Here is a 458,800-nt window from a genome sequence, read left to right as displayed (position 1 = left end):
GAAGGCAGCTGTAGTTTTTTGCTGCCATGTTCAGGTGATGAGGAGCTCTACCTCTACCAGAGGCAACCATTTTAAGTATACCAGGTTTCAGCCGATCACTTCAGAGGTTAGGATTTTTCTGCTGTGTTTCCTGGGACATTTTGTTTTCCACTGACATGAATTGTTGGCACTGTTCATCTTTTCCCAAGTCTTCTTTAAAAGTCACAAGGGTGAAATCATTAGCATACCTTTATATGAACTATTTATACAGCTAGAACCAGCCAGTGTTGTCCTGTCTCTTAGTGAGAGAAATGCTAATATTTTGCAAGGAAGAAAATGAAGCAGTACAGCTATATCTTGTCCACAGCAAGGCAGCAAGTCAACCTAAGAACTAACTGTGGTTCTCAGATTCACTCTTAACTCATCTCTAAGTGGCCAAGTCACACTGACTGCTTAAGTCAAGAGGAAATCAGTGGAAAAACAAAGATCTAAGTGCAGAAGTCCAAATGTGTAAACAGTTGCACCACAATGGAGCTCACAACACAGGAATTAATCTTGATATGTGGGCCTGACCCTGCCACTTAAGGATGTGTGGGGAGTTTCAGATCCTCCATATGACCTTACTTTCTATAACTTTACACATCTTTTACTGAGAAGCCCACTTGCTGTTAAAACTGACATTGTCAGTACCTCTAGTTTTCTTGCAGAGCCATGGTCCTGACAAATGTTCCTTTGATGACTGCCCTTATTTCAATGAGTAAGTCAGGTCAGAGAGCTGACACTGGAAAGGGAAAGGCTGTGAAAGAACACAGAACAGCTTTTTCTAAAGAAACTATACTTCCACTAATTCTGAGATGCCCCTACTTGTCTGCATTTCCAAACATTTAAAGTCCTTGTGTTTTGCTATAACTCTTCTAAGAACCACAGGAATGGAGATAAGAGGCCCAATTTTTACCGTGGAATAAAATCCCTTGCACAAGCAGATAATCATGACCTATTGTCACAAAGAAGCCATTTTGGGGCAGAAGGAGATAAGAAATCATGGGAAAAAGACAGACAGCATTATGGACCAGAATAAGTGTCTGTGCTTACCACCACTGCCAGCTCTAGAGGTCTGAACACAAACCACACAGGGATTCCTAGGGAGAGTCCAATACTGTTTGCTAGTGAGTGAGCTGTTATATCTCACTGGAATTCTTTATTACTACTTTTATAATAATTTACTTAATTTACATGCAGCCCAATGATGAGAAGAAAAAAAAGAAAAAGGCAATGAAAAAGACGTGGGGCACTTCATGTGTATACCCACAAATGTATCCATTCATTCATTTAGAAAAAAACCACTTCTGGAACCACAAACAAAACTGTCTTCACTAGAACCCTGTCCATCTCACATTCAAGCTGATGTCCTCCATTTTTAATAGCTATAATTGCTGCTCCTATATCCTGTGTGTTAATTCGATCCCTTTAGCCCTGCCAGCAATACTGGCCTTCCTCCAGCTCATGTGCTTCTCATGCAGGTTTGTCATGTCCCTCCCACACCTCCTTTTGCACAATATACCCAGCCTGAGCCTTAGCTGCAGCCTTGCTCCCCTTCATGTATTTCTAAAGACCTACCTCCACTGCCATGCCCATGAGGAATTTCTAATTGAGTAGACATAAGCAAATATGAACATCTGCTTAAGATAATACTTACCTCAATTACAGAACCCCCTCGGTCTGTAAGTCTGCCGTGCTGACAGGCTGTCCCTGAAACCATGCGTCATCGTTGCTGTTGTTCTCAGTCACCCCTTTGCTTACTTCTCCATGGCAGCTCCAGGAACACAGTGTCAGCTCTTGAAGGCAGAGTCATTTTTATCACATCCTGGTACAGCACTTGGCACCAGATAGGCAGGGGAGGCCTTCTTCCAAGCTGCATTTTTACAGTTTATGGTATAGGATGGTATAGCACAAGCTCTGGCCACTGCATTGGCAGATGGAATAGTTCGTGGCAATGCAACACCTTCATTGTGACTGTAGCAAAACTAGTTTAGGTTTTCCTCCACAGCTCACCCCAGGTAACTTCTTCAGCTTTAGTGTGCTGAGTTCCTGAGTGCTGCCACCAGCTCTCGGTGCAAGCGTCCCTTCAGGGTGGCCAGGCATCAGGCCACAGTGGCCATCCTCTAAGTTCAGTAATGAAGTCCAGGATGGTAGGCAGGGAAACCTGCTCCTGCTCTTTGTTTTTGTGGGTGTTTTATGTTTTATCCTTGACACAGACGAAAACACTCCTTGTAAAATTGTGAGGAGAGAGTGAGAACTGAGATCAGCCACATGACAGCAGAGAAGCACACGGTGTTCCATGGGCAATCCATGGCAGTGGTTTGCAGCTAGTCATGAGCTGCAGAAGGGCTGCTCGGAGGATACTGGGAGAGGGAATCCTGCACTCCTGCCTGCGGGCCCTGCTTAGCTTGCTTGCCCAGCACCGAGCCTCTACATTTCACCTCACATAAACCTCAAGGCGTCCAACAGTAATTTTGACACAAAAACCTGTGAGAGTTTGGCAACCCTCCAGCGGCCTCTGAAACACCTTTCTCTTCAGCTCTGTGTTGCTGCACTGAAACCCGCAAGCCTGCCGGAGCAGAGGGGGATTTCCTCTCGCCCCTTCAGCCGCCCTTTAAATACATGTAGTAAATACAGGCACGCCGGCGCAGGCATCCCCACGGAACACCGCCTGCGCGGTCCGTATGTGTGTACATACAGCCATGTGTAGAGCGGTGCGCTACGTGCGTGCACACGCGGTTGTGCTGCGGTGCGGTGCGACCGCGCTGCTCCCGCGGCCGCGCAGGCGGAGCTCCGCGCCCGCGGCCCCGCCGCCCACTTGCCATGCGCTGCCCGCGGCCCTGCGCGGCGGGGGGAAGGCGGGTGCCCGCGGCCGGTAGAGGCGGGGGGATCGCGGCACAGCACGGCCCGCCCAGCCCAGGCGGCGGCTGAGGCGGCTGTGGTGGTGGCGGCGGCGGAGGGGTTTCCCCCTTTCCTGCCGCGTTCCTCCGCGCTGCGGGGGTTGAGGCGGGCGCGGCGACGGGGCTGCCGGGGCGGGGGAGGAGAAGGGAGGGAGAGGAAGGAGGAGCCGGTGCCGCTGTGAGGCGGGCGGGTTGCTCTCACACAGGCACACACACACACACACACAAGCAGAGTGTGCGGAGGAGGAGGAGGAAGGAGGAGAAGGAGGAGGTCGTCGCCTCGGCGCAGCCCCGGCACCCTGCGCAGCGCGGCGGGGCCGGCGGCGCTCGCCCTTGCCTTCCCGCTCTGGCGGCTGAGGTAAGGCGCGCGCGGCGACCGTTGGGGGCGACCGTTGTTGGGGGGGGGGGGCGGCCTCCGAGTCCCGTCGGTAGCATCGCGTCCTTCAGGGACCGGCTAAGGCGCTGCCCGTCCCTCCCGGCTCCCCGGGCCGTCACCTTGGGCTCCCCGCGCCGCCCCGGGGCAGCCGCCGGGCAGCTCTGCCGGCTCCGGCCCCGGCCTCGGCGCACCGGCCTCAGCGGGGATGGACTGCCGGTATGTCTCTGTGTGTGTGAGAGAGAGAGATTTCGTATGTATACGTGTATATATGTGTGTTTTATATGTACGTATACGTGTGTGAGTGGTGATTGAGTTATTCTTCTCATCTTCACTGCCAGCTGTGCAGCTCGCTGTAGTTTCGGAGTGTATCCGGATTTTGTCAGTGCTGGGCAGTGTGACAAATGTTTCTGTGTAGTTTAAGTATAACTTTCTTGTGGTGATTTTCCTCTTTTTTCCTTTTTTTTTTTTTTTTTCTCTTTTCATTTTCTCTTTTTCTTACTTTTTCCTCGGGGAAAGGAAGGCTCCCCTTGGAAGGTGTATTTGTTTTCTCTCAGATGTATTGAAAGGTCTCTGGTGGTGCAAGTGCTTGTGCTGCCTCGGTGTGCGTGTAACTTACACAGATCTTTTTAATCAGTGTTAATTTTCAAAGCAAGGTGCAAACCCAGTGTTTCTATTTGGCCAGCAAGGCTGTGCACCGTATTTGATGCGCGACTTTGAATTGTGTGCCGTCAGACACCTGTTACTTAATGCTGTTTATCCTTTCCAGTTACAGTTATCCAGCCTTGGTCATCTTTTTTCTGAATATCTGAAAATAAATGACAAATATCGCTTTTTGCTGGCATCTAGTAGAAACCCAGGAATCTAATGCATTTGTGAGGTCTGTAATGTGTGTTTGTTAGGTAATACTTTGTCAAAAGGAGGTAATTTTGGAAAGTTATAGAATAATCTTCATCTCTGGGGGAGTTTATATAATGTTAAAGTGTCCGTGGGGATGCATCTGTAAGAAAGGCGGCAGTAAGGGCTACACAAAATCAACTATAAATCCGCAGTAAAGCGTGCATCATGTTCTCTTCATAGGTAAATAATGTTTCGCTGTGTTTTCCCAAACTTCACTTGATGTTGCACTGTGGAATTTTCAGTTTAATAACTGGAGTTAATTGGGATCCTAGAGAAAATGTCGCATTTCTGATTCCGCAGGAGGATGGAGCAGATTCTTTCGTAACACATTTGTGTTGGTGGTTGTATTCTGTAGTTGGGTTGAGCAGTTTCAGCAAGCTAATGATACTACTCTCTTCAGGTTATTTTCTCTTAACTTCTGAGAGCGTGGTGTTGACAGTAGTTGCAGACTTTTTCTGGATCAAGCCTACCTCATATGGCTGCGTACCACAAATAATTATTGTTATATGGAGCTGAGCAATTTCTATTATACAGAGACAGTTTCTAAATGCGAGTTGGGAACACATTTATTCCTCTCTGCAGCTGATAACTTTGTAAAGTAATTAAAAATAAATTGCACTTTTCAGGGATGAGGATTCTCTTCCACAACTGTTAATAGCAGTGTGCCTTCAAATGTCAGTTTTGACTCATCTCTTGATGATACCAGTGAAAACCAGGTATTAATATGAAAGTCAAACCTCTGGGGAAAATATAACTGCATGTAGCTGTCAAAATAAAATTTTAAGATCTGATTTGATTGCTGGATGTGGATACGTACTTGGTAGAGTAACAATGCCTTGTATTTTATAGACACACACCCACGCACAGGAGCTTTGTTCTAAAACAGTATTTTCTGTCATGAATTTATGCATAACCTACACTCTGCTTTTTCTTAGCATGCAGGGAAGAAAGAACCTTGAGAGGGAAGAGAGAAAGACCAAAAGGGGGAGGAGAGAGTATTCGTATCGGTTTCCCTTACTGACAGAGGAAATACCTCAGTTACATGTTGCCCAGAACCACTGGTTGTGTTCTGCTTTCACCTTTTCTAAAATAAAGGCGAGTTGTTTGGGTTTGATATATGCTGCTGACTTCTGTTGCAGACTTTAGCCATTCATTCCAGTAATATCTGGCTGTGATGATGATCTTTGGGCTATACTGTGAGTCTGTCAAGTACTTACTACAGCTTTGTAGGGACTGGTGGCTTTATTTTCACCAGGTTTACATATACTGTGTTGAAAACTTGCAGGGGTATAACTTCCATGCCTTCTGAGATGACTTACTTTGTATTTTTAATTTTTTAACTTGTCATTTCTGTGGTCTGCTTGCATTGTTCAGTGGTTTTACTTCCCATGGTGTTTCCTTCCTGTTCGTAATTTGCCGAAAACTGAAGTCTGAAACTTAAGCTCTCCTTAATATTTTCCTTAAAACAGAATTAATCCCTTTTCCAGGAGAAAGGGACAGAGGAATACTTACCAGAATTTTAAAAATGAGAACAAAACCTCAATGCAGGCATCTTACCTCAGAGTGACTAGTTATGAAAGTCGATACCTCATCGATTTTGGAGAAGCCAGAAGGCTGGTTTCCTCTGTAGTTTCAATCATCTGTCCCATTAGATTTGGGGAATTGTTGTAAATTGGTTTAGAAGTGAATTTTTTCCAAATCGTAAAATCTCTGGTTGGTTGTAAGTGGAAATCATTATTAAAGGTTGCATAAGTGTTATTTGCAGGATGGCTAATCAGTAGCTTGGGCTTAGTTCCATTCCCTAATAAATAGATGCATTGTGCTACTTCAAGAATTGCAAAATTGATGGCTTGAGTAGATTTACTAATTTTGCAAGATCCGTAAGACATCCAGTTTCGGGAATACTCTTTGATGTCTGCAGAAGTTGCACACAGTGGAGATCTTTATGATCCAGACTGTTAATTCTTCAAAAGTTTCTTGATTTATACTGTTTAGGACCTCTTACTCTTATGAAAGATGCATGTGTAACACCACATCAAAATTACCTAAGTGTGTGCATCAAAGGCTCTGAAACATTTCCTTCAGCAGGACTCTGTGAGAGCAGGCTTTGTGCTCCTCTTGCTGCTTCAGGAAGAGTATGTGAGGACTCGGCTTTGTCATGTGATGTTTGGACTTTGTATTTCCAAAGATCTGACCTCTGCAGGGTTTGAGTATAGGGGATGGCAGTGGTATAAATACTGCAAATACTGTGCTTTGCCATTAGCTGCCCTGCTTTGCTTATGTTCTTGCCCTGTAAGCACTAAGCTATGCAAATCCGTCTTGTTGGTCCTTGCCCATCTTCTTATGGTAGTGGTTTCTGGAAGTTTTGTATATGGATAAAGAGGCTTGTGAAACTGTGGAAGGCAGCAGATTCCCAGCCATTCATTCAGTAATTAATCATGCCGAGTAACTTCAATGTTCCAGAAAGACACGGTGTTGTATCTTGAGTGCCTAGAACAGGGCGCCACAACATGGGGAATAGTATCAGAACAGCCCTTTTGCAGCTGTCCTCACAGTGCTGACTCCAGGACTCTCTAGTTTTCAGGACAAGATGCTCCCAAGCGGCTGATGTGAGGCACAGAAATAGATGGTGCAGCACAATTCTGGCTTTCGAGATTCCTCTCTGACAGACTTCTGGATGACGAGTTGTTGATCTTTTCCCTGTGAGGTTGTCATTGCTGAGATCTTGGAGAAAAATCACTGATTACATCCCTCCTTTTTCGGGAGCTTATAGAAGTTAGTGAAGTGCTGTGCTGTGTTTTCTTTTGTCAATTTGGCTATCAGGTTGTTGTAGGTATCATCCACTGAGTGCTAAACTCATTAAAGCTCTACTTGCACAACCGCAAAAGAGTTTTGATTTTTGAACAAGAACAAAACAAAACTCTTTCTTTCTCCTGAAGAGCCTAGCCGCACTGTTCTCTTTGCCTTGTTGACTAGGCTTGGATGAGTGATATTTGTGAATGGTTGTAACATTCTGTTTCACCTTTGGAGTTTAAGAAGCACTGGTCAGTCTTCCTGTGGGGGGAACCTGTTCCTGGGAAGCAGTGCAGGTGTCACTGAAAGGTTAGGGTGCCTTGGTGTGGTGTATCTGCTCATGAAAAGGGAGAAATACAAACTTGCCAGCTTTTGAGGCTGTGTGCCTTTTTCCTGGTTTAGGTTTCTGTGGCGGGTGGGGCTATTTGATCTCTTTATGGCTTCCCATTCTTTTCCATTGCCAGTTAATGGTGTTGAGCTTGGCCTTGATCCTGTCCCACCAAAGGCTGATAACTGGTCATGGGACAGGCAGTATAGATGACAAAGACCATAGATAGGGTTTGGCGCCGTCTCGCTTGTCCTCCCCTATTTAATGACCAACTCACTTAATGAGTAGGTGTATCCATAGTCTGTCTTTCTGCAACAGCTGCATGCTCTCTGATAGAAAATCTATTCCATAACCAGTAAGTGCTCCTAGTTCCTGATGTTGTCTCTTATCTATCTTTTTATAATAGCACGTGATCAAAACTTCAGTTAAGTAGGTGAGTGGCAGCTGTCATACACCTGAAGTTAGGGCCATTTTATATGGAAGCTGTTATTGTGACTGTTCAGATTGAATACATTGTTCCATTGTTCTCTTCAGATGTTGTACTGCTAGATCATTTACTTGAAAAGTTTTAATCTAGGCTGGTGTTTGTATTCTGTTGGTTTTGTGTGTAATATCATCTGAAAATGAGATTAAAAATTACAGGTGTTGTCCACCTATCAAATAGTTACATAAAAGCACTTTATACCTGCAGTTGGTCTAGCAGTATGCCATCAGAGAGAATATACAGTCAACTTCAGAAATGTTTGTGTGCATTTTGGTAAGGAGGAAATGGGTATAAAAAAGGTATTAAAGAGCAAGCTGTTTATTCTTGAAGTTATAGATAAATTTCCTTTTCTAACAATTTCTGTATTCAACCTGAGCACCCATACTCCTGCAGATGGGAAGCAAATGGTCAGAAAGTTAGTGACTAATGAAGGGGGCAAAAAGAATAAGGATTTGAAAGGTTAATAAGAAGCATCTCTTGGATTGCAGTGATGTAGAGTTTTCGGGATCCTGTGAGCAGTGTGATGTTGTGTAAAATAGCAAATAATAAGGAAGCTCTATGAGATTGAAGCTATAGTTTTGAACAAAATAGGTTGGATGAAGTAGCAAAGTGTAACAAAGTGGTGATTTTTCCTCCTCAATCTTTTAGGTCATTCCAAAACTTTATAGGGTTTTCTATTCCTGTTCTCCTCCTCCTTAAACAGGCTTATTTCCCATGGCTGAAATTGCCATGTCTCTCACATTTGCTTTTTGGTTTTCCTTCCTAAGCTTGTGGAGATGTTGATTATTGATGTTGATGTATGTGCTATACTTGTTGCATGTACAGATCTTTACTCTCCTCTTAGCTGAGGCTGTGTTCTAGGTACAGGATGCTTGCCTCTGTCTCTGGTGTTAGACATCTGTGCTGCAGCTGCTAAAAGGAAACCTAGGGAGGAAAGGAACTGATAGCTGTAGCAAGAGCCTGTTTGTTTTGAAATACACAAATTAGGATATAAGTACTTAAAAAAAAACCCCACTAAACAACAAAAAACCCCATGCAAAACAAAAAACCAACCAAAAAACCCCCAAAACCCAAACAATATTGATACCTTCATGCAAGTTGCCTTTTTTTTTTTTTTTTTGTAAATGTGATGGTAAGGATGTGTTACTCTAAATTCTTACAGAATTCCTCTCTCAAAAGAGTGGGTGGAAATGGAGGATGAATGCTTTATTGGGAAGTAGGAAATAGAGCCATGGGGTGGTTATCCTGCCTGGCCTAGCATGATTTATTAAAGCAAACAGAAGTGGTATAATGTTTTCTATGAAGGACTGTGTTCAGGGGAGGTAAAGCACTTTTGAAGAAGGAGGGGAGAGATGGGGTGAGAGGCTGTTAAATTTGCAGCAGGTTTGTTTGCAGAGATGACAGTGAGGCATAACTCTGTTAAAGCAGAGGCTGGGTGGCACGGTGGGGTGATGAAATGGACTGTTTATTGCTCTTAAACCTTAACTGGAAGGCAGATAGAGGTGGTTGGAAGATTTGATGTGTTGGTTTGTTGTTTGGGGTTTTCTTAGATCTTGAGGATTAGTGCAGATTAATTGGGTGCTCTGGTGGATTTGGAGAGCTGTACTGCATGTCTGACATCAGCAAAGAACAGACTGAGTAATTATTGCTTTCTGCTCTTTCAGTCTGTGTTACATGTGTACTGCTTCCTTAGCAAAATATGCTTAGGAGTAATTGTCATACATTAGATGACAAGGGAAGATGAAATGTGATTGCAGGTGTATTGGAGCAGATTGCAAATTAGGTGCTGCAGTCTGGCATAAGAGCTGTTAGTTGCAGGTAATGTGAATACTTTGGCGCTGCTGCTCAGCTTGTAATTTTCACATTGGAAATCTGTATCTGCGCGTGCTGCGGGTGCAGGGAAGCTCTTGGAAATTCCCCTCAGCGTGTCTGCCATCCCTCACATGATGTGCTTATCTGCTTTGATTGGAGAATTCCCAGGCTGAAGCAGAAGGTGGGGGTTTCTAGAGGCGCGGGGAGAGAGAGGAGGGGGAAGATGTGACCTGGGAGAATAATTGAGGACTCAAATAGGGCAGTCCGAGTGCAGAGGAGATTCAGCTGCTGCTCTTGTGCTGGGGGGTGGTGGTGGTAGCATGTTCTTCCAGGCACAACAGCTGGGGCTGTGAGACCCTGGCAGGCTTTTCTGCTTGCTCTAAGGCTGAATGTCTGCATTTACCCTGGGAAAGGACTGTTGGTCCTGAAATCTTTCTGCTGCAACTGAACTGATTACAGTGATTTATTTTTTATTTTCCAAATCCTTCAAATCTGGCAATATCTGGCAGAGTCTGGCTATTCCTTTTGCTGATGCACTGGTTTTCAGCTATGAAATACATAATGGCTTTTTGTTGACCTGTAACTGTAGCAGGTGGCAGGGAAGAGAAATAATTTCTGAGAAGACCTTGGCCCAGGTCAGAGCAAAACAGACACAGTTTTTAGTTGCACAGGTTGCTGCTCCCCTGTATTCAGATATTGTTGGTATAATTTTGCTAGCCTCAGGCAGACCCTTGTCTACTTGGGTACATCCTAAAGCATTATGTATATTTGGCCCTGTGTGCTTTTTTAAATTCTTTTTACTTTTGTTATTTTTTTTGTCCAGGCTGAGAAAATCCTGGAATCAACGTATATGCCTGGTCTGGCTGACAGGTATTGATAAAATGGTCTCCTTTGAGAGATCTCAGTAAGAGCATGAGGCTAACTAGTAAAAGTCACATAAAAATAGTTTGCAACTGTGTGCCATTTCATGTGTATGTCTTCGTACAAGAAAATGTCTTACAGCTAAATTAGTCATTGCAGCAGCTAATGGAAGTATTTGCACTGCCTTTATGGGAGTGATTGCCATCTCTTCCCATGTTGACTTAATGAGGACTGACACCTTGGAAGAAGCATATGGTGCTTAACTGGACTTTACTCTAGAGAGAGTTAAAAAGTTTGTGTAGTGCTGGTGGACTTGGTAACCTGTAGTGGCACTTCTGTGGATGGGTGTATGGATTGTGTGCGTAGGCCTGAGTACCCCAAATGTCTCTTTTGCCACCTTAGCTGTTAATTACCTTTGTATTGAAAGGGAGCTGAGGATGACTTAGTTTTCTGGATAGAGCAGGTAGTAGAGATGTAGAGATGCTTAGATGTATCAGTCATGCATTTTGCTTTTATCTCTCTAGAGAACTGTGTGATCATTACTATGGAGAAATGTTGAGTGTTCCTACTGCATGTTTTTGGTTAGTTGGTGTGGAAGGTAAAATCTTCATTTCGACTAGTGTGGTTGAGTTCATTTAGAAGAATTTGTATTAATGAAGTCTGCAGTACAGAGCTGTGGTCTCTGTGTGGCTAGAGGAATCACAGCTCACTTAGACCTTTATCTGGTAGTCCCGATCCCATATAAAAACTTAATCACCATTTCTCTGCTGCTGCTTAATTTTCAGTGCTGATCCTTTCACTGAATTGCAGACTCAGAAAAAGAAATCGTGTTGAGTTTTAGCTACACTGACAATCTACTGGTTGATTTATTCAGGGTGGTTTTTAGGTTTGTTGGTTTTTGTTGTTTTCAGAAACAGATAAATGGTGCTCTCCAAGTTTTGTGCAAATCCTGTGTGTTAGTTTCTAACAGCTTTCCTGTGAAGTAAAAGCCTTGTGTAACCTAAATGCATTTCCAGATGTGGGAAAATTACAAGTATATTCTTGCAGTAATTCTTTGCTGTACAAACACATATATTTATTTTGTAAATGCTGTTTGTATTTTAAAACACATTAGGTGAGGTGAAAGCAATACTGGCATGAGCAGCCGTGAATTGGTGTGGGCTACTTCTGGAGGAAAAAAGAAAAAGAGCTTTATTGCTGGGGATTTTTTTTGTTCATAATGATCTTTGACACTTCAATTTCCAAAAGTAAATCAACTGAATCAATCTGTCAAGAAATACATGCTCTGATTTATATATCTTTGATTTAGTTATGCTCAGTTAAATAAACAGTGCTCTGGAATCTGCACTGATCTCATCCTGCTTTCATTTCTAATTTATCCTTGAAAAGACACTGCTCACTTTAAATTTAGTACAACCACCTCCCCTCCCCACAGTAGAACAACTGAAGATGAATATTGTGCAAACAAAGATATAATCGCAGCTCCCAGGTATTTGATATGTTAAAAACATCTATTGCATTGATCTGATATTATTTGGAAAGATATACAGGTAGTTCTCCAGGTAATTTTGAATCATCATCAAATGGTACGGTAAGTAGTTTTCCATGATTTGGGTGCTGAGCAATGTGGCAACTAAGGCTTTTGGGAAATGGAAAAGGTTTTGGAATTCACAGGTAGAAATGGCAGAGGGAATTACATTGCTGTGTTCACCGTTACATTATAGGGTTGTAAGAAGTTGGCTCCATCCAGTGTAATTTAGTGTCAGAATGTTTGCTGGGTGTTCTCATTCTCTCCTTTATTTTTTTAATGGAATTGTTTTCTTTACAGAACACAATCTTAGTACAACAAAGTATGAGAGATTCTCCAGTCGTGTAGAACTACGTTAGCCTTTTTGTGGCCTTAGTTTTTGAATTATTTAATATTTTCTATTCTCTTAACGGAGGCTGATGATACCTAAAGGAATAACCCCTAAAAGAATAACCCCGAACTTTAGCATTATTTAAATACTCATGGAAACCTTCATGAGTAATTTGAAATTTCAGCTAATACTTGGATTGGATCTGAAAGATCTGTGGAAGTTTTTCTTCAGAGGATTACAGGTAGTAACTATCAGCGTATGGTGTTGGTTTTAAGAGCTATAAAACTATGTACCTAAAGGATATAAAACTGTAGAGCTGTGGTATTTATTAGGTGGGGTACATCTCGTTCTTAAAAAGTAATCAGTAATTTAAATGATTGCTTTTCTGGTAATATTGATTAGTTTCATGAACCATGGGATCCCTCAGGTACTCTGAAGCCAACTCATCACTTCAGGTAAAGAGTAGGTGTTTCTGTATATGTGAAGTACGAATAAATTTGTCTCTCTTTGCAGAAGTTGAAGAAAAGGTAAAACTTCACCATTAATTTTAAACCATGTAAAGGAATTCTTATTTAAAGATGACTGAAAGTGGACAAATCTTTTTTCTTTCCACCTCTTTGTGCTATCATCACATCTTGAGTTTTAGAAGCTAAAGAATATTGTTTTAAAGGCTTTGTCAGGTTTTGCATAGCTGAGTAGCCTTCAGTTCCACTGGTCATTAGCACATCTCTTCATGACTGAAACATGATTTTAAAATAAGTTGGCTCTTCATGTCCAGGAATGTCTGTTGGCAAAGTGGAGGTGTTACAAGCATGTAACCTAAGTTACCTTGGAACCTTGCTAACTAGTTACCTTGTATTCAAGTCAGAATCACTTTGTGCCTCGTCTGAGGTGCCTTTTGGAAGGTTCTTGCAATTCATCTGTTATCTCTAACTGTAATACTATTGTGACTGTGGTTTTATTATGGAAGGTTCATAGGCCTAAATTGTGTGTGTCCACTTACTAGTCTATTCCTTTGATTTTTGGAAAGGAAAATAATAACAGAAGAAATTACTGTGTGAGGAGTACATCGCTAGAGATGTGTTTTGTTCTGCTCTCAGTGGAGCTCATCCTGAGCAATGCCCATGAGATAAGGATTGGTGAGATGGACTTCTTCAAAGAACTGATGAGAAACAGTGAAGTTTATATACCCTGCTTGTTTCCTTCTTGCATCTTTCATGCTTTTTAGGGCTTGATATGGTAAATAGCTCTGTGGATCATGTCAGCTCTGCTGCTAGTATTGCTTTCCCATTTGGGCCATATTTTATCCTTGCAAAAGTTAGAGCAAGTCACTTTTTCCCTTCCTTGTGGCTTCCTACCTTTAGAAAGAGATAGGGAAAGTGAAGTGTATATCCACAAAGTTGTCTTGAGATGCAGATGCTCCTGACTGTTGCACTGGGCTGACACGTACTTGCTAAAAACACTCGTTTTCAGAAAAACCAGCCCTATTCTGCGAGATCAGATGTCAAAGACTGCACTTTCTCAGGATGGAGAGAAATTGCTGGAATTATAGAAGATAGCATTGAGACTGATCTGATTTCTTCAAAACTAATTTTTAGCTTAGCTTCAGCAGAGGAAGGAGTGGCTGTTAGGACCCATTTGATCCTGTAGCAGGTGTAGTACTGTTACTGGATTAGAATCTGTAACCTTTTGTGACACAGGAGGGATAGGGGCCCAGTCCGAAAGGTCTTTTCTTTGCTGTTTGATACTGGTTTGGTAATTCTACCACCCAGTCCCCTTACCCCTTCCCCATATCTTTTGGACATAGGCGTATCTGGCTGTAGTGGACTTTTAGAATTAATTCCTTTGTTTTAAACTGGGATTTGGGTTGAATACAGTAAGACATATGTCCCCAGTGTTCTGATTATGGTATTTTTTCAATGCTTATCTTAAATGTCAGGTTAATGCCCAACACGAAGGCTCATTGTGTTGTGAACAATGAGATACACAACAGCCTTCAGCAGCCCACATCAGAACAGTGTGCATGCTTCTAGCTTTGCCCTGAAAGTATGAACTGAAGTACGTTCCTGAATTGACATTTACATTGTGCTGTTAGGTAGGTTTGGTATGATCCCATAAGGATTCTTTCTTCATGTCCTAAATTGCAAGGTTTCTGGGGCAGGAACTATCCTTGCATTATTTATTTTATGGCATTTATTACAATGCAGCCTTTATTTTTTGTAACCTGATTGGTGCCTATTCACTGATACCTCAGATGAAAGAATACACCGCAACATAGTGTTTTTAATTAGAATATATATTCACCATGCAAGTTTATTCAAGTTGAAAAGAAACAGCATTTATGCAAGTTAAAAAGAAACAGCATCCATGTTGCTCAGTTCAACATGCTGAAGTGTCTAAAGGTATAAAGCAGCTTTCAGACAATTTTATATCATTTTATATTCCAATTATTGAGACTTTTTTTAGTGTGTAAGAGGGTTTCACAGAAGTCTGCAGCATATGTGTTAGCAACAGAGATTCTGGAAATTATTTCTTGACCTTGACTTGCAAATGAAAATGTAGCAAATCAGGGACATGGACATATACTGTACCAGGACAATCTTCCAGGAGTGCAGCTTAATGCATGGAGCATGCATTGCTCATGCTGCTTAGATTGATGTGTCATGCAGTATTAGAGGCCATTGTCTTTTAAAACCTTTGTTATGGAAGAGATCCAGTTTTGATTTATAGCCCAGCAGTAGCCAAGTTCCATTCTTTTCATTTTTAGAAGTATAGTCTGATATAGGATATTTATCAAGCCGTCTTTTTGCATATAATCTTTGACAGTAGTCTTCCAGCAAAAATGTAAATGTGCTTCTTACTGTTATTTCTAGGTACGAGGATTCCCTGTGTAAACCTTTAAGTAGCAGCATAACTCAGAAGTGCCTTTTTTCTTGGCAACTGTATGGAGATAGTCTGAATCAGCAAAGCTTGCTTAAAGAGATACCCTCAAGTCAGAAACATTTATATATATTAAAAAAGTACTTCTTAAAATGAACTAGGGTAGCTGCAGACATCAGGCCTACCACTGAACATCACTGTGGGTTTAGAAACTAGTGTGTATGGGTTGTGTTGTTTCTGTCTCCTCCCTCTTTTAGTTCTCTGAAAGGCAACAAAGAACAAACCCTGAGCAAGCTTGACTGCACAGTTGGATGAGAAAACAAATGGAAGAGACTGGGCAGAAAATGGACTCCTAACATACAAAGCACAGATCTAGAAAGATGTTTTCAGCTATGCTAAAAATTATTTGACACTTTGGAGTCTTGCAGCACTTGGTGATCTAATAGTCATTCTGGAATCTTTTTTTAGGCGTTGTACTTACATGTTAAAAATGCTTCTTCACCCAAAGAGTTTTTAACACCAGTAATGGAGGAGCCTAGAGCTGAACACCATTTTTAGTATACAGGCAACAAAATGTAAGTGTGAAACAATTATAACTACATGTGGTAAAGATCAGCCTAAAAATTCAAGCTGCATGTTTTAGTAGTTTTTGATCAAGTGGCACTTTAAAGGTTACTGACTTAGCTTTAAAGTGTAAATTTTCACATTGGGCAAGCCAGCACAGACTAGTACTGCTACCATCAGAAGAGATTTACTCCCATAGAGCCTGCAGCATCAGTCCCAGGATGTTCGCAGAATGAGTCTCTGAAAACCTCTGTTGCAGATGTGTAATGCTTTGATCTATTTACTGGCCAAATAAAGAATTCAACTGATCTCTCCCATTTTTTTCTTTGGGAGGAACCAGTGGACAGGATATCTTGTTTGCCGTATCAGATTCTGCCCCAAGGAATTGCATCAGTTTTAAAAGAGAGGCATTGTACTTGCAGCTTAATGTTTAAACTCTGTGTCAAAACGCTATGGCAGAATAATGCAAACCGATAATGGAAATGGTTTTCTTGGGTGGATTTCAACTCCTGTGCTAGTATCTGGTAGAATGTATTTACTTTCTTGCATTGAAATACCATGCTATTTCCATCACAATAATGCCTCTTTTAGCTAGCCGGTTGCAGCCAGATTCAGAGATAGTAATCAAAATTGTTTTGAAATGTATCTCTTGTTTGTTACAGTGTAAATTTTGCTTTTATACTTCATATTAGTCAGTGACTAAACATGTTTACTTTGAATGGGGTATGTGTTCTAGTTGGGTAGAAGCAGAATAAAAGTGTGTTTAAGCCAGTTGTAATTTAATTTCAGCTCTGTACATTTTTTTGAGACAAGAAAAGCTGCTGGCATTTAGGCCATGTAGTGCATTATGAAGTCACTACCAGTCAGATTCTCCTATGAAATGACAACAAATTGGAAAGCAGAGTAGCAAAGAGGAAGAGGTATTTGTATGAATCGAGTCTCTATGGCCTGTGGTTTGCTATCCTCTGTTGCTTTTGTTGATAATGTCTGGCTATGTAAACTTCTTCCCACCACTTTCTTCTTGAACTTGCAGCAAAGCAGCTTTGTGTGGTGTAACATCTGCTAGCATAAAAATGGTTGTAAATATACTGCTGCATCTTCACCATGCAGCTCAGTAGGAAGGAAAGAAGGGATGGAAAGGAGTGCTCTCTAGAAGCACAGATGGCTTTAGTAATTAATAACATTTTGTAAAATAGCTTTTTTTTTATTTTAAAGACACAATGTAGTATGATTGCCAAAAAAAGGAGTGGTATGAAAAAGCTGCATCTATTTGTTGCATTTGGAAGAGTTTGATGCATTAAACTTTCCTGGAGGAACATACCTAATACAATCAGCTGTGTCCTCTCTCACGTGTTATGGGACAAAGAGGTTGGGATGATGTGCCATACCAATTCTGCATTATTTTGCTCTGTGCAGTGTATCTTGTGTCGTAACTGATGTGTAATTATCTTAGTAAATATTCAAGGAGAAAAATAAAGCTGCTTAATCCCTTTCTCTTGCTGTTATGGAGGATTGGAATAATAAAAGCATAGATCAGAACATGCTATGTTGAAGTTGCTGGCCTACATTTCAAAGCATGAATGACAAGCAGCAAACTCCCAGTTTCTGGAAGATGGGGTACATGCACAAAAGACTGAGTTGCAGTAGGATTTCTGTGGTGACTCTGAGCTTTCCCTAGTGACCTGGAATGATTACATTACATCTGCATTAGTGATGGAAAGTGCTGGCAGCTGGTGGCTTGTGGGCCTGAAAGGAGTATCTGTCCTCTTCCCATCTTCTCGCCTGCTGTGTGTGTTCAAGGCCAGGTTGGACAGAGCCTCGTGCTCTAGTGTGAGGCATCCCTGCGCATGGCAGGGGGGGTGGAACTAGATGATCTTAAGGTCCTTTCCAACCCAAACTAGTCTATGATTCTATGTTCCCTAGTGCCTGCATTGGCTGCCCTGGCTATGCATTGAAGTCTAGGATTGCCCCTTCATTTCTGTTTTCTTTGGACTATGGTGAGACACCCCTTGGCTGGAGTGTGGTTTTTAATGAACATAATTTCATTGGCCCAAGCAGAGTAAAAGCATTTACCCGTAATTGACCTGGATTCTTTGTAATGCTGTAAATGAAGTCTTGGATTGTTAATGCCTTTATCAGCAGTGAGTAGTTTCATAGATTGAAAACCTCTTAAACTGCAGCACTATAAATTTGGTTCTAGAGAATTACTAAAGGTGACTGTAGAAATAGAGTGCCTTTTTAATATTTTCTTCCCAAAAAGTTTATCATCCTAAACCACAGGTAAGATACCTGCAGGAGCTTTAGGATAGTAACAGTGGTTACATCCAAGATACCCTGAAATTCTGTGAGTCAAATGGCAGATCGTGTTTCTTAGGCCTGTTACACTTTAATGCTGCTGAGAGTTTGTGGTAACTTTATTGTGCAAACACTGCTGCTGTTTATTGCTTGGTGTAAATTATGTGGTTTTATCATATAAATTTGCTCACTGTAGAGAAAAAAGTCTGAAATTTCATTATTTACAAATGATTTTGGAGGGTGTACTTAACTGATACTGAGTTATTCTTTCTTAAAGTAGGATTTCTGAACTACACGTTGTTTGGAGTCTCTCTGGAAATAGTCTGCCCATTTCAGGAATTCAGTGTGCTGAATCTTGCTCAGCAAGCACCAGGAAGTACTTTCACTTTTCAGTTTAGCTCTATGCACCTTGGTCTGAGTTTAGAACTCCCTTAACTGAAGACTCTGTGGCTGGAGTCAAACGCAGGACTAGTAGTTAAGGGCGTATTGTGTGTGGCACTAGCAGCAGCTTGTCTGCTTTTGTTGTTTGTCTGACTTAATGCAATGAAGTTAAATGCAACATTCCTTAATAAAACCATATGTGGTTTATGGATATGATTTCCATTATGATATTCCTTTGGCAGAAATGGATGAAATGTTGTTTTATTGCTTGATTTATTTTTTTACTGTTTCTGAAGTTACTGACCAATAATTGTGTGTTTGTATTTAACTGCTGCTTTTGTCTGTGTCTGTGAATCCTAGTGTTAAGTTTTCATTTACTTGGGATAGACAGCCATGTGTCCCTGTAGTCAGTGCCATCCAGGGCAGTATCAGTGCAGAGAAGATGCAGAACTAGCTGGTAACTGAAGAGGCTGCTGATCTTGTGGACTAGTATGTGAAATGTTCCAGAAAGATATGCCAGAGGCTCAAATTATGTAATGCTTTGAGCAGGAAGCCACGAATTGTGTGTAGTGTGTCACCAGCAACAGACTGTCCCTGGCAAGGCTCCACTCCAGGAAGGAGCTGAGGTTTCTCAAAGGCTTCAGATGAGAATGAATGATATGACAGCGTGGCCCTTGCTAGAACAGCTTGCCCCATGGAACGCAGGAGCTGGCAGCCTTGCTCTGTGCTGGTAGGAGGCAGTGTGCTGACAAAACGTTGTTCTGGTAAGTATGGTTTCCTGCCCACAAGTGTGTACCAGCTGGCACCATCTTATCAAAGACCATAGTGTTAGGGTGAGAGTAACTCCTTTCAGGTGTTTTTGGTTTGTGTGGTGGTTTTTTGGGTTGGTTTGTGGGTTTCTTTCCCCCCCAGATCCTGAAAAAAATTTACAAAGTAAGAAAGGCTCTTTCTTAGAAACTATGTGTCCAGGCTGCTGTATAGGGAATTTGGGTCTCAAAAATGTTAAAAATTGTATGTCTAAAAATAACAAACAGATAAACTATGGTTGATGTTCCTTTTTGGCACAAAATAAGTGAAGGTTTGGTAGGTAATGACCGTTTCAGGGTTTATTGACAGCCTAAAATTGTCATGTGCAAATTAAGATTCTAATGGTCTTTTCTAAATTGGGTTCTTTGTGCTTCACTTTTAATTAGAATCATGCAAAAGGTCTTTATTGGAATCCTAAAGTTTTGGTCTCCCAGTGGGTAACCTGGGGACATGCTCTTCATCCGTAGCCAAGTGCCTATAGATGGGAAACAGCTACAGGCTTCTAGAAGTGTGTTCCTGTCAGATCATTCTCCTTGACCGTTCCAGAGAATGAGAAGTGAGAAATGAACTTGTATGTTAGATCCCTGTTGATGTAAACTTGTTTTCTGCTTTAAAATATATAGAAAAATCTGTTGAGAAGCCCAGGGTCTGGATGAAGGCTGCCCATCCTTTTGAAGGATTACCATGATTTAGCTGGGGGTTTTGAAGTCCTTTCGTAATAGGTTAGTAGGGAGTTAAGTCACATGGAGAGAGAGGGAACCCATATGGTGTATTTAAGGTGACAGGGAAGCACGGGTGACTAGTGAAGAAACAACCTTGCCTTAGTGAACAGTAATTAAGGAATCTGTGTTACTGCCAGTGATGAACACTGGCACTTCAGAGTGTGATGCCTCAACAGCTGGTTAGGTGTTCAGCTGCAATTGAGATCCTGCGGTGTCTATCTGGTTAGGTGTTCAGGAAGTGAGGAACATAATGGTCCTCTGCAAAACAAGGCACTTAAGACCGCGTTATTCACATCTTTAAAAATTTATTTATTTGCTTTGGAATAGGAGAGAAAGGGAAATTGTAGAGGTTTTGTGTTTTGGTCTTTAGGGCTGTGGTACAAAGGATAAACCTGAGGCTGCAGCTGCTGTCTGTCACCCCATCAGTAGTTAGGTTAGTGTTAGCTATGGACTGCTTAGTGCTTCTGCCTCTGTAACTGAGACCTGACTGTGGCTCTAAGTGTTACCCTCAAAGAATTTCCAGTCTCACTAAAAGGGCCATTGGAGATTTTGAACACAAACAAGCTTCTGAAGAAATACTTACCTGGTGAAAAGACAAAGATTTTTGGTATTTGCATAACTAAAAAGAAACTAATTTTTTTTCATTACATTGATGAGATTGTGCTCATCTGTTTACATGGAACATGAGAAATTGCAGAGCCTAACGTCAGTTTTACCCAGAAAGCTGTAAATGATTAAAACCATTTGAGAAGCAGGTTCTGTTTCTGTTATGTGCATTAGGTGTGGTGTGGTGCTACTGATTTCAGTGGAGCTGTGCTGGATTTTACACTGATGTAACTGTGTTGAAATGTAACCACAATCTACAACAGAACAAAACCAGGAGGTGTATCTCTCGTTGCAGCCTGAGAGTAGCTTGTATGCTTGAAAATATTTTTGTAATGTCTCATTTTTCCAACACAAACATGTTTTGAATAGTGAGTTTATTTTAGCATGAGGTTGCCGTTAGTTGACCCCAGAAGAAAGTGTAAGGACACCTTCGTGTGCAGCTGTGAGGTGGTGGAGACCCAGTGATATTTTGTTGTGTAATTATGAGCTACTGAGGCCAGTCTGAAAGTGCACAGGCAAAATGAGAAGAGTTTTCGAGGCATTGGAAAAAAACATATCAAACAAAGGCACTGTGTGGTCTTTTACTAGAAGAGCATGCTGTCAATATTTAGTGAGAACAAAGTATCCAGCCAGTGTCCTCTCACAGTTGCTATTTATGTTTTGGAAAAACTTCTGTTTTAATGGAAGTTTTTGGCAACTTTGGGAGAGTTCAATGGGACAGGAAACTAATCTCTAACTGCTCTCATTGCTGTAATGGTGATTGCTGTGGTTCTCAGTCCTTCTGGTGCATTCCTTGGCGTGTTTTATGCACTGTGAGTTTTCAAGGCAAGTGCTAGACCTACAACATACTCTGGCCTCTCTTGGCTGAGATGCTTGTGTTCTAGAAGCTCTGTCTCTAATCTTGCTGAGGCTTTTTCTTAACTTTGTTTTTCCTTCTTCACGATGTGAATCCCTTTACCCACTTGTGCTGCCCAGAAACACGGAAGTATCAAATATCCAGAGAGATTGCCAACCTTTTCCCCCCACACATAGAAGGCGCAAAACCAGATGTGGACATCAACATTAGTTGATGCTTTCACCCTTCTATATTGTTGGCAAAAGCAATGGGGGGGAGTATATTTCAGTACTATTTTACTTTTTACCCCAAGGCAGGATGAGAAAGAGCCCTGAACATGTATCTCAGAATAAAATACATGTTTCTGCCGTGATCCTGACACACGGCTCCATTCTTGGCCTCCATTGTACAGTTTTAAATGCTTGGAAGAATGAACACCACGTGTTAGTTTCACCTGCAGCTATGATGCTTTTGCTTAGATAACAAAGACAGCAATTCCAATGAAGTTCAGACAAAACCACACTGAGTCAGCAATACTTATGCTTGCTATAGTGTAGGCAGAGAAATTGTTTCTGGGGGAAAAAGAAGGTCTTGAAGTAGTTCACTGTGTTTGTATCAGGTAATTAAATATTAGTATGCACAATTAAGGCTTCTTTTTTTTCTTTTTTAGGGAAGGAAAGACATTCTCTACAATGGCAATTTCTACAGAGTGATTTCTGGTTTTCAAAAGGTATGTGTGTTTCTGTTCATTTAACAGTTGGATTTTTTTTTTACTAGATTATGTACTTCTGGTTTAAATTACGGTTTTAATGTTTCAGTGCAGTGCTGTCCATGTTAGTAGAATGAGAAATGTGTTCTAAAAAAACAACAGTTGGGGTTCATGAGAGGAGAGAAGTTACTAGACATGTAGGTCATAACTGCCGATGCAGAGTATGCTGCACTTTCCTGAAAACCAGATCCCCTGACACTGAGAGAGAAGTGTGTGTGTGAGGACGATCAGCGACAAAGATGGGGGGATTTTAGGTCCTCAGTGGGTTGTCTTTTTGCAGTAGCCTTACATTCTGGGAAGTGCAGGTGAGTAGCGAATTGATCTTCCCTCACCCCAGCCTGACTAAAGTACAGCGATAACATGGAGCTGTTCTTAAAATGACAGCAAAGGTAGTTTAAGTGCTCTAGTGTCTGGTTCTAGCGGATTCTTCTCACTTCAGATTTATGAAAAACAATTACTTGGGGGTTTTTTTTGTTTGATTGATTGTTTTTGTTTTGTTTTTAATACTCAGGGTTAGGTCATCACCGGCCAGTTTACGTTCACTTCATACATACTCCTAGTCTGAGTGTAGTTTTATATATGCCACTGGCATCTAGGATTCCTACACTACTGGCTTCTGCTGTCTGAAAGCTACTTTTCCTCCAGAAACACCACAAAATTCCACTTGCTTTAGCATCCGGGCCTTGAGCAGGCTCAGAAGGGTTTATTGTGGGGCAAATGCTAGTTTCTCACTAATCCTGAGTGAGACCTCAATCTTGCCCTATTGGTCAAGCCATTCAATTTAGCTTAAGTGAGTTCTTTACCAGGCCTTCCTGCATAGAAGGAGAGCACTGCCCAAGCAAGTAGAATGCAGACCTTGATGCATTCTTCTTTCTTCTGAACCTTTTGTCAGTGACCATGATGAGATGATGTATTTACTTTTTTTTGTTGTTCATATAAGAATGTCTCTAAATTCACATCAGAATTCTCCCCTTCTCTAGAGGGATCTTTGGAAGGAAAATTTCAGTGTAGAAAGTGTCACCAAAAAGCATGGTTGCATTGGTCTTCTAGAATCTTAAAAGTAGCAGTACAGTGGTTGTAGTGTACTATAGGCAGTGCTTTATGTACCTACAACCTTGGCATTAGTCATTAAAATGCACTTCTGTTTTCTTTGTTTTTCACTTCTTGATTGTTGGTTTATCCCTGTGCTGTACACCACAAGGATTTGGGAATTTGTTGCACTGTGACCTCGTGTTCTATCACAATTGGTTTGTTTGTTTGTAACAGATAAAAATAATTCTGTGGGCACAAGTACAGTTTACTAAAACAATTAAAAAAGAAAAGCTGAAACCTACATTGGCCAGAAATAGCTTTCTTGGAAAGTGGAAACTTCAGTAAATATTTTCTTAGAGCAAAAGGCTGAAAATACAGGTAGTGCTGCTGTGTCTCCACTGGATATCTTGATACTGCCCCTGATAAGCACAGCAATTAAGACATTTTTGTGGGGGTATTTCCCACCTGAGCTGAATTTTCCTCTGTTGAATCTATTTTGGCTGGGAATCCCACTACTGTTCTTTTAATCAGGTCCACTGAATCCTAGAGCCTGTCTGAATCTTTATACATGTTATCTCTGGCTTCTGGAAATTGAGTTCTTTTAGGTCTGAAAAGTTATCTGCTGTTTGTAAGCAACATGCATAGCTTGCTTAGGTGGACTATACACTGAGTTTCCCTTCAGATGGACAATGTTTTCTTTATGAAAGTTCTCTTATTCTTAGCACATTTCTAGGTCAGGAATGCTTAGAATATCTTCTGTCATTAAAACATGGAGTCAACAGTATAAAACAAAAATAGAGAGGCCAAAGAAAAATAAATGAAGCTTACTGCATCCAGATGAAGCGTTGTTTTCCAAACATTCCCTGCAGTTTATGATCATGTAGACGTCATACTTTCCTTTGAAAGCCTGTCCTGTTTCATTACAGTGATGGGTAGATCTTTTTGTTGAGAAAGGTGAGTTTGGAAGGAGCAAAAAGTATATATTGATGGAGGTCACAGACTGAGAAAGGTTGGTGGTTCAGGGAGGAGACAGAGCTCTGGGAGCTAAAAAGCAAGTGATAACAAAAGCATGCGGATAATCTATGACTGTAGTTACTGTCTCAGTTGTGAGGTTCCCTGTAGTTTCATGTACATTTGAACTGACGCTTCTGATACAGAACTTAGTCCCCAGTCTCACTCCCAGCCTCTTAATTTCTTATCCCTGGATGTTTGTTCACACCAAAAGCCTGTGTTAGTAGTGAAACTGATCTGGCTGAAAGGTAGGTCTGCTAACTACAGTTCTAAAAGGTTATTTTGAAGGCTCTGGGGAGACCTTGTTGCAGCTTTTTGATATTTAAGGGGGGCATAAAGAAAGATGGGGTCAGACTTTATAGTAGGGCCTGTTGCAATAGGACAAAGGGTAATGGTTTTACACTAAAAGAGAGTAGATTTAAATTAAAAGGAAGAAATTTCTTACAATAAAGGTCATGAAACAGTGGTACAGGTTGCCCAGAGAGGTGGTAGGTGACCCATCTGTGGAACCATTCAAGGTCAGGTGGGATGGGGCTCTGAGCAACTGATGTAGTTGAAGATGTCCCTGCTCGTAGCAGGGGGGGTTGGACTAAGATCTCCTTTTAAAGTTCTTTTCCAACCCAAACTATTCTATGATTCTGCAATTTATCAGCTGAATCGGTTTTCATTTGTGCTGACAGAGCAGAGATGAGTGGGGAAAGAATGAGTGACTAGTGGATTTATGTGGAGGACTCATGAAGTTCACCAGACTACTGCCTCAAATTGTTCATGGTAGGTCTGTCTTAAGCCATGCCTGAATCTTCAGACATTCTAATTCAGAAAAAGGGAGGAAACAAATCTTGGCTCCTGTACATTTTGGTTGTATATGATAGGAGTTGTCTTGGGCTGAGAAAGGTTGTTTTCTTTTGCGTTGGTATTTCTTTAAGTGATTGCCTTGTAAAACTTTCCCCTTAAGATTTATCTGCCAATCCCCAGGGAAGAAGGACTGCTGGTTTTTGAAAAGGGGATAAAGCGGATGATATGTAAGGAACTGAGATATGGTGTTATTTTACTCAAAACTTCTATTTCATCAGTGCCCAAAGTTAGAACCTTGTTCTTTTAAAATATGCAGAGACCTGATCTTGTATGCAGAGGTGGACAATGTGGGAAGAACTGGACACAGAATGACAGCTCATTTTGTTAGGCCTCAATAAAACCTGAAGAAAGGGGATTTTTTGCAAACCACTTTGTTCTGAGCAGGCTCGGCTCACTAAGACGTGTTGGGCTCTTTGCAGTTTGCTCTCTTGCCCTTTTTTTGTTTTCCTGGCTCCAGGAATAAACCAGAGCACAAGAGTCTGCTCAAACCAGCAGGAATATGTGTCTGGTAATGGAGAGAGTACAGTAGAGGGGCCTGGAGGAAACTACTCCCTTTCTAATTTCTCAACCTAAACCAAGATGGCATAACTTGGCGCAAAAGCTGAAGGGCAGTGGCAGGGGCAGAGGTGGTGAGTTACATTCCCATGTTCCCAAGGGGTTTCTTACTATCGATACATCAAGATTATTAGACTAGTAGATATTTTCTTCTAAATTGATATGTCTTCCTATGTTGCCGCATGATTGGGGCATTCATCTTAAGCTCTTACTGCTTTTTGGTGAAGCCAAAAAGAAAATTACTGGGTTTGGAAAGGTGGGTTTTGTTTTGTTTTGTTTTTTTCTACCAACATTTTCAACTTGGAAAATTTCAGTGGAATGTTTTCTCTAATCACACTTGTGGTCTGGTTTAGAGCAGCAATGCTTGGTTGAGTGTTTAAGTAAGCAGATTCTAATCACAGGCAAAACTCTGCATCATTCTGTGGCTTTCCCAGAACTTGCTTTTGTTCCAGGGTTCATATCTTCTCTGCTGTAATTTTGTTGCTCTTAAAACAAGTAGTGCATTAGAGAACAGGGAATATTTGTGTGTGAGTTACGGAGTCTGCCCTACTGACAGCTCTTTACCTGAACGAATCCTTTCTGATCGCAGTACCTGTGAAAACTGGAATCTGAGAAGGTGGCGTGTGCTGTTCTGCATCAGGATGATTTCTTGCAGGCAATGGAAATGTCTGCGGCAAATCGAATTTGCATTCAAAACTCCATTTATAATTGTGGTTATTATGATTTCCTCTTTCTCTGTGTACATCCTTTTAATCTGCTAAGTGTAAATTTTCCAAACTTGACAGGTTGCATAAGCCAGAAAAGTAGGAAATAACTCCCAAAAGAACTGCTGCCAGATCTTTGAAGCACGTATTGAGTTATTGGATCTGAAACACAATGTGTAAGAATTGCTTTGCCAAGTTTTGAAAGTTACAGTATGCGGAGTGATGAGACTGCTGTCTAGTATTTTCCCTGTAAAACAAAGGGAGAAGACAGAAGTATGGAATGTCGCTTATTACCTAACGACGCACATTCCACTTTTCATATGTTTGTATTTTTAACTTTTGTTTCTTCTTTTCCAAATTAAGATGACTTGTTAAACATTGCAACAAAAAGTAGCAAGTGGATCTACTTAGATTTCATAACTGCACTTTTTTTGCTCTTTGGTTTGTATCAGACTGGAAATTTGGATTGTAAACAAGATCATTATGAGATCTCTTGCAGTGTGGGTTCGCAGTTGGGAGCACCTCTCTGGAACTGCTGTACATGTTAAAGTAATTCTTGTGCTGATAACATAGACTGTCTTTTCAGGATCTGCAGAGTCCTTTTCTCAGGTATTTGTACATTTGGAAGACTTTGACCCTTTCTGCTTCTGGCCTGATGATCAGACTCTTCTCAAACAAAGCAAGCAGTGCTTCACTTACCTCCTTAGATCAGGACTAGATGGTCAGATGTGTATGTCCAGCTCCTGCCTGTGGGCAAGCCGGTTGTTCAGTCTGACAAAAATTCATTCAGTCATTCTTAACTGTGCTGTATTTTAGCCTTGAGAAAGCAACGCTGTCTTTCCTTCTTTAGAGACCTGATGGGAGGAGAAAAGCCAGTTAACATAGCTATTAAAATATTTGTGGCTTGTATTTGGTTTGAATTCACCTAGGCTGAGCAGCTGGCTCTCAGAATTCAGTAGGTCCTTTCCAGCAGGATGGTCGGGCATGCCTGCCTCATGTTAGTACTTGGTTACTCTGTTCAAGTGATTTCTGAACCTTTCTCTTTGCAAATAAATGAGTTTTTAAATTTCACCTTGTAAGGTGTGCTTTTGCACGTGCTGAGCCTTACATGTGAGCAATTTATCCCCTCTCTGAAGTGCAACTAAAATATTCTTCAGTAACTGAGTTACAATGAGGGAAGTTTTTGATTCAGATGAATTAGAACTCGAGTTTGCTGAATTTGAAGCTGGTATTCATTTTTTCTTTAAAAAAGCAGTTCTGCCTGTCTCAATTCTGCAGGATTTGTATCAGATACTGGCATGGTATTTGGCTGTGGCTGTGTTGGAACTAAGTTGGGTGAAATCTTGACTTAGACATAGCGTCTTTTATCAGACCCAATAATATAGTTGTACCTTGTGAGGGGGAAAAGAGAAAATCATTTGAGCGTACAAGCCTTTTCACAAGTCATCTGGCTCTGCTGCCTGAAAACTAGTTGGCTTTTTATTTCTATGCAGGCCTTTAGAGATGTTTTCTATTGTCACATAAAATTTTGCATTGGATTTTTCATTATTAATACTCTCCTGTGTTAATCTACATAGGAAAAGTGAACGTAGTAAAATAGTTTTACATGGACTTTAATGTCCATTTCATCTTGGAATTGGAGAATCTTGTGGAGGTTTGCAAATTAGCAAGAACATAAAATCAGACCCTTAGAACTTATTTCAAAAATGGTTATGACCAAAGCAAAGACATTACAGCAAATACCTTTTAAATATGAGGTAACATGCTGTACAGAATGGCTAATCAGTAAGAACTGGAATTTCTTTTACTCTCTACTATGATTCTGCAGCCTACCAACTCTATCTGTTCATCCAGTGGGATCCAGGGAGAGCTTTAAAAACCTGGGCTACCTGTGAAGAGGTTGAACTCACCATATCTCCCAAGACTACGTTTTCTGGAAGCCTTCCCTGTTTGTGTGGTGTGGTTTCACTGCTGGAAAAGATACTTTGCAAACTAAATGCCTGAGGCTGGTGCTGCTAAAACACACGCCTACTCTGGCAGTCCTAATGCACACATGCAGAGCTGGGCACACGGAGTAGTTGAGGGTGTGTTGATGGGAAGGCAGTTGTCTTGTCCTCTGTCAGGTTAGTGTGTTCAGTTTTGGCTGGCTGTCCTGCTCCTCTGTCCCTCCTTGGTTCTGTTCCCTAAAGGTGCACATTAGCTACAGAACCTTGGTAGCAGGTTTTACCAGACAGCAGGTGACAGAGGAGCAGGAAATGATACCATTACAAGTACCTTGAGGTTGTACTTGCAACCTCAGCGCACTGTACTGAAGTCAATATCGTAAACCCAAACCAGATGCTCTTCGGCAGTTTATTGCTTATCCTTATCTATGATCTTTGCTATGCTTTTTTTTTCCCCTTGTATCCAGAACACAAGGGGTTTGTCTCCGCATCTGCCTAGTTTTGCTGGCACTTGACTCAAATTCCTACTGTTTATATCGAGTTGCATCAAGTGGTTAAATGATAAAACACCTTCCCACATGTGTTAGTTGACTGTTATGCTGAATTTCCCCTTTCCCTAAGTGCTGGATTTAAATGCTAATCAAACATTTATTGTTGCTAAATGAATGACGTGTCAAGGATGCAGTTGTGTAGGTTGTATTTCATGGCAGTGACCAGCTTTAAGAGTATTTGGAGAACAGCTGTAATTAGTCTGACTATTGGTAGGTGTGTTCATGTTCTCAATGTACACCCAATATAGTATTTTTCACCAACTTGTAATTGGCAGTTTCCCATAGGAAATAATCATTATTGGTATTAGAAAAGCACTTTGTATCTATCACATTTGGGAAATGAAAGTTTTGCAAAGGTCAGGATAAAGCGTGCCCCCAATTATGCTAATAAGTCATAGCACAAATGATCCACTGGAAGGTTTAATAGCTTGGCGAGTCCTCTTTAGATTTTCTTAGAGCAGGAAGTATTGATACTACATTTTGACACTGTACAGAAAGGTGAAAAAAGAAATCTCTCTGCTCTCTAGCTTCTGAAGTTTTTTCTGTCTCTTTAACTTCTTTAGTACCTGATTTCTCGTAGTGATTTGAGGGTGTTGAAATGTTGGATGAGTTTTTGGGTTGTTGTGGTAGCGGTTTTTGTTGGTTATTTTAAGAATTATTTTCAAAAACATTTTGTTCCACTTCCTTCCCTGTGAAGTCAGTACCTTTAAGGAGCCCAGAGTTGCAACAGACACCAGGTTTTGACATTTGCAGATATCTATGTTTTATTTGGATTTGACAGTATACTCTAATAGACTTTGAGCCTTTTGCTAAACAGAATGTGCTGAAGTCATTTAAAATAATAATAAGACCTTAAAAATATTAAAAGCTATTAAAAATCCCCCCAAAAGCTAGAATTTCAAGGCAAAGTAAATTTTCATCTTGCTTTTTACCTGTCAAATAACATTTCTCCTGTTTCCTTTGAGGGATATTGCACATTTACACTGCACTCCAAAGATATACCTAAACCATCCAGAAGTTTTCCAAACATCAGAACAAATCCACAGGATCTAATTAGTTAGAAATCATATTTTCTCACTTATGTAACATGTCCACCAGACACATTTCCTTTGAACCAGAAGGTCTGTGTTGCTTGAAATGGCTCTGTCGTCTTGTAATTTTGTGGTTAAAACATCAGTAAAAGGCTAGATGGAATAATTTACTCCTGAGACTGATTATCCTAATACAGTCACAGTTATTGTGCATCCACTGAGTTGTTAAAGAACCCATTAAGAGGGCAGTCTGAAAGCAAACATTTGCAAATGTCTCCAAATTGAATTATAAATGTCTCTGGTAAACAAAATGTTTGAGGCACCGTGTCGGTTCCGCTTGGAGGCCGGGCTGTATCAGATACATGTGTGTTGTGACACACTTTGAAAAGATAGAAGAGGCAATGAAATAAATAGCTCAGATTTACTCAGCTCTTTCTATTTTTTAAGTGTAGAAACGTTTTTCATTATACATGCTTAAAATATTCTCTTTCATTTCAGTGTAGTGTTTTCTGTCAGCTTTACTTCCACAGAGATGCAGATGGTTTATTAGTCTTTTAAAATGAGCTGTAAATGAGGGATATTGGCATGTATGGAAATGGAGTAGAGGGTTGTTAGAACCTTGCCTATACTGATTTTATGAGCTGCATTAGGAAAGCTGCTGGCTGCTGCTTTCCTAAAGGTATTGTTTTGCTTCATGCAGCCATTACGATTACAGCAAGACTATCTTCATAAAATGTCTGTTACAAGAACAGTCCTTCATAACAGTTCTTCAAAAAGCAAAGCCTTTCTCATGCAAACATTTGTGTATTAACTGTATTCTGGTGCAATTGACCCCACTTGTAAATAAAGAACAAGGTGGAAACAAGCTGTTGGTACACTTAAACTTGGATCTTGATTGTGGCCTCCTGTAAATATCTTTCTCTTTTGGTCTTTCTTTTATTCACTGTCAGTCGTGGTACATGCTTAATGTTAAGTGCATAGGTCCTTAGTCTCTGCTTGCTTTTTATACTGAAGTTCTCTCCACAGGCAAATTATCCTCCTTCAGCATAAACACCTCAGTTCTCTGAGAGGATATTAACTCCAGTCAAGCCAGCCCTGGTTTTACCTAGATCATACTTCTGTGTGAATACGCATAATCCTATGTGGAAGGGATAAAGGCAAATTTGTCAAACTTCCCTGGTAAAATGCATACACACATGATTCCCTAAAGGATTCTGTTTTCTGTAGCATACCTACAAACTGGGTTGTACAGTTCCAAACCAAATCCTAAGTTTTAAATACCACGAACAGAACAGAAGATAAAAGTTAAGGTCCAAAAGCAGGTGTATTTAGTGTATGTCATGAAATACATAGCAGCATTTACAATTGGCTGGATGTGGCTCTCCTTCCCCAGGTAGCAATTCATGAAAGTTGCAAAATGGTGTGGATTTTATTTCATAGTTATGTGAACAATTAAATCCTCTGAAATTTTTCTGCCTGTCCTAATTATTTTCTTTCATGCGAAGCTTCCTAATGCAGGTCTCATTGCTGCTCCCTCTGCCAGCGAGTCAGGTATGTCTCTTGATGGTACTTGTGCTTTTAGATCAATGGGGACAAAGTGATCCAGTTTTTCCTTCCTTCCAGGTGCAATTATGGGTCTCAATATAATAAAAATAAAATAATTGAGTATCTACAGAGGTTCATGCAGCATATTTTCAATTTAAATTGGGAAGCTAACATATCTTAATTGATAATCCCGGGAGATTTGGGGTTTTTGTGATCTCTCTTTTCTCTCTGAGGTTCTGTATTTTCAGGGTATTGCTAGTTCTGTCAATTTAGCTATCAGACTGTTGTAATTTGAGGCCAAATCCTGCACACAGTTGAAAGAAAAAAATCCAGTGGTTTTATTGGAGTTGAATCAGATTTAAGGGGCAGAGCCTGAATAGACTTTAATTGTTCTAATCCCTGGACAGCTTTCCAGCCTGCATGCTTCGCAGGCACTGTAACAGTTTGCATCAGTTGAATCTCCCCTCATGTGAAATATAAAGATGTGTTACTCACGAGTTCACTATATAACCTGCTAAAATCAGAAGGATCAGTTTTTCCAGATGCATTAATGGGCTTTAAGAGAGGTTTTTGTTGTGATAGCTTGGTTGTTGTTGGGTTTGGGGTGTGGTTTTTGTTGTTGCTTCTTTGTTTTACCATTCTCGCTCATGTTTCACTTCAGTTTATTTAATTTGGTTGGCAAAACTATTGACATGATGGGGGCTTTTCACAAAGTCTTGCAGCTTTTGTGGCAGATTGTGTAGCCTGCACTGCTTTTGATAGCATCAGTGTTCTGGTTGTTGTTTTATAAGTAATACTTCATTTTGATGCATAAATATCTCATCTATTCATGCCCCTGTAAGCATGTTCCTCTCTTGTATCGATGTGTCCCTTTTTAGTCCCCTGTAAATCTGTCAATGACAGATCCAGTGGAGGCAACATTGACCTGTCATGCAGCAATAGGTCACTTTTGTCCAGTGGCTGATCTTGGATTGCTCGGGTCGCTTTCTTGCACTGTTTTTCCACCACTTAAGAACTCTTCAAAGAAATGTGCCTCTCCATCTGTCAGCAGAGCAGTTAGCACAGTTAGCAGTTGGGATCCCTGCTGGTACTGTGATGTACTTTTGCATTCCTAGTATTTCTTGTTGCAGGAACTGTCCTGTTTGAAGTATTATTGCTCTCAGTTTCCATTTGCATCCCAGTTGCAGATTAAGATTTAAAGAAAGGTGGGAAAACAGAGCATCAGAAGAGTGTTCTGGTACGATGATGTACCAGTACAATATTCTGGTGTCCTCAGCATAAGAAGGACATGGAGTTATTGGAGCAAGTCCAGAGGAGGCCACGAGGACGATACAGGGGCTGGAGCACGTCCTGTATGGAGACAGACTGAGAAAGTTTGGGCTGTTCAGCCTGGAGAAGAGAAGCTGCGTGCAGACCTCAGAGCAGCTTCCAGTGTCTGAAGGGGGCTACAAGGATGCTGGAGAGGGACTCTTCATCGGAGGCTGGAGTGATAGGACAAGGGGTGATGGGTTTAAACTTAAACAGGGGAAGTTCAGGTTGGTTATAAGGAAGAAGTTCTTTACTGTGAGGGTGGTGAGGCACTGGCACAGGCTGCCCAAAGAAGTGGTAAATTCTCCATCCCTGGCAGTGTTCAAGGCCAGGCTGGACAGAGCCTTAGGCGACACGGTCTAGTGTGAGGTGTCCCTGCCCATGGCAGGGGGTTGGAACTAGATGATCTTAAGGTCCTTTCCAACCCAAACCATTCTATGATTCTGTGATGTGTCAGTACAGTGACAATTCTTATTCACTGAGCAATTAGTTAATTTCTTAAAGCAGGCAAGAGCTGGTGTTCTCACTGTAGCTGTACTGAGCAACTTCAAAAAGTGGCAAAACGAAATCTATCAGCAAGCTAATACTGGAAGAAAAATGTGGTAGAAAATATGGTTGTTGGCAGAAGAGAACGGGACAAAGATTTGTGTAAATTGAACACATGAGATTAATATTTCAATTTCTTAGAGATATGAAAACATGTATCTCTTATTCTGAATTTAGTATGGCTGGAGCTAGTCTTGTTGTAATTTTCTCCATGTGGTTGGTATTACAAGAAATGTAGTCATATTATAGTCAGCTTTTCTCTAACAGAGCCCTGGATCTGCCCTGTAACAGAAAACACTGGAAATTGGGGAAGCTCTGCCGGTCTCTTTTTTTAGGTGGAGGTTTGTGGAGAGTGGGGTTTTGTTGTTTTCCATACATGTGCAGAAGGACGAAGAGAAGTTCCTTCCCTGTGGCTTCTCTAATAACTTCTAATACAAAAGCTAAGTAAGTTAGAAGTCTCTACATGCTGTCAAACTAAGCAAAGGATGTGGCTCCTTTTTTCCCTTTTTTCTGTTGCTGAGACCATATTCAGAGGAAATAAGTGAATACAGTATTTATTTGCTACTGTAGCAACAGATGAAAATCCTGATGATCTTAACATGAATGGGAACATGACTTTTGGTTTGGGATGCCAGGATTTCACCAACTGTGCCTTAGACATACAGGCTGTAGAAATAAAGCTAAAAGTTAATTCTAGGTTACCATTAGTCTAGTGCTACTAGAAGTAGTTCTTGGCCTTGTCATGGATAATGTGCTTTTCATCACAAGTGGATTCTTCTCTCTTGTTTTCACTGACCACGTGCAATCCACTGCTGCTGTATAAACGGTTGCTCAGCCCTTTCTTAGTGCAGTGCTTTCCCATAGCATATTTTAAGTGTATGAACTTGCATTCTGCCTGCAGAATTATGGGAAATGTTAAAAACAGCTCCAGGGGTTCAGTGAATTAAACCATTGCTGCAGAACTGCTGAATAACAGGATAGAGCAGCACGTGGGTAAGCATTGGTTGGACTTGCTGGGGTAGGTACTTTGGGCCACAGTAGGCACTGTTCAGAGCTAAATTAAAGGACAGCAAAACACAGAATTCCTTCAGAAGTCCAAAGCATCACATGTGTTTGATTCTGGTTTTGTTTCTGAGGACATAAAAAAACCTATGTACCATACCCAGAAAAGTAGCAATGAAACAGCATTTGTTGGCCAGTGCCAGCTAAATGGTGTGAAAGGGAAAACGATGTATCTTATGACTTTTTACTTTTCTGCTGATATTAAACAAATGGTTTTAATGTATGCTTGTAAACAGTGGCATGTACCATTGTATGCAGACAGTGGAGGGAAAGATCAGTGGTTTGTTTCTTTGTTTCCTTTTAATGATTTATCTTTCTCAAAAAGAACTCAAACCAGAACACACAAAACTAAAATTGATCCGAGTGATCTCAAGTCCAGTTTGTCTCATAGGTGAAAATGAAACTTAAGCATCCTCATTGTTAGGAGGAATAAATGCTGGACTGCAAAGACACTCTCTATGTATATCATATGAAGAAAGCTGTTACATGAGGAAAACACAATATGTATAGAATCATAGATTGGTTTGTATTGGAAAGGACCTTAAGATCATCTAGTTCCAACCCCCTGCCATGGGCAGGGACACCTCACACTAGACCATGTCACCCAAGGCTCTGTCCAGCCTGGCCTTGAACACTGTCAGGGATGGGGCATTTACCCTTTCTTTGGGCAGCCTGTGCCAGTGCCTCAGCACCCTCACAGTAAAGAACTTCTTCCTTATAACCAACCTGAACTTCCCCTGTTTAAGTTTAAATCCATCACCCCTTGTCTTGTCACTACAGTCCCTGATGAAGAGTCCCTCTCCAGCATCCTTGTAGCCCCCTTCAGGTACTGGAAGGCTGTTGATATAATATGTATTAGTTCTCTTTTTGTCTGTGCACAACTTCTGTTGGCTTTTGGAGGCAACAATTAGGAGAATTTGGGGAACCAGAAGGCATTGTGCTAAATACTTGAAAGCAAATAGGTGTGGAAGTGGTAAATAAAGATATTGGAGTAGAATTACACCGATGCCCTGTTGGACAAGAGAACCTGTTTTAGAGAGGTAGCGCTAAAGAGTCCACAGCATCACAGATGTGCATGTGTGCTCTTCTGTGTGAAGAAGGGCTCTGGGGATTATTCTGGTGCTCTTCCCATCTCCTTTGCCCGTCCTTTCTCTTTGCTGACAGATACAAAAGTGGAGAATATGTCAGCTGTTTCTTCTTTCCTCATGTTCCTCTTTCTCCTACAGCAGCAGCAAATAGTAGGATGTGCTTTTTCATGGAGGCTTTTCAGATACTGTGGGGCTGAAGGGTATTTAGTAATCAAAGAGGAAAAGCTTAAAAGGTATTCCAAATAATATTTGGCAAATATGCAAGAAAACTGTAGGGCAAGCTTAGCTAACAGAGGGAGCTACAGTCGGTCAATTGTTAGCATAAAGGGAGCTTGAATAAGTCACTGATTGTTCCCAAAGTATTTCAGTAATTTCAAGGTATGTATTCCAAAAAGCTTCATTTGGCATCACTTAAAGTACCCCCCTCAAATTGCAGGAGAAAGCAAAAGCCTCTCAGAGCCTGATTTGTTGTACAAAGTTTAGAAAGAAAAGAGAATTTGTCTGACATTGTTAAAAGTCAGCTTTGTTCTGTAAGCTATTTCCTGTTCGGTGTGTATGGAAAATTCTCCATCAGTGGAAGGTAAGGTCAGCATAGACACAGCCCACTCCCTAAATAATATTGAGATGGTATTTAATTCTGTGCTAAATAATAAACAGAGACGTATCCTGCTTTATTTACACAGAGATTCAGAAATAATTATATTGCCCTTCATTCTTCTAGGTTTTATTAGAGAAGACATGGAAGACAAATAGAACAGTGACAAAGCTAATAATAGGTCTTTTATGGAATGTGACTTTTCTTATTTTGCCAAACTAGAACATTTTTACATCCTTGTGCTTTTAGGTTGACTCTCTTGTAAAAGTGGGGAAAGGGTGATACAAAGATTTAATGGACATTTTATTTGTTGATTCAGAGCTGCTTGTTGTTTTCTGTGAGCTCCATGGATAATTTTTATTCTTTTTAGAATGGAAATAAGCTACCTCTGCTTTCTTTTAGTCACAAAACACCTCTAGAGATGTTCTGTCCAGCTTGCACATTTATTGTCTTGGTGGTTGTGACTGTAAGTGTGCATGTGCTTACTTGCAGTTGCAGTTCTCATGTCAGTTGTGAAAATGGACTTGGGGTTCCTTGGGGAAATTACAGGTCAAAATGCTGGACTATCAGGAACCAGGAATGGAGCACATTGTTCATGCTACTTTAACCTAGAGTTTGGCTTTTTGGCTTATTTCCTAGTGTGCATAATTCTCACATTGCTGTGTATGTTTCTAGATATTTTATACACAAGTATTTTGCCAAGTAATTTTTAAGACAAAGTAATTCTAAGTACAGGATGACAAGTCTTATCTCCAAACCCCTACAGTGCTTCTGGCACAATAGGAACATGTAGCTGTGTATGAGTAATTGAATGTCAGCAATTAGAACCATTATTAAAATAGGAAGCTACTATGATAGTATTTTCTGCTCATTGTCTATTCTGGCTGTTCCTCCTGCAACTGGTATGCTTGGCTGACAAAGCTAAATATTTCTTGCTTCCCTTTGGTGTTGTATTTTGTTTCTCACAGTAGTGGCATTCCACAAATGATAATTACCATAGGTAGAAATATAGTCTGCTGCAATGCTCTGTTACTCTCGCCACCAAACCCTTGGGCCTTGCAGAAGTGGGAATGGCAAAGCATTTGTATTCCTCAGGTTCAATGGGACAGTGCTCCACAGGGTGATTTTTCTTCCCCAACAACCCTCCCACTTCTTTTCACTCTCAGCTTTTGCAGTAGCTGCTGCTGGTGTGCAGCAACGTTGGGAAGGAGGTTTCTGCATGGGCTCTGGGTGGGAAATTCAGTCGTGGAGCTGAAACTGGCCAGGCACTGGGCACCAGATTTTATGCAGTGCCTCTGTGCTGTGGGAAGGCATGGAGGCACCAGTCTCACAGGGTGTGCTTTTGGGGCAGTTCTGAGCATTGGGAATTAAAGCAATACTTCCTCTCTACTGCTGTGTCTTTGTAGGGGAGAAGACTCTGGAAGAGCACAGGCTGGCCTGTTTGAGACTTGGTGTTCAGTGGTCCTTCTCTGCTCTCTCAATAACTGCTGACAGCATCCCTAAATTGGGATGGGTTTCACCCATAGTGAAAAGGCACGAGCAGCAATACATCCATCCCCAAGCCCTGCAGCTATTTGGAAATCCCTGCAATGCAGTATGGTTCTGGATTCCCTTCCTCTCCTCCTCTAATGAAGGAGGGGTTCACCTTTTCAGATATAGAGCAATAACCTTCCTCTCCCTCCTGCTGCTTCTCTCAATTATCAGGTGTGCACTATATCTAGGAATCTAATTTTAAATTAACTTGTCACCCTATATCCCATCTGTAGGGCTTTGCGATTTTAAACCAATTGCCTTTGAGGTGACTTTATATACTGTTCCATTAACATATACATATCAATTCTAGGGCACTTAGAGACTACAGGATAAAATCCCCTCTTAAGCAAGACATTCTCAGAGAAAAGAAGTAGTTTGTATGTGATTTACTGCAGAATGAGAGCCGGGATGTGTTAAAATCTAACATCGAGTGGAGCTGTTGAATGATTTAAATATTTATACAAGACATTTTAGGGCAGTTTTAGTCCAGATACCGAGTATCAGATGGACTTTTTCTTATCTTGCTGGTGTTCCATTATCTGTAGACATTTTAGTACAATGTAGGAGGGAAAGTGAAACTATCCTTGCCTGAATTTGTGAGTATTTGCACAACCATCCAAGGTATTGACTTCCCCTTGAAAGCATTTTTACATTAATTTTACTAAAGAATTATGTAAATAAAATGATGGGAGCTTAGATTGTAGTTGAGACTGTTAAATCCCTAGATTTTGTTGTTGTGTATCAGTGTTATTAGTGACATGATACAGAGCGAAGCTCCTGTGTGATGCTGCTGTGCTTAGACTGTCTCAACTATGGTCCGGAGGCTGCAGTCACCTGGGGCAAGAAGCAGCATTCTATGGTTGCAAAGAGCAATATTTAGTTTTATGGTGTAATGCATAGTTTGTGCTTCAGTCTTTATCCTGAGGTAACCAGCATTAGTATTGTGACACAGAGAAGTCACTTTCCTTTGGAAAAAGAGATTTTTCTTTCCCATTCATGCCCCTACAGTTGTATTGCTGCCAGCAAAGATGAATCGATTTGGCTTTCCATAGGTTGTGACTTAACTGAGAGTTTCTTTTAAAGCAAAAGAGCCTCCCTTGCACTTGTGTGACTGAAGAACTGAGACATCAGTAACTTGAATAACCAGAAATGGATAGATCTGTAGGACTTTCCTATTCGCCTGCAGGCATCTAACTTTGCCAGGCTCCCTTTTGAAGAAAAGGTACGTTAGTGCTGAAGGGTCACTTGGAAATGGCAACCTGGGAGTCAGGGGCAACAACAAAGGCAAAGAGAAGGTGCTTGTGAGGAAGGCAGGGGAGAGATGAGCTTGGGAAGCTGTAGTGGAGAGGCAGGGGAGGATGGCAGCTCTGCCAAGTACCTGGATTAGTGCTATTCTACAGCACTTTGGCAAATGTTGAACAAGTAGAAAAATATTATCTTTTGGAACTGTAGATGATCACTTAAGGGTGACAGCAAATGAACCAACTAATTGGTAAAGCCAAACTGCAAGTTGTACATTAGGGTAGCAAGAAGACGGGGGATCATTTACTCCAATAACAGCAACAAGGAGCTGTGTGCTTGGGATTGCAGGTAGGCCAGTAATTTGAACATATTTGTCAGGAATTTATTATGCAGGCCTTATTTTCAAAGACAGATATGCACAAGTGCCATATCTTTGGCTCAAAGGGAGTCAAAGTGCAGTGAAATGGTAGGTTATTGTCTCTGAAGAGAATGAAGTATTCTCTCCAAAGAGAGATCGTGCCTCTAACATCAGGCTCACAGGCAGACGGATGTCCAACCACGCAATGTACCCAGAGGCAAACTTGCACGATGAAGTCTGGGAGGCTCTTTAGCTCAGTGACAGTGGAATATTTTCCACAGCTGTGCCTTAATAGCTCTTGTGTAGACCTGGTTTTATTTCATGGAGGAGTAAAAAGACGATCACATGGTAGTGAAAAGGAATGTAACTCTGGCTGTGGAAATAAAGCTGAACCAGTTCAGAACTCTGAAACATTTTTTTTCCTCTTTTTTTCCTTTTTTTGGAAATGTCAAGATACAAATCCAAATATTTTTCAGTTAATTGCTAACTCTTACCACATGTATCACAGCTCTGCATTGTTGCCTGTACAAGGGCAGATGGGTGTGGAGGATCTTGGACCACAGTTCAGCTCTCCTTGCTGCTTCCTCCAACACCAGTGTTCTGCAATCGCTAAAGCTTTGTCTAAAAAGCCTTTCTTATGCTATTTCTTTGCTTATGGCTTAAGGAAAGTAAAATTTCTGACCATACAAATGTGCTTCAGATTAATACTGTGTGAATGGTAAATGCTACTCAGTGAGATAGAAGTCTTACATTCTTGATATTTACTTATTTTAAAGTAAATGCATCTATTGGACTGACATTCATCTCTGTGCTATGTGTATACAATCAAAAATGCCAACTCTTCCATCACCCAAGTGTTTGTAATACGTTAACAAAAAAGATAAAGACTCCAGGGTATATATTGATGCCATTTATTTTATCCTTAATGTCACTCCATCTCATAAAAGAATTCTTTAACAGTGAAACACATGCTTTACAGAAGAAAACAGGGTCTAAAGAATGATAATAATCCTAAAAAATAATCTTGGTTTCATTTCCTGCCCCACACCCCTAATGTAGACAAGTAGCATGTTGGCCTGCTGGACCCTAAATGTTTAATTCTAGGAAGGAGAAAAAAACACAATATATTCCATATCTATCTGTATCTTATGGGCTATATCTTACCTGTAGATTGCATCTATCCATGTGGATGTAGAAAATATATAACTATAACACTTAAATTCAAGATGGTTATAAAAGTATAAAAAGCTCTATACTGTGTGTAAAGACATATGAAAATCCATGTTACAGAATCACAAAATAGTTGGGGTTGGAAGGGACCTTCAAAGCTCACCTGGTCCAACCCCCCTGCAATGAGCAGGGACATCTTCAACTAAGTCAGGTTGCCCAGAACCACATCCAGCCTGGCCTTAGATGTCTCCACCACCAATGCATCCACCACCTCTCTGGGCAACCTGTGCCAATGTTTTACCACCCTCATTGTAAAGAATTTTTTTCCTCACATCCAGCTGATGAATCTCCCTCTTTTAGTTTAAAGCCATCACTTCTTGTCCTATAGCAACAGGCCCTGCTAAAATGTCTCTCCCCGAGATGTGTGGGTTATAGTTACCTGCATGCTTATGTAGAGGTACCCTTCTACAATACATGAAAACCCAATCTTTGGGGGTGGGGAACCAAAAAAACCCCACCAAACAAACAGAAAATAAGTAGTTGTTCCGTTATAGAACAAAAATAGTCTGAGGAGAATGTCATGAAAATAATTCCAATGTCTGTTTTGCTAGTTTCAAGATCAAGTGCTCCATGGATGCTCAGGGGCTAAGGGAAGCGCTCAGCCTCTCTGGGGCCTGGAAGCCCTGCATGTCCTAGCCTGAATGGGGGCTACTGGAAGCACTTTGGGCGCTGGAGGACACTGAGCAGGTTGGCTTCCATGGAAACTGTGCATGAGGGAAGACTTGCTGACACTGACTCTTCTCTATAAAACACTTTGATTTTTCAGGCTCTGTTACCTGTCACTGCAGAAGTGGTCTGGTCAGAACATTCTCTGTGGTTTCCCTTTGTAGTCTCGCTGGTTTGGCTAAGGGAGATGTGACCTGGTGAGGGTTTTCTTCAGCTTTTGGAAAACTGCAAAACGCAGGAAGCCAGTAATGCTTCACAACAAACTGCTGAAACGAAGTTTCTGGGGTTGGTTTTGTTAGTGTACTTGCTTTCAGATAGGTCATATTCTTGTTTCTGATGTTCTTTATAATGAAACTGTGAGTGACATGGGCAGTAGTCATGAAAATGACATTTATTTTATGCCATGTCTGAATGCAAGACATTTCCTCCTTACTGGAATAGCAGTTCGGATGGAAGTGGAAGACTTCAGTTATTGGGGGGTAAGGTTAATTAAAGTGTCTTTAATAACCACGATGTCCTGCTCTCTTAGTGTGGTGCATTTTTGTGTCTTATTTTAAGAGCTTGCTGCTTTTATTTGTAACTGTTCATTGTTATTCTACTGGGGTATGAAAGCGGGAAAGCAATTGAATGGAACCAAGTTTGTCTGTGGATACCTTTTTGGTAGTAAATTGAAAGCAAAAGGCCAGAACGGAGGCATGTTGCCTGGGGGAAATGAAAGAAATGTTATTTGTAAAGGTGAGTTTTGCTGGATGCTGGAAGATGACTTGGGCAGGTGTCTGAAATGGCTCAGTGCAAGGAGCCACTCATTCTGTGTGGCTGTTGGTCCCAACCTGAGATTTCAAACTGGGACCTACATTGCAGTTAAGTGATAGGATCTGTCTTGCCTTAAGATAAAGTCAGATACACTTGTATGTGCCCTAAGCACTTAATTCATTTTTGTTTCATAGAATCAACTAGGTTGGAAAAGACATTTAAGATCATCATGTCCAACCATTCATCAAGTCCAACCAAGCATAGTTTCAAGCTATATAAACAAGAGAAAGTAAGTATGGAAGGGATGAGGATATTCCAGCATAAAATGATGTTTTGAGGTGTTAGCAGCTACAAAATGAGTTACTCCTGGTGCTACCACCCAGCTATCTGTAAGGAATAGCTTATTTTGATTTTTCACTCTTGAAGTGAAATATAGTTCAGGCTTTAAAGAATTATTTTCTATTATGACCTGCAACATTTTTTTGCTGTAAAGATTAATCTTGCCTTTACTATGGGTTTTCTTTCCATATTAGTAGTTTACGTTGTGGAAAGTTGGAGGGCATGGAAGCTTGCCAGTGTTAATGAGAGAGTTTTCTATTTTAGTTTGGGAACTTAGCAAAAGCAATTCATGGAAAAATTGTGTTTTATAAGTACGAACAGTGGCTGTTCTGCATTATTTAGATACTTGAGCTGCCCAGTATGAAACAGTAAGTGCTCAAATAATAGCAAAATCAGTAGATTTATGGAGGAAAAAATACTACTTGAAAACACATAAAGCTGTATGAAATCTTAAAAGACAGGTCTCTGAGACATGCTTAACATGTATTGAACAACCACATCAAGTTTAACATTATGTTTGCTTTAATTATAAGCTGATATTTGGTTTATTTGTACTAAGATGTTTCTCTGAGATGTGTCGGCTCTTTTCATCCTTGACTAAAAAACCACCTTTCTGATAGCAGGCTGATAAGTGATTATCTTTTTGATTTATTAATGTAGTAATGTTCATATTAAACACCTCTTCTGTCAATTTAGGGTTTAAAAGAGGACAGATTTCAGGGTATATGACAGCTGTATAGTTCTGCTTCTGAACTCCCAATGTATTGCAGCACAAATGCTTCATGAATATTTATTAGGGCAGTGTTCAAGCTTGCCCAGCCATATTCCTACACTTCATTTATGTGTAGGCTGTAGGAAAAGAGAGCAAAGAGATCTTTCTCAATACATCTCTCTGTTACTAGTGGAGTTACTTCAACTCAAGTTGATGAGCATTGAGTTTCCATCCCTTCGCAGAGCAGAGCAGGGTTCTTCTTCCTAGGTAATTGTTCACAGTAAGGAAAGTACTAATATTTCACTGACAGCAAACCCTAAAGTGTTTTCTTGCACTCAGATTTTAGAATATAGGCTTTTAAATGTGCCTTAATTCAGTGGATGATTTTACAGGGAGAGAACTTGATTTGTTGAATGCCATGCAGTGTTATTTGTGGGACCGTGTTCATTAACGGCGGTGTGAGTTACTGCTTTCCTGAATTTATTTCTTTGTTTGCTTTTGCTGAACCAGAACTTTAATAAGCTCAATGTGTGGAAAACTGTTGTCTCAATTTTGTGGCTTCTGTGGCCCTTAAGGAGCCTGCGCTTAATGAAAATAGAGATAAGTCTTCTGTTAGTCAGCAAAGAGCTTTTGGGAGAAAGAGGAATACATAACAATTCTCATCTGTTCTTTTAACTGTGAGCTAAAAGTAGTAGAAAAGCTTTTAAAAAGTACATGTTAAGAGCTTTATCAAAGCATTGCTGCAGAGTATGTTTTGTAGATTCCTTTTGTTTTCTTTTGCAGGTGTCATTCAGTTCATATCCCACTTTGTCGTTTCTTGTAGGCTTGACTTCCCTGCCCTTTTCCATAGCTTAGGCTATTCATTTGCCTTCTTTGGAGTGCTCTTGGAGATAAGAACATATCTCAGGGATGGGGTTTGTTTATCTGAGGTCCCTGGGACATGAGCAGCTGAAGTGTGTTCATCTTCCCCCATACTTGCTCCACTGGGTGCATGTGTTTTGCTTTTTATTGTGGAATGTGGATTTTAATGTGTATGGTGGATTGTGATTTTTCCCTCTCCCTCTTTACTGCCTGGAGTGAAGGGATGTTTCTTGTAAACTTAGGAGATTTTTACAATTTTTACAATTTAATTTCCACCTTAGTTTTAAAAGCTAAGTCTACTTTAAGATGGAAATTTAGTGATTATCTGATAATGTAGTTTTTATCCATAAGAGATACAGAAGAAATGTATGTTTGTTACTGAACCTGTAAATGCAGTCAGCTTTCTCCACTTTGGCAATAACCACTAAAGGACTGGTCCAGTCTTTGCTGAGAAGCTCATGCAACTTCCAGCAATATTTCCAGAGGCAGAGTGTGTTTGCTGTGGTTCACGTCACTCACCTATTGCATTTCAGTGATTTGCTCAGTTTGGTCACTGTTGAGGAAGTTGAAGAACTGAATACAGAATCCTGTTTCACCTTTGTGTTCCTGTGTACAAAAGTGAAGTATTAGGAGAGAGCACTACACATCTGAAGATTTGGAGAACACGGTAAACAAAGCAATCTTGTTCTCTTCCTTCACTTGAAAACAGTACCTTTTCTTGTGTGAAATCAGCTGAATCTAGACTAGAATCTCTGCTGTAAATCCAGAAGATATGCTTAAATCAGGACTTTCTGCTACTTTCCCTAAAATAGAGAGGAAACCTCAGATACTGTATTTCTCATTCTATTCTGAACTTAGGGGTTTTAAAAGAAAAGGTGCTCTTTTTGCATAGCTAACTACTAACACACTTAAAAAGGTCAGCTTTTCCCAGGTTCTGCTTATGCACTCTGATATATGGGATGTGTTTATGTGTCTGCTTATGAGGAGGGAGCTCTGTGCAAGGCCCAGGCAAATCTGCTTTTGGTTAAACTGTCCTTGGTGTGAGGACAGCAGCTGTGCAATGGGACCAGCAGAAGGCCTTTTTGAAATGCTTTCCTCAAGAACCTCAGTGCTGTGAAAAGGAAGGTTCCTTCAGCTGGTTTGTGCATGCTTAATAGCAGGAGTACTAGAGGAAATCCTGTGTGACCAGCCAAGTAGCATGAGAACATGGTACTGTTCTATCACACCTGGCTGCTGTTGTACTGAAGTAGGTCATTTCTCACATGTAAACTGCTTACCAGCATTTGTAGGGTCAAATCACAGAGCTTGATGTAATGCAAAATTACAGCTGCCTTGGTTTAAAATAATTTGCATAATAAGGAATATGTTCTTTAATATCTGTACATTTTTTCCCATAAAACCCCCAAAATGTTGTCCCACATTCTCACATGCCACTAACTTCAATAATATTTCTACTTTTCATAAGACATGCATCTGTGCCTTCCCTTTTTCATACTTAGCAGGGAGGATATTTATTCTAGCTGTGCTCTCATCTAATTACTTTTTCCTGGTATTCACTGGATAGCAACAGCTGCCAATGTTCTGATCACTTAAAATCATAAAATGTTCCACATGAGTTAATTTCTGTAGTTAACTTACATGGTGATTTGGAAGTAGTTGCAAGGCCTTACACTGTTTGCTGGTGGTGGTTTCATTTGACTTCAGAAATTGCCTTTTCATCTGTACTTTTGCTTGAATTGAAGAATAGTACATCAAGCCAGTGGTGAACACAGTTACAAGGGCTTAAAAAAGCTCTGTTCCTGCACTCTCCTGAGCCATCTGTATTTCTCTGCCCACACCTTCTTAGTGAGTATCTAGAAAAGAGCCATGATGGATACAAAGCATTTTGTAATGAGTAACATCCTCAAGTACTCATTGCTTCACTGATTACATTTTGTAGTGTATCAGCCTTCCGGTAAAATGCAGCATTTCTAATGATTTCATAATGTATTACATGGGGGGAATGAGGAGAATTTTTGATAGAATAAGTTAATTAACATGCAGAAAAATCTTCACCTTTTTTGGATGCAGAAGTAGTTCAGAAGTTGTTTCATTGCATAAAGTAAACTTACAATGCAGTGGATGTTTCCAGGTGTTTTAAATATTCCTTTCAGTTAAAGTGGTATGTTCTGAACTGAGATTTACACCGTTTTAAAGCCTAAAGCAACAGGAGCTGAGAGAGAGAAACTGGAAAGAAAAAGTTTGCAGGAGAAGGCGTAAAATTAAGGGTTAGATGAGGGATGAGTTAAGTAGAAATAAAGTACAGAAGAAAGGGCACTTAAGTGGCAAGTTCTACATGCACAGAGAAGTGTAGATAGAGGATAAGGAGATAGGTTGCCTAGCTCTACATGTAGGAGAACTCTAGTTCCAACCCCCCATGGCAGGGGGTTGGAACTAGATGATCTTAAGATCCTTTCCAACCCTAACTATTCTAAGATTCTGTGATTTATCCTGCCTAGCTTTGGCTGCCTGAAGCTATTGGAAGCAGTTATTTTGGCTCCTTCTAAAGTCGCAGGAGAGAATAAGGTACCTTTGGGGGAATGAGTCATATGTCTTGTTTTAAACAAACATCCTGGGATGGCAGAACCTGTCCTCAAGAGCTGTGTAACATTTTGCATTGATTAGAAAGAGCTGGACTTGTAGCCTAGCTTGGGCACACAGCTCGTAGGCTCCTGATGTACGGGGGAGAGAATTCAGCTGTGTTCAAGTCATGTTCCAGCCTCTCATTTTCTCTGTAAAGCTAACTCTGCAGTTGAGGTGATTTGTAGTCCTTCATTTTTACAGTTACCCCATGTACTGTTGTCCAAGATCTACACAGAATCATTTTTTAATTTGTGTTACTGTTTCAGTTCAAGCAGTTGCTTTTGTAGTTGTCCAGTGTGCTAAAAAACTTGCTCATTTTGAAATGATGCAGTGTGTATCCGTTGGTGAAGTTTGTTCAACTTACCACATAAATTAACACTTTATGGTTTGTTATAGTTAACAGTGGGAAAGAGTAGGCATTTGTTTTAATTTTAGGATAGCTGAAAACGGCTGTGTTCTTTCGCTTCTCAAAACAAGCAGATAAAACCTTAACTGCAAACTAAGCTGAAGGTGCATAATAACACAGCTCTGTTCCCTAATGACACAATCTGCTGAAGCGTCCATTTGGTCTATATCTTCACACATCAAAATATCGTCTGATACTATTTGCTTGCCTATGGCCTGCATAAATATTGTGATGAAGGGGGACGAGATCTCTGTCATGCTCTTCAGAATGGATTAAGAATTTGATCTCACTTTTTTGATGAGAAAGGTCGTGATTACTCACTGTTGAAAGTCATTCTAAAGGTTATAGAACAACCAACTTTCAGCAATGACACAATAGTCTCTTTGGCCTTTATATAGTTTGCAGTCCCGCATTGCTTATTGACCTTTGCAGACTACAATTTCTTGTAAGCCTCAAAAATGAATACCTTTTTATTATATGAAACTTTCATGACAGGAATTACACAGCACAAATGTATGTGTTTCACTTTGCTGCCACTGAAGTAAGCTTTCTTTTCACTGCATCCTGCTAGTCGCCTGTCAGTTTATTGCAGTGGGTTTGCTGAAGCCTTTTCTCAGCCTCAGGCAGCTGTAGCAGCTGGGGGATGCTCAGTTCTCCTCTGAGTGCTGGACTGTTTTCAGACTCCACAGCCCCTTCATTTCCACCCCATCTTCCTTACTCTCCTCTGGCCTGCTCTGCCTTGCTTAGGGTGCCACAACAGAAGTGGGAACAGAAAAGGAAAGGCTGTGTGCTTTCAGTTCATGCTTACTGTCTCTCCTCCCCTCATCTTGCACCACTCTGAAGAGCCTGGCCTGTATCCTTCATAACACCATCATAGGTACTAGTGGAGCAGCTCTTGGGTGTCCCTTAAAGCTGTCCTTTCCCCAGGGCAAGCGAATTCTGGTCCTACAGTTTCTCCCTACAGGGCAAGTGCTACAGTCCCTGGTGCTCTTGTGGCCTCTGCTGGACTTGCTGCAGTTAATTAAAATCTGTCTTCTGTTAGGGATCCCCAAACTGGATGCTATTCCAGATGCAGTCTACCAAGTGCCAAGTAGGACCTCTTAGCTAAGTAGGACCTCTTAGCTATGCCGAGAATGCTGTTGATGCTCTCTCCTGCCAGAGCATGTTGCTGGCTTATGCTTTGCTTGCTGTTTGCTGCCAGGATGCCCAGATCTGTTCTGCAGAGCTACTGAGCCCAACCACCTAATTGTTTACCCACCTAGTTGTCCACCTCTGTGGACCATAATATCCCAACTGGGATACAAGGAGTAGACCAACCTGTTCATAAGCTAATAGATTTTACTTTGTTTTCTCATACTAGCATTATATTTGTGCAATCCTTCTTGTCTAAAAGTGCAACCTCATTGGTCATTCACTACATTATAAACGGCTGAAGTAAACCCAAGTTACAGGTGATGTGCCGATATTCTTACAGCCTCCAGGTTGCTATGAGAATATAGCACATGGGTGTATGTCCTTTCCCAGTGTATATCCACAGCCTGCTGCAGAGACCGGATCTTTTCTTGCTCCTCTGCCCCACCCCTGGCAGTGTTCAAGGCCAGGTTGGACACAGGGGCTTGGAGCAACCTGCTCTAGTGGAAGGTGTCCCTGCCCGTGGCAGGGGGTTGGAGCTGGATGAGCTTTAAGGTGCCTTCCAACCCAAACCATTCCATGATTCTATGATAGTTCAAAAGCCTTGCATCTCAGCAAGAAGCTTAGTCTCAGTGTGCACTGATTATCACATTCCTGTGCAAGAGCGAAGTAAAATGGTTAAGAATCCTCATCAATTTTGATGATTGTTACTAGTTTCTTTAAAACAAATTTAAAATTAACTAATCTTTCGTTGTTTTGTAGCTGGAGTGAAGTGAAAAAGCAGTCGTTTGCCTATTGATAGGGTGCAGTGTTTAACTGTACATGCACTTGGGAAGGAATGAATTGCTGATGATCACAGCGAGCGTTTTTAGTTGTATTTTTCTGTTGAAGGCAGACTATGCTCATAACAAAAGCTGAACTGAAAATAGTTCACTTTCTCCTGAAATATAATACTGAATAAGATGAACTTTTTTTAGTCTAACATTCTTGTTTGGTTTTCTGAAACTTGAGGCACAGTAACAAAGCTGGGAGAATTTATCAAATAGTGCATTCTGTACTGAGGTTTTTAGCTGCAGTGCTAAAAGTGGAGCGAATATTAATTTTCCAATCCCTGCTATATCCTTCCCATCCATGTAAATAAGCAGAGCACTAGCTGAATCATGTGAGGGATTCTCTCCAAGAGCTTTGGGCAGCATTCCTTCTGCTGGCCTGATGGTTTGAGCTGTGGACAAACGATGCTTTAGATAGACTTTCAAGTTGCATGAGGAAGCAACGCTGTGTGCTGCAGAGGTGCAGTGGAGCAGTGGATGTCTGGGTTGAATGATCATCATGTTCTGCTACAGTCCTACCTCAAAGGGGAGCAAGGCCTCTTGTGGTAGGGATTGCCTTGATACCTTGAGCATTATGCTGGCATAATCTAGAAAGGAATATCTAGATGAGATTGTCAGATGACATAATTATAGTAGCTCAGAATAAAGTCCTTGGTTTATGAAATCAGAGTAAGGGCTGCATCGTTTTGATGTGAAAATACAGTCCCAAAGGTTGATCAGAGGTACTGTAGGAGCAGCCCCATCTCTTTCCCATCTACTGGCAGAAGCTTTTTTTTTGGAGTGGAAAGATGGCAACCCCAAAAGAGAAGAGCTTGTTATACAGCCACCTGTGCCTTCAGCACAGAACTGACTTTCCTGTTACATTAGAGCTGTTAGCTCCTTTCTCCTAGAGCCTAAACCTCTACTTGTGTTTATGGATCTTTACCAAATGGTTTTTTCAGGCAAGGGCTTTGTCAGGAGTATTGAAATCTCTTGTAATTTTGACTGGTGCTCAGCAGAAGAATATTCCTGCTAGATTTATTGCAGCATTTAGTTAAGGAGACTTTACCTGTGTGGGAAAGTCAAATAGGTCCCTTTGTCACAGAGCCTGAGGCTTATTCTAAATAAGTCATGCAATCTTTTATATGATTGTATGCAGTGGCACCACAGGTTTTACATACATAATGTAGCCTGGCTTTATTTGCTAGGATTGACTGCTAAGGGCCATAAGCTACAAGTCTACATTATGGGTGATGCTAATACTTCAAATAGTGCCTTACAGCTGAGGAAGTTGAAGCCCTTTGCGAGCAATGATTAATTAAACCTCAAAACAGTCCCATGAGGTGGCATTATCCCCTGTTTTACACATGGTACAACACAAAGGGTAAGTGTATTGTTCAAGGATATGTAGCCAGACATTGTCAGATCGAAGATTAAAACCCAGACCTCCTTTTTATAGGGTCATGTTCTAATCCACTTTGTGTTTCTAGTCCTTTGAAATTTGCTGATACTTATTCTATAAGGCAGCTTTTTGATCTCATTTGATCTTTGCTGTAGGAGATGATCCATGGGGAAAAACAGGACATTCCACCAATCTGCTTCTATTGTAAGTCTCCAAAAGAGAGCGGGTAATAAATTCTGTCCCTTTAGTACTGTCCCTGCTAACTCAAGGTATAAGCATATACTTTGCTTTCAGAACACAATATTTTATGCTATTACTTTGCTTGCAGATATTAAGAGCATAGCAGGTATAGAGGGGGTGGGAATGGGTATTACTGGTATTCATTTAGCGGGAAGAAGTGAAGAGGAGCAGTTTGGGGCAGTTCAAGAGCTGTTCATGTTGAGTGTTTTAAGAAACTTTGCTACTTAAAACAACTCCAGCTTTGCTACTTACAACTATTATTCATGGTTATCTAAAGAGCTTCTCCTGTTTGAGGTTGAATAATGTCAAAGACTTTGTCCGTGTTTGGCATGTGGTATCACACAGCAGCTGAGGCTCTTTGGCTTGTGATTCTTTTCCAAGTGAAGAGGGAGCACATGTTCCAGTAGGAATTTCAACATTGGCATGTGTTTCCTCTGGGGGTGATGGGGATGTCATGTTGTGTCCGGAAGGCAATCTGGAATGCTGCCCTCATTGAGTTTCTTTGCGAGTCACAGTGAATGAAATCATCTGCTTTCTGTCAAAGGATCTTAGGGGAAGGAAGAAACATTTCTGAGTAACAAAGTGCTGTGTAGTAAACTCATTGACAAAATCCTTGTTTGATTTGGTGCTTGTTTTAGCAGCCTTTCTAAAAACCTTGTCTCTGAAGTAGTCTGTAATAGGTTGAAGTTTACTTCGATTGTAAGACTCTTGTAACGCAACTGAGTTTGCTGACAGCTTTTAGTTCAGTGCATCTACAAAACCTAAATAATATCACTCTTGAGAATTCCACTGGGTGTGATAAGGAAATAGGGTCATCTGTGTTTTGATTTCCTTTGAAAGTAAAGGAAATAAAAGAAATATGACAAGTTTCCTGACATATTTGACTCTGATTGTTAGGAAATAACCTAAAGGACTGGTGAAGCTGGTATTATTTTCTGGTTTAGCATAATTGATTACATTTTATGTTACTTTTATGCACAGCAGTGTTTTGCAGAGTGTATCAATGAGATGGACCGGAAAGCAGCTCTGGTGACAGACTTGACAAAAGCTTTCACATGGCTGGATGCAGTGGTTGAGATGCTCAGCACACTAACACAAGATGCAGAGTCCTCTCCCAGAAATGTGTGGAACTACAGCTGATCACAACTTGCTTTCTCTTTAGAAAGAGAGACTTGGTGATCATATCAGTATGATACATTCATCTTCATACTACACACCTTCCCATTCATAGCTTAGGACTTTATACCCTTAACCTCTGTTTTTCCCACTCCATGGTTGCATATTCCCACAGCCTTGACCCAAGAGCATGATTCCTGCTGGCACAGTGCCTGAAGCAGAGGTAAATCAACTGGCTTCACAGGATTGCAGCTGCCAACTTCCATTTTTGTATGAGGCCGTAGCCAGAGCAGCAGCAGCTCTAGACTTTTGCTTCCATGCAGGATCTAGCAGGCAGCAAAATGGGCTTTGTGGTTCCCTATAAACATTGGTATACGGAAGAGTTAAGAACAGCCTCCATTGCATGTTATCAACATAACACTTCAAGGAGCTTACCTACCCAACTTTACCAAAGCATAGTTTCATAATCTTAAAAAACAGCCTTTTTCCTAAGCCTGTCTTAAATGAGCAGCGGAACTATCAGATTTCAAAGTGATATTAATCCTTTTTCTCTCTCTTCCCTTCCAAACGGGTTTGGTTTTTATGAAAGGGTAAAATTGTTGCAGCAAGGACTATCATATTGGTCTGATACAGGGGATAGGCAGTGGTGCACCCTTCAAAGCTGCTAATGAATACCCAAAGGCGCACTGAGCCCTTGTAGTGTTACACATACAATTCATGCTCTGTAAATTAACTGTTTGCAGTGATTCCCCACATGGGAAAAATTGCCTGTCTTGAAACTCTCTGGCTTTTGCTTGACTGGCTGTTAAATAACTTGTTACTTTAAAAAATTAATAATTACTGTTTTTTTTCTTTTGTGATACTGTACAATAATTAAAACTGAGCATTATCCTTCTTGCATTCCTGCTACGATGACTTGGTATCAGAATCATAAGCTAGTTCTTGTATGACTTGGGCTTTACTAGTCAAGACATGAGATTTGTCAAACTTAGCTCTTCCCTCCATAAATAAGTGGTGAGATCTTCAGAAGCTATCAGCTCCTGCTTAAACAAGTCCCACATTTGCAGAACCATTCAGTATCTACCTGCTTTTGGTACAATAGGTATTTAGTTCTCAAGCTGTTAACAGGCAATGCCTGGAAGTGAAACCAGCCTTCCCTTTTTTGTTGGGTAGAATACTTTTTGCAAACAGTGTATGCAAAACTTTCTGCTTTTTAGCCTAAATGTTAATTGTAGATGTTATGAAAGGTAAATACAATTATCTGTTGCTCTTTTACCTTCTAAAAGCAATGGTTTTCATGTTTTATTGCTAAAAATACTTTTTTTGTTAAACAAAAGAAGTAGTTGAGTAGATGGAGTCATAAAAAATTTTCTATAGCTAAAGAAAAAAGGCTTTTTCCCTGACAAAGATGTGTGCGTTAGACAATATGCAGAATAAAAGAACAATGCCTTATTAAATGTTCAAAAGCGTAGTTTCTAGAAGTTCACAGATTCTTTTCTTAACCCTTGTTACACTACAGCTTAAATGTGTAATGCTTTTTGTGGCATGACCAGTATATTAGAAATGGTGAGAGCTTACATATGACAGGAATAACCTGAGCACAGACAACCCACTGAATTGTCCACCTAACGTGATTCAGGGGTAAGGCATAATCTTTTGTTTGTTGAGATACATCTTCAAATCCCAATGTCCAACTTGAATTAATTATGGAGACCTGAGGAAAACCCCTGTTTTTGCAATAATGATGGCTAAAGAGAGCCATGAAACTACTCTGAAGCTTGAAATCCCCTGTAAAAACACAAAACTCTTCACTTATCTCAGGTTTTGTGCTCCGTGTATGCACAGTGGCAAGTTCTGCTGCTGTCCCTGGCACTCCCCAGCATGACTTGTGATTTCAGCCTCTGTTCAAATCTGTGGCAAAATGCCAGTCGCGTTGAAGTAAACCCAGGAACTCAAGAGCCATTGTTTTCCAGCCTGATACTCCTCCTTTTCATTCCATTTAATGAAGTGTTTCTGTAGCTGTGGAGAGCTGGCCTGAAATGTCAGTGCTACCCCTTACTAGTGCCTGTGTGTTACTCAGAGGGACTGAGTGGTAGCAGCGTGAGCTGTATGAGTGATTTTTATGGTTGCGTGTGTAAAGTTGTGAGAGATCAGATGGGTTGTCAGTTGACATGAGGTTTTCTGGTTTTTTCCATTAGTGAAGGGTAGTATATTTAGATCTCTTTATATGGAAATGAATCCATGTTCTATTTACAGACAGCCAATAAAGATTCATATTATGAAGAGAAAATTGGGTTCCGAGGAGCCAGAAAGATTTAATTAAAAACCACGATATAAAATTACCGCAGCCAATCTGCAGCTTTCCTGTGATCAGAAGAGCTGTAAACACGGGGCTCTGCCTGGTTCTGCGAGTGGATTCAGGGAATTGGTGTGTTCTGTGTGTTTTCCAAGTATTGACTGATTTGTTTTGGATTATGTAGCCGTACACTCTCACGAGAGCTGTTCCCAAGCCTGAGGGCTATAAGACTGGATTACTTTGAATATATTTTTTCAGCTTGCAGTGCCCTTTGGAACCAAAGCCACACTCATAGGTTCATAGCATTGCTTTATTTTATTTTAACTTAGTTTTTCAAATTGGGCTTATTACTAAGCACAGCAGTAAATTGAAACATCCCCAACTATTTTCAAGGGACATATACTCTCTTGGAATGTGTATCATTTTGGGGGGCTGGCAGCAGCCTTTCTTCTCAATAACGGGAGTGGTGGTGTTACAACTCCAGTTTTCTTGCTGTTGGTATGTGAAAGTACTGGGGTGACCACAGTTTTATTTGTTTTAGTTTCAGACCAGATCTTAACTTCCCCGTCAGGTTTTTTATCAATGGGGCCCGTGTGAGAAAGGTGTTAGGTTTTATTATAGAATCACAGAATGGGTTGCGTTGGATCTTAAAGCTCACCCAGTTCCAGCCCCCTGCCACGGGCAGGGACACCTTCCATTAGAGCAGGTTGCTCCAAGCCCCTGTGTCCAACCTGGCCTTGAACACTGCCAGGGATGGGGCAGCCACAGCTTCTCTGGGAAAAGTCTGTGCCAGCGCCTCAGCACCCTCACAGGGAAGAACTTCTGCCTAAGAGCTCATCTCAATCTCCCCGCTGGCAGGTTAAAGCCATTCCCCCTTGTCCTGTTCCTACAGGACCTTGTAAAAAGTCCCTCTCCAGATTTCTTGTAGCCCCCTTTAGGAAGGGGAAGGCTGTTATAAGGTCTCCCCTTAAGGAGCCTTCTTTTCTCCAGGCTGCAGCAGCCCAGCTCTCTCAGCCTGGCTCCAGAGCAGAGCTGCTCCAGCCCTCAGAGCACTTCTGTGGCCTCCTCTGGATTCACTTGAGCAGGTCCACATCCCTCTTATGTTGAGGACACTGGAACTGTACACAGTGCTCCAGGTGGGGTCTCACGAGAGTGGAGTAGGTGGGGAGAATCACCTCCCTTGACCTGCTGCTCACGCTCCTTTTAATGCAGCCCAGGACATGGTTGGCTTTCTGGGCTGCACGTGCACACTGCCAGCTCATGTTGAGCTTCTTGTCAACATACTTATTTCATCAATTATGTACTGAGGGGGCTACTTCCAACCTTTTATTAGTAGAAGAACTGCACATCACACTTCTCGCAAGCCTGTATTCAAGTTTTCTTTCATTCAAGGGCTTTTTTTTTCTCCTTTCTGGTAGTGCTGGCCATGCCCACAGTTACAACTTCCAAATACTGTTTGCAAGGCTGGGGTTTTTTTTTTCCCTAAAAGCTTTTATTGCTTTGTTCACATTTCAAAGCTGTGTGTCATTCTGTTTGACAACTCTTTAGTCTCTGCATGTCACCAAGTACTGTTTGAGTGGGAAATGATGGTTCCAAATGTAAGAGTTTCAAATTAATGAATAGTGTGAAGCAGCAGAATGATTTCTGATATGAATGGAAGTGTATCTTGTCAGGGAGTGATTAAATAAGTAACCTAAACTGTGACCAAACGTGAAAGGAAGGGGAGTAATTTGTTAGTGGTCTGTTACCTGTTCAAAAATGAAACGTCTCAGCCTAATGAATGACTGACGTTGGATACACCAGTTTCACTACCTTTACCTCGCTGGTAAACATGGATTACTCACAATTTGCTTTGGTTTAGGTAATGTTTAAAGTTGGTTGAATATATACTGTCAGTGTGAAATTGATTTTCACCTTCCCCCTCACCCCCCAAAGCTGAGCTGTCAGTCAGGCCCTGTGGGAAATGTCAGCTTTTCGGGAGAGCAGTGCGCTTCCATCTTGGGTTTGCTGTCACCAGAACCTGCTCTTGGTGAGTACAAAAGTTACACACTGTATGTGCTGATCCTTCCTGAAGAGTGGGGATTTCTGAGGTGTCTGTGGCTCTAGTTATGGGTATGCAGTGTGTATTCATCAAATACCCCATTAGACACATTGCTACAAGTTTGTGAAGGAAGTTGAATGTATTTAAGTAGCAACTAAAAGAATCAGTAATCTTTGGCTTTATCATTTCTGGGTTTTTATGGGGTAGAGCTTCTCTTTTACAACTTTGTCATCTCATCGCCTCACCTCACTTTTTTATTGCAGCTATCATAAATCCTTTTAAATTGAATCGCTGCCTTGATTTTAAGCAAATGAAAGCATGTTTTAGTGTTTATGAGTATGATTTGTTGAAGCAGACAGTTGGCAGCAAGAAATGGAAGTTTTGGACTTAAGTTAGAGGAAGTTGGCAGACAGTGTGCTCCATTGCAGAACCGAAAGCTGCAGTAGATGTAAATATCCATAGAAAAATGTAAAGCGATTGTTTGCTACTCTTCCATTACACCAGTAAAGATTTAATCAGCTTCAGATGAAATTTTATCCATTGTAGTTTTATAGTAGTGGTTTAAGTAATCAGGCAGGGCTGAAAATGAGATTTTAAACCTTTGATACTATATTCCAGCCTTCCAGGCACAACATTTAATTATACCAGCCAGAGTTTGCTTTAGCTTTAATGAACAGTTGTGTCTGCGTAGACCAGTTCAGATTAAAGCAGAGGAATTCACACGACTGCCTCAAACTTCAAGGATAACTTCCATAGAAAAACTGCAGTCTCCGTGGGCTCCAGCTCAATCTGGGACTGGAAATCAAAGAAGGAATAAGGTATTTACGTGAGGGACAGAACTATGTGATGATGTGGTTGAGATATGACTATGGATGAGGGTGTGGGAGCAGACAGCTCTGCTGCTGCCTGCCCAGTGCCATTTAGGACCAGAGCCTTTTGGTGACCTTTGGCAAATCACGTAAGCTTGTCTGCACCTTGTCTTGTGTGCAGAGAGAATATTCCTTCCTCGCTGTGGTGTTCGGAGACCTAATTAAGATTTTCCAAGCAATCCTAGAACCTCAGATGAAAGGCACACACAGAAAGCATTATAATTAACAGGAGCTTATCAGCTGAGCTTTACAGAATGAATAGATGAATACATGTAAAACTGAATGCTTTTTTAGAAGCTTTTCACTACATCCCATCCCTAAAAAGCATCATTTGTAGATATGATGTATTAAGATTAGTAAAAAGAAGTGTTTATTTTCTTGTACTGACATATTCTTCTGTGTGCTTATCAACTGGCATCCCTTATTGTGTTAGGGACCTGGAGGTTTGAGAGTGTGTGCATTGCTCTAGGATATAGCCATGTAAGGGAGCAAATTGATTAGACTGCGTCTGCAGATACTTTCCCATTTCTCCTGTAAACATCAGTGTGTTTAAAAATTACTTTGTTTTCTAAAGCCAAAGAAAATGCAGTTAAAAGTTAACTTGAGTGCCTTTTCCTGTACATTCTTCTTCTCTGCATTGGCATATTCAAGTATTGCTACTACCAGGAGGAGAGAGTGGGGCTGCTTTTGCTTTCTCCGTTTATATGCCAAACACTGGAGTGACTGAACCTAAATTAGAGTCAGGAGAGCTGCATGACCAGTGCTGGAAGTTGTGGCTGGCTTGTTCCGAGAGGCTGTTGTCAGTACGTGGTAGTTACAGTTACAAGTAACACAAGTAGTGGATGCAGTACCACTTCCCCATAGTGCACATGGACTTCCCCATAGCGCACACGGAGTTGTGTGAGCTCTTACACTTACTCTAATAACAGCACAAGGCCCAGCTCTGCTTTACACATGCATGGAGTTTTATAGATCGGGGCCAATACTTGATGAATCTGATTAAGGTTATTTATTTTCTGGAATTTAAACCATAGAAACATTGCTTACAAAACGGATCTGATCTCCAAGTATTTTCAGGGAGTGTGTACTGGGATTTTATGTACTGATCTGGGTGGTCTGCTGGGGGGGGCTGTTTTGTACTTGGCTGTAAAATCTGTCACCAGGCATTGTTTCACAGTAGTTTGCTGTCTGGTAGGAAATGTATGTCAAGCAGAATCAATATTATCATTCCTTTTGGCTTGTCTCTGCTTTCAATCATAACTGGAAAATAGTATGTATGATGGGGCTCTGAAACCATTTGTCACAAGGCTCTTAGTGTCTTCTTCCCCTGCAGTATAGCATTCATTTAGCGCACTCATAGCATGTTATTTGTTTGCAGTACAGCATAAGGGAATTCTTATTTCCTCGAAGATTTTGGCGATATGAGCAGGCAAGTAACTCATCTTTGCCGTACTTTAACTGGATTCCGTGATGATGCAGATGCAGGTATTTATTAACATTACGCTGAGATTTATCACAGTATTTATCACAGAGCACTCGAAAAACAGGGTCTCTGTCCTGAATTTAGCACTTTGCTTACAGACTTTAGGTAGACTTTAACCTTTCTTTAAGGCACAACTGTACCTTGTTATAGCACTATTGGCTTACTTAAAAATCAAGAGAAATACGTGGAAGTAGGAGGGCTAGTGTGATAGAATGGCATGTGCTAACAGATAATTTCAGAGGTTTGCAATACGGTTTAGTTGCGTGCCAGGATGGCAAATATGATGGATAATGAATCCCCTCTGTTTCTGAGAGTCAGCCTCAGCCAAATCAGTGACAGGCACTGGATCAACTGGTAGAGTTTCTTGGAGAGAGAGGATGAGGTACTACAGCATGTGGGTGGCAGGTATGTGTGGGCAGAAGTACTTGACTTCAGGGAGGTAGAGTAATTAATTTCCCTTCTTCTTCCCTTTCCTGTATGCTGTGTACAAGTCATTCTGATGCGACGATTTTGTTGTGCCCTGCAGTACAGGGTGAGACAATTCAGTCCTTAGGAGAAGGAATTGGTTCCTTACAGGGAGAAGGACTGGTAGAATAGCACTGTTGGTTCTTGCTGTTAACACGAGGTCTGTCCTGCAGCTGGCTGTGTGAGCGCAGCATCAGGAGCTCTGTTTGAAGTGCTTCCCTCCTGCCTTGCTTGGGTGGGTGCCAGCAGTGATGCAGCAGTGCTGAGAGATGTCAGCATTGCCGGAGGAGCGGCTGTGCCTGAGTACCCACGCGAGAGGCAGCCCCTGCAGCATCCTGCTGCATGGCCTGTCCAGTGTGGACAGGATGAGCAGTGGCTGAGCATCCCACCTTCAGCAGCACTGCTGGCTCTACCCGGTGTTAAAGGCTGACACGTTGCACACTGACACATTTTCAGGCTTGTCCTTGCTGCCCCATCCCTAGCAACATTCAAGGCCAGGCTGGATGGAGCTTGGAGCAACCTGCTCAAGTGAAAGGTGTCCCTGCCCATGGCAGGGGGTTGAAACTGAGCTTTAAAGTCCCTTTCAACCCAAACCATTCTGTGATTCTATGAGAATTTGATGATAGAAGTTGATGCATAAAGGGATGGTTAGATTGAGAATATCATAGGGGTAAACAAACCTTTCCTTTATTTAAGAATAAATGTGTATAATTAACAGCTCTATACAGTTACTGTTGTTCAATTCAGACTTGCTTGCATAAGAAAAGGTTGTTTTTGAATGTTTAACTGGCTGATATAATTGAATACAAGCCCAAAGGTGAAAGCAGTCATCTTAGTAAAAATTGATTTATCTACCCTCTACTTTTCTTGTTGTCAGATGCTTTTTGCATCCTTTAGAATATCTGAGATATATTAGAGGTTACAAGTCTGTTTCAAGCATTCGTGGACTGGTACTAGTCTGCTGTGATTGAAAGAGAGCAGAAAACTCATAAAATACAGAGGATTTCTACCTTGCCACCAGTTTAATGTTATTTCTAATATTTCCTTTATGCATGCAGTCAGTTAGGACCTGTGAGCACATCCTTCCTGAGCAGTTCCACTATGTAAAATTGCACATTTGGTTACTTTCTTTGTTACTTTTATGTTTGTGCTTTGTCTGTTTTTAACTGGAGAACATTCATGGGAGTGGCAGAGAGTGGGATTCTCTTTCACTCACACAATAGCATGCAAGAAAAGCATAAGACATTGAAAATACTGCTATAAAAATGGGCCAGCAGTCTGGTAGATTGAAGCTGAAATGAGGGGACTATTACTGTTTTATTTGAAATGCATCAGATGTTAAGTCAGTGATATCTTCCTAAATTAACAGCCCTTCTAATTAAGGGAGAAGTGTTGAATTGTCATCTCTTAGTGGCATAAAGTCAAAGAGCTTTTTATGGATGGGTGAAGACTGCTGATTGTGCAGGAAATGGATAGGAATGGATGGCACAGAGCTGCTGGTAGGGAACAGTGGTGTATTGGGGGAAAAACCAAAGGTTCATTGGCTTAGAGGCCACCTGGACAGGTTACTATTAAGTTATGGTAAGCACAGCTGGGGCATGTTTAAGACATTTTCCTTTTCAAAAATAAATGAAAGAAAATGTTAATCCAATTCATCTGCTACCATGAAGCAGTTTTGTCTTATAGAACTGCAGATAAGATGGGTACACATACGCAAATATGGGCAAAACGAGCCTAACACACAGCGATTCATATAAAGCACCATTTTAGTTCTAACTTGCAATTGGAAGATACATTACATGTCACATAACAGCTCGTATTTGCTTTTTAATAGGTTGTGCACATAACTGATTCTGTCTTTTTTTGGCTGAGGAGATGTTAGCTTTCTTTGGCACAGACATATGCCTATTACAGAATAGAAAGGTTAGCAGTTTGAAATGCCAAAGAGTGTAAGAGGCTTTTTTTCCTGTAAATTATTATTCTCCCCTATTGAAAAAGTGATAAAACTTTGCAGAGACTGTTGGAAAACCTGTAAAATTTAATGAAGTATCATTTATCTATATTAACTTAACCTACAGAATCACACGAGCAGTGTAGTCCTCTTAAAATAAGCAGAATCATTTAAATACCTATAGAGAAGTTAGAAACATTCCAAGAACCATCACATGAGTGTTAAGAACAGGAATTTTACATGCAAAGTAGGAGGCAGTGTTTGCAACAGAATCTGGTGAAGCATCCTCCCTTTAAAATTCAGAGAGAATTTGGTATGAATGGGAACAGATATCCTAATGATGCATAGTAGGGAGTTACCTATTCCATTGTAAATCACCATTTTTGACTGTGGTGAAGACTATCTCACATAATCTGTGCATTCAGGTACACTACATCTGTACAGCTGCTGCTAACTCCAGCCTTAAATCTGCAGCTGAACCTAAACATGCTGGCGATCTGAGCTACCCACATGAGGTCTCTTACTGTAGCTGTCCTGCAGAGAGCCAGGCTTTGCAGGCAGGGAAGCCCTGGATGCCTGGAAGGGGATGCTCAGGTGTTGCTCAGTGTACAGCAGGGATGCAGTGTCTCTGCGGGCCAGCTGTAGTTACTCTGGCATTGCTGGACTGCCAGCTGAAAAGCTCAGTGCCTTTTTTTGGTGCATAACACTTGTCATGCCCTGTTTCCTTCCAACAACAAATTTCTGGTATTGATAAAACCCCCAATCTAGTTGTGCATGTAATTCCATTCTTCTTTAAACCACTTTAAATGCAGCTTTCATCTCGCCAACCATGTAGGTAGAAGAGTCATGCTGACTGTCTCTTTGCATGTTGGTCAGTTTATTCATGTTCAGATGCTTTAAGCCAAGAAGAATTCCATTCTTTGTATAAACTGCCTGTCACTCCTATTTCCAGTCTTCATCAAGTCAATCACTTTGATAACTTGGAGCCAGTCCGCTATAGCACTGGTAAAATGTTCCTGGTTTTGCATGGCAAAACAGCTTGTTAAGCCTTTTATGCCTTTTAATTTTCTTGGGTTTTTTTAATACAAACCTGCTTTTGTAGAGACTGGGAAAAAGGAGCTTGAGTTTATAGCAGACAAATTTTGGAAATAGGATGAACCAGGGAGTTTCTACACAGTTTTCTGGTTCTTTTAGCAGTCAGAGTGTATTTCACATCACAGTTTATGTTACAGATAATGTTAAATAGCATGTGGTAGCATTCTTTGGATGAAATCCTAGCTCTTCTTCAGTCAGTGACAGAATTCACATTGATTTCAAAAGTCATACTCATTGTCTGATTCATAACCAGAATTCTTTGGAAAACGTCATCCTTGGAAGACACTGTAGCCTGCAAAAGCCAGGAATGCCATTTGTTACTGTTGTAGAGGCTTGTGGAGAATAGGGGAGAGGAGACAGCAAACAAGTGTTGTAAACTATCTTACCCTGAGCAGTTTTAGCATGGCTACTACGAGCTCACAGAGCAGTTCTAAACAGCTGATTGTAGTTCTCCAGCTCAGCTGTGGTTTTACAACTCTCATAATTCAAACAAATACGAATTCATTGGTTTCTTTCTGTCCTCCTAATGTACGGCAAATATAAGAGATCAGAAAGGTATTTGGTTGACTTTCAAAAAGAAATCTGATGCAGCTTCATTTTGTTTCTCTTAGACCACAAAGTAACTGTATTGAAAGTTATTCCATGTATTTTCTCTAAGCTCATTCCATACAGCTTTGTAATCGGGTCTGTTAGGGGCAAATGCAGCCAGATGAAATGGCTTGCATTCCACCTGCATTCACTGAAGCAGGCTTTGGACTATATATAATATGAGGGAGTAAGTGATAAGATCACAATGAATAGTCCCTCTGTTCAGTAACGATCATAGGGAATTCTAAGAATGCCTAAAGAAAAGCATCCTTCTTTTGGAAAGAATGTATTTGTAGCTTTAGGAGATTTAGGCTGCAGGGAAATGATAGAGTGACTATGCAGAATGCAGACTGTTGCTTGTATTTTTATAAGCAAAGTAAAAACTGAAAACGTTACTGTGAAGCTAGTTCAAATGCAGAATTTCTCTTATTGAAATGACAACGAATTTACTTTGGAAAGTATCTAAGTCTATAGACATAGAACTATTAAAAGTCATAGAAGGGAAAATACAAAGTTTTTACATTTGTCCTTTAGGACATTTGCACTTTTTGTCTTTTATCGCTCCTGATTTTGCTTATTGCTTGCTCTTTTGGAACTCTGCAAATATCTTGAATCTTGTTCCTTACAAGAGCTCCCCTGAGTGCTCCTCTGTGTCTAGATCTTGCTTTTAGTCAGTTTTCCCGTAGAATGGGTTGAGTGATGATTTTGTTCTTTTTCCAAGTACTTATTCTTTAACCTTACTATTTTTGCATGATGAGCCTCATTGAAGTGAGTACAATGATAGACTTAAAACCACATGAAACTAAAAGATCAAGGCCTTTCTGTACTAGACCGCAGTTTTATACAACTTCCAAGTAGGCTTTCTAGAAGTCCTAAGTGAAATCATTGTAGAAAGGCTTTGTTATGTTGTGTATTCATTGTGTTCTCATCATTTCAATACAGGATACTTCAGACTGTGGCACACAGGTTGGTTGCTCTAGGAAACTAGATCTCATATGTACTACTGATAACAGAAGGTACCTTGCTCACCTATCGATACAAGAGCCACAAGGAAGTCAGCATATGGCTTTACTGTGAAACATTAGTTAGGTGCTACTGGGGAATGAAAATCAGGATATGACCCCATCGAGGCAAGGCTTTGACAATTAGTTCATGTTTCAGATCATTTGACTTCAGAACAATTGAGTCCCTGTTGAACAAGTGGTTGCGGAGTTGCTGCCCTGTGCTGAAGAAATCTGCATAATGTGTAAGGTGCATATGCTAACAGGAGCAAAGGCAGTGTTTTGCTAAGAGCTTCTATTCAGGCCTTATAAATATTAACCTAGTTTATGGGGTTTGTTGTTTGCTTGGTTGGTTTTTATTATTTTTTAATCAGCTTTGTCACTGAAATCTATGGCCACTACCTAGAAGTGCATAAACAGCATGATCAAGACCAGGTTGGGTGGGACTTGGAGCAACCTGGTCTAGTGGGAGGTGTCCCTGCCCATGGCATGCGGTTGGAACTGGATGAGCTTTAAGGTCCCTTCCAACCCAAACCAGCCTGGGATTCTATGATGTAAATGTACAAGTGGACCTAAACCTGAAGGTTTAAAGAAGTGCCATCGTTGAAATTTTCTGGTCATAAATAACTCAAATCTGGCCCATGTAAATGATATGTGAGAAATTAACAGAGTCATTTAACTTAATCACTTGGAGACAGACCAGAAGCAAAGAGTGAATAGAGTAGTTGAAGATAATATTCCACTGGAAAAAAATAAAAGTAGTTCCTCTGTCACTTCTTCATTTTTCACATAAGGAATAGCATTTCTTTCAATGTTTCTTCCATAAGAAAGTCTTCCTTTATTTCCTTAGCAAAATAAGAAATAACACTAAATAGCGTGTATCTAGAAGTCATGATAGATTCTCTATTGTCATCACCATGGGCTGAGAATGGATGCTTACAACTCTCCAAACTACCTTATTATGCTCCAAGCAAGTTATAATGAAAGTCACTGTATTATTTCTTTCAAATCGGCAATGAAAGAAGAATATGTAGCAGAAAGTCTGTTTTATTCTGAGTTATGAAGAAAAAGGAAATAAAATAGATGGAAATACTAAATATAAAGTATACTGCTTATTCTATTGGGATTATATTATTTTGCTATGACTTTACTATGTTGTCACAACCTTTTTATACTGTCACACTGCCACCATCTAAAAGACTTAATCAGTTATTTTGCAGGGCTGGGGCCACTTGTTCTGTTTTCAGGTTTCAGTCCTTAAGAACACGAAGTGGAAGTTTTGGGAATCATCACTTGGTATTTCAGCATAATTTTTTTCTTTGCAGTCCTTCACAGAACTGTGCATCCAAATTGTCAGCAAGTGTAAATGAATTTTTACATTTGTTTTCTTTCCACTGGTTGCAGACTAGCTAGGCTTTAGCACTTAGTTTCTATTCTATGTGTGTATGCTACCTTTGAGCACCAAATTTGGGTCCATTGCGAGAAGTCCCCACCTATTTTGCTGCTTCACCACTTCTCTTTGCCTGGCACTCTGGGAAGGATGTCCTTTGAATCCTGCTGTACTTGGGAAGTATGGATAAGGTCTTGAGAACCTCACTGATGGCACCTTCTGGGTGTGAAGAAGGGAGTGCACAGTCCTGTTTTAATCCCTCAGTGCTGGCTGATGGTTTTGGCACCATGATTTCAGTGTGGCTGCTCTGCAGTGGCAGTTTTGTATCGCTCCTGAGTCACTGGCAAAGGAATTGGTCATGCCTTTAGTAACTAACAATGGGTTTCATCAAGCTGAACGAGCAGTTACTGCTGTGATCAAAGCATTTTCTTAGCTTTTTCTCTCTGTTCCTGCCACAGCCTGTCTTACAGAAAGTGCCTGTTTACTTCCCGTGGCATCTGTGGGCTGCTGTTTGACCATTCTGCAAATCTTTGTAATTCGGGTCTGGTATGTGTTGATATTTTTCTTTAAATGGCCTTGTGGTTTTGGAGATCTTCCTTATTTTACATTTTACGTGTTCTAACATGAATGGAGAAAATAATGTAAAAGATGGAGTACAGTGCTGCAGGAAAGAGAAGCGATGTGTAACTCATTAAACTATGATGACAGAACAAGTTCCCATGAGCTCCTGAGACTTAAGGCTACAGAACATACTTGGTGCTGGATACTTTGAGTAGACATATAGATTTAATTTCACTTAGTCTTTGCAAAGAGAGGTGTGAGAGGGATTTTGATGCCAAAAACATATATAAAAACATACCAAGAATTTTCTCTGGAATGGAGGGGTGCAGCCCTGGGCTCAAAGGGTTAGTGTTGTGCTTGTCTCTGCAGAAAGTAGCTGAGAAAGATGTGAACATCTCTACTATGGGCTTATGCCATTTAAATTCCTTCAGTGAAGCACTGATCTTCAAGCTGGGTTTGCTCAGATAATACTGGCAGCAGATGGTCGGGCAAGTGACTTTGCTGGAATTCACAGTAACAACTGTGTCCATACAGGTGCTTATGATCTTCAGGTGAGAAGGCTGCATACAGGCAGATGCCCTAAGGCTGCAGCTAAAATTAGTGTGACAGGAGATCAAGGTAAAAACAGAGCTCTTCCTCTATTCAGGAAGAGCCATCTCTACCCTTTAATTTCCCTTACCCCAGTTGTTGAACCTCTGCTATAAGTTTATTGGCATCAGTGCAAGTATCCTTGTTGACAAATGTGAATTCAGGATTTCACAGTAGGGGTATAATGGTGGACAGGTCATGGGATGCAATATATATGCGCACCAAAACTACCAAAGATTTCTGAGCCAAAAAACAAGCAGCAAGTGCATAGTCCAGCAAATAGTTAAGGGCTTTTAGTTCTCCATTTTCCATGTATTGCTCTAGATGTGGCACATTGCTGTGTGCTGATGCTTAAGATCTCAGCATTTTGAATACTCTCTTCCCCACGTCAATTTGGACGTGACTTTTGCTGCTCCTGCTACGACCCTCTGCAGAAGCCAACATTCCTTACAACTGTAAAGCAGCTTGAAATCACAGCTTTGGAATCCTTTGTAACATTAATCCCTAGATCCAGCATTTTGTAAAATGCCAACTGCTGTTAGCATGCTGCAATTAAAGCACACATAAGGCACTGCTGAAGAAACAGATGAATGTGTCTGGCCTGCATGAAATAGAAATGTGAGGATGCAGGTCCATGTTGTATTGCCCTGCATATAAAGCTTTTTTAGCAGTTCCCTGTCCCAGCTCAATTTGCCTTTTCTCCTTATTCAGCTGTAATTCACTATTCCCTGAGCTGTGCTTATGAATCTATTTGTTAATCCAAACTTTAAGCCTCATCAGTGAACTCAGGGTAAGAAAATAAGAACAAATAAAAAAGAAAAGAGTTAGGGTTTGGTTGGGGTTTTTTTCTTCTAACGTAATTTTAAAGTCTCACAAACAGCTGCGCAGGCAAAACCATGTGAGTAGAATAGCAGCAAACTGCCAGTTCACTTCGTTATGCACAAAAGGTGGTGGGAACCTTGTAAAATGTCTTTGCCACTGGGAAATTGTAGTGGTCAGCTTAGACTGCACCTGGTGAAGTGCACTCTTCCCTCAAATAAGTACCGGGTGTTCCTTGTGTAATTCCTGTGTTCCTTGTGTAATTCATGTGTATGGTTTGGAGGGTCATCAGAAGCAGCTCACATCTGCCTAATGCAGGTGTTCGGATGTGCATGGACAAACCCACCACTCTCCCTACTTGCTTGCTACAGGGTGACCACTCTTGAAGAAAGTGGTACTGCTGCTCCCTCTCCTTCCTGCATCCCCATCCAGCAGTGTTGTGAATGCTGGCCCTCTTATTCATCTTCCAAATGGGCTAGCAGTCCTTGTGTTATGGCAGAAATTACTGCTCTGCCTGGAATTCTACTGCAGTGCTTCCAGTCACAAATTTTTTCCTTCAGCAACAATAAAATAGTTGAGCTTTTAGCATACTGTCCATCTGACCAGCTACACTGGGGACCAGAGAGATTTTTGTATTGTTGGCTTTGGCAGTTGTTAGATCTAAACATTGCTCCATTATTTTTTATTGTGTTCTCTTATAGCAACTGAATGTTCGAGTTTCTAGAAACAAATAGAAAATGTTTGCTACTCCCTCCCTTTGGGGTTACTTTTCCTGTCTCATACTAGCAGCGCCAGTCACGTTTGAATAGGTTGCTCACTGTGTGTCTAACCTCTTTGCTGTCATCTCTTTATCAATCAAGTCTTCAGGAGCAAGGTTCACTGAGTACAGCGAGGGATGCAGAGGCTCTGCAGTGGGAAGCAGAACGTCTCCACAGCAGCTCTGCATTTGCTCATCATGCATTTTTGTTGTGGCTTTAGCTTTAGGTTACAGATATACAAGTAGAAGTGAAACAAGGGTCTGCATGTGTCTGTTGTCCCTATTACAGCAGTGGTAATAAGAGATTTATTTACAGCCTGACAGCATGGTTGGTAGCTGGGGCTCAGGTTGAAGTGAGGATGGATTCTGCCCTGTCTGAGTCCCTCTGTTATGTGGCCTCTCCACTGGTAGCAGCGAGGAAGAGTATCTGGCAGTGGCAGGTCTGTGTGTAGAACCAGATTGTTAGTGCCATTTGTGCCTCTGCTATGGTGCTAGTTTGAAAGAAGATCACGTGTAAAAGTGTTTTGAATAACAAAAGGCTTAACCAACCCTACCATGTTGTAATTTACATCTAGCTAAACATTACTATTAAGCAGCAAGTAATTAGCATGTATGTCAGTAGTTTAAAGGGCCCAGGAATGTTTCTGTGGTTCCCACTGTGTCTGGAAATTACTTAAGTACTGCCATCATATAATCAACAGGTTTCAGTATGGTGATTTATAAATTACACAACATAATTTAAAGCTCAGCTTTACAAAACAAGAGAAATGGATTGCTTGATGTACAGCAGGCCAGCAGCCTGATTGTGGGCACATTTACGTAATTACAAACTGGAACTTGCCATGTACTTCAAGTCTCTTATTGTTAATAAAATTAATCATATACCTGAATTTATTATCTTGCAGCTATGCACATAATTCCTATTTGACAGTTGATTTGATAGCTAGTTGAAGTAGGCCCCAGACTGCAATTAACACTGTGTGATACAGTTAGGCCCCGGTGCCACCTCTTGTGAACTGTTAGTAAATAATGCCAATCAGGTGCTTATATAGAGAATATTTGTTTCTTTTTTACCTTGAGAGAAGCAAGATTTGCAGGAGCAGATGATGTCTTTTATCAGGCTGGCTGAGGAGACCGGCAAACAAGCTTTTGGACATAGGCTTTTCTCCAGCTCTCTGAAAAATAGCTCTGATAATGCTGATGGATCATTTGTGTGTTCTGTCCTTCAAAAAGATTTGTGGTGATGGTGGTTGCAGTTGTTCTGTACAAGTAATCTCCAGTAGCCTTTTTCAAGGGAAGTTGAGAGAGGGATGGGCTTTCCTTGTGGAAATAGGGATTAAAGATTATATAGAGTTCCCTCTTGTTGCTGCTTCTCACAGGAGCATTACTGGCATCTTTCTTCAGTGGACAAGGCTAGAAGCAATTCCGTTTTTGTGCCTTACTTTCATATAAGCATGAACTTGCTTCTTTTGGAGAACATTCAAAGGAGGGTCAGATGTCAAAGTCTGTCCTAGGAACGGTTGTTAGATCCCTGGCAAATAAAGCTGTTCTTACACATGGCTGGCTCACTGTATGTTGCCTAATACAGGAATCTGTATTGTGCAGGACCAAGGTTTGGGTTTTTTTCCTGTTTACAGGAAGGTTTCAAGTAAAACTCATAGTTCCACCTGGAGTTTAGAGTTATCCAGCTTTGTTTTGAATTTAGATATGAAGTAGAGCCTGTGTTGAAGTTCATTTATAGATTTTCTTATGGTGATAGAGTGATGCCAGTTGTCTCTGCAGATCTTTTAATATACCATTAGTGTTCATTAGCCCTTACCTCAAAATATTACTTATTCCTTTCCAGAGATTAACAGACTTCTCATAAATAATTCCTTTATTTTTAAGAGAACTCAGAAAATAGCACAAAATTCTCTTCTGTGAGGAATTTCAAATGGTATTAGCCTGTAGTGTAGACTGCAGAGCATGAAGAATGAGAACAACCCCTCAGTGTGGTTGTTAAATCAGGTCGAGTTTGTTTGCCTACTGCTTGGCTGAGCTTGGCACTTGGTTGACAGCAAGCTGGCTGGGATTTAACCTGCATTAGGCACAAGCCATGTTTGCTTATCTAAGGGCAGGAAAAAGAAGTGACAGGTCATTTCAGCTGCTTCTGCTAACATGGTATGGCTGTCACACTCATATCAAACTCAGCTCTTGTGGATTGTGACTTAACATGACTTAACTTGAAGGTAGGGTTTTATTCCTTCCCTTTCAGACTTGCTATTTTAACTAGTTCCCTCAAAGGTTGTGTTTTTTTCCTGTTACCTCACAGCTCCATACACTGTTGGTGTACTTGGTTATATTCAGTCTCCCCCCTCCATCTCTTACACTCTCACACAGAGCTGGAAGCTGTTTTCACCTTTCAGACACTATTGCTGTCCGGTTCCTCCTTAGTCTCCCCCAAATTCCTCTGCTACTTCTCTCTTGCCCCTGATTTGCTTTAGGTCACTTCTGTGACTGACAGTGTTAGCTGTTACTCAGGTCTCTTTGGGTCATACTGAAGACTGTGGCATGAGGGGATTGCATGTCAGATGCTTAACATCTGTTGGAAAAAGCTGCTTTATCTGTGCACACATGTAACTGTTTCTCCAAATTCTTACTATGTCACATTTCTGTTGCTGTAACAAACTTGCCTTGATAAATGCAGTCTTACTTCACCAAGTTGAAATGATTCCACAGTTCTTAGCCTGCTCCTTTGATGGTGTCATTGCCGTGTTTCCTTCTCCCTCTCCTGGCTTCTTGTACATCAAATATCAACTGCCCTTTTGTACTTGGAGGGCTCTTCACCATGGTTGCAGTGGCTGTCACCTCTGCTCTGTTTCTGTCAGTAATAAGAAACGTACTCTCACTCCCATCAGTCCAAGACCCAAGCCTTTGTTGTTCATTTTTTCCATTCTCAACTTGAGACCTTTATATACTAATTTATGTGGCCTCTCACAACAGAAGATAACACCATAACATCTGCTGACAAGCTGCCTCATTATCCTCCTTCACTTCCTCATATAAAGTCTCTTTTCTATACATAAACCATTGTTTTGAGACTCTTGTGTAGAAAGTATTAGCTTGTTATTTCCAAGGCCCCTCCTACCCCTCCAGTTTAGCTACGTGTACCTGGTAACTTCTGTGAGCTGTTTTGGGCCACAGAACAACTTTGGTTCTGTTTTGGTATCATGCCAGACAAAACAGCATGTGGCTTATGACTACAGCTCTGAGGTGGCGTGGAAATACAGATGATGCCAATATGCCCTTGCTAAACGTTTTAGTTGCAGGAACTTGTGGGTGAAACGTGGCAGGCAGGATGCTTAGAAACTTTAGGAAGGGATGTGCAGGAGGATCATTGTCCTCACATTTTGTAATGCTCATCCTCTACTCCTGTGTTACTAGTCCTGCGTTACTGGAGCTTGTCTATCGCTCATTCTGAAGTGAAATCTTCCACACTTCATGTTGCTCATCTAAAGAAGACATGAAGCACAAACAATTAAAATCAGCCAGCATTTATTTTGGGAAGATATAAATGTGGCAGCACTGTTCAGCTGCTCCTTTGTGATGATTATTAATCATTCAGAATGCTTTGAATGTTAAAAACTGTCCTGGCACGGTGCAGTGGGGAATGGCATGCTTCATCCAGAGCTTCCAACACTACCAGCCGTGGCTTATCTCTTTTATATGCAGGGTTATACAGCAAAACTTTTTCCTATCAAAGATTTAAGAGTGACATAACCAAATCCTGTTCTGAACGTGTTCCTGTGTAACCTGCTCTGTAATGTGTTCCTGTGGTGGCCCTGCCTTGGCAGGGGGGTTGGACTGGATGATCTCCAGAGGTCCCTTCCAACCCTGATGATCCTGTGGTTCTGTGAAGTGTTTGTCTTGATACCATACTTTTGAGGATTATGGGAGGGGTGGTTTTGCCAATAGTGAGATCTAGCAAATAACACCAGGTTTTATACTGATCATCTTGTTTTATTGCTTCACAGAAGGAAGAGTTTCCCAGCACATCACTCTAATTAGACCACTGTTTATCCATCCAGGCCAGAACTGCTTTGTAAGTTACTTGCTCGTAAACTAGAAATCACAGTTGAGTAGATTTTGCAGATGTGGTGCTAACTGATTCTCTCCCTCTCTCAATATATCACTTCAAACTTTCACTCCACTATTATATGACTCTGAATCAATTGTGTGTGTGTACATGTATAGGTATATGACTTGGCTTCACATATGTTATCCTGTAATTAGTAAAATCAAAGTGGTTAAGAGTATCAGAGAGCAAAGAAGCTGTTACTTTGGCACATAATTTCTAGTTCTTATGTGTTTCACAGCAGTATTGGCTTATAATATTTTCAAATCTCAGCCTGCCACCATCTTTTGCTGGCTTCTGTGGAGATGTCAGGCTGTGAAGCTCATCAGGAGCCAGTTTTGTCCTTAAAGAACAAAGGAAGACACACGCTCTTTTGTATTGTGGTGTAATCACTGCTAGAGTAGCATGTACTACAGTAGTAGTATTACAGAGTAGAAGTAACTTGCTGATGCTGGATGGAATGTTGGGGAGTGTGGTGGTGTCACTGAAGTCTTTTTAACCTGATCCAATAGCTTAATCCAATAGCTTAATAGCTTAAGATAGCCAAGACCCAAAAGACACAGCTTTATTAATTGAGGAGGCAGTTTGCTGGACGACTGTGGGATGTGGGGCATGGGTTGTTGCCACTGGAAAACTGGTGACTGGTAAACTCTGATACAGCCATTAGTAGCGTTATTTCTACAATGAGAGCCTGCTCAGGTCAAGAGGCAGTAGTCAGGGGTCATGACATGTAGATGACCAGCTTGGGAAGAGGAACTTCCTGACATAGCAGGTAGAAACACACTCCTGTACAGCAGTGGTGCCTGGGCAGCTATTAGGATTCCAGGAGCACTCCCAGATTGCAGCTTAACAAAACTAACGTAGCTTTTGCAGTTGCCTAGTTCTTGTTTGATTCATCCGAGCCTCAGTAATTGTCAAGACAAATCCAAGCCAACAAACAGATCAGCCAAATGTTCCATCTAGTTCTTGCTAAATGGGAGACATCTTCATGATTGAATGTTGAACTCTGTTGCCATGGAAGAGTGTCATGCAACACTGGCTACAGATGAAACTGCTGAGGTGCAAAGCCTGCAGACTAGTAAGAAATATTGGATCAGTGGCTTACATTTAGAAGTGCTTCCTTTTTCATCCAGAAAAACCAAGATTGCAAGCCCAAAGGAAGAAATCCATTCCTTCAGAAAATTCCTTGAGGTGCACCTGAATGTCTTGCTCTCTAATGCATATCTGTTGATCTATTAAATCTGTTTAATTGATTAAATCCTGGAGAAATAGGGATGAGATTCAGTGATAAACTGCATAACAGTCACTACAGAGTAACCAGTCTGCTTAAATGCTCTCATCTGCTGGACCAGTGTCACCAAGGGCTCTGGATCACCCAAGTGAATCTCATCATGGGCAACAGAGAATGTTTCCAGCTCTTTCTCTGCAATCAGTACTGTGCAGGAAAGTCTGCACATGCCCAGCAGCGAGGGAAGAGGGTACAGGCATTACCTGGAGTTGCCTTTTTGAGCAATTAAATAGGTTCAGCTCCAGGCCATTTCCATCTCATATTCCCAGCTGTGTATTCTCCATGGATATACCAGAGTGTTGTTCTATTTTGGATTTCCGCTTTGCCACTGCACATGATTCAAGTGTCACTGCTAATGCCTAAACTGCATCTGACTTAAGCTTTAATAGTAACAAACAGTGATTAGAACAGTTGAAAAATGTTACCATATTCCTGGAAACGCTGCTAATGTCAGGCAGAGCTTACTAATACAAACTGGAGAAATTGTGGGTGGATGTTGTATTCCCGAGGGGTGAAATAGTTGACAATAGCATGGCAACTGACAAACAGCAACACAAGGCGTTTTTGGCGTTCATGTGGGGCCAAGAGAATACGTGCTGTTCAGAAATGAAGTGGATAACAAAGTATTTGGCTGTGGTAGAACACTCTCCAGGCTGGCCTGGAGTTCAGAAAGCTCAGTGTTTGTTACTGCACTGCAGTGGTTGGTGCATATGGATTTATATCTCTGTGTGTGTGTGTGTATCCTCAGTGAAAATGTGCCTCCGGTTATTGAAACTTCAAAATACCCAAAGTGATGAGCTTACATTTGGGCTTACTTTAAAATTAAAGTGCTTTTTAAGAAGTATAAGTGAGTATTTATTTGAAACCAAAACAAACTCCTGCGTCAGAGTCCAGTGCTAAACCTCTAACAGGATTCTGTGACTCAGGAAAGCTCATCATAATCAACTGCATTTGCATTCTGTAATTAAGCCTTATGGTGGCCTTGCTGCCTTTGAATATGTGATGTGTAGCTTGGAAGCCTGTTTGAACCTTTCTCAGAGTCAAATAGGTTTTTCACAGCCAAAAACCTGCACATGAGGTCCTCGAAATAATGGATATTAGAGAAATTTCTTGAGTTTTAGTTAAGTATACAAGGTTGCACAGTGGATGAGATGTGTTTAGCACAGCAGCTTGCTGGAAATACTGGGAATGAGAGCTCATATTCAATAAGCTGTTTTTTATAATAGAGTTTAAAACATTTCAGCTGATGCTGGGTTGGTGCTTCTTGTATAACAAAGTGACACAGTGACTTTACAGCAATTAACAAACTCCGTATTCTGATACATCCTTGGTGCTTCAGTGTGAGCTGCTGAGCAGTGTCAGGCTGCTGAGAGCTCTTGCCTCGCAAGGACACGTATGTCACCTTTCTGTCAGATGTTACCTCTTCTGGTCCACAATCTCTTTCATAAAGCCTTGGAAGTTCAGTTGTCTTCTGTGGATTTTTTTTCCTTCTTTTTTATTCCCTGCTGCTTCTGTTTGTTCCAGTTAATGGTTATAAGCCCAGAATGAGACATTTTATTGTGGTCAGGATGAGTTACAAAAGCAACCAGGACACTTTAGTTACAAAAACTTGAGTACCTCCTTTGTGAAACATAACATCAGTTGCTACAAAAAAAAATTACTTGCCCTTTCTTTCTGTTTTTGAAGTATTTCAGACCTTGATGTTCTCTGCTACAGGCAGTGTTTTGTATTCTGTTTGCTGAGCTGGTGAAGTCTGAATGCTTCATAAAAGCCTCTTTGGGAGAAAGAAGCAAGCAATTTCTTCTTCATGCTAGCAGCGGGGTTATTAAGGCTTCATAACTTCTTACTCTGAGGTAGGAGTCAGAGAAAAGGAAGGTGTGCCAGACTTGCAGGGTTGGGGACTGGGGGGGGGGAACCACAAGCAGCAATTTATTGCTCTAGTTCTAATCTAATTTACTGAGTCATTCTTCTGCTTGAAAGGTTTTGTATTCTCATGTTGCTCTGTGGTTCCATAGATTTAGGCCATCATAAAAATGAAGGGAGGCCTAAAGGAAAAGATGCAGAGATAGGCGTGGGCAGCAGTCCCACTGCTGCCTCTGCTTAGATGTCTGTGCCTGCGTTCCCAGGGAGGAATTTTAGTCAGAGGTAGCAGATATCTGTTAGCTTGGTTTTGTGTTATTTAGAGCTTGTTCTTATGAATTTAATAACTTGATTATACAAACTCATGAAAGGAAAACTTATCAAGAAAACCATCTAACACAAAAATACTGCTTATGGCTCAAAGTTTCTGAGCACCAAACTGCAGAAGAATATTCTGAGAGAAGTGTAGTTACATGTTGGGTCTGATCAAGTACGCTCCCCTAGGTATCACCTCATGGTCACCATGGGAGACTCTTTGATCAGGCCCTGTATGATCATCGTGTTATTAAATGAATACTTCTTTAAGAGTTAAAATCCAGTGTATTGTTGCTTCTTTTCCAGGCAAAGATCAAAACTGCACAGGCGACATTACATAGTTAGCAAGTGTAAGGCACAGCATACACCAAACTACAAGGAACTCCCAGAGGGAGCAAAAGGCGCTGCTGTCTAGTATTCACTTTCCTCTCTTCCCATATTAGACAAGCTCTGTTTGTTGCCATCCTGTTGGCTCTACCCCTATAATCAGGAGTGAGCACAAAGACGGGGGGGAGAGTATTTGGTTCCTCCACCATGAGAAAAAGGTGAGAGCTTGCCGTGCCCCCTAAAGATGCATGCTTGTAAAACTGGCATCATTCAGTCTTTAGAGTTTGATGAATTCTCTCCTCTTTCCCCAGCACTTCAGTGAGAAGGATGCCACCATGCTGCTTGTTAGTTGAAGAAGGGACAAAATTAGTGTGTGTGGCTCTGAACACTTCAGTAACTGGCTGGAGGTCCCAGACCAGCATCTCACTCATCAGATGTATACCTCCCATCCTCTTTTCCTTTTCCCTTATAGAAGAGTAGTTAATGCAAAGTGCCTGACACAAAGATGCAGCAGGCTCGTGGATGATTACTGAGGCTTGTCTGGAGACCAGTGCTAGCAAAGACTTATCCTGCCATGCAAAGGCATAGAGTCAAGGCCTGTGGTCTCCAAGATTGGTCTCCTATAAAATATGCAAAGCTCCCAATCAGGGGCATTTTTCTACCCCCTTCTGAATTGATGTGGACTTCTCTACACAGACACTGTGGGTCTCTAGAGCTTCACTTAATAGCTTACTTGTTAATAAATGAACGTGTAAATTCAATATGCATGTTAAAGGTATCACCAAGTCATCTCGTTTGTAGATGTTGGTCAGCCAGTTCTGCATAGTGCATATCTACATGCTGCTGAGATAAAACAAGCCATCAAACAGAAAAACCCAGGCTTGACAATGTATCTTGGATGTTACTGGCAATGGGCAGTGTTACTCAAGTCAGTAAGCTGGTTAACAATGGAATGTGAGGGTGTTTGTTTTACTATATTACCATAGTATCAAAAAAAACCCAGCCATACGGGGAGCCCCAGGATTTTATTGGGTTTTAAAGTGTACAAATACACTACAAAAAGTTTTCTGCTCCGAACAGAAATAAACTGTGATCAAGGAACGACTTGTAAGAGTTAAAGTTGGGAAGGTCAGACCTAAGGAAGTAAAGTAGTATGTTTTTTTTTTTCTGGAAATGTCCAAGTACCTGCAGCTGTAAGTGAAGGTAACTCCTTTTAGGACTGCTGCAAATGAATGAAATTAGTCCAAATATATACTATTTTAATTTTTCCCCCTTGTTTTCCTTTCCCTGTCTGTCTTTGCTTTTTTCCTTGCATGTGTCTCAAATTTATATGGCAATTTATGGTAATAATCTCTGGAAATTCATAACAATGACTGAATTACATTCAAAAAAGCAAGTTCTAGTTCAGTGTGACACTTGCAACTGTGCAAGTCTCACATTAACTTTTACAGATTACTCTCTCAATTTTGGTCTGTAAGAAGTCGAATTATTTATATAAAGAAATGTATAACATGCATTTGTACACACCCAGACAGTGTATTTTCCTTGTAGAAACAATCCATATATATGGCTTCTTCTCAAACAGCTTTCCTGCCATTTAATATGTCTCTATGTGTCTGTCAGTTTAACTCAGCACAAAACTCATTTGCAGAGGACCTGTTTGTTGGGTGGAACATCTCTGAGTAACTGCCTTGACCCTGTGCTGGGGACATCAGTCATGGAGAGTGGATGTGTTGGTATGAAGGAGGAGAAAGAAAAACCCAACACAACCCATCTGGTTGTGCTCCACTTAAAATGGCCATTTCCCTGATGACCCCCAAAAGTAAATGTTAATAGATACCTTTAGAAAGGTCTCTTTGCTTTGCCCTGCTCCCTTCCAGTAAGGGGATAATGCTGTGCCAGGGATACAGCAGATTTTAGGAGCCTGGTCTCCTGCTTTAATCATTTTCTGACATTGAACACAGATACATCTTTTGGGGTTTTTTTTCCCAACTCCACATCTTACTCTAAAAGTAGGTAATCTTTGAGTCTCTGGGTCTTAGCCTCAACTGGGAAAGTAGTTGACCTTCTGTAAGTTCTGATTGTTAGATATGAAAGCTCTATTTCATAGCGGCCGCAGGGATCGTAACTCTTCAGCTGTGCTCACGGGTAAAAATGTACAGCCAAAAAATAGGAGATATAAGATCTTTTGCTGGACTACTTTTGAGTTGATCTGGGATGACAGAACCTATTTCAGGCCAACAGTTATTGTAAGGTTTCCATGGAGATTAATGATGTCAGAGGAGCAACATCTGAGTGCAGTTTGCTAGAAAACAAGGCTCTAATGTTATAGTGGCAAAGTGAAGTCTTTGCATTTTTGTCAACTCATAGAATAGGGAAACACATTTTCTCAGTGGATTGCAATTTGCTTTTGATTTGTGCTGAACATGAGCTGAAGTAATGCTTTGCAGTGTGGCGATTCTCCTGCAGTTTACCTCAGTGCTGTAAGTGATGATTTCAGTACCATCTCATATAACTTCTACTTTAGCTCTGTTTGCTTCTCTCTCTACTTGCGTATTTTATGTATCCTCATGTTACCTTATTAAACTCTGGCACTTCCTGTCTGTACTGAATTGCCTTGTCTTCAGGGTGATGTCCAGGTTTCCCTGGGAGTATATTTGCAATGCATGAGCATCAAAATTAGAGTAAATTACAGCTCTGCTGAGTTTTCTGAAACTCAGGAGCTGCCACGAAGGATAGTAGGTGTAAGAGAGGGGAGAAGTGGCAAAGTGAGGAAACAGAAATGTTTAACAGAGGCATAATTTAAAGCTAACATGTGACGCTTAAGAATTTGAAAACTGTTACCATTACTTGTAGTTTTATAAAGATTAAAATACTACTCCACTGTGCAGGGTTACCAACCAAGGAACTGAACGTGTTAGAATCGGTAGTGAAGGCGTAGCATTCTTGCATGGGGTTTTTGCAAAGGGAGGGATTAGGAGATCTGAAGGTGCCTCGATCCCACTGAAATTATGGAGCTTTTTAGGAATTCCTGGATGGGAAGCAGACTTGCAAGCAGTGCTGGTTCCTGTTATTACCTGTGTTTGTTTTTTCACTTCCACATCTCTGGTTTTGCTATGCATTATTTGAAAGATTCTTACAAAGTGAAGTTGCAGTACTTAAATTTGGCCAATTTTTCAGGTTCAAGCAGAAAGTGGGGGAAAAAAAGACCCAAGCCCCAACTTGTTCAAAATAAGAAAAACGGAGGAGGAAAGTCTTAAGACTTTCTGCTGAAGTTGAATTCGGTTTTATTACTAAGCCCCTTGATGTTTCTATAACATTGCCTATAGAAGGGTTCTCACACTTATATGCACACGTACTGAAGAACAGTCAGAGTAACAGTAATGATGGTAAGATGGCAAGTCTCTGCTTTGCCTGTTTCTCTCGGAAGATTATTAAGCAGAGAACAGTCTTTTTTGGAGCATTTTTTATGCTTCAGGCGCCATAATTGGCTCTGGTTTCTGAACTGTAATCATAACAAAAGTATCTTTTGCATAGAGGGAAGCACCAGACTCTGTGCAAGTGGATGGTCCTACACCTGGGTCGGGGCAATCCCAGGCACTGCTACAGGTTGGGTGGAGAAGAGATTCAGAGCAGCCCTGCAGAGAAGGACTTGGGGGTGTTGGTTGATGAGAAACTGAACATGAGCCGGCTTCAGTGTGCGCTTGCAGCCCAAAAACCAACCGTATCCTGGGCTGCATCAAAAGGAGCGTGACCAGCAGGTCAAAGGAGGTGATCCTGCCCCTCTGCTCTGCTCTTGTGAGACCTCACTTGGAGTATTGTGTACAGTTCTGGTGTCCTCAACATAAGAAGGACATGGAGCTGTTGGAGCAAGTCCAGAGGAGGCCAGAAGGATGATCAGGGGCTGGAGCACCTCCTGTATGGAGACAGGCTGAGAGAGTTGGGGCTGTTGAGCCTGGAGAAGAGAAGCTGCATGGAGACCTCAGAGCAGCTTCCAGTGTCTGAAGGGGGCTACAAGGATGCTGGAGAGGGACTCTTCATCAGGGACTGTAGTGATAGGACAAGGGGTGATGGGTTCAAGCTTAAACAGGGGAAGTTCAGGTTAGATATAAGGAAGAAGTTCTTTACAGCGAGGGTGGTGAAGCACTGGAATGGGTTGCCCAAGGATGTTGTGAATGCTCCATCCCTGGCGGTGTTCAAGGCCAGGTTGAATGGAGCCTTGGGTGACATGTTTTAGTGTGAGGTGTCCCTGCCCATGGCAGGGGGATTGGAACTAGATGATCTTAAGGTCCTTTTCAACCCTAATTATTCTATGATTGTATGTAAACTTGCTTCTATGACTTGCCCAAATTATCAGAATGTCCTCATATATCAAAGAGTTAATTTTTTAGAAAGCAAAGTGGCAAAGCACCTCTGAGCTCAGATCCTTTTATCTCTGAGTTCAGCAGAAAAGGAATTATTCTTGCCCCCAGGCCAGTTTCTGAATTCCTGAAATGCAAAGCTTACCCAGCGAGAGAATGGCCTACTCACGTACAAACCAACTGACAGTTCCTCCTGAAAACCAGGACAAGTTAATACATTCCACATGTTCCCTGCCCCAGTTTTTCAAATTGATTATTTTGAAAAGCTAAGTAAGCCTATCTTTATTTTGCAGGAAATGTTTGGTGCCATTAGGCAGCAATGCTGTTGAAAAGAACAAAGCTGGAACAGCTTTTGATAATGTCCTCTGAGAAATGGCCAACTGCTATACAAATGATACGAACAGGACTGTTTGTTCTCGTGGGGTGCTGAGCGCTTGAAAATACACACACTTTGCTCAGGAGCCTAAAAAGGAGTGAAATTCTTTTGAAGCCTTAAATATTGAACCATTTTGAAAGTCTGTCACCATATGTATAGGAAGAAGTTCTTTACTGTGAGGGTGCTGAGGCACTGGCACAGGTTGCCTGGAGACGTGGTAAATGCTCCATCCCTGGCAGTGTTCAAGGCCAGGTTGGACAGAGCTTTGGGCAACATGGTCTAGTGTGAGGTGTCCCTGCCCATGGCAGGGGGTTGGAACTGGATGATCTTGAGGTCTTTTCCAGCCCAAACCATTCTGTGATTCTATGTGTAATACAGGTGCAGGCTATTTGACTGTTTTACTGTAAGGCAATTCTATGTGTCTGACCATTATCTGAAGGGCTGAAGCTTTTATCTGTTACTTCACTTTAAAAAAGGGTAAAATCTGTTAAGGGATTATGTCCTGTGAAGCCATGCAGTCCTTTTGGAGGTCTGGGCTTAGTGAGTTTCATACTTGGATAGCAGCAGTTATCTCAGTGTGGGAAGTGAACGTGGGTGAAACAGCTACAGGCTGCAGTCTTGTTATTTCCTGTGAGAGATTAAGGTTTAATGAAATGTTCTGTAATCCATAACAGTGTTGAAGCACCTTTGTGTTTGTTAAATGGAGAGAGGAAGTGCAGAGTAGAGGAAAGAATATTAGTCTGTATGTTCTTAAGCACATTCCTTCAGGAGAGTAATTTTTCCACATCTACAGAGTCATGCAGATGGTTGCATAATTGATTGACATTTTATGTGCAGGTATCCTCCCATCCATCTGAATTTCTCCCTTCAAACAGTGCTTTTTGACTTGGTTCCGTTACTAGCGTACCACGTTTGGCAGTGTTTTGGTATGCTGAGTGGACTTGACCAAATACAAAGTTTACTTAACCAATGTAAAATAATGGTCTGACAAATACAGAGACAGGAATCACTGAGCTTGCAGCAGAGTATAGCACATTTTAATATTGGGGGGGTTTTAATGTATTTTCCTGTAGAACAGAACAATAAGATGTCTCTTACCACCTCCTTATCTTCTCCTGACCTGTTACCTTTTCTCTGCCCATCATGCCAGCAGCCTTGGCAATGACAGAGCCTTTTGTAGGTACTGACCTCCACACTCTACTGGTGGACTGTTCACTAGTGAGAGGCACCAAACCTGCTGGGAACAACTGATTTTGGACAGAAAAAGAAGAGGAAGAACCCTCTGCCTGGGACATATTTAGCAAATCCGTCAATGCTTGTTGTTTTTTAAAGGTTGATTTCTCTTTTTCCCCAAGAAAGAAGTTTTTGTGCAGTAACCTCACAAAACAAACAGTGGAAAGGCAGATGCATAAAGCACAAACTAAAAAGGAACATCAGACCATCTGCCTTAAATTGTAACCGTGTCAGACCTTGGTTGTCAGGAATGAGGAGCGGATCTAATTGTATAGGAATGGGAGCTAGGACTTCCAGTGTTGGATATCTCGCAGCATGAGGCTTATAATCTCAGTTTTTCACTTGAGAGGCAGGAATGTTGTGCCTTTCAAGTCCAGCATCTATACATGGAAGTGGCTGTTTGGAAGTGCACGCGCTGCAAATAGCTGCATGGCTGACTCCTTGTTTACCCTCAGCGTGAATGTCTGCATGCAGAGTTCTGCAGGTGCAGCCAACACACAGACATTTTTCCCACGCTCTTCAGCCATCCCATCGTTTCAGAAGAGAGCCCTGTAAGCTGATATCTGAGGGGTTTTTTTAATCAACTTTGCTATGCCACCATAATGCTGTTTGTTTGCTGTAGGAGTTTCCACTTTTAGGATCAAGTCATTCACTTAATCCAGAACTTTCATACTGCCTACGTCTGGAAGAATGCCAAAAGCTGCAAAGTTACAGGGTTTTAACATACTCTTAAGAAAGAAGCGTTTTAAATGAAGTATTGTTTGATTTGTGTTGAGATGTAGTAGCATAAAAACCCTGATGTGTCTGCATGTCCTTCAGTTTTATAAAAATGAGTATTTTGCTTCTACATGGGGAAGAAATCTCAGTCCTGCAGTTAGTAAAAAAAATTACCTTTCATAATTTGTTCTGTATTAAGAGCCTTGATGTGCTCTAAAGTATGCAGAATTTATGGTCTCTGGCTCGGACATTTTGTACTCAATAAGATGGTCAAAGTGGTACTGAGTCAGGGATGTCTGTTATGCATAGAAAATCATCCAAGTTTGACAAGGCTTTCAAAAGAATGTTCCTGTTCTCCTTAGAGTTTCACACCTGAATTCTCCAAAGATTTTTGAATCAGTGAGCACGCTACAGCTTCTTCCTCTGTTTTTCCTCATAGTGCTAATATAGAGGTAGGAAAATATTAACTCTATTTCTGAGGTAGAACTGCACCATAAGCAGGGTTGCCTGGGGTGGCACAGGACCTGCAATCAAATTGGAACTTGAACCAAGGTTTGGGCTGAGTCTTGGTAGGGATTACCTGTGAGAGGAGCCTCCCTGCCTGATAAACAAGTTTTAGATGCCTTAGGAACAGTCAAAGATACAGGCGGTTGGTGGCGCAGAAATTGGAATAAATAGTGGAGTCAGAATTGGAAGGACATAAACAACGTGTATTTGGAGAAAGGAGACGGGATGAAGGAAGTATGATGAGAAGGAGAAGAAATGAGATGAGTATGAGAGTTTGGAAAGGAGGCAGTGGCTTGAATAACAGCAGAGGAACTCAGCTATTCAGCAGAACAGGGAGCGTGTGAAGAGCTGGGGGCTGTCTGAACAGAGGAGAGAAGAAGCAGAAGAGGGAGATATTTAGTGAGAAGTATGGAAGGTGCAGAGAGGGCACCAGGGGTTTATGTATACAGACCTTGGACACAGGAGAGGAGAGCTGCCTTATCTAACAATGTTTGATAATAATGAGAGAAAATTAATTTCCATGACGTTGGAATCTTGATTTCTCACAGAAGGGTCCCACCAGTTAAGCTGGTACGTTCCTCTGTCCTCTGTTATCATTGCTCTAAAGAATTGTCACCTTCATCCTAGGGACTGTTAGGAGCGGCTGCAAATGTTGTCAGGAAGATGAGCAGAAGATCAACGGTGGAAAAAAAGCTCAAATATAACATGCATTTAGCTTCAACTTTGCTATTTCTGTTCAGTCCTAAAAATGTGGCTTCCATGTCCAAAGCTTGTCTGTCTTTTCATCTATTCTCAGTTAGAGTTACTGGGTAATATCTGTCAACTTCATCTCACTTCAAGTGCTGGACCAGCTCTTGAAGTCTGCAGTGTACCTCGTGCAGAAAACTTGCAACTTTAAAAACTGATAGAAATATATAGCATTGGTTTTTTTCCTTCTGCATTGTAAGGGTTTTATTGCTTTAAAATCCGTGTGTAGACTTCTCTTCTGAAGTCTATTGGGAAAACAGTGAAGAAAACAGCAGGGCCACATGAGGGAATTCCATATTTGTTTTTGGCATTTAATTTCCATGAAGAGGAGGATCCTGTTGACACAGAACATTGCTTTCTTTTTTTTTTTCCTCAACTTGCAAATGTTGTGGAAGCATTAAAAATGAGTTCCTTGTCAAGATTCCAAAATAGATGTTTGCGTAGTAGATTAGATGTAAGATTTGTGTAGCTTTGACAAGAGCTTTCAGGCTGGCGTTTCATAAGCAGGATGTGCAGCTGCATCATCAAAGAGTATTACTGCTCAAATGCATGTTGCATATACAGAATTGATCAGCTTATAGACAGATAGTGTACTACAGTGATTCAGGAGTTGTGTGCAGATCATTAGCAGTATAAAAACAGAGGTATGTGCAGTTATAACTGTTCTCCTTTATGTCAAATATGGTTCATTGTAGCTAAGGTCTCATGCTTGACTTACCATGATTTTACCATTGCAAACCTTGGAAGGAGATGGCCTAAAACTGGAGAATTGGAGCTTGGAAAGATAAAACACAGTATACAGAAAAGGTAATTGTTGTATTTCAAAATAACCCTCACCTGCACCATGTGAAAATCTATAGAGAGATAATTTACCACCTATAGGAAATGACTCCAAAATACTCCCTCTCAAAGAAAATCGACTGAAGAAATGCTTTGGCTTCAACCTCCCATTTCTTTTAAAAGACATCAGAGCAACAAATAAGCTGTAAGAGGTCCCTTGGATTGCAAGGTCACTTTCTTTTCCAGTTGGTGGTGAAGTCAGCAAAGTGAAGCAAAGCGGCAGTGGTGGTAGCGGGGAGAGGTGAGGAGGAGTGTTAAAAAGCGCTATCCTTTTGAATGCCAAACTTTTGGGGGCAGATCTGCTGTGAGATGGGTCAACACAGTGCCTAAAAAACCCATTACCCAGGACATTGTAGTTAGAACAGTGGGAAAGCTGCTCTGGGTTGAGGAGTGATGGAGAAGTGAGGATCAGATCTTACCAGACCTCTGATGTGGTGTGAGGCCTGGTTGCCAGCACTGCAAGCTGGGAGCCCTGCTGCTGAGCCCCAGGCACAGCTCTGCATACACTCTGGTGAGTGCTTGCTTCCAGCACTGCCTGAGGGAGATGCTGTTTGCTGCTGGAATATATCATCCCTGAAAATGAGGTTCTCATGAACAAGCAGTACTTGGCACCTGATAATTCTACGTTATTTGGCTTGGGTTAGTATTCCTTAATAGAGAAGTCTGTGGTATTTCCAAGGGTTATCACAGTTTCCATAGAGCCTTTGTGCTGGTGCATAGCACCTAAAGCAGTTCTGAGCTCAGATTTGGCTGCCCTGGTACTTTTCTGGTCACAGTTACAAAGGTAGAATCATAGAATGGATTGGGTTGAAAGGACGTTAAGATCATCTAGTTCCAACCCCCTGCCGTGGGCAGGGACACCTCACACTAGAGCAGGTTGCCCAAGGCTCTGTCCAACGTGGCCTTGTTGGATAAACCCAAGAACAATACCTATTTTCCTACAGGGAAATTGGAACGAGGTTCAGATTCATTGCTTCTCTTGATCCAGCTTTTGCAGCTCATTTAAATGGGAGAGTGATGAGACTCTTTGTGAGGAAATTACATATTTAACTGTAAAACTGCAGATGCAGCTATTTTCAGAAATCTATCCGCCCATCCTTGTGCAGCTAAAAATGGCTTTTCTTGCCTTAGACAGAGGGATGACAAGACATGCAAGCTAGCCGGTCGGGCCAGGCTGGCTTGCCCCTTAAAGATTATACTGCTGGAATTCTTTTAAACCCTGTTCTGCACAGAGTCCATGCAAATCAGCTAATTACCAGCCTCTGCTCAGGCTTCCATGAGTGCCGAAGAGTGGAACAGAATGATTTAATTTCTCTAACATATTCTCTTGGCACTTTTGCGTGCAGAATATGTTGCTCTAAAGCATCCCTTGATAATAGATCCTTGGCAGAGTTCCAAAAGGAGTTGAAGTTAAAAACCACTCAGCGTAATTCAAGGGTTGGTAAACCTCGATTTGTCACCTTCCCTGCCTCGTGTAATTTTACCGTCTGTAACGCGGGCTTTCCTCTCCTCTCACACAAGCAGAGAGATGATCTTCAGAAGTGTTTAAACTGTGAATCAGGGAGTATAGCTGGCACTGCTTCTGCATGTGGTATTCTCTTGGGCAAGTAATTAAACTGAGGTGAAGCAATCATATGAATCTTAATTTTTGCAGTTCATCAGACCTAAAAGAGAAAAGAAGATATAGAGTTCTCGGTTACATTAGTAAATGAGTGTGACTACCTTCCATTGTGACTTTATTTTGCTTTGTGCTTACTCTAAAATGTGTGCCACTATCGGAGACAGTAGTAGCGTAAATTCCCATTGAAATCCTTGTGGAAGAGTTTGTATGTAGGGTACGGGAACATCTTGACTGGCTGAGTGTAAATTATTTAAATCACAAAACGTTTTGGGATGTGGCCAGATTTAAGCTAGCAGGAAAAGGAATTTGGTCAAGAGGTTCTGTTTCTCCTCAGTAGCTGGATCCAAATGCTAGAAACACTCTCAATATATGTTAACTCATTCGTTTTACTGCAACTGTGAAATAAATCTAAATACAGGCAGAAGCACTGGCAAGAATTAACCAGTTAGTTCTGTTACATGAGGCATACTGATGCCATTGAAGATTCCTTTAATGGTAGCTGTATTCTTCAGCTGTCTAGATACCATTAAAATAAAGCATGCCTTAAGCCTCGGGCAGGAAGGAGTAGTGTCTGCATGTTATTTATAATAAGCCTTGACAATCAAGAGGAAGTTGTAGATCAACTAATTATATGTTGTTGGTTGCCTGTCTGTCATCTTATTACAGTGTTTCAATGCCCAGAGATATCATAATTTCCAATTGAGAAAATGGATTTAATATTCATTATGGTTAATAGTTAAACAATAATGTTCTCTCCCTATAAAACTGGTAAACATAGACCAAAAGTAAGCATTGGAAGTTCAGAAGAAGTGTATTGTATGTGTTTCTTTGCTTAGCAGAGGTTCCCTTTGTTGCATCTTACAGAAGTCATGGATTAAAGCCCCATTTCAATTTGTTTCAATGCCATTAATCTCATAAATACCAGTGTAAGCAGAATACATACACACACTGCCCTGACACTGAGTAGTTGCTCAGTGAAACTAGCTGTAGTATGTGTAGTTAACCCTTCGTAATTCTATGTAGGTCATAGTATTGACGTCACAGTTGGACCTTTCTAATCCCATCTTTATTTAGATGGGACTACATGGAGATCTGTCTTGAAAAGCTCATGTGTTCTCATTCTGCCTTAATTCCTTGTATCTTTTTAATCCAGGCTGAAGCTGCATTGAAAATTTTAGGTACTGGCTCTCATGCAAATACTGTAATTTATTTCAGTGACCTAGACATGATTGTGTGGAAAAGTTTGTTTTCTATTTTCAACAGCTAAAAGCAGCAGTCTGACACAAAGCTAAAATGAAGTGTATTTTGCAGTCCCTAAAGAATTATTTTCCTGGGGTTTGGGGCATCCTTTTTATGATAATTAATTTCAAATCAGACTAATTTTAAAAAGCAAAAGTGTTTTGAAATTGCGTAAACTGGAAACTGTGCAATTGGTTGATGAGAAATTGAACATGAGCTGACTTCAGTGTGCACTCACAGCCCAGAAACCAACTGTATCCTGGGCTGCATCAAAAGAAGCGTGACCAGCAGGTCGAAGGAGGTGATCCTGCCCCTCAGCTCTGCTCTCATGAGACCCCACTTGGAGCACGGTGTACAGTTCTGGTGTCCTCAACATAAGAAGGACATGGAGCTGTTGGAGCAAGTCCAGAGGAGGCCAGAAGGATGATCAGGGGCTGGAGCACCTCCTGTATGGAGACAGGCTGAGAGAGTTGGGGTGTTGAGCCTGGAGAAGAGAAGCTGCATGGAGACCTCAGAGCAGCTTCCAGTGTCTGAAGGGGGCTACAAGGATGCTGGAGAGGGACTCTTTATCAGGGACTGTAGCGATAGGACAAGGGGTGATGGGTTCAAGCTTAAACAGGGGAAGTTCAGGTTATATATAAGGAAGAAGTTCTTTGCTGTGAGGGTGCTGAGGCGCTGGCACAGGCTGCCCAAAGAAGTGGTAAATGCCCCATCGCTGGCAGTGTTCAAGACCAGGTTGAATGGAGTCTTGGGTGACATGGTTTAGGGTGAGGCATCCCTGCCCATGGCAGGAGGTTGGAACTAGATAACCTTAAAGTCCTTTCCAACCCAAACCATTCTATGATTCTAAAAAAAATTTGCCAGTTTTCTTTCAAACTTGTAATGGCTTAATCTTTAAGCAAAATATTCCCAGCCAAGTTGGGTGAACTGGGATTCTGGCCTTTCAAGATCACTTTTGTCTACTGGCCCAGCATCTGCTGGTCTCTTAGCTGTCACAGCGTGCATGTTTTGTCATTTCTGGCAGAGCCCGCACATCTGAATTCCTGATTATAGGTCATACTGGAAATCAGTATTTTTAATTACCACTTGTATTGCGGGGGGGAAGGGGGGAAAATATCAGTTAAAATACTGTGAACTTGCCAGAATTGTTAGATTGGTGTCTACTGCTGAGTTTGCAAAGGGCCTGAAGGGAATCTATCTTCTCTAAAGGTGTCTTTGAGAAATTGAGATGGGGCTAATGCAAGTCCAGCAGTAACGCTACCAATCATGCTTGTTTGGGCTTTTGGGGTATGGTTTGGATTGGGTATTTTTGTTATAGTCTTCCCCATGACTTCTGAAGGAGTGGTAATTACTGGAGTTTGTGTGCTTCCTCATTGGTTATGGCAAAAAAATTCTAGGAGGGATTTGTTGGAGTACCCAGTGTTGGGCACAGTTCTCCAGAGGAAGGGTGGTCCCTGGACAGAGAGTTGAAAGGAGATAGGTGGTATGATGGGAATAGGAGAAAAGAGGGGAGATTGAATGAGCTGGGATTGTTTAGCCTAGAACGAATAAAATCTTCGTGTTCAGAATGCCAGTTGGATTTTTGGTTCCAGTCATCAATTAGGAAAACTGATAGCAGCTTATCTGTGTCCCGTGCTGGTTTTTGTCTTTGACATTGACAATATCTGTGTGTGCTCTGTGAATGCTGAGGAACAGTATCAAGTAGCAGTAAACACTAAACATCTCTTACACATCTACAGCGTGATTCATTGAAGGGCAGCACCAACCAACAGTGTGTCTAGTCACAAACAGTTTTAGATGGAGCCTGAAAACCTCATTGCTTCAAGTTTGTTTCAAATTCATCATTCAAAAATGTATGGAATTGAATACAACAAATACCACCTTTCTAAAAGTGAGATAGTCATTAGTCATGAGATACTGTCTTGTAGGTACTGTACCACCTTATTCTGCCCTTGTTTTTTTAAGGTTTCCCTTCCTTAATCTTGCCTTATAACTGTTCATTTCCTCAGCAGTCATCACATGCAAAACTGTACTGATCCACTGGATATTAGCTTTACACTTTCTACACTGATGTCCATTGCTGCCACTTGTTGTAAATGTAGTGCATGGGAGAGCAAGTGATGACTGCTCACTCTGCACCAAAATCTATGTTCTCAGTATTATCCTACCTGAGGCCTCTCTGAGACTTGCCCTATGCCACATGGTGCTGCAGACATTTGCCATATCCTTGTGAGCTCACACAGACTGTGTCTGGTTTTGGTACCTCCCTCTGTGCTGTGGGGTAGGCTGCAGGTTGCCAGCCTCATCCAGATATCTGTTGTACTTTGGGACAGTGCCAGTGGGATCTGCAGGGCTCTCCTGCAGATGCATAAACAAATCAACCATGGGAATGTTTTTGTCTTCTATCAGCCATCTGGAGCTCTTGAAGGCAGACTTGATGGATTGCATCAGACAGGTAAAAATACCTGTGCTTCCAGTGTGGAAGTGTATTTCCAGCATGCCACTTTGTGATTGCCTGCCTGCTGGTCTCCTGGTGAAGGTCTGGGCTATGTCTGGGGCTCCAAAGCATCATTGATTTCTGGACGCTGAGCTCTGATAAGATGCCAGCACTCTACCACAAAAGCACAGATACGAAATTTCACTCCAGTATCTTGCCCTGAGTATTTAAAAGCATTATGAAGCATTGTCTGCTGTGATTCTCTGCATTGTGCAAGATGCTTCCAAGTTTCCAGCTGATGTTTTATTTTATTATTATTGTTTTTGTGAGTTGTGACATTAACTTTTCCATAAAGTGACAACCAGGCCATGAGCAGATGAAGCTGCCTGTCCTGAACACTCTGTGGAGTGAGCATGTTGCCAGCTGTATCTCAAGTTGGTCATCCTTAACATTAGATCATGTTGTGTGTTGAACAACTTTCACACAGATTGCAGTCTCTGAAAATGATCACTGGAAAATTGATCATTGGTTAACCATAGGTTTTAAATATATGAGAGGGTTCTGCAAAGAGGAAAGGAATAATCCATGTACCATGGTGTCAAGGCTAAGAAATATGGAAATCTTTGAAGTGAGGATTATTTGAACTAGGAAAAACTTTTCCAGGGTAAAGGATAGTGAAGCACTTGAATAGACTGCCTGCAGAGCTTGCTGCCTTCGGAGCACTGAAGGTGTTCATGTGAAAGTTAGTCCCCTCTATCAGAATGGACGGGGTTTGGCCTTTCCAGGGGCTGGATAATAGAGTCATGACTTTTCTGAGTCTCCTTCAGTACAAGGGCTTAATGTTCTTAACATTGAGATCTGCAAAACTGCCTGAAATCAGATATTTGCTGTGATGTAGTGTGTCAATCGTATTAAAACTAACATCTGTGTCCCTTTGCCTAAGACTTAAAATACTCTAAATCCTTTAGAAACAATTAAGTGTTGCACAGAAGTTTTAATATGGTTAACTAATAAAATAGTGAGGTATCTCAAAACAGTCTCTGTATTGAATAATGCAAGTTTATATATATATTTTATCACTGTATATGTGTGTATGTAAAAGCTTAAAACCTGCTTTTAGGACACGGGCCATTTTGAACATGTTTGGCAGCACATCAGAACATAAATCTCCCTGATTACTTTGGATCTTTTGGTCACTAAATATTGAATGTGGAAAAACTTACTCAGAGAGAGAAATAATTTGAAGTAAAAAGCTACCCAAAAGATGAGATCTTCTCTAGTAGCAGAAGCTGTACTTGTGAATTCTTCCAAGCATGTAGAGGACAGCAAGAGTTTATGATGAAAAATGTCAGGTGAAAATGAAGCTAGTGTTTATTCTTCATAACTGTAGTTCACAACTAGTCACATCTTTCGCAGCTGAAACTCACTTTGATATGCTGCTGTACTCGATGACATCTTCATATTGATTTGAATCTGTCCTTTTAAGTCTGGACATCTATTTTTATTGTTCCCTCTATGTTAAGGGATCACTGCAAGTAGGAGTAGGAGACTTACTACCTTAAATAAAATATGACTGAAGCCATATTTTCAAGCAGTGACCATTCTGGTAAAGCACTTGTAAGAGTATCTAGTAAAGGTGATTTAATAAAGAGGGAATTCAAAGCTAAGCAAAAGTTAAGGCTTACTATAAATTACAGATTCCTCTGTGGCATTTAGATTGTGAATATTTGGAATGTATCTCAGGAAAATGGTTTTGGATTCAAGCATGTTCAAAGCATGGAATAAAAATGAATGAGAAACCTGCAAATTAACATGAAAATATTGTAGATTCAACATTGTGACATTAAAGAATTTACTTTGGCTCAACTATTAGAACTGACAATTTCTATGATTAAAGGATACCAAAATGAAGCAGAAGCAGGATGCTTATTTAATCTTTAACTTGTATGATAATGGAAATGTTATTTCTATGGGGATAATTCTCAAAATGAATTGGAGTAAATCCTGTGATTACAGGAACCAAAAATGAATGCTTTATACTTGGAAAGAGCTTCCAAGCTGTCCTAGAAGCATTTGATAGGTATTGTGCCAGTGTGTGACATTCAGAAAGTTGACCTTTTGAATGTCGAAACTCATAGGGAAATTATTATAAAGCATTTGTGGTGTTCCCTGGAGTGGACCAGGAGATCCAGGCAGAATATTGATTGCAGGAAGAAAATGACAATGTCCTCAGTACCTTCAGGGGAGCCAGTGTTTCAGGGACCTAGCTGTGCTTCGATGTGGTTTTGACTTAATGTGTTACTTGGACCAGATTTGTAAGTATTTAAACATGTAGTAGTGCAAGGAATGATTCACTGGAGTTTATAGAAAGGTGTAAGTTAGCTGAGTCTCGGGGGTGATTCTGATCATTTCACTAAAATCAGTAGTAGTATTTCCTTATACTCCTGTGGAAGTGTAGTCCATAGTTCTCAAACCTGTAGATCAAGTAGCTCTACACATTTAAATAAGCAAACTTCTCACAGGAGAAGTTTGGCTTTTGGGGTATGTATACATGTTTAACTGAAAGCACAAATGGAGTAGTTATGCAATGTTAGATTAGGTGTTCTGGTGAAAATCGGCCCTCTGGTATATAAAATTAATACCATTACACATCTGGTGGATGAGAAATAAAATTATTCTCTTAGATCATCTCTGTTTTCTGCTATTCATAGCCTTTTTCTTGTCTGTGAGAGGGGTCTGTTTTTCTGCGGAGCTTTCCAACCATCTGACAAACACCACTGTATGTAGTCAAGTTTATTACTATGTTAGAATTTGATTTTTAAATCCTGAAGAGATTTAAAGAGGAAGTTTTCCATTCTACCTCTTCATCTTCCTTTGTTTTTTTAAAGGAAGAGCTGAACGTACATGCAATATGCTGAAATGAAGGTAAAAAATATCAAATGGTGCTTTTTTGATGTAAGATCATTGATTTCTCCTGCTGTGTACATGAATTTTAACTTCAAGAAGCTGATTAAGTATATGTCAGCGTATGTTAAAAAAATAAGCTTTGCAGTCTGTGAAAAAGGTGAAGTTGAACTATTTATTATAAGATTTGGGTGGAGAAAATGTCTTCGAATTCACTAGCATTGTGTAAGATTTTAAGTTTATTTTTTGGTTTTCAGCTTTACTATTTATTGCCATTTTTTGGCCACCAGAAATCCATTTTGGTGGTTTTCAATAAATAACATGAGACTTAAGCACAGGCTTTGTCACGGTGTATTGCTACGAAGCAGAAGAATCTTATGTTACACAAGAGTAGCAAACGAAGCAAGCTAGCTTTAATTTTTCCCCTTTCTTTCTGAGAGGTAGTAATAAATATGACACTAATCATAGAATCATAGAATGGATTAGGCTGGAAAGGACCTTAAGATCATCCAGTTCCAACCTCCTGACTCTAGACCATGTCACCCAAAAACACATCTGAAGAGTACACATCAGGGGAACGCAAGAATTTATCGACTGGAGGAAAAAACAAGGTGAAATGAAGATTTTACATAAGTTCACTTTGGTATTCTTTCTCTATGCCTGTAACTAAACTACATTCTCTAACCCTGAAACATTTTTCTTTCGTAACATAAAAAGAAACAAGATTCTGTGGTGTTAAATTGGGTGAATCTGTGACATATCCAAGACTCTGCTCATGTTATTGATTATCCTTAATTGAGTTTGTCGTTATGTTGTCCACAATGCACAGAAACCTTCCTTTACTTCCTTATGGATATAAAAAATGTTTCTTGACTGTATTTACATTGAAACTCTGCAAAGACATTTATAAATGGCTTATAATTAAGAGCTGAGCAAAACTTCCATAGCCAAACCAGATTATATTGGCTAATCTTTACCTGGAGATTTCCCAGGTTAGAGATTCTGGTTCCAGCATCCCTGTGTTGTCCTGTGAGATTCATATAAGCTGTCTTCTGTGAGATTCATGCTGCGCCCATCTCACATTTGGCAAGCAACTTTTTTACCTCCTCCATCAGAGGATTAATAAAACATAATTCTACTGATGCTTCAGATGGCTTGTATCACTTGAGACATGCAAGGTGCCTCAGAGTACATTATACTGATGAGAAACGTCTGTTACTGCTGGAGCTTCAAGCTCTTCATGCAGCCAGAGCTGTAGGAAACCATGCAAACTAACTGCTCAAGAAGTATCCAAAAGGAGTAACTAAAAACTTATGTGTTTGCATTCATGTATTTGTCTCTGATCTTACTGATATTTCAGAGACAGTCAAGTCAGATTTCCCATTTTTATTTGCAGCAATGTGGAAGATGAATGCAGAGATTCTTGTTCCTCATGTGCTGTCAAGGGCTTTGGGAGAAGCAGAAACTGTTGTGAAGATTGTGATGAAACCAAGTGTTTTGCAAGATTGTGATGAAACCAAGTGTTTTATCACAGGATGATACTGGCTGTTCCTCTGCCAGTGGAATGATTGGGACTTGCGTCCTTTGTACCTCCCAGGTGTCCACCATCCCATTTCTCCATCCCATTGTTTGTGACAGAGGCAGTGGCCTCTTCCTTGAAGTCAACCGAGGAGTTTTATTTCATCTCTGTATGCTGACTGTTACCATTTGTCATTGTTTGTTTGTGTCTTTTATAGGATAAGAAAGAAGTAGGTTTGACCATGCCATTCAACATGCTCTTGAGATGGGTCACATGAATTTAGCAAGCAGATTGCTTCCATTGAAACACTGCTTGCAGATGCCTAATGGGGTTCTCTTGGGACCTTCCTAAGAAGTGGTGTGTAAGCTGAGCACAGGTCAGAGCCAGTGGGGAAAACACTGTTCCACAGGTGAATTGGCTTTAAGTTTCCTGAGTTTCAGTTTCAACTTAATCCTTAAACAATAGTTTTATTGACGTAAACTTTCCATTTTAAAGGCTAGAATACAAAGGTGAGGTTTGGATTTCACCCATGCTTTGCTGAAGTAATCTTACCTTGTAGTGCACCTGCCTGGAGAGGCTTATAGGTGAAGGGCAGAAATCTATTTGAAACCTGAGTTTTCATTATCTTTTGTTACATAGGAGTAGGTACTATTTATACATTGTGAAAATGAGCAGTATTACAGCAATACTGCTAGTATGGAGTAATTTATGGAGGATACAGTAACTGCAGGCTATTATTCTGAACAAAGACAAGTGTTACTGAAGAGTCTTTGAGAATATTATTGCAGTCTAAAATCATCTCTAATTGCTTCCAAGATTGCTTGGTGATATTTTAAGGCTTTCAGCCAGCCTGTTTTGAGTTACTGTAAATGTACTGCAAAACAGCATTCACACTAGGCTCTTGCAGCAGAAGGTATGTTTGCCCTACATCCTCTAATGGGTAGAAATCCCCAAGATCCCTGGGCAAGCACTAGATGAGCTGGAAGCAGCCTAGCTGTAGTAACATGCAGCTCTGCAAGGCTGACAACTAAACCTGCACAGTGAGGCTGCTTCTAGCACCCCAGAAAGCCTGGCAGGACACTGCCAGCTCAGAGCTGACTCCCACATCTCCACGTTACACTGCACAGCATGAATGTGCCCACTGAAGACTTGAATAAAACGTTCATGTGCTATCATAGTCTGAGCTGCTCTTTCTCTGTTACCAGCTTGTGTATCAGGTGCACCTGATCTTTCACCAGTGTTAGTGCTGAGGGACCACCTACTGCTGGCTGGAAACATCGCTTAATTCATGCAGGAGATTTCTGTGTGTAAACAGAATGGTGGATTGAGGCATCACATTCTTCAAGAATCCTCTGTACTCTTGATGCAGTAAAAAGGGGGTGTCTCAATGAAGGAAAAAATGTTCATATCTATAATTCTTTGTTTTCTGCTTTAACATGGACTGAAATCTTAAAGATGTAGCACACGTTTCTCAAGAATACTTTTATAAACAACACAATGAACTGGTCTTATGGCATGTCATCTCTAAAGCAGGTCTGTGGGGCATGTCTTAATTTCAGCCACAGCTATGATTTGCTCTGCAGTGCAGTACTGCTGATTAGACTTTGTGTTCCTTGAACTCAGTTCATGGCCCATGCCGGAGACAGCGGTCGTAAGGGCTCAGGTAGCGTGGCTGGAGCTCTTATTTATACTTGTGCCTTTTTGTTAGCTTTGGATCTTGTGGCAGTTTTTATCCTGGTATTATCAACCTGGTTTATATCCTGGTTTCATACCTCTGCTCCAAACAAAGGCATACACTCTAAGAAAAGCAGGTTTGGACTGGGCCTATCAGAACCCAGTCTGGAAGCAAAAGGAAGTCTGATTCCTGGAACTGCAACAGAGTACTGTCCCTTATAGAAGCTTGAAAAGAGCAGCCTTTGTTTCCTGGATCTGATAGTTCTGCCACAGTGATGGGATTTCCGTGAGCCACTTGTTCCTTCTTATCTTGTGTGTGAATTTGCATTTCCGACAGAAAGGTAAGTTTCTCTGCTCATCACATCCAGCACCTGCATGATCTTATATTCCACATGATTTTCAAGTATTGCCACCCTGAACTTTAAAATCAGGTGGTTCTTTAACCATAGCTTCAAAACCAAAGAATAAGTTTTGTCTTTGTTCTGCTGAATAGTTCTGCTTCTTCCTTATGCTCACAGAGGATCAGTGTCCCAGTTTGCTGCCACCAGAAATCTGCTGCTTCTGCTTGTCTCAGCCATACACTGCAGGTCTTTCCTTTATGCTGGTTCTAGTCATGGTTTATCTCCTGTGTGACCAGGATGCAGTGGATGAAGCTGGCAGAAAACGACAAGTGAATAGCTTTCCACCACTGTACAGGGATGTACTGGCTAAGCTGGATCACTCAGGCTGGCAGGAATGGGATCATTGAAAAGGAAGCACAAGCGAGGTGTTAGGACCATTCTCTTCACAGAGAGAGTTGGATCTGCTCCTTGTATCATCCCTGATCACTCCAAAAGGGCTCATTTTTTTTTTGCTAGCACTCTGAGCAAGCAACTGTGTGTTGTGTTTTCCTGGCTTTTCTGCAGTTAGGTTACTCTGGTTACCTCTGATAAGTGGTTGCCTCCAGCACACACTGGTAACAATTAACCTGGGACCAGTGGTGTCCACTGCTCTGCTTGTTTACAAAGCTAATAGGTATCAGTGCCCTTAATGTGGTTAATCAAGGATACTCTGAGGTGGGCACAGTTAGTTCACACACAAATCTTTACGCATGTTAGTTTGCATCCTGCAGTGAACAATCTTACTGATTAACCCTTAACTATAGCCCATGGTGTTGAGATTTTGGAGAGAACAGTAGAAATGCAACTTTGGAAGGGAAAGCTGTAAGTGTAAAATCTGTTCTTTCTCCTTCTCTGCCAGCCACTTCTGTTTCAGGAGAAGCAGTAGCCTCACTATTCCCTGTGCTGCTTTTGTCTCCCATCCAAAAAACCCTTGCCAACAACCTGGTATCTCAGTAAGCACAGCCTGGGTGCCTGCCTTCAGGAGGCTTCTGCCAGCTGCTCAGCATGAAAAGCTTGCAGAGCGCTCTCAGGGTTACTTGGGATGGCATGGGGCTTTCCAGACAAACACCAGCTGGACCTATTCCCTTTTCCCTATATGTGCCATTTCACTTGGGTGCCCAAAGGAACTGTGCATGTATGGAGCAAATAAGGGATTTAATTCAGCAGTGCTGTAATTATGCAAAGCACCCTCTGACATGGATGGGAACTGTACAGAAACAAAGATTGCAGGAGAGGGTGCTGACAAAAGGAAAGATTTGTTGATCTGAAACCTATATTAATATTTATTTTAAAAAAACAAGTGAACATAAAAGCCACCCAAGGTGTGACCTTCCCGAGCCAACCTTTCATCTTGTATGTGTCGTTATTTCACAGAAGACTGATTTTAGGCATTGGCACCTTGTTTGGTCTGTTCTCCATTGTAAGGTGTGGTTGTATAGTATCAGAGTCCTTCAGAAACAACACAATCACCTTCCCTGGTGATTCCAAAAAGCCCTTTTCTTGCTTTTTGAGAGGGGAATATTGTCGCTTGTTCAGGAAAAATAGTATCTTAAGGAGAACAGAAACGAGAAGTGCTCAGTGATGGGCCAGTACCTTTATTGTACAGATCTTTCAGCCCACAGGTATTTTAATGTGGAAAAGCTGCCATTTTCTTCCCTTGAAACACCCTTCCCACAGATATTCCCAAGCCTTTAGTTGTTTTCCTGTGGAGTGGTCAGTTGTCTCTTCAGCTCCTCTGGCAGCGCAGTTTATGGTCAGGTCACAGAGAGCAAGAGTTAGGGTCTTGGATGAGGATGAAGAGCATTTTAAACAAAACAATTATCCTCAGGATGTGAAGACTGCTCTGGGAACACATAGGGTACAGGAAGATGGGAAGTGGGACTCCGATACACGATTTGACAGGCCAGTTGTGGCTGTGCCAAAGTAACATTTCTGTCATGTCACATTGTCCATTAATTCTTTTGGCAAGTTGTATTTCCTATGGGAGTCAGCTACACTGAGTGGCGTCCAGGGATAGTGTTTCTTCTCTAGGTTTTTCCATGGTATGCAGCTTAGTTTCCAGTGTGCAAGTCCCACATGCTGACAAGAATCAGATGCACCTGTCCCTTGACCATGACCCATCCACAGATGCAGATTTATAGAGCCTAAAAAGAAAGGGCTGAAGGGTGTGTACCAGTCGAGCTGGCTCATTCCACTGCCAGAGATATTTTTAGTATAAACTGTGCACTTGTATCTGAGTTGAGAGTGATTCTAATTGTCACAAGTTTTGTTGTACAGTAATAAGCAGCTGCTAAAGACTGAGGGCAACTAGGGACCCCAAAGCATCGAATGCACTGATTCATATGTGGTAACGCTTACTCTAATGTGCCCATTGGGATTTCATGCCTAAACTCTACCTTTACTGCCTGCTACAGCAAAGCATCTTGCTCTTTATCAATCTTAACAGAGCTTCTGTAGTTATCTTTCTGCTTTTCTTGTTCAATGGACTGTGAGAGGTGCTCTATCATTTTCTTTTCCTCAGCAACATCAGCACTTTGATTATAAGCTCCAGGTTTTTCCTTACAAAGCCACGCTACAGTATTGTATGTACATACAGTGTGTATATTCTTCACATTTCCCTGGGCTCACCTCTCAAACCTCAGAGCATTTATGAAGATACCAGAAATGCATTTTCTGTATGTATGCAGCATGTGTGGTCTGCAGAAGTACAGCATGCACGTTATTGTGCTTACCAAGAAAGGAGCAAAGGGGTTTGCTAGCCAAGGGCAAAGAACTCTCTTCTTTAAGCTTTCAGTTAAAAACCAGTCTAGACATTTTTATCACATTAAACAGTCTGGAGCGTTTAATAGGTATGTGACAGGAAGAAAAGCAGTCTGAATGAGCTGACCAGTTTTCCTATGGGAAAAGCCTGCTGGGCCCAAGTTTTTATTCTTTGCCATGGTAATTATTATGCTGGAAATGCTTAATGGTGATACATGAAGCAAAGCTGGTTTTAGATGTGTAAAAATGTTACCCTCATTTTCGACGGGGTCTGCTGTGCTTTGTGTGTGACACTGCTCTAGGGTTTGATGGGTGCTATTCTTGGTGAGTGTGAGTGCCACTTGTTACTGAGTTGTAGGAGGCCAGAGAGGATAGTGGCAGCATTAGTTAAGCACCACAGAACACTTTAGTGCATGCAGCCATTGCAAATGGCAAAACATTTTCTCTCAGTCTCTGCTGTATCGGTTTTTATGGTGTAACAAGTTGCATCTGTTGATTTCCATTGCATCTGATGGCTTCCAAACAGACTCCTCTGCCTTTGATCTCCACCCTCTCATCTAGAATCAGTTCTTTCACCTTCCCAGGCATTTTGCCCATGCGTCCCTTGGTTTGCCTGCAGCACAGGGGAATGCTGAACTCCTCATCTCCGGGAGCCCTGCCATCCCCACTCCCAAGCTGTCACAATAAATAACCCTGCTCTGCTATTGCCTGGAATGTTGGCACTGTCCTTGCCACTTCTTTTTTCTTTACCCCACACACATAGACAACAGCGTTTTGTTTTGTTGGTCTGTCTTAGTGTATATTCCACCCTGTTCCTCCCTTTCCAGCCTTATTGCAGAAACTCAGCTTCATACTTGGAATAATCTCTAAAAATAGGCTTGCTTGTGCTATCCCAAACCGTTTCCATTTCAGCTATTGCAGACTATCTACTCTTCTAGCATTGTGAAAATGCTGCCACCTTCCCTTTCCTTTTTAGCTGTATTGGCCTGCTTGGGCACTTACTCTTTCACAGCCCACATCAGTGTCAGACATCCCATCCTTGCTTTCTGCATTTTTCCTATTCTTAGTTCCCCCCTCCTCTTTTCACTTCTTGTGCTCTTCCCCACACATCTGTTTCATTTCTTTCTCCCCTAATGGTTGTCCAGAATCAAGAATGTCTTCATATTCCAGCATGATGTGCATACTCTCAACTTTCCAGGGAGAGAAGAGAAAGTGCTGCTTATCTTCCTGCCTGCGTGAGCCTGTTCCATTATGTACCTGTCATAGCATGAGAGCAAAGGTATCCTCCAGCTATACTATGTGTGTCCCTTTCTACCTCAGTAGAAGTGGAGGTCCCAGCAGCAGGTGACAGTAAGGAACAGTGATGAGGAGCTTTGGAGAGGTAACAGCTCCTGCTCTTGTTTCCTGCTGTTTGACACTGCATTGCATCTTTCTGTTAGGAGTTTAGAGAAAGTCAGTCCCCTGACTGATGTCTCCAGTTGGGCCAGAAAAATCTGGATAAACTGAACCTTTCAGCATGCTGTAAAGCCTGCTGTTTATTATGAGATGTCATATGAGGGTTCAAAATGGGCTGTGTACGCCAGCATGCCATACTGGCAGGCTGACTCTCCTCTTTGTCTCCATACTGGACAAATAGGTTACATACCAACACTTTTATTTTTATCCCTTTTGGAGTACTGTGTCAAATCATCCATTTTGAGCAATACAGAAATTGAGATGCCTTTCCCCTAGAAATTTTCATATATATTATGAATAGTTGAAGAAGCCAAAATGCATCCAGCAGGATGATCTAAAGAGGCTGCTGGCTTGGAGGGGCTCTCCCACCCCTCTCTGTAATAACTGACATGCCTGGGTTTGCCTCATTTTTTAAACAGGCAATTCATTAATATTCAGAAAGACATTTTATGGACATTGTTCTCAAGTAATATAAGCAACTGAATACCTCCATACTGAGTATATTAGCTCTCTGAACTATTCTGTCAGATAAACTTCTCTCAGATGTCTCATGAAATCTCATTTTATTCCTAAGAGACAACTGTCAATTTGATAATGGCTGATGTGACAGGAACCAGAACAATGTCAAGAGACTTGTTTTAACATTTGATTTGTAGAAATGTATATGTATGCAGGCTGCACAGTTTCTCTGAGACAGGGATTAGTGAAAGAGACTCTGGTGCCATGTTTTATGCATCCCCATCTCCTGTTTATGGTTAACTAAGAACGTATCAGCTAAAGGATTAGTGGCATCTATTTTTTATCCTTGGTCCCATTACCTACAATCTTTCTTATTCTGTCTCTATTGCTTTTAGAGCTTCTGGGCAGTGGCACAACAGCCATTTAAAAATAAATCTGGCTGAAGAAATGCTTACTCTGCCACTTACCTACAATAACAAAGTAACAGTAATAATAAAGTTCAGAACCAGTTGCTTTTCCTCTTGAATCTCTAGGAAATTCAAGCTGTAAATAGCTGATAAACTGGTATATCTCCAATATGGCTGGCTGTATTTGGACAGCTGTCCTGCTGGAAAGAGGGCTTCTACAGTCCCAAATTATAGGCAGCATTTTATGTTTACCCTTGCCAAGTTGTGCTGCATTGTGTTTAGAACTGTGGCAATCTCATCTTCAGCAAAAGGCCCAGTTGTTTGTTAACAAGTTAATACTGGATGTTATTGATGATTAGAGGTGTATAACATAATAACTTTTAACTCTGGGATATCTTGCTGCCAGTGGTTTCACGGTCTCCATGTAGATAAATAATTGGCATCACTAAGTGTGTAATTCAGACAAGACTTGCTAGCCTCATTCTGTAGAGGGAGAAAAGGGAAAATGGGAAATGTCAAAAACATCCATCCAGGACTCTGAAGCAGTCTGGCTAAGTACCAACTGTAGCCCAGGTCCTTCATTCCAAGCTAGCCTAAAGGGACTGTGATTTTCCTGAACAATTGCTGATGAATGTTTCTGCATACAAGAGGTAGAGTGTGTGGAGTGAGGTAAATAGACAAGTTGAGCCTGTACAACGGTGCTTAGACCAGAGAGTTTGTGATTATTTTTCCCCCCATCTATTAAATGCCATACTGAGTCAGAGATCTGCTTTTTGCACAGTAGTGTTGAAGTGCACACCATGGACACCATGTGTGTTTCTTTTCCTGATACTGGCTGAGAGGAATCAGGGAAAGAGCCTTCATTAACAACAATTAGTATGTTCTGTTTCCTTCTGAACCTGAAATCCTAGCAGAACACCAAAACGAATCCAACCAACCTAAAGCTCAGAGAGCTCAAGGTGTGCCACAGAACCGAGGAAGGAAGAGAAGCTGCACCTATAAATCTCTGCTACCAGGATTGGATTTACCGCAGCACAGGGGCTGGGTGGTCGGGTGGTCAGAAGGGTGACAGATAATTCCCGTTCCAACCAGTTCCTAATCTGTGCTGGCATTCCCTTACTTCCCAGCGGAGGCTTGATTGAGGGCATGAGCCAAGATGTGAGTGAGCAGGATAAGGGGGGAAGTGAAGGCTGATGAAAACAAGAAAAAGGATATCAGGTGCAAGGAAGGAAGGACTGTACTGATCAAATACAAATACTGGGTCTATGTTTCTTGCTTTTAATTCCATGTTATCTTTTCTTGTTTAAAGAAGGGGATGCAAAACCCACTATCTCAAGGGCGTAAGGTAGGTGCCGAGAGGGAATTTGAGCAGCATTATGGCTTCTGAGATAAAAAAGTTTTCTGACCAGTGCCAGTGACAATCTCCCCTAAAATCCATAAAATCCCCCTGTGTTTTCATGGTTTGTAGGCTTGGTAACTTGATATCAAGAAACTTGTAATTAATTTAAACTTTCAACACACTTAATACTTTTTCCAAGGCCAGGCTGGACAGAGCCTTGGGCGGCATGGTCTAGTGTGAGGTGTCCCTGCCCGTGGCAGGGAGGTTGGAAGTGAGTGATCTTAAGGTCCTTTCCAACCCAAACCATTCTGTGATTCTATAGCACACACCCAACTGTCAAATAAAGAATGCAGCTTTTTGATATTAATGCATTTCAGACCACTGCAATGATTGCCAAAGATGATCATCTTTGTCTGAAATCTTAAGCCAGCAATGTGACTTGCTCCTGTTTTCTCAGAAACCATCTAGAAAACTGGTCAGAATTGAAGGCTGCAAATTACAAATGTCACCATCCTAATTTTAGCTTTCAAAGTAACGTCTGTGTTCCTCACAGTTGATTAGTTTTTGAAATATCTGTATATTTTGACCACAGTCATATTAAGTCATGTCAAAACTTTAATAAAGTTTGGTTTGAACTGAAGTAACTGACCATAGAAGGGATTATTTCAAACACACAGAGATCTAGAAGTTATTACAAAAATACAATCTTGACCTTTCATTACACTTTATTAATACAAGGTCTGAGCCTGTGTCAGTGTTTGGAAACAGACAACTGTGTCCTCGGGACCTGGCCATGGAGCTGCTGGTATTTGTAGTTTGTTTCCTTTTTGTTTGAGGTTCTAGCTTGTGTTATCTCCAAAACTTCTCCTTGCACTGAAAAATGAAACTCTGCCAATACTCATCTGGTTTGGGGGGTTGTGTTGCCTTTCCTCTGATATTTGCAGTTAATAATCTGGTCTTAGAATTTTGCAGTTGGTTTATATCCTGGGATCCCTGAACTCTTGCATTCCTCACAGGAATGATGCTCACTTAAGGTTATTTGATGTTTATCTGTACTCCCACATGAATTCTTAGGGGTTTAATTTGAAACATTTATTCACATCTTCCTATCACATTTGAGTACGGGAATCACTTCTGCTTGAGATCTTTTAGAGCACTAAGCCCCAGAAAGAGGCTAAAAAGAAGCAACTGAAGTTCTAAATGTCAAAATCACTCATGATTTTAATTGGAATAATTGATACAAATACTTCATGCAGGTGTACCTAAAAGGGAGAAACGCTACTCACTGACTGAAATGATGTGTAATCTGCCAGCTACAGATTAAACAACAACAGTAGAAATTAAATATGGTATTAATTGCCCAAAGAGCACATTGAAGACTCTGGGGTGTTTTATAAATCTGACAAGTCCCTTTCCTTAAGGGCTCATTGCTGTAATTATACAAGGTGTCAGATTTTACAAGACTGTAAAGGAAGAATTAGGGCTTAAGTAATTCAGAAGGTACTTGAGATGTTTTGCAAGTGATTTTTTTTTCCCCTAATTATTATTCCATGAAGTAGCTTTTGTTTTAACATTGTCTTCAATTGAAAGCCACAGAGCGAAGTAATTAAACTGAATAAAAGTCCCTGCTGGTTAAATCAAGATGTATTGTATACATACATCACATGCTATAGCAATTCAGAAAAGATCTTGACAACTATTACCCAAACCATTGCTTTCATCAAAGTCCAATTCATTCTCTATTACTACCTGGGGAGGAGATGGCTTCCAGGAAATGGGATGCTTGGCAGTATAATAAAAGTAAATCTTGAACACTTCTAATGCTCCTGCTTAACTAAAGACAAAACTGTAGCATCTTCCATGTTTTTAGAGAACTTGATTTTATATATGGTTAGTGTTTATTATTGGAATGAGAGAAAACAGGGGAAGTTCTAGGGAAAGGTTCTTCATTACATGCTCACGTTCTGACATGAAGGTCATTTCCTCAGTAGGATTAGTGCTTGAGCAGGTGACAAAATTGGACGGGTTTGTTCTTCCTGGTGTTGGTTTGTTTTGTGTTTGGGGGGGAATTTGGTAGTTATTTCATTACATATAAGCATTTCTTATGTTGGATTTTTCTGCTGATTCTGTGTTACTATTAATGTGATTAAGCTGTCTTTAAACATTATGACCATAATCAATGCTTTTTTTATTTTTTCTATACAGCATTTCTTATAAATTACATAATTTTTAATAACTTGTCTATTTCTTGCATCAAATTTATTGAATCTGTGATGTCTGCATCACATTTATTTGTGAGAATGATCAAGCTTTGGGTTTATGGTGACTTCTGTGGAAGTCTGTGCTCTTGGAGAATCTGGAAATTTTCTTCTTTCTGAAATATTCCTGATGCTATTGTAAACACTTGCTTATTATTGATGAGGCTTGTGTGTATATGCAGGGTTAGGTTGTTGGTCTGCACTGCATAAGTACTCCAGATTTTAGGCAGACTCCCACTAAATCGATTACTTTAGAAATTTGTGAGGAATTAGACCTCAGTGAATCATCTGAGAAGCTTTCCACAATGGCTTGATTTAAATATAGATTAATTATCAGAACATAGTCATGTTATACTGTTGCAAACATACCGGAGTGAGTTTATCCACATAACCAGTATGTCTCTTTACATACATTCACTTCTCAGAAAGGGGAATGCCCCCTCCAAAAAGGATGGGTAGGAAGCACTGGCAGATAATGGGAGTTTTAGAATGAGTGGGAAGGCTGGAAAAATTATAGATACTAACAAACTAGGAAGGCCTTAGGACAAAAACATCTGAGGAAGCTGGAAGGTCATGTTTGGGTCCTGTGGTCTGTCCTTGGAATTCTACTTGTTAGAGGTTATGAGTGAACTGTCTCATTTTTAGCACTATGGCATAAGCTGCTGTTTTCAGCAATAGATACACTCATTTCTTGGCCTGAAGCAGAGCTCTGCACTTGCGTGAAATGCTGAAGAAGAGGTTAGTTAAGAACAGGCCATTTCTTGTTTTGGTCTAACCTCTTCTCTGCCCTTGCATGCCAGTAATTCCAGCAATTTAAACGAAATGGAAAATGAGACAAAATGGAAATTGAGACCATTACTAGACAATACACGTTCAGGCGCCTGAGCTCTGTTGTATGTCTTTTGTTGCTTCTGGACCTTGTTTTGGGGAGAACTGTTTGAAGTTGCTTGCATTAGCTGTTGGAATAACATGTTTAAAAATAACCTGCTGAAAAAGCACTCTCTTTAAAAGAGTAAAAACCCCAAACAAACAAACCAACAAAATTGGACCATGGAAGAGCCTGAAGAGCTGTGAAACCTTGGAATTACTGTACCGTATAGTGTGAGTACTGCAGAAATACAGCAGGGTGGCTCTCACCGTTACTTTTTACATTGGACTCACACTGTAGTGACTTTTCTAAATTTTCTTAGAACTTATTGCAAATATTAAGTTCTAGTGTAGAAAACAAAGGTTTGTGTTTAAAAAACACCTTGTCCCTGCATCTTGCACTGGTAACGCTGGTACATTCACACCCAAATACATTTGCTGCTCAGGAGTAAATGTTCGAAGATGTGAGTTCATTCCTGTAACTCTCTAGAAACAATTATGGTATTTGAGTATGAAAGTACTTCAGAGCCTCATTAAAAAATGAAGGGGGCATTTTTATAAGGATTTCAGTGTTGCACTGCCTGTTTAGCCTTGGACAGCTGGTTTCTCACTCTAGCTCCCAGCTCTGTGGGTAGACCTTCTGGACTGGGATGAAATCCATAAAAAAAACCCCAAAGGTTTTAGAGACATCTAAGGATGTCTCTAAAAAAAGAGACATTGTAGACAGAGATCCACATCTGGTGATGTAGATCTGGTTGTCTTTGTTATAAAGAATCTTGTGTACTGAAGAGGAGTGGTGGTGAAGGGTGTATTTACTGCAAGGGGGGAAAGAGTGGAAAATTCATTGGTGTGTTGGGGTTTTTTAATTACATCTGTAAGAGAAATATAGATACCTGAGCAAGATTCGTGAACTCAGCATAGTGTTCTGTGGGTGTTTACATGTGAAACCCACACAGGCAGTAACTGGTGCGGGTTTAGGTGGTGTGATTCGAAGAGGTAGGTGGTGAAATGGCAAATACAGTGTGAGGAGCCTCCTCGGTTTCACTCAGCAAAAAGTGATTCATTCCAGATGCAAAAATAATAATTACTAAAAAAGAAATTACAAGTATTGTTGTAATATTTGGGGCTAAGGAAACAGCGGAAATCATGAGTTACTGTTTTGGACTGGGGGGATCAGCTCTAAGGAATACTGCTGTCCTTTCCAGCAGTGTCTCAACATTGACAGGATGTTTATGGGATCCAAGGAGTATCCTATCCATCATGCTAGTCAGCCCTCTGGGTTAGTTTAGAATATCACCTCTTTCCCCAAACATTTGTCTGCTTTGTATTAACAGGATCCTTTCCTCCTCTTGTTCAGCCACACCTTGTCCTTCTTTTGGTCAAAGAATGACAAAAACCCCCAGGATTTATACTGCCTTCACACCCTGCACCCCAGATTTAGTTTAGTACGGTCAAGCTTACAAAAGAGGAAGGCTTCTGTGTTAAATAATGCTATTGTGGGTATGGTTAATTTTGTGTCCTCACTCTGTGGGTGCTCCAGGTGAATCAAAATGTGCTTTTTTTCATATAGACTGAATCAGGTCTTCAGGCATAAATCAGTGTTGGAAAAAAAGGGGGATAGCTCAAAAGGCATTTTATATGAGTGATCCTTCTGCTTTTGTGAAGGGTATATATTAAGAAGCATTTTTGTACTTTAAGAACCCTACATCAGTGAGAAGATTTTGATTATAATTTTCAAAGGCTGTGCAAAAGTTTTACAATTAAAATGTTACTGTCTGGAATTGAGTTCCTAAATCTTCTGTCTCTCGCAGTTGAATCTTCACAGGTTTCATTGTTATTAACTTCCTTTAAAGAGAGTAGTTAATGATTCTCATCATAGTGAGGGTATAGGTATGCATGTATTTGCAGCCACATGAATGCAAGAATGTCATGGTGGTTCAGGTTTGAAGGGTTTGATTTTTGTTTTTTACTTTCTGTGAACTGCTTAAAAATTGCTGGATATTAACAGAGGTCCAAAGAGTGACAGGGGAATATTTTGTGTTTTATTTTGGTGATCTTAAAAGCTAACAGGGTTATGGAAGACTGGATTTCCGAGGGGAGCGTAAGCAATGTGAGAGACTGAAAAGAGCTTTTCTAAAGGCAGAGACTTTTCTTCACCTTCTGCACGGCTGCCAAAGCATATGGCTTAAAAATCTTGTTTGTTACAATTCATCTGACTCCTTGCTACATGTACTCAAGCCATCATTCCCTCACGCTTCATCTGCCTCAGTTCATCTGTAAACTGAATTGACTTGTGAGAGAGCAGAGCTAGAGAAGAGATTGGTAAGACAGTAAATAACAATGAGCTCGAGTTCCTGAGACAGAACTTGATTGCTTGATAAGTCATGAGCAATCGAACATGTTTTCTTGCAGCTCCGTGTAAGGTTATGCAAATAAGAAGACAGACTGCAATGCTGGTTTGTGTGATAGACGGATGTGCTGGGCTCCTGTGCCCTGGTCCAGACCCCTGCCTTCAGAAGGGCAGCTGGAAAAGCGGAGATCTGAAAGATGGGCATCAAAAATCCAGCAGAAAGTGAAGGGCTCGATCTATTTAGTTTGTCAGTGATGAAGTAACAAGACAGCTTCATCATACTGTGAGTACCCAGGCAAGGAGAAGATATCTGTACAGGAGGGATTTTTAGAGAGCTGTGTTTCAGTGACTGGATGATGGAGTTAGAATAGCCCAAATTAGTACCAAAGTGCATGTGTGCAGCGCTCAAGTAATTAGTCTTTCTGAAAGATGTCTGTTCAAGTACTCCTTCCATCCAGGATTCAGAGTGCCAGATGCTGGACCATATGTTACGGTGTGTCTTATACAGAGGTTCATAGCAGTTGTAGAGCTATTAAGTTTTAAAATCTGTGTCTGTATGTTGTTCAGCGTCAATAGAAAAGGGCAAAGGCCATGTATATAGGTGAGGGACTGCGGGAGAGTGTTCTTCACAGTCTTAAAAGTGTCATCACATTTGTTATGCTTTAGCACAGAATGCATCTGCTTTTCCCAGAAGGATTTCACATGCTGGCAGCATGTCTTGCTGCATGAACCACCTGTCATTTGAAGTCACTTTTCTTCTTGGGAACATTCTGATAGTAAAAGTCATTTAAACAGATAAAGGACTGGTCAATATGCCATAGAAATGGAGTGTTTAGCACTACAGGTCTATAAATCCAGGTGAATTTTCCTTTAAATCTAAGGGATCTTTTTCAAAGACACGTGAGGATTTGTTGTATAACGGGGGTTTGTTGGTTCTGGTTTCAACTTTGCCGTTAACAGAGAAGTGAAGTCAGAAAAGAGCTTTCTGAAGCAGTGTTTCTTAAATGTAGTTTGCTCTAAGAACAAGCACAAAGATTTCAAGGTTTCATGGTTGTACTGAGCTACTGCGTGAAGCCTGAGCTGTACAGAACAACACACCAGCATGCTGCTGCAATGGGATGGCTGTCCTGTTATGCAGTATCCTCCATGGAATGAGGGAAAAGCAGCTCTCTGCTGATCTAAACTGGAAGAGACCCTATAATTGTAAGTGTATTTTTAAAAAATAATAAAAATTCACTGATGTGGCACATTCCCTGAAAGGGTCTGAAAACATCTCATGGTCTCTGAGTCTTAAATATTATTTAGTCTCTTTTTGTTTTAATCGGAGAGTCCAAATATGTTAGCTTGAATTTTTGTCGCATTTTCAACAAAAGTGAATACTTAATGGTGATATTTATAACTGGCAGAATGTATTTTTGATACTTATGGGAATGAATTCATTTATCTTATTCCCAAGGCTTTGGAAACCTTGATATGTGGTGTTGATATTCCTGTATCACTGACCAAAAAAGGGCAGGAGGTAGGGATGGGCAGCTTCAAAATGTGTTTTGCATTTTTCTTTAGCAGTAAGGATATTTTTCAGTAGAAAACTAGAAAAAATAACAGTTCTTAAAGCCAGTGTTGGACAGTCTTTTAACAGTATCCTCTGAGTTCTTTTGTTCTGGTTCCTTTTCTTGTCAGGACATTTTTGATACAAATGAAAACAAGACAGAGAAGGAGGATACAACAAAGTTATTTTTATTTCTTTTGAAACACAGCTATTCCAGGTTTAAAGTTCGGTCAAAGCAGACATTTCTGCCTAAGAACATTGTGGAAGCATTATTATCTAATTGGTAATATTTTAGTCTGCAGTTCAGGGTTTTGGCATACACAAACACTACAAAGATGGTTTGCATAGCACAGATCACATGTATGGTCATGCTCTCCCTTGAATTTTATGTATGTTTTTTATTCTTCTCACTTAGCCAACCTTTGCATGGGCTGGGTGCCTGCACTGTGATGGAAAAAGAACTGTACCTGTTCCACTTAACCCTGTATCATGCCCCTAGACATGGTCAGTAGTAGATGAACATTGTCAATTATAATGGATTTAAACAGGGGAAGTTCAGGTTAGATATAAGGAAGAAGCTCTTCCCTGTGGGGGTGCTGAGGCGCTGGCACAGGGTGCCCAGAGAAGCTGTGGCTGCCCCATCCCTGGCAGTGTTTAAGGCCAGGTTGGGCACAGGGGCTTGGAGCAACCTGCTCTAGTGGAAGGTGTCCCTGCCCGTGGCAGGGGGTTGGAACTGGATGAGCTGTAAGGTCCTTTCCAACCCAAACCATTCTATGATGATTCTATAAAGGGATAACTAAGATACTGTGTGCCCTAGATGGCATTAGCACACAGGAACTATGCAGATGCACTTCAGATAAAATGAACTTTGGAGTATGTAGTCGGGACACTTTCCGATTTAAAGCAGCATAACCTAGAAGACACCCAGATGTTGGAAAGGATAGTAAATAATTTGGTAGTTTTATTGTAAGGTCCATATGTTATGACTTCTGTATTATATTCTAAATTGTGGTGTTCACATTCTTAAACTTGCAGAAATGCACAATACCAGTAGCTAATTTCATTTAATGCCCTATATCCCTAAACAGATATTTTTCCCTCTGAATTTTGACCTATATATATATCTTGAGTTACATATAAAAGGCTACTGAAAATACCCAGGACTTTATTTAATATAAATGGATTTTGCAGTACAAAAAAGAAAACAAAATCTGCCCATGTAGGATCTAATGTTTTCCAGTTAAAAAGCAACACTGGTATATTACAGGTTGTGGCATTCTGTGTCACCGAGGGCTGCTTTAATCCCTGCTTCATTTTATTCTAGAAGTGCCGTAGCAGATATTTAAGCTAAAGCAAGTGGTTTTTAAATAATTAAGTTCAGACACACATTTTGCAGGTGTTTTTCATCTTAAAGTTATCGAACAAAAATACTCCTGTGAGGAAACCTCTTGCTTTGGAAATGCACTGTGGCTTTTAAATACTTCTGTGTGAAAAGAAAAGCTAAAAGTCACTTCTTTTTTCTTGCTTAGTGTTTGAAATACTCCTTTTAAAAGACAGTACTTGAACTCTGCTTTTTTTTCATTCCATTTCAGGTTTTCCTTCTATAATCATGGCAAAACCTTATGAATTTAACTGGCAGAAGCCAGTTCCTTCCTTTATGCAAGATGGAGCTGTGTTTGATAGATATGAAGAGGTAAGAGGCCATTTGTGTTTCATTTGCTATTCTCTTTTAAATACATAAATGTTACAGAATATTTCATGTTTTGGTTTCATTGTACACAAAGAAGCTTTCAAATAACTCCAGCAGTGTGTGTGGGGAGGAAATACCAACACACCATATTGGTATATTTTTCTTTTACAAGAAATAACTTGAAAATGTATTTAATCCCTCTAATTTGAAATAAGCCCCAAGGAAGAGAAAGGGAGATTTGGATCAAAATATCTGCAACATAAAGCTCTCATCTTTGCAGATTCATAGACCACATTACTGAACAAAATGAATCCTTTCATCTATCATATGGAGGGGATATGTCTTTTTTTTTAATATATAAACTGAGGACCTGCATCATCTCACAAGGGAAAATAAGAGAACACAAAACGCTTATATTCTGATTCAAATGCATCATTAGAGATCTGGAGTGGTTTTATCTACTTTAGAAAATCACCCTGTACTCTATCTGAAAGATGATTACTGCAATCCTGCTTTCAGCTGTGCTTTAATCCAAATTTATTAAAGGAATGCAAACCAGCACATTTTACACAGGCAGCTGAAATAAAGTGCAGAGACATTTATGTTATACGCAGCATTGATGTGCCCATGAGAATAGTTTTATCAGGGTCTACTTTTAATTGTGTTTGGACAGGAAACCTCTAGAAGTTGAAGGTATCTCAGAAAGTGCCTTCAGGGATATAAGTATTTAACTCTTATCTTTTGAAATGTAGGTAAAAGGGTCTTTTTTATCATGAGGCCTGCCAAGGTAGGGATAGTTGGTTTACCCTGTATTTTCAGTTTGGGGACAGATAAGCTAAAAAGATACTAGTGGAAATTGCATTCCTTAGAAAGGAGGTTCATAAAAGCTTTATTTTTCTTCAGCAAATAGTGTTCCAGAAACTCAGTCTGTGAGGATCCAGGTGAGGGACCATGGCCAGTGATTGTTCTCTTGCACCTTAGATGAGAAACAGAGGGTGGCAGATAGAATAAAAAGTTCAAGTATTCAAGTTCTGGTGTGAGATCAGGACTGCTTGCTGAGGCACCTGGATCCTTAATGTAGTAATAGGGAGAATAAGACATCTCAAAAAATAATACTTTTGCACTGCATTTCAGTTACCCAGCAGGCACCTCTGCAAGACTAAGTAATGCTGGGCAGACATGGGGTGAGATGGTAGCACCAGAAGTCTTGCTCCTTGCAACTGAATTCACTGCCTTTCAAAACCCTGTAAAAAAGAGGGTCCTGTTTGCCACCTGTGGAGCTAAATGTTGTCCATCCACATGATATTCTCTAGCTGCATTGCTTGCTGCAAGTTTGCTTCAGGTTTGCTATGGTACAGTTGGAAGCCTGGTTTGTTTTCTTGAAGGGGACTCTTTTGGAAACATTAAGGGGCTCTCATGTAGGTAACAAACTGTATATTTTACCTGCAGTTTTACAGGAATCATAGAATCATAGAATAGTTAGGGTTGGAAAAGACCTTAAGATCATCTACTTCCAACCATCAAGAGCTGTACAAAAACCAAAGTGGCTCAGAAGTTAAGATCTGTAGCTTGGAAAGAATGAGCACTTGATGGTGTGACTGATATTATGAGATTTATTATGCAATTGTGTTGTGGTGGTAACTAGATAGCCTACCCGAGAGCGAGCATTGTTTTAGAAATGCTCTGCAAACATAGAATCAAATAGCAAGATCCAATCCCAGTGCTACAGGGCTTGCTGTTTTCAAGAAAAATGTTTCAGGCTTCTAATTGTCATGGAAATTCTGTGCTTAATTCCCCAGCTAAAGGTCATGTTGGCAAAAAGAGAAGTGGTAATTGAGCTAAGGTCATAGAGCAGATCAGTGCAGATCTGGGGCTCAGGAATCCTCGTACAGGGGTGGTGATGGAACAGCTCTAATACAGCATGAGAAGGCTTTTATGTGCCCAAGTTTCCTTGAATGACTACAAAAATCTGGGTCAGTGTCATGTAGAGCAGTGTCTTGGTCCATCTTTTGCTGGTAGATGAGTTCCTGAACCAGAAGGATTACAAAATGATGGAAATACTTTTGGAGCCAAGCATTATCATTTTCACTGCTGCAAAGTTCAAGTCACAGAATCACAGAATGGTTTGGGTTGGAAGGGACCTTAAAGACCATCTAGTTCCAACCCCTTGCCACAGGCAGGGACACCTTCCACTAGAGCAGGTTGCTCAAACCTCGTCCAACCTGGCCTTGAACACTGCCAGGGACGGGGCAGCCACAGCTTCTCTGGGCAACCTGTTCAGTGCCTCACCGCCCTCACAGTGAAGAGTGGAGGTGGATGGGTGGGTGTGCTCGGTTCGGGGCAGGCTGCGGTTGGGGTGCCGTGGTTTGGGAGGGACAGGGCGCAGGGCGGTGTGCGGCCTATAGGGGGTGCTGCGCGCTGCCTGTACCGGGGAGCTCTGGTGGCAGAAACGGAGCGCCAACTGGTTATAGTTGCTTCGGGTTTCTCGCGTCCCAGGTTCGAATCCCCCTTTTCCTCCCCGAGAGCCCACCGAGAGCTTCCTCCTCCTCCATCCCCTCAGTCGCACACAGGCTGGGACGGCACGGCCAGCCTAGAACAGGGTTATTGCAGCAGAATATGGGAACTAAAAATCAGGCATGATCAGGAGTTTTACCAGTCAGGTTACATTTACATGGTCTGATGGTAGGTGCTTTTTTTTACTATACAAGAAGGAAAATTGCAGGAGGAGTATTTTGATAGAGTCAAGCCTGGGGTGAAACATCAGCGTGCAGTTTACATAGACACCTCTGTGAAAACAACTTTTTTGATATATCAGGAGCTTTTTGATAGATGGGAACACAATAAATGACAAAAAAGAGTCTGCCTTTTATTGTGTCATTTCTGGGAAATGCAAGAGACACTCGTTTTGATGGGTAGCTGGGTGCATTTTTATATGAAACAGAACTCCAAGGGCTGTAAAACTACTAATGAGGTGCCTGGCAACTCTTTATCAGGGTCTGTAGTGATAGGACAAGGGGTAATGGGTTCAAGCTTAAAGGGGAGATTTAGGTTAGCTATAAGGAAGAAATTCTTTACTGTGAGAGTGGTGAGGCACTGGCACAGGCTGCCCAAGGAAGTGGTAAATGCCCCATCCCTGGCAGTGTTCAAAGCCAGGTTGGACAGAGCCTTGAACAATCTGGTCTAGCGTGAGGTGTCTCTGCTTGTGGCAGGGGGTTGGAACTGAATGAGCTTTAAGGTCCTTTCCAATCCAAACAATTCTGTGATTCTATATGCAGTGTTTAGGAATAATATCCCCTTTGGCTGCATCCATCTAGGAGGGTTCAAGGACATTACCCAACCGTGGATCCAGAAACCCTGTTGCCTTCACGCCCAGTCATGTTATCAAATCAGGATAACACCTGACTGGTACATGACCATTCCTTAGCCCACCCGATGCCCTTATTCAATGGCAGAGGCCAAAAAGGCACCTGTAGCTGCCCCCAGTGTCCTGCATCCCGGGTCAGGCTGGGGGGCTGCCTCCAAGTAACCCAGTGAGACTAATCTGAATAGACTTATTGACTTGAAAGCATGCTCCATGCATTGAGAGCATTAGAGGTTTTGATGCTTAAATTCAAACTGTCTTGTATGCACGCCTCTGAAATCAGCTGCTTGCTGCCCTTGCTATATGCACAGGAGAGAACATTTCAGACAGGTACCTCAGCCTTTAACACAGAACAAAGCCCTGATCTCTGATACAGTAAGCAGTGCTGTAGCCTGCACACGTTTGTTGGTTTGCAATTAAGGAAGTCAGGAAGTCCTGGATCCTTTTTGTTAAAAAGTGCTTGATTCTGCACAGTGTTATCCTGCATTTGAGCTTAATTTATGATGCGTTAATTGAGGCTGGAGGTGTGTGGAGGAAATTTCTTCTGTTAATTCAGCTAATCTGATTTTGTTGCCTTGTCTCGTCTCTTTGGTATGCCATTTGGTCTCGATTCCTCTACAATTTAATATCCTTCAAACTCTGGCTAGAAGAAATGCTCATGGCATGTGTACTGTCATAGTCTAACAGAAAAGTACTTCCCAGATTCTGAACCTCAAAATGAAATGTGGTTATTTGATCCTGAAGGTAGTGTTGGCAAATTACATGGTTTTAACCTCTACATAGTTTGAAGCATTTCATTTTCAATACATTTTGAAGTTCCATTTCATTCAGGTTTTGTATTAGGTGAGAATCACTGCTTTCATTAAACAAAATAAATCTTCATAATTGCAACAAAGTAGGAAGATATTTATTAAGTCTCAAACGGCAGCAGAAAAACTAATCACAGAATCACAGAATGGTTCGGGTTGGAAAGGACCTTAAGATCATCTAGTTCCAACCCGCTGCCACAGGCAGGGACACCTTCCACTAGAGCAGGTTGCTCCAAGCCCCTGTGTCCAACCTGGCCTTGAACACTGCCAGGGATGGGGCAGCCACAGCTTCTCTGGGCACCCTGTGCCAGCGCCTCAGCACCCTCACAGGGAAGAATTTCTTCCATGTGTCCAACCTAAATCCTCCCCGTTTAAGTTTGAACCCATCACCCCTTGTCCTATTGCTACAGTCCCTGACGAAGAGCCCATCTCCAGCACCTTGTAGGTCCCCTTCAGATATTGGAGCAGCCTGCCTCCCTCATTTCTGATTGCTTTGGGAATTACAAATTCTCCAGGAAGTTATTTGGGGAGAAATGTAACAATCTTTTATTTTGGAACAATAAATAAATTGATGACATTTGTCAAACTGACTAAAATAATGCCTTATATTTTCTTTTCTATAGGAATCTTTTGTCTTTGAAAGCAACTGTCTCTTCCAAGTGGATGAATTTGGCTTTTTTCTGAGCTGGAAAAGTGAAGGAAAGGTATAGTACAGTTATGTCAGGAATATATAGTAGATATTATTGCACTTGGTCTATATTCTGGCTAGTTTTTAAAAGTCTAAAATACTGTGTTCATGTACAAAACTAGCCTTAGTGCTATTCTTTAAAAATTGACAGAAGTGAAGTGTTTAAGAGGGAATTACCTAATATAAAAGGAAGATACAGTGTTTAGTGTTAATTAACAGTGTTTGCAAATCAGATTCATTGTTTTTGCTGCAAGTCCTAATGGAGCCCTGTGTCAACAGACCTTTGAACTTGTGCCTTATTTTCCCGTTTCAGGAAGGACAGGTATTAGAATGCTCCCTGATCAACAGTGTTCGTTTTGGAGCTGTACCAAAGGTACTCTATAGTTTATACTTTTCGTTTAAACAAAGAATATTAAAGCTCAAGGCGAAATGCAGGATGAAGTTCATTTGTTTAAAAAATACCAGCAACACAGCTTTTATTTTGCAACCACAGTCTTAAAAGTCAAGTGATTTGGCGTGATTGCAGTGGGAAGGTTCAGTCATCTGGTCTTCTGATGTAGTACAGCGCTCGGCTTTCAGGGTGCAGTGAAAGCTGAGCAGCAGGCGTTAGGAGCAGATATCACAAGTTTCTAGTTATTTTGTAGCAGTGTATTGGGATACTTCGTTTAGGGATCTAGAAAGAAAAGTTTCATATTCCAAATTTGTTCCTATCTGTTTAAAATCTGTTGTATCTTCTTGCTCCATTGACATAAACCATGGAAAATATTGATTGCATCCCTCTTCATACAGTTAGATGGTTAGAGAGGGCAGCTGATCACCATCTGCCGTTTTGGAGAATATCAACAGCAGAACTAGCCAGGAGTTCTGGAGAAACAGAAAACTTTGGAGCTGTTTTCAGAGTTATTCTTCAGAAGGAATACCAGGAATTTTTTCAAGTGAAGTGTGGACCTTCCTCCTGTAGGCCTTTAGTTCAGAAGATGTTTTGTGAAGCAGGATACCTGTTAATGCCTCTGCATTGCCACTTGCATGTGTTAAGTGTTTCTGTGTTAATTGTAGATAAGCCTAAAATCTTTCCACTCTAGAGAAAGGGGTATGAGAAGTGGTGGTGCAGACAACCCCATGTTCCATGTGCTGACAGTCATATCAATATGCTTCAGAAATGACCTGTCTTTACATAGGTAATTTGTTCATTACGACTATTAAATCTGTAGCCCTTGACCTTCAGCAGATACACCAGCTTGTACCTCCTATCATTAAGAAACAGCCAAAAAGTCACACAGATCATAACTGTCACTATGAGCTTAACTAGATTGGAATAATCTACTTAGAGATTAATACTGTTCCTCCAGTTCCAGTCTTTGGAGTGATTAATTTTTCTTTTTTTGTGATGAAAATACATGTAATTTCTAACTTAACTTTCTAAAACACTTCATTTACTTCTGAGTTCTTACAGTCATGTCCCTTTTTTTCAGGTTTACACACAATAATTCTAAGTGAAAGCGCTCGTTTAAGATGGTGGGCAAAAGTTAAAAGGTGCTAATGTATAAGATGAAAATACATCTTTACCACAGGGCATCGCATAACAAAAGTATCGCAAATGTAACAAGTTATTTCTTCTGTTGAACAGGATCCCAAGATACTAACTGCACTTGAGGCTGTTGGAAAATCAGAAAATGAGTTGGAAGGACGGATAGTGTGTGTTTGCAGTGGCACAGATCTGGTGAACATCAGCTTCACTTTCCTGGTAGCGGAAAACACAGAAATAGCCAAGGTATTTCACAATTAAACAGTGTGTGGGAGTTAATGAACAAGAGAAGAGCTCCTCAGCAGTACTCATTTGTTTTTCCTGCGTAAATCAGCCTGCTTGGCTGACTGAAATACCTAGTTTAATGTCTGCTGCCACACTCTACAAAAGGACAGCATACATCCATTTGGAGCATTCTGTAGCATGTCTGTGTGCCATGATGAAAGGAATCAGTGACTTTATCAGCCTCTTGTATGCATGATGATTTTTCAGAAGTAGACACTGAGACCATTAAATATAGGGGACAGCATTCCCTTAGCTCTTCAGCATCTTTGTGTGGGGCTTGTAGAGCAGGCTGTGTGGTGGTTCAGCAGTGGATCTGTAACACACAGGGATGCTGAAGGGAAGTGCAATTACTTTCATTTTGCTGGTGGGTGGAGCTCAGCCCTCGAAATTCTGTTCAGCGATAACCTAATTGTATCATGTAGTTCATATTCTTTGAAAAGACAAAAGCAGGAAAGAAAATTCTCTACAGTTAAGGGGATTCCAGTGTACCCAGGTTCTTTTCTGTTTCCCGTTGGCATGGAACAGTCTTAAGAAAACAATGGTGCTTTTTTACACGTCATCTTTCCTGAGAGCTTAAGATTGGAGTTCACAGTGCAAGTTCTGTGCCTCCACCAAGGCCTGGTACTTGATCTCTCTGCTGTAAACTGCTCTGAGAAACTTGATCCAGAGTACCTATACTATACTACAAGCTTAGATCCAGAGATTCAAGAGAGGTTTTGCCTGTTAGATAAACTTTGAATTGTGATCAGGAACACACACCTGCTAAATCCCTCTTTTAAAATAGAATATGTGTCTGCTGAGTGCAGCATCACTAAATCCCTTGGCAGAACTGGTTGATTTTTCATTGCTTTGGATCCACACCTCTTTAAACACTGGCAGTACTGAGTAAACATGATGATAGGAGAAATACTTGTATAACTTATATGGGTACACTAAGTTGATTTTACTGTGTGTGTTTTCAGCAGGCTTGCAGGGAGATGATGTGCAACAGTTATGTTTTGAAAACATTTAAGAGGCAAAGAAGAGGAGATGCTGGCAGTATACACTTTTATACTTAACCTAACAGTGATTTGTTCTGAAAACAGAAAGTTAGAGTTAAGTTTCTTGGGCACCTTAGATCTCTGTAAACTCTATTAGAGTAATGGGTTTGTGAGGGGCATGTTGGCCAGTTACATAGACTGTAATAGCTATGCAGCTACTAACTGCAGTTTATAATAGGCCTTGATTTAATCCATGTTCGAAAGTAAGCCCCCCTTGTGAAATGACAGAGGTAAGACTTTGGAGAAAAAGGGGCAATGGTTGTAGGTTAAGCAGACAGATATGTGTAAGGGATGCATCTGTAGTGGTTTCTGCTGTTCCCCCTCACTGTTACCATGAAGGTGGCGAGCATTACTTGTCCTTTCCTCAGATAAGGATCAGGATTGGTTGGCACCTGATTCAGATACTTTAAAACAAGGAAATTTAGTGACAGATCCAGATACAAAAGTCCAGAACCTTTCTGCCCACAAAAAAAGACAAAAAGTTATTCTGCTTCTGTAGATAATAATTACAATTGGAAAAGAAGTAATTATTACTCACTGATGGCTGGGTTATAATGGAGCTGAGTAACCGTGACAGAAGAAGAAAATGAAGGCAAGTTCCTGGCTGCTTCAGGCTATCAGTGGGAAGCAGATTCTGCCAGGTCCCTTAGGACAGGGTGGCAGAGGGTGGGGGCAGTCCCTCGGGGGTGGGCATGCTGTGGGCAGCGGTGAACCCTCCGCTCCAGGCAGGGCTCCTCACAGGCTCTCTCTTGTGATCTGCATCATCTCTGCCCAAGGGCAGCCCCATCGCCTCTTGTGGCAATGTGCTCAGCAGGGTTGGCCAAGTCATTGCTGAGCTCCAAGTGTAGCTATTCCAGCAACAAGAGTGTGTTTATTATCTTTCCACTTGTCTCTGAGCTCCAACTCTGGTATTTACATTCTATCTACTTAAATTCTATTGGTGTTTTCAGCTGAGAAATTTGTTTTCATTTCCACTCTTAAAACAACCACAAAATAGGGTGTACTCTGTCTCTGATTGCAAGCAGCTGTCATGGTCCACTCCTAAAGTAATTCCACTGTGGTAGTAAAGAGAGGCTGTAAAAGGAGGAATTTAAAACCTAATGTTTGGAATCCTGATTAAATAAATTTATAAGTTACTGTGAGCTAAAATTAAAACATACACAAACACATATTAGAGGTGTGAGTGTGTATGTGTATCTTTTTTACTTCTCAGATGGACTTTCTGTGCCCCTAGTAATACGATAATCTGCTTTCCTCAATCTAGGACATTTGAAAAGGCCAGTATTTGGGGGGGAATTTCCTTAGCGCAGTGCTGATGAGAGGCTGCCTATCCAAAGTTGGCCTAAGTCCAATAAAGCTGTTGTAGTTCAGCAACCCAAAATCTGGACTTCTTGTCTTTCTCATCCACTTTGGCAACGCATTAAGGAGTTGAACTTAAAAGATTAACCTAAGTCAAGTCAGCTCTTTTTACATTCTTTAATATTAGTGCACATCAGGGATAAATTTGTCCTGACAGTTGTTCTCTCCCGGATCCAGCTGTGCTGTTGGGAAGGACCATCTCTCCAGCTGATAGTTTTTGCGCTTTAGCCAGACAGTACAGTCTGCACTGCCCTGCTGGCAGAGGACTTCATGTGAACACTCCTAATTCATTTCAAGGAAAAGCCATAACATCAAGCTCATGTCGCCTATTTAGGAGCAAAGCTCGCAGCAGTGTTGAAGATAACCTGGCTCTGGGAAGTGCTTGTGGTAGGTAGGGATGAGAGCAGCCACAGGGGAGACAGGATGCGAAGGAGAGTGGAGTAACCTTTTACACTGGCATAGCTGGATTTGACAGAAAATAGGTATTTTCTACAAGTGTTTCACCGAGACAGCAAATCACGTGTTGACAGCTAACCTGAGAGGCACCAGAATGAATGGCATGTGCTGAAATGCTTCATTACTCATATGCTGACAAACAATATAAAGGTAAAATGCAGCTTTATCATACAGCATCAAAGATGACTGCAGTTGAAAGCGTGTCATTTTGACATTCTTAAATATCTCACTTTCTCACTTGGAATAGTATTTTTCATTTCTAAATTTATTCCAATTTGTCTAAAATGGCTAAATGGACCACTGTGGTTTTGGTACGATGGAGCACTCCAGGCTGATGGGGTTTGTTGCTGTTTCTGCTATATGGCTCTTTTTGACTTACAGAAAAAGTTGTTTAAGTTGACTCTGCTTTTTTTCCATGAAACAAACTATTAAGTATTTGCCCAAATCAGATTGCTAGGAGAGCAACTAGAAGGTAGGAGAAGATTCCCATGGGCATATCCCACAGTTACATTGCAGAAAAGTTCTGTTTTCGCATAGCTTTGTTTTGATGTTTCAAAGCAAAACTTTCCAAGGAACCTGCAGAACAGACTTGAACAGAACTCTACAAGTCTACTGCTGTTTTGTGTCCCATTATGTTAATATAAGGCTTGTGTCTCATAGCCTATCTGATAAGCATTTCTAAACTATGACTGTCTTAAATATATGACCACTGCTTACATGTTCAGGTAGCCCTGTGCCAAGTATGTAATACCATGTTCTCTAGAGAAATCTTCATATCCCAGCCAGCCTGCAGTTAATGGCTGTGATTTCAATGTACTTTTCAGCTTTTTTGTGTTCTTTCTTGGCTATGCCACTGCAGAATTACCAGTAATTTGGAAACTGGAGCCCTGGTTCTCCATAGCCAGGAGGTTGATTTCACTGTGTAAGGCTCCGCTGTGTTTGTCTTGGTTTGTATACAAAAACAGCCAAAGTGAGTTTTCCAGCCACTTCCAGAGTAGACCCCTCCAATGCCAGAAAAGTCACTCCGGGGTGGAAGGCTTTGCTTAAGGGTGATGGCAGCCTGGACACATCAGGCCACTCCTGATGCAGAGTAGTGCGTGAGCCTCAGCTTTCCCGATGAAATAGTCGAGTCCCTTTTATCTTTGTAATGGAATTCTCACAGCAATGTCATGCAAGTCTGTGCTGCAGCTGGTCAGGTAGGGGATAGGTTTTACACTGTCATTTCATCTCCTCACTTTTGCTGTCTTTATGTTAGAGGTTCAATGATGTTCATAGTAAAAATTACTGCTGAGGCATCTGCGTTGAGAGAAGAGGGACATCTACTGGTCACAGCATCGCTGAATAAGGGCAGAGGACCAGGGATCCCTCCAGCCCGTGTCTGTCCTGGGAAGAGTTGGGAAACATGGCTCTATACAACCTGGGTTTCCTGAACCTTCAAGCTCTCAAGCCCTTGACTCTGACAGCCGGTCACAGGCACTGAATGCCAGAATCAGAGGGCAGTGTCTCCTTGCATCCCCAGCTCTCCTGATGCTGGCATTGAGTGCAGCTGTGGAGAGACTGCACTGAAAAAGTGAAGTCAAATCTCAAGAGGTCTGGATAACACTGACCTCTTCTGTAAATAAGCCATGGATGACCTTGTCTAGAATGTCATGAGCTGTAGGTTACAGTGACTTTTAGCCGGTCATAGTTTTTGCCCTTTTTAACCCTCCAAAATCAAAGGTTGATGACTAAAAGAGAGCTGAGAGGCCAAACTTATCTGTTTGCCCTGCCCTTGCTGCCTGTGCTTCATCAATGAACCCTGGTTAACACAAGGTCACTAAGTGCCTCAGAAGCATTTGAGTACTATAGCAAAAGCTGATAGAGTGCTTCTAAGAGGAGTTTTTCTTGCACCTTCTCTTTAAAGACGTATTAATGTTAGACCTTGATAGAGAAAACCAATACAGCCTGCTTATTCCAACCTGCAGTGTACTTAGATTTTGACCTCTTGTGTCAACCTAAGGGTCTGTGTTTAAGGTATGTTTGTCTTTGGTTTTGTTTCTTTTCATCAATCCTAGTTGTTTCTCTAGGATTGGATAGCAGGGCCGAGATTCCTCTTTGGTATAAATCTGGGATAATTCTTGATATGTAGAAAGAAATTCAAGAGTTACATTAATATTAAAGGTACTGAGCCATATTTTGAAAATTGGAAAATATTTTAGCACTAGAATCAGTAAGAATCAAATGTATCCTGTATTTCTATCAAAAACATTTTGTAACTCTACTTTCTGTGAGACCTAAGTGAAGTGTTTCCTATCTGCCTCATTTCAGAATTTCACCTTGTAGGATTTCTCTTCTTTGGAGAGGCAGCGATTTGGAAATGCTGAGCACAAAAGAAGAGAATCGAGGCTCTTTATCCCTGTTTACTTACATGGGTTTACAGGTCTTTCAGCTTCACCTGTAAAATAAGAAGTACTTTCATAGCATACAAGCAAGGCTGCTGCTATATTCTTCGTAGCATGTTAGCTGAGAAAAATCTGAGCTTTTCTTTTATCCCCCTCACAAGGTCATCAGACAAGTGTACATTCAATTTGGGAATGGTTTGCTCTCACGAAAGCAATATGTTGTCAGCTCGACATTTGTCAGAGTTCTAAGGTTTTGGACATTTGGTGAATATCTGTGCACTGGGACACAGTGTCTTGAAAGAGATCATAAAGAGAGTTGTTATTTGGAGACTGCTCTGGCAGAAGAACAGAATGTGAATGTGTTGCACTGAGCCTGTGTATTAACCTATGGATAAGGAAGTGTTTTCATCATACATCATTTTGCCTCTATATAGTATGTTCACAATCCAGAAGGATTTACTTTTTTTTACCTCAGCTCTTATTCCTAGTTAATTTAGGGCCAGCTGGTAACTGTGGGGAATATCTGATGAAACACTCCAGAAGTGCTGTAGCCCCACACTGAAGTACATGCAGCCAGATGGTACATTGTAGTGCAGCAGTGTGGTGTGGAACAGATAGGCAAATGTGTCTCTCCAAGTGCCATGTCTTGCCCAGGGGACATCGTGCCAATGTAAAGATGATTCATAGATGGACAGAGATGTGTTGCTTTTGTCGCTCATCAGTGTTTGGCTGTAGTTCTGTGCTCTTTCAGTGCAAGAGAATGCAGTTCCTGATTTGGCATCTCTATCAGGAAAGGGCATTATCATTGAAAAAAAGATTAGGGAGCCCTCTAGAGTGGGAATCATCAGGAAAACTCCTGCAAAGAAATTACTTGGCAAGTGGCTGGTGCATTGATTTCTGTCCGTACTTGTTTGGTTGGTTGGGTTTGGGGTTTTTTTTTTAGCAGTGTTCCTTTTTGACAGCTGTTCTTGATGTACAGAAGTAAGTTCAGCACTGAGTGCTGGGTAACCTTACTTGGAAATGTTAGATTTTGTTATACCTGGTGTAGTTGTAATCTGTTGCCTTCAAATCCGAATGGATCTGTGTGTGTTTATTTCCTATTGAAACGGTGACATTGCCAGTACTGCTCCAAAGGTGTTTCTCAGCAGAAAAAAAATGGGGGTTTTGAAGGACTGAAGGTTATTCATAATATTTATTTTGCACAATTTGATTTTGCAAGGGTTTTTTGTTTGCAGTGCATATCCCATTTTACTGCATGGGTCAGCAGCTGAAAGGCTGAGGCGCTTTTTATCATCTACAAACTAATCCAGATCATTCCAGGATAAATTCTAGTATAGCTGTGGGAGTGTTAATGCAGCAGTAATGTTACATTTTACTGTTTAAAAAGCAAAAACAAAACCACAAACAAACCACAAAAACCCAAGTGTGGGTAGTTGAACTTTGACAGTTCTCGGAGCTTAAAATGTATGTAAGATTTGTTCAGGCATTTATCCTGAAATTATCCCTATATCGTCTTAGGTGAGGGAACATTTGTGGCAAAAGAGAAGTGTTCCCTGTGTCTGTCAATGGCTTCCAGTTATATCAGTTCAAATAATATTATCTCTCCCCATGAACCTTGCTTTCTTTGTATTCCTAGGTACGTCCATACTATGAATGCTAAGTCATCTCTTTTCCCAACTGCATGAATAAATGGAAGGCAGACTGTTACTGTTGGGTTCTTTTCAAGCTCAAAACCACTCCTAAGCTCAAGTTACAGGTTTTCTCAAAAGTCAGACTTTTGTTTTCAAATGATTCTCAGATACACACTTACTCTATTTGTATGCATATTTTATGCAGTAGTTCTTAAAAAGGTTATTTGAAAAAGGATATTTAATTATTCATAAATGTCTTAGTAAAAGGCTGCTTTTCCTAAAGCAAAACAGATTTGTAAGGTCTATTTTTGAGGGAATCTGATGAACAGTTTCTTGTTTAAAAAGAAGTTTGTGCTTGTAATGCATCATCTAAGTCCAAGTGTGCTTAAGTGTGTTTATCTCCTGAATTTACACCTTAGACCTTGCTTTAGCTCATAGGGATTTACTGCCTGCAGTTTACAATATGCCATTTCCCAAAGATGTTAGTATTCCTCCTATATAAATGATGTTTTTTTCCATCTGTTTTGCAGATGTACAGCACTCATTCATGAAAAGAAAAATACACTCATCTGCATCTATTTATAAGTGTCAAATTCTGGATCCTGCCCAAGTCAGTTCAAGCTGCATGCACAGAATTTGGCTGGAAGCAAGAAGCTTCTTTATTCATAAGGTTAATGTTAAGCAGTGGACCAAATCCCATCTCAGTTCCACCAGTGTAAATTATCTGTTGAATAATCCTAGAATCACAATGGCATAATTGAGATCACACTTGGCTTGTAGTGCTGTCATTTTTCTTTTCTCCTCCTATAGCTTTATCCTGCCAGGATTCTTGCTGAAATCATTGAGTGTTCATGTTAGGGTCTAATCCTTATGCTTCTTCTATACACTACTGAAAAGTCTATGTCAAGCTATAGTAGAAAAACAGATCCATAAAAAGGAATTAGATAAGTAAGTGGTGTAATGCTGCTGTTGGCTGAAAGTCATCCCAATGGTTACTGGAATGTTCTGCTTTTTAAGGTTGAAAGCAAGAAAGCAAACAGGGCTTGAATATGTAACGGGATGTTAGATGAGGTCAGTGCCCCAGAACAATTGTGTCTCCCTGTGGTTTGCTCTGGCTTATTGATATTTTGTTTCATTCCTTTTCTAAACTGGACCATTTAAACATGTCATTGCATATTGTATAATGTTGCTTAGTAATAGCTAATATTGCCAGCCAAAGCTGAAAGGCAGGCATATGTTTATACAGGCTATAAGTAGAAGGCTTGATAAATCAATCAGTGGACTGCTCGCCTCTGCTGGTAATAAACTGGTTTAATAGCAGCGCTGATGCTACATGTAGCACTTGGGGGAATGAAAAGCACGATCACTTTGTTTAGTGAAGGATGAAATAGTAATGGGTGAAATGTGGCTGGACTTGTCTGTGGTGTTATAAGCTGTGAAGTGGGCAGTTTTTTCCTCCACTCAGGTTATTAACATTATCCATAGCTGCAAGGAAGAAGAGCTTTCTCCCAAAATAAACTTAACTCTTTTTCCCTTCTTCAGTTTTCCTAATTTAGTGTTTCTGTATTTTTGTGTTTTTCAGCAATGGGTAGAAGGGCTTGGATCCATCATACATAACTTTAGAGCTAACAATGTCAGTCCAATGACATGTCTCAAGAAACAGTAAGTTACTTTATTTCCTCCCCTTTCTCCTTTATTTTTCTGTCCTTATATTTTCCTTTTTGGAATTTAAACAAAAACTATGTTCTTTTTCATAGTTCAACATTTGCAATCACAAACAAGTGTAATAAAGAAAATGGTGTTAAATTAGTTTAGTTTCATCATGACCAAAAGAGATCTCAAGTCTATATCTGGCACCTGTCCATGAGAAAATATAAGACAATTTACAACAGTTGATTTGATTTATCGATATTATATGTTTTAATTATAATCTGGTTTGCTCTTTCACTGATGCATTTGCAAAGAAAACCCCGAGTCTTTTTTGTCTTCTCACTTGTGTTGATTGATGTACTGATTCTTTTTGGCTGCTATTTGCTTTTGCAGTTAAAGAACTGCCTCGAGCACTAAAGGGTTGCAGAAAAATGTTTTTATTACAGAACAATTATTTGTTTGTACTTATTTCACAGACATGGCAATAATCTTAAGTAAATACAAGTATCTAGATCCCAATTCTAATAAATATCTGAGAAATCTTTCATTTTTATTTCAGCTGGATGAAGCTGGCCTTTCTAACAAACACAAATGGGAAAATTCCAGTTCGGAGGTAAGCACAATTGGGAGTTCCAGTTTTTATCAGGTACTGGTTGTATAATCTTAATAAAATTCTGTGGCTTAATAATGAAATATAATATTAATTCTATTACTAGTACATATGTAAAAATAAGTACAGAACTAGATATACTTAGCTGAGTTCTGTACCTCCTTGGTAAACTAGGTCGGATTTCTTATCAGCCTAGTAATTTCTTAGTCCATTGTAATGAAGATATGAGTGCTTGTCATTGTTTTCAAAGTCACTTAGAGCATCAGATTTCTCAGCTTAGAACTCTTCAAACTCCAGGATGGGTTTTTCAGTTATAAAACTTCATAAAATACTTAGCAAAAGAACCATAAAGGCCTGCAGGCCAGTTGAATAGAGGACAAAAAGGTACAATTTAAAATGTAGTTCCTTGTAAAGGAGACAGATACAGCTCTGCCAAAAATACTTCTGCTTTTATAGGAACCCCCAGGATAATATTTGGTTTTCTCCACATGGTAAATGAATTGTTGGGTTAGCCGTTGTCAGTAACAGGAAAGCTACAACAGCGTATTTCTGAACAGCCATTAACTCTTACAAGTTACTGATTTTCAGTGCTCTCTGGCTAGGCGGTAATTCTGCCCCCTCCTGCTCTAGAAATTAATTCTTGCTGATACATTGAGCTTCTTTCCTCTTCATGCAGTATGTGAAAACCACACTTTTGGGGCATGCTGCTTTTCATAAATTAAAACTCACAGAAGGGAGCAAGAAGGAGGCTTTGTAAGATAAGCTTCAGAACATGGGGCTTTTTCCCAAGGGAGAAAGAGAGGATCTTGGATCTGTAGAATCTGCAAAAAGACAAAGGGCCTGCCATGCTGCCTTCCAGGTTCCTTTAGTTTCATGACTCAGGTGACACCTTGACAGTGTTAAAGCTGCTTCACTATTAATCTTTTGGCTTTCACATTGCCAAGCCCCTGCGTATTTCTCAAACTAAACTGCCATGAGGCATCTTCTGTGCAGAAGCCCCATAAGGAGTATCAGCTGAAGGATAACGATGAGGGAGCAATACTACACAGGCAAATTCATTTTCAGGACTTCAGAGCTTTAGGCCCGTGTTTGAACATAGAGTTTTATTCCTCAGTACGAATTTATAGTGCGCTACCTCATCTGAAACTGTTTTCTGCATTGAAATATTTTATGTCACATTTAGCAAGGCATAAATTCTCTCTGTTGTAGTACAGCACACTGGTGTGTGTATGCAGAAACCGGTGCATACACAAACTTCAGCACTGAAGACAGCCCAGTCCACTGCTCCCCGTGTATTAAACCTTTAAATTCAAATTTGCACCATTTCCAGCTTCTTGCAGAAGTTGTTTGTTTATAAATTTGTAAGGGATCTACTATTCCATGTTGTGCAGTGGGCAGCTGAATCTTCTTTACATCTGGATGATCCAGGAAATGCGCTATGTTGTTGTGGGTGAAATGTGTCTAATCTTTGGGGCTCATCTGGGAAGCGCTGTATCACCTACTGAAAGCACTAGGAAAGGTGTCAGTGAGGCTGGAGGAAAGCTGTACAGGAGAAATGTGAATGAAGGCAGGGGGAGGAATCAGTTTGTGCTGTAGACCTACATTAGAAAAGCGGGTGAATCGGAGCTCTGATGGAGGATGTCAAGATCATGAGATTAGCCTGATCAGCAACAGCTGGTTATCATGAAATGGGACACAGGCACCCAGGGGTCTCAGCACTGGGCAGCCTGGGATGTGGGAGACTTCATTGCTTCCCTCCTCCTCACACGAACACTTAGTGCAGAGAAAGAGTGGGGGGAGATAAAGAGGGAACAGAGGGAGGTAGATGCATAAGGGGATGGATATGTGTGTGAGGAAGGCAAGCCAGGAAGCACTGGGAAGTGTGGGCAGAATGGCTCTGCAAGGTGCACCAAGTTTCACATTGTTTACCCAAGCCTCCCCTCAGTAACTCTTTCCACTGGTGTAAACCTCTGATGTTACATTTCAACTGATCTCCAGATTGCTATGGTCAGCCCTTCCATATAGCTGCTTTTAAATACAGTGTTATCTAGTCAGTCCTACTTTGTCAAACCTCCATCTCCTCTGGCTGCTCAGGGACTCCTGTAGCAACTGTAGCTCTGGGAATACAGACAGGAAGGTTATTCTCTCAGAAACAGAATGCCCAGCAGATCTCTTAAGCTGTAGGAATGTTTATCACAAGATCACCTGTATTTAATTTTTACACAGAAGTGCAGTAATACACTGAGGGAAAAAAGATCTTACCTGGGAAATCATAGCTCCTTGCATTTCTTTTCAGGTTTAAGACAGATTTTTTGCAGCCATAGGGAATGATGAGCCTTGAGAAGGTGAAAATCCTTAGGTTGTCCGTGGTAAATGACATCAATATTCCGGACTCCTTGTTAGTACAGTTGGGGGTTGCAGAGTAATGAAGATTCTTCTCAACTGCTTTGGGATTTTAATGTACTCTGGGGCACAGATCTATTACTATCAAGCTACTGTGTTTGGGAAGGAAGAATTTCTGACAGTCAATAGTGCAAAAGCCTAATGAGAGCACCAGTTTTGTCTTTTGGCCTTTAATAAGTTTTAGCAAAGTCTAGAACTACATCTACAGATCTTACAAGGACAGGGCATTGGTAAGATATTGTGTGTTTTCAGATGTTAACAGTACTGTAAGTGACAACTTAAAAGGTTAAAAAAACCGACTTGGTTTCTGCAGCTTTCTGTTGGCAGAAAATGGATTTTCTACATGTCCAAGTGGCACCTGTTCAGCTAGAGCCTGTTCAGGAATTAGTTCTGCTCAATCTGTGCTTATCCCTTTATAACTACATTTAAAAGGATTGAAGTTGATTTAGCATCTAACTATAAAAATATATTAAAAAAAGAAAAAGCTAAATTCTGATAAATGAGGCTTAAATCTGTTTTACGGTGGTTTAATAAAGTTAATTTGAAATGACACTTTTTTAGTAAATATGTTTTGTATTGATTACTCCAGAGTGCCAGGAAGGAATCTGTGTCAATACTTCGACGGTGGTTGGAAAGAACTTCTTTGTTATATCCAACCTGTCTCAGTTTGAACCCATTACCTCTTGTCCTCCCTACAATCTCTGATGAAGAGAAATGATAGTTTTAGATGATTTCTTGTGCAGACTGTGCAGTGGTACTGTCAGTTCTAGCCAAACTGATAAATTCAGTGGAACTGTGATAAAGATGGATTTGAACAGGTCATGTGATGGCGTGATTTTTGAAGTAATGATTCAGTGTGAAGGTCTGAAGTAACCAAGTCATTGAATCCGTCAACAAGCATGACAGATTAATACCCCTCAGTCCCAGATTTGGGAATATTTTTAATATTTATAAGGAAGTACATTGACATATTGCCATAAAAAGCCTCAAACCTCTGTAGAACATGAGTGAACACCTGTAGGTATCTGTCAACCAGTAACTTGCCTGCATCTGAAGTAGCCTTATTTTCTTCCAAGGCACATAACAAGGTGAATATAAATCTGCTAGGATGAAGTCTCTTCTGATAGAGGGAAAATGAATTTTATTTACAATATCCTTAGCAAAATGAAAGTGTCATGCTGTATTTTTACAATCTTTTTTGATTCATGCAATCTTTTCTACACTGTTGCTCTCATTACAAATTACTGCTATGTCTGCTGTCATCTTTGGTGAAATAAAAACCAGTTTGGCATCAAAAATAGGTTCCCTGCAGCCGTGGAATCTTGGCTCACAGTTTCTGACAAATTACTTACACCCATATTACACATTTTACATGACGTTTATTATTGGGGTACGATTCATTAGAACAGACATAATTTTTTACAGGGCTGGAGATTGGTTGTAAATTGTAGAGAAACATTAGTGTGTGTTTAGAATGAGTAGAAAAATAGACATCTGAGATTTCTTTGACAAACTAGTGCCTGAAGTGAAACTCAGTCTGTATTTTAATGAAAATATCTTGGTTCTTATCAGCTTTGGAAAATCAAATAACTGATTTAGGTGACTAAATAGGGATGTAGAAGTCAAACTGTTGTAAGAAAAAAAGAAAAAAGAGCAAGATTTCTAAAAATATTATTCCATTGTTTGATCTTTCACTTCCTGATCTGAATTTTATTAGCATGAAAATATTTACATAGGCAGTTTAGAGTGTTTTGGAGAGTAAAACAACTGTGAATTGCTATGGCAACAAATAACAGCAACAGTTTGTTTTCACATCTTTCACCACATGAAATTAGTATGTGTGAGATTAACAAAAAGTCTCAGCAAATGTTTGTCTCAATCATGAAGAGCAACATATTCTAATCAGGCAACTATAGAGTCCCAATGTACAGGTTTTGTTGGCATTAGAAATAGATGTTAGATACAGACTTCGGTTTTTCTCTCCAGATTGAGACACTGAAATGAAGAGTTTGTGGGACACGTCATTATAGTTTAGACCCTTATCAAAAGGAAGAGCTGTCAAGTTTGGATCTACTTTTCCACAGTTAGAGGTTATTCAAACTCCTCTCAAATGGAAACAGAAGTAGACCAAAGACTTCAGCATTAATCAAATCAAATAGCTAAGCTTTAATTGGATTTATTTAATTTCAAGTGAAACGAGTTTGTCAGTCACATACATGTGCAATCACCCATTTTGCAGGAGGAAGATGATGTTTATGTGTTTGGTGGAAATATTTCAGTTGAGACCTACCTAAATGTGTTATGCGTAATAGCTGTAAGGTGAGGGAGCGTTCCAAGGAGACAGCCCTGCAGTGGGCAAGGGAGCAGGGAATGAGATTTGGCATGCAGCTGTGGGGCTCTTGCTAGCAGCGACTGCTTGAAAAGGGAAGAGGAAGGAAGCTGCCATTGGAATGGTTCATGCCTGCTTCATGGGTGCTTGGGAAGGAAGTCACCACAGTCGGGAATGGATGGAGATGTGAGTCTCCTCACTTACAGAATCTGCTACTTTTTAAGCACAATCATTTATCTCTGCATAGACATTAGAAGAGCCAGCAGAAGAATGCTTTGCATGGCTCTGTATCCAAGTGCGTTGAGGAAGAAAATAACCTCTTTTGCTCTTTCTGCAGTTCATTATTTTGATACATTTTCTAATGGATGGCTTGCGGGCAGAGCAGTGCTGCTCTGTGAAGCTTAGAGCACTTTTTTGACTGCACTATTACTTGGAAGATGCTTACATTCATCAGCTGAAGCCAGAGGAGAATGTTGGCAGTAAAAGCAGGAGAGTACAGATTGCTTAAAAAGTGACTAATATTTCTCTTTTTTTCTCCACTCTTTTTTGTTTCAGCATTACCAGAACCTTTGCATCAGGTAAAACAGAAAAAGTGATCTTCCAGGCACTTAAGGAATTAGGTCTTCCAAGTGGAAAGGTATTTAGTGGTTTTGACTAACTTTTTGCTATACTATCATTCACATCTGTATCTGTGATCGAAGTCATTTGCATCACATAAAAACATGCCTGTTGTTCATGGGTAACTTCCTAATCACTGCAGGTTGTTTACCAAAGCCAAAATGTAATTAAATCTGTGTGATAGAGTGGTTCTTAAACCTCTTAGGTGAGGCTTCCCCTTTTTTATGTAACAGGCTACCTTTTATTTATTTCTCAATGTTCCTTGGCTTCAGTATCCTGAAATTTGTACATTAAAATATACATTATTTTGGACTTCTGGGGTTTTTTTTAAGCTTCAGAAGAAAAAGACAGTTTTTTCAGTTCTGTGTTACATAGAATTAATCTCAGTGTGAGGTCAGAAGATAAACACAAATAGATCTATGATAAAGATGAATTAAGACCTGTTTTCAGAAAATACAAAGGAAACTAGGTAAACGTATTCTAGGTCAAGAGGTAAACCAACTCTTGGTTGCTTTTTCTTGATATGCTCTTGGCAAAAGGCCTTACAAGTTCTCCGTTTCTGGATAAATGTACCTTTGCATTTTGTTGCAGAATGATGAAATTGAGCCTGCAGCATTTACTTACGAGAAATTTTATGAGCTCACCCAAAAGATTTGTCCCCGAACTGACATAGAGGACCTCTTCAAGAAGATGTAAGTTCAAATTTAATATAATCTTGCTTTAAACTCATTTTGCTGTATTTTTAGTCTGTAACTAAAAGTGACAGAAACCGTAAAGATTGTCTAACCTTGAATCCTAGTAGCATCAGCGATGCTTTTAAGACAAACTCAAGTCTATGTTTTTCCCCTTCCTTCCCTCTCAGATTGTTAATGTAAAAGTTCACTCTGTATTTTAGAGCGACTTTTACATGAGTTAGAGGAAGCACCTGGAACTTCTTTATTTTTTTGCATTGGCTTTACTAACTACTGTAATTTTAACTTGCTCCTTTAGGTGATTAACACAGTACGTGAACTAATGAAATTAAATAAGAAATGTGAAGTGTAAAACGTTTCTTCACTCAATTTATTCTCAGCTGGAGGACTTACATGTTGTTTTATGAAGTAATGTTTGTTAAGTTGTAGGAAGTATGGGAGATAAGCTGTGCCAAGCATAGACAGTTAGTATGTTTTCTGTGACTGTTCATTTTGAGATTATAGAGCTACTTCAGGTAGAAAAGTAGGTGGTTTTGAAAGTATCAACAATGTCAACATGTAAATCATACCTACTGTAGCATCATATATGAAAACTTACATTCTCTAATAAATTTCTTTTCAGCAATGGAGACAAAACTGATTATTTAACGGTAGACCAATTAGTGAGCTTTCTAAATGAAGTAAGCTTTTTCATACATTAACTACCATACAAGTCTGTCTGCAGTGGCTTGCTTCTTCCAATCTTTCCATTGCATGAATCATGTCATTATTTGCTGTGCTTTTGATCCGCTGATCTTTCCATTATGGTAACATCCAGGTGCAAAAATCAGCTTCAACCTTGTATGTTGTGCTTTCTACATGTTGGCTTTGCAGATTGCATCTGTTGATTACTTGCTGTTGTGTTATGTTGTATGTTGTGTATGTTGTATACATTTTATACTGTTACATTCAATGCGGTTTTGACTAAAATACACCCAGTATCTTATTATAAGCAATTACTTTACCTGGAGGCCACAGCTAAATAAAATAGATTTACTAGTCCTTCTGAATAACAGAAAAAATGAAGTAGGCTTTTCTATACAGTGGTTTGATTCTTCTCGACAGTATTATTTCAATCTATTACAAATCTAAGAGCTAAGAGGATATTTTAAGAGTTTGTATATGATTTTTAAAATATTATGTGTGTAGAATAAGAGGAAATACTTTTATTGCTGTATTTCCAGAATACAGTTGTTGGCAAAAGTATTTAATATTTCTTAAAAACATCATGAGTGTGCAAAGTAGTTCAATAAACAGTGTGGGGTTGGGTTTATTCCTATCCTTAAAGCACAGTAAGTTATAGAAGACTCATTCAGAGTTGCAACAGTAAATGCACTATATAGACCTAACAAGATAATCATGTGAGAAATAGGCACATTTGACTTGATTTTGTACCAGTAGGTTCTTGTCATCTATAACATGGATAACTGCTTTACCTCTTCATGATCTTTTAGGGTGCATTACCAAAAAATCTCTCCATCTGAAATTATTTTACTAGGTATAAATCTATTTTATATTTTTCATATGAATTTATAGAATTATATATATGTTTATTTATATATCTAATGCTGCTATATGAAGAACTTAAGCAGTAAGTTCCCTATATCTCAAACTTAGAGTGCAATTTTCTTTTTCAGTAGGGAGGAATGCATGCCTTACTCTTCACCAAAACTGAATTTACATGTAGAAAGAGTATTCAGAAAGAAAAGACAGTGAGAAGATCAACAGCTTCAGGACTAATGGTTACATACTTGGGGCCTTGTTTCGTATCCACATAGTTCTCTCTATTCACAAATTGGAGCACATGCTTAATCTTATTGCTGTGAGATGTTCTTTTGTCACAGTGGCTTAATGTTTGCAGGACTGGGGTCATAGCTGAGGCATGTCATTTTTGCTTCTGCATAGAAGAGAGAAAAGATAACGTTTTGATCTAAATTACAAACTATTCCCTTAAAGTCCTTAGCCCCCAATTCTCTTGTAGTGATAGATACACTTTATTGCTTGAAGCACACAGCCCTGTCCCAACATTGCACCGTAGCACCTTCTGATTGTTTTTTTAGTGTTAATCCTCATTTTTTAGTAAATTATTATTTTATCTTTATTTTTAAATTGATCTTTGTAATTACTTTTAAGTGCACTTCCTTGAAGGCCAAACTCCTGCAGAAGAGCTGCCAGCACTTGTAAGAACTTCCTGGCTATCTCCAGTAACTGGTTAAAAACTTAAACTTAATTACTGTGCTCTCTGGTTTGTATTGGTTGAGCAGTTCTTTTTACAGAACTAGAAGTCTTATTTTATGGGCAATATTTGAGAAAGCTGCATCATGTTGGCTACATCGTTATCAATACCACACATTTTGCAATTAGAAATCTTATAGTTGATCTTTTAGTTGGTGACCAGAGCTGGAAAAAATTAGTGAAGTGGATTTAGAGAATAGGACATTCATTCTGATGACTGAAACTAATGCCTTTGCCTCTGTGCTGGAAGTCTTTTGGTCTCCAAATAGAGTTTAAAGTTTTGGTCATGTTTTGAAAGGCACTGAATGACCCAGAATCTCCCTTCTGAAGTGATCATTTCTGTCCCCTTGACAGCTGGCCAACACTGCAATTAGCAGTGGTGTTTAATGCTGGAAAATATAAAAAGATGATTATCATTATATAGGAGAGGGGAGTTACTTGGCAGAGTCTTTAACCTAAATAGTTTTGAATTCGGTAACCTCTGAGGCATGCTGCAGAAGCTCTAAGTGTTACGGGTTTCTAAGGGAGCATGAGGATACGTTACTGGGTTTGAGTGGAGGGTGAGCTGCTTTCCTGGAGCTTTTCCAAACTGTTGTTTCAGTTCGACTTTTAAATGTTGCTGCCTGACAGCTGATTTAATGGTATATTGGAATTAAAACTTCTGGGCAGTTTTTAGAAGTTGAATTATTGTCAAGCACAGAGTATTTTGTCTAGGTCATGTTTTTTTAAAGTCAAATTCTGAAAAAACAGAAAATGTAGCAGCAAAAGGACTGAAATCACTGCTATTGAGTTTGTTCCTGCAAACTGTCAAATGGAAATTCAATAGGCTGACCAGGACTCATCTTTTCTTCTGGGAAGAAGGTATGAGGAGATCCCTTTCTATCCCCCTCTCTCCCACTTCCTTGCTCATCCTTTCTCTTTCCAACTCGCTTGCTCTGTCTCCCTCTGTTACTCATCTCCACAAAAGGACACTTTTCTTACCACTGCATAGGACGAATTCAAGAGGCACAGTTGGTTCCAGCACATGAACAACTGCTGTGTATCTCACTTTGTATCTGCTCAAAGAGGAGTCTGGAGGCCAAACTGGGGGCGCTAAATGGTCTTTCTCTCTTTGCATGACCATCCAGGCATTCCTTCTCCCTATGCTTTTAGATGGTTCTCCCTCATATGGTTAAGAATGTCAAGTGTAAGGGTGTCCTGGCCGATCTGGTAACTAGAACACTTAAGTGCAGCTTTGTTGGACATACACAATTAATCCTGGGGCATGTTGTCTTCCTAGATGAAACTTTATGCTTTTAGTTTCGGTCAGCTTTTGTGTTAAAACTTTCCTGTGCCAACAAGCTCAGTAGTGTAGAACATTTCCCCAAGACACACTAGTAAGCATTCTTCCTTTTTTAAAACTTCATCAGTTATCAATTTTGCTTTATTTTTAAGCTAAGTAAACATAAAGATCTGCTTTTGTTCAGATGGAAAATTGATCATGAGCAATGATTGTTGCCACAAGAATATTTTGCTCTTAGCTCCTTCTGATAACTCTGGGGCTCTTTCTCAAGAGGAGAGTTTTTGCTTTATCCCATTTATTTTCTTCTGTTTGCTTATGACTAACTGTAGAAGAAAGTGAGTGGGGAAGAGCACTTTTCTTAAGAACCTTCCCTACTATTTCTTACAGTTTTTTGGAGTGGTGTATTGTCACTAATGGTATAAAGCTTGTCATTTGTCACAATAGACTGTACTGTTGCATGCCAGTGTTGTGTTGCTGTTGTGTGCTGCTTAGCAAGTGATGTCCTGCATTCATCTGCTCTCATATCATATTTCATCTGAGTTTTACTTAGATATCCAGACAGATGATCTGTAGTGAATCAAACTGCTGTATTTTAAATGCTGTACACTGTCAGTAGCATTACTTGAAAGATTAATTTGGCATTGGTTGTAATTTCTTGGAATTAATTAAGCACATGCACCAATGTATTGATTGTAAGAAAAGAGATCAAGTGCTTATTTTTGATTGGATATAGCTTTTTTTTCTTGGAAAAAAATGTCCAAAAGTTTACACATGAGGAATTACAGCAAATGCTGATAGTGCTGTGCCAAGCCATATCGACACCATCCTGTCCCCTCCAAATTACTGATCACCAATATGGGTTGGCTTGTTACACTTCTGAATTCTGCTTAAACTAAAGCTTGAAAACTGTGCACCTACTGGGGGAAAAGAGTGTTTTCACAGTCATATTTATTTCTTTATTTTATTGCATCTGCTTTTCCATGCCACTACTCTGTTCAATTCCATTTTTAGTTTTCTTTTAATGGAGAATCAGGCACACAGTGTGCAGCTCTAATCCAGCATGGAGAAAACCAAAAGTTACACAGCACATTATCAGTGAAAACTTAAAACCTCTGAGGCTTAGTAGTGTGTTAGAAATCACTGCTAAATTGTGTCTAAATATTACATATCTTATGAAATCCTAATATGGTAAATTTCTGTGAATTGAAGAGATGATACTGTGAAGCTCTTTTTAAGTGGTACATATTAATTTTAAGAACCTACGCTGGGTTTTGAGTAGTTAATAACACAGTGTGTTTCCAGATTCACAAACAATCATCTGTAGCTGCATATTTCTAAACTCAGGTTTCAAATTCTGTATTTACAGTATAGCTTTAATTTACTTCTAATTTGTACTTTAGCTGTAGATACTGCTGAAGACACGCATTTTTACAGAGGCGATTACAGTGCCATCAGTCAAGTCTGTCAGTTCACATGACCTTACAAAGCAGATTAGGAAGAGGGAGAATTGACAAAGAGAAGTCATTTAGCCATTTATTTTCAACATCTCATTGGCACCCTTATCACGTGCAGTCATTATTTTCATGAACAAGCAAGAGTAAGACCAGTATATGATTGCACTGGATTGTTCTTTTGAAATATTCTTATCTGTAAACTTCTTAGGTTTCCTATGAAAGATAAGGTTCATTTTCTGTCTAAAGCTAAAGCTACTGTTCAATAGTCTGTAAGTTTTAGGGCTTTTTCTTTTTTTTTTCTTTTTTTATTTTTAAATGTCCACTTCTTTCTTTCTCATCTGCAGTAATGAAATGCTCTTGGATGATAGCCATGCACTATATTGTTTTGCTGAATTCCGTTGTTTTCTAACCTTAGCATCAACGAGATCCTCGGCTCAATGAAATTTTATTTCCCTTTTATGACACAAAAAGAGCAATGCAGATAATTGAGACATATGAGCCAGATGAAGACTTGAAGAGTAAAGGTAAATGGGGGAGGGAATTCTGTATTCGCTGGGTTTAGGCACTTGGGGAATTCATTCTGAAGCATCCAAACGTTTTAAAGGGCATTTACAGTCCTTGTGGTCAGGGGCAAGCACTTGTGTGGCCCCCAGTGAACTAGATCAGGAAACTGATCTGCAGAAAAATATCTCCCCCTTAAAATTAGTGGCTTTTTATAGGATTATTTCCCTGATGGAGTTTACACTGTGGCTACAGATACAAAATGGGAGAGGCTAGTGTCGTGTCAATAGGGAACAACATGGAAACTCCTTCTAGCAATAAGGCAACATGCATGTGGCCATGGTCTCAGAGGGGCTGCAAAGCTGTACAGATACTGTGTAAAAATAAAAAATATAAATTAAAATTACCATGTGCACCACTGGATGTGCATCCACCTTATAATCTGTATCAAGCTTGAGGACAGCAGTCTAGCTTGGAACAGGGTGTTTTCTGTGAGTGCACTGAAAAGTGTTCTCTTTGAGCAAGAAGCTTGAAGAAGTGTTTACAAACCATTCTTGGAGAGCTCATGTCCTGAGCTGCTGTGGGTGTTGGAAGTGTCAGTGCTTGAACTTAGCTCCCAGTTCTTATCCATTCTGCAAAAATAGCAGCTCCTCTTTGCTCAGGAACACTACTAAGTCAAATTCTTCCACCTGGTCAGTGCATGTCAATATACAAAGGGTGGTCTGTTGAGCTCTGTTAAGTTGCTGATGTCTCAGCTGTTGTTTGTGATTTTTTCCCACTAGATGATGGACTAAAAGTACATAGAATCTTAGATGGTTTGTGCCCTGCATTGAAGTTCTCAGTGATCAACAAAATAAAAACATTCTTACAGCTAAAAATTCCATTTTATCCCCCTTTTCCCCCCTGCTTCTAAAACTTAGAATCAGATGAGACGATTGGAATAAGATGTTCCAGAACAGTTCACCTCTGGCTGACACCAAGCAGAGAAAATGTAAGCTCCAGTAGAGGATTTTCTCAGGAAGTTAGGAGCAGAATGAAAAGCAGGATTACTGCAGTTCTCTCTGTAAGAAAAAAGAAGTCTTAAACAGAATAAAACCAGGACTGCTGCAACCTGTGCCTTAACAATACCTGAGTGTTCGTACATTACTTTAGGGAAAGCAATCTCCAAATTAGTGCCGGATAACCACTCTCTGCAGTGACTCTTTGTGAGTAACCCCTTCTTCCCTACCCCAGATAATTCTTCAGTCTCTTGGCCACTTTAAAAGTGATGTTGCAGTACTGGTTATTCTTACTTTATTTTCATTAACATTTATCACTTGATTTTTTTTATACTTCATTGAAGCTTATAAAATCAGAGAAGTAAGAGAAAGGTGTTCTGTCCTCTGAATTACTGTATGTCCCATGTTCACTGTAGAAAATGGCTTGCTTTTCATTATAAAGGAATAAACCTGTATTTCAAACAGTAAACTTGAAGGTGTCTTAGATATTCCTAATGCTTTGCAAATGGACATTTGCAGGTGTTGTCAACTACACCTCCAGTTGTTTTTGTTAGTGGAGAACATATCTCTGCACATGCTACAAGCTTGATTAGCAGCCACGTAGCAAAGTGAGGGCTAAAGATGAAAGAAGGGAGAGAAGTACCGTAGAAGCCTGATGCATGCAAGCTCAGAGTTTCTGGCTCACAAAGTCCCAAAGCCCAAAATTGCTGGGAATATTCTGAGGAGATGTTGCTACTTATTTGCCTTCTTCACATCCTTTTGATGTCTTAGGTCTACTAATGGTGAGTGCTGGGCATAGGATATTGAGATAGATGGACATGTGATACTTTTATCTGGGAACACAGTGACAGAGTTTGCACCAGTGGTTGGTCAGCTTGGAGCACAGGAAGGGGAGAGCTTCTGTTTGCTTGCAGAAACCTAAGTAAATACAGCTTTTGTGCTAGGGTTGCTGCTCTGTGAGATGGATTGATTCCTGCCCGCTATAGATTTCTAGTAGTGATTTACCATGCTTTCTTCTTCCTTCCAGGCGTCATATCAAGTGATGGGTTTTGCAGATACTTGATGTCAGATGAAAATGCCCCAGTTTTCCTGGACCGTTTGGAATTATATCAAGAAATGGACCATCCTTTGGCTCATTATTTCATCAGTTCCTCTCACAATACATATTTAACAGGCAGGCAGTTTGGTGGCAAGTCTTCGGTGGAGATGTACAGACAAGTGCTTTTGGCTGGATGCAGGTTGGAAGCAGGAGATAACAACCTTTGATATTTGTGGATCTAATACCTTAAAACTATGTAATATACCTGGGTGGTGATACATTGCATAATTGCATGTATGAATATATTAGTGTGGTAAATGAAAATATGCATATGTCAGTCACTGGTTTTCTCACAAAAAGCATTAAAAGGCAGTAAAATGTAGTAGGTGATGTCAGGAGAGAGTTTCTGAGTAAGACAAGTTTGATCTCAAGTGACAACTGAAGAATTTCAGAAGGTTTTCTGCTTTGTGATGAAGTTTATATGTCAATGAGAATCAGTTTATGATTTCCTGCTTAATTTCATGATGTACCAGAATGTGTTGCAGTTATCTGAGTAAGCAAAATAAATTAGAAGAGCGTTACAGTGCTAAAAACATTATTGTTCAAGTGTAAATGTATTGACCCACACATACTGTATTTAGGGTACCCAAAGTTATGAAAGCAGTCTGAAATTACACGTGTGCAGCTTAAAAGGAATTGTGCCATTCCCAAAACTGCTTTGTAACATCACTGCTTAGAATGTGTCTGAAGTATCTATCCTGTACTGGAACACTAAGGAAGCTGACATCATTTTTCTTGGGTCTTCAGGTGTGTTGAGCTGGACTGTTGGGATGGCAAAGGTGAAGACCAAGAACCAATAATAACACATGGAAAAGCAATGTGTACAGATATTCTTTTCAAGGTAAATGCCTGACCTCTACACATGACAGTAAGCCCTGTAGAACCCCCAGACAAGAATCCATGGAGGGCACCCTTCCTTCCTCAGCACCCAGATGCTGCTCCCTAGTGATGGACTGACACATTGCATCTTGTCCCCAGACTTTAGGGCTCATTTCTGACTCACATCATACACCCCTCATGTTACATCTGCCTTTCCACAGAAACTGCAGGAAGCAGACTTGCTTCTTTTGCCCCCTATTTTCACACCGTGTGGCTCTTTGTACCACAGAATAAATATCTTCTCTGTTGTCTGAGAAGTTTCTTAAGCTGTGGAAAAAGCCTGAAGATGCAGGAGTTATTCTGGAAGTTAAAATTCTTCTGGCAAGAGAAGATGGCAGCAGATCCAGGGGTAGCATTGATGGGTTCTGGGTGAAGCTGCCACCGCTGCTACAGGTGCAGTGAGGCACCGGTTGGGTGCTGAGTCCAGGTTGTTGCAGGGGGACAGAGAAGAATGGTTTGTTCTAGTTCTGGCTTCACTTGGCACATTTGAGACTCAGCTCTCAGTTTCTCAGGGTCGCGTGGAGAACAAAAAAGTCTCTTTCATTATGATTGTAATTTCATCTGTTCTAATTTGAATCCTATTATTGCATTTCATAGGATGTAATTCAAGCCATTAAGGAAACAGCATTTGTTACATCAGAGTATCCTGTCATTCTTTCATTTGAAAATCACTGCAGGTATATAGTGCTCATCTTTATTATTTGTAGTGCAATGTAAAAAAAAGGTGATAGAGCTCAAAAATGCTGATTTGAGTGTACTTGAAAACTGTAGGGATATGCAGGTATACTGGAGAGACTGTGCTTTAATATAGTAGTCAATCTTTAGCGTAATAATGGCAATATTTTTATCTGTGGTAAAGCTGAGGAATATATATTTGGATATTCCATTAGCTGTGTGGGATTCAGTTAATCTACTTTTTTGGTCTTATTAAATTCATCTGTGTCAGATAATAGACTTTTATTGACAGTATAATTAAAGTAATACTTCTCGATCGAGAGAAAGTGGGCAGTATATAATTTGGGATGTCTACATTACTTAGTAGTATTCTGTTTTGCTGAGTAATAGTGATTTCTTTTTTACATTTAAAGATTAACCAATATCATCTTTTCCAGCAAATACCAGCAGTACAAGATGTCAAAGTACTGTGAAGATCTTTTTGGAGATCTCCTGTTGAAGCAGCCTCTAGAAACACATCCAGTATGTTATATTTTGCCAGTCTTTCTCTTTTTTTATATTACCTGTATTGAAGAGATGATAATCTGGGATCATATCACCTATAGTACTGTTCACTGCCAGTCCTATGCTTTCAAAAATGACTAGTGATTTTAGGTTTTTATGCTTTTTAGTACAGACTTGTCCTTATCTGGTTTGTTTAATCTCTTCTGTACAGGGCTCTTGGTGAGCAGCCTGGGGAAATCCATCCCCTTGATTTGTGATGTAATATCAGCACGTATATAAAATACAAAACATACATTGTATTTGCAGGGCATACACAACTCTGAAAGTGCCACTCACTGTTGAAAACCCAATTAATGATAAATTGCATGGTCTCAGCTGAGGAAACCTCTTCTTTCAGCTGCACTTTGCATGCTTCATGCTCTCGATCAGGTCCTGCAGTCTAGGTGGGCCCCACTAGTGCATTAAGAATTAAATTAAGCACAAAGAGTTCCCTGCAGTCTCATTTGGACTATCAAGTGCACTGTAATCCGCATGCACTTCACTCTCCTGCATGGCAGGAGACTCCTTCACAAACACAATATTTGAGATTTTAATAGCTTGTTACCCAGTGCTTGCAGCTATTCCTCCTGAGCAGCATGCTCGCTGTCTGCCAGCAGCCACCCAAAACCTGCCTTACCTTTCAGCTCCTGTCCATGTGAACCCCAGCAGAGGGGGCTCCTGGCATTATCATCTCCAGAGCTGTGCTGTCCTTGCATGTTACAGGTACAGCAGCACATAAGGCTTGGTGAATATCAAGTTGTTGCCCTGAAAAATGTGTCCCAGAGAACTAAATCTGTAATGTTCCGTGTAATGTGTGTAGCACCTTGCCACATTCCTCACAAATGACAGCTCCCAGCAGCTTTCAGGGAAACCTAAAATAGAACTGGCTAAAGGCTACCATACAGCTACAGCAGGGCCCAGCATTCATCCTCAGCTGCCTATGCTGTGGAGCACTACTGAGTCTTCTGTGTTTTGTGTCCATTCCTCCTCCTGAGTGAATTCAGTCCCCAGCTGCTCACAAAGCAAATGCTGCACAGAGGAGCTTGAAATGTGTATTTTATGAGTGGTTGGGTTTTGGTACCTCGAGTAGTCGACTGAGGAGGGCAGACTTAACTGGCTGAAGCAGATTTGGTTTTAAGTAAAAGCAAATATTTGTCCAAGTGGGCATCCAATTATGCCTTGCTTGGGGATACAGACTGGCATCCTGGAAGCCTGGGGATAAATGAGCTCTGCGGCATTGACATCTAGTGGAATTACAACCAAGTGCTCTCAGGAACAGTTGTGTTTTCTCTTCATCTAACATGCTGAAGCTCCCATGAGTGAGCCAGCCTGGTGGTTGTGGGTGATCATTACCCTCTTGCAAGGAGGTTTGCACCCATTCTTGTGGGGTTGGGTTTACTGGGTTTTTTTCCCTGCCTTGCTATTTGTCACCTCTGCTGCTTTTATTTGATTTCAGGTCTTGGTGCTTCGTTCTTTTGTTTCTACATATAGAATGCTGCTTCTGCATAGCTCAGGGTTGGATTTAAGGATGAGAATATCTGAATAATTCTTCTAAGAATTTTTACTAGTCCTGGAAACGTGTTCTCCTGTATCACTTATGGTTTAGTGGAAACCACAGTCCATTATACGAGCAACTCCCTGCATAATAATGTTAGCAAGCCTGAGGTGGAGAGGGTGCTAATTACCATACCCAAATCTCTGTTTCTTAGCCTCAGTTCTGTGATGGGACTTAAATCAGAGGATTTATACTTTTTCTCTTTTCTCAGTAATTTCTTCTTCCCCAAGCTGAAGCAAACCTTTCAGTAATACTTCCTTGTGTATGTGAAACTTGACTTTTGCCTTTCACAAGTACCGAAGATATGACCATGTAGCCCTAAATAGCCCTCATTACCTAGCTAAGGACTGGGTAGTTTTCCATTCACCAGGGCCAGCCCATTTCTACTCTGTAAGAATGTGCAAGCTGCCTCACTTGCATTATTGCAGCTTGAAGGGATCATAAAAGGTGACTTATTTAGAGATCAAATGATAATGGGCTGAACTATGACGTGGGCTCTGTGTGAACCACAGGAGAGAGGGAAGGTAGGAAGTGCTCTGATGAAGAGTTGCATGAAGGTCACATCCGTGCCCACTGCTAGGCAGGAGAGAGGTGGAAATGTGTTGAGCAGTGCAGCTGAAGATGGCATAGGCTGGAGCCCAGTGTGCTGGCTTCAGCCAGCAGCATTTACCTGAGCACAGCTTTCCCATGGGATAGGGAAGAAGCAAAGGAGACAATATAACAGTTGTGCCTGAGGAGGCACTGCTTGTTCACTGCCCCTTAGCATTGCTGTCCTAAAGTCAAAATCCCAGACGGGGATACAAAAAGGCCAAATAGCTGTTATTAAGCCTTTTCTTTAAATTATTTTACAGCTTGATCCAGGTAAAGCCTTACCTTCTCCTAATGATCTGAAAAGAAAGATTCTCATAAAGAATAAAAGGCTGAAACCTGAAGTAGAAAAAAGTAAGTAAAGCTTGTCAAGTATGAAATTAAACAAAAGTCCAGATAGATACAAATAGACTGTGTTACTAGAGTTTTCAAATTGTTTGAATTTCATTGTTGGAAGAATATTAATTATATATAAATGACACTGTTTGCCCTTGTGTTTCATATGAGAGCCAGAGTCTAGGCCTTGATATCAGCACCTAGCATAGGCATAGATAGACCTAGAAATGTAATCCTGGGACTTTATCAGATTGCTGGTTGAGATAAATATAACACAGATAGAACCTCATGTAAATTCTGCCTACACTGGTATGTTTGCATTGCTGTGTTTTTCCAGGATAAGCATCAAATGAAATGGAATTTCAAATTGCTCTTCTTGCTATTTTGCCAGTTCTGATATTTATCTTTTTTCAGTAAGAATAATGTTGCTATATCAGCTTCCAGTATAGCTGTAGTGATGAACTCTGGTCCTTCTCCATTTAAAGATAAGCATGCAGACCTTCCACTGACTTCAGTCATACGTGATTGTGTTCATACTAACTGAAATGCACATGGGAACACAATCGACAGTCCAAGCAGCCTCCATTACATAGATCAAGCATGAAAGAGACAGCTGTCTGTTTATTCTTTGAGAAAGTAATATGCTTGCTCCAAAGACCTTTGAAGTCTATGGAAATACTTTTCTTAACTTTAGTAAGCATTGGGTACAGCCCTTACTGACCACTTTTCAGCTCTAACACGAGTGTACGTCTAATGATGCTATTACTCTGTAAAATTAAGTTAACTGAAAACTTAGACAACCCACTGAAAATAGCTCAGAGAGTCATTTATGATTGTGTATTTCTTTGTGCTATGAACTGTTCATGTAATGACTAATGTATTTTATTTTGCTTATTGACAGAACAGCTTGATGCTCTGAAAAAGATGATGGAGGCTGGGGAAACTGCTGCTCCTGTAAATATCCTAGAGGATGATAATGAAGAAGAAATAGAAAGTGGTGAGGATTTCATAGAGGAGGGCTCTCAAACATTGCTTGTGGTAAAACAGTAGGCCAGCATGAGCAGCTAGTATGCATGTCACCCACATGCCCACAGCCTGTGGCAGCAGCAGTAAGGCTGGACTCAGTGCAGGGCCATTTATACAGACCTCCAGCCTTGCCATCTCATCTCAGATACATACAGGGGCTTCAGGCTCTGTGGCAGGCTATTGTAGGAACATGAGCTCAGCTGGTGATACCACTGATAATTGTAACTTCTACTTACTGTTCGGAAGTCATATTGGAGCAGCAACCAAGACACTGTGTTGTGTGAGAGACTGGGAAGCTGTGATCTTTACTTTGAAAACAAATTTTGTTGCTATTTTTAATACTTGTGTCAACAGCAGATTGGAATATTGCATTATGCTTTATAAGGATAAAATGAGGGATGCCAAACTTGATATCTTCAGTGTAAATATCTAGCTGTAAGCCAGCAATGTGGAATGCATTTATGGCCAACGGGGAAACATAGGCATATCTAGGGTGTGATTCACCTTGTCTGTTTTAAATGTCTACCTTCAGAAGAGGCAAATCATGCATTGGCAAGAGGCTGAACCAAGGTAGTGGCCTGTGACACACATCATACTGAATGTCCCAGCTTTAGGTTACCTCTTAGTCCTCTCCTTGATTATTTTGTAATTTTTATCTATTTTAACTAGCATAAAGCCACTGCTGTTGCTGTCAGTAGAGGTCCTTGTGAAAGACATTCATTGTGATCCAACTCTTGGTATCTGTCCTTCCGATGCTAAAAAAGACTGAAATACAACAATTTTTTGGAGGGGCTTCTCAGTGTTTTTCCTCAGGTGATCAAGGAGCACAGGGGAGATTCTGTTGTTTTGCAGGCTGATTTCCACTGGAATGCTTATTTCTAATAGTGTTCTTATTGTGCTGAGTTGTTAACCATGTGCCAGACTACTAAGAAACCCAAATAAGGGTTTTCTAAAATTATTGTTTAAATCCATATAAATAATGTGATTAATGGCTTTGAGTTTGTAAAAGGCCTGTTTAGCTTCTTTGAATACACTAGGTTCTAACAGAAAATCTCCTTAAAAGCAAATGAAAATGATTCCATATAGTAGGTGCACATAAGGAGACTGACAATGCACGAGAAGCCTGGTCACTAGCAACTTTTTATGTCTTTAAAGAACTCTGTCTTCATTTCTTGTTATTTCCCCAAGCCTATTGGGTTGGGGTTTTTTTTACACTTTTCCTAAGCAAATTACGATTCCTTCAAAAATACAGTAAATAACATTTTTCTTCCTAACCATGCCAAAGCTGTAAGAGTCTCGGGCCTTAGATGTAATTTATTACTAATGCTTATAAATCTAACACCTTGGATTTTATTTCTGTCTTAAAAAAATACCAAACCCAGACCTCTGTATTCAGCTGTCATTTGTTTCATGACTCACACAAAACTAGTAGTTGCTGTGGTTTTTCTTGCACTGATTCTTTTTCTTTTCTGTGCAGCTGACCAGGAAGAAGAAGCTCATCCAGAGTACAAATTTGGAAGTGACCTTACTGTAGATGATTACGGTCAAAAAGAAGCTGTTGCCATCAGTGTCAAAAAGGTGGGATTGCTTCTTATGTGCATTCCTTTGGAAGTTTTCCATGGAGGTGGGTGTAAAAGACACTGTTCTGTGGAAGTGTCACAGCACATGTCAGAAGAGTCAAACCCAAGATCTTCACCAGATTCCTAACCTTTAGGTTCAGTTTTGTAGCCTGCTTATTCAGGTAGAGTGCTCATTGAGAAAACAGTCAGTATGGAGGGAAACAGTTACAGGTGGAGATTTTGATCAAAAATACTAATTAAAGGCAGCAAGCAGTTTCCTGCTCCTTCAACTGGTATTTTCCTTTGCATCTCAGTTGCAGAGCCCTAATATAAGGTAGGATATCAGCTTCCTTGCTCAACAATGTTTTTTTTGCAAGGCTGCATCCTGTGTCTTTGTTACAGGGATCCTCTGGGTCATTTTTTATTGTTAACTCCTAGGGTAAATTCTCTCACCTACAGCAATGAAGGCAGAATAGGGTGGTTATTCCCCAGTGCGGTGGTATAGCAGTGGGGCTATACTAGAGAGCCATCTGGCAGGTAGACTAAGAGTTCTCTTTATTCCACTCATACCTGATTTAGTACAGTTTATCAGTCTGTGCTCAGTAACTTGAAAATTACTTGACAGTAATTAGATACAGAATATTGGAATTCAGAACGAAGCCTGCTCTGGCACTGAAGGCATTATTGCTGCTTGCTACAGAAAAAACCCTATATGTCAGTGCTACGGCACCTTATCAGACCATGCTCCTCTGTCTGTCACTCAAGTATTTTGGCCACTTCTTCTCTCCTGCCTGGCTGGCTTTGGATCTTACTCCAGAGAGAAGTACAGGTACAGAAAATCTTTCACAGCACAGATTGCCCTTGGTAGTATGTCTCTAGCAGCATCACCAAGACATCAGGCCTGCCTTCCTGGTATCTCTTCTTGTCAACATCTTCGCTTCTTCAGGTCTTTTATGAATCTTCTCACTGAAGTATCATTTAACTTCATTGCTCTAGGGCTGGTTTCACTTACTAAGTCAGCTGGTCCTTAACTACCTGACTGTTTTGGAGTCTGTTTGTTTGTTTGTTTGTTTTTCCAGATTAGTCACTCATCCTCAGCATATGCCCTTGGGTAACTTCTCTGCTGCTTTGCTGATCAGTGACTCAATCTTTATTCTTTAGGAATGTACATTCAGTGCCAAGTCAACATTTATCTGTTTCAAGAGTCTCAGTACTGGCAGCTTGTAATTGAAGGCAGACAGAAGACTGTCCCATTGCAAATTACATCTTGAGACAGGCCTTTTCCAAATGCGGATGTTTAAAGCACAGTTTACAGCAGTCCTTAACCCTTATGTTTTCAGAGCCTGGGCAGTTTGCATATCCACATCAGATGATCTTGTGTGTTGTCTGGGTGTGTTGTTCTTTCATTCTTCTCTGAAACTTCCTGTCTCCAGCATCTAGTGATAGCATTGGTTTGGGCTTAACTGTCTGGCATCGTCCCTTCTATTCCCATTGCTGGTCAGCTCCTGAAGTTTATATCCTGTGTACCCAAATTTGAAAGTGAAAATTCTTCCAAGTGTATGGGACAGAGGAGCCACACAGGAAGGTGGAAAAGGGGATACTTTTTGCTAAATGCACTAACCTTTTGAGGATTTTTTTTCCCTTACTGTGAGTGTTTCCTGTTGCTTTGTCTTTGGATAATGTGTATATATTTTTTTCCCTTAGGCTATTGAAGATTCTGAGCAAGAAAACAATAAAAAGGTGACACATAGGATGTTATGTAGTTTATTTTATTGCTTTATATGTAATACATATATTACTTACCGTGCATTCTTAGTGGATTAACAATACTCAGTTTCACTGCACCTACAGAGCATTCCTCTAAGGTTTCTTCTGCTGTACTTTTTCACTGGGGCCAGGGCTGTCGCAATGTTTGGGGACAGACAGGAGTGCATGATTTTTGCCTGCTGAGAAGTGTCTGATCTCAGTTTCAGATGTCATGCACAGCAGTCCTTTGGATGGCATTGAGATGTATCATCCCTCCTACTTTTTTTCCCTCTTCCCTTACCCGACTGCACTTTGTTTTCCTCTCTCTTTTTCTTCCTTTCGCTTTCACTTGGGACTTCTGCATTTATCTTCTCCCAGGAATCCCTTCTGTAAGACTCTTCCCACCTCCTTTCTCTCTCCTCCTTCTCTTCTCTCATTAAAGCTGCTCCTGTTCTAACCACACTTTGTTTCAATTTGTGTCGTTTTCTGAGTGGGTTCTGCTTCTTTTCTTGAGGGATGGGGAGGTCTAAATAATGCAGATACACCGACTTTCCCCCATTGTTTTCTCTAGCCCTTAAAAGGGTCATGTTCTGTTGTGACCATTCCTTTGTTTCTGTAGGCTTTAAGAAACATTCCATCCTTAGCCCTTTCTAATACACAGTTTTAAAGTTGTGAACGCTGCAAAGTGTGTAGCCCATTTACTCTAAAAATTATGGGTCTCCAAGGAAATAAGATAAAATCAATGACCAGTAGATTGTCTTAGAACATTGTCTTAGAGCTAGTGTGTCATTAAGGCAGTCATACAGCTATAGTCTGCAGGGTATTATTGCCTTGGCACTAAGGCATGGGTAATCCCCTTTGACTTCCTTTTCACTGTGATTCATTGCTTAGACATTTATGGATCAAAATAGTAAAATCTGATTAGCAATTCTGAGCAGTCAGCAAGAGGTACATTGAAGGAGCCTGGTTTTTAGAAGACGGGTGGTCAGTTCTTCCTGAATTATTAGCCTTCCAAAAATGAAGACACTGAACAGGAAGAAATTTGAAGAAATTTGCCCTGAATTTGTTCTAAACTCTATTAAAAAATATTGATGGAGTAACAAAAAATGCCCGTATTGTACTAATAAAGGGAGGTATTCTCTGGCATATTCAGGAAACAGATCTGTGAACCCTCAATATGTGGATTCCTGAGAAGCAGTTGGATTGAGCCCTGGTAATCAGCATTGAAATATGGTTTCAGCTTCATTTCATGGGCGACTGGAAGTTTAATTTGGTCTAAAGTGCACATAAACCAGTGTGTACCTGGACTCATTCTGATAAATCAGCTATTCTCTGCAGCCAGAAAATTATATTCCTTGTGGCTATAATCATATTATATTAAGGCATAAGTTGTTTCGCTTCGCATGGTATTCATTCTTTGAAATGTGTCTGTGCTCTATGACAGGCAGAGGTACATGCCCATAACACTGTCAGGTAGTTTCACATATCTTTTACTCTCCCATCTCCTGAGTAAATGAGTTGCAGCAGTGTAGGTTCTGAGAACTGAATTATTCTTCCCTGAGAAGGGGCTTTGGAAAGTGCTTCTTGTTGTTGGCTGTTTCCTGATACAATAATGAAGGAGAACTTTGTGACACAAACATGAGTTGCACTCCAAAAATAAAAGGCTGTACTATAAGAACTTTTGAATATATTTAGTACTTCCTTGCAGACATTCACTGCCAGCCTGCGGGAGGTTTGATGTTTTGGTAAGTGCTTCACTGGTAGAACAAGCAAAAATGTTTGTGGTAAAAATGCCATGAACAGTAAGCCTTGTGGAGTTTGCTTAGATTGACAGACACCTTTCTTTTTCTTTCCTTTTCTTCAGTGAAAAGAATGTGTTTCAGCGTGGTTTAGGGAAAGGAAAATTTGGGCAGGTCGATCTACAGGAGAAGCACTTACTTTTGTGGGTTTCTAGCAAATGAGATACTTGTAGAAAACTTTTGAAGTTCTATTATAAATATAGTACATTTTTATGGGAGCGATGGATTCGGATTTTTATCAGTTTAAGCAGCTAGGAATATGAGTGTGTTGTGTCTCTTGTTGGTCTTGTGGCATCTCTTTGTCAGTGAAGGTTGTAATCCCTATATTTTGGTCTGCTTTTGTTAGTAAAGATTAGCAATTGAATCCAATTGTGTTTTGATGTTGAGAAAGTTTTACTCAGTACCAAGTATGCTTTACTCCACCACAGCTGCTATCAGAAAGTGTGTATTAAATCACAATTCTTAGGAATTTATTTGACAATGAAATATCATTCTCTCCCACTATTGCTCAGTCTGTTGTAATCTTTCATCCCAAAGTTATCCTACTAACATCCTGTAATACCCGCTGCTTAGGAGCTTTTCTGTCATTAGTCCTCTTGCATGTGTCTAACACTGAGAGTGTTTGGTGCATATATCAGTAAGAAAATAAATCTTAATTTGTGACATTGAAGTTCACTTTTCTTGTATTAATTTGCACTTTCTTTAACTTTCTGCAGATTTGGGTATAATTTGGTATCATTTGAAAATTCCAACACTTGTTTTTACACACACAAATAGTGATTATTCTTTTTAATGTGTTTTCAGGGTTTAGTAACTGTTGAAGATGAACAAGCGTGGATGGCATCTTACAAATATGTAGGTGCCACAACCAATATACATCCATATTTATCAACAATGGTCAACTATGCTCAACCTGTAAAATTTCAAGGTTTCGATGTAGCAGAAGGTAACATAAAAGGTTGAATGAAATAAAAGTATTTGCTTATTCTAGGTATTTTTTTTAATCTCCTCATTTCCTAAGCTTAGAAATGGCGTAAGGCTTTTATAGTTTTACGGCCATCATCACTGTACTTTTAGTTCTCTGTGTCTTTGAATGTAAAGTTAGCGTGTTATTCCATTGGTCATCCACACGGAGTCACTAAATTACTGGGAGAATCTGAAGCTGTCGATTATATTCTATAGGCCTTTCCAACTAAACTGCTTTTTTTGGTTCATCTTTCTGTACAGAAAGGTGAGCGTGATTGTCACAGTGGTCAGCAGTTAGCTGCTGCTTTCATCCTGCACACTAGACCATTTATCATGTTGTTTTGCCTTATCTAGCCACACAACACAGGCTCTGAATAACCATTTTGTCCTAAACCACAAATGAAAGTTTTGTTGCTCTCCCAAGGAAGTGAAAGAAAAAAAGCAAGTCAGAAATACTATGAAATTTCAGTATAATTTGATTCTGTGAGTGACAGATAATGGGGAAACAGACCAGAAATTACTATATCCTGCTATTACGTGTAGTGCATGATCTTGGATTTTGATTCATCATTACAGAAGTGTTTTAAAATGTCTTGTCTTTTCTTTCTAGAACGTAATATCCATCATAATATGTCATCTTTCAATGAATCAGTCGGACTAGGGTATTTGAAGACCCATGCCATTGAGTTTGTGAAGTATCCTTTCACCTCCTCATACCACAGCTCTACTAACTCTACAGATAAAACAAGTGTACCTTTCTAGATTTACAGTGTTCCATGTCTGTGAAGGAGAAGTAGCTCATAGGATGAGAAACAGTAAGATTAATGTAAGAAATATTGAAGTTACCAGAATATGAACATACATTTCTATGATGTTTTTATTTCAATTTCCTTGATGAATTATACAGTTATAACAAACGACAAATGAGTCGGATATACCCAAAGGGAGGCCGAGTGGATTCCAGTAATTACATGCCTCAAATTTTCTGGAACGCTGGCTGCCAGATGGTCTCACTGAACTATCAGACCCCAGGTAGGCAGCAACGACCAGTGAACCTCAATCCTAAAGAATGGCTTGGGCAGTAACTCTCAAACAGATGCCATGGATTTGCTTCTGGCATTTTTTGAGGAAACAGGCATATGGCTAAATAATACAGTGGGGTGGAATTACAGAAGCATAAGACAAGGAGCGATAAAAAAGCCATGAAGGAGGAAAATTCAGTCCAACTTCATGGAAAAATAAGAATATTGTAACTTCTCACATCAATATTTTATTAATAAAAGGTATCAATTACAGGGAAATACCTTTTTTCACAAAACACAACTTTGGGTGCATGTCTGCAAAGTAAAGATCATAGAATCAGCTAGGTTGGAAAAGACCTTTAAGATCATTAAGTCATTGCCCCAGGATGAAAGAGTGTACAAATTAAGATGGTAAAAAGTAATGAGTTATGTGCCAAATGCATTTCTAGACCAGTTATTGTGACATGTGAGTCGTGTTCAGCATTAGAGAATGGGGTCTGAGATCCCAGCTGAGAGAGTGATGCCAGGGAATGTAAATGCCTCTCCACAGGGTAAACTGGGAGGAGATTTGTGGTGTTCCTTGTCAGTGAAGGTGTGAGTGTAACTAACAGGGTAGGGTTTTTTTGTTGTTCTTTTGTTTTGTCTCATTTTTTAATTAATCTAGAATGTCTTTAGTCATAAATGTAGCAGACCAGTTTTTCCATTTTCTTTTCTAGCTGTGATAGTGCTGTTGGGTTTGCTTCCCTCTCCACCTTCCCCAAACCGTGTCTTGGTACTGCAGACATTCCTAATGATCATACCCTGAGTTCTGTCCTGCAAAGCTTTGTACTGATTTCCTAGCTGAGGAAGCAAGAGGAAGCTGTACTGGAATACATTGCTTGTAAAGCACTCCACTGGACGCAGTATATGCAAGCTTCGCTTTGCTCCCAGCGCTGTGTCTGCCCACTGTGTATCATACTCAAATGATCATTATATTGCAAAATAAGAGTGGTAATTGTATAATTGGAAGTGAGCAGCTTTCCTGTGTTAGTCTTCTGTGATCCAACAGTGCTGTCAGGGTGAAGACTAATTAAAGAAATAAAAGTTAAGGCTGCCCACTAAAGCAAATAACTGATACGAGCCTATCAGAATCTCGTATTTTGTGTAATGGAGAATGTACAGAAAAGATTTTGTTCCCTTTTGAAGGTAGGGTCTTGGGCAAAAGAATACCTGTGTTATCACTAAAGAAAGATATTTTATTCTAGTGTAGCTGGAAGCTTGCAGGAAAACATTTTATTTCTTTCAAGGTTTGGGAGAGGGTTGGATGGGAGGGGGGTTATTATGAGTTTACTATCTGTATTTATATACAAGTGCCGTAATAACACATCGAATAAAAATCAAAATGCTTTAAAAGTTGAAACTAAGCAGTGCTGCTGTGATCTTTGTGGTTTCTTTTTGTGGTATTTTATTCAATTAAGCCCATAGAAAACCAGTGTGATACTTGTCTCACTTTCTTTAAGGCATGAGCATACAGACAGTATTCGAGTATAATTTATGTCTGCCTTAGTCTGAGATTAATTGCACTGTATCCCCCTGTTATTCAAAGTGTTTCTAGATCACTAGCAGAAATGGAGACATCTGTACTGTAGATACCAAAAGTTAGATGATGGAAATCCCATCCTAGGCACTTAACATGACCACAGCGTGGTTCTTCTCTGCCTACCAGTGTTTTCAAATTCAAGGAGGGACTGTTTTCTAAGCACATCACACGCTTCAGCTTGGTTGATAAAGCTGTTACTACTGTGAAAAAATCTGGAGTTTGCTTATTGCTTCCTTTTGTTTCTTGGATGTGTGTTTTAATACACATTAGATCTAATTTTTATTTAAACTGATTATTCTGGACAAACAGTCTTATATTCTTTTCTAAAAATATTATCCATGTCTGCGTTATTCAGAAGGAGAAATAGTAATATTTTCCTCTCTTGACAGATTTAGCAATGCAGCTGAATCAAGGAAAATTTGAATATAATGGATCATGCGGGTGAGTGATGATTTAAACTGTTGTCAATGTGTATCAGAATCCTGTACTATGGTTTTAATAACATTTGTTCATTATTAATTATGTGTTACAAAAGAAAAATTGGATGTTAGGTGAAGAGCAGAAATTAGCAGAATTCTGGGAGAATTATCCCCTACAAGGGAGTATTCTGATGAATATGCCTTTTAATTATGCCCAGTTTTTCAAGATGAAATAGAAGAGGCTTTGTGTGCAAATTATGAAGATCATGAATACCATACACAGTTATTTATTCAGCTTCTGTTCTCGAGTTTGCTTGAAGATATGCCTCAGAATGGAGATGCACTGCACAGTTCAGAGGATTGCCAAATTTACTTGGACAGGTTGAGTCTCAGTACACAGGGAATGTTTTTTTAATGTGCGCTTTGGTTGGAGAACAGATTTCACAGAGAATACTGAAGTGTTTCATCTCTCTTAAGTTCTTGCTCACGACTTTTTCATGAAAAAGGATGCTGAAGTGATGTTGATAGATTTTTCTAAGATGTTGAGTTTATACCTTAATAGGATAGGCTGATCATTAACATCGAGAGAAAGGAGAAGTTTGATGAATGATAGGAAATGACAGTCTAGAAACACATTTAAAATCTGCAAATTCATCCTGGGAAGAAACAACTCTTTTACTAATGCTGATCTTATTCAGAAAGAAAATCTGAGTAGATGAAGGTTGGTAAAATAACTCCTCTGAAGAACAGGCAACAGTGCTCAACAATGCTTTGCTACTCCATGCCTGCCTTTCAGTGGTGAGCTCTCCAGATAGAAGCTCAGATAGAAGGGGTTTGACAAAGGTGCAGTCACTGGCCATTTCAGTCAGAATATGCACAATAGCAGAGTATGGCTCCTTTCTTGTTTGACCCCCCAGCCTAGTAAAAGAGCACCTATTGACTCTTGCCAAATTCTCTAAGGACAGGACATTATCAACTAAAGTCCTTGAATCTTATGTCAGTCTTCTGGTATTACAGTAATATAGTGGGTAATACAATGGTAATATTTTGATGTGTATTATAAATATGGCACTGTTTCGGTCACAGAAGACATGCAGGGCAATGAAAATGAAAAATTACCTTTCCTTCTGTCTATACTTTTTTTTCTCCAATTTCCAGTTTTCATGCTGGGGAAACAAGATCAAATCACTTCAGTTTCAGCATTTTTTTTATTTCAACACACTGGAAGCAGAGGCTTGTTTCTAATAGTTCCCTTCTGCCCATAACCTACTTCAAATGAATGAAATATTATGAAGTCACACTCACTTATAATGTAAGACAAATGAGGAACATTCCTTTCCTAAACAGAAAACAAAAGTTCTGTTATGAAAAAGAGAAAACATTGACATTCTATTCACTGGTATTTTTCCAGCATGTTTTAATTATTTCTGAACTCTGTGTAGTCCTTTATAACATTTTGTACCAGTGTTTCGCTAGGAAGACTAAGGGTGGATAAAAGATAATCTTCTAGCAACCGTTGTCTGTAAGGGCGGCAGAATTAGCAAGATGACTCCAGTTATACGTTCTCTTCCGCCAGTGGAAGAGAATCCCTGTCAGGTGTAGCACAGCATTTCTGTGCTTAGAATCCTTGGGTTTTGATTCATCAGAGCACGTATCAGCTTCATTGATATGTTGATCCAGTGTATAGTCCTCAGGGATGTATTGTAAGTGTTATTATGGTAGTACCTTTCATGCAACTATAATTAACAATCTGTCAGCACAGACATTATCAGCTGTTTTCCCCAAGGTTTTATAACTGAGATGAAAAAATTAGCCTCAAGCTGGAATTTATTGTGTGAGTCTTGACTCTGTGGAACTGCTTCATTTGAGAAAATAAAATTGAATAGGTATTTTTTTTTCAAAGTGTTAAAGAATTAAAACAAAAGAGAGCATCTCCTTTTTATTACAGGATAATTCACTATAATTTTAAATGTATTATTCAGTCATTTTGAAATCCCCTTGATTATATTACATTTATTTTCATCTTGAAATCCAAGGTTGATTTAATCTCTCAGTAGCTGGTAATTCACAATGAAGATTGACATTTATCTATATGCTAGACTACCATAGTGTTTCCTTTTACTTCCTCACACTTGCCGTTAGAATGATACTCTATATTTTACAGTGCTGTAGGAGAGTTCATTGTTTAAAGCTAGAACATCATTTTATTTGTATTTAATACAAATTTAGTTTCCACACAAGAATAATTTTCTTCTTCTTTTTGTCTTGAAATAAGGTATCTACTTAAACCAGATTTCATGCGACGACCAGATCGAACATTTGACCCTTTCTCTGAAACTCCTGTAGATGGTGTCATTGCTGCAACATGTTCTGTACAGGTGAAAAAGCAGTAGACAAACTTCTCTTGTCTTATCACATCCAAAATCACATTTAGATGTCAACAGAAATAGGGTATCTACAGAAAATGTATTTAGATGGTGTCAAATTGTTTCTGTTGTGGGGGTTTCTTTATTGCTGGCTAAGACATCTGTGTTTACTTGATCTGAATGGGACATGATAGAACTAGAAATGGTTTGTTATTACACATTATCACTGAATTTTAACCCCCTTTGTGCTCTTCTTGAATTACATCATTACAAATAAGTGAAGTTCATTTCTGTGAGCAGGATGAAATCATACAAACATCACTTGTCACCACAGAGCAAGGAGGAATATGGGCACACATGGACAGAATATCTTCAAAATAAGTAAAGGAAAATGGTTCATGTGATGGTCCTTACTTTGGAGTTGTCTAGAAGTAGTGAAGTCCATAAAACTTCTGCTGTAGTTCTGCAGCAAGGTCAGGTATCACGTTTTGGAAGAAAGCTGACAGTTGTAAAACTTCTTTTGTGACTTAGCACTCTACTCTTTTTGTTCAAATCCCCTGTGTGCAGTTTAACAAAAGATTTAAGCTTCTAGTTATCACTTTTTGTGTGCAGCATGGAAATTTCAAACTCTCCCCAATCAAGGGTTCATTGTGCATTCTAGACACTTAACTAAATTTTATTTGCATTTCCAGAGGAAAACACTTTTTATTAATGTTGTCTTTCTTTAATGTTCATGACAGTACAATCCGTCTAAGAAGAAAGTGGGATATGGTGGTGAAAACATAAGTTCTAAATATCATTAGAGATAGTTCTTAGATCATGTATTTTACTGCTCGCTTTTCTTGTGTGACTAAAACTATATCAAATTGCATCTAAATTCTGTTATAAAGGAGTTGAGTGGACCAAAGCCAGGTGACGGTAGCCCTCAGCCACATAACTTTTCAGATTTGTTGTCCAGAGTATTCCCTGGAAGAATGTTAGATCATGAAAATAAAAGGACTCGAAATGAGCTTAGGTCTGTGAAATCATGTTTCAGTTTTTCTTCCCTCCTTGATCATAGCAATGAAAACATTAGCTGTATTTTTACATAGTATATCATCTTGATGGAATAAAAATTTTCCCTGGAGTAATCACCTGCTGTGGCTAGATTCATCTTGACTTGGAGTAAAATTGCAACAAATCTTCATATGCAGAACAATATAGAGGAGTTGTGCGGGGTTTTGTTTTTTGCTTTTTGAGATCCTGCACTTGCCAGACACTTAATATGGAGTTAGACTGACGTGATTACTTTAAAACCTGTACCTAAGTGCAAGCAGATCAATAGCTTCCTTTCACCTCTTTGTAGTCAAGACATAGAGATGGCTTACAAACAGAAGGTTCCAAGTCACAGAACAGCACTGCCCAATCTGGTTGCTTCATTCAGTGTTTCCAGTAACATAGTGAATGCATCTGTGAGTCGTTGGCTAATTGGGCTGACTGATGTACAACTGTTAATACCATAGCACAGTGAGCACAATTATTTCAAATCAGGGTTATATTTAATGTCTTATCACAAATGCTTTTCTAAGGGAGCGCTGCAATTTTAGCACTAAATATACCATTTTTGTGTGATGAAATAAATATATCTGTTCTATATAAAGCATTTTTCAGACTGCTGTCCATAAAATAAATACCAGTATTTCCAGTATTCATAAAACACTGTGTACTTTGTATTGCTTTTCCTTACTGCTCTGTTATGTTGCAGGTAATATCAGGTCAGTTCTTATCAGACAAAAAGATTGGTACGTATGTAGAAGTGGATATGTATGGTTTACCCACGGACACGATACGTAAAGAGTTTCGGACACGCATGGTGATGAACAACGGTCTGAACCCTGTTTACAATGAAGAATCGTTTGTATTTCGAAAGGTAGGATATTTGGAAAGCACTGTTTGTGCTTTGCACATCAGCATCCTCGCTCACTTGAGCCACCCCTCCCTGCTTCATTCTGACTGCTCACATGAATAAGTCCTGCTCCCATGAAAAAGGGTTTGTAGGAGTCCCATTTACTGCAGTAAACAATCTAAAGCTGCAGTAAGCTTTCAAGAGGTTGTTTGTTCATTCGTTTTCAGTTCTGCTTTGTTTCCTTTTTCTAATGGATAACCTCTGTAGCTGTCACATGATTTTTTGTTTGTTTGTTTGTTTCTGTTTGGCTTTTCCCTCCCCTTTGCTTCCTCCTCCCACTTGGAGGTAGCCACCTCCTCTGTGGCCATGCCTGTGTTCAAGGTATGCAGTCCGCTCAGAATGAGCCCCTGCTGGTGGACACCATCATTCCTTGGAGATTTCTTCTTCCCTGCCCTGGCAGTGACTGCTATCTTGCACTGTTCCTTCAGCCCAGAGGGCAGGTGAGATGCTGCATCCAAAGCTAAGGTCAATGTTATTACATGGAAGAGTTGGAAGGGTGCTGTGTTCCTCAGGTGTGTTGCCAGCTCCCTCCTTCAGCAGTCCATGTGCATCATGTACCTTTTTCTTTTTATTTTTCTTTTTTCCAATATCAAAATAAAATCAAACCTTTTTTTCTTGGTGTGGGGGATTTAAAGAGAGAGACCAGTTGTCTGTGTTCAGTTTTTATCTCTCAGTCTTTATGATACACTCTTTTTTTTTAACTTCATTTTTTTTCTGTCAGCTGGAGTTCCATCCAGACCACATGTGTTAGCAGTGCTGTCTTTGATAATGTCTGTTCTCCTTACACTTGTTTTGTTGTCATACGAGATTGTTGCTCTTCTATTCCAAAGTGACAGACTTCGTCCGAATGGTGATAACACTTCACTCTTGGGTATATTAATATGAGAGGTTTTTCTGAACTCAGATATATTCCGGATGGAATGTGACTTCAAGTGCTTTTCTCTGTGTGTGACGAGGCGCAGGGAAGATGCGTAGGTGCAATGACAGGCAATCGTGGTGCCCATGGTTTGCTGACCATATGGCCAGCATCTGCTGCTTTCTGATTTCTTAAATCAAACGGCCCATAAGCTACAGGGTGCAGACAGCTTCAGCCTACCTCTATATCTTGGCATGGGTACAGTGCCTGATGCCAGTGCTCCTCAGACTTTCTTCTCTACTCAGCAATGAAAAATTATGTAGTCACACATTCTCCTGAACTCATTCTCAACTCATACTGCAGGTCAGCCAAGGCACTATTTTTCTTCATCTCAGGCCTGTATCATATCAGGCTTAGTATTGTAATCAAGACATGCATTGATGACCAAGCAGATGAGTGGCATAAACACAACAGGAACAATTCCTCTAGTTGGAGGAAATGAAGGCATGGGGTGGACGGTGCTAAAATGTCATGAGGGTGGAAGTTCCTACCAGGATATACCACAGAATAGATTAATGGAGAGGGAGCAGTAATTACTCCTGCTCACTAGCAAATCTATCTCTGAGGCCATCATGTAATGAAAGATGTGCTGATCTGTGGCCTGTGGAGGAGACATCTTCTCTGCCCTATTTGGGTTATGGTGTCCTCAAGCTGATGTTCGATCCTACACAGCTGCTCTCAAGTAACATGTTTGTTCTTCTGTCATGTTTTCTTGGTTTTATTTTAATTAAACTAAGCTTCAGTCATTGTAACCCAAGTTCTGTGTTGTCACTCTTGTGTAAGGGGGAGGACAGGGTAAGTGCTGGTGGTAACCTGTGCTGGGAGTGCTAAATATCCTGCTCAAGTAGAGTAGCGTATCTGTGAACAACTCAGGTAGGTTTGGAGACCAAAAGTATACTTTATTTTGTGCCCTCTAAGACTGTAAATGAAAGTGGAAGGCGGACAGTCTAAGGGAGATGGTAGACACAGTTTACATAGGTCTTCCCTTTTGTCCCAGAAGCGTTGATGAATAGTCAGGTAAGGAAGGAGTGAGAAGACCTTTCCCAGCATACAGTCATGGCAGGCTGGCAGAGAAGTTGCACCTCTCAGGCTGTCTTCACAGAATCACACACAATCACAGAATGGTTTGGGTTGGAAGGGACCTTAAAGATCATCTAGTTGCACCAGGCAGGGACACCTTCCACTAGACCAGGTTACTCAGAGCCCCATCTTCTCCTCACTGCTCTGTGCGCAAAGGAAGCACCTTTGTTCCAGGAAGGCAGAATTTTTTTTGTTACTGCTTTAGTCAGTCCAGACTGGGGACTGACAGATGCAGATAACTGGCAGCATCCCTGCCCACCATGCATACCATGTACCCTTCATATCATGTACAGCACACCCACCTCTGCTGGCAGCACACCATTTCAGCAGGTCTGTCACCCTGTCCTGCCCTCTGGGTCTGCTTCTTCCTTTGCAGAACCCGTAGTTCAGCATACAGCTCCATCAGCTTGTGCTTGCACTCCTTCTGTTCTTCATTGCCCTTTTGGATACATCCCAAATCGCATCTTTCTGGCATAATTCTTCCTGATTCAGCACTATCTACCCTTCGATTACTACTGTAGCTGTCATTCCCCATGTAGCATTTACTGCCTTATTGATGTTACCAGTCCTTGGTAATGAAAAATAAATATGCAAAATATTTAGCTAGTGTAACTATAAGCTGCAGGATTTGCATATTCTGAAATCTACCCATTATTTAGGGTGGAAATAAAGCTTTTCTAGGAAATACACATCTCAAAGTGTGCAGTTTGCAGGGAATGACATTATCTTACAAGGATGATAATCTGTTTCTGGAGTGCAAAATGAAAGGTTCAAACATGGGAGGTAGGGAGGGTGATACTGTATTAAAGTCATTGAATTCCTTCGTTTTATGGATTTCCAGGTTATTCTCCCTGATCTCGCTGTCCTGAGAATAGCAGTGTATGATGACAATAATAAGTTGATCGGTCAGAGGATCCTGCCTCTGGATGGTCTGCAAGCGGGTTACAGACACATTTCCCTTCGGAATGAAGGCAACAAACCACTCTCTCTTCCAACGGTTTTCTGCAACATTGTGCTTAAAACATATGTGCCTGATGGTTTTGGAGGTGAGATAAACCTGTAATCTCAGTGTGCTGCAGAGCTTGAGTGTTGGTGTGGAACTACTGAAGTACTGTGGTGTCAGTATGCCAGCCAGAAGCAGACACGCTGTAGGATTGGAAAGATTAGTATTTGAACTCCTTGGAAACCCTACATATTTAGTTAAGAAATGAGCTTTCAGTGTTCAGATGTCTGCCTCAGTGTTAAATATTTGTAAGGTTAATATGTACTTTAGATATATTGTTTGGCCTATAGGTATGAAGAATTGGTGCAGAATCTAGACGTGTTTTTTCAAACAAAACTTGTATTCTTGCGAATATTGATGTATTGTTAAAAATGGACAGTGAAATAATGTAGCATCCAAAACCTTTCTGCATTTTTCTTCCCCAATTTTAGGTGGTCTTAGTGTAATTTAATTACTTTTGGGTTTTCAGGAAGGTCATTTTTAATGCGAGCCATTTCCATGATCAGGTTGGCAGGGCCATGGTCATTTATTCTGAGTGGTGGCAAGTTGCCACATGTGTATAGGAGCAAACAGCTGAGAATAACCATAACACCACTTAAATCAGTGTCCTGGGTAAGTTCACACCAAGGGTGTATCTCTGGGAAATGTTTCCTTCACTGCAGATGGAATTCACTTGTATGTTACACAGTGTGTAAACCATTTAAAACTGTGAAATAGGAATTGCGCTAAATGTTAGTGCTCTGACTGCAGCAAAATGAAGTTCACCTTAGAGCTGATTGGTGACACATTATTGATAAAAATGTTTTGCTCTTTGCAAAAACGATTTCAAACCAGCTGTCTATGCAAAGAATTAGTGCTACTTCTCTTGCATGTCATTTCCACAGTACAAACTGCAGAAAGGGAAAGCTAAGCTAAGGTATTAGTGTGTCTTCAAGTCTATGTTTGCTGGCATTTATCCAGGCTTTTGAAAAACTGGAACAGGCCTAGACTCAAGTAACAATATTTACAGAAGCATTTGTGGTGTTCATACCTTAAATCTTGGTTGGTGGCAAGTTCCACAGTCCTGGAACATTACTGTGCCTTTACACAGCATGTTTTCATCTACAGTATTTAACTTCAGGGACTCAAGAAAAATGTAAGCTTCTGCTTAAGCTTGAGATTCTGGAGGCAGTAATTGAACCATGAATCTTAGGGACGCATTTAAGTATGTGCTTTATTTCTTCCCTGACCTTAAGCTTTTGACAGTAAATGACTCAGTTAAAATTTTTCTAAATTAAGGACATGCTTCTGATTTGGGATTGATGTTTTTCTCAATGATGCCACCCTTTTTCTGAAAGTAGAATTTAAACTTAGCAGAGTTTGATGTGGCTCAAGGTCCTGAGTGGGCCGGTCACAGAGGGAAGAAATATTCTTTACCTTTTTTTTTTCAAACTGTATTATACCAATTCAGAAGTGAAAGAGCTGTTTTTCAAAGAGAATTTGAACACCAGTTTAGAACTTGCAAATTGCGTGCAGTTGAGTACTGGCTGATCTACACTGGATGCTATGTAGATCAACTGTCAGCATTTCTACGGAGGGTTCATCTGCTAGGGGTGAAGACACAGAAAAGCATACTACCCCTGAGTAACAGTACCATTACATTAAAATGCCACTAGAATGAGAGAACTAGTTGTCATAGCTTATTATTCACTAGTTGTGAATGAGAGAACTAGTTGTCATTCAGTGTTGGGAAAAACAGACCCCCTATTAACATGAACTAAATGAATTAAATAGTTCTCCCTTTGCAGATAGTCTTGATGTGTCTTATGTATTTTTCTCATTGATATAGAACAGCAGCATGATGAACAACTGGAAAATAACTTTTAATACTCAGGTGGAATCATTAGTATTCTGTTGGCATGTGGTTTTTAATTACGTATCATGTGCAGTGAACCTCCCATTGTTTTATGGGCTATCACTAGGATCTCTGTAGTTGTTTTAGTAAACCTGTAGGAAAGTACAGCTCAATTCAATAGCTGCCTACTTTCTTTTTTCTTTCTTTCTTTCTTTCTTTCTTTTTTTTAACCTCTATGAGTAAGATTTAAAAACTTACACTGAACAATAGCTAGAATGGGTAATGTATCACAGGCTTTAAAAGTTGCCTAATTTTGTTTTTCATACAACTTAGTAAGTTCTTGTGGTTTATTTGCATCAGCTACTCTGTTCACAATGAAATACAGTATTGGTCCAAATTAATGTAAATGAAGTAGCATTCTCCAAAGAGAAGCTTCTGTAATAGAAGCTGTACATAAGTAAGCATGGCTACTTAGGTTAGTGATTAGAGACCTCTTACGTGCTCTGCCAGTGATTTTCCTAGTTTTATACTTAATTGCAATTCTTCTACAAAATGCTATTCCCTGCCCCCACCTTACCTCACTGGGGAGAAAGAAAAACGTAAGCAGAGGACAAATGACAACGTGAAAAGCAGCAATGAGTCACATCTTCCTTGTAGAAATGCTTAGCCTTTGATGATGTGCTTGTATGGTTAGTAATGCCATTTGCAAAGGTCTCGCTCTCCCAAACATGTTAGTCATTTTCACCTTGACGCTGGTGATAATCAGGTTCCATTTTCAAATGACACATCCTGTTAGCAGGGTAGTCCTGGATTTTCATTGAAGGGTGCATGCCAAGGACAAAAAGGCATGCTTACTAACTTAGGGAAAAGGGAAACAGCGCTGAGCTGCAATGCCATTGTTGTGGCTGAAAATAACTCCTACACAGGTTTTGTGTATCTGAAGTAAGTTTCAGAAGACATCATTGAGTCACGACAGTTATTGGAGACAACCTATTTGTGTAGATAAACAGAGCTGTCAAGGGTAATGCTATGTATTTAGTACAGCTTTTGTTGGAATGGGAGCCCTGTCTGCTTTTTTTTGCTTGAGAAATGCATCCGGTGACTTCAGAGGAACATTTATAGAACAACTTAAGTTGGAAGGGAGATGATATATCCTAACCCCTGGTTTGCACAAGAAGTGTAGAAAGTTTCTTCCCAAACCTTTGATGGGTTGGATATTTTTCACATCTGGTCAATGGACCAGCATTTCTGCTTTGCATTATTGTAACTGCACTTGGAAAATGGCTAAGAGATGATATGAAACATGGGCAAAATTCAAATGATGATTAAAACCATGAATGTCAGAACTGATGATGCAGAAATATGCTGGTGAGACCAGCTGGAATAGAAGAGTACAAAAGCATTTATCTTTTGCTCATAAGCAGCCAAAAATCAGGCCTTGCAGCATCCTACAAAGAAACAGCTTCCTGCAAGTGAAGCCCTGTCCATGGACCTCCTGCCGGTCATGACACAAACCTGAGTTACTTAAATGACAATAGTTTGTAGCGGATGATGAGTCAATCAGTCTGCAGCGTTCAAACTTCCTTTCTTAAGTTACTGCTGTGTCAAGGAAGGCTTATTAACTGAGACTAGTGACCCCTTTCTCCATAATACTAAAGTTAGAGTTTCAGAGGGATCATCAAAACAGATCACTGCTGCAGTGCTGACTCACTTTAATTTGTAAAATAATTTCTTGCAGTGGAGGGCCTCCTTTGCCATTTTTGTAATTCATTTACTGTTGAAATTAGCCATGGAAAGGGATTATTCAATATGCAAGTAAATATTCATGTAAACCTATGCTTGCACATTTTTCACTGCGTATAGAAACCAGACTCAATTATTTCTATGGTATCCGATGCTGGGTAGTGCTATGATACCACTAGTGGTCCTGTGTCACATGCAAGATTCAAATATTGGTCATTATGGTTCATAGAAGAGCCATTTCACAGCCTGTCATGTTGCCGATAGGGAGCATCACAAAGGCAAGTGAAAACGGATCTCCCCAGTTGCTTTAACCACCCATCTGAAACTGATGTTTAGCTAGGAAATATAATGGCATTGCCTGCAATTCCCTGCAGTCCCAAGTCAGTCAGCACCCCCTAGAATAACCAGGAGACAAAGTTGTTAGCGCTTTGTGGCTCAGGAGGTCCCATTCTGGTCTTAAACTCTAGTGTCATCAACTGGGAGTAAGTGAGGGCAAGCTTGGTCTGATGGAGTCAGTGTGGTGTTCTTAAATAAGGTACCTGGATTAATGCCTCTCCTTGGTGCATTATAAACTCATTTGTGTTCCTCGTGTGTTCAAGCACTGTGGAGACAAGTGCTTTCAGTCCTGCCAAGTTCACTATGGAATGTTGGACTGTTGTTGTAAGCCATGGCTCGTAACAGGGGTACCATAAAGCTTTTGTAAAAGATTAATTTCCAGATGCCTCTGAGGATCATAAAAAGTCAATTACTTTTTTCTTACAGATATTGTGGATGCTTTATCAGATCCAAAGAAATTTTTGTCGATCACAGAGAAAAGAGCAGACCAAATGAGAGCGATGGGTATTGAAACGGTAAGTAGAACTTAATGACAAACAGCCCATTTATGTTCACGTTATGTTCTTCTTTTAAAGTAAACTGGTCCTTCTCAAATCGATGCATGTTACCTTGTCATTTCTCATTTTTAAGAAGAAGACCCTTTGTCCTTCTCTGAAATACTTTGACTTATGTTAGTTTACATGTACCGAAGTACTATTTACTACCTGACTTTTCAGGGATCATACTAACACATCCCTTAGAAGTAGATATTTTAAGAAATGAGAAGGTCATATTTTAGTAGTTAGCATTTAAAATAGGTTACAAATACTTACTGAGTATAATGTTGTTTGAAAGTATGTTGAGGCTTTCTTAACTATGTTTAAAGTAAGCAAGTGCAGGAATTTCCCATACTCCAACTTTTATACTACAGGTAAAAAAACAAGTAATTTATTATGATGTGCATGTTTCTTTCAGAGTGATATAGCTGATGTACCAAATGACACTTCGAAGAATGATAGAAAAGGAAAAGCCAATAATGCCAAAGCCAACGTAACACCTCAGAGTAGCTCTGAACTGCGACCAACTACCACTGCAGGCTTTGGGTCTGGGACCGATGCTAAGAAAGGTAGATGAAAATCACGTGCCACTCCCTCAGTCCTGAAGTGATTCAGAAAGTCCCAGAGAAGTACTCATTACTCAGTTTTAGTTTTGCAGTTGTATTCATTCTTACCCTTTTGGAAGGTAATTTCTTTTGCCATTGAGTGTGATCTTTAATTGCAAATACATCTTTTATATTACTTAAAAAGGCTGTATAAAGCCAATACAGTATTATTTTAGTAACTGACCTCTTGGTGTAGACGTATACCCACCTCCAACAGTAGTAACCTGCACTCAGGGAGTAGTTTACTAAAGATCTACTGGAAGAGTGCCGCCAGGAGTGACTATTTTCTGGTATACGCCACAGCAACTCTTCTGCTTTTTTTTCTCCCTCCACAAATCCCTTGGCAGAGTTGCAGATTTAACTAATTAAAGGTATTTAGAATTCATTGGATTCTGTAGGGATTTCCCAACAATTAGAAATGTTTTCAATGTGTGGGTTTACTCTGAATAGTGATTATGGAAATGGCATGTTCATTGTAAAAACTATCCATATTAAATGCGCTCATTTATAAGCGAATAAGTATTTTTCGTCACTAGCCACCATTCATTCCACAAAATCATCTTATAGAGTCAAATGGGATTATTTGTTTCTCACATTGTCACAGGTAATGAAGATTAAGTGAGAAAACAAATTTGTGCCGCTGAAACACAATAAATATTAATGGCCCACAAGAATCAGAATCTGGTGCACTCTCTTTCATCCACCTTGGCCCAGAGGTATTGCTAGGAGGGGAAAGGAGCACTGACTGCTCTTGTTCTTAAACTTAAGCAGACATGGCTGAATACACAGATGTGAAGGGTCCTCATGAGAAATAAGGTGCCATTTCTCTGGAGTCACTTTTGACAATAAAACAGGTCATCTCTGGCACCTGAACTCTTTCAAGTCCTTCCCTAGTGTAAAACACAGATTATTTTACGCAGTGAGGTGTTTTCATGTTTCATGTATCGTCACGAAGAGATGCAAAAGTATTGGTTCTATTGTGCATTAATTAAGCATGAAATTTGCTGGGGTTGGCAAGTAGTTTCTTGTTGCCATGGAGTCAGACCTGGTGAACAAAGTAAATGAGTCTGCATTTAAAATAAAATCCTGAGGAAGTTTGTTTAGAACACAGCATACCTAATGCAGCCCTGGTCTTAAACTGAGATTTCAGTACTTAGGCATTCTTGTCTGCAACCATTTTTATCCATATTCTCGCATGTTAAAATAGAGCTGTTCGTTTTTATATCCTATGTCACAGTCCTTATTTTGTGTTACTTCTATCTGTGATCTTTTAACATCTGAATAATTCTACCATTGTTACAATGTACAACTCACCTTGCTATTAGAAATTATATATCCAGCAAGATAGGGTGTCTGGGGAAGGCTTTCAAGTGAACAGAATATCTCTGACTTTCAGTAATAGTTAAGTAATTTGTGGTTTTGAAAACTTCACCCTCTGTCTGTGCCTAAATCTGTTCCAGTCTCATTTACTAGACTAATGGTAATACCATATAATTGAGCAGAATCTTACGCTTCTAAGAAAATGAAAAAATCTGTGTTCCCTAAGGAGATTGCCTATCCCCCTTGCCCCTTTCTTTTTCTTTATAGCATCTGAATCTTTTCCAGTTAAATTCACCTTAAAAGGCAGAAAGTCCTTTCCAAGTCAGGGGAAATCTTATAGCCCACAGGCAGTATTATCATAGAGTCATAGAATGGTTTGGGTTGGAAAGGACCTTAAGATCATCTAGTTCCAACCGCCAGCCATGGGCAGGGACACCTCACACCAGACCATGTCACCCGAGGCTCTGTCCAACCTGGCCTTGAACACTGCCAGGGATGGAGCATTTACCACTTCTCTGGGCAACCTGTGCCAGTGTCTCACCACCCTCACAGTAAGGACTTCTTCCTTATATCCAACCTGAACTTCCCCTGTTTAAGTTTGGACCCATTACCTCATGTCGTATCGCTACAATCCCTGATGAAGATATTAAGAGCAGTTAACTAAATATGTTTGCATATTTATGTGCAGGGGAACATTTTTGTGCAAAAACTCAGAAAAAGCCTATGTATTACAACTCATGGCATTGTATTGACATTTTTATTAATCATTCCATGTAGGATTTGCATAGTAGCTTACAAACCATGTCACAAAACATTTATTAAAGCATAAACATAAAATGAGACTGGGTTTTGCTTGCATTGCAGTTAAGGTGATCAAAATGTATTTTCATTCACTTAAATAGTACTTAGTCCTTTATGATAGATTTGCTTGTTGTATTGAATTCTTACTAGTATTTTCACTTATGGTTTTGTGTTTCTCCTCCATTTTTAACTCTCCTTCAGTCTTGGGGTCTACTGTTGCGCTTTTTCTCATAGCCTGATATTAACCAAAATGCAAATTTTACCTCCATTAACATATGGGCTGCAGGTAAAGCTTCACTCTTATAATTTTTGTGGTTTAAATTGAGGAGAAGGATACCTAACCTCAGTTAACCCCTTATGTAGTGATGTAGAACCTTACCCAAGAAGCTTTTGCCCTGAAATGAGCGGTGCCAGAGCAAGCTTCAGCTGTGGACAGCAGTTCTGAAATTGCATGGTTCAGTTTTAATGTACATAAATGGTTTGCTGTGCTTTCAGAAAAGGAGCTATTGCAGTTCTTAGGTTGCAGTGTTTTGACACTTCAGCCCAGAACTGTAAGAGGTTAAAATACACTCATGGATTAATTTCTTTTTTCACAAGGCAATTGATTGAGTAGTGCATTTGAAATCGCAATCAACTGTATCTTAGCTATATCTTTATTTTCTCATTAACTTGTGATTATTTTTATATGGTGAAAGACATTAATTACTAACCTAAATGTAGGTTTCTATGATAAAACTCAAAAGTATCAGATATACTAATATGTATGAACTTTATCAATACCTTCCTAGGTATAGACCTTATTCCTCAAGTGAAGATAGAAGATTTAAAGCAAATGAAGGTAAGTATGGACACAAGCTTTTCAAGCTGTTTTCCTCATTGTTTAAGTAGTCAGGATTTTATCTGGTTAAAATCAATAAGACCACAGAAAAAATGATCTAACTTTTCTTTTTGTAGGCTTATATAAAGCATTTAAAGAAACAGCAGAAAGAGCTGAATGCCTTAAAGAAGAAACATGCAAAGGTATGATCGTTACAAGCTCTCTGAGCAACACACTCTAATTGACTAAAGTTGCAGTGCTCAGTAGCACAGACAGATCCTAATTAAATTGGAGGGGAAAAACTAAGGAACAGTAGTTGGACTACCAAGAAAGGCATATGTGTTGTAAATGTACTGAAATATGCTCCAATGGGCAAATTTTCCCTTTAGCAACCTTTTATATGTCTCCCTAAGTTTCAGTGCACATTTGTCTGACCCGTGAAAGCATCCAAAGCTCACCTTTCTCAGGTAATGATTTTATTTAGCTCCCTCTTGCATGACATATTGACAGGCAGCTTGGAAGAAAAGGCAGTAATGGTGTGAGAGGGTGCTGCATTGAAGACAGGAACTGGAGAAACTGCAAAATCATTGAAGAGAACTGGAATGTGTAACTGAAAAATGAAATGCCCTGTTCTTCCTCACATTACATCTGTGCTAACCACTTGAGAGTAAGCTTTTTGCTTGGTACTGTCGGCAGTGATGTCCCAAATACATACAACACTATCATAAATATACTTTACTTTACATTAGAAAATCACAGCCAATTTTCTCCTGCCCTTTATCATTAGAAAAGCATTACTCTTGTTAGAGAAAGAGGCATAACAGGTTATGAAAGGATCTTAAGTTCTCAATTTTGGCAACGCATACAAATCCATTCTGGGCTTTTGGGGCGGTTATTCCTTGCTCTCTTTGGTTGCAGATTTCATTTTAGAGCTGATGTAATGTAGTTGCTTGGGCATTTTTAATGTCAGTCTTTGTGTTTATTTTCATGACTGGGTGTGGGACTCTATGTCTGTACAATGAAGTGTGAAGAAATTACTTAAAATAATTGGCATTTTGGGGAGCTCCTTGTATTAAAGGTAGAATTAAATAGTTACATTTCAGGCTCCTTACATTTCAGACTCCTTACTGACCCTGTGCAGAAGTAAAACGAGCGATTTCTCCATTTTATTGTTGTGTGCAGAGCCCATGCTCAAGAAAAAGTGTCTGTCATTCATTCTTCTGGGCATGGACAGTTTCTAGACCTTCACAGGATTGATCTTTTAGGGGGCTTCATATTTGTAGGCACTATTTTCTTACTCATTGGACAGCATCCAGCAGCTTGCTAGAGCAACTCTTTGCAAATGAAAATGGTACCATGGTTACATAGAAAACAGCCATACTCAGTGATCTGTGTCCTTGGTATCTGTGACCCACAGTAGTATAAAGATATCTTACCCAAGACTGCACTTGCTTCTGTTAAAAAAAATCGATCCATCTCTTTAGGCTTGCACTTGCTTCCTCTAATCTGAGGAAAAAATTGCCAGCCACAATCTGAAAGTGCTGTGCACTCAGAAGGGCTTTCAGCATTAGCTCAAGCACAGCTATTTTAGATCAGAACCAGCCTGTGTCCTGCTGGTCTTAAGTACAGAGTGCAAGTCTGTCCTAACAAGAAAGTGCCTGTCTAGAGCATGCCTTGCTAAAGGGCAACTTCTTGAGTTTGGAGAGGAGAGTCTGAGCAGAAGCTTGGCCATATTGGCTCAGAGATGACCTTAGGGAAGTGCTTGGTGTGCTCATCAGTGGGTTTAATGCATTTTAACAGCTGGGATGGAGCTGGAGAGCTATGCAGTTAGTTATCCATAATCAGCTTCAGCAAGCCTATGTATTGAGCAGACTGAACTTAAAAGTTCCAGAAATAGGTTGGCTCACATTTAACCACAGGCACTCCAGAGATCTGCAGGAATAAGTAAACAGAAGGGAATTGTTCATATTGTTTAAGGAAAGAAAAGTCCAATAGTTTTCCATCCAAGTTGGCCTTTGAAAATGAATCACAGAATCAACTCGGTTTGAAAAGACCTTTAAGGTCACCAAGTCCAACCGTTCCGCAGCACTGCCAAGGCCACCACTAAACCATGCCCCATAAGGGCCTTGTGTACACAGTTTGTGGACACTTCCAGGGATGGTGACTCCACCACAGCCCTGGGCAGCCTGTTCCAATGCCTGACCACCCTTTTGGTGAAGAAATCGTTCCTAATATCCAATCTAAACCTCCCCTGGCACAGCTTGAGGCCATTACTTTTTTTGTCCCATCACTTTTTACTTGGGAAAAGAGCATGGGAGTGTGGAAGAGAGAGCAGGTTAAGAGGAGGGAGCTCTGATGTAAGCAGTGTAGGAGCTAATCTGGTAGCCCTGGGCAGAGCTAGCTAAGGAAGACAACAGCAGTAAGGGTCCCTTTTTCTGACAGCATCCACTCAATGTAGAGGAGTGTTAGCAGCTCCACTGCAATGCTGGCTGGCAGGGGTTAGGTGCTCTCTATGCAAACACATCAGTCTCTGTATTGTCAAGGTATAGGACTGTTACAAATACCACATTTCTGAATTGGTGCCAGACTTCTGAGAATGCAACACTCTCTGTGTATTTCTTTGATGCTATCTTTCTTTTTATTTACTCTGTTCAGTGTTTCAGCCATTTTGATTCCAGCAGCCACAATAACATTCTCCTGACATCCCTCTGCATATTATCATCAATTTGTTTTTCCCGCATGGCATAGCTCCTTACAGCTGTAATACCCAGTATACACCCACACAGAGACACATCACACACTATGACTTCACTTTGTGATGGATTTGTTATTAACCCATACTTTTAAGAGAAGGATGCTTGGGCAGGTGGAGGAACAATCATCACTGTTCCTCTTTTCAGTTTTGTGTAGGAAAAATAAAACACCTAGTCTCATTAGGGTAGAGATCATTAGATTGGCAGGTCACTGTTCTTAGCGCTTTGGGTGGAAGGGATCTTTCAAGGTCATCCAGTCCAATTCCCCAGAGACATCCTCAACTAGATCTGGTTGCTCAAAGCCCAGGTCCAGCCTGACTTTAAATGTTTGCAGGGATGGGGTATCTACCGCCTCCTTGGACAACCTCTGCCAGTGTTTCACCACCCTAATTGTAAAAAATCTCTTCCTTATATCTAGTCAAAAGAACCTGATCAGTTCTGCAACAGAGCTGTTGCCTCTAGTTTTTGAACCATATACTCTGCTTAGTTTGTGGCCTGGCTATAAAGAAAGAGAGAGTTGAAGGAGAGAGAGTGAATATTCTCCAGGCTGGTTTAGTCTCGGAAAAGGTGAGTCTGGAAGAGTACAACTGAGATAGCATTGTGCTGCTGTTGGGATTGCAGAAGAACAGGTGGTTGCTCTTATGAGCAAAGAACATCATCCAAACCTCAGCCCATTTGCTTGCACTGTGAAGTAGTTTCACCTGAGAGGGTATTCTGAACCTGGAATGAGACAGGTCACTATGAGAAAACAGTGGAGGTTTGCCAGATGTGTAGAAAATGTGGGACATAATTCTTCAAAAAGAAGGAAAAAAGCCAAGGAATGGGAAACTAACACAGATTTCTTTGATGATACCATGAGAAATGCATGTTTTGTATGTTTCAAGGATTATATGTAAATCTTTGTAGTTAAGTCCTAAGGCAAATTCTTTGTCATCTGTTGGACAGTGAGCAAAGCTGGTCCTATAGGCTGGGACACTGAGAAGAAAAACACGAGTAAGTGTCCATGTAAAGAAATTAGTGAGCTCTCTCAAGAATTCACAAAGCAAATTTGGAAAAAACATTATGTGTAAAGCAGCAACTGTCAGCATTATCTTATTGCCTGAGGTTTTCGAGGTGCCACAAGAATTGGTGGGTTCTGAGAAGCTGGTACCAGAAAGGCCAGGCCCCTGGGATTCTGTCTGTGTGACAGATGTCATCATGGTCCTGTAGCTGCTGCCAGGAGTTCGAAACTGTTGGCCCACATATGGATTGTGTTCTCTTATAATGTTCTTTTGCATCATCTATAATACTGTCATTGTTTAAGGGACAAGGACTCTGGAAAAAAAAAATATACTGAGGGTGTTATAAGATGCTACAAAACAATTCGTATTTCTTAGAATCTTGATAGAAGTTTGGGTTCAGCATCTGTCTGTGATGTGTTTTCCTTTGAGCATAGACAGAAAATCAAGCTCACATTAGTTAACCTATTTTAAATAGTGTCCCAAGGGTTGAAGGTCATAGAACTCAAGGGACCTCTGGCAGGGAGTTGACTTCTAAGTACTATTTGTGCCTTTCGTGTGGAGGTTGCTTATAGCCCATCTTCCTCTTCCAGACCTGTTTATATTGTGCGCAAAGAAATGGATGTTCCATGAACTGAATGGGGAGGAGGAACAGGGAAGGAAATGAGGAGGATATGGTCCATAATATGTCTGTTTCAGATAAAAGATAGAGTTGTGTATGAGCAGTAAGTAGCAGTAGAGGGGAGTCTGCAAAAGATTGCAGTGGGTTTGTGATAGAGAAGCTTAAATCATGGTTGTCCTGAGGGAAAAGCAGGGATTCTAGCTCTGTGTGATGTGCCCTCCCCGATTGTGGAGGAGTGTTACATGAGTGGGCAGATGTCTCATGCTTTGCATTGTTTGCACTTGGTCTTTTATAGCAAGCATTGTATTGTTCTGCTCATCTGAGGAGAGTGGGTAGTTCGAGAGATGCTCTTAGTCACTTCACCTGTAGCTAGCTGGTGCTGTCAAGCTTATGTCATTCTTTTTACTGTCCATATTTTTTCCTACCTGGTTAGTCAGTGTAAATACTCCCTGCTGGAGCTGGCATGTTTTATTGTTGATGGAGTCTATTTGTTTCCCTTTAAATCCTCTGTAGAACAGAAAAATCAGTTCCCCGTTCTAAATACATTCGGAAGCTGTACACATTCCCCAGGGAAGTGCTTGGCAGATGTTGGAGTGCTCAGGTACAGCCCAGGACTAGATTTTTAAAAGCATCACAACATTTGTATTAATGTTATGGTAAAAGTGGATGTAGAAGTCTTTAATTAGTATTTCTAGAGAAAGAAACAGTGATAATGCAAACCACAGGTGTATAGAAAATAATAACAAAGAACAGTAGAATAGTGTGGGTAGAATAAATGCAAAATGAGCTATAAAACAAAATAGAGAGAAAGTCCTGGAAGAGGCCATATTAATTAATGCAAGGCTTTTTGTTACAATTAGATAAAATGTGGAGCAATTGAATATTAATAAAATTAACGAACAACCATTTCCTATTGTAATGTAAATTCAATATTTAATGCTCTGTGTGGTAGTTAAATATTTCCATCATTATGAGTAGCTCTTCTGATAAAGCAGAATATGAAGTCAAGTTCAATAATGAAGTCAGCATGTAAGTACTAAGTGAAGCGTGTTGTTACTGGCAGTCTTGTAATGCGAAAGGAACTGTCTGTATGCTAGACCCAGGTGTGTAGCATGCATTCATCTTTTCATCATAGGAAAAGCTTTTTCCTCCCCTTTAATAGGTAACTTCACTGATGTAAGTCACGTAACTATAGTAGAGGCAACAGGTTAACGTTGCTGTGTGATACTCCACAGGTAGCCCTGTATGTCCAGTATCTCAGCTTGTGCTCTATTGTTTGGGGGGCAGCAGGAAACAGGGGGCAGTGGTTATTGGTCTGCATGTGTAGTTGAAAATCATATTGTACAGCTTACTATCACTTGCAAAGAGAGGTGCTCTGCAATAAGGTGGAATTTCTCAGTACCATTGCTGCTGCTGCAGGCCAGATCTTCACAATGTCCGTTATTAATGATTTGATTTTTAGCTAATGTTTGAACTTAGATCTATTTGATTTGCAGTGGCCAAGGAGCTAGCACTATATTGAGTATGAGATACGCAGAGGAAGGAGGGGACTGGGTTGAGTTTTGTCCTTTGCATTCAGAAACCTGGATATAATCTAAGCTTGTAAATCTGATTTTTTACATTGCACTTAAATGGACATTTATTCACAAAGATGAATTTTTTTCCCATCATTCTTTTGTTTTAAGGTTTACCATATTTTTAAAGTCCACTACAGATTTTCATTTTTCAAACAAAGGAATGTTTTAGCGCTTATGGTGGAATATCTGGAATCTTTAACACTAGATGGCTAAACCAGATTAAATTCCATTTTCAAAGTTATCTGTTCATACACTGATATTTTTACACTGTAAGAAAACTAAACCTTAAAAATCCAGCAACCTAATTGTAAGGTCCTACTGTTTTCCAGGAGCACAGCGCTATGCAGAAGTTGCACTGCACCCAAATTGACAAAATAGTGGCACAGTATGATAAAGAAAAGGTATCATACGAGAAAATGTTAGAGAAGGCAATCAAGAAGAAGGGGTAAGATATTATTTTAATCTTTTTTTTTTTTTTTAGATTTAAAATAGATACTATGCTTCGGAATAAAACATTCATAAACAGGTCATTCAGATGAATGAATTGCAGCTTGAACCAGCATCCTACATCAAACTTGAGTATGAGCTGCTTGAAGGTTCTAGCAGTGGGCCATAAATGTTATACTCATTTTGCCTTTGCCTAGTCTTCTACTATCGAAGTTTTAAAAGTGAAAGAGAAGGAGTTGCCTCAAATTCTTATTTCTGGGAATGTCACTGTTCTGTTCAGTGGGAGCAGACTAAGGTCCTCAATAGCTCTAATGTCCAGAAAGTACCAGTGGAACACTGCTGGAATTTTGGGGGAATACCTGGCTTCTAAATCCTGAGTGGTTTAGAATAATAGACTTTTTTAGAATAATAGACTTTTGCTATGCTGTCAAGTTGGAGTTTCTTTTTAACAAATAAAAACCCTTCGGATCCTCAAGCTGGGATAAATCAGTAGTACTCCTTTGACTCGAGTGAAGCTGTTTTGGTTTGCAGCAGCTGATGGCCTGGGACAATCTGTGTCCCGGAAGAGTTCCTGGAAGATACTGGTGACTTTAATAAAATGTCCCTCTTGCAATCCCATTTGGAATTATGTAGCAGGACCTGCTGTTGCCTTGCTGCTATCATGTGATCTGGCAGCAGTTTCTCCTCTCCACCTTTCACCCTCTGACTGGCATCTCATTGAGACAGCAGTTTATACCATAATACTGTGACCTAAAGCAGGAGTTACTTTTGTCAGTTCTATATCAAGCTATGCTAATAGTTAGCCTTAATTTCATATTGTTGTCATCTGGCAACAACAACTGGCAGCCAACTCACTCACTGAATACTGAACACAGATGCCTCTTTGGCACTGGATTCTCCCACAAATACTGCTTGTTTTATAAATTACGTGGAATGGCAGTGGTGTTTGATGTGCATGTTATAAACCTGCAACGCAACAGAAATAGAACGGTCAGAAGTAAACAAGGTAAGGAGAATTCTCCTCACTAAATCATTAAAAGCTTAGAAACTCTTAAAAAAACTTCTGTTGGGTTGTTGGAGTTTTTTTTGTCCAGGAAAGAACTGTAAAGCACCCAAATCCTTCTAATCCAAGTAGTTCCTTCCAGAAAATTAGTACTTTTCCGAACAGAGAGGGAACAACTACAGGACTAATTAATTTAATATGGCTTTGATTCAGTTTTCATTGAATGTAACACAGCAGAAGGTTATTGATACAGCTGGATTTATAATTAGAGTCAGGGTATTTACTACAGTGGCAGTGAACTAAGCCCTGGACATTGCATCGTAATTACCATGGAGGGAGAAAGGCTTCCCTGTGCTCTGGTATTTAAGAATCTCCTATCAGAAGGACCATGAATCACTATTCCTGTTGATCTGAGAAGAAGCCAGTGCCTCTGCTCGTCTAGCAAAACAGCAAATGAAGATGTGTCAGAAAGTTAAAGGTAGTAATGGCTGTCTCTGTGCAATAAATAGTGGAAAGCCCTGGGTAACAATGCTTTCCGGAGTAACCCCTAAATGGGACAGTATAAAAGTAGTTGATAATTTGATTCCCAGTTTGAGATCACTTCATTGGCTACTTGCAGTGGGTTTTCCTCATTTTATAACACTTCTCTCATGGATGCCAGAGCCTTTATGATAGTTTTAAATTATCATCGAAAGTATCATTTAAATATTTAATCATTTAAATTATTTTAAATTATTTTAAATATTTAATCATTTAAATATGTAATTATTTAAATATTTAAAATTATCATTAAAAAAATGAAAAATAAAGTTGAAAATTACTACTCCAGAAGTAGATCCAATACACAACCAAACTCTATTCCTCACTATGATTCCATAGTTCCCATAGACTACAGAGCTCTCAGTCATCTGATGGCTCTTCAGTGTTACAAGAATAACTGATTAACAGCCAAATCCAATCCAGTAAAAGCACAGACTTTTTGTGAAAACACTTGTTACTTCTGTGTCAAAGTGGTTTAAGGGCTTCCTTCAGGGTCATTGTATATGGAGCCCTGAAAGCCCATTCAGGAAGGTTCTTATGCACACGCTTCTCTTCACCCCAATCGAGCAGTATATTTAAGGACATGCTTAAAAGTGAACACATTGACTGAGACTTTATTTGACTTTACTGAACTGATCTGATGCATCCAGAGTCCTGGGTTCAGTGGGTACAGGACATGCTCCATGTCCTTGTCGATCATTGTAGAACTTTTACAAGCAATAGAAATTGCAACAGAACATGTAGAATGTGTTTTAAAGGCATTTATATTGAAATTGCCAGGTATTTCCTGAAAAAAAAAAACAAAAACAAAGGCTTTTAGATAGGTGTATAGAAGACTTTCTCTTCTCATTTTGTTGTGCAGCTTTTTTGTGGTCCATTTCTGCCACATGACGTGATGAATGATGACTGCATATTGTTCAGCAGAGTAGGATCTCTTAATCACATGCTAATTCACTGACAGATGGACAGGACTTTGTTCCCTGTGCTGTTTCTGTTGTATGCTTCAAATGCTTACAAATCTCGGAGAGGCTTATGGGGATACATGTGCTCATGTTCCCACTCCAAAATGGAGTTGAGGGCACATAAAGATTCTTCTGATTTATCAGGACTGTCCAGAAATTGAAGTGTATGTGTGTGCGTGAGCATGGACTTGTGATATTGGATTGGGCTGTCCCTGGTTGGTTGTTCCCAACTGTGACTCAATGGTTTAACCATGGACTGCAGCTCTGGACAACTCTTGTTATGTCTAGCCTGGCTGGAAGTTGCCTTGAGATACAATAAAAGCTGCATTTCCAGAGAAGGGATCAGTTGGGTTTGATGTCTGGGATTCTGAAAAGTCCAGTGGTTGACCCAATTAGACTAATTTGGAATAAAATCTGTTTGATTCACCTTGTAAGTATTCTGTTTCATAGTGTGTGACAAATCATATATGTATTATAGCCAGACTCTGATAGCAACTATCCATATGCATAACCAAAGACTTTTTCCATGTGTTTGGGGTTTTTTTTTTTCCAGGCAGAGGTAACAGTGGTCAGAACCTTTTTGTGTGCCTTTGTATTACTTCCAAAGTGTCAAATGTGTATTAGAAATCCCTACAAAAATTTCCTTGCTATGACTGGAAAATAAATGACTAGTCCTTCTCGTGGCCCTTGGGAACACAAGACACATCATGCCACTATTTTCAGTAAGGGCTTTCCTGGTACTGTTTGATGATAAAATTTTCTGCTGATTTCTGTAAGTTTAGCAGTACTTTGATATTAAAATGGGATTTAAACTTGTTAAGAGTTTCATAAATCTCCTTTTCTAGAGCAAACGTGGATTAATGTTGCTGCAGTTGAGCAATAACCATTCTTACTAAGGCCAGCTTCAGACGATAAAATGAATGTGTCTCCATCCACTCAGTGGAGTTACTGTAAAAAGTTACAATTTACATCAGTGGATGATCTGACACAAAAATATTATAGTGTTTTTAGAACAGACTCCTCTCAACATATTGTATTATTCCAGACAAAAAACAGACTTCCAATGTGTGAATTTGTATTCTGTTGTAAAAACCCTTCACTGTAAAAAAAAAAAGGGAACGAGAACATTGGTAAAGATGGAGCTTGTCAGCCTTCAAAAGATTACTGACTTTGGTGAGATAGTAATTGAAATTCCTGTTGTGGCTGCAATGCAATAGCTTTTCTGTACATCCATCCCACCCATCTAATTTGGCTTAGTGAAGGAAATCCTGTGGGTGAGAGGTAGAAGTCATCCATCTCCTAACCCACAGGCACATCAGGGGAACATCAGCATTGGCCCTCTGTGGGCATTTTACCAGCCTGTTCCTTAGAATCATGCACTCCTCCTGCATTAGACAACTTTGCAACTTGCATTCAACCCCATTCATTATACCCAGATTCAAAGGCCATTCAGCTTACTGCAGGAGTGAGGGCTATCTTCAAGATTTGTTGCTTTCCAAGTCATATAAGGTATCTAACAGCTTGGATTCATCTACATGGGTTGATGTGCTCTGCAAAGATAATGCAACCCATTCACTGTGTTCTCACAGAGGGGTACCAACACTTTCAGTACTAAAGTGTATTCACATTTAGTGTAATACTAAAGGTATTCTCATTTAGTATGCCCAAATTGTCCTGTGAGGTAGTTATTCAAAGGACTTCTTTTCCTCTGCCTCAAAGTGAAAAGAAGTAGCAAAAATTACTTTTAAAACGGAGGATAAAATCATGGCAAGGCAATTAATATGCCTGTAAGTTTTCAGGCAGAAACTGGTCTCTCTTGGCAAAGTATTTTAAGCCTGGAAAAGGAACCAAGTACCATAAATGGAGATGCTTGACATATTCTCAGCAACAGAATAATTGCTGGGCCAATCTCGAATTAATCGTGTGGTGTTTGAATTGAACGATCATTGATCCAACCATATTTTGTAAAAGTTGTGAATAAATTGCCAGAAGAAATAATTTCATTCCAATACGCTGCAGCACTTCAACTCTGATTAACGTTTTAATTAGTGAGAGCTGAGTGAATGGGAAGATGTTTAACTTGTGGCACACATTTGCAATTTTCCTTTTTTTAGAGGCAATAATTGTCTTGAATTGAAGAAAGAAACGGAAATTAAGATTCAGACACTAACGTCAGATCACAAATCTAAGGTAAGCAAACAGCTAAGTTGAACACATGCAACATCTGAAAGAGAGCTTTTTGAGACCCAAGTGGTGGTTAATTTTCTTGGAAGCACATGAATGATTTTCAGGAATAATAACGTGTAGAAAAGAATGGGAGTAATCGAGTGTCTAAAAATGTTTCTTAAAAAGTGTGTAAAAAGCAACATCAATTTCCTGCCCTTTTGAAATTTTGAAGAAAGTGTCATTCATGCCTCGTGAAACAAAACTGGTTGTTTGTATCTGTTCTAGCTAAACAAAGAGAGTATGTGCTGTATGAAATTTGGATGCTAAATACTTTCCCAAAATATATACATAAAGAAGTTTCTTTTTCATTTTCCACCATTGTCACCACGGACAACATTTGTTAGTCTGTCTCCTAGGGGAGGAGGAGTCCAAATTGCTCTTGAACTAAGTTACGTCTTATTTCTAGGGGTGTTTTTTCTCCATTGCTTACTGCATTTTTTTCTTCAAGGTGCTGGAGAACAAAAGTGCTCTGGGACTCAACCTCAGTTCATCTGAAAAAGCTATTCTTGAGCTGTGATTCACAGTGGCTTAAAACTATTTCCTCTATACTTCCATACCACTACATGCTTACTGAGTTCTTATTTCCTTTGGAAAACGCTTTCAAGTTTCTGAAAGATATCCAGACTTAGAGGGTGGCAGGTAAACTAGAAGGCACATCCATGTACAAAATGATGTGGAGGGAGAGTACAGGACGATGTACAGGAGAGTTACTCTAAAAGCTGAAACCTGTGAAAAGAAATGAGTAGAAAATACAAACAAAAGCAGCCACATCTTTGAGATCAGAATAAGTTAAGTTTCACCTTTTCTTCACCTAATTTATTTCTTTGATTTTATTATTTCATGTAGAGGAGATTTTGGTTTTCTAAACAAGGGTTTTTTTCTCATTGCTGCTGGCTCAGCCAAAGATGTAGTTAAAAACCTGGGAACAAACCCCAGTGCACTCTCTCATCTCCTTATCTTCTTCCCCTATGGGAAATCCAGAACCGTTTCCTCCTTAAATAAAAGCAAATTTGTTGACAACTTAAGTAGGTAATTCATTCATTTCTTAGTGAAATAAACTCTCTGAGGAGCACTAGCTCCCGATCATCCAGGCATAAGCTCAAAACTCATTTGAAGTTATATTGTGTAGAAAACTCTTTGCTGTGATCTCTGCTTCTCACCTATGTCATTCACAGTCTAGAGCTGAAGAGGCGTGATTTGTACGCAGGAGACATCGAAGTGTTCATTAATCTTCTAAATCCAATAAATGTTACTTATGTTTTCCCTTTCAACGAACATATGCAGTTTCTGAGCTCTGTCTCTTTTAAAATCCTGCTTTCAAACTGGTTCACTTCAATTTAATCCATACCTGTAAAAAAGATCGATTTTTGTCCACTCCCATGTCAGGTTTTAGGATGACATTTTCAAAGGAGTCTTAAATGTAAGCTCCTTTGAAATGCCAAGTCTCTGCATGTCGGATAATGCCCAGAGAACTCCACTGCGAGTCATCTACGTCTGTGGTTTTCTGTAGGTCACTGATTTTCAATGTCTTGCTCACTGTGGTTCCATCAAAACTTTCCAGATTTTGTACTCATTTTAGTATTCTCAGACTTCTGTAGTTTCAATTGACATGTGTGGGCCCTTGAATCATTCCTGGAGATCATTCAAAGGTTTGCAAGCAACAGGTTGGAAAACAGCGCTCAAGACCATAGGGAAATTAACTTTTATCTTAGACGAGGGTAGGCACAATTAAATTAGATTGAATTCTGAGATGCTGAATGCATTACACTGATATAGTGGGAGTTTGATTAATTAACAGTTGTTCAGCATTCCTCAGCGTTTGGGCCACTAATTTTTATATCAGATTGTACCAACTTCAGCTTTAATTACAGCTCATGTCTTCCAGTGCAGCTCTGTCACAATGTGCACGTACACCTTTAGCACCAGAGACCTTTTCATCTACAAACGTCTTCCTGTCAGGAGGAAACATCCAGCCCGAGTTTGGCATAAAATACTTAAATGAGATCTGAATGTCCCAGTGTGTACTTCACACACACAGTTAACCTAGCAGATGCAAATTCCTCCTCTGCATTTAGAAAAGTAGGTCCCAATATCAAGCAGGCACAGGATGAAAAGGAAAAAAAAAAGGATAGATGACTTCAAAGATTATTCCTGCTTGAACTTAGTGACTAAACAAACATCTTGCATATATGCTGTGCAAAAGAAAGTTCCTTATGAAGATTTTAATTAGTCTCTTAGGCCCAGGGATGGAACACATGAAAGGACAGGATTGCAAACACAGTCTGTAGAACAGGAAAGAGAGAAGTTAGCTAACCAAAAGGATAAGAAAAATAACCATTAAGCAACACTATCTTAATATAGTGGAAAGTAGGACAAGAGCACAGCAAATGAAATAGTCATTTTCACTATGATGCTAATAAATCAGAGAAAAGCAGGGATGTACACTGAATTTACTACATCTGAACTTTGAAGTGTATCACAGATCTGCAGCGAAATTGGATTTCAGATGATTTAATGGTCACGGGTTCTAAGGTCATCTGAATCTGAGTCAAATTGGGTATTTCAAGTCTCGTAACTGCTGTTTGGCAAATCCTTTACATCCTTCTCATCAGGTTTTATCTTGCTCTACCTGAAATAAGACTTGTAGCTTACAGGATATTTAAGAAAAGGAATCATGCAGGATATTTAGGAAAAGGAATCTTTTGTTTCTTTCCCACCCCTAGAGAAAAACCTGGTTTACAAAGAGCTGTACCTGCTGCTTAGATGGCATGCTGATTTTGAAATTAGTAGCACCTCACTAGCACATCTGTCCCTGAACACAGACAGGGACATTTTAATGATCCTGACTTCCTGTCTTCTCAGATTAAATGAAGCACTGCCATGCTTTAGTCTCCTTGCGGGTTTCTTCTTTAGTCCAAGGAGCTTGGACTAAACTTGGTCCTAACTTAGGTGCCTTAAGTGGGTGCCAGAGGTGAGCTGGAGTGTCTGCCCCTGGGCCTTTCAGAAACTCCATCTGAAAACCAAGTCTCTTACCAACATCCAAGCGTTTATTTTGACACATTTGAAAACTGAACCCTCTATTCCTTTCTGACCCTCAAGGCAGTCCTGCCTTATGAACATCTTATTAAAGATACCACTCCCACAGACTGTTCCACATCCTTCAGTGGTTTTATCACTTCATATTGATAGACTCTGGCTTAGTAATACGCTTACCCGCATGCACAAAAATAAGCAAGGCTCATTTTGCTGGAGGTACACTCACTCTTAAGCACCTTGATGAATTAGGCCTACATTAGTCGTACCAGTCTCCTGCCTCAAAATGCTTTTGTTGTGTTCTGACAGCTGCAGAAAACTCCAGGTAGCTCTCTGTCAGCTGCTTCTGCCTCCAATCCCATTCAGTTTAATACTGGACCACTATTTAACTATAGTTAAATAGTGCAAGTGCAAGTCTGGCTCTCAGGTAGTGGTTGTCACCCTGATCTGTTACAAAATACTTGCTTTGGGTTTTTTTCAGTAGGAGTCCAGCTTCATTACACAACATGAGCTTTGTGCGGGAGGGCCTTCAGAGGAGCCTCTCAAAGGCAGGATGGAGGCTGGGGCTGTTAAGGTCCCCTCTTCTTTCACCATCAGTGTTTGCAGGGGAGTCTGCATTATGCAGAGCCCACACGTGGGCCTGCACCTGACATACTGACATCATTCTTTTACTTTCTGAGCAATATGGTGGTAATTTTTTATTTGAAGAATAAGGTTTAGATGACCCAGATGCTATTAGTTACCATAGTAGCAGTTGAAATGACTACCTGAAAATAGGTTTTTTGTGAGGCATATTTTGTATACCGTTTATGGAAAAGTAGGAGAGCTTGTCAACATGCCCAAAGATAATTATTAAAGGATAATAAAATACATCTTTCTATTATCTTCTTTTCAAAATTGAGTGCAATATATTATTACTATAACTCTGGTGATTTAGACTTCTTCATATTATCTCTTGGGAACAATGCAAAACTTTAATCTCGTTATTCTCATGAGTCTTAAGAGATAAGCAAGAGAAGAATACTTGTCAGATTCCCTGCTGTCTTAAAGAATATAAAACAAAGATACATAGCCCATCTTCAGATTCAGGTTGCATTAAACACAGGATTTCTCTGTAAACTGACTGTGTTTGTAAAACTGTCTCCACAAAATCTAAGAGACTATTTAAGCCCTCAGATAAATCCCACTCACTAGGATGTTCTTCCCATAGTTAATTTCGATACATCTAATACTTACTTTTTTTCTTGGCAACCAGAAATGTGAAACCATTTTATTATAGAATCATAGAATTATAGAATAGTAAGGGTTGGAAAGGACCTTAAGATAATCCAGTTCCAACCCCCCTGCCATGGGCAGGGACGCCTCGCACTAAACCATGTCACCCAAGGCTCTGTCCAACCTGGCCTTGAACACCGCCAGACACAGAGCATCCACAACTTCCCTGGGCAACCCATTCCAGTGCCTCACCACCGTCACTGTAAAGAACTTCTTCCTTATATCTAGTCTAAACTTCCCCTGTTTAAGTTTGAAGCCATTACCCCTTGTCCTACCACTATTATGAACTCAGTGTTAGAGAATATTTTAAAATATTGGTAGTACAGTCAAGAGCATAAATGCAGCCAATTTATTCAAGGCTCTTTAGATAACACAGTCCTAATAGTAAGGGTTGGTTTACATCTGTGCTTATAACACACAGTAGTGTTCTCGGTGGCTTTGTTGCTCTGTGGAGCAACTTCATTTGTGGAACTTCTTCTTTCACAGTTTAACTACATTCTTTATAATCTTTTTTAATATTGTCTTTACATCATCTTCAGCAGTAGTAATAGCTGATCTCATGGCCTGTCTGAAACCTCTAGCAAAGCTGCTGTTACTTCTCAACAGGTCAAAGAGATCGTGGCACAGCACACGAAGGAGTGGTCTGAGATGATCAATACGCACAGTGCTGAAGAGCAAGAAATCCGGGATTTGCACTTGAACCAACAGTGTGAACTACTGAAGAAACTGCTAATAAATGCTCATGAACAACAGACCCAGCAGCTAAAATTCTCACATGACAGGTGAGCACGGTTGTGCTATCTAATAATGAGGGCTTGGTTTATGTCTGCTTTGTATAATGTTTTAGTTTCTTGTGCTGATAGCTCCTGTACTGCTGTGAAAGATAGTGGGCTGTATGGTTGGTGGAAGTAAAAGCAGTGATCACACAAGGTTTACATAGGTGCAGGAATAGGCTTCTGAGCTCGTTTAGATTATCTGAACTTCATTAAAGGCAGCAAATGCCACGAAGCAGTGGTGGTTTGCATCAGCTGTGGGTATGCTTAGGCTTTACCCAGAAACTTGAATTCAGAGGCTGGAAACTGTGAAGTATCAAATCTGGAAATATCTTTTGAAGTCGTTAGTTGTTATGGACTCGTGTTTATAGCATTGGTGATTATTAAGACCATAAAAACAGCAGGTAGCAGCATAAGCTACATTAAACTGATGTATTCATACAATAACCTGCCGTAATCACTGGGAATACAGAAGATACTGTATGACATGTCTGTCTTGTTGCTTTTGTAATTAACCATCCTGCCCATTTGAAATTAAATAAAATTAAATACGCATTGTATTCACAGTGTTAAAAATGGCAGTAAGTAATGCTGTGATAGCTATTTATGCTATGATCTATTAGGCAAAGCAGCCTAAAAGCACATGGATGCAAAATGTGTGTATACATATATATTCATATGTAATTGTCTTCAGCATCTTTCATATAAAAAGCATGTGGAAAAAGGAATAAATAAATCACATTTGAAGAAGGAATTGAAATGATTTTTTAAATTCCTGAGTGAAAAAACAGCTTATCTTTGCATCAGAGAGAACACATGCTGGGACCTGCAAGCTTTCCATCCAACAGAGAATTGTCCCAGCAAAAGGCTTTTAGTGAGCTCATCTTTATGTTAATCTCTGTGTTAACCCAACTATTCAAGCTGTCCTGCAATACATACCCGGTCAGAAATGAAGCCCAAAAATTGCTAAAGTATAATACAAATGCATCGTTCAAAAGATACTAGCCAGAGGAAGGTGCAGTCCTTGGTACTGTATCTCTAAATCATACCTGGCTGCATCAGCCCAGAGAAATTACATCAGTTTGAGTTCTGTTTTCTGTCCTATTTGAAATTCACTACAATGCTTAGAAGATAATTTACTAGTATACAGCCTGCGAAGGTAAGTTTGTGGGTTTTTTCCATACATATTTTCTTATTCTCTTAACTTTGCTGCAGGCTCTCATTGTAGGCAGTTGATTTATTGACATTAGGGCAAAATTTAATCTTTTTAAAGCCTTTTTCTCATAGTTTTTGTCTTTGGGTTTAGGATTTCTCTATCTCTACGTTGTTCAAACAGCCCTATTTCTTGCAAACAGTTCTTACATTCTTAGTAATGCATCTTTCTCTCTTACTAGAAATAATTTGTGTCAGTCCATGTATTGTTCTGTTTTCAGAGCTACTAAGAACCAGACCTGAAAATCTACACCCTGATAAATACTGACAATTTTTTCTTCTCAGCTGTCCCAGGAGTAACAACCTTCAAAATTCTTTCTGCTTTATTCATTGCAACTTGGCATGTTTCTGCTTACTTGGGAGTTTGTGTGTAACCCCTATATGTGCAGACTGGGAACTTTCTTGTTGGAAACAAATTTAAGACTGTTTCTGAATGTGTGAATATTTCAGTATAATTCGGAATGTGAAATACTGAAATCTGAATATAATAATGCCCCAAAGAGACTTTACACTTAATAATTTATAAGCTTTTTTAGTAGAATGTATTGTGTGTAGGAACATGTATGCGTTTATCTGTATTGGTGTATGTAATAGCCAAGAGACAACTCAGGTAACCACAGGAAAAAAAAAGGCTCTATCTGAGAGCAGCATGGGGGGAGGCCCATGCTCTCAGCATGCTGCTCTCACCACTTCCCTCTCTGTGAGCTGAGGTAATGAGTTAGCTATCACAGCAGAGGACACAGGGCTAGCAGGAAAGATCAGTAATCTAAAATGATGTAGTTATCTGCTGTAGGGTAGATACTTTCCCTCCATGTGCAGTACAAAAAGCAATTACAGTTTGTGCTTTGGCTCATTTAAAAACAAAGCAGAAGACAGCAGACACTACTAAAAATCTGAAGCTTATTGAACTCCAGGGGTGCTGTGCCCCCTGCCTCTCCAGACTGGGTTAGCTTTCCTGACTTGGATGTAGTGAGCTTGCAGCATTTCAGAAACTGGGGATGTGAAGCTGTATCCACAAGCATTATGTACTCCAGATAAAATAACGTGAGAGAAAGAAAAATGGTGTGTGGGGGGGGGTTTAATAGAAGAGATTTCTAGTCATTCAGACAACACTGGTGACATAAAATAACATATTAATGCACTTTAATATCATCTAAGTATATGTATAAATTCCAAGGATAGACTTACATGCTTAAGTTTATATATAAATTTCAGAGTTGCAGTCAGTAGAACACAGTAGGAAATCAGCAGTTAAATCTTGCAGTTCATGTACCATGTTTTTAGCATCCTTTTTTTCTTTACCATCCTGGCTTATCTATTTCTTCCAGTTAACTCTGGCTACAGGAATCACCACCACTTGCACTTTAATGGCAGTGCAGTACTGACAGCCAGGGCAGCACGGGCTGAACTTGAGCCTTGACATGAAACCCTGTGCCAGGCAGTTGAGAGTGAACTGACACTAGAACTTTGCCCTTGTCTTTGAGAAACACCATTTCAGAAACAAGAAGTGGTCCCTACAAGTGCTTCTTGATGATCTTAAAAGGAAGATAAGATTTTTCATTTCTTCTGTTAATAATACCTTTTATCTCTTGCAAGCAGTGAAAACCCAACACACCCAGAAACACCCATCAGCAGTGCAACTAAATTATAGCAGACAGAATAGACAAACAGTTGCATACAGATGTGTTGGCTCTTTCAGCCATATCCATGGCCAAAGTCTCATTTGGAAATCATCAGTGATGCACAGTAGTCCTCTAATCCTCTTAACTTCTTTCACTCGAAAATTATATCTGATGCAAATAGGCTAAATCAATTTGAACACCTACACTTAACTTTTTTCATATCCCTGAGCACAGTAATAAAAATAAGTGATTTCAGTACTGCTGTTAAGGGAAAATTACTGCAAATTCAGTATAGAAAATAAAAGCTTTTGTTTGGAGAAGGGACTGTTGGAATGAAATGTGCTCTAGACACAACATTTTTTAGAACCCAGACTAATTTTTTGCTGTGATACCACTGCTTTTAAATCTGTATTCAGGGAATGTTTCACGTTATGAACTCTTGGAGGAAAAAACCAGCACTGCATTTGTTTAATAAAAAATTTAAACTGAGAGAAATGTAACTCAAAGTTTCCTCGTGCTACTTAATGATTAATGTCTTTTAGAGATGAAAGAAAGCTAAAAGAGATTCAGTGACATTTCATTAAATTAAGCATGCTGTTCTGTGTCACACTGCTCCGGTGCATACAAAATACTTTGAATTTGGGGATAATTAGTACAATAAATGTTTAGCACTCTACTTGAGATCATGTGCAGACAAAGAGACTAAGGCACTGCCTTGGCTTGTTAAACAGGTAACTTTAGATGCTGATGCACTACTGGGAACTTCACAATCTGTTATTTGCTGTCCAATTTATGTGTATAATTCCTGTTTAAGCACATAAGATCAGGAGCTGCAGTACTGGAATGCTAAGCAGGCACAAAGCAAGAGCTGGCCTTCAGGGATGGTCCCTTTGGAGCTTGGCTGGCTTACCCACAGTGATGAAAAACCTTCTACTCGCAAGTCATAAACCATTTCTGAAAGTCAGCATCTGTGCTGTTACTCCCAACAAAGAATCACGATCTCTTTTTCTTTTTAAAACAATGAGATACTTATTTACTTATTTTCTGGTTTTCTACTGCACTGGCTGAAACACCGAAGAGGTTTTCCACCTCCCAAGCCAAACCACACCACTTGGGACATTTCCCCCGGAAGGTGGTTGCCACCCTCCTGCTAAAGCTATCTCATTCCACAAGAAAGGCTACAAGGTTCACTGAGCCAGAAAGAGATACCGAACACAAGTCTGACCATGGGCTGAACCACAGGGCTCTTTACAGGCCCAAAGTAGAAGTCTTAAAAGCGAGTCTGTCAGCTCATACCACAGCTAGCAAATATGACTACTGCTCATATTGCAGTCATGTTCTGAGTGCAGGATTTGTAAATATTTAGTCAGTTTAAAAGACAGATTGCATTTTCTAAATGGCTGGCACTAATGTCTGACAGTAGCTCATACTCAAACAGCTCTTACTAGGGAGAAAAGAGACTTTTATACCCTTTTATAACATCCAAAGTGTAAAAATGCTTCAAAGAGACTTTTCAGATTATATTCCCTGGAACTATTCAAGATTTCTGAATGCTTGCTCAAATTGTGTAAAGGCTACCCAAAGGAAGGCAGTTTTCATGTGGTTTGTTCTTTCGTCTTCCTTAATGCTTCAAGGACAAAATTTACCACAGTGAAAATATCGGGAAACCAACCTCAACAACAAATGCATCTTAGGCATTAATGGCTTTGTTTGGTTTTGCCTAGGGAAAGCAAGGAAATGCGTGCCAACCAGGCTAAAATCTCTATGGAGAACAGCAAAGCCATAAGCCAAGACAAATCTATCAAAAATAAAGCTGAAAGAGAGAGGTAAGTATCAGATCTCCCTTGCTGAGAAGGGAAGAATGCTGTCAAAGGCTGTTGGGTGAACTCATGGATGAATTCTATGAAAAACATGCTTTTATGTATGGAAACAATGTCTAATGATTGTGCTGAATATATATTTTAGATTACCTTTTTAAGAGAAATGTTACTTTTCTCATATTTATACTTTTAATAAATGTAATGTCCTGATCAGGGAAATAAAATACTCTTTATACTCATGAACTGTGACTGACTGGTGTAGGTCTAATCACACTATTAAATTGAAACACATCTGTAAGAGTTTTACTGATTGTACTTAAAGTGCATTGTACTTATGGTTGTTTTTTAAATCAAATGAGGGCTCTACTGAGTCTGAGGTTTGGTTCTAGTTGGAGTTAGAATAGCTGGAGAGGCAGCATCACCGAAAATACAAGAGGTGGTGCCAGTGAAAGGTTTTATCCCCCATCTACCGATGACACAGAGGAGAGGTGGAGCAGAAGGAAGGAGTGCTCTAGAAGTGATGATAATCACTGGAGAGGGTGATGCAAGACAGGAGTTCAGAACCTGTGGAGATGTTCTCCACAACAGCCCACATCATTGCTTCTTCTCCACCCCTGAACTGAACTGCAGCCATCTCCCTCGCTGTGTGCTGGCACTGGGGACCTGGCCAGCATCCAGGCTCAGCAAACCAAGGGGCACTGCTGCGCTTGCAAAAGTGGGTTATTCACAGCACATTTTAGGATGACAGCTTTAACTGGCTAGAGAGGCACTTGCCAGTACTACTGAGACTTTTTGGAGGATTGATCTGCAATACAGCTATTATACATTTCTTCTGTGTATCCTAAAAGTTTCCAAAGAAATAGATAAAAGCAGAGTATACATGATGTCTCATAAGCCTGCAGGGTTTCACCTTCATTTTGGGCTTGCCATCTGGCGCATTCTTTCCTCTTATACATTCCCTCCTTGGCACTGGGCTATTTTGGTCAAAAGGCTTGAACTTGTTTCCACTGAGCTAAGTCCCTTGAGAGTTGCACACTCCTAGCTCATCAGGAAGACAAATTGTTGGAGCCCTTGCTAACTGCATGCTTAGTTAATGTGAGACCTCCACTAATGACTCTGAGATAAATCTGTTCCCAGATTTGAAAGCAGGCTGAATGCAGTTCTGGTTTCCAAGCTTTGTGATTAGTCTGATTCAGCTCTTTGAACTATTTTTGGTATATTTCATGACAGAAATCTTAGGAAGAGACACTTTGCAGTGAGGTATTTTATGTAAATATTAATTGTATGCTTATCTTTTTGCTTAAATAACAGCTTTAAGAACCTTACAGCATCGGTAAGCTGTAACTTCACTTATGAGTAAGGGAGAAAGCAAACTCCATCCACAGCAGTCTTGGTCAGTTTGGGGATTTTTTTTGCCCCAAGTCTTCAATGAAACTGTCAGTGTTCTGAGAAACCTTGAAGCGTAAAGGTGCATAGCGAGAGGAGTGTACAATTTGCCATTAATTCCACATGGTACAAATAATCAGAAGCCAAAATATACCTTAGGAGTTTGTAATTCTCTCTGTTGTAGCTTTTGGGTTTCTTTTTTTTTCCCAATGAATCTTCATGGACAACGTTTGCATTTTTTTTAGGCGAGTCAGAGAACTGAACAGCAGCAACACAAAAAAGTTCCTGGAAGAGAGAAAAAGGGTAACTATGAGCTTGGCAAAGTCACTGGGCACTGTTTCTGGATATTCATTTTCATTTCTCTGTGTTGAGAATCCAGCTGTAGTAAACAAACAGATGTTTGTCTTTGCTTTGTTCCACATACTTGTAGTTTAAAAGATCTAATATCTCTATAAGATGAAGCTATTTAAATTAACAAAATTACTATTTGTTGTTGTGTATTCGCTACTTTTGTGTAATATATTTAATATTTATAAATACATATATTATTATATTAATAGCTCTTCTTAAGATTGGGTGATATAGGCCTCCTGTGATGTTTTGTGCCATCCAAATGGGGCAAGATAGTGTGTTGAGTAAGTTTTTATCTTGCTTGTTAATAATGTGTTACATTTCCACCTGTTATTTTGTCTTGCTTACAGCTGGCAATGAAGCAGTCAAAGGAAATGGATCAGTTGAAAAAAGTTCAACTTGAGCATTTAGAAGTCTTGGAGAAGCAGAATGAGCAGGTATCTTGCTTTAAAGGCTTAAAAGAAAAGCAAGCTAGTGAAAACAGTAACCAGAATCAGGCTGAGTAGAATGCTTCTGAATGTAAGTCGTAATTGAACTTGGGAATACAACCTTGTTCATGGTCACTCACCTACCTGGGGACTTAAAATGAAGAGGTGAGGTGACTTAGTAATACAGAACCAGATTTGTTTCAGATCAGCATGTGAAAGCTAGACTGCTTAGCCAGAGTCTGACCTCTCAGCTGTTCAGCCACATCGATATTCGTTAGCTACATCTGACAGTCATAAAAGGCCCAGCATATCCATTTTAATTACTCCTCAAAAATACCTCAAGCAAATCAGTTTCCTTCATGTGGGAACTTACATTTTTAGTGCTGACTGGAAAGTAGAGGTGAAACGTGCACAGAGAATCACTGAACTCACTGAACAGACAGACAGTTTGGACTGAATTCTAGAGTTGTATAGTAGCATGGGGAGTTTTATCTATATTAGTACACCCTTTCCTAATTAAAATACCTTATTATTTTCTGCTAGTTTAGAAGCTTTCCTTCCTCTTTCCCCAATTATAAAACTACTTGGCGAGGAAAGGAAAATTCTAATCTTATTTCTGGTAGAAGCAACAGCATGTTCTGAGCAGTTCCCTTGCTGAAAGGTTGAGCCAACAGAACTGTAATAACTGCATGGAATTGCGGTACTGCACTTGCACAAATATAAACTGCAAGGGGAATATACGCAGATACCCAGCAGTTCAGTGAGATAAGAGAGAAGGAGTGCATTTAATACCATTACTTTTAAGGATTATGTACTTACTTTATTAAAAGTTCAGAACTTGAACTTTCTGACAAACATCATAGTATGAATTAAAGCTATCTTGCAGAGGGGAAATAAAGAGAAGAGTATATGCAAATCAAGTATTTCCACTCTCAGGAGAGAGTCCTGCAGCCTGGTTAACTTCTATAGGGGTGACAGCATGTAGGATTGCAGGCAGCTGCTACCACCAATCCCCAGCCACCATGGCTCTGTGTTCCGATCACTCCACCTCCTTCCAGACAACCAGAATTCCTATTCTGTTCCCTCACAGGGTTTCTGTAGATGCAGTCTCTTAACATCCAGTGTGAAGGGATCTGTCAAATTAGTCTGCTCCTGAGCAATATCTGCACATAACTGAAAGCGAGGGGAGGCAGGCATCTGGGGGAGGCAGTTGGGCTACAGCAGATCTGTAGTGTCACTGTGGAGACCATAACAGAGAACTCCCTATAAATGGGATGACAAGAAATGATGAGCTTGATCCAGAGATAGGTGTTAACAGTGGTTTCTTTCCATTGGCTTCAGAGGGCATTGGATCTTTTTTAGAAACATAAGGAAAAGAGGAAATGGTTATTATAGTTGTGCTTTTAACCACAGTGTGATAAATATGTTCTGTATAAGGGAAGGAGGTTGCTGGGAAATAAGTGTGGGGCATTAAAGGAGACACCTCTTTCAGCAATTAGATACTTCCCTCACCTGGGGTTACAGCTTCCACTGCTGAGGGATGGTAACAGCCTACATGAGCTTGCTCATACTCCATTTCAGAGCAGAGATAAAGTCATCTCAAATCGTCAGTGATTAAATGGAGTAGGACCATTCACATGCTGGTTATCACTTTTGTGTGCGCTTGTGGTGGCCTTCACCACAGGGGTAGTCCCTTAACAGCTTTTTAACTCACTCTAATTTGATCCATCAGAGCACATTTTTCATACCTGCTGTTTTGACCACTTCCTTTTAGCCCCAGAAGTGCCCCATTGCAAACCCCCAGCTGGGCCTGGTTTCATTGTTATACACATTGATGTATGAAAGATAGTTGGATCAAGATAAAGGTGGTATTTGTTTAATGAGAATTTCAAAACATGATTAGCTTTTTCCCTGATCAACCAAGGGAAGAATTTTTTCATACAAATATACAATGTAGAAAAGTAGAATTATGGGTGGAAACAGCCTTCAATAGAAACTGTTACGAATTTAAATTTGTTTTGGTTTATGTATGTTTTTCTTGCATTAATTTTTCAATCTCACTTCAGTTTTCATTCATTTAATTTGCTTCTTGTTGTATTACTCAATTTTGACATTATTATTTTTGTACAAACAGCTTTTGAAATCCTGTCATGCAGTGTCTCAAACACAAGGTAGGATGGACGTATAATAAGCAAACTATTCTTTCAGTGTGCTTTCCTTCTAAATTAAATCATTATCATTGGAGCCCTCCTTGTAAATGCAACCATTGGGAAGTACCATTGACATAGTGAACACAATGTTAATCTTGTTTGCACACAGATATTTGAGCCTGACACAATATTAACAGTATTTTGTGCTTTAGCATCTCAAATTCAGATGCATACAATCAGTGATGTGCAGAGGAAATATCTAGAGATTAATTTGTGTTGTACATTACTGAAAGATACGCTTAGAGTTCTAAACTGTGGCTGCGAGAAGTGTCTATTGATCTAAGAAAACTATTTTAGTGTTGACATTCATATGATTAACTGGTTATGCCAATAGTCAGACAAAAGGTATCCACATCTATTAGTGTGGTAATAAAATAAGTAATTACACACTAAGAATAGCAAAATGTAGAATAGATGGCTAGAAATAGCTTTTTAATATCGATAGAAGAGAGGCTTCCAGCCCTTGAAAATTCACTTTAAAATCCAACACGTTATAAGGTATGGCAGTTATACTTACCATGTGGCTGTGCTGCTTTGGCTTCCTAAAGAATTGTTACTCACAAGAAATCTCTATTAACCCCTGTCTTACCAAGGGAGATAGTTGCATTAGGCTTGAACATCACTTGAACAGTATTGCCTGATCTGAATTACTTTCTTGTATTGATAACTGAGTCTGACAGCACCCACTTTAACATTTATTTATAGACATATAATGAAGAAGAAAAGCATTCATTAGGCTAGGAAAAACATATTTTTTGTATTCTTTTACTGTATATGGTTCTTAGCCTGTCTTAAATCTCAAGCATCTTGAAAGGAGAGTCCATTAGCTGCCACTCACTCCATGAATTCACTGTGGCTTCAACACTGCCTTCCAGAAGGCTTGTCCTCAAGTGAGTGCTTGCGTGTTCACAGTGCACTGCCTGAACCAGTCTCAGAGTAGCAAAAACAGGCATCCTGGTCCTATGCTAATGGGTTCTTTGAAGCCAGGTTCTCTCTAAACTAATTCTATACACCATACGTTGGCACGCAGAATATTTATAGGACACTTTGTGCCAGTAGTTAAGTCCCAAGCCTAAAACGTGAGATGTGTGAGTCACTAAGGAACAACCACAGGGTTTTGTTTTATCTGGAATTTCATTTCACACACAGGCAAAATCCAGCCAGCATTCCAGAAGAGATTGTACATATTGATTTATTTATTATGTTTCCATATTTTCATGTTAAAATTATTTCTTCATTACGTTCAAGCTTTTAACTCATTTAAATGGAGAGCGTTGATTAATTTTTAATCATATTTATGACGGTTGCTTTGCTATTATCATAATTACTTTTTTCCCCAAGATGATGATTATGAAAGTACAGGGCTAGATTTTTCAAGAAGGCACGTATATCACATCTGCACAAACCCACATTTACCTTGCAAAATGAATAGCTGTGCATCTCATTACTCTAGAACTACAGCTGACCATTTTCACATATACAAATATGTTTGCACATCAAGAATAGGTGACTCCTTAAGTAGGAGCTTGTAGAGCAAAGTTCCCTGTCTAAGCAACATTTACAAATTTTTGGGGAACATAGTTTCTGTAAATCAAGTCCGGTAACCATTCTCCCCTGCATGACAGATACAGAGCAGTTACACCAAAGGAAGTATTAGCTTGGTTTGCCTCTTCCTAAACCTGTTGTAATCCTCAGGAGCATGATTGTAAAGATGGATGGGTTTGCTTGCCCTCTGGGTCAAATTATTCAGAGTCCTTTGGGTTATGGATTTAAATCACTTCCCAGATTGAAAGCCCTCAGAGAAAAGGAAGAGATGCTGACTCCCAGTTCCTTTAAACTACAGAGTTGCAAACTGAAGTGCAACTTCTAATCTGTAACTGAGCCACAGGAGGAATAAGTGTGCGTGTGTGCGCATCTGTGAGAGAGAGGAGAGGAAGGGAATTAGAAAAACTCTCTCCAAGCAGGGGATTCCCAGGCCAGTTACTATTTATATACAGTGCTTAAACCCTGCTTGCGAAGCCCGAGGCATGCACAGTTTATACCGGGATCTGGCATGCATTCATTGCTGTATTTTGCACAATGCATTTGGATCTAGTTTCAGGTGGATTCAGTGTGTGTAATCCCATGGAGCATATCGCAGTCCTGAGGTGAAAACACCATGTCTGTAATCATAAGGATCTCCAGGCCAGATGGAGATTATTTTTTACAACTTATTATTCAAAATAAATATTACTAAGGGAAAATCTTACACTGATGGATTTTTGTCATTATTGTCTTTATGAAAGAAACCAGTCCCGATCATAGAGGAACTCTCCAAACACTTCATGACATAACACATTGCAGTACTCACACAGCAGCAGTGAAGCATATACATTCCCAAAGACATTTCCTATCAGGAGAAACAGTTGAATCAGCATCTGCCTAGTTTTTTCCACAAAATCGGAGCTTCTGCATTTTACTGTACTCCTTCAGAAAATCAACCCATGACTCTTGGAATAGGATCAAAACTGTTTCCCAAGAATTAGTAGACACAGGAATTACATCTGATTTTGAAAACAGAATGATGCTGGAGGGGTAAACATAATGTTATTACATATATCTTCAGTGTGTTTTGCCTGTATTTCATTCAGACACTATCATATAAAACGTACTTCATTTTGAACAAAAGGTCTAATGCAACGCTTCATGCGGTTATTTTGGATTGCAGGCAAAGGAGATGCAGCAGATGGTGAAGCTGGAAGCAGAGATGGATCGCAGGCCGGCAACAGTGGTCTAAAGCCTCAACAAGCAAATTGAAGTTGGAGAACACAGCATCCTTAAAATGAGAGCAAAATTCAAAATAGCATTGCTGAGACTGAAAAGTGGGCTTTTTTCCATTTTTTTACTCTTATTTTTTGGTTGGAGGGGCTGGTTTGGTTTTTGTTTTTAACATATAAAGTGTAGCTACGGACCACCATGTCTTAAGGTTTGCATTATGTCTTTTTTAACACTGGGCACTGAATTTTGTTTGTTGGATTTCCGTAAGAATTTCCTCTGTTCATAAAAACACTAATCAGAAGATGAAGACAGCTTTTTTTAAACCCAGTCCTGTATTCCTCCCTATTTCTCAACAGGCAGCCTGCCTGCATCAGAATTACACAATCAGAGCCTTGAAACACAACAAAGATTTTTACCATCATCTCAAATGGCAACAAAACTCTAATCAAGTCATGTTACTTACCATTTATGTTCTCATGTGTGATATGTTGTGTAGGAACCCCATGCTGCCATATCCTGACAAGCAACAACAACTCAGATGCTCGGCACCTGATGTCTTGGAGCCCGCTGAACTGGATCTTCCGCTACGTCAAACCATAATAACCAGTATAGTAGGGAGTTGAGTTTGAGCAATTTTAAACTCTTATTTCCAAGTATTTTTCAGGCAGCAGACAGCAGGCAGTTGAAAGTTAACTGCATATATTCAAAAGTACAGTATGTACAAAGTCATCGGCCAAGTTCATCAGCTGTAACAGGAACTTGACAGGGTATTTCTGCCGTCCAATGATGCCATTCACAAGTGCCATATCAACTCTTATCATGTCTGAAAGAAAATTATATCCTACAGTGGTTAGCATGAGGGAAATACAGTGTGTTAGTGCCAAAACTGATCAGTGCTCTAAGGAATTACGTATTAGGCACTTTAAGAAAAGTTTACATCCTACATCGCTTGTACAGAAATTGCATTTTGATCCTGTTGCTGCAGATCCCAGATACTACAGTTCATTGTAACTTAAAGGTTGTTTAAATGGCTTTTGGCAAAAAGTTTGTAACTGTGAAAATGTACAAAGTATTTATACACTTCAGAATCACAACATTGTAGAAAATCACATACATGTTGCCACGTGATAAAACTAGTAAACAGAAATGCTAAGAGTATGTTTGCATGTGATACCAATGCTACTAAGACTGTAATGCCTACTCTATGACCACAGTCATTCTACTAGCTGGTAAATACTGAATAAATGTATGGCACAGAATATTGTTTGATTAATTACAAAGACTTTTAGCATACCAAGGTCTCTATATATATGTGTGTATATTAATTACGTGGGCATTCTTGATACTTGTAGTAAAAGAAAAGTACATAACTAATTTAATTTTACACAGAAGTATTTATGCAGATTTTCAGAATTTCATATCAGGAATAACCTTTTTATGTCCATTAGCTATAAAAACAATTTGCTAATGTGTTAATTTGCATGTTTCCAGAGCTTGCTGTAGTTATATTGCAAAACAATGCATGTAAGCATTCTGCTTGGAATTTTGTCCATGCTGCCAATTGAAAGATGACTGCATGGAAAACTGGTAGTTTAGAACAAATCAGATTCCTGATTTCAATGTACTAAGCACCAATTACTTTGTTGTATATGCTTGTACAAACAAATTCTACATATTCCTATAAACAATGAAGAGAGATAATTATGTTATTGTCAGTCCTGAGATGAAACTTTCAACTTCTCTAATAAAAAACATGAAAATTCAAACCCTTTAGTTTTGCCTGCAGTGAATTGGAGGGTGGGGGTTGTTATTACTTGCAAATTTTCAGTAAGTTGTACTTCCTGTAAAAATGTGCATAGTGTAAATACATTTCTATCACAGCTTATTTAGTCAAAGGAGTCTTATTTCTTTTAAGTGACAGAAGAATTGTGCAGCATCGGTCCTCACAGCACTACAGAACTACTCGAGTACGGTGTAGCAGCACTACCTTGAGATGCAGCAGCCCGAGTACAGTGTAGCAGCACTACCTTGAGAATGCAACTGAGACAGGTCAGTCAAGTCTTTAGGTGTTTAAGGCAGGACTGGAACAAACTTGTGGTGCCTGTTCAGCATTTCCATTCTGATGCCAGGTCACCTTTAGAGGCACCTCCTGCTCCTTACAGTCCATGTTTTGCAGACAAGTTGTGTACTGGAAGCAGCTCTCCTTGCTCTCTAAGCTTGGCTTGGGTGCTGGAGGGAGCTGGGAGCAGCAGTGCTTTTGGAGCGTGCCAGACAGGATCCAGCATTTCAAACAAGGCAGTGATTTTATTTATTTATTAAAGTTAAAAGTGTCTTCTAAAACAGGGCTGGTGGAGAGAGTGCTGTGAGCTGGAATTTTATCCTGTTGCCTACCACAGTGGTTTCTAGCCAGTAAAAGGAGGAGCAAGTGACACCAGGTACGGAGGGAACCAGATAGTGAAGCATTGAACATTACTAGTTTTCTTAGGCTCACATACAGCCTGTTAACCGTTGTCCTACCTGTTAAAGGAATAACTGGAAACGGAGGGCTTGGGTGCAGCTCACATCCCTCCCTGAGTAAAATCAGACTTGCCTGTCTTAATTCCCTGGCCAGTATCTTACACATCAGGGAATATACTGGTTTTGGACAGCTAGAAAATACTGCCCACAGCTTCCTTTCGAGTCTGTGCTCACTGCTCAGCCAGGAGCAAGACATTTATCAAGTCAGAGAGAAAATGTGCTTCTGTGAAACCAGAGAGCTGGGAAGCATCAGCTTCCAGGCTCAGCTCCCAGAACTGTTACATACTTCATCCATTGACAATTTAGCATAAAATGCAGACAGTAATTTGAAATTGTGATGAATTTTGTCAGTTAAGTATTTTGAAATACTGTTTAAGTAGTATTTGATTCAAAAATTATTTGAGGTTTGGCCGCTAATGTAATGAGGTGAGAATTTCCATTGAGATGAAATAGGCTAATCAATTTGAACATTGATACTGAGTTAAAGCAGTTTAAAATGTCATTCCCTGCCGGGGTGATGGATTCCACTTCAGTGAAATTTCATCGAGGGAAGTGGCAGATTCTCCCTCTCTCTGTCTCTTCAGCTACATTCAGTATGGCTGTGATGGGGAGAGTCGTGATACCCTGGCCTCACAGGCAGCCTGCTCTTCTTTCACTCCCAGTAATTTGGGGGTTGGTCATTAGCTTGACTGCTTCAGGCTGGGGGGTCTGTTTAACCCCACCCCACTCGAGTGCAGTTAATCCACATTGCCAGAGACACAAATACCCCTCAGGGACAGATTTCCTTGCAGACTCCACATGCTGTTGTCCATGGGCTGCCTGCGAAACCAGCTGCCAGTGGCAAACACATCCCAGAGCCACTCAGCTGGAAAACTGCATGCTCCCTGCAAAGAGGCTGGTAAGAGTTACTGCTGTCTGGTATTTGGAGGTAGCAAGAGGGATTCAGCATTCAGAGGTATTTGGGCAGTCTCCACACCTTAGGCTGAGGCTGGTTCCAGGAGATCCAATCTGTGACCATAAGTTGGTCCTGGTCACAGATGGGGCCGCACTGGCTCCCTCAGGTGAGACCTTTGCACTTTGTCCATGTTTTGGGGCTTTCTTGGTGTTAGGAAGTCTTAGGCCTTTCCCTTTTTTGCCCTGGAGAGCAGGATAAACCACAGCTCTGCAGGCTGGAAGTGGGGATGGGCAGTGAAGCTGAAGGCTTTTTGGAGTGCCATGTGGCTGGCGGGTATGAGATGCTCGCTCCCAGCTGCTCCCTCTGTACCCTCCTACACAGGCTGGATGCAGGGGCAGCTGCTCAGGATCAAGTGTTTATTTGGAGTCTTAGAAAATACCTAGAAACCTCAAAAAATGTGGAAATAGGGGACTGAAGGAGGAAATAGAGGTTATTTAAAGACACTGAAATACCTGAGAAAGCCAGGCACCACAGAAATCATCTGGTGCAGTCAAAGAGCCTCATGTAGAAGATGCTATTTTTTCTCCTGTATATAGTAGATAGTCCCCTGAAACTATTGTCATAGGTTAATCCTGTATTACTGTTGACACAGGTCTGGCTCTATTTTGGGAGCAGGAGTCACTTTCTCATGAACAGGAGAGGAAATGGCTGGAACATAATATTTAGTATGTACAGCAAGCAGAAAAGGAATTTCAACACAATAGTTGCAAAAATCAATGTTCCTGTAGTATCTGGTTTTATTTCTGAAGAGCTCTTTCCCAACAAGACCTCCCTTTCTGCAGGTGTGTCCTGGCAGAGAAGGGCAGCTCCCCACAGTCCCAGCTCACCTGGGAATACCTTGCTTCACAAAACCCTGGACCATATCCTCCTTCCTGAGTAGAAATGCGAATGGCTAGTGAATCCGTATAACGCCACATATCGAACAGCTGCTGTCCCTTTGATTAAAAACCAGTACATCCTCAGAGAAGGGCTCCTGTTCCCGCTGCTCTCGGGACCGGTGTCGCTGCAAATACTGGGATGTGCTCTTCCTACCGGGGCGAGAGTGGCCACGCGTTAAAGGGCCGTAAAAGCTCCCGATCTGAGGCGGAAAAGAGATTTTAACGTCGCATCGCCCAGTGAAAGGGAAAGGTGAAACCCTGGGGGCGAGGCGGGGGATTCCGTATCCTGTCGGTGGTGCCTCCTGCCTCGCGGGACGGAGCGCTCGGGGCTGGGAGCACGATGCTCCTCCCGGAGACCCCTCCGCCGATAAGCTGAGGCGTCATTTCATACCCTCGCCCTCGGTTTTATGGGGAATAAAGGAGATTGCCCAGCCCGGGGCGGGCAGGGCGCAAGCAGCAACTCCCCCCCTGCCCTCTCCTCCCCATAGCCGGCAGGGAAGGGGTACGCTTTGCTTATATCCCCCCCGTGCTGCTTGCGTGCCCTATGCCCCGAGCCCGGAGCGACAGACCCAGCACAGCTCGCCCGTGAGCACCCCATAAAGCTCCGCATGGGCACGGCCTGTTCTGTCCTAATGCACTTCCTCGGTGCTGTCGGGGCCGCTCCTCTTGCAACGTGATGGTATCTTTTATGCTAAAGTTACGTTTTAGGGTATTTCACAATACGCGAAGAGCTCAGGTGTGTTGACGGCCGTTCGCAGGAGGGTGCCGAGTTCGCTTCTGACCTTGCCACACAAAAATAGCTGCACGTTTCTTTCTAAATTAACACACGAAGCAGCTGTTCGCCTTCACCGTAATTACTGACGCTCCGTGAGCAGCCGGCGCTGCACTAGATCACCCCTCCTCCATCCCGCCTGTCCCGGTTTACCCGGCCTTTTGCATCCTCGGCCGCACCGGCGCTGCCTGGGATAGCGGCTATCCCGCGGGAGCCGCACCGAAAGGGAGGAGGGTGGCAGGACCTGGGGTAGGCAAAGCCATGTGTCCCGGCCCGGTGTAGGGGCTCACCCCGGGGTGCAGCCCTGATCCGCTCCCTGCCCTGCCCGGGGTAGGGGCGGGCGCTCGGCGCGGTTCAGCCCCGCTCCAGGGACACGTCGGGGCGGCGCGGCTGGATCGGGGTCCCCCGGGTCCCTCCGCCGGGATCCCCGCGGGGAACCCCGAGAGCCCCTCGGCGGGGGTCGGCGGGGCCCCCGAAGCAGCAGCAGCAGGAGGAGGAGGAGGAGGGAATCCCTCCTCCCCGCCCTGCCGCCGCGTACGCCCCGTCCCTCGGCGTGGGCGCCTCCATCAGCTCCGCCGGCATCTCCCTCTTCCTCTTCTTCCTCCTCCTCCCCGCACACCCACACTCTTCCCCGTCCCTCCTCCCCGCCACTCCGCAGCAGAGTGCTTTAGTGCTTCGGTAGCTCCTGAGAAAGGAGGTGGTTCAGCTTTCTTTGTTATTATTATTCCTTCTTTTTTCCCTTCTAAAATTTCTATTTTTTTCCCCATTTCTTTCCTCCGGAGCGGACCCTTTCGGCAGAGTAGCACCAGCCGCGGGCACACCGGGGCCGAGCAGGGAGGATGGCCGGGGGGCGCCTCCCGGGGCTGCTCTTCCTCTTGCGTGAGTACCGCACCGGTGAATCGCGACACGGAGCCCTGTCGCGAAGAGAGCCGCTGGCGCTGAGACAAGACCCGGCGCTGCTAAAGCACCGGTCCTGCTTCACCGCCACCAGCTGCCCCATCTCCGCTGCCCGCTCTATCGCGACAGGGACTTCGTGTCGCGACTCCAGAGGGCTCGGGGAGGGTGTTAAGGGTCCGGCAGAGGCTTGGGCAAAAGGCCCACCTCTGAGCTCCTCTGTCTCTGCCCGCAGACGCCGCGGCTCGCCTGGCTGCCGAGCAAGAAGTTGAGAATCTCTCCGGGCTCTCCCCAAACCCCGAAAAGGACATTTTCGTGGTGCGGGAAAACCGGACGACGTGTCTCATGGCGGAATTCGCCGCCAAGTTCATCGTTCCCTACGACGTGTGGGCCAGCAACTATGTGGATGTGAGTGGGGTCGGGGCCGGGGGGACCGGGGCTCGGGGTCGGCGCGCTGCAGCCGCCGCACGTTGTCACGGCAGGAGCGGGGGGGGGGGGGGGGCCGCCGGTAGTTTTGGAAAGTCCTTTATCCCCTCTGAGGATACTCACCGGGGCTGGGGGGGGGGGATACCGGGGCCGCCCCCCCTGAGCCCCGCTCCCCGTCTACAGCTGATCACGGAACAAGCCGATATCCCGCTGTCGCGGGGCGCTGAGATGAAGGGCAAGTGTGGCACGAACGAGTCGGAGCTGGAGATCTCCTGGCTGGAGCAAGCGTACACCCTCAAACTCTTCTTCCTGAAGGTACGGGGGTCCCCCTTTCTGCACGCTGTGGGGCTGGGGGTGCAGGGCGGTATTGCCGGTGTCCTGACCGGCCCTGTCTCGGCAGGAGGGGCACAACACGTCCCGGGGGCCGGAGGCTTTCTGGAGGCTCAGCCGGATCCAGTTCATCTACGATACCAACGAGCGCACCTACTTCAAGGACGCCGTCAGCCGTAAGCGCCCCGGGGGGAAAGAGTTGAGAGCATATCCCGGGGGCTGGCGAGCGGGAACTGCTCGCCTAAATGCAGTTAAACAGGGGGGAAAGAAACCTCAAACCCGCCCGACAAAGCCGGGACCCGGCGCCGGTTTTAAACCGCGTGTTAATTTCTTTTTGTCACCCCTTTTTATTCTTGCTTCTTGTTTTTAATGCCCGCGGTTGCCGTGGGAGGCAGAGCCCGGTCTCTGCCCTTTTGCTGCCCCAGGCCCTCCCAGCGGGACCCAGGGATGCGGGAATGGGCAGTGGGGCAGGGGTATGCAGGGAAAACTCATCTCCTTTCCTGCAGGAGATGTTTTTTAAGGTTATTCATCTCCTCCTGATGATGGCTGAATAGGTGGGAAAGCAGCAGCGGTTTCCCAAGGTAGCGATGAGATCGACATAAATATCCATACCCCTACATGCCTCCACACCCACCAGCCTCCTCTTTTTCTCCATGGGTTTCCTTTCTTTTGGCTTTCATTTAGGTTTTATTCCATTTCTGCTCAGAAATGAGTTGCCTTGTATTGGACATTGACATTTTTGAGTCGTTCTTCCTCAAGATTTTCCAGCTCCAGTGCGTGGTGCATTAAGAGTTTGTGGCATTAGACACACCAGATGCTGAGTTATTTTTCCCACTGGTGTTTCTACTGTTTGTGTCCCCAAAACATGGTGGTGGCCATGCCTCATCAGCCTCTGCAAATGCAAAACACTGATTGTCTTTCTGTGCTGCTGGAGGGGAACAAAGGGCTGCGGAAGAGTGGGAGGCGGAAGGCATCCCTCATTCCCTCTACTGAGCCGCATTCGGCCCTCGTTTATAAAACAAGCCTGATATGATGGGAAAATATTTTCTCGTAATCTATACTTGGGTGAAATGGTCATGCCGTGTTTCAGCAAAGGTGTAATGGCCTGTTTTGCTTTGTAGTGAGGTTCCCAAATTGCACTGCTCCTTCCCAGCCGCATTCAGAGCCCAAGTACAGCTGCAGGAATTGCTGTTTCCCAAATGTACAGAATGTAAGCGTAGCCCAAGGCTGAAACCTGCAGATACATCAATAGAAACCATTCTTCTGACTTTATGGACTTCAGGTCCTGTGACAGGAGCACAGCTGGCAGCAGCAGGACTGCATACCACAGCCATCCACTCCTGCTTTGGGCAGGCAACCCCAGTGTGGGATCTGCCCTGGTTATGGGGGGTGTCAAGCCGAAAGTGCTGCTTTAGGAACAGAAAACGCTGCTTTAGGAGCAGCGAAGCGTGCGGCCACTGCATTGCACCCCTCTGTGTGTTCTTGCTTTCGAGTCACTGGCTGTGTTAATGAAGTGACACTGGTCCACCAGAGGCAGGACCTGATCTGTGCTGTTTCTGCCCCTTGGCCAGCTGGGAAGCACACGGCCAGCTCGCACCGGCTCTCTGCCCTGGTCACCCCGGCTGGGAAGTCCTATGAGTGCCAGGCGCAGCAGACCATCTCCCTCATCTCCAGCGACCACCAGAAGTCTGTGCAGCTCTTGCTGTCGGAAGTGCGCCTCCAGCCCTTCGATATCACTGCGGATTTTGTCTTCAGCGAAGGTAAGGTGCAGGGTGAAGGCATGTCCTGCATCCTTCAGATGCTGACACTGCCATGGCCTTTGGAGGTGTCGCAATGGACTGCAGGAATTTGGGTCCCACCTTTATCAGAGCATGTTTTCCTCCTTCCAGCAGGTTTGCCTGTGCTCCCTGCAGTCTTTCCAACCCATTCCTTGCCTCCGTGGTTCCCTAAAAGCCTTTACAAATTCTGCTATTTGGTCAGAACACAGGCTGTTGTTGCACGTACATTGGCTTCTGTAAGCGCTCATCTAGCTAGGTTGCCAGCAAGCCCTAGAACTACCTGATCCCTAGGGAGCCCTGCAAGGCTTCGGTGGTTCCTCTGCAGCAAAGAGCAGCTTTGATACAGCTCCGGGGGCTTTGTAGGGCCACTGCAGACAGAGGAAAGCTTGGGGCTGGGGTGGCAGGAGATAACTTGGGATGCATGTTGCTGGCTTCAGTTTGATTTAATATGCATTGCAAGGGTGAAGGAAGCCTGACAGGGACTTCAGTGCAGTGCCTCGTGTGCCAAGCACACAGGATGCTGTTCCTCTTCTTGGGTTTCTTTAGCATTAATTATGGATAAATAGAATGTGAGTTAACATGTGCTTGTTTGCATTGAAGGGTTGTACTGAAATCAGTAGTAATGCTGCCATGGGGCAGAATTCCTGCAGATTTTGCTTTCCTTTATCCTGAGGAACCCGTGGTGCTCCTCTTCCATTAGGTTGAATGAGGGAGTGCAGACATGCTCACCTGAATTAGGGCTTTGAGACTAGTCCCCTTTTGATAGTGCCATCTTAACAAATTAGTTAACTCCATTATTGAAACAAGATACAAATAAAATGTGTAATAGCCAAATCTTTGAATAACAAGCTGGAAAACGGTGGTGTTATTTTCAAGCTTAGCATTAAGAACGTGGGGCTTTATTATTTTGCATGTGGGAAATCTTTTTAGAGCACAATAAAACCCCGGCACTGACTATAGAGCTGAGCACTTATGCTCATGACTCGCATTCCTCTCCCTAACTGATGTAGTAAATACATGCTATTACGTACTCTGGCTCTGCCAGAGCTCTGCGTGGCTGAATTACTCATTGCAAGGCCAGTGTAGTACAGAGTAGGTTTTATCCGTGGGCACAAATAGGTTTGGGTTTTGCTTCATGTTGAAGTAGTACCACATTTTGCAAAGGTTATGGGGAGAAAAAGGTAGAATTTAATAGTTTTCTATTTTTTTTTTTCATTGACACATCTTCATTCTCTCCCTCCTCCTGTGGATCCAGGCTTCCTGCACTCAGGGTTGGGTTGGAATATGACAAAAGCATATTTAAAATACGCAAGTCTGGACTCAGCTTTAGCTGCTGTGTCTCTGTGATACCAAACTTGTCAAGTCTGAGAGCTCACCTGCCTTGCATGACATGCTCTTTAATATCAAGCAGTGATTTATTTATTTATTTTCATTCTTTTATTGTAGGTTCGGGGGTTTTTTTTGTCTATGTTGGGTTTTTTTTCCTCCAGGACACAAAGAGACCCTGGTGGTTTTAATAATTCCAATGTGCAGGGAATTCCTCCTCCCAAGGAAAGCCGGGTTTCTCTCTTTGTCAGTCTTTCTATTTTCGTCGTCTTTGTTGCTTGTTATTCAGTTTTTTGTGGAATTCCCTGGAAGTTAAACAGCAAAGAGCACCTGGAGAGGATGGTTTGAGATGCCCAAGAGGTCCTTTACCAATGAAGCTTCACACGGGGCTCTGCTGCTGCTCCCCGCCAGCCCTGCAGACCTGCGTGTCCTTGGCACTCGCATGGCAGAACATGATCCTTTGTGGGGTCTGGGAAACGCTGCCAATCTTAAATTACAGTAATTAGCAGTCTCCTTTTTGGTTCATTAATTCCCCATTAGGTAAAATTCCTATTAATTATGAACAAGCTATGGAACACTTTAAAACAGTTTAGAATAGAGAAAGGGACCTGCTTGAGCAGAAGAATCACCGCAACGCAGGAGGGTCAGGGTCCTTTTGCCAACAAGAAATGAGGGGAAAGGTTTGTCATTAGTCCTGACACTGTCCTGTCTGGGGTAGGTTGAAAACCTTGTAGGGAGTGATTGGATTGCTTTGATTTTTCTGAATGCTTAAACTCATGTGCTAGATTATCCTTTTTCTTAAGACACTGCTTCCAACCCTCACAAATACATACACACATATAAAACATAAATAGATGTATTTACCTTTTTCCATACAGAAGCAGCAGAATGGTTTTGGTTTTCATTCAGAGCTTAGGAAATTTTATTTTTTAAATAGAGAAAATGTATGTACATTTTTCATGTTTAAAGATCAGTAAAAAGAGAGGTGGATCAAGAGGGTGTGAGGAGACCATTTAAACTGGCAAAAGAGCCTCTCAGAAATGATGAGCTTATCAAAATAACACAAAATACTAACACAAAGGGATACAAAGGCAAGAATGAGGAACCAGGATCCTGGGATCATCTCCTTCTGAGCCACCCCAAACAGGGGCCACAGTTTCTCAAAGGTCCTTAGCACCAAGTAGCTCCTCTCTGCAAGGTGGGCAGCCACGCTTTAAAAGCCACCCAGTCTATTTCTTATTTATTTATTTATGAAGCTAATCAGTTATAAATGCCTACCTCAAAACCTCAAAAATCCACTCTGTGATGCCATACACAACTGAGCTCTGTTTTTCCATCCCTTCCAACAGCCCCTGCACCAATCCTCAAGCTCAGGCTTGTGGTCCTGACTGCGGGAAACCGCTGATTTTCTTGCTGTGCTGTTATTTGTTCTGCAGAGGGATGCTGAAACAAGAAAATGGGCCTGTTTTTGTTAGGTGGTTTCGTAGCCTAGTACTGAATTGGATGAACACTCACCATAGAAACCGTGGTGGTACGTGAGCCTAGGTGCTGCCGGTGCTGGAGGAAGCACAGCACAAAAGAACAATGGGGAACGTACCTAAATGTCTCCTTTGTATCTGCCTGAAGTCTTTGTTTGACAGGGCAGGGATTGGGTTTGTGGGGTGACCCCAGCAGGTTTGGGATGCAGCAAAACTCCTGGAATCACCTGAACTTCTCACATAGTTTAGAATTGCCAAGGATGTTTTTGCTTTCCTGGACTGAGGGTAAAACCCAGCGATTTGGGAAATGCTGAGATCCCTGGGACCTGAAGCAAAATACTCAGGGAAATTGGATGGAAAGGGCTGTTTTCCTGCAGAAGGCATTGATTTAAAATACAGAGCCGTTCTCAGTGCGGTGCTGTGTCATTTGTTGTGCATCAACCAGCCAATCTGCCTGCACTGTGCTTGACGGGCTTAAATCTGTGTCTGCTGAGGGCTTTCTGCAAACCCTTCTCCCCTCCTGCTTCCCCTTGGCATTTCCCTTTGCTGCCTCCCCACAGTGTAGTGGACCTCAGTGCCTATGCAACATTTCAAACTTTTGGGGTGAAAAATGCTGTATAGGTGTTATAAATGTGAAAGTATTTTTATTTTCTGTAAAATGATGTGCTTTAATGTTAAAATACAAAATTCATCCTCCTAACAGTCAGCACCAGGAGAGACTTTGTTCTGCTGCAGATGTTAGTGCTTAGCACTTGCCTGTGCCTCCATTCCCATTCCCTCTATGCTTTCCAAAGAGCCCTGACTTTGGTGTTCTGCTCCAAAAGGAGAACATGGATGTGTCTGGTGGGGAGAAGGTGTTGGTAAGGCAGGAGGTGGCTGCTCTGTGAGGCTACAGAGTGCTTTCTGCACAGGGAGGTGCTGCTGGGTCCAGCTGGGGAGAGCACCATGGTTTGTGGGTTTGCTGCTGCTGGAGATCATGAGCTTTGCTTTGCTTTGCTTTGCTTTCTCTTCTTTCTGTTGGCTTTTGCTTTTAATCCTCTTTATAAAGTGTCAGGATAAAGAACTATCTGCCTTGGCTGCTTGCAGGAATTGACACCTTTTTGAGCTGTGACTCAGGCACTTAAATACAGCCGTGGCTTTATGTGGGCACCAGCGCTTTGGCCATGTCCTCTGGTGCATTTCATGCTCTGCAGCCAGTTTGCTTTGGCAAAAGCTGGGAATTCCAATGATGCAAGCAGGTGCTTTAGAGTTGGGTTAGTCCTCTGCAGTGCAGCACTGGTGCTTTTAGCTTTGCTGCCTTCACTGCCTTCAGACCCCTGTGTTAACCCCATTCTCCTGCAGTACAGCGTTGTTCTTGTGTAAGGAAAAGTGCACAGCAAACCTGTCATGTGTGAGCACAGGGGGATGCCCTCAGGCAGGGTTGCACCAGCCTTGTTTCAGTTTTCTGTGGGGTTTAAGCTAAACTGCTTTAAAAGCAAAAATCAGTGCCCATGGGAGGAGATTGTAGCGGCTGGACTGAAACTCTGCTAGTTGCCACATCAGCACACCCCCGTCCACCCGGCTGTCTGCAGCCACATGGTGAGTGCACAGGAGCTCCTCTAGCATGGATCCTTCCTATAGGAAGGGTACTGCTTTGTACCAGTGTGTGGGGCTGGGGGTTCAGAGCATCCCAGCCCTGTGGCACTGCTTTGTGCGTGGCTTTTCCCGCAGGCGGGTCTGGGAATGCCAACCTGCTGCCGTGCCTCCGCCTTGGCACCGTGAGTCTGGTCAGGCCTCAGCATCCTAAACTGGGAAGAATCTCATAAAGCTCTAGAACACCAATTGTGGGAGCTAAATAATAACCAGGATTTCTTTTTTCCCCTTTCTCCTTAATACAAACAAAGAAAACCCCTGCATTGCAGCATTGCTGAATTGCCTGTAACACAGTCCTGGTGATTAATCACTCCTCTGGTGAAACAGTGAGCAACTGGAGCCGAAAAGGACATAGCTTTTGTTAGACTACATTTCACTTTGGCTTTGTTTGTTTCACTTCATTTACAGCTTGAAGCATTTCCTGATGGCATCGCTGCAAGCCTGGTGCTGGGAAGAGGTGATGGAGCTCCCAGAGGTGCTGGCACTGCTGGAGATGGGTCCCTGCTGTCACCTCCTGCCCGGGCTGTGGGGGTCTTTGGGTTTTTCCTGCTCTTTGCCTCATGCCATTAGGTTTGCAGAGCATTTGCCATTCATGGTTATCACAGATCTCTGCGTCTTGCAATCAGCTGCCTGGGGATCCCATCTGGATTGTCTTTAGTGATGGAGGAATTAATGGTGCCCTTTGTATCTGCTTGTCTAACATGCAGCCTTTTATTTCTCCACTGTTGTTTTGAAAAGTAATTGCTGGTTTTATTGTTTTCAGCACAATTCTGTGAAGGTGATGATCCAGGGCCCAGAGCATTGTCCCTCCTGAACCCATAACCTTTTTAACCTCTTTCTTTTTTCCCAGAGTTGCCATTTTACTTCTTTTTGGCTTGGCAGCATCAGTTCTGCCTGCCTATAAGCACAGATCAACATCAGTCCCTGGGGAAAACAGTAAATCATGATCCTGTCATTCAGGCCTGCTGTAGACCCTGGAAGTAGAAGGGAGTTGAACCAGGATCACCAGCATAGCATGTTTCCTAACCTTGGTGGCCTCTGCAAGCTAAATAGAAAAGGGTTTTCCCATTGTAGCTGGTTATTATTATGCTCTAGTGGTTTATTAGACTCTGATGGGGACTCATAGGCCAGAGGCAAAAACACTGGGGAGGCTCATGTTGCTTCTGCTCCAGTGCTGGTAAACTCCCTGTGGAGAGCTCAGAGAAGAGGTGGGAAGATGCTGTTGGATCTTGGTCAACTTGCAGATAAAGGAGGAGAATCTTTTAGCCATGAGCAGAGTAAGTCTGATGCAGGATTGAAGACTTTCTGATGTTGAAGTCTTGTGATGTAACACTTGTAGACTCAATGACTTGATAAACAAAGCAAATCTTCAGCCACAGTCAGGGAACTTGTACTTTCGCTGCCCCATTCCCAAGAAGGCCATTGCTGTACTGGTGTGCCAGAGAGGCCTGAAGATGAGCTTATGGACATGAAAGTGTGTTTTCCCACTGCGTTGGTTGGCTTGATAGATGTTACCTCTCCCTGACAGATGTTAACTCTCCCTCCAAACCCCACGCTGTGACTGTGATTTCACTTTCCTCCAAAGCAATTGACTTTCCTCCCAGGACTCCTGTGACAGTTGCTGTCTTTCCGTGCTGCTGGGGCTGCTTTTGCTGCACAGGGACCCCTGGTGTGGAGCCGTGACTCCGGAGAGGTTGGTTCGTTACCGCAGCAGGAGTTCAGATGTGCAATGTCTCATCCATTTCTCTCTTTGTCTCTTTCCTTTATTTTCTCTCTCCGCAGAACACAAGTGCCCGGTGGACCAGAGGGAGCAGTTAGAAGAAACCCTGCCTCTGATTCTGGGCCTGATTCTGGGCTTGGTGATCGTGATAACCCTCTGCGTTTACCACATCCACCACAAGCTGACAGCCAACCAAGTGCAAATCCCTCGGGACAGATCTCAGTACAAACACATGGGATAGGGGACAGGACCAAGCAGCCCAAGTATTTATCAGGTAGAAAAAGCAAAAGCACTTTTTTCTATGGGTGAAGAAAGGTTATGGGGGGGCAAGAGATGGTATTCACAACACCTAATGGGGAGTATTCCATGGAGAGACACAAGCAAAGGTTGGGCTTTAATATAGTCAGTGCAGAGACACAGCTGTCTCTGTAAGAAAACTCAGAGCATCTGATATTAGGAGTCTGTCTGTGGCAGTAGGTGGTATGAATACCTTCTTAAGCAGCTGGGCTGATCATCTGGAAACAGAAACGCTTCACATGTCCAAGTCTAACACTGGGGGCAAAGCTATTGCTTCGTTCTTTTCCTTTATTTACTTCCTCCCTCTCAAGAGACTCTTCCCTCCCCACCACTGCTCTTGGCAGCGTTCAGCCCTCTGTTCATGTCTGTGCATGGAGCAGGGCTGGGGGACCGAGCCATTGCACAGACTTCATTAAGGTCCTGTGATGAAAGGCCTCAAACCACACTCCTGGAGTTTGCACTCATGTTAAGGAGAACATGAAGGCAACACGGGTGTGCTTTGAAAACAGTAAAGGCCAGAACCTCAGGGTGGTATCAACTGGAGTAACTCTACCTGAGGAGCTGACCCCACACGTGATGCTGAGTAAAGAAAGTTTGGTTTTGCTTCTTGAGCCACATCTGAACTAACCTTGAAAATAGTAACAAAGTATTGAAACACAAGTTATCAAGTGCCGTGCTGCTGCAAGTCAACCGAGAACTGCTTCTGGCTGGACATCCTGCACGTATTGTGATTGTGGTTGAGATGTTACATTGCTACCTGCAACCGGGGTTTTCACAACGAAACAAACAACATGAGATTAAACCAGAGATGTTAAAGTTACTATGCAGATTATTCAGGTATAATCTAATGTAACAGAAACAGAAATATAAGGGAACCCTTGAAATCTATCCTTAAATGTAGACAATTTTTAAACTTAATTAAAACATGTATATATATGATACTTGATTTGCCTTCTTATTTTGAAATGTCATGCTTTCTACTGACCTCTTGGTATCTAATGGAATCGGTGCAAAAACACATCATCTGAATGGATGTTGAAGGTAGGATTTGTTCTAGCAGTGGTTTTGGTGCAGGTGGTTTGGTGTAGAGGTGGTGGCAGCTCAGTAGTCTGTCATTTTTTGGCTATTTCCAGTGTTCTCCTCATCTCTTGGCTGCTCCTTTCTCAAGTGTTTTGTGGGCAATGGTGTGTTTCACTTGGGTCCCATCCACTTCCTGCTGAACCCTTTGACTTCCCTTGGCCCCAGTGATACTGCAGCAAGAGTTAGTCCAGACCTTGTGTTAGTTTAGGGTGTGGAAAATCCTTCTTGTTCTTGAACTGATTTGATCCAAACAGCGTAATAAGCAAAGAAAAATATTAATTTCAATGTTGAGAAGTACAAGAAGAGACTGCTTTTTAATGCTGCAGTCTCCTCCAGAATTTATGGGGGTTTTGATGAAGGTGGATGCAACAGAAGCTTTCCTTTAGTCCTGTCTTATCCCTGGTCTCCTCTCTATGTTATGCTCAGGCTTTTTGTTTTCTCATTTGGATGTAAAAAGCAAAATTATGGTGGTAATGATGTTCGTGGCTTTGCCCTTTTAAAACTCCAGTCAACTTGGCTGACCAAGTGCCACTGCCCACAATGAGCTGGTTATTATTTAAAAAGCATGAAGAAGAAAAGGTTATTTTAGAGGCAACCAGAAGAAGCCATTGGTAGCCGGAGGGTGACTAAAAGGATTAAAGGTTCATCCTTAATAGAGAAGGGGTCATAGTTATCAGCTTTGTCCTGCCTTGCCGTTGCTTGCCCTGCAGCCTGAAAGGCTTTCCCAGCCAGCTCCCATCAGCATGGAACATCTGCTCCTGTATTTGACATCCCCCCCCAGAATAACATCAAAAAGGAAGCAAACAGCTGATGTGCAGATGCCGAATTGTCCACGGTCATTTGTGCTCTACAGAGCACGTGTTGGCAAGGCAGCTGCAGGAGTGAACCGTGGGGAATGGGTTGCCCAAGGAAGTTGTGAATGCTCCATCCCTGGCAGTGTTCAAGGCCAGGTTGGACAGAGCCTTGGGCGACATGGTCTAGTGCGAGGTGTCCCTGCCCATGGCAGGGGGTTGGAACTAGATGATCTTAAGGTCTTTTCCAACCCAAACTATTCTATGATTCTATGAGGTGGTGGTGCAGGTCGGCAGTGGTGGGGCAGGACACCCTGGCGGGATGGGGATGGAAACTGCACCAAACCAGAGATATCCCACCCAGCTGGGTTCCTCCCAGTGAGCTTCCAGTGAGTTTTAGCCCCTTGTAGGTCATGTCGTGGCTTTCCTGTTTGCAGAAAGAGAGCAAGACCCGTCTGGTGTAACAGGGAGGTGCTCTCAAACATCTACACGTATCTGAGATGGAAAAAATGCTGATTTATGGTTCACTTTGCAGACTAATTCAATTGGTATCAGTAGGAGCAACTTCTGGTTCAGTTGGGTATAATTAGAGGTATAAAAGAGTTGGGACATGGCCTGGGAAAAACAGGGGAAGAGAAGGATTTTGTGGCTGGAAACAAGGAATACATTCCCGGTTTTCCACTGTCCCATCTGTTTCTCTAGGAGAGCCCGTTAGGACTTCTCCCTCTCCTTGTCTTTTCACATTCATCAGCACTTATCCCTCTTATTTTATTTTTATTTTCCCCTTACAAAACTTGGGTTAGTCACGTATTCACTTGGATATTGAACCTTCAAATGGGTGATGTGACAAAATTCTGCCCTTTCACTTGCCTTTAGCAGAAGCTTTACAGAGCTGTTGAGAACAGAGTTGTGTGAATACAGCAATTAATTTCTTGGTTTTCTGAATTAAGATAGAAAGTTGGACTGAAATGTTTTTCCTCTCTTCTTCTGTGGGGAAGAAAGGAAATAAACAATGATTTCAGCTCAATGTCGGTTTGCATTGAGCCCCAGACTGATGTATTGTGTTTAAAGTTATTCAAGATGTTGAAAGAAACCCCTTTGAATGTTCTAACGCTCCATCCTTTTGCTAACAACTATTTAGTGAATTTGAGCTGAATTTTCCATCAATTTAAGCTTTCCAAGCCTACTTGTGAAAAATTATTTGGGAGAGAGGTTAAGTCCCCATCCAACTTCCCTCCTGCCCGCCAAACTACAGCAGCAGCTTAAGGATGGCAGCATTTCATTTCATTCTCATTTTGTATTTACCTTCTATTCATCGATGACACACTATGAGCTAGCTGCAGGCTTGAACACTTTGCTTTACAGATGTTTATGAACACACCAATAGAAGGTGGATAACTATAAGAAACTTATCATCACCCTACTGAGCCCTGTAAGGGCCTGTAATAATTAAGCACTTACTAAAGCAGCTGTTAATGAGTTACAAACTACTTACGGTTAGAACTTGAATTATGTATTGATGTATTGCTGAGGAGGGGAGTTGCATCGCCAATGCCTCGGCCTCTGCTACTATAATATGGATATTGTTCCAATTGGTGACCTTAGGAAAAGGCATCATTCCTTAGTGACAGGTGGGAATAAAGGCATTAGAGTGACTGGCCACACGTGGGGCTCGGCCTCAGCCAGTGTGGCAGATGAACGTATCTTCTGGGTGAGTGGGTTCTCCCAACATCTGGTATCTAAAAAAAACTCCAACTAAAGAGTGTGTTTTCTTGCTGAGACACCCAACAAGGGTCAGGTTTGCAGCCCCCAAGGTGACAGTGATTGGAGATCAGCTTCTGCAGTGTGGACACCACAAGGACCAGGATAAGGACTCGAGAGCCATGGACAAGACCTGGGACGATCCTACAGAGGTTATCCAAAGAACAAATCTGAGAGAGGGTGCAGAACACAGCTCAGGTAGATGTGTAGCCCAAGGGAACAGGCCGTGGCTATTCTCGGCTTTATTTGAAGTGCTGTGGGTGAAACAGCCAAAGTTGAGTACTTCTGGTTGGGTTTTTTCTAAGTGATAACTAATGCATTTTGAAATGTTTACTGATGTCAGCAGCCAAAAGTAATACAAAACCTCATTTATAAGACTTGAAGATGCTCACTAGAGTAAATAACATTGTAGACTCATTAGCTGCCTGATGCTGTGGGGGAGACTGGGAGGAATGGGTTCAGTTGGCATGAGAGCTGAATGGTGAGGCAAAAAAAATGGGGATTATTTAAGGAGGCATGGAAGGAAAGGTGCAAAATGTTCAGCAGGTTTGGTCTTTCTGGAGTATGTCATGTGCAGAGCTGTATAGGTGTATTAGTTACATCTTGAAGTTGTCCTACTATATGACTGACCACAATGGGACGCTGGGCTGTTTTGCAAGTGCTGGCATCGTGTTGAGCCATGAAAGGACTTTTTTTAATGTGTAGAGGAGAAGTTGTACATTTTTGTAATGTAAGAGTGTGTGTATGTCTGTGTGTGTGGTTCGGGGCTCTTGAAGGGCTGCAGCATGTTATCTTGGGTTCAAATTGCTGCTTCTCTTTTATAGAATCACAGAATGGTTTGGGTTGGAAAGGACCTTAAGATGATCCAGTTCCAACCCCCCTGCCATGGGCAGGGACACCTCACACTTGACCATGTCTCCCAAGACTCTGTCCAGCCTGGCCTTGAACACTGCCAGGGATGGGGCATTTACTTCTTTGGGCAACCTGTTCCAGTGCCTCAGCACCCTCACAGTAAAGAACTTCTTCCTTATATCTAACCTGAACTTCCCCTGTTCAAGTTTAAACCCATGACCCCTTGTCCTATCGCTACAGGGGGTTGGAATTAGATGACCTTAAGGCCCTTTCTAACCCAAACCATTCTCTGATTCTATATACAGTGAGTGTGCCATCAACTAGAAGAAAAAGTTATTGACACTAGTTTCAAGGTCTTATTCCTGCCTTCTTAATTTGGAAAACAATAGCTGGATGGCATCATTTCACTCTCAAACATCTTAAGCTCATACATACAATCATGAACTACAAACAAACCCATATTCTCACACCCGGCGAGCCCCTGACTCCTGACCATCAGCTTCCCATCGCCGGTGGATGGGCACAGGTTCTGTTTCGGAACCAGCGGCTTTCCCAACCCTGAGCCCTCATGGTTCTGGAGCTCAGCCCCAGTGACCAACACTGAGGCTGGACTTTCCCATCAACTCCCCACTCAGGAGTGAGGACGTGGCATCTCTCTAAGTCACTATATAGACATTTATATATATGTGTGTATATTGCACATACAAACACAAACCCTCTTGGTTTCTTCTTACTTACTTGGTCCAATACTGTGTGACTCAGTCAAATTGAGAAAGCAGAAACCAGCCTTGGGGGGAAAAAACCACACTGAAAATGAAAGCATTTATTAATTAATTTATTGAACTTGCATGTGCATTTGTCTCACCACTTGTTGGTGTTCACAAAAAAACCCCTTTGAAATCGACAAAACTTTCAGTAAACTCAATGAACACTGTTTAAAGTATCTAATGATAAGAAAGTTGCAGAAAATTCTTCACTTGCACAGCCTAAAATGTGCTGAATATTGAAGAAAACCCCCCACCAACCCCTTTTTTTATTCAAAGATGGTTAAAAAAGTTGACGTCAGTGGCTCTAGTTCAGCATGTCATTGCCTTTCCTGGTGCAGCCTGTTTTCCTGAGTTGTCAAGACTACAAAACAGAAGCACCCGGAGCGTGGTGGGTGCCTGGTGGGTGCTGCTTTGTGGTGGGTGCCGGGCGCGGGGCAGCAGGAGCCAAACACGGTTTCTTTAGTGTCTTCTTACAATGTGCAAACAGGGTTAAGAAGAGAAAGCAGCGAGGAGTAAGACACAGATGTAAGAACATTGGTTCCATGTTCCAGCTCACATTCATCCCTTCTCCTCTTTTTATTCGTAATCATTTCTCTCCCCTCAAATACTCTTTACCTTTTTAAGGGCAGTACTAAAGGAGCTTCTTAACTATTGGCAACTCTTTTGTCTTTAAGAACCAGCTCCTGCCAGGTTCAGCTGTTTGGTTATAATTTACTACAATAAATAACAATTAATTTATTCACTATGAAATTCCATAATGAGAAAGAAACTAGCTGTGTTTCCACAAGATTGGCTTCGTGGTTCTTAATGATACTGCAAAATGAGGTCAGTAAGGAAAAGAAAAACCAAAACCCTTGCAAAACATGGCTTTTGCGTTATACATAATTAAAAAGAACTAATCATTAATAAATAAAATTCATTTATCATTGAAATAATTATGAAGCACTTCTAAAAATTTTAAAGGCAAATCTATTTAGGCCTAACAGTTAACATGCAAAGTCATCCAACAAAGAACACAAAATTGTACCGCAGTAGTCAACTGTTGCATCAACATTCAAAAAGGTCTAGACAGCAGCACGACTTCTTCTATATGGCAAACGTCTCGTCACGCATCACAAGGGGCTGTCGGAGCTCTGGAGGATGGAGGGTGGGCTCCTGCCATCCCTCCCCACTTCCAGAGTGTGACAGAAGTAATGGAGAGTATGTGATAACAAAACTGGCTTTGCGGTGGTGTATAATGAAGGAACCGCCGCGGCACCAGGACATCACCCTGGAGCAAAGGTCCATCGGCTGTGTGGGCTCCCACCACTGGAAAACAGGGAGGGAGACCCCAACGATGGCTGACATGCAGCAGCAGCACTGGTAGTGCCCAAAGCCACCCAACCAGTGCTCCCACAAGCATCAGTGACCACCGGCTCCTCAACGGTGGGATGAGCGCTTGCCTCACCCCAATGGAGACTCTGCAAAACCTTCCAACTACCTAAAGGTGGGGTTTGGGATTTCTTTGTTCCTGTTTTCAAAAGGGTTATAAAAGTAGGAAACTTGTCAAATTCTTGCTAAGTTACACTTATTACTTCAACTAACACAACGGTACGTGACAAAGTACTGCAAATTATCAAAATGTACTGTACAGAAAGTTACAAATTCATTGCAAAATACATTGCGCTGCCATGACCGAGAGAAAAAGTGCTTTTTTTTTTTTGTGTCAGAAAAGTGTTCTTCTGAAACAGAAGTGCCGTAGCCTGCAATAAAACTCAGGTGTTTCACTCTGGTTGTGCTATTCCCAACCAATTACCTTTCCAACCTTATTTGGTGCCTTCAGCCTGGATGGCCGAGAAGACAACAGCGCTGGGGAGCGATGCGCAGTGGACCGTGGCCACCCCGGTCCCTCGCAGCCCCAGGGAGCGCCTCCTGGGGTTTATACACCACGTTGGTTCTGTGGGGCAGGTTTTCCTCCACAAGGTTTCGCTGGTCCCTGCCTGCAGTTCCTGCTGGCTGGAATTCCTGCACGGCCGATATCCAGACACCGAGCTCCTCCCGGAAAGTCGCCACTTCAGCGATGCCGGTGCTGCCTCATGAGGGGCACGATGCAAGAAGGGGGCCCAGCCAGTTTGAGAAAGGGGTGTCTCAACAGTTCCTGTGCTGTGGCTCTTTGCGAGGGCTCCCGCACCAGCATCGAGTCCAAGAAGCCCCGGAGGACCGAGGAGACCTGCAACATCACACTGGAGTTAGGGTAGGTCAAGACACCTGTGTCCAGCCTATGCTGGGTCTTGTGGGAAGACAAGGGACACCCTGAAATTTCCTATGGGAACAGATGGACTGAGCTGAAGGGCCATAAGTAAGTCTTCTATGTGCTGTTAATGTGGTATTGGGGCATCAGTGGGGTGCAGAACAGCTTTGCATGAGAAAAGCATTAACACTCACTGAAGGGCTCAGGTCTGACTTTAGCAGCATACCCAAAATGGGAGGTACCCAAAGGCTCTGGCACTGGGCATGGATGTACCAACCCATCTGCAGTAAGGCTGATGTCCTGACTTGCTCTGCTCCTCGGGCAGGGTGGGAAGTGCTGGGACACGAGGCTCTGCCAGCTCTCTTCACTGTCCCTCACTGCAAAAGCAAAGCCAGAGCTGGGCACAGAAGGCCACGATTTGTTGATGGCTTTTGCCTTGCATCCTCCCCATGAGTCCTATATAGGACCCACTGCTCAAGGTGGTACCTTACAAGTACAATTTACCCCTTGGGCATGCAGTGTCTAGCTGTGGTTTTACTAAACCTCATCACCTATGGGAAGTCTGACCTTGTGCATGTCCTTCACCCGCGGTGGTAAGTTGTCCCGGATCCGGCGCATGGCCTGCAGCGGCGGCTCGTTGAAGTAGGGAGGTTCACCATCTATCATCTCTATCACCATGATGCCCAGGGACCAGATATCCACCTGCAACACACCGTCCATCCCTGAACACCACTGGCAGTGCACAGATGGGGCTACAGGCTCCACGCTGGAGTCATGCAACCCTCTGAGCTGGCCCATACTGTCCTACCTGCTGTGTCCAGTCTAAGCCAACAGCCTGGTGAGCCATCACCATAAATCTTGCCTTTTTAAACCAGCTGACACCAGTTTTTCTCTTCTGAGCAGTAAATGAACTGAAGAAATAAATTAGAAACCTGAATATTGCAGCTGATTTAGGTGATGCCCACTGGAAGCACTGCTATGGCACACTTGTTTGAGAGGCTGCCTGCACCCTCCTGTGCTGCATCCCAGCTGCACTGGTTTGCACCCACTGAGTACGTACCCCAGGGTGGCTCTGCAGAAAGGTGCAGCTAGTGGGTGAGCAAAGAATGGTTCAGCTGCTGTGGTATCAGTGACCCCGTGTCCCCTGCATCCTAAAGACAAAAGCATTTGAGATCCCAAGGCAAGTGCAAGTACTTCATAGAGCCAGACCCGGTGCCAGGCAGCACAGGTAACTCCTTATGAAATCCCTCTGGAAAGGGATTCAGCTCCAGCTTAAAAAAGTCCCACATCTTTTCCTTTGTCTTGGTCCTGCTCCAGAATCCCAATCCTCTGATGACTCTAATTCCTGTCATTTGCCAGCCCAAATAGCACCAAGGCCAGTTCATGCAGCTTTTGCTCTTTTGCCAACATCATCCTTCAGCTTAAATGCTCTTATCATTTTTTTTTTCCTTTCCCTTTTGGTGGGAAACCTAATGTAACCATAAATTCAGCCACTTCCTAATCCCTTCAGTGCTATTAATGGGCTAATAATAGCTGTTATTATCCCTGAAATGTCTTCTACAACACCACACGTCCTGGGTAAGAGGTGTCTCCCGTCTCAGACCTTGGCTCACTTCCCTCTCTATGTGTGTATGTGTATATATATGTGTGTGTATGTACATGTGTCTGTGTGTAAATATATCTCCGTGTTTGTCTGGCAGGTTTGGTCTCTGCAGCTGTTACTACAGGCACGACCAAGCAGAAGATGACTCCCCTCAGCACGCACAAACGCAGCTGTGCCTCTGGCTGGGAGCTGTGAGTCACTGTCACGGCTGAGCACAGGACTGGGGATTGCTCTTCCCAGGCTGGCAGCGCACGAGTGCTGTGACTCAGAGCTTCCTAAGGGGATGGGGTACGGCACTGCAGAGCTGCCGGGTCCCCACCTCGCTGCTATCACCTGCAGGGCTCCAATACAAATGTGTGAATCGCCTTTGTCAGACCATTTGGCAGTGCTTAAAATAGTTCCCACAGATAGGCTTTTCCTCTCCTCTGTCTCTCAACTAATGAGAGCAATGACTGCAAGGAATGAGCCGATGTAATGTTGCAACAGAGGGTGGCGATCCAATCCAGTCAGCTGGCTCCTGTATTTGGGATCCTACAGGAAGCCCATGCCTTTGCCGGCACCCCTCAGGCTGTAGCTGGGTAAAAGCAGAATGGATCTCTGCCTGCAGGTCTGTGATGTGACCTGCCTGTGTGGTACAGGCATGTGATTTGCCTGTGGGTTTGGCACATGCAGGTGTAGACACCCGTAACTGCAGCTCCAGCTTAATACTAAAGATCATCAAAGGGTCTTTGATGATGTGAAAATGATGTTAGTTTCCTTTAATACAGCACCCGAAGCTGAGATCTGTAAAGGCACTACATTGTTTAGTGCACTAAATGGAGTCGTTACTGAACAACTTGGTCTTGAAGAAATACTTTAAAACAAAGCTGTTGTGGCACTCTGGGGCAAACATTATTGCTGCTGTTGAGAATAGCTGTATAAATGCAGTTGAAATGCTCTATCATGCTCGGTGGGGTTGGCTAAGGCACCATGTGGAGGGAAAACAACTTCTCTGAGTCCGTGCTGTGCTCACCTCAGTGCCGTAGGGCAGGCGGGATATCACCTCCGGCGCCATCCAGTACGGTGTCCCGACCAGTGACTTCCTCCTGGGGACCTCCTTTGACACTTGGGCACAGAACCCGAAGTCAGACAATTTTATCTGGAAAGTAAAGAAAGAGAAAAAGCCCCTTTTGAATAACAAGGCAAATCCTGAGAGACACATCTCCGGCTGCAGCTGGGGGGACAGGGGTGGAGCTGCCACGTTTCCCTGCGACAGGACAGCAGCATGGCTCTGGAAGTGTGGCTGGAGATGGCAAGAGAGCCCAGGGAACACGCAGCTCATTCAAATGAAGGCCAAGCAAAGAAGTAAGAGAGGGCACCTCGTTGCTAAGATCGCCTGTCATAGCTCATTGCCTCTCCACCAGCAGAAGATGCGGAGGTGATAAATGGCTTATAATATTTAAAAAACAGAAGGAAAGCAAAAAATTCTGAAGTCACAGTGTTTCATAATGAATCTATTATTGCATATATATATATATATATATAATTTGTGTAGTCTAGGTATGTATACTATATACAATAATATACGTATTTCAAGCGATACACATCACTCCTATTTTTCACATCAGGTGTATGATCCGTGACTTTGCCAGAGAACAGATGACACAAGTGGTGTTCACCCCATTTTCTTTTACCACAAAGAGCAAGATCTACCACTCACAGAAAGCAATGCCCCTGCCAATGTGTTTTCAAGACCAGGACCTCACACTGTGCACTATCACAAGAGAAACTGTCTTCTGTATGGAGCAGGGGAGCTAATTTGGGGAGGGCAGGGAAGGGTACAAGACTCTTCCGAAATGGTTGTAGGAGATAAGGGCACCTGCTCCCTTTGCTTGGGAATGTGGGAATTAAAGACGGTTCTGTCCTTGAGTAGCTGTGGCAGTGACCTGAAATAGCAATAATGGGATACAGGAGCACTCCGGAGAGCAGCTCCTGCTGCATCATGTGCCTGCTCACACTTTTATGCCAGCTTTTTTTTTCTTACAACAAAAAGTATGGAAAATTATCACCTCCCCCTCCCTGTGGCTGCACAACACCAAGGTGAAACCTCCTCCAACCCCAACCCAAACAAGCTGAGTGCCAGTGGCATCACCCCCTTCCAGAAACAGCTGGTTCCTTAAGGCTGAAGTATTGTGGGTTTTCACCCCAAGTATTTATTTGGGAGCCTAGATGCTTTCATAAGGGTTTTCGTGGCCATTAGCCTACCCCCCAGCACCCCCAGCTGTACAACAGTGACTCTTGCCCAAGGTCCATAAGCCAGGTAATTGATGCCTGAGGATATGCTGTGAGCCCAAATAGCCCCAGGACAAGTGGGATTGCATAAATCCTTGTGTTGTGTAGACCAGCATTTCATTATCAGCACTGATTTGTTTTCTTTTAGATTCAGTACAGACATTACTTCTATAAAGCTAAGGGTATTATTTTTATCAGAATTATGATTGTTGGTATTTCTAAAACAAAGCCAGTAATAGCCAAGCTCTCCGTGCTAAATGTATTTCTCAGTTTACAGGATGAAGAATGGGAAAAATAATGCATATTTTGGAAGCAGAGCCTAATCTGCTTTTGTAGGAGCACAAGAGGTTTTGCATATCTATTGCTCATTCGAGTACATAAAAGAAGAGGATTTTCTAAAAAAAGGTAATTGCACCACACAGCCATGAAGAAATCTGCAATGCAGATAATAAGTACTGGAGTAATGAGGGTAATGAGGCACTGTATGCAGATCCCAAGAGCAGATCAGATGCTAATTCAGCAACACGGATTGAAATCGCAACTGAACAACTCCTACACACTGGAGTTTTCTTCCCCCAACAGGATTAGCAGGAAGAAAATCCCTCTCCCTTGGTGAAGTGGGAATCAAATTATATAGACAAGGCTTTGACAGGGAATCAGACCAGGCCTGGAAGCCACGAGCTTTACCTGATGAAGGAGAAGGTCTAGATTTGGTTCCAGACTGACTGTGAGCTCTTGGGCTCAGTTGAACCCACTAAGCCTTGCTTTACAGAGGTGTGTAAGGCCAGTGGAGCAACCCTGAAAGCCCTGCTTGTAGGACTCAGTGGCCATGAGTGCACTAGTTTGAACCCAAATTATCCCAGCGGAGCCACAAGGTGAGATGAAAAGTACTGCCTAACTCCAGCAGAAATTAGGGTGGTCCATTTAAGAGTGATTTGCTTCCCTCCACCTGCGCCTTTGGGTGCCCCGAGTTTTACGTCTGTGTACTCCCAGCAATACCACTGCCCAAACCCACCTTTCTCTTTGTAAGGAAATTATAATTTCTTTGGGACCAAACACTGCTGAAGCACTGTATCTTTCTTGTGTGCAAACTTCATTTTGCTTACTGAGCAGGTCACATGCAGCATTTTGTCTCCCTCTCTTCCCACTTATTAACACCACAAAGGAAAACCAATTTGCTGACAGCAGCATCCCATCCAAGGAAACGGAAGCATGGCACAGGTATTACCAAGAACCTTGTATGTGTGGTATACGGTAAAAGCTAATCTCACCATTAGGGGAGTGTTTCAGCAGTAATGCAGCTTATTTCCTATTCATATAGATTGATGTTAGCCTCCTAACTAGGTTGGGAAAACAGAGCAAATGTATAGAAGCTTGCTAACTAAAGAATCGCTAAATGTAGTGAACAGAAAATACTTTAGAGAGGCATCAGAGGAGGAGTGGTGCAGCATAAAAGAAGGTCTCCTGCCACCCAACCATCAGTTTCTTCTGCCACTGCCTTTTGATGGCTCTGATCTCCCCCAGGCACTCTGCATACAGTGTGGAAGGCCATCACCAGCCAGGCCAGGCCTGTGTATTTCTGATTCAGCTCTCTAAGAAGTTACTCACAGGTCATACCCCTTGGTTCCACACACCTGGCTGAACATGCACAACTATTTTCATGCCAGCCTCAAGAGATGGCAGGGGAAACTTCGGGCACTCACCCTCCCATCACTTGTGAGAAGGATGGAGTCGCTTTTGATGTCGCGGTGGATGACGCCTTGGTTGTGCAGGTAGGACAGGGCTCTCAGGACAGACAGGCAGACTGTGGCTATCTGCTCCTCGTTCATCCTGAAATGGCAAAGTGGAAAAATGAGCTGAGTGTTAAAGAAGACAGCAGGAAAGGGGAGCTGGAGAGAAGAGGCACAAGTGCCCCTTCACACCAGTGTACAGCCAGACGGGATCTTTTAGGCAATGGCTCTGTGGGGTGATCCTCTGGCCGCGTTTCTCTCCAGAAAGGGGAGATGAGGGGTGAGGAACAACTGCAACAAGGTGTGGGTTAGTCTCCCTGCAGCACTAGAAAAGCACAGAATACTGCATGATGCGGCCTGTTACAGTGATCCTGCTTCCTCAGGGAAATAATGGAAATGCCTTATTTACAGTAAACTCCCTGCTTGCCAAGGAGGGCAAATCACTACTGGGATGGGAACAGGCATAGAATAAATATGAGAAAAAACACTCTTAATCATGCAGGCAAAACATCAGGCCCTGGGTGCAGCTCTTTGAGAGCACTTCTTTGCTTTTATGCCTTCCATAAAAATATTCAGGGTATTTCAGCAGAAGAATAAACAAGAGTCCTCATTTCTGTGCATGGGTGCAAAAGCCCATCCTGGAAGAAGCCGTCTGCCACAGCACAATGGTGATGGCTGGGATGGGTTGTGCACCCCAGTACCATTGCCCCATCACTGAATCATAGAATCATAGAATCAACTAGGTTAGAAAAGACCTTTAAGAAAGATCTTCAAGTCCAACCATTCTCCAGCACTGCCAAGGCCACCACTAACCCATGGTACTGAGGGCCTCATCTACACAGTGTGTGAACACTTGCAGGGACAGTCACTCCAGCACTGCCCTGGGCAGCCTGTTCCAATGTGTGAGCACCCTTTGGGGATGAATTGTTCCTAATATCCAGTCTAAACTTCCCCTGGTGCAGCTGGGTGTCTCCAGCAGAAAAACACACGTGGCGATTTCTGCTGTAACTTCATGTGCCATTTGCAGTATTTTAGCAAAATCTTTGAGGGAAAGTCATGCAATGTTAAAAAAAAATCCCAGAAGATGAAGGAAAGACTGTATTTGAGTTAAAAAAGAGATGACAGCTCTTAAGAAGTGGTGTCCTGGGAACATCTGTTTGCGGTTAAACTCCTGTCACAAATATCTAAGATAGAGCTATGAATGTTTCAGGGAGCAGTAGTTAACAAATGACTTGTAATATTGTGATTTATTTCGGCACATCAGCTAAGGCAACGCTAAAAAATAAACCGCCATGTTACAACTCTGCTTCTGGTAGGATCTAAAGGCATCATTAAACTATGAGAGAAGACAGATTTTCTAATGTACTATTCCTTGCTTTTCTTCTCTCTCACCACAATACTCTCCCACTAGTTTGGTATGGAAATTCTTTATTCAAGAGGAAGAAATTAAACAAAGAATTCCTCTTTCCCATCTCATTTTATCCTACGTAGCAGGAAAAGATGAGTGAAGAGCAGATGTGAAGTGGGCTGTAGAATCTAATGTCTCCACTCAGAAGAGGAAGAACGGTTCCAGACAGTACAGCTTTTGTGCTGGCAAATCACCTTCTTTACAGGTATGCTATTAACTGAAATATGGGAATGAGCTCTACCATAAGCACAAATATTCTGATAGAAAAATACTTTTCCCATAATGTTTTAGGCTTGGGTTGCAGTTAACATTTCTGACAGCGTGGCTACATGGGTTATGAATATGGTGAGAAATCACTCTTAGAACTGACGTAGTTATGACAGCAAAACCAACAATACAGATCACCAAACTGGGACAGGAAGATTTTTTTTGCCATTTTAGGAAATAATAATGGATAAAAGTTGTGTTGCTGGTAAATTACCTCCTGAAGAGTGAGCAAATCCCCATCTACCAGTGAGCCCTGTCAGGTATTTCTTTCCTTTCTATTTAAAAAATGCTGATACTGTCAGGAATTCACCTGCACTGGCTTATTTATGTTGGTAAAGTGAGCATGCCACAGGATGTGTATAATATATGTGTAAGAAGAAGGCTGCTCTAAGAAGAAGGCTGTGTGACGACCTCATAGCAGCCTTCCAGTGTCTGAAGGGGGCTACAAGGGTGCTGCGGAGGGACTCTTCATCAGGGACTGTAGAGGTAGGACAAGGGGTGATGGGTTTAAACTTAAACAGAGGAGATTTAGGTTAGACATAAGGAAGAAGGTCCTTACTGTGAGGGTGGTGAGGCACTGGAACAGGCTGCCCAAGGAAGTTGTGAATGCTCCATCCCTGGCAGTGTTCAAGACCAGGTTGGATGTGGCTTAGAGCAATCTGGTCTAGTGGAAGGAGGGGTGTTGGAACTAGATGATCTTAAACTCCTTTCCAACCCAAATCATTCTTTGATTCTATGATTCTAAATACACACACACATGCATATACAGCTATACACATACATACATATGTGTATTTATGTACATACATTTTTCAAGCATGTAGATTGTATGTATTTTTATGTTTGTATATATGTATTTTGTATGTATATACAAAAGCAATAAATATATGTATGAAAACACATATATAGCGCCAGGAGGTACCCAGCTTCCCTCAGGAGGTCAGGTCTGGAGGGCACAGTCTGGAGGCATCCATGAAGGAAACCACAGGATCTCTCTCCTTCCTGGCTCCTGCTGCGGGCTTTACCCTACCCAACCCACCTCGTGTGAGTCACTATGTCTGTCAAAGCGCCGCCCTCCAGAAACTCCATCACAACCCACAGCTCATCGCCAACAAGGTAACTGTTGTACATGTCAACCACGTTCTCATGATGGTAATCTCTCATGATTACAACCTGTGAGGAAGAAAGAGAATGTATGCGAATTGCTACAAGCATGATCTGACACTTTTCTGACCTTCTTTTTCACTATACTTTCCTCTTCGTGCTTAGTAAAGGTGCTGCTATGAATCACATCCTCCCTAATCCTTATGCCAACGCATAAACAAAATCAATATATTTACATAAAAGTAACAGCCATCGTAAATGCATTAGGAAGAGGAAGACTCTTTAGTTGCTACAGTGTAAGTGGTAGATAATTGGGTTGGTTTTTTTCAGACTGCAGGGACAGGACTGTTTATTTCATCGTTTTTTTATTGCCAGTTGCTTTCAGTAAAACAGATATGTTTTACCTGATCAATTGTTCAACCCATCAAAGTCGTCTTCATCATGTATCAAACAGCACATGGCACAGAATTTTAAAAGAATGCTGGTAATATAGTCATAAGATGACTCAAATCCCACATCTAAAAGGGACTGTACAGAATCAGGACCAGCCAAGGCAGTGACCATGACCACATGTCCTGAGGGGTGTCAGAAAGGTGATCAGCAGAGAAAACACCAGCCAGGGAAGGCTTCATTATAGACAGAGGAATTTCAGCACTGCTGAAAAGAAATTTCAGATGACACGAGTGACTGGAGCGTGTCAGGGAAGCAGCTTGGTCCTGCACAGCATGTAGGACCTGCTTCAAGATGTTACCGTTCAAGAGATGCTTGGTTAGAGCTACCTCAAGGCAATCCAGTGCAGTCTTCCAGCAGAGGCAAAGCCAAGCCAAAATAGCCAGTACAGTTATGAACTGTGGGAAGAACTGCCTGAAGTTTGTTAAAAAACAGTATTTTAATTAAAAATCGTTAAGGTTTGAAAGGTTTTGAAGAAACCAGTCTGTCCTGTGCTGAGGGAAGATCCTCTTATAGTTAAAATACAGGAAATGAATGACAGAATCAAAAGGTCAGTTCTCATAAGAGGTTTCCCTGGAGACCTGCAGTGTTTTTGGTGTTGATCAGCATGTTCACAAGTGGTGAATTCTCAAAAGGGGAGCAGTGAACACACACCGTCTGCTTCTTTCAGGGAGTAAGAAATAAAAAAGGAGAAATTGACTTGCAGAGGGAACTCTCAGCGCCAAAAAACTGGATGAAAAAATGGCCATTGAAAATCAGTGGTTTTAAATTTAAAATAATGTACATGGGGAAAACAATCTTCCATAAGCAGTTGTTGGGGGCTCTGAACTGGCTGCAATCACCCAGGAAAGATGATGTGGGAATTAACACAGATGGTTCCACAAAAAGGGACTGTCAGCTCTTTGCTTAGGAACCATCAAGAAAGCAAAGGGACTGCTAATGGTTAGGAGAGGAAGGAGGGAGGAAGCAAAAAGCATCTACATGCCAGAATACAGTGCACACACTTCTTGAATAGTCTGGTTAGTTTGGATCTTCCAGCTTGGAAGAATAAACTCTATCAGCACAAGGTGAGGAAAGGGCAGCAGGCTATGTCTGTGCACTTGATAAGCTGTGTGGACCTGCTGACAGATTTCTTAGCTGTTTCCAGTGACTTCCCACTGCATTATGGTTTAAAGCCAGGAGGAGATGTAGCTCATTTAAAACTGGTCTGGTTATACAGTATTTATACAGCACAGACGTGTGTGAGACTTACCACCTCTGTTAGAAAGGTACCGACTTGACTCTTGAGGTTGCCATTTGGCCCACATCTCCTGTTGAACCTGCAAACCCCACCTCAGCACCCAGAACAACGTACCTCATTGAAGAGCAGCTCCCTTCTCTGCTGTTTCCTGAGATCCATCTTCTTCACAGCGACCTGCTTCCCCGTGTGCTTCTCAGTGGCGATGCAGACGATGCCCGTGGAGCCCTCCCCGATCTTGATGAAGTTGTCCAAGTACTCCCGGGGGTCGCCGGGGCTGACCACAAGCTGCAGGGCAGCTCTGAACTGTTCATGGGACACCCTGGAGGGCTGCTGGTCTGAGGAGGATCCCCAGCTGGGTGGAGGATAAGCACTTGACGTGATACTTGGGGAGCTGGGGTAGGAGGCGGTGGAAATATAGGGAGAGCTGGGCTGGAGAGGCGGCTGGTGATAGTGGGATGCTTTGTGGTAGACCAGAGGGTACTGGTAGCTGCTGCTTGAATAGCTGACTTTGCTCTGACTTTGAGGTAGCTTTACTGGGCCCCTGGGGTAGGTGTCTGATCCAGAGAGCGTTGGGCTAACGACAAGCTGCGCTCGATCATAATCCACCTGCAATGCAAAAGTAGACAAGTGAACATGGGTGAACAGACATCTGCTTGCCGTCCATCCACTCAGCTTGATTTTGGCACCCTCGGAGGTCCTCAGTGGTGCTGGCACAATGTACTCCTGCATGTACCTGTTCTCAACATGACACTGCTGCCCTGTATCTGAAAAAAGATTTTTAGACCATTGGGCTGCTGTGTTCTCATCAGCACTAAAATGAGGCCAGGGAAAAACCTCAAGATCTTTGGTGCATCTCAGGTCCATTCTTCTGTCGAGGTACCTGTTTGCAGATACAAAAATCTTTGTTTAATGAAAGCATACGCTCCAAGAAGTGTATTTGCTTCATATCTGCAGTGCCCTGCAGGCTCCCTGGGCCATTTCATCCAAGAATTCATCCCTTTCATAACCAGCAGCCCTTCGGCAAATTCCAATTTCATAGAACCACTGACTGGCTTGGTTTGGAAGGGACCTTAAAGCTCACCCAGTTCCAACCGCCTGCCACGGGCAGGGACACCTTCCACTAGAGCAGGTTGCTCCAAGCCCCTGTGTCCAACCTGGCCTTGAACACTGCCAGGGATGGGGCAGCCACAGCTTCTCTGGGAAAAGTCTGTGCCAGCGCCTCAGCACCCTCACAGGGAAGAACTTCTTCCTGATATTTAATCTAAACCTACCCTCTTGCTATCCCCAGAAGTTGTATGATACGGGGCAGTCCTGTATGAACATGTACCTTCCATGCGTTCTCCAAATAGCAACAAACAAAAGCAAGCATTAAAGGGACAGGGATATCAATTTGTGTCCTTCCTTTCAAATAAAAGTTCCTGCATTTTGACCCTCAGTCCTGATTCTTTCCTTATGCTTTTCTCCAGCAATTCAGGGATGACCCAAACTCTTCTTTCAGAGATGTTGGTACCCTGAACCCCCCTGTCATCTCCTGCCATGCCCTGCTACTGGCTGCTGCTTGAGTGACTGCATATATGAGCATGACGAGGAGCCTAACTCGATTTACCATTTCTTCAAACACTTTCCACAGTGACACGCTACTTAACTGCAGTGTCACAAAACCACTAATTTTCAGCTGAAATCAGAGACAATCGCAGAGGAAATTATCCTGATGGGAGGCCTTGTTCATTTGTAGGTTCCTTTCTCCCTTTTTATTTTCCAAGCTTTTCTAAGCCTCTTACACTGAAAGAAAATGAATACATCACATTCACAACTGTAATAGTTTGCTTCTCTTCAAATTAAAAACCAAGAGAATAAAAAAGGATGTAAGACTAAAAACCCCATCCAAAACCAAAATACGTATTTTTCCCCCTGGAAAAGAGCATCTCCCCATTTACAATACAACACATGTGACTCCTGCCGATGTGCGGAGCATCTCAGGGCAGGGGGGTGGTTTGACACAGGCTCATGATGCAGCACAATTACAAATAATTATGGCAATGAGTTCATTTAATCAATCAATTTCTGTGGCGGAGCACAGGGGTGGACAGAGCAGCAAACTCTACACAGCTCACGGTTGCTACTATTGCTGCTGGCCGCCGGCCAGGAGTCCCTGATCCATGTTAGTTAAATGCACATTAATCTGAATTTGGCAGTGTAATCAAGGACCCAACTGAACTGTGAAATTGAATTCTGCGGTGGAACATCATTTGACCATTTTGTGCTAAGGCTGCAGAAAAAAAAAAAAAACAAAAATCTGCCGCAGCATCAATTTATCACTGTAGGCTGCTGCACAGCGAGGAGGAGTTTCGAGCTGGAGTCGCCTCCGAGCGCAGTATTATTCCTACCTCATGCATGAGCCGGGCATGCCTGTCTCTTCATTCCACGTGAGGTTTAGCAGGGAAGAGGGAATGCCTCTCCGGAGGGGCTGCTCAGAGATTTCCCTTAGAAACGTGAAGCTGGAGTCTGCTTCCGTCTGAGGCTCGCATGCTGACAGCTACAAGCCATATGGAGCATCTAGCGAGCACGTACCAGTATTGTACAGCCACCTCCTAGGATGCTGGCTTTGTTCAAGCAAAACATCCATGATTACAGCCATAATTCCACTTAGGCAGGCAGGGGTAGCCATAAAATAGAAGAGGGTCAGAGACATCATGAATTTCGTGATGGACATTACATCTGCCAAGCTAATTAACACAGAAAAGTGCTCAGATGGTTTGGTGGAGGGAGAGGAACTCAATCTAGCCTTATCCTATGTATCTGTGTATGGAGGGACACATAAATTATTGCTTTGGCTGTAAACATGCCATTTTCTTTTAACTACTGAGATGGGGAAAGCCTTGTGTAGAAATTCAAGCTGGATTAATCCACACTAATGAATTATTTGAGGTTTCACCCATGCTTGATATTTCTGGGCATGTCCTAAGCCTAACACACTGGCAGAAGTGAATTCTGCAGTGAAATTTTAAAGCGAAAATTCAGGGGTTTGGTGTACTTGCTAAGAATTGTTGAGCTTAGCTTTGCAGTGCAATGTAAGCCCACTCACACCCTGAATCCCCTGAAATCTTACAAAAAATCAGGAGCTGTAATGAGTAAATCATCTGAACCTCTCCTCTGAGGCTGTGTCCTGGCACAGTGCTTCACTTCATGGCAAAATCGAACACACTTTATCCCACTGTTAATTCTATTTCTGCTACCGAATGCCGTTACCTACTGAAAGGAAATTCTTTAAATACTACAAAGGAAAGAAGAAACCAGCCCTGTGCTCATTCAAGAGCAGGTCAAAGGAGCAGCTGAAGCTCTGACACATCCATCACGGCGCCACGGGTGCAAGGCAATACCCTGCTGCTGCTGGCTGCTGCGTAGGCAGCCAGGTCTTTTTGTTGTTAAAAGGTGGATGTAACACCATGTTTAAACTCATTTTGGTTTCCACTGTGATGACAGCGATGACTATTTTGTTCTGCATGCGGAGAAAACACAACTGCTTGTTCTCAAGGGGTACCTTCTCCTCAAGGCAGACTTTCAGCTGCGCGGGTGTCCCCATGCACTCTGCAGTGGGACTGCGGCAGAAACAGCAGCCACAGCCCTGCAGACAGAGCCCATACACCTCTAGGTGAACGTGAGCCCCTTGGTGACATGGGCTCACCCTTCAGTAAACATAAAACGGATTTCTGTTTGATGAGGTTTCAGTTTGCCCAATTAAAAGGTGTGGAAGGGATGGTCTGTAAATCATGTGGAGATTGCAAACAGAACGGCTACTCTCCGGCATTTCAATGGTGGAAATCTCCAAGACTCCCTGTTCCACGAATTCACAGAAATCTATTGGCATGTGAATGAAAAACATTCCCCGAAAACCGGGAAAACAGGAGAGAGTTTCTGATAGTAAGGGCTTGGCTCTGCCTTTACCAGGCTGGAACTGCCCTCCTGGCTCAAAGTGTCTGCAAAACACACAGAGTACCTGCTACGTTACAGCAGCACGAGGTAGTGAAGGGGAAAGCAGAAATCACAGTCCCTTGGAGGAGGGACAGGACAGTGTCCCTGAATGCTGTTACTGAAAAATGACAGGGAAAGGAGCTTTCAAATAATAGAATTTGGTGCAAAAAGTTAAGAGGGCTGCCTGTGATGAAGAGGGTAACAAGAAACACGTGGTATAGTGTCCAAAAACAAGCAGATCTGGTGGGACAAGTTTGATATGGTGTGATGATACTGAGTTCTCTCTATGTCATGAGGGTAACAGAGCAGTTGCTGCGACCCCATGCAAGCATTACTGGAGTTAGCCTGTAGGAATAGGAGAGCAGGTGGGTAACATGGGGTGGGATTGCAGGGAACCAAATCTGAGGCTCCGGCTTCCTACCCCTCCATGGTCCCACTTGCACAGCAGTGGCCAAGCCCAGCTCAATGGAAGTCTTCTGATGTAATGCCTCTGAAATCACTGACGATGAAACAGGGCAGACATTTGATTTATCTGACATCTCTCACCTGCAAGTATCACTGAACTAAGCCTGCTCTTCACAGTTACAGGCCAAACCGAACATCTTTGTTAAACGCATTTTGAAGCCACACATTTGTGCCTGCAGACTTTTTCACTGCTTACTTTTCCCCCCTTTTAATTATACTTTAAAGCCAATCTCACTTGTAAAATACCTGATCTGAGACCTGATTCTCATTTAGTAAGCCCATTTGATGAACCATTATCTTACTAATGCCTCCTTGTAAAGAAGATTCTTCAGCAATCATCCAAGACAAGAAACTGCTATTCACTCCCAGGAGCTGTGGATAGGTTTGGGAATTGAAACTGCTGCATTTAACAGTGAATCATCAAGTTTCAATACACCAAGGCTGTAGGAGTGTTTTTGATGCTCTCCGGAGAGGAACAGCTCACAGTGAATCTTGCACGGAGGCATCTTTTTGTTTTTTATGGAAGTTGTTAGTGCATTTTAATGGGATATTTTTCTAAGTGTCTGGAGTGCTTTGAGTCCTGTAAAATACACCTCTTATCTTCTGCCCTGCTATGCTGTAAAACTGGCAGGAGCAGGCACAAGAGAGTCCATGAATTACTGTATTTGTCCTCCTTTCTAAACTCTGACAAAATGATTGTTTTCAATGAAGGAAAAAGCAGATAGCCCATTCCAGGCTTTTCTCACAACTTCCAGAATCCACATTTTAACGTCACTCTCTGATGCACACGTAACTATGCACATGCGTCCTTCCCACCACTCCCTGAGCTCAGGAAAGGCATGCAGAGACCTGGTAGCTTTCCTACTCCCCCCATGATTTATCCTCGACCTCCAAAGCCCAGCTCTGTGCTTTAATGCAATGTGCAATAAAAATGCATCGCTCTCCCTTTACCGCGGGGCACTGACGATAACTCTGCACCCCAGGATCACTAAAGCAACCAAAGCCTGAGCAAGGCATACGGCTATTGTGGATTAGCAGAGACCTGGGACTTCTCCTGGGTCTGCAGCTGGACAGGACCACATTCTCAGTGCACAGAGCCAGTAAGAAAATGTACTATTCACATCATCATCAAACAGCAGAGTGGATCTCACACCTAACAAGCTACCTACTTTAGCCCATTTGTAAGTCACAGCAACCCAACAGTTTCCGCCCTGGAAAAATGAGCTCTCATCTCGGTGCCCGTTGCTAGGGGAACTCGGTGGTGTTCAATGCAATCTACACTGAAGAAAAACATCTCTTGCAGAGTATTAGATGTTTAAGCAGGTCATCTTTGTAGCTATGTGACTAGACGTGTAAGAAAAGCGTTATTCTCTGAACAAATAGCTATAGCAAACTGTTGTGAGTAGGGCAGGACGGCTTGTGTGGGTAATATGTGACTTAGAAAAGGTGGAGCAGGCCAGATTTGTGTAGAGGAGCTGCTTGTAGATATCGTGGTTGAAATGTTTTTTTGCACCTTAACCCTTTTTTTTTTAACTACATCTAAAATGTCTTGGGTGAGAGAAGCTCCTTTGATTTAATTTCACTGCTTAAAAACAAAGCAGAGAGGGGTAAAAACCCCTACTCTCATTAGCTGCAAAGAGTTAATCAACCTTGTAATATAAATATAGCATAAAGACAGTGTACGTATTAAAACACAGAGGTTTTGCGCAGTAACAACTGAAACACAGAAGTATCTGATATACAAACCAGACCAGCTTCTCAGCTCCTGATGAGATCTGCACAGGCTTACGGACTCCTAATGCTACAAAAACTGCCACAGAACTTGGGGTTATTGGGAATCCCAAGTAGAACCCCCAGAAGCTGGGGATGTCACGTTACCTTGGGGATGCCTGCTGCGGTTTCGGACAAGCGGGGGTAGGTGTAGGAGCTGTAGGAATGTCCTTGCTGGTGTGCTTTAAAGGCGCTTGCTCCGTAGGGCATGGCTGGCTCCTGCAGACCGGAGCCTGACCTGGACCTCTGTCTCATCGTTGGCTGAGGGCTCGCGGGGTCCACGTAGGATGACTTTGGCCTCTTGTCGTAATCATCCTTGCCCAGGCCATGTCCCCAGTCGCTGTCGCTGTACTCCAGCCTCTCCTTGGGGCACTCGCTCTGCACTGACGCTCGGGATGGGGTGTAAGGAAAGGGATCTCTATAGTCCAGGGAGGATCCGCTGGGGATCCGCTGATACTCCAGCTTTAGGCCACCATATTCCAGCGGTTTGGGCTTTGTCTCCAGGTGTGCATGGTAGTCTGGGAGGAACCTCGAGAGGTCTGACTGCAGGGGTGTCACTTCAGAGTAATAGACATCCCGGGAAGTCACCTTCATCATGTGCCCATTCTGCTTGGCCGCATAGCTCCCTTTGTAGTACCTGTCTAGCTCTTCCCCGTAAACAGTCTTATCTCGATACCTTTCCACGACATAGTCTGTTGTAGTGTCTGACTCACTGGAGTACTGGGAATACGTGATATAACCATTTTCCTCCTGCTGCCTTGGCACATGGTTTGCGTTTCCTTGGTGGTGGGTGGGAGGACTCTCCTTCCGCAGGGAATTGGATCGGGTCACTGAGATATTGTCAAACTCTTCCAGCAGGCCATTGATTGAAGTATCCTTTCGAGGCTTATTCCCTCGAACGATAGTCTGGGAATAAAAAATTGCTTTGATTAAACACTGATTTTCCATTAATATCTGACCAAGACAACCACCGAAAAGAAAGTCTGTGATTCCTCCCAAAATACCCGTAGTGACGTGTTATGTTCTTCAGTTACATACCTCAGAATAATCCATTGCTAGAAAAAAATATCTTAGTAAATACTTACACAGGACATGCAGAAAGGAATAAACAGAGAGGCTTTAAATTCAGTGTACATCATAAGCTGAGATTTGGCATGCAACCCCAAGACACTCTAAAAAAAGCCCAGTTAAAGAGGTGGGTGTTCAGCAGCCAACAGCAGAGATGTCTGAAAACACTACTTCTTGTTACTTGTTATTATTCAGTTGTCTACATCAAGCCAAACTGGTGGGCTGAATCTGTCAGGGTATGGATAAGCTAAAAGAAAATCATTCAGTGGTCACTTCTACATGTCATCTTAACGAGCTGTTGGAATGGGAAGTAGCATGCAGGTTAGTAGGCACTGGGTTTGGTTGTTTTTTACAGAACAGTATGTTTCTGGATAGCAGAATTACCACTGGGGATTGCCTCGTGTTGACTTAGCATGAGACACTTGGGAAAGAGGGGAACATACTTAACTACATCTCCTTCTTACAATATACAGCATCCAGCAAACCACTGTGCACAACCACGGCTTTGGGACGTCTGCATCACAGATGCCATGTGGTGGCAGTGCTGGTGGCCCTGTTTGCGTCCTAATATTGCAAAAGTCCTCTGTGGATCCCCCCGCCATGGATGATGAGCACTACAGATAGGAAGCTGTTCCCATTGATTGCCCACAACCCCCTGCCCACCTCTACTCCTTTCTGTCCAATACACTGGTGCTCCTGGTAGGATGGAAGGCGAGCAGTGCTTGGTTACAGCTCTCCTTCAAGAAAGATTGACTGTTTTTAGCTAGTACCATCTGAAGGCTGTAACATGTGGTTGCATCCATTTTTCAGCAGCTGACTCCCACTGAGCACCGCTTCACATTTATAAACACCCCACAAGAATAAGATGTACAGATTAAGGGCCAAGGTCGTAAATCAGTGCAGCTCTACTGAAAACACATTTACTCTGCTGATTCACTTCAGCTAAATACCTACAGCTGTATCTTACTTAACTTGATGAGTTTCTAAACAAAGTCACTGTGGTCAACCCAAGGGGATCTCATAGAATCACAGAATTACAGACTAGTCTGGGTTGGAAAGGACCTTAAGATCATCCAGTTCCAACCTCCTGCCATGGGCAGGGATGCCTCACACTAGACCATGTCGCCTCTGCAAGCTGCAGCCTCCCTACATTGCTTGCTGGCTGTGGCATATTAGATGCCAACCGTGGTCTATCAGATGCTGACTGTGGCCTATCACACACCAACCACAGCATACTGGATGCTGCCTGTGGTGTCCAGTTTGGCCACTGGCCCTTGATTGCAACAGCAACAAACAAGTTGCTCTGCCCTTCTCTGCTGCTCAACCCTTACTTGAAAGCACGGAAGGGCTCAAACGTTGTCAAAATATGCATTTCATCACTAAGAAAACCATTTTTTCACAAAATCAACTTTAATTTACTTCCCTGTTATTTAGCAAAAGGCAACTGAGAAAAACTAGGCTTAAGCAAAGCAGTCGTGACCTCACACTGATCCCTGCTCTGATTTATGTCCATAATTGCTTGCCTAGTTTGCTATTTTGAAGCTAGTGATACTGAAACAATTGGACGGCAAAAATGAGGGACAGCATATACATCACTCCTTTTGCCTCCAAAGCCATTCAGCAAGACAAGAGGAATGGGTTTCATTCGGCTACAGCCTCCTTGGCAGCATGACTGCACGATCATTCATATTTAATTATCACATAGTAAACCAGCAACATTTGACAATGAAATGCTTATAATTGAAAACAAGATTGAAATACCCAACTGCCACCCTGCTTCCCCTGAGCAAATGCATGCCAAGGAGTAAACCAGCAATTTAATACTCTCTGTGGGACTGGCCTTCACAAAGCAGAGGTTTCCTGCAGCAACCTGTGCTCTGCCTGCATAAAAGGACCTTGGAGCCAGAGGGAGCCCATGGGAGCAGAGCAGCCTCTTTGGATACAGGAAAGATACTCTCTGGAAGGAGGATTTTTAGATATTAGAAGAATGCAGTTGAGGGTTTATGTGTTAGGGAATTCACGGATGACAAACTGCTGCAGTTTAGGGATTTTCTGCAGTCAGGTGCATGCTTGGGATTAGGATGATTTCAGTAAAATGCTCTTGTAAGAAACACTGATGTTCCAAAAAAACCATTTGCCACCAAAGCCCCAGCCTGATGATGCAGCCTTGGTTAGCGCTGGGACCTCAGTGCTGTCTCATCCCCACTGATGAAGTTAAGGGGATTAAGAACTAAAACCCTTTTCTTTCCTCCCAGCACTTTGAGGACAATCACTGGCAACTACTGACTTGCAAGGCTATAATTCCCATTTGCTTCAGGCTCCTCTCTACGAGTAAATTAAAAAGGCCAGTGAAAAGGGAGGATAAAACTTACCTATTCCAGAGGCATGTGTCCTACAGAATAGTCAGTGGTTTATTACTAACAATTATCAATACTATCAGTTATGATAACAGTTCATTATTAACAACAAAACCAGTATTTTTATTTACTTTGGCTTGTTTTTAAGCACTTCCCTTATATGAAAGGACATACACCTGGCGAGATGCCCCTCTGGCTGAATCAGACAGTCTATACGAGCTTGTTTTTTCCCAAGGAAGCATCTAGTGTTATTCCTATTAAAAGAACACTGTTGTCCATAGAGCAGATAATTTAGGAAGCATTTCACTGAGACCCTATGAAATACACTATATTGTCAAGTATTTTTCTACCTGAATAGAACTTAAGATGTTTATACACAAATCTGAAATACAGCAGGTGCTTTCCTTGTGGGCAGAAAAATGTACTAGGCTTAAAACCCAAATTAATATCCCAAAGCAAGTATTATCGTATAATAGTAATTGCTCTGTAAGGCTGCCCACAGAGCATCAAAAATTATGTAATAAAATCAGAGAAGATGTTATAAAGAATGAAACATATGTTGTACCATATTAACCTGTCCTGAAGTCATTTACTACAGAGAAAGTGTGTGCTGGTGGCTTGCCTGCACCTGCAGCTTTCCTGGGAAGTGCAGTATTTGCAGAAAGAAGCCAGAGATTGAGAACTGCCATAACCATGGCCCAAATTCCCAAACCTGAAAGCCTAATGTTAGCACCAGGGCCAGAAGGTTCAAAGGTGGAAAGAACGAACTGGTGACGTTGGGGTCTCGGTTTGGGAATGCAGACTCTGGTTACTGCACCACCAGGCTGTGTGCTGCACCAGCGAGCAGAGGGAAAACCTCCTGGCACTGAAATACAACAGCAGGAATCACAGAAGATGGGAAATTGTAGCTGTAAGTTAAGAAGCAAAACAAAAACCTTAAAAGAAAATGCAACAGAAATAGGCTACATCAAAAGTGATAAAAACAGAGTTACCCTGGTGGTTTGTTTCACAGGAACTAGACTAAGGTCTGGGATTTTAAAGGCTTTATAAACTGAAAAGAATAATGTGTTTTGGTATAAGCAGGGAATTCTATTTTTATATATATTCTGTATCTATTTATATAGATTTTTTTCCTGATTTTTTTTTTTAATGACTTACTGGTCTCCAAATGTTTAAACTTAAGGAATTTTCATAGTTGCTGCAGGAGAAGTAGATAGTTAAAAGCAAGGCATTATTCACAAAGGCTGATGGGTTAAGCTTTGTTTCCGTCTATTGAGACCATGTAACAGAAACCTGCACCCAGCACACATGAACAACAGAGATCGAGTCCTACCACTCCACCAAGGTGCAGCTTTTCACCATGGAGAGATGGGATTTGCCACAGTCGATACCCCATGTTTATTAAAGGACATTTCTCAGTGCATTGTGCAGTTTAGGAGGGATCAATGTTAGAAGATGAAGGAGTGCTGGGGAATTTTATGCTGCCGTTACCATCATATACTAAAATCAACGGGGCGCAATCTCTGTGCATTAAAACACGGTACTCTGAAGCTGTAGCTCTCATTTCTCTCTGGACACGTTTGGTGTTTCCTCTGGAGCCCAGTGACAGCAGACATCCTTCATGGTGTTTCTGCAGCGGTCTGTCCTCCGGTGATAAGCTATAATGGATCTGTCTGTAAGAAATGCTGTCTTGCCTTGTTTCCAAGACGAGATGAATAACAGCTTCTGCGCTCAAATGCTGTATTAACCTTGACAATAATGAAGTGGGTAATTAACTGTTTTGCCCTAATATGACCTTGCATTTATTGTCTTCAGAACTACTATACTTCACACACGCGTTAAGAATATATCATCCTTTGTCCTCCCCGAGCTGTGCTTTCAGAAGTCAATGAGGATTTAAAATCTGTGATGCGCAGGGTGAAAAAAAGGGTTTTAAAGGAAATGCCACCCTTATAAACAGCCATTCTAAACTGATTTTGCTTCTAGCTCACCTCTCCCCTCATTTGCACTATACATAAACTAAAAGCACAGCCTACGCACACCTGAAAATCAATTTTTTCTCAAGAGAAGGTGGATAAAGCACAGCTGCTGAAAGTAATCTAAATGTAAGTGATGGATGTGTTGGTAATTTATCTTCTTACGTTGCATGACATTTAAAGTATTTGAAGCTGTGTTCATGACACCACATTTTACTCCTCAGCGTAAGCAAATGTGGACAGAACTACCTTGGGGAGAAAAACTGATCCTTGTCATCATGTCAGAAGGAAAACTCTGGCCTCCCCTTTAAATAACAGAGTCTTAAAGCTACTGCCAAGGGTGTAAGAGGTGTCAGGGGTCTGCATTTGATCTGTTCTCACCAGACAAGAGGCTGTGAAATCTCAGACCAAGCACAGTCCTTAGAGGACCCCCAAAGTAGCTGGAGACCCTCAAAACTCCTCGAGAAGGCTGCACATGTGCAGCAAAACCCTGCTGCTTCCAGCAGCCCGGGGCCTGCATGAGGTGGGCTCCTCACCTTGTTTGTGAGGCTAAATTAGAAGCCTGAGCTGCCATCTTGAGGGCTGACACAAGGACAAGGCTGAAAGGGAAAGATGGGAGATGAGAGATAAAGACCTGCCCATGGTCTTGAATGGATGACTTTACACAGATGAAGGAGAAAAAGCACTGGCAGCTGAAAGCCCAGCAACTGGGGAGCTCAGCTGGGATGCAGGATGGCTATTTCCAACTAAGTGGGCCCACTGTTCCATTTGAGGTTTTTCTCCATTGAATATTCACTTGAGGACAAGTTCTAACCATTGAGTCACCTTTCCAGATGTCCATGTCAGAGCCATCCTTGTGATCCTACTGTGCTCCAGTGAATGCTTAACTGCACCCGAATGGGGAAGCTTCACGAGAAAGGGCTAACAAACATTTCTGTACCTTCATCCCCTCTTTCCCCCACCTGATGATGGCATCATGGCAGGTTGTACTTCCCATGCTCATGGTAGATGCACCCAACCAGTGCTTCACTGGCATTTGCAGATGAGCTTGTCCATCAACCTTGGACATTAGATAAAAGACTGTATTTAAAAGAAAATGCACGAGTCCTGTCTATTTCTTTGGACAAAAGGGGCTTGGAGACAGAATTAAGGATTTAGAATCATAGAATGATTCGGGTTGGAAAAGACCTTAAGATCATCCAGTTCCAACCTCCCTGCCATGGGCAGGGACACCTCGCACTAAACCATGTCAAGACACTATCTAACCTGGCCTTGAACACTGCCAGGGATGGGGCAGTCACAGCTTCTCTGGGCATCCTGTTCCAGTGCCTCACCACCATCACAGTAAAGAACTTCTTCCTTATAGCTATCCTGAACTTCCCCTGTTTCAGTTTGAACCCATCACCCCTTGTCCTATCGCTATAGTCCCTGATGATGAGTCCCTCTCCAGCATCCTTGTAGCCCCCTTCAGACACTGGAAGCTGCTCTGAGGTCTCCACGCAGCTTCTCTTCTCCAGGCTGAACAGCCCCAACATTCTCAGACTGTAAAGATAATAATAATAATCCTGTAAATAATATAAAACATTAATCTAAGAAGGAAGTTCAGGGTGCTTGGGCCATCCAGCAGTACCCTGGAAACATGCGTTTTGCAACAGGGACTCATCAGACACGTGGTGAGATGTGTGCTGGATAAGTCATTTATCACTCTGCACCCTCCAGTAGTGTCCTACGGGATCTGCTCCAGTTTTGATCTGTCTACCAAATGGCTATTACTCAGAGTTAGTCACAAGGAATATGCAAGAGACACGAAAGTATGTCAGAACATTTCTTCCTGAAGCCTGTAATTTAGAGCTTGGTTTACACCTGGAAGCCTCAGAGTTTATATAATTTCTGTTACGAATTCCTTCCCAATGCTATACATTCTCATTCTCCATAGAAATAATAATAAGAAGGAAATAATAATTTCTGACATCCCACGGTTCCCTCCTTGGGGAAGGAGTTCTGCAAACTCCACCAGTGTTGGACTCCTCAGCTGAGTGAGGAAGTCTGGACCAAACATGCACTTTGCACCATAGAGTCACCCAGCAAAACCAGGAACATGAAACCATGCCACTTGCTCCTTGCCTTGAAGTGTCTGAGCACGTGAGCCATGATCCTGTCTCATGAAGTTCTCTAATGCCTCTCTAGGAGATGCAGAAATCTTAAGAGCTGTCCCAAACAGAAAAGAGCTGTTTGGGATGGCTCTTAGAACCTCTTCCACGCACAGGAGAAATTAAATATAAATGAAAACCTCCAAAGTAAAACCCAGCCAAGTCCACCTCTGTGGTTTTGCTACCTGGTAGGGCAGAAGCTCCCAGACATGAGCCCAGGGGTGCTGCAGGATGTGCCATGTCTGGGATGTGCTCATCACCAGAGCTGACTCAAACATCACTGGATATGAAAAAGCAGGTTTTGCTCTGGCCACCACTACCATTTGACAAGTTCTCATCTCCTGACAGATGCTAGCAGCAGCAGAGCACACAGTTTCTTTTTTGTGTTATGACAGAAGAGGCAACTGATACTCCTACCAACATCTCACCACAGGTAACACTGTGCTTTCCAAGGGGAAAAGGTCATTGCAGGTAACATCAGTTCAGAAATACCTCCCTCAGAGAGGCTGTTTTACCTTTTCTATATGAAGTCCCCCACCATTCTGCTTTCCTTAGTATCAGACTGAGATACTAAGCTTGGGGAGCATAATGCTGGGCTATCCAACAGCTATGTTATTTCAGGACTGTGCCCTCATCTCTCTTCTAAATTCAATAGAGTAAAAAAAAAATATTCTCACAACTTCTCTTTTGGAGAAAGGATGGGTCCCAGAGACTCCTTCCTATTAATCCACCTGTACAGAAGTATCTCCCTCTTGCTTCTGCAAGTGTTACCTGACAAAATGCTGCAGCTGCCCTGGGCTGACTGTTTTCATGGGGCTTGTCCATAGGCGCTGGACTAAGCAGGTCAGATGAGCTGTTGTCATCAGGCTCCTGCTGCTGCCAACCAGCTACACTGAGACCTCTGAAATACGCCTGTCTACACTGCAGCCACGTTTCTGAGTACACTGCTGCACAGCAAAGTCACTGCAGAGCAGAGCGCTGAGCCTGGTAACCTGCAGCCTTCATCTAATGTACATCCAACACTGTCACGTTCATTAACCCAGTACTGGCAACTGCACAGGATGGGAGAGAAGCTGGGAGAACGTTGGCATGGCCCCATGTTAACTATTGAAAGCTGTAAATGATGATCATGGAATCAAAGAATGGTTTGGGTTGGAAGGGACCTTAAAGCTCATCTAGTTCCAACCTCCTGCCAAGGGCAGGGACACCTTCCACTAGAGCAGGTTGCTCCAAGCCCCTGTGTCCAACCTGGCCTTGAACACTGCCAGGGATGGGGTAGCCACAGCTTCTCTGGGCCTGTTCTATCATGATGATGATGATTTACACTGATGATGTAGAAATGAAAAACATATATTACTCAACAGATCAAAATACAGGTACAACTAAAGGTTTGGGAGAGGTGTAATATGCTGAACACCAGTGCCAGCTGTTCAAAAATCTTCAAAAGTCAAATAATGGAAAACTATAAAAAAAGGCTAACTAAAACAGCACTGTGTAATTTGTCACCCTCGCAGCAGTTTCAGAAGTTAGTTGCCATACCAACAAGAGCAACATTTCATTATAATCACATTCACCAGCAATTCTTTTGTCATTTTAAAATATAGTAACTTTAACAAAACATTTAATTTAAAAATTCCAATGAAATACCTATATTCTTGTTAACTTCTCCCTCTTGTCTATTTTAAATACACAAACACGGTTGTTATATGTCATTTGAAATGCTATTAGAGAATATTAAATGTCAAAAATAATCATTCTGGGTTTGCTTAAAATACGAGGTATGTGCAGTTTTGTATGTAATATGTGTACACAGATCTCTCAGACACACAACAATGAGACTGAAATGTGACACAGAAGTTCTAGTTTGAGCAAGAAAGTTAGCATACTTCCTACTGATGAGTTATACAAGCACTTCACAGGGAGAGGAATGGAGACATCTCAAACCCATGGAATTTCTATTTCATAGGACTCAGGACACTTCAAATTCTCTTTTCTCCCAAGATGGAATGAAAAAGCAAAGTGTCCCACAAGGTGGAATTCCTCAAAAACATTAACTGCAGGAATTTTAACTGCACTCTTAATAATGCTGTATTTTCTTAAGGCTGATGGCAATTGTTTCAGCATAACCATGCACAAAATAGATCTGCTAAGCCAAAAAGCTGTATCAAACCACACCAAATACAGTATTTTTTTGGCCACATTCTGGATAAAATCTGTCCATCAATGTCAAACTTTCCTATTTTGTCAAATTAACATTTTCTGGCAGAAAAAGATCACTGACTTGGAAAGCCTGTGGCCAGCCCTGTTGATGAACACCAGCAGGACCAGGTTTCTCACAACATCTGTAACATCAAGACAGAAGCAGATTGGAAACTCGTGACATGTCACAGCTCCAGGACCAAAGTTTGCTGCAGGCAGGGCTGTGTGTCACTTGGACAGGTTTATTGTCCAAATAAAAATGACAGAATTAAGGGCAGTTAATATAAAGCAATGAAGCTCCAGTGTCTCTAACTGGTACCTCAGTGTGGTTTGTGCCTGGATTACCGCGTTCTGGGTGAGATGTGGGAATGACACCTTAAGCACTACATACAGCTCTTCATCCTCAGCCACGATGCAGATGCAGGGAACAGGAGATGAAGCAAGCGGCAGTGGCAATCCTGGTGCCTCTTTCAGTTCTGGCATCACCCCTTTTTAAGCAAAATATACTGCAAAAATGTACCTTAAACCAGGTGTGAACTGACTCTGCTGCCCATCGCCTTGAACTTGGTGCAAGCACTCACATCAGCAGAGGAACTGCAGGGCAGAGAGATAACAGAGGACCCTACAGGGGCTTGGGGCAAACCCACATGGTTGTAGAGTGTTCTGAAGCTCAAGACAATCGTCATCAACCTTAATCTTGTATCAGCCAGTTGTCCTTCATCTAATATTTGCAGTCTAGACTGCTATTTTCCCAGGTTTTTATGTGGGAGAGGTGTGAGGAAAACAAAACCCACTTTTCTCTACAAAAGCACAAGAAATTGCAAGAATTAAACAAACACTCAACCACCTCTTCCCCAAAAAACTTCAGCTTTGATAACCTACCTCTATACTTCACGTGGGTCTCCCACACGGTGCTAACACTGAAGAGCCTGCCGACACTGCTTCTATGGCAGAGTCAGTATTATATACCTACAGATGATTAGCACTGGGAACTGGTGGGCCACATCATGAAAGTCTTTCCAGGGCTAATATGCATTAAGAAGAAGTCTTTCTACTTGCAGACTTTATTCTAGGGGCCAGCAAGGCATTAGTGTGGGATTTTCATGGGGAGAGGAGCCTCACAGCAGGGTGGGTGGTATAAAAGACAGTGCCCCATCATTTCAGTCTTGCACACCATGCTCACCACCAAGCTCACTACCATTTATTGTAATGACCACCACGGCACAGGGGTACTGACTGTCACTGTGGAGAATGCAGTTTGTTCTCAACCAACACCACCAATTCAAAGAGCCTGCAGAGAGGGACAGTCTGTAATCCCCAAAGTCGCACCAGAGCATAAATCGTCTTTGTAGCTCAGATGACATTTCCTCGGATAAGGTTCCCCTCGTGCCCCCAACATACCCATTAACAAATGCGAGGTTGATGGAACATTAACCCAATTAATGATCCCAGTGCTTTTCCCTCAGTGAAAGGTTTCTGGCTGAGGTTTGATTGAGTTTTCTGAAATACTTAAGTAAATTTCAACGTGATAAAATCTTATGCTAGGGAAGTAATTGCCTTCATCTGACAGCTCTGGCAGTGGGGCACTTGCTTAGGAGGGCAGAGGCTCTTGGGTCACTCTGCTGTGGTCACAGGCATCTTCCTGCTCTTAATTAAAATGAGAATTTTGACAGTGTGATCATTTAGAAGGAACCATTTAAACTGTATTACCTTTCGCAGCGATTTACCACAGTGAAAGAGGCTTTCTATATGGCAGATGCTTGAAGACAAAGTCTACACTCCTGTTTCAGCGTACAGAGGCCAGCTCCAGGAACTCCTTGTGCTCTGCCAGCCGTGGTGCAGGGCTGTGAATTACCTTCCCACTTCACAAATCATCAGGCGGAGGCAGCGAGCGGAAGAAGATGCTGATGAGTGCCTCAGTCCCAAGTGCTGCGCTTCGCAGATCGATGGGGCTCATCTCCCACGAGCCCAGCCAAGTACGGCTCAGGTCAGACAGTCACTGCAATCACAGCCCTGCGTTTGGGATTAGCACACCCAGGAAGGGTGGGATGATGTGCTGGCCATGCAGCAGAATAGGAACCATCAAGGTACAGCAGGAGAAATCACCCTGCAGCCAGTGCCCTGCTAAAATATGCCTCAGTCCCACGGCCTTAAAAACAGTGAGGAAGTTTCAAGGTACTTCATCACTAAAATTGTGCATTCCTGGCCACACATACATATAAGGTGTGCTTTTTAACATGATTGATGTATCTGAGTATTATGGGCTCCTTCATCTTCTCCTGAAATCTCACTCTCTGTACCAGAAAAATAAAAACACTAAATAATTTCATATGCATAGTGAATTGCAGTATTCTTTCTTCCAAGGAAGTATGTTAGTTTTTCTTTTCAAGGACAGCTATTAAACGGGAAGTGTGGCAATAGGAATGCCCTAAGTAAGTATTACTAACTCCCACTGAGCGATTTTCATCTGCAAACATGGACATAAAGCAAAGAGTATTCCTGTGTAGAAATCTAACCATTAGGTCAAATTTACAAGGCAGGTGAGAGAGGAAAGACGAGACACTTCCTGAGCTGATGGTTTCATTACTCACTCTTGTAAATGAGAAGTGCAAATCAAACACCCACTTGATGGGGACAAACTGAGGCAGAAGACTTCAGAGGATGCTCTCTCCGCTCACAGAGGCGATGCTCAGCACAGCACCACAATACCTCATTTATGAGAAACATTTGAGGGTAATCTCGATTTGATTCGATTTGCTGGGCTGCGCTGCCGCCAAGTGCACTCTGTCCCTAGTGGCAGATTGGGCCTGACATGCTTAATAAATTAATCTGCCTGACAAAGTGCTGCTCCCTCCCCTTCCTCCAGCCCCCCAGACAGCACGGGAAGTCGGGAAGAAGGAGAAGGGCAGTGTAGCCACTGCTGATAACAGAGAAATGAGGCTGTTCCCCCTGACCCATCGATGGGAGTCAGACCCAATTTCCTGCCCCAGAGTGTTTTCCCAGGGTGCTTCATAAAAGCCAGTGTGTTTAAATCAGTTTTCTATGCCTATATATCCTAATGCTCCTGGAAAATATTACTTCATAGGGAAGCATTAGTCTTAGCAGTGAGGATCTTCACTTGCGCTGTGCTTGATGGGAATTATTCAGTGCAAACTAGGACACAGATAGCAATTACTGTTTTGTTCAGACTACAGAAATATAAAATTCAGTAAAATTCACAATCCTTTGCTATTCTTTCAACTGATAGCTAACTAAAGCTTGTTGGATCTGATCCTGGCAATTAAAAAGGAGAAATGATCATCCTAAATAATTCCATTCACTTTTCTCTCTCCAAAGACCTGTATCTTTTTTTCCTGGCCCACACAGTTCATCCCATAGACAACAGAAAAGGCATTTAAAAGTCTCTGCAGGCAAGGCAGCGTTGTTCTCCGTAATACACAGCACTTGTCTGGTGTAATTGGATCCTGCGTGAAGGGGAAGACAAGAAAGAGCGAGCACCAAAGTGCTTTCAAATCCTAGAGAGCCACCAAAGCCCAGATCTAATCATGTCAGAGCAGGAGATAGAAGAAACATATTTACTCCTGGAGCTTTGGCACCACACGTAAGTGAGCTGCTTGGCAACATTATTTCCCCCTGATCCTACCACTCTTTTGAGCCAAACTCTGCTGGGATTGAAAAAATTTGGCTATTTGGTTATAATATAGAATGTAATTTAATGGGACTATAACCAGAATGGTTTCTGTTTTGGACTACAGTGGGCCACAGCAAGCTCATTAGTAGACAAATATATCATGCAGAATGTGTGCTTATTGAATGATTATTGCTATTACATGTTAAATGGAAATGGAAGTAGCAAACACTGCCCTTGTGCTGACGTACAGCGCAAATGCTGAGTGACCAATTTCGTATGGAAATCCCCTCCACAGACCTGTTCTGCAGTGGGCTAAAACCTCTGCTTTGAACAAATGCCATTGGGATGCCCAAGCAGATTCCTCATTGCTCCTGCTGCCTGAGTGCGCTTTTGACAAGCAGGGACATGAACTTCCAGAGATTTCTTGCTGCCACCTAGTGTTACCCACCAACAGAGTGAGCAGAGATTTCTAACATCAATACAACTTGGTGCATCTGAGGGACTTCAGCAGTGCTACTGGAGGTTCGGCCAATCCACAGAGTAAGAAACCTCCTGTGCTCCATGGGTGTTTTACTCCACCGGCATTACTTTATTTAGTTAGTTAACCATTTATTTTCCATGCTTCACTCAGGGCATCACTGCCACAGTACAGACACTAGAAGGATCCTACTATTACAGCAGCCACCCCGAAGCATCACCTCCACCTGCACGGCCCTTCATGGGTCCAAGCCCTGCTTACGGCCCCAGAGATCTTTCGGGTCAGTGTGGGGAAAGTTTTGGAGGCAAAAAGCTTGGCTAAACAAATGGAAAGGAAACAACAGCCATGTTAGCAGCGATGGAGCCAGAGCCCTCCACCTCCAGGCAGGAAGCTGGGAGCATGGCTCACTTCTCTGGGTAGGCAAGCCAGTGAGGGGAGTTACTGGAACACTCTCCTATAGATTTGTCTTCAGGGACTAACTTCCACGTTAAAAAAAGAACCTGATTACGAGTGTCCTTGTTCAGGATCTAATTCCTGGCTCATTTCAGGTTATAAAGTGCTACCTGAAGAGTATTCCCAGACTGGTATTCCCAGAGGAGACCAGATTCAATTTCTGAAATGCTGACACTGAGTTTGCCTCTTTTATGTGTAGACCTACAGGTTAACGTGGTTTTTGAGCTCTAAAGCAGGCTTGTCCACCTCAGCAGATGTAGACTGTGAACTCTAAATTTACCTGTAATCTTTACTCAGTGTACTGAAAAGTTCTGCACACCCACATAAGCTTCCATTAATTCTTGCTCTTGCAAGATTCCTCCAACACTAATACTACCTAAAATCCCAATGTGCTGATGCAAACAGTGCTTAAAAACATTCTTTTGCTAATCATATTGGAAAAAACTACTTTTACCACTGAAGTCTGTAATCTATATTATTGTCTGCTATTGCTGCAGGCCCAGGCAAAGTAACTCCTATCTCATGTGAGCAAATCAATTCAAATCAATGCCAACTGTTGCATGAACAAAGCTTATTCAGATGATGAAGGAATTCTGAACAACACCCTTAGATCTGCACCCTGCAGACAGCAAACTGACATTGCTCCAGGGAAGAGCTCAAGGAGCTCAGGTGGTCCGTGCAGGTCTAGGTGCGAGCCTTACCTCCAAGTGTCTGCAGGAGGAGGGTATCAATAGCACAAGCGCCTTTGAGGATATCAAGGACCTTTTAAAAGAGGTACATGATCAGCAGATAACTGATTATCACCCCTCCAAGGCAGTGGGGCAAAATGATGCACTTAAAGCCTTAGTGCAGGGCTGAACTTGACTACATGGTACAACATGGACCGCAGCATCGTCCCCTACCCACCACTATCTTTGCTAGCTAGAAGGACAACCTCTGAAAACCACATTTCTGCAGGCATTACCTCTGGGTTATCTGAGCACATTTAAAGGACAGAAATAAAATGGAATGTGAAAACACTTACAGTATTTATTCTGTGTGCTAGGTGTTTCTCTAGGATGGCCGGGTCCTGCTTGAAAACCCTGATGCTATATCTACAGTTCAGTTGCAGACAGACCCTCCAAACAAGTAATCTTGTCAGAAAAATAATGTGTATAGTTGATTTTCTGGTTCATGAAAAACCGAGTATTATTTTGTGTTTTGAGTCAAGCTGAAATGATAAGATGCTGGTTTTTCTTCTCCAAATGAGGCTCTAGAAAAACAATTTCAAGTCAGGCTGGATCAAGTGCTTCAATACTGTGAAACGCAATGGTATGAATACAAAAGAGCTGCTGCTAGAAAGCTCATTAGGAACTTTGCTGTTCAGAAAGCCTGGAACTCAAAACTGTAAAGAAGAACTGAGAATGCACCAGTTAAAAGCACTTAGAGGAGGTGATTCCTTAGACTAGAACAGAATAGAGTATTTCAGTTGCAACGGACCTACAACCATCATTTAGTCCAACTGCCTGAGCAATTTGGGGCTGAACAAGTTAAAGCATTTTATTAAGGGCATGGTCCAAATGCCTCTTAAACACAGCCAGGCTTGGCTTCATTTTATGATGACTCTGGGCTGGCAGTGTGACACTGTAGTAAAAAACTCCATAAACCAGTTAATGTACTTTTGACAGAGATGAGAAGATGTATTAATGTCACTGAATGTACGTGACATGGGTAAGGAGAAGACCTGAGGAGGGTGCAAGGAAAGGAGAAACTCGTATTAGTGGAGCAATAGCACTCCTGCCCCTTAACTTCTGTTCTCTGGCCCAGGGTCCATCGGTAGCTCCTGCCATGATGGTACCAAAAGACAAGCTGCTGCAGAAGAGCTGCTTCCTGGGGCAGTATTTTGATAGAAAAACCTGAAACAATTTCTGATCTCCAAGATGTATCCTCTTCTAATCGATACTCTTCACAGTGAAACTGCATTTCCCATAAAATGAACTACTCATCTGAAAAATTTCTTTGTATTCTCTTATTCAGGCATTTTCTCTCTTGTTGAACTCAACCTCACAGGCAGCACCAATATTCTTCCAAAGGACTTACTTAAAAACCTATAATTTTCTGAAATCAGTAAGAAATAACACCAAAAGTTTCCTCTGTATCATGTAGTACATACGAGAACATATTAACCTAGTGTTATAAATGATAAAAAACTTCTGGGCTGTGTACTTCTTGCATTTATTCATGCTGTGGTTGAATTTTTTACTTGTACAGTGATAGATCTCCTCCAAGATTATACAAAATTGGCAGCTTGGCTCTTCTCACACAGTGAATCACAGTAAGACACATATGGACACTAGGTGGCATATTTGTATTGTATCTCCACAGGCGAGTATGGCCATTAACTGAAGTTGTATTGCCACGTAAAAACTTGGTAAAACAAACAGCCCTCAAGAGTGAAGCATTATTCCTTTGGAAAAAATCCTTCTACTTAAATAAGTTCCAGTAGTTTCTTCTGGCAGCATGTAGCATCAAACACATTCCTGTTTAGTGATCAAAATTAACTGAAAGTGGGGCTGCCTTACAGGATAGAATCACAGAATGGTTTAGGTTGGAAAAGACCTTAAGATCATCTAGTTCCAGTCCCCTGCCATGGGCAGGGACATCTCACACTAGACCATGGTACCCAAGGCTCTGTCCAACCTGGCCTTTAACACTGCCAGGATGGAGCATTCACCACTTCTTTGGGCAACCTGTTCCAGTGCCTCACCACCATCACAGTAAAGAACTGCAAATGGCTGCAAATCTGATCATAACCACTTGCAGAGAAGATAACCACAGAAGAACTTAGGCTGGAAGGGACCTCTGCAGGTCATCCAGTCCAACCTCCTGCTCAGAGCAGGGCTAGTCAAAGTCCAGTCAGGCTGCTAAGGGCATTGCCCATCAAGTTTTGCCCCCTTTCTACAACTACCTGACAGAAGGATGGAGAGAGGAGGTGGCTGGTCTCTTCTCCCAAGTAACAAGTGATAGGACAAGAGGAAAAGGTCTCAAGCTGTGCCAGGGGAGGTTTAGATGGAGATTACGAACAATTCCTTCCCCAAAGGGTGCTCACACATTGGAACAGGCTGCCAAGGGCAGTGCTGGAGCCACCACCCCTAGACGTGTTCAGAAACCATGTAGATGAGGCCCTCAGTGCCATGGGTTAGTGGTGGCCTTGGCAGTGCTGGGGAATGGTTGGACTTGACGATCTTAAAGGTCTTTTCCAACCTATTTGATTCCATGCTTCTATGAAAAGCTGAGATCCCACAGTCCCTCAAGGCTGCTGTCCTGCTGCTCAACCATGCTTGCTGGCAAAACATCTTCCTTCCACCCAGGATTTCCTACGCTGCAGTGTGTTGGCTCTTGCCCTTTTCAGAGACACCCCCTCCACCTTCTCCCTGCTGAGCGTGCACCAGGCCCGATGTGCAACTGCAAAGTGTGTAACTAGGAAACGAGTCCTTAAGCATGAATTTACAAGGGAGGCCCACGAGATGTCAGCAGTCTTCCAGGTCCTGTCCCAGCAAGAGCAATGCTGTGGGATGGGATGGGAGCCAACCTTCTTCAAGCAACAACTTTGGACAGTCCCATCTACAGAGGAACCATGGAAATAAGTAAAAAGAAGAAGCTATCAAGAAGGAGAAGTCAAAATCTGGGAAGGTGAGGAAGAGAAGTCAGGACAACCACCACTTTGTCCATCTATGCCAAGGAGCAGGCAAAGCCTTTGAGCAGCTCTTGATCTCTAAACCCTCCCTTTCCTGGTCAGGCATCTCCCCTGCGTAATTCCACATAGGAGGAGAGGGCTGGGGTTATCTAATGAGAGCTGGACACCTCTGATTGATCAAGCCCGTACAAGGGATCTTCATCTCCTCTCTTTGAGGTCTTTGGCCACTCGGCATCACTGTATGTGGCTCTGTGCAGATGCTCAGTGTCCTCCATCTGAAGAATAACCCCAGCATGGTGTGTTTTCAGAAGAAAATGGCATTTTTTCCTCCAGTAACTTGACAGGAGTGAGGACACTCAGCTGTTCATTGCACTGGGAACATGAGAAGGGATTTTAACACATCTCCAGTGCAGTCCTGCTCCCACTGGCAGCAGCAGACATTTAAGCATCTTAACAAAGCCAACGCTAAGCTCTTTTGGCAAAAATGCCCAAAGTAAGGGTTCTGGTGTTTGTTTTCCTAATATTGTGAGCACAGTGGAGAAACCATGAAGTTTTGCTGCCTAAGGACAATCCATTTGCTTAGTTATTGATTCTGAAGCTTTCCAAAACTCAAAGGGTGGCAACAAACTGAAGCTCCTGCATAGAGTCATGGTGATAGGCCAAGCATATTGTGTGCTGAGGGCAAACACATAAACCATGAGCTCCAGGTACACAGGACAACTACAGTGTACTGAAAGCAAGAGGACTGAATGGCCTGCTAGCAGGATCTCAGGCTTCATGAAGCCTGTTTTAAGTATAGGAAGACACAGTTCACATTTTTCCTGCAGTTATTTCAGTGAAGAATCAGCCTTTTTTCAAGCCTCCCTGCCTCCATAGCCCGAACCTATGAAGATCACTGCTACTTTCCATTTCTCATGAAATTTTTTGCTGTGTTTTAACGACTCGGGTTAGCATCTGAAATCCACAATAGCCTGCTGGTATCTGGGTCACCCACACTGAGCAGGGGAATCCCATTATTGTCTCTGCTCATATTTGAAATGAATGAATTTGTCCAGTCAGCTCCAGCTTGGATTCAAACGCTGATACTACTATGACAAGCCCCCACCTCCCACATGCAAAAGCACTACAAGCCTTTCATCCCAGCTAATGCAGAGGTAGGGCAATGACTTCCCCCAGGATATCTGGGAGGCCAGGGCACTGCCTCTTCATCCTAACTGCTGCTGCCTTCGAATACAGATGGAGCAGTGAGAATATTTATCATTTACTGGTTTTACCCAAAGGGATACACTATGTACCATCAGATCCTATCTGCTTTGCAGACTGAGAAACAGGCAAACACCACTAAACAGGAAAGCTGCAAAACTATAGAGGAGAGTCTTTTACTTCCCCTGCTTCAGCTTTGGGTGAAGCCCAAAGCAAGCAAACACCAGTTCTGTCTCAAAAGCAAGAATTCATGCTTTCAAAGTCCACCTCTATGATCTGTGCTACTCTTCAGTCACGGAGGAGCATCTTTTAGCAGGAACACTTCTGCCTCACACCGTACAGGTAGTCAATACTGAAGTAATTGAATAGAGAATAATTTAGGAGTGCAGAGTTACAGAGCTGCTGTATGACCTGAAACCACAGCACGAACTAACTCTGGCCAAGTGCCTCGGCCTGACTTAATACATCAGGATGTGATTACAAATCTTCTTCTGCTACACCTCAGTGCATTCGCAAGTGGGCTAATTAAACTATCAACTGCTCGGTGGAAAAGAGAAAAGTTGTAAACACACATAAAGAATTCCATCTAAATTAAATGATTGTGCTGAACTAGTTTAACAACATTAGATATTCTTAAAGTGGCTGCAACTGAATTTCTCTCCATAAGTTATATCAAAACAAGGCCTGTCGATTCTTAATAAATATACAGGAAAATGGTATCCTGCAATGGAGTTCAAAGCAAATTCTCAGATGACAGTCAATGCCTCTCAGTTGCCATTAAAATTAACCTGTCTTTTCTCACACTACCATGGAGGCCCATTTCAATAGGCTATAATTGAGACTCAGATATGGAAAGTAACTGGAGGGTGAAAGCACATTTTCTTGAATCCTTCAGTCTTAACACCATTTCCTTGTCTAACTATACCTTTGGAGCAGTGGCATGCAGTTAACTGCAATTTGGATGATCTGCTTCCAAATTCCCCCCTTCTATCCATGCAGAACATCCTTCCTGTGGGTGCCTCTGCAGATGGGTTCATCCGTGCTCAGCCCTATGGCCACTGCTGAGATGGGCACCAGGTTGCAGGAATCCTGTCCCCAGCACACGCATCCTGGGAAGATATCATGGGATACACGGCTGCATCAAGGACCACTGTGGCTCAAGGCTACACTGGAAGAATGAGCTCGGCTTGGGAGCTGCATTTTGGCTCCTGGCCCCAGCCCTTTCCTGACACAGGATGTATTAGTTCAGAAGTGCATCCCTGGTATCTGCACGCATATAGACCCCTGATATGCAGATGTATGTAGACCCCTGTTATACAGACGGAAAAGCAAGAATTGACAAATTCTTACAAACAACTGACAGTGATTTTCTCCACTTCAAAATGTGGCGATGACTCATTTGGGGCTTGATCCTTCACACCCTGCAGTGTGTAGTGCTTCAATGGGACTCCGCACATGAACCAAGCTATATGCATTTGCAGGCCAAGACCCAGAGCTGTATTGCCTATATGGTAAAGAGAAAGCTAATAAGTTTTAAAATCTTCTAAGCTTATGGATTTGTGGCTCTAGAACTGCAGAAAAGACACGCAGGGATATTTTTGTTGTTAAGAAGGGCTGTGGAACAAAGTTGCTCTCCTCCTCTGGCAGGAAAAGGTATGCCCACTTTTTTCCTCTTTATTGCAGGCCTCTATTATACAGTAAGATATTTTATTATAGCAAAAAATCAAGACTTTGGTTTCATCCCCCTTGTCCTGTAGCAACACCCAGTAGTCCCGATCAGCAATTGAATGTCCTTCTGGAGAGGCAGTAAATGTAAATTTAGCAAAGACTTATCAAATATAAATACAGGGTCTGCATTCTCGGGATTATGTGATTTTCTCTTGCTGCAGAAAAACCCACATGAAAATTAAATTCTAGATTTATTTTGCAGCTGCATGGCGGTGAGATACAGGCTCCCACCATCACACAGGTATGATTTACTGGAATGTTAGAATGTGCAATCCCAGAAACACTGCTAAATCGGGGCAAATGTGTTTACTGGAACCCTGAGCCTCTAAGGATGGGGATTGCAGAGCCATGCTGGTGCCCTGTCCAGTGCTGCTCTACCCTCCGAACTGTTTCTTGCCCAGCTGTCCAGCCTGAACCTCCCAAGCCACAGCCTGGGGCTGTTTCCCCTCATTTTCCCACCTGGTGAGAAGCTCAGCTCCATCGCTGCTCCAGGCAGCAGCGGGTGGCAATGAGATCCCTCCCTGAGCTCCTTGCCTGGCTGAACAAGCAATTTCATTTCTGTCCTTTGGTGTACTTTTCCCTTTCTCCCTTGCTCCAAAACTGCCTTTGCCTAAAGCACCATTCTTAAATTAATTATCAAGGAGCTTTATGCTGCAGTGGAGCATGGTTTTGGGCCTCCACCAGGGCTTCTGGCTTTTTGTTCTGCAGCCCAGAATCATGAAACCCCTGCAAGACCCGTGACTCACAGTCTTCTGGGACATTCATTGAAGTTTTATTCATATAACTTCTTTTCCTTGCAGTTCTACTATTAAATATTTGGATTTACAGCTCTTGCCGTACTTGCACGCTCTCCAGCCGTTCCTGCCTCCCAGGACAGCCACTACTGGTGTTGCTTCATTATGGTTACGTGCAATTAAAGGTAGATTAAGAAGTTCAAAAGTGACTTTGCACAATACCTTCATAGGAGCGAGCTGGATGGGAGTGATACATGAGGGATCCACCATAGGCTTTGGCCTGTTGGCCGTGTCTGCCAGCAAGCTGTGCCACTGCTGAGGTAGCCCCGTGAACTTCTGCTCCCGGTGGTCGAAGCCAGTGTGAACCCGATGCTCGAAGTTGGAGGGCCCGGAAATTTCCAGCCGTTTCTTCTTCTTCCCGAACATGGTGGAAAAATCTGGAGAAGTCATAGGAAAACAGGAAAGAAAAATACATCTTTATGCTTTGTTGCAACCTGGAGCCATTCTCTCTACTGCATAGATCATTTTAGTAGATGTTATTAGCCAAATGTCTGTATGAACTTTACTCCACACATACTGTTTTTGAGATCTATGCAAGGAAAGCACATATCTAACCTCTTCTCACAGGATCTGAGATTTTAAGAAATGAATCCAGTCTCTAAATATGCTCATAACACCTTAATGAAACAAGGAAATGCCTCTATTCCAAAGAAGGCAAGCCCTAGGTCCTGCTTTCTACTCCTCTCTGTGCTACCTGCTCATGCTTCAAGTTGTGTCTGGCGCAAGCTCACAGCCCTGAGCACTATTAGCAGTGATGTATGGCTTTGCTTGGAGGACAGCACATGCTATAAGTGATTAGTGTGCCCTAACCCACCACGAGATCAAATGCACACCCAGATTTGCATCTGACATCTATACACCAGATCCTGGAGAAAGGACAACCCATGCGGACGAGAGCCTGGCCCCGCTATGCTCATATCTAGATCTCACCCAGCAGCAATGAAAGGGGGATTATTTCTGTGCTATTTCAGCAGTGCAGACAGACAGAGAGCTCAGATCTAATTCCGACCTGGTCAAAGGGCCTTTATCTTCATTCATAAAGGGTCCTGCTTAAAAACAATACCACGTATCAGCTGTTATAGTCATCACATTTACATGGCATGACTTCTCCTCAGGGAGAGAAATGATTTGCTGTGAGATCCCATGCCTGAACTGCCTGGGTTTATGACTGGGTGGGTACAGCTCGCTGGGTCCCTACCAGCTGAATCAGGCAGGATTCATCACAGCAACAGCCCTACTCCTTGTAAGGTCCAGAAGGAAGTATCAGCTCCTTCGGTCTTTGTGCAGGTAGTGTGGAGAAAAGGAGTCCCTCCAAAGCTGTTCAAGCAAGGAACTGGAAGCTGTGGGAGGAAATGGGACCTTTCCAGCTTGTGCATTGCTGAAGAGACTGGGGTTGACCTGGATGCCCAGTAAAGCTAATCATTACAGCACTTACTCTACAGACAGTAAGTGTTGTGGTTAACTCTTTAGTTGTTATTTCCTGACATGAGTGGATTTGTTTGCCTTCCTCCGGTCTGCTTTTCCCCCTCCTAAAGCAGGCAGCAGGAGGGTTTGCAGGGCACACAGGGAGCACAGGCTGATAGCCAAGGCAAGAGAGGTTTCAGAGGCAAACTGAAAGGGATGAAGGTATTTGCTCACTCTATTAGCATAGGAAATAGCCAATACACTCACAATCTGAATTAATCCTTGGGTTTGGTGGTCCTGACCTTAAAAAGTGGAGCCTAATGATTATATTACAGCAAATTCAGAACTGACTTTCTGAAGGACCTGCTGTTTAAGGCACAGAGGAATTCCTGGTCCCAGGGAAACACGCAGACGTCCTGTTGCTTTGCAAGGAAATACCATCCTGTCCTGGAAAAGTCCTCTGCCTGCTGTCTGCTGTCTCAAAACAGCTCTCCACCTTGATCTCATGGCCATTTCAAGCAGAACTTTGTAGGCCCTTGAGCAGCATCTGTCTGAAACAGCAGCTGGGTGAGGAGGCAGCAGCTCTGTAAAACCTCTTGTATCACAGCAGAGACCCAGCTGTAAAAGTGCTGCCCTGACTATGATTCAGGAGGTGGAGAGGAGAAACTCATGGAAGAAAATACAGTTGTGTTGCTGCTGCTGCAGAAGAAGGTGGGATGATAACTCAGGTGTTTATTCCACCCTCATTCCCTTTTACTGGTTTATTTTCACTTGGTCCCATTGGGCTTTCTTCTTGGGTCTCACCCTCTGGCTCTCTCCCCTTCTCTGAACTCCCTCCAAATCTCCTGCCCTTTTGACCATCTCCATCTCTGTTAACTTGGATATCTTCCTCACCTTCCTCTCCTGAAACCTCTTAGCATCACCTGGATATGTGGCCCTTTTTCCACTTCCAGCATCATCATCTTTTTATTTTCCTTGTTGGTGGCATGTCAGATAGATACCCTGTGGCACTCGCAGAGATGTCTCCAGCCTAACCCAAAGCCACCATGGCTGATCTCTGTTCAAAGACTATTTATTTTCAAGGCTCAAACAGAAGCAGTCAGCAGTTCAGTTAGTACTTTGCTGCATTCACTGCTCACCCGTGGGGCTCCACAAATCACAGCTGGCTGCAGATCAGTGGCACTGGATTGATTTCATTCACCCTCTGGGATGTGAATCTGTGAGAACTATTGGAGTCACATTTTAAACCATCAGCTCCAGACATGTACTTCTTCATCGGATCAATGCCAGTGCTCACACGGTTTCCCACTGGACTTGCATCCTAATGCAGGTGTTGGGATGCTTGAAGTCCTCCAGAGCCCCAAACAACATCAGATAAATAAAAGCACAACAGTTGGCACACTGCATATTGCCTTTTAAAAACATACAACCATTCATTCAATAAGATATTACTCTTCTGTTTCTAAATTGCTTTGACACATTGCACTCTCTCGTTTCAATGCCAAATGTGAAATTCAGCCCAGGAGGACCTTTACTTTCTCAGGAGAGGATCTCAGTCTAAAACCTGATGCCAAGGCTACGTTTTTGCACAGGGATGGTGTCTGAGGTCTGGACAGTGGGATCTGCCCCCCTCTGAGTGCAGCTCATGCTTAGATCAGCTTAAACTGACCGTGAAGCTATAGCAGGAGAGACAGGGATACTGGCACCTCGCACAGCAAGGGGGGCAAATGCACACATGCTACGCACCTCGGTGGCTGGAGAACCTCTCCTGTGGGGCTGTGCCTGTGGAAGGTGACCAGGAAACCTGGGTGATAGCAGCCCCAGGCCATGGAAGCAGAGCAGGAGCCCTCCTGGGCCGTGCTGCCTCTCCACCAGCTCTGCTCACAGACAGCTGCTTGGTGCTACCAAAAGGAGCAGAGCCTTGACTGGCTCTTAAGGCTATCAATAATAAATGCTACACACTGTCACCCTGCTCCAACAACCAGCAAGGCCTCTCCGTTTCACTGCAAAGCAAAGCTGACCTCTCCTTACCATGGTCCCTCCAAGTAATTTTAATAAACACAGCAATTGCAAGGAAATGTCATTTTCTTTCCCCAAAGAATGGGAATGATGCTCCTTGTTTTCCTTAGCTGTGTGAGGATGCAGGTTTGGGGCAGCCAAGCCTCTGAAACCTCTTGCTCCTGGCTTGTAAGACCCTGACTCAGTCCCCACTAACGTGCTTGGTCCTCAGGCCTCAAGAAAGGAGAGATGATTTTATTTTGTCATAGCTTTATTAATACAATACAAAAAATAAAGCGTTTACTCATTTAACCAGGTGTGGAAGCAGAAAACATCCTGGGCAAGTGAATAAACGAGAAAGCTCTCTAAGGCTTATCAAATTATTTTAGGAATAAGAGGTATCCAAGTGCTTTGAAGAAAAACGGTGGACCTTTCCAGGATGCCAGATAACATGTGTGCAAAGTAAGTGTTATGAGATTACTATCAAGAGCACAAAATTTTATGAGCTTGATGTTCATTCAGGCACCTATTCATTCACTCTGTCACGCAAAACAGCAATCCTCTCAGAGCTGTTAAGAAACCCTAACTTCCTAATGGGAGTAGTTAGGAAAATATCCCACAGAAAACAGGGCACCTGCCTGTGCTGAGCAGAGGCACAGGGAAGCTCTGCAGAGCCATCTGAAGAGGTGCCATCCTCATCCCATCCTCCCCACAGTACTCACCCTTAACTAATTCCTCCTGACAGCCTCCAATGCACTCCTGGTTGTGGCACATCTCTCAGCAAATGCCATCCCTCCGTCCAGCACCTCCTGTGCTCACCCCCACAGAATGAGAGGAAATTAGAGGTATCCTACTCATGGCTTGTTGCTATTTTGGTGGGGATGAGCACAACCAGGATGTCTGTCCTCTATGTGCAAGTGCTTTGCCAATGAATAGTCTGGCCCATTTCAACACCACATATGTGGTACAAGGTGACAGTCAAAATGAGGGGGCTGGGAGAGCCTGTACTAACTACAGCTACTGTTGATGCCAGTGGGCTTGAGCTAGCTTCAAGGGGAATCAAAACTAGGACTCATCATTACATGGCTTCAATGGGGTTTTTCTATAGAAAGACTTTACTTTTATGCTGAAATGATGCAGCACATTCATTCTGTTTCTAAATTGGGGGTTTGAAGGGAGTAGTCCTTCAGTTACAGCAAACAAAGAATTTAGAAAATGTGACAGCACGAGACCAAAAGCAAGTCTGTTGTTGAGTGGGAGAGCAGGAGATAAGTCTGTTTTCAGCTCAGGGTTGTGATGCTGAGGGGCCCCTCCAACCCATAGTTCCACTGTGGCACAAGGCTAAAGATGAGGGACTTTCTTTACCAAAGCCATGATGGGAAAAAAATACGGAAGTTTACTGGAAGAAAATCCAATACTGGCGGGGAAAATCAGACTATCTCACCACCTCTCCTGCTGACGTGAGCTGAGCAACCCACAGCAGTGCTGGTCCCAGCTGTGCCGTTGGGGAATGTGAAAGGAATAGGGATAGCAGGAGAAATGTGTAAGCCATGCTCTGCAGATACAGCTACCCAAAACCTTTTTATAATGGTGATATTGGTGCTATTCCAGCTTTTGCCCAAGAAAGGAGCACCGCCAGCTCTGCTGGTGCCTGCTGAACAGTTCTAACACAGCTCCATCCAGCTGCTGCAGGAACGAGGTAATGCTGAAACGATGCTCTCAGGAGCAATCACTGCATATTGCATTTAATGCTGTTTACTGTAGTGCCTAACAAACTGAATTACATGCTAATCAACACACCTTGCCTGTTAGATTTATCCCGGCCTTGGCTCCCTTTCAGTTCACTCCTTCCTATGCACAGAGCCATGGACTCCCGCACTGGTCCAAATTTCATGCATGACCTTCAATGACAGATCAGGTCCCCACATGCAGAGATAATTCCCTGTGTCCAAGACATTGCCTGTGCAAGGTGTGGGGACCAGCAAAACAAATCCACTCTGCCAGCTACTGCACCACACTTATGCTGCTTCCCAGCCACAAATGAAGGTATCTTTTTCCAGCAAGAAGCATCCTACAGCCCTGCCCTGGAGCAAGAGGGTGGAAGTTGGAATAAAAGGGAAAAAGGATGCCTTCAATCCTAAAATAAATTGTATTCTGTATCTTTTATCATATCCTAAATAAGAGTAATCCAGTCAAGCCAGCAAATAAGAGAAGTCTATTCAACTCTGCCTTAGTGCCACACTCTGCTCCCAATGAGAAAGTAGGAGCCACCTTTTTCTTCCCCTCCCAGTAGCTATTTTAGATTAAAGGGAATTTAGATTTCCAACTAGTAAAGTTGGAAAGACTTATTTTGGCTGTAATCTTGAAATCTACCCAAGTCACAAGCGCATCCACTAAGCACTGACAACACTACCACTTCAACTTGCCATCTCAGATGAACCCACAGACTAACACTGAGCAAAGCACTGTGAAATTCTGCCATGCATAAACCCATACAATAACTGTATAAAGTTAGTAACTAGAATAACAGTGAGATGGGTATTTTTAACTAAAAACCAACCTTTTAATGATTGTTTAGCATAGCCACATAAGCCCTATATTTTTTAATTACAGAATTCCAGCAGCCAGATGTTGTATCCCAGTAACTCAAGGAGATCATCTGTGTCCAGCAGCAGCATAATCCTGGGAAGCCTGCAAGTATTTCTTATGCACACCTTGCTGCTGCTCGAGCACATAGCTGGGCTACAGATATTCCCTAAGGAGACCCTGGAGTTCATTGTCTGCCTCAGCCCAGCAACACATTTGCTTTTGAAACAACCAGCAATTAGTTCATTTTCAATGAGGAGGCGCAGACTGTGTTAAGTCCATCAGGCTGTATTTTTTCTGCAGGGATTCCCTGTGGTTTCTCTGCCGAGCAAAGCAGCAGCAGAGCCCTTTTCCCGCAGGGATGGCATGCTATTAGCATCTAAAAATTGCCTTCATGCACACTGAGTATCATCTGCAAGCTCAGAGTGGGAGTAGCACTGAGGGCTCAAAGCCCCCAATGCCACCACACAGCCAAAACAACTGGTTACAGCCAGGAGTGTTAATAAAATGCTTCCTTTTTAAGAACTTTAAAGAAAACAGAGTGCAAAATGGGAGATGGGTGCAGGGCGCTTTCCTTTGATAATTTTTACTTACTAATAACAGTTTTCTGTAGCACAAGGACCTCAATTACTCCCCTCCAGAGCTAGCAACACACAGCGATACATCATTAGCTTCGCCAGCTTCTGTTCCCGTGCTCTGATTAATTGTAACCTTTCCTGATATTTGATCGTAAATGAAAGAGTATGAATTGAAAAGCACAAATTGAATTAACGTGTCAAGCCAGGCTGCGTAGCCAGTGCTCCAGATAAATGGGAGCTGGGCTGATACTCCATCTCGAGGAGAAATCAAATGTCTAGAAGGGACTGACGGCAGCATAAATTGCAAAGAAATAGGGTGTGAGACGTAAAAATGACGTTGGTTCTTCTTCAGCTCACACTGGTGTAAGTCCCTGCTGCTGAGCCAAATGGAAGGAGACCAACATATATCTGTGCATCTCTATAGCTACAAAAAGGAGGAAAATGCTTATTTATTTATTTATGGGATAGCAACAACAATAGCTTAGTTTTGTATTTCCTTTTTGTTCGCTTTAAGGATGGTTCGAAGCTTCTCAGTGGGGACCATTTGCTGCTGGCTGCAATCAGAGCATGAGTTTCCTTTGCAAAGACGAAACCCCCATGTCTCGATTGCAGGCATATATTTTGAAAAGAACTTAGCTCTATTTTTCTATTTTTAACTGAAAATCCAGAGAACATTACTCTATTTTCCAGGAAATAAATCAAGAAGCAATACCTGGTAAAGCAGAGTGGACTAAATGAGAAGCAAATAAATTTAATGGAAAAGCTCTTAAAAAACCTCATTGCTTTCAGGTAAGCCTGACACACCAATGTGATTCTGGAACAGAGGAGAAATTCTATTTGACTTCCCAGATAAGATAGAATCATAGAATCACTCCTAAATACTTCCCTAATTCCCAGAGGATCTTTCTGGATGTACAGGAGGGAGATGAATGGGGGCATCCAGGAACTGGGGGACAGCTGCCTGCAGAGCACACTCAAACCACTCGTAGGTGGGTCCTGTGATGATGCTTTGTATTTATTAATTCATTTACTGGTTAATGAGAGGGACATCTCATTACTACTTCAGATACAAGGTAGTTTCAGACCTCATGGAAGGATATTGTTTTGTCATGTGGATGGACAAACACCCCATGCAAGGAGAATACCAGGCTGATTCATCCACCTAGAGACCCCATTTCCTGTGATCCCTGCTTAGCCCTCTGCTCTTACCTATTATGATTTGAGCATTTCAACTTGGGAACGATAAAATAAACCCTTAGATAATGTTCTGGCATACCTTACTAATGAATCAAGATGATGACTTTAAACATTGACTCTCTAGAGGCAATAAAAAGGATCTACAAATCCTGAATGAACTAAGTCAGCCCACACAGCCGAAATATTGGGAGTCTTCTACCACCCTGCTAAGCTCTTCCACACATAAATAGTGTCACTGACGAAACACTAATCACCTGTGGCCAAACAGTTTTTCCAGACTAATTCTATATCATTTTTAATTGAAAGAAAGTATAAGAACACCATTTTCAATGCATGCCCACATGAGTTTTAGGAACAAAAATGCTTGATGGTCAATAGGATTCAACTCATCCCCACGGATTTTCTAGGTGCCTTCCATTTTTGAGATGGGACAGACTTGTAAGTCATTTAAACACTATTAAAATACATGCTTTAATCATGGAAAAAATATACCCTGATGGATTGGACCACACCTGACAAGTACAAAAGTGCCATCTTTCCCAAGGTCCCTCATTTACCCGACAGCATTCTGCTCATTTCAACCTTAGGTCATATCAGCCATTTTTTCAGTGTTCCTGTGTCACTGCACAATCTAATAAAAATCCAGTTAAACAATTACAAGCTGTCCAGGACTTGTCATTGTCCGTGTTTCTTTTCAATCCCACAATACCTTGTTTATGGTTGAAAATGCCTTCATTCGTCACAGCGCAGCAGGGTGTCTCTTGATAGCTGGCCCGTGAGACATATCTAATAGAAATGCACAATGGAACAAAAGACAGGGAAAAAATAATAACAAAAGGCAATGCATGCTTCCAGAGAAATAGTAAAAGCTGGTACAGAGTGGCCAAACTAGGATTGATGTACTCCAGGGAACAATACTCATTCTTCCTATTGAAAGCTACTCTTGTACGAGGACTCATTTCTACACACTGACTGACATGTGCTTTCCTAATTTAGAAGTCTTGTGATTCCCAGTGGATTTTAATGCTCAGTAATTTTCAGCTGAGTAGCTTAAACGCATGCATTGTAGTCAGTCACTCTCTATTATTTTATACACAAGCGCATATATAGAGCAATGTACAGACAGAGGAATTAGTCTGCAACAGCTCTGGGCAGATGAAAGAGGAAAAAAAGCCAACCCAAACCCCGCCAACACAAACCCCACCAACCCCTGGAGGTAACATAAATAATTTCTATCCTTAGCAAGTGAAAGGATTCCAGATTTGCAGAAGCAAACAGTCCTCTGGGATAATTAATGGTATTAACTTTGTAGGAAATGCTGGGCACCCACAGGGAGAGGGTATTAAATAAGTCACCCATTAAATGAGACACCGCAAATCTCAAGCTACTTCAAAGCAGTTACCGTGGTTTTTTTCTGAGTTGCTATTACTATTATGTTAAAATACAGAGTTGAACATTATAAAGGATGTGGTTACTCTATATCAATGTTTTGAATTAGAAAAAAAAAAGCAGTAAAACAAAATACTAGCAAGAATGAAAGTGATGATGTATCGGTAGAGAAGACAGAGTGAGCAGACAGATCAGGAAAGCCTACAGCAAATACCAAAACCAGCACTGTGACATAGTATTTCTTAATTCTGAGTATTAGGATTATTAAATCCATGTTCCTATAGGTTGCGGTGGCTGTAGGATAAAGGAGTGCAAGGATATGAAATCCTACATCTGCCGAGAGAAAGGACTGAGCAAAGGGCTTGAAAAGCACTTGGAAGATCACTCTGCTCCATCAAGTACCAGGTTACATACACCTTGTTGCATTTCGGGCTGCGTTCTCAGTGCTCTGCTGGCAAAGCCTCAGCAAAGTAGATGGATTGGCACCAACTTCTAGCACAGTGGAGGAGACATGAAGTGTCTTGTTTTGGTTTTGCATGTAGAGCTTTAGTTTTAACACTCTGAAGCAGAGTTTCCACCCCAATGCTTGATTGTAATTGCAAACATACCAATGACCAAAGTGTGTTAGGCTGTCGTATGGCTTCTTCACAGTTCCCAGGAAAGACTAATCACAAGACCACACTGCTCATCACAAATGCCCTGTATTTACTATTGATGTATCTGATAATTAGTAAAAAACCAGCTTTCACTTTAAAAAAAAGGATGCAAAATGGTTTCTAGGTGTCAGAACCAGTTTATCCTGTGTTGGTTGCATCCATGAACATACCACAATGGCATCAAGGAGGTGCCTGCCCCAGCACAGGTTATTTTACAGCACCCAGTGAGTGCCACGAGGCAAGCAGCAATGAGCAGGAACAGGACCAGATGGGGACATGTCCCTGTGACAGCATCATGTTCTGCTGAGATACATGAATGAGGAGGGGGCTCTGGAGCCAACCTCCTGCCATAAATCCTCACTGCTATGGTTGCATTCTATACACTGGGTTTTTATTTTCACAATAATATCAACTGGGTTTATTTTACTTCTAAACCAGTACACGCTGCATTGGCTCTCAGGAATTGCTCTATTACCATAACATTTGTAATAAAGATTGCTTTCCAGTGAATGATGAACAGAAACAAATGGTTCTTAATGCATTATTAATGGCAAGCCTCTGGTAAGAATATTCTTTAGGACGAAAACACATCTTCTGACCTGTGTTTACCAAAAATGGAACCAAATCAGATTATTTGATATGTCAAAATAACTTTAAAATACAGATATGTCTATAGATTAATGCATCCACAGCAAGTGTCTGGAAGATGAAAATCCCGCCTGTTGTTATCACTGTGGGTTTCCTATCCTAGTATCAGGTTTTGCTCTGTATCACTAACATATAACTGAAGGAAAACTATTTCCACAGTTTGCAATAAATCACAAATGCATAGATTCTACTTGAAATTTTTACTTACATATTTTCTGGTCTTTTTCCTCACTCTGCATTGCTCTGAAAAACTGGTTTGAAAGTCAATTCTTATCCTTTTGACTTGCTGTCACGTCATACTCTGTTTCCATATTAAAAATGAGAACTGATCCCTTGAAGGGGTTGCTGGAGGTTACTATTTATTACCTCCTTCAAAAAGTTTACCATAAGCTCTTTATAGAGAACACTGAATGTGTATAAAGGAACGTCTGCTCCATCCTTCTCTCTTTGGATCATCCCCAATGACCAATAATTGCAACTGAGTAATTCCTCAACACTGAGTTTCTCAGAGCTGAGCGACCTTGCCATTCAGACTTTGCATTTTGCCATCTCCAGACATCAGTTTGGAAGAGATGGGTCTCACCTGTTCTCTGTTTATATAAGATATAAAACATTTTATATAAAAGTTATAGGGGAGAAATGGAGGCCCTTTATGCTGTATATGTGAAACTCATGTGAAAGATTTGAGACCAGCCACAGAAAAGCAAACAAAATCCATAAAATAATGCAAACTGAATGAAAAAAACCCCACAATTTTATGTCTGGGCAATCAGTGCAAATCCAGAAAGATGAATGCTACTGTGATTTTTATATTGTTTCCCATCTTTTTAGCGACAAAAATAAAGACAGACTGCAGGTAGGTTTTGAGCAACAAGAGGAATTACTGCATCTCGGATGGCCACCACTTCCACCTCCCAAGAATTGATGCTGCAACACAAAGAGGTTCAAATTCCCTCTTTTGGATGCACAAATGTGAGTCACTGCATTCTGCAGGGCTCATCCACATGCTCTTTTGCCTGTCCAGGATGAGGGGGTTCATCTGAAATGGCTCAAAAGGACACCTCCAGCCTCTCAAAAGAAAAGAAGAAAAGGAGATTGCCAAGTGACTAAGTGACCAGCTAAGATGACTCCCAGAAATACTGGTCTGGAAACACCAAGAGAAGCTGCCACATGATGCTGCCTATGAGCTGGTTCAGTTTCCAAACTCTTAGACAATTATGCCAACATAAATCTCTTCTCTGCCAGCAGAAATGCTGCTGCACGAACAACACGGCATCATCCCTCCCCAGCCCACAGCCCTGACCAACTCATTCTGCAAGCAGCTCCAAAGGAGGCTGTTTCATCAAGGAAATGCCATCGCAAAAATGAGTCTCTGAGAGAAGGCAAGATCTTCCCTATGTATTTTATGAGAAACCTTACTTACTGCAGCGGGGGACATGCTGAGCCTACGCAGAGGTGAAGAACTTGGCCATCATCTCTCAGGGATCAAGAGCTCATGGCGCCCATCCTGCTTGGTGAAATGGTGCCAGGCCCTGAACCCTCTGTTTATGTCCTGGGAAAACACATATTTAGCATATCTGCATCTGGAATGCAAGGATTTGCAGGTCCTTCTTGAAGCCTCTGCAGCAAAAATACACCCCAAAAATACATCCCAATAATTGATACCTAATATCAATTAGAAGATAATAATCAAAAAGGACGTCTTTGCATGCTGACTCTGGTTGCATCCACCACTGTTTCCAGAGGCAGGGAGATTCGTTTCTCTTTGATTCCCCACTTTGTTATGGAATAACTCCAACAAAGCTGCTGGATACAACTGGGAAATCAAAGATGAGCTGGGAAAGCGACTGCAAAAAAATGCATTAAGGAAACACATGCAGGTAATGCCACGTGGTGGGAGCCGGAGTCAGCACTTAGGATTGCAAAGTTTGCTAGCTAAGAGAAGAATTAAGTGAGCAGAAGGAGTTTAGATCCTAATGGAAATCGTTTCTAACCAGAACAAAGTTACTGTTTCTGGTCAAACGAAACACCTTGTTCTATGAAATATTCCATTTTTACCATTTTCCTTTTGTTCTTATACACGGAATCACATAAAACTCAAAAGCTATTTAAGATAAATGCCCCTCAAATGGCAACTTAGGGTTTTCCTCAAATTTTTGGACATACAATTCAATAAATTCCCTGATATTGTTTATTTCAGGTGATGTAAAAATTGTCTGTGCTCTGGCTGGGCAGCAGAGATCCCTTTCTGAGTGCTTCATGGGGCAATAGAAAGGTTTTAGAAAGCTGGTTTTAAGGCAGCCGTTATACTCAAATTATGGGAGACATCACAAACGAATGACAGTAGCATCTTTACAACACATCCCTGTAAGTAAGTCTCTGCACTCCCCACATGCTACTGACTCAGCCTGTGGCTGCACCCTGGGCACCCACCCGTGAGTGTAATCGTGTGCAGTGGCCAGCCTTGAGTTCAGCCGTACTGACAACCCTGGCTTTCCACTTGATTTCCAGCTTCTTCAGGACAAAGGCAGGAAGATATCCTGAACGGCTTTTAAAATGATTATGCAAAGCACAGTGGGCTGTATAAAACCTTTTCCAATACACCTCCCTTTTAGTACTCTGACAGTAATCAACCGTGTTATTAGAACTATTCTTTCTCCTTATTACATATAGGCTGATGTTTTAAATGGAAATAACATCATCTTGTCCCCCTGCGTTTCTTACTTGTGGCGTGTCCTTGAAAGTACCCAACGCTCAGGACGCCAAAAGCTGAAGGCTCAGCTCGCCCACATAAGAGATGTGATATGAATAAATCAGTGCCAGGTCCATGTGAGCTGCTTCTCTCTCGCTAGCGGGGGCTCAGGCTGGAAAAGCTGTATCTGCAGTGGAGATGCCATGCAGCCTTTAACTACACTTGGTGCCATTTAAAACCACCAGTTCATTCAGTATATACTGATTCAGTTGTTTAAATGACAAATATGCATTTGGGTGTTTACAGAGAAATGAAAAAATATGTATTTACCAGGGTGATGTGACTGTTTCTTTAAGAGAGTTTGACTTACTGGGAAAGAGTTTCAAAACTCGAAGGAAACGCTAAAATTCAGAGCTTCAGACTTCACCTTAAGGGTCACTATCAGACCTGTTAGGGCTAATCTTGCTCCTCTGTACATGGTGAGAGCAAAGCTGTGTACCCACGGCTGTGTGTTTGGTATCTCCCTAAAAGTCATCTTCAAATGCCATTTATCTTTTCCCTGGTGTAGAGCTGTATCATCACAGTCTTGGGCTTTCTGGAGCACCATTTGGGTCCCGATTCAACTGTTGTCAGCTTCAGTGGGAGGTCTCTGACCCCAGAAATAGCCACTTTCTTCTCTATTCCCCTCTACTGATAACAGGGTGAGAAAAATAACCCTACATGGTGACAGCACATTTAAAAGGAGGGAAGAGGGGGGAGCATGGTTGACTTTACTTGAGAAGGTTATCTCCTAGTCCCTTTTCTTTGCAACACAGGCTAGAGGAGATGATGCTTCCCTCCCTCCCTTTTGCTGCCACTACCTCCCATGTCTCAATGGAAACCAAAGCTCAGCAACTTAAACTGTGGCCCTTCATCAATGTTTTCTGAGCCAACATTTCCTAAAGCTGAACAAAGGCTGACCTGCATGTTATCTGCTCTGAATCCAGCAAAATTTATGTTAATCAGAAAAGGAAAGATGGAAATTTCCAACCTGGAAAATCCCCAAGCCAATATTTGTAAATAAAGTCTAATTTCATTACCAATACATGCATGTTTCTAGCTCCACTGGGATGAAGCAATCTCACTATTTCACATGCAAAATCCCTATTCGCCTATCACATTTTTAATAGGTAGTTTTCTAACTCAGAGGAAACCTCAAAGCAGAAGAGCAATAATCTGAATGTGAGCATCTGAAATGCTCCACTGAACTCCGCTCCAGGAAACAGAAGACTTTTCTCTTCTTTCCCTGCTGCTGACAGCTTTCCAGTGCTGCTGGCATCCATCACATGTGCAGAGGCAAATGCTTCCACACTTGGTAATAATCAGAGCAAGGAAATTATGGATCGGGGGGAGGAGGAACTATGGGGTTTTTTTCTCTTGGCTAAAGGCATACTTAAATCTGAAGAGTACACAAAGGAAGTCAGCTGTAGCTTCCTCTATTTCCACTTTCCAAGCAGAGCCAGGACTCCCTGCAGCTCTTCCACATCACCTGTTTCTCCTGGGCTCTCAGTTTTGCCATGCTCCTGCTCCCCGCACCGAGCCAGACCTGGCTCCCATGTATAGCTCCTATTTATCTTTCCCTGCACCATTCCTCTGTTACCTATTTATGCACAATAATCTTCCAAACTTCACCTCAAACCCAGCCTCATCACCAACCACTCCTCCATCCCTACCCTCACTGTCACCTCAGGTTATTGAGAGCAAAGTTACTCCACTCTCTTTTCGACTCCTGATGTTTGATGCAAAATAACACAAGACCAAAAAACTGCCCTCAGCAGAACAGCTTCTCAGCACGGCAGATAAAAAGGGTTTTCCTTAAAATCATCATGCACCGAAATTAATACACACACCACAAGGCAATACAGAGGCAAACTTGGGCACTGCGAGGACTAGGTAGGAAATATGCATAACCATAATCTGAATTATGGTTACAAAGACACAGAGTAAAAGCAAAAGCAAATGTAAAAGACATAACCAGATGCCTAAAACCAGAACAGAACGTTAATAAATTATTAACATGGCAGGTTTCAGGATGGGTGTTACACATTCTGTATCTCTACAAAATCAGCTTTTGAAAGTCTAAGGCTTTAATAAATCAGAGTAGGTTGTTTTACAGATGAGATACCACCAGTCAGTTAAATTGCAGGAATAGAAGTGGGGGTTTAATTCAAGCTTCTCTAGAGAAGAGATTTGTTTGAAAGAGGTCAATCAAGCCTTCCACTCACACTAATCTCTTCTGTTTATTTAAAAAAGTCTGGAATGAGGGAAAAATGACGACAGGCCAGCAACGCAAAATTCTCCTATGGATGCATCAGAGCAAAAGCCTGCAGGTCAGCTTGCTTTCAGCTGGGAGAGACACAGGCAGAAATTGCAATCAGTCTGCAATTCATATGGATGAATCACGTGGAGATGATTCAGACCGAATTATTCCCCAAATTATCCCAATGAAACACTCTCCTCCGAGGAAGGTAGCAGTGCTTTTGGTAGAAGTTAATACTTTAACTTACAAGTCTGGTTTGGAAAGAGTCCCTGTGATCAGAGCAGAAGAGAATGGACTCTCAAAGAACCTATTTCCATTTTCCTTCAGGAGTCAGAAGCTGCGGATCTCTGCCCTCACAGCCCCTTTTCCCCCTTCTTAATGGCACCATCACCATTTACATTTATTCCCTTCAAGCTTTTGAGTCACCAATGGTCACTTAGGTCAATATATTTGTTTCTTCTGCTCTTCTGAATGTTGATGGGTTTCAATGGTTTTTTTTTTTCCTTTCTCTTTGGCCCCACTGTATCTCATTTCTGAGCTTCCTATAGCAAAGCAGCAAATGCCAGGCAAACCACACACAGTGCTGCCCATCTGCTTCCCACTGACACCTTCCTCCTCACCCCGTGTTGCATCCGCTCGGCGGTGTATGTGATATTTGTGGCAAGGTTTTCTGTCTGTTAAAGACTTATCCTGCTGAATCAGAGAACAGGGAAAGCAGCATTATCCCTTGCCAGAGCTATCCCTGTATAGTTTTCTTCAGTGATAACTGGCACCAAGTTCTTTTCCACTAACATAAAACACTAGAAAGAACTGCAGAAAGTTTTCAGCATGTTCATGGGGCAGGTGAGGAGCCACCATCATGCTGTGACACCCCCCAACCAGCAAAAGCATCACTTCACATTTATTTGCCATGACCCTGACTGCATTAAAGGATGCTCTCAGCATTTAAGAGAAAGCCCTGATACATGTGCCTGTTGCAAGGACACAAGGGACACATAATCCCTGTAGGGAAACCATGCACAGGACAACAGTGTGGCAGGGAAGAGAGGGGTCTGGAATGGGAAATGCAGGAGCGATGAGGGCATCAATGTTGAAATCCTATTGGGTTTCTCCGGGAAGATGGGATCAACACAGAGATATAGATGTGAGTGGCTGGTAGAGAAGAGGGAGGCTGAGCTGGAGGGGCCAGATGCAATATAAAACTGTGTAAGGGAGGAAAGGTGAGGTGAGAAGGAGCTGAGTCAATCAGGTGGCTTTGACTTGATCCAGAATGGAAGGGGAAAGCCAGCTGAGTGGCTGTTAGAGGACAGGGAAGACGACTGGATCGACCACACTTTACACAGGGTATAGTGATGGTAGCTCAATCAGCTTGGCATTACCTGGCTGTGGGTCCCCTCCGCTGCATCTGCCTTGTGTACTTCTCCCAACACCCTGACCACTCAGCACTAATCAGACACAGACCCAGCCTCCACAGCTCCCTTCCCCCAACAGGAAGGCTTCACGAATCCATAAAACTCCTTTGGGCTTGGCTCTTTGCAAGCAAGACTTTCCGAGATCAGTAACACCTCATCTCCATCCATGGCCCCAGGAACATCAGAAATCACTCAGCACACATGAGTAACCCTTTGCTCTCTGCAAAAACACGCTTGCAACTGGTGTCTGCATTATTAATTTATGTAGGAGCAGCTAAAGGGGACTTGTTTCTGCACAGATTTATCAGTACCAGTACATTTCTGCAGGGTTTGGGGAAGAACTTCCACCCATTTGGAGTACATGTGGTTTGTCCCCTGCTCTGCCTTTCTTTAAAAGGAACAATCTGCTTTCACAGCTGCCTCCATGGAAACAGCAACTCTGTGGTGCTGGCAATGCTCCAGGCTCGAATCAAACATGGAACTCTGTGTTTCTTGATTGTAGAGTGCTGAAACCTCAAGCCGGGACCCCAGAGCCCAGCCAGGTCTCTTCTGGCTTGCTGGGCACCACCAGTGAAGTTCCTTGTGGGTCAGATCCCACATCTGGCCACATCTGTGCAAGCCAACTGCTGAGGAATAGGCCGAGTCAAGCCTCAGGGATGCTTGGGGAAGTGGAAGGACCAGACAAAGCTTTTAACTTGCACAACTGGTTAACTCTGGCAGTGCTAATGCAGTTCCAGGGCTACCGAAGCAGCGAATGGAGATGAAGGTAAGTGTTTCCTTCCTGTAATGAGCTTTGAGACCAAGCATCCAGTAAATTTAAATGAGATTTTTAAAAATCCCTGCACTTTTCATTTTGAAAAGCTTGCTTCCATTTGTGCTCTGCTGGCTCTGCCCCCTTGTACCTGCTGCATCCCCCAGCAAGGTCAGGGTGCTCAGGCATTGGAACAGGCTGCCTAGGAAGTGGTGGAGTCACCATCCCTAGACGTGTTCAAAATCCATGTAGATGAGGCCCTTGGTGACATGGTTTAGTGGTGGCCTTGGCAGTGCTGGGGTAATGGTTGGACTTGATGATTTAAAGGTCTTTTCCAACATAGCTGATTTTATGATTTTAAGTGTGGTGGCAAACTGCAGCAACATCTACTCCATTCCTGGGCCCAACTTCCAAAGGAGGATAAATTACTCCTTTGAGCCCCCAAATCCCCTAATCTGCAGCTTTCAGACTATCAAAAAGGATGCATGGCTGCTACACAACCAGAGCACAGGAAAAGAAGAGGGGGATTTGCCCTCTGGCTTGGCAAAATTGGTCCAAGTGTAATAAAACACTTAGATCTTCTATCATAATTCGTTCAGCTCCATAAATCCCAGGGTATAAATCAGACTGCTACGGAGAACAGCTGTATAGGAATCTCTGCAGGAGGAGAAAAAGTGCTGTGACCTCCTACAGCATCACGGTGCCAGTCCCAGTGCTCCACTGGTTACACATGGATTTACTGCCATAGACAGCAAAGGAGCTGCTCAGTCGTAGTACTATAAATACCAGCAGAATGGGGCTTGGTGGCTGCTTGTGGTTGAATATTAGGGAAATGCAAAATTCAACAATCCCTAATTGTCCTTCAGTCAACAGCACCTGTTTAAATTACTGTTATTACAGCAAAGATACTGAAATTGCTAACATAAACACAACCAGGGATTGCAGATGCTTTCCCACCAGCAAATGTTCTGCTGGCTGCTAAATATTTTCCCTTTCAATACAGGAACACCACCTATAGCAGCAGATACCCAGCAATCAGGGGCTGCTCTGGCATCTGCAGGGTGCCCTGCAAGCAAGAGCTGGTGAAGGACGAGAAACATATGACAAAGGCCCTGAGGGGCTCATGAAGGAAAGGCTGAGCACGGACCCACCTCAGGGCTGAGCTGACTAGGTCTCATCCCATGATACTGAGACTCATGGGACCCACGTGTGCAGGGTTCATGGCCACTGCAGGCTGAAGAAACATCTCCTGTGAGGGCAATCACTTAATCCAGCTGGGAAGGGAAAGCATCCTGTTGGTAACAGCTAAAACAGGTATGGAAAAGATGTCAAGAGAGTAGTTGTAGAAACATTAGCCATGTGTCACATGAAAACTGAAAGAACTTCTTCTAATGGACATGGCGTATTTGTCAATAAATATTGTTTTGGAGGATCTGAAGTTACTTATGGCCTTGGGCTGAATTCAGTGCACAGATTCATCTCTCTTCTTCGTCAGAAATGCAGGGATTGCTCATGAAACAGCTGCTGAGGAATTAAAACAGACAACGCTGCTCCTGCGCTGACAGACTATGCAGTTACACGGCTCAGCTGGGGTGCGAGAAGCCAGCCCAGATCTCTCCAAGGTCTTATTCAAAGCAGAGATTTAACAGAGGATCTTCAGAAGGAGTTTCTTTACCATCATCTCTAAACTCTCTGGTACTGGTATCTCTCAGTGTCTCCTCAAAACCCTGAGGCTGGGACCTGGGTCAGCCACTCGCCAGCAGGACAGCTCAGGTTTTTCTTCGTTCTCTGACAAGGAAGCTTCCATCCTTCCTTCCCAGATTTGTTGCTCAGGATCCCAGACTCCGGAATGGTGAAGCACGCTTCACAGCTGCCAAAGCCAACAGGAAAAGCTATCTCTGGCGGGATCAAACCCAACAGGTCCTATGCCATTGGCCAATGTGAGGCTCAAGACCCAACCTCCAGCACCAGCCACCGCTGCACTGGGTACCAGGAGCCCTCTGCACCCACAGGATGAGGCCCCATCAATTACACCTTGGCATCCCGCCTTAGAGAGTGACACAGATGGCTCAATCCCTCAACAGCAACAGTAAATTCAATGAGCAATGGTATTTCCACACACAGGGAAAAAACATGAACGCTGGTTGAAAACACCGCCAGTGCAGAAAGGGAAGAGATCTTGAGCTGACACGAGGCTTTGCACATCACCGAAGCTCAAATAACTACAAAAATCTGGCCCAGAACACCTTTTACTTTGTTATGTGCTTGTGTTGCGGGGGATGTTTGCAAATACATTTCTAAACCAGACGTCTTAGCACCAACATTCCCAGCTCTGCCAGGGAATTACACTGATTTTACTCTTCTGAGGAACTTTGGCTGAACTTGGCTTAATTGATGTCAAAGAGCCAAACTCATCCCTGTTACTAAAACGACTGTAGGTAGCACTACCAGGTGAGAGCTGCATCTGCTGCACATACAATGTAGGAAGGGCTTGCTGCCTACATGGAAAAGGCAGAGCAGGGAAAAACCTAGTGGGACAAGCCCCATTTGACCACATGGTGATTTTTCTACCTTACCCCAGGAGCCTGGGTGTGATTTCAGATCTTTGAGCCCACCTCTCCTCATGTGAGTGCTTCTCTGGGAAACCACCAGCTCAGAGGCACAGATCAGGTCTGAAGCTCGATCCTACTCACACATAGGCATAACTCTATTCCTGCTGTTTGGTCCTACAAGGGTTAATGAGACTATACTTGTGCTCAAAGCAAAACAAGTATCAAAGCTCACAGGACCCAAGTCTGATGTTCTTCTCTGAGGCAAGAAGTAGCTTAATTTGCCACTGGTTAATTTTTCTCAGGAAGGTAATCACCTTTTTGGAGCTGCTCTTTGCCTTAGGTTCCATTTGGAATCTTCTCAAAATGCCACTGACGGAGCCACTTTAAAAAGCACCAATAAAATTAATATTAAAAATAACTCAGCGCATAATCCATGGCCTCCAGAAACTATTTCTTATTCGGCTGGCAAACCAACTGGTCATACATTTTACATTGCTTCCTCATTATCTTATAAGCGATGGGCTACTTTAGGAACAATGTATGTATGCTGCAAGTCAGACAACGCACAACTCTCTAGCAGGCACCCCAAGGCTAACATAAATCCAGCGTGATCACCTAGGGATGGGATGCATTCATTTGTAAATCTGTCGTAAATCTCCAATTTCCCTCCTGTGTGAAGTAGCGATCAGGTTGAATCAGAGTAGGGGAGGATCTCTGTAGTATCTATCCAGGTACAATATGCTCTCCTTAATCTTTGTATGTGTTTCCTTGGGATACATTAGCCTGAGAAATTGTGGCAGCAGTGTCTGAAAAGCAGTGAATTTCATGCAAGTATTACAGAAAACACCTGGAAAACACTTAGAATAAGCTCAAGAACTGGTACCAGAAACAGAACTGAGGAAGCTCGAGCTATACATAGCTATGGATAAACCTGCTTCAAAGCATCCTAGAAATTCAGTCAGCTGGTGCCCAGCTTTTTCTTGGATAAGCAATATTTTGCAGCACTGCAGGTGGGAGCATGCCTGATCCTGCTGGCTGGGAGTGGAAGAAGTGCAAAAGCCCCCACCAGTATAACAGAAAGCTTTCCCAGACCATGTCCAGGTGCTGTGGGTCCACGTGGCTGTACTTCTGGATCTGGATCTACTTTCCTCTTTGAACAAGCACCAAAGGGCTCCAACTGCCCAAGCCCTGCAGCTTTACTCACAGATTAATTCTTTCATCAAGGTAGATTAATTGCTGCACGTTCCACGCAATAAAGATGGATCATTCACTTGAAGTAATTAAATCATAGTAGTAAAGAGTTGAAGTATCTCATAAGAACTGTCTACAAGATGCCACATAGGAAGGTACATAAATAGAAAACAGATGAAAATCTAAGTATCGTAACTGCTCAATCCTTTCAAAACCAATCTAGGACAACATTATATTTTACACTTAATTAAATATATGTGGGTTGGTATTTCTTAGCAGTCAGCTCTGAAGCCTGTGGTTAAATAAGATGGACTGCAACTTTAAATTAGGCAGCCCGTACTACCTCATTTGTGATTTATACCACACTTGTGGAAAAGGTCTCACACACTTGGTGCGAGATGATTTGGATGAGATACAAGCAGACTTTTCAATTCATAACCAGGAAGGCTATTCTTAAAAGGAAGAGGTAAAAACCTAAAGAAATAAAGTCCTATTTACAAGCTTTTATTACGGCAAAGCATTGCCCAATATTTAAGATGGGGACATCTCCACCCCATCAAACTCAACCATCAGGCCTTAACCACATTCACCTCAAGAAACCAATGAGATCTACCTCTCTTCCTCAGTATTAAAGTTTAACTGATGCTCCTAATGTAGGTTATACTGGAAAGGGAATATTGTAATTCTTTCTCAAGAGATTTGGAGAATGGAGACCCAGAGTGCTTTAATTAATATTAAATAATCAAGTTCAACTTCATATAATTAAATTTAACCACCTATCAGAGTTAATAGGCCACAAGTAATAAACCACAAGAGATGAATGAGAAAGTCCAAAGGTCTCAGTGTCAGCAATATGGTTATTAAAGTACTGATATCTGGCATATGTGCTAGTAGGAAAACAGGGTTTGAAGACCCACGTCCATCCGAGCAAAAGGCCACCAGGAAAACAGTAGGAAAAGGAAGGCAGCAGAAATTCAAGCTTCAAAGATCTTCCAAGCAGAAAAACATTTAACTTTGGAGATTTTTAGTTTTTAATTAGTTTCATGAAGGCTGAAGAATAAAGGTTGAAAATAAGATTCATGCAGCAAGGAAGAAAATACTTTGGAAGCCAAGGATAGAACATGATGTGGCAATAACTAAAGGCAAGAGATGATACAGACTTTGCTGGAAAACCTTTTCTGCAGTCTTCCTCCTAAGTGACATTTGGACGAGTCATGCAACATATCCCTGATGAATATTGCAACGAGAGGTTGGTCGAAACGTATCAGAGAAGCACATGGAAGGAACTCAGCTCTAAGATCCCAAAAGATACAAGAGGCTAAAAATAACAGAGGAGATTAAGAAGAACCGAGGCACTTGAGAGTTTTGCATGCTGCCTTTTTGCTGATGTTACATGCCATTTCTTTTAGGGTGTTTTAATTATTCCTGAGAAAAGCAGTGATTCAAATGGCCAGAAAATATTGTGTTTACAGTGGGCTCAGAGCCATGCCCTAGAAATTAGGAACAAAAAGTTACAGCCCTACTTACTAAAGGTTAATTGGCATTCTTTTCCTGTGCTAACTTTACAATTATACATTGTTATCAGACAATCTTTGTCACATCAAACACTGATTTGAAAAAGAAACGGAGCTTATTCCCATCAAAACCGCAAGACACGGCTTTAAATCTCAGATTAAAAGTTAAGGAAAAGAAAAAAGCTATTAGAGATTCGTGGATAACCACTTTGAATTCCACTTTCCAGTCTCAAATGCAATCATTTTGTGAGTAGAAATGGATTTAGCATCCTCAGCAGCCCGCAGCACACCAACACAAACAACTGTGCAGGAGGGCTGGATGTGGCCCCAGGACCGAATCAAAGCAGCTGCAGTGGGGGGCACCTCCCCATACCTGCAGTTGAGCCACGACAGAGCTGCCAGCATGGTGTTCCCAATTCCCCTCTGGCTGTCACAGATGTAATCCCGCACCCATCTGGTCCCATCTCTCCCCACCGCGCCAGGGCAGCACAGCAGCTTTCCACCCTCTCTGCGGGCACCAACTGACAGATGCACAGCGGGGGGGACACTGAGCCTCTTTGTATGATTGTCTCTTGCTCCCCGAGAAGGATTTAGTTCGTTGAGGTTGTTGCTGAGAGACTTCAGTATACGCAAGCTTTTTGCTCGTGAGGTGTAACCCAGCGGGTGTGCATTTCATAGAATCATGGAATGGTTTGGGCTGGAAGGGACCTTAAAGCTCATCCACTTCTAACCCCACCTTCCACTACGGCAGGTTGCTCCAAGTCCAACCTGGCCTTGAACACTGCCAGGGATGGAGCATTTACCACTTCCTTGGGCAACCTGTTCCAGTGCCTCACCACCCTCACTGTAAAGAACTTTTTCCTTATACCCAACCTAAATCTCCCCTGTTTAAGTTTGAACCCGTTACCCCTTGTCCTATCACTACAGTCCCTGATGAAGAGTCCCTCTCCAGCGTCCTTGTAACCCCCTTCAGACCCTGGAAGCTGCTCTGAGGTCTCCACGCAGCTTCTCTTCTCCAGGCTGAACAGCCCCAATGCTCTCAGCCTGTCTTCATACGGGAGGTGCTCCAGCCCCTGATCATCCTCGTGGCCTCCTCTGGACTCGCTCCAACAGCTCCATGTCGTTCTTATGTTGAGGACACCAGCACTGCACACAGTGCTGCAAGCAGGGTTTGTTTTACTTGGGTCAGGTGAGACCACAGGGAATCATTCCTGTGTCGGCAGGAGAAAGGTGCAAAGCCTGAATGAGCTCATGGGCCTGGGATCGCAGTAAGGTCTAGTTCAGCTGTCAGGGTACCCCAAACTCACTTGCACTGCCCCCCAGCATGAGACCCCTCTGGATTTTACTCTTACCACTGTATTTTTAGGCTTGAGACTAAAAATACTCAATCTCACTCTGCCATTAGAATGGCTCAAAACACACAGCATTGCATAACATGTGCCTATATATACAGATATATACACATAGATATATATAGACACAGATATATATAGACACAGATACATATACACAGAGATATACATACACACAGATATATCTACACACAGATAAATATACACACACACATACTTCCATATAAATGCACACATATGCATGTGTACACACACGTGCATGACTAGATGCAGCTTTCACCAGTTTTCCTGTGCCTGAACCTTTGGACTTGGCTCCATTCAATATTTTCTCAGGTATGAGAAGTGCAGGAAAGTCACAGTGAAAATCCAAACCCTGAGATCCCCCATCACTTTGTCTCAAGGTACAAAGCTTTGGAACACCTTAATGCTTCCAGTGCAAAATCTGAACTGAGGTTTTCCTGTTTTTCCCAAATATCGCCACTTTCGGTAATGCTGCAGAAAACCTATTTGCTTGCAGCTTGTTATTTACAGCCAAACAGCCCCCCGCATGGCCAAGCTCCATGAGAGCAGCAATGGGGGAGCCCTGTGAGCCCCAGTGCTGCCAAAGCACCTTTGCAGCAGGACTGCACTGGGGCTCAGCAAAAAGGCAATTCCCATGGCTGGGTCCCTGTGAGCCTCTCCCATGGACTTCATGCCTGATCAGTGAGCTGACACAGAAGCACTTTCCTTCAGTGTCACCACTTTATCTAGCTCCAAGAACCCCTGCCGCCTTAATACCATCAACACCTTCAGCTGATAAACGTGGCTGATCTGGGCCCACGGGTTCAAAAGTTCTCGATAGAGGGATGAAGATATAAACAGCATGAGCACATAATTCTCCTGAGGAAGTTGAGCTAAAAGGAGATTTGACTTTCTAACATGCCATGATACAGTATATTAAGATGGTTTCAAGCACGGGCACAGGGTGGTGAGGGGATCACTGCCTCTGTTTTGGGCGGCAATGAATAAACCCTTTGTATTACGTATCTCACCACCCCCATAGCGAGGAATTTCTTCCTAATATTTAATCTAAATCTCCCCTCTGTCAGGTTAAAGCCATTCCCCTTTGTCCTGTCACTACATGCCCTTGGTAAAATGTCCCTTTTCAGATTTCCTGTTGGCCCCTTTAGGTACTGGAAGCTACTCTAAAGTCTCCCCTGAGCCTTCTCCAGGCTGAACCAACCCAACTCTCTCATCCTGCTGCATCCTGGCAGCATTGTAGAGATGGTGATTTAGTAGCATCAGAGCACAGAACACTACGGACAAGCTCTGGGAAACCAATAAACTGCTGTGCCCTATTTACTCCAGTCCATGTGCACATGGGTGGCAAGAGTCCCTTCCATCAGGCTCAGTATCATCAGGTGCACTGTGAGGGCTCACTCGCTCTCCAACAGGTCTGGGTCTTCTCAGCTTCAGCAGAGGACTGTGAGAAGGCTCTCCACCACCAGCATGGTGGGAAGGAAATGGGAGCAATGGAATTAAATGAAGGCAAATGGAGGATCTTGCTGCACAGGAAGGCTGCTCCTGCTGGGGACCAACGCTGCAACCTGGGAGATAGATCCCAGAGGCAGTGGTGGCTCTTGCTCAAAGCCTTCAGTGATTTCCCAGCCACTTTAAACAGGCAATAAACCTCAAACTTCCACTGAGAGGATGGGGAATGCTGGACTATGCTTGGAAATGCCAACACCCAGTCCCCACCTCTACTCAATATAAGGCACAATAACCATCCATGCCAGCCTCGGGATGCAGCAGCGTTGGCATCCCATCTCCATCCCTTCCTTATGTTGTCTATAAAACCAAGTCTGCATTCCCTGGTGCTATTTTGATACCATGTTACGACTCCTTCTCACCAGTTTATCCACATAATTACAGCCACGCCAAGATCATGTTAATGGTTCAAGTACCATGTTTAAGCACAGAGATAACAAACTGGAAACCGGGTGCCTGAATTGTCTGAACAATTCACTGCAATTACAATGTCCCAATCCCTGCTGTAATTACTGCAGTGCAGTCAAAACCAATTAATAAGAATGGTGTTAAAAGGTCTAATTTGTCTAAATAGGACGGTCTATTAGTGAACAAATTATATATTGCCACTAGGAAACAAGACAACATAACACCAAGTAATATAGAAAGTTGATATAAAAGCATTTACTGAAGACTTCAGTTGTTACTGGCCCCACTTCAGCCCCAGTATCGGCTCCTACATGTAGACCAAGGATGGATCCATCCACAAATAACATTACACTCTGGCTTGCTCTTTAGTCTTGGCTTCTGCCTGTCCCCCTCGCACTCACATGGAAAGAGAAACTTTTCCTTGTGGAATACTGACAAAACCAATGTAAAACTTCCTGTTTTCCTCTGGGGAAAAAACCAAACCAAACGAACCCACCCCAAGCCAAATCTTAGGTACTCAGTTGGAAGTCTGGTAGGTGCTAAGGAAAGCGCCTGCTGCCCATGAGCACTGTGTCCACAGGCAGTAAAGGAAGAGACAGCCTAGGGAAAAACAGCATCTTCCGAAGTTTCCAGTTTTGGGGAAAGCTGGGCACGGGACAAATCCCTTTTCCTTGTAGGTGGCTTCTTAAAATGGGGATAATGCTTCCCACACCTCCCATTAAGGAAAGCACAAGATCACCTCAATGGAATTGATATGTTATTAGCCAAGGTAGTGAAGCCATAATTACTATAGCCCTCCTGGGCTGACAGCTACCGGTTTATAGGCCTGCAGGGAGATAAATACAGCATTTACACGTACATATAATCATTTTATTTCTCTATTAAATATTCATTTCCAAAGGGTTTCCCAGCAGGCACAGGATTTACAGAATCCCTGTGCAGCCCAGTGCCTGCTTGCTGCTGGCTTGGGCGCTCCTGGCTGTAGCAATGTTCTGCTTGGCTTCATCCACACTTCATACTTCACTTGCTACTGCCTTGCTTAGCTTTAAACAATAGTTAATTTTTATTATCATTATCCTATTTTTCTTCTTCTACCTGCACAGTGTCCCCACTGGTGCCAGAATTTTACATTTCTTTATCCTAAATATCAGAAAGTTTTGAAGTTATTTTGGCTGCTTTTCAGCTTGCAGCACTCTCACCCCTGTGGTTTTGGCTGTTGCCTTTCCATGACCCCTCAGGACTGGTGACAGGTCACTGAATCACAGGATGGTTACAGTTGGAAGAGACCTTAAAGCTCATCCAGTTCCAACCCCCTGCCACGGGCAGGGACACCTCACACTAGAGCAGGTTGCTCCAAGCCCCTGTGTCCAACCTGGCCTTGAACACTGCCAGGGATGGGGCAGCTACAGCTTCTCTGGGCACCCTGTGCCAGCGCCTCAGCACCCTCACAGGGAAGAACTTCTGCCTAATGTCTGATCTAAATCTCCCCTCTGGCAGGTTAAAGCCATTCCCCCTTGTCCTGTCCCTACAGGCCCTTGTCCAAAGCCCCTCTCCAGGTTTCCCGTAGCCCCTTTCGGCACTGGAGCTGCTCTAAGGTCTCCCCTTAAGGAGCCTTCTCTTCTCCAGGCTGACCCAGCCCAGCTCTCTCAGCCTGTCTTCATAGGAGAGGTGCTCCAAGGACTCATGCCTAAATGACTATTGCCATTCACTGTAATGGCCACATTCATGCTTTTATGGGGAATCCAGGGTATGGCACCGCATCCATACTTGCAGGGAACATCTTTAACTCCTGGAATACCAGTGGATGCTACCAGATATCCTCTGGTGAGATGTCATCACCCCCAAGTTGCGCTGATCTTTTTGTCTTCTTCAGAGGAACAAACACGAACTTGCAGTACCTTACCCAGTTAGTTTGGCCTAAACAAACAAATTGGGAATTATACACAACTTCCAGAACAAACACCAATTTGGAGAACACTGCTAAGCCAAACAGAGGGGCGTTATTATCATCATAACAAGCTCTCCAAAGCACAGGAGTCCACACAACCCTCGCCCCAGCCTTCTGCAACAGCTGGTTTTGCAGGGATAAACACGGCCTCGTGGGCAGTTCCATCTGCTGGGCCACCAGAAATGGCAACACTGGAAAAAAACCCAACCATGAAAACTCCCCAAATCTATGTTTTACTCCAGGGATGACACATTCATCCTCCCAGCTGGCTTCTAAGTCATTCAGCCTCCCAGATTTATGTGGAATGGTACTTAAAAATACTTCTCACCATTAGGTGGAGGGGAAGGGAGGACGAGACAGCAAGGGAAGAAAGTGCATCTGCTCTGAGACTAGTGCAGAGCTCAAAGTTTACTGCGAAGGGCTGTAAGGAAACCTAGCCAGGTTATACAGCAGAAAATCCTGACAGCCTGAGAACAGTGTTTTATGCAAGAATTCTCCTTTTGTGAAGCCAGGTACGGGACACAAATGCTCAAGCCCCTGGTTAGGAAGTGGCTTCAGATGGATTCAATCAACATTTGTTACTTGGTTTTGTAATCAGGTACTTTCGATAAAGCACCTGATTACAGCTGTACTTTCATGGGACCCCTGGAACTAAAGCACCCCACAATCTGTATGTATGATGTGCCTTGACGGATGAATGTACAACAAGCCCCTTTCCCCCCCCCCCAACAGACAGGAAAATAACCACAAATGACATTATAAAGGAAAGAAGTATTGTTTCTGGCATGTAATGAAACTAAAACAAACAAAACCAACCCCAAAACCTCACGCATGTGTTTGGGTTCCCTGGAAATGTCCCTTTTGTTTTCAATGGCTTTGGGACAAGGCACAGTCTCTGCAAACTGGCTAAAAGCAAGTTTCCAGCACTGCTCTGGTGGATGCTGCTGAGCTCTGGGGCTGCAGCTTGGCTGCGAAGCACGAACATACCCACATGTAACTGCCCATGTGTTCAGATAAGCAAGTACCTGTTTGCAGTTACTGCCAAAACCTTCGAAGATGCACTGAAAACATGCAATCCCTCATCAGATCCTGAGCAGCCCAGGTCCCTGGGTCTTCTATAGCTGTTGCCCTTTCCCAATGAAAGTATAAGCTCTCCCTTAACTTAATTTGACAATTGAAAATAAAAGAGATTTAAAACAACAAATGGTTCCCCAGCTTTCCCTGCAGCAAGGCCGGAGACATTTAATTGATCTTTAGCTTAGCTACCAAGTCAGAAAACAAGGAAGCATTTGGAATACCTGCTTTATAAAGCGAGTAACGCATCTTTCTCCAGCAACCGCTCTGCACTAACTGTTTTCTTCTTTTAATCACTGAAAAAGCAATGAAAAGAGAAAACTACTGGGACCACATACAGAACAAAACACCCCTGTAAAAATACTCAGGGGACCCAAGCACAACCTCCCCAGGTTATAGGGGATATTCCACCTAAGCCATGCCCACATGGAATGGAAATGTGACACATGCAAACCAGGAGGCAACGTAGCCCCCCCATACATCGCAGCTGATGAGCTGGATCCTGGAACAGCTTTGGGGTTAATCTCAGCAAGATGATGTTGGAAAAACTGGAAAGGATATGGAAGACAGATGTAAAAATCACTGGATGGAGAAAAATGTCATATAATAAGAAATGTGGAGCTCAATATGTTCAGGTTGCCTAAAGAAGACCGAGAGGTAACTTGATTATAGCATAAAACCCCCTTCACAAAGGAAAACACAGTGCAGAAGAAGGGCTTTGTTATCTCTGCAGTAAGGAATAAAAGGAATCACTGGCTGGAAGCTGAAGGCAAGAAAGAGCCAACAAGGAAAGTATTTTTATCCTATGAATCATTAAACTCTCCAACAGGCTATCAAATAGAGCAGCGAACATGTTAATTTCTTGGAGCTGCCATGTGAAGCCTGGACATGTTCCTGCACAGGAAAACGTGGTCAGACACAGTGTGCCCTGTGCTGAGATGAGCAGGTGGAAACACAGCGGCTCACGAAATGCTGGAGCAGGGACAAAGATGACTCAACAGTCCCTTCTGGATTGACCTTCTAAGTCTACGTGATGAAGCCAGCTCAGCATCTCACGCTGATAGGGAGCAGCAGGATATGCACTGTAACATGCTCAGCCATATCAAAATGGAATAGATCTTCCTTTGAAAAGTCAGTTTCTAAGAAATTTGAAAATATGGGTAGCATCATTATGTTCTGATTTTATTTGAGGCTTTCAACATAGTGGAAATTATCATAGGTAATAACTAAGTATCCTGGGCTGCATCAAAAGAAGCGTGACCAGCAGGTCGAAGGAGGTGATCCTGCCCCTCTACTCTGCTCTTGTGAGACCCCACTTGGAGTATTGTGTACAGTTCTGGTGTCCTCAACATAAGAAGGACATGGAGCCGTTGGAGCAAGTCCAGAGGAGGCCACGAGGATGAGCAGGGGCTGGAGCACCTCCCGTCTGGAGACAGGCTGAGAGAGTTGGGGCTGTTCAGCCTGGAGAAGAGAAGCTGCGTGGAGACCTCAGAGCAGCTTCCAGTGTCTGAAGGGGGCCTATAAGGGTGCTGGAGAGAGACTCTTCATCAGGGACTGTAGTGGTAGGACAAGGGGTAACGGGTTCAAACTTAAACAGGGGAGATTTAGGTTGGATATAAAGAAGCAGCTCTTCCCTGTGAGGGTGCTGAGGTGCTGGCACAGGGTGCCCAGAGAAGCTGGGGCTGCCCCATCCCTGGCAGTGTTCAAGGCCAGGTTGGACACAGGGGCTTGGAGCAACCTGCTCTAGTGGAAGGTATCCCTGCCCATGGCAGGGGTTTGGAACTAGATGATCTTAACGTCTTTTCCAACCCTATTTCCAACCCTATTTCAACTCCAAACTATTCTGTGATTCTGAAATATGTTCTCTTAAACTGCCTTAACATAGGGCTAACCACCGCTGGAGAGGTCCAGGGCACTGCTTTTGGTGCCACCAGACTCCCAGCAACCTTCCATGTACCTCTGGGCAGACACAAGGCAGACCCAAGTTCACCCTTGCAAACCTCTTTGCTGCTTCTGGGAACCAGCTTGTGTGTTGTTGGCTCAGTTGGGCTCGTCTCTCAAGGCACTGTTCTGGGCAGCTGATTGCAGCAATTTCCCTTCTTTGCTTTACCATTTGCAAAGTAATTACTCAGGGACATTAAAACACACCAGGTAAAACCCATCCGCGCTACCTATCCTGTCCTAGAAGTACCAGCCGATGTTTTCCCACACAGCATCAAAAAGAGCATCTCTTATGCTACTTATTAATGTTTAAACATGTTTATTTTGAGCTATAACAGCACTCTTTGATGCTGTGTAATGATCCAGGTAAAATAAAAATAGCTAAAAAAGGAAAACAAGACTGTTTGGCTGCTCTTCTGTCAAGCTGTTCTCAGAAGTCCAACAATTAAGGGGGAACATATCCATGCTGGAAAAGCTCAGTGAAGCAAGAGAAGTTATGAGTTAAGAATCCCTTGGAGCTACATCTTGCCTTTGACGTGGGTACACGTGTTGCTTGGTCATTTGGCCAGCAGGTTTGCCACCAACACAGGCTGAGGTTGGACACCGATCCATGAGCCTTTCATAGGGCTGCACCTCGCACTCAACTTAAGCAGTGTAGCACCAGGATCCATGTTTAGAGATTCATTTTAAGAGCTCATTTGGCAAAATACTTGCTCATTATCACTAACTAACTGGTGATTAAATTATCATATACTTTAATCTCAGATACTAGACAGCTTCCTCTGCCTGCTCTCCGAATTAAAGGGAGAGATTTCCCCATGCTGGGCAGCAGCTTTACAAGGACCAAGAAATCCCATCACTCTGCTAGCAAGCTCTCACAGTGCACTGAAATGCATCTCTATCTTTCCCCTGTAAATCTCAACTTTAAAAGGTAGGTGGCTATCAGGTAATAGTAAAAACAGTTTACCCAGTGTAGCTCATCCAAATTTGATGACAGAGACACAGAGCACTTTGTGGAGGTGGTTTAAAGCTATGGATGTTTGCGCTGAACCCCTGCAATGTTTGCAATGATTCAAAATGATTTAATGACACATCTGCTTTGGGTTTGTCTTTTTCCAAGCAGCGGGGTGCTGGAGAAGCGAATATATCAGCTTCTTCTTCTACTGTGAGCCTCACTTCACCATTCCTATGCCAAGGACACACTCTGCCCTACAGAGATAGGGATGGATGGATGGATGGATGATGCTCTCCAACCCACTCACTGCACTCAGCACAATGACTTTAGTGGAACTTTGGCAATGCAAACACCACAGACTGCTGGTGACAACCAGTAAGGAGGCATAAAAATAATATATTAAGGTGGGGATTTCCAGAAAGCCTGTCAGGAACCAGATCAACCTGAACTGAATTCCGTTAGGAGCTGAAAGTCCCAGCCTAAAGATCCTGCTGTTTCTGCCAGCGCCACATCGGTTCCCTTAGATCTATGAAATAAGGGCCTGACCCCTCTCCCAGCAAAAGCAGGGATTCCAGCAGTGAGGCAATGGTTTAGGAACAGGATTACAGGAAAATGCTGTCTACATCTACTAACTCCAGTACAGGTGACACAAGAAGTCTTTGTGGAGCACCTTGTCTTCTTCCCTGGCTATAAAGAGAACCCACAGCCCCTCTGACACATATTTCTGCTCAGTGCCCAAAGTTAGTCCTACTATTAGTTAGTCCTATTAGTCCCAGACTATTGCAGAGGTCTGTGCTTTGCCTAAGGCTTGTTTAAGCCCCACTAAAGCCCTCAAACAAGGCTTGAAATACTGTTGCTGCAGCGCACAGGATTAACGCTGGTCCTTCTGCAGAGGGGTGAATGTCATTTGCAGAACTGTGCTAATTCCTGATTTGAATTTAGATGATGTTTTTAAATAAAAAGCAAGCTCGGAACATCCACTGGGAATCTGCGACTTGGATAAACCTTAATAAGTCACTAAATATGAGTTACTATTGGAAAAGCGCTCAGACTGCAGTGCATGTATAAAAATAATAGTAATTAAAAAAGGGAGATCACTTCTAGAGAATAGAGAATAATGGCTTCAGACTGTGTATTATGGGCACAGCTGATGTGTTCAGAACGGCATGACAGCATTAATGAGCTCACGATCAGCAAGCTCGATCTCCAAAATACACTCTCATGAAGAAAGAGCAGAGGAATAGGAAAGGAGGAGGCTCTGCCCAAATAGGTGTTTTTCCTCAAAGGAAAGCAGGAAGAATTGGGAGAAGGAAGTCTCTGGGGCAGATGGGATCAGGAGACCAGGAGCAAGGAAACAGCAAAATCCTGCTGCTATTCCAGCCAGACTCTGCCAGTGCTGATATTCGGTGTAGCATGCTATCAGAACTCAGGCAAATGGGTGGTAACAAAGCTCAGGAAGCACCAGACTCCCCAGCATTTTGGCATGCCTAATTTATCAGCATCTTCACATCAACCCATACTTCACATCAAACCAAGGATGATTTTACAGCACCAAATAAGTGGTAGCTGCAGCAGTAACTCCAACAAATACCCACCCGTGACAAGCAGCTAACAGGAGCATCCTGCCACAGCTCCTGATTGCCCATCAACACCACCCCAGGGTGCTCCAGCAGCGCTTTCAGTGCCATGAGCCTCTTTCACAGGTCCTAGTTTGTTTTGGCTTATTCTTTTAAATGCAGACACTACTAGATACTTATATAGAAGGAGGAAACCCCAAACCAGCTGATTCCACACCATCTTACATTGGTATACCAACTCTAAAGCAACAAGAAACCTTCACATTAGTGCTTTTCCCTCCACAGGTATTTCTTAGACGATGAATCTTCAACAGATCTCCCCAAACCAGTGGTGGGTTAAAGCAAAAGACAATCCTACATTTATCTCAAAGGTGGTGGTGGCAAAACCTCCCATGAGTGGCAAGGAAGTTTGGCATCTTCAACTGGATTAGCACCCAGCCCACATCTCTGCATCACTCAAAGGATGAAAAAGGCTTTCCAGAGAGAAAGCAGCAGCTGCACTGAAGAATTCAATTTAAAGTACATTTACTTTCAAAGTGGGCGAAAAGATGTCTCTTAACTCCTCATCTTTCATATTGTGGACTTCAGTAAAATGGATGTTCTTTCCTTTTTAAAAGTCATGCAATTTAATGGGATGCTTCCCAGCAGGCTGCATCTGTTTTAAATGTTTGCATTCAAAATGTGGAACCACTCCCTCCTTCCCCCTTAATTTTAGCTAGAATTATGAATACTCCATTTGCTTCAACATATCCTAAGCAGATGAGCCTCAGAAAACCACAACGTTAATCTGGGACAATCCCTTGGGATACATTGCATTTGGGCAATGCCATGGCGGGACTTGGTAGCTGCAGTCCATGCAGGTATCAGCAGTATAAGGAGGGAGAGGACCCTGCAGGCAGAATTTAGGGCTGATGTACAATTTGGGCTGTTTTCTGTGTTTCTGGCTGAAACACCACAGTAAAATGCTCTGAAGTGCTCAAAGCATGGATGAACAAACAGCTTTGGAAGAGGTTCAGAGCCATGGTGACTTGAGCAGACTCCTGGAGCAGGTCAAGCCTTGCTGCGGAAGGGCAGCATCCCCTAAGCAAACCAGTCCCAAGCTTGGAAAAGTGGAACAATCACAGGGAAATGTTAAGAGCAGGAATGAAAAGCACATCTCAGGGTAACGCTTCTTATAGGAGTGAATGCCATAGAATCATAGAATGGTTAGGGCTGGAAAAGGACCTTAAGATCATAAAATTCTCCAATTTCAAAGAAGGTCAGAATTTGGTAACATTTGCAGAAAAAGAAGCAAACAGTGCTTAGGCAGTCCCACTGAAGAGGGGTGTGTGTATAAAAACAGTAAAGAAGCCAAAGATTGAATAGATGCATACGTTTAGACAAATGGTAGACCACCCAAAACCCAAATGATGATCAGGAACATTTCAAAGCAGCTTATTGCTACAAAAGGCTATGGATGGATAGGTACTGCATGACTTTTTAGGGAAAAGATTAACAATACAGTGCAGATTACGCAGGAATGACAGAGCAGGGACAGTGCTGGATGCCCAAGAAAGCTCAAAGCTCCAGAGGAAAGCAAGCTAATGGCATCGGCACATCCCCAGTCAGATGCAATGCCATGCCCAGTTCCAGGCAGCATGGCAGAGATATGTCAGTGTGGCTGTGACCTGATCCTCTGGCTCTTCTGCTCTTCCTTCACAGGCAACAAGAATGGAACCATAGAATGGTTTGGGTTCAACGCACCTTAAAGCTCATCCAGTTCCAACTGCCACGGGCAGGGACACCTTCCACTAGAGCAGGTTGCTCCAAGCCCCTGTGTCCAACCTGGCCTTGAACACTGCCAGGGATGGGGCAGCCACAGCTTCTCTGGGCACCCTGTGCCAGCGCCTCAGCACCCCCACAGGGAAGTGGAAAATCCCAGTGACTTCAGTGTTGGCTGGGCAACCATGGCGATGGCCTGTGACTGTTGAGACTGAACTTCCTGACATCAGAAACAACCACTTCTCAGTCAAAAATACTTCTAAAATGTCAAGTTCAATTCAACACTGGGAAACACAAAGCAAGTGACAGGGCAGGGACAGAAACCTTCACTTTGCAGGCACAGCAATGGTCTCTCAACCATTCAGGATCAGGAAAGGATCCTGAAAACCTTACAAACAATCCCCTATAAACATCAGCCTAATGTTCTGCAATAATTAAAATGAAAATATTGAGTCAAGAGCTGTTACGTGACAGAGGGAGGGACTAAAACCAGCAAATAACCTGATGGATCAGTATGTGTTGAGGCATTGACTCTGTTGAGGGTCAGGCTCTGGCTGCATCTGCCTGGGGCTTTGCTGCAGCTTGCTCAGCTGCACCAGCAATTCTTCTATTGACCAGGGGGCTTATCCTTGTACATAACCATAATGCTTGTACAGAGAGCTGTAACAGGCAGGTATTCTGTGGAGGATGAAACATTGATGATCCCAGCACAATCAGGTGGTGCAGAGGAAGAGCAGCACAGCATGAAATAGCTGGGGATAGCATTGCATCCCAAGAACGGGCGCAGGATGCCATGCAGAGAGGTGCAGGAAGATTGGAGAGGGGGCACAGGATGCTACTGGACCCCCCATAGGCAACGCTGCATAAGCCCCATAAATATTTCACCAACAGTCAAAGAAATGCAGAGCTCAACAAAATCAGTTTTAGGGGTAGCAGAGAGAATGAGGAACAAGTATCCGATGTGTTTAAGATACTCTACATACAGTAAATATGGATAAAACATGAGGATGCAGACTAAGAAAGAGCATGTAAAAGCACGCTGGAAAACATAAATACATTTATTATCCCAAGCGGATCCTAGAGCCCAGAGGAAGAAACCTCCAACCTCCACCTCCTGCTTCTCCCAGCAAGGAAGAATAAATGCCACCATCAGCACCGTGCTCCTCCTGGAAGCAGCGTGGGACACTGAGGACTTGCTGCCTTTTTGTCATTGTTGCTTTTGATACTAAGAGCGGTCAGGGCTAGAAGCAGAAATGCTTTATTGGAGAAGAGGCATCCTGAATGTACAGAAGGGTTGGTAAGGTTAAAAGGGGATAAAACACCTCTACAAGACAGCAATTTCCACCTGCAAAATTGGTCTGTTTGGTTGAATTCGAATTGAACTTCTGCTGGTTCCATCTCAATTTCCCGGCAGGCTTTGATGCACCATACAAGAAGCCAGACATGCCTGCAGAGGAGCCAGGGAAGAAGAAAGAAAACCAAAAACTTGCCCCTGTGCTGCCCTACTTTTTCCCCAGAGGCAGTGGAAGGGTGAGCAGAGAAAGGCACAGATGGTGTTTAGCAACATTTAACTTATTATTGGGACTACTTCTGTAGTGGGATTTCTTATTTTCCTTTTCTTTGTCTCTAGGAAGTCGAGTTGCACTAACAATAACCGTTTCTTTACGGGGTTAAGATTTCTATTACACTAACAATACATTCTTGGCTTTGCAAATAAGATGCACTTCCTTTTGCTTGTAACAAGATTTCAAGTGCAAGACTGCACTGATTACAGTGACTGGCAAGCTTAATATGAACATTTAAACTCCGAGAATCAGTTTTGGTGTTAGGGTTTGGGGTTTTGATCATGTTTTTAAAGTTCCTATATTTTGGCAGATTCCCCCTCACCCCCTTCTCAATTTTTGGACCAGGACACATCAAACATCTCCATGCCAATAAACCAAGACACCTTCAAATGGACACCCCTCTCTGGCAACAAAGCCCATTGACATTTAGGTTCCTCCAGAACCCCAGACCTGATGGCCTCCAGGATGATGGTCAGAGTAGCAGAAGAGCAGCAAGTCTGAAGATGTCCTTATTCTTCTGAGCAGAACACAAACCCCATTACTTTTATTGGCCACAGAAGAAGAGGATAAAATCAGCAGTGACTGAAAGAAGAGCTATAGAAACAGAAGAGAAAATAATTTCTTAACCTCCAAACTATCACTGTGACAACAGAGAGAGCAATCAGGGATGAGAAGCAGGCTGCCAACGTACAGAGAATGAAGTTATCTCACAGGAGGATATTTGCACTAGCACTCAATGACTGAAGCTGGGAGATTAGTTAGCTATTTTATGTAAGAAAGACTGCTTGAATAATCAGTTTTTCTGATGTTGCCATGTCTTTTCATTTGTTAGCATGGAGCATAATTGCTGCTTGTAAAGCTGAATGACTTTAAATTAGATGGGAAGATGGTCGTCGCAATGATAAATTTGAATGTTCCCGTTCAAAGTTGTAGGTTTAAAAATACGAGTTGAAACATGATGGAATAATTAATTTGGCAGCAGTCACTTAATTTGTCCTCTTCCTTTTGTTTCGTCCTTCTTATCTGCTTTTAAGCTATACCAGTACGTACATCCACATACAGGAAATGAAAAGCAGGAAAATAATACATTTATCTAGATCAACCCCCTTGTTGGACCTGGAAGCCTTCAATACAGTCAACACCAGTGATTAAGCCCAGATTACATCAAAACAAACTTGCCATGACACTCTTAATACTTCTATTTGGCATTGACCCAAATATTTGGCTTGGTTTTATCCTCTCTCCAAACACTGACCAATGTCACAGACTTATCCTGGCTGGAGAAGCCCCTGTGCCCCTTAAGGGAAGGGACTTTAAAGCTCACCCAGTTCCAACCCCTGCCACGGGCAGGGACACCTTCCCCTAGAGCAGGTTGCTCCAAGCCCCTGTGTCCAACCTGGCCTTGAACACTGCCAGGGATGGGGCAGCCACAGCTTCTCTGGGCACCCTGTGCCAGCGCCTCAGCACCCTCACAGGGTTCCCTTATTCCTAATGTCTAATCTCAATCTCCCTCTGTCAGGCTAAAGCCATTCCCCCTTGTCCTACCCCTACAGGCCCTTGCCCAAAGCGCCGCTCCATATTTCTTGTAGGCCCCCTTTAGGTACTGGAAGTCTATTATAAGGTCTCCCCTTAAGGAGCCTTCTCTTCTCCAGGCTGAACAAGCCCAGCTCTCTCAGCCTGTCTCCATGGGAGAGGTGCTCCAGCCCTCGCAGCATCTTCATGGCCTCCTCTGGAATCACTCAATCACGACTCGATTACGGCAGCAATCAAGATAACTATTTCTCACCAGCCGACGCAGCTGAGCTTTGTCATTTTGCATTTTTCCTCTCTCTGTTTTAACTACCTTTCCAAAATTCCTCTCTCTCCTATTTCTTTTCTCCCTACCAAAGTGCTTCCCACATTCCTGAAGGCACCCACCACCCTGACTGCAGGAATTCTGCAGTCTGTGTTTATACACCGGTGTACTTGGCAGTGCCTTTTATCTGGAAAGGCAAAGCCGGGAGTGGGGAGAAAGCACGGCCAGATAAAGGATGGAGGAAGCAAAGGGCAGGAGAGGCTCCCGCTCACAGCCTTTGATCAGACAACTTCCAATCACTTGAAAACTTAAGGGGGGTTCAGGGTCATTCGTTCTTCCTCGAGCGTGCTCTGCTTTCAGCATGCGGATGATGAGAGAGCTGCGATGAAGATGATGCACCGGGGAGAGGAGATTTTAGTAACTGGGGCGGGGGAGAAGAGGCAGCGTGTGGTGAGAGGGGGAGGAAAAGGAGCCTATATAAAGCAGCAGAATTCAGAAGCAGTCAGTGCTTTCTTAGGAGAGAAAAGAGGGAGACAGCAGAGTTGGGGGGATTTTGGAGCTGCCAGATATGTTATAAAAGGGAGCTGAGACCCAGCCACATCTTGGAGTAATGCTTATCCTATGGATCAAACTCAAACCCAAGGTACGCCCATCCTGCCACCTTTCCAAATGCACAAGGAAATTTTCAGGTCCAGATCCCACTAAAGGCAGGAGCCTGATGGCCTCCCAAGGTCTGGAATCCAAGTAAAGTGTTTGCGGAATTACTGCATCGAGATCAAAGCTTCACTGGGCAGAGGCACCAGGGTCAAAGCAAGATAACATCCCCAAGCAAAGCCACACGCCCCACTCCATCTTCTGCTTTCCAAAATGCACCAAATGAACTAAAGCATTAACAGATCTTCCAGCACAGCCTCCAGAAATGTGGCATTAGGGAAAGGCTGAACTGTGGGAGCTGATGGGCCCTGGCTGTGCCTCATGCTGTAAGAACCTGTGCTGCTCTGTGGGTCTGGGCGCTCCTGCCTCACTCAGCCAAGGCACTGGAAGTTTCCACCCGTGGGTACTGAGAGAGAACAAACGAAGAAACAACTGCTGCACCGTGCTCAGTCTTGTGTATGAAACAGCATACATAATTAGAGCTGCCTGCATATGCAAAGGCTCAAAATAAAGTCAGCAACTTCTACTGTTGCTTCTTGATTTTGGCAGGTGTCACTTCCCCACCTGGCATCCTTATGATGTCTTTGGTAAAGACTAAGATAATAGTTGTGATCATCCAGCAATTGTTTTTTGTAAACACACATGGGTCTGCCTCACATAATCCAGTACCTGCTGTACACTTCACCTCCCTGTAACCATGCAAAGAACTTACCCAAGTCCTGCACATCCCTCAACCCCAGCACGTGGACCTGCATCCCACCCACCCGTGATCCTGCTACCCGATGGCTCTCTGCTCGTGCTGGCGGCTTGTTTCCTCATCCATTCACACAATGTTCTCCCAAGGCTGGGTTTTGTTGGCACGGACCCCCAAAGTGTCTTCCCGAGCACATACAGTACTACTAGGAAAGCCATCATGGCAGATAATAGCACTCTTATGCCAAGTACAAATCATCTCTAACCTACTTTTTCTTTAACTCTAAGGGTTTTTTCTGCAATTTTGAACTATAACTAACCACAGGTTCCCAATGTCTGTCTTTAAGAGTTGGGGGAGTGAAGGGAATCTCTCCTTGATTCATCAAGACACCAATGTACACACTTCTCCTTAAGAGCATAAGTCAAATTTAATTCAGTTTGAGTATTTATGCTAAAATAACTCAAGGAACTGATGACCCAGTCAGTCCTTGGACTGAAATCTGGGATCATACAATTGGAAACCTCTATATTCCCCTGCTGATCAAGCCACAGACCTCTCTACGCCAGCATTAGCTGTGGGCAGCACGGATCACCACAGGCTGTCGTGGTCAGTGGGGGGGATCTGCCCTGTCCTGCTGTGGCATGTCAACCAAATCATGGCAATAGCCAGACACACAAAGTTTCCTAGACAGGCTCCTCCTTTGATGGGCTACCTTCTTATTTGCTCCAAAGTCAACTCTTCTGGCTGTCCCAAAGTTAACTCTACATTAGCTTTCTCTTTCCATTGTCAGCATTTTGCAGTGAAATCTCAAGGAAGCTATGCCCCCATCCCAAATTTCAGTCCAACTCAGAATCCCCCGTCCAGGCACAAGTGACTTTGCACATCGTTTCCTGAGACTCGTTTCTCTGAAGCAATACAGTACAAATGGTATCCTCTACATACTCTAATACTCTACAACTCTTACAAAAGCTGCTTTGAACTGTTAAGTAACCCAACAGATGGTCCAAATCCCTTCCCCTGCACACACCAGACCTGCTGCTCACTCGCAAATTCAGAGCCATCAACTTTTACAGGAATCTTAGCCTAAGAGATGAAGAGCAATTCTAAACCCCACGTGATTACAAACACCAGTAAACAGCTAATTCCCATTTTACACAGAGTAACAGAGGAGAAAAAAAGAGGCATGGCCTTTACCTGGCCTTGCTCTGGATGGCACCACAGATTTACTACGAAAGGGCAGCAGTGAAGTCTCCTACGTGTAGAACTCTATTACTATTACATAATATGCTATCATGTATTTACCAGCTCACTGTGAAGTGCTGTCATAAATATTTAAACTGTGATCACAAAGTAAGCGAGTTGTCTTTGCTTCTGTGTTCCCGGTTCTTGCTCCTTGCTCTCTTGGGCCCACGGTGAAGAAAGTCTTGCTGTGCAGAAGCTAAAAGTGCTACACGTCAGCCAAGCTGGACGCACATACCTGACTTCCAGTAAAGCAAAAGGGACTTAATCTTGGTATTAAAAGGTCTTTCTAAAGCGGGGCCTCTTAATGGTCATTATGGGCAAGCTTGTCATCAGCGAGGCTCCCTCTCTGAACTCCTGCCTGACTGCATTAGTTATTACATTTGATAGCTTTATAGCATTATTTGAAGCTTGCTATTTACCCAGTTACACAAGAGCCAGCGGCTTAGAGCCCGCTCTCTGCCTGGGCTGCAAATCTCTGCAACTACCACCAAAATAGCCCAGATTTTATGACCCGTTCAGCTTAATGATAAACCCTTGGATTTCTGTTCCAGGCTAGTGAGCAATGGGAGATCAAGGGCTAAAGCTCTGATTTATCTGCAGGCCAAGGGAGATGTTATTTCCACATTTCTTATTTTTCCTCATCATTTGCCATGACGATTGCAATGCTTTGCTGTGACATCATGGCAACTCTTAGTGTTATTTACATCAAAATCAATACCACACTTGGTCCTTGCACAGTGCTGGCACTGGTATTTCCTCTCCCAGCAGGATGGGAACATTGCTGGAGTGGTTTTCCATCCTCTCCCCAGCCTGAGCAGTGGATTCTGTTACAGACATGCTAATTCCCCACCTTCTTGGTGTCGTGGAAGGCAATGGTTTTGAACATGCAAATCCTGTTGGAGGTGGGGGAACGGCTGCGGAAGAAAGGCTGCTCTGCTTTGCACCGGCTCTGTTCATTCGTGATGCTTTATATGCAATGCCAGCAGTGCCTGGAGTTGAGATAAATTCTGTTTCATGCTGCTTCATATCCAGACCCATGAAAAGAGCAGGCAGTACTGTAGAGAGACGCTACTCAGCGTGGCCTAGTATCTGCTTTTATTGTAAATCTCACTCTTTTAACAGTTTCTCTGAAAACCCCATGCCTCCGAGATCAGGGGATTGCAAGAAAATCTCCAATTTGCTCTCCAAATTTGCTTTAAAAGGAAAGAAAGAGAAAATTAAATGCCCTGTGTTCTAGGCTGAAGTCCATGAGGACCACAAATGTTCATGTAACTCGGAGGATCACACTGGCTTTAACATACCATAAAGCCAGACTCTTGCCATCTTAGAGCCTGACCCAGGGCTGGTCACTGGCTTCAGCAAGGGCTGGTGGGAGCATCACAGAGTGACAGGGAGAGAGGTTGGGAAAATGTTAAAGACCACCACGATATGATGAAGTTAATCACACCTTCAAGTTATTTTCTTCTTAGATTATTACAGCTATTTGACTACGCTGTACAGCTATACCAAAACTACTTAAGTAATACTGAGAAAGGATGGGGAAAGTAAACATTAAAGGGCAAATTTTGAGTAGCTCGGATTTACAGAGTGAAGCAGATGCTTAATATAATAAAGGAAACTTGTCAGGGGAATGGAGCATTATCCAATCTTTGCCTTGATCGACAGCTTGACAGTCTTTCACCCATTTGGAAAAAAAATGTCTTTTGAAAGTACTAGTTAGCAATTATCACCAATTTTCCCATTAAGCCCATGAAAAAAAAATATAGTTGCAGTTTAATTTCTAGCTAAATCAGAAGAGTTGACTGTTTTTCTTTCTCTTCCACACTTGGAAACCAAAGAGCAATAGCAAGATGCTGTTACATCAGTAAGAGAGACACCAAAGAGCAAAGTAAACAGGAAGATACATTGTATTAGAATAAAAGTGGCAGAAGCAATGGTACAAAAGCACCCAAAACCCCTTTAACCCTCAGTTAAAGGTCCCTCACAAATAGCAGCATCAGGTTGTTGCACAAAAATAAGCAACAACAAAATACCAAGTTTTATCAGATACTGATGAAACAGTCAAAATGCTTCTTCAAGCAGAAGTTTATAAGAAACATGAGCCATGGAGGTATTGGTTTCCCACATTACAACAATCCCGGGGGGCTGTCGCACTGGTGATGTCCAAACTCAGACTGGATTGCCCAAGAAGAAAGAAGCCCTTTAAAGGCTTTAACTTAAGCTCATTAGAGCAAACCTTTCTCTTGGAAGGAAGCAGCCCTGCTGATGGGTGGCGCATTCCATACTCCTCTTCCCAAAAAGAGGAAAAAAATCTCCTTATTGTCAGCCTGTTAAAGAGATCATAAGCCCCTTTTCAGCTGGCAATGCTCTGCATCAGTCCTTAAATTATTCACCTCATGCCTTCTATTTCTTCAGTACTTGAAAAAGCCCTACTTACTCTCCCTGTGAATCCTGGCACTGCTAAGAGCTGGTCCTCAGAGGCTGGGTAGGGAAAGCACAGATGTGGGATGGATGTTCCACTTTTGGCAATTTTGGTACTTTATCTCTAACACAATGAAAACTGAGGGACACACTTGTACCCCTAATAAGAGCCTTGTGTTTCTCTTGCTTCCCAGCACCAGGTCTCGACTCTCACCTCCATTCAAGCGCAGGTTCCTCCCGTCTCACCCCTAGGAATAAATCCTCCATGGCATGCAAGGCACGTGGGTTTGCACATGTTTCCCCAAAACAGTTTTCAGGGTATGTATTACACCATCTGCTTTAAGCTGAGCCCTATCATCAGAACTCAGTCTTGGCACGAGAGCTATTGCCAATAACTACTTTCATTCACTGCCAATCCCTCCCTAACTTCCAGTAGGACGGGGCTCTTTCCATGGAGCCACGCAAATGCAACTACAGACATCTAGACATGGGATTTTTCCAATTTGTTTGCTTTTCTACTTCCCATCCTTCATTTACTGCCCTAAAAACGTCAGAACAGAGAGCAAGAACTTAAAAGGCAATCACCACCTGCAACCATTATAGCAACACTGAACTATTTTGGCAGCCAGGCCTCTCTCAACACATGCTTACAGAGCCTGTATCGCTCGTGCTGGGAAGATGCAATATACTCCCTGGCTTTAGGATGCATCATTTCAAGCTCGTGCATAAAACATGGGAGCACTCGGAGATTTCCTAGAGCAGGCAATGGCTTAGATTACAGCCACTGCCTTGGTGCTGGAGCACTTCCCAGTAGCACACTAAACTTTATGTTGCCAATAAAAAATCCCTGGTAATGTTGCTTCCCCAAACCCTGCCAGCACGTCCCATGGTGTGGATGGTGCCTCCCCACTAACAGCACCGTGCTCCACAAACAGCTTTTCCATCAATGCTTTGGTCTCAGCTGCAGCTCAGCAATGGGGTTTTCTGCCCTTTCATTATTTTTCCTCTGTGACACAAAGCATGAATAGGAAGTTTTGCTGTTTGGAAGAGAGGGGTTCAGCGAGTGCAACAGAGAGAAATTCATGTACCATTATGCCTTCCTGCATGCTTCAAAGTCTGGGATAGAGGCACAGCTTGGGGAGCATTTACTTTGTGCTCACCTTGCTCTCAGGAAAACCTTCCTCCTTCTTCAGCCTAGAAAATCACCTCTTTCTGTAAAGAACAAACCCAAGTACCCTCCAAAGCCTAGGAGAAATGCAGCAAATCTGTTGCTTTTGAGGTCTTTCCACTCAAGGTAGGGACAAGTTCAATAGATGCAAACCCAGGCTTCTGTGACAAAGGTAGGATTTGGTTGAAAAACAAAACCATTTAAGCATTGTGGCATTTTACTTACATTTTATGAGGAGGTCAGTAGCAATGGTCAGAACCATATGTCATTTCTATGTCCTTCAGTTGTACCTTAAGAGCCCTTCTGTGAGTAGGGGCTAGGAGAGTCATGATAAATCTTTTAAATGTATTTATTTACGTGGCCCAAACAGCCCAAGGAGGCATTAAACGTTGTTGTTATAATCCTGTAAAGTACTAAAACCCTCCTGGGATGGATATCCTGGACCGGATAGTTCTGCACTTTTGGAAAAAGAACTAAAACTAAACACCTGAAAGTGCTTTCCAAAAGCAATTGCCACAATCCCTCCTGCTCCCCAGAGGGGAGCAGTGGCACACAGAGGTTAAATAACCTCTTGAGGTGCTCAGCGAGCAGCACAGCCCGGATTAGAGCCACGGTGCCTCCTGACTCCATGCTCAACCCAGCGCCTTAAATAGCTGCAGTGCAAGGAATTAGCTCTGTCCTCTCTGCATGCATCCAACTCGGGGAATGGGGAAGCTGGAGTTTAACTTAATGGTATGAAAATACCTGTGGAGAATACCAGGAAAGAAATCTTGACAACTACCCCCTAAATCACCTGGCTGAAGGCAGAGGGGAAAGCCGCTGTGCAGATTTTACTGCCACCAGTCTGGAAGAGTCAGTTATTCACAGGCAGCAGAGCATGTCACAATAAAAGGTTTATAGGGGCCATCACCAGGATCATTCTTGTGCCATTTACTTGTTCCACTTTCTGTTTGTTGGCATTTCTTTTGTCCTCTCCTTTGTCACCAGGGATCTCTCCATCATTCCCTTTCTGGGGTACCTTCATTGCTAGGAAAACGGCAGAACTTTTGCTAATGAAGGGGTTTAGTGACATTGCACATTTTTATTTGCATTGTAGAAACACACAATAATGCAAAGTTAACAGTAATATCCAACACGGGGGGGTTTCCTCCATCAGAGGTGACCGTGCATGCCTCCTTCCACTATTCCCTATAGCTGCAGTCTCTCTTTTACTCTTCCAGCTGCCTCCAGCAGGGAACAATAAATCTAACACACAGTTGAAGAAAGGAAAATCTCTATTGCTATTTTTGGCACCCACGTTCCTTGGCTTAACCTATTTCTGGAAGAGCATCTTTGTTCAGCAAAATCAAACCCCTCACCCCTGTGACACCGCAGCGGCATGTCCCGCTGCAGGCAGAGCCATGTGCCAGCGGCAAGATCCACAGCAGAGCCGGCACACAGAGCAAAGCCAGGATAGCCCACAAGGAAAACGATGGGAGCTGGGATTTCACTTGTGCTCGCCATCACTGCGTGCCCCGGAGCGAGTCACACCGCTCCTCTCCGTGCTTTGGTTATCCTCACCCCAGCACGTGGTGTACGCACCACCTTATGGCAGGGTGGAAACAGGGCTCACTACATGTCCTTACAGCCCACAAGGACCCCAATTTAGGTGGTTTGCAAGATATAAATATTAATTTGTATATACAGCTCATGTTTTAATAAAAGCTTTGCTTAGGAGATAAGAAACGTCAGAAATAAGAAGCTGCAGCCCAGCCTGTAAAAGTTAACAACTTGATTCACACAGTTTTGTTTTGTTGGCTTGATTTTAAAAGACATTCAAGCTCTGTCTGCTCTGAAACGTAATTACCTTTGTACTTCCACCAGATGCACCTTCCACAAGCGGAAGCACTCCTACATGGCCCAGGAAAAGGAAAAAATCGTTGGAAAAGATGCAAACCAGGGGAGTTGGTATGTCAGGGCTGGCTCTGCAGGATGCAATGGGAGCACATGCCTCTCGTGTCACTGCACTCACTCGTTCAGCACAGAAAGGGATAATCCTTGAACCTTTAAGGCACAAGACTTGGCTCAATGCTGACATTTTGTGCCCGGGCTGCTCTCAACAGGCATGGCTGAACCACACAAGAACCACACTCTGTGGCAAGTCTCAGCCCCAAAGCACCATCCAAAGTCCTGCCCTCGGAGCTGCTTCTCTCCAGGAAAAGAACAAATAAAGAAAGAAAAAGCAGCTAAACATTCATTTAGATAGAAAATACATTGTTTTGTTGGTTGTGGGGCCAGCCCTCCAAGTGCAACGCTGAGCCCTGCTGTGCTTGGTGACAGGCAGCTGACACACCAGCACTAACAGCAAGTCTCTGGTGAATCTCCGTGGCCTAATGGATTAAAGGCTTAATTAGAGCTACCTGAACATTAAATATCATTAGAGAGTGCTGAAACTTGCTCTGGAGGAAGGTGGGGAGTTGCCCTTTAAATGGCCAAGTAACTAACTGGGGTTTGCGCACCGTTGTTCACGTTTTTGCAACATTCCAGTTTTCAGCTCTTTTCCCTTGCTAATGAAGCCAGTGCAGTCGTGCATCAGTCAGCGCTCTGGTGCACCTCAGCGCCAACCAAAGCTGAATTGAATGGGGGAAATCATCTCAAAATACTAACTTTTATATCAATAGCGAAGGTAGATACCCTGTGAAGCTCCGACTGAGGAAGAGACGAACCCATATCAGACACTGGAGAAGCTGCAAAGGAGGACTGAGGCTCTGTTGGCCATGTAATCCGTTTTTTGAGCAAATAGTTGTATAAAAACACCTTTCATACTTCGAATTGCTATTGAGAGTAGTAAGATTGTATGGAAATGTTGAGTAGATTAGAATTAATGGAAAAAATAGAGTATAATTGGAAAATGGTAAAAAGTGTATGTCCTCCAGATGTGAGGGATGTAAGGACATCCTATAAGCAACAGGACAAGGGAGAATGGCTTTAAACTGAAAGAGGGGGGATTGAGATCAGATAATAAAGAAGCAGCTCTTCCCTGTGAGGGTGCTGAGGCGCTGGCACAGGGTGCCCAGAGAAGCTGTGGCTGCCCCATCCCTGGCAGTGTTCAAGGCCAGGTTGGACACAGAGGCTTGGAGCAACCTGCTCTAGTGGAAGGTGTCCCTGCCCGTGGCAGCGGGTTGGAACTGGGTGAGCTTTAAGGTCCCTTCCAACACAAACCAGTCTGTGATTCTATGATCAACCACATGAAGTTCTCATCACAGTGTTTCTGGTTTTACCTGGCTGCAGTCACCGACCATCCCACCCCACCATGACAAGAGAAGGTTCACTTGGTTTCACCCAGGGAAACCTGGCCAAACCCTGCAGCAGACCCAACAGACCAACTCCACTGAATTCAGTGAGAGGCAAAGCAGAGACAGCCCCAGGAACTCCTCCAGCACCACTCCAGTGGTGCCAAACAGCACCAGGAGCAGGAATCCCGAGGAGGTGTTTTACCAGGAGGTTGTTGTTTGAGCTTTATGCACATTTGATGCCCAGTTCAGCTGCTGTTACCCACAGACACCTGTTAGCAGCTCCAACGCGTGCCATGTCGCAGACTTGGGTTTGGAGCTTTTGCAGAGGAAACCGGTAGAACCGGAGTGAGTTTATGTATTGGAACAAGGAGATGCCAAACACTTCAGATCCTTAATTGGAGCAGCTTCAAAGCAATAACTGAATTTAAGAGTTGAGTGTGATCAGACAGGAGGAGCAGAGATGCAGGCACTCTTCCTCTTCTGTTTCCCATACCTCCCCGACAGAGCACAGCACCCTGACAGATCTGTGCCAGCATCACCTCCTGGGCTTCGGCCACGTGAACTGGAGTCTCCTTCGACTCAGCTTTAAACCCAAACTCCGTGCTCCAACTAATGTCAAAGAGAACAGTTTGCCTCCCTTATTTCAGCAGCAAATCTGAGGTAATTTTGTTTCCCAATTATTAGTTTTCGAAGTAAGAGTTGCCCAAATCACTGTTACTTTGGCAAAATAACAGTTGGGAAACAAAGGTTGAAAGCAAGAACCTTACTCTTTACACAATTCTACTTTAGAATGATGCTCAGACTTCACTGAAAGCCAAATGTTCACCTACTGTGAGTATCTGTGATTGATGAAGATGGCCAGAAAAGAGGGAAAATAAAGCCCTTGAGAAGCAAACAGGGGTGGCCAAAGTAACAAGGGAATGGAATGAGCAATGGGATTTACTGGGTCTGGCTCTGCACGGGTGTTGCCAAGGGGATTCGCTGATGACTTATAGGGGGGTTCTTCACAACACCACTTCTCTGTGCGGAAATGACCACTCTGAGCCCCTCTGATAAGTGGTTCAACAGTTGCTACAGCTGAGCAATGCGCACACACAGTGACTGGTAACCCCTCATTTCCTCAGAATAAGGTTAAAAGACTGCAAAAGTGAGTAATAGCACTCAGAGCTTCTGCACCAAGGGAAGGCAGGACTAGGGCAGACTGGTCTAACAGCTCCTGATGAAATTAATCTCTCATTGAAGGAGCAGTTTCACCTGGATCAAAACCATTTGTGAACACATTTGAAGCAGCAGAAAGTTCAGCTTCAGCACGCTCAATGTGAGAGTGAGCCTTTCCCTCGATTCAAACCATGTTTTTACCCAGTTCATCTCCAATTAATGCATTTGACAGCACAAAACCATAATCCCACACTAAACAAAGACCTTCCCTCAACCTGAGAGGAGCTACAAACAAAAACCCGACTAAACCACAGCCAGTAAATCGCAGTGAGTAACTCCCGGAGCTGTACCTGGCACAGCAGCAGCAGCTCTGACACCAGTGCCCTGCCCCACAGGTCCCTCCATCCCCACCGACAAACAGGAGAGCCACTGCTCACCATGGGGGGATCAGTAACCACCGAGCAGCAACACTTCAGCAGGAAGAAAGCAGCAATGCAAAGGGCCATTTTGTGAACCTCGAATCCAAACAGAAAAGCTTCTACAGCTTCTGCTCGACCTGGCTCCGGGGGTGCAGGGAGCCAGGGAGCTCCACAAGCGACACTAAACCCACTCTCTGTGTCAGGAACATCACCCTCAACAGACATCCAGAGCGATTCCCCATCACCTCAAATGCATCCTACACATAACAAGAGGTGTGCAACGCTCACAGCCACCAACACCAGCTTCTGCACAGGGCAGAGGAGCGTGGCTCCTACTCCCGTCCTAAGTGGCGGTATTTAAAGTTTCCCGGCACAATAAAGGCAATAAATCTCGAGCGGTGATTCCCTAAGTGCTGTCTGGGCAGCAAGGACCACACAGCTCTATCTCACCGCAGGTACCAATTCTCTGCCTTCATTTTGCAGATGCTAAAGCATCTGAAAGCAAATTCTACAATGAAGGGGAATGCTGCCAGCGGGGTGGTCTTGCTGCTGGCCCCTCTCGAGTTGGTGGGAATTTTATCCTAATGGCAATCACAGCACATTTGGTCTGACACTGAGTATTTGGGAAGAAATAAAATGCCCATTGTTTCTTTACGCTAGCAGAGGGCTGGTGTGTAACAAAGAGGAAGGCGGGCAGCCTGCGTGCTGCTAGGAAATCCTCCAGGTCTGATCGATACCCAGACCTGGGCTGAGGCTGGAGCGGTATTCCAGCACGGCAGCCCCTCCGCAGCTCATGTTATTCAGCTACGATGACCTGAGCCTTAATGCACAAGCAAACACGAACGGAGCCGACTGCAGGCGTTTCTAACCCTCTGTGTGCAAACCCACCAGCGGTCAGAGGCGCACGGGTGCACGGGGAGCGTTCGGGAGCGGCTGTGCGACGCTCCGGGTGAGACCCAGCGGCATGCACGGAAAGTTGGGAGCAACTTCTGGCAATACACGAGCAGAAACCAAAACGCCCCTTACAACAAAAGCCATTGATGCGGCCAACAACCCCGCCGAGGTGCTCAACGCGCAACCAGCGCCGCCGGGGCAGCCCCGCTCGCCCGGCGCCAGCCCTCCGCGTCTCGGCCCGCCCCGCTCAGGTGGGCGAGGGGATGCCCGGGACGCGCCTTTGTCTCCCGGCCCGCTGCGGCCCCGCCGGGGCGGGCACCGGCTGCCAGGACGTGCGGCCCCACCGCGCTGCGGGCAGCGCCGCGGCCCCGCAAGGTCGAGCCTCCGCCCGCGCCGCGCCCCCTGCGCGGATCCCGGCACCGCGCCGCTCCGCCGCCCCTACCTCGGCCGCCGCCGTCACGCCGCCCCCAGCGCCATGTTCCCGCGCCGGCTACATCCGGGCCGCGGCGGCAGCGGTTCGGCTCGGCTCGGCTCGGCCCGGCCCGGATCCGCTCGGCTCCGTTCGGCTCGGCTCGGCTCGGCGCTGCCCGCAGGTGCCGCCGCCCGCCCCCCGCGCGCGCCGGGGCCGGGGCGGGGCGGGGCGGGGCGAGGCTCCTCCCCCGCGCGGGGAACAGCGCCCCGCCCAGCGCGTGCCCGCTGCGCGCGGGGTGAGCGCCGCCGGGCGCGAGCCCGCCCCCAACATCTGCCCCAACATCTGTGCGGGGGGGGGGGCTGAGGCCGGGCGGGCAGCGGTGGCGCGCGCGCGCACACACACACATACACACACACACAAGCACACACACAGAGCCCTGTGTGCACCGACCCATCCACCCATCCACCCATCCATCCATCCCTGCATGCACCAACCCATCCACCCATCTGCCCATCCACCCATCCCTGCATGCACCGACCCATCCACCCATTCACCTATCCACCCATCCACCCATCCATCCATCCATCCATCCCTGTATGCACCAACTCATCCACCCATCCACCCATCCACCCATCCCTGCGTGCACCGACCCATCCACCCATCCACCCATCCCTGCATGCACCGACCCATCCACCCATCCATCCATCCGTCCATCCATCCCTGCATGCACCGACCCATCCATCCACCCATCCACCTGTCCATCCATCCATGCATCCATCCGTGCATGCACCAACTAAAGCACCATGCACCCACCCAGCCGTGCGTGCATCAACCCATCCATCCATCCATCTGTGCACGCACCAATCCATCCATCCATCCATCCTCAATCCATCCATCCCTGCACACATCAACCCGTCCGTCCATCCATCCATCCATCCCCCTGCGCATGCACCAGCTAAAGCACCGTGCACCCACCCATCCGTGCATGCACCAATCCATCCATCCACCCATCCCTGCATGCATCAACCCATCCATCCATCCATCCCTGCGTGCGCCAACCCACCCACCCACCCATCCCTGCATGCACCAACCCATCCATCCATCCATCCATCCCTGCATGCACCAACCCATCCATCCACCCATCCATCCATCCCTGCCTGCACCAGCCCACCCATCCATCCATCCCTGAGTGCACCAACCCATCCATCCATCCATCCATCCACCCATCCATCCATCCCTGCGTGCACCAACCCATCCATCCATCCATGCATGCACCAACCAAAGCACCGTGCACCTACCCACCAGTGCATGCACCAATCCATCCATCCATGCATCCACCCACCCATGCACGTACTAACCCCTCCATCCATCCATGCATCAGCCAATGCATCCATGCACCCAACCACCCACAAACACACCAACTTGTGCACCCATCCATGCTTGCACCAACCCATTAATCCATGCACACACCAATCCATCTATGCACCTGCCACACATGCACCAGTCCATCCATTCATTCATGCACCAACTTATGCACCCACCCATGTTTGTACCAACCCACCCATCCATTCATGCACCAACCAATGCACACACCCCCCCTCCACCAACTTGTGCACCCACCCATGCAGGCACTAACGCATCCATCCATGCACACACCAATCCATCTATCCATGCGTGCACCAGCCAATGCACCCATGCACCCACAAATGCATTTACTAACCCGTACACCCATGCATGTACCAACTCGTGCACCACCCCTGCACTCCTACACCCACATATTGCCCACCCATGCATGCACCAACCCATCTCCCATCCATCCAACCACCCGCACCCCAATTTATGCACCCATTCCCCAACACATCCACCCACCCAATCCACATCCCGACTCAGCAACCAGCCCCCCCCACACCCACCCATATATCCACCCATCCATCCACCCATGATTCACCCACTTCCTTCTGCACTTGGACCTCAGTCATTATATATGTATTTTATACAGATAACCATACAATAAAGGTACATATCGGTCCTTCCACATGTGAAATCAGGAGGGAGGTGATGGTGTGTGCTGATGGATGACCATAAACCACCCCTGCCAGGAAACACCAAGCACGGAGAGCAAAGAGCTGTTTGGGGGCACCTACAGGTGAAGACCCCTAGGAAGAAAAAACCTGGCTGGCCTGGTTGATACAGCCCTGCATGGGAGAGGAGGGATCTCATACTTATTGATGTTGCTTTAAAATAGGGTCCCATAGGAGACCTTGTAACAATCTTCCAATACCTAAAGGGGGTCTATCAGAAATCTGAAGAGGGGCTTTGCCAAGGGCATTTAGAGATAGGACAACAGGGAATGGCTTTAACCTGACAGAGAGGAGATTGAGATTAGACATTAGGAAGAACTTCTTCCCTGTGAGGGTGCTGAGGCGCTGGCACAGGGTGCCCAGAGAAGCTGTGGCTGCCCCATCCCTGGCAAGTGTTCAAGGCCAGGTTGGACACAGGGGCTTGGAGCAACCTGCTCTAGTGGAAGGTGTCCCTGCCCGTGGCAGGGGGTTGGAACTGGATGAGCTTTAAGGTCCCTTCCAGCCCACACCAGTCTGTGATACTATGAAACATGCTCTTCCATTATTCATAATGTTTGCTTCTACCTTCTTCACTTTCCCCTCAATCCCTGCTCTGCCTAACACTGCAAGATGAGATGACCTCCCTTTGGTCTGGCAGCACCCAGTGTTCAGTGTTGGCTAGGACAGCAAACTGCCTGCTCCAGCCTCCAAACCCAGGCATGGTGGTGGTGGGCATGGACAGATGCAGTCAAAAATACTACATAAAGCTGTTCAGAACTTCTGGTCCATAATTTCAACCCCTGAATGTGGAATTCAGATGCAGACTGATAGGGCCACCCTGAGTGGGTGCCACTGCTGAAGTCGCTCTGTTGCTCCTGCTTTCCATTGGGTTGCAGTGGGGTTTGTGGCCAGAAGCAGCATTTGAAGTCAGTGGCCACTGAAGGATGTTCAAGCTTCTGGGAAAAAACCAAACAAACCAACTCCCCAAAACCCCAATGCAGGCTAAAACTTTAACTTGAGCAAAAAGACCTCACCACAGAGCTAAAACCTTTCCCTGGTGCCTCAAACTAGAAATAACGTGGGATGAGGTGGTGAAGGTTTCCCTGCTCTGAGTCAGCATGAATGAATGACATGTGTCTGTAACACGAGGTGTTGCATGTCACATCTTGGCACGGCACATATGGCTTCTGGCAGGGGAAGAGAAATAAATCAAGCCTTTGCTGTTCTGTCTTTAGTCTCAAGTGGGATTTGGAGGAAACTGTCCCAGTGAATTGGCAAAATGGGCTGAGAACAGCCAAAACCACAGTGCTGGGAGATAGGCACTGCACCGCTGTGAGAGCATCGAGGGAGGGAGGCAGCAATGATCTGCTGCTTCTCTCCCTCAGATAAAATAAAAGGAGGTGGCAGAGCAGCTCGGTAACATGAACCTGCTGAGACTCACACTGAAGGCACATGAACGCATCCATCAGCACTGGAAAATCCCATCCTCTGTATTCCCAGAGAGCTCCACACTCCGCCATGACACTGAAGCCAACAAGAAATCAGATCTCTAACTTGGATATGAGTTTCTCCAGTTAAATCAACTGAACTACCTGAAGCATGAACTGGACTATGTAATCCCTTCAATGTGAAAAATGGATGTATGTATCCGTATATATACCCCCCAAAGCCCAAAGCTTTACAAAGAAGGTTCATTTTGCTTTTGCCTTATTCTTACACAAAATGGGATGAATCAGAAACTCAGCCCCTCAGCTCATTGCAGCTGCGCTGAGCTGGAGCTGATGCAAGTGAGAGGAGGATGGAAATGCAAAGTTCCTTTTCCAGAAAAAGCAGAGCAGTAGATTTTTTTTTTTAACTTATCTACATTAATTGCTTAAAATGCAATGATTTTTAATAAACCTGAACCGATGGCACTGAACATGGTGGCCTAAGTTTCACTGTAATATTGTAATAAATAGAAAACAAAACCCTACAAGTTTTAGGTGAAGTCAGGCCACTGCAGTGACTGAACTATTTGGTGAACCAGCTGGATCAGGAGGTGCTTGAGACTCTGAGTCCATTACATACAGACCCGTTTCTCCTTGGGATGCACAGGAAGATGTTCCTTCAGTTCACTCAAATTTGAGGAACCCATCAGGGCATGAAACCAAAGGGAGAGCAGGAGATTGCCTTTCCCCCGTATGAGTCATAGAATCATAGAATCATAGAATCGTAAGGGTTGGAAAGGACCTTAAGATCATCTAGTTCCAACCCCTCTGCCATGGGCAGGGACACCTTGCCCTAAACCATGTGGTTCAAGGCTCTGTCCAACCTGGCCTTGAACGCCGCCAGGGATGGAGCATCCACAACCTCCCTGGGCAACCCATTCCAGTGCTTCGCCACCCTCACTGTAAACAACTTCTTCCTTATATCTAGTCTAAACTTCCCCTGTTTAAGTTTGAACCCATTACCCCTTGTCCTACCACTACAGTCCCTAAGGAAGAGTCCCTCCCCAGCATCCTTGTAGACCCCCTTCAGATACTAGAAGGCTGCTATGAGTCTTTATAAGCATTCGGTGAAAGGAGACTACACAAATCTGGAGAGGAACTTTTTACAAGGGCATTTAGAGATAGGACAACAGGGAATGGCTTTAAGCTGAAAGAGGGGAGATTCAGATTAGATAGTAGGAAGAAATCCTTCTCTGTAAGGGTGCTGAGGCACTGGCACAGGGTGCCCAGAGAAGCTGTGGCTGCCCCATCCCTGGCAGTGTTCGAGGCCAGGTTGGACACAGGGGCTTGGAGCAACCTGCTCTAGTGGAAGGTGTCCCTGCCTGTGGCAGGGGGTTGGGACTGGATGAGCTTTAAGGTCCCTTCCAACACAAACCATTCCATGATTCCATGATTAGAAATAGCCCAGCCTGCTGTCGACAGGTAATATTTTCCATATTCAAAATGTCCTTTTCAAATGCAGACTGAGTTTTGACAACTGTATTCTTCCCTTTGCCCCACCTGTCCATCATATTTAAGATTACCATGCGATTTAAATGAGAGCACAGTAACGAATGTATATTTCTTACTCCTTTCTGCAGTGCACCTTGACACAAATTAACCTTAAAATTAGTCATGTAGCAGAGGTGTCAGTCATCAGCGTGGCACATGAAATGAAAAATGTTAAGTAACTTTAAACTTAGCATGCAAATTCTTACATAGATATGGTAATGGCATATCCTGCTCACAAGTGAAGAAAGAACAGTAGGCTCCAGTGAGGAAGCATCCAGTTGTTCCTAAGGAAAATAATTCAAAACTACAAATGAAGAGCAAGATTAATTTAAATAATCAGTTTTGTGTTTTCTGCTAGCTGATTTAAATCATGATGAGAATTGTTTATTAAAGCCCCTCATTTGAATCAGTGCCCCTTAATGAGAGTGCATGCCTACGAACATAAGCCCATAACAGCAATAAAAGACTTCAACAGAAGGAATAGGTTTCACAAGAATACATCCAAGGCTGGAAGAACATCATCCTTGCTTTGGAAAAGAAATACATTTCACCAAGCTAAGCCATTTTCCTCCTCTAAGCTCTTAACCCTGTCAAAAATATCAGGAATAGGGCAGCAAGTCATAGAATATTCACAGCCGCATTATGTGAGTATGACTGAACTTGTGATCCTTTTCACTAACTGTTGGAGAGGAAGATGAAGTATTGCTGGAATAATTTAAAAGATGGGTTTGAATTCCCTAAATATTGCAGATGAATGTCTTGTCCTGCTATTCATCTCCCTCTTGAGGGCTGCGAGCTGTTGGAGGTGGAGGATGGCTGGAGGATGCTGGGTGCCACCCCAAGCACCACAGTGTTCCCGTGCAGCCCATGGACTCTTTCCAAAATGCTGCTTAAGGACAACATCTGCAGTACCAGAGCAGTTCTCTCATAACTACACCTTAAATCTCCTCTAAACTGAAGATGGCTTTGTCTTCCTTATCAGTCAAAATCTGAGCATGAAAGCATTCTTAATGAATTTATAGCAAATGTAGAAAGCTGCATTTCACTGAGAGTTGTACATGTATCATCAGCCTCTTCAGGTATTTACATGTCCAGCATCCACTGAAACAAGCTCTTCCCTGTGGTTCTATAATCCACATCCCTTCCTAGTCCTCTTGACTAGAGGGAATTTGGGATTGCTCCTGGCAGAGCGCATCAGTACAACCTCATGGCCTCTGCCTCTATTTGCAAGTGCGACACTAACCTCTATTTCCGTGCTGGCTGGTGCTCCTCCTGCACTCCGAGCTCCGGGGCTCAAGTTGTGAGTCTCCAAGGTAGATTTCCGCTCTTTCTGGAAGTGTACCATGGGATGAAAGCTTGAAGACATGACCTTCACTGCACTAAGATTGGTCACCAGAAGACAACAGAAGGAACAGGTACTAAACCATATAAAGGTAGTTTTAAAGTTATTGTATGTTTTCGAGGCATGATTTCTGTTATGCCTGGTATTGCTTCTGCCAATATCCTACTGTTCAATGGTCAAAAGATACACAAAAATCTACAACTAGGGATTTTCCTTACAGATTTGCACACACTTATCCTCACACACCCACCATTGCTGCCCTTTGAGGGCAGCAGCGGGCCCTAATCCTGCAACGCAGAGCATGAGATGCCCTGTGGTTGCATCCTCCCAGGATGCTGGTTGCAGGATATCACCAGGATAAACCCTGGGACGTTCAGGGGCTTCAGTCCTGGAACATGCCCTGAGCGTGGTCCTGGTCTGACCAAAATGACGGTGGTAGTGGGGCTATATCAGGCTCCAATCCCTATTGCCACCTGCTGGGGTGCAGAGCCCTCAGGTCCCAGCATCTGCACTCAGGAGCCCTGCTGTGTCTTGTCACTGGGTGCTGAGCAGATACTGTTTCAGGAACTTCTTGGTCTCGATGATAAAGCTACAGATCATCAGATCTAAAGTCCCAAGAACACACTTCTTTACCCCTTTTCTTCCCCCAGCATTTTGCAAGAGCAATATCACACCTTTGCATCACGCTGCCCTGCAAATCCGCTTCCAAAAGACTGCCTTGTTTCTTCAAAGAGCATTTCCAGTTCTTAGCAAGATCTCCCAGAGCCCTTGACTTTGCAGCTGGCAAAGTTTACAACATGTTTACAATACCCTGCATAATTTGGCTATGAGATAATGTGTAGTATAGTCCTTCAGTGGTGCACAGTGGGAGAAGAACAAGTGAAAAAACAAAAGAAGGTGATACAAAGCCAAGAAAAACAGATGGTAGCGAGCTCTCCAAGGGGCAAGAATGAATAAATAACTGCAGATATTCCTTTTTGTGAGGAAAAATATATTGTCAAATCAATAACACAGATTTTAGGAAATGCAAACTAGATGAAATGTGCATTTTTTCAGTATTAAACCATGGCACTTCATCAAGGCCAACGGATGGTCTGTACTGCACGTGTTTGTCTAAATGAAACAGAGAGAAGCAGGAATAGCATTGATCTGAAAAGTTGCTGTTTGACCTCAAGGTGAAATTTCATATTTCCTGGGAAGTTCTGCTATAAATAAGAAGCCAAATTGGTCAGGAGTCAGTCAGGGTGCCCCAGCAGTTTCCATGCTGTTTAGCAGTGTTCTCCCTTTAGCAATATAAGTCAGGGCTTAAATGTTAGAGAACAGAACTTCTCGATTCTTACAGAAACTTTGTTGTGCCTGCTATTCGGGCTGCAGGAAACTATTTACTTAACACTGTGCACGCTTCTAAAATGATTAATCGAGACCCTTTCTCTTTTTTGACCACATCAGGTCAAGCTAGAGGGTGAACAAAAAAAAGAGATGCTTGAAAATAGCCAAGTATACAAATAGTGTATTCCAGCAGAAGATTCTTTCGCCTCTTTTTAAGTCCGCCAGAGGAAGCCAAGCAACATATGGGATGCATGAAAGTTGCTCTCTGCAAATCTGTCAATCTGCTTTAGCGATGCTGTGCATCAGCCCCAGCTCTGCTATTAGCGCAGGCCTCCCAGCGCAGGGGCTGCCAACTGGCCCGCACTCAGCTCCTCACCATGAGACAAACCATCTCCTGCTACACTGATCTATGGGCCCAGAGAGCAAAAACCCGCCAGGCATCAAAGCCCATGTGCTCTCACTCTGTAGCCATGGTGCAAAAACAACCTCTGCAGCATCAGCAATGCTTGTTTGGTCACCCAGTGGTGGTGGTGCTGCAGCCTCTGGTAGCGTGCGATCACCTCCACACAATGGCTGTGGATGAGGGCTCAAGCCTTCCAAGCTGGGTCCTCTGGGCTATGCCTGGGGATGGTGGGTATAGGGACTAACACAGATGAACCCTGTGATTGTGAGATCTCCTGGTGAAACCCCCTGAGGGGTTACGTCTGCTCCAGCCCTTTGGGTAGAGGCAGCCACAACCCCAAAGCAGAGAATAAGCAACTGTTAGATCCCAAGTCCCAGCGCACCACCATACAACAGCGCTTTGAAAGTATTGGTCCTTATCCACACATGTGAGATGGAGAGGCTCCATCTTCATTTCTGTTTCAGAAGATCAGGGTTGGCTGACTGTAAAACTTAACTGCCTTTTCCCAGCATGCCAATAAATCAAAGTGCTGGGGGTACTTCTTGGAAGCCAGAAGCCAACCGAAGTGATGGGAAGGAAGAGTCACCTCTTCATCTTACCGCTTTTCCGGAGGCAGCAAATGCTCGCTTAAGCCCACAACAGTGATAACATTTTCATCCAAGCTCTGTTTTCTGTTCTGCCCATGCATATTTGAAGAGCAAAGTCACTGCTACTGCCTTGGTTTTATCTCTTTCTGCTGAAAGCAGAACCTGAGCTTCTCAAAACCAGGTACTCCTAAGTTCTGGCACTGATTGCTTTTGCTATGTAAAGGGAACCTCTCGCAGAATTATAGAACCATAGAATGGTTTGGGTTGGAAAGGATCTTAAGACCATCTAGTTCCAACTCCCTGCCATGGGCAGGGACACCTCACACTAGACCTTGTCACCCAAGGCTCTGTCCAGCCTGGCCTTGAACACTGCCAGGGATGGAGCATTTGCCACTTCTCTGGGCAACCTGTTCCAGTGCCTCACCACCCTCACAGTAAGGAACTTCTTCCTTAGATCTAACCTGAACTTCCCCTGTTTCAGTTTGAACCCATCACCCCTTGTCCTACCGCTGCACTCCCTGATGAACAGTCCCTCTCCAGCATCCTTGTAGCCCCCTTCAGACACTGGAAGCTGCTCTGAAGTCTCCACGCAGCTTCTCTTCTCCAGGCTGAACAGTCCTTCTTACACAGCCACGGCAAGCCTCCTGGCTTCCAGAAGCCCCTGCTCCCCACCCAGCAGGTACCAAGCACTCCTCCCTCTAAAAGCAGCTCCAAAAGAACTCAGAATGTGCTCAGGGACTGACCCAGAAGGTACAGCAGCACAGTCGGGTTCGTACGTCTGTGTGAGCTGCCACGAAGTCGTCATGGTCAGAGATGGCTCCTTCCGACACTGGGCATTACAAAGGGACACGAGCTGTCAGAAGAGGCCATTGCCGGGAACAGCTCCAGCCCCAAGCTGCAAACTAAAGGACTTGCTTTTGTTAGAGCATATGGCCAAATCCTGAGTCCTACACGTGTTTTAATGCCAGGAGTGACTATTAGTTTGGCATCCTATGTGGCAAAGCAGCCAGCAGGAGTTTTGCCCAACGAAGAGGGGTGAAGGCAGAATGTTCACCCCACTGCCTTTTGGCTTGTCTGCCTTTCCTGGCCACCATCGTGTCCCTGGATTAGTCCACCTCTTGCCATTCTTTGCTCTCACCAGCCCCTTCATCTGGGAGAACATGTTTCTGTACCTGACCCTTATATTGCAGGCTACAAGAGATTGCATTGAAAGTGCTTTGTAACCCAAAGCATTTGCCAATTAGAAACAATTCTTTGCAGCAAATTCTAGGTGGGCTGATATTGTAATGTAATGCAATCACCTAGCAGAGTATTTTTTCTATAGCTCCTTTACAAGTATTAGTACCTGGCCTATATTCTCTCTCTCATACTTAAGCCTTCAAAATTACACCGATCAGAGCAACCTGCATTTATATACTGATGTGCTCCTGCATTCCAGAGATTTGCCAAGTGCTAAATATAAGGTTCCTCACTATAGTAAAAAATCAAATTCAAATTCCAGCTGCCTCTCTGCTAATATGCAGCAGAGGTTTAGTAGTACAAAGCTGTGTTTATAGAATCAGACACAGAAGGTGATTAAATTAAACAAAAGGGGAATTGGTACAAGCCTGAAATGAATTTGCTGAAGACACCAGCGTTCATCTCCCTCCTGTCAGACAGAGCCACCTCGTGAGCTTTAGCGATCAGAGCAAACAGGGTGGCAGCTTTGCCAATGCTGCCCTCCCCTTATTCCCCCACAGCTAAAATCAGCTTCAGCCTGTGCTGAGCAGGGTGGGGGGACTGCAGGATGCTCAAAACAGTGTGGCAGGTTCAGAGAGACCCCTCCATGTGGGCTGTGACCCATCTGCTCCCCTCAGTGGGATGCTCTCCAGTAGAGCAGGCACCCGCTGGGACCTGTAGAACAACTCTTGGGCTTGTCTTGGTGGTCTGTTTTCAAAGCAAAGGATTGTCCACTTTCCGGGAAGAGCACTGATTTGATCAAGATGGAAAAGCCAGGAAGGTGCCTGCAGTCAGCAGGGTGCATTGGCGAGATCTGGAGTGCAGGAACACATCCCAGGGACACACAGGCGGTTACTTCCTTGGCAATGCTAATCTGGCTCTTCTAAAGCAGCACTAAAATTCCCCATGTAAAAAAAAAATCCTCACTATGACTATAACAAGAGAGATGAGGGGATTTAAAGCATATGGCAGCAATAAAAAGTTGTTCTTCATATCTCTGCCACTCTTCCCCATTAGCTGTTATTCTTGGGCATTATCTCCTCTGGGCACCCCGTATGCTACAGCGGCCACATGCAAGAGATGGAAAACAACCCGCTGCAAACAAGGTTTTCTCTTGGCTATTCCCTACATAGGCACAGGTTTGCCAAGACACCTTGTTCTCTCCCTGCAGCCCTTCTGCTGGTACCATCCTGGGTCTCCTCTGAGCACAGATGGAGCATAGCACCAGGCTGTGGGCTGTTCTTGTCTTGCTAACGTCAGCCGACCTGATTTAGAAACCAGACTGAGACCACTGCTCCTTTTCAGTATGGGTACAAACCAGTGCTGGTCCTCAGAGACTTGCACACAGTCAATTTTCAACCACAGAAAGGATTTTCACCCTCCAAGAGGCTTAGGTTAACATAGCTCCTTGGCAGCATTTAAACTGAAAGGATAAATTGTAGGAGCAGGCATCCCAGAGCAGTGGCACAGCCTCTAGGAAGAAAGCCACTATCCAAATCCCATTCGATCAACATGGACCAGGAGGGAGGGGAAATAGGCTGACAACCCTCAGCCCTGCAGGTCTGCCCACGTGGAGCATGGGGCACCTTGGCCCAGTTGCATCTGAGCACGGGAGTGGGTGTCCTGCTGATGGAGCATCTTCTGCCAGAGGGTACCTGGGACGTTCCTTGGCCGTGCTCCATGGGTAGGTGCATCCACAGTGTTTCAGAGTCCCCCGAGACTGGGCACTGATGGCACACTAACAGAAATCACCCTCTGCATCAGTGTGGCTGAGCAGCTGCAACGGTGGGCGATGAGGAAACATCAACCCTCAGCTCAGCATGGAATGGCAAAGGGAGAATTCAAGCACCAGACCTTGAGAGAAATTTATGTAACTCCTTTTGGAATCAGGCAATGAATGCCTTAAAGGATCTGGGATGAAACACTTTGTCCAGTGCAAAGTCACTGGAAATTATCAGACAATCAGGATAGCTCCCTACCCTCCTGCAGTCTGTTTCAGCGACACAAGCAAAAGTGCATCGTGCTCTTGGCAGTGCTGATATTCCATAGCTTTCCTTTCCACTGTGCTGTTTATATGCACTTCACCAGTGACCTCTCTCTCAGAGGATGGATTCATGCAGAAATAGGAGAAGGCTTTAAACTGAACCATCCCCAGCCAGGAGAGAGCATCATGTGGAGGGCAAAGACCTGCAAGAGGAGAATCCGGAGCATCTGAAAACTGAAAGGAAAGGCCTATAGAAAGGGGTCAGATTTGGCTGTAGGAGATGATCATATGGGACTTGAAAGCCAAGGTGGCCGATGAGCCGCACTTGCAAGGCTGGGGTAGAGCAGCACCAGCCCTGTCACAGGGCAGCATGCAGAGGGGTGGTTCAACGCTGCCCAAAGGGAACTTGTAAAGAATGCAGCCAAGAAGGCAACGTGCAGCAGGGTCCTAAGCTCCAGTTCCCAAGCCCAAGGTGGGTTGGCTGGTGCTTGCTCATCTCTGCTAAGCTCAGCACCCAGCTTGGCTGCTCTGGGGAGCACCGAGCACGGCACTATCCTTCCTCTTGCCTATGGAGGATACAAAAAAGGACACAAAGTTTGCTGCCATAAAATCCTGTCTGAATAAACAATGCAGCTTTAAACTCGAAATGGTGGGGAGCTGATCCTCACTGGGTTTGAGGCAAGTGCCTCCTCCCAGATAAATGCACACACACCGCCAAGCTCATGTGCTGCTGCGGCAATACCTGAGGCCTGTTGGAAAAGCATATGGTTCATTTCTCCTCCAGGATCTCCCAGGTAAAATATGCCTGAGCTGGGATAAATGCTTCACTTGTACTACATCTGTGCAGAATCCCCTGGTTTAGGGATTGGGTTTCAAATAAAGAAACAAGAAAGAAGTCACACCTTGCTGAAAAGGCTGGGTTTGGCATACTTGGGGAAATGCAGAGCATGGTCCTACTCCTTAACAGCACGAGATACAGTAAGCGAAAGTGAGGGTAACACTGCCAAAACCTTTGGTTTCAAGGTGTTATAGAATCATAGAGTCAACTATGAAGGAAAAGACCTTTAAGATCATCAAGACAAATCATTACCTCAGCTTTGCAAAGCCACCACTAACCCGTGTCACTGAGGGCCTCATCTACACGGTGTGTGAACACTTCCAGGGACAGTGACTCCAGCACTGCCCTGGGCAGCCTGTTCCAATGCCTGAGCACCCTCTGGGGAAGGAATTGTTCCTCAGCTCCATCTAAACCTCCCCTGGTGCAGCTTGACGCTGTTTCCTCTTGTCCTGTCACTTGTTACTGGGGCCACCTCCCCATCTGGCAACTCAGCACCACCCGGCCACTCATGCTGAGGGATGGGGGAAGAGAATCAGAAAAGTGAGAAAACTCGTGGGTTGAGATAAAGACAGTTTAATGGGACAGAAAACAATAGTAATGATGATAATAACAATAAACTATAAATAATAGTAGAATTGGAATATACAAAACAAGTGGTGCACAATGCAATTGCTCACCACTCACCAACCAATACCCAGTCAGTTCCCAAGCAGCAGCCCCTGGCCAGCTTTTCCCCCAGTTTATATACTGAGCATGAGATTGTACGGTCTGGAATATCCCTTGGGTCGGTCAGGATCAGCTGTCCCAGCTGTGTCCCCTCCCAGCAACTTGTGCTCCCCCAAACTACTCACAGTGGGGCGTAAGGAGCTGACAAGTCCTTGACTTAGTATAAACGTGACTGAGCAGCAACTAAAACCATCAGTGGTTATCAACATCATTCTCATACTAAATCCAAAACACAGCACTGTACCAGCCACTAGGGAGAAAATCAACTCCATCCCAGCCCAAACCAGGACACAAGGCTTCCCACCCAACCAAGGCAGTATCCGTGGGTTTCCTAGCACACTGAAGGTGATACCTTCTGGGCAGCATGGGGAAGGCATTACACCAGCTAGGTTCTGTGGACTGACGAGCATCTCCTACTTTTCTTTTTCAAGCTAAAGAATGGCTCAGCCTGTTATGGCAGGAGCAATATTAAAAGCACTTACGAAAACCCAAACAACCCTTTCCCCATTACCTGTCACCTGCCCCAGCCATGTTTGACACGTTTCTCACTGGAACCACCCATGACTCCAGTATGGAAATGCTCTTTTTAGCGTTGTCCTTTCTGTGGATTTTGTGTTTTCAAGTGCCCAAGTACATCTAAGACACAAGGGAAAAGGAGCTGCAAACAAGGGTGAGGACCAAGCTTCAGGCTCCCCAGTTGATGCTAATCCATTTGGCTGTGATTACTCTCCCCAGGATCTTTAAATCCAGGCTTTGAGGATTAAGGAGTCCCCCCTTCCCAAATGAGGGAATCCTTCCTTAATCCGCTCCTGCTGGCACAACACCACCAGGGAAAACCCAATGTTTTCACGGGAGCATGGTCCTGTCTCTTTGTGTTTCAAGGCCTTTGGGAACACCACGTCCAACTGTCCGTGGCTCGAGAGTCCTTCAGCATCACATCAGACTTTGGTTACAGATCACACCTTACAGCCCAAACCTCTTCCATCCTCCATTCAGTGCTGTCACAGAGTTATCGTGGGTCTCTGCCCCAGGTACAAGCATATATAAGCCCTTCTCAGCCACACTCCAGTCATCCAGTGCCCCACTGCTTTTCCATCCCTGCTTGCAAGAACCCTCTTTTTACTGTGGGTGCTTTTGTGGGTGACCTGTGTGCTCCGACACCAGCCACACTCTGAGCACCATCCACAGCAAGGAGCACGTCATGGTCCCCAGTCCCCACCTTGGCTCATCCACAGGCCCTTGCTCATTCATCCCAACTTTCCACTCCATTTTTGGGTTGACAGCCCTCTGCTAGCCCTGGTTTGTGGAACAGCTGATGGAGGAAAGGATAATCAATAGTTCATCATCCTCAAACTGGGAATTCACTCCCCCAGCTCCCAGGATCACTTGGCTCCAAGAAAATCAGTTTCTGTAAGTAAAAAGTTAACAAATAAAGTCCAAGACCAATATAAGACTGTTTACAACCTACAGAAGACTTATTTACACAGCAGAAAACCCCTAACGCTTCATAGATCTAAAACCTCAAGAGAAACAACCTGTCTTCCAACATCAGCAATAAAAGCATCCTGAAATATAACCTGATTCCATCATTTTGGGATCTGACTCGTGCGGGCTGGACACGACGCTGCACTTTTGCTGTCTCAGGAGCTCCCTCCAGCGTGGCAAGAGGCGGCTCGGGCTCATCTGGCTCTCCTGGACTCACATCCACAGCAGATTTAGCCACTGCCCTTCACAACCCGATGGTGTTCCGGGTGCCGAAGGCAGAGGAGGGCTTGGAGGATACCCCGGTTCCCCCTGCTCACGGTGATTTAAGCCCCTGGTTAGCAGTGTGAGCACAGCCCCGGGGCAGAGCACCTCCATCTCTCTGATTTATACCCTCTTCATCTGCTGCCACAAGGATGATTTTTCTTTCTAATCCGTTTTCGCCCTGGCGTGCTCCAGCTTAGCATGAGCTTTGCTGGGGGAAGGGAGCTTTGATTTGATTTGTGCTGGAGCCAGGAACAAAGAGGCAGAAAGCGATCGCTCTTCCCCACTGCTCAAAGCCCAAGTGGGGAAGGGATCACAGCTCCAGCCGACTTTCCCCCCGGCCTTTCCCCTTTATTTTCCAGAGGCTTTGCCCAGCTCTATTTGCACGTGGCACTAACAAGCATTGGGAGGCAGCAGCATTGCTTTAAGCTTTGGATTGCTGCTCACAAAAGGAAATGTTCATCACAACAGGCTCATTGTCATGGCAACGAGTGATCCCCTTCTTATAAGGGTACCACTGCTGGAGAGGCGATGCGCGACGTGGTTTATCCCGAGGGATTCAGCCCCATTGAGGGCAGGTATGCGGCAGCCTGTAGTGCCAGGCAGAGGGGAGTAACAGGACAGGCAGGTTCCCTAAGGAGCATCTCTAGGGCAGGATGTCTCCAGCATGCCACAGACTCAAAGAGATAGAATGGCTGAAGCTTTGCTAGCTCTGACATCAGTGCCCAGCAAAGGGGGGATGATGGCAGTTACAGCTTTGGATAATCCCAGGTAATACCTGCTGCCTTTAAAGGGATACTTGGAATGATAATATTTATCTCTGAATTACAGTTTTGTCTAGCCCCTGCTGCCCAAGCATAGTAATGCTGCATCAATTGTAAACCCTGTGCTAGGATGTATTAGCAGTGCCAGCAAATTGACACATTTTCTCTTCAGTCAACAGTGGAGAACCAAGACAGGGCCGATTTATAGAATCACAGAATGGTTTGGGCTGGAAAGGACCTTAAGGTCATCCAATTCCAACCCCCTGCCACGGGCAGGGACACCTCACACTAGAGCAGGTTGCTCCAAGCCCCTGTGTCCAACTTGGCCTTGAACACTGCCAGGGATGGAGCATTCACAGCTTCCTTGGGCAGCCTATTCTAGCGCCTTGGTTCGTTACCTTGCACAGAAAGTCTCTGTAGGGGTTGCAGGCTGCAAAGACACAATTTTACAAAGGTGAAATTCTGGAAAGCTCAAACATTTCTGACCACTAAGGTGAAGAGGCCATTTGCTAGGACATTTTTCCGCCTGCTGTGATGACAATAAGCAAGCAAACATGATTATCACCTTCTCCAGCAAGTGCTTCTCCACCTTGCCACATGCCGAGGCATTCATCAGAGAAACGTGGACCTTGATAGCCATGAGATGGGAGTGTGAAAAGCTTTACAGAGGAGTTTGAGTCACCAGCAATGCTCAAGAGAACCCTGAAGTGCATCTCTTAAGGATGCTGGTGGAATTACTTATTAGTGCTTCAGTACCTGGAGGACTCGTCTCTGCAAAGCACAGGGTGACAGGGGTGCAGTTCTGCTGATTTACAGTGCCCTGTAGTCCTGGAAGAGCTCATGCAGAGGAAAGTGATCATACAGAGAATGCACAGACAGAAATCCTTGCTCCTGGGAGCTTCCAGCTCAGAATTTGGGTCATTTTCATGAGGAAGCCAGACAAGAACCTAGAAGCAAATTGGGAGCAAATGCTACAGCAATGTTCTGCCTGGAAAACACTATTAATATATGAAAACACAAATACCCCTGGCAATACCAAATATTAAATGGAATCAGTCACAATTTAAATTCTACTATGGTCAGCTTCAAATGAGCCCTCTGGAGAACATAAAGGAAGAGGCATCTACTTCCCAATTTAGTTTTCTTGGCAATGATAGTCAATTTTTCCTGCTGGAGCAGGATCCCCCATTCCCAGCACTGCTCAAGCCCAGCAGTCAGCAGGTAAGAGCCAAGGTGACAAATTCTGAATGAATTAGAGAAAAGCCATCGTTTGCCATAGGTGCTGCATCGATTTTTGGATGGCAACAGCTCACCTGCCCCAAAAATAGACCCCAAAAATCCTTTTCTTTTGGAAAAACCACTCAAAATTAACATGTCCTCTTCTTAAGTGGGCAGGCTGCTGTGTCTGCTCTTCATTGTGGAGATCCTTGCAATGCCACTTCTATGCCAACACTGGGAAAGGAAGAGCCACATATACTGCTCTTGGCTTGTTTTCTATCACAACATGTATCATCAAACAAGCGCTGAAGTGCTGCCCATTTCACACAGAGTTATTGCCTGTAGTAAGAGTTCATTAACTGCAAATAAGAGCCCCACACAGTAGAAGCAATAGAGGGTCCCTGCAATTAAAAATTCAGTGCATGCCCATTGATTTACACACAGTATCACAAAATAATTAGGCTGGTGCAACACTGCTAAGTCTCTGTGAATTTAATATCCCAGAAATCATTTAAAGTCTTCCTGGTTTTACCTGCTTTGGGAAATGGTGTGTTTCTCCTGTGATTCAGTGCTAATTCAATGAAACCCAGTGAGGTATGTACTGCCTGCTAAACACAAGTACTGCATGCTAAATACAAGGGGGGTTTTCTGTTTCCCAGGTGAACAGTTCTCAGGTTTAGACCAGTTCTTTTTCCATACAGCTTCTCAGATTTACTTTCCTAAAGAATTGTTGTTCACCCTTTGAAAAGTCATTAAGATGCTGTGAGCAAGAGGGGAAGCTTTCAAGAACACCAGAGAGAAAGTTTTCAAGAACATTTAAAGCACCACAGAAAGCCAACCTGAATCTCCTCGGTCCCCACTCCAAGGCTGTTAGATACAGTGCACTGTGAATGGTTAACCTTTACTGAATATACCTGATTTCTGCCTTTATAAAGCCAGCCTTTAAGAATCCTGCCTCAAGGAGGAAAACATAAAGGGGCATTTGATAAGCCTCTAGCACCAGAGCTTGCTGAAGCACAAGGAGCTTGCAGCAGACACAGCGTCTTCTTACTTTACTGGTTTAGCTTTGAATGAACAAGTGAATCTGGAGATGGAAAAACAGGGCACTTATTTCCAGCAAATAAAATGAGAGCTGCTGGTTATAAAATCAGAAGAACATGAAGACCATAAACCAGTTCATTTTGCTGGCTTCAGGTAACATTTCCTTTACTTGATAAACCAGCACTGGGTGTAAGACATGGTCCGATAAGCCTGGGTTTTGCTTGTGTATCAAACACTTCATATTGCTTCATTCAACTAGGTTTCTTTGCATATTTAATTGTATTCCTGTTTCTACCCAAGAGCTATTTGACTCAAGGTGCCAGGAAAACAAAATAAAACCAAAACACCCAAAGCAAGTAACTCTTACACTCAGAGCATGAGACAATGAAAAGTCAATACAAATAAATACGTATTCAGCTCTAAGTGCTTACATGTATCTGGTACGTCTTAATATTTAGTGTAGAGGCTATATCTGATTACAGATGGATGCATGGGTTGAGATAAAGACAGTTTAACAGGTAAAGCAAAACCTGCACACACCAGCAAAGCAAAGCAAGGAATTCATTCACCACTTCCCAAGGACAGGCGGGTGTTCAGCCATCTCCAGGACAGCAGGACTCCAAGTAACGGTGACTTGGGAATACAAACACCATCACTACCAGTGTCCCCCTACTTCCTTCTCCTTCCCCAGGTGTGTATGCTGAGCATGATGTTATATGGTCTGGGATACCCCTTGGGTCAGTTGGGATCAGCTGTCCCAGCCGGGTCTCTTCCCAGCTCCTTGTGCCCCCCCATCCAGCTCGCTGGTGGGCTAGGATTAGAGGCATAAAAGGCCTTGGCTCTGTGTAAGCACTGCTCAGCAGTAACTAAAACATCCCTGTGTTACCAACACTGCTTCCAGCACAAATCCAAAACACAGCCCTGCACTAGCTACTGTGAAGAATATTAACTCTATCCCAGCCAACACCAGCACACTGAGGTAAATAGGAAAGACACAAATTAATAGCTCAGTACTCACTAAAACAAGAGCTTTGAGGTGCATCTCCAGAAGAGCGACCAAGAATTAACTGGGGACAGCATCTGGATTCAGTTTGCCTTTCCATGCTATGACTAAGGCCACGAAGGACTGAGATACATTAGCTCATGGAGCAGCTTACTTCGCTGTCATCTCTGTAGTGTTACAAAGCACAGACACAGCCTCATCCAGGCCATTCCACCTCGCTAAAGCAGAGCCTTGCTGCCAGGTGGGATAAATAGGAGGGTGAGGGAAGGACTCAGGTTTTCCTGGCTCTGTCATGCCATCAGCTGTAGCTCTCTCAATGCCCTGATACTCATCCCTGCCCTGACACAACTGCTGCAGCTTGTGCTACCATAAAACCACAGCACCAAGAGCTCAGAGCCCCTCTCCTGGAGGTGAGCGACTGGTGCTTCCTCTGGAATCCTTGATGCAGGCCAGGCAGGTCTAATAGCTTTTCATACTAACAGGAGCCCACTGCTGACTTCTACATACTTCAAATTAAGTGCTGTGTACATAGATTTTACACTCAGGGCAACTCAGAGCTTCAGTATTCTGTGCTCATTAACACAGATGGGATTTGGGCATGCAGCTTTGGAAATGTCAGCCATAAAGCATAATATACTCACGTACAGTTATGTGTCCTTTTCTTTGCTGGGATGTAGCAGGAGCTGTTTCTGATTATAAAAGCCAGTTATTGGTGCAAACAACCCACACCCCAAAGCAATGATGAGACATGGATGATGATGTCTCATCATCATGGATGATGAGACAGTGGAACTTATTCCATTACATAGACCTGTTGATTAAAACCATCACTCATATCACTGACAAATGAACTGCCACAGAGACAAACTACCCTGGAGCTTGCTCTTTCATTCTGTAGTAATCATTTCACACAACATAATTATCTTGAAAAGTTGCTGATGACAAGGCTAAAATACAAAGATATTGAAGAGTATCTCCATGAACAGTTTATTGATGTGCTAGCTAAATTTCCAGCACATACAGGGGCTGGGAGAGGTCTTTGTCTGCTTGTCTACATTAGCGTCTGCATTTGCTGTTCATAAGAAAATACGGGCTTGATCATGTTAATTGCAGCTCTTTCATCTTCCTGCTTCAAGCTGTATTATAACTGACCTTACTTAAATATGCAGTGCTAAAGGCATCCAGAAACAGAAATACACGCACCATAATCCTGTCTACTATCGTATGTGTTGTTCCACAACATGCCCTCCAATTTGGGCTGCAAGGCAGCTAAAGACATCAATGCCCAAGCTCTCCTATCTAAAGGCAGTGCTGGGTTAGCTCTTGTAATCTGGGAAGAAAAGGGACCCGGAGACATACTTTAGTATCTGTATCCTGCTGTGAATGGCACATTTTCATATGGAAAGCAAAGCTCGTGGTAGATTCTGGAGGCACTGAAAATGCCCACCTACATTATAGCACAGCTGCTGTTTGCAGCAGTGAAGGTCTGAATCATGAAGCACAGACACAGCGACTGTGGTTTGCAGTTAACAGCATAAGATTGTGGCATAATATCATGCATCATCTGAATAGGCAGGAAAGGTTTAGACTCATGGAATCACAGACTGGTTTGGGTTGAAGGGACCTTAAAGCTCATCCAGTTCCAACCCCCTGCCACGAGCAGGGACACCTTCCACTAGAGCACGTTGCTCCAAGCCCCTGTGTCCAACCTGGCCTTGAACACTGCCAGGGATGGGGCAGCCACAGCTTCTCTGGGCACCCTGTGCCAGCGCCTCAGCACCCTCACAGGGAAGAGCTTCTGCCTAATGTCTGATCTAAATCTCCCTTCTGTCAGGTTAAAGCCATTCCCCCTTGTCCTGTCACTACAGGCCCTTGCCAAAAGTCCCTCTCCAGATCTCTTGTAGGCCCGTTTGATGTATTGGGAGGATGTTATAAGGTTTACCCTGAGCCTTGCCTTCTCCTATTTGAAGGAAAGACAGTGAGAAGTCAATTTGAAGGTAGCAGAGAGAAGTCAATCTCATTTTAGCTGCAGTGTAACAAAAGACATTCTGAGAACTACTCAGGTCAGCCTCCCTTGCGCACAAGGTACAAAAGTCCAAACCTGATGCCCTGCAACTCAGCGGGCTACAGAGCCTTACAGCACAGATGGAAGGACTCTTCTGTCCCTGTCTCTCCTTTGAAGAGAGTATTTTCCATTCCTACTGCTATCAGGACTGTTATTTATTGAAAACACTATCAGCCTTCTCACACTGTGTGCTAGAGGGGTTAAGAAAGCAAAGCAGCACGGGTGCTAACCAGGCTGGGTGGAGGTGCTTGGCGTGCTGCAGAGCCCCCGACAGTCCCAGCCTGGAGCCAGCTACAGCATCAGGCAGAGCTGAACAAAGCCCCTTGGCCGTACACCGTGGGGAGCAGATTTGCCTCTGGGAGCATGCTGAACGCTGCACCTTCCCAGGCAGTGATGTGAACTCTGAAAACACTTCCAGAGGAGGAATGGAGGAGATAAAAGGCTGATGAGAGCTGCAGCCTTACAAAAGCATGAAGGATAGATAGAGACAGCTTCAGCAGGGAGCAGACCCACAGAGGAGCAAAGGATGGTGGCGTCAGGGCGATTAAAGGCTTTTCAGCATGTTCTGCTTTGCACTTCACCCCCTCTCTCAAATGGATACCAGCAAGAGAGGAAGGCAGATAAAGAAGCCTTACTCCTGACAATGGCTCCTGAGAGCCTGGCTTCGCAGCAGCTCAGGAGATGCATGCCAGGCAGGAGTGGGATTTGTGCTCCCTGCAAGAAGCAGGCAATGGAGCAATGTGTTTTTAGACAGAAAGCATAAAACCAGAATTAAAATACAGCAGTGTTTGTAACTTATCTGAGGCTACGGGCTGTATCTTGCAGATTCAGGAAGGCAGTTTGGCTGAGTCCCTCCAGAGGCACCAAAGCCTGGCTGGGAGCTGGGCCAGAAAACTCAGCACTCAGGAAAACACTGCTGGAAGATCACAATTCATCCATACAAGAGCAATTAGGATTTTCCAAGTGAAATAATTAAGTCCAGACAAGTATATATGGAAAACACACAGTGCTCTGATGCCTTCTGTAGGAGGAAGACATTGACAGGCTGGAGTGACACCAGCGGAGAGCCACCAGGATGGTTTGAGGTACTGACCTGCTACACTGGGGCAGTAGCCCACAGAGATGGGGGAATCTCCACCCTTGGGATACTAAGGAAGAGGATTTAAACTACAACTGAGTCTCTAAACCCACCATCTTCACCAAACCCTGACCTGGTGCTGGTGTGGTGCTGCCAGACTGGTCACCAAAAATCACACCTTGGATGCTGTTCAAGTAGCTTGCCTGGGGCACTTCAAGAGGAGAGACAAGACATGAAATTAATTCAGGTAAAACACTGGATCATTGTAAGTGAAAATGACATTGAACACACACACACACGCTTGGCTGTTATTATTACAAAGGGATTTTGTATGGAAGAATCCTCTGCAGCAGCTTGTCCAACGCAGAGTGTTTATTTTACCTGCTCAGTTCACTGCAGGGTGCTTCCTTTGCTCTCCTGCACAGACAAGCCTCCGGAAGAGACCACTAAATATTTCTGATGTACCTATAACTAGAGGATGTGTTGACAGGCAGAAGCAATTTCATTTCAGTCAGGTTTCATTTCTAAATCCTCATCCCCTGACCTTCGAGTAAAGCTTGGCTGTGGTGAGCACGGAGAGCACATCTGTCATTGTGCTGGGGAAAAGGATGGGAAGCCAAAACCCAGAGCATGTCCCTTTTCAAAATGAGCTGTTTGCATTTTTTGCTCTGCCTTTAATGAGCTTCTGATTAAAGAAGATTTTTGGGGTTTCCCAAATAAGGTTTCTTCTCCAGCTTAAGTCGATTTGGTGCCTGCACCCTCAAGAAAAGCCCATGTGTTTAAGTCAGAAAATCTGCATTAATATTAATGCTGAACAGGAAAGGAATTTGGGAGCTGGACTATTTGACAGTCTCAAGAAATGCATTTAAAGGTGTGCTTAGCCCAGGAGATAACCCATTACTGTGATCACCCAGCAGTTTCAAAGGACAAAAAGAAGTGATGCTACTGGCTTCTTCTAGCATGGGACAGATGCAGCAAACATCAGGACCTGACGGATTATCCCGGGGCTCCTCCACCCTAATTGCCGCTCCAACACAGAGTTCCCTGGTGGCCTCCATCGAGTCATTTCTCCTGTCTGACCAAATTTTCTCAGCTGCAGAAGTGGGATAATCCTGACTCATCTAGGATTTATAACGAGAAAAGGATTTATTTTATCTTACAAAACATGACTTCGAGATGCTAGTTGTAGTTAAAGGCCCAGTGTGCGCGGCAGCAGAGAAACACAGGATCATAGAATCACAGAACGGTTTGGGTTGGAAAGGACCTTAAGATCATCCAGTTCCAACCCCCTGCCATGGGCAGGGATGCCTCCCACTAGAGCAGGTTGCTCAAGGCTCTGTCCAACCTGGATCTCTCGCATTAGGAGCTTGCAGTTTCCCAAGCAAGGGAAAGCAGTGCTTGCCTTTCTAAATGGTTCTGATATAGCTGTTCTGATGAATTATTCTGTACTTTTAATTATATTTTATATACTTCATTTTGTTTTTCCATTCATCCAACTTAAAGCCCATTGATTAACTTGTGAATCTGTTAAATGAACCCTTCCTATGATTAACTCCTTTGTTTTCCTTACAAATATACTCACTCTGCTCCACCCTATAAACCAGCAATTGCTGACAGGGCTACATAAAACTTTGAAAATGTTCATGGCAAGGACTTATTCTACTGCTCAGATTTCCCAAACAAGACAGATACATCAGTTCACCTTGCAAATGTGGAAGAACTTCTGCCCGTAGCATTCCTGCTGCTCTCAAGACCTGTGCTGAGTCTTCTGGTTTTCTGGAGCATCATTAATGTTTTCGTGTCAAGTGAAACTCGATAGATCTCCACTGGGGGTCTCTGTTCTTCAGAGTTTTCAGGTTTTAACGCCAGCTCAATGCCCTGAGACTGACTTGAGGTTCTTCAGTAGGAGGGAGCCCTGGTAGCCTCCATGAAGCCCATGAGGGCTGTAGATAAACCTGAGCTGACTGCCCCAAGGGAGGTCCTGACCGCCCATCCAAGCCAGGTGCTTTACAGAGAGCACTGGAAAGCCTATTTTCCAGCACTGTTTAATTTTTCCAAGCAATCTCCCATTGGATTATTCCCAGTAATCAAAACCGAGCTCTTTCACTCATATGCGGAGACTACTTGATAGCCATGAACATGATCCCTAAGAATCATGGGATGGTTGAGGTTGGAACGGACTTACTGAGATTATCTAAGTCCAACCCACCTGGTCAAGCATGGGCAGCCAGAGCAGGTTGTCCAGGTCTGTGTCCAGTTGGGTTTTGAATGTCTCTACACATGGAAGGCTTCTGAGACTCACAGCATTGCCTCTGTAGTAAGTTCATTGCAAAACTCCTGCTAACTGGACCAGCTCTGAGCAAGAGATGGGACTAGATGCCCACCAAAGGTTCCTTCCAACCCAAACTATTTTACAAGACCATGACAGATGGGATCATAATTCTGGCAAGATGTCTTCTGTTTCAAAAGAGCTTTCACGGGTATAAGGAACCACTCGAAACACTGGCTCCTTGGCCAGTGGATCAACCAGAGAAAGGGAAAAATGCAGATCTACAAGTTATTAGGGGGCTGCAGAGGATGCTCCAGAAGAAGCTAGGGGTGGATGTCAGAACATCTGAGACATGTCGAGTCTCTGCATGTAGGGAGTCCCCTGGAGTATGAATCAGCTCCTGAGGAGTTCTTTGTCTAGAGAGGGCCTTGGAGGCCAGCGTAAGCCTAGGCTGGGTGTTCATGTCAGGGTACAGCCCCAGGCTGAGACAATGAGAAAGGTCAGAGCTACAGCTGGGTTGTGAGAATGCTGAGAATCAACAGAGACTGTTTCTGGGAGCAGTAGTGCTTCAGGAGTAGCTGAGCTGTTAAAGGATGTGAGATCCAGTTCAGAGAAGCATCTAAGGAAAGGCACCAACGCACAAGATTTACCATTAAAACATGACTGCAAGTCCTCAGCGGCCAGGAAAGCCAGTGCCAAAATCTGAGAAAAGACAAAAGTCTTCTATTGCTGGCAATCTGTTAGTCAAGTTAAGTTATTCAGGACTTTGGTTTAACTTGAGGATTCCAAACCAGCTGATAACGTTTGTGAAGGTTTCAACGATTTCCATAGATCACACTTAGAAAAAGAAGAAATAATACGCATTTAAGACATAAAAGAATATTTTAACTGCAAAGGTCAATGCTTACAAGTTAACAAATCAAGAATCTAATGTTGTCTGTGGAATGTAAGTTTGACCCTGTGATATGTGTGCCCTATAATCATGTGCTCACACACTGGTTTTCAGACACTGGGGGCTATATGTCCTTAAACTTCTCTTAGAGCAGCTGTGTGTGACACAGACATGCTGTCCATACATCACAGCCTGCTCCTGCACCACTCATTACTAGTTGCCTTTTCTGTTTTCTCCTCTTTGCTCCTTCTCAACTCAATTGTGACTGAACAACATTTAACAGTGAGTAAGAAACTTCAAGTAAAAGACAGGAAATTTGCCTTTAGCAAAGAAAAATGGGAAAAGTACCAGAGCATCTAATGAGAGATAGAAATAACCAGGTTAGTATTCTACTGAATCACAATGGAGCATCTAGGACATGAGTATCTGCCCAAGTTGTTCTCTTCTTTAGACTCATGACCAGAATAACAAAATGGTGTCAAACATCACAGGACATTTGGATGCCTCCATTAATAAGCAACTGGGACCTTTTTGACGTGCCAGGTAAGACTGAGCTGACAGATGACTGAGGGAACTCTTCTACTACCATCAACTATTGCTACTGGCACCAAACTGTAAAGGAAAATGCATTTGCTAGTCACTGCTTTCACTTTAGGAAGTCTGAAGGATGGGGTAAAAATCAGAGCACTGCAAGAGATACAAACATCTGTGTTAAAGTTCATTATTTAACGTGCAAGTTCTGGGATCAAACCAGAAAGGAACTGGAAGAAATAGCAGCTTTTATTCTTCCCCCCTTTCCCCTTATACTTTCCACCTTTTTTCTCTTTTGACATCTAATGTTTCCTCTTTTCATATTGCTACTGGAAAAGAGAGAAAGAAGGAAAACACGAAGGGAATAAAGCGAAAATTAAACTATTCCTGTGCTTGGGAACAAAGCAATGCTTTGTGGCTTTAAACATCAATTTTCTCTCAGTGATGAACTGAATTCAATTTTCATCTGTTGAAAACTGAATTTCCCGGTTATCTTTCAAGCAAGTATAATGCTCTGCAGTGAGGATTTCAATCAAGCAGGAGGCAAAAAAGAGAAGCAGCAGCTTCAATAACAGATGTTCCCTGACAGCTCCCAAATGCTGCTGGAGTGCCTGCAAAGAGCTGCTGACCACCAAACGGCCTCTGATGGCTCTCACCCACTTGGCTTTTAGGTCTCACATCTCTGGAACTCTCCTGAGTGCAGTCCAGATCACAATAACTGAATTAGTGCCTCCACTTCCTCAGCAGAATAAGCCCAAAGTGTAGGGAAACCATTGGAAAGCTGATATAAGATGTAATGGTATCGAAATGATTTAATCTATACAATTAAAATGTGCTCCTGTAAAGCTTCCGAGCCTCCTGGACATCTGGCTTCAGGATATAGCTTTTAGGAAAAACATCACTTTTCATTGCCTGGTTGGTAGCATTATGAATGCAGTGGTGGTATTGATCAGAAAACCAGCAGAGCTTTAGGATCTGCTTCAAAGAGGTTGAAGGTAAGTCTCTAATTGTACAGAGTTTAACCATGCTCTCAAGAGTTCTAAAAACACACAGCTCCCTGTAACAGGCATTCTGAACCTCACGGCCAAGTCAAGCAACAACTGACAGACACTGAACCTCCACAAAGGTGGTGTCCCCTTTTCTGGTGGCCAGGCCCCCAAAAAGCTGCTCTAAGGTCTCCCCTTAAGGAGCCTTCTCTTCTCCAGGCTGACCCAGCCCCGCTCTCTCAGCCTGGCTCCAGAGCAGAGCTGCTCCAGCCCTCGGAGCATCTCCGTGGCCTCCTCTGGACTCGCTCAAGCAGGTCCATGTCCCTCTTGTGTTAGAGGCCCCAGAGCTGGACACAGTACTGCAGGGGGGGTCTTATGAGAGCGGAGTAGAGAGAAAGAATCACCTCCCTTGACCTGCTGCTCATGCTCCTTTTGATGCAGCCCAGGACATGGTTGGCATGGATGTAGCATCCCAAGCGTTAATGCCATTTAGGAAGGGATGCAGTGGAAACCCTTGGAGGACTTAGCTTAATAATTATAGCGTAAAACCCAAGCTGGGTGACAGCCAGCAGTGCAGCTAGCGGACACGTCACTGCTGTCCCATGGGTCACCCACAGGCAAAATATCTTTCTGCTTATGAATATGGTAAGACAAAACGCAGGGCAGGCCTGAGGTCTTGACTGTTCCCTGACATTATAGCAGTGGGAAGGAAAAAGTAATAATAAATCACTATTTTTGAAGTGTTTTCATGACCCACACTAGAGCCTCTGCTTTTAATGTTTATTCATTGACTGAGAAGAAGCACTGAACAGAGAAATCCTGCCCTAAAGAAAAAAGAAAAGAGATTTTTGCAGTGGTGGCTGGTGGTTCGCCTCTTTCAAACTTCATTTCTGGGGATGATGGGGATGGCTAACCTAGGAGAAGGACAGAAATACTGTCACCCCCATCTCTAGAGCTGCCGGTGTCGATCTGGAGGTGGGAGCAGCCTTTGAGCTACCTCTGCACCCACCACTGGCTTCAGTGGGACTCCCAGGGCTGCGGGTACCCCCAAACCAGCGCTGGGGGGCGCCGCCAGGAGGGTCACAGAATCATAGAATCAGCTCGGTTGGAAAAGACCTTTAAGATCATCAAGCCCAACCGTTTCCCAGCACTGCCAAGGCCACCACTAACCCATGGCACTGAGGGCCTCATCTACATGGTGTGTGAACACTTCCAGGGTCAGTGACTCCAGCACTGCCCTGGGCAGCCTGTTCCAATGCCTGAGCACCCTTTGGGGAAGGAATTGTTCCTAATATCTAATTTAAACCTTCCCTGGTGCAGCTTGAGGCCGTTTCCTCTTGTCCTATCACTTGTTCCTTGGGAGCAGAGACCAGCCCCCTCCTGGCTCCATCCTCCTGTCAGGCAGTTGCAGAGAGCGAGAAGGTCCCCCCTGAGCCTTCTCTTCTCCAGACTAAAGCCCCCCAGGTCCCTCAGCCGTTCCTCATCACACCTGTGCTCCAGGCCCTGCACCAGCTCCGGTGCCCTTCTCTGGCCCTGCTCCAGCACCTCAATGTCTCTCTTGTAGTGAGGGGCCCAGAACTGAACACAGGATTCGAGGTGCGGCCTCACCAGTGCCAAGCACAGGGGGAAAATCACTGCCCTGGCCCTGCTGCCACACTGGTGCTGATACAGACCAGGATGCTCTTGGCCTTCGTGGCTGCCTGGGCACAAGCACTACCAGGTCCTTTTCCATGAGCACCTTTCCAGCCACAATTCCCAACCCTGGCGCGCGGCACCAGCGGGTCCCGGGGCTGCCGAGCGGCGCCGTGCGCGGCCGAGAGGTGGCGCCATTGTGCCGCGGGCGGCGCTGCTCTGAGCGGGACCCCCCCCAACCCCAGCACCGGGCGCGCAGGGACCGGCACCGGGTCCGCATCCCGCGGGATGCAGTGATCCCGCTTTCCCTCCTCCGGGAAGCGCTCGGAACCAAGGTCCCGGGAGGCGCAGCACGGTTTGCCCAGCTCTAAAGCTGATCCTCGCCGCCTGTGACAGCTCTGCTTGGAGACCATCGACCCAGAACTGCGCTACCCCAAGTCCATCACTCTTGAGAAGCCGTGAGGAATCCTCAAGCGGGCACCACCGACCGGTGAACGTCAGAATACCCAAGAGCCACCAAGAACGACTAAAGCCCGGCCCCAGTAGTGCAGAGCTCCTCGCCCTGCCTTTCAGGCTGACCTTAAGTCTTCAATATTGAGCGGAGCGTGGAGGCTGTTCCCCTCAGGCAGTACACCCAGCACCAAGGGGCTTTAAATTTATCTTTTGCAGAAGCATTATTTTGGGGTTTTGTCTTTTTTGCAGCATAAAGGACCATAAACGTGTTCTGGCCAGGACCATGTGGATACAGCAGGCTCAGGTGCCAGCTAAAGGCCGAGGTGGGGGGTATTACCCCACCACGCTGCAGACAGGAGCACGCCCGGCTTGTCCCCCAAGCTGGTGAGGTGCACCCCAGCCCCTTTCAGGGCAAGGTTTAGTCACATGGTTTAGTGGTGGCAAGTCCAAACATTCCCTTGCACTGCCACCACTAAACCATGTCGCTGAGGGCCTCATCTACACAGTGTTTGAACACTTCCAGGGATGGTGACTCCAGCACTGCCCTGGGCAGCCTGTTCCAGTGTCTGACCACTCTTGCAGTATAGAAATTGTTCCTAATGTCCATCTAAACCTAAACGGCAGCTTGAGGCCATTTCCTCTTGTCCTATCATTTGTTACTTGGGAGAAGAGACCAGCCCCTCCTTGCTCCATCCTCCTGTCAGGTAGTTGTAGAGAGCCATACTGCATGCTTGCATCCCTTCGTCCACTTCAAATGAAGCTCTGCGTGTTTGTACATATGCTGGGTGGGGTGCTCAGGGTGGTTTTGGGGTGCAGCTATCAGCAACTCTATCCCAAAAGTGCCTGGAGCTGGATTGCTGTGATAGCACAGTGCTACTGATCAATGAGTTGGGACCTGCACGTTCACACGGAGGATGAACAAGAAAGACCAGTAAATCATGTGTGGGTCGTGCTGACAGCCTGTCCCACACTCCCAGTATGTTCCCAGTTAGAGTGGGGAATAAACATGACACCCACCTGCAACACAACACACCCACAGCACACATCCGGGGGGGGGTCCTTTATATGGATCCACATTTAAAATAAAAATTAAAGAAACCAAGGAAGATACTATTTCAAGAGGAGTTTCTGACATTGAGGTTTTAGTGGCGATCAGCAGCACCTCTGCTCTGACCATGAAGGGAAAGGTTTTGCTGCCAACCTCAGCGTCTGCTTCAGAGAATCACAGAAACCGGGAATGGTTTGTGTTGGAAAGGACCTTACAGCTCATCCAGTTCCAACCCCCTGCCACGGGCAGGGACACCTTCCACCAGAGCAGGTTGCTCCAAGCCCCTGTGTCCAACCTGGCCTTGAGCACTACCAGGGATGGGGCAGCCACAGCTTCTCTGGGCACCCTGTGCCAGGGCCTCAGCACTCACAGAGAAGAACTTCTGCCTAATGTCTGATCTAAATCTCCTCTCTGTCAAGTTAAAGCCATTCCCCCTTGTCCTGTCACTACAGCCCCTTGTCAGAAGTCCCTCTCCAGATTTCTCGTCAGCCCCTTTAGGTATTGGAAGACTGTTATAAGGTCTCCCTGGAGTCTTCCCATCTCCAGGCTGAACAAGCTAACTCTCTGTCTGTCTTCATAGGAGACATGCTCCTGTGAAAGAGAAAGCAGGAAGAGAAGTGGCAGTGGGGAAGCTGTGGGCTGATGTGGGAGCTTCCTCCTAACCCACCGCTGGAGGTGAGCTGAGCCTTCATGCTGCAACATTTACCTTCACCAGCATTGGTCCTACATCTACCGAGCTCTTCCCAGCTCTGCAAAGGCTGCAGCTGTAGCACGGAGCCCTGCTGTGCTCCATGTGCAGAGGGCATTGCTGCAGTCAGGGATGGATGCACCGCTCTGCTTGCCACCTGAAAAATGGCAAGACCCTCCCTAAAATCCCTGTCCTCAATCAGAAACCCTCTCTCCAGCTCATCTCTCCCATCTCGGATGTGACTGAACTCCTGGAGCGATGCAGTCCAACCAGGCAGCACACTGCTCCTGGTGTGGCATGTTTTACAGCAGAACAAGAACTGGTTGCATGGGGCAGCGTTCCCAGTTCCGTGCCTGTTTGGGTCCTTTCCCAGCCTTACTCAAACCGCCTGCTTCGCAGCAGTAGTGAGAGTGGTAAATTTAAGAGCTGTAGCATGCCAAGCAGATACAAGGTTATTTCTACTCTGTGGCTTCCCAATGCCACGCGCACACCAGTTTGAGAAATCCATGAAAAAGTGGCTGCTTCAAAATAAACTACATCCATCACTGGCCCTAAAGATGACACATAATGAAACGCCCTTACCAAACAGATCCTCACATTTCAGCCTAGCAAAGCATCCAAGAGCACAGCAAAGCCAAGACAAACACAGCACTGCTCTCTCCTGGAAACAAACATGGTTTGAAAATCCCCGTTGTTGGTCTATCCCAGAAAGTGATTCATCCTCCCTACGGGATCTGGACTTGCCTCCGCATGTTTCGCAACGCTGCCTGGCTTTATAACAGCGTGGTTGCATGTGGTGGCTCTTCACTGATTTCTCTGCTCGCCTGTGAGTGAGGAGGCAGCAGCTCATCCTCCTGACGATGATTTTCCTCTTGCAGCATCTCTTCTTGCTGGCCACAGACTTACTGCTCGCGACGACCCTTTCCTGCCTCTTCTATGCCTTCGTGTGCATTTCTATCGCATCTTTGGCCTGCTTCATTATCCTCTTCTCCTTTGGCATTCTGGAGAGGAATATTGATGTGAAAGGGAGAGCAATTGTAATTCTCGTGTCCAACAGCTCCATTGGGAGGATGTTTGCAAGGAACCTGGATAAAGCAGGTTTCAGGGTGTCTGCTGCACACTGGCCTCCTCGAGAGGAGGGGACGGCTACGGAAGAAGAGTGCTCCTCAAGCATGGAGGTAGCCCAGCTCCACATGACTGAAGATGAGTATCAGAAGACAGTGAAAACCTTCATAGAAAGCCACTTATCCCTGAAAGGTAATTTTTAGGGCAAACTTATGAGTTTTGCCTACGGTACATATCAAAATGCACAAGACTGTGAGGCGGTTGTAGTTTATCAGCAAATGCTTTAGAAAACGGGTTATAACACTCTAATTGCATTGCTATTTTTAGTGCAAAACAAAACATTTTGCTTTTTCCAGGGGAAAGAGCCTGCTCTGGTGGCTGTGCAAGGCCCCAGTAGATCCCAGTTCCTGGAGGAAGGCAAGGTAGGCCAAGGAATGAGGGGGAGAAGGTCCCACCAAGGCACCTGGGGAGAAACCAGAGATGAACAAGGGGGAGCGGACACTCGGACAGTGACCTGAGAGGAAGGAATGTGTCTGATTTTTAACTTCTTCTGGATTAAAAAAGCTCTGAGCTCCCTCTTGTCTTCTTGCCTGCTGTGGCAGGCATCAGAACAGTCAGGTTGGAGCTTTGGCTGGCAGGTTGGGACGGGCTCTCTGAACCACGCTGTGGGCATATGGGACTGAACACAACCTGCAGAGCTCGCCTGGGACAGCATGAGGCAAGTGTCCTGCTGAGGGGATGGCTGCAAGCACTGCTGCTGGGGAGTCTCCCTGGTGTTGTGAGGTGCCAATGGGCAGGCTGGTTAACACCCCAGCTGAATTAGCTCTGCTATCCAGGAGTTTCTGTCCTCACAGCCATAATTTTACACCTATTTGTAGTGACAGAAAACTCCGCCTCAGCCATCTGGGCTGTAACCTGAAGGGCTATGGGGTTACAAGAAAAGAGGCTAACCCTCTCTTCCACTGTGAACCTACCTAAGGCATGTCTGAGCAGCAAAGCTCTCTCACTGCTTCACCACGCTGCCTCCTTCCTTCTCCAGCTTCTCCATTGCTCTCCTTCTTGTTCTTCTCTCTGTGGTTTCCTCCCATTGAGGTCTCCGTAGGGAAGCCTCTGATTGCTGCCATTGAGCTGAGATCTCTGAGAGCATCCACATCTCACCATGACAGATAACAAGCCCCTTGGCATTGCTGCCCAGCACTGAAAGTTTTCTTTGTGCTCCCAGGCTCTGCAGAGGAAGGACATTTTGGAAGTCAGAGCGTGCACCATGAAGCCTCCCCTACTGCAGACAGCCTTCAGAGAGGTGGTAGGGAACCCTAGCCAATACCTGCTGCTAGCTGCAGCTACTCAGGACCCCATGGCACAGGTTATCTCATGTTGCTTTTCTCCTCAGAAGCATCCAGCAGACCTGAAGTGCCTGTGGTCAGATCCTGTGAGACTCTGCATGGCTCAGGATGCAGCCCCTCCATTCACTAGCAGCCCAGAGGCGCCAGGAACGGGTGCCCTGCACACTGACAGAGGGTTGCAGATCAAATACTCCACTGCCTCCATCAGCATTTAGGCTCATTTGCGCTAGTAAAATTACTCTGGTAAAATTTACCTGCATGGACAAGACCTAAAAGCTCACAAAGCTGAGAGCCAGCATATTCCTGCTCCAGAAATGAACAACGGAGACTTTCTTTACCAGTAATGTTCTGTGGGAGCTGGTGATTTCCATGGGCCTGTGCTGTTGTAATTAAATGAGGATCTGTCCCAGTGATATCTGTCTTTTTTCCTTTCGAATACTTTCATGACTGTGCTAGTGAAGGGCTTTTCATATAATCATAGAATGGTTTGGGTTGGAAGGGACCCTTAAAGCTCATCCAGTTCCAACCCCCTGTCATGGGCAAGGACACCCTCCACTAGAGCAGGTTTCTCCAAGCCCCGTCCAGCCTGGCCCAGCAGGGTGCTCTACTGTAGGATCTGTGAGGTTTTACATTTAGGATCTCCTGCAACGTATTCAAATCACAGATGGGGACATTGAAATGCATTTCCCAAGTGCTGACCCAATTGCATGGCAGATCAAAGCACTGTGTGTGGGTAGGGGGGAAGAAAAAGAAACCTCACCGTTTTCTTGGATATCTCTGTTAGCAGTTTCATGTGAGTGCTGGTATTTATTCTGCAGGATTTGCTCTGATATTCTTGGCAAGGGTGAACATGAACACCTGCTACCAGCTGGCTGATAATAAAGTGATTTAAACCAAATCAATGGACCACATTGGTAGCTTGCCCACATGCAACATGCAGTTTGGCCAGCAGGATCTGGACAAGGAGAGAAGAGAGTTTGTGCTGTAGGAGCCTATATGGCATAGCATATAGGAACCAGACATTATACAACTTTATCCATTTAGAATCTTACACACTTCATGTATACACGATTTTTGGTTGCCAAAGAAAGCAATTTTTGTGCTGGTTTTTAGGAAGATTTTTAATAACTTGTCCCCACAGGAAATTTTTACCATTATATCTTTGCTACTATAAGTAAAAAGACACTTGTTTGATATGAACACAGCTTTTGAAATGCATCCTAAACACCTTTCAAAGTTTCATGGTTCCTTCTAGAATTAAAAAACCACTGCCAACTAAAATCATTAATTTTTTATTCTAGTAGAGGCCCAGAGGCCCAAATTTTCAGGTAGGCCAACACCTTTGTTTTGTGCTGGCAGTACAAATGAATAAGGTGCTATTATGCCTAAAGAGATTGTAATTCAAAGATACTGAGAAATGCAAGTCAGCCACCTTCCAAATTCATAATACGCGTAACTTAGTTCATAAAAGTCTTGAGTTCTTCCAGCTTTTAACTTCTGGTGCCTTCAGATCAGATGTTTAAACCTTCTCTGTGACCAGGAGGTCAAAGAGATACGAGGAAAAAGAGGAGAGAAGGAGTCTTAATTGCTCACCTTGAGTATTATCAAACACTGCAAGGGCTCTTGGCACCGTGTCCAATTGCTCTGGGATCGAGCTGCTTGAGAAACCGCTGTGTTGCTCTTTGGGCACGCTGCCTGGAAACGCTGGCAATTGCTTCAGGATTTTCAGGATTGACTGCAGGGAGGGTGGGGCAGGACGAGGAGACAGAAATGTGGAGATGGGCAAGACCCAACAGACAGCACCCTGACCCGGCTGGGGCAGGGTTCAGACAACCAGAGAGCTGGGCTGAGGAGCTGCTGCAGGCTCTGCTGCCGCAGCGCTGTGGGGCTCACCTAATCACACACACAGGTACAACACACGCAGGGCTAAGTGAAATCAGTGCTTATTGCACCATGCCCAAAGCCTGGCTGCCGCTGGCTTTGCCAACAGCAGCAAGGCCCAACAAGCTGTCAAGTGACCCTGGCAGCCTGCACAGAGTTCAGTTTCCTGATTTAAACCGCCAGGACAAGGCAGAATGGATAAAGTGGATGTTTCACGTCTAGTCTCAGCCTTTCTCGTGATTTAGATGTTATTCAAACTGTGTTTCTTCTTTAGCTGCACTCAAAACACTTCCAGTGTCTTGAGAGATTCTGTTTTCTCCTTTTGGTGTCTTTAATGTCCTTCAGGTCTTTCTGCACTCCAGGCTGAGCTCTGCCAAACTTCATAACATCTGTGGGTCTGTGCAACCACAGTGGCAGAGCACTTGGGGCACCCACCACCCTTCCTTCCCTTACTCCAGGAACCAAAGTTGGTTTCTGTCCCTCTTCTCCACCTTTTCTCTCCCATTCCTCATAGTATTCCTGTGCCACCAGTCATCACTCATCCCAGTTCTTTCCCCCAGTTGTTTCCACCTACTTTCTCTTTCCTTGTTTTACTTCCATTCCATTCCAGCCCTCTGTAATGCCTCAGGTTTCTGCAGGGGAGATGACACATTGGTGTGAGCAATGCCTCTGGCTGCACAGCACAGCCTCTCGCTGTTCATGCAGATGAAGTTGCTCACAAGAGTCCTGCTGATCTTCACAGGGTCAGGATTTCATTTCTTGTACCTGAATCTCAGCTAGGGCATGACCACTGCTGGATTCCTTGGCACTTTTAACAGCTTCCCTCTGTCCCTATCTGTTAAATAGGAAGGGCAATACCTTTTCCACAAGCAGAGAAATAACTGATGCAAATTAAAAACAGTAATTCCTAAATAATCTTAGGTCCCATATTTGGAAGACTCTTTCTCACTCCGCACTTCACCTTGGTGTTTCAAAGCAATGGGAAGTGCTTGTTTCTGAACCTTGTTCTCCAAAGGCCCATGCAGACATCTAGACCAGTGGGAGATAACGGGCTGTCATCCTCAGCCATCTGTTCTCATACCCACAATGCTGCTGCCAGACTGGCTCTCCTAACCTCTTCTGAAGTTAGTTCAAGCAACATCACCTGGATCATTAGATCAATTTAAATAGGCAGGTTTAGTTAATCCAGCTGATCATTGTCTTCTAATCATCATGGGATGCTCATGCACGCTGTTCTTTGAGCAGAGGCAAGCAGAGCTAATCCCGGGCAGGGAAGGGTGTCCAGAGCTGCGGTCGCTTGCTCAAGGCTGGGTACTGAGGTGCTGCCAGCACTACACAGAGTGCTGGAGTATCAAGGCTTCTTCCGAGCAGCCCCATGGCTTCCTGGACAGCTTCCACCACTTCTAAAGATCAAGCTGGTTTTGCAGTTCTGTTCTGCCTTTGGTAACAGTGGGAGATGCTCTCCTGGTACTTGCCTTGTACCTCTCCTTCAGCATCCACTTTAGTTAGTCACACAGGTTAGTCTACGGAGACTCTCTTGTGACAGGGATACAGGAAGCAAGATCCTGTGGTGGGCCTGAACAGGAGACAGAGATGTTTGAATCGCTCCCTTGTGTGGTGGGCACACTGTAGGAATTCTTTTGCTCCCTAAGGACGTCAATGCAGTCAGTCAAACTGTTTTATTAGAATGTTTATTCCTCACTCACTGTTCCATGATACAGTTTCCTTAAGATGAGAGGCTAGGCTTCTCATCATTCCTAAACCTCCCCACAGAGGGCAAGTTCATCTTTCCTTTGCAAAAGTATAGCTTAGTGCACGAGCAAGGAAGAGTCACGACAACCTGCCATTCCCGCTCACTTCCGAGATGGATTGGACAGATGGGATAATCACTGACTGCAGTAAACTACAAGGGAGTAGGAATTATGAATGAACAGAGGGAACGAAATCATATACTCATGCAATTTTAAAGAGTGCTGCATTATTTAACTTCACCCAGCTACAACAACTGAAGGCCACCTTGGATAAATCAGGCTGTTCTGAGGCTGTAAATGACCATGCTTGGAGTTATGAAACAAATGATGCATTTCTGTAGCTATGCTTTTATGCCTTTAATATGGGTTATACAGAAATCTTAGATGAACTGGCCTTGGAGCTATATTGCCTTTCTGTCTCCTGGGGATTTATCAAAACTAGAGAAGCACTTTGATACAGCAGCCATCAGGGCTATGAAACAACCCAGATTTTGTTCTAAAACTATAGGTTGGGAGGAGTTATTTGTTTCAGGACAATGGGAGATGCCCATTCAGAGCTTCTTTTGTTTTAAACTAAGAACCTATGAATCATCTGAGGTCGATGTGCTTTTTTCTGTCTCCACAAGCAGTGTGTCAACACTGCCAGACATTTGATGGGAGGGCAGTTTTCACTTCCCTAAAGTGCTTTTGTAAGTCTCTGATTTCATCAGACAATGTCTCTGCGGGAGCCGAGCACCCTGGATGTACACACAAACCCACACGATCCAAGAGCTACACAATCCAGGAAGGCTGCAGCAACGCTTCTCCTCCCTTGCTCATTGCCAGTTCCAAACCTCCATCCCCCACATCACAGTGCTGCTGCTGGACCGAGTGGGAAGGCTGCGCGCAGGAAGGGGCTGGCACCTCAGATCCGTGCTCAGGACTCTGTGTGATCAGGGTGTTAATCCCGGCAGGATCAGTCCTGTCAGCTGTATTTTATAGGCCAGGGAGCTTCATGGTTTCCAAAGAACAAGCCCGGCAGGCAGCTGTGTGGGAATACCCGGGTAGGGAAAGTGGGAGCTGGGCTGTGAGCAGTGAGTTTGGGTTGTGTAGAACCCAGCAGGTACCTGGATCCCTGATGTGCACATCAGCACTTTCATACAATCAACTTGGGTGGAAAAGACCTTTAAGATCAAGTCCAACTGCTCCCCAGCACTGACAAGGCCACCACTAAACCATGTCACTAAGGGCCTCATCTACACAGCTTGTGGACACTTCCAGGGATGGCGATTCCACCACTGCCCTGTTCCAATGCCTGAGCACCCTCTTGGTGAAGAAATTGTTCCTAATATCCAATCTAAACCTCCCCTGGCACAGCTTGAGGCTGTTTCCTCTTGTCCTTGTTTATTTGTTTGTTGCCAGCTGGAGGATTTCTGTTTGCAAACCAAGACCTTTAAGCAATAACTACATGCATATTGGTCTGCAAAATACTAAAAAGTGGGTTATTTTATTTGCATGCATTCAGGACGTGTTGTCATGCTTACTGCTAATACCAGCCATGCATGTAACATTATGGAAAGAGGAGGTGAAAGAGCCATATGCTGCTGTGACCCTCTTCAGCTTTCTTCCAAATCTTATGTTTGCAGACAACATGAACAGAAAGGGATCATTTCTCAAAAAGAAACCAAAGCCCAGGTAGTTGGATACTCACATTACACTGAGTATATACTGTTATACTCCTAAATTCTGCCAGAAGCTTTCTTTAGCATCCTAAAGCAATACTCTTCACACTGCCCCCGCTTAGCTCATAGGAATTTTACTCCCATGCTCCAAGTTTAACTTACAACAAACCCCAGACAAGTTTCATTTCCAAGCTTCATCAATCATTAAACCACACAAGACTGAAGAGCATTTTGAGAGATCACCAGAAAGACAGCGATATTTATGACACGTTCCTGAAACAAATCATCAACACGTTTTCATGCAATTGCAGGGGTAGGATTAGATGCAAGGTAAAAGAAAAGCAAAAGCATCAGGGAAACTCTTTATTTGTCACTTGTGCATGATGCTAAACTGATTTCTGGCTCTGTAAGTCATTGGAAATATTCACAGATGTAATATAACCTTTATGCTGATTTAGAAATGTCCCAAACAAGAGCTTAACTCTGTACCAGTTTAGACACATTGTGTGTCTTTAACCAGAGTTGGACAGCTTCCACCAGACAAATGTTATTACACAGAACTTCTGAGTAGCTTATTTATTGATTCCAGATCTACTCTCTTGACATTTCCCATCCAACGGACAAACTCTTTTCCCAACGCTTATGGTGCCAGCTCCCAGGTAACACAGAGGAATCACTGTGGCATTTTCAGTGGGAAGAGGTGGGCAAGAACAAACTCTCCTACAGAGCTCTCCTTGCTGCAGGACACTTGGCATGGCCTGTGGTCAGCTCAGCCCAGGGAGCTTTGCTTTGGCACTAGATTGTTCCTTTAGCTCCCTGGGGAGGCTCCAGGAGGAAACATCCGGCAGGTACAGCCAATGGTGCTAAATCCTCTTTAAAATCCCTGCATAGAGCCGAATTCCATCCCATGTAGGCTGACTTAGTAATATTGTCTTACAAGTATTGCACCACTTTAGAGCAGGGAACAGTCTGCCACCAGAGGATTCAGAATCAGCCTGTTTTTCAGGTCTATGGAATTACAAATGCATGTGGTGAAAACCTCTTAGACCTGATGCTCTGTTATAGTCAAATGATTTGTTATGAAGATATTGTCCAAAAACCAGAGCCTTCCTTCTGCTTCTGGGTGGTTTTGCCTACTTTCTGGAACTGCATTTATTATTCTTCTGCATTCTTATGGTTTGGTCAAATAGCTTGAAACCTGTAAGCTGTCTGATACAAAATTATCCTGCCAAATAGCTGTGCCAGGTAGCATTGATTTCTAACCCCAGACTAGATGGAGTTAGAACAACAGACTGGTAAATAAGCAGCAGTTATTTTCAATAATGAATAGCAATAGTAATTCCTCCTGTAAAGAGATTGCCATCAGAGAACCATTCCCAGGGGTTAAAACAGACACTTATGCCTGTATGTTTACCTGGCACTATACCTAACTGCTTTCCCCATTCCCCATAGGCTTTTCCTTATAGGTCTCAGTGTTGTTTAAGTTCTATTATGCCTTGTCCTAAAGGTTGGAACACAACACAGACACCACATAAGCCCATTTAAACCTCATAGCTGTGCCAAACAGCCCAGAAAGTGTTGATTTTTCTAGCCCCTGAAAATCCTTTTTGTATTTGAACTTCCTTTTGTCGTAAAAGCCCAAGTGCCTGTCCCTCATTAAAGCCTTGTTTCCCCACTCCCATCATTAAATTAATTGAGATGTCATCGATATAAAGCTAAAAATCCTTTCAGGTTTCTTGCCTTCCACTCCTTCCCTCTCACCATCTTTGTGGTTTCATATTTACATGTATTAAAAATGCATTTTCTCTCTTCTCTTGCTCCCCAAGACTCGTGCAGCATCAGGAAAGCTTTTAGTCCTCATCAGAGATTCAGATTTCCATCCTGCTTTCAATTTCTGGAGACCACGTTTTCCAATGAGTAAACACACTGATGGAAAATTCCTGATCAGTTCCAATAACCACACAAACCATAAAGAGGGGGACTGTGCCCTTCTTGTCCATCCATCCCCTCAGGAACAGCAGACTTTAATGTTGTCTGTATAAGGTCCAGAAAATAAAAATACAGGCAGAAAGAGGAGAATAAATTACAGCCTTTAAAAATAAAGTCTATAATCCATCAGAAACAACATCCCCAAATGTTTGGATGCTGGAAAGAGTGGTGGCAAGAGGAATGCTGCTATCATCCATTTGCTCTTGGCACCTCTTTTTAGACCTCTTTAGCAGATTTGTTATTCATGCCACCAGCTCTGGGGCACGGGTCATATCTACATGTCAGTCGTGTGGATTCACACTGTCTGATGCAAACCAGGGTCATGCAGTGACTCTGCAACCTAAACATGGGAGCAGGTAAATGAGGACTTTAAGTCTCAGCCCTGTTTTCTGAGAAGCAGAGAGGTAAACTGCTAAAGAAGAGAGGACTGGGGACAAAGTGAGTCTTTCTGCTCCGTCCCAGAGGGACGTGCCACAGACCACGGTGACAATACATCTGGCACTGCACTTTAATAATCAGATATGACAAGTGAGATGTATGATCAATAGCTGATAGATGAGAATGACACAGGGAGTTAAACCATGTGACAGACAGTTGCAACCAGGATTGATGTGATCAGAGCTTCAGTCCAAGTCTCTTCTCTCAGGGCCAGCATTACAGGTATGGACAGATAACAGGAGCCAACCACCACCCACCATGGCTTTTGTTACAGCTTGCAGCAAACATGGCACAGACAAAGACAATTCTTGGCCAGAAGAATTCACCCTGAGCTTTCTTTGAGCTCTTGCAACAACACTAAGGAAATACTTTCCTTCAAACCTTATTCCACTCTCTTTCCCTAAAGCAAAGCAGTGCACTTCTGTCCTCAAGCAGGAAGTCACCATTCCCTCAACCAGCAGCCATCCTTTCCCCTCTCCTTCACATCCTTTGTCTGGAGACAACTTCGAGTAGCCACCAGGCTTAAACGAAATCTGGTCCCTTGAGTAGACACTGCATTCTATGGGTCAGAGCCCTCTTTTGAAGTTAAGTAAGCAAACAGATAAAGATCCCCTCTCAAAGATTATCCACTACACCACAGACACACAGGCCCCAGCTCTGATTCATTTGTCTTACAGGGTTGGAAACTTTTAAACTCAAATTTGCCCCTGTATGAGATCTGGATGCAATGGCTTACCATTACAAAGGGAGTAAGTGCCTTAAAGAGAACAAGTCCCAGTGAGTGATGGTTTCTAATAAGTGCCATTTGATTTTTCCTCAAATGTATTTCTTGGAAAAGACTTTATTTGCTTTGCTTCTAAGAAAAGTAATGTGCTAATGTTTGTCTGATGATAAAATTGGTCTGACTTTCTGCAAATAACCTGACAGGCGTGTTGCTGGGCTTTCTGAAGTGCATTAGGTTGTTCATACAACAGGGCTTTCTCCTATTTATTCTGTATGGCCTCTTCATATAACTGATGGAAACGTTTCCAAAGCCTTCCTAAAAATAACTTCAAGCAACTGATAAAAAAATAAAGATTTGAAATTCCAATGGAATATGTAATAACAAATTTCAATGGATGTGGGAAGGAGTAACTGTCTTCGGAGCAGCTCTGCTTCTAACACTCTCAGTGTTAGAAGTAAACTATGCAAACTATGGCCTCCCTCCTCCCCAGTGTGGATGGTGGCTACAGAGCTCATTACATTCAGGTTTTCAAGCAGAAATAGTTGCAAGTGGTAATATTTTGTCTGTTCATAGCTGTTATGTCTCTAGAGAAACATCATGAGGGACTCTTCATCAGGGACTGTAGTGACAGGACAAGGGGTGGTGGGTTCAAACTGAAACAGGGGAAGTTCAGGTTAGATCTAAGGAAGAAGTTCTTTACTGTGAGGGTGCTGAGGCGCTGGAACAGGTTGCCCAAAGAAGTGGTAAATGCCCCATCCCTGGCAGTGTTCAAGGCCAGGCTGGACCAAGCTGAGTGACAAGGTCTAGTGTGAGGCACCGCTGCCCATGGCAGCGGGTTGGAACTGAATGATCTTAAGGTCCTTTCCAACCCAAACCATTCTGTGATTCTATGATTCTGTGAAGACTGAGCTGTATGAACTAGTGTAGCTGATACCCTGTTAATTTGGCAGGCATGTATGGGCTGATGAAGAAGCCATCGATCCTGATATGGGAAGAAGAGGAACCAGACACACACAGCTTACCTGAGAGAAAAACCTCCTCTAAATGGAAGAAGGTTTTCAAGGCTCCAGGTAGGAACCACTTATTGCAGTCAAGTACAACTGAATATATTGCATTTCTCTGATGAAGCCTAGATGAGGGGGAAAATGTCTTTAGAATATCGTAGCCAATGAGGTGTTTTTCCTTAACATGGTTTTCAGAACTTCGAATACAAAGCCCTTGTTTGTGGCCACTCCTTACCAGAGTTGGCCATTAACAGCTTAAATGTGTTTGAAGGTGTTAAGGCTGAGCTTGTAGCTAAGATTACCTGGGTAGGACAGAGCCAACATGTGCGGCATCAGCTCTGCAAAGCCCACACTGTCCCAGGGACCACCTGAGCTCCCTCCTCCTGGCATAGAAAAGAAATAACCCCCCCAGCTCCCATCAACACAATACAATTCAGTAGCTGGCAGCACTGGGCCTTTATCAGCTGGCAGAAGTTCTCCTCATGGTTAGCTCTTCACATAGAAGATACTGCTGCCTCAGTGTTCACTGGAAGAGGTTTGTTGTGAGGGCTGGCTGTTAAGAGGAAGGAAGACTTAGAAATAACCTGCTAATTAAAGCATGAGTTTACTTATATGTCACATTCATTGAAAGTTATTTATTTGCTCTATAAGTGTTTGCATTACAAGTGATATTTAGTTTTAGTTGCATGCTAAGTCTCCTCTGCAAGACTTGCCACCATTTGAAGGTGTTCTTCAGGCTTGTAAGAGCCTCAACACTGAATCTGGCCATGGATTCCTAGTGCATATTGCTTGCTTAGTAAAGATGAAGAGCAGAATGGCAAAAAAAAAGCTGCAAGAGGAGGCAGCTAAACTCTCCTTCATGACATTACAGAAACAGTAGGCACCTTGTTCTCCTTTCCCAAGTGATACTCATTAGATGTGGAGTATATCATAGAAATAGATGGGCTAAATAACCAAGAAACCCGTCACCCAGCTCCCTGAATCACCATCTCTACCATGACCCTCCTCAAGCCCCTGCTCCTGATCCCAGCCAGCACTGGGAGGTCCAGTGCTCGTGGCCACCCTGCTGCTGCCTGCCATTGCTTAGTTCTCATGGGAGGGGTGCAGTGCTCACCTGCACAGTGTGGAGGGAGCTCAGTCTGTGAGAGCCCTTTCCCCACCCAAACCTTCCTCCTGTCCCCATAGTCCCTGTGCAAAGGGCACTGGTAGGAGTGGGAGCAGCTCCTTTGGGTTGTTCACTCTGGGAATCCAAAGCCCATAGTGGCTGTGCTGAAGATGCACTGATTTATTTTTAGACACATTAAAGTCTCTTCTACTATTGGATTAGCAGTTGAAACAGCAGCATTTTCTATTTGCAGCCCTCTGTGCCACAGTCCTCTCCTGCCTACTGAACTGTGCCTTGACTTTCCTGAAGAGAAGCCTGCAGCTCCTTGTGCCCTCGCTGGAGTCCAAAAACTGAGAGGTGAGCCAGCATGTTCACAGCTCAGTAACATGCACCTCAGAACTAACCAGCATCCACTGTAATGACAGCTCTTACCCTTGCTGGGATGAGGAAGGGTGACCCAGCCAGCAGGAAGAGGGCTGGGGAGGGCAGGGAAAGCATCCTTGGAACTCCTTTAGCATCCGGCACTCTGACACCTGAAGGACGCTGCCTTCCTGCACCAATCCAGCCCCATGGAGTCCAGCCTGGGGCACAGCCACATGCAACCAGCTGCCTGAAGGGAAAAGTCACACCACATTTGCCTTGTGTTGCCTTAACTGGTAAATGCTGTCCTATACTATCCTAAACAGCTGTAAAACCACAGCTGTTAACACTGGTGCATGTTCACATATGTAGAAATCTCCCATCATACCAAATGATGCGACCCAAACGTGCATTAAATAACTAACAAATAGTGACACAAAAGCTTTTGCAGGGTCTGTCTGTGGTGGGTGTTTACCCAGAGCTCAGTTCTGCCCTGCAAGCACTGCCACCAGAGTCACTGGGAGAGCAAAGGGGCAATGGGCTCTCCCAGCAGGCAGAGCTGCAGCAGATGTAGATCAGTAGCCTAAGCAAGACCAGCCAGCTCCATCTCCAACGCTGAGGCAGAGCATTAGCTGCTCTCCAGCACCTCAATGGGATTTAAGAGGCACAGTAGTTGTTTTTAAAGGGCAAACCCAAAAATACTCTGTAGCTTGTTCATTGCTGGATCATTTCTCCTCCATTCCTGTGGTCTCACTGCTGCAGGCTGTGATGGCTTTTGAATTACATTTGCTCCAGCGCATGGCTAGGAGAACTAAAATGGTTTATTCCCAAACATCCCTGCTTGAATCAAAGCACCTAAAACCTGGATTCATTGATCCAGGCCTTAGGATAGTGGGGGAAAAAGAGGAATAAGACAGTAAATGAGATGAATCTCCAGGTGTCCACACTGGTTGGTCTAATCTTTTCATGCTAAAGGGGAGGGGGTCCCTGGCTCTCCATCTGACACCACTTTCAGCTCTCTAGTTCTCAGCAGCATCTTTGCACTGACCTTTCTGAGTGTTGGATCAGGGCCATCAAGCATGCTGTAGATGCCATGTTGAACATATAGTTGGGTATCTGAAGGGGGCTACAAGGATGCTGGAGAGGGACTCTTCGTCAGGGACTGTAGCAATAGGACAAGGGGTGATGGGTTTAAACTGAAACAGGGGAAGTTCAGGTTAGATATAAGGAAGAAGTTCTTTACTGTGAGGGTGGTGAGGTGCTGGCACAGGTTGCCCAGAGAAGTGGTGAATGCTCCATCCCTGGCAGTGTTCAAGGCCAGGTTGGACACAGGGGCTTGGAGCAACCTGGTGTAGCATGAGGCATCCCTGCCCATGGCAGGGGGGTGGAACTAGATGATGTTAAGGTCCTTTCCAACCCAAACCATTCTGTGATTCTATGAAATAGTCTGTTCCTCCCCCTGCAACGTGTGTGCCAGTGGCTGGTGCAGCAGCAGTGATATAGGGCAGGTGTGATAAGGGGGGGATGCAGTAAAATGGCAGCATGAATGAAGTCAGCTGAAATGAATGAACAGCACTGAAGAGCTAAACCTCTCCTGATGCCTTTCAGCCAGGAAGGAAGCTCATGGAGTGCTACACGTTAATGCTGTCATGCCACAATGAAGAAATGCCACGGGAAGGAGCATAGCTGGGATCAGAAGTGACAAACTCCAGGCAGGGGAGGATTACCGGTGGTGACTTCAATTGCAAGACAACAAGAACCTGTGGATGAAGACAAAAAGCACCTCCTGAACCATGAGACAGGTCTCTGATTCCTTTGCAAGTCTGATCTGTAAGGAAGGGAACACTGAGATTGAAATACTGGGATGTGCACAGAGGAAAAACCCAAACATCCAAGGTGAAAGGAAATAAAGGAAAAACTCTGCTGGGAAGGAAAATGCAAGGTCTTGGGTTTTATTATCTAAAGCCACAATTCAGAACTGTCTGACTGACGATAAGAGATGTCACCCAGCCAGGGAGCTGGATCTAGAGAGGAAAAGGAAAGCTTTCGAAACAGCTTCTGTAAGACATTAAACCAGCTTAATATCAAACCAGAGTGAAAACAAACATTTTAATTCCAGCATATTAAAGCACTGGGAGAGAACATGCTAAAGCAGAATATTCCTGAGTGGAAAGCCTGGGGGTTTAGTCTTTACATATTTGGCAAATACGCAGTTGTATGAATAAAGCCAACCTTGTATGTCCTGCAGAATGTCCCAGGAAAGGTTTCTTTCAGGCAGAACCCCATTTTGAGCCAGCCATCAGCTCCCTCCATGTGTGATCCCATCCTGTGCACATAACCTTCTGCAGTTTTACTTGATAACTATTATTTTCTCCTCCAAACCATTGCAGGGGCTGTCTGTGGGCTGCTACACAACTATTGCTATTCCCCCAAAGTGACCTGTACTCAAAGGAGAATGTCTGCTTGCGTACACAGCAGTGTTCATGGCTTGAAACTAGAGACATTGTGTGGACAAAGCTCCTGAAGACTTCAGTGGAAGTTTTGCTTGCCCGAGGACTTGGGAATGGCCTACATTTGTTTATACAGCTTTCCTGTCCTTTGGGATACAGAGAACTCCTGCATACAAGCAGAAAATTATGCCTGTGAGGCAATACCACCATGAGATAAGTTATAATATAACTGCACTTAAAAGTGTGTTTAACACAAATTAGCTATTGCCAACTAACGCTGAAGATCTAGGCTGCCGAAGCTGAGTAAGGGACCTGAATGCCCACTTGCTTTTAATTTTAATGGGAATGAGGGATTTGAATTCCTTAAATAGTCTTGAATGTTTCATCACTGATGTATCACAAAGAAATTGAAGTAACTTGCTCTTAAAGCCTGCAAACCTGGCTACAAGGTTTTGCCAACAGCTTCTGGGACACATCACCCCAACCCTACTGCATTAGAATTAGAGATTTTCAGAAATCCTGAAAATATTCCAAGTTTTGATGAAAATTTTCAGAAAACCAATTCAAACAAATGCTTTTCAATAGATCATTTTGACCCATTTAACAAAAGTCTAAGGTCTACAAGTCTATTTAAAGAACAACTTTACCACCAAACCCTCTGTCCTACAGCTCAGAGCTGAAACAGAAATCAGAAACAACTGATCACCCATGTCCTGTTCTTTCTCCCCAGCCCCAACTGCAATACTTCCACTTTTTTCCCCTTTTTAAGCAAGCACAGAATTGGACCTCAAATACAAAAGCTTTAACTGGGCAACACTGTGAAATTATTTCCTGACAGAACCAAAATGTTAATGGCAATGCAGAAGCAGAGGGAAGCTGGTTGCATGAACACATCCTTTCACCATTTGAAAAGGTGTGTGCAGTTCTGGTGTCCTCAACATAAGAAGGACGTGGAGCTGTTGGAGCAAGTCCAGAGGAGGCCACGAGGATGATCAGGGGCTGGAGCACCTCCTGTATGAAAACAGGCTGAGAAAGTTGGGGCTGTTCAGGCTGGAGAAGAGAAGCTGCGTGGAGACCTCAGAGCAGCTTCCAGTGTCTGAAGGGGGCTACAAGGATGCTGGGGAGGGACTCATCATCAGGGACTGTAGCGATAGGACAAGGGGTGATGGGTTCAAACTGAAACAGGGGAAGTTCAGGTTAGATCTAAAGAAGTTCTTTACTGTGAGGGTGGTGAGGCACTGGAATGGGTTGCCCAAAGAAGTGGTAAATGCTCCATCCCTGGCAGTGTTCAAGGCCAGGTTGGACAGAGCCTTGGGTGACATGGTCTAGTGTGAGGTGTCCCTGCCCACGGCAGGGGGTTGGAACTAGATGATCTCAAGGTCCTTTCCAACCTAAACCAGTCCATGATTCTATGTTAATAACTAATCTATGAGCCAACGCTATTCCTTCCTGGATGCCTGTATGCCTCCCCTGGGTTAAATACTCTTCAGCGTTGTCGTTTTCTTGCTAGCAGTCTCTCTCCATTTTTGGGGCACTTTTCTCCAGCCTTTCCTCTCCTGAGCAGAGGTTACCACACAAGAGAGCTCCACTGAAGCCAGAGCCCAGCGTGCAGACACCATCCACCTCCACAGTGAACGCCGGGAGGCGTTTCAGACAGCCAGGGCCCTGAGGTGGGAGATTTCCCTGTATGTGTCTGCTGTGTTCTAGGAAAAACATTCCAGGGAGGAGAAAGAGGGAGGAGGGGGCAGGAAAGCAATATAATAATGATTAGTGTAATGGGATTTGCTATTCTTGTTAGTAGTTTAATCAAAAGAAACATTTACTGAACCCTCTTATGTGCTTGCCATGATCAGGTTGCTTTATATTTAGCTTAACACTCATAAGCCATGGTTAGCATCGTCTGCATCTCTACTCCCTGCTTACTTCTGCAACAAAAAAAGCCAGGATTGGGATTTTCCACACCTAAAACCCCAGCCATGCACAAGTGACCTTCTCAGCGACATGCTATGGCGTGTTTCCTTGTGCTGAATACACCAGACACACAAACAGAGATGATGGGGTCATAACCCACGATGTGGGTCTCAGGATATGTGGGACTTGGTCTGTATGAGCAAGTTAACTGCATAGGTGCCAGGCTCAAGGCACCACTTGCAAGTGGAGCCACACATGCTTCTCACCTGCACTGGAGACAGCCCAACACCTCTAAAGCTTTGCAGATCACACACAGTTGGATCCTGCACTTGTCACACAGTCTTTCCTTGAAGGAATGACTTTCTAGCAGCCCCTGTTTGGAGTATCAATTAGATACTGAAGATGCACAGAAGGTATAACAGAAGGGACCTAGGGAGGGAAAAAGCACAACTAGTGGCAGGATGGACAGCACCGGTCCCATAGAGGTCACCGTGGTGAGGTTGGGGGTGCTGCACTGGCTTTGCAGTTGTATTTGTTACTTCATACTGTGACATTTATGATATATTATCAGTATCATACCATAGGATGTAGCATATGTTTTAAGGAACCACAGGCCTTTCTTACAATCTTATTCTTTAGCCTGATTTTAGGCAGAGAGAGAGAAAGCTCACCTTAAGTTTTGCTTTCATTTCTCTAAATACATAGTGCTAAAAGCATGTGAAAACATCCTACTGGTGTATCAGTATAAAGCCAATACAACAGACTTGTAACTGGCTTTGCAACAGAGAGAATCTCCAAACTGACAACTACAAGGAGTGGGGGGATCTACTAAAGGCAAATTTCCCTGCAGAACATCCCTCCCCAGTGCAGAGCTCGAGGGGAGAGGGGCACTTCCCCACCCAGAAGTGTGTCCCCATGGCCTCACACAGGGCGAGTTGTGCCATTTATAGGGGCTGGCCTGTGAGCAGACACATGGCTGGAACAGCCGATGCCACAGGCAGCATCTGCCCAAGGAGCCCAGGGACCACATTCCAGAACACAGGAACTCTGAAACATGTAGTCACTAGATTAGTTTGCTACAATAGGTCTGATTTGCTTTGGCATTTCTTAGGGACAAAAGAAAACAGCAAACCCCAACTATGGGCAGTGCTGTTGTATCAGAATGGAAAAGGACAACTGCAAGAAACATGTCTTTTGGGTGGGACGGGTTTTTTTGGCCTTTTTTAAAGTTATTATTTAAAGAAGAAACAAGCCACAACTTTCCATTGTGCCACTTGGATGCACTTTGCACTGCGCAGTGTCACAGGTCAGCTCGTGCCCAAGGCAAAGCCCGAAATACCATCTCCCACTGGAGCTTCAAGATTGTCACCACACAAACATATTCAAACAGACACAAATACTGATGACCCAGCAATGCAGGAATAGTTGTATGCTTCTAACTAGAATAAGAACAATCCTATCCTGCCTAGGGCCACAGCAGAGCAACAAACCTCAGACCCACTGCTGTGCTGAACCTCTGCAGTAGGAGTAGAGGGCTCCAACTCCTTTGCTTCTTTCCCAAGGGGTGCAAGAACCTGCCCCCCTGTATAGACAGCACGGCTAAACTGATGGAAGCACTGCAGGGTCACACAGGGAAAAGAGAAAGCTGAGGGGTCTGGAGTCTTAATCCACCATTCTGGGAGCCCTTTACATGCCAGACGAGCTTTGGGTAACTCTGCTGACCCATTACCTCACAATATTTAAACTTGAACATCTCTGTCCCGGCTTACATGCAAACCTGAACCTTTTCAAGAGCCTGGATTTAGGAAACTGAGGTCAAGCCCATCAGATGTGGGTTATTCCACCAATTAGTCAGTTCTCTTAATGAAGAGAATTCCATGGAACTGCTTTCTTGGGAATTTGTCCACAAAGAGAACTCAAAAGCTGAGCACAAGTCAATTATCTTTGCTTTTTCATATTTGCTCTGTTTGGATGCAAGAATGCATTTTCTCAGTTGAAAGCCTAATAAGAGCTCTACGATAGATAAATACATGAAGCAAGAAGTAGCCAACTTAAAATGTCCTGGTAGGCTTTAATGTGTCTTTTCTTAGAAATACACAAGTGACAAGATGCAGATATTGGGAATTCTCTTCAAGTAACAGGAATGGAGCATTCAAAGAAAACACCATCACAATGATTACAGCGTCACATGTGAAGTGAAACATCACGTACTGGGATCCTACTTGCACATTTAATGGAGCTGTTGTGTGCAGACAGCTCTGTGGAAGAAATTACCTTTGAGTAAGAACAAAAAGGGAGCCTGAGGGTCCAGAAATTAGCTACAGGGGAAAAAAATACAAAAATAAAGATGCAAAACATTAAGCAGACTCTATGAGGAAGTGTAGATGAAAGGAAGAGCCCAAATGCTGGCAACATTAGTAGCGTTTGGTGGCTGAAAAGATCAATATAGTCAACTTGTCTGCAGTATATAAGGTGTCGTCTGCTGTTTGGAGAGCTGGAAGAAGCCTGTTCTGCATTACTGCTCTCTATCAGCCTCTGAAACCACTGACATGTAGGGCTGAGGCAAAGTGGGATGAAAACCACAACTCTTAGTTAATGCATTGATCACCGAGCGAGTTTTAAGTCAGGTCTTGTGATTTACTTTGTGCTTTGTGCACTCTCCTACCCTGTTCCTCCCTGTGCTTACACATTCAGTACTTCTCAGTCCCAAAACCTCTGGATATCTACAGCTGCATTGCCAAGACGACAAGATTCCCTTGCCATCAATACGAAGTTACTGGCAATGACTTCGTTACATTCACCTGGATTTATGTTGGTAGATAAGTGTAAATTAACCCAAGTGGAACCAGGGGTCTAGAAGGGATTTCCAGAGGTCATTTAGTCCATCCACATGTATAAGGCAGGCCTTGCATAGGTCATTCCTGACACACAGAGGTCTAGCTTATTTTCAAAGTGTGGGACTTGCCTCTCCCAGGGAATCTTCTCCAGCCCTTCATGCTCCCCTTAGTATCAGATTAATTCCTAAAAATAAAGTGCCCTCATTTCTCCTCAAAACAGTTTAGACCACAGCTTCTTGTCCTAACTGCAAGGGTCAGGAAGACGAAAGCATTCTCCTTTTCCTTTGCAGCAGCTGACAGTGTTTTGGAAGAGATTTAGTCTCCCTTTCCTGAGGACAAAACCCCCTCAATCGCCCCTGGTGGATTGAGTCTTTTGATCAGTCTTACTGCTTTCCTTTTCATACTCAACCATTCTCCAGCTGTGTCCTGATTTTGGCTGGGATAGAGTTCATTTTCTTCCTAGCAGCTGGTGCAGGGCTGTGTTTCAGCTTTAGTCTGAGAACAATGCTGATAACACACCGATGGTTTAGTTGTTGCTCAGTAGCACTTACCCTGATCAAGGACTTTTCAGTCTCATGGTCTGCCAGCAAGGAGGGGCACAAGAAGCCAGGAGGGAGCAGAGACAGGACACCTGACCCAAACTAGCCAAAGGGATATTCCATACCACAGCACATCATGCTCAGTATATAAACTGGGGGGAGTTGGCTGGGAGGCACCGATCACTGCTCAGGGATGAGCTGGGCATCAGTCAGTGTGTTTTGAAAGGCAGGGTTTATTCCTTCCTCTGTTTCCTATTATCATTATATTTTACTTTATTTCCGTTATTAAACCGTTTTTATCTCAACCTATGGCTTTTTTACCTTTTCCCCAATCCTCCTCCCCATCCCACTGTGGGAAGTGAGAGGGAAGTAGCAAGTGTCTGTGTGGTACTTTGTTACTGGGCTTAAACCAGCACACCGGGTCCTGAAGCATGCTGGCCAAAAGCGAACCGTGTGCTCCTGCCTGCAGGCACAGAGCTGACTGCAAGGATTATGGCACTTACCACAGTGGCAACAGTCCTGCTCATACATTTGATGTGCCTTTTCTGCAACAGCATGGCCTTGCTTATTCACTATCAGCTTGTGAGCCATCAAAATCTTTCATCCTTATTGATGAAGCAACTAGACACGTAGTTGTTGTTGTTCCCCAACCTGTTATAACTACATAATAACCTATCTTATGTTTACTGCAATAGATAAATCCATCTTCAGCACAGGGATGATGCTCTATCTCAGCTGAATGGCAAGCTGGGTTTGGGTTTTTACTGCATCTCCAGCTTGCAAAGTTCATAGTGAATTCTATTCCTGCCCAGTGTGCTCATAGCCTTTGCCAGCATGGTGTCAGCTCCAAATCTGAACTGTATACTGGCTCTTCCATCAGATCACATATCGAAACAAGAGACACGCACACAAACCAGCCCCCTCAGAACCTCCCTCAAAAACATCCTTCTAATCAGTGTTACAACCACTTTTGCACCCAGGTATTTGCATCCATGCTATCCTCACAAGGGTGCACATGAAACCTCTCCAAAACACAAACCCATCTCAAGGGGTTGCCATTTTTTAGTGGGAAATTAGATTGAGATGCAAGAGATTCAAACCAAAAAGCTCCACGCTGCCTGTTGCTCATCCCCTCTTGTTCTCCTGGGTGCTCACAAATAGTTGGTTTGGTTATTTGTTCCAGTGTTTTTCCAGGAACTGAAGCTAAGCTGACAGGTCTATAATTCCAGTCCTGTTTGTTAGCACCACTTTCGTATCCATGAGCTCAAACCTGCACACAGGACTCCTGGGCTCTGCTCCAACAGACCACTTTAGCACGGATCTAATTGCAAGAGGGAGAGAGACATCTGTGGCTGTAGAGGGGATGAGTCACATGCTTAATGCTACGCACGGGCTTGGATGTTTTTCTACTTCTAAGAATGGATAGACAGTAAAAAACACCAAAAAAGCAACAAACCAACAAAAGCCAACACATCAAACCTGAGCAAAACAAAGGTGTGCTTTTAGACAGCGCTTATGACGTTAAGAACACAAATGCCAACTCATCCCCACTGAGGAGTGAAAAGCCGGAATCATTCTGTTACCCAGTGGTCATCTCCACTATGATGGCTTCTTTAGCTATTGTGCTGCTTCATTAACTAGCTCTGTTAGCTCTTTCTCAAATCTCCCCTATCTTAATACCTGTTACATTATACCTCCAGCAAGCTTTTCAGCCTTAAAAGTCCTTTCTTTTAGAGAGCTAATGGATTAGATGTCACTTACTCTGCCATGAACTACTACTGACCCCTGTCATGGCAGTTTTCTGTGCATTTCAAGTGTATTTTTATGTGTCTGAAAGAGAGTACTGACAGCTCTGGAGAGCAAGACTCATCTCTCTCCTTGCTCAAGTCTGCCCAGATCAGTTCAAACCAAGAAAGCCATTAAACCCCACACTTCATCTCCCAACTTGAGGATTACCTGTAGCAATATCCTAGGAGGAAGCAGCATATGAAAACTGATCAAATATACAATGGAGTCAGCACACAATGGTGGAGCCCAACAGGAGTCCTCTGCTCCCTCCATCCTCTCCTCAAACTCCAGGGAAACCTTTCTTGATCTCCACATGAGGCATTTAGCTTAAACACAGCCCTGGCTCTGACTGATGCTGCTTTATCAAGTGAACCATTTACACATGTTGAGCTGCTTGTGGACTTGATTCTCCACACTGGTGGTCACTTAATGCTGCTCCATGGGACTGCCAGTCCTAATTGCCATTTGAACAGAGCCACCTGGATCATCAGGTGCTGAGCCCCAGCACCCAGCACCCATCTGTGCTTCTCTCTGCTAAGTTTTCCCTGTTTCTGTCACTGCTTGTTGCTTGCTTTGAGCCCAGGATGGCTGTGGCCAGCCAGGCCTTCTCCCACTTCTTTTCTAGCTAATTTCTCCATTTTCTCCACAAACATCATTTCCCCAGATCAGCAAGGAGACCTCAAAGGACACCGCTTCTCCCCAACTACATTTATCTTGTGCATACAGAATTGAAGAGGAATTCCAGCTAACAGAGCTCTCTTGCAAGCTAATTATTCTTCAAAGAAGTTTTATGCAGTCCCAGAGAGCATCTAACTACTGATTTTCTACTCTGTATAATTTCCCTGCAAAATGTGATCATTCTCCTCCTGTCTCACACTGTCACTTGTCTCTTAGAACAACTTGGGAACAATAAAAGAATGGAATAGAGGGCACCAAGAAGGGCACTGCTGGAAAAAATCTCTCTGTACGAGCACAGTCTGTAAAAGCAAGCCCAAGAAGTGTATGTAGACCTTGATTAATATTCATCAACTGGTATAACTGAAACCCAAATGTAACTGTTATGAAAATTCAGGCTAGGAGGAAATCAAATGGAGACAGCATTCTAAGGAGTGTGGCATTTCAGTTTCTCATTGCTGGGTTTCGAGCGTAAATGTACCACAGAGGGAAATGCTATTGAATATATTGGGTGCTTACAAATGGCCACATTTGTATATAAATTCACCTCCTCCAAAAAAATGAAGGAGTTGGCAGTAAGAGACTCCAAGGATCTGCTCTAGTATAAATCTTATTGCTAACACATGATTTGATGGAACAACGAAGTGAAATTGGAATTGAGACCAGCCAATCTAAAACTCTGTTGTGCAATATTAATATGTTTTTTTATCTCTTTGGCTCCCTGTGCACCAAAGTGCATGACACAGGAGTAACTTCATGAATAATAAGAATGCCCAAAGAAGTGGAAAATGCTCCATCCCTGGCAGTGTTCAAGCCCAGGCTGGACAGAACCTGGGCTTGAACCCCCATAGCAGGGGGTTGGAACTGGATGATCTTAAGGTCCTTTCCAGCCTAAACCATTCTACGATTCTATTCTATGAATGCCTTCTGACTTCCAAAAGTTAGCACCTTTAAATTTACCTGTCTTCTTATTTATTTAAGTAGAGGCTCACTTCTGTGCTGGTGCTTCATTCCTCTGTGTTCCTATAAAAAATCCAGTCTACTTAAGGTCACCATTGAATATTCTTCAAGTCTGCCTTGTGAATCTGCCTGGTGAGGGACAGGCAGTCTCCAGAGGAGCCAGAACCACTTTCATTATAATCACACAACACAGCAAGGGAGATAAAGGTTTGACAGGAGAGAACAGGGAGAGCAGGTTGGGCATAGAGTGGGACTGCTTTGCCCACGTCTGTACTGACAAGACTGTGGTGTAACTTACAGCCGCTCCCCGAGTGTTTTTAATCAGGAGAGGGCTGCACAAAGTTCAAGTTCAGTTCCAGAAGCTGCATTTGGGTCTCTGTCGACCTCTGCCAAGTCTCTGCTCTTCTCTCGTCATATGGGCACGACAGGGTAAAGAATTGATTTAGATTTCTTTCATGTCTAGGATCAAACCCCGGCAGGACTAGGGAGGAATGTTGGTCTGAGGCTGCGCTGCCCAGATCTGAGCCTGGTTTAAATCAGGTTTTGCCAGCCCTTTCCTTTAGATGTCAAATGACAGTTCAGGAGGGGAAACGCTTTGGAAAGTAGAACACACAACTGCAGTTCATGGTAGGTTTTCTTCTTTTCTTATTCAGAAATGTTCACGTCCTTCCTATTTCCCTTAGGAAAAGAAATTCTTATCGGAAGCTGTTTAATGAAAGAGAAGAAAAAGCTATTATTGACTTAAAGTAAAAAAGCAAATTTAGGTAAACTGTGTCCCTCTGCTGCTGCCAGGCAGAGAAGTTGGTGCTCAGAAGACAGCTTCTTTTGTATGTCAACACTTCGCTATGCACCCCGGCATTCATTATTTAACAGCCTCCATGTGACATACAGCTTTCAGATATTCTTTAGCAACACAGATAAGAACTCAGCTTTGAAACACTCCCATTGCTGACTGGGCTTTGATTCTCACTGCTCTGAAACAGGGCTGTGTGGACATCCCTGTGCACTGTCAGAAAGGAAGCTGGTCTCAGAGGTACAAACATCATCGCAGCACTGAGCTGCTCTGTGACACCTTGTCTGAATTTGAGTCAAATTCCTGCTCCCTGTTCACCTGCAAATCTACAAAAAGAACAAACACCAGAGGTGGCCAAAATCCACGTGCAGAGTTTATCATTAAAACCTTCAATCCAAACTTCCAAATCCAAGTGTTTAAAGTTAAGCTCTGAGCCCCCTCTGAGGAGTATTAAAACTGACCCAGTTTAGAGCGACTCTTGAGCAGCTGGACTCCTGTCAGTACGCCTTGAACATCCCAAAGTATCTCCCATTCAAAAAGTGTGCATTTTCATGATGGCAAGAACAAATCAGGAGGAGCTAAGCAACCCCCAGCCCTTTAGGATTTAAAATCCATCTAGTCTCACTTCCCCAGCATTAATGAGCACTTTCTTCTACACCTTTGGGCATCTACATGCCAAGAGATGAGGTCAAGATGCACAGAAGCTGCTGGCCAAAGGAGAAGACAAGCTGGGAAGAATCCAAGCTTCACCCAGGAGCAGAATGACATTTCAGTACATTATGCCTGGGAGGCTGCCAGTCCAAATGATATCCTATGTGCTGCCGAGGCTGGAAAATGAGCCCCCATATCTCTGTGATAGTGCAGTTACAATTCCTTACCAGTGATGCAGCTGTTAGAGGAAACAAGGATCCTGAGTCAGGGAAACTGCTCAGCTGAGGCGTGCGGCTAAACACAGCTTCTGGAAAATGGGTCCTCTATTTTCCCTTACAAGTAGGGTTATAGGGAAAAGGGCTAGAAACTGCCCTGAAGAATAACATTTACATCCCGTTATCTACTAAAACCTGGTGCTGCCAACCGTGTACACCCCCTCTGACCCAGAAACTGGCCTTATGAGCTCTCAGTCAAAGGCCGAGATGGTAACCCCGTGCAGCTGCTCAGAGATAGCAGTGCTTGCCAGCACTCCTCACAGCTGGAGGCTGCACTGCAGCAGAGAAGACAAACTTTTTCTGTGGGCTTTTACATTTCAGGAGGAAACCAGACCTATTGATCAATTCCTTCTGCATACTGTGAGGTTTGGGACCAGGTGAGGTGGGTGAGTAGTAGCTGTGGTCTCTTGAAACATTCTCTGCGGGGCTCATATCACATCAGTGGGCTTAGCAGCAGATTTCATATCTCTGTTTCTTCTATTGAAAGCACCTCTGCTGTCTACAATACCTCTCCTTGCACCCCTCCAACTCTACCATGGAGTTGACTTTTGACTTCTATTTTAAGAAATGCAAACCTTCCTGCATTTTCATCCTCTGGGCTTTTCCCTTCTTGGTGGCGGGAAGCTATTAAGCTTGTCCTGCACACGGGGCAACTCAGAGTTGTAAGGAAGGAAACCAGGCTCCTCTGTCACACTTGGTCTCTGCTTTGCCCTGTGCCCTTAGGCCACTTCTCTCCCCCTTCCTTACCCATCCTTGTGCCCTCATTATTAGCTGGCACAGTGCTAAGGAGAGGCAAATGATTCTCAGAACAGAATAGCAGAGAAATTTCCACAGAGCTATTTCTAGTAGAAATCAGTGTCTGGACTCCTCCAGTTCAGAGCACCTGGCAAATTATGTGCCACACTTGTGGTTGTCCTTGAACAATCCAATAGGACCTTAATAGGACCTTAAACCACCAGCCCTGTGATTTATGCCCTTAGTTCATGAGGCATGACAGTAAAATTGCCCACACCTTCACCTGTACCACCACTGAGCCCTTAGGACACCAGTTTGCAGGCTGAAAGACCTGGGTGCTTCTCCAGCAAACTGACGGCTGGTCATCACCTAAAAGCACAATCTGCCCTTCATGTGAATGTTACTGTACTCCAGAAAGATGGAGAGATGGAGTCATCTGGGATTTTCCAGTTGCTAGCCTCACCTAGGTCTGCGTCCAGGATGAATGGACATATGTCTTCTGAAGCCTGTAAGTCGATGGCATAAACAAGCAGAGAAGAGACATTCCTGCTTTATGCCAAGATAGAGAAAGACCAGCACCCTCCTGTGCTCATGTGTATTTACTGCACTGCAGACTCAGAGCTCTGTTGCCGCTAATCAGCACAAAGTACTTTCTGCCCATGTGCCTCCTAGGTCTCTTTCATTGCTTTCCCCTCCAGGCTCTGTGTTTTCTGGGATATACCCCTAAAACACCCCAGTTTGCCTGGTCTCTCTGTGGCATTTCCATGCTTGTCAGTGTGTCTCGCTGCTTCCCATCCACCAGCTCCTGCGGCGCAGGTAAGAGCCGGCACATCTGTACGGCATTATCCAGATGCTTCAACCTTGTGCCGAGTTTGCTGGGGAGCAGAGCAGAGACTCCCTTTGCCTGCAGAGGGAAGGTGGCACATGCACAGGGAAATCCTCTTTTCCTGCAGGTAGAAGCAGGACCCGTTTTCCCACTGCACAGGCTGCCATCTCGTGGGCATCGTCCCGCACATGCATTCCCAGGAAATAACAACTCTCAAGTGCAGACAACGCGGTGCTGGCACTATTCTGCTCTGCTGATCTAAGCAAAGTGCAAACCTTCAGGTCCCTGGCTTTGGGAGACTATAGAGGAGCAGAGATGATGGAGTTGTTCAGCTTGTAACTTGGTTGGTGGGATAGATTTTCTATAAAAATAAGAGCTTTACAGACAAATCCATAGGTGCCAGCATGGTTATTGAGGTCAGAAACAGCAAGCTCAGCATACCTCTTACACACCAGCTAAAACCCCGCTGCTATGTCACCTTGAACACTGCCAGGGATGGAGCATTCACAACTTCCTTGGGCAACCCATCCCAGCTCCTCACCACCGTCACAGTAAAGAACTTCTTCCTTATATCTAACCTGAACTTCCCTGTTTCAGTTTGAACCCATCACCCCTTGTCCTATCACTACAGTCCCTGATGAAGAGTCCCTCTCCAGCATCCTTGTAGCCCCCTTCAGACACTGGAAGCTGCTCTGAGGACTCCACGCAGCTTCTCGTCTCTAGGCTGAACAGCCCCAACTTTCTCAAGGTGAATTAACTTTTACGCAGAGATAAATCCTAATCTCATAATGCTGTGCCTTTTTCAGTAACCTTTAGGTGTAAAACAATTTACCTGATGGATCTAACTATGTTCCTACCACGTGGCTAAGATGAAAACATGGGTTGGAGGAAACCACTTTGATTTCAGCACGAAATCAAGTGCTCTGTGCCAGGTTGATGACTAGAAATATTGATGACTAGAAATAGCTCTGGTCACCAAGAAGAGAAGGAAACTTGTTCTTCCCCTCATCCTTTCCTCCACCTCCACTTGAAGCTCCCAATTTGCTACGCTGTGGTAATCCTTCCATGATAGAAATGGGCATTAGTCTGTGTGGAGACGCAGTCTAAGCATTTTTACTCCCTTTGGGTCATTTTGAAGTAGCATTTTCAAGTCATCCAACATTTGTCTTGCAAGTTAGAAATGAGAAAAACAAACTTTTTAAGTTTTTGTTTGCTTCTGGAATGTAAGAATTGGAAGGTTCAGGGTCTCTTTTCACTTCCCACACTGCCCATGCACAAGGATACACCAGCTGAACCATGATGTATCTGTCCCTGAGCTGGGGCTGTTCCAGTTTAAATAGGATCAGTCACTTCAGGTTAGCGGAGAAGGTGGATTTTCCTGCTTCTAAGAGAATTTCCCTCCTATTTCCCATTCTTTGTTTTGCTACTACTCCAATACTGCCAGAAAGGACTTAATCCTAGGGACTTAATAAAATAGCTTCTGACAAATGGAAAACTTCATCTCTGGAATAGACTGGATATTGTAGGCAGTATCTGACAACATTTCCTGGGTAGCTGTACTCCAGCCTTGCCCTTTAGATGGAAACCATCTCCCTTTTCTGAGACGCTGAGCAATACACGTGACATCCTAAATCTGTTTTGTCGACTGAGCCCAGGGGTTTTAAAAACATACAGTAAGATTTTAATACAGCTCATCACATTATCCAGAACCAGATACCCTGCTTAGTCTTCAAAGGCTTGATATTCCCCATGCACAGCCCACATGCAACTGCTCCTGTCTAATTACATGCAATGACAACCTTCAGCTGGCTCCCTTCCTTTGACACCCCAGCGGAGCGTTCGCTGCCTGAGCCTGAACTAGGACACACAGCTCTAAAACCTGCAAGCATTTCTGTTCAGGGTGTCTTTGGCTGCCTTACTGCACCAAAAATACACTCTTTTCATTTTCTCCCTGGAAAGTTAGTTTTCCCAGTCCTGAAGCCTTGCCTGCAGAAGCAGATTCCATTTCTGCTTTTGGATAGTTGCAGCAAGCGGTGCCATTTGCATGGTAGCGTCAGAAGACAGGAATGTATTTTGCTAAACTTCTATCCAGATTGGCTGGTCAAGATGAGTTTTATGTTTCTTTCTGTTATATAAGCATCATGTTCACTGTACCAGTATCAAAAAGCCCCAGCCAAGGCCAGCAGCATTCACTGTTCAGTGGCAAGAGGCAAGCTAAATGGCCTGTGGTCTGGAACAGGTTGCCCAAAGAAGTTGTGAATGCTCCATCCCTGGCAGTGTTCAAGGCCAGGCTGGACAGAGCCTTGGGTGACATGGTCTAGTGTGAGGTGTCGCTGCCCATGGCAGAGGGTTGGAACTGGATCATCTTAAGGTCCTTTCCAACTCAAACCATGCTATGATTCTATGATCCTATGATGGCAAGGAGAAGAGTTGCGTTCACAGCAAATGGTGTGTAACACAGCCAGCTCCTCTGGGTGAGAAATCCCAATCTTGCACCCCAGAAATCACAAAAGTGGCTTCCAAAGCATAAGAATGTTAAACAAGAGGGCTCTGTGTTTATCATTTCCTAGGTTTGCTTGGTTATTTGGAGCTCTGAGGAGGCACTTTGCCACTTTCTCAGCACTTTCCTAAAGCGTTGACAAAGAGACACTTTGCACCAGAAGTGACTCCTGTGAAACCAAGGGAAGCTCAGCAGTTACCTGAAAAGACATCAGAGTTTCATCATTGCTTCGGGAAATAAAAACAGTAATGACTTCCACATAATGCTGGAGAGTTGAGGCTGTTATAAAGACATCAAACATCACCCCTCCTACCCACTACTGAGAGTGGGTACCACTGAGCATGACACAAATTCTGAGACAGCTCCAATTTGCCATACAACTGCCATAGAGGGAACAGGAACAAGAGAATGGGTGAAATAACAGAGATGGGTAGACATGAGAAGGGACAGAAGGAGATTAAGGGCAGAGAAAAGCTACACTGCCTCCTCCCCTCCCTTGTATCTTCATTTCTATTGTAGCTATGCTGGACAAAGACCTTTGCATATCATTGTATGTCCTGTAGCAAGCTCTGCTCCTCACAGCCACTAACCCTCTGCTCAGGAACTGGGTAAAAAGCAGATCTTTCTTTCCTGAAGTCGAGCTGGAAGTGCTGGGCTGCATTGGAGGAGTACAGCCCAACCCAGCTCTTCTTTATTGTGGTACTTTCCAGCCATTGCCTGAGTACAAACTGACAGACCCTTAGAGATGTACTCTGGGTTTTGGGGGTAGGGACAACATGGCAACACTTCCCTGCTCAACAAAAAAATTATAGCACCACTTTTTCTATCTAATTTTCTTCGGACCAATCTGAGATTGAAGATCTGAGCAGTATTTTTCCCAAGAGGAACCTAATCTTAAATGCCTTAAATCCATAGTTCAGCACTTCTGGAAATGGAAAAGGTGTGGAAGAACTGCAGCTACCGTGGTCCTCGGGAATGCAGCACTTCTGAATATCTGCTTACCTCATCACCTAAGAAGAGATGACGATGGGGATGCTTGTTCTCCAGTTTTTTAACTGTAGCAACTTGTTATTTCACACTGTGAAATTCACCGGAGGGAAGCTTTAGGCATAAACTTCACAGGTTGCTGTTCCCAGAAAGGCTCCCAGGAAGAGCGGAAGCTCCCTGGGCATGTTCTAGGTGCAGACTTGTCCAGATCCTCATCAGTACCAGCCTCTAAGCATCTTCCACTTCCTCATGTACTCCCTCAAAATCCAGACCTCTGCTTAAACTTGCTACAGGTAAACCACGACTGAGTTGAATTACATACGAGGTACAAGATAGAGATAGAAACTTAAAGAGTTTTTACTTAAAACGAGTTCTTTAGAAAAGGAATTTCAGAAACTAGACAAAACCCAGTCATGAATCCAATATGACTATTAATGTGTATTCATGTGTATGTGTGTGTGTACCCATATTGTGTATATTTGAGTTAGGAACAGAATGATATAAACCAGAGGAAAACCATTCCAACAAATAGAGGAATTCTAGTGCAAATCCTCTGCACTGCAGACCTAAGCGGCCTCATTTACTGGACTAGGCAGTCATGAAGTTGTTTCTTTGAAGGATACAGTTCTAATCCATAACTTTCAGCCTAAATTATTCTGTTGCTCTGACAACAACACACTGCTCCTGTCCTCAGATGCCACGTTTGTGTGCCACATTTTAATACCTTTTGAAGTGTATTTGGAATCGAGACAGCATAAGATCCAGAGGTGACTTGGGCCACCTTTTACTCTTTGGGAGAATGGTTTTGTTGCTGCCTGTGATCTTCATGTTATTGATGGGACGCGGAAGCTGAGAGAATAGAGAGCGGCAGACGCAGGGGAGAGGTGGGTGGGAGGCATGGAGGAGCTGAACCTGGAATGCCTCCCTATCTTTCTATGCTGGAGGGAACCAGACAGGGAAGCTGGCTGGAGGACAGGCTCTTATCAACTCTCATGATTTGGAGGGTTGCATAATATTTTTTGAATGCAAAGACAAAGCTTTGTGACTCATGTAGTTGCAGGAGACTGATCTTTGAAGGCTAAAAAAGGGCAGCATCTCCCAGCATGATGGAGCATGATCAAAGAAATCCTACTGAGGAGAAGTATCTGGAGATCTTCTTTGGGGTTTAACCATTCCACTTCCTACTTTGTCTCCCAGCAGTAAAGCAGAACCTCCTTTTCCAAGCCACTTGAGGCTTTAAGTCATCTTATGCAATGTCTGCAGGAGACCTGAGGAGTGCAGAAGAGAGAGGACTCACTGATTTAAAGCTAAAGTACATCTAGACAGATGAGCAGCCAACAAAAAACACATGGAAAAGAGACTTAAACAATAATGATTCCCTTTCTCCGTAGAACGTTGTTCAAAACACTCTATGTCAGTGCAAAGGCATTCACACACAAACATGACACATAGTTGACTGCAGAGAGCCGTTTCTGGAGACCCATGGCCAGCAGAGCACCACCAGCTCTGAACCCCCCCTGCCACAACCAGCTACAGGAGGTGTTTAAGGTACCCCATGAGAACAAGGCTGACCGTGGAGCCGCAGCGATGCTGCGGGGAGCGCTCTCCACCGCGGCCGCTCGGCGGGGCTGGGGACCGGCCGGCGCTCGCAGCCCGCGGCGGGCGGGGCGAGGGCGGTGCGTGCGGCCGCCGCTGCCCGGGGAGGGGATGTTGGGATGCCGGGATGCTGGGATGGCCCCGCGGGCTCCCTCCCGCCACACAGCGCGGCGGTGGCGCGGGCGGCATGTGCGCCGCGGTTCCTCTCGTCCTCCTCATCCTCCTCTTCCTCCTGCTGCTGCTGCCGCGGCTGTGGCGGCGCGGCGCGGTGCCGCTGGAGCCGCCCGGCCGGGCCGTGCTCATCACCGGCTGCGACAGCGGCTTCGGGCACTTCCTGGCGCTCCGCCTCCATCGCCTCGGCTTCACCGTGTTCGCCGGTTGCCTCTGCCCCGGCGGTGATGGGGCGCAGCGGCTGCAGCGGGAGGCCGGCGGCAGCGGCCGCCTGCACATCCTGCAGCTCGATGTCACCAGCGCCCGCGACGTGCTGGCCGCCAAGGAGCTGGTGCTCAGCCACCTGCCCGAGCGAGGTGAGCACCGAAATCCGCCCCTCGGGGCGGCCGGGGCTGGAGGGGGGGTCCGTTGTGCCGCCACGGCTTGTGGCCAGCGAGCACCAACACGGACGGGGCTTACGGCAGCTCCCGCTGTCCGTAACGGTGGCGCTTGTGTGAGCGGCACAAACTGGGGCCCATCCATAGGTGCCGACAGTGGAAATGGGTGAGGAAATGCCCGAGTGCGGGGTCCCTGGAGCCCTCTACAGGTATCCGACAGGAGTAAACGGCAGGCAAAGCGAAGAGCAGCCGCGCACGCACTGGAGGAGGTGGGAAGGTGATGTATTGCAGGGCATGATTTGTGAATAAATAAAGGAGATGCAGAGAGGGCAGCTGCCGTGCCACACCAAAGCAGCTGCTCTTAGTACAACTGGAGTTTGTCAAGCTGGTCCCTCAAAGGGTCACTTAAAAGGAAACCTGTCCCGTTATACCCCCTATAAAGATTATACACCCAGCGGAGGGGACAGACTTTAACTTGCAAAGTAACTGCAGACAACTGGAATCCTGTGTTATCCGCTCAGAACACATGACACAGTGCAGGACATGGGCCACAGTTACCTCCTTTCCCCCTTCAGCTGCAGGGCGAGAGCCACCCAGTGTGATGCTGGGGATACACTTGGCACAGAGCACACTTAAGCAGGCTTGGAAGTAAGATTCCCTCAGAATTACAGACACTTGCTGCTCACACAAGGAAGACAAGCAGAGAATAAAGCAGGTGGAACAATAATGAAATGCAAGACCTCTGCCTGCCTGGTTCATTAACATGTTGGGAAGCGGATGAGACAAGAAGTGGAGTACGAAAAAGCCTTGATGCTGCTCATGGAGTACATGTATTTATGGTTGATCTTGACCTTATGTGATTAAGAGGCAGTGTCTTCAGGCTCTTTCCCAAGCTGCAGAGACAGTGCAGATGACTCACAAAAGCTCTTAGAGGCTCGATGAGGACCAAGTCACCTGAAATTCTGGGTTAGAGATAATTTATCCTGTAATTCTGGCAGTTTATGCAATGGTCATGTTTATGCTGTTGTGTAGACTCTCAAGTCTACAGTTCAGCACTGACCTGCTGGTAGTCCTTGCTGCCTATAGGCGTGTGGACGTCCCTACAGACCAAGACAAATCACACTGGGGACATCAGGGCCTGCTGGAGGGGCCAGGAAAGACACTTGAGCACAAGTGGGGCTGAAGTGCAGCATGGACACAACGTGTGCAGGGTGGTTTTCCTGGGCTGTCAGCCCCTGCTGCAGGGCTGGGCTTGTGCAGCCAGAGCACAGATTGTATGAAACCTTTTCCCACTGTTGGTCAGCTCTTCTGCTGAGGGCACTCTGCAAAGGCAGAAAAGAGAAACAAATTTTAGAGGTGCAGATAGCACATGTGCCTTTTGGGAAAACTCCCAATTATTGAGTAATAATAGGAGAAGAGCTTGGGGGTGTTGGTTGATGAAAAGCCTAACATAAGCCAGCAGTGTGCACTTGCAGCCCAGAAAGCCAACCATGTCCTGGGCTGCATCAAAAGGAGCATGAGCAGCAGGTCAAGGGAGGTGATTCTTCCTCTCTACTCCGCTCTCGTAAGACCCCCCCTGCAGTACTGTGTCCAGCTCTGAGGCCTCTAACACAAGAGGGACATGGACCTGCTTGAGCGAGTCCAGAGGAGGCCCCGGAGCTCTGCTCTGCTCTGGAGCCAGGCTGAGAGAGCGGGGCTGGGTCAGCCTGGAGAAGAGAAGGCTCCTTAAGGGGAGACCTTATAACAGCCTTCCAGTACCTAAAGGGGGCCTACAAGAAATCTGGAGAGGGGCTTTTTACAAGGGACTGTAGTGACAGGACAAGGGGGAATGGCTTTAACCTGACAGAAGGGAGATGAGATATTAGGAAAAAACTCTTCCCTATGAGGGTGCTGAGGCGCTGGCACAGGGTGCCCAGAGAAGCTGGGGCTGCCCCATCCCTGGCAGTGTTCAAGGCCACGTTGGACACAGGGGCTTGGAGCAACCTGCTCTAGTGGAAGGTGTCCCTGCCCGTGGCAGGGGTTGGAACTGGATGAGCTTTAAGGTCCCTTCCAACCCAAACTATTCCATGATTCTATGAAGTAATCTTCCTCCTAAGCTTATTAAGTAAAAAGAAGCAAAATGGCACAACTCTTCTTCTTAATTTATAAAATATAGGGCCATAAATATTTTTATCTCAAATGTAAAGAAACTGTGAGGATACTCCACTTATGTAGAGTCTTTAAGCAAAAGACTTCAGTAGGAGTGTTCCTTCTTGGCACCTCTGAAAATAGACGTGGTGTTTGCTTTGGTATTTTAACTTTATAAACCAGTTTCAATTTCCTGATTCAGCTGAAGGTTAGCTCTCATACTAACCAGTTTAGTTTTTAAAGACAGGAATTGTGGGTGTTTTACATTTCAGACAAAGATTCTTCTAAATGAAAGAGAATTCGGAACCATTTGTAATTGCATTTATGTCGTGAAAGTACCAAAGAGATGAGAGAACTATGTGACTGCGCAGAATATGTGATGTGCTACCCAAAGGTTCCCAAAGGGTGGGCAGCAGAGCAGGTGCCTCGAAGTCCCACCAGTTAAAGAACTCTCCATAGTGAGAGTTTTCACTCGGGTACCATCAGCGTGCTGGACTTATAGATTCAGGTCACTACAACACTCCTGTATGGCTCCCAAAATAGTCACAGGGAAACCAGGAAACCACTTCAGCATTCTCCAGGTTTAATGGTAACTGTGTAAAGGCTATGGGCTCCAAATTCAACCTCAGAAGATGTACCAAAACAGAGAGGAAGCAGTTAAACAACAATTACTTTTTGCATGCTGTGTTTAAATAGCTCGGAGTAAATCCTGGGAGGGATTAAACAGTTATTCTTTACTATTACAGTATCATCCTTTCCATGGTCTGTGCATCTCAGACAAGTATGTCCAAATTATGTCCTTTATCTGAAATCTTTTCTTGTAGTTGATGAAAAAACATGTTTTCTCACATTCATTATGTCTCTGTACACTATATTCTTCCTTTCAAACTTGCAGAATGCTCTTGTTTCTGCTTTTATTTCCATTACGTATCTCGATCCCTATTGTCAGCATCACATACACTTGTTCTAGACCTTATACATGGACAAAGTAAGAGAGTCTCTGTCCTGAAAAGTGTTCCAGCTACAACAGAGGGCTCTCTAGACAAGAAGCTGGCGATGAACGGAGGCTCACAGAGCTCAAGTCTCTCATGAATCTTGTTTTTCAGCAGATTTTAGTTACTTCAAACCTAGCCCAAAGTTGAAGAGGCTGCAGTTCTGCACTGCAAGGCCTGTATTTTTTGCCTAGAAACCTGATGAAGAACCCAACCACCTGATTGTGGACTCCACTGGACATGTATCTTCACCTTCTAGATATGCCATAACCATGAGATAACACCCAAGCTCTACCTTGTCTTCTTTCTCTGTTATGCAAGAGTAGAAATCCAAACTACTGGTAACACACTAGCTGGATATTCTGCCACTCCATAGGTAGTTTCCCTGGAAGTATTTGTCCTATTCTAGACTATGAAATTACATCAATCTGCAAAGAAGGGTAAATCAGTTTCTATGGTAGGTATCTCACTCTCTAGAGCGAACTAACTGTTCTTCCATGAAAATCTGCTGGCCCTGATGCCTTTATTTGTTCTTATGGCTTGTGTGCCATAAGATGATGCCATTAAGATGTCGCCATTAAGATGTCTTTCTTGCTTAGAAAGAAGAAACTTCTTGCACTTGCACATTAAAACAAATATGAAGTAGACTAGGACTTTGGAGCATGTTGATTTGCAACTCTCTTAAGCTATACAGCAAACCTCAGTGTTTTTCTTTCTTCTTTTCTTTTTCCTGTTTAAAACATGAATTTTTCTCCCTTTTCTTGCCTGTTGTGAGTGGGTGACATGGAGCTAGTTGGAAGGGAGGGCTGTTAGTTTTAGTCCTACCTCCTACTCCAAGGTTATGAAGTACTCTTCTCCATGGAAGATTTCCTATTCACAGAATCCACCCAGGAGGCCCATGCTACCATATTTTAGGCCTGACTTCCTGTAGAAATAGACTCATCCTTGCAATGAAGACAACCACAGCAAAACATTCCAGGCAAAGGATGGTGAGTCATGAACGTATGTATCAAATTTGGGAGTCTCAGCTGGCCTGCTACCATGGACACCCTGCATTGCCACACACAGATTGTTCTGCTCCCTCTCTTCATTCTTCTGTAGGAATACGGTAAATCACACTGTCCTTCCTTTGGCTAATTTCCTTTAGTATTGGAATCTTTCAGGAAAGAGCCTGTCATTTTTGCATGTGCTCAGATTAAAATGAGAAACTCCAAAGATCAGTGATTCCAAGAATACGTTTGAGTTTAGGAAATCTGGCCAAATTCAGGTATTATCTGTGCGTGGGCATCCACAGAGAAATGGCCTGATTCCAAAAGGTTTTGCAAGCACACAGCTTGATTGACTTGCATAGGAAGAGGACTTCTAAGAGTTTCTGGAAAAACAACAGGCATCTTTTGGGCCTAAATAAGGACTTTGAATATGTGCCTTTTGGTCAACATGTCTTGAAATAGAAATTCTCTGGGAGGTTATGTGAGAGCTAGTGGTCTCCTGAAAGCCTCACTAAGCTTAAGTTAGGACTCCTGAAGTGATTCTTTAGATCCCTGGCTATATCTTTTAATCTTTGTCCTCAGGATCCATTTTCCCAGCACAGAGATCAGTGAAAATATCTTTGACATCCAGTTCTACTTTCCAGTTTATTTATCCCCCAGCTGCTGGAGCATAATCTAACAACACCCTTCTTCCTAAACTGTGCTTGACCTTCCAGATCAAACATCAGCTGCTTGATCTTCATGTGTCTGTGCATGGACACCCTGAGGAAATGCAGTGTCTCTCTCCTTCAGCTGTTGGATTCTTACTTGTGCCTTGTCCTTCTTGATTTCCACCTAAGGACTGTATTTCCCAGGTTACCTGAGCTGCATTTGTCTAAGCAAATACACGATGTATTTTGTGTGCAAGTTTATAGTATTAAACAAAAAAAGGAAGACCAACGCAGGTTCAAGAACCCTGAGTACGCAGCTTGTTTCGCAGGTGGAAGGAAGTTTGCTGGAAAAGTGGCATAAGGGAATAATGAACTGTTCGTTATTTGGGTAGAATTTTGCAAAATGATTCAACTAAACAAAACTGCAGGAAAATATTGGGAAAATATCAGAACATTTCCCATTTGGGAATGCCAAAACGTTCTAAGAAACAACACGTTTCACTTGAGGGCAATCAGAAGGTGTTGAGCTGACCCTGAGCAAAACCTCTTTTTTAAGTTTTACTTCATCTTCTCCTCAGAAAAGTCTGTTCCAGTTTAACTCAAGCCAGTTTTGCTCCTCTTGACTTTTGATTTGGCCACTGCAAAGAAAGAAGGAGCCATTAGTCTGTGAACTCTGCCTGTTTATAGGCACAGGTTGGCCTCACCACTAATCACATGGAGTCTTTGAAGTGCAGGAGGCAAATGCCTGGAAAGCAAACTTAAGCCTTGCAGGCTCTATTCTGTGTTCCACAGTTGAGAGAAAGAGGAAGAAAATCAATTGTCTAAAGTTTAATGGCTGGATTTCTGAAGCCCTAATGAATTCAGGGATATGTGGAGCAAGTGCTCTTGCTGTGCTGTGCAGGATGTAGTGGCAGAAGCAAAATGACTGTTTTTATTAGCAAAGGTGAAGCTGAGAAGATGAGGGAACAGCTTTGACACTGGTGCCAGGCTTTAGTTTGTGCTGTGTTAGTTAGCTTGTGTAAAAATAAACCTGAGTACAGAGACCTCCAGCTTTAAGTAGAAATGGAGGGGGTGCAGCTACTCAGTTCCTTTGCAGATCAGATCATGTGCAAATACTGATGTTAGCTTTTACAGAGGACTCTCTAATCCATTGATCTGGAAGCATTTTACAGGGAGGTCAGTGCCATGGGGCTAGTTCCATTTTAAGAAGGAGAAATAACGCCAGAGAAGAGGAAAAGGCCTGGAACAACAGGGCAATGGCAGGAGGAAGAAGGAAGTCCAGGATGCCCAATTCCAGTGGCCAGTTTTTTGGCCCATTTCCTCTCCTGTGCTAATATTTGGGACAGTGGAGAAGAGGTGAGTACACAGGAAACTGTTGCATTGCTAGGACAGTGGTCAGCCTGTATCTGAAGTTATAAGAGAGATGCAGTGCCAAGGATTGCTGTGTGACAGACCACTGAATAATGATTTATTCTCTTTGGAGGACAGAGTTATCCAAGTTCTGTGTGTTAAATTCCTGATTTGGAGTGTTCTTCTCTGCAAATGAGACATTCACTGGAAGAACTTTGTTTCTTTCTCTGTTTAAACACCAATTTCATTACATAGTAGTGTATATATGTTAGCAAAGCTTACAGAGCTCTGCTTTACAAACTAATGCAAAAGATTTCCTGTTGGAGCTTTAACTTTTGTTGTGAATGAAACCCAGTGTTAGCAGTTCTTAGCAGGGCTCTGGAAGGACAAGACACCATGAAATCATCCCAGGAGCTTTGTCACAGAAAGAAAAGAGTTCACCCCAAGGGTTTCTGCAGCACCTTCACCAGGGTGACCAAAGGTCTTCTGAGAATTTCTTTGCTACCAGAGGCACAGGAGCATACAGCTGGGTTGGCATCACACCCATGCCCAGACTCTGCATCCAGAGGAAGGAAGGAAGGAAGGAAGCCTGGGTTTCTGGAGAGGCAGAGTAGATGCTGTGGAATCACAGAATGGTTTGGGTTGGAAAGGACCTTAAGATAATCCATTTCCAACCCCCTGCCACAGGCAGGGACACCTTCCACTAGAGTAGGTTGCTCCAAGCCCCTGTGTCCAACCTGGCCTTGAACACTGCCAGGGATGGGGCAGCCACAGCTTCTCTGGGCACCCTGTGCCAGCGCCTCAGCACCCTCACAGGGAAGAACTTCTTCCTTATACCCAACCTAACTCTCCCCTGTAGGCAGGTATGAAGGAAGGTATGAGAAAGCACTAATTTGCCTCAGATATATTCAGCAATGCTTGAAAAAAGAGCATAAGCACAATTGTCAAGAGTGGCAGAACCAGGCTGCAAACAGCTATTTCATGCAAGTCAGGCTACCCCCTGTACTTCTTAGTCACACCACTGGTCACCCTACAAATAGTAGCAGTCAGGATTTGAGGACAGAAACAAAGTGTTTTCAAAAGCACCGTGTCACTCACTGCTTTACTGTACATGTAGAGGTGTGTGCTATGAAGGCAAGGACAAGTCAGCCTGGCATCATGAGCATGCAGTCAGCATGTCAGCCCCAAACTGACACGCACCCCACACTTCAACAAGAAAGCATTTCCAGCAGTGGAGGTTATTAGCAGTGAGCAGCGCTCACACAAAGTGTTCTGTGCCTGTGGGCTGAAGGGCTTGTACTTTGTGGCAGAGACCTGTGTCACAACAAGCTCTCTGTGACAATTTGCTGCCGAAAAATTTCGGCTTGTAAACACTGGAATCTTACTGCATTTCAGGGATCTGGGCTCCTTAGCACCAAACCCACTGTTGTATGAGGAATAGAGTTGTCCAAGAGTACAAAATAAGAAGAAAACACCGTAGCCACTGACCTAACTTGGCTCCTTTACCCAGTGCTGCACGCATGTACCTGATTCTGGCTGATTTCAGAAGGAATCAAAGCTCAAATCCTGGAAAAGGATCCCAGACTCAGGCTCCTAAATTTAGTCAGGCACTTTGAAAATATTACCCTGTCGCCTTTATACTGCTTAATGTAATTTCCACAAAGCCTCTCATAGCACACAGTGGGATTAAAGTAATTAAAATATCATGGTACATTGCATTGGCAGTAAGATGTAGTCTCTCAGATCATGTTATTCATAAATAACTTAAGACGACTAAAAGTGAGTGATTATTAAATAGCACTGAGACTTATATAGTCCAGATAATGACCACAGTTGCATTCCCTCATGAAACAAAACATGCCTGCCCTTAGAAGCAGAAAGCTGAAAAGATAACACAACTAAAAACTTGTTTCCATGGGTCCAAATCTCTGTTTTGTCACCAAATGGTGGTTGCTTTGCAGTGAAAGATGCTTGTTGAGCCTTTTCTCTCCTGTAGGTTTCTGGGGGCTGGTCAACAACGCCGGAATCTCAACATTTGGCGAGACAGGGTGGCTGCCTATGGAGAAGTATGAAAGATTTGCAGATGTGAATCTCCTTGGGAGCATCAGGACAACCCTGGAGTTTCTTCCCCTTCTAAGGAAATACAAGGGTAATGCTAATCCACTGTTATTTAGAGTTGGAGAATAATTAGCTTACTATAATCAGGGCAATGTAGCATCTATAAAAAAAGCCTTAATTGTCTCTCATTGAACTGAAATGACAGGCTCCTCCTGTGTGGCCTGAAAAAGCAATCCTGATTCTTGATCCTGAAAAGAAGGTCAAGTTGTAAGGGGGAAAAGTAGCCTTAAAGAGTCTGTCTTTAAAATACATAGAAAAAATGTTTACTAATAATGAATTAGCTCCGTCTTTGACTCAAAAACAGAGAGGAAAAAGTGCTTACAGTAGATTATTAAGCCCAGGCAAGACTTTGTAAGCACTGACAGTCAGAAAACACAAAGATCCCATGAACTCCTGCTTAACTTCATTATTTAGGCTTTACTATTTTACTGTTTGGCAATTAGGAGAGGAAAGATGACATCCAGTCTCCAGTTCCAGGCCTAGCGAGATCCTCTCTATGACCTTGGGCAGGAAACTTCAAGTACAGAGCCACGTGGGTATCCAATGGAACAACTGCATTTGCATGGCTCAAACAGCCCTCTACGGCATTGCAGCATGTCTCGATTGCTTTGCGGTTTGTTCTCTACTTGTCCCTGTCTGTATTTGGGGAGGAAAGATACCCTTTTCCTTTCTCCCCCTTTTGCTAAGCTTGTCTGTTTAAGTTGTAAGCTCTTTAAGGTGAGGATCTGTTCTGTGTGTATACAACATCAACTAAAGTGAGGGCTGTGTTGCATCTGGAAGCCCCACATGCCACTGTTACGCAAGATAAAAGCATCCCCTTTCTGGCTCCTTTGCTTCTTTCTGCTTGGTTGCCTTTGGTCTATGATATTCTGATGCAAGAAGAAAGAAACCTTTAAATATTGCAAGCTGGATGTGTTCTTGTAAACCAATGTGCTATTGCATGTACCAGTGAGTGTGTTATGTGGCTATTACGCGGGAACATGCCACTTTTCTTCCTGTGATGTCCTACTTACTGCTAAAACTCTGTGGTGCTGATCCACCAGAAGCATTTGTCTCACTTCATGAATTGCAAGGGGTTACTTTGAAGTGAAAGGGACTAAATGTGTGTTTGATGCATAAACTTTCAGACTTAGGTCTGGATGGCTGCGCATACATAGTGCCTTAGCTCAAAGGAGCACTCTGCATCTCACTCCTGGCTGCCAATGCTGCCTTTATTAACTGCCCACACTCCCATTTTCAAGTCCCATCCATGCAGGAGAGGAGACCAGGGCATTTCTAGGAAGAATTCTAGGTTTCCTGTCTCCTTCCTTGCAGGAACAGCCAGGACAGCTAAAACTCATGGTTTTGGGGGCAGCAAGGGACCTCTCCAAATGAAAAACTTGAATTACGGATGTTCGAGCAATCTCCTGGAAAAAGCTGGGTATCAATAACTTTAGGCAAAGAGAGAAGTTGAATGATGTGTCGCACATCCAGGGTGCATGTACCAAAGCATTCAGCTACTGGATAAAGGAGCCCTTCCTAACTGAAGGGCTCTGAAGGGCAGGATGGGTTCTGAAGGAAGGGCTTCCTGCCATTTTAGGATAAGCATCTGTTCCAAGAAAAACTTCCAGATTATTAATATTTGTAAAGGGAGGTGTTGCCCTCCAGCCTCGAACTTAAGCATCCTCTTCTGAAAGGAGCAACATTTCCACATAACTTTTCCACCTGGCCAGGCTAATGTAGCATCTTGATCAGCAAGCTGGTCGTTGTTCTCCTGTTACTGTATACAAGATTTATTCCAGACACTGTGTAGGAAGGCAGGGAACCTAATTCAGAGTGACAGATTTCCCTGCATTCCCATGATAGCCTTTTGATACCCCCAAAGCCTAAATAATTTGCTTAGATCTGTGGCAACTATGTTTTCTGTACTGTTAGTGATGAAGCCATCTCCTGTCTCGGCTCTGGTATTGCTATATCCACATGCACACATTTCTCACTCCATGGTACGACTGTGTGATAGAAGTTTACAAGTAAACAATGGAAAAGAATCACAGCTCAGACCCTCAAGTCAGAAATCCCGGATATTTAGGGCATGCCTGTACTTGGCAGGAGTTATAAAGGAGGAGAAGTCAGCACAGATCAGTGAAATTGTATCAAGGCAGTGTGAGGCTGCACAGATTTTGTCAAGCCACCTTTCTCTGGTGAAGCTTACCCCTGTACAGTCTGATTTTGACTTTCTGTGCACAGCTGTAAGCCAGGTCTCAGTGCAGACATCATTAGTGCAGAAAAAAACTTGTTAGTTGCATTCACTGCAGGAAAAACCATCTGCTCCTTCCCTCTGCAGTCCTTCTCGTATCATAGCATAGGCTTTCATGACTATTTTTCGGTCTAAAGTTTTTAGGAGACTGCTTTTTTCCATCTTTTTCATCCTGTCTCAGACTCAGAAGGAAGAAGCAGCACATAGGGAGTGTGTTATGCTTTGTCTAGTCCAGCATCTTTCTCTAGATGGAAGAAAGATTTCTGTGTGAAGTTCTCTGCTTAGCAGAGCTGAGTGCACTTCTGTGCTGGCTCTGCACACTTACAGGGCCCAGCTTTGGCATCGTATGTAGTAAACCAGCATAGAATCATAGAATAGTTAGGGTTGGAAAGGACCATCATGCTAAATATCACGTTATCAACAGTTCAGAAGACTCAGGTTAGATCAATAATTCTATGTTAAAGACTGAGAGCGAAGTTATTTGCACTCTTTTCTTTCCAGGACGTATTGTTTTCATGTCCAGCATTAATGCCTATTTTACTCTGGGAAATGGCATTTATTCTATGACCAAGGCAGCTATTGAAAAATTTTGTGATGCTCTAAGACTGGAAATGAAGAAGTTTGGTGTCCAGGTAAGTGCCGTAATGAGTAGCTGTTGTATGAAACTCCCTGCTATTTCTAACATTGATTTTCATGTGAGAGAGACATTTCACCCCTGAAACTTCTTAGAGAGCTGAAATGCATCTATTTATGGGAATAAGAGGCAACTTGCACAAAGAACACCAGACGACAGTGTGAGGGCGTGTTGTGATTTAACCCCATCCAGCAACTAAGCACCACCCAACTGTTCACTCATTGCCCTCCAGCACGATGGGGAAGAGAATTGGAAGAGTTAAAGTGAGAAAACTCATGGATTGAGATAAAGACAGTTTAACAGGTAAAGCAAAAGCTGCACACACCAGCAAAGCACAGCAAGGAATTCATTCACCACTTCCCAAGGACAGGTGGGTGTTCAGCCATCCCCAGGACAGCAGGGCTCCAAGTAACGGTGACTTGGGAAGACAAATGCCATCACTACCAGTGTCCCCCCACTTCCTTCTCCTTCCCCAGGTGTGTATGCTGAGCATGATGTTATATGTGTTATATGGTCTGGGATACCCCTTGGGTCAGTTGGGATCAGCTGTCCCAGCTGGGTCCCTTCACAACTCCTTGTGCCCCCCCATCCAGCTCACTGGTGGGCTAGGATTAGAGGCATAAAAGGCCTTGGCTCTGTGTAAGCGCTGCTCAGCAGTAACTAAAACATCCCTGTGTTACCAACGCTGCTTCCAGCACAAATCCAAAACACAGCCCCATACCAGCTACTGTGAAGAATATTAACTCTATCCCAGCCAAAACCAGCCCAGAGTGGAAATTTTAGCCAAGGGAACAAGAAGAAACATATGCAAAATAATATCTAATCTTGTGCAGAGTAAGCTCCATGCATCCAAATGACAGAGATTAAGATTGGAGTTGAATCTGTGGATGCAGCTTCCCCTTGGAAAGCGGTGGTTTCTCTGTGGCTGATCAGTCAGTTGGAAATCCCTGAGAACAGCAGACCTGGGTCATGTTTGCAGTTCTGAGAAGCTGTGGGATAGCAGGTCTTCTCTTTGTGCCAACACTGCCACTTCCACCCTTCCTTCACATCCTCTACGGTGGAGAAACTGCCTGAGCAGTGCCATGGCCTGGGAAGAGCTCCTAACAGTCCAAGTAATGAAACTTTCTCTGGGGTGGCTCTGGGAGCAAAGAGCCCAGACAGATATTGAGGTCTGTGCAGTGAGAAGGAAGGCTTGTCACCTACCTGAGGGTTTTTTTCTTCTCTCACAACATTAGTGCTTAAAAGATCCTTCCTTTTTGTGGGAACAGCAGCACTGCAAGAGGCAGTATCCTGCAGAGTAATTATGTTTTTATTCTCTTAGCCTAAGAGGCTCTAATAGTGCTCTTAGTGCCTTGTCTAAGCAATGCTGATAGTCAAACCTGAAGCTTAGATCACTAAGTAGCTTCACTAGGCTCTTTCCTTGGAGTCACTCCACTGCTGAAACACTCCTCTCAAACACTAAGTCTTCCCTGGAGGATTTACATTGGTGTACTCTTTATGTACACAGATTTGCAGCATTGTTCATAAGCTTTGTGTTGGAAGAAATTACAGCTATGCATCTAGTAACTGCTCCTCTTGGATAAATATAAAATGCTATAAAATGCAAGTGATTTTACATACCCTAATACCACACAGCATGATGAGGATTCCAACCGATTAGCTGAGGATAATCCCAAATGCATGGAAGAGCTTAGTTTAACAGGTAAGCTACTCTGGTCGTTTTGGGATTTTACATTTCCCCAGCCCAGGAATAGCCCCAGCACGCAACGCAGAGAGCCAGGCTGACAACATTCCAGAGTATCTATGATTCTATTTCTGACTGTATGCAAGACACTGGTTGGCATTTGCCTGAGAACCTACGCTGCAGAGAGCCAGCAGAACAGACAGTCCCTCTTCCCTGTGCTTCCCTCCCCTGCTCTGTTATTCCTTTTGTCCTTCCCACAGAAAATCACCCAGAGGTTGCAAGGAACAGAGCTGTGGCTCTGTCCCACTGCACCTGGCCAGGCAGGCTGGCTGCCTGCAGGAAAGTATGTGTCTTCCACTAGAAAGGCTACAGAAAATCAAGGAAGGGAAAAAAAGTAGCATCTCTTCTTACCTCCAAGCCAACTCCAAAAGACTACCAGAACATGAAGTTTTCAAAGCCCCTTTGTTTAAAAATAAATGTGGGAAGTTTATTATTGGCATTAGTTTGGCTAATAGCACCCAAAGGGGGGGCTCCCAAAGATGTCCTCTGACAAACTTGAGGCATAAGGTGCCCCAGCTATGCACACTGTTTCTGCTGGAGCTGATCCACATCCCTTCCTGCTCCCATACCTGAACCCTTCTGGTATGCAGCACACCGACTGCCTTGCAGGCTGCGACAGGCACGTGCTGTCCCAACACACACTGCAGCCTCTGGTAGATGGGCTGGGTGGCAGATGAGAGACATAAAGGTTCTGCAGCACCACAGACTTCCCAGAGGATGCCTGTCAGATCCCCAAGTATCTTACATGGCTCAGCACCATTTTTCCTCACCTTGTGTTGTAGTCTTTAGAAATGAGGTCAGCTAAATGCCACAGAGTTTTTAATGTTGCATAGCTACAAAGAGTTTGAACAAGCCCGCTGCTAACTGAGACAGGCGTGCATACTGGGAGTGCTCAGCATGCTCTGAAAGCCCTCAAAGCCCCAGGAGTTAGAAGAACAGCAGCAGCAACACACGGAAAGCAAACAGGCGGAGCAGCAAAGGATGTGTGTGCTTTCTATTTAAATCCACATGCACAGAAACCTATGGAAATGTGCTAATGACTTCAGTGAGAGCCAGATCGGGACGTTTTGTCCCCTCTGTGCTTGGCTGATAAGGCCTATTTTACTTTTAATTAGAAATACTTGGGGAAAACAGCGCTTCTTTCCCCAGGACCTTCTAATTTTCTTCGACATCTCCTTTTGTCCTAAACTGGGGCAAAAAATTATCAATTGCCAGATCCACCACTGAGTGAAAACCCCCTCAATATTCCACTTTGGAGACATCGAAGTCATACTGAAATGCTTTGTCTCAGTACTGTCAAAACATTTAAGCATTCTATAAAACTCAAAGATGCACAATTGCATTCTGTGAAGATATGCTGAGTAGTCAAAACAAGAACATTAAATCAGAGCGAAATAAGGAAGTCAGAATAAAGCACCTCTGCAATCTTAAACACTTCATGGGAATATATTTGATTTCAGTCAAGTTTTCAAGGTTAAAGTTTCAATAAAGCAGCATTTTCTGGAAGAAATACATCTGCAGAAAGCTTTTGATCTGTTTTACTGACTGTCGTATTTAATTGGATTCAGAATGACTGATTGCACCTTGATAAGTTTTACGTGTTGCTTTTAGGTCTCTGTTATCCAGCCAGGAAATTATGCGCGCTTCACAAAGATCCAGCCACCACTCAGTGCCGAAGAGATCTGGAATGAACTCAGTGAAGAGGAAAAGACAGTTTACAATAAGGAGTATGTTCAAGAGCGGGCAAACTTTTTCAACAGCATTCTGAGTGAAGGAAGCAGTAATGGCAATGAAGTTGTGGATGCTATGGTAGATGCTTTAATGTCTCCTGCACCCAAGGCGCGTTACATGGTAGCGAAGCTGAAGGAAAAAGCACTGGTGTTTGTGTGTGCTTTGTTCCCAACCATTGTGATGGATTCTGTTTTGTCTTATGCTCTGAGTAAAGTAAAACTTGGTACAGTTCACTGATTCAGGCAGATGTGAACATTTAAAGATGTGAAAGCCAGGGCTGAATCTAACGCCCCCTGAGATCAGTATAATGACACCGAAAAACTGATGCAAACTTTGGAGGGTCTCCCTAGTCAGAACTGTCAGTTACTCTTAAGGAAAAACATACAGGACCCCACATAAAATTAATACATTTGTCTGGGTGACTTTATTTCTCCCATGTGAAAAAAAAATACATCCACTTATGCTGCTTTAGGTATTGCCTAGAAAATTTAATGCTGCTTTTTCTAATGCAATACCAGGTTACTGTGCTACAGACACGAGGGAGACAGAATGAAGCATCTCCTACATGACAACTGCACATCTGAAATCATTACAGCTGACATGAAAATACCTTATCTGTAGGATACTGAGTAGTAATTTATTAGGGCTGATGGGAAGAGGTTAATGGAAAAGTTAGGAATGAGATACAGACCTTGAAAGGCTTTTAATAGAGTTAGGTGGCTGTAGAAAGTTAGGAAGTGTCAAATAATAAAGTAATATGGAAACAGTGTCTTTGCTAACTACAGTTCAGTACTTTTTCAGGTGTTCTGGATAAATCTGTAACAAAGCCAGTACGTCATGGGCTTTGGAAAATCAGTAGCATATTCCATTTACAAATAAATATTCAATCCTAAATAAACTCTATCTTCTATCTAATGTCTGGATTAATCCGTGCGTTAACCTAAAACGTAGCTAAACACTAAGGTGACAGATACCAGTATGCAGTAGCAGCCTGCAGCTTAGAAAGATCATATTCACTCTGGAGCTCTGGTTTTGCTACCTGATGAAATAATAAATCTATTAATAGGAACAGGAAAACTTCAGTAACATGTATCCATGAAAGTAACTGAGCACAGTGGCTTCACTAGCAGTCTGTTGTGGAAAAGACTGCTGGTTTACACATACACAGTTTTAAATTTGGTTTGGTTGTGGCATGGCACAAAATCCAAGAACTCTGGGGCCAAAAGACCCCAGAATAGCTGGGATAAGCTGTGGTGACACTGGTAGCATGGGGCATTAGCCTCCCCCAAGCCAGGTCTCCCATATCAAATCAAAGACACTGCTGTAAGTGGACCTAGTTGACTTACTTCTGGTCTGAACCAGAAATTGCATCCTAAACCTGCAAAGTCTTTCCTGATATGTCTAATTAATAACTGAGAAAAGTTCCCCTCTTGTAGTGGGCAGTTTGAGTCAGGAACATAGGCGAGATGAGCAAACATGACTATTCCAGGTCCTCTCCTGATACACTCAGCAGCAGAACCACCATCTTACTGCACTTGGTTTAGACTGTGGAACATCTCTTTCCAAATGCTGGACCCATCCCTGGAGCTGGCATTGGCAAGAGGACAAGTCAGAGCTCCCATCTGACTCCACAGCCCATCAACAGCAAGATAATCAGATGATTATCATCCACTCTCCTCATTTAACCACAGCTAAGCAAGGCCAAGCAAGGGAATAGGAACAAGTCTTATTCCAAGTAAACCAATTGATTTCTTGTATAGGAATTCCCCCTGCTTGACCTCAGGGATTTCAGCAGGCTTACAGTGCTTTGGAAGAGTTGCTTTCATGCTCTTTGTGCGGATTACCCTTCCTTACAGTAAGGATTACCCTTCCTTCCTGAACTCAACAAGCAGCTTTGAAGCCCAGATGTTTCCCCATCAGGCCCAGGACACATGTGCTTCTCTCTGCCTCAAAGACAATGACACTTTCCATTACATGGCCTCCCTTCTCCTTGCATTTCTGAAACCTCCTGCAATAAGTAGTTGACGAGAGCCAGCACCACCAGAAGATTTCCCTCCCAGATACCAACGACATGAACTAAATTCAGGCTGAAAATTCCTGTTTATGTCATGAAGCAGGTGACCAATATTTCAGTAGCCTCATGTAACATCAGATGAGCAATACTCCAGAACATTTATTCCTTCGTCCTGAAAACTAAGAACTTGCAGTGCGTAGTATCTCACACAGGGTACAGTGACAAGGCAGATGGGAACAGATGGGACAAATGAAGGCAGTTTGTGTTTTCATTGCTGTCTCACCTGTCAGCATGGAACCTGAAAAACAGCTATAAAATTATTATCTTTCTGCTTCCCCCTCAGCTTTTTAATATTGTGATCTGCATATAAAGAACTGATCAAGAGAGAGTCAGAGCTTCAGTTATTAACAGGCCTGATGCCTCCCACTGAAAGTCATCTGGAACCCTCCCACTGATTTCTATGTGTTCCAAGGCACAGTGTTAGACAAACACACATAAAAAAAAGGAGAGGGAATGATTTCAGAGTCCCTGGGCTTAATAAGAAAGAGACCCTCATAAGAAATAGCGATGAGAGGGGTTCAGCACTCCCTCCTCCACATGTCTTGTTGGGTACAGAAGTTGTGGGGTTAGTAAGAGAAGCTTTTGTTGAACAAACATTAACCAAGTCAGCGACAAACTCCAAGGACCCCCAGAGCTGTTGGCTCTTCAGCTGAACTCCTGCCCATCCATGTGTCACTGGAGAGCTCACCCAACTCTAGGGATCCCAGCCCTCACCCTGGCCACACAGCACCTGGAAGCATGTCCTGGAAAGCGCAGAGTTGCTGGACTCCCCATCATTCCTTTTGCTACTTTGCCACATAGTTGGATGAGAAGTGCCTCCCTCTTATCCAGTAACCCCAAAATCTCAAGTCAAGTCAAGTTACCTCAAGTCAAGTTAAGGTGCAGACGCATACAGGAAGCCTGTACTTACAACATCCAAAACAAGCAATGGTTACAGTGTTTTAGGAAAACCTGAGGTGACAAAAAAAGAAGATAAAAAACAATACTCTGTTGACACAACTCTTAAATCTGAAATACTTCTCTCTCCTGATACGCAGCTAACCTGCTGTAGACACTCTCCTGGGATTGCATTCAACAGGGAACTTCTTGGCAGAACACATTAGCTTTTATCACTACTCAGCTTTTACAAGCCCTGCTAACAGCTTGGGAAAAACTTAAATTTTCCCTTGAAAACAACCACCACAAGAGAGATGCAGCTTTCCTCCCAAGCATCTTCTCCAGGGACACAGTAACTAAGTGACTTAACCGAGTACAGAAAGCAGACGTGATACTACCATGGGTTATGGAGCACCCTACTAGCCCTATGAACAGGCACATGGATTTTACAAAGGTTTGGTCAGGAGGTAAATTCCAGCCATCGTGGGGTTTTCTTACTAGGCACTTACACCAGTTATTCCATGGGTTTTCTCTTCTATGCAAGATTTATTCCTAAGAGTGCATATTAATTGGCAGAAAGAATAAGCATTGTTTTTGACAGGAAGCGATAACAGAAAGAGTATCAGAAAGAGCAATAAACTTAAGCTAAATCGATTTAGTAAGTTATGCATTGATCTGAGTGATATTAACAGCTTCAATCAGTGTCATCAAAAAAGAAACAGAGCAGAGCCCAGGAAACACACATATAACATGAGGAATAGCAGGGTATTACCTACCAGCACAGTTTTGAGGTGGTTGTGCTGCTGTGTGAAACAAAGATCATCTCCAGAAACTCATTGCTCCTTCCAGAAGGAGACTATTTCCCTAACTTGAAAGGGTGTAGATTGAGAAATGCCTCCATGACAACTCCCCAGCCTGGGCCATGGGCTGTTCCAGTGGGTAAAAGACCTGTACCTCTGCACGTGTAGGGAGCATTGCTGTGGGCATCACCACCAGTTACACACACCCACCCTAAGTAGCTGCAGCAGCACTTCGCTCCCACTGCAGTGTTGTGGATGGGCTAAGCAAAGAGTTTTATTGATGATTAGGAATATTAACACCCTGATTTGATCTCATGTTCCCTCAGTATAACTCACAGCTAGCAGAAACAGTTCAGATGACCTTCAGAATTAGCCCAATGTGTAAGTTTGTGCCATTCTCCCAAGCTGACAAATCCGAACAAGGAGATTTTGGGCGTAATGCGCCATGCAGCAGATTTTTTGCAGTAGCATCAGAATCCAGAGAGATGAGTAACAGGAATAATTACTTGCACAGTAAAAGGTTTAAGTAAAAGCCATGCAATCCCCAAGCACACTTCCAGCTGAAGTCAAGCTATCATGTAGCTCAGCTCCCACTGATGTCAGCAGTGCTCCAGTGCCAACCAGCACCAGAGTCCTTAGAGTGCAGAGTCTCCTTCCAGAGGTCGGAACATCCACGTGCTTTTACATTGACAGATAAAACCCAGCACAACACAAAGACGGCAAGTAACAGTGAGGATGACAGCTATATTATTCCACTTGTTCCATGCAGGGACTGTGCAGTGCTGCCAGTCTGGCACCTCCTGCTAGCACCAAACAAAACTTCACAGCCTTTGTATTTAAATACTTTGAAGCTGCTGTTCAGCAGTGAAATCTATTCATGTGGAATTGGACCATTTTGGAGCCATAAAGTGAACATACTGGTAATGGGGGCTTTACCTATCATGATGAAGCATGTATGTTGTAGGAACAATGGAGGTTAATGTTTAGGAGTGTGTAAAACAAGGGGAAGACATACATGCTCCCGGGTAATAAATGTTCTTTGGAATAATCTTGGTTAGGAAACTATTTATTACTGATTATCTTATTCTCAAAGGCTGACACAGTGGGCAAAACCTATCTGCTGTGGGCTCCAGAGATTGCATTTATCCAGGTAACCATGAAGTGGAGCACCTCTGGGATTGTCCCAGGAGCAGACATTGCTCCTTCCTGACCCTGAGCTGCTAGAGATGTCGATGTGTGAGGGGAAAGTACATGCTTAGAGCATCCAGGACAGAGCAGCCTCAAGACCACCCCAGTTTTTACCACACCAAACCTCTGGGCAGCACTGCTCTCAGACGAAGACTCAGGTGGTGTGCAGACACCTTGGTCTGTACCAAACCATGTGAGAACTGTGTCTCGATTTGTGCTGTGCTGTGTTTGCCTCTGGGAGCTGTAATCTCCAGCTACAAGGCTCTAGGGTATTTCCAAAGCTCTGGGCAGTTTACACCTTTCTTTCTTTAGTACAGTTACATTTTTAGTGCCACCATCCCACTTGTATTCCTGCATTACCTTGGCACTCCACCAAAACTGAGCTGTCAGGCAAAAAGAGCCAAACAGCTTGAGACTTCAGACCTTGGGATAATATTCTCTGGGGAGCTTTACTTATCTTGGAGATAAATAAAGGGAGATAAAGAAAGGCAGGGAATACTGTGAGTTTCTCTAATAGGATTTTGATCCTATTTATTTTGGAGATGTTGCAGTACCTTAACACCAGAGCAGCAGCCAGCAAGGCAGAGATGCTCTGCTCTTGAAGCCACATTGCTTTCAAACACCAGTTCAGCTGTTGAAAAAGGATGCTCTGCTTCTTGAATCATGAGTCCTCATTATCTCTCTCAAAAAGCTCATACAAAGATGATCATCATGAGAAAATACATATTATCACAAAAAACTAAATACCCCCCTCAGTACACATGCACTTATACACACATCCACACTTGGGGTGAAATATCAAGTAGCCACACTTGTTATAGTCTAGCTCCAGAGTTTCCACAATTTCCAGAGTCAAGTCATGCAAGTGTTTCAGACAGTGTTTTTGTATTGGACTGAATTTCAAAATACATGTGCTAGCTTTTCTAATGTGCATCTTACCCTATGAAGTGGGAAAAGGAGAATTCACCTGGGCCTTCAGGACAAGCCACATGTGTCTCCTTGTTTGTGGCAACAGCAAAACAAGAAGTCTAACACAGAATAGCAGGGAAACATCTGCTGCTGTGCTGTATTTGCAGCAGCTATTTGGTATGACTGAGGAGAAGGGCCTGGATGATATATTTTCCAAAGAGGAAAGCAATCCACCAAGGCAGAACAGTGCAAGAATAAATCCAGCCAATGCACACTACAAAGTGCTACCACAAGATAGCTACTGTACAAACGACACTCCTGGCAGGAGAAATAATGAAATGCTTTATGCTATAATGATGTTGTCTCTCGTTGTGACTCACCACACAGTGCCATGCCTTGCATCACCCGCCTTTCCGTGCTGCCAGGCGTGCATCCAGCTGTGTGCCACCACTTCCCTGGCAGAAGAGATTTCATATCAAAACCTATTTTTTTAATTGAACTTACTAATTTTAGAGGTGTTTTGCAAATAATTCAACAGCCAGCCTTCGCTAGGTACAAGTCAAACAGTCTCCCTGCAGGAGCTGGCCTCTCTGCCGTTATCCCATACATGATTACTGACCCAACAGGAGCACCAAGGGCCAGCTGGTTTGTGGCACTTGGAATTAAACACTAAATACTGAGAACCTGAGAAGTCCCTGTGTTAATGGTGTTTGCCATCTGGAATGAGTTATGCTTGAACTTGCTTAAACAGTTTTGAGCATTTTTCCCCATTCATTGGCATTGACATTTTTCTCCTGTTAATAAATAGGTTTCCCCTTCCAGTCAGGTTTATGAAAAATTATGTTTCAATTCAAGTCTAACACACCTCATTTATATTACAGTGCTACACAAACCCTCTGGGGATGGCTATGAAGTTGGGTTATACACAGATATTGTAATTCTGTTTTTGTAGCCAGTGATTCTAGTAAAATTTAGAGGTGATTTACATGGGAGGAAGAGGAGGTTTGGCAAGAAAGTAAGTCAACAGTAAGAAAACAACAAAGGCCGTGACATCCGATCCCTTCCCCACGGTACCATAGAAGGACACCGAATACTTTTTCCCCCTTGAAAGCAACAGGGGGAAGTAATAGAATCATAGAATCAACTATGTTGGAAAAGACCTTTAAGTGACTCCAGCACTGCCCTGGGCAGCCTGTTCCAGTGCCTGAGCACCCTCTCGGGGAAGGAATTGTTCCTCGTCTCCAATCTAAACCTCCTCTGGTGCAGCTTGAGGCTGTTTCCTCTTGTCCTATCACTTGTGACCTGGGAGCAGAGACCAGCCCCCTCCTGGCTCCATCTTCCTGTCAGGCAGTTGCAGAGAACAATAAGGTCCCCCCTGAGCCTTCTCTTCTCCAGACTAACCCCCCCCCCCGTCTCAGCCTTTCCTCATCACACTTGTGCTCCAGGCCCTGCACCAGCTCTGTTGCCCTTCTCTGGCCCTGCTCCAGCACCTCAATGTCTCTCTTGTAGTGAAGGGCTCAGAACTGAACACAGGATTCGAGGTGCGGCCTCACCAGTGCCCAGCACAGGGGGATGATCACTGCCCTGGCCCTGCTGCCACACTGGTGCTGATACAGACCAGGATGCCTTTGGCCTTCTTGGCTGCCTGGGCACAAGCTGCTCATGTTCAATGGCCATCAATGGGCACCCCAGGTCCTTTTCCATGAGCAGCTTTCCAGCCACTCATCATAGAATGGTTCAAGTTGGAAACGACCTTAAAGCTCACCCAGTCCCAACCCCCTGCCACCGGCAGGGACACCTTCCACTAGACCAGGCTGCTCCAAGCCCGGTCCAACCCGGACTGCACACCCAGCGCTGCCGACACCGCCCTCGCCACAGGCCAGGCTCCTTCACCCGCCACACCAAGCCCCGCGGCGCCTGTCTCCCTCCCCGCCGCCGCTGCCCGCCACCCCGCACCCCGGCCTCACGCAGCGGGCGGCGGGCGGGTCCGTACCTCGCAGCCCGCCGGGGCGCTGAGGGGAGCCGCCGCCTCACGGCCCGCTCCCGCCTCGCTGCCCTCACAGCCGCCCGCCGCCGTTGCCAGGCCAGGCGGCGCCCCGTTGCCAAGGCGGCGGCGGGCGGCAATGGCGGCCGCGGCGCGGCGCTGAGGCGGGAAGCCGGGGGGTGGGGGGTGTCCGGCCGCCGCCGCGCTCTGCGGGCCCGCGGTTCCTCAGGTGGGTGCCCTGTGAGGGACGCGCAGGGGCCGGGCGGCGGTGAGGGTGGGCAACCGCAGCGCCTGGTGGTGCGGGGCAGGCCGGGTGAGGCGGGGCGAGAGGGGCTGGGGTAAAGCCAGGTTGTGAAGGTTGAACTCAGCCCCTCGGCAAGGAGCGCAAGTGTGGAGCACTGCAGGTGATACAGGCTCAGGTAAAGGAGGGGGGTACAGCGGGAGCGGCACCACGGAGCTGCTGTGCTTCAGGTTTATAAGGGAAATACTCCACGCTGTGCATCAGGACCCTCCCTTGTGCTTGACGCCTCCCTCAGAGGAGAACAGGCTGGAAGTTACCTCAGTTTGTGTTCCTGCATGGTCAGACAAGCAAGCCCTTACCACGTAAGTCCAGCGCAGGTCAGCGCCAGCTCTGTATTTCAAGCAGTTTCTCTCCCATTAAAGCCAGTCTGCTCTACAGGTCACCCATCCCTCTGAGTTGCAACCCAAGAAAAATCAGCTAACACCAGATCTGTGCCTTACCTGGCTCCAGCGGGGCTCTCAGCACTTGAGGCTCATGGAAGCAGTCGCTCACCCTCTTCCTTGCTCCCAGGCGCAGCAGAACCTTATCACCGGCAGCCCAAGGCCTGATGTGGGGCTCTACTAGCTGAGGAGCAGCCTTCTCTCAGCCCCTGTCCCAGCAGGTGTTGCTCAGATACATGATTGCCAGGTACTGGCTGGCCCTAAGGGCTGCCTGCTGCTGGCCACTGGGGCTCTATTATATTCCAGTTTGGATGAACACCAAAGTGGCAGAAAGAGGGGAGACTTAGATTAGACATTAGGAAGAAATTCATCCCTGTGAGGGTGCTGAGGCGCTGGCACAGGGTGCCCAGAGAAGCTGTGGCTGCCCCATCCCTGGCAGTGTTCAAGGCCAGGTTGGACACAGGGGCTTGGAGCAACCTGCTCTAGTGGAAGGTGTCCCTGCCCATGGCAGGGATTGGAACTGGATGAGCTGTAAGGTCCCTTCCAAACCAAACCATTCTGTGATTCTGTGATTCTATGACTGGAAGTTGCAAGGCAACCTGAAAAGAATGCACATTTTTTGAGTATGCATGCATGTGTCCGTCCATCCATCCATCCATCCATCCGAGTATCCAGCCATAACCTTGGGAATGTCCTTACAGTGCTCAGGACTGGGCCCAGTTTCCCAAAGGGCTGTATCTCCACATCAAAACAGGCTCAGTTCAGACATGAAGAGCCGGGGAAGCGACTGTCACTCAGCATTAAGCTATGGCCTCTGCCCAAGGCAAAGTGTTTCTTGAGAGTTAGCACCAAGAAGTGCTCAAGAGAAAACTCAGCATTATAGGCTATTCATTAAACTGAAATTCAGTTTTAGGAAGATTTTGCTTCATCATTCTTGTTAAACATTAGTCACAGCCAAGAATCCAGTGCAATTATTCATATAAAGCTGTAAATATAGTATGGCACTGTTACCGCATCGGTTTCTTTTATACTGGCACGTAGGGCTCATGCTTATCTCTGTGGCCAGCAGGCACATGGATTAAATTTAGAAAGTGCTAAGCTATTTTCTCTCACTAGAGATAAAACACATGAAAATTTCGTTTACTGGTTTGTGAATAGTGATAATTAAAGGGATGTTTTCAACTTGAAAAGTTTAAACTCAAAAATGTTGAAAACTTTAAAAAAGGAGCCCCAGGTGCTTCCAGCAGCAGCAGTCAGGCACCAGGCTTAGACAGTCACTGGGTGAGAGCACTGGCCACCAGACCTTCCCTCTCCATCAACATACCTTGGTCACAGCTTGGAAAGATTTGTGAGGAAACAAGGATCTGACTGAAATGATTTTCTTAATACTAGGTGTACCAGGAAAAGGATTAATCTGAATTTGAAACGAGTTCATGCTCTCAACCAAAACAATGATACAAGCTGGCAGAATGAAGGTAGCGATTCTGCTGATGTTTGTCAACAGATAAAATTGTTGCTAAGCAGATTCTACAAGCTTGGGATTTATAATTATAGCTTCATGAAGCCCTCCCCAGAGCATGACTGTCTCAAAACCACATTAACAATCCCTCATTTTCCATTAAAACATCTGTTACAGGTTAAGTGATAAAAACTCTATCAAGTACATACAGTTGGTAGTATTTGCTTAATGAAAATTTGCAAGATGCTGCAGTGATATTTTCATTATAGAAGCCTGTTTTACTTGCTTGTAGCTTCACCTGACTGGGTAGAGCTTTCTAATCCCACCTGTTTTATTTGGATGCTGTTACTGTAGAAAATTCTAATAAAACTTGATCCAGTCACTTTCATACTAACTGTCACAGTTAAAATGTTATGGTTGTTTTCATGTAAATTGTTGGTTCTTAATGCTTTGAAGCAAAGACTTTAAACTGGGTAGGATCTCGCTGGTGGCTGAATTGTGATAACAACATACTCCACCACTATAATGAAAATAGTTTTGCTTAAGTTTACGGAAATGATTTTGTTACTGTGTGTGAAGTATTAAAATAATACTACGATAAGCATCTCAAAGTCTCAGGAAAAACTGATCAGGCTGAATTGAGGCTAAAGTTGTAATGGAATGTAATACATTACCCTGTGAGCAAAAAGTAAAGCGTGCAGTAAGTGTAAGGTGTGCTGTCAATCTCGTGTCCTGAATGAGTTGAAGGTTGTGGGGAACAAGTAATGCCTAATCACATACTTATTTCACTTTGGTTTCACACTTCTTTTGCAAGTGTGTCATCTCACCCTCTGGAAGACACAGCACTCTGGGACATCCTTATTCTGGATTGTACTTCAGAGACTGAGTGTCATGTTTGCGCAAGAGGTAGAACTAGCACTGTTCTGAATCTCGAGGATAATCCATGAAATAAATCCAAATCCATATGCATTGAATATTATATCCATTTGTGCCTTCATCGAAGGTTACTGACAGATTTTACCAGCTGCAATGCTGCTTACATTCTGTAGCATTACTATTTCCATGGAGAATGTTACTTCTTTAATGTTTGAGATTTGCGGGCAGGGGAGGGAGAAAAAAGGGAAGAAAAGGCAAGATTTGATCCTAAATGAGTTCTTGAAAAAATATCCAGGTGCAAATAATGAGTAACAGTGGGAAGAGAGGATCCAGCTTTTGAAAGTAAACCCAAGTTCCTTACTGCTGCAGGGTGGTGGGAAATACAACAAGAATATAAGAGGACATTTAAGCTTGTCAGCTTGTCACCTGGGGGAACCTTTTTTCAGGCCAGTGCCCCACTGTCTGCATCTTCTTTTTCTCTACCCTAAGAGTATTTCCTGCAGAGAAAAGCAGTTTACTCTGTTATGTATGTAGCCCAGCAGGAAGTTCATGCCTCAGCTACCGAAAAAGAAGGTGCTCAGATACCAAGGAGGTGATGCTAGTATCAGTTTTATGTTTCAGCAAGTACAGAGAACAGTGTGACTTGTGATTTTTTTCTCTTTGTAGTACTAAAATGACAGATGTTCAGCCTCCCCTTAAGCTTTCAAGTAACTGCAGATTATAACAGTTCCTTGAATGGAAAGCAGTTAACCTTACAGTTTCTTAACTTAATTTTCACCTTCAGTGAGACTTCTTCATAACAGTTTGAAGACTAGAAAGAACAATTTTGCAAAGTGCTATACGTGTTTATATAGTCTCTAACTATGCTGTATATACTAAATGAGAGAAATTCATTCAAAGCTTAGTGCTCTGTTAAGTTAAAGTGGATATTTTCATGCCTTGAATGTGGTTTGATTCCTGTTCTAACTGGCATGTAATTATAATCTCATCTCTGAGTTTACAGTCTTTCTTCTTTCTCCATGTAGAAATCACTTCCTTCAAAGAAGCCATTTTATCTCATTCCAGGATGTTACCAGTAGATATCAGACTTCGAAACTTACAGGTGTACAAACTTCTTCAGTGTGTTCACCAAAAAGACAAGAAGCAAATAGAAAAGCTGGTCCAGAATGGATTCCCAAATCTCATTAATTTCACAGAGCCTATGGAAGGATATAGTGCCCTTCAGTTGGCCTGCATTAAAAATGACTCTGACATGTGCAGCTTCTTGCTGGAGCAGGGAGCTCATCCAGATATCCAGGACAAAATGGGACGTACTGCAGCAATGAAGGCAGCTGAGTTAGGCCATGAGTTCATTTTGGGTATATTAGTAAAAGCCAAAGCAGACATGACTGTTGTGGATAATGAAGGGAAAGGTAAGTAAAAGGGAACCTTATCAGACCAGAAATACCATAAAATGACCCCATGCTGTGTTACTCACTTGCTACGTATGTTGTGTGCCATCCATAGAGAATATGATTGAGGGTAGTCCTTACAGCTCAGCAGAAGCTATTTGCCATAAGAGCTTCAGTGGAAATAATTCTCCCTGAGCAGTCTATGCCTCTAAGTCTATGCTTTTAGGTCTCTCTAGTACCTAGCTGAAAGATGACTTGTAATGGAGGATCGTGTTCCTCCCATGACCTGTCACACTAAATCCTGATTTACTCCCAGAAGTTCGAAGGCCCTACCTAAAGCAGAAGTCTTTTTTGCATGTATGTACCCTCAGAGAAGTGAACAGGTCTCTACTGAAGGATTTTGTCTGTTCAGCTGTGAAGTTCACAGCCTAAGTAACCTTTCTACTAATTTAGTATCGCACCATAATCCCTGCTGGTTTTCTTTGCAGGTGTTTTGTTTTACTGCCTTCTACCTACAACACGGCACTACCACTGCACGCAAATTGCCTTGGATTCTGGTGCAGATGTTAACAACTGTACCACTGATGGGAAGCCTGTATTTCTACAAGCCTGTGAGCAAGCTCATGATATTAAAGAAATATGTCTGAATTTCATGGAAAGAGGAGCAAATGCCAGTGCAGGAAACCCAGTATGAATATTTCTGTAACTAAGAACATATATAGAAAAGTGTAGAATAGTTACCAGATAACTATAGAACCTTAAATCCTCACATTAAAATAATGAAGCAGTGACAAGTGCTTAACTCTGTGGCCATGCCTGTTTCCTTCTTCTGCACCACCCTTTTTGCAGGAGCAGGGATTTAGGTCGTCTGCTTGAACCACATATCCTGAGTTAGATCTTTGTTGATTAGAGTGCAGTTATTTTACAAACACAAAGCGTAACTGGGCCAGCTCTTAGGAGCTGCAGTTTGCTGTACTTCAGTGATGCAGGGCTGATTTGTACTTTGCCTCCATGTACTCTAAGGTTTTCAGAGTTGAAATAATTCACTGTTCACTAAAAGGTGAATCCAGCATGAAAAACCTGATGGGGGGGATCAAGGCAGGAACGAGGCATAAGAAACTATTTTCATTCTTTTGTATGTCATAGTCATTTATTTATTTCCTTAATTTAACAAAGACCTGAAAGACTGCAGGCTTGTGCTGTTGATCAAGTCAAGGAGCTCAAGCTTTCCCTTAGAGCCACCCGTGGCTTTTGCTTTGGTCCTAGTTTTGCAGTTATCCTTCCTAGCTTGTAGCTATAGCAAACTCAGTGTTTGGACATGCTTATCCCATCCTCTCACACATCTCTGGGCACTCAGTGTACCTACAATATGAGAAACCTGCTTTTATTTTTGTAATACAATGGGCATAAATCTGGTCACATAGTAGGAATGGTTTGCTAGAAAAACAGGTAACAAGGAAGAACGTATGGTTCAGTGGGACAATATCCATGGTTCACTGCTCTCTTTGCCCTTCTGTAGAGTGGCAAGTCAGATATTCTAAGTGTTGCTGTGGGCCAATATGGTAATAGCAGGCAATCCCTGACCCAAGATGTGCTCTGTTCTTGGGATGGTCACCAGGTCTACCCAAGTTCAGCCATTACAAACAGGTACTGCTGATCACAAACATACACTGTTATCTAGAAATATATATATATAAAAATATATTAGAATGTGAACTTTTCCTCACAGAACAGCAGTGAAATTCCCCCGTTGCTCCGCCTTCCTTGTAGCACTTCAGCCATAGCTCCTTATGCTTTTTTAATGATAGAGGTGGGATTTTGTGTTAAGTTTTGTAAAACGCATGAAAGCATGTTTACACATACATACAGAATAAAGGATTCCTTAACTAAGGAATTGATTTTCATGAGGACTATTCAAGGGACTCAAGCTACTAATGTATCTAAGTCACTGGGATTTGCCTGCTCATGCTTTAGCAGCATTATGGTTTGATTCTTAAAGTTTACCTACAAGCATCTTGGAAACTATTAGACTGGTCTCCTTTTTGTGGTAATACCTAGAAGGAAACCTTTGGTTTGATGCCACCTTGCAACAAGCAGATCATATTGTTCCAACCTGAATTAGCATAGGAAACAAACTGAATTGCTTTCTCACTACCTTGCAGGCTACGGGTCGCACAGCCTTAATGGAAGCCGCAAGAGAAGGTGTTCTCGAGCTGGTGCGTGGTCTGCTTGAGAGAGGAGCTGATGTTAACCTGTTTGACTTTGAAAGACAAAATGCTGCACATTTCGCAGCCAAAGGAGGCTTTTTTGAGGTATCACTATTTGTAGTGTTAAAGCCAAACGAGGAATGGGTTTTTTTTTTGTTTGGTTGTTTTTTTTGGGTTGGGTGGGATTAGGTTTTTTTGAGTCCAGTATCTGAGCTGATCAAAGCCTAAGAACCAGCCATCAAAAGCAACTTCTTTTTAAGTATGAAAGGGGATCCAGCAGTGATAGAATCTCTCTCATAATTGCAGAGCCTTTTTTGCCAAGGTATCTCTGAGCATGCCAGTGTGGCTGGCTGGTGTGAACAGCTCTGTTGAAGCTCAACATGCATGCTCAAGATGCAGCATGTCACAGCTGTGTAACTTAGATGAAACATTACCATTACAAGAGGGGCAGATGCAAACAGCTGCAATTAGGCAGTTTCTTCCTTATTGCCCAAATAGCCTTCAACGTACATAAAATTACACAGTTTTGATTGTGCATGCATTGTCAGAGTTACTGTAAGACAGTGGCATGCAGGGAGGTGGCAGGAATGAAGATTGTCCGTAGTGTTTACAACAGAACAAGGTTTCTATTTCCTCCGTGAAATAAGCAGAGTGCTACAGAAAACACGAAATGTGACATGTGCATTGATTAGCTGGGCACAGGAGAGAACTTCACTAAATAAACTGGGAATCTATGATATTGCAATTGTTTGGAAATCATTCTCACACTTCCCCATCTTAAGGAACAGACCAAATTTTGGTGGTATTGTCTTTGTTTTTCTAGATTCTGAGGATTATTTCAGCTTATAATGGAGATGTGGGCCTGATCGCTATGAATGGTAACACACCGCTTCATTACGCTGCGGAGGGAGGATTTGCAAATTGCTGCAAGTTTATAGGACAAAGAGGTACGTTAAAAATAAGTTACTTTGCAACTATCATGTACATTCAATTTCTTTGCTAAAGGGAAGATTTTATTTGGGCATCTATGAAGGATTTGACTCTTGGGTATCATGTGGCAAATGTAATTCTCATTAAGAAGTGCCTAACATAGGCTATTGTGATTTATTTATGCACACGTGGCCGAGATAAAACATTTCTCAAAGAAAGCAGCAGAAACATCATGGGTTTGTGTAACTCAGAACTGGACTGTCTTAAGTGGTTCTGGTTTTAGTTGGGTTTAGATGTATCGCATTGAAACTTCCAACAGACATGTAATTTTTGGTTTGCTGATCATTTAAAAAAATAAATCTCTGTAGTCGTGGGGAAAACTTCATGCCCATGGGTATTGAAACAGACTACAAAGCAGCTGTGATCATGTTCTAACTTAATCAGATGATCATAGCACTTCAAAAGGACCATGCAAAATCCTGCGTTCTGTTCTTGTGAGTCAAACATTTAGCTAGTGATCCAATGCCAGATTGCAAGGTTGGGATATAGAACACTAAGTGATACTTTAATCTTAGTTTGTTTCTTCTTAACCTTTCTCATCACTTAAAAAATATAGTTTCCACTGGATTTCTGCCTGTCTATACATATTCATGAATGGATGGATAGGTAAAGCATGCGTTGCCCCATGAACCTCCCTTTGGAAAACAAGTACGGGCACGTGGCTAACTTTCATGTCTGGGATCAATGACGTGGTTCCATCTTCTATCGCCATTTATAGTTAAGACAGTATAAAACTGTAGACCTGTGGCAATTAGTTGCATGTACAGTACAAGTCTCATATAAATAATTACATAATTAGGAATTTCACTGCATTACCAGCAAAATTGTGTCCATATTTTTAGGCTGTGATCCTACATGGATAAACTTGGCAAAAAAGACACCAAGAGCCATCGCCAAGGATGGTGGTTTTAAAGCAGCCGTATCAGAATTGCGTAAAATTGAGAAAACCTTTGCAAAACAGTCCAAGACTGATGATAAGGAGGAAAACCCCCAGTGGGCCGTGAGGCTGTACGACTGGTCCTTAGAGCACCAGGCTGCCCTCCGCAAGGCATTCAAGGCTGTCGACCAAGGAGACGGGAAGGTGACTAAAGACAGTTTTATATCGGTTATTCGGCAGCACTGTGCATTTGTGGACACTGAACAACTAGAAACTATTGCTAAAATGCACGAAGGACGTCAGGCTGATGGAATTGGCATTGAAGACTTTTTAAAAGGCTCTAAATACGTGCCAAAAAACTACCTTATAACATCCTATGGACCCAAAGGGAAGAAGGGGAAGAAAGGAAAGAAACGAAGAGGCAAAAAAGGCGTTGCTGTCCCCGTGCCGATTTGTGTTATGCCGAAGAGCGCATGTCCCCTTAGAGAAGATGGTTTCCCTGTGTACATGGTTGAGGCTATCCAAAACCTTGCTGACATTTCCCATTTTAACCGAGAGCACCCATCTGCCCATCCCGTGCATGATGACCGTGCCTGGTATATAGATGAGCCAAGGAAAACGTACATGAACATTAACTACCTTGTCAGAGAAGCAGACTTTCCGTCTCTGCAGAAAGCATTTGAGGAGGGTGTGCACGTAGACATAAAAGATCAATATTACAAAACGCCTTTGATGGTTGCATGTGCAAGTGGGAACATAGTTGTTGTGCAGTATCTTCTGGAAAAGGGGTAAGATCATTTCAGAGGGGTTTTTTTAAGTTGCTATTTTGGAGAGGCTTTCGAAAGCATGAATTTCCAGCAAACATTTGGATGCAACAGACCATGGTTTGGTTTTTATTTGTATAATATTTAATATTAAAGTTAGTTCAATAAGATCCTGAGTTACAGAGAGTTAGTTTATTATAGTTTATTATTTTTCACATTAGTAACAAGGAAATAGAAACACCCAAAAGGTAAGTTCCCCAGGTCTGAAGGTTTTGGGTGCCTGGGCTGTTAGCATTTTGATCAGAGGCAGAGTGCTTGTCAGAACTGCGGTCCCTAATAGTGCATCCTCAAAACTGAACTCTCAAAATCAGGTGAATGATTTTGGGGAAATCTAGTACAAGTGACTTGCCTGAAATGAGCAAGGCAATCCTGGATAAAGATGTAAGAGTTAGCAAATTAATCTAGCAGATTAATCTGTGCTGCTTTTGTCAAGCCTCACAAGACAGCACTGGAGTCACATCTCATCATGTTTAACAGCCCTAGAAATGTAATAATATTTAAAAATAGTATCAATTTTGAGGTTTTTAAATTGACAGAAGTCAATTTGGTTTGTTTCTGATAGAATGAAGTTAGTGAAAAGGATTCAGGGGCAGAGTATTGGTACAGGCATTGAGGATGGGTTGGGAGAGAAAGTGGAGTAACTGCATATTTTAGTGAGAAATACAAAGGCAATGAACGCTGCATACAAATAAACTGTAAGGGCTAAGCAACTGAAACATAACAAAGGTAAAACTGGTAGGATGGGGGAATTACTGGGATAAGATCTCACCAAAGGCAGAATACTGAAAAATGTTAAAAATGAGTAAAGAAAAACAGATGAATCTGTTTTTTTGATCTAGAGTTAAATATTAACCATCTGACCTGAAGAGCAAAGAGCTCTCCCTGGAAGCAACTCCTTCATAATTTTCTTCCTTCTCACTCCTTCCATGTCTTTTGGGAAGACATCAGCTCTTTGTCCCTAGAGCCAGTGGGACAGCAACCCTAACTCAGTTCAGGACCTCTAGGCTGTCTTTAACTACAAGGCACAAGTAATTCACTCTGCTTGAGTACTGGGGAATCCCCTCAGGAGGCTTTGATCCCTTCTGAACCCACATATGGCACACACAGATTGCAGATCTGGGCACGGTCATGGACTATGCTCTCTTCAGACATGTGGGGGAACCATATTTCTTCATTTTTTAACACCTTTAAGGGGCTCTTGTGGCTGTGGCTCCTCAAGCCTTGCTTTTGCATGACCCCAAAAGCTTCCACGGCAGCCAGTCGCTAAAGGGCTGGTAACACTTTTCCCCTCAGCTTCATCCAAAGGCAGCAGACTGCTAATATCTCCTTCAAACTAGCCCTTGCACCCTCCGGAACAAGCCAGTTTTAGCCTGGGAGCAGAAACAGTGGCTGAAGAAGTTTTAAATGCTCAAATTTTGAGAGACTTTCTCTAACTCACTTGTAAATTGGCAATTTTTCCACCTGCTCTTGGCCCAGAATTATTCTTTTTTGAATTCCTTAATCTGCTTTTTGCCATTATCTGTGAAGCTGGAGCACAAACACAAGCAGCATTTTACAGGACTATGGTGTCTTACATGACAAGCAATATATTGGAGTGTGTATTGGATACTGAAATGGCTTCAGAGGAGCAGTAGCAATATGAAAACACTTACAGACATTGAATATACCATTGCAGGGGGCAGTTAACATTGCTTGTGTTGGCATTCCTGTATCTAGTAGGTAGCTTCATCTGCCCCAACTTCTCTTATTCCTTTGTAGGGCTGATGTAAATGCAACAGATAATTTCATGTGGACTCCTCTCCACCATGCTTGCTATAATGGACACCTTGATATTGCCAAACTGATAGTGAAGGCTGGAGCAGCAGTGGATGCACCTGCAATAGGCAATGCAACCCCACTAATGAGAGCCATTGAGATCTCCAGATTAGATATTGTCTATTTTTTACTTGAAGAGGGTGCTGACATCCAAGCTACAAACAGCAATGGTAAATATCAACATCCCCCAAAAAGGCCTGTTTCCTTACATGTATCCATGTTTTATTAAAAAAACCCAAGCAAAACGTAAGTTCTTGGAACACTGAGAAGTGTTCTGGGTTTATGATCACTGTCAGGACCAGGAGGAAGGTAAGAGGTGCAATTAGTTTTCTACAGTGTGGAATCACTATTGTAAGTAGTCAGCTTTCCTGAGTTTTATGCATCTAGAAAATAAAGTAACATGATTAATTACATGATTAAGAAGTCTGTTGCCCCTCACAAGAGATATACAGTTGTAAGTGGCTTTAATGAAAAAAATCTATCTACTTTTTAATATTATTTGATGGAAAATTAGATTTTAGTTGTGGCCAGTGTATACTCTGCCACCCATTTAAATCATTTATTTTTATGCACAGGCAGCACAGGTTAAACAAATTTCTTGCTGCTTAGCATGGAAATATTACTCCCTGAGAAAAAATACTCAACAGAAAACCAAATCAAATTGATACTGAAGTGTTGCCTCCTCACAGCAGATCCCTCATGCAGTATTATTTCCTCTCTTTTTGGAGTAAGTTAAACAGCATTTGTCACATTTTAAGCTCTTGCTCTAACAGAGGAAGCAACATTACTACATAATGAGATTTTCCTTGCCAAAATGCCCAGTAGGTGAAACCCTGCTTGTAGAAGCTATGTGTATTCCCTATTTCTGTGTAGTTCTAATTCACACAGCAGTTTAGGCTCACAACTACTTTACAGCCACAGGGTCTCACCTTATAAGATCCAGAAGAGTTTGTCCTCTATTAAGCCCTGAAGGTGTTCAGCCCCATTTAAACCATGGGGCTTTCCCCTGACTCCTTGCCAGCCACAGAGCAAGTACTGGAAGAGGTAGATACCTACAATAACTTGGTCTACATTCCTAACCTTTTACTGTGCTAGCCATCTCCTGGTGGTAAATGCTCTCAGAGGTCAAAATCACAACCTGCAGGACCAATATTTTAAGCTGCAAATGTCAGGACATTAAGAGCAAAGCTACTGCTCCAAGAATTCCTGCAATACTTGCTTTCAAGCTTCATTTCTGCAAGGTCTTATTTCTGGCAAACCGTGCTGATGAGTGCCAGCCCTCACACGATGTCAGGCACGCTGCTGGCACACTGAGTGGTTAATAAAATAGAGGCCTAATTAAATTCAGTTGACTGTGGTGTCATTATCCAGTTGCAAGAACAAGTGCCAAGGTTATGCAGGTATTTATTTTTTTTTAAATACAGGAAAGAATCCTCTTGATATTGCTAAAGTATTTGCAGATTCTAGAATAATTGATCTGCTCCAAAATAAACTGGACAATTTGCCAGAAGTACCAGAAAAGCAAGAAAAATCTGTGAAGCCAAAGCCATCTTCTACACCAATGCCTGCAGAGGAACAAGCTGTGAGAAGAGAGGTATGAAAGATGGTAACAAAGGACTGATTTGCTAATAGTTAGTAGAATGCTTCTTCCTTTCATTTATTTGCCATCCATGTCTCTCTAAAGCTATAAATCAGGCAGTTTTGTTAAAGTATTTTCAGAAGCCAGTACTCGTTCTTGCCAGTACTAGTACTTGTTCATTGGTTGACATTTTGACATGTTAATTATATGAACTTCATGTCTTCCCCACTTAAGAATTGTGTCCTGTATCACTGATGGGACACAAAAATATTTCCGCTTTTCCCCCTCCTCCTGAAGTTTATAATCATCCAGCTCTGTTGTAAAAACCAAACCACCTGTAAGCATAATTTCTTCAAGGGAGCACCTGTTTCTTCAGAGGTAAGACCAAGGCCCTTCAAATTAGTAGAAAGGTCTTTTTATTCTGCTAATGGAACTCATCGAGGCAATATCAGATCATTGACTTCTCATTTCCCATCTTGTCTCTTAACCTTCCTCTTCTACTGTTGACACAAGTCCTGTTTCTCAAATCCCACGCTGAGTTTGGCTGTTGTGCTACTGAATGCTTTTCCAGCATTCCCAGGAGTCTCGAGTACCTTACCATTGCCCTAGTTCAAGCTGATACCAGCCTCTGTGACCACATCCTGGTTCTCTTATGGTGGAGGAGATCTTCTTGATTTACCAGTGGTACTTGTTAGTCAGACCCAGGATGCCATTTAGGGAGAAAATGCAATTGTATCTACATTGCTGGAAGTGTCCTTCAGCAGTCCTGCCCTGGATGGTATAGTAAATATTTCCCAGTAGCCAAACGTTGGTTTCCCCCTTTTGAAGGTATTTTGAATGTTAGGGGTAGTGTAGGACTTTGTTAGGCAGGAAGAGGAGAATTGTAGGTGCTAATTTAGTCATGACCTGGCACAGGAAGGGATCACCAGTGGTGCAAGGTGGTTGTCTCAAGTCTTGAAGAGCAGTTAATGTTTTAGTGTCCAAGAAGGAGAGTCATCCTCTTTGAGTCACTGACTCAAAGAAACCTTTTAAAAGGCTTCCCCTCACAATTTTTGGTTATAAAATAAATAGCAGCTTTAAGAAAAACAGATTCTGAACAGATTAAGAAAAATACACCCATGGTAAATAGAAAACAGAAGTATCCGAAAATGTAGGATGTGTGCCATGCTTCTGGACATGATGTACAACTGGTAACTTCTCTTTCAGTCTTCACAGATATCACTGGCAGATGAAGAAACATCCATTCTTGAAAAGGCAACACAATCCCTTAACGACAGTGTTGTTTATCTGAACTCTTTGATAGCCAGTGGTGCTACCAAGAAAGAGGACATCACATTCAAACCCAGAAAAGTACGTACAGTAGCAAAACATGAGCGTGGTTTCGCATTAATGTAAAGGTAGACCTTGCTGTAGATCAAAACAAAGAATAATATGATGCAACAACTTCACAATTCAACTAGCTTGTAGATGATGTGACACAGGCTAGAAAGATAGCCATAGAATAACAGGAAACTAAAGAGTCCATGTATATGTGTATTTTATATATATACACATATATATATAAAAAACAAATTATCCTGGAAAGCAAGCCCTTATCAGGTTTTAATATAGGATTAAATTGGACCCACAATAAAACTACAAATGCCACTATGTTCATTGTATGGATTTTTACATTCCTGCACTTAAAGGATACGAGTCCTTGTGCATGGGACCAGCAGCATCTTCTAACTTGCCTTCTCAATTAGTTATCCCATGATTGCTTAAGTAACATTTACTGATCTAAATGGATCACAGTAGACTAAATATATACTTCCTTGAGTTAGAGTACTGGAAATACAATTTTTATATTAGGGACTTGTTAATACTCATTCAAGAATAACCAAGAAACAGAGAAAGATGACCACAGAGAAGTAATTTTTTTTTTGCCTTTGCTTAAACAGGAAAACACCACCATTGCTGACTGAGCAGTTTTGCTTAGAGGTTGTTTACCATTTCCCTAAGCCTGATTTGTGCCAGTTTCTGCAATGGTCTCAGGGGAATAAGGCTACATCATCAGTGACTCTATGGCTAATGACTGTTTTCCACTCTGAGGATCTTGGGCCCGAGTCATTCGAAACAATTCAGTCATTCTAAATAATTAGCTTTGCATCTTCTTTCCTACATTATCCCTCATCTGAGCCTATGGCATGTCAGAGATTGGCAGCAACAAGAGAATATTCTGCTTATACATACACAAATTGTGGTATCTTCCGCCAGGAGGCCACAGCAGTTTTCTTCTATGTCTCAAGATGGAAAGGAGTGCTAGAACACAGCTCTGTTTGGCTCACAGTATCACCTTAATACTTCACTTGCAGTCCAAAATAACTGCAAGTATCTTTATTTTGTAGATTTGGGTCCCTGAAGCCGCAACAGAGGAGCTAGTAAGGAAGCAAGAATGGCTCCGTGAACGCTCTGCTTTTGATGGCTTGTCAGAAAGCTCTGTAACCCCCTTTGATAGGAAATTTGTGGAATAAGCACACCAGCTGGAAGAAGCTACTTCAGCATATATTTTGAGGGGATAAAGATCTAAAAGGCTACTCCTCTGCAAGGAAGGAATCATGCGGTGCTCAGTAAATGCATCTTAGTTATGATTAAAAAAAAGTTGTAGCAAGTTTTTCCTCTGTAGATTATGTTGCTTACATGTAATCTTTTGTTAAGGGCTTAGTCTGGAAAAAAGTTTATCCTCATGTGATTCTAAGCCTTGGAGCTGGCTCAGCAGATTTCATGGAATGGCTGTTGTTAGGACACACTCATGTCCTTTATCTTTTTATCCTTTTAGAGGTATGGCTTTAGGAGGCTATTTTTCACCCACCATAGAACTTCTTCCTGGAAGAGACATTACTCTTTCTACTAAAAAGGTATTAAATACAAAGATATGAAGATAGCATTCAGTAGTTATTTAAGGCAACAATGTTCTTGGTTGTCTTCAAAGGCAACAAAGTACACAATTTACAACTAGGACCACTATGGCCTAGTGTACTGCTTTCATATTCTCCCATGTACTCGCAAGAGTGCACAAACCTTTCTCCTTACCCACTGAAGATGTATTTCCCAACAGCAGCTCCACAAAGCTTTTATCCAGACCTTTAGATCTTTTTGGCAAACTTGAAAAACACGCAGAGATTTTGTGAATGGATGTGGAGAGGGACTCTTCCTCAGGGACTGTAGTGATAGGACAAAGGGTGATGAGTTTAAACTGAAACAGGGGAAGTTCAGGTTAGATATAAGGAAGAAGTTCTTTACTGTGAGGGTGGTGAGGCGCTGGAACAGGCTGCCCAGAGAAGTGGTGAATGCTCCACCCCTGGCAGTGTTCAACACCAGGCTGGACAGAGCCTTGGGCAACATGGTCTAGCGTGAGGTGTCCCTGCCCATGGCAGGGGGTTGGAACTAGATGATCTTAAGGTCCTTTCCAACCCAAACCACTCTATGAATGCAGGTTCTTACATTAACAGCTACATCCACAGCAAGTCCAAATCAGCGCTTACCTCCACAACAGCGAGGTCAGCAGACATCGTCCCTGTTATTTAATGAGTTCTTTGGTTGGAAAGGAATTGGTGTGTTAGAAATTAAATGACCAGGCAGCAGTAATTTATTATGTAGAATAGGTACTGAAAGATCATATGGGGAAGTATATAATGTAGAGACTCATGTGATAGGACCAGGCTAAACCAGTATGGGTTCTGCTGAGGGAACTCTTTTGCTCTTCGCACCTATTGAATTCTGTTGAGTTCATCCACAAAATACTTGGCAGCACAAAAGCTAGATCAATTTGGATCTTCAAAAAGGCAGGTACAAGTAATGTTTTGGGTAAGCAGAGGCTGGAAATACTGGGAATGTTTTGCTTAGGGAAGAAATAAGTGGAAGGGGATGCCATAAAATATATCTAAAGAAGGAAAAAGCATGGAGAAGTGAACTGAAACCTCCTGTCTGTTCTTTCACAGGACACGAGAACAGTCAGACTACAGAAAAAAGAAAGCAGCACACATTCAACACTCTGCAGTGTGTAAATAGCCTGTGGAACCCTCTAGCCCAATATCCTTGGAAACTTAATATTTACATAGATTGTGAGAAGAGCCTAGTTAGCTAATGCATAAGGGATAAAACTCCCTCGTGTTTCAGGACCTCAGCTAATTACTGTTGGCACTTGATGAAGCAATGCAGTTCACTCCCCAGTTGTCCAGTGTGGTGGTGTGCATGTCCCACAGAAGAGAGGATGGCACTGGCTTAGACACTGTAAATTAAATCAGATCAGCTTCTGGTTGGATAGCACCCATCCTTCAAACTCACTTTAATGTTGGGAGAGCTGTTTGGCTCAGGAGTACAGCTACTTTAGAGAATTTGTTTTCAAACACACTCTATTTTTTTCTCCAGAATCTGAGCTTCAAACTGGATTCTCTCCTTCTGGTTCATCATTTCTTGCAGTAAAACCAAGTTTTGCCCTGGTTGATGCATGTGATATAGCATTTCTGTGCCTGGATTTGCCTAGGAAAGTTGCTAGGGAAAGCTTGTGCGGTCACATTCTCAAAGCTACCAGCACTGCATGCATGACTCCAGCTCCACATCCAAATGTAAATGTGGTATTTAATACATAACCAATACAAATACAAACCAAGTAGATATATCTAGTGAGATATTTTCAAATACCACTACTCAACCTATTATGTGTATGGACATGGTTGTGCATGAGTAGTTTATGACAAGTTGCTTACATTGAGAAAACACCCCAATCTGTCTAGCATTTTAATATGGTTCAGTATAAAGACAGACTTCACAGGCAAGTGAGATACCATTTCACATTTCAGCTGCCTTCGAATTCTTAATATCAGCATATCATCTTTGCCTGTCAGCATAGAACTTCTGCTGGCTGCAGATGACTGTCAATAACAAAAATAATAGTGTTCAAGTTAACCATAGAAGGCAGTGCAGGCGAGGAGCAGGATGCCTGTGAACAATTGTAAATTAAACTGCATCTCTAGAAGGAGAGGCATGGGGTCAATCTGCTAAACAGTAGCCATCAAAGTAGTCAAGCAGGCAGTCAGAAACTCCTAACTCATCCTGTGAGGTCAAACTGTTTCAGGCAGAGTTATGTCCTGGGGATTAGCTGGGAGAGTTCTTTGCTGTTAAAGCCAGCTGCTCAGCTCTCCTCTGTGGAAGCACCACAGAAGTGCTCCTCACTCGGGTAACTACCGTCACATTAAGGTACAGACTTTTCTGCTGGCTGTGTTCATTAGGGTAGCTGTAAACAAATGGAGGAGAACTTGAATGCAAATGGAAAAGGTTAACCTGGCCAGCAGAAGGGGCTGTCTCCTGCTCCAGTTTGGATCACGTTGTAGAATCATGCTTGTTGGCAGATAGCCTTTGAAAGAGACTGTTTGGAAGAGAGCACACTGAGACGAGGCTGTTCTCTGTTCCCATAGGAAATGCTTATGAGCACTATCCTCATGCTTTTTCCTCCCAGCCAGCATGGGCTTCAAGCTCTCAGAGTCTTTACATGTTGTCCCACAAAAAGGAAAAAGAGAAGAGCTGCACATCTGCTGTACACAACGCAATAGCTGAGTAGGAAGGAACATTTGTTCTCCTTTGGGCTTCTCCATAGCTCCCTGGTCTTCTCCATAGCAGGCTGCCCAAAGAGTTGGCAGATCCATCTCACAGGATACCACCCCAGCTCCCACTCAGTCCTCAGGAGCAGGAGCAGACATAAGAGAAAATGGCAGAAGAGGTGAGATGAAGCATCACAGCCTGTGGCATTTGCAGAGGATTGAGTATAAGTATCTACTGCTGACTTTAATGGTGTTTTGGTATCTAACACCCAATCAGGAAATCCAGAGCTCAGAAAACATTTTGGCATGAATAGCTGGCTCATTCAGGTCCTGGTAGCATAGAGACATCAGAGCAAACCAAGGGGGTTGACTGGACTCAAGAAGCATCTTTCGAGACTGTCCTCCTCAAGAGTGGTGATGAGGATGTTCTTACAGACTTCCCCTTGTGCACCAGAAGTGGAGTAGGAGAGTGTTGCATGAAGCAGTGATAGCAGCGTAGGAAGTTTTTAGGGATGTGAAAGCAGATGTCACAAGGGGAGTGAAGGGATGTAGCTCCAGAGCTTAAAATTGACATTAGCAGAAGGAAGGATATTCAGCAAAGGGCTGGGAGGGAAGGAAAGACTGTGCTAATGGAATGGTCATGGAAAAGCTGTGTGATGATTTGGTGGATGGTGTTAAGGGGTACACAGAGAGAGACCTCGGTAATAGAGAGCAAAGCACCACTCTCCCAAGTGAGAGAGCTTTCGGGAAAGCTGAATCAGTTGTGTGCCAGCAAATGTACCAAGAACACGGAAATCTGTAGGTGGGAGTTCAAACACATTATGGCTGTGACTCAATCTCTTGGGACAGGTAGCACAAGTGAAAAATAAATTGAAGGGAGAAACCACTGCAGAGGAGTTAAGCAGACAGAGGGCAGCAGCATTGGAAGGAAAGATGAACTCTGCACACCTACGTTGACTCAGACTAGATGAGTTGTATGCTAGCTCTAGTTCACAACCAGGCTGTAATCTAACCTTACTCACCCTTTGGGATTTGCCTTTAAAGTTCAAGACACTTGTGAAGCCTTCAAGTATTGTTTCAAACTCACATAAGTACCTTGGGCTAGCTGCTGCTGGCATCCAGAAGTGCTTCAGGTACCACTCCACTGCAGAACGCACGCAATTACATTTCTCATCCCCTGATTTCCAACACATGCTATTTTAAGTTCACTTGCAAAACACAGGATATTAGTTAGGGCTGAGTATTGCTGTTGTACTATGGCACACATTTATATGCTCAGCTCTTTAACCCCAGAGTGCTTTTTAAAGGCTACTCATTATGTAGGAAGACCCAGTGCTGAATAGCAGACTCTAAATTCATCAGATACTGCAGGACACAATAGTAACTTCACTAAGAGATATTTAAGGGACAAGATCTCAATGAATGATCAACTGCTTCAGGCCTTTCTTGAACTGATTGTATTGTGATTAAGAAAAAGCCACCTCACCATTGTGGTCCTTCCTTCTCACAGATGGGGACAGCCAGATTCACACCCCCCCACTGCAGCAGCACACACATTTGTACCCAGAACACAAACATGCACAACATGTCCCTTTGTGCAGTTTTCCTCTGTCCCTGAGGCTTCTCTAAGTTCCTATATAGTTTCACCAGTTGCCTCTACTATCACTGTTGATCTAAGAGGGAGAAGTGATCAGTTATCTTATGCTAAACAAAGAGTACAACAAATCATCGCTTTGATGACAACAGCTTCAGTGAAGGCCACAAAATAAGATACATTTGACAAGACATGCTCCCACCTCTGTCTTCAGATTATCTTACAGGCTTCCTACACCCAGCTCATGTATTTTTCCCCAATTTACCATATGTTTGGTGACATACATATTTATGACTGAAATAGACGGATTTTGCCCCATTTTCAATGCATTTCCCATTCACAGTTGGTGTTTCTATGGAAGGCAAATTGCAAAATAATATTGTTCCAGTCATAGCAATCAACGCCTTTACGGTAATGCAAACCAGATGACACCAAGTGGAATTCTTGAACTGCTCTAAGTGCAGTGGGGTTAGTAAATATGGTTACAGCTTAGGGCCTTTGAGTGGCTCCCAAATAGCCCAGCTTATCAATTGTTTGAGACTGAGCCCAGGAAATTTAATTTAGCCTTACTACTGCTACAACCCCCTTGCCATCACTCCAGGAACATTTCATTTGTAATAACAAATTGGTGAAGAATTCCAGCAAGAGGAATTGAATTGGCTTTAAGGGGCTGGAGGAAGGAGGATTTCCCCATCCCTAAGGGCAGGCTCCACTTCCTCACCCCCAAAATGGACTTGACTGGGACAAGGCTAAGCCATAGTGTGTTGTCATTATAAGCCCTGGAGACCCCCTCCTCCCCCAAGAATGCAAAGAAATAAAAGAAATAGTAAAATAAAATAACAGAGCATTACTAAGTGTGATCTTTCTCAGGTGATTATCCTCTCCTATTACCAACAGTGCTTGTACAACCCAACAGCTCTTCTGTAGCACAGAGCTTGCAGGAATATCAGACACTGTGGAGCTGCTACATCTGTCCAACCATTACAGCCTACAACCTGCTGCTTACAAGAGAAATGGGCACCAGGTACCCCAAAGGGAGAAGATGGGAGAGCTGTAGAAAGACAAAGAGCAAACTACAAAAATGGGAACCTGCTAATTTTGCGCAGTTCAGCTCCTATGGGGTAACTGAAGAAGGCAAAAGAAACCAAGCACACACAGCTGCTGAGCTGTACAGCCATTACAGAGGGACAACCAGAAACATCCACATGTGCCAAAAGTAGTTCCAAATTGCCTATTAATTCTGGATGTCTGTCAGCAATTATTATCTGTTGGGCCAGAGCAACCTGGCATCTGCTAAAGGCAAAAGAAGAAATCAAATATAACCATCATTTAAAAGAAACAGCTAAAGAATCACTTCATTGTGAGTTTCCTTCTCTTGTGCTTTTTAGCCCCCCCTTCACAATACCTTGTTCCTCATAGCAGCTCTCCCTTCTCAGCTTCTCCCTCTCCTTCCCCCAACATTTCTGTCTGCCCCAGCTGAGGGGATCACATTTATAAAGATTTTCCCTCTCCCAGCTGACTTGAATTGGCTGTTAGTTGCCAACAGCCAAGGCTTTCCCTTACCAGCCTTGTCATTCCATAGTTCCTTCTAGTCACTGTGTGACTCTTGAAGCCTACCTGGGTGAACAGATTTAAATTTCTCAGCATATAAGGAACATCCACCTTCTGACAGTCAAACCTCTGGTACTGCAAGGCAGCATCCACATGTGAAACACTGATTTGCACCAGCTTAAAAATGAATCTGCTCCTAACCTTCTGCAGTGTGCTTTTGGTGAACAACTGTGGGAGGAGACTACTCCTGAATATAAAAGATATTCAGCGAAAATGAATTTCAGAGATGCATGTTGCTTTGCTTACAGAAACCAGTTTTAAAATGAGCCTTGAGCATTCACAGCAAGATCTGCTGGGGGAATATTGAAAAAGGTTGAAATGTTTTCCTCTTAAATGAAATTGTGATGAAGCTTGTAATCAAAACTTCAAAACTGACCATTTTCCTTCCAGCTCCAAATAGGGTGAGGAGAGGAGAGGGAAAATTAAAAGGAAGGGAATGGAGGGAATGGGAAAAGAAAGGAAAAGAGAAAAGAAGAAGAGAAAACAGAAAAGAAAAGAAAAGAAAAGAAAAGAAAAGAAAAGAAAAGAAAAGAAAAGAAAAGAAAGAAAAGAGGAGAAGGAAAGGAAAGGAAAGCAAAAGGTAAGGAAAGGGGAAAAGGAAAAAGAAAAGGAAAAGGAAGGAACTGTCTTTACTGTCTCTGTTCTTACAGACCTTTCAGAATTGTCATTAACACATCAATAAGAAGTCTGTGGGCTTTGGATGGTTCTGTTTACTTGACTCTATTTGCTTATGCAGTCAGGGAAGAGAAACAATTGCTCATGACACATCTGGCCCATCACCAGTAAACTCTTCAGTCACAAGTCTGAATGTTAACTACTGTTTACAAGCAGTGCATACAGCAGTCTCAAGTGCTTGGAGAGGTCAGATCACTCCAAGCAATGACTGAGCCCTTGACAGAAGAGCTGGTTTGTGTTTAATGCCACACTGATGAGCTCTGTTGGGTTTGGTCCTGGTGCTAGCTGGGGAGCCTTGGTGTACAATGACACCAATTACATATGTTGGAAGAGGTGTAAAGCAAGATCTTTGCTAGATTAGTAGAATCATAGAATCACAGACTGGTTTGGGTTGGAAGAGACCTTAAAGATCATACAGTTCCAACCCCCTGCCTCTAGATACCTAGATTTAAAAACCTCCCCCAAATCTTCAAAAACTTTTCTAAGATCTCAGTAAACACCACTCAACCCCATCTGCCTCCCCATCTAGCAGAGCAGGTCATTTATCTCATGCTCTGCACCTTGTGGGCCAGTTTGGTACCATGTACAGAACATGCCTGAGAAACTCTCCAGCACCCCTGTCTTCAGTATTTCTTCAGCCACCAACATTTTCAGTCTGAAACTCAGCTACAGTAAGAAACTGTGGTAAAGATGGTGCTGACCCCACTTCTCATATGGACATCTGTATCTAGAGCCTGCTTGTGAATCCTGCATTAAAGAGGCACTAGAAAAAAAGATAGAATTCATGCAGGTAAGGACTTGGACCATGCCAGCATGCATTAGCACCACATCTAATCACCCAACTTTCTTCACTCTTTGATGCCTATTCTCTCCCCACATAAAGTACATTCTTATCTGATCAGGCCCAGAGCAAAGGCCTCCAGTGAGCATAGGAGAAGGAAGGATGCTACTCTGGTGTACACCATCACAGTGCAGTGAGGCAGGAAACACCCTGCTCCTTCCTTTTGTAGTACAAAATGCCTTCTAATTTAGAAAGGCTTATGCCACAGCAGCTGAGACATCAGTACTTTTTTCACTGGGTTTTCTCCCTAGGGTACTGACAACAGTCAAGAATTTGCCTGGAAGCAAGGAACTAAGCCAAAAAAATAAAGCACAAGTGAAAGGCACAATTGAAAGTCAGATCTGAACAGGCAAGACGCTGTGCCAAAGCAGTCAGCAGCCCAGTGGATATTTTAGACTGTTTAATCCTTCAGATATATACCAAATATATATATGCAAGTCTTCAGCAGACAGCTTTGCTTCAGTGAGAGGTTCAATCCCTAGAAAAGGAAATGTTGGTGCCTTCCTTCTGCTGGAGCTTCTAATAATAACATGTTACGATTATTGAATTTAATAGCAATAACTGCAATACAACACACATAATTGGATCCAATCCTGTTTTGGGAGCCACAGTCCAGCAAGTAACTTTCCCAGCCATACAACTGAATTACTTTATGAGGAAATCCCTGTGTCTGTGGCAGCCAGAGGAGCAAAGCTGGAGCAATCTCTATCCAGCCCCTTCAGTTTGGTAAAATCAGGCTGTTTTGCTGGGTGATACCCCCAGAAAGCGATGTGCAGAGTCTGCTTCTCTGCAGCAGCCTGAGAAATGGGGTGATGGTGATGTGCATTGGCACTCGTTGCTACATATTTAATCCTGCCATAAAAATTTGGCCTTCAATTGCAAATTTGCCCAAGATAAATCTAAGGAGATAATGTAAAGCTTCCTGGCACCATGTCAGTCAGGTGTTTGCTGCTGATGTTGATTCCCAGTAGGGCAGGGTTCATCAGGAACCTGGTGAACGGTGGGGTCACACTGTCTCTGTGCTGGTTTTATAACCCACAGGCTTTAATCATGGAGGGAAAGGCATGAAGAGAGTGGGAGGTGTGAGAAAGCCACTGGTAGTGTCAAAGGCAGAAAGAGAAGCTTGCTAGTGTAAGGGAAGCAAAGGTCTGCTCCTGGGGGCACAGTGGTGGCTGCAGCAGGAGGAGGGAAAGGGGCAGCTTGTGTCATGAATAGAAGTCACGGTCAGGGGAAAGGTCCCTCCACAAGGCTTTTGCCTCGGCTGGGAACAAGCACTTTGCATGCTCTACTTTTTTCACGGCCCAGAGCAAGACGTGGGGCTCAGATGTCATTCTGAGCTGCTTTTTGCCTCCCTTGCAAGTATTTAATCACTGTATTTTCCTGCTGCTGACAGGAGTGAGATCCTGGTGCAAAGCACAGGTCAGAAGGACAGAAATACATTTGCATTCCTTCAAAGCGCATCAGCAGTGCAGGGCTGAGCCGTTGGGGAGCCCTCGCCAGAGCTTCTCTGCTGCCGCGGGAACAGGGGGACGTGCACCCATCTCTGCTCCCACCTTCCACACGCAGGTTGCTCATGCGAATGTACAGGAGGAATATTTCCCCCCCCTTTTCTAGCCACTGCTGCAGGATTTTCATAGCAGTTTTCTTCCAATCTCTGCTGCCCTCTGCTGATGCAAAGCCAAGCCAGAGAGCCCTGGCAGTGAGCTAAAGCCTCAGGTTTTTGCTGCGGAAGCTCACCCTCACCCTACCCTCGCTAAGAAGCCAGCTTAGTCACAGCCTGTGAGTTCCTCTTCTTTGTCCCCAGCACAAACTCTGAAGCCGTAAGGTATTGTCACTCGGGGAAGGATTCCTTGTTCAATCACACGGCAGTGATTTTGGAGTTAATTCATCACACCTCACATCAGGTAAATATTGGTTCAATCAATTTGCAATTTCAATATAAAAAAAAATAATAAATTTAGAAGTGGGGTAAGATGAGGATTAAAGGGTTTGGTGTGAAGCTGGGTCCCTTCAGTTAGGATTTTCCATTTGAATTTCTCCCTGTACCAGAAGTCATTCCAGGAAACTTAGAGCTGGCCCACCCACTGCTGCTTACAACCCCCAGTTGAGATCAGGCAACTGTTTTCCATCAGTAGCCACTTGTGCTGGTTTGGGCTGTGATAGAGTTGATTTTCTCCATACTACCTGATACGAGGCTGTGTTTTGGATTTATGCTGGAAGCAGTGTTGGTAACACAGGGATGTTTTAGTTACTACTGAGCAGTGCTTACACAGAGCCAAGGCATTTTCTGCTTCTCACCCACCCCACCAGTGAGCTGGATGGGGAGGGCACAAAGTGCTGGGAGGGGACCCGGCTGGGACAGCTGATCCCAACTGACCCAAGGGGTATCCCAGACCATATGGCATCATGCTTGGCATATAGAGCTGGGGAAGGAGAAGGAAGTGGGGGGACATTGGTAGTGGTGGTGTTTGTATTCCCAAGTCACTGTTACTTGGAGCCCTGCTGTCCTGGGGATGGCTGAACACCTGCCTGACCATGGAAGTGGTGAATTAATTCCTTGCTTTGCTTTGCTGGTGTGTGCAGCTTTTGCTTTACCTGTTAAAACTGCCTTGATCTCAACCCACCAGTTTTCTCATTTTTACTCTTCTGAATCTCTGCCCCATCCCAATGCAGGGAGAGTGCGCAAGCAGCTGGGCGCTGTTCACTTGCTAGCTGGGGTTAAACAATGCCCAGGGAAGAGAGTGCCTGTTGCAGGGGCTCAGACAGGCCCTGAGGAGAGTGGTATATTCTCTGATTCCTGCCTGATGTGCTTTTAAAATCAGTTAAGACAAAAGCTGCCTTTTTAATTGAGATAAACACTGTTACAAGCAAGCAGGGACAGTCAGACTGCTCCATGTGGAATAACAGGCGTCATTTTTTCCCAGGCTCTGCTGTCCCCGTCACCTGCTGCAAAACAGATCTTTAAATAGACTTCTCTGCTTCTCCTGTGCTCAGAGACCAGTTTAGAGGAGACAGAACCCATTAGGCAGGCTCCTGGCTGAAGGCGCAGACCATGAGCCCTATGGTGTTGAACCTGCTCCTCCTGTGTCACTCAGCATTATCCTAGCTGGCCTCCACAGCCCAGCACTGCTCAGCAGGGCCCAGGGAGAAATGCTTCCCTAAATCACCTGTCAGAGGCAAACATTGCCAGCAGGCTATTCCCACACTGATTCCTCTGGTCACGGGAGGGAGGCAATGTAGTCCTGTCAATAACACACCAGCCTAGCACTCCAGACCCTTTTTCTCTCCTGCATCTCTAGGAACGACCACTTCATTCCTCGATGCCTGAATTTCCACCTTCACAAAGTGAGGGCATCGTTTCCACTGTAAAGCAGCTCAAGAGCTGTTGGTAACAAGATTTATGATTATTGAGGAGTTATTTAGTACAGCTTTTAGATCCTGCTCCATTGATTTTGCTTCGCAGACTCTGTGGCTCCTGCCGCTATTACCGGTTAACTAACACCAGCCCTTCAGTGTGGACCTTGTGTTTCTGGAGCAGGACCCTGGTGCTCAGAGCTGCAGAGAGAGAGAAGAGTCAGCCATAATCACCAGAGGATTTACAGTCTGAATTAGATCTTGAAAAGAAGCTCGTTCCTTTTGGTACTATCCCCATGGACCAGTGCTTGCAACAAGTGAAAACCGCAACCACCAGTGCCATATTTAACTCGTGTGATACTTAAAAGGATGGAATATCCTTCTCTGATGAGCTCTGCATAGAGTAACGGGTGGTGGTAGCCCCTAAAGCAGGTCATTCCTCATCAGACATGTTGCTTGTATGACTTGTGCCAGTTCAACAGCCCTTGCTGAGCTCTGCTGTCCTGTGCTCCTCCACTCTGCATCCCCAGGGAAAGGCTTATGGGTTGTGCAGTGGAGAGCTTCTTCATTTTAATCCTTAAGAAGAAGGTTTTTAATCATCTGGGCTGCAGGGCAAAGAGAGACGTCTTGTTCAGGTTACGGTGTTTGGTTTTAAGCGAGGAGGTGGGTTAATACCTGGAAAATACACCTTCTGACTCTGACACTTCTTAAATTCGCATTACTTGGATAACAAGAGGCAATTTTTCCCCTTCAGTAAAACCTTTACCATTCAGCTTAGTGAGATTAATAACAAATACTAAAAAAAAGAAAGCAAATCTGCCACAAGCACATTCCCTGAGCATCCTTTGTGTGCATGTGTTTGAGTGTGTGAAGGACAAGAGCCTGAGACACTGAAGAGAAAGGTCTCAGGAAGCACAGATAAAACATCAGACCACTCAGCAGTGTTTCTGCTTTGTTTATGCAGTTATCATTTGGCCACAGCCACAAAACCAAGCCTTCCTTCAAGTAGCCGAGCTGCCAGTCTATGGTCCGGTATGAAACAGCTCAAGTCCAGGGTCAGCACCGCCTGTGCTTCGCCTCCTTGGTCCCCCATATCTGAATTAAGCTGGTTAGGCTGGGAAGCAATGCTACAGGATTCTTCATTTCCTTATCCCAGCAGAGCCAGCAATCCACCTCCAAACACTTCGTCCTACCCTACCGCTGCATCTAAACCCAAATCCAATCCCAAACAGGGGCTCAGTGCTCAGCTTCCAGACTCTAAAGCTGAGGTTTCATTCAAGCACATTTGTTTTACTTTGAATCCCGTTCACAAAGCGACACTGGACAGATGGCACCTGCAGACAGGAGACATTGCAGCAGGAGGCATAAAAATGCCCTCGCTGTGATGGGAGTTTGCGTGCACTGGAACATCTCAGCAGCGCTGGGCCCTTTGCTCTTCAGGATGCAAGAAATCATCGATGTGCACTGACAGATTTTGATTTTCATATACTGGGAGAGAACGGTCAATTCTTAATAAGGTAATTAAAGTTCCTCTTTAATAAACCAGCATGAAACATCTTATGGCTCCCGGCTAGTGTCCAGTGTAACTGAAGTTCAGATAAACACATTGGCAAAGAAACATCCATTTCATCTAATGCTTATTGACCAGATTAAAAAGGCAATAGGCTGGTGGCAGGAGCTCTCCTGAGAGCTCACTGCTGCTGCTCTGCTGGGGGATGTCTCCATGTTTTGGCTTGCTGTGCTTTGCTGGCATGCAGAGAGTGCCTGTGCCACCCCTCCACTGAGACATGAGAGTTTCTCCAGTTCCCACCATCCTCCTCTATCCCTTATTGCGACAGCGGCTGAAAGCTCAGTACGAGGCAGCCTGCTTTGAAGCAGTCAGAAAGGCTCAGCTTATTGCTGCTGAAGCACAACTATCTGCATTCCTTGTTAGGGTGCTGCACTAGTTTATGTATCAGAAGGGGCTGTCAGGAGCACATCCTGATTTACTGCAAGCTCAGCAGAGAGGGGCTGGGTGGAAATGTGATGCTGGAGCTGGTTTCTTTAACTCCAGCTTTCTTTGCCTCCCCACAGCAGCAGCTTTCTGCCTGCACTTCTCTCACTCTGTCACAGCCCCAGGCATCACAACAACTTTGATTTCTTAAAGACAGACACAACTATATTTGTACAGAATTATTTTTACCTATAAGTACCACAGATGTGAAGACAGTACAACCAACACCCCACGCTCAGCACTGATGTTTCAAGATGCTTGTGAATAATCCAGAGATTTCAGGTCAACCAAAAGGCTGTTAAATGACATCCACGAGGATCATTTTCTGCATTTCCTAGTGTAGCTGGATGGTAAAAGCACAGTGGCCTCCTACTGCTGTAATTTTTGCGGGAGAACAGACTTTCTCAGTTTCTGCTACTTGCTGTTATGCTTCCTTTGGCATTGCTTTGTCCTTCATGCCATCCTGCCTCATTGCAACAGCCGAAACCCACTGGACCTGCTTTGTTTCACCTGTGCTGCATCCATCACTCTCCCCTTCCTCAGCTGCATCTCATGTTGGCTTCCTATTCCCTTCCCAAGACAGGCTCTGTTCTGGTTTTTTCCTCCACTCTCAGCAGTGTTTCCGCTACATCACTTCCAGCACCGTATGCTTCTCCCTCTTGCATCTGCCTCTTCCTCCCCACGGTTGTCTTCTTTTTTTGGCCCTCCTTTCCCTGCATGAGGCAGCCAGTTGGTATTCCCACACTGGAGAAGAGTGAGCGCTCTCCGCAGCTCTTGGGTACAGTTTCACATTCCCACCGTTATAACAGCCAGTCTCCTTTGGTTACTCAAAAGGGAGCTCAGCAGACAAGTTTTCAGCTGCCAGCTAGCAAGCATCCTCAAGAGTATTCTCTATTTCTGCCAATAGCTCCTCCATTGTTACCACCACATACCAAGACCATATATCCTAATATTTTTCCATAGGAAAAGACAGATCAATCAGAATCTTGTGACTTTCAAAGCGATCATTGATTATCTCACATTTGCAACAAGGAAGGTCTCAAGGAAACTTGTACTTTTGAAGGCACCAGGGCACATGATGAGATTTGTCTCATTGGCAGGATTACAATTTGCATTTGTGCTGCCAAAATGCAAATACCACTGTGGGACAGCTGGGAACATACCAGTAACTCCAACTATAAGTAATCCAGATGTGTGGCTGAGTGGTGTTGCCCACGTTGCACACTGTAACAGGAGTCTGTTGGGTTTGCATTTTCAGATCAGACCAGCAGGATGTACCTGAAGGTTGTGTCAAAACCAACCGAAAGCAGCTGGTTGGTGTTGACACAACCTTCTGGGCTGGTTTTAAGGAGTGCTGCCTGGGTTGGCCAACACTTTGCTGGGGAGGTGAGGGTGGGTATGAGGGGAACTGGCAGCACAAGAGACCCTGCAGACACATCCCCACCAGTGCTGTCACTCTCTTCTCACCCTCCTTCCCCTCCCTGCATGCAGACACCCCGTACTCCATCCACATGCCCTGCCTCAAGGCTGCAGGACAGCCCTGGCCGCTCGCCTCCAGCTTTGCAGAGACCTGCCCTGGCCCTCCGGCTGCAACATTCAGCTCTTCAGTACTCACTTTCTGCTTCATTATCTGCTTCTAAAGGTATTCTGTTAGCACCGTATGTTGCAGGGGCTATTGGTGCATGAGAGGAAGGAGGTTTAACCATTGCCACCATGCTGTATTTCTGGAAAGTCAACTACTACATACCACATTTCCTTTGGTGAGTTTAAGTGCTCTGACCTTTACAACTCCACAATCTTGTGTTGGGAGGCAGGGAATGGAAAGCATGGAGAACAACAAAACCACCCATTCCAGGCAGCTCCCCTCCTCTCTTCTGCTCTGGGTTTGACTGTGCTCTGCAGACGTGCTGGATGCACCACACTCAAAGGCCAAACCCCAAGCTGTACCCTGGATGGTAGTGAAGAAATCAGTATAGGAATGAGATGTCCATGGTCTCCCCTACTTCAAAGGAATCCCAATACTCCCTCCTTGGTGGGAATGGTGGCTCCCCAAGGTTTAAAGCTGGCCAGATTAGGCCCCTCATGCTCTCACCAGGTGGCATTGCCAAGACCTATCTCCACTCCCACCACGAGAGGACACACAGCTCTGGGAGCTTCAGTGACCCCCATGGCCAGCATGATGCAGGTGAGAAGCTGTGGTGGACATATCCCTTTGCCTTGTGGCACTGAGAAAGAGTATGGCAAGCTGCACACAAGGACTTGGCAAGCCATAAAAGCATAGTAACTTCAGCTGGAAATTGCAATGCTCTCTTCCAATGGAAAATTGAAAGAGAAGGCTCCAGAGACCTTATTGTGGCCTTTCAATACCTTAAAGGCGCCTACAAGAAATCCAGAGAGGGACTTTTTACTGTCCATGTAGTGACAGGACAAGAGGGGGATGGCTTTAAACTCACAGAGGGGAGATTGAGATTCGACATTAGGCAGAAGTTCTTCCCTAGGAGGGTGCTGAGGCGCTGGCACAGGGTGCCCAGAGAAGCTGTGGCTGCCCCATCCCTGGCAGTGTTCAAGGCCACGTTGGACACAGGGACTTGGAGCAACCTGCTCTAGTGGAAGGTGTCCCTGCCCATTGCAAGGGGTCGGAACCAGATGAGTTTTAAGGTCCCTTCCAACCCAAGCCATTCTGTTATTCTATGAAAATATACGCCATGCGCATTTCTCAGAATCCTGGATCTCTGTACTCTCCTGTACTAACATCCTTTCCAGTATGTGTGATAAAGTAAATGTTATCATAGATGAGGAAGCATCTCTGTGATCACCATCCATATGCCTGAGTTTCACCCTCCCTTTAGCAAAGGTGCAATCCAGAGATGATGAAGGCAACAGACACCTCAACACTGCCTGGGTTAGATCAGGCTCTGTTTGTCCAACTAGATCTCATACAAGGTAAAAAGAAAATCCCTTTCAAGATTGGCTGTAAACTGCCCAGTACATAAACTACATTTACATATATGTATATAAGCTTTATATATATGCAAACTATATTCACATACATACATATCTTACAGCCTTTGATCCTTACAGGCTGAGCTATCTGAAATTCTCAAGATAAGACTTAAGCACCTAATTTTATTCACTTTACTGGGGACATTAATGTAAGATATTTATATGAAAAACCCTCCTATTTTTCATTAGTCTAAATTCTGAAGGCCCTAATCAGGTTAGAGAGATTTAGAAGCTAGATTGAGATCTGCATCACATGGGAAGTAGAATTGCTTTATTCTAACTGCAGTAATGATTCTAAAAGGGAAGAAAATCCTGTTGTTTCAGCAGGCTTCAAGTCCACACAAGACACGCTCCTGCAGGCAGGTTCCACCCTTCTCATTTCCAAGAGCTCTGTAGCATTTCAAGGCATTACTGCAGGAAACAGATGTATTTTTATGGTAATCATTTTAACACCTTTGACATTGTTTTGTAACCACCTTGGATCCTGTTACACTTCACAAAGCTGCAGAGAGAGATGAAGGCTGACAAGTCTAAATTTAAGGAGCAGAGGAGACCTGACTCACTTTCTGGCACTGCCACTGGCTCCCTGTGTGAGTGGGTAAATCACACAGTGTCTGTGCAGCATCTCAGCCCTTCCTGCTTCAGCCATGTGTTTCAGGAGACATGTTCGGGTTAGGATGGGAAAGTCTGTGTCATCCAGGCATATCTCCATCACACACTGCAGCATGGCACTGAGTCTGCACTCACCTTCTATGGTGAGAGGCTATGGATGCTCAGGGCTAATGCAAGATCAGCACTGTAACATGTCCAGGCCAAGCCTAAACTTTGTGCTTTGCTTTAGGCATCTGTTTCTGAATAATAACAAAAACTCATCCTTCGAAACAAACAATGGCCTTTTCAGCCAAATCTAGTGGTATGCTTAGTTTCTGTTCCAAGTATTCTACACTTCTAATGGGAAACTAGGAAGGGGGGGAGAATGATAAAGTTACAGTTTTTTATTAAGTGTTCAATGATCCACATATTGTTTGGTGATCTCTGAAAATGTGTTCCTATAAAATGGAAACATTTTGATGGCCATAGTTTGTAAAAATTACTTTTAAAGGCCATGAGAACTCTTGAGAGAGGCCCTTCCTCTGGCCCTGCCTTCAGCTGGGGTAATACCTTGGCTGTCTTTGACCACATCCAGCTCCTTGCTGGCCCATGAGAGCTGTGAACCACTGCTCTGCAAACAGCTGCAAAAGCCTCTAGATCAACGTATGCCTCAGTGGCAGTGTTTGTATTTAACAGATTCTCTGCTCACAATATCCATGTATTATGGTCTGTCATTCTTAGGCCACAAGCATTAGTCAGACAGGCCTTTCTGGAGGGAGGAAATTGATGGTGAGCTGAGGATGACATCTGCAACGTGATTTTGCTGCTAATATTTCTGCACTGTGTCTTCGGCCACATCCAATGTCAGCAGCGTTCCTTAGAGACTGTCTCTTCCAAAGCCATCTGCTTGTGTGGGTGATACCTCATGTACATGAGAAAACAAGCAGAAAACCACTACTGTTCCCCTTCCCCCCTGTCCAACAACCCAGAGCCAATAAAGGCTAAGCCAAGCTAAGGAAATAAATATCATGATGGAATACCAAAGCCCTCACTCCCCTGAAAGAGAAGGTAAATATCTCTAGTATTTACAGTACCAAAGTTATATTGGAGAACGCTCCCGCAGAGACACTGACTCAAAGAGAAACGTTACTGGGACTTCGGGTAGCACATGGATTTAAATATGAGCTGCAAAGCCTGCTGCTGTTTTCTAAGGGCAGGAGGGCCTGGGACAACCAGGATCATGCAGCTCCCAGTCACCTCAGTGAGAAACAGCAGCAGAGAATTACTAAAACCCAAGGAAAAGAATAAAAGATAAGGATAAAAATACTCAACCTCCATTTTGTCCTTGATAGAATTAAGGACCAGGTTATAATTCAAGAGAAAACTGCTCTGCCGACCCCATCTCCCTCCTGCTCGTCACACTGCCAGATCCCTCATGGATGTGCATGGCGCCTTGCATCCAGGACTGGGACTCCCCCAGGAACAGCAGCAGTTTTGCTCCAGACACAGGGTGAGGTCTGGTTTGGGTTTGCAATTCCCTTGCTGCTGGGAGGCCAGGTCTGTCCCCATAGCTTGGCTGAACTTAAGGACCTGCAGCAGGAAAAATCTGAAGCTGAACAACTGATGCTATTGGAATTGGAGCAAAAAGCAAGGATTTACGTCTTGCTAGCTATGATCTTGGTTCTTTGCTACTATGTTTTGCTGGTGCTTTCAGGCCTTCTGATGACTTAAATCCCTGTGGACTACAACAGGGACTACCACAGGCACTTGCTGCAGCACCAGATCAGTATTTCCCAGGGTGCTCCTGGCTTGGTCGCGGGGTGAGACGGAAGCTGACATGCCCAGCTCTTCACAAGCTGCTTTCCCTTGGAAGCTTTTCCGAAACTAGGCAATTCCTGAATCTCTTCAAATAACCATGTTTCAGGAGAAAGGTGAGGAAAAGATTGACTTTATTTCTGGGGGAATCAAAGATGGGGAAGTACCAGCAAGATAAATATCCTTAATGTTAGTACAGAGCAGCTGCTTTGCACGCGACATCCTTTCCATAACACTGCTCATGCTCAGTGAACTGCACTGAGCAACTGAGGATGTGCAACCCTGTCCCAAGAGTCTAATCTCTCTAAGAGAAAGCTTCCTGCCCTTCCCAACATCTCAGCCTCTGTCCCTCTCTTTCACCCTCTTACAACATACCTGGATGTTTTCAGTTGCCTGTTGCCTGCAGTCCTCCAAGATGCTGCTTCCTCAGATCTTGACTGGTTCATCATCTTCTAGGCAGAAATTGCCCACTGTCAATGGTGTCTTATCTGTACTTTCTGGATCTTGGCTTTGGCAGATGCACAGGGCAGTCTGAGCAGTGATCCAGAGGAGTCTCTGACCAAAAACTGGGAGCAGCAGCAAACCCCAGACTCTGGGTGCAGCCTCAGTTCTCATGCCTGGAGCAGAGAGCCAGCCCACCTCCATCCTCTTTTGGCCTTGGTGATGATGGCTTGGGGAGCAGGGCTGCAGGTTGATGATGAAGCAACATAACGAGGGGAGGTCCTCAGGACAATCACCAGACCAGCTTTTCTAGCAGTGTAGGCAGAGAAAGAAAGGAAAAGTGTCTATTTTCACTCTGATGCAAAAGCAAAACCCTGCTAGATTTAAAGCCTCATTTCTCTCCTCACCCACTCCAGCACTTTCAGTCTCTCTTTGAGAGCTGGAGTCCAGCTAAACCCATCTCCAATATCCCTTTTTTTATGTCCCAGCTACCTGTTCAATACACATTGTATACACATCAACAGATCCCTTGATATACTTGTCTTCTTCTGCCTTCCCCTTCTGCTGCTCAACACGTCCGGTCAATAAAAGAGCCCTTTGAGTTTCCCTGCTTGGTGAGAAAGCATTTGATTTGTATCTCATTCTGCTGCAGAACTGAGTGTAGGTGTTTTCTCATTGCCAACCACCTCCTCAGCTCTCCCAAGGGGACACTCGTGTCCCTTGAGCTCACTCTGTGCAGTAAATACTCAGATGCTACTGGCAGTGTCAGCATTTATCACCAATACCATAATTTCCTGGGAGTGGAGAGGGAAGGTGACCTAGACCGCTGTATCAATAAACACAAGTCCAAAATGATGAATCAGAAAAACATGTGCTCAATAATATAGATAATAACATAGATATGATAATATAGATATAAGGAAGAAGTTCTTTACTGTGATGTTGGTGAGGCACTGGGACAGGCTGCACAGAGAAGTGGTAAATGCTCCATCCCTGGCAGAGTTCAAAGCCAGGTTGGACAGAGCCTTGAGTGACATGATCTAGTGTGAGGAGTCCCTGCCCATGGCAGGGGGTTGGAATTAGATGATCTTAAGGTCCTTTCCAACCCAAACTATTCTATGATTCTATGAAAGAAGTCATATCTCATGGTAAGAAGCTCCTTTAAAACAAACCCACCACATTCTTGGGGTCTTTAGCCAGCATTACTCTCCATCCATGGAGAGCAGAAGAGCCTTCAAGTACTGACCAGGGCTGGACTCAGAGAAACCATAGGATTTGTCCCAAAAAGGGGCAGCTTTTATGGTCTTTAGTTACATTTTAACCTACAGTATTTAAGCCCAGAGCTGGCTGCCCACCAAGGCTGCTGCAGTGTCTGAACACGAACTCCCTTTCCCAGGCTGCACCCATGCATTGTGCAATGGAGATGCTAGGGGACAGCAGCTGCAGCAGAAGCACAAAGGTTGCATTGCTTGAAACTCATCCGATTTACAACAACTCATCAAAAGCAGCCAGACTACAGCTCAAAACCTTCATCTCCCTTGCTCCTCTCTAAGTATGACAGTTAATAGCTCTATTTGATTTCTTCTAATTGCTCCCAGTCTGAAACTCCACTTTACAGATTCCAGCCCAAGATAGAACTTCCACTGCTGAGTAATGAACTCTGAAATTGGACAGAGACATATGTGACTGCAATAGAAACAGTGGCATTGCCTTGTCTCAAAAGGGACAGGATCACAGCTTATAAATGTCTTCAAGGTGACAGCACATGAGAAGCCTGGGAATTATTCATAATTTTAACAGTTAGAGAGCATTTGCTTATAGGCAGGAAAATATCTGGGTAAAGTTATTGGTAGGAAAGTTGTAAAACTGGGATGAGAAACTCATTGCTAGCAGTGCTCAGCCCAGGGCCTGTTTCCCCTCGCTCAGCTGGTATAAAGGATGGACAATGAGGTCAGATCCGTCATGGCCATGCCACAGCTCAGACTTATAACCCAACAGGGCTAAAGTACAAAAGCAGAACAGGCCACAGCTTGCCAAAGTGCCATTAGCCCAAATACCATTACCTTTGTTCAGCTTCTGACGAGATATCTAATACACATGGCCAGCAGAAGTTTGCTTTTTCTCCTCTATATGGAGTACCAAAATGCATCTCCAGCCATTTCCAACACATGAAGAAACTGAAATTAGAGACTGAAGTTTCATGTCTTGTACTAATGTATGAAACCAGTCAAGTAAACAGCATCTCAAATTAATCTGCCATTGCATTTGCAAGCTGATGAAAGAATGCAAAACTAGGGGATCTGACTCTTGGGTGAGGGTTATCACACCTTTCCTTGCTGAGCTCCACAATGTCTCGCTGCTGCTGTTGGACATTTCGACCTATGCAAATCTTCTGCAACATATCTGTCTTCAGTGCATGCTCACACATCAACTCATGCCCACACTTCTGTGTGTTGCATAAGTTGCAGAGTGCTGGCACCTCCCAAACTCTAGGAAAGCAGTATGAAATATCACATTTTCCTTTAGAGATTTAAAAGATTCCTTATATTTCTCTGCAGCTTTTCCAGCTTACAGCTGCAACACAACAGCCTTCGGCGCCAGCACAACAGCCTCCAGGCCCAGTCCAAATCTATTATTTCCTTCAATTTTTTCCACTGCAGTGCTTCACACTGTCAGTTTATGTCTGCATCCCCTTCATGATGCAATGGGCAAGGGGGAATGGCTGGGGCAATATTTCTAGCTTCCTTCAGCTTTCCAAGCAGCTTTGAGACTGCTTATTTCACTACTGCTTAATGTTTCTCTCCGGTTTGAGAGTCTCAGCTCATGATGCTCTACTTTGGCTAATTAATTTTTAAAGAACCTGTGTATATTAATGCAAATTCTATTAGCAATACCTCTTTGGAGCCCATGTATTAAATGCAACGCCAGTAGCATGACAACACTTGACGGTCTCCACAGTGGTAAATTACATATATTATTATTTTATGCCCCTTTTAATGCTTTTAAGACACATCCTTAAAATAAGCCAGGATTGTTAGCATGCTTGTACGAAAGCACAAAAATATTCCTTCTTAATTTAGCAAAGCGTATGTTCCTATTAGAGCTATAGATGCCAGATAAAGACTGGCACACACCATGTGTGGTGTGAAATGGTGTAGCTGTGTTGCCTTCAGTGGGATTGCAGAGACTGATATCAACAGAGGCTCCGACTTGCTATTCCCTTGCAGCCATAACTTGATATTCCACATTGGATGATTATCATCAAGGGGCAATCACAACATTTGATAGCAAGGCCAGCTACTGTGCAAACTGTTCTGGTGATGGAAGCTCATAAATCTCTGCTCATGTACTGGCCACTAGAGAGGGATAAAGGGAGATACTTTGCAAGTACAAATCACTGCTTGGGAGAGTTTATAGCGTGAAGTTTAGTGGCAGCACTGCCTGTGTTAGGTTCAGCCTTTTCATGTTAAAGGAGAAAAATCCACTGACAAGTTGTATTTCACAGCCAATACATTGTGTTAACTGCTCATGATCCAGAAGGAATTGGACACCAGAAGGGCACTGTGTGAGATCCAAGCATAGACTCTCAGAAGCATGAGGCGCTACAGAGAGAAGAGAAAACTAAACAGGGGCAGAGTATAAATGAAGAGAACCTTTTCAGGGCCACCCTCGTGGGAACAGCAGGGCTGAAATCCTGGGATGGGACAAGCAGCAAGAGGGGAAAGGAAAGGGGAAAAGAAACAGTCCTGGAACAGACAAGGACACAGCTCATCCCAGACTGATCAGATATGAAAGACCTTTTAACCTGCAGGATCACATTAGATCCTGAAATGGAAACAGAGCCTGGCAAACATCACCCTGTGCCCACAAAACCCATTGGTAAAGACTCTGCGCCCTCATGTGCCTGTCCCAGGAATTCACTAGTTTACTGCTCTGCAAGTCCATAAAAGCAAGTAAAGCTAATCAAAATCTCTCAGCCCTCTATGGGTGTTACATTCAATTCAGTACAATGAGACTTACTGGTTTCTAGTTCCCTTTCATCCTTCAATTTTATTAATTTTTTTTAAAGAAGCACACAGAAAAGGCATGGAAACCCAACAGTCAAGCTCTCAGAAGCTAGGATGTGCCAGAAGCGAGCCTGCAATTCAGCAGCCTTAACTCAGCCCTCTTAACATTATAAGAAAACCTTGAGTTGTACAGTTGCACCCTTGTCTTAGTCACAACTTCCTGCTTCGCTTCACAGTGAAGAGCAATGTGATAGGAGCTGATGTTTTGCTCCAGGAAACACCATTTGCCATCTCCTACCTTTGACTTGGTAACCTTAGCACACTTCAAAAAAAGGGGCAGATCCACTGATAAGGTCAGGCTGCTCTCTGCCCTTGAGGTGTTTACTGCTGTTCAGAGGAGTTCACCTGGGTAGACTGCACAGAAGGGGAAAAGGGCTGGCTGAAAACCCCAGTCAAAAGCCATTGAGTGCCTTCATGAAAATAACTCGTGACTGGATAGCATTTAGCCTATGTCAGGAGCCAGCCAGGTAAAATAGGTCAGCTCAGCTTCATGAGTGAGTCCTGCTATAGATGGGACCTTCTGAAGACATTGTTGCCTGCAGATATCTTGGGTTTTGTGCATAATATTTTTGCTTCCCTCCACAGCACATCGGCTGTGACAAATAACGCTTGCAAACACCATGATGTGCCAGCTAGAGCACGCACGCTGTGCCACCACAGAGGTAGGTGATTTTGCAGTGGGCAAGCTGCTAGGAATAGCCCCTTCTGTCCATCTTCACCTGCATCCTCCTCCATCCCCTTGTTCATTGAGAAAATGAAACAAAACGCATCCATTGACATGTAATTGCGCAGCAACTTGGCATGCCCTTCTCTCATGTTGACTCATAAAAGATGAGCAGCTAGAGGCCTAGTCACTGCTTAGCGGATCACATCTTCAAAAAGCCCTAATGTGGCCTTTAAGTCTTGCCAGTGACTCCTCATAGGAACTATGCAAGAGGTCCTGTGCATTTGTTGGAGTAAATCTAACACAGCACCACCAGCTCTGCAGTGGTGTTGGAAGAGGCCCAAGGCCTCAGGTATCTGTCTGTGCTCCCATCAAATAAGGGTCTTTTCAGACCCTTATTTTCATCAACTAAAGACCCAAAGCAGCTTGGGAGTAAGTGGCAGCTAAGGAAAGGATGGGGAAGGTACAGGGGAGAAGTCATCACTTAAGGCTTGTGAATGGCTCTCCTGATCTAAGCTTCAGCTCCCCATTTAATGAATGCAGGCATTTTGTTTCAGGTCAGATGTCCTGTTCAACCCCAGACAGCTTTCCTCAAGTGCTCCCTCACCCATGCCTTTGTTCCTCCAGAAAACAGAAGGAAGGGAGTGGAAAAAAACCCACATTGGCACAGCTCTGCCTCGGACTACCATATGCTGCTCTGAATCTCTTGTCCTCTGAATAACCCATTTCTGTCCTCGGCTCTTTCACATGCAGTGATCAAAATACTGGAGGAAAATATCCATACTTCTCTCAGCCAGAACACCTGACATTTCAAATGCCAGCACCTTGGCCTTCCCTCACTCTGCTGGATTTGAAGCAGACCATGTCTCTTTCCCCACTCACTGAGATTTAATTGGTGGTGAAAGAGTCTTTGGGAAAACATCCTCTTCTGAAGCACTTGGCACATATGATATATCAATGGCAATCATCCCATCCATAATGTCAGAACCTAAAGAGTGATTTAATCCTATGATATTTGTAGACTTCACAAGAACAAGTTTCCTTTTTTTAATTTGACTTTGGGATTTCCTGAAGTTTTCCTGAAATAACAATCTTCAAATTATCCTTTCCTGTTGGAAGGAAAGTTCTTCTGTACAAAACACACAGCAATGCCTCAAAGCAGTTCTAACCTACCTCCTAGGAACAAAAGGTCACAGCAAGAAAAAGCTCAGGAAGCAGAACTTGCATGTTGCAAGGATCAAATGTAGGTCAAGCCTGGCCTCCTTTGTATTCTTTTTCCTCTGCACTGAACAAAGAGGTTAATTCCACCCCAGGCCAGACCACTCTGGGAGGGAGAAGGGCTCTCCTCTAGGCTCCTCCCTAGGCTGCCATTCAAACCAGTTCCAAGAACCTGCAGTCAAGCAGTGCAACACAGGTATTAAAAAGATCTCAGCTTAAAGCTTTTGGCTTTTCCTCATCTCAGGGAGTGTTGCTGCTTTTTTATAGGATGCAGGGTAGGTTTATCCTAGATTATAGTACCACCAGTCTTCATACATTAACTAGAGCTAACTGGGACACCAGACCTCCAAATGCAGCCCACACATTATGCTGCAAGATGCTGCAGGTACCAATTCCCAATGGGTCCCATCAAAGCCAGCTCTGACATCAGTTCAGTGAACTTGGCTTCTGCAGACTTTGCTCTGTTCCTGTGATGAACCAAGCTCTTGACACCGCAGCAATAGACTTTGGGGACTCACTAAAAGCAACTTCTCTATCTCCACACAGAGAGAGATTAAGGCTTTAGCAGCTGCAGCCAGGAACATTTGCCAACAGTTCATTCACAAAGACCAAGAAGTAGGGGAGAATCATCCATCAGCACTGAAGTAAGTTGGTGTCAACTCTGGCTTGCTAAAAAGCAAGTGAACCTTGAAAGTGCTGCATGGGGGAGTGTGTTCAAAAGGTCTGGTCCAACCCTCCAGTCTCTGAAAGGATCTAGTACAAGAACAGCACAGCAAACTGCAACTCCAACAGTGCAAAGCAATTTGTTCTTTAGCAGAAGACAGGAAAAGAGAAGAAGGTTCCCGTGAAATACTGGAGGGGGAGGGAAAGAGCATAAGACTTCAACAAATCCAGCTTTAAATCCCAAGACAGTTACAGGAAACTGCTTGGAAACTAAAACAAAGGGAAAAGCAGCTTTCCTGGATGCCAGATGTGACTTTAGGGCAGGAAGACTCATGGTTTTCCAGGAAGGAAAGGATTTTGCCCAGGAGGGACAGATCTAAGGGCAAACCAAACCAGCTTAATGTGAAAGCTCACTCTGACATTGATTACATCTTGCAGGTGCCCAATATCCTCTGTGCAGTTAAACTTAGTGCCAAGACACTCCAGCGGGATGAGCCTGCTGCTACCAGCCCTCAGCTGGTGTGAAGGTCTCCACCCACCCTGCTCATAACCAGAGATGATACTAGACTTAGAGAGAAGAAGCAACTTATTTCTCAGGTCAAAACTTGAGTGTAAGGCAAAATTATCTCCTAATTTGTAAACAGAGCAGGTTTAGAACAGGACTCATAGAAAAACAAATGAAGTTTGGGTAGCCTCTATCGCCAAGTTGTTTTGCAAGGTGCCATCCCCTGACACTCCACTTCATGCGCTTCAGCTGGTTGCGTTGGCATGTGTCTGCTATGGGCACCAGCCATCCTGCAAGGCCAGTACCTTTCCCTTCCTCCTCTCTTCTGCACTCACTGCTTTGCAGCTCACAAACTGAATATGAACCATGGATAACAGTGACTCAATACAACAGCAGAACCATTCACTCTCAAAGTGCTGACGGCCAGACAGGCAAAATCCATTGCTATTAGACCCTTCCTCCTGCTGCTTTGAATTTAATGCATCAAAGAAGATGAGGTAAGTTTCCTCATTCTGCCAGTGCCCTCTTTGCTCAATCCTCACTGAGCCTTCCTGAGTGTCTGTCAGCAGATGAGGAAATGTTTCTTGAAGTGCAGCTTACAGATTGCTGCACAAAAATAGTTTACTTGCTTACAGTGCCAGGGATGCAGCATTAGGGATGCTTTCAAGTTGCTCATAGTACGACTACAATACAAGCTACTGGAGCAGAAAGCCTGAAAGGGGGAAGGGAGACAAAGGGGAAAAAAACATTATTCAGGCTTTAATACTCTATGCTTTGCTTTTTTTATTTCCCAACATGACACAGTAAGCTGCTTAGGTGCGCAGAGTAACAAATGGTGCCTGCGTGCATCCCTTTATTAATGAAGTATTGAGAAAGCCTGAGTTACAATTGCATTTGTAATGCCCAAATAAGATATGTTACTTGCATTTATAGAGCTACCTTAAGCCTGAAGATCTTTCATGCTTTAGTCACTTGCAAAAAGGCTTTTGAGGAAGGTTCTGGATACTCTGAAGATCACGATTAGGGCTGCCTACATCATGAAATTATGCTCATCAACTGAGTCAGCACTGGAACAAGATGAGCATTAACAGGACTTGATAGACAATAACAAGATAAATTTAAGGTACCACAAAAAGTTTATTACAGTGCAGCTGTACTATGTAACAGTTACCACTAGAAAAATTACTACAGCATGCAGTTAATAGTTAATTTTTCAAAGATATGTTTTGCTGCAACTTTGAACATTCAAATGAAAAGGGGGTGTTGCAGAGGTGAAAGTTTGTGAGCCAAATTTTGCTCTTAGTTAGATGTGCTGTTATTGAAGCTCCTAATAAGATTTGGTCTTAGAGCTGAGAATCAAAGCAGTAGCATGCAATTATTTATTTTTAAGCTGAAATGATGTTGATTCAGAGCTTGGTGGAGGAGTTTAGTTATATAAAGCGGTTTATAATATTATTTTAACACCTGTATCAGTGCAGCTGTCAGGCTTTCATAAAATAAAGCTCAGGGGTCAAATTCAGCAGTACCTCCTTCCCTAAACGACCCACTGCATCGCTCCCTCCTGCACTTGCTATACTTGCTATTCAGCCTCCTTTCTCCAGAGCTGTTCCGTGCTTCGGTGGTGGTTTACTCCAATTTTAGCCATATCCTACGTGGCCACCAAGAATCAGCTCCCCAGACTTTCCCTGGCAGAGCTAAATATGTTGGTGCTATAGGAAAAACAGCACCATATGGCAGTTGTTTGATCTCGAAGCAGAAGCTAGGTTTTTGAAAGCTGGTGAGCTCCACCTGTCTAGAAGGTTTCCTTCCCCTTCCAGACACTGCAAATATGTTTGTACATCACATGTTCCCAGCATCCAGGATAAGGAAACTCTGGAGATTTGTTCTAGACTGTTATCAATTCCTGACACATTAACCACGATCTGCCGTGTTAATATTGCCTTTAAAGATGATCAGGAATTGAGTTTTCCCTACCAGGTACATTATCAATCTTTGATACTCAGACATCAGTAACTGATAGGATCTTCCTGTCCATTTCCTGGGGTACTGACCCCAACTGCAGCCCCTACATTTGCATGTAACCTCAGATGTGTATATAGATAACATGGCTCAACGTCCAGTTACATGAGCCTGACATACCATATTAACAGTCTGCTTTTAAGCATCTCTGATGTTGTCTTGGACTAATTCTTCAGGCCAGTAATTCTTTTTCAGTGTATTTATGTCATCTATACCTACAGTAAAATCCCTTAAGGACATAACAAGGGTTCAATCGTCTGTGCGACACAAAGTTCACTCTGACCTGCCACATGGTGCCAAAGAGACCAGTTGATACCTAGTTTGGTACATTCTGTGCATAGCACCATGACGTGGACTGGATACATCTATAGCAGAAAAAGGACTAGAAAAGATGCCTGAGGAGAGGGAGAATAAGCATGATTTCCCCATGCAAGATGCTGGCTCTGCTTTCTTCATGCTGTGCAACTATTTGCTAAAGGAAATAATTTCACTAAGATGCTCCACTTCCTTTGTGGAATTACTCTTTAAATGCTGATTCTCAATCTGGTGCACAGCTCCGGATTTTGAAAGATATTTAGGGACCTAGCTCCCAATTTCAAATAGATGTCTGGCATGTTTTAAAGAATTAAATTCCTTTGTCTTTACATGTAACAATACAATAATTTAACCCTTGATTTTTAGGCTGGGGAAAAGCATTAAGAAGTAAGCAGAGTGATTTAAGTCAGACTTGACCTTGAAGCAAGATGCAAACCTTGGTGTGAAAGGAAAGTTATTGGCCACAACTGTGTCTCACACATGACAATAGCAACCATGTGTTACCCCAAGGAGTTTACTGGTTTGTAATTAGCTCTCAAGAGTGAAAGCAAGTGAAGCACATCACATGTGCTTCAGCAAAGGGCTTACTTCAGATAAACTCACTTGCCACCGACATCTGGCTCCCAAGAAGCTTGGCAAGGAGCCCTACAAGAGATGCCTACTTCCACACCATCTAACCAATGCCTGCTTTATTGAGTAGAAATGGAAACCAGTCTTAGTAAGGAGGTTTTTCCTGCAGGAATCTGCCTGTCAAAGCTCCAGAGACACTATCACATCATGGGGATCAGGCATAGCCCCATGATGGTAGGGCAGAAAGGGCAATACAGACTAACACAGGCAGCACTCTGAACCGCACTGAGGCTCCTTGACCTCCACCACTCATCCCCACCTTCACATCATTGCCTGACAAGTCTGTAAAACACAGATTGGAAAGATGCCTTTACAATAAACTGTCGCCTTGATAATGCTGAGCCGCTGGCTACTTGCACATTTATCTCCTGAAAACATTGCACCTTTGCTATAGGAACTCTAAGAATTTTATTTTCCTGGTTTGTTAATTTTTAAATTGGTCTTCTTTTATCCATACATTTTCACACTCATACTTCTATACACATTCACATTTTTATAGAATCATTTAGATTCCATAATTTGAAGGAAGCTATTTTAAAGACACTCTAAAAAGGAAATACTTCTTGAGTCATCTATCTACAAAGTGCATTCACTATCATGAGTCTACCCACTGAGGATGCCAAGGGAGACTAAATCCAAAAGGAATAGCTATCCTAAGAACCTTGAGACATAAGCAATAATTTATGACCAACTTGTAAGAACCAAAGATCGACCTGTAAGAATCTTTCAGGGCTAGGAAGAAATGCTGTATGACTTTTTTGAAATGTGAGTCAGTCTCCCAACAGGTAAAGATCCCAACTAGCTTTCTTGTTTTATAAGTAAAGCCTAAACTTGAACATCATATGGCAAAGATATGTAACGCAAGACATGTAAGAAATCACTTCAAGTAGGCCATATGTTCTCCTTTTTTGTCATCATAGGATCTTCCAGAAAATTGGAATCTTGCTGCAAAAACTTAGTCTTCTATTTCTCATTGTAGTTCCAACAAAGTGCATGGAGCTGATATGACTGTTGCAAACCCTCTGTTGAAATCATTGGCATGACACCAACTCAAGGCAACAATAGTTCAAGCCCATCTTCCACACTGTGTTTAAAAATTTAGGCTCAGCACATTGCCAAGTTTTCTTCTTAGATACCAAAGGTCTAAAAAGTTTGCTTCAAGAAACAATTAGCTCTTCCATTCATCCTGTGATCCCTTCATTCAGAAATCAATGACTGTCCTCCTTCACATTACTCGAGATTCATGCTGTCTCATATCTCAGGATAGCAGCACTCTGTAGCAGACTGAAGAACCACTTAAAATGATGTATTCATTATTCATTTCCAGAGTTCATTAAATAAGAATTTCATATTTGTTTTCTTCATAGCTTTGTATTTTTGCTGCAGCTGGGTGCAAATAAGCTGACTGCTGGGTCTCAGTGGGGAAGATCAAGGATGCTGATTACTTCAACATACAGCCTATGTGCTGCTGGAGTTTACAGAACAGAGTTTCTGCTCCTGAAAGCCCCACAAAACCCCCACTGTAAGCAGCAGTCACTGCCTGCTGCCCACATCAGCAGACAGTTTGAAAAGGACTCTGACAGCCCTCACCAGGGCATTGGCAAGAGTGAGGCATAACCCACCTTTTCCCATGGAAACAAGCATTCAGGGAAGAAAACGAGGAGCAGGCAAAGACCATGCTTAGGGAAGCAGGGAAGCCATTACTCCACCTCAGGGGAAATCACCCCCAGAGAGCAAAGAGTACAATTTTCATCACAAACACCAGGAAGATGATGTCTTCTTCCTGAAGACAGTGTTGTAGTAGAGAATTGATTGATGGAGAAATCCTGGTGAGGAAGAACCACTGTCTTGGGGAACAGTTAACAGGTTAAAACTGTATCCCCATTTCGATTGATTTTCAGCCAGAAAGATCCTCAGTCTTTCACTCTTGTCCATTTCCTTCGCAAGAAGGATGCGTTTCTCCTGACCTTTCCTGGTTCACAAAATTCATCTCCCCTACACTGGCATTTGATGCAGGACCAGGCAGTTTCCAGCCAAACAGAAGCCTGTTGACCTCTGCAGGAGTTACTTTTACACTGCTGTCCTCATATAGCCATCAAATCTGCTCCCTTGGACCCTGGGGAAGGAATAAGCAGCACTGGTAGCCTGAGGGACTACCATAGTTGTTTTCCAGAAGCAGAGACTGTTATTAAGCTGCTATATCCTCAGCTGATAGCCCTAGTTTACGTCAAGCAGTAGAGAGTCACAGTTGCCAGCAGGGCAGTGCTGCAGGAGAAGCAGCCTAGACTTTGACAGGGTGGAAGGGGAGGGTGAGAGGGCTGAGGCTCTGGTGAACCGTGCTGTGCTGCTGGCCCTAAAATACACTCACACATTAGTGCCTTGGTGGCCTTTGATGACTGACAGGATTAGCTCCTTCCTGAGCAAGTGCAGCTCTCTGAAGAGAATAAGAAAAGCCTCAAGGACAGGTAGTCATCATTTGGGGCCTCTTCCAGTAATGCCACGTGTACCGCCCTATCTGGTGTTTAAGGCAAGCTCTTCCTCCCCCTCCAGCTCTCCTACTCCAGATGCACTTTTCTTTAGCACTAGAAGAAAAAAAAAATTAAAGTCCCTGCTGCTGAACACTGCACTGGAGCAAAGGAAAGGCAGTGCGAGGGAGCAGTGGCACATGTGCACTGAGCCAGGGCTGCAGCAATCGATGCCATCACATGGCAGCGATGTGCTGATCCCAGTGCTGTGTGGGCTTCCCATCCATAGCAGCACCAGCTCTGCTCATATGTATCTTGTTTTTCTATGGGGCTTTAGTTAGTACAGCTTTAAATATTTTTCTTCCCCCTTAACATGGTTGCTCAGCATGAGGCAGTTGAAAGGAAGCAGAGGTCCTGGTTGTATTGATTCAGATAAATTTTGTTAGCAGGGTACATCACTCCTCTCGTCAGCTGCCTCCCACCTCCTCTTCCTTCCCCACACAATATCCCCTGCTATTTAGGCACTAATGAAGTAAGCAAAACGGTTATAGGACTCTGGGGATCACTTATTAGAAATTCTGTGCCTATTTTAAAGGCTTGTTTCATTCACAAATGTAAGGATTTCTCTCCCAAGGATACTCCACAGTAACTAACTCATTTGAGAGAAGAGATGCAATTCAGGTGAAAAGTAGAGAAACATTTCTTTGCTGAATTACTACAAAGAGATGATCAATATTTACCTGCATGCTTTCTCACCACCCTACAGGACAGCTGCTGCAACACATGGGAAGATATGAGTAAGGGTGCAAAGAAGGAAAAAATATTGTATCTGAGTATTTTTACAGGGCAAATACAACTATTCAAATGCAAAAGAGAAAGGCTGTTAGATAAGTGAACTTGTAGCCTGGCGGTTTCTCCTGCCAAACTCATGGTTTACCTGTGCCCAGGTGAGTAGTAAGGGGCACTGCTGAGTTTCACCCTTGGAGCTGGATGAGGTTGCTTTTGGTAAGGCATCTTGTAGCCCACTTCAGGAATGTGTTATCAGAGTAGCCTTTGGTACTTTGGTTTCTACAGGAGACCCTCAGACTCTCAGAACTTGGATAATCACAGAAGAGGAGACAACAATTACCTTCACATATATATAAGAAAACTTTGAGACCCTCTACCAAACTAGACCCAAGAAGAGATTTAGCCAGCTTGAAGATTTAACCTCCAGGCTGCTTGGAAAGCTCAGCCCCACTGGTCCACCATGCCCAGGGATTTGAATTGCTCCAGATCCAGGCTAGCTCCAGCTTTATCAATCTTGTCCTCCGAAAAGGACAGATGTCAAACCTTGATATCATCACTCTGCTGGTAGCCAAGGCTAGTTTTGGTCTGTCAAATGATCTGGCCTGTAGGTTAAGATCTGGCTCAGTTCAGCTAACCTGTTTATAAGCAAATACACATCCCTGGTACCCTGCGCAGCATAGGTGCTTTCAATATTGCTTCTGAGACAGAAGAGGGGCCAATACACCAAGTCTCTCTCCCAGGGGCACTATATAGCCCACTTCCAGTGCTACCTGAGCAGGTCCTTTTAAGCCAGCAGAGAAGCTATCCTAACCTCCTCATTCTTCTTGTTCAGTAGCAAACTAATATTCTATAGACTTGTAATACAGTGGTGTTCTGTAAAGGAAAACTGTTGAAGGAAGTTGGAAATGGGACCTGTGACAACACTTCAATCTGTCCAAGGTCACTGATGTCCATTCAGTAATTGACAAAATTATCTGGAGATAATTGAGAGGGAAGACGTTCAGACCAAAAACATTCATTATCAGCATTGGGCACCTACTTGGCTATCTATGAGAAAGGCCACATACTAAATGGATGCAAGAAGTGAACTCTCCTCACTTTACGTATTAAGAAGGATAAGGCATGTTGGCAGAGAATGAAGACAAATGAACCCACATTGCACCCCTTCCACAAGAGAGAGATTATTCCCTTCCTGGACACCTTTTTGCACTCTGTCTAGATACCATCCCTCATCAACATTGTGCTTTGGAACATCTGAAAGATTAAAGGACTTCTCTTCCTCTAAGAGGGAACAAAGCAATGGGCTTGTTCAAACCATGCTGCTTTAGAGGACTCTGCAAGTGAAGTAATCTGTGTGATCTGCTCTACTGAACCACAGGGAACACCAAGACAGCTCTGTTAGCTAGACTGAGAGCACTTCAGAGATGAACATAATCAAAGAGAAAACTGCCAAACCCCCCCCCCCCCCCCCAAAAAATAGGGGTCACAGAAATAGGTCCTGTCATGATGGATTTTCCCCAAGAAGTAAGCTAATCCTGTCCCTACACCAGTTAGTAACTGTCTGTGGGTTTTTTTGAAAGCTCATTTAAACTATTTCCAGCAGATCTTGACACAAACCTGTTGTGGGTACAAGGAAGCACTTTTTTCCCTTTGCATCACCCTCCTACAACTGGTGTGGGATTACAGCTAAGAGCTGCAGAGCCCTTAACAGGGACAGAAAAGTATATCTGCAGCATCCCATACAGTCTACTATAGCCAGCCCAACCAATGCAGTTGGGTTTTCACACAGGAAACAGTCAGCTGTCCCTCATCAAAAGCCTCACTGTCACCCACTCTTCCTGGGAATGCTAGCTGTCATCATTGCAGAGAACTAACAAGCTGGTGCCAGTACTGGTGCTCTTCCCTTCCTGGCTAAATAACAACAGCAGTTCCCTTCATACTAGATTGAAACCTGCAATCAAGAATTCATTCAGCATCAGATCTCTAATTGGCTTCTCCCAGGGGAAGAGGAGACTCAGCAACATGTTGTGTACACTGAGAACCAAGGAGGACTCCAGAAAAATGAATCTATAGAAAAAGCCATTTGGGTCATTTCCTATTAGGTCAGGAAGCGCAAGAGTAAAGAAAGAGGAAAAATCTATGCTCCACCATCATACATCTTAAAGGTTTTTCACCTAATATTGACTAGTTTAGCTTTTGGAAATTGTTGTCTTTTCCTCTTAATACTTGCAAGACTTAATAAAAATAGGCTTTCTGAAGGAGCCAGCTGCTGCCTGCCATCTCCCCCACACCCATACAAAAGCAATAGAGAGTGGGCTAAGTTAATGCAGCATCTTCCCTTGCTTTGGGTTTGGTTGTGTCTGTTATTTTTAGCTCTGTGTCTTCCTCCAGTTCTCAGAACAACTCCTGCGCACCCCTGTCATTTCAGACTCCTTTCCCCCACTGGATTTTAGATTCTTGTGATGTTTCAAGTATCCCTAAATGAAAATGTCAGCACAGATTATTTTTCTTTATCTCAGTACCCCTTTTTATTATTTATTTTCACCATGCTTCTGAACAAAGTGACAAGGACAGCAGACCCACATTATACCCACAGTCCTATTTCTTCTGACCAGAGTTTTGATGCTAGTTAGGCCATGCTGCTACAGCACAGTTCTGCCAAGCATTTCTATCACAGAATGCTCCCTATATGGTCTATATGTACATACAGGTTACACTAAAGCCAATCCCTTCTCTCAGCACAAGTCAACAAACCAGTCTTAGATCATGCGCCCCAAGAATGGCAAATAATAATGCACTGGGACTTCTTCCACCAGATAAATTATGCCTTGGATGTGGTGAGACGATAATTAGGCAAGTTAAGGTTTTTAGTTCATTTCCACCTAGGATTTTTATCCTATTCTCTACTGTTGATATAATTCTTCATAAGCTACAAGGGTGATCTAATGAGAACTCAGTATGTTCCCTGCAGCAGGCTTCAAGATATTTTCAATGTAATATTCCTAGCTGGTTTGAACTCATGGAAGAGCAAACTATACTACCTTAAAACAAGAAACCAGCCACCAAAACACCTCTGGTCTTGTAATCATCACTATTATCTCCCACTTTTCACTGAAGCACTGTAGGAAATATGCTCTAGTCACTATCAAGCACCATGCGTCAAAGTTTTCTGCATGGAAAGAAACTAACAGTATCCACAAGTACCAGGCTATGCAATATTTTGCTCTTTAACCGTACTGTGTCTCACAGAGGAGCAACTGTAACAACTCACCACAGATATATCCTTGCAATTCCTTCCAGCCTCCCCCCAAGGTAAGCCAAGACCATTATCCTACAGCTTCTTTTTTGCAAGGGGCACATTGCAACCTCTGACCAAGCAGAACAGTCCCCATCACTGTGTGGCCTAATAGGAGTTGGCTGAGCTGCCCTCTTAGTGTCTTGTCTCAAAAGTTCATTAAACTCATGGAAGATTAAGGCTTGAGTTGGTCCAAGGTTACACTCAAAATAAGTAGCTAGTGAAGATGGCAAAAACCCCCTCATGGGTTACTGCCTTTCTCTAGAGGCCAAAGCAGTGATTTTACCTACTTTTTAGTGAACCACTGTATCACCAGCAAAGCTAACAGTCCTAGCTGATATCTTCCTCCATCTTTGAGGGATAGAATCCAAGCACTTCACCTGTTCTCCCCCTCCAACTCCAGTTTTTCTGCACAAAAATAACCAGACGTGAATATCCAGCTTCATACTCAGAAACCAGAGGATGCTCTGTCACAAGTGTGACTAGCTCTCCCAACCAGAAGTGCACTTAACATTTCACTTTCTATGACATACTTCTGCTCTCCACCTTGCTTTACCCCCGCATAAGGTCTTGGGATATCCTCAAGAGCCCTCAGCTTTCACTGCACAAAATGGAAACTGAACAAGCAGAGAAACTAGATCAACCTTTTTTAAAAATTAAAGGCAAAAGAATTGCTGTGGTTACTGAATTGTAACCAGTAGTCCTGGGAGAATAAAGTTGGGGATTCTGCAGTACCTGGGTGGATTCTCCAAAACAGCTCTGAATTTCACTTGTACACAACGATCAGGTATTTCATCTTCAAGCCAAGATGTACAGCGTGATGAAAGCAACAACTTTAGATCTCAGGAGAGAAATCTAATCCCCATTTCTCAGATAACAAAACGTAATTCACAGGTAGACAGTTACCTGCAAAACTTCTTGCAGCAGAACAGGAATATCATGATCTCCTTCCTCCCCTTTCCTCACAGCTTCCATCAAGAATGGAAGTAGTTTGGAACCTGATGTTGACCTGAAGCGCTGCCCCAGGAAGGGAGCCATTAGGAAGAGAATTTGCGCTTTTGTTGGCCCTGATAAGCATTGAGAATTCAGGGTTTCATTGGCATTGTTTTACTACTAGTACCTAAGTAAGCTCATGTGAAAAATGCCAGACCTAACAACGAAAAATATATTAAGATTGGAAAACAATGTTACATTAGTCACAGGCTTTGTCCTGCCAAACAAGGTACCTGCAAATAGTATGAGAACTGTGAACAAAGCTCAAGTCTTTACGAGTATGGACTTTTCCTACATAAAAAGCTCTCCTTGTTTGGATATTGTTTTTCCTTCCTTTCCCTCATCTAAAACAAGCTATTAATACTTCACTTGCACATACATATCTAGAGAGCACCAAAAACCCAATGATCCTTGTAAGCAGCCTTTTGTAGCACCAAAGTTTATAGCAAAATTGGTAATGACTCTTGGACCAGACATCCCAGCCTGCACATAGGCTCAGAGTTGCCACAGCGATGTATTGGTTCTCCAGAGGTTCAGATTCTGAAGCCATTGGCTCAGTATTCATTAAATCTGACATTTAGGTTCAGTGAATATTGGGAGTTTCCCCAGCATTTCTGACCACATCCCAAAGGAGCCCTCAGGCGTTTATCATATGATCTGAACTAGTGTCCACCACAAGCCTTCCAACGTGAGGAGGCTTTACTATTTGAAGACTCATGTGCAGTTGCATTTTACATAGAACACACAGCTCACAGTGAGATGCTAGGAGCCTATGGGATACTGGGTGAGTGTCTTCACCCAGTGGGCTGGCCAGTTTCTGGTTGCTTGCATGGCCATTTAGCAATGCAACATTCCTATCACAGAACACACTCTATACAGTCTGTATAGATACATACAGCATATGTACACAGGAAAGCTATGCTGTACCACACTGGTGGCAGTCTAATATGTCAAGTAGGAACTGTAATGAGGAGACATGGTGAACTGTTTTTTCTTCCCATCATCTCCCCAGTTAGGCAGTTACAAGGCTACCTCTATGAAAAACAGAATCAAGATCAGGAAACAATTTCTTTGTCAGAGAGAGGTTATGACCTGAAGCATATCAGTTGAAATACCTCCCAGGTCTCTTGGGTTAAAAATAACCATTACCTTGTACAGCCTTAGAGTTCTCAGCATACAGGGGAAGTCCACTGAAAACAGAAAAGCATAGGCTAGAAGCAGCAATTTTCCACTACCTATATTTGACTGGAAACTCATTGGGGCATAGAGTATCTCAGCCTTATTTGCACATGGCACAAGAGAAGCTGCGCTTAGTCTTGCTTTAGGCACTGCTGTCATGTTAAGTATTTATAATGGCAGTGTTACGTTCAAATTATGATACGCCCACCCCTCCCAGAAACTCCAGTGCTACCCCCTCTTGGAAAGAGCTATATACTAGGAAAGAAAAATATAGGATTTCAATGGAGTGTTTAGAAAAATCAACTTATAAAACTAATAGCTGAACTCCAAAATTCAGATTATGACCTGCTGAATGCTCCTGCATTGAAAGAGAAACACAACTGCTTCACACACGGCTCTTCTGTTACTCTTCAGATACTGTCCCATAAGCACTTATTGTTGCAGAACTACAGGTTTGCTCTATAGGGTGGTTTGAAACAAAAACAACTGCTGGAAGCCTCTCTCCCTTTCTTGCATTCTGATTTTCAGTGCAGGCAGGTGGAGCTGAGGGCTCCAGCCAGCACACAGCATTATGCTGGCTAGGGATGCAGCAGTCTGCACAGTGATTGCTCAGAGGGTGCAGGGAGGGTTGCTAGCAGATTGTTTTTGAAAGATCTTTAATACAACCAAAAGGATAGAATTCATTTACACAGGAAAGATAGAAAAGACCTTTTTTAATAATATCAATAAAATCTCACTCAATCTCTATCCCCCACATCCCCACTGCAAATTTAGCAGTGATTTATTATTAGCTGGCTGAGATGAACAATTAAAATAGAACATTAGAAGACACTAAGGTAGATTCAGCACCTTGTGTGGATACATAGCAATAAATCTGTTCTCTGGCAGTGTGTGGGAAAATTCCTCCCTACTGTGGATTCATACCCAGTATCAGGCAAGGCCTCACTATCTTATTGCCAAATAAGCTGTGGGACTGGTGCATAGGATGGCAGCAATCCCAGTCTCTATGCAGGAAGAAAACAGTGCCAGTGCTAATTCTTCATACAGGTAAACTAAAGGCATCTCATTTTATACAAGGAAATGTCATGCCAGACAATAATACACACAGGCTGCTTCTCCCTCCAGCCTATGCTATGTTTTCCATTTGTTAGGGGAAACAAAAACCCAGCAAATTGTGCAGAGCCTTGACCCTCCTCCTGAACAAAACAAATCAATATCTCCAAGCAGATCAATTTCAGAATCAAATTCCAATACCTTTACTCACACCCAGAAGCTTCTCCAGCTTTTAATATGAATAAGGCTGAGCAATAAAGTAGTAATAGTTGGACTTTGTGGATAGCCTCCGTGCCAACACAAGAGGGCACATCAACGCTGCCCTATCCATGCAGGGTCACAGCCTGGTTCTTATCAGCAGCACAGTTATGTGGGGAGTAGGGAAAGAAATGGAGAAGCCCAGAAAAGAATCCTGGGAGGAGCCCACAAAGCTAATCAGGCAGAAAGCCTAGCATATGATCCAGCTCCCGCAGCACCAGCAGGGCAGCTCCTGCTCTGGCAAGCTCTGTACTGTTGCAATCTTTGGTCCATTTTCTACCCCCTGTGGCTGGAGGTGTAAGTGCTGGAAGCACAGCTTTTAAATCACTGAAAGCTAGAAAGCAAATAGTGTGCTCCAAAGGGATCATTTTTAATTTCTTAGAGTACTCTGTATTTGGGGCTGGACTCCCAATGAATTCAAATAGCTGAGATTACTAACAAACCCACTGCTGCTAAAATCTCCCAAATGAATGACTCCTGCCTTGGAAGGACCTTGGCTCCAGCACAAAGATATTTCTGTCTTAGCATGATCGATTCTGCAAACCTGCTGGGTGTTTTGGGTAGATCTCAGATCAGCTGAAGGGTACATTCTGCAGAGACTCCAGTGCTGAGACAGAAAGCAAAGCACATAGCAAGGCACCAGGGCTAAGTGCCAGGTGACTCACAGGAACAAGGGGATACTCAGAAACCAATAAAAGAGCTTAACTACTCCATCTGGGTCTTCCCTGCAGACATTTCATACTCGGTGAAGTCTCACTGCCTTCAAAGGGTCCTGCCCACTAGGAAGAGCAGCTCAGCTCCCTGCTGCAACACAACCACAATCCTACTGGGCCTGGGAGTTCTGCACCACATCCTCCTGAAGAGGCAGGAGCAGCATCCTAGTATAAAAGAGGAGAAATACAAGCTGCAGTGAGGCTATTTTCATTTCCAGACTCTTCTTGCAGAAAAGCAGAAATATGGCTTTCAGCACTGCTCATGTGAGTCTCTCACCTGCTTTGGGGACAGGCAGAAGCTTCTCCTGTTCTCCTCCTTAAGCTTTTACAAACAAGAGTCAGCTATAAACCTCATCATATTTTAATCTTGTTTGCAAGGGTGCTATGTGATTGAAAACCCCACAGGAACAAATCACTTCCACAAATGAGTAAGGTGTCTACTTTGAATCCCCTGATGGGTAAGCATTCACAAAGTTTGGGGTAAGGACAAGATAAAAACCAACACTGAAGCATGTCAGGGAACGAGTGGCAGTCCCATGATGGCTTATAGGCAACGCTGAGAAACAGAAGTAGCAATAGCACTCCAGGGTTAAGCCACTGAGCTGACAACATCCCTTTCTCTCTCCCCTGTGCCACTGCAAAGTCCGAAACAATTCATCTCATCAGCTGTGCTTTTACAAGCAGACAGACCTCACAGCTTCAACTCACAGTTGCTTGCTCAGGGCACTCTCCCATTTTCTATTCTTCATCTCTTCTGCCTTTCTTAAATGCATCTCTGCACACCAAACCTCACCCTGCATTATGCTGAGCAGTTAAGTCACCAACAGCAGCAGAGGGGCAGTCTATCACCCAGCAGCTGGGAGTCAGACTATACATTAAACCCTTCATTTTTGACCTTCCTTTAGGAGTGGAAAAAATAACTGGTCAACAGACACACTGCAAAGGCTTAACCTCTACCCTCCAGATGTAGGAAGTCAAATAGCAAACCATAAAGCTAGGTCATGATCAGGTCAGGTGTGGGAAAGAAGCTGATCTGCAGGTCATTATGCCTTGGAGATGCTCCAATGCCCTCTCACTTCCCAGGTGATGAGCAGAAGGCCAGGTCGTTTGCTTAGCAAGCCACCACAGAGGGGACATCAGCTCCATTTACCTGGTGCCTTTTCTTCCACCAAGAGCCACATTGCCTGCAGAAAGGCACATGAGGAGTCCTCATCTCCTCTACTCAGCTACAGAGTCAAAGTAACAGCCTAGTTCCTAGCAGAAGAGTCCCCAGCACACAGCATCCTTTGAGCCTACAACAGCAACAGAAGTGCCAAAGGCAATAGCCTATTTTGATCTCCCCATTACCTGGATCGTTGTGGTCTTGAACGTATTATTCAAGAGCTGTGGCTTAGGAACCATTGCTTCAGCTGTAGTAGCACCACTAAAGTAACAAGGCAAATTAAAATACGTTTCTCTAGTCACTTTTTAACTTCATCCATTTGCTCTGGAAAGGTCCAAGTCTCTGGACACCTTTCACAAGCATTTGTGGCAAGTCAGAGAGAAATGCCACGGGCATGCTTGGAGGCCAACAGCAAGAGAGGTAGATAGGCACTGATGTGAGCTGGGAAGGCATCTGAGCTCGATAAGGACTGTAATGGGCTTAATAGTGGTTACATAGTAGGCATCATGTTCACATGGGGGTGTTCATTTCTGGCCTGTGCAGGCTCCAAGAGATTCCTCTTAATAAAAGGTCTTTTTTTGACAAGGGAGAGCTGCAGTCTGACTTGTGGGTGGTTGCTCAGTCAGTCTTCAAGTAATGAGGATTTTTCCTGCTTAGGAAACAATCTCTAAGGAACTGTTTTAAGCAATCCAACAGCATCCATATGATCCCTCAAGTCCAAAGCTGCCTACAGGCCTGCAGTAAGTTCACAGGAAAAAACCTTTGGATTTTGGATCAGGCCTCCATTTTCTCCAGTCCTTTCTTGTTGCTTTCTTACACTGCAAGAACGCACCTTTACCAAGCAACATGAAAGCTTTCACCTCAGCGTGCTAACACACCCAAGCCTGACCTTTAGAATCCCTGCCAAGCCAGGACTGGGCTTTGCATAGTGCAGGTTGTCAAGTGCTGTCACACACAAGCATTTGGTACTTGCATGAAAAATGCAGAGGCAGTAAACCATCCTTGGATTCAGCTTCAATTATTCATATAGATCACATGAGAGCAATGCTTACTGAAGAGGATTCCATATTGTACATGTATTAGAAACAAGCAGGTCATAGAACATTCCTTAAAACACCTTAAAAACACCAGGGGAAAGAACTAGGTTGAGAGAAGTAGGGTTTCCCTCAGCTGAGGTCTGGTTCCTCAAAGTATTTCAAATGTTCATTAGTTTTTCAGGAGAAGAAAGACTATTCCACATTGAGAAGTCGGGGAATTTTGGACAGATCAGATTCCCTCACTTGCAATTCTCAGCAAGCTTCTCCATTAAAAAAGAAATCGATTATTTGCAGAACACTGGGAGGAAGGGAAATTGAAATAACTCTCAGGAAGTTTCCAGGAGTGTGTTAGGTCCCATTTAAGAGATATATTACGACATTGACCCTTAAATCCACAGAGGTAGTCTTCCTCTTAGACTGAGGATGCTTCAGAGTCTTTTTTGCCTCAATCCAGGCTGAGGAACACCGCTGTGAGTAATTCTAGATCTAGATATGGAAGCTGGGGGACACAAGGGTTAACACTTCAGCCTGGTCCATCTTAGAACTCTGTTCTTCTGTTGTATAGAGCAAATCTGGCCTCCTTTGAGTCACTTGAATTATTGCAGATGCACACCCACATGACAAAGTTGACATCAGGGCCCAGAGGAGCACTTGCTATTTCCCCTCAAGTAGGTTCCCTGTCTGATGTAGTCTCCTTTTGTGCAGAGATTAAACAAACAGGCTTTCCCAAGAGCCTTTAGCAACAGAAATGAGTCTCCAAAAGGATCAGCAAGCTCATGTCTTCCCTTCACCTAGCAAACAGAAACCTCCTCTCCAGGCAGTTGCCCTGTTGGCTTTCTGAGTTCTCCTTGGAGACATAGAGAGGCAGCTCCAAGTGCCACTGGGCTGAGCCCTGGGCAGATGTATTGTAAACAACAGGTGAGGCTGAGAACATTTCCAACTATAATATGGGCGGGAAAGAGAAACAGGATGGGTTCAACCCCAATTTAAATAGGGAAAAAGAAACATGGAGCTGCATCAATGCAGCATGTTCTGTAAAACACCATCCAGGAGCCAGCCAGAGCTCACAGGAAGACTGCCATTTCCATATCTCAGCCCAGAGCACTGATTTTCAAGGTGGAAATGACTTCTTCCAGACTAGTACAGCTGATCAGTAGCCAGACTAGAAGTAAAATCCAAGTCCCGCCCCACCACTCTGCACAGCAAATAGCAACAGAATTTGCCAAGGAGAAAGAACCATTTCTTGCATAGGACAGTGAAAATTGGAGCAAAAGGAGTTACCCAAAAGTTGCAAAAAAGTATGTTCAATAAGCTAGTTCTGATGGGCATTAAATACTTGTGGGCTCTATAAGGAACAGTAAACCAGCCTGCCTGACATATATAACAGGGCTAATTAATCTGGAGTAACAGCTAATAGTGAGCAGTACAGTTCCAGGATCTGTAAACCCTGGACCTCAAAATAAGGAAAGATCATGCCCATTGCCCTCAGCTTTTGAATCTCCTAGCCCCAGAAGTCCTCTAACACTATACTTGGAGCCAAACTCCAACTCTTTCCTCAGGGAGTGAGTCATCTTAACATCAAGTTTCTCACCGAAAGCAGCAAATAATAGCTGAGATAGCCCTGACACAGCAAGGCCTCAGGGGCAAAAGAATTGCTGGGACTGCATTAAAACCCCACATGCTTGTGTGTTTGACTGGACTGCACATCTCTTTGTTTAGTTTAGCTGAGAATGGTCTAAAGTGCTGTTGTGTGGCAAACAGCTCCCAGATAAAGACTATTAACAAGCAAGAAAGTCTTTCCTCCTTTTTTCTGAAGCATTTCTATGGGTGTGCAAGATTATTGCAAACTATTGCATCAACACTGAATCACTCCCTCCTTTGCATATCTTAGTACAACCCATCCCTTTGCAAAATTTAGTGACTTCGTTGAACCAAAAATATAAAAAGGAAAGAAAAAAAGCATCCAACAACCTTGCTTCCAGCTTCCCAAGTCACTTAGTCTCAACTTGAATTTTAACTACATAATCAGACAGCAGCACTAGCTATTACATCAGGGGGTTGGAAGCAAAGGGAATAGAGGAGGTGGAGCAAGCCCAAGAGACAGCCAAGAGAAAAACATCTTTAAAGCTCCTCCGAATCAGTGACACTTACCTGTTTGTTCTGTTTTATGCCTCTGGGTTTCTCTGAAATAGCGAAATTAGGAAGTGACCCACTTTCCTCCTGTTTAGTGTAAGGAGGAAATAAGAGGAAGGGGAAGAGGGGAGGAGAAGAAGAGCTGCAGAAGGATAATATCAAAGGGGAAAGAGAAGGAAGAAAAAAAAAACCAAACCTTACAGAAGATAGAAGGGTAAATTGTGGTGACTCAGTTTAAAGGAAGACCAGGAACTAGACCTACTAACAGTCGACACCTTCCCACACACTCCAAGGAAAAGAAACGGCAAGGGAGAGGAACAAGCTCAGTACTCAACAGCACTTCTTTGTGCTACAAACTCATTCCTCCAGGACAAAGTTTGTGCAAGGGGAAACTCCACAACAAAAGAAAATACCTCTCCCATCATCACTTTTACCTGTGTAAGGAATCATAGAATCGTAAGGGTTGGAAAGGACCTTAAGATCATCTAGTTCCAACCCCTCCGCCATGGGCAGGGACACCTTGCCCTAAACCACGTGGCTCAAGGCTCTGTCCAACCTGGCCTTGAACACCGCCAGGGATGGAGCATCCACAACCTCCCTGGGCAACCCATTCCAGTGCTTCACCACCCTCACTGTAAAGAACTTCTTCCTTATATCTAGTCTAAACTTCCCTTGTTTAAGTTTGAACCCATTACCCCTTGTCCTACCACTACAGTCCCTAAGGAAGAGTCCCTCCCCAGCATCCCTGTAGACCCCCTTCAGATACTGGAAGGCTGCTATGAGGTCACCACACAGCCTTCTCTTCTCCAGGCTGAACAGCCCCAACTCTCTCAGCCTGTCTTCATATGGGAGGTGCTCCAGCCCTCTTATCATCCTCGTGGCCCTCCTCTGGACTCGCTCCAACAGCTCCAGGATGAGTGGAGCAGCAGAAGGTATCCTGGTTGGGGTGGAGCAAACCAGGGCCAGGTGCCAAAAATTACTGTCAAAAGAGCTCAGCCAGTTTGCATTAGCTGAGGCTTCCTCACAGGTGAAGGGTGTGAGCCACATCAAGACCCCAGGGAAATGGTTGACCTTTCTGCCAACAAGTAGCATCACATGTGCTAATGTCAGAGGAAATCACTCGATTTGGTAGCATGATCTGACATGGCTGCTCTAGCCTTCGTACAGGTTTGGGTTGGCATCTTTAAGAACACCTTCATCTGCTGTGGCTTTCACCCTTTGCTGTGACAACTGATGGCCCTGAACTACTGAGTTTGTAGAGGAGCCCAAGAGCTGTCTATCTTCTAGAGGGAAACCAGTATGTGGGAGGAGAAGGGATGTTCTGGTTTGCTTTACATTTTTGTCTTTTGCTTCAGGATTCGTGAGGTTTCTATTTCCTTCCTTAAATCATATTTACTTCACTCAGTATGATCAGGCACATCATGAATGAAGTTAGGACTCCTGCAGCAATTCAACCATTCAAAAATGGTGAAATGAATGATGTAATAAATACATGTACTATGTGGGTGGCAATCAGAACCATAAAGGAAGGACTAGCCATACCCTCGTCTCCAGGTGGAGTATTAAAAATCACAAGGCAGCTTGCTGAACTCGTCACAGCTCCACCAGTTTCAAAGCCTGCAAATGAAGACAATTGTACTTAACAGTTCCAAAAGTCTGCTCACAGATTTAAGCAGCCTGTTCCCTGTAAACAGGCAATATCCCCCCAAAGCACAGCTTCATTCTAAGCATGGATTATACCAGCACGTTAATTTGCACTCACTTTAAGCTTAGTAGTCAAATAGATTATATGGCCAAAACTATATGGGAAGCTGCAAGCGTATTGCATTCTGTGCTAATATATTGGTGTGCACTACTGTGTTTTCATCCTCATAGAGAAGTTAGGCAGAAGGAACTGAAGTGGAGACTGCAGAACCAAACAGTCAGTTTTACTCAGTACACTGTAAAATTTAGCAGTGATGGGACATTAAAGAAGCCTTAAAAGGATAAACTTGAAGATGCATTTTTCGAACTATTATCCCACATTTTTGTTGATGTTTCTACAGGCAGAAAATGCCTGCAACACTCCTTTGTGGAGCATCATGTGTGCACAAGGCACTGACTCTCTGTGGCTGCAGGAACTTGGAGGATCCCTGCTCCAGCCACTTGCTCAGTCACAGTGGAACTAGCTGAGTTTTGAGTCTGGCTCTGCAGCCCATGGCCTCGAGGCAATCTGAGCTGGGTCCAAGTGCCTGACATCTTCCTCCTTTAACTAGGCTTGAATGTAACTCCTAGTTGGCAACAGCTTTACCCAAACAGGCCATCCCAGGCAGTGCCAGCAATGCCCAGAAATGCAGCTGAAGGAGTGTCGAGTAGTTTGAGATCAAACAGAAATTCCTGGTGCCTTTAGATGCCTTTAGGTTTGCAAAGCAGCCAGAAGAAGTTTTTCCCAAGGTTTGCTGTTCACGTCTCTCAGTCCAGCCTGTGCCTTGCTTTATGTTGTTTCTTCAATTCATCTTTTGGACAAGTTTTTGAAATGTTTCCCAAGTTAAAGTCACATGTGCAGGAGGAGAACTCAAACCTGAGGATAATTTATTTTGTTAAAGCAGAGACTGTTTTCAATGAAAAATAGAATTTAATCCTTAACTGCTGTCTCTGTCATAGGCACGCAGACATACCTCTCTCTATATTCCCTTTCCTCTATAAAATACAGAATCATAGAAATCACAAAATGGTTTGTGTTGGAAGCAATCTTAAAGATCATCTAGTTCCATCCCCCATGCTATGGGCAGAGACACCTTCCTCTAGACCAGGTTGCTCAAAACCCTGTCCAACCTGGGCTTGAA

The 458,800-nt window shown here is 43.3% G+C and overlaps 6 protein-coding genes across 21 annotated transcripts; 5 read left to right on the top strand and 1 right to left on the bottom strand.

The window, feature by feature from the left end:
• The first annotated feature begins 2,925 nt into the window (after window positions 1-2,925).
• PLCB4 (phospholipase C beta 4) lies at window positions 2,926-200,130 on the top strand. Of its 7 annotated transcripts, XM_030490891.2 has the most exons (40): window positions 2,926-3,276; window positions 22,089-22,148; window positions 71,351-71,418; window positions 110,833-110,933; window positions 115,724-115,804; window positions 116,102-116,161; window positions 117,416-117,559; window positions 126,048-126,127; window positions 126,675-126,728; window positions 132,013-132,094; window positions 132,667-132,767; window positions 133,390-133,447; window positions 138,193-138,301; window positions 140,304-140,514; window positions 141,123-141,216; window positions 141,852-141,931; window positions 142,367-142,451; window positions 144,879-144,969; window positions 145,853-145,948; window positions 147,455-147,555; window positions 149,241-149,276; window positions 151,886-152,027; window positions 152,658-152,742; window positions 152,955-153,079; window positions 155,038-155,089; window positions 157,343-157,445; window positions 159,178-159,342; window positions 162,216-162,420; window positions 166,717-166,805; window positions 167,245-167,395; window positions 170,341-170,390; window positions 170,507-170,572; window positions 176,649-176,764; window positions 181,386-181,461; window positions 186,412-186,587; window positions 191,137-191,238; window positions 192,864-192,921; window positions 193,320-193,406; window positions 195,532-195,568; window positions 198,315-200,130. In XM_030490891.2, the coding sequence occupies exons 4-40, from the start codon at window positions 110,850-110,852 to the stop codon at window positions 198,401-198,403; spliced, it is 3,621 nt and encodes a 1,206-aa protein (XP_030346751.1). In that variant the 5' UTR covers window positions 2,926-3,276; window positions 22,089-22,148; window positions 71,351-71,418; window positions 110,833-110,849; the 3' UTR covers window positions 198,404-200,130. The 7 variants fall into 7 exon arrangements, with proteins under 7 accessions (XP_030346751.1, XP_030346755.1, XP_030346756.1 ...); XM_030490895.2 differs by lacking the exon at window positions 149,241-149,276; XM_030490896.2 differs by lacking the exon at window positions 195,532-195,568.
• Window positions 200,131-203,932: 3,802 nt separating this feature from the next.
• Window positions 203,933-214,308, top strand: LAMP5 (lysosomal associated membrane protein family member 5). The gene is made up of 6 exons (XM_030490838.1): window positions 203,933-204,365; window positions 204,616-204,788; window positions 204,990-205,121; window positions 205,207-205,312; window positions 206,708-206,896; window positions 213,133-214,308. Exons 1-6 carry the CDS (start codon window positions 204,326-204,328, stop codon window positions 213,309-213,311), a joined length of 819 nt encoding a protein of 272 aa, XP_030346698.1. The 5' UTR covers window positions 203,933-204,325; the 3' UTR covers window positions 213,312-214,308.
• A 4,357-nt stretch (window positions 214,309-218,665) lies between these two features.
• PAK5 (p21 (RAC1) activated kinase 5) lies at window positions 218,666-396,682 on the bottom strand. 4 transcript variants are annotated; one of them, XM_030490255.1, is made up of 11 exons: window positions 396,631-396,682; window positions 395,018-395,092; window positions 267,314-267,390; window positions 259,004-259,218; window positions 237,237-238,034; window positions 231,036-231,527; window positions 229,167-229,300; window positions 226,426-226,552; window positions 223,464-223,589; window positions 221,416-221,550; window positions 218,666-220,827 (listed from the first exon to the last, which is right to left on the bottom strand). In XM_030490255.1, exons 4-11 carry the CDS (start codon window positions 259,205-259,207, stop codon window positions 220,672-220,674), a joined length of 2,172 nt encoding a protein of 723 aa, XP_030346115.1. In that variant the 5' UTR covers window positions 259,208-259,218; window positions 267,314-267,390; window positions 395,018-395,092; window positions 396,631-396,682; the 3' UTR covers window positions 218,666-220,671. The 4 variants fall into 4 exon arrangements, with proteins under 4 accessions (XP_030346115.1, XP_030346117.1, XP_030346114.1 ...); XM_030490257.1 differs by lacking the exons at window positions 395,018-395,092; window positions 396,631-396,682 and adding an exon at window positions 324,991-325,009; XM_030490254.1 differs by lacking the exons at window positions 395,018-395,092; window positions 396,631-396,682 and adding an exon at window positions 309,979-310,289.
• On the top strand, window positions 341,648-355,893 carry LOC115609696 (estradiol 17-beta-dehydrogenase 2-like). Of its 6 annotated transcripts, none has more exons than XM_030490260.1 (4): window positions 341,648-342,084; window positions 352,630-352,749; window positions 354,042-354,145; window positions 355,757-355,893. In XM_030490260.1, the coding sequence occupies exons 1-3, from the start codon at window positions 341,688-341,690 to the stop codon at window positions 354,140-354,142; spliced, it is 618 nt and encodes a 205-aa protein (XP_030346120.1). In that variant the 5' UTR covers window positions 341,648-341,687; the 3' UTR covers window positions 354,143-354,145; window positions 355,757-355,893. The 6 variants fall into 6 exon arrangements, with proteins under 6 accessions (XP_030346120.1, XP_030346125.1, XP_030346119.1 ...); XM_030490265.1 differs by lacking the exon at window positions 355,757-355,893 and having other exon boundaries at window positions 341,648-341,771; window positions 341,885-342,084; window positions 354,042-354,572; XM_030490259.1 differs by lacking the exon at window positions 355,757-355,893 and having other exon boundaries at window positions 354,042-354,572.
• LOC115609695 (D-beta-hydroxybutyrate dehydrogenase, mitochondrial-like) lies at window positions 373,764-389,700 on the top strand. The gene is made up of 4 exons (XM_030490258.1): window positions 373,764-374,198; window positions 382,324-382,476; window positions 385,183-385,313; window positions 388,671-389,700. The coding sequence occupies exons 1-4, from the start codon at window positions 373,799-373,801 to the stop codon at window positions 389,025-389,027; spliced, it is 1,041 nt and encodes a 346-aa protein (XP_030346118.1). The 5' UTR covers window positions 373,764-373,798; the 3' UTR covers window positions 389,028-389,700.
• Window positions 396,683-400,627: 3,945 nt separating the features above from the next.
• Window positions 400,628-412,223, top strand: ANKEF1 (ankyrin repeat and EF-hand domain containing 1). Of its 2 annotated transcripts, none has more exons than XM_030490251.1 (9): window positions 400,628-401,049; window positions 401,517-401,716; window positions 403,191-403,340; window positions 404,059-404,182; window positions 405,068-405,890; window positions 407,685-407,911; window positions 409,166-409,335; window positions 410,527-410,670; window positions 411,708-412,223. In XM_030490251.1, the coding sequence occupies exons 1-9, from the start codon at window positions 400,704-400,706 to the stop codon at window positions 411,831-411,833; spliced, it is 2,310 nt and encodes a 769-aa protein (XP_030346111.1). In that variant the 5' UTR covers window positions 400,628-400,703; the 3' UTR covers window positions 411,834-412,223. The 2 variants fall into 2 exon arrangements, with proteins under 2 accessions (XP_030346111.1, XP_030346112.1); XM_030490252.1 differs by having other exon boundaries at window positions 400,964-401,049; window positions 401,517-401,639.
• Window positions 412,224-458,800: the final 46,577 nt, after the last annotated feature.

The sequence above is a fragment of the Strigops habroptila genome, chromosome 6 (assembly GCF_004027225.2).
Source record: "Strigops habroptila isolate Jane chromosome 6, bStrHab1.2.pri, whole genome shotgun sequence".
Lineage (NCBI taxonomy): Eukaryota > Metazoa > Chordata > Aves > Psittaciformes > Psittacidae > Strigops > Strigops habroptila.
This window is presented reverse-complemented; position numbering and strand designations above follow the sequence as displayed.

What these genes read in the sequence shown, in the direction of transcription:
- PLCB4 (XM_030490891.2), top strand. Translation starts at nt 110,850, where the DNA reads ATGGCAAAACCTTATGAATTTAACTGGCAGAAGCCAGTTCCTTCCTTT. An exon ending in AAAACACAGAAATAGCCAAG is followed by an intron (nt 117,560 to 126,047) that starts GTATTTCACAAT and finishes TGTGTTTTTCAG; the next exon opens with CAATGGGTAGAAGGGCTTGG. An exon ending in TAGTGAGCTTTCTAAATGAA is followed by an intron (nt 133,448 to 138,192) that starts GTAAGCTTTTTC and finishes TTCTAACCTTAG; the next exon opens with CATCAACGAGATCCTCGGCT.
- LAMP5 (XM_030490838.1), top strand. Translation starts at nt 204,326, where the DNA reads ATGGCCGGGGGGCGCCTCCCGGGGCTGCTCTTCCTCTTGC. An exon ending in GGGGCTGCTCTTCCTCTTGC is followed by an intron (nt 204,366 to 204,615) that starts GTGAGTACCGCA and finishes CTCTGCCCGCAG; the next exon opens with ACGCCGCGGCTCGCCTGGCT. An exon ending in CTTCAAGGACGCCGTCAGCC is followed by an intron (nt 205,313 to 206,707) that starts GTAAGCGCCCCG and finishes CCCCTTGGCCAG; the next exon opens with CTGGGAAGCACACGGCCAGC.
- PAK5 (XM_030490255.1), bottom strand. Translation starts at nt 259,207, where the DNA reads ATGTTCGGGAAGAAGAAGAAACGGCTGGAAATTTCCGGGCCCTCCAAC. An exon ending in CCGCAGCAGGCATCCCCAAG is followed by an intron (nt 231,528 to 237,236) that starts GTAACGTGACAT and finishes TTTGCATTGCAG; the next exon opens with GTGGATTATGATCGAGCGCA. An exon ending in GGGAGCTGCTCTTCAATGAG is followed by an intron (nt 229,301 to 231,035) that starts GTACGTTGTTCT and finishes TCTTCCTCACAG; the next exon opens with GTTGTAATCATGAGAGATTA.
- LOC115609696 (XM_030490260.1), top strand. Translation starts at nt 341,688, where the DNA reads ATGATTTTCCTCTTGCAGCATCTCTTCTTGCTGGCCACAGACTTACTG. An exon ending in AAGCCACTTATCCCTGAAAG is followed by an intron (nt 342,085 to 352,629) that starts GTAATTTTTAGG and finishes TTAATTTGGCAG; the next exon opens with GCATGTATGGGCTGATGAAG. An exon ending in GAAGGTTTTCAAGGCTCCAG is followed by an intron (nt 352,750 to 354,041) that starts GTAGGAACCACT and finishes TTCTATTTGCAG; the next exon opens with CCCTCTGTGCCACAGTCCTC.
- LOC115609695 (XM_030490258.1), top strand. Translation starts at nt 373,799, where the DNA reads ATGCTGGGATGGCCCCGCGGGCTCCCTCCCGCCACACAGCGCGGCGGT. An exon ending in CCTTCTAAGGAAATACAAGG is followed by an intron (nt 382,477 to 385,182) that starts GTAATGCTAATC and finishes TTTTCTTTCCAG; the next exon opens with GACGTATTGTTTTCATGTCC. An exon ending in TGAAGAAGTTTGGTGTCCAG is followed by an intron (nt 385,314 to 388,670) that starts GTAAGTGCCGTA and finishes TGTTGCTTTTAG; the next exon opens with GTCTCTGTTATCCAGCCAGG.
- ANKEF1 (XM_030490251.1), top strand. Translation starts at nt 400,704, where the DNA reads ATGTTACCAGTAGATATCAGACTTCGAAACTTACAGGTGTACAAACTT. An exon ending in CAAGTTTATAGGACAAAGAG is followed by an intron (nt 404,183 to 405,067) that starts GTACGTTAAAAA and finishes CCATATTTTTAG; the next exon opens with GCTGTGATCCTACATGGATA. An exon ending in CCAAGCTACAAACAGCAATG is followed by an intron (nt 407,912 to 409,165) that starts GTAAATATCAAC and finishes TTTTAAATACAG; the next exon opens with GAAAGAATCCTCTTGATATT.